At 46.0% G+C, this 467,086-nt stretch overlaps 1 protein-coding gene across 4 annotated transcripts; it reads right to left on the bottom strand.

Moving 5' to 3' along the window:
* Nucleotides 1–8,341: 8,341 nt before the first annotated feature.
* On the bottom strand, nucleotides 8,342–395,157 carry CAMK1D (calcium/calmodulin dependent protein kinase ID). Of its 4 annotated transcripts, none has more exons than XM_012930343.2 (11): nucleotides 394,791–395,157; nucleotides 234,569–234,700; nucleotides 144,138–144,212; nucleotides 67,630–67,768; nucleotides 54,538–54,664; nucleotides 33,344–33,419; nucleotides 17,424–17,536; nucleotides 15,572–15,650; nucleotides 11,410–11,497; nucleotides 10,477–10,551; nucleotides 8,342–8,976 (listed from the first exon to the last, which is right to left on the bottom strand). In XM_012930343.2, exons 1-11 carry the CDS (start codon nucleotides 394,880–394,882, stop codon nucleotides 8,884–8,886), a joined length of 1,089 nt encoding a protein of 362 aa, XP_012785797.2. In that variant the 5' UTR covers nucleotides 394,883–395,157; the 3' UTR covers nucleotides 8,342–8,883. The 4 variants fall into 4 exon arrangements, with proteins under 4 accessions (XP_012785797.2, XP_058525456.1, XP_004578523.1 ...); XM_058669473.1 differs by having other exon boundaries at nucleotides 10,430–10,551; nucleotides 394,791–395,156; XM_004578466.3 differs by having other exon boundaries at nucleotides 8,343–8,976; nucleotides 10,434–10,551; nucleotides 394,791–395,155.
* Nucleotides 395,158–467,086: the final 71,929 nt, after the last annotated feature.

Consider the following 467,086-nt stretch of genomic DNA (forward strand, 5'->3'; position numbering starts at 1 on the left):
AGTTTGGAATTCAGGGACCTTCACACTTGATTTCTAGAAAGTTATCCTCCAGTAGGGGTGACTTGGCAACCAAAGGCTTGAGTACTACACAGGTTTGCACACAGAATGGCCTTTAGTGTTGATGTGAATTTGAAAGTCTGCCCACAAGAATTGCTGGCCTTGGCTTAGTTACCAAACCATTCTGAATCCATTTGAGTCATCAGAGCACCTTCCTTTGGGTCTGATGGTGAATGAAGACATGGTAGAATGCATGCAGCACGGTATGTCAAACACAACAAAGGGCCACCACGTGGTGGTAGTAGTAGTTGCTGCTACTGATGACAAAATAAAGCTCCTGTAGATCATTTCTCTCACCTTGTGGTTTGCTCATGTTCTGCAATGGAATATGCACTGATCGGGCCTGGCGTGGCAGCCTAGCAGGTAGGTCCTTACCTTGCAAGTGCCAGGATCCCATATGGGTGGCGCCAGTTCTAGTTCCTGCATCTAGCTCCCTGCTTGTGGCCTGGGAAGGCAGTCGAGGATGGCCCAATGCATTGGGACCCTGCACCTGTGTGGGACACCTGGAAGAAGATCCTGGCTCCTGGTTTCAGATTGGCACAGCTTTGGCTGCTGCAGCAGCATGGAGAGTGAATCACTGGATGGAAGATCTTCCTCTGACTCTCCTCCTCTCTGTATATCTGACTTTGTAATAAAAATAAATAACTTAAGAAACAAAATATACACTGATCTGTCTGCATACTGTATTCTCAGTTCCAAGCTCTTGCTCACACCATTCATGCTGAATTCCTTTTGTCCAAACTTTCTTCCAAGCCTAACTCAATTCTTTCATGCAACATTTGATGGTTAGATTCAAGTCAGATTTTCTTTGGTTTTCTCACGATGGATTAAAACAAAGCCCCTAAATTTTGAATTATAGCAGGTGCTCAAAATACATGGAGTGGATACAGAGAATGAATGGAAACTTATGAATGGGTTTCCTGGAAGGCACTGATGGGTACTTCCAGGGAAAAAAGATTCAGGAGTGCTGTGCATTCTGAGGGCCTCGATGTCTCATTTCATGGCTGCCCATGGACTTCAGTGAAGACAGGCCTCCTCTGGTTTCCTGTCAGTGAAATGAGACAAGGAAAGTCACAGTGAGGCCTAATGGGATCTGTAAAGTGCTTTTCTCTGTATGGGACCCCCAGGGAAAGCACTTTGAAGGTGAATGTGCTCTTCAGCTCTCACACTCCTGAACTAAAATGTTACAAGAGTTTTCCCCCAAGAGCCTGTGCCTTGACTCTTGAGCTCCCAGTAGCAGCTTTCCAGAGCCTTTACTCTGAGGAAAGTTCCTGCTAGTCCACAGCTCACAGCCCGGAATGCGTCAGGGTTCATGGGGCTTAATCAAATCAGCCTTCACATGGGCTGGGTGAAAAAAATTCCAGCACCATTTCTCCTGAGCCAGGGCACATGGCATGCAGCACCTACTACTTGCCTTAGTGTCAAGTCCTTCATGAAATACACATACACACACATACATGCATGCACACATGTATACACATGCTGTTATGACGACACTGTGTGACTGGTATGCTCTTAAATATTCCGGCACTCAAAGCAGGTTTTGCAACCAAATATACGTACCGTAATGGGCCTGGTTCTTCTAGCTTCATCCTTCTTGAACTAGGAAACGTTAACCTAAGCCAATTACAAGAGATAGATTGCAGAAGCTCCAAGAAAATTCACGTGATCGTTTAACCTCATTTTCCACAAACTCTTTGAGGCCCACTTATACACACTCCCCAGGTCACAATGAAACCCAAACAGCCCGGAGCACACATGTATGTAAAGCATAATGTTCTTGGAACCTCTTTCTATGGAGTAGTTTTTATATTATAGTCATCCTCTTTAGGGGCATGGGGAGCCAGGAGGATTGAGGTGTAGTTTGTATCCTCTTTGCCTGTCAGGCCCTCTACAAGCTGAGTGCAACCCTGGATGTCCCAGGTGGACAATGCTGTGACTATACCAGAGGGCATTTGTTTACCTCTTGTTCTTGTTTTTAAAGCCAGCTCCTACATGTGTTCTGGTCAGTGATAGACGGGTCACAACAAAATTAGAAGCCCAAAATTCAGCTGAAAAAAAAAATACCAGAAACTTTGACTAACTTTCATTTCAAGTTGAGTCTTCTATGGGGGGGGGGGGGGTGGTCACAGCTTAAACACTTGGACTCTATAGCCCAGTAAATACCAAGTTCCTAGAGGAAGTCTGAGTTTTGCACATTTTCTTGGGCTAAATTTTCAGTTCTGGCTGGTCAGTGAGCCTTATCTTCAATAGTCCTTTCAAACAGAATAGGCTCCAAATTTTTTTGATTTCATAAACTCAGCATTAACCCATGGCTCCCAGTCACACTGACTTGATCCGTCTGTACCGACCTTACCATTAGGGCCAGGAATGAAAACAGCAAAATGAAACTCAAAGAGCCACAGACACTACACAGTGTATGCTGTTATTTCTTTCAGGCTCACTAAGGCTCATGTTGTTTTCATTCGAAACTGGCTGTGTGTGAGTTGGATTTATATGTTTCTCTAGCACACATCCAATTCATGATTTTCTTCTCCACATAAGCACTTACATATTTCATGGACTTTGAACCACAGTTCATTCTCCTGCCTCCTCTCCTCCCTCCACCCCAAAAAGTAAAGTTAAAAAAAAAAGGTAGCAGCCATGATTCTGTTGGGAAGACAATCTTTCTCTGGGCATTGAGACTGACAGGCTGTGGTGAGGAAATGCAAGCCTGTGGAGTGCTCAAGCCTTGAGCTGCCAAATCACCCCCTACTGCAAGGCACCTTCTAGAAATCACGGTGGAGGTGCTTTCACGCCAATCATGAAGATGTAGATGGTGAACTCTAAGTGCCTGGGCTAGCTTCCAGACACTCACTATAGTAGCCAGGAAAAAAAAAAGAGGCACTTTTTTCCAGCAGGTGTTGAACCCAGTCACCTGCACCCAACCCCAAACCCATGCTTTGCTGCCCCTCCTACTTCCTGCTCATCAGGTAGGTGGAATGAAACATTTGAATAGGGGGAAATTCACGCACTTCTGTGATCTCGATTTAAATTCCTTCTTTGAATCCCACACTTCTGAGAGAGAAGGAAAGAGATGTGAAACCCCACACCTTGCTCCTGATGGAGGACAAGTGAGATGCACTTGAAGGTGATTAATTGTCTTTATTGGAGGAAAACAAGGAGTCATCAGTCTCATTACCATTATGATAGAAATCTCGATATGTATACATGATTGTCAAGGCAGAGAATCATTTGCTACAGAGACCCATGAACAATTTCGCAGTGCCGCAAACCTATGTGGGTTAAACTTCTTGCAGAGTTTATTACATGCACGGGATAAATGCACTGTTTCCCTTCTTTTGGACAAGCACATTTTTTTAAATGGAGAAATTGAACCAATTACAAGCCTGGTAATAGGAGAGGAGGAAAAGTTCCTGGGATCGACCTTGGTAAGCTTTTGGAAAACATGCTCACTGCTGGGGGAGCCGAAAGAAGGGCAATCACATGATGTGTAGCAACGAAAGCCAATTTGGAAATTGTTCCAATGATGATTCTGGGTGGAACATCCCTCGGACATCTCCTCACCTAAGTTCCTGTTCTCTGCACCACGCAGCCCCTCTCGTCCAGAACAAAGACATGACTGTGACACAGCAACATCTGCACGGCGTCTTGTCTGCAGCAGAGCTTGGGACCCCGGGAGGAAGGTGGTGGGCATTGGTGCTGACAGTTAAGTCAATGTTGATGCCCCCTTCCTTCTGCTACCCCTGCTGCAGGGCCTTTACTCCTCCAGCTAGGCCGACAATCCTAGTCTGTTCAGACTAAAATTGTTATTGTGTCTGAGCAGCATGTTAGCTCATGTCTGAGGCTCTAGAGTCTCTATTGATGTCTTATCATCTGACTTAAGCCTCAAACACTCCCTTTCATTTTATTTTTTTCCTGTCCGTAAGAAAAATAAAATCACCTGTCAGGAAAATACAGTCATATAGCGAATCATCAGACAATAGAATAATTGTATGGGAAGTTCCTCAAGACCAAAAATAAAAAGATAAAGTCAACAGATATGGCGGATGCAGAAGCAGCCTTGGTTACAAAGGGTGAACGCAACAGCTTGTCCCTTTGGTGTAGAAAGCACAGACATCGAGAAGCCATTCCATAGCTTGCTGTATCCACAAAACCGCACCGGGCAGCTGCATGCTGAGTGGTTGGCTTCCAGATGGGCAGCCTTTAGGTTTGTGAAAGCACAGCCCCCCAGAGCCACGAGCGGGGCTGCTCCCGCTGCAGGTGGCAGGCAAGTCGGATGTCTGGAAGGGCCAACTCTTTCTTATTCAGAGCAGGAGATGGGCCAGGCCCTGGTGGACATGCAAAGTGGACTTCACAGAGAGGCCAAGCTCCTGTGCATATCTCTGGGGTTGCAAATGCTAGGCCCTGAACCACCGTGTCCCAGTGGGCCTTCCTCCTCCTCTTCCTCAGATCTGCCTGCCAACTACAGCTGAGGGTTTCAACTTACCTCATCTGCTCATTCTCACTTCCTTGGAGTCTACAGGAAATAGGCTCCCCTGTCTGGACTCCGTTTTCCCCAATGGCCAAATGTTCCAATTCTGAAAATCCCATGACTGGAACAGCTTTTCCTTCTTGCAAACATCAGGTTCACTTGCAGCCCCAACCTAGGACCAGGTACCCTCCCTAAAAAAGTAGGGGATTACATACAGATATATACATTTTCTTCTGGAAACAAACTCAACAGTGTTTGGTCTGGAATGTATAAGGAAAAGGCAAAACTTTACAGAGTGTGATGGGGCAACAGGAGTTTTAGAAGAACATGCGGAGTGGGAGTGCACCAGCAGAGGCACAGGGTTTGCATTGCCCTTTGCTGGAAGTGATGCTGCAAAAACACCACAGCTGATTGGTGTTGGTGAGAGAACGGAGGAGCTACTCTTGGCTGGCCCTTGCCTGCCCTCCTCCAGGCAAAGGGAACCTAGCCGTGCACTGATGGTATGCCTGTGAATTTGGGAAGGTTGCCAGCTCTGCTTGGGGAAAGCCATAGTCCTGGGACAATGGGACTCAGCATGGCTTTCCCAATGGGAAGAACCCAATCAGCCCAAGGCTCTGGCTGGGCCACACACTGGGCCATGGTATCCAAAGTTTTCACATTCGGAGTCCACCTCTACTAGAGACTGCTCCAAACTGGCTCTGCTCTAAGTTGCATCAGATTAGACCTGGGTAGGTAAACTGAGTTTGGGACCCAATCTTTTTATGAAACTGCTCATATCTTCTAAGAATGCAATCTTTGCCTATTCAGCCACGGCATCTGCACTGCCCTAAGCCTGTCAAGTCCCCAAGGTCACAGCTACTGTGCTGAGGGAGACTGTCTCCTATTTTTTTTTGGGGGGGGGGGTGGTTTTAGAAGTTACCAGAATCATGACCATGGTCAGAACCACTAGGCCATGCCTGTATTTCTCCCCCTTTTTCTTTTTGCCATGTGTTTGCATATTTTCTTTAAAAAGAAAGGGGTGAAGGATTATCTTTTGCTCTCCCACAAAATCCAGTGTGGTGGGCAATGTGATGAAAACCAGCACTGTCTATTGTGGGGCCACGAGCAGTCCTGGAGGCCAACTGGGGTTTCTCACGGTGGATGCACTTCACCTAGGCATGTCCTGCCCACTGCTGCCTCCAGCTGCTTTGGCCTCACTCCACTCAGAGGCTCTAGGCCCCAATGGGCTGGGCTGGCAAGTGGGGCTGCCGGGAGCAGTGGACACCCCAGGCCAAGGCAAAGTACTAAAGCTGCTAGCCTGCTGGGTCCAAGGGTGTGTACCTGCTCACATTCTGTATGAATGACAGCTTGCCTACCTGCCATGCTTCTGAGATGAGGATTAGGGAAGGGAGGGAGAGTGGGTGACAGGTAGCCATGAACAGGAGCATTCTAGGACATGCTTTCAAAAGTCAATATTCACTTGAAAAATCAGCCCATCTGTATCAAGAAGGGAGTGAGAAAGGAGAGACTGAATTTGGGAAGGGGGAAGGGGGTGTTCTGGAGTTAGGAAAGAAGCTTGTGGTGGGCTTTGTCCATCCTCAGCATCCACCAAGCAGAGCTGGGGGCAGGCATGAGACACTCGGCAGCTGCTGGTAGCACCAGGCAGTCGTGAGAACTCCAGACCTTGGCCTCTCCACATGTCAGGTCCTAGCCAAAGGTATATTCCAGGGCTCTCCTGCTTTGATCATAATACAAGTACTCCCAACGCAAGTTCACAGAGACTTGCCAGGGACTTTGATCGTAGTACAAGTACTCCCATGGCAAGTTCACAGAGACTTGCCAGGGACTCTCAAAAGAGCAAAAGGCCCTTCCACACAGTCCTGACTCTCTCACAGGAAACAGCTTACAACTGACAGCATCCACTTACTGTACACTTCCTGGTGTTGCATTCAGAAGATCCCCCTCATAGGCCGAAACTGTCACTAGCTCCTCCCCAGTATGTTCTGGAGACAGGATCATCATAGGTCAAGCCTGGCCAAGAACTGAGCCAGCAGCAGGAATCACAGCATTGGGATCACGGCCCACGCCTCTCAGGTGACTCTGCCCTTCTCTGCAGATGACCTGCATGGATGTTGCACTCCTGCACCAGCACCCACATCACCAGTAACAGAACTGGGCTGAAAGGCTGCTTCCTAGAAGGGAAGAGACCCTGGAGAGCATCACCAAGCACCAGAGGCCACTCCTAATCCTTCATCCGCATAGCATCAGTGCCAAGCTGGGTAGAATTTCAACCTTTGCAACCTTCCACTGACTTTGCCCCCTACACTGTAGGAAATTCAATGTTTGCATGACACTTGGTAGTAACATCATACCAACCTCCTGCAGAAGCTCCTAGGTCCTCCAGTATCATTCATAATATCCACATCGCAGCCCTTGTGAAGGTGTTGGGGGCAGGGATGCATACTGCCTCAGGTGACATTCACCTCTCGATTGGGTCTGCTGGCATTTTCCAGGCTTTTTCCTACATACATGGAAAAGCTTGATGTCTCACCTGGTATGCATGTGCCTGAATCAAGGTAGCCAAGCTGCCTGCCTTTCCACATTTACTCTTGCATGTGTTCAGAGGCAGGGTAGACTGCTGAGGGTAGTAACAAAAGGGGTGTATGTGGGTGTTGGGGAGCATTGGAGTACATCCCTAAACATCTGGCCTTAACATAGGCAAAGGGTGTGGAGGTGACAACGGTGGCTTCACAGAACCTTCCATGAGCAGCTTTCTGTGGGTCAGAGGACAACAGCCTGGAAAGTGACTGTGCCATCAGGCAGACCTCCTGGGTATAGACACCTACCGGATCTGCAGGTTTGAGGCTGACCACGTGGAGTGGTAACTCAGGGTATCAGACGGGCATGAGGGCTTGGGGGCAGCTTTGGCAAAGCTGACACCACCTGTAGGCTGCCTGTCTTGCGTGGTTCTCTCTCCTCACACACCTCTCTACCACGGTGACCCATGATGACCCTGGTCTGCCCAAGTTTCTGGTTTTAGCACTAACAGTACTGCATGCTGGGAAACCCTTGGGGCCTCTGCTGACCCGCCCAGCCACAGACCTTAGATGTTGAGTCCCCTGGGCCTGCAGAGCCACCTGGGCAGTGGTTAGTGTCCTGACCACACAGCAGGTCACGTTTCCTTACCATTCCAGAGAAAGAGCCTCCTTTCCACGTCACGATTTTGACCCTCACTTGAACAATACGCCTGTAAGACGGGGCTACAAGTATGGAGAAGTAACTGGGTGCTGGAGGCCATTTGGAATAGAAGATTAGAAATGGATATACAAAAAAAAAGTCACAGAGAAAGAGATTCATTTTGAAAACTGCATAGTTGAGATCAGAGCTGTCACCTGTCCCTCCGTCATGAGAAACGAGGGCTGTGGGTGAGCAGCTTATAAGGGAAGCTCCTATGTCTCTGTTTATGGGTGGCTCTTCAGCCTACATATGAAGTGTAGCCTGGTGTGTGAGTATGGGGAAGGGCGGGGAGGGAGCAGGTTGCCTTTTTCTGACCCATCATGGCCCAAGAGCTCCCTCCCTGGGGACTAGAACTGGATGGGGTCTTCCCCAGAGGGGCTGCTGGGAGGAGTTTTTATGTGCAAGTTTCCTCCCAAAGTTCCCCTGGAGAGAGGTCAGCCCTGCAGGACCACAGAGATGACATCTATGAGAGCAGGGGGGACACAAAAAAACAAAAAACAAGGAGGAGCCAAGTGTGCTCTCAGCCTTGGAGACAGATTCCAAAAACACCATGAAGATTTCCCTCGGAGGGGAGGAAAGGGAAAATCTCTTTAACGGGTCATACAAAAAACTACCCTTAAAGAGTGCCAAAGCCAGAGAGAAGTCAGGTCATTGAGAGCTAGGGTTGGCAAGGACAAACTTCTTAAAAGGAAAAACAAAATCGAACCCTAATGCACAATATTTACCAATATTTAAATAATCCAGTTGAAATCTTTGTGTGTGTGTGTGCGTGTCACTGATGGCGGGGGTGGAAGGGGATGTACCACAGACAGTCGCCTACACAGAGCCAAATGGGTTAGAGGGCGGCTGGGAAGAACAGAAGCAGGTCTGTCGGTTAGAGCTTTGCAGGATTCCTATGTACAGCACCAGGTCCTATGAGAACAGCTCCCCTTGAGTCAGTAGAGTTTGTGAGAAATGAACGCTTCAGAGTCGCAGTATAAAATATGGCCATAAAAAACTTCTGTCTTCCAGTCCTAGGCAGGAAGGCGCACCATGCAGGCTGGGGTCTGGCTGGAGTGGCTCCCTGCCCCTGGCCCCGCCCCCTCTCTGGCAGGTGGGGGGCGGGGACAGTCACTTGCTTCCAGTGTGCACTGTTGTCACAGTGGTGGGCCTGGGTCTTCGCTCAGCTCCGACTCCTGAGACCCCCGACGAAGAAGAAATGAAACTACAGAGCGTGGAAGGTACCAGGCCTGCAAGACGACAATGGACACAGAATGTCAGAAGCAAACAGGTGCTCCCTCCCCATAGGCCACGGTGCCACGTGGGCTGAGGTTAGGGAGCAGGGTACCCCAGAGTCTGCCTTTAACCCAGCCCTACAAAACCGTTTCTATGTGTTCAGTTCTCTCCAGGGACAGCTTTGTAGTAAGCCCGTACGACGGGATAGGTTCCAGCAATTGAGCACTTACTACGTAGTAGGCATCAGACTAACTGTCTTAGGAAGAACTTAACTATTCATTGCTCACAAGAGCTGCATGCAGAACAAGGAAAGCCTGAGCATGCTTTTGAGCCAGGGTGGATGTTCTCCTGGCCAGGAAGTGGTTTTTGACACAGAAAAAAGTGAAAGAAAGAGGTTCCCCTGACCGCTATGCCTAGCTGAGCTCCTCCCCAGCTACACTTAAACCTTTCCCAGGCATATGTGTGGGGTCTTGGAAGACCCCAAGCAAATGAAGTTCAGCTCTCATGGTGAACACCTGCTGGTAACCCCTGCAGGGGGCAGTTCATGGCTGAGGAGATGGGGAAAGGGGATGGGAAAAGTCAAGGGGAACCCAGGAACAACCCAGTAGCAAATCCACACAAACACGCAAAGGGACTCCAAAAAGTCTGTGGAAATGGGATTGAAGTGTGAGTTTCTTTGGGCATTGAAAGTCTTTGAAGGGGTGGAGTTATGGTGCTGTGCAGTAAGCTGCTGTCTGCAATGCCGGTGTCCCATATGGACATGGGTTGAAGTTCGGTTGCTCCCAATGCAGCTCCCTGCTAATGTGCCTGGGAAAGCAGTGGACGATGGTTCAAGTGCTTGGATCTCTACACCCATGTGGGAGTGCTGGGTAATGTTCTAAGCTCCTAGCTTTGGCTCAGCCCTGGGCAATGTGGCTACCTGGAGGAGCGAACCAGTGGCTAGAAGATAAATCTCTCCCTGACCATGCACCTCTTTCTCTGGGAGTCTACCTTTCAAAACAAAAAAATTATTTTCAAAGTTTTTGAAATCTGTGTGTTGTATTTTCCTAAGAGGCATTTTTCACGAAGCTTTGATGACCGTCCCTAGGTGAGCTCTAGTGGTCACCATCCTCAACAAAAACCGTGTGTCTCTGCCCTCCCTTCCTCCACCCAGGAAGTGAAGGGCAGATGAGATGTGAGGGAGACAGCTCTGAAAGCACATGGACCTCTGTCTGGACCAACGCGACAGCCGAGAACCCGGATCGCAGATGTCTTACCCACAGGTGCCACACGTTGGTGGTCCCTAGGGTTGAATGGGTATCAAGTGATTCTACGACACAGTGACGCCTCGGGGCTGTTGTGAGGGTTCAATGGGATAAAACACTGAAAGTGCCTGGCCAACAGGTGCTGGGCAGATGGTAGGTCCCTCATCTCCACCCCCGCACCTGTCCACTCTGCCGGCTACAGAGTTCTGGTTTCGCTACATACGCACAATCTTTTTGGCTGGCCAGACTGAGGCTGCCCGAAACACTTGCATTTGAACTGTCCAGGCTGCTGCCAAGATGGAGTCTTCTCATGTGTCTCACGACAGCTGTGGCGTTAAATGCTTGCTGGCATCACAGAGAGGGGAGAAAGCAAACACAGGCCAGCTCATTAGAAGGCTCTCCAATTGCATCCTGTCAGTTATCCTGTTACTCTAACCGCTGCAAACTTTTGAAAGCATTCCCACGATGCTCCAATCTAGGAGACTGGTCTGGTACCTTCTCCCAAACACCCGCTAATTCATTTCAAACCTCTAGCTGTCAAAATATATTTGGGAGAGATTTTATATAGATAGAATAAGTGTAGAACAGATCTCTCCGTAACTTAATAAAAGTGACTTTTTAAAATAAAAGGCATGTCATAAGACTTCAAAAATCTGACATTTGGAAACTGCATTTGTTTTCCTGTGATGACTAGGTTTGTCCTAAATAAACAGCATTTCTTCTACTTAAAGTAGGTCAGTGGCATTGGTTATGTTTCTGTACAGTCTCTCTGTGATCACACGGACTAAGAAAAAGCAGGTCTTCAGTTACATTGCTAGAGTTTAGGTAATCAATGGATGATCACAAAACCTCTATGGTCAAATTTTTACTGGAAAACGCTAATGAATATAGCTTGGATTTTTCACCTTTGAGTTGAATGGAAGTCATCAATTCTAAGTGCCAGCAAAGACACAGCAAATGAGGAGGAGCTGACCCTGCCGTCATCTCTGAACCACACAGGGGGATCATGTGATCACACTTGGGCTTCCCCTTAGACCATGATGCTTGCTCCCGCCCTCCACATCCTCATGACTTGAGTGAGCTGCTGGGGCTGCAGGCCCACCATGCTCAGGCAGTTATCAACTTTACCACACCTTGCAGAGTACACTGTGGGGCATGGGGTAGTGGTCCAGGTCCTGTGGATTCCATGAACCCAAGACTTACTCTCCACTTGCTTTTTGCAAAGTTCTTCCGGATCTGGGCACTGACGGACTCGTGGATATTCTTGTTGAGAGCCGTATCACCAGCGATCCTGAAACACAGGCCGGGAGGCTTCTTCAAAGGGGCTCTGACACTGGCTGTGCTGTTCCAGCAAAGCTTCAGTCCATCCTTAGCAGGGTTGGGCTGACTGAGAGGTGGTTTGCACTGCCCCTCCAGGCTGCTCTGTCTACCATGGTGCATTCCTTAAAACTCACTTGCCAATGCCGCCAGCATCATCTTCCAAGGGGATGTACCCTCTCTAGGGTCCTCAGATACCAGCTACCTGATTCCAACTGGCCCCCCTTTCTGATCCCAGCTCCTGCATGGTCAGAAGCACAATGGATAACCAGCCCTCCCTGATACCTTCTTGCTCCTGCTGGAGGCCAGCCAATTCCACATTTCTCCGCTGGGTCTGGCATTCAGGCTGGCTTGCTCTGGGCGTAACATACACACAAGGGGCCCTGGGCACCCCTCTGGCTGTCCTGGCTGAGCTGAGCTCTGCGGGGCTTCACTCAGCAACACCTGTTAGCCCCATGCTCCTGCTCTCACATAACTCACTGTTCTCCTGTACACACCCTCCCAACCACAGCACAGGCTTTCCTCTACATCCAAGCCTGTGCTCCCACCCCCACCATTTGGACAAAGCTCTGTTCTGGTCTCAGTCTCCTCTGGTTTCCAATCCTTCCACCTGCCCTTTCCTGTGGAACCAAACTATTAAACTACAGGCTGCCCTGAGATATAATGTATCAGAGCAGTGAAGTGATAGAGCAGGCTAATCCTCCACCCACAGCACAAGCACCTCATATGGTGCCAGTTTTAAACGCTGTTGCCCTTCTTCCGAACCAACTCCCTGCTGATGGCTTGGGAGAACAGTGGAGGATGGCCTAAACCCTTGGGTTCTTGTACCCAAGTGGGAGACTCGGAATGACCTTTTGGCTTTCAGCTTTAGGCTGGCCCAGCTCTGACCACTGCAACCACTGGGGAGAGAACAAGTGAAAGGGAGATTTCTCTGTTTCCCCCATCTTTCAAGTAAAAGTTTTTTTTTTTTTAAAGATATAATGTATTGAACCTGCACCCAGACTTGCCTTGACACTGGAATGGGAAACATGGCTGATGAATGAGACACTGACTGTACCAGGCTGCTCTGAGTGTAAGATCCTGGTGGATACTCCCCACTCGTGGCAACTTCTCCTCTAAATACATTCCTCTCTTTTCCCAGCAGGGCTGAACACACCACACAGGGGCCAGAGGATACCCTGAAAGGAGCCCCATGCAAATCGGCTTTCTACTTGCTACACTTGCTACACCTGCCAGGGGGTCTCTTCCCCCAGCCAATGAGCAGTGAGACAGACAGGGACATCTGGAAGGGCATGCGTCCGATGCCAGTGTCACCTAGCCATTAAGGGAACCACTGGCATCTTCATTAAGCGTTTTCTCCCGCAACAGCCTTGTTTCCTCCTGTCCCAGTTTTCAAAGCTGCACGCTCAGAAAAGAATACCCATGCTGAAGTGGCAGTGGCAGCCAGTTCTTGGAAACTGGGCTAAGTGGCAGGAGGCATGAACTGCCTGGGCCGAGCACTGCTAATTGTTTGAGTGAGTCAGGTTGAGCAACAGGTGGCCCACATGTTCCCTGTGAGATTGTTGTCTTAGAGGTGTGGTGTGTGGGTGGGGCACTGCAGCTACCTGCGCACAAGAGTATAGCATGGTCCTCCCCAGATGGGCGCCCCAAGGATACGGCTGCTGCTACTGCACACGCTAAATTGGGAAGCTACAATCAGGGTACATGAGTCCCCAAAGTTCAATGTTACCCACTTGAGCCTTGTTCATCAATAATATGTGAGTGTGGGAGCTTGAGGCTGCTACTCTAGATGGTGCTGAGACCAGGGATTTCTTTATAAATCTGCACACACCTGTGTGGAAAGCTATGGACAAGCACATCTCTTTCTGTCTTCCTCTGGATCCTGGGAATTCACCTCTGTGCCTACAACAAAGAGGGTATCTACTCCATCTGCTCTTCTGCCACCTGCTTATGTCTTACAGCTCTTCTCTACTCACTATTTGTGACTAAGTAAGCTTACCCACTCCCTTGCTTTCTTCCCCGTTCTTGTGTGCTGTGTGGGGACAACTCTCCTTCCAAGGCCCAGACTCCGCAATTTCCCAGTCACTTGGCTCAACACAGGCTTGGTGTTGTGGCATGGCAGGTGATGTGGCTGCATCGTGACATCGACATTCCGATGACAGTGTTGTATTCTAGTCCTGGATGCTCGGCTACCAACCCAGTTTCCTACCACTGCATCTGGGCAAAGCAGCGGATGATGGCTCAAGGTACTTAGGTTTTTGTTGTCCACATGAGCGACCCAGATGGAGTTCCAAGCTCCGGCTTTTGGCCTATCTCAGCCCCAGTGAACTAGCATATGGAAGGAAACTAAGATAGGCTTGAGGATGATTAGCGTGCATCTCAGACAGTGTCAAGCCAGATTCCTAAAATGCTTTTTCTACAGCCTTATGGCTAATCTGAGCCCAGGTGACTAAAGCCCAGAAGGTGGGGTCTCAGTGAACATTCAGGAGTGTGCTGATCAATTTTATGTGTTAGCATGGCTTGGCCACAATACACAAATATCTGGCCAAAAGCGAGTCTGACTGCTGCTGTGAGAGTGGGTGCTTTTAGGTAAGATTAGCATTGCAATTTGTGGACTTTGAGTAAAACAGATTGACAGTCACAATGTGGATGGGCCTCACACAATCAGTTGACAACCTTAAAACCAAACAGGAGGAGGGAATTCTGCTTCCATACTGTGTTCAGATGCAAGATCATTGGTCTGCCCTAGAGGATATGGATTTGTCAGTCTCTGCAGTCACATGAGCCAAGGCCTTAGTTACTTGAGATCAATTCATCTCCTCCATCGCTTTAGCCTGTGTGTCAATACAATTAGGGTTGGCCATGCAGAACAGCGTGACCTGGATAAATGAGCTATGGACAGGCCCTTCCCTGGAATAAAATGTTTCCATCTATTTTCTATTGCTATAACAGAACACTGGAAATGGAGTAATTTATAAAGAAAAGAGATCTCATTGTATTGGCTCTTGGCTATGCAAGCTGAGAAACCCAACATCAGAGGGTGGCAGCTGGTAAAGGGTCACCCCCATGCTGCTTCAGTGCATGGCAGCAAAACAGGGAGGGAAGCGGGGGGCCTATGTGGAAGAGGCGGCAGCCAAGGGGCCACCCTGCCTGAAACAAGCAGCTGCAGGCAATGGATGAGCTTCTGGGAGACACATAGGAATCCTTCTTAACAACCTCATCACATCCTGAAGCCTCACATTCCGGCAGCAGTCAGGGTTCAATATGAGTGTTGGAGGAGAAACCCCCTTCTCACATCATGATATGGGAGCAGGTTTCCATCCCTCTGCAAGTTTAGCCAGCAGAATAGACCAGGGGCAAATGGGATGGTGGCTATGGGATGGTGGACTGAATAGGTGGACACTTGCTTTTCTCCGGAAGGCCTCTAAAGGGGTTTTGTCCTAAACTTGCAGTATTGTTCATCGATTGAGTATTTTACCACACGTGGCATTTGTATTAAAATGGATGCTCAAGTTGCATTCATGGTTGGAATGAATGAAGCCTTATCACGCATCACTGTATTTATCCTTTTATTGCCATAGTTTCCTTATTTCTTATGTCAGCCTTGTGAGTTAGGTGTTCCTAGTCTCGTTTTAATGAGAAAATTGAAGCTCAGAGAAGTTAAGTCTAAGTGCAAGGTAACAGCTAGCTGACGATGAGCCTGAGTTCTTACTGAAGAAACACCACTTGGAAAAACAACTTAAAGGAAAAAAAATTACATATATAAAACACTTCAATCCCTTTAACTCCTGAGTCATAAACTCAAGGAATGAAATCTCAGTCTTAACGCCTCAGTGGGCAATTACCTTCAATAAAAGTGATCCCTACCAACTATGTGCACTGAACCAGCCACTGCTATGGCCTGCACGCTTGGCTTCTCGTGTGTGTTCTGGAGAGAGGAGCAGTTATTGCTAAGGGGATTTGCTGAATGTAAACATACAACAGAAAGCTGGCTCTGGGAAGCAAGGCAGGCAGGGAGGGTAGGGATGGACTTGGTGACTTTTCTTACCATGGGTGCCGAGCTGCTTGCTCACAAGTGTATCTTTTATTTGGATCTTTCTCCATCAGATTCCGAATGAAGTCTTTTGCTGTTCCAAAGAGAAGACACAAGGGAAAGAATCACATTTTGGAGCTTGTGATTGGATGGCTGGATACTCCCAGGGCCTGAGATGTAACATAAAGACAGGAAACCAGCCCTCCATGGACTCTACTGGAACCTCATGGTTAAAAGGCATGGGCACTGTGGAGGGGCGGGGAAGATGAAGGCAAAGCTTGGGACTCCAGGGGCGACCAAGTGAACCAGGAGGCAGCTCTTGCTTTTCCAGCCCCAGCCTCCATTCTGCCTTTAAGTGATACCTTTTGTTCAGAGAAGAGGGATGAAGACATCTTTGTGATCCTGTGCTTCCGTTCAGCTCACTACTACTGTAAGCTGCTGTCTGGGTGATGCCCTCTCCTTGTGTCTAGCATGGCTGATGCAACTAAACCCATCCAGCATCTGTACTGAGCATGCCAGGTCCTGGGCCTAGGTGCTAGAGGAAGCCTTTGGCATCCCACTCAGAACATTACCACTGGCAGAGGTGGAAAGCTGCAGGGCAGGGGGCCAGTCCCAGGAGAGGGTTTGGCCCAGAGCAGGCTACTGAGACTGTCTGGGAGCTGGCTGTGTGCTGACCTGAAACCTGGTACACTGCAAGGCCTGGCAGTTCCCTGTCTGCAGACCTGGGCTTTTAAGGACAGGCTGAGCCCATCTGAGATGCAAAACAACTCCTTAACCACTTAAGTAACTGTTTCCTGATAGTTTTGTAGAACAATGTTCCTGGGCTTTAGAAGGTGGAAGAAGCAAGCAAGGTGTTTCCAGGGAGTTAGGCAGAAGTAACGAGATACTGTACTTCACTAGCTCGGCAAGCACTATCAAGCGGTATGCTGTCCTGTTCACTACCCTATCCTGTCCTTCTCCTTCTCTCCTTGGTGCATGGAGTAGAAGTTCCTTGTGGAAGAAAGCTGAGAGCTCTGGCCTACTCATGTGGGTCTTCTATTCCCCTAGGGACACTAATGCGGCATGACAACCCAGGCAGAAGTAATGCAGTGGACAGCCTAGGTTTTAACCCCAGCTCCACCATCTGCCCACTAGCTGGTTTGGGTCCAGGTATTTCACCTTCTGGGGCCTCAGTCTCCTCATCTCATCTGTCAAATGGGCATGACTTGCATGCCGACTTGATGGTCTGTCCTGAGGAATGGGGTACATGGGCACAAAGTATCAAGTGGCTCAACACATGGTCAGTGCTCAGTTTAGCTAACATCAGGTCAGGAGCACCCAGGTCACGACAGGGCTAGGAGGGGTGAATGTCCCAAGCCTGCCCTTCACTTGGCAAGTCAGGTCCAGATATGGACCTGATGGAGTCTGCCCAGGAGCTGTTAGGCACTGAATGTGGCAATCCCCTTCAAGCCGTTATGTTGAAAGCCTCGTTCCCAGGTCAAGCCATGAGTGCACGGCTCTTGTGAATGAGGTCAGTGCTCCAGAGAACAGAGACACTATAGATTATGCCCTCTGTTGCATAATGACATGCTGAGAAGACAACTCCTTATGAACGAGGAGGCAGGTCCTCACTTGACACTGAACCCACCGGGCACCTTGGTCTTGGCCAAACCAACCCCAAGGACTCTGAGGAATTGTCATCCGATGCTGTTTAAGTGCCCAGCTCTGGTGATGCTGTTGTAGCAGCCTCAGTGGCTAAGGACCACTCTTAGCCTGCAGGCCTGGGGTTCTGGCATCAACATGGCTGTGGGGGTGGGGCAGGGAGAAACTGCCCACTGAGAGCTGGGTGTGTGTCTCTGGGCAGGGGGAACTGGTGGGGGACACCTACCAGAGTCTGAGATGTCATCCCAGTAAGGGGAGTCGAACTCATATTCAGCCTTGAGGATCTGTTCGAAGAGCTTGGAGTCATTTTCGTCGTAGAAGGGAGGGTAGCCGCATAGCCTGCAAGACAGGATGGCATGAGAGCTGAGGGTCTGCATGCCCCACGAGCTGGGTGCACACTTGGCCTGGTAGAGATGCTGTCCATGGATGATGGAGGTCTGCTCCTTGCGCTGGCTGCCAAAACCATTTCAGCCAAGCAACACTGCCCTCTATGGGCATCAGCGGCACAGACATCAAACTGATCTCGCAAGCAGCAAAAAGAGTTAACTGGGTGCCAAGTCAAATCAATCAATGTGTACCTTACGTCTTGGAACTTTTTTGAAAGTATTCATTTTTATTTGAAAGACAGATTTACAAACATAAGGAGAGATAAAGAAAGAAGGACTTCCATCTGCTGGTTCACTCCCCAAATGGCTGCATCATGCACAGTGGACCTGTTCTGAAGCTGGAGTCAGGAGCCAGGAGCTTCCTCTGGGTCTCCCATGTGGGTGCAGGAGCCCAAGGACTTGCACCATCCTTGGCTGCTTTCCCAGATTGCGATCAGGAAGCTGGATGGGTAGCAGAGCAGTCAGGACATGAATTAGTGCCCATATGGGATGCCAGTGCCTCAGTGAGGATGATTAGCCGGTTGAGCTACTGTACTGGCCCCAAGTTTTGGAACATTCTTAACCACCAAGTCTCATGCACCCCAAAACTCACCTGACATCCTTTTGCACATGAACTATATTGACCTTACTCTCTTTAGGAGTGTCCCTGATAGATGATGAGTTGGTGGGAAGAACAAACAAAATACATGTTTAGGAGGAAAGGAAATGTTAACACTTCAAGTATCAAGTTGCTGTAACTGACCTTCTCACCCAATCTGGTCATTGGAAGGTTCTAGTCTTGCCCATGGACATGCAGTGAATATCAGCAGGGGTTGACAAAAGTTCTAATGCTGCAATATCAGAATATCATCACCTATTTTTCCACTGACTCTGTGGTTGATTTCTTCAAAGGTCATGCTAGGTTGGTCGTTAGTGCAACTACCTTGCAGACGCTTAGTGAAAAATGTAGTACATGTGGGAGTTCTGATGAATACATGAAGCACAAGTGCTCTGATGAAGCCACGGACTCACACCAGTTCTGTTCTTGGTTCCGGTGCTAATGCTACCATCAGGAGGCCACAGCTACATTTGCAGATCACATTTTCCTCCTCTGCATATATGGAGGACCAGATTAGAAAATCCCTAAGATGCTCACCAACTCTGAGCTGCTCTAGTCCTGGGACTAACATCCTCCGATGTGCCTGCCTGGCTAAAGGACAGATAAGACCTACAACATGCATGGGTCCCTCACTGGGCATGGACAGTGAGAGTGGTGCAACTGAGGCTGCAGCTAGAAATGAATGGAGCAGCGGACAGCCATGCCTGGGTCTGAACAGCTGGGTGCACAGCTGGGTGGTGAACTTCCTTCTGCAGCAATCCCCACACAGAGAAATCTGTCTCCAGAGCAGCTCTGACCTCCCCTACATAGCTGGCACTGTGAAAGACACAGCAAATGGAGAGGAAGCGCCAGGCTGCTGGCCTGTGAGGCAAACCACATGGGCTGTGATAAATGCCACCCATCAGCTGTCCTGTCAAGGGTGCTGTCTGGCACCTGTCTGCTGTACCGGAGCATGGCCCACAACCCTCTGTAAAGTGGTGCGACACCAAGTGGGTGGGTGGCATTTAAAGACCCATTCCCACAAGGTCATTCCAGTGGCTGAGTGCCTGGAAATTTTCATTTTTGAATACTTGCTGCTTTTGGTGAAATGAACAGCAGCTAAGTGCTTCTGAAACCACCAAGTACATACTTTCCTGCCTGGGAAGGCCTGGGGTCTGGAGATGGATATGTACATTTTTCCTACAAGGACTGGGGTTCAAGGAAATGTGCATATTAGGAAAAGCAGATGGAGCAAAATGCTGGTTTGTCTTGGAAAAAAAACCTAAATTTCAGAGATGGGAGGTTTTTGTTTATTAACAACCAAGTATGTTTTACTTTATGGTTTGGCTTTTTCTTCAAGGAAGAAAAAAAGAAGCCTTTACCAAAATTCCAAGAAAGACTTATTTTTTCCTGTGCCAGTTTTCTTAATGTATATTCCAATTTCTTCTGGTCTTAGCTCTTTGTCTTTGTTTTTGGCTATGGAATACTCTGTTCAGGGCAGCCTGTCTGACAGAAAAAAGAGAAGTGGGCCTTGCCTGCAGCCTACCCAATTAAGAATGAAAAATTTAAAATGATCATTAGACAAGAACAGAGTGGCCAGTGAACACTGTAAAGTCTCAGCTGCAGAAATTGGACCGAGAGAGCTCTCTGGCTGGGGAATTTCATTAGGAATTTTGTGTAGAGCTAGCGGGAGAGGAGAGTGAGCCACTGTGGGCTGGTCACCTGCCCAGAAAGCAAGTGGGATTGCTGAGGCCATGAGGTCACAAGGTTGCCTTCTGCACCTGCCATCCCCATGTTCTTGATCAATGTTCCGGAGGTGCAACTTATTTTCCATATCCACAAAGAACAACTACTGCATCCAAAATACAAAACAAAAAGATTTGAAGATAAACAAATACACACCTATGATCTCATAAACAAACGATGTAATGGAGACCAGAGTACTGGGAAACAAGGAAAACTACAGTATACATCTAAATTCCCGAATAAAAGTTGATCCCCAATAAAACTCCTAAATATACCTAGACAACAAAATACTAAACTCCCTACAATTTCCTGACACATGTCAAGCATTGAACACTGCAGCTGAAACTACAGCTTAAGGATTGTAATGCTATAAAACAGGGAGGACAATGGGGAGGGGGGAAGGGGAAAAAGGGGAACATCCTATGCCTACAAAACTGCATAACAGAAATAATGATAATGATAACAACAACAATAATAATAATCAGCTTTTAAAGAACCTATTAATGGCACTGTGCTGATATCACTCTAAGGCAAGGGTCAGAACCACAGGCTGATTCCCTGGCCAGTGACTGCCATTACAGGGCCTCCTGAAGCCCTCTCCCCATCTTCCAGGAAGAGCCCCATGCCCTTCAGCTTGGGCCGGCTCGACCATTGGTTCACCTACAGAATGCTTAAACAAAACCACAAAACTGCATCAGATCCTAGTCTATCCTTCTAGTTGAGCCTTGACTGAACAAAGTCCACTGTGTTCTCACTTCGATCTGTTGCCCTGCAAATGTCCCAGAAGGTTTTGTTCAGAGCTACTCTGTGTCCTGCAGGCTGACCCCCTGAGGACAGAGTGGAGATGCAGAAGGCCTGAGGACCCAGTGGAGATGCAGAAGGAGGAGGGAACTAAGGCCGCCCCTCTTCCAGATCTCAATCAAAAGTGATTGCTTCACTTAGGAAAGCAGACTGCTGCCAACCTTCAACTTCAGAATGCCCTGTGGAGTCCAATTCAGTGACACCCCCCTCTAGACAGACAGACACACACACACACACACACACACACACACACACACACACACACAGCCTTCTACCCCTTCATTTGCAAGGGGAATCTTCTCAATCCCAGTTGTTTGTGAGCTCCCATAGGTAGGACCACATCTCAATCTTGTCTTTGGATTCCCCATGCCCAGGGTAGGTGTACTCTGAACACCAGGGTGCCTTCACACACTCCTGTAGAAGAGGCTTCTTCATGGCCACTGAAGTCCTCCCTGGATAGGCTGCAAAGCAGGGATAAGGGACCTCAGATCCAGGACAGCCCACCACTGCCCCTGCCTGGGATGACCTGGATGGTCCCACCTGACCTGACATTACCACTTCTAAGAGTCCAGTATGGATAGTGCCCTGGCTCTGCCTTTGTAGACAGAAAGCAATGTGGTTTGGGCTCCCCTACAATGCCACCACTGGGCGTGGACACACTCCACAATGGAGAAGTTTTTCCGTCAAAGAGGAGACTCCTAACCTACATGTGAGTGTCAAGATCAGCAACAGTCAATCCCAGCAGATCTGTGGCCCAATTTTTCTTGGACACTGAACTGCTGGGAAGCCCTGTGAGTGGAACGTGGTCATTATCCTACATGAAGGTTTGCCTGCCCTTGGCCATGGCTCAGCACCCCTACAGAAATGGACACCTGAGCGTCTTGCTTCCAAACCCCAGAAGGTCTGAGGCTCCTGCTAAGGTGCTAGGTTCTTGAATTGCACCTTTCAGGATCTGATTCTTCCTCATAATTTTAGACACCACAGGCAGGCACAGGAAAACAGGAGAGAGCTGGCATCAGAAGTGCTGGCAAGGGACGTGCCAGGCATGCCTGACATCGGGCAGGGATTGTGTCAGCTTTTGTGTGACTATGGTCAGAACGTGGAACATGTGATCTAGCTGGCATGTGGCACAACAGCATCCAGAGCTTAGGGACAGGCCTGTGACAGGAAGGAGGTTGATCATATGGCAGCAGAGATTAGCCCTGGCAATGTTGCTGGGTCTCACTGAGACTTGGACTGGGAAGAACAGAGAGCTGACACCAGCAAGGACACACTATGACTCGGAGGAGCTGCACTGTGGGGACAGCACCATTGCCAGGGCTTCCAGTTCATTCCAGTGTACATCCCTCTCCCTATACTTTCTCTCACCTCCTGTACAGGAGCAGCTGAGCAATTCCGTTCAGGCCTGGGGGAGCTGCACTGGGTGCTTGGGTGGGATATTGGGCAAGGTGACCAGCAGGCAGCCAGGAAAGGAGGCCTGAAGCCAGTGACTGGGTCTAGGACCTGCATGTTGAGTTGAACACTAGGCCAGTGAGTGAGATCACTGTTGCAATCTGTGAACGTGACCCATCAGCAGCAGGTAGGCCTTCCAAGGGCCTCGTCTGACCTCTAGATGTGTCTGTCAGGCAAGGTCATCACAGTCCCCAAAAGTCCCCCATCTTGGGAGATGCCAGCAGGCACAGCTGGGTGTGGGGTCTCCAGATGTTAGTGTCTGGCAGGTTACCAGAGATTACGTGGCTGTACTGGAGCAGCTGTTTCTTTACCTGTACCCAGAGGCTCCTGTTGTGAGCTCAAGTGACCCATTGGGTTATATGCCATGTTGTCTCTCGGCCCCACTCCAGAGCTGGTGATGTTGTGTGCACTTTGAGGGGAAGTGCTGCTGGATCACATAAGTCCTGCAACGCCTCAGCCCACAGACGGGGTTGATGCCAGCTCCAAAACAGCTGCAAACAGAGTGACAGGCTAATCCAGAGGGCCCCTGGGAGGAGGTGTGATCCACATCCACTGGCTGGTGGCCAACAAAGCCTACATGGTAAGCTTGTGAATACTTAAGGTGCTCAATATCCTCCCCAAATCCAGTGCGTCTGAACTCCAGGGCAGGGGATGGGGGAAAGCACCCAACTCTTATTTTTAATCATTTTTTTTTTAAGTTATAAAGGTAATGATGCTTATCACTAAAAAGTTCAAATCATACTCCAGAATAGAGAAAGGTTGATGCAGATCCTCAGTCCTGCTGATACCCTGGATCTGCTTGTCAGAAGTTTTGCTGGCATGTGCAGACATGGGTGTCCGTGCATGGGGCCCTGGGCTTCAGATTCCCCCAGGGCAGTCTAGCATGGAGCTGGATGCCTGAGCCAGAACAACAGCACACATGTGTCTTTGCTTGTCTAGCAAGCCCCCGGCATGAATAACAAGGCATCCTTCTTTGGGGTGGAGGATACTGCTTGAGTGTTCTCCCTTTAGGGTTTCCAATGGATTATCAATTGGCCACACCCTTTTGTGCCTTCTAATCCAAGAGGGAGCACAGGTGGGGGTGGAGGGTAGGGTATCAGAGGTGTGGGAGGTGGGTTTTGATGGATGCTGCTGTAGCTGCTCTCAAACGCCCCTCTCCTAAGCTAATCCACCTTCTTTGAGCACAGGCCCTTCAAGCGGCCCTTCTGGGGACAGAGACGAAAACCTGCAGGCCTGGGGCTGGCAAGATGGCTCAATTGGCTAATCCTCCCCCTGCAAACACGAGGATCTTATATGGCACCGGTTCGTATCCTGGCTGTGCCACTTCTCATCCAGCTTCCTGTTTATTGCCTGGAAAGCAGCAGAGGATGGCCCAAAAGCTTGGGATGCTGCACCTGCGTGGGAGACTAGGAAGAAGCTCCTGGCTCCTGGCTTCAGACTGACTCAGTTCTGGCTAATTGGCCATTTAGGGAGAGAATCAAAGAACGGAGGATCTTTCCCTTGGTCTCTCCTTTCCGTAAATCTGCCTATCCCATAAAAAAATTAATCTTGAAGGAAGGTAGGAAGGTAGGAAGGAAGGAAGGAGAGAGAGAAGAAATAAAGGGAGCGGGGGGGGGGGGGGAGAGACAAGAAAGGAAGAGAGAGAATGAATATATTTCCTGGGCACAGTCTTTTTGGGGTCAACTCCCTAGTTCTGGCTCTCTCCTCTCTCCAAACTGGAGGAAGTCTGAGGCATGGGCACAGGGGCTCCAAGCCTACTTCTGAGGGGCAAAATGATTGCGAGAGTAGACCAAGGGCCCAGAGAGGGTGAGTGAGGAATGCTCACCCTCATAGCTTTCAGCAGTGAAATGCTGACTAACTCACAGGTGATGAGCTTTGGACCAGGATGTGAAGGGTGCTGCCATCAGTCTGGCAATGGTTTGTGCTGGGTGCTAACCATGGGGCTGCACCAGCTGGGGTACAGCTAGGTTGTACCAGCTGTGTTGGGGGGTAGGGGCTTCCCAGGATTTCTGCAGCAAGACTGCCTTCTCAGCAGGTAGGTTTTCTCTCTCCTTCCCTCCTTCTTGGCTCTCCCTACTCCCTGGTCTGGTTCCCTCTTTTCCTCCCCACCTCCTGCCCCACACCCTCAATCCCCACACCCTTACCTTTACCATATCCTACTTGTAAAAGATTTACCTATACATTTGAATGGCAGAGCTATGGGAAAGGAGGGAGGAAGGAATGGAGAGAGAGAGAGAGAGAGAGAAAGAGAAAAGAGAGGGAGAATCTTCCATTCACTGGTTCACTCCCCAAATGCATATGGCAGCCAGGGCTAAGCTAGCTGAAAGCAAAGGAGCCAGGAGCTCCATCAGGCCTCCCACATGGGTACAGGAGCCCGGGCACTTGGACCATTCTCTGCTTCTTTCCCAGGCATATGAGCAGGGATCAGGATTGGAAGTAGAGCGGCCAGGATTACAACCAGCTTTCATATGGGATGTTCTTCCCTTTCTTCCCTTCTAGGAGTTCTGATGAGTAAGCAGTTACACACCTGTGCAGACAAGCAATTGCATTTGGGAGATGAGCAACTGCTCTTGGTCCATCCATCCCACTGCCTTGCCTTGCATTTCCTTCTTGTCCTGTGGCCTTCCTTTATGTTCTCAAAGTGCATTTCTAAGACTAACTAGAATACAAGCTCTAGTAATGCTCAGGAGATCAGAAGCCAGAAGAGGCTCCACACTACCTCAGATTGGCCCCTCCTGTGTGGCCACTCCCACCCCCTTCCCCAGGGCTGTCCTACCCTGCAGGGTGAGGTGGACTCTCTCCCGCTGAGGAACGTTGTGCTGGGACACATAGCTCTATTCCTCTTTGTCACAGACCCTGCTTGACATACATGGCCCCGTCGGGTGATCTCGCTATGGAGCCACCTGTTCAAGAGCTGGTCATTTTGCTTTGCGTTTTCTCTGTTCTTTCCACTGCAGACATACTGTCTCCTGCCTTGCTCCCACATTGCTGCTGTTACTGCAGACTTCTCAGAGTAAAGATTTCAGAGCAGACTCAAGACCTCATTGGATCCTTCCCTGTGCTATGACGCTAGGGTATTTTGACAGTACAAACAGCATCTTCCCCACATTTCCCAACATTTTTAAGTTTCATCCACTCTTGCCAAACTACATTTTAAATATTATTTTTCCAATTGAATGACACATCTTTTCTCACACACTGGCAGCTATCACATCCTTGGATAATTAGGTCTAGAGGGATTAAACCAACAATCTCCTGACATGACCAGCCTTGTGAACACTGTTGGAGGACACAGCTGTCCTATGGCTTGGCCTGGCTGTCTCCTGGCCTATTTTCTTCTGGAGCCTTTGTCAGGTCCTGGATAAGATTGCATTTCTGCCCCCATCCTCATTGGAGCTACCCCAGGGCGCTCCTCCCCTTCCTGGCAATACCTAGGGAGACTTGATTGTAATCTGTTTACTCTCTGTGGTGTCCAGCAGATACAGGAAGTGTCTCCAAAGCTGAGGCAGTAAGGGGCCTCTCCACAACCCTGGCAAGCTGCTCAATAAACGTTAACTATCTGAGTGCACACCAGGCCTCTGCCTTCTTGTTTCCAGGCAAGTCACAGGGAAGCACTTAGTTAATTTAGTTACTAAGTTAATGATACTTTCCAGGAGATGATGCTGGGATGCAAATGAGACAGCAGGAGAGGGAAAATGTTCTTCCTCCTGGCAAAAGCTATGCCATTCTTCCGTGTGTGCCATCAGCCATTCAAGGTGTGACAGTGGTAGCAGTGACATTACCTGAGCCATTTCTTTCCCAACATCCATCTGCCTCTACAGCACCCTCTCTAGCTCCTGGCCTCAGCAAGGCAGGCCCCAGATTCTGCTGCATCCCACTCCACCTGCTGTTGCTGCAGAAAGTCATCTTTCCCGCCCCCAACAAACAGGCAGAATTTGTTCTCTTCCAACTGTGTTGCTTGTCAAATGCATCCCCTCTTGCCCCTTCACTGCTATGCAGAACCCTACATCCACTCTTCGTGGGTAAACCAATAGGCATGGCCAACTAATCAAGTTTTTGTTCTGAAGCAGGGGAGGGAGGGTCATGAGCCCATTCACAAGGCCAAAATATGGCCAAGCAGGATTTGCCTCTGAGACTAAAGCTATTGGGATTCCAAACCCATCTGTGGCATTTAGCCCCTACAGGATCCACTCTGTAGAATAGAAGAGCAGAATGAGGGAACTTTCTCAAAATCCTTGACATGCAATCTGTTTACTGGAAATCAATCCATGCCTACCAACACAAAAATGATGTGCGGGGTGCTGGATGACTGTTTTAAAGCAGGAATAGCAAGGAGAACAGCTCAGCATGGGGTGTCTGACCAGCCCTGAGGAAGCACTGTGTTGCTTCAGAGATGTTCCCTGGAGGCCGAGGAGGAGGAGGAAGTGCAGCAGGAGGAAAAGGAAGCCTTGGAGCTGAACATGCACTCAAGCAACATCTCCTAGACTCCACTGCTCTGAGTTCTTACCCATCCAGGAAACTTCCATTTCTGTGGATTCTCATGGAGCATTTCTGGTGGAGGAAGAGAATTTGCTTGCTTATTGACTGGCATGTCCCTTTACCTCATGGGGCACAAGTCTCACTAGGACTCGCTGCAACAAACCTGATATAACTTATGGGTGCTGTTTGGTTTGGCTTTCAATCTCCTTTGAGTCTTATTAGTGTGTATCTACTCTTGGGGATCATCTAAACAAGACGAATAAACAGATCTAATTCAGTTCTGTGCCTTTTTTCTTTTTATGATTTACTTGAAAGAAACAGTGACAAGAAAAAGTGAGAATGAGAGGTCTTACAGTTACTCATTGCCTCCTCAAATGGTTACAACAGTCAAGCCTAGGCCAGACTAATGCCAGGAGCTGAGAACTCCATCCTGGTCTCTCTATGAGTGGCAGGGACCAGTTACTTGGGTCATCTTCTGCAGCTTTCTCAGGTGCATCAGTAGGGAGATGGGCCAAAAATCAGAGGAGCTGGAGCTCAAACTGGCACTCTAATATGGGATGCTGGCACTGCAAGTGGCAGCTTAATATGATAAGCCATAATGCTAGTCCCTAGACTCTAAAGTCAAGATCAGTGCATGCGTCCAGGGTAGCAGACCTCACATTGCAAAGGTCACAAATACAACAAGATGACTGCTGCCTGTTGGTAGTGCCAGTGAAGTCGCCCAATTACTGTCAGCACTGCTCATGCACAGGCTGCAGCAGGCCCACTGGCTGGGCCCAATGATTACACAGCTTTTTCTTCCCTGGCTGGACACTGGGTACATACAAGGAGAAGCAGAAGCATCTTGCCTAGAGCTTCTTACTTGCAGAGAAGTCAGAGGACAGGGTCAAGTCCACTCAAGCCTTCCAGCAGCCTCTGTCCTGCCTACTGCAGTCTGGGAGTCAGTGTCTCCTTAGGGTCTTTCTTCTTCTTCTTTTTTTTCCTCTATCAGTAAGCAGTCACTATATTTTCCACAGCTTGTGGCACCCCTGAGTGTAATGTAGGGAAATGATAATTAAATAATCTCCTTGAAGTTGTGAGAGAAAAAGACATCTGCTTTGGATCACAAAACTGGGTTTGATCCATGAAATGCTGAGTCTCGCCATGAGTGGGGAAACTGATTTCTCTGGCACATGTGCTGTCTTGGCTGAGCCCAACCGATTATATCGGACACCAATGCACTGGGGCCTCAATCCCTCCCAGGGGCTTTATGCAGAGGAGAAAAAGTGATCGTGTACAAATCTTAATCCTTCACAGAAGACTCTGGCAGGGTAAGAACTCATCCTGTATGTGCTAAAAAATAAATGAGCATTGCTGATAAGAAAAGCCATTTCTCCTTCTAAATGATGGATAGCAGAGAAATGAGTGTGGAGACCAAAAAGAGAGCCAATTTATCAAGTATCTGCACGGGCAAAATGAGGAATGTTTACATGGCACACGGAGAGGAGAAAATGTGGTGTTGAGGCCTGTCACAGTCATTTTTACTCCAGTGTCATATCTCACTGTGACAGGCTTACTCGATGAAAATAATAGCACAGTGCTCCACAGAACTGCACAAGCTAACCTCTTTCCCATCAAAGTTGGTGGGCACTGCAGTACCTTGTGGATAGCTGGTTTCCCTGGTATACTGCCTGCTGTCAAGGGCAGCTCAGTGGCCTTGTGCACGTGTCTTCAGCTCATGGGTAGGAATGGGCAATATCCTTACACGCTGGGTCAGATGGGAGTACTGAGTCACAGATCCATGGATTCTGCCTTCTAAGATGGTTCAACTAGTGGGAGCCAGCTGTGTATAAACACACCCAGAAGAGTCACAGGGTCCTCATTAGCCCTCCCCCTGTGCCTGCATCCCTCCTCTACACTGACATTCTTGTCTCTCCTCTTGGGTTAGTCTTGTTTACCATCTAGACAGAGGCTGAGATGTGCCACTTCCCTATCCTTCATGAATGCTTCATTGCATGAGCTCCTGTGGCTTGGAGTCAGTCCACCAGCCTTGAATTTATCTTGATCCATGTTGATGTTCAGCAACTCGTGAGCACCTTCCCTGTATCAGACACACTGTTCTGAGTGCTGAAAACAAAGATGATGAGGACTCGATGCCTCTCCTCAGAGTTCTAACCATGGATACACTGAGACGAGAGGGGTTCATAAGCAGATGAGCCTAAAGATAATGATGAATCTGAGGCTGGTGGTTCTCCAAGCATAGCCTTGCTATGTAATGAATCAAACTCAAAACCCTGTATGCTACACCTAGTGGTCTGAGCTTATTACAAGATACAACTGTGATGCCCAAAGCCCACTCATCTTTTGCTTGGGGCGCTCAGAACTGGAAAACAGAATCTCATTGGCCACTTTGAAGGGTGACACAGTCATAAAGTTGACCTGATGATCATTCTAGGTCCATACTACATGGACCAGGAAATCGGCAAGCATAAGCTTATCAAGTTTATACTTAAAACAGAAGATATAAGGTACTCCTTTGCTTGTAACCCTCTAAGAGACCTCACTATGATCACACCTCCGACTGGAGCTTCCTCAGCAGGTTGCACCTTCTGCAACCGCCCCCTTTCACATCTTCACCGAGCAGTGCGAAGGATGTTTGACTAGAAGCTGTTCATAATCCTTCCCTGGCTTCCCATGACTTTCCACCTTAACAGCCAACCTTTCCACTGAGTCTCTCTTTGCATTGGTCCTTGCTGCCTTCTTGAGTGTCCCTTGTTGAGTCTGTCTTGATAGTCTCCAGCCACACTGGGTTTTTTGCCAGCATTTCCCTATCTGTGGCTTCCTGCCTCCTGCTTTCTTTGCTAGCAGGGCTGAGATTTTTTACTCTGGATCCCCCTCCTCCTGCCCTACCGCCTCCACATCGCTTTCTGCTTGCCAAGGACTGGTTTAGACATCAGAGCATTTGCTGTCTTGCTGCCAAGTGAGAACACATTGAGAAGGCGGCTGCTTACAAGCCAGGAAGACAGTTCTTACCATCACCAATTGGTTGGTCCTTCATTTTGGACCTTGGGCCTTCAGAGCTGTGAAAAGAAAGCGTCTGTTGTTTCAACCACCCACTCTACAACATTTTGTTGTAGCGGCCTGGGGTGACCAAGCCATCTTTTCTTTGTTTCTTAGTTCTAAATGACTTATCTCAACAGCTCTAAGAAACAACTGCCAATATGTACTTCCTTATGATTTTACCAATACCCTGCTTGAATTATTTCTCTTCAGGGGAATCATTATACATAAATCCAAACCAAGTCAATAGATGTCAGTGTAGCTCACAGAAATGATTCCAGCTACAATGGAAAGAAAAATCAGAACAGAAAATGGGTTACTTTGTCAGAGTAAACATTAGTTTAAAATGATGGACTAGATTTATATCAGTTTAACTTTTCTACTTCAAATCCCAAATTTTGAAACATACCCAATGAATGCAACGGAACACATTAAACCTTTTGGGTTGTATGAAATTGTTATCTGAAACAATGAAAGGATTAGTGTGTGGCATCAGAATAGAAACCCATCACAGGACAGGTAAACGCAAGCTGACTCTTTGACTAACCTTAACAAATATTGCATTTGATGTTTGAAACTACTATCATAACTTTGAATCTAGCTAGGAAGCAGGCAAGTGATAGATTTAACAATTATACTTTACCAATCGTTGTAAGCCCTAAGAGTTTTAGGAAGACATCTATAGCCTAGAACATAAAGCACAATTCTTTTATAACTGAACTCATGACCTGCCAGGTTGGGGAAGATTATAATTATGATGTGTTTTGTTATCTAAACTTCAAGAAAGAGAAACCTTCAAGTGCCAGGCAGTACTTCAGACATCTGATGACTTCTACTTCTACCAGGAACCTCTAGAACCCCCTACTCGTGCAGTTACTCAACAACGCCCCCTTTCAGCTCGAAGAAGCTAGAGCGGTCGTCGTCCCTTTATCCCTGTTCACTCCTCTGTTTGGAAATGTGAGGAGTTAGATAGGATGATGGGTAGTCAGGGTCTCTGGTTCCTGGTAAAGCTATCCTGTGTATGCTGACCATTCAGGAGTAATGAAGAATCAAGTACAAGAAGGCCTGGCTAAGAGAAAATCAACTCAAGCCAGGTTTTCAAAAGGACTCTTAATAACCCTTCCCTCCATTCCCAGCCACTGAAATGTAAAATTTTTTTTAATCAAACCATTAACCAGTTTCTTTTGCAGGACTAGAGGCATCCCTCCATTTCCCATTCTTCCCACCAGGCTGCAACCACTGCCAAGAGAAAACAGCTCCTAGAAGCCATAGAGAACAATGCCCCTCTTCCTTTATATATAACCAAAGGGAGGAATGTAAGGAGTTATTCGGATATCTCGCCCTGGACCCGGCGCCATTTCTTCTTCCTCACAGGATATGAAGTTTGCGCTGGCCCAGCCGTCCACCAATCAGATGTAACCTGGCATTCCACCTGAGAATTCCACCCCATCTTCCAGCCCCTTCCCCAACTCCTCCCACTCGCCAATCATCCCTAGGCATTCACCTGCAGGCACCAATCCCCTGGGGGCCTGGCCTCAATCCCTCCCAATCCCCACCCCCTACACCTGGCATACAAAAAGGCCCCCCAGGTGTGGCTCGCTCTCTGGTCTCTCCTCCTCTCTCTCTCTTCTCTCTTCTCTCTTGCCCTTCTTTCCTGATCTTCACCACCCTACCTTGTTCCTGCTCCGTTGGAATAAACCTCCTAAGATACAAAAAAAAAAAAAAAAAAAAAAAAAAAAAAAAGAAAGAAAGAAAATGGGCTATTCCTCTCCTGCCCCTGTTCCTGGTAACATTCTAATAGATGACCAACACCAGGTTCATGAAGGGAACTCTTGCAGGAAGGGGACTCACAAATCATCTGCTTCTGCAATTTCTCAACATCAAGCAAGGTGAGGTAGGTACCTCTGAAAAGAATTTTAGTTGAGAACTTTTGGAGTCATTAGCCAACACACAGCAGCTGCTAACCCAGAAGCCCCCTAAAATGGCATGCAAAAAATGTGTGTGTGTGTGTGTGTGTGTGTGCATGCATGTTTGTGTGTGACTTCACTAGAGGAGCATCCAAAGCTCTCATAAGATTCTTCAAAAGGTTTGTAGTCTGCCCTGGCCTCCTCAAAAAGGGTGATTTATTGCATTCAATAGCCAATGTGCTTTGAAAGCGAACTCTCTAAATGTAACAGCTGAGTTTCAGGATTCAGATCCATCTGGCCTTCACCTATTTCCATGAGCCCTACAGGCCAAATGCACTATAAAGGATAAAATTCTCCCTCATTGATGGCAAGAATCAATGAAAGCTGCCACCCGCACATACGCTAAACTACAAAAGGCAGCTGGTTGAATGGATGTGGCAGAGACACCAGATAATGAAGCTAAGCCCGCATGGGAGGATGTTCCTAGAGCTTTTCTGCAGACAGCGAGATGTCACGGGCTGTCAGAAGCTTTCTCAGTAACCGTCCCTTTCAGTCTTTGTGAGTGAGGGGCCAGGGAACGTTCCCTTCCTGAGGGGAAAGGAGGAGGGGATGTGCATTCCCTGGCAAGTATAAGAATCAGTGGGTCTGAGCCTATCCGAAAAATATGTTCCTTCCCAAGTGCTTGCAATATGATTGCACAGGGAACTTGTATTTCAAAAACAGCTTTACTGGGGACATGAGCAACACATAGCCAAAGAGGAAGCAACACGACTAACAGTCCTGAGATAATACAATTCTAAGCCCTATGACTGTGTTTTCTGGGTTAGGGAAACGGGCATCTGAGAAGAAATGGGGAGTCCACAGGTGAGATTTGGGTTTGCATTACATTTTTGAAAACTGTAAATTCTTTTGGACATGTTCTAACATTTTGGTTGTGGTTTGTATTCTCCCAAAAGCCAACGTGGCATACAAAAACATTCCCAGACAACACTAGTTATTAGAGAAATGTGAATCAAAACCATAGTGTGATACCATTTCTTACCCTTTAGGATAGCTGTTACTATTTTTTTTTAATAAAAGACAATAACAAATGCTAGTATGAATGTGTAGAAACTGGGATCCTTATGTGTGGCTGCCGGGGAATACAAGATGGTGCAGCTCCTGAGGATTCCTGTATGATGCTTCAACAGTTTGATACGGAATTATCAGTTAGCAGGCAATTCCACTTCCACACCCAAAATAATTAATAGAGATCTGTACACCCTTATTCAGTGTTATTCCATCCCAAATATGGAAACAACCCACAAGTTCATCAACAAAGGATAAACAAGATATGGTTTGCCATACAATAGAATATTATTCAACCTTGCAAAGAAAGAAAATATGACCCAGGTTACAATGCATATGCATCATGAAGACATAATGCTAAGTGAAATAAGCTGGACCCTAAAGGACAAAACTGCTTGACTCCAGTTAGTGTGATACCTGAAATTAGCAAATTCAGAGACAAAGTGGAATGAGGGTTACTAAGGGCTTCTTGGAACAGGCAGAGTTTCAGTTTGGGCTAATGAAGAATTTCCTGAAATGGGGAGTAATATGGATGAGTCAAACATCATGAAGCTACTTAATGCCATGGAGCTGCATCTTCAAATCTGGTTGAAATGGTAACTCTTGTGTCAAGAACACTTTGTCATAATTTAAAAAACAAAACAAAACAAACAAAACAAAGCCCAGGAAGTAGGATGCAGCCAATACTTACAAGATATAGGCAATCACCCCAATGGACCAGCAGTCAACGGCTTTGCTGTAGGGCTTCTGGGCAAGAACTTCAGGAGCTGTGAACGACAAAGACAAGACATTAGCCTGATCATGAATGCATGACACTGAAGACACTTTTCAGGGATTTCTTGTCTCCCCTTTGTCTGTGTGCTATACAGGCTGAACTTTCTTCTTATTCTAAAAAGTTCAGTAAAGAGATACAATCCATTTTAGTTGTTGACTTCTCTGATTAGAAAATGAAGAGGTGTGTGTGTGTGTGTGTGTGTGTGTGTGTGTGTGTCTGGAGATGATCAGATTCAACTAAGTGCCTGTTCATCAATCCTTCAGACTGACCTAAGGAAGCAATGCTCAAGTCTGGGGTCTGCATACTTGCAAGTGGCTTCACGGGGAATCAGATCCAGGCAGCATTTCTGACCCTGGTGTTGGACTTTGTTAGGTACTGTGGGGACAGAGTCAAGACTCCACCCTCTGTATTTGTGTGGTGCACAGGGTAGCAGAGCTTAATGCAGAATGGTCTTTGGGAATCCTGCTGCAAGCCTGCCTTCCCTCTTTTCTCTAAGGATTTGGGCAGGTCACCTGTCAACACACTCATTTCTTCTTCTCATCTGAAAAAACAAGACAGATCTCACTTCTTTGGTCCTATACTATTATTTATTGATAGCCAACTGCTTTGGTACTCTGTTGCCACAGCCTGTGTCAGGTGTCCCAGCCCGTGTCTGGTGACCAGCAGCGTCTGGCAGTGGTGACACTCAATACATATATACGCAAGGACATAAATACAAGAAGTGGTGAATCTCATGCACAGAGTACAGTCTCCTCTGTCCTTACCCCCAGATGCATCTGACTCAGTGGCCTTTAGTAGACTTTCCAAAAAGTAGGAGAGAGAAAATTTCACACAGCCTTAGTAATAAGGTGCCTGCTATATGTGGAAATGTGCTCAAGGGTTGTGGAAGCACTGACTCCCCGCAGCACTCTTGGAGGAAGCCAACCATCGTTACTCCCAAAGTACAGATATGATCATGGAGAGGTCATACAACTTGGCCAAGGCCACCCAACTGGAGAGTCTCTACAGCAGCATCCTTTCAGAAGGCACCTGGATTAATGCCTGCCCTCAGCTAGTTCTTGGGCTAACATTTTCTCCTGTAATCATTTCATTAACTCTGATAATGATCATAATCTGTTGAGTGCAATACCACACCTGGACTTGGCCGGGTAGGGTCAAGCAGTGAGCCACTGTCTTGGCTCTTTCCACAAACAGCCTGCTAGTTTTTCTCTTTTCATGCAAACCAATAGAGAAATCCTCTTGTTCATTCTTCTGAAGTAAAGTATCATATTGAGAACAAGAAGGCACAGAAACTGAACACCTCTGCTTGTAAGACTGAGGAAAACAATTTTCAGACCTAATTTTTTAAATTTATTTTTTATTATTAATTACATTGCATTATGTGACACAGTCCCATATGCACTGGGATTCCCCCCACCCTTCCCCAAACCCTCCCCCCCCATGGCAGATTCCTCCACCTTGTTGCATTACCACAGTTCAAAATCAGTTGAGATTCTTTCACTGCAAGCATATACCAAGCGTAAAGTCCAGCATCTCATTGCCCAGACAAATTCAACAGCTCTTTGGGGAGACCATCTCTGGTCTGAAGTAGAGCCGGCAGAGCAACATCCCTATCAATTAAAAGCCCCGACATAACATCAGTCCCCAATTCAAAGCTCTATGGCTTTTTTTTTTTTAAAGAAAATAATCAGTTTGTGCATCTTTTCTCTGCTATGTCTGCCCCCAATGCAAGGGAAGGAAAATCATAAAGGAACTGAAGAGATAAACTGGAATATCTGGGCATAGCTTTGTGGCCCATAAATAATCAGAGCATATTTCTGAGACCTTCTACTACAGGGCTGAACAAAAGGGAGCCACAGGAAATGCCTTTCAGATTTAGGAGATCTGCTGTCTCACTGAGCCCTGGTCACAGCAGCTACACACATATATATGTTGTAAGAAGTCACTGCAGGTGCATGGCGCTCTGAGGGTCATGCTTTGGACATGATGAAAAGTTCATAGGTGGCAGAGCACTGTCTGACCAGGCTAACCTCCCAGGCAGCTGGTGGCAGATGTCAGGAGAGCAAAGTTAAGATGGCTGGGGAGAGGGACTGGGTCCATGTCACATGGATCAACAGGGCTCTTTAGCAAGATGGCCAGTGAACCTGAACAGGCCATGCCACAGAACCAACTGTCAGAGATATTTGAAGCTCAGCATGAGACTGATGGCAGCAACTCCTGACATGCACAGGGGCAGGAGCACAGCTCTCAGCATCTGTGACAGACACTTTCATAGCAGGTGAGCAAAGGTTGGACCGAAGTCCCAAGTCACACCATGTAGAGTGGAAATAGGAGAGCATGTTCATTGCAAAGCAGGTTTCACAGAGGTAATTGTCTTTGGTCCCTTGAGCTTTCTGTCCTCACAGTTCTCCAGCACTGTGAATGCTGAGAACAAGGGTTCTTTGAAGAACAACATCTTCCTCCTCTTCTTCATCATCTGTTTAGAAAGATACATGTGCCCATGCACCCATGGAAGGATACTTGCATAGCAAACATTTCACCTTCCCTCTGCAAAACACACCAACACATTGGGGGCAGTGGCACAAGGTACTGCAAAGACTTGAAAAGTAAATGACAGCAGCTGGGGCCATCTTGGCTTGGTCTGAACGGCTTGGAGGGCTGGGCGCACAAATGGGACCCCTCACCTTATCAGCCACTTCTGGCTGGCCGGGGGTGGGGGGGCATGGCATAGCCTGCTGTTTGTGAGCGGCTGGGGCATCTTGGCTGGAACAGCCAGGGTGCCAATTGGCACCAGGCTCCACCCATTGGTGGAACTCTTGGGACTTGGGGTTGTGGAATTACTGCCTAAGGACATCCACAGATAAGGTCACCATCCCTGTCAGTGAGGAATGAATCCTGAGGGGCTCCTAACGACAGGGCCACTGTACTTGCAGGTAAGCGAGGGGATTGAAACCTGGTGGTTGGAGGGGAGAGACCAGAAGTTCTAAATTGGTCAGACCAATCACCTGCCCACCTGTTAGTCATGAGGTGAGCTTGTTAACATGGAACACTGCTGACCACAATACAACAGTCCAAGTGAAAGCTAGGACTGAGGGCCTGTCCAGCAGGACTAGATTCCAGTACCTGACTGAGTACAGGAACAGGGGATGGGTCACAGTAGGCAGGGTCATGACACTAACCAGCACGTGAGAGAACCAGGTCTGGGGGTAGATTCTGTGGGGCATATTTGGGCCCAACCCTGTGAAAATACAAGTCCCGCTGGTTCACTTAAGAGTTGGAGTGCTGATGGGCTGAACTAGGTGTGACCACAGAACCCATCAACACTCATGGGTACTGGGAACGAGAATAGGCTGGGGAAGTCCAGGCTGCAGCATCTGCATGTACGTCCTAAAATAGGCTGTGGGGCAGGCCAATACACAACATTCACCAGCTCATACAAAGGCCAAGATGGAGGGGCAGACTATGTTGAGCAAAAGGCTTAGCACCTACTGGCATGCATGAGATCTGGGTCTCAGAGTGGGCAGAGTGGTAGAACTTGGGAAACTCCTCTAGTGGGCCATAACTCCTGCAGGTGAGCATGTGGTCCAAGCCTGGGGGTTGGGCAGGCTGGGCAAAGTAGCTCCATCTATTGGCTAGTGTGCAGGTTGGTTTTGGAAGGGGGAGGACCTGGCAGGGCCAAACAAACCTTATGTCACTGGAAAGTGCAGAAATGAGGCTGGAGCATGGCTATCACACCTACCGGTTTGCATGAGCCAGGGATGGGAGCAGACTGAGCAGGGCCAAGTTCCAGCACCTGCCAGCAAGAGTTGGGACTAGAGGCAGGCCAAGTCAGGCTAGGCTACAGCATCCAAGGCAAAGGTCAAGACAAGTGAGGGGCTATGTCAAGCTGGTTCACAGCAACCACTGGCATGTTTGAGATCTGAGGCTGGGAACAGGCCTGGTTGGAGCAAAGGGGACACCCTGGTTGGGTTGTGGCTCCCACTGGTATGGGGGCTGCTGTCTGGTCTGGAAATGGCTGCAGTATCACTCGGCACAAGTGTAGACTGGGTCTCGGGTACGCCAGACTGGGCGAGACTTCAGCAACCACTGGTGCTCATGGGAACTAGGGTGGGTATAGGACAGGCTGAGCTAGGTCTCTGCCCATGAGGAGCTATGTGTGAGCTGTGTCTGGGTGTGGCCCAGGCTTGTCTGGGCTGTAGCACCCAACATCAAGAACTGGAATGAGTGAAGGTCGATCAGGAAAGGCTACTGTTCCTGTTAGGACAGGAGATGGACTAAGTAGGGCTGGCCCATTAACTCACTGGTGTTCATGAGATCTGGCATTGGGAAGGGTTCTGATGGAGGAGCTTGGGCAACTCCTCTTTAGGGACATAATCCCTGCAAGTGAGCGCAAGAACCACAAGAAGAAACAGCCCAGACTAGGCCAAGAAATGGTGCCCACCAGCATACATTTGGCTCGGGTTGGGGGCAAACCAAGCTGGGCCAGTTCATATCACCTGCTGTCAAATCCAAGCACCAGAATGGAGTGTGAGTCAGGCCAGGTCAGGCCGCAACACGAGCCAGTTCACATGAGGGCCAGGTCTGGAGGCTGGCTGGGCTGGTCTAGGCTGTAGCCTCGACCAGTGTGAGTTGGAATTGGGGTTGGGCTGGGCTGAGCAAGGCTACAGAATCCAATGACAAATACCAAGGTTAGGCAGGCCATACCAGACCGAGCCACAGCTCTAAACCAGCACACGTGAGACCCAGTGTGGAGTAAAGGGGTGAACCTGGTAGGGGGGCTGCATGGGGCTCCCCTGCTGGACCACAATTTCTACTGGTGAGTGTGAAACCTGGGGGTAGGGTAGATCAGGCCAGGCAGGGCTATAGCATCTATGGGCCTCATTTAAGCTGAATCAGGGGAAAGCCTGGGTTGACCATTCCTATTGGTGCATGTGTAAGCCAGAGTGGGTGTGGTTTGGTTGGGCTTTACCACAGCATCAGCTGGCAGCTGCTGGCACTGGGGGCAAATTCTGTCAAGTCAAACTGCAGAACTACCTGTAAAATACAAGATCCAGGAGTAGGAGAGGGCCCATTAGGGAAACTGTGGGCACCTCCCTATGGGTTGCCACTCCCACTGATAAACATGAGAATCGGGACTGGGGCAGACAAGGCCAGAGTGGCACCTGCTGGCACATGTGTGGGTTGGATAGTAGGGGCTGGTTGGGCTGAACTAGGCTTCAATGCCCACTGACAAGTTTGAGAGCTGAAGGGGATGTGGGACAGACTGGATCAGTCTGCTATGCATATTGGCAGGCATGGGAACGATGGCAGAAGGCAGGCCTGGTGGGGGTTATTGCGGGTCACTCCAACTAGGCTACAGTTTCCACTGGTTCACATGAGGACCAAGTGTGTGGTGGGCAGGATTGGGCTAGACTACAACACCCACTGATTTGTGTAGAAGACAGGGCTGGGACAGAACTGACCCAGCAATTGCAACCACCAGCATGTGTATAAGATGACTGGGGTGATGGACTGTGCCAGACCCTGTACTGGGAAACACAAAAATCAGGTCTGGGGTCGCTTCAGATAAAGTTTCTTTGGGAAGCCCTGCAACTGAACTGCTGGACTTAGAACTCCAACCATGGAGAGAACTGCAGATTCCATTGTCTGACCAAGGAGTGCAAATGTCAGAGCTGGGCCTCCTCAGTGGCTTAGATGGAGTAGTGGACAGCATATTCTGGTGCACAGAGAGGATATGGTAGTACATTGGAGCCTGCAGAGGACACCTGGTACCATAACAGAGGATGGAGGACAGAACAAATTGATCAACTGCCCCAGCCAAGTGTTGGCAGAGAATACCTAGGCAAACGGAGACTCCAAGGTGGACTATGTCAACCAGTGGATTCTGGAGAGATTTCATTGTGATTGGAGTGGCAAGATCAGCAATAATTCAGAACTGATGAAGAACCATCAAAACCTCTTGGGCACGACCCTTTGAGCACGTCCCACATCGGGAACCCTGGGATGGCACTGGGTGGCCTTCCCCCATCCCAAGGTGCGGAGGTGGTTGAGAGGCTGGGTGCGGCTTCTCCCCTTACCTCCTCCCTTTCCCCAGATACAGGAAGGAAAAAAAAAAGATTGTGGAAATGGTGATCTCACCCACCTTCCTGTAGTCCTTTACCTGTTGCACCCTAATCACCAATGTAAAAATTATCAAAAAGTTGTACTTTGTTAACTATAACTTAGAAAATAAAAATAAGTTATTAGAAAAAAGTAAATGATTAATTTTTATGAAACTTGGATGCTAGTTGAAATGTTTAGATTCTTGAAACAGCATTTGCAGCTAAGTATTTTTTAATGGTAGGTTCTCCTTAAATGGGAAAGTTTGCAACATTAAGTACAGGGTAAAAATGAAAGATTTCTAAGGGAAGGTATTTGTCCTAGGGGTTGATACCACTGAAGACATCCATGTTACATATTGGAGTAACTGGATTCGCAGCTTCTGACTGCAGCTTCCTGTTAGTGCATGCCCCTAGAAGGCAGTTATTTGGCTCAAATGCTTGGGTCTCAGCCACCCACATGGGGATCTGCATTCAGTTCCCTGCCTTCAGTCTTGTCTATTGCAGATACTGGGGGCGGGGGGAGGGGATGGGGAGAATGAACCTTTCTGCCTCCCTGCCTCTCTGAAAAATAAATAATTTTCAAAAAGAGATTTCTGGGGCCCGGCGGCGTGGCCTAGCGGCTGAAGTCCTCGCCTTGAGGGCTCCGGGATCCCATGTGGGCGCCGGTTCTGATCCCGGCAGCTCCACTTCCCATCCGGCTCTCTGCTTGTGGCCTGGGAGGGCAGCTGAGGACGGCCCAGTGCACTGGGACCCTGCGCCCGCATGGGGGACCCGGAGGAGGTTCCAGGTTCCTGGCTTTGGATCGGCGCAGCACCGGCCCGTTGCGGCTCACTTGGGGAGTGAATCATCGGACGGAGGATCTTCCTCTCTGTCTCTCCTCCTCTGTGTGTATCTGGCTGTAATAAAATGAATAAAAAAAAAAAAAAAGAAAAAAAAAAGAGATTTCTGACTCAAATCGGTAGAATGGATGTTAGTGGAGGAGTTCTAGGTTATTATTATCTGGATCACATAATTGCAGGTGAAAATCTATGTATTTGTGCAAAGCATCCCCTGCCATTTTTAGTATTGGGTCTTTTCTTGGTTATTTCAACCACAAAATACATTGGTGGTGAGTAAACAATTTGCCTTCTGTCGAGGTCCTTTGTTGTACCTAGGAACTAAAGGCCAAAGGGGAAAATGGAATTACACAACACAATAACAAAAAGATAAAGCAAACAAATTTGGAAATATGAATCCAAACAATTCCAAAGAGTCTAAGCATTTATATAATGGCACACACATCATCAGCCTAAATTCAAATTTTTGCAATGTGACTGGTGGAACTACACGTCCTTTGAAACAATGTTTGAAAATGCCTCCCTAGGTGACTTCAAATAGCTACTTTTCATATCGCAGAAGTTCCTGGAAAAACTAAATTTCCAGGCAATATTCAAAACTCTGGTAATATTCAAAACCCTCTGGTAATTTGATAAAGTGACCAAATTATGATGATCCCCAAGATTAGAGGGCTACTTTTTGCTTTACTTTTCTTTTGTGCTTCTCCAATTAGCTCTGTTTGGTGATCCGTTGAGTCTCCCTGGCATTTTTGCTGGTTCTTCCCATTTCCTTTTTAGTTTATTGACTGATTATTTAATAACGGAGAGGCAGAAAGAGATCTCATCTACTAGTTCATTACCTTTATGTTTACATCAGACAGAGCTAGGCCAGGCTGAAGCCAGGAGCTGGGTATTCAATCTAGCTCTCTTCTGCAGGTAGCAAAACCCAATTACTGGAGTGATCACCCATTGCTTCCCATGATGTTAATTACAGGAAACTTAAACAGGGAACAGAGCCATGGCCTGAACCTGCGCACTCCAATATGGGATATGGACAACAGGCAATTTATTTAGTATGCCAATTACCCACCCTCTCACTTTGCTGATTCCCTTAGCTATGTTTTCCTGCCATTGATTTTCTGAAACTCTATTTCCTGGATATTAGTCCTCTATTGGTTGTGTAGTGCTTACAGCATCAAAATCTGCAACACTGAAAACATGGAAACAACACACACACCCATCGAAAGAGGAATGGATGAAGAAACTGTGGCTCAATTATCCTATGGAATAACCACTTAGCCATTAAAAAGAAGCAAATTCTACCATTTGCAATAAAACAATTCCAATTAGAGAACATTATGCTCAGTGACATAGGCCGATCCAAAAAGACAAATATCAAATCTTTTATCTGTTATAAGGTGACCTTCATGCAAAATATAAGATCAACAGATACACAGGTAAACATGTACATACATATATTTATCTAAAGGAACTGTATAATGGAGGTAAGTATGCTATGAAGATACATTGCAGTATGTGTCTCAACTTCTGAATAAAAGACAGATACCCAATGAAACTGTTCAACCTATCTTGACTATAGAATGCTGGACTTTCTATCATTGTCTATACGTACAATATCATCATACACTTAAGTAGCAGAATGATGGATTTGTGATTGTTTTTATAGGACTATACTACTGTTACTACATAGAGGAAAACTCGGGGTAGTGGGAGGGCGGATGTGAAAATCCCTGAGCCTAAATAACTATAATTGGGGGGAAAAAAGAATCTAACTGGGGCTCATGACAAACACAGTAGCCAAAGCCATTGAGTCCCAGACAAAGCAGGAGAGGGTCTACTCCAATGGAGAGTTCTGAGGACATGGCCTGGTCCTTGCTGCTGCCATCATCTGTTGAAAGCCCTGTACACCTAGAGGAACACATGCCTAAAGATTACTTATTTGAAAGGGAGAGAGAGAGAGAGAGCTTCTATCTGCTGATTCACTCCTTGAATGGCCATAATGGTTGGGCTGGGCTAGGTAGCCAAGAGTCTAGAACCCCATCCAAGTCTCCCACAAGTGGGTGGCAGAAGCTTCTCTACTTGGGCCTTCTTCCACTGCTACCTGAGGTGTACTGGCAGAGAACTGGATGGGAAGTGGAGCAGTCAGGACTTGAACTGGTGCTCATATGAGATGCCTGTAGTCAGAGGGTACTGTTGATATGACAGTTGTGTTCCCAAGTCCACTCACCAAAATCTTGCATTATGGCACCCTCCTGTAACCCCGATGGTACTTCCAGAGCTCTTTACTGCTGCACGAGTCAAACTGTCAAACACCAGACTTTGTGCTGCTGAGAACAGCGCATGGCCAAGGCTTTGTGGAGTCTGGGTTAAGCATGTGCTAGCTGATCAGCACTAGCGGACCTGAACCCAATAATGTCACCACAACCTAGTCCTCTTTTGGAGGAAAATGATTTCCAGATTTCAATCAGACAAGTTGCAAATAAACTTGGCTGACTCTAACAGTATGGGTCAGCAGGTACAGGCAGAAAAGAAAGAAAGAAAGAAATCTAGGGTAAAAAAGAAATGGGTATAAGAAACCGGCAGCAGCCAACTGGGAGGTATCTGTACAAGAGGCCTTGAAAAACATTCACAGAAAATGTGTGGTATGAAAAGCTATGCATGGATTTCAAAAGTTTCAAACTTTATTTTCATGTTATTTGAAAGGCAGGAAGATGGAGAGTCAGAGACAGATGAGAGAGAGCTTTGATTTGCTGGTTCATTCTACCAATGCCTACAACAGCTGGAGATGGGCTGACCCAACCTAGGAGCAAGTTACTCCATTCAGGAATTGCACATGAGTGCAGTGATCCAAGTGCTTGAGCCATCAGCTGTTGCTTCCCAGGTGACATGTTAACAGGGAGCTGCTTCAGATGTGGAATAACTGAGACTCGAACCCAGGCACTTCAATATCCGATGCAGGTCTCCTGTGTGTTTTTGTTTGTTTGTTTTTGTTTTTTTCCCATGTGTTGACATAGGCTGCTGGGCCCAACATCTCATAGAGTGCCATTTAATTTTTTTAACACCACAATAAATTAATCTTTCAATGGCTCTTTTCCAAGAAAACTTTTGAAGCTATCCTCTTACTAGAAAATCTAAAGATCAGATATCTGCTAACCGCCTTTCTTTGAGAAAATGATTTTGGACAAGAATTTGGAGGATAAAAGAGGTCAGATTTGGCTTAATTATCTGTGGGTATGAGTGTGTTTGCCACTTATATTACACCCCTTCTGCAACTATTTCTCAAGGGGATTCTTCAATTACTAGGTTTGTACTCAAGGCCAGAAGAAATTCTTACTGCATGAGCCCTCAGAACCTCTTTCCTGGCCAGATGCTGGCTGGTTTCATTTCAACTTTCATTACTATGCCTGATAGAAAAATAGCATCCCAATATAAGGGGTACCCACATAGGTAGAGTTGAGAAGAGAAAGTTCTAGAAGCCACTGAGGCACAGAGGGCTGTCACAGAGAATAAACTGTAACATATTACATGAAGAATTATAAGAAAGGGGTTTGGAGCTGCCCAAAGCAGAAATGCTAAATGTTTTGGAGCGGGGAAAGGCTAATTATCATGAATCAATCATCACGCTTGTATATGCAGATCAAATTACTACACCATATCCCACAACTACGTATTATGGTCAAGGGCCAGATAGAAAGAAATCAAGGAAAGAAACAGTAGCACATTGGCTTACTTAGCATCCAAGAGGAAACAGAAGGGACCCTCCACGTGAGCCACACAGTAAATCACGGCATCCCCTGGGCCACAGATGTGTGTGGACAGATGCAGCCCCTCTCAGAACCCCAGGCCTTACTCCTGCTCCTTACAAAACAGCAGGCTTAGGACTTAAAGTCAGTGGATTTACTGCAATGAGACTCACTCCCAAGCCACTTATGGAAAATTCCACTTGGTAGGAAATGTCTCCTATTAACTGAGCTCTTTTCTATTGATTTAGAGCAAGTGTTGTTGGTAGAGGGAAAGACTCCAGAGATTGCAAAAGGAAGCCTTTCAGAAGCCTTTCATCTTATTTTTAAAACAATTAAGCTGCCGATTTTCCTTACTAAAGGAGAGAGTGGAAAAAGGCTGAACCAAGTGGGACTGGAAACTCAGACAGCTGCTACTGGAAACTCAGAGCTGCTGTCTGCGGAGTGGGGATGTGGCAGTCAGCCTTCAGCATCTTGTAAAATAGAAAAGTTTGCCCTTTCCCTGGGCACCACCGAGGAGGTGTCAAAGAGCAGTTTCTGCCCAGAGGGTGGAGGAGACTGAACTAATGCAACCCATTAGAAGTTCAAGGCAACTGGTTCTCCCTATAGTGCTCGTTCCTCCTTTCCCCTTGCTACTTAACAGATGCCACCACCAGAAGGGAGTAGGCTTCAAGTTCACTAGATAAAACCTAGTGTATTCCTTAACTGAGTCGCTGGATTTGACACTCAGTTCCACTCCTGAATCCAGCTTCCTGATAATTCACACACCCCCAGGAGGCAGTGTGTGATGGCTCAAGTAGTTGAGCCCCTGCCATCCACATGGGAGACCTGGAATGAGTTCCTGGCTCCTGGTTTTGGCCTGGCACAGCCCCAGTTGTTGTGGGCATCTGAAGAGGGGATCAGTGGATGGGAATCTCTCTCTCACTCTCGTTTTAGCTCTCTCATTTAGCCCTTGGTTATTTCCATGCCCAAGCCCTCAGAACAGAACTCTACTGAAAGTCCTGGTTTTATGAGTGAAGGCAGAAGATACTGGCCCTTACCCCATGGTGCTCCTATTCTCCTGGATGCTGAGCTTTAGACATAAACCTCAGGAGCCAGCAGGTGTCACAGGAGCTGTCCTTCCAAGAAGGAAGATGAGCTCAGGACTGCAAGATCATAGCAGGGAAGGATAGGAAAGATGATGGCGGGGAAGGGTAGGCATCTTTGATTTTCAAGTTAAACATATGCGCAAATAGGACTCTGAAAACAGTTTCCTCTATATCTGACTGTACTGTTGCAGAGGGAAGAAGTACAGGTTGGGCTCTGGGCTGGTACATCTTGGGGCATTTGTGATCATTCCATGTGTCAGTGTCATGTCTTCAAAGACACCTGCTACAAGTGAATCCAAGCTTGGTGGAGGAGCTATTCATGTTGCCTCCATGGGTGGGAAGACCTAGAGAGCCTTCTGTCCAGGGATAGACACTTGGATTCCTGACCTTGTGGGACTGGTGAGAAAAAAACACAGGTCTCCTGTCTCTGGATAAGGCAAAAGGGTCTATCTCAGCCCACACAGCAGAGCTGTTACAAGTGAATGGTGCTGTGTGTCACAGAAGGGGTGAGAAGATTTCCTTTAAACAGCAGCAGAGAAAGATGATATTTCTACTAGGCAGTGATCTACTCAGATATGGGAACTAACATAATAAAGATCAAGGAAAGGAGCCATCAGCATTAATGCTGTCAGAAGCTCACATACCCGTGTTATGGGAGAGAGAATCTGGCTGGAGTTGGGATTTACACATTGAGCAGGAGGTAGTATTCAATGTGCCTGGTCAAGTCTGCTTCCTGGCAGTTGGGAGAATTTTTAGCAGCAAGGTTACTATTACAGGAAGGAAAAAACAAACAGGTAGCGAGGGGCTTTCCTGTGAGCATCTCAGTAAACAGCAGCTGCTTTCCTTGGACTGAAGTTTTCTGCAGTCTGGATAACGAACAGATAAAAAGAGCCACATGCAGGGTTGAGTCTTGGACTGCTCTGCTTCTGCATGGGCACCTGGAGAAGTGGTAAAAGACAGTCCAAGTGCTTGGGCCCCTACCTCTCACATGGGAGACCAACACTGAGTCCCAGGCTCCTGGGTTCAGCCATGCCCAGTGCTGCTCAGTGTAGCCATTTGGTGAGTGAACCAATGGAATAGAGGACTGATCTCTTCCTCTCTCTCACCTTCCAATAATTAATTCTTTCTTTTAAAAGATTTTATTATTATTGGAAAGCCGGATATACAGAGAGGAGGAGAGACAGAGAGGAAGATCTTCCATCCGATGTTTCACTCCCCAAGTGAGCTGCAACGAGCCGGTGCGCGCTGATCCGAAGCCAGGAACCAGGAACCTCTTCCGGGTCTCCCACGCGGGTGCAGGGTCCCAGTGCTCTGGGCTGTCCTCAACTGCTTTCCCAGGCCACAAGCAGGGAGCTGGATAGGAAGTGGAGCTGCCGGGATTAGAACCGGCGCCCATATGGGATCCCGGGGCTTTCAAGGCGAGGACTTTAGCCGCTAGGCCACGCCGCCGGGCCCCAATAATTAATTCTTTAAAGAAACTCACACACACTCACACACCCTAAAGACCCAGGGTGAGGCATCATGTAGCAACAGAATGACAGGCACAGGCACTTGTAAATCACCCTTTTGGTTTAAAAGAGAAAGTATTTTCATTTTTAGGTGAAAGAAACAGACCTGCAACACAGATTTATTCCTTGCTGATGGTCTCCTACCCGCCACATGTAAGTGCAGAAGGTTCTAGAGCCAGCTCCCATCCCTTTCATGGATGCAGATTCCTTTGTTTGTTCTTTCCCCCACTTTGAGTTGTAATTCACTAAAAATGCATCTCCCCAAAGCAGCTTGCTCTGACTTTCCTAGTAGTTTCTTGAATTTTACCACAGGCATGAAACGTTCCCCAGTAAAGCATCATGTTGGCTAATAATCACCATTCCTGATCCATGCTGGGACATCAACCATGGTCAAAATGTGGATGAGGGAGGCTGAGGAGTGGGAAGGAAGCCAGAAGTGGGAGAGTAGCTGGCATTTTAAAATGTGGGAGAGCCTTGGGATCCATTAGGTGTGGGGTGGGAAAGTCAAATGTCCTGAGTCAGGCACTGGAGAGCCACGGGGCTACAACAGCCCTGCTGGGCCTCATGGGCTGTCCCAAAATCTGGGTCCCAACCTTGTCTGGCTTGTGACCGCAATGTGACTGCCACTTTCCACTTATTTGAAATCTGACAAGCAGCATCTATTTGGAAAAGATGATGGTTGCAGTCACTCAACGGTTTGGGGTTTAATCATGAGAAAGATATTTTAAAAAGAATGAGGTACAAAATGCTGCCTTTACCTTCTCTTCATCATGGAGAAACAGGAATGGAAATTCTATCCCAGTGTCAGACAGGAAAGAGCCACTGAGGAATTTCAGAGATGGGAACAAGCCTGGGATCAAAGTGAGAAGCTGGGATTAGCCAGGCAGGGTGGGATCTCCTCTGCCCGCCCATACCTGAACAATGATTTTTCTGTCTCGTATCTGTGTTCACCTGTGTCAAGGGTGTACCACAAGGAGCCCATCCTACATATCTCCCCATCCAGGAGCTCCTGGTCTCTCTACAGAACAGGGCTTGGCTGCAGAATTGGGTGTGATAGAATGCTGCTGGTGTCTGTCACCAGGCAGCTGCTGGGACAAATGCAAGAGAAAACTGTCACACGCCCCCTGGGCCCTGGATGACAATTTGCTCCCTAAAGTCCTATTTCAACCCTCAGGCCTGAGGAGATGAGAACAAAGGTGTAACGTATGCCTGCAGTCCTATAAAAAAAGATGGTACTGAAGTGAGAACAGAATTGAATCAGGCTGGGGGTGGGGGAGTGAACCACAAAGAGGGTAAGAGGGGGAGATGGTCAAAGCTACTGAAGAGAGAAAAGGGCAATGCAGGTCAGTTCCACCCCCTGACCTCTATTTGTCCTTGATGCATGGATAATAACATACTTAAAGGACACCAAGCCACTTTGTTAGAATCAGAGGGGAAGAAGAATCATATGGGATAGTTAGTCCAGCAAGATCATTTCCAATGGGAGAAGTTGCGAACCCAAGGAACAGAGGTCAAGGGCTTCAAGAGCCTCCCTCATTGCTAAGCAATGCAGAGATATGCCGGACCCAGCATTTGAGTCCCCCAACTGCTGTGACAGCCACCAACTGCAGTCTTCAGCAGGAAGATTCTTGTCCTGATGTGGTGTCCTAGAGCTCACTTTTATCTCCAGTCCTCATTGCTTACAGGCCCTAAAGCTGCAGTGATCCCTAATCGAAGAGCACTCCTGCATGTGAGAGTACTGAGATTGCGGGCCACCTGTGATGCAACTCTGTGTGGAGTATGAGATGAGAAGAGCTGGAACTAGCGGTGGCAAGTTAAGCCAGTGCAAGGCCAAAGATGCCAGCCATGACAAAACAGGCAAAACTGCAGAACGAGCCCTTACCCCAGCAGACTCTATAACTCACAGATCACCCTCACCCCTAAAGGACCAGGGAGAGGCATCATGTAGCAACAGAATGACGGGCACTTGTAAATTATCCTTCTGATTTAAAAGAAAAAGTATTTTCATTTTTAGGTGAAAGAGACAGAGAAAGAGAGAGGGAATGAAACACCTTCTGTCTGCTGGTTCACTTGCCAGTCAAATTCCCCCAACAGCCAGGGCTGAGCCAGGTTGACACCAGCAGCTGCAAAATCAATCCAAGTCTCCCATGTGGGTGGTAGAGACTCAATTATTGGAACCATTGCCCACTGCCTCCCAAAGTGCACATTAGCAGGGAGCTGGAACTGGAGACAGAATGTGAACGCAAATCCAAGTCTTTGCTCTGGGAGGCAAGTAGCCCCAGTGGCATCTGAACCATTATGCCCAACACCTGCTCTTTCTAGTTTTGAGTCCCATCCAAAGGTGAACTCGTGCAGGAGCTGCTCCACATTCCAACATCAAATGCTGCCAACGGACAAGTCACCACTCACCTGGCTCAAGGGGAAATGGAAAATCCTCACTTTGTTTAAAGTACCGCAGATCACTTAGTGTCCACCATCCACCACCCCAGCCTCTTCTCCCTCTCTGAGTGAAGTCCGGGATTCCTGCTTTCTATCAGTCATTGTTTGTGAGAAGCCACCAGGATATTTGAATGCAGCCAAGCAGGCAACACAAGTAATATAGCTAACTCTCTTAGCTCTGACTTTCACTTCTTACTGGCAACACTCATGGGAATGTGATAGGTCATTCAATTGAATGGATTTCCAAATCTGAATCAATAGCATAATTGAAAGTGAGAGAAGCTGCCTGCCACCAGATGGATCCATGATATCTCCTTAGTCAGCAGCACATATGGATTGACACCAGCTCTCTCTCCAAGCCAAAAGTGGCTGTTCATTTCTCCCAGATCAGCTCCCTTGTTGCGTTGCACTGGTAACTCTTTCTTATCCCTGCCTGAAAGGTCAACCTTCTCTTCCAGTCCCACTTGCTGATGCACGGATTTTCCCTGGTGATTATAGTCCTTGGTGAGCCCTTCCACATTTAAACATAGCTTCTGGAACCTGTCAACCACCTCACATCTGAAACCTACTCACTTATGCAGATCTCAGTTCCCTTCTTGCAAAGCCTGATGGAGCCTCTCTGTGTTGACAAAGCCAGTTCCCTGGGCTGTCCCCAGAGGGATTCCAAGAGAGATACCAGCAGTTCCCGGGGACATCCTGAGTGGCAGTGAAGTGACACCCTAACACGATGGCCATAGCCCCTTATCTAAGGTGTATACAAATCTGGGCAGTCACGGCATGTGAATGAAAGTCAAAGTCATTAGTTTCCTATTGGCTTCTCCCAAAGCAGCATGCATTATGGGGTACCTGGAAAATACAATCTTTTTTTTCTCTGGTTCTCATTATGAGAGAACTCATTTAAAGTGAAGGGATAATAGGAGACTGGTAGAATGGACAATCGGTTAAGGAGTGATTGAGATAATAATAATAATAATAATAATAATAATAATAAAGCAATGACTCACAAGTGGAAGCCAACCTATTCTACCCTCTGAACATCTGAGGTAAGGCTACAGACAGCCATGGAGGAAAAGGCAACTTGACCACATTCTGCCTTCACACATTTCTTCCTAAGTTCCAAGACACTGAACCAGGCTGGAGTGTCAGGGTGGAGGTGTTGGCTGGTTATTTCCAAGCACCAGGAAGCTGTGATGTGAAATTTAACACACACACACACAGAGAGAGAGAGAGAGAGAGAGAGAGAGAGAGAGAGAGAGAGAGAGAGGGAGGAGGAGAAAGAGATTATATATACATAAAAAGAAAAGTGAAATTGTTAAACTTCCTTCAGTCCTGAGCTGTCGCGTTCTTGCCTATGAGTCTGACATGAATTTGCACTACATACTGAGTAAAGTTGCTTCAGTAGAAGTACACACAAAACAAGACTATCTGGAAAGCAGCTATGCTCACCACTATACCACCAACGCCTGCAAAACAAGATTATTTGTGACCGGTTGATAAAAGTAGTGCGTGGCCAGGATGCTGTGACCCAGCAAATTTCAGCAAACGGAAACCAAACTCCTTGTAATGCTTCTGTAGTGGCTGGTCTTACAGGCCCTCCTATCTCAGTGCAAGCAGAGCCGGGTACTTAGATAAAAGCAAAACAACCAAACCAAACCAAATCAAATCAAAAACAAAAAACCAAACCCCTGGAATTATCCTCAACATCTCTTTCCTACAAGCTCTATTTCACATTTCAGTGAAACTGTTTTCAACACTTCACTGAGTCTGTGAAGTATTCACCACTATAACACTCTGTGGGCCAGAGCCTTGCAATTTATCTTCCCAATCAGTGCCAGAGCTTTCTAGATGGCCTCCCATCTCTGGCCCTGGCTCTTCCACTCCCCTATCTACCTGGATCTGCATCGGTGACCCACAGGGATCCGGGTCAGGCTCAGTTCCACCCATCAGCCATAAGGTCAAAGCCTCCCACCGGCTGTCATCTTAGGAAGCCAGAGTACTCACAATGACTTCCCAGTCTTCCTCTGTGTACCCATTCCCTTTCTGGATCTTCTGCTTCTCTTCCCTCCTGCTCATGCAGCTCCCTGCTGCTTGCTCAAACACTCCCACCTTAGACTGCACTAGGCTTAGAAATGTGTTTCCTTCAAATAGCATCGTCAACTCCATCATTTCTACCAAATTTATACCCGTTGTCAGCCTCTTAGTGAGGGCTGCTTGATCACTGTAGTTAAAAATCACCTTCTCTCTCTCTCTCTCGCACACACACACACACACACACACACACATATGCACACACGAAGGGCAGGGGGAAGAGAGAGAATCCTGCTTTGTGTTTCTCCATAGTAGTTATTACCACCTAACTCATGAATGAACCTGAACTTAGTAATTTATGTATGGTCTAGCTCCCTCCCAAACAAACATTAAGTACCATGTGACTGGTGAATTTTATCTTTTTTTTATCTTCTCTCTATTGATGATATACCCCAGTATCCAGAACAGAAGACAGGCACTAAACAAATCATTCCTGCATGAATGAATGAACAGTATAGCTCTTGCATAATTAACATATTTACCTGTTTGTCTCTGCCTCTCCAAGCACTGTGAACATTTTAAGGCCAGTGACTGAGTTTCATTCAGGTTTGCATCTGGACAGCGAGCACTGTACCCAGCATGGAAGAGGAATTCAATGAATGCAAGCTAAACAAATGGAAGGGCAGGGGAGGAGGGAAAGAAGTGTGGTAGATTTGCATAAACCTTGCATTTTTATTCACTCTCACCAGCATCTGTACAAAGCTGAGTTCCCTGCTGAAGATAAACCTAGTGTGGTGAGAAACACAAAGACATAGGAATCATGATGCATCATGATCTGGGTTACACACACACACACACACACACACACACACACACACACACCCTAGGCAAGGCCCCAATGCAGCATGATCTGGGCTACACACACACACCACACACACACCAGGCTTACATGGCTGAATACGCACTTGCCATGCAGACTGTGGGGGAGGCAATGGCCCAAGCTCGTCAGATGACCACCCTCGTGGTATCCACACAGTGTGGTCCCTCTGCTGCTCCAAACTGTGCCTCCCTCTACAGTATTTACTCCAGCACCAGACTCTCCAAGGAGTCTCAGTGCTCTACAAATAGGAACAAATAGAACAGCTGTTGTTCTACAGTTTCCCTCCTCCACCACCACTGTACCTGATGGCAGAATTTCCCAATGGGTCCAGTGGCCTCCATCTAGGGAGGTACAGGTGAGGGCCACTTCCAGGTACTATGCCCATACTCATCAGCATTGGACACAATGGCTAACAGGAGCAGGCCTCTGGGACAGCAGCTACTTAGAAACCCAGGAAAACTGTCATTCTGTGGGCTCTGCCAAACTGCAGAGGAGTAAGTATCCATTGAGAGTGCTAGAGCTTTCTTCCATCATGGCCAAGTAACAGGGTGATGCCTACGTAAACACGCCACTCTTGGTCAGTGCACTCAAGTCACAGCTTCCTGGAGGGTGCAGCTGGGTAAGGTGACCGGGCCACAGAATATTTGGGTGAGAAGAACAAAGCTATAGCGATGAGGAGCTGGGATGGTAACAGACCATCTATCTCTGGCATTCAAAATTCAAGGTGGCTAGAATGGGGCTGCCCAGGAACCTTCTCTGTATCCTTTGCTGAACGAGCGTGCCTTTCATTTCTTGTATGCCTGATGGCTTAGTCCGAACCATCCTAGGTGCTTATCTCTCTACCCGCGCCCCTGCCCCAGCACGCCTGTGTGTTTGCAAGTGAGCCTCCGCCACAACCCACATTCTGTCTATCCTGGAAAATAGTCCAGATGCTTCTGGCAGCCATCACTGTACCATGCAAGAACAGATAAGTGCTGTGTGTTCCTTTCTCCCAGCCAAGAGTCATGCTCGCCCCTCAATTCACTGCAGTCTTTCTCTGCCTGGTGCATGTACACAACCCAGGGCCACAGCTCCACCCGAGCAGGGCCACCTCCAGCATCTCCCCTGGCTGTATACCCACCACCCGCATCTCCCCTTCCACGTGCTGGTGCTGCCTCCCTCTCCCTCTAGTACACCCTGGTACTCTCAGCCAGTTCTGTTCTTCACTCCACTGAGCCATTATGAAGATGAAGCAGTTGTGACATGCTAGTCTGCTGTGACACTATAATTATGCAAGGATGAGAGGGGTCCCTGCAGTGGTTCACAGGTCTCTGGGAATTTTCCAAAATGCTCCAGTGCCCTGCACCCATTCAGTTTGAGGCCAGCTCTCTTCAGCCTGCAGTGGATGGTTTTGTGGTTGGACACACAGACACACGAGAATGACGCTGAACATCTAAGTACTGATTCCTCTCTTCCCAGTGGCCCTGCTGTTCTCTCCTCTTCTTGGGCTTTTTGAATGAGTGACTTCCCTGACTGGGACTGCACTCCTCCCACTCACACAGGCTGGCCTTTTCTTACCCTTAGTCAGACCCCCAAGCCCTGTCCCCTTCCTGCTAAGCAGTCCCCATGGGTGCTCAGGACCTGCCACCCTATCCTGGGTCATCTGGTTTTTTCTACAAATGCTTACGAGTGGAAAAGACCCTACTCTTTTAACTGCTTCTGCATTCCAGCTACTACGTCAGCGCTCAGGGGACAAGCACCATGTTCTCATTCATGGCCTTACCCCCAGTGTCCAGAACAGCACTGGAGATGCAACAGATACTTCGTATGTGCTTGTGGAATGAGTGACTACACCGAGCAAATGAGCATGTTAAAAACGCTCCCTAGTAGTCCCAATAGTCTCTCCCCAGCTCCCTGGAAGACAAAAGATGAACCTCAACACCCAATGTCCAGGTACCTTAGCAGTCCTCTCTATATCCTGTCTGGTCAGTACACAGGACCCAGGGTTCCGATTTTTTTTGGAAAAGCTTCTAATTTGTGGCTTTTGCCAGTATGCCTCAGGGTTGGCTGGCACATGGCAGTGACTCGGTCAAGTTCCGGAGTAGGATCCTCACGTCGATATTTTATTCCTGGCTGCCTGTGTCTCAACCTTGTGAATGTGTTATTATGTCTGCACCTTGTTGTAATCTTGCTGTCTCGTCGGAAATCACTGTAGAGTAGATCTAGGCAATATTTATGGCACTAAACCCGAAGATTCATCAAAATGAACTTCAAGCTGCCAGTCAGGCTCATACCCAGATCAAACAGGATTTCTACCCAAGTGTTAAAAATATTTCAGGGAACACCACTGCTCTGCAGACTCGCTCAGTGTCCCTGTCCTGTTCTTCCCTCAAGAGATGAAGGCACATGTGATCAAGAGCCAGGCTCAGGTGCTTAAGTTGACTGACAGCCGTGTCACACAGGGACACGTACACACATACAAACACGCACACACGTGCACACTGTCCTTACCAACATAGCCTGGGGTTCCACAGGCTGTGGACATCACATCTCCTTTGCCCTCCATTTTGGATAATCCAAAGTCACTGATCATTATTTTGGATTCCTCATCTTGACTGTAATATAACAGATTTTCAGGCTAGAAAGAAAAAGAAAAAACAACTTTATAAATTATGTTTGAAGCAAAATCTTAGAACCTAAGACTACCCATAACCTTCAGGCATAGTAGATACAGCAACTATCAGTGTCTGAAAAAGGCAGTGTAGTGGCTGGTTTTGTGACATAATGGGCTGGATATCCCATATGGGCACAGGTTTGTGTCTTGGCTGCTCCACTTTTCATCCAGCTTCCTGCTGATAGCCTGGGAAAGTACAAGAGGATGGCCCAATCTCTGGGCTCCTAAGCCCATGTGGGAGATATGGAGGAAGCTGCTGGCTTCAGTTCCTGCCATTGTGGCCATGTGGGTAGTGAGCCAGCAGATGGTAGAGCTCTCTCTCTCTGCCTCTCCTCTCTGTAAATCTGCTTTTCCAATAAAAATAAAAATAAAATAAATATTTGTTTAAAGCAGTGGAGAGGGCCCTGCACTTGGGTTGCCACAGGAAGTGTTCCATAGGAGGGACCATGCTGGCTGGACAGAGATCTCCTCTGCAAATAGTGGCATTTCAAGGTGACTGCTAGGGGAAAAAAACTGGAACTCAGTAGCAATATGCAGTAAGCTCACAGGACACAAAGCTATAGAAACTGCATCAGAATGTGATGGCAGCAAAATCTCAGAGCCCAACAGAACAGGTGGGATTCCCACTCTAGGAATCAAGGTGAATGGGAGAGCTCCAGCTGGGACACTGAACATCAGGCAGCTTAGCTGCAAGGGACACGTGCAATCATCCCAGGCTTGGAATCCAGCAAAGGGGAGCTGCTTGCAGCAAGCTCAGTAGTTCTGCCTCAGAGAAGGAACTCAGCATCTCCTCCATAGTTCTCACAACCAAGGTCATGGCCATGTGTGATGGCATCATAAAAAAAAATCACTAAGATCAATCTGCCCTCAGGGACAGAAGTCCCTCCATATCCCCACCCTTAGGACCCCCCAGACATTCTACCATGTGAGAAAAAGGTCTGTAACCTCAAAAATACACCCCATTGAACCCAGCAGTGACGGGGTGGTAGGGCCTCAGCTCAGGTGGTTGGGACCTCATGGAGTACATGATCCAGCATGGCAGTTCCTGCTGTCAGGTCCTTACAACTTTGGGCACTTGCTTCTACAGACATGACTAACTGCTTGTGCCTCCTGCTCTCCCCATAACAGTGCCCTCTTCCCTAGTGTGCCTGGACTCTGGGGAGGTAAATGCACAGCCACAAAAAGGTTCAGCTTCCTTTGCCAAGCAGGCTTTGGTTTCACTGAGTGCCCTGGACTTTGGCTGCATGGCAACCTGAGGCTGCCTTAGCCCGGGTGGGCATGTTTCTTTGTGTACACTTCTTCTCACCATAGTTTTTTACTGTAGCAGACAGCACCACTGTCAACTGTCTCTGACTCCAGCCCCAGTGCAACTTGAATATGCCTGGGCTTTGGTAGGAGTGTCTAGCCATATATGTGGACTGCTCATTTTCTTTTCCAGTGGACCTCAGCTTTGGTGAACACTTTAGACCCTCACCTCTCTATGCACAGCCCATCCCAACTTCACCTGGCACGCTTGTTAGTGCCCACCTTGGTGTTCAGGCCATGCAATTTCATGAGTGCCCTGGATTTCAATCTCAATGCAGACCAAGCACAGCTTAGCTTTGGTGGATATAGCTGGTGGGGCACATCTACTTGGGCAGAGCAGTTATCTGTCTCAGCAGGCTGCTCTTTGGTGAACACCTAAGACTACAGCCCTAATACGGCCTGAACCGTATGCTATGACAGATGTGATCAATAATCCATATTTGCTCAAGCTGTTCATCCTCCTTCTCCAACCTGCCTCAGTCTGGGTGAGTGATCCAGTTTCCAGCTTCCCCATGGCGATTCAGCTGCAGCTTTGGTGGGTACTCACAGAAGCCCAGGATACAGGCATCTCCTCCCCTAGCTTGCACATTGTGGGGTCCAGCCCCATCAGAGTCCAGGCCTATCAATGGCATTGGTGGGCACACATGGCAGAGTGCATGTGCCTTGGTCTTAGGCCTGGAACTGCTATGACTGCATCTATCACTACTAAAACCTTAAATTCCTGTTGAGACTGAGGTTATCACCCACCTCTACTTATCCCTTAAGCCCTGCCTCTTCCTGTTGCCATTGAGTTCATGAACAGTAGTATAAGAAATAGCGAGGCTAGCCTTTAGCAGCCAACTGAAAAACAAATAGCAAGATAACCTTCCAAACCAACACACAAAGACATTTTTAGGAAGAAGCCTTCAATCCATGAATGAAACCATGAATGCCTCTCAGAATGAGACACACATAATTCAAAATTAACACAGATATAAGAAATATGACAAAGCAAGGCAATATGATGCACTCAAAAGAATCCAATCACACTTTAAGATCAGACTCCACAAAAGGCCTGATAAAGAATCCTAAACAATGGTTACTTAATATAAGAAAACACAGATGACAGACAAGTTAATGAAATTAGCAATGTGATGCATGACAGGAATAAGAAATTTAGCAAAGATAGAGGTCTTGGGTAAAACAAACAGAAATCCTGAAATAAGAGCTCAATAAGTCAAATTATCAAAAATACAGCTGAAATCTTCAACTGGCTGGATCAAGCAGAAGAAAGAACATTTGGACAAGTCTTTTGTAATACCCAAGTCACACAAAAACAAAATGACAGAAAATTTAAAATAATGAAGACACCCTGCAGGACTTCTGGGGTACCATGAAAGATCTATTATTTGCTGAATTGTGATTTCAGAAGGAAAAGCAAAAAGGCACAGAAAACATATTTTATTAAACAATACTTAAAAGCATCTCCAAACTGGAAAAAAATATGGACACTCAAGTACATGAAGTCCACAGAACCCAAAAGACACATGATCAGAAAAGAGCCTTACCACAGTATATTATAACCAAACTCTCAGAAGCACCATACAAACAATTAGAAGCCACGCAAAAGAGAGGTGTCATGTTACATTTAAGGGAACTCAATTATACTAATAGACTTTTCCATCCATTAATCCATCCTTACAGGCCAGGAGGGAAATGGAATGATTTATTCCAAATTCTGAATAAAAAAGAAAGAATCATCAGTTAAGGATACTTTGCCCAGCAAATTTATTTTTCAAAAATGAAGGTAAAATTAAAACTTTTGACAAACAACAACTGAAGGAATTTACCACTCCTAGATCAGCATTACAAAGTATACTTAAGATTAAGAGTCCCATGTACGGATAAGACCACTACCATCATGAAAATACTGGGAGGCTTAAAACCCACTGGAAAAGGAGCAAAGGATAGTTAAACAGAAAGAACATAAGAGAAAAAAACAAAAGGATGGAGCCAGAGTCTACTGTTAATAATTTTGAATACAAACCAACAAAATCCCCCAATGAAAAATTAGAGATGGGCTGACTAGGCGAAAAGAACAAGATCCAATGGACCCTACATTACTTACAATAGAGTCACTTCACCTGTGAAGACACACATAGAGTAAAATGAAAGAATGGAAAAATATATTCCATGCAAATGGAAACCAGAAACAAACAGTAATAGCTATGTGGACATCAGATAAAATAGATTTTTAAGTCAAACTGAAAGAGAGACAAAGACAACTAATAACCAAGAAATTAGTTAAAAATGAACAGATTACTAATAAAAATGTATATGTGCTTACTACTGCAGTTTTGTAAACAATTTTATAAACCAAATATTATTATATCTAAAAGGAGAGATAGGTCCAACACAACAGTAATGATAGATATCAACACTCAACTTTCATCAAAGGGATAGATCATTTAGATAAAAAAAAATCAACAAGGAAACACCAGAATGAAATTATACTATAGACCAAATGGACTTAACAGACAATTACAAAACATTTCACTCAACATTGCAGAGTGCACATGGAACATTCTTCAGGACACACGTTACACTAAGCTACAAAACAAATCTTAACTGAAATCATAGCATGTATCTTTTAGATCATAAGAAACTCGAGAAATGACCCAAATGCATAGAGGCAGACAGAATAATTTGCTCTTGAATAAAGAGTATGTTCCTGAATAAATCAAAACGGCAATTAAAAAATTGTCTTAAAAATTGGAAACATATTACACGAAAACTTCTTGGATATGGCAAAATAGTACTAAGAGTAACACAGAAATAAGTGCCACATTTAAAAAAAAAGAGGGCCCAGTGCCATGACTCAGTGGCTAAATCCTCGCCATACAGTTGCTGGCATCCCATAAGGGCATCGGTTCATGTCCAAGAAGTCCTGCTTTCCACCCAGCTGCCTGTCTGCAGCCTAGAAAAAGCAGTCATGGGCAGCCCAAAGCCTTGGGATCCTGCACCCCTGTGAGAGAGCTGGAGGAAGCTCCTGGCACCTGGCTGCAGATCAGTTCAGCTCCGGCTGTTGTAGACACTTGGGGTGTGAACCAGCAGATGGAAGATCTTCCTCTGGGTCTCTCCTACTCTCTGCAAATCTGCCTTTCCAATGGTAACAAATAAATCATTAAAAATTTTTGATTTAAAGAAATATATCAAATAAACAACCTAACAATGCATTCCAAGGACCTAGATATGAAAGAACAAACCAAACCCAATGTCAGAAGGAAAGAAACAATAAAAATCCGAACAGAATTAAATAAAATTGAAACAGGAAACAAAATCACACAAGATTAGCAAAATGGAGATTTACATTTTTAAAATGATAAAATTGATAAACCTTTAGCTAGACTAGGAAAAAAGGATGACCCAAAATAATACAAGCAGGATAAATCATGTAGCAATTCAGCCAATACCACAATACAATCATCAAGAACAAATCTACAATAAATATCTGGACACATTCAACCTTTCAAAACTGAATTATTAGGATAAATAAAGCATAAATAACAAGTAGTGAACTTAGACCTGTAACACAAATTCTCCAAACAAAAACAAGTGCGGGGTAGATGACTTCATTGCCCATTTCTACCTACTTTTAAAGAACAAACAATTCTGCTCTAACTATTCGAAACAAGTGAAAAGGATGGAGCTCCTTCAAAACTCACGCCATGAGGCAAGCATTACCCTGATTTAAAAACCAAACAAGAACACAACAAATAGAAGAAAACTCCTTGACCAATAGCCTTGCTTAACAAAGACACAAACATTCTCAGCAAAATACTAGCAAGCATCAATACATCAAAAAGATCATTCACCTTGGCAAAGTGAGATTCATCCCAGGGATGCACGGATGATAAGCATAACATATCAAACGACAAAGTGAAGGGAAAAAATCAAACACATCATCCCAACAGGCACAGAAACAGTATTGAATAAAACTCCATACCCATTCATGATCAGAACGTTGAAAACATTAGATACAGAAGGTTCATAACCCAACATAAGAAAAGCTCTCTATGATAAACTCACAACCAAGGACATAGTAAGTTGGGAAAAGCTGACAGAATTTCCTCTAAGATGTAGAACGAAGGGTGAACACCCATTCTTACCACTCTAATTCAAATAGTTGTTGGAATTTTTAGTCAGTTCCATTAAACAAGAAAAATAAGTAAAAGGCATCTGTATAGGAAAGTATGAAGGAAACCACCTTTGCAGGATGACATAATTCTATATGCTGAAAAACCAAGACTCCATCAAGTGATCAATAGAGCTAATAAACAAACTCAGTAAAATTGCAGGATACAAAACCAATATTCAAAATAGTATCATCTCTATACAGGAAAAAATGAATTTACTGAGAAAGAAAACGTGAGAGCTGCTCCACGTTGACCCAGCTCCCTGCTAATGTACCTGGTAAAGCAGCAAGAAGATCACCCAAGTGCTTGTACGATACCTGGAGGAAGCTCCTGGTCCTGGCCTCAGCCTGGCCCAGCCCTGGTCATTGCAGCCATTATCAAGAGTGAACCAGTGAATAGAAGACCTCTATTTGGGTCTCTTCTCTCTGTAACACTGCCTTCTGAATAAATAAAATTCATTTAAAAATTCATATGAAAATAGAAAAGACCCCGAATAGCCAAAATGATGTTGAACAGTAAGAAGAAAGCTGGTGGCATCACAGTACCAACTTCAAGTCAAACTACAGAGCAACTGTAAGCAAACCAACAACATGCACTGGCATAAAAGCAGACACACAGACTTAACTGGCAGAATCAGAACCCAAGAACAACATCCAGATGTCTAAAGCCACAAAAGTGGCTTAGGAGCTGTAGACATACCTGGGGAAGAAACAGGACAACTGGAGATCCACACGCACAAGACCAAAACAAGTCTCCTCCCTCTAACTGTACACAAAAATCAATGTAAAATGGATCAAAGTTCTCAACGTAAGACCTAAAAGTACGAAATTATTACATGTAAAACATACAGAAAATAGTTTAAAGACTGGCAATGGTAAAAAACACTTTTGGATAAGACCCCAAAAGCACAAGCAACAAAAGCAAAGACAGACAAACGAGACTATATTAACCAAAAAGTTTCCGCGCAGCAAAAGAAACAACAAAGTAAGGAGACAACCAACAGAACGCAGAAAGACATGTGCCAACTATTCATTTAATGGAGGATTAATGATCAGAATACAAAGGAATTCAGAAAAATCAACAAAATAATAACTGATGGAGACCAGTATGGAGGTTCCACAAAACAGAAGAGGAAGCAGGCATTTTGCACAGCCAATGAGACAGTTTCTGGGACATCTGTAGCCCGAATAGGAACGTTGGGGTTTGGTTCCCAACTCCATCTCGTATTTCAGCTTCCTGCTGACGCACACCCTGGGAGGAAGCAGGTGATGTCTCAAGTAGTTGGGTTTCTGCCACCCAAATGGGAAAATCAGTTTGAGTTCTGAGCTTCTAGCTTTGGCCTGGTCCATGTCCGGCTGTTGCAGGCACTTAGGGTATAAACCAGGCAATGGAAGACATCTCTGTGTATGTCTATCTATGTGTGTGTCTCTCAGTCTCTCAAATAAAAATACAAACAAAACAAAAACAAAAACCTCACTAGAAATAGGTTGACCAGAGGATTCACCTTCTGGGTTTACATACTAAGGAAATGAAATCAGCATTGCACCATGTTCACTGTGGCAGCATTCACAATAGTCAGAGTGTAGAATCAGCCTATGTGGCCATCAATGTAAGAATGGATAAAGACACAATGGAGGAGTATTCTCTGGTCATAAAATAAATGAAATCCTGAGATTTGCAGCAAAATGGATACAAATGGAAAGCACTATGGTAAATTAAGTGAGTCACAACCAGAAAGACAAACACTACCATGTTCTCTCTCATATGTGGAGGTTAAAAATAATTTAATCTATGCATACACATATGAATATTCAAAGTAGTACAATATAAATCTACATATAGATATACTCAATCTGATTTTAAAACAGTGACTACTAGAATTTGGAATGGTTGCAGAGGTTGCACAGAGGGTACTAAAACACAGTAGGATGAACATACTTTGAAGTAAAGCTCTGGCAGAGAGATGCTGGTAGGTTTCAAATACAAAGAAAAGGTAAGGCAACAGGCAGGGTGCCTGGTGCTGTGGACTGGAATTATGTGTACGTGCTGAAAAGTTGCAATATACCCTTAAAAATCTGCACAGTGTTACATGCTAATCTAATATTTAAAAGCTACAATGAAGGTTTTAAATCTTTAAATGTTTTTTCTTTATTAATATTTTTGTCTATGGAGTACTATATGCTAATCTAATATTTAAAACCTACAACAAAGGTTTTAAATCTTTAAATCTTTCTTTACTACTATTTTTGTCTACCTGAAAAAAACTAGCCACATTTTAAGTCAATTTATAAAAGGAATGCCTCTTAGACCCATCAATTGAGTTCTGCTTATGGGCCAGGAGAATACTGGGACATAAAACTACTGTACTCTTTTCTTACTAGTGAACCCCATCAACCTCCTTTCCCCCTGTCCGAGGCCCTTTACTGGCTGCTCTCAGAACACCCTGGGGTGTCCTGGGTAGCAGTTCCCTCTCTTCTGCAGGGGACACATTCAAAGTTTCCAAGTACAGGCCAGAAGCCATGGGCAACATGCAGCTCTACACGTATACACCTACAATAGCATTTAATTCATCAATTAGGTACCACAAGGGATTGAGAAGAGATACAGTAACATAGAACAACTGCAGCAAGACAATGTAATGGCAAAGTTGCCAGCATGACCGCTCTTGGTGATCATCAAGTAAAACAAGCAGTTCTCTAGACACAGAATGGGTGTCCCGTGACAGCCCATGCCAGAACTGAGGGCCATGAAGTGAGCGATTCACAGGTGGTAACATACACAGGATGGATACTCCCAACAAAAAGATAATTCATGCCCCATGTAGGGCATGTCAGGGTGGGGTGAGACTTCACCCTGTACCTCAGAATAGCATGTAATTGAAAATCCATGAGCTGGTTATTTCTGGAATTCTTCACTTCATGTTTCTGAACCATGGTTGACTGTAGGTGACTAAAGCTGTGCAAAGTCAATCTCCGGCTAAGGGGGATACTGTGGCTCCAGCAGACATGCTGCGTTGAATCCCTTCCTGAGAACAGCTGCCACCTGCTCACTCCTCTCCCTGCACAGCAGGCAGAAGACATCTGGGAATGCTTCCAGGGCTGGAAATTGTGGCATTTTCTATCCAGATGTCCTTAAGGATCCTGAGTTTGTGTTTCTCCTTCTGTAGAGCAGGGGCTGTGATGGCTCCTTGTTTGCTCCCCTGAACTGTGGTGCAGTGGCTTAAACAGCTGCCTGCAACAGCAGCACCCAGTTCCTGCTAATACACCTGGGAAGTCAGCAAGGGTGGCTCTTACTGCCCACATGAGAGACCTTAATGGAATTTTTGGCTCCTGGCTTCAGTCTGGCCCAGCTCTGGCTGCTGCAGGCATTGGCACAGTGAAAAGTAGATGTGAGATCACTTTCTCTGTCTCTTCTTTTGTTACTCTGTAATTCTGCCTTTCAAGTAAATATTTTTTGTTTAATCTCAGTGCAGTGACAGTGGTCAGACAGCAGTAATGCAGAGAAAAGGCTTCTCATGTGTCCTACAGCTCCCATGTTCCTGTTGTCACCATAGCTCTACCACATGAGTGACACCTACATCTGCCTAGCCAGGAAAGACTTCAAGGTGGCAGTCCTGGGAGTGCCAGGTGGGGGTGGGGGGTACAGTGAGGTGCCATCCGTGTCATGCTTTCGGTAAAATTGGGGAAGCTCCTTGTTCACAGCAAGGAATGGGTAAGACTGCTGGAGACGACCCCAGGGCTACCTGTGCCCGGTGCAATGGGGAACCTGAAAGGCTTTCTTTCAGAGAGCTGTTTCAGTTGAGGCTACTGTCACCAAGGGACAGCATGTCACAGCAACACTTCTGCTGCTGAACTTCCACTTATCAGGGTGACTGTGAGGATTTTCTGGATGAACAAGTCATCGCATCTCCCATGTACACAAGTGGGTAAATAATTTTGTCCCACATTCACATGACACCTTCAAGGAAACAGCACAGAGAGTCTGACGTGGGAAGCTCATCCTCTCACAGCATCTCCCACCAGGTTCTCCTCTCCAGCCCCAGGGAGGAGCATGGTGCTCACTCTGTCAGGGCTGTGCGGTGAACCTTTGATTTCTAATCTTGAACTTGAGGAACTCTTCTCAGACAGAGTGGCCAGACTCACCTACAAACTTGCCTGTGGCAGTGTGGGACCTCTTCTTTACCTGGCTTTGACTTTGACTCCTCCATAGCCATTCAATCCCCGCAGACCTTTCCGGCCCTATCTTAGCAAGAGTCCCATTATATCAGTTTAGTGTTCCTTACTCCTGCATTCCGGCCTCATTCCTTTTTCTCCAAAGAAAACCAATGACTCAGCCACATGTTGCAGGTGGCTAAGCAGCCTGCATTCTAGGAGGGACTAGTCCAGTGGGGGAGGGGGAGGATGGGATCAGGCACAACTCCAAACACTGCACAGGCAAGTGCAAGTTCTTAGCCAAGACGCAGGGTGGAGGGAAGGTGGGGGGAGTTGGAATATCAATCCCACACCATATTCAAACTCTAAAAAGATCCACTCAACATACTTCTTGCAAATCTAACACTCCACACAATCTCATTTGTCACACCTTGATTCTCAGTGGGAGGGGGCAATTGTGCCCTCTCTCCCCTCAGCCATGCTGGGGATATCTGGTGATACTTGGGGACTTTTTGGTCATTGAAATTCAGAGACTGGCACTGGCCTCTAACGGATAAAGGCCAAGGACAACTGCTAAAGCTCCTAGAGTATCCTGGACTGTCTCTCACAGGAAGGAGTGGCCCAGCCGTGAGTCTGCAGTGCCGGGCCTCAGACAGCCCAGCCTGATTCCCAGTGACAGAGTAGGTCCTTCCGGTGTCAATTCCTTCACACAGACAGAAGGACCATGACTGGCCCTAAGCTTCCTGGAGCAAGAAGATACCAGACAACCTTTCTGGAGGGAGAGGGGACCATTTGCATCCAGGCTGGGGTATAATACGTTCATACTCTGTATTGCTCTGCCCTACATTTTACAGGTTGCTTAAATTTTCTTAGACACTTAATGAAAATTTTATATTCTAACTTCCTCCAACAAGGGTCAAATTCACCAAGGCCCCTGAAAAACAGATCACAAAAAGGTCAAACACTGGCAATGTTCTTCCTATAGTTGTAAGCCTGTGGAACTTAGGGTGATTTTTATTTATTTTCATCAACTTGACAGGCAGAGTGACAGAGACAAAGGGATGAGAAGTTAGGGCAGGGCTGGGGGAGGACGGGGAGTGACAGAGATATTTCATCCATCAGTATACGCCCCCAGATGCTCACAACAGTCAGGGCTGGACCAGGACTGGTGACCTTGCAGCTCCACAGGCTGGTTGGCTAACTGATGAGATAATATTCATCAGTGAAGACAGATACCAGCTCCTCACAACCTACCTGCTACTGTTCAGAGGCAGCTGCCTGCTATTTTTTGGAAACATAGAACTGACACTGGATGAGGGCACACAACAGCAGATATGACTTCTTTCCTGGTATAGAAATGCCGGGTTACTAAGCCCTTTGAAAAGCCTACAAGCTTGAATATTAGTTTAGCATGCTCACAGCCCACTTCACCTATCTCAAAGCCTGTAAATAGGTAGAGATTTAGCCTCATAGTCAAGAAATCTATATGCCATATTAGAGTGCATAGTTTGGATACCTGGCTCTGCTTCATTACTGAGCTTCCTGCTAATGCAGTCCACAGCAAACATTAGATGATGGTTCAGGTACTGCGGTCCTGGCATCCACATGGAAGCATGAACCCAGCTCCTGGTTTTGGCCTGGCCCAGCCCCAACCACTGAGGGCATCTGCGGAGTGGGCTAGAGATGGGAGTGTCTTTCTCTCTCTCTCTATGTCCCTCTATCTTTCAAATAAAAATAAGAAGCCTGCAAAAGCTATAAGGACTTGAATAACATCCACAAATGCCTTTATCCAGTGATTCTTTCAGCATGGCCCACAGACCAGCATTAGCATCCCCTGCCAACCCTTTAGAAATACAAGTTCCCAGGGCCCAACTGGCTAAATCTCTACCTGCAAGTACTTCTATCCCATATGGGCACAGGTTCATGTCCTGGCTGTCCCACTATCCCTCCAGTTCCCTGACTGCTTATGGCCTGGGAAAGCAGTAGAGGATAGAGGTTGGTCCAAATACTGGGACCCTGCACCCATATGGGAGACCACTTGGAAGAAGCTTCTGGCTTCTGAGTGGCTCAGTTCCAGCCATATGACCACTTGGGGAGCAAACCAGTCGATGGAAGATCTTTCTGTATCTCCCTCTTTCTGAAAATCTGCCTTTCCAATAAAAAATAAATACATCTTTTTTTAAAAAAAGAAAGAAATGCAAGTTCCTAAAGACTCAAAACCCAAAGAATCAGAACCCCTGGGTGGGTCCAGCACTGTGGAATTTTCAAGCCCTCCAGATAATTGATGCATACTAACACTCGCACATTACTGCCCACAAACAATGAACTCCCTTATAAGAGGGAGAGCTGAGAGGATTTGGCAAATGAGTCTTCATTGAAAGGAAAAGTGACATTATTTGCTTCCTTGCAGAAAACAGGCAGGTGTTGGTGCTCTGTTTCAACAGAGATGTGTGACTCATCCTTTACACTGGTTTAGATTTCCCACAGTTGTGAAAAGCATGCTTTCAGCACAATATAGGCTTTATGCAGTGGGTGGAATTTCTGTCCTGACTGGAGCAGTAAGAACTGGGGTGGGGTTGTGGCTGGGCTTGTAATGCTGCAGAATTAAGCCACATGATAGCTTGGGGTCAACCATACTGCATATGATTATCATATCCACACTGTGACATCTACCTTGTGGCACCTGTGTAAATCAGGGCGGGGGATGAGGCAAGTAATAAAAAAGTACTCATGGGAGGACATAATCCTTCAGAGCAAAATGAGTGAAGATAGAATTAACACGTCAAAAATCATGAAGGCAAGAAAGAAACATACAGGACACTGGGAGAAGGTACCCTGTGACTCATCCTCCTGTCATCCTCCCTTCTTTCTCCTCTCACACCATCTGCCTGATGTCCCTTTCTTTGCTACAGTGTGTTGTGCTGCAAAAGGGAGCAGGAACTGTGAGAAGGCTCCAAAGAACTGCTCTGGGTGAAGGGCATTCATGGACCACATGTCACAGGCAACATCACCTTTTGGGTAGACTTGGGCAGAGTACAGTCTACTGCCACTGTGGTCCTCTGGCTAGCAGTATGGTTATAAGACCTCCCAAACACTGGACAACCACAATGACGTTTGTCATCTTCCGAGATCACTGGTTCCCAAAGAACTTGACAACTAAAAGCACACAAATGGCCATTATTCACTTCAATCATCTCTACCCAAAGCAGCCTCATTTCTCCCTTGGACCTAAACCTGGAGCGCAGGTATGTGGTGGGTTGTAGGGTGGCTATAGGATGTTGCTAAGCAATGGCCTCACCTTGAGATCTCTGTGGACGATGCCCATTCTGTGGAGATAGTAAACTGCATCCAAGACCTGGCGGATCAGCGTGCTGGCATCCTTCTCGGTGTAAAACCCCTTCTCCACTATCCGATCAAACAGCTCTCCACCAGACACACTGTTCAGGGGGAAAAGAACGAATTACAGGTCTGAGAGAACCTGCTGAATTGTGCAGGGCAAATCATCAATCAGAGCTTTCAATGTGACGGAAGATTCAAATTTCATTTCCAAAGTGAATCCATCTTTGTAGTTACAGATCATTACACCTATGCCCCCAGAAGTTATGCCCAAGAAGTTCATATATGTAATAGCAGTACACACATTTGGAACAAACTAAAGGGAAGCAAATCACACTGAGACCCATGAACTAGCTACACCTGAGAAGTCTCCCTGGTCTCTGCGTCTGTCTCATTCTAATGACATTAAGTCAAACCAGCCTTCTAAATGTCAGCAATAAAGGGGATGACACTGGAGGAGGAGGAGGTGTCTCCTTGGCTAGAGAACATCCTTCAATGACACAAGGATGTGCACAAAGCCCTGGCCTCCTCCACGGCATGTCTAAGTTCTTGATCAAATTCTATTCCTACTAACTGAGTCATGGGCACTCTCTGAATTATTGAGCTTCATCCTTTGAATCTGTCAGATGAAGAAGTTAATCTCATTAGCCATCTCATTTCCATTACCCTTGGAAACAGCAGACCCTTAAAGCCATTTGTAACATACAAGAAAATCAAGAAAAATTGACACAGTATCACACTGCCCTGGTTTGGGTAACAATATTTCAACTTAATTGTGCTGAATTTCAGATTCCATTCAACTTTTTAAAAATTGATTGATGGGGCCCGGCGGCGTGGCCTAGCGGCCAAAGTCCTCGCCTTGAAAGCCCCGGGATCCCATATGGGCACCGGTTCTAATCCCGGCAGCTCCACTTCCCATCCAGCTCCCTGCTTGTGGCCTGGGAAAGCAGTCGAGGACGGCCCAATGCATTGGGACCCTGCACCCGCGAGGGAGACCCGGAAGAGGTTCCTGGTTCCCAGGTTCGGATCGGCGCATACCAGCCCATTGCAGCTCACTTGGGGAGTGAATCATCAGACGGAAGATCTTCCTCTCTGTCTCTCCTCCTCTCTGTATATCCGGCTTTCTAAAAATAATAAAATCTTTAAAAAAAAAATTGATTGATGTGGGAACTGCACTGGCAAAAGTCACACAATAGTAGACAAACACTGCCACCCCATCTCCTCTGTTATTTTATGCTGCACTAACAAAGTAATACAACTGTACAAACCAGAATAGAAAAGCTCAAATGGCAACTTAAAATTCTAATTTTTAGAATATGTGCTTCTCTTAAAAAAATTAGTGCTTCTTTCAAATAATTAAGCCATTTTTGGAATGAACTTCAAGGGTTGTGTTAATACTGATTAAGAAAACAGGGCCTGACAAAGAGCCTAGTAGCTAAATCCTCACCTTGCATGCTCTGGTATCCCATATGAGCACCGCTTTGTATTCTGGCTGCCCCAATTCCCACCCAGCTCCCTGCTTGTGGCCTGGGAAAGCAGTCAAGGACGGTCCAAGCCTTGGGACCTGGCACCCACACGGGAGATTTGGAAAAGGCTCCTGGCTCCTGACTTTGGACTGACTCAGCTTCAGTCAATGCAGTCACTTGGGGAGTGAACCAGTGGATGGAAGATCTTTATCTCTGTCTTGCTTTCTCTCTGTAAATCTGACTTTTATTTTTTTAAATAAATCTTTAAAAAAAAACCCACAATTTTTCCAAAAAGCAACCTGAAACCAAGACTTCCAATATTAAAAACATAAACTCAATTTCGAAAACACTTTTATAGCTTTAATAGATTTGTCCTAGTCATAATACACTCCAACCCACAAAGAAATGATTCATTTTCTGCCAGTCGTGGCAACTGATGGGCAATAACTGATCCACTAAAACCACCAGTTGAAAAAAAAAGTTAATATAGGAAAAGAACATGGTAGCTAGAAAAGGCTTATGTCAGAGCTGTTCCAATACCTACAGTCATTCCAAGCACTATTATGTTCAGATCATGTTTTCTTTCCTAGGTGGACTGACAATCTAGATGAGAATCAAAGGACGCCCAGGAGAAATAAAATGCAACTCAAAAGAAGACAGAAACAACTGGGGATAAAGTACATTTTAATAACTGTTCTCTAAAGGATCTACCCTTAGATAAACCAAGATATCAAGACATTCCTTTTCAACTACAGATACTGGCTTCTCTCTAATCTTTTTCTTGAAGCCTCCCCCCGTGAGCTGCAAGGTCTGAAGCTGCAGAACCCAAGCACAGAGCTTGGAGGCATTCCCCTCACTGTTTATTCTTCTACTCATTCAATGCTCTCAGGTGCCCATGACCAGCCTGCCTCCAAGCATGGTTTGTAGCAAACCAGGCAGCATTAGCTGTGCACAAGGAGAAGTGTGCTTTGAGTATGCACTTCCACACCCTCCAAGATCCTCATCTCTGACTGATGTTCAGAGTGCTTCCCCACCATGGGCTGCTGTCTTCACTTCCATTCCTCTCCACGAACGCTCCACTACCACCCTCATCTCCTATCCTTGCTACCCCATGACTCATACTTGGCCCAAACCTCCACCTCCCTCAAAACTTCTCTGGCCTGCTTCCCATTCCCTCAAGGTACAATCATTTTGCTGTGGGATATGTCAGATATTGACAGCTTCTGCTGAGCAAAAATATGCATACTATCACAGGACACATGAGAAGCACCCGCATCAAAGGTTGCTACAGACCGTCCCATGGCATCAGTGCCGTGTGCCTTTAACACAGACACCTAAATTGACAGTTGCACCAGGATCCCATTTTTCTAAATATTCGTCACAAAGGTTTCCTAGGTTTCCTTAAAAGCCAGGGCATAGGGAAAGGCCTGACAATTTGTTAATAAGAAGAAATATCTTAAAATTTCAAATCACTTTAAATTTCCTTAAGCTTGCATTAACACACACACACACACACACACACACACACTCTGAGAGACGGCAGTGCAACATAATGGGTAAGTCACTGCCTGCAACACTGGCATCCCATGTGGTTCAAGTTCCAGCTGCTTCACTTCCAATCCAGCTCCCTGCTCAAGCACCTAGGTAAGCAGCAGAAGATGGTCCAAGTGTATGGGTCCCTACCACCCTCCTGGATGAAACTCCTGATTTTGGCCTGGCTCCACCCTGGCAGGTGCATCCATTTGATAAGTGAACCAGAGGATAGACAATGTCTCTGTCTTTCCCTCTGTTTCTCTGTAATTCTGCTTTTTAAATAAATTAAATATTTTTAGAGTTGGTAACATAAATATGAATGTCCCCAGAACTTCTACATTTGAAGCTTTAGCCCCCAGGGCAATGGTATTCGGAGGTGGGGGCCTTAGGGTCACTGGGCTCAGATGAAGTCATGAGGGTGGGAAGCCCAGGGTGTGGTAGGTGTGGTAGGTGCTCCGTTCACAAGAAGAGTGATGCACAGAGCTCTCTCTGTGTCACAGGAGAGCACCAGGACAGAGCCCTCATCAGCATCTGGTCCTGCTACTATGCTGCTCTCAGAACTGCAGCTCCCAGACAGAAAACTCTTTCCTGCTGGGCAGCCCAGTGTCTGACATTCTGAAACGGTAATCTGAGTCTGCTCACTTGTGCAGGGTGGGTGACGGCCATCCTCCCAGAAGCATGGAAGCGGAAGGAAGCTTAGGATGGCGGGAAGGTGCAAGTTTCAATGCCTATGGGCTGGCCAGTCAACTTTAGGTCACCTGTGCAGTGCTGGACTAATGGGCAGGTTGCTCACTTGAATCAAGAACCTGAAGGCAAGCCTCAGGGTTCAGTCTAAAGCTCCACATGAGAAACAAAGTCTCACCCTGCCCCACTAAAACACACAAAGCATCAGAATGCAGTCAGAAATGGACAGAGGAGATGAGAATGGGGAAAAGGAATAGAACCATCATGAGACAAGGAAATGAATGAATGGCAGCTCTTAACGGGAGAGGCTCTGCTCTGGGCATGCATATGTGGAAGGATAAACTGGCGACCATGGTTCTCACAGACAGAAGGAAGAAAAGATGGTCAGTAATTCTCCTCCACTCTTTTGAACCCAACTTTGAGGTTTATCCAGAACAACCTGTCTTGCTATTATTGAACTTGGATCTGCTTGGTGTCTACCTTCCTTGCCTTTTACAGTGGATTAATATCACACTGTGGGTGAATTTTAAATATGCAAATATGAAAACAGTCTGATGTAATAATCTCAGTAAAATTTATTTGCAAAATTTTAAATAATGCAGATTCCTTCAAATTAAAAAATTACTAAGAAACACAATATGATTTCAAGGTTGTTGGACCAAGTAAACAAGGCTGTAATCACACTACTGAATATTATAGTACAATATAACTTTTGTTATGTAAAAATATGTCCCTAGTTAGGACTGAGAAAACTTTCGTTTTTTTTTCTTTTTCAGAGTAAGAGGGAGAAAAACAGTAAAAGAAACAGAAAGCCAGCTCTCATCTACTGGTTCACTCCTCAAATGTCTGCAAACAGCTAGGGCTCAGTCAGGCTGAAGTTGGGAGCAAGAACTCAATGCAGACTTCTTACATGGGTGGTATGTTGTTCCTCTTAAGACGGTGTGCCTAGTGCAGCGGGGGAGACTGGTGTACGCAGCCACATAAAACATAACATAACATAAATGTCTTTGATGGTGATAGGAGAGAGACTAACAAAGATGCTTTGGAAGAATATAAAAGGACACCCAGAATAGGCCCAGGGCACTGTCCACAAGGAGGTAAGTATGAGCTGTTTTAAAAAGAAGAGTAGAGACAAGACCAGCAGGCAGCAGAACACAGTCATCTGAGTTACCTGGAAGAGGGTGAGCTTGAGAAAGGTAAAGCAATGGAAGAAATGTTATGTGAGCACCTGGCACAGGTCCACTACTTGCTCTGTGCTTGGCGAGCTGCTAAGAAAGCTCAAGCTTACAGGCCAGACCACCAGTGACTAATGCCCTGCCACACAGTGTCCTCAGCCAGAGGCACTGCAGGACCATGGAAAGGAGAGACTCCGAGCTCACGAAAGGCTTCCTGGAGGACACGTCTTCACCACCTTTAGGACTGCAGAGCCTAGCAGAGCTCTCTCTAGGCTGAAGAAAAATTCCCACTGATGTTGAAAGGGAGCCTTTGGGAGATCACAGTTAGGGGGAACGGCATGGGAGAGGAAGAGGATGGAAGCAGACACGAGGAGTTGTGAAGCAGTTTTGGAAACCCAGCGGTGGCGGGGGGAGGGAAGGGGGCTGGTTGTGCTGCATCAGATACCATCTCTGACACAGGGTTGGGAAGGCATGTCATTGAGGCAGCTGGGAGCTAAGTATGAGCATGTCTGGTTAGGGACCTTATGGGACAAGCAGGTGCTTTCCACAGTGGGCAAACTGTCCACTGGAGCTCTGCACCTGCCACCTGTGAGACCCTCAGGGTTTTTTTTTTTCTCTGACTTCCTGTTTTAGGTTGGCAAAGAGGACACTCCCTCATCTGGATCCATGCCTGCCAGCCCTGGGGGATTTCCTAGTTCTTGAGGCCTTAGCTTGCGTTGCTTTGGGTGGGAACTCAGGGACTTGTGGCACGCTCTTCTCTCTCTGTTAAAACCTATATCCTCCCCTTCAGTTTCTAGCCGGATCCCTTACAAATCTGACCAAGAATGTGATGACATCCAAAATGCCACCCAACAAAAAACTCAAGGTGTCTTTACTTGTGTTTGGGAAATCTTCCTGTTGAGGTTTGATAAAGGAATTCTACCTCTGCACTGTTTATGAGAAACAGGAGGAAGGATGTATATGGAAATTATTGTCATGCTTGAGGCTTTAAGGGAAAATAGCTAATTTCATCTGATGCAAAGCACTTGTTCACATTCCACAAAAGATAGTTTCCTTAGAAATCTTTTACACTGTTTATATATTACAGTCATATCTTATTCACACTGACTCTCCAGCAATGTGATTTCTATATTCCAGTGAGAGACATAGAAAAATAAAATAATAGGTGAACAAACATAAATTTGTGCCAGATGGTTAGAAACACTGTGTGGAGTTGAAGCAGCTAGATGAGTTTCTGCTGCAGCTGGTTTTGAGTGGACTCAGTCTGGTCCCTCTGAATGACAGCACCGGACTGGACTGGAGGATGCTGTGACCCAAAAGGAAGGTCTGGGTGACTGGGGTGGACAATGGAGAGAAGGGTTCAAGGAGAGCTTTAAGCGGAAGGTTCAGCTCCTGCAAGACCCTCTGCTGATGTTCCAACAGGAAGGACTTTCTCTAGCCTTGATCATAAGCTACTGGAGGGTATGCAGTCTCAAAGGAGGCAATTCACCCTTGGAAGAGGCTGCCACTGCTGGAGTTCAGCTTGTGAAGGCAAGAATGGCTGAGGGCAGAGGAGCTGGGGGTGCAGGTGACAGCAAACAGTGGCTCTGGCAAGCAAGGCCAGGCCTGGTCCAAGACCTGGGGAGCCCAGGATATGAACCTTTGGTGCTGGAACAGAGTGGGACCATGCCTGAGCTCCAGAGTCACATTGTTCTCATTTGTAAGAGGGCTAATAATACTGGCTTAAGAATTGAGACGAATGAGAGGAAGACACCTGGGCAAACTGCTGGCATACCTCAAAGGGCAAGCATTCATTCCCTCTGCCTTTTCTACTGGGGCCACGGGGGCAGGACCACACCACTGATTCATGAGTATTGGCATAAAGGGAGCTGTGGGGAACATGGCATTGCCATCATCATGGGGGGACAGGAGTGCCTTTTTCTCTCGTTTTTATCTTTTCTCTCTTTTCTTCCTTTGTTCCTTCCTTCTTCCCTCCCTCCCCCTCCCGTCTTTTTTTGAGACAGCCATGTACTCAGCTAAGATGGAACCAGTGAAAAGTTCAGCGTCACTACACCATCTCACCATTGAGCACTGGGACTGCTACCGTGATTAAATCTCCTTCTCTAGCTGGATAAAGCAGGGAAGGCAAGGGCCGGAACACAGTCAAGCCAGGATGGCCATTTCCTGAGGTGTTCTAGCTTAAAGAAGTACTCATGAACACGTCCTGACCCCAGATGCTGATCTTCCGTAGAACTGAGACAGCCACAGCTCTGAACTAGCAGATGGTCTTGAATTGCATTAGCTATAATTTGGGGGGGGGAGATTGTCCTTACTTCTCTGGCCATTACATATTGACCTTAGTGCAATTAGTTTCAATTAAGAAACGTCAACTTGGCAGTACAATTATTTTTCTATTCTGCTCCTGATATAGAAACAATTTTTAATTACTTGAGAGATAACAACTGAAAGGAGATGAAGATGGTCCTGGAATATGTCTACGAATATGACTTGGTCACAGAAAGCATGTAAAATCAGTAAATCTCAAGGAGAGAAGTATCCATTTGCCATAAGCACATCTTGCTCTATCTTGGGGTAAGTGGCTCTGCCCAAAACCAATGCCGACTTAAATCATGCAAGCTCACATGCTCAGAGGTTCAGAATCTGAAGACAGCTTGAAAAGGCCCCAATTTTATGACAAGTCTAAAAGATACGCTTAAATTCCTTTGTTGTATGTTAATGATGACCTATTATATGTATGTATTTAGAGTTGTTTTAGTATTTCACAGCCAATGGGCATCACTACTGCAAATCATTTAGCAATTGTACGGGAAGGCTTGGACCAGGTACAATATCCTAGTAGCTAAAATCCTAATCTTGCATGCACTGGTATCCCGTTGGGTGCCAGTTCGTATCCCAGTGGCCCAGCTTCCTATCCAGCACCCTGCTTGTAGCCTGGGAAAGTAGTCAAGGATGGCTCAAAGCCTTGGGACTCCTGTACCCATGTGGGGGACCCAAAAGAAGCTTCTGGCTCCTGGCCTTGGATTGATTCAGCTCCAACCATTGCAGCCACTTGGACAGTGAGCCAGTGGACGGAAGATCTTTATCTCTCTTCCTCTCTGTGTGTCTGACTTTCCAATAAAAATAAATAAATCTTTAAAAACAACAAGTATGGGAAGGCACATACAGTAAGCTGATTCATGGAAGGTCTACTGACACTTTAGAAAGAGTGAAGTCAAAACATGAATTGCCTACTGCTCAGTTTTAAAATTGCCTACTGCCTCTGCCGGCTCAGTTGCAATGGTCTCTGAATCTAGTTTCTAGCAATTGCACCGACAAAGGCACACAACCTCAGCTGCCTGTGGCATGGCTCTGGGGCTCTGTGCCAACGGCTGAGGCACAGGCCCTTGGCTCCTGCTAAGACTCACATGTTTTTATTCTTCTACCCCACTCATGAATAATGCATTAGCTTGAATATCCTGCCTTTAAAAAAGCATTTCCTGACCTCCAGACTTGACTAGGTACTCCATCTACTCTCTCTCTCAGCACCCTATGTTTCTGCAAAGCACTCATGGTTAGCACACCTTGTATGTGAGCCCCGTCCTCCTGTCCTATCCCAGCTTGTGAACCCCATGAGCGCAGGTCCATGTGTGCCTCATTTGCATGTACTGACTCAGGACTCAGCCTGGCGCCTGACATAGAGAAAAGGCAAGCTAAACATTTGCCAAGCACAGACAGCATGTACTGAAGTACAGAGTGGGTGTGGTGAGAATTCAGGCATGGCACTCCCGTGCAGCCGAGCGAATCATTAAAGCATGTGCCACGGAGCTCACAGGGACAGGCTTAGCAGCCTATGGCCTTTATCAGACTGGCAGCTGAGTCAGCCCTCCTGCAATGTCCACCTCATTCATTCATTCATTCTTGACTATCCCAACATGTATATTTGAAGCTGGTTTGCATACAATGCTTTTATTTCACCAATTGTTTCTACCCTTACCCTCTCCCACTCTGGGCTTTGGTTGTTTAGCTTGCAGTAGGCACCCCTACTCTGAAGAGTTTTCTGGAGTCTTCAGCCCACTTGCTACTCCTGGCTTTGTGCCAGGAGTCTGAGCAAGAAGACTTTATGACTTATCCCCTGCAGGAGAAGGCCACATTTAAAACACTGGAACAAGAGAATACTCTGGCATATTTTTATAATTGCCCAAAACAGAAAGATCTGCTTAAGCGTGAGTTAGTAACATAGAGCTGCGTGTTGGGACAAAGGGATCCCCAGGGTGTGGATGCCTGGTTGGCAATGTCATAGCTCAATTCATGCTACAGAGATGGGAGGGGAGGACATCAAAACAGACTCAATCATTTACAGATCCAAATCAGGTATGCCACAGCAATTTGCTCTCTCTCTCTCTGTTTCAGTGTGTGTGTGTGTGTGTTTCAGGATTGAACTTTTTAAAGTCTTCCTTTGTAACTGCATAAACATGCAACAGGCACTGAACTGTCTCTGTCAATTAGCTTGATCTTTTAGAATTAAGATGATAGAACAAGGGTCAGACAATTCCAGGTGAGTATCCAGTATATCTGACTCGTTCTCAGCTCAACTGGCTGCGGTCTGAGAACAAAACTTCCACTCATGGCCATGCTGCAGATATTTTAAACCATGTTTCCCATGTGTTTTGGTCTCCATATCAAGCAAAAGCAATTATTCCTAAAGGTTCCATTTCCATTCCCCCCCCCCCCTCTTTTTGGCATCTACACACTCACATTTTATACTCTGGAAGAAATCAGACATAATAAGACACTCAATGAGACCACTACAACTTTATCAAAGAGAACATTTTAAACTCTCTTTAAGGCGGTATTATGTTTATAGGACACATTAGCTATTATGTTTTTTAAAATGACAAAGAAAGGTTTTCTCCAATGTTTCTAAGGATGGATACTTCTATCCCCACAAAGAATGAACACCAGTCATTTGAAAACCACTATTCTGAGACTGTGCTGAAATTTAAAACTAACAGGCCCCCAGTACCATGCCTGAAATTCAGGGGCAAAGAATGTTGATCAAGGTTTGGAGTATGGGTCAGACCTGTACTTACACTTGCAATGGACCCAATACAAAAACAAATTATTTATTTAAATTATTGCATAAATGTTCTTTAGTTATCATCAACTTTAGCAGAGAAATAGTCACAGAAAGGGTTAGCAGTCAGCCCAGGCTTCACTTAATGTTAATCATTAGTAGTTGGTTAATCAATTGCCAATGATTGATCAATGAACATGTCCAGCTACCCACTGGTATGGCAGATCAAGCATATCACTGGTGGACTCTGCATCTAGCACCTGTCCATCCAAGAGGGAGGAATTACTCTAATGGGCCAAGAACCCCCACCTCTAAAGCTTACGGCAACAACTAGCATTTCTTATGGCTTCCATCTAAAGCTTTTTCCAGGTATTCTTCTGTACATCTTTAAGTCTTAAAACTGTCCTAGGGTCCAGTGAGATAGCCTAGTGGCAGAAATCTTTACTTTGCATGTGCCAGGACCCCATATGGGTGCCGGTTCGTGTTCTGGCTGCTCCACGTCCCATCCAGCTCAGTGGTTATGATCTGGGAAACAGCAAAAGGTGGCCCAAAGCCTTATGACCCTGTATCTGTGCGGGAGAACCAGAAGAAGCTCCTGGCTCCTGGCTTTGGATCAGTTCAGCTCGGGCTGTTGTAGCCACTTAGCGAGTAAACCAGCAGACAGAATATCTGTCCGTCTGTCCTTCTCTCTCTAAACCTGCCTTTCCAAAAAAATAAATAAATCCTTGAAAATTTTAAATAAATAAATATATCTTTAACAACAACCAAAAGGGCTCTCAGTGGCCATGGCCATATTGCCTAGTCACCAAACACAAAGAAGGAAGCATCAATGCTGCAGCCCTGAGAGCCTTTAGCATTGGAACTGACTTTTGATTTGATTGCTCACCTTCTCTTGATGGCAGTGTGTTTTCAGAATGTGTCTTTAAGGGTAATTAAGATCTCTGCTTGGATACGGCATGGTAGCCTAGTGGCTAAGGTCCTTGCCTTGCATGTGCTGGGATCTCATATGGATGCCGGTTCTAATCCAGGCAGCCCCGCTAGCCATCCAGCTAGGTCTCCCATGTAGGAGACCCAGAAGAGGCTCCTGGCTTTGGATTGGCGCAGCTCCAGCTGCTGTGGTCACTTAGGGAGTGAATCAATGGACGGAAGATCTTCCTCTCTCTCTCCTCTTCCTCTCTGTAAGTCTGACTTTTCAATAAAAATAAAATAATATTAAAAAATATCCCTGCTCCCAACATCCAAGTGCCTGGGTTCATTTCCCTCTCTGGCTCCTGACTGCTGCTTCCTCCCCACGCAGATCGTGGGAGTGGGGGCAGTGATTATGACACATGTAGCTGGGCTCTTGCCACCCATGTGGAACACCAACACTGAGTTCCTGCTCCTGACTTCAACCCAGCCCAGTCCTGGCATTTGGGGAGCGAACCTAGCAGATGAGATTTCTTTGTCTTTCTTTCAAATAAATAAATTTTAAAAAACTAAATGTATCTTTCTGCATTTCATGCACACTAGGCTGGCTTAATCTAGAAAGAAAACACATCCACAAAGAAGAAAACAGCAACCATTGGCAATGAGAATGTGGTGAAACTGGAATGTCATGCATTGCTGGAAATGTAAAATGGGACAGTCAGTCTGGAAAAGGACTTAGCAATTGCTCAGAAAGTTATGACACAGAGTGATTATATCCTAGCAATACCATCCCTAGGTATGTACCCAAGAGAAATGAAAAGGTATGTTTATGCAAAACCTTTGTAGGTCAATGATTGCAGAGCTGCCTGCATGTCCAGCAACTTGGGTATAACACAAAGTGTGATCTATCCCTGGAACGTTATTCTGCCTTAGGAGGGAATGTAGTGCTGACACATCACATGTGTGCTGGAAACATGATGCTAAGTAAAGAAATGCGACACAAAAGGCCACATGTTGGATGATTTCATTCACACAAAATGTAAAGAAGAGGCAAAGCTCTACACAGTACTGGTTACCAGAGGCAGGCCAAGGAGAAGAATGGCGAGGAGGCCCAGTATGATGAAAATGTCCTGCAGTTAGGTGCTGCTGCTGCTGGTGAGCACACCAAAACCCACTGAGTGTGGTGGTCATGTTAGAACCGATGAAATACATGAAATCTGTTCTTTTTATATATTTTTAAAAATCCCACTGAGTAATATATCTCAAAATTTGACTTCTATATGATACGAATTATACTTCATTTTTGAAAAGTATCCTTTTCTCTTCATTTGACCAATCACTTCAGCAACAGGATGACCAATGCGTTAAAAGAAGCAGATGCTTACAGCATCCTCAGGAAGAGTCCTGTTGCTTGCCCTGGCCAGGTAACAAATGAAAATGCCTTTGTCTTGATTTCTCATTCAGTCTTCTCTGTATTAGCTCTTCCTCTACTTTCTGGTGCCAAGGGAATTTTTCGTGCCCTTTTTAGACAGCCCCTCTTAGATGGCCTGCACGCTTTCATGCCCATGCAGCCCTCTTGTCTTATTCTTGAAGAGTAAAGTGGAAGAACTAGAAAGCAGCACCATGGAGCCCTTTGTCATGTGGGATATTCTCAGACAACCTCTGGGAATAACAAACGTCACATACACAATGTGCTTCAAAAACAGCTCCAAGAGTTACATCTCTCGTATGATGTGACCTCAGAAAACTGCTAAGTGCCACCCTACTCACTCATTATTCCTAGCAATAAATCCATCCTGTTAAGAACTTAATTGCCTTAAAACTTCACTAATGTGATTTTGCTTCAAAATATGACATGCAAAATTCAGAAAAGACAGTATGCTGTCAGAGTGATGGAAACATTCTAAAACTGGATTCCAATGATGGTGATGATTGCATAACTTGGCAAAGTTACCGAAAATCACTCTACTGCACATTTGAAATGGGTGAGCTGTGTGATATAAATAAGAGCCGGATCAAGTCATTAAAGTAAAAGCAAAAGGGGGAGCTGGAAGGGGGAACACTGCATAGAAGTAGAGAGGAACCCAGCTGGGCAGGGAGCTGACTGTGGTACAGGCTGATAATGGGACAGTATAGTAAATGCTGCTGTGTGTCACCCACAACACTCCAGGAACAAGAAGGCTGATGACAGTCTTAAGTTGGGTCCCTTAAGGCACTTCCTTTGGCGGAAGAGCACTGCTGGCTTCACCTAGGGACAGCCCATGAAGAGACATTGCAAGGTTGCAGATGCCTTTCCCTCATTCCTGTTCTAAGGCAGAGGAAACCGCCTCCAGGGCATTCTCATCTGACTTCCTGAGCATAGACTGAGTCCTTTCCCTCCACCTCCACTACCTGCCAGATGCTAATCCTTCACTTTCCACAGAATACCCCTGCACCCTGACCTTTGCTCCTGAACTAGTTTCCAGGGATACCAAAATAGATATTTGACCTAGATTTCTCTACGTTTGTAAAAGTTGAACATTCTCCAGGAGAAGTATGGAAATGAAAATATTTTGCAAATGCCATCAGTAGCAGAGAGAACTGCATCTGATGTTTCACAGACCCTGTGGCCATTGCCCAATCTGTTGCGCAGTGGCAGAAAGAAATAGAACCAGGGATTCTGTGGCCCTCTGGCCTTAAAGCTATGGTCTAGCATTCTCAGTGTCTTCCCAACTCAATCACAAGGACAGTGTTCCCACATCTGTTCAGATGGGGGCAATTAGTTGGCGAAGGTCCCTTCCCTATCTGGTTTCTACAACAGCCCCAAGAGTGTGCAATTCCTGCAAAGCATCAGAAAGGAATTCAAGGACACCCAAGACTCCCGGAAATGCAAGGCAATGGCGGCAAAGTCTGTATCTACAGGGAAAGTAGGGTCCATTTGCTCCTTACATTTTTGAAAAAATATGTTTATTTATTTGAAAGTCAGAATTACACTGAGAGAAACAGGAAGGAGAGGGAGCAGAGGGAGGGAGGGAAGGAGAGACAAAGAGAGAGAAGCAGAGAGAAAGAGAGAGAGATAGAGAATATCTTCCATCTGCTGGTTCACTCCCCAGATCTTCTCAATGACCACCTCTAGGTTAAGCTGAAACCAATAGCTAGGAGCTGTATCAGGGACTCCCGGGTAGCAGAGGCCCAAGAACCTGGACCATCTTTCACTATTTTTCCCAGGTGCATTAGAAGGGTGCTGGATGGAGAAGTGGAGCCTCCAGGACTCAGACCAGTGCCCATAAAGAATGCCTGTGGTACAAGAGACAGCTTTTCCTGCTATGCCACAAAGCCAGCCACCCTCCTACATTTAGCAGAACTGCATCCCTTTGTAGGTTGTGCAGGAACAAGGTGTGACTGAACTGTTTAAAGTCCCTGATACAGCAGCGTTTCCACATATACACCCATCATAGCACAAGAAATACCTGATTAATGTCCTTGCTAAGGGACTGCGGGAGCTACCAATGAACTGAAATTGCCTTGCTTCAGCAGATTCCAAATCTTGCTTTCCTATCACTGACTCCCAGTAACTCATTAGATGAATGCTATGCTAGTGCTCTGGTCAAACCTCTCATCCACACAGACATAAACAACTGACTCTTTATAGTAGGCCTAACTCAGGACCAACCACAATGCATTGTGTTGTCCTAGGCATGAACCACTTTGTGACCAAGGAGGCAAAGCTTGGAGGCTTGGCTCTCTACTCTGTGCTTTGCTCAAGCATTCAGAATCCCCATTCTGTTGGCCCAATTGGCTCTATCTCCTGGGTTTCTCATCTCCTCTGTTCCCTAACATGAGACCATCACTATTACTGTCAGTCCTCCTCGCTCTGCATTCTTCACATCTGCCCTGGCAGATCCAGCGAACTGAAGATGGAAAATATGGTTAAAACAGTATGTCTATACTGAACATATGCACACTTTTTAATCATTATTCCCTGGATAATACAGTAGAACAATTATTTATACTACCTAGGGTATTATAAGTAAGCTAGAGAGCATTTAAAGTATACGGGAAGATCGTGTAACTACAAGGGACTTGAGCAAAAGAAGGCAATCCCAAGAATGCAGAGCAAGATTTGACAAGCTGAGGGACCAGCAAGATCCAAGGCAGCAGGTGGTGATCTGGGGTAAGCCCAAGGGTGCAACTATTGCTGGGCAGTGAAGGCTGGGTGATAAGGAAGGGCTCTGAGTCATTAGCCCAATGTGAGTGGTCCAGCTCCTCTGTGGAAGCAGGCAAGGCCAAGAGGTGCAGAGAGCAACTGGGAGACAGGCAGATGCAGGGCAGGAAACACATGGACCTCTCCTTCCTGGAGCCAGCTGTGCAACAGGCAGATGCTCAGCAAGGCTCAGGCCAGAGCCTGATGCATTTTTCTTACTTACAACTAAAGGAATATTGATTAATTACCAAATGCCAAGCTGGCTCTGGATGGTGGTGGTATTAACCAAGAGAAGGCCCACAACAGGATGAATACGCTCTAGGAAGGAGAGAAAGTTTGGAATCAGATCATGAGGCAATCACCAAGTAAATGCATACAACAGGCACCTACTTACAGACATATGCAATCAATTTTGTTACTAATTTTTTCATGAATTATTTTCTGAGTTGTGTACTAAAATTGCAAAATACAACTCCTTATTTAGGAAAGACCAGAAAACTTCTAATAAGTTGTTTTTGTGCTTCTAAAAATGAAATTCTAGTATGGCCTTTACTAGAATTTGCTATTTGCATAAAAGAGTAAAATTATCCAGCTGAATACAAGTGGGACCCAAGTCTCTGGGATCAAGGCCCCCTTGCCACACCTGCCATTTTCACTGCCCTCGTTGGGGACACAGAAAGACGGGGAGGAGGCCCAAACACAGCAGGGACAGGAGTGAAAACTTGGTCCTCCTCTTGGAGAACTCTGGACTGCTTGGATAAATGAAGACCCCCTCAGAGTCCTGATGCTTGGCGCCTTGAAGGAAATCTCTGGAAGAACAAAGGGCACATTCCCAAGCTTGCTGTCAATCTGCCCAGTCCTCATCAGCTCTTCTGGCAGCAGGGCCCTCTAACCAGTCCAAGTCTCATCCAGGGGCATATGCAGAGTTCACTGGCTTTGCACTGCTTCTAAACCCCTCACTCATACGGCCTACAGTAGAATGCCATCATAGCCAGCTTGGACTTCATTTGCAGTTGGAGAGTGCTGCCAGCAATGAAGGAGCAATGAAGCACCTGGAAGCTGGCAGTGGAGGTGGGAGGGCATTAGGAGATGCAGCTTGTCAATTTCTTAAGTCTAAAATGAAAACGCAGGCTAGCTATGCTGCCCTGTGACTCTTGGGGAATTGAAACCTGCAAAGCTGCTAGGTGTCAGCTTGTCGCCCCCTGTTCTGAAATTACAGAGAGGCATCTGAATGGACGCTGATGTCCAGGGCTTCATGGGACAGAGAGTGAGTTGGTGCCATCAGATGGTTGTGAGTGATCAGCTCCTTCAAAGGGAGACAGGCTTAGGCTGACCCTGCCACTTGGAGAACACAGTGGGGGAGTAGTGAAGACGTTCCTCCACCTCCTGCTCGCTGAGTTTAAAGACATTTTCTAGAACTCCTACCCATCACCCACACCCTGCAAGATGGGCATACAAACTGACTGAACCTCACAGGTTCATGAGGAAGCCTAAATAATATATCATATGAAAAACAATCCCACACAGAGCAGGCCATGTGGCTAGCACATGCTAGCCATTATTGTTACTATTAGCATAAATGTCATTTTGAAGGACTCCAGGTTAGGCAAATGTTTAGGATCACATCTCCACACTCAGGTGGAATCAAGTAAATGTGTGCTGATTTAGCAGGTGTTTGCCAAAGATCTGTTCTGCACCAGGCACACCACTAAGGTGTGGGGGGAGATCAATTCAAATGCCCCAACTCACCAAAATGGAACTGCTTTTAAGGTCCAAGCTCATTCCCAAGAGGAGCCTGAGAGCAGCTTTGCAGGATGCGGGCAACACAGAAAGAGAAAGCATATGTGATGATAGTAAGAAAAGGAAAGTGAAAGAGCAGGGAAAGGTTAGGACAGAAAGCTGGGCCATGAAATTCCCCGCACTTGGTAGAAGCAAGTCACAAATGTGACTCTCATATTTTTCTAGCTGCCAATTCAAGGTGGAGACAGCTAAGTTAGAGGGCTGTGTCTATAGCTGAACACAGACCAATGGCTCAAAGGAAGCAGAGATGTAGCAGTTGGCCCAACATCCTCTTGAACATGCTTAAGACCTGATCTTTTCATCTTCTACTCTCTAGGCTTTCAAAAACATTTAAATATTCAAAAGTAGGCACATAAATGATGTCTTCATAGATAACAGATATACATAGTTTTGGTAGTCTGTAATAACATCTCTGCTATTGATTCTTTAGCCAATGACCCAAATTCAGCTGAAGAACCATGGGCCATTTGAGCCCAATGGCTCAAAGAAACACTAACACTGGCAATCATGAGAAACAAACAAATGAATCTTTGAGTGAAGAGCCACTGGGTGGCAATTAAATTCTGATGCTTCAAGAATGTTGGTGTGATAATTCTATGGCCATGTACATTGTGGATGGCTAATTGTGAATGTCACTGAGGATGGATAACATGAACCCATGACTTGATTATTATCAAGTCTGCAACAAATGCAATCAATTAATAAAGCAGCCCTTTCCTTGGGAGTGTTGAGAGCTTCCTGCTGTGCTTTTCATTTCACTGTTTGGCCATGGAGATCATCTATGGCTCTCCACCCATAGGATTCATTCAGGCTTGAAATTCTGCCATGTTGGGCTCTTTGAACATTCCTAGTTGTCTTCATCTCCATTGCTACTAAAGAGAGTGTCTTTTCAGCCCTCTTGGCTGTTAGAACAACTTTGTGCTGTGTTCCTTCAATCAAATGTTCTTTCCCTTCAAACCAAACTTCCCCCACTATCAGGCAGCCAAGGTGCAAGAAGGGAAGAAAATGAATCTTATTCAGGAAAACAAATACTGTTCCAGAAGAAGAGGATATATCCAGGATGCTCCAGTTGGACCCCAGGGTCCTGCATGAAGAATTGGGCTGGGATGGTGACATCATGGTGATATTTCAGATAACTGCTGTATGCCAGGAACTATACTTGACAGTTTCTTATTGGCTCCTCAGAACTGCCTGGTCTTCCAAATATATGCCATGACCATCATTATCTAACAGGTGAGGACACAGAGGATCAGTGTTGCCAGATCAAAGCGGTGAAGTTAAGATCTGAAATGAGGCCCACTCAGGCTCCAACACCTGTATCACTGTGTGCATTAAGACCGTCCTGTAGGTGCCTGACACCACTGTCCCTCATGGGTGTGGTCAACTCTTGCCTCTGGATCACTCCATCTTGTTTCTCAACACTTTGAGCTCTATATTCACTGTCACAGTTTCCAACACGTTCCTGTGTTAATACTGTGTCATTTCAATATGCATGGAGATCATTCTACCCGTATCTGAGTATCTTGAGTCCCTGTGGGGAGATATTCTCAAATCCCATAATGATTATAATCTTCTTCCTCTCTCATCACCATTCAGCTCCTGGTCACACCTGAAACCTTGTCATTAGCAGTGACTTGCAACCATTCCATTTCCTTACCACCAAACTACTGCCTCTCAAATCTTCACCTTCAATTTTTATAGCCCACTCCTTCTAGTGCCCAGATACAACAATCCTTCAATCCAACGGGACCTCCAATCTATCTTTTCCATTGATCTTTTTTATTTTCATTTCTACTGGCCAACCTGATGCTATCTCTCGCTCCCTAGATCAACCCAAACTCCGCAGCCACTCATGATCATTGCTTCTGTTCATGCCTACTAGGGCATTTCCCTGTCTTACTGACTTGACAAAGCTGAAACACTGACTGGATCCAACTCCACCTGCTTCCATGCAGTTGAACATGAAGAGGAAAGAAACACTGGCTTGCTATCTGGTCTCACTCTAAATTCTGGGTCAGGCTTACCCCCTGATGTTACCTGGGGATTGCATTCTGTCTTTCAAACTTATTCACTTTTTGGTTCCCTCTGACAACCACTTCACAGCTTTGAAGCTCTCTATTTTCCAAGATTCTTGGCAAATTACCTGGTTCCTTCTCTGAGGAAATTGAAGCAGTCAGGAAGAGAATTCTCCTGGGCTCTCACCATTAAGTCTCCCACACCAAATCCCCATTTTCCTGCTATTCATACAGAATAATACCTGGTCCTGCTAAAGCCATTCTGAATTGCAACAGACTTCATTCTCTCTTACTCAGATACTCTACCTGAACAATTCTGCCTCTCCATGTTCCTACCTAGAAACAACTTTACTCTCTATCTGTGTTCCCTTGACTAGAACACAAATATCTCTTTTTCTCATTAAAAACCATCAACAAACTCATGCTACTGTGACCAAGTAGCAGCATCTGACTCTGATAATTCCTCTTTCCTCCCTGAAGCACTTTCCAGACTTACCTTCCAGGGTACTAGCTATAATCTGAATGTGTCTGCTAAACTGCTGATGTTGGGAACTTGGTCCCTCACATAGCAGCGTTAAGAACTGAGACCACTGGGAGGTTCCTGGTCAGGAAGACTCTGTCCTCCTGAAGGGATTCGTGGATTCACGAGACAGCTTAAGAATGGTTTTGGTATAAAAGTGAGCTCTCTCTGGCATGCCTGCTCTAATATCTGTTGCCCTCAGCAGAAGATGAGCAGAGGTAAAGCAGCCAGGATGGTTCTTTTCAGATTAAGCCAGACTGCAATTGGACTAAAAAAAAATCTCCCAGTGGCTCCACATGCTCCTCAAAGTCAACCTGAAGTCCAATGATCCTTGCAAGGCTTGCAAAGCTCCATGAATTAGGCTTCTGGTTGTACCTGGCCCTTATCTCTGTCTTCACCCCTCACTCATCAGCACCAGCCACATTGAGTTCTTCACTGGCCCCTGGTCATACCAGGCATCTTGCTGCCTCAGGTATAATTACTTACCACTCCCCCTGCCTGCAACACCCTTCTCCCAAATATTCATTGTCCCTACTTTCTTGGCTCCTTTAAGTCCACTTGGTTGTCACTTGCTCAGTGAGGATTACCTGACAGCCCCTCTCTGAAATCCCTGATCCTTTATACCACTCATGTTCTCTACAGTACTCAGTGCCTTCTAACACTCTGGAGAATTTACTCACTTACTCTGTCCATCGCCCCCTGCTCTGCAGAAGCTGAGCTTTTATCATCTGCCATGTAGCCTGTAATAGTCCTTGACACTCAAATCATTTTCAACCACAATTCATTGAATGACACCCACAGAGCTGCCCTGCCCTACGTTCCAAAGTGCAATCATTCAGGGGATTTTATTACTTGCAACCACAGTGCACTGAGAGTGCAAGTGTGGCATCAATCAGAATACTATTAACTTTACTTGGGCAAAAAGGTGATGTCACTTTTGTCCCAGCCTTTTTTCATATTTTGAAGGCCTTTTTGCAATGCTTCCCCTTCTAGCAGTCATCATAGCTCATTTTGGGAAGCAACAAAACAATTATCTCTGGTACTACACCCTCGCAGGCAAGTACCTGTGCAAAGAGTGGGCAGAGGAGAAACACACACACACAGAAAGCCAAACACCAGCAGAAAAATGATGAGCTCGCTGACTTTGGTGATGGACTAAAACTGCTAACACAAATCAAGAACTTGTTCAAATATTTCAAGTACTTCCCAAAGATGGGTGTGTACACACACACACACACACACACACAGTTGGGGTCACAAAGCAGTCAGTTCATCCGTTGTGTATTTAATGTGATCTCTTCAGAAACACATTGCACTTTCAAGTCCTCTGGCTCTTAGCTGCATCCCATGACACCCAATGTACATTAGAATCTGACCCTGTCCATTGTCAAATGAAATGCACCTGGTCTTGATGTGCTTAAGGTTGCGATACACTTCACAGTGATTAGAAGGCCTGAGAGACACTCTTATCTCCCTTGCATGCAATTTATACCCCTGTTTTGTCATCCCAGCCACTATGCTTGTTATGTAAGACATAACGGACCATTCTTATATACAATCACAGCACGTAAATGGCTTGGGTATTCATATGCTCTATCAGTAAGTATTACTTTAAATAAGAAATAAAAAAACAACTCCCTGCCCCATACTATTAATATAATCACAGCCCAGTCTTGCTTTTTTGTTCTTACGGAATGTGTAACCTCAGAGCAGGAATTCATTCTGGCTAGAAGGTTTTGAGTAACAACCTTTCTAACACTTCTGGCCTGGGAAGGGCTGATTTAAGAAGTCTTCCGAAGGCTTTATGATGCAGTCTAGCATAATCAAAATGAGCCTTATTTTTGTGTCCCTTGCTCAGGTGATGAGTTTTCACATGTCAGGAAGGCCCCTATTGCTGGCTGTTTGGCTCCATGATCCACATGGGAAGCCTCTATTGGCAGAGACCCTGTGGGTGCTACAGAGCATCTGGGCAGAGTGATCCAAGGAGTACTGTGGAGAAGTGAGCCTGGATGAGCACCCAGGCACAGGTTGTCCAAGGCATGGGTCTAACACGATCGCGCCTCTCTGACAGGGTGTGAACAGGCAGGCCTCTAGGGAGGAGGGTGAGCTGGAATTCTGGCAGCCCAGAATTATGATGCCATCTCTTTACCTGTCAGTCTAAAAGGCCCACCTTACCAGCATACACCTGTGTCTCACCTGGGACTAAGAAGCAAGGATGCCATGATGAGCACAGGGATATTCAACTCCATATGGAGGCGACCTGAAAAATCCCAAATTGCTTCACCTATGCTTGGACTCCAATCGCCACCCCACCATGACCACATCATAAAAGCAGCTGTGAAGGGGCTAAGAAGCCTCCTTTTGTCCCTGACCACAGTTGGCAGTGCTATTTAGGTTTCAGGTCTTGAGATCTCTCTCTCTCTCTCTCTTAATGACCCTGAGCCCAGGCATACAGTCATGACAGGCATGCTCCATGCGGGGCAGCCCACACTCGTATGTGGATGTGTGTCTTTTCTCACCGTTAAGTAAACCCTGTTCTCACTTTGTGCACCCAACTCCTGTCTGGTTGGGACTGAGGGATGGGTAAGATCCTGGATTGAAGTTATGATGTCAGGTCCATATCACTCACCATGACACTGGGCAGCTGAAAGCACAGGGGAAATTGGGCTCCAATGAACTCTTACATGGAGGCACAAATACAAACAGCAATAATGATAATAAAATAAAAAACTGAGCTATTCTATGAGGCACTCTGCCCCATCTCTGACACCAACAGTCACAAGCAAACAAGGGGGTGGGCTTGGGATGCAAGGCATCTGAGTGTGAATCCAAGCTTTCTCCCATAGGCAAGTTCTGGCTCTAAGTCATAGTGTCAACTACTTTAACACTAGCTTGTGAAGGTAAAAACTCAAGGGTTTAGCAGATCCTTGTGTTCTGGAGGCACAGAAAATAATGACGAAGAACCATGATCTTGTTCTGGTTGTGGGGCTTCTGTAGGGAGAGTTCCCAGGACAGTGTCTCTCTTAATCCTGCTGCAGAACTGGATCTAATTACAGTTGACACTACATAAGTCTGTTTTCCATTTGACTACAGTATTCCCTTTGTAACATTAGCATGTCATCAGTTCTAGTTTATGGGCTAAGTTTCGATGAACTATTTATTAACTAGGAAAAAACATGGCATATGAATAAGGATGAAATATGGAAAGATTCTACCACAAGCATTCCTTTTCTGTGGTGTTTATAATGTGTGAGGAGAGTAGGAAAACCAGTACTTACTTTGTTTTCAAAATTTTAAGTGTTGCCTGTAATTTCATTATGCAAGCAAAGAAAGTTAAAGAAAAACAAATGGTGGTGCGGGCTAGTGTAGCACAGGGGAAAACCAGCACTGGCCTGCAATGCTGGCATCCCGAATGGATGCTGGTTGGAGTCCTGCTGCTTTATTTCTGATCCAACATCCCAATAATAGCCTGGGAAAGGCAGCAGAAGATGGCTTAAGTATTGGGGCTTCTACTACCCACATGGGAGACCAAGATGAATCTCCTGGTTTCTGGTGTCAGTCCGACTGAACCCCAGTTGTTGCACTCATCTGTAGACTGAACCAGCCGATGCAAGATCTTTGTCTCTTGGTCTCTCCTCTCTGTAACTGTGTCTTTCAAACAAATACATCATTAAAACAAAATAAAACTTCTTTGTGGGGGGCATAATTAAAAAAATATTTATTTATTTAGAAGTCAGAGTTACAGAAAGTGAGAGAGAAAGATCTTTCATCTATTGGTTCACTTCCCAGATGACCACAATGGATAAGGCTGAGCCAGGCCAAGGCCAGGAACTTCATCTGGGCCTCCCAAGTGAGTGACAGGGGCCCAACTACTTGTACCATTTTCCACTGTTTTCCTAGGTCATCAGCAAGGAGCTAGATCAGCAGTGAAGCAGGGGACTCAAACTGGTACTCACATGATATTAAAGGCAGCGGGCTTTACCCACTGTACTTTGGTGCTGGCCCAGGGATCATAAATTTTAAATATGTATGGCATCCGACATAAAAATATCATCCTGTCATGGCCAAAGACTGATACAAAGCAAGAACTCCTGCACAGCAGTTGCTATTCTGAGCACATCTCTAATGCTAAGAGTATTCAGAAGTTCATTTAAAAAATGATTCTCCGGTATGTGTGAATTAGGAATATCCTTTGCATAAGACAAAGTCATTATAACTGAGAAACATATTATTCAGCAGTGTGAAGTTGCTGAAACATGCACAGTTTGGGGCTCTTGTGTTTCTCTTTCCCCTCAGGGAGGTACAGACAGGCCTTAGGGTATGACTCTTCTTGCCAGATTCCAGGACAAGAGACGGTGAATGCTGAGAAAATTCAAGTATGAATTGCCTTGGCCAGTGGACTCTTGGGACTAAGAAAGAATTCTGTTATGGGTTATGTGATCACAGCCTGTTCTGTCTTTGTCTACTTTAGCAAACAAATCAGAGAACACAAACTAGATGTTGTGACATATTTGTCTGAGTTGAGGTTATGTTTTACTCTCTCTCTCTCTATAATCCCTACTCTTTATGTCCTGCTTGTGTAGGGAGAAAACACAAACTGGAGCTTAACATAGGGAGCCGTAAATACACACGTCTAGTAATATGCTTGACAATGGTGAAAATGCAGATGGCGGCTGAAGCACTTGGGTGTACGTTTTCTTACGAGGTCTCCGGGACACCTCGGTGAAGAAGTAGGGAAGAGTTTGCAAGTGAGCTTCACCCTGAGAAGATTGTGAGCCTGAGGAGTCCCCCAGCCTACAGCACCTCGGCCAGATCCCTGTGGCTATAGGAAACCATGGTAGGATTTCCCCTACTCCTGTAAACACTGGAGAAGTGGACCTCATTATTACTCATGCGGCCTACTCAAATGGCTGGAAAAGTTGTGGAATGAAACATGCCTTTACTCCTTTTGCAACAGTTCACGTGGCAGATACTGGGACAGGGTAGATCACATTCTGTCATTTGGTCAGACCCAGAGAAGCTAGGCAGTATTGGACAGGGCTGGTTTGGCTTCCAGGCTGACTGAGGCCTTCCTCTCATATACATCTCGGGCATCAAGCTCGTGGAAGTCCTAATCCTGCCTCAAATGGACTCTCCTGGGCAAGAGCTTCTCCACACTGGAGGTGCGTCTCTGACAACCGGAATGTGATCCCTTGCTTTCTTTAGAGTGGATCTGTAAGGTTTCATTTGTGTCTAGCCCTCATATCCCACTCATGGAGCAGAAGATCCTAAGTTAGAGCTGCAAGGAATTTCAAGGGGATGAGAACCACGTGGACAAGCAAGAGCCACCCAGAGGGAAGCGACATCTCCCTACCCAGCACCTGCTCAGGGACTCCGGGTGTCCTACAAGAGGAGTCCCAAGCACAGGGTTCCCCCTTCTGCACGCGTCCCTGACCCTACCTTCTCCATGCTTTGAAAATAAGAGACAACCAAGACAGAAAGATACTAAGCTAGAAATACACTTCAAAGCCTGCTCATCCAGTAGGCGGTAAGGACATTCAAAAATGTCACCTTACCCTACCCTTTCACTGAAAACAACACCTTTCAATTTATTCTATTACTATTCTGTTCTTGGAAGTCTTGACTTTCATGAACACATATTTTGATCAGTGATGAACTGACATAGAAGCCCAAGACACAAGTTCACCTGTGCCATCCTGCAATGACTAGGTGCTTTTCTATGATTGGTACAGCTGCGGCATTTTCTTCCAAGATTTATTTATTTATTTAAAAAGTAGCACAACAGGTTCAGAGTCATGGAACAGGGAGAGAGAGACAGCATGAGTCTCCATCCACTGGTTTACTCACCAAATATCCACGGCAGCCAAGGCTGGGCCAGATCAAAGTGAGGAGCTAAGAATTCCATTTGGGTCTCCCACATAGGTGGAAGGTACTTAAACATTCAGGCCATCTTCACTGCTTCCTCAGATGCCTTAGCAGGGAGATGGATGGGAAGCAGAGTAGCTGGGATACTCGAACTGGCTGTGGGCTGCAGCAGTCCCAAGTGGCAGCTTCACCTGCTCCATCACAGGCTTCATGTTTGCCCTGTGGTACAACTAAGGTGTTTGTAACAATTTGCTTCTTTTGGTAAACAGCTTTCCCCCTCTTTCTCAGGTGAGCTAAAATGCCCTGACAGTAATGCTAGGTAACATGGACTCTCATTAGTTTAGAGCTCATCATTAGCTGGCGGTGAGGTTAGGGGTGCTGCAGGTACATCCTCTCCTTGGTCATGTCAGATAGAGAGATGACTCTTCCATTTAGAGAAAAACCACATTTCTCCTATTTAGACTGCTTACATGCCTCAACCATCACTGTCCTCTCAGCCTGCACCCTCTTTCCAAACAATCATCAATTTCCTAAATTAAAGCATGACTCAGTGAGAGTGTGTTGATGAAGAATGTGTGGGCTCGCATGGGCACAAACCCATATCATAATGCCCTGGGGGCTCTGGTCTCTTAATAAACACATGTATTTCTGTCTCCGTGCTGAGCTCACGGTGTTCTCTCCCCCGTCACAGATTCCACAACAACCTCCTTCCCAACTTTTCCTCACCCACATCCTACACAAATCCTAGCACCCACAGCTTTGCATCTGCCCAAGAGCCCCTATGGTGTGGCCACCAGAGAGAGGCTGACCAATACAACCCCAAATGGTCCATCCCTTGTTTACCAGATAGTATTTTCTGTTTACTGGTTTCTAACTTTCCTGTTTCCAGCAGGCCTCCAAGAAAGAGCATGCGTTGCCATTAGGGTCATAATAACTTTTTTTTGGTTTTGCTAAAATACTGCAGACTCAGTAAAGATGAGGGATTTTGATTCTGTGGTTTAGTTAAGCTTAATTGGGTGAGTCCTTTGAGTTTACCTGGAAAATCCCTTTGCAGGCCACAGAGGAGAGGGGTGGGGACAAGTGACATTTGCCAAACGGCTATCGTGTGCAAGTGCTTGGGGAAGCATTCCTCGGAACACCTCCAAGATGTACAATGTCCCCAGTCAAGGAAGCAGATACTGCAGAGCACATTCCCACCACTTCCAGCAGATAATTTTATAATCTGTGTTCACTTTAAAACTCCTGGGGACATTTAAAGGTGTGTTGGAGATTCAGTATATCTCTGCAACAGCTATATGGTGAAACCCAACTCCCAAGGTCCTATGCTATGGGAAGGTGGGGTTTTTGGTAAGTGATTAGGTCATGAGAGTGGAAACTTCCCAAATGGGATTTAGGTCTGCACGATAAATGAACAGTGGTTAGAGGAAGCAACACTGGATTTTTAAAGCTCTAAGCTCAACACCATGGAGGCAGATTTTATTCTGCTACAAACAGTACATGCTGAGTGATAAATGACCTTGCAATTAATCTCCTCTAACACAATTCTTCCATGCATGGAGTCCCAGGAGGTGTTTTCATAAGGGACTGGGGAGAGAAATTGTCAGCTCTCATCAAAGATGCCCACTTTGTGGGAAAAATGTACTGTGATCTGTCTCAAATGACTGTGGGAGTGACTGCAATGTGTGGAAAACAGGGCATGCCTTGGGTCTCCATAAGCTGCACCCTGGGTTCCCATCCTTGTTGAGCTTCCTGTATAAGGGCCACACCATTCAACAGAGCCAAGTTTTTGCAGACACGAGTTTCTTGGCCTCGAAGATCCTTGCTATGCCTGGGAAAATGATCCTCCTTCCTCAACCTGAGCCTTTCTACCAATATCAGTTTCACATCACTGGAGTCTCCCAAGAATAATGGATGTAACCGAAGGTCTATTAATCACAGGGTTTACCTTCAGTAGTCTATAATATTTGTGTAAATAACTCTGTATCCCCCAAACATACAGCTCAAAAATCAGAGTCTACGTTACACCATGAAACAGAGTCCCCAGAAGGTCTTCTCTCCATGCTTTAATCAATTCCAGGAGACAGGTGCCTGTGGCTGGCTTTTGAATACTGCTGACATGATTTCTGTAAGCCTTTGCCTGGTAATTAATTCTAATGCTGAGAAGACTAAAGGATGATAGCACACACCATCATCTCAGCATAACCTGCCAAGAACAATCGTGTGCCATGGTGTTGAAAAGCCAGAGATATGAATTCTTATTGATTCTTCAGGGCAACTCAAGATGAAAAAAAAAAAAAAATCTCATGGCAGCAGTTTTCTTCTCAAGAAGGGCAGACCTCTATTAATGGAGTCAGGGGCTTTGTGCCAGCCAGACTTGATTTGAAATTAGAGAATGTGTCATCGGTCATCTTATGTAAGATGTCACCTCTCGGTCTCATTACTCTTAAGCAATGGTTGGGTTGAAAGACTAGTAAGGATGTCTTGAAGTGACCTGTTGGAGTGAGTCCAGTCACAGACTTGCCAGACTTCTCATCATTCAACATGTTTGTCCAAATTCTACACCATGCATCATTTCTTTTTGTTATGTAGTCTTTTTGCTTTTTCCTTTCCTAAAAGAATTTATTTGAAAGACAGAGTGACACCTGCAGGCACCAATCCCCTGGGGGCCTGCCCTTGATCCCTCCCAATCCCCACCCCCTACACCTGGCAGACAAAAAGCACCCCCCCCCCTCTTGCTCTTCTTTCCTCTGGCCTCCCTTCCCCGCTCCTCTTCCCTTTCCCCTCTACCCTGTTCCTGCCCTGCTGGAATAAACCTCCTAAGATACAGGAAAAAAAAAAAAAAAAAGAGTGACAGAGAAAATGGAAGAGAAAGAAAGAGAGTAAGACAGAGTTCCACCATCCATAGGTTCATTCACCAAGTAGTGGCAATAGTCAAGTTTGAGCAAGGCAGAAGCCAGGAGCCACAACTCACCCTGGTAGGAACCTAAGCACGTCTTCCACTGCCTTCCCAAGCACATTAGTGGAGAGCCCAGCTCTCTGGACTGGACTGGAATCAGGGGTGGTATCTTTAGATCTGTTTCAATCATCACCATTGAGATGCAAATACAAACATAAGCAACAGGAATATTCTTGGAGCAAGGGTCCAATGTCCTACCTCTTTTCAATTACTAACACTCCAAGAATTTAGGAAATCGACCAGATGAAGTTCTTTTAAACTCTGTTTCATGTGTCTCAAAAAAATCAAAAAGTTTGGTTCAGATGACAAATGATTTAATGTGGGTTTTCTCTGTTCACCGATAAATGTAGAAGGGACAATAGCTGAGTATTGTCAGCAAGTCCTCAGAGTCTGGATGCTCAAAAGGATAATCCTGGATCAGCAGCAGGGGTGGCAGCAGGGGCAGCCTCTTAGCAATACAAATATACCCACGGCCTCCCCCATTCAGCTGCATTCACTGAAATCTGTAAAGATGGCGCCAGGAGCCTTTTTTGCTTTAGCAAGATTCCCAGGTGCTTCTTACAGGTGCTGACACTGGAGATCTGCTCTCTCACACTGACTTCACCACACTTTCCTCTGAGCAGAATCCAAAGACTGCAAGTAGCAATTCTATATGGACTGCTAAACCAGGTATTCTAGGGGGCATGCAAAACAGATCTGATGGACAAAAAACTGCTCACTGAAGAAGGAGGCAAGATCAGCCAGGGACTACTGGTTGGTTCAGTGCTCTGGTTCCACCAGAACTTTCATATGGTCAGTTTTGAGAGAGATCAGTACCAAGAACTCTACAAAGAAACAAGAAATATTGTTATAGGCCCACAGGAGCCAGCGTGCCCTCCACTAGGTGATCTGAAACCCATCTGGCAGACATCCCCTTACAGCCTTCATTCAAGGTTAGGGTCACTGACAATCTGAAGCCTGGCATTCAAGGATGCTCTCAGCCACCTCAATGTGGAGAACCTTCAGCTAGAAACTCTGGAATAGTCACACCTCAGCTCTGTCTCCTTATGATGAGATGGAATCCAACCCATTGGGCTTTAGTGCCCAAGTTCACCAAGGAAAGAGCTCAAGAGAAATTTCTAGGAGAAAGAATAAGGCAAGTTCAGCAAGGAGTATTAAGAAGGCAGAGGACTTCCACCTTCTGCCCAGTGTGGGCATGAATTTCCAAGACTCTCTTTAGAAGGAGTAGGCCCAGGTATGAGATTATAAAAGATACGATGTGCTCAGAGGAGAAAGGCTAGGAAGGAGAAACCCAAAAGATGAGACATTTCAGCTTCCCAAACAGCAACAACAAAGCACAAAAGTGAAAATCCAAGAAGACATTGTGTATCACAATCTTCTCTTTCCCAACCATTAAACAAAGAAGCAAAATTCTCCCTACAAATTGAACTGGAAGCTCTGAAGACCTGCTAACATTACTACTTTAGGGCATTGTTTAAAATATACTCAAGTAATATTTTCAGAGAAAGTCAATTTATTTCCACCAAGTGGAAGTTTAAAAACCTAAGGGAGCCATCTGGTGGCTTGAGTGCCTACTAATTAAAGTCTTTCTCTGGGACACAGGATTCCTATCCCATGGGCCTTGTAACTGGAGCTAACGTCTTATGACAAAGCAGAGTTAAAAACACATTCTTACATTGTATGAAAGTCAAACACTGCAGTTTAGACATAATCAAACCAAAATCAAGGGGGAGTATACTTATGGGTAATTCAGGTATTGGCTTTTCTACTTGTGCTGAAAAAAGAAACCCTATTGTGTCTATGAATAACAGAAAGTCATATTTTGGGCTCTACTTTAGGATTCCATGCTTTATATACAACAGACAAGAATTATCTCAATAAATACAATCACAGATATCAAACCAAATAACATGAACTGATGGCTCACTAGTGACACACAGGTGTGATGATCTTTGGGTTTTGTAACTTTGAAGCACACAGCCCAATAATGTCCACTGCAACTGCTAATGGGTTTGCCACAATGTCTACTACTGCAGATGTCAAACCGTCTTTCTCTGCAATAAGTCTTTTTTTTTTGTCCCCATAAACGAAAATACACATGTGAAACTCTCACCAAGAGGGAGATAAGATTGTTTCAAAGTTACAACGGGAGGGCCCGGCACAAAAGCGTAGTGGTTAAAGTCCTCGCCTTGCATGCACTGGGATCCCATATGGCCACTGGTTCTAATCCCCGTGGCCCCGCTTCCCATCCAGCTCCCTGCTTGTAGCCTGGGAAAACAGTCAAGGACAGCCCAAAGCCTTGGGACCCTGCACCTGTGTGGGAGACTTGGAAGAGCTCCTGGCTCCTGGCTCCTGACTTCAGATTGGCCCAGCTCCAGCTGTTGCGGCTGCTTGGGGAGTGAACCATCAGATGGAAGATCTTCCTCTCTGTCTCTCCGCCTCTCTGTATATCCAACTTTGCAATAAAAACAAATAAATCTTAAAAAAACAAAAACTACAACAGGCTGCCCTGAGTCAAAGGTGTTTCTTTTGTTAACAATAAACTTCATTAATGTCTCTTCCAATGTGTCTATTATTTCAGTTTGCCCAGTACCAACTATGTAACAGTTGGGAATAGTTATTATTCTTTTTTTTAATGAGGAAAACCCAGTTCATTTCAAGGAAACCTAATTATACCAATTTTACTGGCAACCATGAATAGTGCACAGTTAAATATTCCTCACTATTTCCTTTACAGTTTCCTGTTATAAGGATGACTTGGCTGTAAAACTGTGCTGGGAAGTTGGTACAATGCTGAGAATCAAAATGTAATTTTTTCCAATCACTTACAAAAGCACCATAAATACAACATTTAACAAAGACGTATTATGTCCCCCAAACAACAATTTAAAGACAGATAACAGGAGAAGATTCTGAAATACACATTGTAACTGGACTATTGGTAAATTAACAGCATTTTGTTTATAACACTGATGGACACATTCAGAATGAGAAAACATCGCAGTGTGCTTCCAGTGGGAGTCAGAGGCACCCCAACTTGCAGAAGCTCTGGTAGTGGACTCCATTGATTTCCTCCCCTAACAGATAAGTCCCGATAGCTGGGTTCTGGTTGATGACCCTGGCCCACTCATTAATTCTGCCTTCTATTGCAGCTCATGCTATGTTAAGGGTACCCAACTTCAGAAATTTGATGAAAACATAATTCATCCAGCTTTCCAAGTCCACTGTTTTGTGCAACGCCGTCCTGTGAATTTGGCTGAGTTGCACAAATGTCCGTGATGTGAGTACAGCCTTCATTTCTGGAGATGCAGAAAAGGCAAAGGAGGTGCAGGGTGCTAAGTGACAGGTTCTTGTGAAACGACACACATTTACTGTCCTGAACTTAGTGCCACATCTCTCCCATCATTCCTCTGTCATCCACAGGTAGCTCCAAGGCATCGAAAATGAAGTGAACCAAACAGTGAAACAACAAGATGAAATGTTACTAGGTGAGCCGAACTCAAACTGTTTAGACAGTCAAGAGAGTAGGAGGATCATACGCAATGGCTCTCAACTGGAAACTATTTTGCTTCCCTTGTTCCCACAGGGAGATATGGCAATGTCTAGTGACGTGCTTTATTTCATGACTACTGGATGCCATAGACATCTGCCAGGGAGGAGGGGGGGATACTCCTAAACCCTAACAATGCACAGGACATCCGTCCGCTTTATTAATCAAAGGATTTTTCCATCCTGAAGCATCCATTGTGGCGAGATTGAAAATCCCATGCTTCAAAGCTCTCTGACCTGGTGGCTCACTCTTGAAAAGGCCAAAACAGCTAGGGCTGGGCCAGGTTGAAGCCAGGAGCCTGGATCTCCCTCACAGGTAACCCTCACGGGTAACAGGGGCCTGTACACTTGAGCCAGATACTTGGAAGGTACAAGTTTTCTATGTCCTTGAGCCAGGTACATGGAAGCTAGACCAGAGGCAGAGTAAAAAGGACTTGAACTGACACTGCAACATAGGATGCAGTATTCCAGGGGCAGCCTAGCCTCCTGCACCATAAATCCCACCGCACCTAGTTTTACGTATAGAAATAAATGGAAAACGACAAAATACAATCACAACTGAAAGGAAACTAAGGTTTCGTAATAGCAATGTGATTGAAGTGAGGCAACGAACTCATTTAATGAAACAAAAATGGAGAACTGAATGCTTGCTACACTAGTGAGGCCACTGTTTGGAGCTAGATAGGAAGGGAGGAAAAGCAAAGAACGTCATGGAAATTTCTCATCAAAAACTATCACTAAAAGCCTAGGGATAGTTAGAGAAGTTATATTTATTTGTGAGCCTACATGGTATAGAAACATGCTTCATGTATTCAACGTTGTGGAGCCCATACAGTATACGAAGGTAGAGAGGTGTCTAGATTAATTCTAAATGGAGAGTGTGCCTATGGGGCTGAGGGTAGGGCCTGGTCACCAAGCGGAGCATGGAAAGCAGATCAGAGAGGCCAACCACTGCCATCCTCATCGGGTCTTCCCACCGCCCCCAGGAAAGGCCACATCCTGGACTGCTGACCATGACTGACCTGGTGGGAAGGTTGTGCTTGCAGTCAAGGAGAGGATTGCAGACTACCTAGCACATCTTGATGTTGGCAGCCATTAGCATCACCCCATTCTCTCCCCTGTTCTGAGCCCACCCAAGCAATTTCCTAATTAAGGCTTGCTTCTTCAAGTATTTTTGCTAAAGGAGAAATACTAGGTTGTTTAGCAAATATGGGCCTACTTGATAATTATATATTTCATTGTGCATTAATAAAAATTGGCATTCTGTCTCTGTTAATTAATGGGATTTTGTTCCAATTAAAAGAGCTACACTTGCGCTATTGACAAACCAGCCTAGGTCCAGACATGGGACAGAGAGGAATCCATCTAGATAAATGCCACTCGGGAAGATCGTCTACTTACCTTTCCTAGGATTTATGGATCCTAATTCACATTTGCAACTGAAGGACTGACAAACACAGAAATGGCTCAACCATTCTTTCTCCCTGCTCAGATTTTTTACAAACATTAAACAGAGATGGGATTTCCTCCCTGGTTTCTCTTGGCTGTGTTTTTCTGTTTTCATCAACAATAGGCAGCAGGTGCACAACAGATAGCTACTGTGGTAACAAGGAACATTCAGCCCTTAAATGTCATGGCTGTGGACAGACACTTACCAAAGAACACCCCTGGAATTCTTAGGTTCTTAGGCGCAACTTATAGGTTAAAGGGAACTCAGAGAAATCTTAAAGGAAAAAAAAAGTTGTGATAAATCTAAGGTATCGTTTACACATCTCCTGCCATTTGCTATCTTAAAAAAGACTCCCACTTGGCAGAAATACTGTGATTTGAAATAGTACAGTGCCTCTGGACTTGCTGAGAGCAGATTTTCCATGGAGAAATGTGTTTAATTTGTTTTACATGATAATGCTTTCCTCCTTTCAGAGCACCTGGTCTCTATAGGTCCTCCAGGTATCATATTGGCAATGAAGCCTGCTGCTGCCAAACTCTGCCTCCTTCTGCCTCTCTCCTTTGCTCTTCTCACCACTGAAGGGATGCAAGTGCATGAGAGACGCTGAAGTCTAATTCTTTTGCTAAACAATCCTGCAGCTCAACTATCCCTTTCTGTAATGACTGAATCTTTACTCATCCCCTCCCCAGCTCCTGGTTGAAACTCTGTCTCTCCTCCCAATGGGATTGTAGAAGAAGGAGCTTTTGGAAGGTGGCAAGGGTTAGATGCTGTCATAATGGAGGGGGTCCCTATCAAGAGATTTATGCCTCTGTAAAACGAGAAATCAGAACTCTTTGTTCAATAACACAAGAGAGACAGGTAGACAGCAGGAGGGAGCCCTCACCAGCAGTTAAAGTGGCCCTTGAACTACCAGTCCCCAAAATTGGGAGAAAGAAATGTCTAGCTTTAGCCACCCATGCAACGGCATTCGTTTATAACAGCCTGAGCTGAGACGCCATCCTTTCAACACCCATACTTCTTGCTGTTTCTGTGTGTGCACGCCGGCCATAGTGCCTGCCTTCTGCCTATTGATAAGCACTCCAGACACAGGGATGGAACCTTCATATCTTTGTGTCCGTCCCTGTGAAAACTCTGCAGCAAGATGCTGTAAGCTACTGCAGCTCCCTTGGCTCTGAGGAGTTTCAACCAAAACAAACTGGGTCTTGGGTCTTTCCTCAGAATGCCTCTTGAGCCTTTTTGGAATTTTGAAAGGGATCTGCATTGTAGGCCCGTAAAGATCAGTTTATGTTGGTGCAACTTGAACGATGCATAGTTTTTCATGATCTGCTCAAGATACCTTGTACATGGTTATGTCCCAGCTACTTGGCACAGTAGCACATGCTCATAGACAGGGCTGAAGAAACCCATAAGTCAGCAGATAAGTCCTACTTGGTCCCTGAAAAGCAGCATTGACCAAGGCTGATAACGGAAGACCAGTTCATAGATGAACAAGAGCAATTTCCACATAGAAACGCGGGAGAAATCCGATCTGATGATCCAGCACACAGACTATTTGCGATTGAGTCTGCTCACGAAGAATGTGCAACTTTTTTGAAAAAATCCACTTTTCGGTGGGAAAATGTTGGTGGACCTTTATTATAAACCAAGTGATGATGTTCCCTGGCATACTGAAAAAAACAATGTCTGGTAATCCTGTTAGCGGCCCCTTAGCTCTAGACCAGCACTTAATGTGTCTGAAGAAACACGGAGGTCAGGGCAGAGGAGTTATTTAGATCCACAGCCAAGGACAACAAGTAGGAGGGAGGGTGAGGGTTCTGACTCCTCATAAGGTCCTTGTCTACCTCACATGAACAGGAGACACAATGACTTCCTCTTGATCTTGGGGAAACTTTGCACAGTGCTGTTGTCCATCAACCAGCAGGACCAGGAAGAAGCAGGTGCCCCTGGAGACTGTAGGGTCTCCACACTATGAAGAAATATCAATGAAAAGGTAGCATAATATCTTCAGAACATCCCAAACACAAAGGGGATTTGCATGAGTGCCTGTCTGCATGGGATTCCGCCAAGATCTTTGCCTTCTATCCCGTAAGAAATGAGTTCCTTTCCCTTTAAATGTCAATTCTGTAAAGCGATGGCTTCAGTGTCTCACTGTGTGTTTTGCTTGCACACCCCTGCAGGTGGCACCTCTGCTCCAGTCCATGTTGACCGCCCTGCTGTAAATAGCTTGGTCTTGCTTTCCTCGGCAGCAAGTATTTGCCACATCACCTTATGCAACTAAAACAGGCAGTTTTCTGTCCTGCTTTCAGGCAGAAACCAACTGTTCTCGGATTTACGGGCTCAGAACACTTTATGGAACGGAGCTACAAAGAGACAGAAGAGGAAAAAGGAGGGCAGGTTTTCACAATGAGCTGATGATTGGAGAGGTCATGAAATGGATCAATACATGCCAAAGTACAGGCTGCAAACATCCATATTACAGTCTGAACATGTAGATGGAAACTCCAAACACCGGAGCAAGAACAACCTGCCTGGCTTTTTGCCTGCTGGGTGTGCTTATGGATATCTTGCTGTATACCTGATGGGACATGTCCCTGATTGAATGTGGTGCACCTCAAGACCTCTGCTTGCATACTGTAGGTACTTCAGTGCGATTACTTGCCTGTTCTTAGTAGAATCTAGGGTTGATTTTTATGAGCTCCCCTTCTGTCTGGGTCCTGAGGATGGAAGGATTATACTCTCTCAGGCCAAGATTGGATTTGGCTCTGTGGAGCAGCAAGTGGATTAGTTCAAGCATCACTGGCCATAAATTAGTTCAATTCTCACCCCACAACCTGCAAGACTTGTTCTGTAAAGGGTGTACTCAGTCTCCCTAGTCCCTGTACAGGGAGCCAACACCTTTAATATGGACAGTCAAAGGCTGTCACACCACATCAAAGCATGAGCACTTGTGTGCTTCTCCAACTCTCCTATTAATCCAGGGCAACTTTTAAAAATAATCTTTCTCTCCTACGGCTTGAGTTGTTCCTATAATGGAATAGATGCTTAATAAACATGTAAGAAGAACAGCTCATTAAGAACAGGGTACCACCCAGGTACAGAAAACTGTCTACAGAATGCTGGTGGAGATGGCATAATAATACCTGTTATTAACAGCATAAAGCCATGGCCACTCCACCTGCAGCTTCTTCTTGTCCCTATCTGGAAAAACAGACTCCGTATTCTGAACGGAAGAAACAAAGAACCTAAGTATCTTTGAATTCATGTGTTATAAACGATGATAGTTTAGGGCCCGGTATGCCGGTTCAGGGGCTAAATCATCACCTTGCATTAGCCAAGATCTCATACAGGCACCAATTTATGTCCTGGCTGCTTCACTTCTCATCCAGCTCCCTGCTTCTGGCATAGGAAAGCAGTGGAGGATGGCCCAAAGCCTTGGGACCCTGCACCTGTGTAGGAGACCTGGAAGAAGCTCCTGACTCTTGGCTACAGATTGGCTCAACTGTGGTTGTTGCAGCCATTTGGGGAGTGAGCCAGCGGATAAAAGATGTTTCTGTCTGTCTTTCTCTCTGTAAATCTGTTTTTACAATAAAAATAAATCTTAAAAATAACAACAGTTCGTTCACTCTGGAAAATATAAGTGACATATGTCCTCTGTGCACCGGCAGGGCATCTCATTTAATCCCTAGATCAATCTAAAAGATTGGGACAATATTTTTTAAAGAAACAGAGGCACAGAGATTGAAGGAGTTGCAGAGCCATGAGGCAGAGCTGCGTAGTCTGATCCCAGAGTTGGCTCTGTGAATCAGTGCCTCCCTGTACTGAGTGGGTGTCTCATTCTCTTACCAGTAACCTCTAGGCTAACTCCCATACTGCTGCCCACACTACTACTGTGCATTTCTCATTGAGGGCTCGGAGTAGAGTCTTCCCCAAACCTGGTCTTACTCAACTTAATTAAATTGTGGAGGATGACCATGACCATAGATCATCATCTGCCAAGGGACGCCTCCAGCCCACCAGGGAAGAGTTCCTCTAACTCTGGGAATTTCTTAAACTAGCTACCCACTCCATGATGATGATGAATTCACAATGATGAGCCCCGTGAGTCAGTGATGCTACTTGCTGGGATGTGTTAATTCAAAAAATATATCATGGATCAAGTGCAGCACACATGTCCTTGGTGGTTCATAAGTTCCTGATGAGTGCTGCCTCCTAGGATTGACAGGGATATAGCATCCTTTTTCTGAGTATTCCCCCTTCTTCAGCAGGAAAAGCAATCTTTCCCACCAGTCCAGCCAGAGGAGAAGCACACAGAGGAAGTCTGTTTCAACCAGTCCAAGAAGTGCATCCTATTGTCTCCCCTCACATCTTACTGTCCCAGGGCTGTGTCTAACCACAGGGTTATCTGGGAAGCAGAATCTGGCCTGTGCCCAGGGAAAAAAGAGGCAGGGTTGGTGAGTAGCTAGCCCACCTCCATGCACCTAAGATTACTTAGGTAACATCAATGGAAGAATTTCTGGCTCCCATGTTGTTTCAGAATATCCAGTAATCCTGTCCTCTTTTTTTTTTTTTAAGGGCAAAAACCAAGACATTGCAGCTTTTGGATCCTTGACTTCATGCATGAAGATTAAGGCTAACTATCAGTGGCCCTCTCTGGATGGGAGACGCACACAATGTGCGAGGGTCTTATTAAAGATAACACCATGTGAGAAGCTGCCGCATCTCTATTTCTGGTGTGTAACCTTGCCACAAAGAACAACACGGGGATCTGCTTCCATGTTCAGTCACTGTGGAGGTGCTGGCATGAGGGTGCTCTCTCTAATGGCTTGGATTTCACTGTCTGACACCACAATCATTGGGAACATCGTTAGGGTTCACACCATCTTCCAACAAGACTGGAGCTATGGCGACAGGTGGCATAGAGGCAATGGTGAAGGATGGATACAGAAAACACAAAAACATGAAACTTTCCTGAGAAAGTTAGACATAGGGGACTCAGGTCTACTGACTGGCTCTACCTCCCTCCTTGTATCTCAAGCTCTAGGTGTATATGAGGGCTCCACAGAGAACATGTTTAAGAGTACTGTCTAGAAGCCACGTCAGCTACTACAAGGAGCTATGGACACAGATCCTAAAATGCCACTACTCCAGAGCCATCTCTACAATGCACTTTACAATGACTTGTGGGATGTGCAAGCTGATGGCTGCTGTGGGTGCCGGAGAAGGGCTGGACTTATTTCAGACCCGACATGTCACCCTGGCCTCAGCCCGGAACCGGAAAGGGTTGTAGGAGCCAGACACATCATCAGACTAGCAGGGCTCCAGCTAGCCAATGATGAGCCTAAGCTGACATTCCTTACCTAATTAGGACTTAAACAGAGCCTGTGCCGGCTTCCATATTAGAAGGAGTATAAAACTCTCCTGCACGTCCCTCTGCCTGCCTTTGTTCCCTTGCAATTCCTCAGATCTTTCTCTCTCCCTTCTGCACAGGCTAAAGGCCTGAGGGTGGATCTCAAATAAAAGTCTCTGTGCATCTTTTTTACAACTGACTGATGTTTTCTTTTTCATGGGAGGTTGGCAAATCTAATACAAGCCACCAAGGAATCTCTTAGGATATTTTTTTGCATGAAAAATGATACACATGGCCAGTGTTGGGATGGAGTTGGTCAAGTCACTGTGATGCCAGCATCTCATATGGATGCCTGTTTGAGTCCTGACTGCTCCATTTCCCATTCAGCTCCTCACTGATGTAACTGAGGAAGCACAAGTATTTGCCACCTACATGGGATGCCCAGAGTTCCTGACTTCTGGCTTCAGCACGGTGCAGTCATTTGGCAAGTGAACCAGTGGATGCAAGAGCTCTCTCTCTCTCTCTGTCACGATGCCTTTCAAATAAATAAAATAAACTTTCAAAAGTGATTAGTGCTGAGGCCTATAGCGATAACTCAGTGGCTGAATCCTCATCTTGAATGTCCAGGATCCCATGTGGGCACCAGTTCATATCCTGACTGTTCCACTTCCCATCCAGCTGCCTGCTTGTGGCCTTACAGGATGGTCCAAAGTCCTGGGACCTGCACCCACACAAGAGACCCAGAAGATGCTCCTGACTCCTGGCTTTGGATCGGCTCAGCTCTGGACATTGTGGACACTTTGGTAGCAAACCAGGGGGCAGAAGATCTTTCTCTCTGCTTCTCCTTCTCTCTGTAAATCTGCTTTTCCAATAAAAAGATAAAAATCTTAAAAAAAAGATGAGTGCAGCTGTCTGTCCCTGTCGTCAGATTATCCTTCTCTGCATAGGAGAGTCTCCTCAGGGCATGAACTCAGAGTGGCTCACAAGCCTGGGGACCAAGTCCCATGGACCCAGTGCTATGCCACTGCCCACTCTAGAGAGCAGATGATGTTATATTATCCCTATCCGACACCCTCAGGGACTGGGACTGTATGTTGGCACCTCATTCCACTCTGCCGCAAACTGCATTTTAACAGACCAAGTCATAAGACTGAGAAGAATCTCAAATTACTTCATGTTTGTAACGGAATCTTGAGTCACTGGCAATGCAAGACAGTGAAGAAATTCCACTAAGGCACTCTAAGTCTTTGAAGGCCTTGATAATGAGTTAGCTTCCCATACCAACTTTTAGAGGATACACATTCTCATCCCAGAAGGTGATTCTCTGCATCAATTTGCTCCAGGTTTTCGCCTTTTCAGATTACAGGGAGGGCAATGCTGCTATCGTGTTCCTAATTTATCTTCTCTGCCTTCAGTAATGTTTGATAGAGGCAGTTAATAAATAGTGCCAGGAGTGAGTGTCTGACCTAGTAGTGAAGGGGCACACATCCCCAGGAGGCCATGATGACAGTTCAAGTCCTTGAGTTCCTGCCACGTGACAGACTTGGATTGAGCCTTAGTGCAGCCTAGTTTCTGCCACTGTGGGCACCTGAGGACCAAACCAGCAGATGGAATCTCACCCCTACTTCTGTGCTTCCACTACTTAAATTTAAAAAAAAAAAAGGAAAAGGAAAGAGAGGAGTTCATAAAAGGAAACTTCTTAAAAACCAGTTGAAAAAAAAAAAAAGGCAGCCAACTGTTTTGTGGTTCTATCTGAAATACTCTTAAAGCCACATTTGATTCCATGAGAAATCAGAGGGAGTGCTATGCCCTTGTCCTAGACCCATGGGGAAAATGAAAGTGAACCCAAATCCTGCAAGCAGCAGATCCCCCAGGCATAGTTAAATGGTATAAATCCGTCATTAAAGGCCAAAGGAATCTCAGGATCTGAAACTTATCTTCTTTACAAATAGTTTAATGGCTGGCAGCCTTGAATAATTCACATTTCTTTTGGGGCTCATTTTCAATATTTTAAAATGCAAGTGATAAATGCTGGTCCTTTTTGCAAGGAGATGGCAGTGAGGGACCCAGCAGAGGGATGAGCTGGGCAAGAATGTGCCAGAATTCCTCACATGAAAGGCACTGCTGTACATCCATTCCAAGTCTAGAAGATACTGCCCATGACATTTTCCATTGCAAAATGTCCTCTCCAAGACCCAACATCTGTGTGTCCCAAGTGTCATTCCACCTAGGGATAATGGCTGATTTTCTCTCTGGAGGGAGACTTCAGTGACCCTGCCAGCACCATTTTCTGGAACGGGCTCACCGAACAGGGAGAGACTGCGTGTGCAGGGTCCCAAAGGTTTTGGGCATTTATTGCTTTCCCAGGCCACCAGGAGGGAGCCAGAGGGCATGGCCAACAACATCCATGAAACAGAGAGCTCTGGGAGATGAGGGGAAGCGGCTTCTACCTGAGTACCCATTGGGCAGCTTTCTGTCTTGTCCTTAAAGTCACGAGGACAGGGTGCTTCTCTGCACTCTTACCTATTTTCCTGTTTGCTTCAACAACAGCCAAGGAAGTGAAGGCAGCTGGTCCCTTCTGCAGCCACCTCCTCCCTGTAATAAATCCTCCGACAACAGCCTCAACATTCCCCATGTTTTCTTAGCCAAGATTTTTCTTAGCTGCAAAGTATTCCATCTCTACCAACCCCTCCCCCACCTTCAGTGTTGTTTTCTTTCCCTAGCTTTCCATTTATATCATTGTGGAAGTTCCCGGCTCCACATGGGCTTTCCTGGAGCTGCTCCAGGCAGCTCTTCACCCATGCAGCCAGGGTGACTCACCGAGGAGGCAGGAGTGAAAAAAAAGAATCCCTGGGGACCTGGACCATGGCTGCCATCTCCCTCTTCCTCCCATCACAGATCCACACCCACTTCTCGTCCTTCACAGCTCAGGCATCCCATGCCTGCTTTCTCTTAGCAATAAGCACAGTGGAATGCAACAAAGAGGTGACTCCACCTCCCCACAGAGTCTCTAGATCATGATCTCCTGTCTGTGGTCAGGTTAACTTCCTGCAAAACTCCTCCAGGCTTTGGTCCTCCAAGAAACCTCTGGCTTTCAAGTCAACCTACTGACAATGCACAGATCCCCAGGTCTGATTTGTGTCCAGGGAGATCACGCATCAGGCATCATATCCTCGCTTGGAGTCCAGCACTGTTGACAGCCAATTTCACCTCCGCCCCCAAGCAGCTGAGCCTTCAGAACACCCCTTCCCACCCAAGTCTGTCGTGCAAGCAAGCTGCTGCTGAATTCACAGGCAGCTCTTGGTACCTGATGCCATCACAGGCCAGGGTACCACAATAAGGCAAGGCAGCTGCACAGTCCCAGGCTCAGAGGCTAAGGAGCTGGCTCCAGGGGCCACAGCTAGGAGACAGGAAGGGAATTTTTTTCCTTACACGTATGATTCTACATCTATCTACACTCTTATCTCTAGGACTTCTGCTGAATGCTACAAAATTGCCATCAAATTTCAAAACAGTCTTGGCACAGGTTTTCTATTCAACCTGTTTATAAATGGCAGTAAGGGAAACATCCCCCAAAGATGAGCCCAGGAAGTCACTCAATGGCTTGGCACTTGGTTTGGGAAGGTCCTGGAGGAGTGGACTTGCATGGCCAGCCATTCATTGAGAGCTTCCTAAGTTTTTTTTTTATTGTATTATTTTGAGTCAGTTATTGTGTGGCCCAAGTTATTCCTCCCTATCTGCCCGTGGGTGTTCAGTTTGTTTCTGGACATCAGGTGGGGGAAAGGAGCTTGTGCTAAGAAGCACACAGCATCCACAGCACTATTAATCAATGCTTTCTCTGCATGTAACCGATTAAACCTTCTCCACAATCAGCTTCTCTGCTGGATAGCAAGGCTCCAATCACTTTAGTTTCCTAACAGAAAGACTGCGATTCTGTGTGGAGAGTGTACTTGCTGTGGACAATATGAGCACAACACATTTCCAAAAGATCAGATGTCACACTGGGGCCAGTTAATAAAGCATGAAGACCTCACCTTGCTCCACAACTCATGGTTTAGATGGGGAGAGGAGGACAGGATATTAACTTGGCAGAGTGGAGTGTACATGACAGCTCGGCTCTTACTGTGTGGTTCAAGGCATTCAGGACCCCAGCACGTACTAGGGGCCATCTAAGACAGGCTCTATTGCATCAAACAAGTCACCAGCAGTAGCACCCAGTAACATCTCAGATCAGAAAAGTCCTAGTACCTACAGTGTCACTTTCCAACAACCTCAAAATAAGAAGCCAATAAGCCACCTGTCCCCAAGACTGCCAGGTTGCTGTAAGGTGCTAAGAGGACAGAGACACATTGATGAATTTTGAATTGGAGACAAAATGAAAGAGCCACTCTTTTGTTGAGGTCATTTCAAGAGTTACAGACGTCAACAGCAAAAGCACATTGCAGAGTTTAAATAAATAACCAATCACCTTGTGCTAGTTTGATTGTAATTTTGTAATTCTTAATTGACAGCCAATTGAGCAGATATATGTGGATATATTTGCTACCCTTTTTATGCATTTCTGATCATCTGATTGAGCTGATAAGTTGCTTTGTCCTTCCCTCTACCTCCACCACCACTCAAAATTCAAGTCTTCAAGCCCAGAGTAGGTGTAAACACCACCAATTACCACTAGAAGTTAGAACATTCAGGGTCCAGCTGGGCGTGACATCACTGCCACATCACAGGTGGCAGATTCCAACTTGCACATGCATGGAACTGCGAGGGAGGCCATAAACACCAAGGCCAAATGCTACTGCAAAAATGTATTCTAACGTTTAGAAAGAAAAGATCAAACAAAGTACAAATTGTGACCTCACTGTTGCAATGGCAATGCCACTTTAATGATCCCTGCTCCAACAGTGACATAGAATCATGGGTGGGGTCAGAGGCAAGGGGAGAGAAAATCTATTTCCTGAGTGTCTTCTGCTGACTTTGAGCTGAGCAGATGAAAGTCCTTAGCAATCCTTAGCAAAACACAGCTTGAAAGGAGTCGTTTTAGGGCTAATCTTACAGTGACAGCAGAAGGCTAAAAGAGCCTCTTGGCCAACATAATGGAGCTGCGCAGATCTAACCAAGAAAGCATACCAGCGAGGCTCTCTCAACACATCCGCCCTCACCACATCCAACTGAGAACCCAACAGAAGTCAGAGAAGGACATTCTGGTGTTAAATAAGTTGTACTGCCCTTTGCCCTGTGTCCTCTGGAAGTTGCCCAATACTGCAAACCCTACTCTTCATCATAGACCTCTTTTCTGACTGCCTCATTCCACATCTACTCTATGAGACACTTCCTGACCTTCTTCTACAAGCCTGGCAACATGCCCTGCTACAAATGGTGTCTGACCCTTAATCTCGCTTCTCCATTTTAATAAACATTTTAAATTCTTGTTGGAAAGAAGATATGAGACGCCAAATTGGATTAGTGAGTGAGAGTTCAAGATTAAGACTGCTTAGATCAAAATTTACCCCAGCCAAAACAAACAGACCAAAACAACAAAACCTCTCTTAATGAAAACCAAAACACATGATTATAATCTTGCTTTCTGATACACTAAAGTTACAGAGAAACCTTAATTAGTCAGGCCTTCCCTAATTGGTACCCTGCATAACTAGAATTTTTTTTTTAATTCTCTTTTTTTAACGGAAAGAAGCAGTTGATACTTAACGTATATCAATTGCCAACTTAACAAAGCAAATCCAGGGCTGAGCTCTGAAGTTGGGAATATGTCCTGCACCCCTTTTCTAAACCCTTTTATTTTTCCAACTGGTGGAAAATTCTTACATGCCTGTCAAGTTTCATTTCAAATATCTTTATGATGGGTAACTCCTTACCAAAATGTGCAATTAGTCAATTAGACTATCTTCTTTCAAAATCCCAGATATCTCTATACATACTTCTCTCTCTCAACCTTATCTACTCTTCACTGCAAAAGTATCTACTCTGATTTTGCTCCTTGACCAAGGGTCAAGGTATTCCAAGATCACAGTACAGAAATGGCTCATGTTAAGACACAAAGGAGGGAATGAATGGAAAATGGGTCTCTCCTACATTCTTTATACACAGCTACATTACTAGGTCATGCCTCTTCAATCCAGTTTGAAGATACTGTAACTTCCTAAAGCAATGAAAATTAAATGACTTCAGTGTAATTAACCGATAATTAAGGATGCTGATATGCTATCACACATGTCATAAAGATGCCCAGCAACTGGTGAAATCACCAAGAGTTTACAGTTACCATCACTTGCAGTTAAATCGATCATTGAGTTAATAGAAACATTTTGATAAAATTGACAGGAAGTATGCCTAAACCTTTGGCAAAAATCTGAGCAAGTGAATTCTGGTCCAAGCCCTTGCATCACGCCATCTATTTTCTTCCTGGTTTCACTGACCTTGAGTAGAGAACGAGCTATCAGTAGCCACAGTCACAAGAGAAGACCAGGTTGGTATTCCTACAATAGCATTCACTGGACTCACACAGCTTTGTATAAGCAAAATGAAAGTCACATAAAGCAATACTTCATCACCTCCACTGTAGATGGTGTTTTGTGTTTTTTTCCTATTTTGCTTTGGTTTTTTTTTTAAGTCAGTTATCATTTACCAATGATTTAAATACCCAATGGTGGATTATGGCTCAGTAAGAAGAGACTTAATTTCTAGTTCAAAAACCATTTAACAAAGTAATGTGTAAGTCAGTTAACTGATGCCTGATTCCTATTGACTAGCAACACTGGATTGTAAAAGACAGTGTGCTTGCTGCCTCCGTATTCAACTCCACCCATTAATTACTTCAAGCTTTAGTTTCTGTTTCTAGAACCACCAATGCTATTATCACCACCACTGTAAGGGAGGAGTTGACTGGAAGAAGAAAAGTGATACTTGTTAGTTATTTAAAAAGATTGGAGAGTTCTAGTTCATACGATATTATGATATTATTACGCGCAGTTAATTCCCACAACCTGGTTCTTTACCGTGAGCTGAAACACACCAGACGCAACGAGGTATCTTAGGAGGTTTATTCCAACGGGGCAGGAACAGCAAGAAAGAGGGGGAGAGAGAGAAGGGTAGGAGAGGGATAAAAGCAGGATAAGAGCGGGATAAGGGAGGGGTAAGAGAGGGATCATAAGAGCGGGGTAAGAGAGCAAGCCGCACGGGGGGGGGGGGGGGGGGGGGGGGGCTTTTTGTCGGCCAGGTGCAGGGGGTGGGGATTGGGAGGAATTGAGGCCAGGCCCCCAGGGGATTGGCGCCTGCAGGTGAATGCCTAGAGATGATTGGCGAGTGGGCGGGGTTGGGGAGGGGGCTGGAAGATTGGGGTGGGATTCAGGTGGAATGCCAGGTTACATCTGATTGGTGGATGGCTGGACCGGCGCGAACTTCATGAGCTGTGAGGAAGAAGGAATGGCGACGGGTCCAGGGAAGGATATTGGAATAACTCCTTACAATACTTACTTTGCATTACACAATAAGAAATAAACTTTCAGTGGGAGATACACAAAATGATTCCAAATAATTTTTCTCCAACATTTCACAGATTGACACAAACACCAGTACTTAACACTGAATCTAGCACCACTCACAAAGTCATCCAGAACCTACATTATTCCCAGCTGTCAGTTTCCACACTGTCAATCATCCAGAATACGTGCTTCCCTTGAATTTAAATACCTGATGAATCAAGTATTCCTCTCTCTTCTTTCCAAGCATTATCATGCAAGGCACCAAAAATACAACTCTGGAAGATGTGACATCTTCTGGAAAGACCAGAATGTCTTTGGCAGCTAAATGTCTCAACATGCCCCCACAGGGTCCTTTGTCCCTAGCCATTTTCACCCAGTGGCTCCTACAATCTGAAAAGAACCATAATGATTGTAACTACAAAAGAACAATTATAATGATTATAATGAACTCATGTTTATATTCCAGCCATGGTGGGGGGCTGCTGACTGTAATTGAAAATATGCACATTGAATACTGATAACAGCAAGGGGTTTTACATAAATCATGTGCTAGTTTTCAACCTTGTCCTAACGAAAGTCCTTCTTAGAATTACACTTAAAAGGCTGAAAGAGAGAGGATAAATATAGCGCAGCTGTGGACATGCCTGCAAGGGTCAATATCCATTGACTAACTTACCTCCTCTGAACCTCTCCACCAGCCCCACTTCAAAAAAGCTGAGAAATGACTCAAAGGACAATATTGGTTTATTTTTACCTTACCAAGGGCAGTGCATCTAGTGTCAAAAACTTGGATGAATCATCTATAGAATTTATAACTCAGAATAAATTATAAGAGTTGGACTTGGTACAGCTTTTCACTCCCCTGTGATCAAATTCAAATTTATATTTACAAGTATTCAGGCAACACACGAAGGGCTCCTGTGTCACAAAGCTTTAAGTACGTATCAGTCCCCAGTGAGTGCAATGGAAGTGCCTTTCCTTGAGGCATTAATTGCTTTACCCCATGAGGAGCCAGGACAGCTGCAGGACTCAGTTCCCACAGCCTGCCACTCTGGTGGCTTCCAGTGACAGCTCCCAGCCCCACCAGCAGGACTACTGACAGCAGCTGGTGTGCCAAACTCACTCACTGAATCTTGCACCTGACTTGATTCTGTGGCTCAGTACGTGAGTACAACAGGAATGCCACGGCACTTGTGTCAAATTCTTGAGGGTTGAGGTCTCCATGGTGATCAGTACGCCTTATTTAACAACTATTTGACAAATAACTGGCCTACTTCAAAAATAGGAAAGCTCAGTTGCATCTGAGTTATCTCCTTAATGGTGACCCAGCCATTTCTTAGAAGGGAACCCCAAAAATTCAGATGCACTTTTTGGAAAACAACTCTCTGGCCTCCTATGTAAACTTGAATGTGCCACTTACCTATGAAGCCTAAGTTTGTCTTTAAAATGTGATTTGACTTAAAATGCCCCACTGGTTCCTAGCTCTTGGTATCCGGATCTGAAAGGACCAACACTGCCTAGCCACCTTGATGTCAGATCATGCCCAATCCTGATGCTTCTCAGACGCGAGGGGGCACACTACTGGAAATCCTCAGGTCGGAGCAGCAGAGGAGAGGTGCTGCCACACTCCTCACTCCCGGTGCTCATGGACCATGAGACTACCAGAAAGTGATGGGCTTTTGTGCACATCATTTCCTGCTTTGCACAACTGGAGTCGATAAAAATAGAACTGACCTTGTATTGGGGTGTTAGAAGTTATATGAGTCAGCACATGGACAGAGCTAGGTACAGGGTCTGGTTGCCATTACATGCCCAGGAAAATCTTGCCGCTGCTTGTGCCAGGACGCTCACATTTTTGCAAGACCATCTGTTCAACGTGCCCTTACTGTCTCTGCCACATGAGGCACAGATGGAGCTCATCTTCAAGAAGCTCCACTGAGTGTCAAAAACAGATCCCACGCCCTGTGTCTGCCTGGAACCTCAAAGGTGTCTGATTCTTCAAGGTTTGACACATTGTAGAGAAGCTTGGCTTGACCCTGAAGACATGGGACATGGCACAGGTGCAGGCAAGTGGCTGCCACATCACAGCACACATTGCCAACCCCTCCCTTGGCTGCCATGTGCAGCTAAAAGGGGAGCCACACAAACGAACCATGGCCATGGGATGTCTGGACAAGCACTGCTTCTAGGGTCTTCACAAACACCTCCACTTGCTCCCTCTTCCCCTCTGTCAATTAGGTCTCCTCCATCTACACGGAAATGTGGCGGAAGTTAAGCCCACCAGACTCTGAGTGCACAGCTTGGAGAAGAAGCCCAGGCTCCCGCCAAGCTCCAGATGGATTGAACACGGATGAAAATTGCACTACTCTTGTGAGAAGTCCATTGGATTTGGATGGAACCACCCTGAGAGGGAGGCGTTGCAGGTTTCTCTTCTAAAAGAGAGTAGATTCAAGGGAGAAGAAAACATCTAGTTTCAATTGATAGCATACTACTAAAGTGAACTCTGGGAAGTGTGAAGGCCACGGGAAGCAGGATATTGAAGAAACATTCTGAAGTGGAAAAGCACAGGATGGTCATCACAGACAGGTCACTTATGAGGCACAAATAGCTTCAAGAAAACTGAGCTGAAAGAGAGGAGGCAATTCAGCTAGCCAGAGAACACTGCCTATACCCAGGCCTGCTCACTGCTCACTGTGTGAAACCTGTGTGGAGAAAGACTGAAAGCAGGAAAAGTGATGAAAGTTCATGTTAGTTCATTAGAACCTCTGATACCTTTGTGCAAGTTGCTTCTGGTTTGTTTGTTTTCTTGGTCATTTGATTGTATTTGAAAATTGCCCTAGTTTATAATCTGAGTGGAAAATCACTAGATGCCAAATTGCTTTTGTACAATAACAATAAAGGACAACCTAAGGGTAATTAAAATGAGTTACAGTACTCTTGGCTGTTGAGGTCAAAATTAAGGGTTCAACAGTGTATATTAAATGTAGTGTCTTGAAATAGAGGCACACATGGATCAATGGTGTGAAAATGTGTGACCACTGGCTTACTTGTTTTTCCTTTCTAAGTAACACTCACGTGACAACCAACAAACTCTCTAATATCCTTAGAATGGATTCAGGCAGACAAATGTCCTAGAACCTTCCACAAGCCTGCCAAGAAAATGAGTGTCTTAATTGAACTGCAGATTAATATAAAACTGGCATCTCTTCATAAGCCTATGAAAGCAAGAATCTGAGTTCTAGTTATTACTACAATGATGTGTTCTACCAAGTAGGAAATTCTATGTCCAAACACAGTGAAGAACATTTCGAGCTACAAGTAGAATTCAGTCAGTAAATGGCAGCGGGTGCAGAATGACACTGTCAGCTCTTAAGACAATGACTGTTGGACATGAATTTGAAGATGTCATGCAAGTATATGTATCTTTATTAAGGCACTCAGACTCCCAAGATAATATGAAAACAGTGATTTCATGCTTTTTCATCCTGGGACAATTATGAAAAACCTGAACAACAAAATCTTCGCAGCAGGATTTCTGGAGAGACTACACTACCACACATGTTCTTTTCACAAACTGTCGGGTGTTAGAGACAGGCACAACTTGGACACCTCAACGGAGGGCCAGAAGAGGATAGAAAGGGGTCATAAGTAATGGAAAAGGGGGCCTGCATTATTGCGCAGTGGGTAAAGTCGGCACCTCAAATACCAGCACCAGTTTTAGTCCCAGGCACTTCACTTCCAATCCAACTTGGTTAATACACCTAGAAAAGCAGTAGAAAACAGCCCAAGCTTGTGGGCTCTTGCAACCATAATGGAGACTCTGTTGGGAGTTTCAGCATCTTGGCTTCAGCTAGTCTAGCCCCCAGCTGCTGCAGTCATTTGGGGAATAAACCAGTGGATGGTATCTGTCTCTCTGTAACTCCACCTTTCAGATACATACTAAAAAACCTGTGTAAGCAGCAGGAAATAGACTAGTTCACAGGTCCCCTCGGGAGGTCCACAGGCACTTTCGCTTGTTCATACACTCCACCATGCCCTTTCAGCAGATGTAAAACATTACCTTTCACTGATATAATTAGCCATCTCAGATATCAACTAACGTGGCAGCCAGGGAGCCAGAGATGGCAGGACTGGAGCCCCTGGAGCCAGGGGGTGAAGGGTAGGTCCTGGGGAGCACAGAGACCATGGTGGTCAGAAGAGCTCCCCAAATATGTCCAAGTCCTGATTTCCCAAACCTTTGAGGAAGACTGGTTGGGCAGTACCAGGGATGCTGCAGGGGTGAGCAAGTCAAGGATCTTGAGACAGGGACAGGAGTCTGGACAATGCAGGCAGGCCCAGGGCAATCACAAGTGTCCTTGGGTGACAGGATGTGGACGGTAAGACAGGGCAGCCTCCACTGGCACCTTTGGTGGGGCTGGGGGAGGGGACAGTCTTTCTACAGGGTGTTAGGGTGAATCTAAGGCACCAGTGTGAGCACCTGTAAGAAAATAAAAGCAATCCAAGAGGGCACAGAACCGAAATGGAAGCAGATTTAGAACTGGAACGGTAACAGTTGTTGGAGCCCACAATATCCTCTCTGACTTACAATGTAGTTTGAAAGCCACAGTTTTGGTGTGAGTTTAAATTGGGTTCTTCATGCTTGCATTGGGCAGGTCCTGAGCAATACAGTCATTCCAGAATTTCTCTTTTTCAAACATGAGCTCCACAGCATGTTAAAGAAGGCAAGGACATCTGGGAGCAGAAGAGGGAGCAAAGCACATGAGCAATGGATACATTCGCCTAGCAGCTGGAAAGCTCTTTCAAAAATTACCCAAATAAATCAGCAGAATTGCATAAAAATGCAAATAAACATATAGAGAAGGAGTTGAAGATACCCTATTATTTTACTCCCCTAGGAGAGCCTCTGTTGACAGTCTATATAATTCCAAGCATTTTTTAAGTGGGGAGGAGCTTATTTTTTTGAAAATGCTGTTTACTTTAAAAGCTTTATTCACAGGGAAATTGCAAAGACAACACTGAACGATCCCACATACTTCATACTGAGCTTTCCCTGTCATCGGCTTCTGATACTGCTGTGGTATTGTGTTCAGTCACGTCAGCACACTTAGTCATCATGTCTCTTTAGCCTGGCCTTGGCTGTGGGTTTCTCAGACTTCCCTTTGTTTTGATAACCCTGACCTTTGTAGGGAATCATGCTCAGATATCAGCTGGAAACAGCTGGTGGTTCTCTTTTCATTGGACTACAGTCATGGGTTATTGGGCAGAAGACCACAGAGGTAAAGCCTCACTCTTAAACATACCGTCCATTGGGGCCAGTGCTCTGGCATAGTGGGTAAAGCTGCCACCTGCAACGCCGTGTGATGTCAGTTTGAGTTCTAGATGCTCTACTGCTGACCCAATTCCCTGCTAATGGTTTGAAAAAAGCATTGGAACATGGCCCTAGTGTTTGTGCTCCTACAGCCCAGTTGGGAGACCTGGATAAAGCTCCTGGCTGTTGCAGTCACTTGGGTAATAAACCAGAAGATGCGAGGTTCTTTCCCCCTCCTTGTTCTCTCTGTAACTCTTTCAAAAACATTAAAAGATCTTTTAAATTATATATATATGTGTGTGTGTGCGTGTAGCATATATAAATATACACACAGTTTGTCACACTACCCCACAAGCTTCAACAGCACAGCAGTTTCTTACTAAGGTTTCCATTACTTTATAGTTTCTAGCACTTACTATATATAAGACTTTATAAAACAGAATCAATAGGATCTATTCATCTTTGTATGCACATATAGATACATGTGAAGGAATTAGCTCACACTGTTTTGAGTGCTGGCAGGCCAGATATCTGCAGGACAAGCCAGTGGGTTGAAAAAGCAGGGAAGAGTTGATGTTTAGTCTTGACTGTGAAATTGGCAGAACAGAAAGGACAGGCTGAAGGTTCAGGTCAGGTTCCTACCTCGCAATCTCGAGGCCAAATTCCCTCCCTCTTGAGGAAACATCTGGCTTTGCTCTGGAGGCTATGGCCTGCCTGGGTAAGGTCAAGCTCATCACAGGTAGTGAGCTCTTTGTACTCAAATCTACTCACTGAGTGCGAAGCACATGTCTAGCCTGAGGTTTGACCAAATAACTGCACACCATGACCTTGTCGACCTCACATGTGAAGTTCACCATCAGGGTCCCCGAGAGCAAGGCCTTTTTCCACCTTGCTGACAACCATTTCCTACTTCCCACAACAGTAGATGTTCAATGTAGCTCTCACGGAGAAGATTCTCTACCCATGTACACAGGAACAACCAGTTAATTTCTCTTCCTGGGAAACGTTTCTTGATGTCCTCTGCCTATTTTTCTATTTCCATGCCTTGTACTTTCCTTATGAATTGACAGCAAATCTTTGAGTAGTATAAAAAATAGCAGTTCCCAACTAAATGTTTTTGCCAATAGTTTTCTTCTTTCCCTTTATTTATTTATTTAGATTTTTAAAATCGCAAAGTCAGATAAAATAGAGAGGAGGAGAGACAGAGAGGGAGATCCTTTGTCCAATGATTCACTCCCCAAGTGACCACAACAGCTGGAGCCTAGCCAATCTGAAGCCAGGAGTCAGGAGCCTCTTCCAGGTCTCCCATGTGGGTGCAGGGTCCTGAGGCTTTGGGCCGTCCTCAACTGCTTTCCCAGGCCACAAGCAGGGAGCTGGATGGGAAGTGGAGCTGCCGGGATTAGAACTGGTGCCCATATGGGATCCTGGGGCGTTCAAGGCGAGGACTTTAGCCACTAGGCCACCATACAGGGTCCTTCCTTTACTTTTAAACTGCTTTGGAATACAAAGATTCTTTTCAGGTAATCAAAATGATCAAAATGCTTTGCAACTTTTGAGCTTATGTCATACTTAGAAAGGTTTTTGCAACACAACATGCAAAAAGGTATTATGATAATAAGTGTTTTATTTGTCCTTAGATTACAATTATTGTTAACTAAATTTACAACAAATTTTGCATGAGAAAGATAAATACTCATGTTTTCCCAAATCATAACACTCCTTATTAAATAACACACTTTCTTGACTGGCCTAAAACATTTTCATCAACATGCAATGACTAGCATGAAGGTAAGTATGCTCTGCCCCCGTGTTTGTCTTGCATCTATGTCACATACCACAAAAATCACTCGGTACTCACAGCAACAGCCCCTCATCATCTTCAAAAGAAAGAGGTGGCACTCAATGACCACATTATTCCGTGGCCTGATTTTGCAGCTGAACAGCTATAACGGAAGAATCAGCTAAGAAGCAACGAAGTGACTGATGTAGGAAATCAAATAGGTGCCTGCATACTGGAGATTGATGTGACAGAAGAAAACAGTTCAGGTGTTTGGTTTGAATAACTTCACTTTGAAAAAAGCACAGAAACCTTCGGGACCAGGGAGGAGAGCTTTCTCTGGTCCGAGCCTGGCTCCACCTCTGGACTCCCGCCCTCCCTCGCAGTGACCATCAGGATCGCTTCGAAAACCCCTCACAGCAAACAAACAATCATACAAACTAAAAAAAAAAAAAAAAAAAACCCTAAAATAAATAGACAAACAACAGAAAGTACAGCTTGAAATCTGACAGGAAAGAGCTGGCGTGGATTGGCTCATGCCTTGCTGGGTGGGACACAAAGATTAGTCACTCCTCACCATGGTGTTGAGGATTTTCCTGCACACCCCCCCAAAAAAAAAAAATGTTCCGCACATTAAATGTCGACAAATATCTTGTTAGAGTTACAAGCCAGTCTAGGTTATCCCAAAATCTGCCAAGATCAACAAAATTATACTTCAACACAACAAATGGCTAAATACTAAAATGAAATAGATATGAGACAGCTGAATGGTACCCTATAGCCTTTTCAAGGTATATAGCAGCCGGTCCGGTCCTGTATATAAACTAAAATTGAGATGTCAATGAGCTAATCATAGGTTGTGGTTAGGACTTGTTTTTTGTTATTTTGTTCTTTTTGTTTGTTTGTTTTGTTTTTTTTTGTTGTTGTTGTTGTTGTTGTTTTAACATACTGGTTACTCAAAACTATGTCAATTCCATAATATTGCAAATTGCTGTTGATGTTATATTGGGACTCTTAATTGACTGTGATGATATTATACCAGCTCTAACTTCGGACCAGAAATGGTCTCCCCAAGAAACCGTTCAACCCATCTGGACAATAAGTAGCTGGACTCCATGCTTAATATATGTTTGCAAGGAAAGAATCTTGATTGAATTTGAACTGTAATACTGCATCAAGGTGGAGGAATCCACCAGGGGGGAGGGGTGGGGGAGGGGGAGGGGGATTCCCAAAGCCTATGAAACTGTCACATAATGCTAAATATTAATTAAAAAAGAAAAAAAAAAAAAGAAAAAAGCACAGAAACTAGGAGCCAAACAGCAGTTGGCAGGGGTGTGTGTATGCCTCTTTGGAATCCAAGGTAACACAACCTTACGTCGGTTGTCACAGCCAGAGACACCCGACAGGAAGGCCAGAGGTGCCTCCCATGGCTGCAGAGCGGTCAGCAATATTTGCTTTCCATGCTGCTGAAATTTCAACAGGCACAGGACACAAATGCTACCTTCATTAGGCAAGGCTTCTTTCTGCACATTTTAGGCACAGAACAGACGTCTCAGCTACCTCACATATTCAATGTAGACAGAGTCTTGGGTAGATTTCTAACCTGTCCTGTCCAGTCTTTCTACCCCCTCCCCCAACAAGTGCCAATTCCAACAGCCCCTGAAGATTATCTTCCATTTACTTCTAATTTTCATGCATCAGTCCAATTTCTGCAAGACTGACCTCACTTCTGTTTCAAGCATCCATCCTGTTAAGGCTAGGCCTCAAAAACTTGAGAGGAAAAAGCAGCAAATGTTTTCAGACACCTGCCTGTTTGTTCAATCATGTCTGTATGATTGCTTTCATGATGAAACATGACGTGTCAGCATTGAATGTCTGTTTTCAGTTGGCTTCAACAATAGATACTGAAATATTAGAGCTGCTATATGCACAATGCCTGAATCAGTGGCTGGCATAGTAAGTATGTAGTCGTTTTCTTTCACTTTTAGCAGTTCTTTCCATCACCAAGTCTACAGTCGTGAAGCAGGTCAGCACAACAAAATCTGAGTGCAGGTTAAAAGTCTATATGGAAATCAAAGAGAACTGACCCCCTTGGTGTCTGGAACCAAAATTCAGGTCTCAGTCAGACCAAATCAATCTAACTTACAGGGGTTCTTTTTAAAGTCCATGGAAAATGCATATTATGAAGAAAAAGTATGACTTTCAAAAAAGTCCAGTATCAAAATTAATCTACTTTTTCAATACTTTATCTGAAAGGCAGATGGAGAGAGACACAGAGAGAAAGATACAGAAAAATAGTGAGATCTCATATCTGCTAGCTCAGTCCCCAAGTTGGCTACAACTAGGGCTGGGCCAGGCTGAAGCCAAGAACCAGGAACTCCACGTAGGTCTCCCACAGGGGTCCAGGTACTTTTGCTAGCATCTTCTGCTTTTCCAGGTGCGTTAACATGGAGCTGGATCAGAAGTAGAACAGCTGGGACTTGAAGCAGTATTCTGATGTGGGGTGCTGGCAGTGTAAGCAGAAGCTTAACTTGCTGTGCCACTACATTTTTAAATTCCACTTTCTGTGAACTACTTGAAATCCCATCTTTTACCTCATCATATGAACACTCCCTGTCCAGCAAGGGCATCTTGTGGATGTGTATGTCCAATATAACTTAGAGAAACCTTCTTACCGAATCATCTATCTCAAATCAGAGTGAACTACAGAAACTATCTCACCAATGGAAATCTCATGTTGTAATAAACCAAACATTAAGAGTTTTTACATTGGAAATAGAATGCTCAGTTTAAAACAATCCTTAATCTACTCTTCCATAAGAAAAACCACTTCATAGTTGCTTCTAATTGAGTTCTCTGTGAACACATACTTTTCATTTTGGATGAGGGGTTAGAGAGAAACACCACCTCCCAGTGTAACAGGCTGTCAGACCATCAAAACGAGAGCACACTTCATTTAGTGAATGAATACATTTAGCCAATTAGCAGAGGTGTGGTTTTGCCTGACAGGAAGGACTTGGAGAGAGGAAGAGAATTAAAGCTGGTTGCTAGGGAAACTTAGGACAATGCATACGGTGGCCCCACCAGAGGTCATCACCTCCCTTCTTCCAATGAAGTCCAAGTTGCAGGAAGGATGACAAAGGGGGTGGAACTGCAGCCTCCACCTTCCGAACATGTCACAGGAGCCTACAGTTCCCTTCTCAGAAGCCTGAACAGCCCTCAGAGACAGCTGTTAGACATGCAATTCAGATGCATGCATCGTATATCGGATCAACTAAGTACAATTCCCAGCTCGCGTTCCTGAGTCCAGGTTCCTACAAAGGCAAATCCAGCGAGGAAGCAGTAACAGTGTAACTAGTCATGTCCACGCCAGTGACATAGGAAAACTGGAATGAGGTCCTGGCTCATGGCTCCAGCCACTGCAGGCATTTGGAGGGAGTGAATTAGCGGATGGAAGAGTTCTCTCTCTCTCTCTGTCTCTCAAAAACAAATAATCCAAATATCACTTGGTCATTCTTTAAATCTCTCAGAAAACAAATAGGTATTCATATTTACTCTTGTTTCACTATGTGAATTAGTAGTATATTTGGATGAAAGCAATACTATATGCTTCTATATACTACTGTGCTAAGCCTGAGTCAGTGACATCCAATGGAACTTTGCCTGCAGACTCACACGGGCACAAGCATTAGCCACTTATTGCCTTGGTGGCCAAGAAGGACTTTTGGCCTATGAACAAGTAAACATTAAGCCGAAAAGAATGATTCGTGCCTCAGTGGTAATGACCTAACCATGCAAAACAAAACATGAACAAGAAAATACATAGGAATCAGAGCCTGACAGTCCATCGGTACTTATTTTCCTTTTTGTTTTTTCATCTAGAAAAGAGATTTTATTTACTTAAAAGGCAGAATTATAAAGGGGGGAGGAAACAGAAGAAGCAAAAAGAAAAGGCAAAGGCTCACTCCCCAAATGGCCACAATGGCCAGGGGCCAGGGTTGGGTCAGTCCAGCCCAAGCCAACCCAAGGTTCAGTCAGCCCAACCCAACTCTATCTGGGTCTCGTGTGTAGTATGGCCATTATATGCTACTTTTTCATTAGCAGAAAGTCAGATGGAGAATAGAGCAGCCAGGGCTTGAACCACCATTCATATGGGATGCTGGTGTCACAGGCAGTGGCTTAATTCATTGGGCCACAATCCTCTAATTGATATTGTGTTCCCCTTAATTCTCAGCTGTTCCTTGTCATGTCCATTTCCTGTGTACAGAGATTATTTGTTTCCAACTAATTCCAACACCTGGCTCTGAGAAACACTCAGAGAAGACCATTCTCCAAGCGTGTCCCTCCTCTCCCTCCCAGACACTGACACATAGCACATGTTGCTCTTGGCCTTGGGAGTGGAGATCATCCTGAGAACTCATGGTGAGGGAAGAGCACGGGCTTAAAGGTGGACATGCACAATTGTTACAGCCAAATGGTTCATCCACGGGAAAGAAAATCCCAAACTTTGTGGCCCTCAGCAGTGGACTCCCACACGTGCTTTTATTTCCCCCTAGCATGGCAAGAAGTTCTCTTGGCTTTGTCTGTGGCTCTCCTGCTGGCACCATGGTCCACTGCGCTTCCTGTCCTGGCACAATGCCCACTTCCTTCTGTTCAGGCGCCCCTGAGCTGGACACTCACAAGCCTTGGGTTCCGTGCAGTGATTTGATCATGAAGATATAATTGAGTTAGGATTTAGGAGTTATCCACAGCCCTCATCAACCATTTCACATTATGGCTAAATCAGGAGCTCATAAACGCACCAAGATGCCACATGCACGTACGAAAGCAGTCTGAGGCCTCATCAGCACCTTTCATCTCCTGCAGATGGAAAACCCAGTGGGGAGAGAACAGATGTAAACATTTTTGGCACATGATGCTTGAGGCAGCACACAGGAGGCATCGCGTTAAAAGGCACTTTGTGAAAACACATTGTGTACTGGTTTTTCTATCTGAGCGGAGATCCAATAAATCCAAGAAAATGGCTGATTTTGAGTCCACATAAATTACTCAGCTAGATTACTAAAGACTCAAGTCATTAAGAGCTCAGTACAAGGGCTGATGTTAAAAATGAACCTGTTCTGATAAGATAAACTATCAGGTCTCTTCCCATTTAGAGTATGAGTTTACACATCAGCGTGGCCACTCTCCCCTCCAGGTCACACCCTTACCCAGGAAGGCTGTGGTCCTGACTGGATCAGCAAAATGAACATTTTTGTCACATTAGGAACTGATCCTCTCTGCTTTGAGAATTACTGGTGGTGGCGAAAGAATAATGATTACAGGTTGGCAGTGAAAAATCCAATCTGCTGGAGGAAACCAAGGGTCCTCAGAGATCTAAGTCTTAACGTCAAAGAACAAGCACAAACGAAGCCTTTAAAGAAACTTAATATGGTAAAAAAAAAAATTGTAAAGTACAAAAAAGTAAGCAGTAAAAATAAGTTTCCCCCACGTCAACTGCTCAGTCTTTCCTCCGGAACCAACTCCTCATAGTTGGGACAGAGTCTATTTCTCCACACACTTTCCATGTGGATAAGCACATGACAACTCCAAACAGTTCATGGAGAAATAGAATGAAAGATTTTAGTGCAAAGAAAAATCTTTTCAGATTCACAGGTGTTTTCAATCATAAGACACACTTTCCATGAACACATTTAAGACCTCCTTGCATACATGTACCTGTAACTGGGCCTTAAAAACATAAATAACAGTGTATTCAGTCCGGCAGCACACATGGTGCTCATTTATCAACATCCTATCTTATGCATTTGCTGTATCGGCAAAGAGAAGCCACATTCAGAATGCAGTATTCCCTAGGATGTCCACGACATGCATGATGTGACTTTCAGGTGTGTAAACTCAGTAAATGTCACACAGGCAAAAGCAGGTCTCTGAGAAGGCGAGGAGGAAGTGTGCCCGTGCAGCTGCAAACGCACATATGGGCACTTGCTGTGTTTCCTTATCTGCACAATGAATGCATCTGTTCTCCCCCACCTGAATTACAGGGGCAGCTGCAGCTGGGAGATGAGGGGACAATTTGAAATGTCCCTGAGGGGAAGTGGCAGGCATGGCAGAGTCCCATCTAGTCCCCAGTATCTCATACAAAATTTGCCTGCAGGGTTGAAAACTCCCACTACCATCCACTCGCTTTGCTCCTTCTCAAAGTGTCTAGCTGTTCATCAGCTACTTCAACTTCCTCCCCTCTCCCTCTTGTCTGAGACGATTGAGAGCAGTGAGGCTGTGAATTCTGTCAGGAAGCCCTGGAGTGGCTCTACTGAGCACAAACAAGCCCAATTCAGGGTTGTGGAACCATTCCTGGATGCAGAGGATACACAATCCTGGCTCTTCATGAGGACCCTGGGGCAGCCAACCGTCATCAGCTCAGCACTGGGTCCAAGCTCACGCTGTAGCTATTATGGAGCCCTAGTAGCTCTTCTCAATGTGACAAGGACATAATCACCAAGTCCTTATAACAAGATGTTGAGACTCAGGCAGAGCTGGTGCTTCTAGAAGGTTCTAACACATATGGACACTAAAGAATCCAGGACTGGTCCAGTGGAGTTAGTGGTGTCTATTGTGAAACAAGCTTTGGAAGAGAATGTTTAACTCATTAGGGGCCTAAAATCCCTACTCAAGGACAGACCATCTGAGAATCCCATTAGGAGGCTACAGGCCTCCCGCGTCAACTTAATGGAAAACCCCCCACATTGGAGTGCTCTGGAAGGTATCTGGTCTTATCTGCTTTAGTCTCTAGGAATCTGGACAAATGATTACTGCAGGGATGATAAAAAGTGTGGATTAAAAGTTTTTGTTACTGATAGATTAGCTTGAGGTGTCCCACCAGGAAAGATGGCTGGATTCCTAAATCCATTTACTTAGTTCACTTGTTACATACCTACTGTGCACCAATGTTGGGGTTCAATGAATCCGAGCGAGACTCCAAGGCAAGTGAGACAATTTTAATATCTAGTCCAAGTGGCATATACTAAAGGTCAATCATACAATGTCCGATGCACTGGAGGTTTTGGAAGTACTAGCAAGAATGTTTTCTATCAAACAGTTATTTCCGCAGACCATCCAATGATTGAAGTAATTATCAATAATAAAAAATTTACTGGATTAGTTGATACTGGAGCCAATGTTTCCATTATAGCTTCAGGACATTGGCCTGTTAAGTAGCCTAAAATTCAGGTTCTGGTAGTTTTTTCAGGAGTAGGGATCTAGAACAAGTTTATCAATCAAAAAATGAATTGCAATGCAGCGTTGAACACACCAGGCATTGTGCTAGTCCTTAAGAATGCAGAAACGTGACAACAGTGGTCCCATTTTTTAAGGACCTTAGAATTAAGACAGATAGCATGTAAACAAGAACAAAATGATCCCGACAGAACCACGTGTAGGGTACACTGGAAAAACATCAGAAAGAACTGACTTAACAATTTAGTATCCACAGAGCTGGCATTATGGTATAGCAAGATTAAGCTGCCGTGTGCAGCATCAGCATTAAGTGAGTGCCAGTTGGCACACTGGCCACATCACTTCCAATCCATGTTCCTTGCTAACATGCCCGGGAAAACAGCAGAAGGTGGCTCAAGTGTTTGGGCCCCAGCATCCACAATGGTGATCAGGATGGAGTTCCAGGCTCCTGACTTTGCTCACTGCAGCCATCTGGGGAGTAAACTAGTGGCTGGAAGACCTCTCCTCTCTCTGTAACTCTTGACCTTTCAGATAAATAAATAACTCCATTAAAAATGTATTATCTAGCCATTTGAGGGAATGAAAAGAGGCACATAAGCTAACAAGATCAAACAATGACTAAATTTTTGTGAATTGACAGACTGGTTTTTATCATATTAAAAGGTTTACAAAATAACTGTAATAACCTATTCAACAGCTATTGACTAGAATAACTTACATCAATACATATTAAAGCAAAAAGCAACAGGTTTCCTTCTGACTGTCTCAATGGTAGAAACATAAAAAAGCAGAATAAATAATTGGCACACAGCCACAGATTTCAATCAATTTTTAAATTTATATCTGTTTCTAAATCCATAGCAAACAATTCGTTGTTTTTAATGTGGATTTATCATTTTTACTTTTTACATAACATTGCCTATAATCTCTTTCAAAGCTGTATTCTAGCATTACATTGAGGACCCAGTGCTGTGATTCAACAGGTTAAACCATCCCTTGCAATTCCAGCATCCCATATCAGAGTCCAGTTCAAGGCCTGGCTGTTCCACTTCTGATCCTGTTAACACATCTGGAAAAACAGCAAATGAAGGCCCAAATGCCAGGATCTCTGCTACCCATGCAAAATGGAGCTCCAGTCTTCAGCCTGTTCCAGACCTAGTTGTTTTTAGCCACTGGAGATATGAAAAAGCAGATGAAGACCCCTTCCTCCCTCCCTCCTTTTCTCTCTCTCTTTTACTCTCTGTGTGCACATGGCCTCTCTCCCTTTTTCACTCTGCCTTTCAAATACATAAATCAATACTTTAAAAAAAATCACTGTGTTTGATCAGCACCTATATTTGATTTTTCTCTACTGATCTTAATATTTTCAAGTTGGAAAATGAATCTAAGTGCTATGATAACTAGTAAGTTCACAAGAAATCTTCATAAATTGGCAAATTCTAAACTATAAACTAAATGATAAATTATTCATTTAAATATACGAAAGTTCAACTCAAATATCTTTACAGGTTCTGTTTTACTATTTTGCTTCAAAAAAAGATACTTTAAAAGATAAATTCTGTTAAACAAATGCTGAAATTTAATAATTGCTGTTAAATAAATGCTGAAATTAAATAAATTGATGAAATTGTTAACATTTTTCCCAAGTTTGCATGCTATAAAATGATCAACTCTCTTAATGTTTCCATTGCTATAAAGTAGGTGGTTCTGCTAAGACAAGTTCCACAAACTGGTTATTTCAAAGCACAATCTTAAAATTTCAAAGCAACTCCCACTCTTGCATCAGTAGCGATGAATTTCAAGTTTTATTCTCAACAACTGCAAGTCTCTGCAAACTACAAAACCTACTGGTTGGGACACTTAATTTGTTGAATATTATGATTAGAGATTGCTAATTATTTTTAGCCAATGCAACCAAGCTATGAGGGCCTTGCTTTACAAAGCAGTTTGATAGCATTTTAGCACAACACAACTGATTTCCAAGATGCTCTCTCAAAAGCTCTAGAGCATGCAGCTTCGGAGTAAAAAAGAAATGTCTAAGAAATGGCATGTAAGAGAATGAGAGATGAATCTAACCAGAATCACAGGAAAGGACCCCGGTGTGGAGGCTGGACTGAGTAGAGCCCAGTGACTTCTTAGCAACTCAGCCCAGTGCGAGGTCACGCTCACAGGATGCAGCAGCTTGAGGCAGAAGCAGAGGACACTGGCGCGGCAGGTGTACTGGGGTCTGGTTTTACCTCTGCAGGGTGGATGCACAAGGCAAAGGAAAGTTGCAGCAGAAGAGACCACAGTCCTGAGAGGTTTACAGGGTTAAGCTAGACAGGGCCGCCTGGCAGGAGTGGATCCCCAGGGATTCTCAATAAACTCACATCTCTCAAAGACACTGAAGAACTGGCTTTGAGAAAGAAGTGGGAAGGACCCACACAGTGCCACAGCAACCTACTCCACAACCCTGTGTCACTGGTATTCCATATGAGCACCAGTTCATGTGCTGGCTGCTCCACTTCCAATCCAGCTCCCTGCTGATGATCTTGAGCCCCTGTACTCTTGTGGGGGATCCAGAAGAAACTCTTGGCTCCCAGCTTTGAATCAGCTCAGCTCTGGCTATTATGGTCATTTGGGAAGTTAAGCAGAAAGTCGAAGACCTCTCTCTCTCTCTCTTCATCTCTCTCTGTCTCTGCAAAATTTGCCTTTTGACAAAAATAAATCTTTTTTTAAAAAAAGTGCTAGGAAAACTAAAAATCTGGAAATGGTTCACTGTTGCCAGCTTGCTGTTTTGGGAGGCATTCCCAGGATGTGTAGTACCTGACACTTGACATCTTAATCTGTGGGATATGCACACATCCCAAGTGCCTTTCCCCTGAGAGTGGTGCATTGACACCTGCCATTTGAGAATAAAAAAGGCCCACGTGTGCACATTGACTGCTTCACTGACAGTAGCTCTTCATTTCTACTTTGGTTTTAACAAAGTCAGTGTCACCCAGTTCAATGAAAACGCAGATGCAGCAAACCTGTACTGCAGCAACAGCTTATGATATGCGTCAATAGGTTTTCTGACTCTATTATTAAAATGAAGATGGAAAACAAAACTGGAACAAAACATTAAAAAGATCAGACACAGTCAAAAGGAGAAAGAAAGTGAGGGCTTGTCCACTGAGCCGAAGGCAAAGGAATGATGCAGCAGTGGTGGGGAATTTGGATTACAGAGCAAACAGGAGTTCTAGTGAAAGTGGTCTTGGGGAGAACAGAGGGTCAGCAACATGGGGGGTCATTAGGTGGGTTGTCTACGTGGACACTGGAGGCATCATCCCGATCATCCGGGTCCTAGGCATGAGGCAACCAGCAAAGTCTTAAATGAATGAGAGCAGGCTGAGATCAGGAACAGAGCTGGCCAGCAGGGAAAGGGGCGCGGGAGCCCAGCACACACACAGAGCAAGTGATAACTAGCTCAAGATGTAAAATGAATGGGGGAGGAGAGACCTTGGCAGCCTTCTGAATGCCTGCCTCAAAACCAGAACCAGTGGATTGCTCAGTCACGCCAGCTGTTCACCTCCTTCCTCACAGGAAACCCCGTATTTTATACAGGTTCTGTGCCAGCATTATCACCAATATACACTATTCACTCCTGGGGCTCTGATGATTCACAGAGATGAGATGCGGCTTTACAAACCTCTCTGGAATTTTGAAGACTTTGCTGCACACCCAGGAGGCTTCCCAGCTGGAGTTCCCACATCCTTGCCTGTGTTCTATGGAGGTTCACAATGAAAAAAACGGGGATGGCAGCAAAAGAAACAGCAGATGGAAACAGGCTGGATTGGATTACTTCCAAGGTTACCCTGGAACTCACATCTATGATTGGCAGGATCCTACACTCTAGGATCAGTCAGAATGTCCACAGTGAAAACCAGCTTCCCTGCGTCAGGAGGAAGCTGTACCATGGCCACAGGCTCTCGGCACACCTCCCGTGGGAGTCCCCACCAGCCACATAGGTCCCCAGCTCTTCCTCACACACACAGCACAGTTTTAGCGGGCCTGTGCTGCTGTTCCCCGGGCCAGGACACTGTGTCTGACTACCACATACACAGCTGGCTATATCATTTGTAGAGACCCTATGCAAGATGAAAATGTAGGCTTCTGCCTCAGGCAGCACGAATCGAAAGGATCTCTCCCAGCTTTTCTTAGTTAGATGTTGATACCATGTCTCTCCCATCATGGGATTCTCGCTTAGCAAGGCTGAGTGTAGACCTGCCCCAGGCCCCTGGTGTCCCTGGCCACACTGGCAGATACTGCTGCCAAATTCTGATCCACAGCTCCCCAGACCTGGGGCCAGGTGCTCAATCATCCCATCAGATGTGACTTAACAGAACACAAGTTCCAACATGAAATGATGACATTTCAGATGCAAACAGCCAAGCCCTAAAACCTAACAGTGGGGCCTCCTGAACTCAGGTTCTGTGTGACCACAGCCACAAAGCCAGATCTGGCCTTGACCACCCCACTTCCTGCAGGTGTCAGCTCATACGTACCTTTACCACTTTATAACTGAACCGCAAACCATCCCCAAGCCACCACCTACCAGGCTTGCTAATCCTCTGACTTAGTTTTCTCAACAGATTGCAACACCACATGTGACAAACTCAGCCACTTGTCAAGCTACCTGTCTGTCTACTGTCCTGTGAACACACTGGCTTTACAGCGGTAAGACATTCATCATACTCACGGTTGTACCTCGATTGGCTAATAATGCCAAACACAAGGTAGGGGCTCCACAGATACTTACTGAGTGAACAAATGAATAAATACGAAAATGTGTAACACAGAATTTCAGGAAAGGAAAATAGTCTGTGGGCAGTAGCCCCTGGGAGCACAGATGGGCAGCAGGTGGTATGACTCAGGGGTAACGGCTTTCCTTGAGAACTACACAAGTAGTTCTTGTGTAGGTCCCTGGGTGGAGAAGAGGCTGCTGGCCAGATGTATATGCTGGTGGGGGAGGCAGTGGAAAGCTGGCCTCCAGGAAGAGGGGCATGAAGAACTCAGAGTGGGACTGCCAGGGGCTCAGAAAGTAGAGGTTTTAGACGCATGAGACCTGTAGAAAGGGCATTACTAAAACTAGGCAGACAGCAGAGAAAACCTGCATAGGAACTCACACATTGAAGCTACAGGGTCCAAGGATTTTGGTTTGGTTGGTTGGAGAGGCTGTTTCTTTTAATGAATCATCATGTAGATTGACAATTCAACAATATTTCAACCCCGGATGTCTAATTTGGTCTAGTCATAAATTGATTTTTGCATAGGTGCTCTTTCAATAAGCCCCCTTTATCTACTAGGTTTATCTACTAGGCAATTAGAAGCAATAAAGTCAACGACAACACCTGTTTTGTTTTGTGTTTATAAGCCTGAGCTTGCTCATGTATGCATAATATATATATACACTCTTAAGCAAAATAAATATCTACCAGTGAGTGAACAGATAATTGCCGAATTGATGTTTTATATTTTAAGCATGACTCTACTCTTGATGTACTTCAATGAACTGTCAAATTTCAGTATTAGTAACTAGATGCTACTTTTAAAAGTTTTATAATTATCCATGACTCACAAGAATATAAAAACGTGTATACTTTAAGAATTCATCACATGTTAATGAAAGATGTCATTCAAATTGGATACAGTGGGTAAGATGATGTTTAGAAAAGTACTGTGGGAACATGCATTTGACCTAGCTAGCGGCTGATATGCCCATGGCCCATATCAGAATGCCTGGGTTCGATATCTGCCTCTGGCTCCTGACTCCAGCTTTCTGCTAATACCTACCTGGAGACAGTAGTGGTGGCTCAAGTCATTGGGTTTCTGCTACCCATATGAGAGACCTAGATCGACTGGGCCAGATTTGGCAGGGCACACTGCAGGTATCTGAAGAATGAACCAGCAGATGGGGGCCTGCTCTCTGTTTATCTGTCTCTCAAGTAAAAAAAAAAAAAAAGTATCATGAAAATAATCATTAAAAACATGGTTACAAAAGCCAAAAACCACTGTAAGATTCCAAATATGTCACTAAAAGGGATAATTTTACCAAGAAGATACAGCAATTATAAATATGCACACAACAGATATTAGAGCTGTAAATGTTAAGAAGAAAGTGTGGAATTAAAAGACGAAAAGCTCTACAATAATAGTCGAAGACTCTGACATTCCAGTTTCAATACTAATATAATACCAATAAGGAAGAGATGACTCGAACAACACTATGAACCAACTGGTCCAACAGATATCCACAGAACCTTCCAAGCAACAAGAGAAACACTTTTCTCAAGTTCACATGGCCTTCTCCAGGACAGACCATATACTTGCTTATACATTTTAAAATACTAAAACCACACAAAGTGTCTTTTCTGATTACAATGGAAAAAAATAGCAGTCAACAACAGAAGGGAAACAAGCAAATTCATAAATACATAGAACTTAAACAACACACTCTTAACCAAGGACAAGGGGGGAAATCACAAAGGAAATTAGCAAATAACAGAAATGAAAATATCACATACTTATTAAAATTTACGGGATGCCACAGAAGCAGTGCTAAGAGGAAACTCATAGCTACAAATTCTTACATTAAAAGAAAAAAATATACCTCAACAAGAATTGCACATTGCCAATTCCAGATGGCTAAGTCTATTAATACTGGTTCATAATTTTAGTAGACCTCACTTTTCCCTTAGCTTCTTCACTCTCCCTATCTTCAATGCCTTCGTAGGTTTTCCAGGGGCAGATTAAATACGTAACAGAGTCTATTCACTCATCACCCTGGAGAGTGTCAGAGCAGCAGCAGCAACAGCCAGCACACTAACTACACTTGCCTCTGTTAATCTCTGCAGCCCTATCTGTACCTGGATGTCACTCAGCATCCCCACAACTTCTGACTAAACTCTCACCATAACACTGCTCACAGACTAAACCTCCATAATGGGACTCCTCACACACAGAGCCCCTCATCCTGTAAGCCCCCACAGACACCCTCAGACAAAGCCCTGAGATTGGGCTCAACAAAGTCCCATTCAGGTGGTGTCCCACTGCTTTGGGCCCCCTAGTCAGATGTAGCGCCTCCAGTCTGGGTCCTCCCAGACTAAGCTCCACAGGCCACACGCTGACATGCTGGGCTCTGCCTCCCACCCAGGCTGCTTTAGGCTCTCTCTATATTGCCCTGTGGTCTGGAACACAGCCTCCAACCTCCCTCCCACACATCCACCTGAGTTTAAAAAAAAAAAACCTATTTATATATTGATTTATTTATTTCATTGTGTTCGAAACACATATAAACACAGAGTGGGAATGGGAGTAATTTTCATCTGCTTGTCTCCTCCCTGAATGCGCATATCAGACAACAGCCAGGGCTGGTGTGGGCCAAGCCGCAAACCTAGAATTCTGGGGTCGTTTCCTGTTGCCTCCTAGGGTGCGCATTAGCAGGAAACTAGAGCAGAAGTCAAGGAGCTGGAACCTGAAATCTCAGATGTGGACTGGAGATGCCACACTGGAACACCTGCCCCTGCTCACTCTTACTCTACTTAAGCGCCCTCTCTTACAGGACACTAGGCATAGTGCTCCCAGAAGCAATCACATGAATTATAATCCCTCCATTCACTGAGCGGCCTCCTTCCCATCCACCTGATTGCAATAAGCCTACTCAGCTCTCAACTGGGGACTACTGTGAACAAAGGTAAGATTTTGGCCATTTATATGTAAATAGAATGAGGTGCTATATCCAAAGATACTTTTTTCTCACTATTATGCCTGACTACTTACAGAAGGTTTTCTATTGGGAGTCATAATTTGTATTCTAATTAAGATGGCTTCTGGGTACACAGAGTATGAATTATGAATACAATATCCCCTTGAAAGCTAACACTGGCCAACACCACCAACAGGGAACCATTCAAAAGGCCTCACACAGTAGCCAACAGAGGAGATAAACCGCATTTTATCAAGGAAGCAGCATAGATTTCCATGACTTGAGCTAATCAAGAATTAAATTAATATTCCCTAAAGAATGTTTAATCCAAGTTTTTTTTAAGCTCCGCCAGTAATCAGTCGTACACATCTTAAAGTTATCCTACAATGAAAGAATACTGACATCTCATGTGGAATCCACACAATGTAACACATCACAACATTGGTAAAATGCATTCATCCATCTGCTCACTCACTGAAAACATTTAATAAAAAGAAATGCTGCAAGTGGAAGGAGCTCATTTTAGTGAATTGTTATGATAAAATTGAGTCAATTTCTTTTTCTCCTACAATTCACTAAAAAAAAAAAAAAAAAAAAAAAAAAAAAAAACCAGCATTGTCCACATAGCCCTGCTTCAAATCATCCTTGAATCATAACTCACAACCTTCTCCAGGTAAATGAATTCAGTCCTACTAATAATACCTACAAGATATTTTCCTAGGAAATACGACTGCTATCCTTGTTAGCTTTCAGGCGCAGTTAAGTTCTCAGGTGCAGCCAAGAACTCTTTCCATGAGAAGTTTACAGCGAGGTGCTTAGGAGGTTCTTTATTCCAACAGGGAAGCAACAGGAGTGGGGTTGCCAGGGCAGGGGAAGGGGGCAAGATGGAGCAGGACAGGGGAGAGCCATGAGAAGGGGGAAAAGGAGGAAAACACCACACTTGGAGGCTCACTTGTACAACTCAGGTGAGCCTGAAAGGTGTGTGGAGGGGGGCAGGTGAAAGAGAAAAGTAAGGGTTAATGCTTTTTCTGCTTCTGTATCCTGCTTGGCGAGATCAGATTAAAGGTAGGGGAATGGCCATGCTGGGCCTGACAATGGGAAGAGGGCCTAAATTTCTATCTCCTGATAAGTAAATTCCTTAGTCCGAGGAAATGAGGCTGGAGGGCCCTGAGCTGGTGCCAGACTAAGGTCATAAAATTTGTACCAAACCCAGCAAGTGTGCTGAGCTCGCAGTATAAAATGCCTGTACCCCTGGACATCGGGGCTTCTTCTCCTTGCGGAGTGGGAGCCCGTTCGCGAACGTCAATAAAATCCCTCTTGCTTTTGCAGCCTCTGACCTGGTTATTGGGAGCTTTCGGGCGGCGACTCCTGGGGCCCATACATGTTAAACCCCCGCAGTTTAACACAGGCAGGGGGAATTGATTGGAAGGAGGGACTATATGTGGGCGCCAGGGGCTGGTGACTGAGATGATCACAGGTAGGTGGGCTGGGATTGGGGGGAGGGGCCGCAAGAGAACGGTGGGTGAGGTTCTCAGGTTAGACACCAGGAGGTTACACTTCATTGGTGGATAACCAGGAGCAGGCGAAAGTAATAGTACAGAGCCAAAATGGCTGAAGCCTTCAGGGCCCATGTTGGAGTCACTCCTCTCAAGCCTCTATGTTACAGAGGTCCAGGGCACATAACTGTGTGGAACCAGTCTTTGATATTCAGGTTCTTCTGAAAAAACTGCAACAACAGGAGTTTGGAATCTTTGTATAAGGGTTAAATGAGTAGATGAATATCTGTTAACTATTATTCTCCTACATGATCCTACTAGTTTGACAAGTACTTGCTAAATAGCTGCCATTATGTGGAAGAACTATCCTAACCGACAATAAAGCAAAGATAACATATCAGAGGGTGACAGGTGCTTTGGAGATAAATTAAGTTGGAGAAGGGGGCAGGACATTTGCAGATGGTAGGAGTTGGTGGGAGGAATTGTCTTATACAGGGCAGCTGGGGGAGTATTGAAACAAAAAGATGATATTTGCAGAAATTCTAGTATTTCTCTCATTCCAGACCAATTAAGATATTAGAGAGAACAGGAGTATGTTCCAAGCACAATGTTCTCTGGGCGTGTTTGGGAACAGTCAAGACGTAAGTTGAATGCAAGAGCCACAGAAGTAGCTAGCCTGAGAGATGAGAGAGTTCACTGTAAGGACTGTGTCTTAGGCCCAAGGTAAAAAGTCAATGGGAATTAAAAAAAATATGACAAGGTTTATCAGACACACAAACACAGCACCATCATACACATCTTGGAAGTTGGGTACACAGGATTTGCCAAGCAATGATATTCTTGGGTATGGGAGAAAAGGACGAGTTAAGGATGAGGCCTAAGTTTTGGTTCCAAACACTGGAAGAATGGAGTTACTGAGAGAGACAAGAAAAACAGTTTTGTTGGCCAGTGGGAGTTGATTTGGGATCTGACAACTGAGCTCAGAACTGCTGAACAGACAGTTGGATGTATAAGCTCAGAGTTTCACAGAGGGGTCCACACTTGATTCAGGAATTCAGCAGTACCCACACATGAAAATTTACACTTAATTGAAACACACACACACACACACACACATAATTCAACAAAGGATATAATCTGTATTTCTGATTTTTTTTTACAGTACTTTTGATACAACCCTTCAACTGCACTGAAGTTTATTTCCTAAGTCATCACAGAAGCACAAAGCGAGAATCAAGGGATTATCTCCTTTATTTTACCCAAATACACAGAAAGATGTTCTACAAGCAAGGACAGATGAGGAATAAACTCCTAAACACACTGACCTTCCCTCAGTAGCTTATCTCTGTGTCGCAATGACCTTCTATATCCAGAGAAGAATGTTCTAAAAAATAACATTTTAGAAAAAAAATGTTTGTCCAAAGCCTCACATAAAATTTAAATATAGACTTCTATAAACACTGACGTCCCCTTTTCTATAGCAGCATGGGGACAAAGACACTATAATACTCAGAACTGAAACAGCAATTACAAGAGTAATAAAATTAGGGTGCTGAGCTGCTTCTATTATATCTGAACTTCAGTGCTGAGATGATGTCTCCTAGGAAACCAAAAACCTCCCAGGCATAAACACTGTGAATACAGACCCCAAAAAAGTTGTGTACTAAAGCCTAAGGATTAGGAAATTGAGAGCTTTCCAAGCTCTACAAAACCAAACACAGACACAAATAGGCAAACAAAAAAAAAAAAAACAAATCCAAAAGAACAAAATAAAGTCACATTCTACTATTCCAAACAGGAACAGAAACTATTGAGTCTTGCCAATACAAGAAAAATCCCTCATCAAAAGCCTGAAAATCAACCAAAGACTTTTCCAGTAATATTATATTTTAATACAAACAGGTTTCCCTTATTTTTTTTTTGGATTGCATTTTTTTTCAAAATCACTAATTTAGGTTATCAATGGATAACAGGAAGTAATTAAGAGATACCAATTTGATTTTTCAAACTATTTGCAAAAATATTTTTAAGGTTTTATTTTGACATTAAAATGTACTTAATATTTAACACATAATCAATCCAACTCTTACCAACCATAATTCTTTTGAGAACCAATTAGAACAACATGAACTGTGGATTACATTATTTTCAGGCAGAAAATGCTAAGAAATACACCATACAACTAACACAGTATATGTGAATTCAGTAAGGTCATAGGTTAGTGCATTTTTATACATTAGCAGAAAGCAGAAACAGAAAAATGCATTTATAGTAAGATCAAATATTTCTGAATAAGCTGACAAAGATGAAAGGCCTACATTCTGAACACTATATACATCACTTGACAGTAGAGAAAGACCAAACCAATGGTCTAAAAGTACCCATTCTTTTAGTTATTACTTGTCCTCACACTGATACATAAATTCAGTGCCATCCCAAACAACATTCTCTGTCAATATTTTGGGAGAAAAATTAATTCTAAAGTCAGTAAGAAAATGCAAAGTTAGAAGCCTTATACTATCTATTCCAAGGCTTAGTCTAAAGCTACATTACACAAGACAGTTTGCTATGAACAAATGGGCAGAGTAATGAACTAGGACAGTGAGTCCAGAAACTAAGCCAGCCACATATGGTCAGTCCATTTTTGACAAAGGTGCCAAGTCAACTAATTCGGAACATAAAAGTCTTTTCAACAAATGGATGCTGAAAAGTGGGTGCCCCCATGGAGAAAAAGATGATTTCATGCCACAGATAAAAATTAACTTGAAATTCATCCTAAAATACACCTAAATGAAAAAGTTAACACCACAGAAATTCTAGAAGAAAAAAATGTAAATATACAGTAGGCAATGCCTTCTTATACAAAGCATAAAAGTATAAACCATAAAAAATGATCATCATGAAAACTTGCCCTACTTTACAGGTACAGTCAAGAATTGGGTAACAGTTTCATAGATATGACAACAAAAGCCAAAAAAAACCTGAAAGAAAAATAAACTACACTATATCAAAGTTGAAACTTCTATGCTACAAATGATAGTATAAAGAAATGAAAAAGAAAATTGATCAAATAGGATAAAACACTTGAAAATCACAAGGGATTCATATATATATATATATATATACATATATATTTAAAAGGACTAAGAGGAGAAAGAACTGAGAATTACTATTAGTAAAAAGTTTCTTTGGGAGGAACAAAAACATCCTAAAATTAGGTTGTGATGATGTTTCAACTTGAAACTTTAAAAACATACCTGTATACCTCATGCAAATGAATTATAAATGAGCAGGTCAATTATATCTCAATAAAGCTACTTTTTAAAAAGTCACTATTTTTAAAGTCACAATTGTGAAAATAAAAAAACTACAGATTAGGAGGAAATATTCATATTACATGTATCTGACAGATGCTACGATATATGAAAACCACCTAAAATCCGATAATAGGATAATGATCCAGCAAAAAATCAGCAAAAGATTTGAAAACCTTCTTTACCAAGAAAGTATGTAAGCTGAAATGACCAGTGAGGGTGTAAGAAGATGACCAGCATCATCAACAATCAGGGAAATGCAAATTAAAACTGCCATAGGATACTTGGGTGCATCCATCAGAATGGCTAAAACTGAAGTATGTTGTAAGAATGTAGAACAACAACTTACATATACTGCCAGCAAACTTTGAAAAACTGTCACCTTCTGTAAAATCTAAACACAACACGCACCATCTGACCCACTCACCCTGATTTCAGGTCTTTACTCCAACATACATCCAAACAAAGAATAGTACATGAATATTCCAAGAGGCTTTACTCACAATACCCCAAACTGGAAACAACGTGGGTGGATAACATGTGGGTCATTCACACAGTGGAATACAACTCAGCAATAATAAGTAACAAGCAACTAGAACCCCCTACTACACTGACGCACATTAAAAATTTGTTGGAAGGGCTGGCACACTGGCTTAACTGGCTATTCCTTCCCCTCCACACATCAGTATCCCATGTGGGTCCTGGTTCATGTCCCAGCTGTTCCACTTTTTAAAAAATTTATTTTTATCAGAAAGTCAGATTTACAGAGAGAAATAGAGACAGAGAGAAGACCTTCCATCTGCTGGTTCACTCCTCAAGTGGCCACAACAGCTAGACTAAAGAGCTGATCTAAACAGAGCTGATCTAAAGTCAAGGACCAGTAGCTTCTTCTAGGTCTCCCAAGTGAGTGCAAGGTCTCAAGGCCTTGGGCCATCCTCTACTGCTTTCCCAGGCCACAAGCAGGGAGCTGGAAAGAAGTGAAGTAGCCAGGATATGAACCGGTGCCCATATGGGATTCTGGCACATTCAAGGCAAGGACTTCAGCCATTAGGCTATTACACCAGGCCCAGCCCTGCTTCCCATCCAGTCCTCTGATTATAGCCTAAAGCCTTGGAACCCTGCACCAGTGTGAGAGACCCAGAAGAAGCTCCTGGTTTCAGATGAGCTCAGTTCCGGCTGAGGCATCTACTTGGGGAGTGAACCAGCAGATGGAAGATTTTTCAGTCTCTCCTTCTCTTTGTAGATCATTCAAATAAAAGTAAATAAATCTTTAAAATATAAAAATTAAAAAAACAGATGTGGTAAAGTGGACATATATTATTCCTCAATAAAGCTGATGGTTAAAAAGTAGCGAGAACCCATGAAAATACAAATAAACTAACACTTGCAATGAACATATTCAGTGATCATATACACAGTGCTTCTGAATTTCCCACTAGTGCAAATAGTCTCTTCCTTAGGTAGTGGAAGCATGCATCACCTGTAAATCTGGATGTTATAATTAACTTGCCTGACAGATCTTCTCCAGGGCCTGACCAAGCTAATTCCAGCCTACTTCCTCTGTAAATTACCATAAATTCTCAAGGAGCACTGGTCGCATTAATGAGGTTTAAAGCAGAAGAGGGAGGAAGTTTCTGGTAGAAGTTCAGGGTGGAAGTGGGGAGAGCTATGCCAACACTGACTTTCAAATATGGTTCTGATCCAGAAACTTCTATGCTCACAAGTCAACCCATCTTTACATTGTATTCTGCTGGCTCATTTATAATCACATTGCTTAGAAAGGGAAAACTCAAGTTCCCCTGAACTTGATCTTGCAAAGTTAAAGGGCATTTGTAGAGAAACCAATGAAAGGTAACAGATGTCCAGAAAGACATCAACAGGTACTGGCCATCTCTTAACGTGTGACCCTGTAGTGCTCTCATCTCGTTCTCTCGTGCCCTGACGACTAATGTCCTTCAATGTACATATTCTTAAGATTTCCATTTATTTTCTCATCAGGAAAACTGTTCTCAGACTCAGATACGGGCCCAATTCCCCCAGCCAATAAGAGGCAGAGCTGAGATGTATACATTTGGAGTGTTCTAACTGCTCTCTCATTTTGCTTCATCACAAAATGAAATCAAACACATCCACGTAGCTTTGGATGCAAGTATTAGTACTGCTTATATTATCAGTAGGGAAGCACACAGCTAAAAGCACACAGCTGATACACTGTGAGCCTCATCTGTCACCAACATGTCACATGCTTTCCACTAGACAAGCTGAATTTGCAAAGACCATGACTCACCCGCACCTGTAACAGAATGTGTATAAAACAAAACCAGTTCCAGGGAGTGGCCTGAAACTTTGAGAATATTCTTGCTCTCGAGGAAAAAATCAGAAACATTGCAAGTCGGAAAACAGAACTGCAGGCACTGGGAAAAGGTCGCAGGTGTGTAACTGGAGAGTTAGGATGCAACCCAGCATGCAAAAGCTGCTTACATTGGTAGAATATTGTATTTTTATCAGTCAGTCTCACAGGTGACTCTAACAGCGAAATCACTAAGACTGCTGCTTACCATCCAAGACTGCTACAACAGCAAAAAGTCACGTATATGCTTCTAGTTTGAAGACTTTAAAATTACACAAAGATTCCATACTCTCCTAAAATATTTTAAAGAGATAAAATAAAGGCACTGATAAACACTTAGTTGCATCTTAACACGATCCCTAGTTAAGATGTTGCTTAAACATCCATGAAGACATGAAGACATGAAATATTACTTGTTAGCCTAACTGCCAATGCTTCTATACCTCCAGTGATCCGATGAAATCAGCCATGTAACCTGATCATCAACAAAAATCCTCTTCCACCACTAAACTCAAAATTATAGTCCTCCAGAACTTACTTACTTAGGTCATGGCTAAAGCATGTTACTCTAATGCCATTTCTATCATTTATACTGAATATGTGTAGTCCTGAAATATGCTTTGGAATTCTATCACTTAGAGAAAACATTTATATGAACCTGGAGGCTCATTCCATCCACATTCAGGTAGTCTCTATGTGCATATCTGCTTTCTTTATTTCTTCCATCATCTCCAGTGTTACAGGAATGCAGACATAATCTCATGGGCATGACAGTGTCAGGCTGGGATGCAATGAGACTTCTCTGACATCTGATATGAAGTACCACTCCACTCACAGATGTGCTTACCCTCCAGGGGTAGAATGGAAGGGAAAGAGCACATAGCTTCCATCTGTTTCCCACGCCTGGCACTGCTAGAAATGAAGACAAGGGTGGGAATTTCTCCAAGAGGCACAAGCAGCATGAACTGTGCCATGAGTTCCCTCAAGTGTCTTTGGGCAGCAACATTTGAACATTAGGAAGACAGAGACCTTGCCATAAAAAGACTGGAACCTACTGTGAGGATGTTTACGCTGGTCCAGCACCTCCTGGGTGCAGTCCTCTGTCTCCAGATGAATACAGGTTTCTCTACCGTGCTACAGGCCACAGTGCTCGCAAGAGTCTAGCCTAGTAATTTCCTTTACCACCTTGTCCCGTTCACTGGAGTATGCATTTGAGTATCAGACTTTGTCTGGGTTTCACTGACAACTAACAAGATACTTACAGTTGCATGACCAAGTACAAGTGATTTGGGCTTTCGTAAATGTCTTCCAGGGCAACGATGTTTTCATGCTTAATCCTAAAAGGAAAACAAAGCACATGCATCAGGTAGGAGGTAAAATTCCACAAAACTTTTCAAAACAAAACAAACAAACAAACAAACAAACAAAACCAGAATCCAAACTCTTCAACAAAACACTCTTCTCAATCTGGTCAACTTCTTACAGATCTCTTTCCCAATATTCCTCCACTACTCTTTATTCCTCGTCACTTCCAAAGCTCTGTGTCCTACAATTTTGCATGCTTGGATTAACTACTATTGCTTTACATCTATCCTTGCCTGGGATTCAAGTGGCTCACAGGAATGAGTGAACATCCTGTTCTCTGGCAGGATCCAACTCCAATGGTTCAGTCGCTGGACACAGTCGCACGGCTTGTTCTTCTGCTATCTCACAGAGCCGATCACAGACCAGCTTGAAAAGCTGCATCTCCCATAACAGGCTGCACATTCCAGGGATCAGTTTCACTATCATGCTCATGAACCCAGTGTCAGCAAAGCAAAAGAAGCCTGCGCCTCATCAGGGTTCCCAGCCTCCCTCACCAAACACCAATCCAGTTTTACAAGGCAACTAGACCAGTGCTACATAAAGCATGGCTCTCAGAGAGGCAGCACATTTCCAGGAGTTTGTTGGAAATTTAGATTCTCAGGCCCTAACCACAGCCATAAAGGATCAGAATCTCTGAGGGTGGAGACCAAGAATCTGTACTTCAGTAAAATCACCAAATGATCTGTGTGCATCAGAGTTTGGGAAATATGGTAGCAGACCAGTGCTTCTGAGATGGCAAGGTGCCAACAAATCACCTGGGAGTTCACTCACCAGTGCACCTGCTTGGCTGGACCCCAGAGTCTCCCAGGGGAAGTTGGTGCTGCTGGTGTGCAGGCCACACAGAGTCCTGACCAAAGAATCACGGACAAGGGAGACAACCCAGTTCTAATCTCCACAACTATCCATTAGGAGCAATTTCTGCTCAGAACTTAAGGCTTGATAGTTTATTTAAAGCATTTGAAAGCAGAATCATTTCATTACCCAATGAGCTAATTAGCTCTTCCCACAAGCCCTTCAGTGAAATGACTGCTGAACCATTAAAAAATCAACATGAAGTACGCAGATTCTAGTGAACTCCTTGAAAGCGGGGATGACCCTGTTCACTTTGTTTCCTGCCTGTGCCTAACACAGATCTACATAATGAATGTCTGTGGAATGAACGAATGATACCTAAAGGCTGTTACCACTAAAAAGCCAGAAACAAAATTAGTTATAGAGAATTAAAGTAATCTTCCTGAGATGCCTTCCCCACCAAAAAAAAAAAAAAAAGTTTATAAGGTGGAACAAATAAGAGTATTATCTTCCCTTTGAGTTGAAAGAAGAGAAGAAGATAATTAAAAGTGGTAAGACTTTCTGATTCTATGTTCTTGTTAGCTAATGCAATTGATTTGCAACATCAGAAATAAGAGACAATGCCAAATTTTCCTTTTGCCTGATTCTAATGCATACAGCCTAATTACTTGTTTGTCAGCAGTGGTCACACACCCAACCTAATTAAAGCATCATGTAGGTACTTGCAAAAATTCACAGAAAATGGAATTAAAAATGAGTATATTTGGGTGCAAAAATTCTGGAATCCATATGTAAATTTTTCCTTATTCACATTTTTCCAAGGTCTTCTGTGGAGCTTAACATGAAACTGCCAATGCCTTAAACACACAGAGCACTATCACTACTGGATATATCTGAAAGAACATGACCACAGAAAGTCTACACGTCATGTGGATTTTGCCTTATGAAAATAATGTAAAAATTTGCCACTAGATTTGATCTTGTGGATAAAGTATTTCCCTCATCAAGCTAATCTTGAGGTTGATTAAGAGGCTGGTTCTAGGGTAAAATGAGAAGAATAGGATTACATGATGGACTGCCAAATAAAATGCATCCCATAAGAAATACGGCTTCACTCCCAACTACTCCACTTCCAGTCCATCTCCCTGCTTATGTGCCTGAGCCTGAGGAAGCAGTGGAAGATAGGATTTGGGTCCCTTCCACCCAAATAGGAGACTTAGATGGCATTCCAGGATCCTGGCTTCAGCCTGGCCCAGCCCTGGCCATTGTGGTCATTTGGAAAGTGAGCCAGCAGAAGGCAAATATTCTCTCTCTCTCTCTCTCTCTCTCTCATCCTCCTCACCATCTTCCTCTCCCTCTTTCTCTGCACCCCCCACTCTCTTTCTCTCTCTCTCCAGTTAATATACAAATCTTACAAAAAGTGAAACATAAGATTGGGTTCTCACAAAGTCTACCATCTAGATAGTGAGATCCATGGTGCAATTAAGAAAGAATTAAATGTAAAACTCCATAGAATTACCTGAAAAGTCGGACATGGTGAGGCCATAGCTGAATCAGAATCTTGGAAAGGCCTCAGGAAGATGATGGGGTTTGCTGGGATGGCTATTGCTCGAATAAGCATAATTGAGAAATTTCAAATATACCCTAAAATAGTCCCTTAAATGCCTCTTAAGAAAAGTAGTTTGATTAACTTGGAGCTGTTAAAATGGCTTTTTAAAAAAAAATCCTGGCCTCCCACATCTGTTCTAAGGCACTTTATTCCACCCTCAGATCCATTACAAGATATAAAAAGAGATTTTAGAATTTTAATTTTATTGTAGTATGCACAGTATCTTCACAAAATGTCATCTGCATAGCCACACTTTTCTAGGATGAGGGTACAGACACTGAATGAGGAGCTACCCCATGCACTCCTGGGCGACACTGATCAGAAATTAGCCTTTTGGTAGTTAGAAGTGAGTCCCCATAGCAACAGAGAACAGCTGATAGCCTGTTGCGGATCTCTAGGAAACACAGTGCCAAAACTTAGTCTTCTTGGGGACTACCTTCACACCTCAACGGTCACACCAACGAGTTCTGGGTGAGGCTCAAGAAAGGAGGCAGGAACTTGGCTGTGTGACGGGGGCCAAACGGTTTGGCTCCTGCTGCCTCTCTAGTTACATTAGCGTAGATGCTGGGTCAGAAGCAGAGCAGCCAGCACTGGAACCATATGCTGAAATGAGACGCTGGCATCACAAGCATAGGTTTAACCCACTGTGTCACAATGCTGGCCCCATGAAATATGATTTGTATTCTTCTCCATACTTTATTGTCACTCTAGTTTGTCCAGACAATGGTATTCAGAGCTGAAAGCAAGGACCCCAGTGTAAAACACCATATCAAGAACAGGGTTATTATTAAGTTATAATCATCATGGGCTGCTATTATGTTTCAGCAAACAATGCCTAATTTTTTTTCTGGCAGCTGCAGAAATATTGGTACATAAAAATATAAGCTCCATGTTGGTGGAAATTTACAACTGTTTCACTAGTGTCCCCCCCAAGTGCTCCAAAACACTCATGGCAGATGGATATTTGATCATATCTGTTGAAGGAATCAATGAAACTTAAGTTTAGGGTTAAAGAAATCATCAGACCACTGTCACTTGAACTTGCAGTAAAGGAGATCTCCTTTCCTACTCAGGCTGGATCTTTCTAGATTAAGGTCTTCACCATTAGCTTCATTCAATTCAGTTCTTTGGGATTCCACACATCATTTTCCATGATCAGCATGATCCTGAACCATTTTTAATTTGTAAAATATTTACTCAGTTTTAAAGTTTATTTATTTATTTTTACTATTTTGAAAGCAGAGCAACAGAGAGAAAGATCTATCCATTGGATAATTCCCAAATCTCCACAGCAGTTAGTGAGGCACTGGGACAAAGCTGGGAGCTCAGGACTCCCTTTTGGTCTCCTACGCAGACGGTAGGTACTCGAATACTTGAGCTATCATCTGCTGCCTCCCAGGCTGAGCGTGAGCAGGACGCTGGATCAGAACTGGAGGTGGGAACTGATCTCAGACTTCTGATATGGGATGTGGACACCCCAAAGCAGCAGCTTAACCTGTGGCACCACAACACACAACCCACTCCTAGTCTCAATATTGGTTCACTCATCCATGGCATTCATGGTTTGCCACCCCCACCCAACTTTGGCCCACTTGCATCTTTTTAAGCGTACATCATCCTGAAGGTCTTCGAATTCCCAATCAGAATATTTACTGGGAAAGTATTATGTGAAGGCTTCACAATATTTCACCTAAGACTTCCAAAGTGACAACTATCACATTAATCATCTGGTCACAACTGCAAACCCAGCAGCACTATCATCTAGACCAGATTTTATCATCCTCTCCATTGAGAGACAGTTACATACCTGCTGAAGTGACACTCCTCAGAGCTGTATATCATACAGTACTATCGACAGGGGAAATTGGATATTTGGGAGGATTTATCCTCAGGAAACCCATGCTACCCTCCAGAAACCACTACATCTACTAAATTATCAAAGACATCTGCTTAATTTTCTGTTCCAGAGTCTTACTAAGTGTTGAAGTCAAGCTTCTCAATTTATAGGTCTTGTACCCCACCTTTACTATGTTTGGAGAAGATGACATTTCTTAAATTGCTTCCTTGAGCATTTTAACTGTGACTATTTTGTGTTGAATGCAATTTCCTTGGCTCCCTGGAATATCAAATTTAAGCCAGGTGAGGAAGTGATTTTATAATTTTCTTCAAGCTCTACCTCCAAAGTTGTCTTACATATACACTATTTACTGAGTTTTAAATATGGGTGTCAAGATGGTACTATTTCCATTATTTCATTTACATTAACAACAACCCCATGAAGTAGGTATTATTTGTCCCATTTTCAAAAGAAAGGGTGGGACGTGGGGACTAAGAGACCAAGGAAACATCCCGAAGTAATAGAATCCATGATTGGTATTGCTGAGATTCAATCAAAGTCTATTATGACTCACAGTCTGTACTGAAGTCATGGCACTATAACCTCATAAAAAACAATTAGGAGGAGAATAAGAAAGAGCTTATACAAAACCAGAATTGAAGAAAAGTCTAACACCTAAAATCAAGATACTGCTTTCAAGATTAACACCACACTCTCGTTGCTAGAGGATCCAAGAACTGTTGAACTATCCTACATCAAGCAGATGCTCCAAAGTCAGAGTTACACACATCCTGACAGATGAGATCCCACTGGGTCAAAATTAACCAAAGAAACAGACATTGAGAAGCAGACACTCGGAACAGGTAGGAGTCCATAAATTCTAACTGGAAGGAACTCCCCCACCAGCCCATGAAAAGGGAGAAAGGAGTAGGCAGAGACAGACAGTGGCGACATCAGGTACAGGCAGATGGCTACCAGGGGTTCTCCTAATGTGTGCAGCTGTGGTCAATGCCCAGCCTTTTACCAGCACGGGCAGGAGGCCCTTCACATACTACAAAGAATATTCACTACGAATCAGAAAACCCTCCTCAAATGTGCATAATTCAAAGTAAGAATAATGTCACTGAAAGCAAACTTAGGTAATTGAAAAAAAAAAACTCATTCAATTGTTGGCAATTATTATCTACTGAGATCAAAGTAAACATTACCAGGCAGGCAGACCTGTCTATGCTGGGTGAACAGTTTATACAGTTACCTGCACAACACACAATCCCCAAAAATGTACAGAAGAGGTAGACATTGTGGTTAGAGTTTAGTGGGGGTGGCAGAGAGGTAGTCCCTGGCAAAGAGAGAAAAGTGTCATGGAAAAGCAGTACGTGGGCCCTCATACAGATGCCTGCCTGCACGGAAACTGACAGAAAGCAAGAAAACCTCAGAAAGAGACAGGAGACATTGGAAAAGTAATTCACTGGGGATGGAGATGGGGAGTACCATATCCTCAGGCAGGTCACATTCCAAAGTCCCTGGAGCTACAGTGAAGAAGGGGGACCCAAAGGCCAGGCATGGATGGGCTGAACATCCATGCTGTTATGAACCAGAGGTGACATTACTTCCCTTCCAGCCTAGCTCTTCACAGGGCAGGGAGCCAGACATTTTGAATTCTGCCAAATAAGAGGAATTAAACACTCACACATACACACACCCCTCCAAGGACAAGAAGGGACATGCAACTATATGGGGTGGACAAGAGGCAAGCAGATAACCAGGGAAGATGGGGTGTGGATTGCGGCCAACTGACCTCAGATCTCCCCACAGCAGGGCAAGGCGGAAATTCCAACAACAAGTTGCCACCAGTTTCTGGTTGCCCTCTCAGTCTGGGTGGGATCCATGGTGTGCTCTGGAAAAGGCTTCTCTCAGGGACACTCCAGACTCCCTTCCACCGAGACCATTAAGGAACACGTCTTCCAACACTTGCCACCGCCACATTTCCAAGTGGCACAGAAAGTTCATGTATTAGTCACAAATCAAAGAAGCCATGGTTTCATGGCACAGAAGTACCTAAAAAAAATATTCTGACATCTCAGCAAAGTTTCCTCACTTAGGTTTTTTTTTTTCAAAATTAAAAATATACACACTTCCTTGGGGTAGGAGCTTTGTTTTCTTCTCTCCCATTACATGCAGAATGGCAGATAATGCTGAGAGAATCAGGATGCTGTCAGTCACGAGAGAATGTGAGAACACTGAAAAGTTTGCCAGATGGTATAGAAACTAATACCTTGCATCTATACGACGGAGGCACCTAGCAGATGTTAGCACATCCCCGTCTCAGACACCTCAGCAGGGCAGGCATTATTATTCCTGTCTCATAAATGCTCTCTCTGAGTCCGCAACAACAGAACTGTTCTTCCTGCTCCATCTGCTCTCATTCTGTTCCTCATTGCCTCCACACTGCCTCCTGGGCCATCACTCTGAAACACAGAACGGACCTGACTTCTTAGCCTGAGGTCTAGCACCAGTTCCCCTACAAGTCCAAATAACTGCAATGACTTACAAATCGCTTGTTCCATGGTCTTCATCTGCCGCCCCCTCCACTTTCAAGTCTTGTACCCCCTGCTCCATGCCAAAACTTTCCAGCACCTGGACTGGCAGCTCTGGCACACTGCTCCCTGCCTAGGCTGTGCACATCTTCTCCAGATGTACAGACGCATTCATTCTTCTAGCATCAGCTTCCTGGATTACTTCTCCTTTAAAAGCAGGTTCTGTGTCACCTCCTCAGAGGACCCACTGCTACTTCTTACAGCTTAAAAGACCAACCAACTCTCCTCCAGGTCACCTTGGTTCTCTGATCTCGTTAGCATGTGTGTACATATGTAAATCACATATGGAAGGAAAGCCATCAAAACAGATGCATAGCTGCTGACTAGCTAGCAGTTACCTCCCAAAATGCTACAGTGGAGAGTTTACTTCATACTTCTCTTCTGGAGTCCTTCATTGGAAACACAGAATATACTACAAAAAAAAACAAATCTTGATTCTTTCAAGGACAACACCAGTCTCGATGAATAGAAAAGAAGTTAATTCAGCATTTACAGGGAATTCTTCAGACCTTAGGGTTTCATTGTTGAGCTAAATCCAAGAGACAGGTTGCTAAATTGTCCCATCACCAAACTGTTACAAAGAAGGCCATCCTTAGATCTATTAACACAGGGAAGTGGGAGGCATGACACAGCAGGTCAAGCCACCACTTGGGATGCCTGAATCCCTTACTGGAGTGCCAGTTTTAATCCTGGCCCCTCTGTGTTTCCAGTCCAGCTTCCTACTAACGTGCCTCAGAGGCAACAATGGTGACCCACTACCTGACTTCCTGCCACCCACATGTGAGGCCCAAACGGAGTTCCTGCTTGCTAGTTTCAGTTTGAACTAGCCCTGGCTGTTGCAGGCATTGGGGAGAAAGATCTCTCTCTCAAAAAAAAATTACATATATATTCATATATATATATTTGCCTTTCAAATAAATAAACCTGTTTTTAAAATTAATCATTAACATCCGACTCAGCAAATATACACAGAATACTTCACACAAACAGGCTTACAGTCATCAGTCAATACATGCAAATATATGTATTGTATTAGAGAGAAAGCTCATCTATTAACAGTATAGGCCACTCCAGGAAAGATTATTCAAAATCCAAAGCTTTCAAATAATCTCTCATTGGTGCCAACAGATGGCGCTACAATCAACAGGCAAAGTACACAAATGAACATGTTAAGTCTGACGCCAGTTTTATCACGATTATTGATTTTTTTTTTTTTTTGAAGAATTAGGTACTGTTTGTTGATGCTCTTTAATCAAGAAATGGGTATTGTTTTGGGCCCAGTGCGGTGGCCTAGTGGCTAAAGTCCTTGCCTTGAACGTGCCGGGATCCCACATGGGCGCCAGTTCTAATCCCAGCTGCTCCACTTCCCATCCAGCTCCCTGCTTGTGGCCTAGGAAAGCAGTCAAGGACGGCCCAAAGCCTTGGGACCCTGCACCTGTGTGGGAGACCTGGAGGAGGTTCCTGGCTCCTGGCTTTGGATCGGTGCAGCACCGGCTGCTGCGGTCACTTGGGGAGTGAATCATCGGACGGGAGATCTTCCTCTCTGTCTCTCCTCTTCTTTGTATATCTGACTTAGTAATAAAAATAAATAAAATTTTAAAAAAAAAGAAATGGGTATTGTTTTGAATTTTAAAAATAAACCAACCATAAAATCTCTTTGGTACAGCTAACCATATTTTTTCAGGAGGATCAACCATCCTTAGCATACTGTGGGGTACACAGGCTGAGGGCACCCCAACACTCCAATGCAGGGAAACAGTGAGCACTTCTGAGGGTACCACAGAGGGCTGTCAGCATGTTAGCTCTGCCCCTAGGTGACTATATTCTGGTCACATAACTTTCCAAGGTCTCGGTTTCTTCATCTACATATGAACCATCCAGACAGGATACTCTCCAAGGTCCTTCCCAACTCCAACAATCAATGCGACTCAAATTAGAACAGGGTCTAGTGCATTAAGGGATATCTGAGACCCACAAGGTCTGGTTCCAAGCCAACACTGAATGTTCTCTGGACTAGTTCTTGCTACACAAAAGTCTTGGTCACAACAGCTCATGCCTCCACAGACTCTGCTTCCGCATGAGCACATCTGTCAGTTAGACACAGATTAGACATTCCCAAGACAGAGCTATTCACATGGAAAAGACCTGCGTTCCCCTCTTCACAGCACCACGCAGCAACAAAGTAAAATATCCAAGAGACTAGCTTATGTCTGGAATAGTTCCATAAGATCCACGTTGTCTTTAGTTCAAAGGAAAAATGACTTAGGTCCAATTCAGTGTGTGGCATATGCCAACCACTCAATGAATGTTTGGGACAGCATGAATGAATGAACAATTAACTCTGGCCTGCTTACCGTCTTACACATATGAATCAGAAGGCTAGAGGGCTGACTGCTTCTTTCCTACTCTTGTGCTCTCTCACCCCAGTCCCTGGTTCAAGGTCTCACTGCCTCAAGAGTGACTACATGTCAGAATTGGGGGCATATGAGGGCAGAGTGGCAGTTAGCTTAACAGTTAAGATGCCTGTGCCACCCACTTAGGAGACTAAGATCAACAGCTGGCTCCACTGCTGGCCCCAGGGGTAGTGGGGACTGCTGGCCCCAGAGGCTGTGGGGACAGCTCTAGTGGCTGGATTTCTAACACTGACATGGACACATGGGCTTCAGCCCTAGACCAGCCTTCTGCTGCAAGCATTTGGGGAGTGAACTAATGGACGAGAACATAATAACTAAGTACCCTCCCATCTCCCTCTCCCAAATTTTAAAAAAAATTTGAAAAATTACCCAGGAGGTTTTTAAACTACTTATACCTGTGCTCACGTCTAGGGCCCACAATTCCTTTGGCCTGGAATCCTCTCTAAGCTTGAGGATTTACTTCAGTCTCCCAAGTGATCCAAACGTGCAGTCACAAAATTTGAGAAGCACTGTCAGATGGATAACTGAAAAAGGATTCACTTCTCAATGCCTGGGGGTTGGTAATTCCACACTTTTAGAGTCCACTATAAATTAATCTTGGCTGCATATGTTTACGAGAAGTCTGACATTAGGTAATAAATAAATATAAATGACATATCTATACCCACATCCATGGTAAAGGTTTTGGGTTATATAGAAAACAAATCACTCTTCTCATGAAAAGAGAATGAAAAATTAACAAATTTCCATTATAACCAATAAATTAGCTTCTGCTACTTCTTAGCAAGGCTTTGAACCACGAACACATTTAGGGAAATGTTGTCATTTCCTTCTTTGGCTGTGTGGGGGATATTGTTGATGGCAACACGTCTCTCCCTAGATGAATTAACATGAGAACAGACACCTGGCATCCTGGGAACACATGCTCTTTTTCTGCCTTACAGCACAGAGGAACTCTACTGGCTAAGATTCACAGGCTTCTGGGATGGAAGAACACAACCTTAAAAGACATATTACCAGGGGAAAATCTGAGAAGGCCAAAGGTTCAAGTTCAGATGCACGCACCATGAAGGCTTACAATGTGAGTTCAGAAAGCAGTCCTGTATGTGACACTGCTGATGACATAAATGCATGATAAGAAAGAGAGAGGGAGAGGGAGACAGAGAGGGAGGAAGGGGAGGAAGGGGAAGGGAAGGGAAGGGAAGGGAAGGGAAGGGAAGGGAAGGGAAGGGAAGGGAAGGGAAGGGAAGGGAAGGGAAGGGAAGGGAAGGGAAGAACTAGGTATGAATTACAAAAATATTTTTTGCATTCCCCCCCCAAAAAAAGAAAGAAAGAAACACACTTCTAATTCCATTTTCCCATTTAGTGCCCTGGCACAAGTGGAACCTGGCCGCCCAAGCAGCTCCCTGTGGCTTTACCACTGAAGTTCCTTGCCCAGACTGAAGCCACTAGGCTTGGATTCAGGAAGATTCATTAAAGCTTTGATCTCTGAACCCTTGCACTGACATGAACCTAAGTGATATGAGACCCAAAATGCACTGGAATCTTGGGAGAAGATGCCATGTTCCTTGTCTTTTCTACCTCTTGATGTCCCGCATATTCTCCTGCAGCGTCCTACTGGACACACAATTATGCAACTAGGATACAACAGGTCCCTGCCTGAATGGCTGGTCCTGTGGCACAGCTACACAGTAACAGAAGAGGAGAACCCAGGGCTGCTGGAATATGTTAGCACTTAGTTAGAATGCACACTGCAAACACTGCAGAAGGAAAAAAATTGGGGTGGCAGGGGTTGTGGTGCAGCAATTATAAGGCCACTGCCTGCAACTCTGGTATCTCATATGGGGGCCAGTTCGAGCCCTGGCAGTTCCCTTCCTAATTCAGCTCCATGTTAATTTTGTGCCTGGGAAGGCAGAGGAGGATGGCCCAGGTGCTTCTGCTCTGTCATCCACACGGGAGAGGCAGACGAAGCTCCTGGTTCCTGGGTTTAGCCTGTCTTAGCCCCTCTGTTTAACTCTGCCTTTCAAATAAATAAAATATATTTTAATGAAGAAAACATAGTAACAAGAGCAGAAAAAGAAGAAAGTCCGCTTGAAATGACAGCATCCTATCAGTTCCTCCTCAGCATGAGGGGGTTTGAGTTCATGTTGGAAAATGTTCCTTGATGTTCTAGCAAAGTGTCCAGGTTCAGAGACCCTCGTGCAGAGTCTTGGCACATCAGCAATTAAGGCTGTCACAATCTGTTCAGGCCAGCCTTAGTCCTCAGAAAATCAGGCACAGTTGCACGCAAGAACACACCGTTCAAGCACTTTCCTGTTAGGAATTCACCAGCATGTTTGTGGTTGACTGTGTGTGTGTTTCTTAATGCAGTGTCTTACTATGTATCATCTCCATCAGAGTGTATAAGAAGGGCAACTCCACAGAAACGTGGCAACTCCACGTTTCTTCATCGCTTTGTTGATAACATACTTAAAAGGAATGAGCTGAGGCAGGCATTCAATCTAGTGATTAAGAAACCACTTAGGGGGCTGGTGTGATGGCTCAACTGGCTAGTCCTCCACCTGCAAGTGCCAGCATCCCATATGGGCTCTAGTTTGTGTGTCCTGGCTGCTCCACTTTCAATCCAGCTCCCTGCTTCTGGCCTGGGAAAGCAGGAGAAGATGGTCCCAAAGCCTTGGGACCCTGCACCCACGTGGGAGACCTGGAATCAGCTCCTGGCTTCAGATCAGCTGAGCCATTTGGGGAGTGGATCAACAGATAGATGTGTCTCTCTCTAATCTCTCCTTCTCTCTGTAAACCTGCCTTTTAAACAAAAAATAAATAAATCTTGAAAAGAGAGAGAAGTCACTTAGGACATTCCCACCTCCTGTCACAGTCCCAATTCTGCTGCTGCTTTCAGCTTCTTGCCAATGTGCACCCCAGCAGGCAGCACTGGAGGCTCAAGCAGCTGGTCTCTGCCACCACGGGAGACCTGGACTAAGCTCTCAGCTCTGGCTTCAGCCTGGTGCAGCTAACACAGGCATTTGGGCAGAGGGAGAGTTAAGCAGCAGATAGGAGTCTGGCTCTCTCTCACTGTCTTTCCTTTTCTATCACCTTTATCCCTATCTCAAATAAATTAGATGAATGAACTCAAGGTGGTGCATATTATACATTTCCTCTCTCCAAATCCCAGCTGCATGATAGGTAGATGTGAGTTGCTGGGGCCAATCTGAGTTGACAGTTTTATCATGCCCATAAAAGATCTGGTTATTTAATGGATGCCAACCCTTAAGAGACCTCTGCAGGGCTGTATGCAAACGCTCAGGACACTACCAATGGGCTGTGACTAAACAACTAATGGTTCCTCACCCAGAGTTTAGGAGGGAATTGGGAATGCATCCTGTAAGATGAGGAGACAAGAAACCTGGCAGCTGGAATATCACTTGCCTGGCAATGATCCGGGCAGCCAGGCAGGGAAGAGTGGCAGTCGCTGACCTGACCTTGCATGGCAGCAGAGCAGCTGATGTGTCCAGGTGGAAGCCACGTCCTCATGCACGGGTACAGGGGAGGCCAGGCCAGGCTGAGGTGAGGCACAAGCCACCAGACACATTTCAGGCAACTCTCCCTTTTCAGTGCCAGGCACGAAGATGTTTCCCTGCAGACCCAGAGCTTGTAGGACTCAGGGCTTTCTTGCACTAAGCTCATTTTCTTTTCTCTGTTAAGATGTATTTTGTTCTTATTTGAAAGAGTTACAGAGAGAGAAGGGGGAAGGGAAGGAGAGGGAGAGGGAGAGAGAGAGAAAGAGAGGAGAGACAGAATCTTTTATCTGCTGGTTCATACCCCAACTGATTGCAAGGACTGTAGCTGAGCCGATTTTAAGCCAGGAGCTTCCTCTGCGTCTCCCCCAGGGAGGCACAGGTCCCAAAGCCTCGGCCATCCTCTGCTGTTTCCCCAAGTCATAAACAGGAAGCTGCATCAGAATGGAGCAGTCAGGACACTAACCAGCACCCAAATGGGATATCAGCGCCCCGGGCAGAGAATTAACCTGCTATGTCACTGTAAAAGGTCCCTAAGCTTATTTGCAACCATCATTTTACTATCTGATTCTCTACTAAATCCCCCAAGTTATCAATAAACACATTAGAACATGGAAACAATTGCTACCTGCACAGGTGCACCCAGTCCAGGTAGCAGTGGAGACTGCCAACTTCCTACTTTACATTTTCACTGTTAACATCTATAACAGATAAATCTGCCATAAAACTGAAAGGGACAGCTTTCCACAGAAAAATATCATATTTGTTACCTGTTTCTATTAATGGGGTTCTATGTATGAATTTAGTTTTAAGAGTCTTTGACTAGTAAACAAAGAAAACAGGAAAATAAAAAAAGGCAGCAGACAAATAACCAATAACTAGTACAAGAAACAGCTCAGAAGTGGAATAAAAAAGTCTCATTCCTATTTTATCTAGTGAAGAGTATTAGTCTTAACATATTTGCTAAATCAAAGGGGAAAATTATTTCAAAACATAATTATGTGCTTCCTCTACTCAAATCTTTGGCCTCTTTGCAGTATCTTTAAAAAATTTCCAGAGGCAGTTGAGCAAGCAGCCGGCAAGGCAGCCGGGGGGGTGGGGGTGAGGCGCCAGGTATACACATCTACATCAGTCTGCACTTGGACATCCCAGTTGGCCAAGTCTCATCAGACCCAGGCTAGAGTCCCCCGCCGTCGGACCTGCAGTGCTGACGCCACTGTTGCGTGCATGCCGCAGGCGCAGATCCAGCAGAGTGACTTACCTCAGGGCAAGGATGCCAAGTGCATCTGCAGAGAGGATAGGTCGAAAGCACAGGCAGAAGGAGGTGCAATGCCCAGTACACCTCCCAAAAAGCACACTGAATCCCGAATCAGGGGCTGCCACCCCTTCCCTTGGTCTGTAAAATCGGAGGAGGTGTGAGCGGGTAACTCAGGAAGCAGCCCCCATCACCACACCACTGGGGTGGAGAGCAGAGCAGCTCTCATCCGAGCAAGGAAGAGGCTCAGCTGTGGGATCTTTCTGCTAGGCACCGAGTGATGGGGGAGAGATGGAGGGCTCTTGGAGACTTAGAACCTCATTTACTGGCCACACAAAATGATTTAAAAACTAGCCTGTATAGAATTTTTCTTGTTAAAATTTTGATTCCTGCCTGTGGTTGACTTGGCAGGGCCAGGCTCAGTGCCCTTTACAGGGCCTTAGCATTTCCTATCCATGAAGATGAAGCATCCAGGGACAGGGTGAGGAGGCAGAAGGCAGTTTCTGCATTTATCTTAGTTTCTGGGTTGTTTTGTTGTTGTTTCTGGTGGTGGCGGTGGGGCGGGGGGAGCTGGTAATCCTTCAAGATGAAGCATGATGCTGCCGGTGCACTTAAGCTCTGCAGATGTAACATTACTGATGGCAAATACATACACGAAGCTCTGCCTAGTGAGTGAGAGCTCAGACAGCACAAGAGAGCAAGGTCCACAAGAGGCCTAAAGCAGGTGGTGAGAGCAGGTGAAGGGCAGGGAAGAGCACAGCCTTTTCCTGTTACTGTTGCACCCTGTCTTGAAGTTCACCCAGGTCCCACCGGAGCAGGCTCGCAGGCTCGTGAAACACCAACACATGGCTTACATAAAACCTGCAGATCCAGACTGCGTAAAACATCACAAGAGTAAACACTAGTGCCAGGCATGAACCTAAGCAGTGAGGGTTTGAAGATAAACAGTGCAGTGCCCAAAGCCAGGTGGGTGCCCAGGAAATGTGGGAAGATGGATGGGGATGCAAACGTGCTGAGACAGCATGACCACCTCCTGCCAGGCAGCCAGGACTAGGCAGGCACAGGGCCTGCCCCAAGGTCCTTCTCTGCCCCAGGCACTCGGGCATATTGGCAAGGTGCCCAGCGTTGAAAGACAAAGAAGGGAGCACATCAGAGAGAGGGGCTGGCATCTGCTAAGACCCAGAGGCATGGTGGATAGGCTGTGGGAGGCTTCCTTGCCAAGTTCACCTGTGGACTGTATGCTGAAGGAACTGAGAGATGCAATGACCAGGTGGAAACATCCCAGCTCATGGGGCCAATGCTGGGCGTAGCGTGTTAAGTGCCAGTTCGAGCCCCGGCTGCTCCACTTTCAATCCAGCTTTCTGTTAATGTAGCTGGGAAAGCAGCAGATGACACCTATGTGAGGAATTCAGGTGGATTTCTGGGCTCCAGGTTTCAGCCTGGACCAGTCTCTGCTACTGTAGGCCACCTAGGGAATACGCCAACAGATGGAAGACCTCTTTCTATTTCTCCCCATCTCTCTTGATAGGAACGAAGGAAGGAAGGGATGGTGAAAGGGAGGGAGGAAGGAAGGAGAGAGCCAAAAAAAAAAAAAAAAAAAAAGAGAAAGAAATCTTTTAAATCTTTAAAAAAATAAACTTAGCTCTATAAAAAGTCAAGGCCGTCTTTTCTTCCACATGAATTCTTGAGTTGAGCAGCGTTAAGTGCAATGATTGCTTGCTCAGAATCCTAACCTTCTCTCTCCTACTAATGATGCGACTTTAGACCTGGAACTTGACTCCACTCCCACTCTAACATCCTAAGTGGCAAGTTTGCATCCACCAGGTCTTTCTTCGTGAGCAAGGAGAGAAAGCTGACAGACTACAGTGTGGTGGTCTACACTTCCTGGGAGAATGAGGCTGACTTGAGCAGTTTCCAAAAGTAGTGATGGGAAACCTGGAGCCCTGGAAAGTTCCAAGTCCATGACTCTTCCCCACCAGGGTTTGTCTGTCTCCACAGGACAGGAGGATTGTGAGAGACAACAGTACCTGTCAAGCTCCAGGACTTCTTTCTTCACATTTTCTGCATCTCCACTAACCTTGCTATCTGTTGCTCTCTCCAGAAAACACACTTCCTCCCCTTCATCAACAGCAGCCTATCCTAATGGAGACCGTGACAATGCCCAGAGGGCTTGGTTCCTTTCCTGAATCGACCTGGCCCTTCTTTACTGCTCTGCTTTCTCCCTGCCATTTTTAATAATATCTCTTTGATATATTTGAAGGACAGAGAAAGAGAAACCATCCATCCATGGGCTAATTCCCCAAATGACCTCAATGACCAGAGCTGGGACAGACCAAAGCCAGGAGCCAGGGGTTTCTTCCAGGTCTCCCATGTGGGTGCAGAGGCCCAAGCATTTGGGCCATCTTCTATAGCTTTTGGAAGTGGAGCAGCTAGTACTTGAGCCAGGACCCATATGTGATGCCAGGGCTGCAGGTGGCAGCTTCACCTATTACACCTCAGCATAGGTGCCTCTCCTTATTGTCATGTTCACTTTAATCTGGCGCCTAACAACACAGTGTTGAAGTCAGGGTGATGGCCTCACAGGCACCCTTGTGTTTTAATGGGTACTCAAATTTGGCAAGACACAGATCTTAAAACCAGACCAGTAGACAAAGTGTCACCTACTGAACACTGGTTCTTGAACACCCATTATGCTGGAATAGAATCTTCAAGGTAGAAAAGAAACAAGCAAAGTAACACTGAAGTCCATTAGGCAGAATGGCACTAAGGCAACTGGGCAGCAGCAGCCCCTGTGTACACTGAAAATGTTTGCATTTCCAACTCTTACCAAAACCTCCTACAACACCATCACTACTCAGGTGAGCTTGCCAGGACTCCACTTACAGATGGGCAAATTCAAAACTCTGCCACCAATCTCAAGCTGTCATGTAGACCATTTGTTCATTTTCCATGATTTACGGAAACAAATCAAAACATCAAACTGGGAGTGATTCAGCAGCCTACCAATTAAGACACCAGTGTCCCTATTCTAAGTGCCTATGTTCAATTCCTGCAGCTGGCTTCTGAGTCCAGCTTCCTGCTACTGCAGGTCCTGGAAGGCAGTGGTGATGATTCAGGTAGTGGGATTCCTGCCACCCACGAGGAAGACTTCAAATGAGTTTCTGGCTCCTGGCGTCAGTCAGCATAGTCCAGGGGAGATTACCCTGACTATTGTGAGCATCTGGGAAGTGATTCAGGAAAGATGACATTCTCATTCATTCACACATATTTACTTATTCAATCATTCATTCCCTCTATCCTCTCCATTTCTCTCTCCTTCCCTCCCTTTTTTAGTTCCCCTCTCAAGTAAAAAAAAAAAAAAAAGAAAAAAAATATATAAATAACCTGCCAATTAAATATGTTCTGCCTCCTATTAGGTTTGGATTTTGAGTTTTCAGACTGCCCAGAAGAAGGGAGGATGGGGAGAAAATGAGCTCCCCAACACTTCTTGTCCTACATGATTCCCCAGAATCACAGTCTGTACATCCATGCTCCGTGCACACACCTGCAGACTGGCCTTGGGACTCTGGACACTGCATTATCAGTGTCGCACACTCTAGGGAGGCAGGATACAGGATGAAGAGCAGGTGGGTCCTAGAAGTGCATCTGAGGCCTCTCTAAGGAATTTCTGGGGCCCAGGGAGAGGGAACAAGCACATGCTCTAAGTCCTTGACCTACAGACACCTCGCACTAGGAGAAGGGCAGCACCTGCTCCAGGACAATGCTCCTCCTGGCCAGGCCTGAGAATGGAATATCCAGACCTACCCAGCTGAAGTCAGGTCCAAGGCCCAGCACCATGGCCTAGCGGCTGAAAAGTCTTCACCTTGCATGTGCAGGAATCCCATGTGGGCGCTAGTTCTGGTCCCGGCAGCCCTGCTTCCCATCCATCTCTCTGCTTGCAGCCTGGGGGGGCAGTTGGGGATGGCCCAGAGCCTTGGGACCCTGCACCCGTGTAGGAGACCTGGAGGAGGTTCCTGGCTCCTGGGTTTGGATTGACTTGGCTCCAGCCGTTGCAGCCGCTTGGGGAGTGAATCATCGGATGGAGGATATTCCTCTCTGTCTCTCCTCCTCTCTGTATATCTGACTTTGCAATAAAAATAAATAAATAAATCTTAAAAACAAACATGCAGGAGCTGACTTTATTATTTTTAAGATTTATTCATTTATTTTTATTGGAAAGGCAGATTTACAGAAAGAAGGAGAAAGAAACAGATCTTCCATCTGCTGGTTCACTCCCAAATGGCCACAACGGCTGGAATTGAGCTGATCTGAAGCCAGGACTGTCCTCCAGATCTCCCACGTAGGTGTTGGGTCCCAAGGCTTTTGGCTGTCCTCAACTGTCTTCTCAGGCCACAAGCAGGGAGCTGGAAGGGAAGTGGAGCAGCTGGGACACGGACCAGCGCCCATTTGGGATTCTAGCAGATGCAAGGCAAGGACATACCCACTAGGTTATTGCACTGGGCCCTCCTGCCTCTTTCTGTGTGTACTCAAATGTGTAAACACAGACCCACATTTTTCAATGACTGCTTGTCTAAGAACACAGAAATGTTTAAAGAAAATGGTTAGATGTTTCTAAAATGAACAAATCACCAACATGACAACAAAATGATAGGGTTTTTGAGTAATGGAATCATATCCTATAATCCCTTTGGATCTGGGCCATTCTTAACTTGTTTAGTCTCATGAATGTTTCACTTCTCCACAGGTTGAGTATCCCTAACACAAAATGTTTGTGGCCAGAAAAGTTTCAGATTTTAGATGATTCCAACATTTAGGAATATTCTTACACTACCAAATGAGATATCTAGGGAAAGGAATCCAAGTCTAAACATGAAACTCAGTTATGTTTCATCTTACACACATAGCCTGAAAGCAATTTTACACAATATTTTTAATGTGCCGCTGTTGGGTTTCATAAGCCATCACTTGAGCTTGGGTGTAGTATTTTACCATCATGGAGTATTCCAAGAATTTTGGTTTCTGGAGCATATTTCCAATGTTGGATTTTTCAGATTAGAGATGATTAACCCATAATCATGATCATTTATCAGAGCTAGGGACACACAGCAGACTGAATTAATCAGATTTCTGTTTCAATATTTTTTTTTTGAACAGTAAACCTAGGGAAGAAACTGAAGGTTTATTTTTATTTTGTGTTTTTATTTTACAAGGAAGGAAACAGAGAGCCAGCCAGATTAGGGAACCTGCCTCAAGGACTTACAACAACACAACACATCCTGGATTCAAGTCTACGCCTGTGTCTCACTTTCTATGACATCAAATACCTCTGAAACGGAAATATGGACATTCTCCTCCACATTTAAGGTAAGCAAATTTTCCCAGAGGGAAAAAAAGTCTTTCTTTCATTGTGACATAAGTTACATAACAAGATTTTTTTTCAAATTCTATTTTGTAATTGTGCTCAGAAAGAGCTCTTTGGAGCCACCTAAGTCAGGTGGGAAAAAAGCTACAATTAACAGGAAAGAATATTAAAAACACCCACTGCTTATTTTGGAGAATTATTATCCTAATATAATTTTCATGGGGAAAAAGTCTTTTAAAATAAGCTATTAGAACAATTCATTCCCTAAATCATTTCCCATACTAACACCTGAACATTGATCCAGTTTCCACCATAAAAAGGACTGACAGAGGTTTTTTTTTAAAGAGAGTAATCTTTCCATAACTTAATTTTTAAAATTCTTTTGAAAAAAGATTATTTTATTTAGTGGATAGTAATACATAGGAGCTACTCTTCACAACATTTTAATTACTTTGGGGGAGATAAAAACTAGGTATGTGTGAAAAATTACAGAAATTCTTCAAATAGTATGAGAGTTTAAAAGTCAGACAGCCTCATCGAGAAAATAGACAAATTAACTTTTAACATTCCTTGTAAGCATTCCTTCACAGGTCACATTTACAGATGAACTAACAACTCCTAAGTTATCTTAAAAAAAGAAATCAGATCACAGCAGAGATCAGGCCACCTCCCCCCGGCCTTGCAGCCCCTTCCCTGGCTAAATTCCTGGTTGCACGAGGCAGTCCACACCACCCCTCACAACCTATAAGCTTTAGGGAAAACTAACTCCAACCCTGGCAGTAAGGTTGAGGCTTTTGACTCAAGCCTTAGAGAAAGAAGCACCTGTTCCAGAAGTCAGTGGCAGCCACCTTATGACAAGAAGTACTAACCATGTAAGTCCATCTTTGTCTGGAGGTAGAAATGCATACTGCATTGTATCCTCACATCTGGATGTTAGTCTCCATTTCACAGCTACTGTACATCCCCTCAAATGAAAAATAATACAAAATCAACAATAGAAAGAAAAATAGAAATTTATAATGCCATGAAGTTAAATGACATGTTACTAAATATCACAGTCTCCATTGTACAGCTACTATACATCCCCTTAAATGAACAGCCACAAAACAAAATCAACATCAGGAAGAAAAAAGAAAGTAACACCAAGAAGTTAAATGACATGCTACTAAATGACTAACATGTAGCTGAAGAAATGAAAATCAAGAAACTTCTTGAAGAAAATAATGCTAGTGTATGATCTAGGAGTCATTGAATGATTTAATGAGAAGAAAGTGTTTTGAAGAGATGAAACTAACCGAAAACATCAAATCCCATGTGATATAGTTTCTGCTGATGAAACTGTTTACTATATCTTGACAATAGCATTCTGGACTCTCTGCTATTGTCCATGCCCACAATGATGGACATATGACTGTGTATGAAGAACTATACTTTAGCAATGATATAGAGGAACTAGGTGGGGGGGGGATTGGGGCTGGGATAAGGGAAATACCAGGAGCCTATGGAACTGTATCATAAAATGATAATAATAATAATAAAATGTAAAAAAATGAAAAAAAAAAGAAGACAAAAGAGCAAAAACAGAAGAAGTACTAACAATGAAGAGATGTCTTAGGGAACAGAACAAAGAGAGGGCAGAAGCCAAGGTCATTTTACCAACTCAGGCTCTCTGTGAGATCATATGTGAGACCAACCACTCTGTGCACAGCCAGACACATCAACCAATGAATTCCACCTTTCATATAAACCAGTTTGAGCTTAAACTTCTGTTGCTTATCCTATCCTAATTGCTACAGAAGTTCATGTATTTCTTAGTAATTCCACAAGTGTACACATACACACACAAAATAGAGGCATCTTTCATATCTTGAGAAAAAAACTTGAAAATGACAGCTTATACTAATGAATGCCATAATGATTAATCCTGACTCAAAATGGTAGGGGATAAATGGCTGATCCTATCAAATGAAAAGAGCAGGCAAATGTTAACTGCTCCGCTGTAAAATAATCAATGAAAAACAGCAAGAAGGCAACAGAGGATGAGGACTTCAGAGGGATCCTAGGGAATTCCAGGCAAAAGGCAGATCAGTAAGAGAATGACAGCTTGACAGGAGAAAATGAAGAACAAGTTAAACCATTTCTGAAGGTTGTTTAAGTTTCAGAGGATCCCACTTAGATTTCTGCACTTCAGGAATCTATTCCTAACTCAAGGAATCTTGCTATGAGCAATTTCACACACGCTTCCATTTCCCACAGAGGTAAAGAATTTGAGAACCTTTTTATGCCATCCTACAGGAGTATGAAAAGGGCATTAATATTAACTTGCAATAGCTTATGAAAAAATCATGTCCAAAGTCATTTTCTCAGTGGCGTTACACGAGATATTAATCAAAGCTTGCAGTGTCAGTAAGGAAAATGCATAATTTAATGCAAAAAGCCTGGAGTTCCTTCTGACACATAGGGAGACCTCCCTCTGGAAGTTCCAGAAGCTCAGGATCCCAAGGTGAGAGAGCCAGAAACCTGCCAAGAAAAAGTTGAACTAAGCCAGACACCAAGGTAGGCTTCATGACTAGGGAGGGAAATCCCGGACAAGCCAAGCTATCCCTTGTTAAGACAAGTGACAAGGGGTACGGGGAGTACTTGGGTCCCGTTCTGTTGGTAAGGAAAGAGCAATTTCAATGGCACCTTAAGATACTGAGCCACATGACTGGTCACACAAATGGAAGAAAGTGTAGTTTGGTGTCAAGGCGTGGCCACTTGGCACATTCGTGGGCTTGATTCATATTAGGTTTCTGAGTTGTTTTGGAATTTACAGTCATAGAAAACATATATTTGTTTTTGCTGGGAAAATAAAAACCATCAGGGAATTCAATCAGGTAAGGGTCCTGCTTGTTCTTCTCAAGGGAACACTAGCACGAAAGAGAACAGCGGAGACCGTCAAGCCCAGAGGAGGTGAGGTCACACGGATGCCGTGGAAGGAAATGTGGCTAGGTCAGGGAGGAGACTGGTCACCACAGGCTTTGCAGCCCTTAAAGAGGAAAATCACTCACGTAAGTACTTCTGACTCACCATTTTCATCATTCTTATATTGCTTTTTAGGGATATATATAATATTCCCTGAAATATTCAGAAAATGATTCTAGAAGATTCCTCCATATTGCCAAGGTCCAATCAGGACATAAACTAAAAGAGGGAGGGTAAAATTAAAAGAACATAATTTACTTATCAGTGGAATTATTTTTTAATCTAGCTTCTGGCCACAGGTAAATCTAATAAAGGTGCCTTCCACATCTTCATTCCAATTTTTTTTGAACATTGGAAAAGATACATTCTGAGCCAGCCCTGGGAATTATCTCTGGAAGTTTCCTTCCAGGCTGATGCTGTTCCACTGTGCAGGGGACTCTAGATCCACTTAATAGTGACATTAGATGGTTCTTATTTTTCCCCCCTCACTGAGAAGGATATAGTCACATCCTATGCTGGCCCACTCAATAGTCACATCATGAACACTTCTCATGTGCCAGGCTCTGCGGCACTGGACAAATGCCCTCAAGTAAATCTCAGCCTATGTCCACAAACCAGTAAGTAATCACAACACAACACAGCAGGTGCAGTGTCTTGGAGCCCATGAGATTCTGTAGATTGCATCTGTGTCAAGATCATGCTGAACATTCCACATACTCCTCTGCCTGTTGTTTTCCCAGGTTTAACCACACAATTAGCAGGCAGGAAAAGCCTGATCTGTCCATCTGTACCCGTACAACTCCAGGTGACCCTGCCTCCTCTTCTTAAGGTGCTCACCACTCCCCTCTTGAGCAACACTGCTTAGTGTCTGTCCAGCATCAAGGAGTTTCTTACATAGACTTGAATGCTTTACTATTTGAGATTTCAGTTATTTTTTTAAACTCAAGACAAGTTATTAACTATTCAGAGTAAACACATAACTGTGATTATTAAAATAACGGATTCCTCAGAATCAATCAGCAAGGGACTAATTTACTCGGAATACACAGTTGAGAGCACAGAGCCCGAATTTTCACAGCCCACCCACTTGTGAGAGGAGGATCCTGGACACGCCAGCTCCACAGTCAGGATCCAGGGAGGCCACTGCCCCACACCTGCTGCAGCCTGACACAAGGCACCACTGTGCCTAGAGCATTCCTGAGAATGCAGAGACGCAAAATCTACTCTGGTTACAGTTCACAAAGGGGATCTTTTGTTCAATCTGCTTATTCGTTTCCCGCAAGGTTTGCAGAGAGAAAATGAAGTCTCCATGGCTTCTGAGACTTTGTAGCTATTATTTGTTCAACAACCTTGCAGTTAATCAGATCCCCAACTGAGGCTCCATTCCACGCATACAACATCTACTGAGTAGCTAACCCAGGCACTGTGCTAACTAGCCCACTGACAGTCTGTCTGTGAGCCAGTGGCCACAATTCTAATTACTGTGAGGGGGACCCAGCCACAGACAGAGGCTCATTGCAATGTCCAGCACTCGGGATCTGGGGTTCCCTGCTTGACTTGGAAAGTCCTTCATCTCTACTACCTCTGGATGGCCAAACTTGCAATCCAAAATTCTGCCTAACTGCAGGGAGGGAGGCCTCTGGACAGCAAACTCTGACACACAGAGAGAAACGGTCTTGAGAGCAAAGTTCTCCAGCAGAAGCTATTGCTGCTGGGAATGCAGGCTTCTCTCCGGGAGAGCAAGCAGGTGCTGCGCAGAATAATCGTCAAGGACATCTGTGGGTTCCTATCACCCAAAAAAGGGGAGATTCACAGAGCACAGTGTTGCAGGTTCCTTTCCTGGTAATTAGAGGTGTGGAACTTGAGGCACTTGTGCCATCAGAGGTCACAGCTGGCACCAACAGATCTACCAGAGTATTTACAGAGGTTCAGGTGCACAGATGTCTCCAAAGCCAGTCCAGGAAACAGAAGCAGAATCCCCAAATAAGGAACACACATCCGCATGTTGCGCTTGCTTGTTAAATAATAATCTGTTTCCAGGAGCTTCCCAATGAGAAACACCTAAGGGCTTAAATTATCTGGCAATGAATGCAATATTATGTAAATCAATGTAACTAAGCAAATAATAAACAGATGGACATTAAAAAGTGAAACACAATGTTAATTATGAGATAAACAAACACTAGCTCTCCTCTGAAATGAGCCTGTACAGGACTGTGTGCTAGAAAAAAAAATGGACATGCAAACTCCCCAGGGGTTTCTTCGACCTGGGGGAGGGGGCAGGTTCTGACAGAGGTTCTTGAAAAGCATTTTCCCCACATTTGCAAGGCAAACAATGAAAAGGAGATTGGGTGGGCCCAGAGTCTCCTGTGTATGACTGCTAGCAGAATTCATTCACTTATGCATTCAGCAAACAGAGAACGAACTTTCTACATACTGAGAATAAGCTCTGGGTGGGAGCAAAAGCAAGGAGCAGAGATGAGCTTGTCGGGGAGAGAGACCCAATGATGGGTATTTTTCCACTCTAGCTGAGGGAAGACAGGCAGCCACACCTCCCTCCATCCCTCCCACTCTCCTTCCACATTTACAGATCTGCTGACACAAAAAGGGTAGGGAACCAGCATTGTGGCATTGTAAATCGTACAATGCTGGCATCCCATATGAGTGCAGGTTGTACAGTCCTGGCTGCTCTACTTCTGATCCAGCTCCCTGCTAACGTGCCTGGGAAAGCAGCGGAGGATGGCCCAACCACTCAGACCCTTGCATCCACGTGGCAAGAAGCCATAGGCTCCCAGATCTGTCCTAATCCAACCTCAACTGTTGCAGCCATTTGGGGAGTAAACCAGCAGATGGAAGATCCCTCTCCTTCTGATTATGCCGTTAAAATAAATGCATAAATATAAAGACAAAAAGAGGGACTGGCAGCCAGGACAGATAACTGATGTTGCGTGGATTATCTAATTCTCCCAGCAAACATTAATTGAGCTCTGTGATCAGGGCTATGACTGAGCACCCCGGGATGTATGAAGAGACTTTGGCCAGCATGAAATGTCTAGATGGGGAGTTATGGGAGTATTGCAGGAGGGAGCAGCAGGACCCAGCAGGATTTGTCCAAGGGTATGTAAAGGGCATGGGCTGGAGACCTCCAGGCAGCTCAAAGGAGAGCCCAGGGCACTGGAAACAGCAGGTAGTCCCAGAGGGTTGGATGATAAAGGGATAGGAGTGAGCAGGGGGAGGCTAGGTGAAGGTAGAGAAAGAAGGAGCCATGAAGGGTGAGGAAGCAAGCAGACCAGCACAAGGAGTTGACGGGAGTCATGTGATGAGAGTCTACATGTGGCCAAGGATGAGCTGGTGGGCCCTTCCCCCAAGCTCCCCAGCCCTTTGCACTGTACTTACTCCCAGGGAGTGGTCTCTAGGACGCAGGGAGGGAGTCTTCAGTAGACCCAGCAGTGCCACCTTCCCTTCCCTATGGCCCTTCATACCACAAGGCTCCCTAGGGAATCCCCTCCACCTCATGCTGCTGCTTCTGATCACAGGCAGTGGGTGGAGGCAGGTGCATCTGATGAAGTCACTGGCCTCACTCGACTTCCTCTGCTCTCAGGTGGGAGGCCAGCATGTCCTCACAGGTCCAACTAGGGACACGTTTTCTTCCCTCTAATGCCATGCGGCTGACGTCCCCAGCTACATGACAACTGTCTTGATGGAGTACTACAGACTTGCCAAGGATACCTGCTGCCAATTCCTCATCATGTTCCCAAGCACAAAAATCTTCCCAGAATGAAGATCACCAACATCTGCAACGTTTCATGCCATGAGTTCCCCTCCCCACCCCGAATTATGAGGGAATATCTCTAACAGCAAGTGTACTAGCAACAACCTCAGGAACCATTCCTTGCACCTTTCACAGAGCTGCTTGCATACACCTTGCCCATCCAAAGACAGGATACAGAAGAAAATGTATATTGCACACAGTTGCCATTTTTGATGGGAGGAAAGCACATGTAAACACCCTCCTCTTGGGCTTGAGAACCAATACAAGGCTTACTGGAAGTGGAGAATATTCTAGAAGTACACATACACACACTAGTTACATTTTAGGGGCATGGTTTTCCACATCTTTTCCAAAAGGAGAATATGGTTTTAATTTGTAGTTGCTTTGACAGAGGCTAATCATGTCAGTGTGCAGTGGCTCAGCGAGAAAACTAAAGCACGAAGAGAACAGGCCCAGCATGCTGAGAAAATGTGAGTAGTAATGTGTGCTGAATACAGTTACAGACGGCAAGCTGCCAGAACCCAAAAGCCTCCCTGGAAATCACTGTGCACATCTTCCGGCTCAGGAAGAAGCTGAGTTCAAAGGGCCATCCTGACCTCGGTTGGCTGCATAACCTAATTAACAAGTGAACCCGCTCAATTCTCTGTCCTCACCATAGAAACCACGAATACCATAGGCCTGCCTCCAAGAGTATGTGAGAATTCCACCCGAGACCTGGTGTAGTGCCCCAGCAGACGACGACACCCCTATGAGCGAGAGACACTGAAGACCTGCAAGACAAAGAGTTCTGTACATGGAGACGTGATGGTTACGTGACAACCTGCTCAACAGCACATGTTCCTAGAGTTAGGATGGTAAATTCTGTTACATGTTATTTTACCAGAATCTGAAAAAAAAAAATCTTCCAAAGACTATCTGGAAAGTGTATGAGCTAACTGAATGGGGAAACATGCACAATCATCAAGAGATTTCTTCTTAAAATGGGATGACTTACTTGCTTTCAGGCCTTCTGGACTGCTTCTCATGACTGAAACATGCATTTCTAAATAGCGAACTATGACTGACTAAATGCCCACTAGCATACCTCTGAAGTAAAAGGGAAGCCATAGGTTTCCATCAGGAAGCACACACGTTAGGAGGGAAAGCAGAAAAGCACTAATCATAATAAAAGAAGAAGCGTACTTCAATTCTGCACGTCATTAGATCTAACACTTACAAATAAAATTCATTTTGCACATAGAACACAAGCCTCTGATTTGCTGAGCACTGGCATCTACATAAACCAACTGATCAGAAAAGCAGCTCTTCCTTGCCCTCAGAGGTGTCTGGGGCACTTGGACCTACTGTGCTGCTCCCAAACTGGAGCTTTTGGAGGGCGGGCTCCCCCACATCACAGCGAGGGCTCAGACAGCATGCAGTGAACAACTGATGGATGTGTCAAGCCATTACCTAGTCCCAACGGTGAAGCCTGAACCGCTCTGTGAAGTCAAGATGCTTCACAGATTACAGTTATGGAAACAAACTCCACAGAGCAGGGAATTGCCTGCGATGCTCCAGCTGGGCTGAAGGACCCAGGCTCTCAGTAGCACTGTCCAGCAACACCTGATTTCCGGGCATTCCTGAGTAGTCATAGTGTTGGTGTGTCCAGGTTCTCAGAGCATAAGGCATGGACAGGATGATCCAGTACAGGCATTCTAGCACCCACAGATGAACCCATCTATGATTCTTTCATACAACTCTTTTAAATAAATAAATAAGGGCTCTGTATGTTTTGGTTACTAATGTATCCCACTTCCTAGCACAGCATGTGACACCTGTTCAGTGAATGAAGGAATTGACAAGTGAACATGAAGGAATTGAACATGGCCACGGTTCTGGTCATCATAGTAACCATCAAAATACTGGCTTGGGTTCAGGGAGCTATTGCCCTTGAGGAATCCCGAGATGATGATTCCTAAGTGCAGAGAAAAGAGCAATTGAACAAGTGGCGTGGGCAAGGGCATGAAACGTTAGCCATCACACCAAGTTAAGAATCACGAGCACCCTCAGTACGTGACAGGGAGACGCTGGGCAGCCACAAGAGGATACTCCAGAACAGGCAGCAGCAAAGCAGGTGATTTCAGCTGCACATGGGATAAGAGTTCCCTGCTCTAGACCTGACTGAGCTGTGCAATGAGCTGAGCTACCTTCCAGTCCCCTTGAATCATCATTTATGGGACAAGCAGTTAGGACCATGGGAAGTTCACTGGGGAGCTGCCAATGTGTGGCCCAAGGGTCATGGTCTGATTGTGTCTCCTGACGAAGCAGGGACTGTGGTTCTATGTGTTTCCTCTCCTAAATGAACCACAACACATGCTGTGCTGTGCAGCTCGGAGGGGAAAGGTGCAGGTGAGGGAGGGGCTGTCAGTACACAAGACCTGAAAGGAAATGTCTCAGCGATGTGAAGAACAACCAGTTCCAACCAGGATGGCTGGCAGTCTTCTCTGACAAACAAACTGGGGCTGGTGTTGTGGCATAGCACAGAAAGCCAACATCCTATTTGGGCACTTGTTCAAGTCCCAGCTGCTCCACTTATGATCCAGCTCCCTGCTACTGCAATTGGAAAATCAGTGAAGGATGGCTTGGAACCCTGCACCCATGTGAGACTTCAAGAAAGCTCCCAACTTCTGGCTTCAGCCTTGTCCAAGCCAGGGCCATTGTGGTCATTTGGGGTGTGAACCAGCAGGTGGAACACGTCTCTATCTCCCCCTCTATAACTCTTTGAAATAAATAAAACAGATTAAGAAAGTAGAGAGAGAGAGAGTGCGAGAGAAAAGAGAGGGAGGGAGGGAGAAACCTTTTCTGGGAGCAGATACCAGTGCCACCCAAACCTCACCAGTGTGTCTCAGTGTCCCTCCCAGTTGCCTGTAGCACCACTGAGAGGCCCAAAGATGGCTCAGAGAAACTCTTCTGTCCCCAAGGCAGGCTGTGCCAAGCGAGAGACAAACTCTGTGTAAGCCACAACCCACCTGGCCTTAACCAAATCCCAACCTCCACGACTCAAGTGACGGCAAAGGCCAGGACTCCCCTAATGACAATCTGTGGCCTACCTTTCTGGGAACCCCTCCCATCTGCACACAGCCCTGGGCACCATGTGCAACACTCACATGGGGGGGACAGAGAGGATTTACCCAAGCTCTCTATGCCCTGTCACTCTGCAATTCACCCTGGAAGCCAACCTTCTCTTTTTCCACCCTCAGGAGAGGGACAGTCAACAGCCAGAAGCCCCAGTTACACAAAGATCGCTTGAGGTGTGGGGTGGGAAGAGCCCAAACTCTTCAACTGCATTAAGTGCCTGTATGGGACCTTTCCAACTATGCTCTTGCTCTAGTCTCTCCACATTCTCCCACACTGTTAAGTCCCCCCCCCCCCCATAACGGGGTCAATCCCCAAATGAAAGCAGCAGCTCAGGCATGACTTCTTGATATCCACTGGATTAGCAGCAACAACTGGCTTGCTGTGGGGAGGTCTCACGGAGCCTCCCCACCAGTCAAGAGATCCACCAGTCAAGGAACACTGTACTTCCTAGACCAGACACAGGAGGCAAAAAGAGAATCGGCACTGGGTCTGTTGGCAGGTCTGGGCAAGATCCCAGAATCTCATTTGCTTAACTCTAAACTGGGAATGACTGCATCTGCCATCAGGCTGCTGGGTGGTTCAAGCACACCGGGAAACACTGCAGTGAGACCCTGCTCCTCAGTGGCTTCCACCTGTCAGGAGCATCTTACCCGGGCTCCTCACACCAAGCCCTGGTCCTGTCCAATACCAAAAGCTTGCTGCCCTCTCACGGCCTTTCTGCACCTGTTGCCCTACGTTCCGCAGAGCTGCCTCCTTGACTTTCCTGTTCCCGCCTCCCCCTCCCCCAAATACTCTCTGGGACTTTCTCACCCCCCAGTCTGACTCAGAACTTGGGGAAGCACTTGAAAGCAGACCCTTGAAGGAGGAGCAAGAATCTTGACAACAAAGTTTACAAAGCACAGGGAACCCAGCAGAAGGAGTCAAGGCAGCCTCAACCAGCTAAGGACACCATCTATCAGCCAGAAGGGTCCCATCAACCCCGGTGGCAGCAACTGACCCTTGCTTGTTGCGTGGGACCTTAATGATTATTCACTCCTTCATGCAACACATCTTGGCTCCTGTCTGCTTGCTTGGGGTAGAAGTGCAGTCACGGCTCTGCTTTCACTGTCTGTGTCCCATTAGGGTGACTTTCAGAAAGTGGTAAACACATTTTTCTTGAGCTCCCCTGTCCCCACCTCACGGCTTCTTTCCCTTTACTGGACTTTCCCATTAAGACTGTTCCTTATTCTGAATGCTGGCCCCTATCCACCAACAGAGAATGATGGGCAATGCCATGGCTTTTCAGGACCACCATTTAACTCTGTATATGTGTGTGTGTGTGTGTGTGTGTGTGAACCAAGACTGGCTTCTTCCTTGCAATACCTGCTCCCATAACCCAGTGTAATTAAAAATATTTTATCCACACAAAAATCGCTGGGATGACATCCAGGCACAGGCTGAGGGGGCCTGAACTGAGCTCTGAACAGCTACGTCTCAACACCCTTGCTGTTTATTTACTGCCCAGGGAAGACAGCAAGAGTTGTGAGTGGAAACAATCCCTTCTGCAGGACCAACTTGGAATTCTCCATGGATATGTACCTCCTGCTGTGCACCTGCAGCCCCTTGCTTTTCAGGATGCTATTTGTGAATGTCGGTGGGAGTCCCAAACCACCAACTCCTGTAGGAAGGGAAAATACTAGCTTGGAAATCATGCAAGTTACCGCTTGGCATTTTCATCAAGGTGCAGTGGAGGTAGCGAGCCTGTCTTAGGGTGTAACCAAAATAATCAGGTCCTTCCTACGCAGCAGGCTCTCCTGACAGCCACACTGGGGCTTTTGCCTCCGCTCCACGTGATATTCTGTCACCCTCCATGTGGAACAATGCCAGTCTGGGAGAAGAGACCATACACATCCCCTCTGTCTCCTTTCCTGGCTTTCCTTTACATCTCCACTTGCACAAAAATGTGTTTGCTGTCACCTTGGGTCTTCATCGCCTTGCAATGAGACATTTTCACAGCATCAAGTGCTAACTTGGCAGCATACAAAGTTACAGTGTAAGAAATCACAATGAAGTCTGGTAACTTTATGTCTGGTAACTAGCACATAATGTCATACTGGCTATTGTGTTTTGCAACTAATGAATGAAAACTCCAAGAAGCACCCCTATAACTAACTAGAGGTATTTCGCTGTGGTTTTCTCTCTTCCGCATGCAGTCATTACATTTTTCAGAACAAACAGAATGCATGGCACTGTAAGACCTCCGCTGTAACTCTCTCAAAGTAGACCACACTTCAACAAGCGACATCTTAACACCAGTGATGCCCAGTGTGGCCAACGTACCAGAATCAATGAAAGACTTTTCCTCAAATGCAAAGGCCAGAGCTACCAGCTGTCATGTGTCACAATCTCCAAAAGGGATCCCACTGGTTTGGCTCAGTAAAACCCATGGTTCCGGGGGGAGGGGGTGGAGATGGTTTTCTAATCAGGAATATTAACCTTCCGTAAGTTCTACAGAGAAAATGCAAAACGTTGAAAAGATCCTAATATTCCTAGGGACGGGGGAAGCCAGCATGGAATTTGATTATGAAATTAACTTTTCAGAATGGAAAACTACATCAAGGAGAGGGAAGAATACAAACTTTCAGGGCAAGGCAGGGAAACACCTGCTGCGTTTGTGTGCAACCTCTTCATCAGTGTGCCTGTGTGGCCACTGTGACCACTGCATGGCTAGAGCTGAACTGCAGTCATTTCATTTTCTCCAACAACAGCTCCCGGGGTTGGGGCCTCTGTGCCATCCTAACAGTGGGTGGGAAAAATGTCCTTATTACATGCTGTGTCACCACCTGCATGCACATGGGGACCCTGGACCACCACATGCCTAATGCAGTCATCATGTGGATGGGAGAGAAAAAGTGCTAAAAGGGTGGTAGATGCGGCAAGACAAAGCTAATCAGGAATAAAGTCTGAAGAGCTCAGAAGGCCAGGATGAAGGATCAGAGCAGCCTGTAGTGAACAGCCACCAAGGACCTGACTGGGCAGAGGCTGATACCTAGAGCAACAGCATGGCCCTTAACCACTTGGACTCTGTGGTCCAACTGTCTAAATCCAAACCTTGACTCCATCAGATTCAATCATGGGACCCTGGACTCAGCTCCTCTGAGCCCCTGTCCATCCCACTGGGTTGTTCTGAGCACATAATGAGAACTTGGAACACAGGAAGTCTAAGTTTGCCCAATGCATAAGCAATTGTGGGTAGAGAATTTGAAGGAGGAAAGACTGGAAGGAGAGAGAAACCCTGCAGGGAGCAGACAGCTGAGCTGGAATTTGTTGAGCTGCTCTTGGTGTCGTCAATGGACTGAAGCACTGGCGGGCAAGTCTCCAGCTACTCCACCATGAAGAAGCTTCTTGGAGGGTTGCTGGGATCCCAGCGGAGGAGACACCCAGGCAAAGTTGAGGGAAGAATCAGCCAGGAGAACAAATGAGGCAATTGAACATGATGACAGAGACCTGCACTTCTGACCAAAGACAGATACAAGTTCAAATCCTAGTTGAACATTATGGGGCAAATGACTGACCCTACGTCTTGCCTGCCTCAACTGTAAAATAGCAGCATTCCCTGGTGAGGATAAGAGAAACTCACTTGAAGTAATTTTTAGTCATTCTAAAATAATGGAATAAGCTATACGCAATCCACTGAAAGTGCTAGCCAGGGTATTCCTGGTACAGCATGACGAGTAATGCTGTGATTACAAGAGTTGAATCTTCCCAATGAAATTTCAGAAGTTACAAGGGGGTCAGAGAAAGCCAGCTATCACCCTATATCTGCTCATCCATTCATGTGTGAGGACTGGGGTGGGTATACTGGCACAGTGGGCAAGAGAAGCTGGCACTGGCTCTCAGGAGAGATAGGCCCCCCTCCCTGAGTCATACCCTGGAGGCAGATGCTGAGTGGGAAAGGGTTGAGAAAAGAGCACCTTAGGACAGGTTCCAGGGCCCTAAACATGACCTGGCTCCACCCACTCAGGATGTCATTTTGTTCTGCTGATGGGGTCCCCTATGCTTGACGAGTCGGGCTGCCCAAGGCCACAGGCAGGGAAGCCCTGAACTGAGCCTCTAATTCTTCTTCCAACTGTGCACCTATTCTGCTCTTTACATGCCAGGTGGCCGAAGGACTTCCCAGTCCTGCACCGTATTCTCCCAGGGAGCAATCACCATGCAGGCTCCCATGTTAGAGGCTGAACGCACACAGCCGCCATGTCGCACAGAGGCAGGGGTTCCCACTCTATAAGTAATGGGGAGATGAAAATAAAAACAGTGAAAAGAACTGCAAGTGGGGATGGTTCTCAGTGCTTCCCAGAGCCCATGCTGGCCCTGTGCCCAGTGGTCCAGAGCAAGAATGCTCTCAGCTTGAAGGACTCAACATATAGAATGCTTTGTTCATGATAGAAAAAGCCATCTGCAGTCAGGCAGGTGCACAAGCCCCTGTCTGCAGGAATAATTAGCAGTCCTCCTGATGGAGACACAGCAGACCATCCATGCAGGGGTGTTGGCACAATTTGGCCAAAGCAATGATAGCTTCTGTTTTAGGGAAATGTAACCCGAAGATTCATTCACAATTCATTCATCCCCAATAGAAGTTAATGCTGCCATATGGAAAGGCAGATAGCAAATCAATGCTCCTCTGCCAACCTGAAAGGCCCTGGGTGGTGCTCCCATTTTCTGGGGGTCCCAGGCTTGGTGACACAGTGAACTGCAGCAAACTTTGGGAAAATACATCTGATCAAACCTGTTTGGATGGATAACACTCACAGCCCACTGTGGGGATGTTCCCATGGAAATAAAGGAACCCAACACAAAAGACACATAGGAGGGCAACCGAGCTCAGGATTGTGTGAGATGCAACAGATCTACAGAAGCAAGCGGGAAGTCCCTCAGCACGGAAATGGTCAACATATTACAATGGGATTATGTTTTATTATTAAAACCAACGAGTACGGGGGCTCTACATAGAACATACCCCAAAAAGACTAAGAGGATAGGAGAAACAGCTTCTCAAAATAGGTCAAGTACAAAAGCACATGGACAGACAAGATATAACTGATTTGGTGGATCAGAAAATCCAAGACCTACGCCCTGGGGTGGGATGGTGGAAGCAAGCCCAAGCAGAGCTGCTGGGTGCAGCTCTGAGCCCCAAAAAAGCCTCCGGAATGGAAGGAGCTGGACACCCTTAAAGGCTGGGCTGGAAACAGGAAGCTGGTAGATACCAGGTGAGAGAGTTTGAAGAGTTAGAATCCTATTTCTTGAGAAAGAGAAAAAAACATCAGAAAATAGATGAGGAATGGGGTAAATGGTCGCAATTTTTCATTAAAGTCTCCCTATATTATTTCATTTAAAAAACAATGCACTAGCATTCTGACAGGATAAACTAGTTAAACAATAATTTTAAATCCATTTACAGACTCTCAAGAATGCACATGTTTAAAAACAAAAGGTTGGGGTCTGGCATGGTAGCCTAGTGGCTACAGTCCTCACCTCGCATGCACCAGGATCCCACCTAGGTGCCAGTTTGTATCCCAGCTGCTCCACTTCCCATCAAGCTCCCTGCCTGTGGCCCGAGAAGGCAATCAAGGACTACTCAAAGCCTTGGGACCCTGAATCCAAGTAGGAGACCTAGAAGAAGCTCTTGGCTTTGGATCCTCTCAGCTCCGGCCATTGCAGCCACTTGGGGAGGAAACCAGCAGATGGAAGATCTTTCTGTCTCTCCTTCTCTCTGTAAATCTGCCTTTCCAATAAAAATAAATAAGTCTTTAAAAAGAAAACTACCCTTATTTATTTGTGTTATAAATAAAAGGAAAATGAAAACTGGCAGAACACAAAATTTTATTATCTTCACAAATTTGCTATAGTGTCTCTAAAGATGGAGGGACAGAAATAGATCTCTCATCCATGAATTTACTCCCCCAATTGCCTGCAACATCTGTAGCAGGGTCAGGCCAAACCACGAGCCTGAAACTCCATCCAGGTCTCTCATGGAGATGGCAGGCACCCAACTACTTGAACTGATACCTGCTACTCCCCAGGGTGTCCATAACTGGAAGCTGGAATCAGAAGTAGAGCCAGGACTTGAATCCAAGCTCTCAGCATACACGATGCTGGCAGCTAAGCTATGTCTTCATTCCTATGCCTAGCACCAACCGCTTCCCACCCAGCCCCGCAAAAATCTTAACATTGGATACCTTAGAGAAGAGGAACTGAAGATTTAAAACAATGCGCAGAGGATTATAGCCTTTTCAAAATATATTTTGGTGTTATCTGACTTATTAAAATAAACATGCTAATTTTCCTACTGAAACCACTAAAATGGAATACAAGGAATTACGCTGGATCATCTCTGGCTCCCCCAGGTCTGATATTATGAGTGCACAACTTCTATCTTGGAACACCAGACTTCCACGATCCACTGTAAAGTGACATTCATCCCAGACATTTCTGAATTTCATCTTCACAAACCTTTTAAAACCTCAAGAAAAGACAATTCTTTTTTTTTTTTTTTAATCCATTTTATTGTATTGTTGTTGACAATCTTTACATAGTTAACTATAGTTGAAGGAAAAACAAGAAAAAGAAAAAAAAAAGGTTCAGGGGGATAGGGAGGTGGGCAATGCTATTATGTCCATATTGTTTCCATCATGTATCTGAGGTAAAGGGGGATATTGAGGGAGAAGCCCCACCTGGTTTCCCGCCCACCCCAAGTCCCGGATGTGGGGCATGCTCTGAGATATGTGCTCAAGTGGAGTTAATAGTTCTCCAGTTATGAGTCACTGCCAGTTTCGCTCGATGAGGTGGTCCACTGATTGATATGGTCCATCATGAAGTCTCCATTTGTCCCATATTTCGCTGCCAACATGTAGCTGAGATGAATGATTGTCCTATTCTGTCTTCTGTCTTTTCTTGGTTAGAATTCTGAGTCCAGCAGTTCAAGTGGGGAGATCTCCAAAGATACTTTGAGGTATTCCCAGATTAGTTTCTTGTGTGTTCTAGCAAGCACAGGGCCCGGCACAGTCCATCACCCTGATCAGCTGGTGGTTGCAATTGCTGGGTTGGTTCTGTTTTCAGTCCCGAGTTGCACTGGAACCAATGGGTGTTGTAGTCCAGTCTGGTTCGGCCCTTACATCAACCAGTGGGAGCTGCAGCCTAGTTGGGGCGACCCACAATAACCCCCACCAGACCGCCCCCTATCCTGGTTTGCCAGTATGTGTAGCAGAAGACCAATCTGTCCCCCATCCCATTTGGCTCTGGTACTTGTCAATGGGTATTAAAGCTTAGTTTTATCTAACCAACTCAACCATCTAGCCCTCACAGATATTGTTGAGTACCTCTCTATCTAGCCATCCCAGCCCCCGTCCTAGTTTTCATGCCCTCCCACGGGGATAGTGACCCAAGAAGGGGGAACCCACTTTTTCCCTCCCAGGTCTCTCTGTCCCGGTTTATGCACTCTTTAGGTGGTCCTGTGATTTGACTTGACAGAATTAGTCCCCAGTGCCAGCTTCTGCCAGCTGAAGCTGTGGCCCTGATCTAGTCCACATGCAGCGCACAGGTGTTGTAGCCTTGCTTAGTCGTGTCTGTCTCTATCCCAGCCCACGCTCTCCAGTGGGAGTGGCTGTCCAGCGAGGGGGCCAGCCCCTTAACCCCCTCGCCAGCTTTGCCCCTCCCTTCCTGGATCTCACGTGTGCTGGATGGGTGCTGCATTCATATCCAGTACAGGCAACCACGCCCTGGCGTTCCATAATGTGTACTGGTTTTGTCGCAACCGAACCCGGCCCATTCCACACTCTGTTCTGGTGATCGGATTTGCCAGAGGATGACATGAACTGATTCAGCCTGGTCTGCTCCTGACCCATGCCGAATGCATGCCAGTGGGAAACTTTCCATGGCCTATTCTGGGCTGTTTCCAATCATGCTTCTCGCGCTTACCTGCAGGGACTGTGTCCTGCCAGAGGAGTTGCCCAGGCTCCTCCATCAGAACCCCTCCCAATGCCAGATTTTGCGCTTGCCAGGGGGTTCTTGAGCCAACCCTACTCAGTTCACCTCCTGTCCTAGCAGGAACAGTGGCTTTTCCTGGCTGGCTTTCACCCCATTCTGACTCTTGTTATTGGATGTTTCAGCCCAGCCATGGCTCGTCCATACCCACATACAGCTCACACATGGCTCAGAAGGGGATTGAGACCCAGCCTAGTCAGTCCCACATCTACCCTGTTTCTCCATAACACCAGATGGTGCTGGGATCTGAACCGGCCTGGTGCATCCAATCCCAGCCCACACTAGTGCCTCGGGTGACTGCAACTGTTTTCTAGATAGAACACAGCCCCCATTCCAGCACATACACCCCTTGGTGGGAACCTCATCCCAGCTGTGGCATCCCAGATTGGGACCGTTCCTAGCCGTAAATCACGCACCTGCACGTGGTTGCTCCAAGGAGCATTAGGTGCCAGCCTGCTAGACAAGCCAGAGCTTATCTTTTACTTGATAGGTGTTCAAAGCTCAGCATTATTAAGGGATTGGAAGTTCTTCAAAGGAAGAGTTGCTGGTATTGGGAATCTTTAGGATTGACTCAGATCCCAGAAACAGTGGGGTCACTCTAGAGCTATCTCAGCAGCGATTCAGACGTCCAATACCCCAGAGCTCCCCGGCCGGGCGGCCAGCAGGCTCAGCCTGGCGCCAAATGGCGCACTGGCCGCCCGGGCCCAGCCCGCCATGAGCCATGGGCACATGGTGGACTGGGTTCGGGATCCGAGCTAGACGTCCTCTCCCGCAGCCCTCGGCTCGCCTCTTGACAATTCTTCTACAATTGTATTGATAGCACACAAACACTTGAGAAGCAAATTCTGCACAAGTTCCTATGAAGACAGCTAGAACTACAGGGTCAAGACGAAGCATGCACCAGTACACAGTGAGAAGCAAGGCAGAAAAGGGAGGTTTAAAAGAAAAAGAAAAGAATAAGGGACCACAAAGTTCAATGCTTCAGTGTTAGGGTAAGAATTAAGCACATCTTAGAATTGAAGGCAACATAATAAGTCATTGGGCTTGATCAAAAATGTGACACTTAAAAAAAACCTGAAAACAATAAACTGGACATCAAAATTAAACATTTTTCCCTAGAAAACTCCTGTTACGCAGATTAAAAGACAAGCCACACAGCAGAAGTAAACATTTGCAAGGCAAGTATCCAACAGAGACCAATATTTAGACCATATAAAGAACTTTACAAATCCAACAGTAATAAAGCAAACAACCAAACCAAACACGAGCAAAACAAAAAAAAAAATTCACCAAGGAAGATAAGCAGATGGCAAGTAAGCACATGAAAAGATGTTCAGCATTATCGGGCACTTGGGAAAATGTAAGCCACACTACAGGAAGATACTTATCAGAATGGCTAAGTTCACAGAGTAGTGGAACAACAAATGCTGGCAGGCAAGGATGCAGTGAAGTGATCACTTCTGCACTGCTGGGGGAAATGTGAAACATGCCAACCGGTTGGGCAATTTCTTTGCAAACCAAACATGCATCCAACCATGAAACTCAAGGGTTCTAATCCTGGGCATTTATCCCAAAGAAATAAAACTTGTGTCCACTCAAAAAAAAGCCCTATAATGGATATTTATGGCAGCTTCGTTTTTAAGAACCCACAATCTGAAAAAAAAAAAAAGAACCCACAATTTGGACACAATTTAGATGTCCTTCAATTGGTGGGCAGTATAGTAATGGCACACCTGCACCATTCAATACTTCTCAACCATAAAGTGCAACAGACTCCTGACACACCCAGTGATCAATCTACATCTCCAGAGAACAGAGAGGGATACACAAAACTCCTGAACGTTACCCATTGCATCATTTCAAGCACAACAACAGATTACAGGTGGCCAGCGCTAAGGAGGGAGGGTTGGGTGGGGGAAGATGAGAACAAGAGACAAGTGCACCTGCTATACCTTCTGTTCTTGACTATGTCAATGCTAACATCTTGGTTGTGACGCTGTGCTGTGCCAGACTTTTGCAAGAAGTTCCATTGAAAGAAACTGGGTAAATGACTCCAGGGAGCTCTTCCTATTAGTCATTCTAACTGCACTTGAGTCTGTGACTGTCTCAAAATACAATATTGAGAATGTTAAAAACACAGCACATGTGCATTTATCACACCATTTTCCTTCTCTTAGCCTTGGTTTGTTCAGTAGCTAAACAGAGATAACAACACTGACCTCATAGAACTGCTGTGAGACCAAAACACTTGACCAGACATGAAGCACTTAAGCAGAGCTGAGCAGACACAGCTCAAACACATTAGCCGGTGTTATTTCCCAAAACAATCAAGGAGTACTTCCTGAGCTCTTGCTGTGTGTCAAGATTCGATGGTTTCTTTCAAAGCAGACTTCTCACCTTGGGTAGCAGCACCACTACCAAGCAGGGAAGACCATAACAGACTCTAGCAAGTGAGACCGGGGTTTAAAACTTAGCTCTGCTGCCACACTTGCTGTGTGTCTGAGGGCAATGTCCTTAGCCACTCTGAACTGTCTTTCTTTGAACCACAGATGAAATTAATGCTATGCCTTCAAGAGTTATGACAATGGAGAGGATGCATATGATTGGCAAAGAGCAAAGAGTCAACAAATGATAAATATTATTACCAGTATTCACATACAAAGAAAGTTCAAAGAGCTCTTGGGAAATTGAACAAAAGCAGCATATTCTCCCACAATATAATGAAATGCATACATAATTTTTCACAACACATATTTCTCACAAACTGAAGAACCCTCCTATTCTCTTTATTGTCACTTCCTTTACACATAAATTTTCATCTGTTTCAGAAGTCCCAGTTGTTTCCTCACACACTTCTCTAGGCACCACGCATGATGCCACACAGAGAGCAAGTGTTCCATAAACACTAAAAAAACAGGACAAGCTCAGAAGAGTTCCCAAGATACGCCCAAACACATCCACCAGGGGATATGCACAGAGTGCCATTGGGAAACTCCTCACAGAGGCAGAAGGACAAGGCAACCCAGGCATCTATCACTACGGATACAGAAACATGAGGGAAACAGCCACTATGAACCACCATTACACACTACTGTGGGCTAGTGGGCTAGTGGCTGGGCTAGCAAACCAGCGTCACTAGCAGTGGGCGAGTGGCTGGACTAGCAAACCAGGGTCACCAGCAGTGGACAAGTGGCTGGACTAGCAAACCAGGGTCACCAGCAGTGGACGAGTGGCTGGACTAGCAAACCAGCATCACTAGCAGTAGGCAAGTGGCTGGACCAGCAAACCAGGGTTCCCAGCAGTGGACGAGTGGTTAGACTAGCAAACCAGGGTCACCAGCAGTGGGCTAGTGGGTGGGTTTGCAAACCAGCATCACTAGCAGTGGGCTAGTGGCTGAGCTAGCAAACCAGGGTCCCCAGACTTTCCAGGAGGGAGGGTCACTGGCTAACGTCAAGGAAAGGATTGATTTCCTGTGCTACCTGCACCAGTGTTGGTACCCCAGGACTCCATGCCAGGCTCTTGAGTGCTGGGCACACACCTTTATTTTCCTTTTTCTGGTTGCCCACATACCTGCTGGGTTAGTTTTTGCTAGTTTAGCTGCTTCAGATTTCACATTTCTGATCCAGCAGTGATGAGAAATATCCAACTGTTTATGTGAAAGAAACAGCATGTTGCAGGAACTGCAAGTTTTCATGGACAAAATCTTGAAATGCCAGTTGTACCTTTTCAGAAGGAGACATGAAGTTGTGTGTTTTCCAAGCCATTCATTTTATGAGATGGCATCAGGGATGGGTTGAAGGCAGTTAGTCAGTATTGATTTTAAAATGTCAATTCATAATCAGCTCTTTTCTGCCCAGCATCCTATCCCAAATTACATAATTGATTACTTTGTATTAATTTGCAATTATACTGGGTATTAGAGGCAGCTGGACTGTAGCCACTTGTCCATGGCCTGACTGTGATCAGCCACCAATTCAGGGCTCCTCTTAGTTTTTGATCCAATCATCTTTGAACCCCTACTCATCCTCTCTGTATCTGTGATCATGAACTTGACACACTTCTCTGACCACACAGACCTCTTCCTAAGTTTCTTTGCTCTGTATTGTCACTGCATACCTTTGCATTTTTGATTGATGTGAATGATGCTATTTTGTAGATTCTCCCCATTTCTTCTCATTTTCATCCAGCGGCACGCTTCTTTTCGTATATTTATAATGTCATCATAAAGCTTAACTGTATTTTCAACTGTTAATCCTATTCCAAATCCCATCACCTGCATGCGTCCTTAAGGGAAAAAAACCATCCCTCACGTTAGTAATGAGGCTCTCACTGTGATGTCTCAGCTGACTATAACTACCTTGAACTTTTGTGACCAGACAGGGATAAATATCAAAAAGACATTCCTGCAGTCAGTATTGTGGCACAGTGGGATAAGCCAGCCACCTGTGGTGCTGGAATCTCATATGGGCACCAATTCAAGTCCCAGCTGCTCCACTTATCCAGCTTCCTGCTAACATGCCTGGGAAAGTGGCAGATGGCCTGGCATCCGTGTGGGAGACATGGATGCAGTTCCTGCCTCCTGACTTCAGCCTGGCCCCATCCCAGCTGTTGTGGCTATTTGAGGAGAAGAAGAAGGGAAGGATGTAAGTAAGAAAATAGGGAGGAAGGCAGGTAATTCTAAGGTTAAGCTCGCTGCCATCACTTGCCTCAGTCCTGCCCCACAAACATACAAGCCACCTGCTTAACAAAATATGCTTTTTTAACTGCCTCTGAAGTAGCTGTCATGTAACTCAACTGTGTGAACTCCAAAGGCAGATCAACTGAGACCTTCCCTTGGTTCTTCTTTCCCCTACACAGCGAGGAGCTTTTCAGGGCTTTCTGTGAAGGTTGGATAAAAATGGCAGCTATCTGGGAAGCTGGTGAGAGGACTCCATGAGCTAATTTACACCAAGCATCTGGAACAGACCACATTATCAATTAATGCTGCTTTCCACAATTACAGACCAAGATCACTCAAATTTTATTACTCAGCCAACTTTGAAGTGTTACTAACAAATCTAGTATTTAAGTTTTGTCCAGACTCCCTGATAGAAAACCTAATTCCATTTCTTCATGTTCCCTCACCAGCTTTATTTATATGACGTGGACAAACGTCACATATATTGCAATACAGATCTAGGAGCTTAGTGATACTTCCTACCCCACCCTCGCTTCTGCCCACACTCCCCACCCATCCTCTTCTTTCCTTCTTTCTTTTGTGTCATGTTTACAGTAGTATGCTTTCAATTCACTTCATAATCACAGGTTTAACACTCCAGTAGGTAAAGATATCAACACATGGAAAGTAGAAAATAATAATAACAAAGTACCCCAAATAATACAACCCTATTCCTTGGGAGTATAAATAAAGGCTGTATGCAATAATCAAATCCCAGAATATCACTCTTATGCTTATAGATTATATTTTTGATAGTTTGTGTATTAGTTATCACAGATCACAGTAAACATATTCGCCTTTTGGGGAGTGGCTTATATCACTGAGCATAAAGGCTTCCAATTGCATCCATTAGCTGCACAAGACAGAATTCCATTCTTTTTATAGCTGAGTATTATTCCATAATGTGTATGTACAACACTTTCTTTATCCAGTCATCAATTGATGGACATATGGGCTGATTCCATATCCTAGCTGGGTTTTTTAAATTTTTTTATTCATTAATTACATTGTATTATGTGACACAGTTTCATAGGTACTTGGATTCTTCCCACCCCTCCCCAAACCCTCCCACCATGGTGGATTCCTCCACCTTGTTGCATAACCACAGGTCAAGTTCAGTTGAGATTCCCCCATTGCAAGCATATACCAAACAAAGAGTCCAGCATTGAGCTGCTATAAACATGGGGGTCAGATAATTCTCTATATGAAATTTCATTTTGTTTGGATAAATTCCCAGGAGTGGAATGGCTGGGTCTTTTGGTGGATCTATTTTCAGATTTCTGAGCCTCTTCCCTACATCCTCACCAGCATTCACTGTTTTTGGTTTTTCAGATGATAGCCATTCTAATTGAGATGAGGTGAAACCTCACTGTAGTTTTCATTTGCTTATTCCTGATGGCTAGTGAACCTGAGTCTTTTGCATGTGTGTGTGGGGGGAGGTAGGTAGGGTTGTCTGTTGGCCATCTGAACTTTACCTTTGAAAAACCTCTTTTACAAGATGAGCACGATCAGCACAATCTCTCTCTCTCTCTCTCTCTCTCTCTCTCTCTCTCTCTCTCTCACACACACACACACACACACACACACACACACACACGACACTCCAGTCTGTTAAGGATGGGCCCTTTGGGCTGACTCTTCAAGGTCAGCAGTTTGTAAAATAGTAATTGACTTGCGGAATTTCAACAGGGGACAGCAGCTCCTCAAACACCTAAAAGCAGGTCTCACACACAACCCAGCTCTCCTACTTCTGGGTATGTATCTCACGGAAATGCAATTAATACATCCTAGAGACACCAGCAGGCCCAAGTTCACAGCAGCACTACTCCCAAAAGCCAGTATATGGAGTATAATGGATCGTGGTAAAGTGGATAGAGTTCACAATGAAATAGTATTCAGTCATAAAAAGAAATCCTAACATTTGAAGCAAAACAAATGAATCCAGAGATCATTGTGTGATGTGAAAAGAGCCACATACATGCAAAGACAAATATTACATGTTCCTTTTCATGGGTGGAAGTTTAAAAAGAAAAAAAAAGATTAACTACAAGAGTGTGTGTAGAGTGGGGGAGATGGGGAAACAGGAGGTGGGATAATGGGTACCAATCTACAGACAGAAATGACAAGTCTAGCACTGCACAGCACAGTGGGGTACCTGTTCACAATGATTTATATACTACCGGAAAAACTGGAAGAACAAGCTGGCAGAAAGACAAAATGATTGTCATGGTTTGATTAGTTTATGCTGTAATCATGTGCTGAAACACTGCGCTATGTCCCATTTTAGAACGTACATATATTACATGTCAATCAAAATAGCTTAACTTTAAAAATGCTTCAATCTTAAAAGTAACTAAGCTATACATTCAGCCAAAAAAGGGCAAGAATTATGTGTAAAGCAACTGAAATTCCTATAGAAGATTCTTCCACAGAGAGTAAGATGCATACATTTTAATGTATTCCATCAAAGAAATCCACTCTTAGAACTTAGTAATATATATAATGATAGCTGTTATAAGCCACAGAACATTATAACATAAAACTTCACAGTGTCTTTTGTTACAGAAGAAACGGGTGGTATGACGGGTAGGCTAGTGCCAAGTTAAATGTGGTTCTAAGTCAACATACAGTTTAACATTTTTGTCAGTGATATTTAGTTCGCACATAACAACACTTAGTGAATGACTGCCACATGCCAGGCTGGATTCTAAATGCTTACAAGTATGAGTTAAAGGCGAGAAGTTACATGGGACATCTGCATTGGAAGAGTTGGGTACCTGATCCACTCCCCATCCAGCTTCCTGATAACGCATGCCCTGGGAGGCAGCAGGCGATAGCTCAAGTCGTCAGATCCCCATCACCCATCTGGACAACGCAAACAGTAGTGGGCTCCTGGCTTTGACCTGACCCAGTCCCAGTTATGACCACTTAGGGAGTGAATCCGTGGATAAATCCCCCTTCTCCGCCCGCCACCTCTCTTTAAAATAAAACCAAAAGTAAAGACAAAAACAAAATTTCAGTTATGACTTAATTCAATTTTCACAACCTAAGGAACTAAAGGCTATCATCACAGTTTATATACATACAAACTGAGACATAGAAAGATTGAAACTACTGCTCAAGGTATCATGGCTACTAATGAAGAGACCACCCCCACAATGTCCCCTTCAGCTAAAAAATAATAATTAAGTAGAAAAGGACGAGCACAGGCCAGCTGTCGATCAATACTGACGGGGGAGGGGATGGGTACAAATCCTATGGATTTCAATGAGAAAACATTCCACTACAGCAAACAATGTGATGTGGCTGCCAAGAACAAAAGTGGACCCTGGACCACCTTAACCTCTCATCCAGAAACAGCAAAAAAATGGGGCTCCGTTGCATAGTTGTTGGGAAAGTCTGTTCATACCTAAAAGGCTAGAAGACAGCTTCAGCAATATTAATCAAGTGGCAACATCAGAGGGAGCCCTGAATTATGTGGGTGTACAGGTGGGGCAGGTGGAAGCAGAGGAGGCAGAAGAATCCAGTCACAGCCATGACTCTGCATTCAGATTTCCACACTCCCTGGGGGGAAATGATATCAGCTTTCTTCTCTGCACAGCTGAGACGTTGCTGCTTACCTTGAAAATTATAAGCAAAAACTTTGGTGATACATCAGGTCCTAAACTCCATGGCAAACTCAACACAACACTCTTCCCCATTGGTGCACTGTACCAATGGAAAAAAAACAAACGGGTAGCATAGCCCAAAATAAAGAGAGCTGCCTTGTAAGGCAAGTCGTGCCTGGGATTTGACAGATGCTATTCCCCCACAGGGCGAGTGTCTTCCCAGGTGGTCTCTGACTCTTTCATCTGATGCTTTTATGACCCAGTGATCCCACCACATGGCAAGAAAGAACACGTATCCAAACCAAAAATAGAAATAACAGAGAGATGAAACAAGTACAATTGATGTCTACAGCGTCAGTCTAGTCCAGACATAATACCTTTAAGCCTTACCCCGCCTTTCCTGGCCCTTCAGTTTATTTGCTCTATATTCTGTCCTTTTTTAAACACTTAAGACATAGCCAGTTCATGTGGCAGAACTGAGTTAACAAAGCTAAGTGTCAGACAGCAGCATGGACAATGAAAGGGCCTTCCAAGTCTCAAGACAGAAAAAGTTTAAAAAGCACATGCCCAATTTCCCCATTTTGTGTGAGGAAAATGCAGCCAGGATCGCCAGTAACACTGCCCTGTTTTCCAATGGCTTTTCACAGTTTTGTGTAGCGATGACAGTTCTGACACAACCATAAATGAAGAGCTGCCACCTGCATGTGCTACCCGTGGCGGGAGCCATCTACATCACGTGGATGTCATTTTTTTTTTCAGAAAGATTTTATTTATTTATCTGAAAGGTGGAGTTACAGAGAGAGAGAAAGAGAGAGCTTACTTCCACTAATTCACTTCACAAATGGCCACAATGGCTGGGGCTGGGTCAAACCAAACCCAGGGGCCAAGAGCTTCATCCAAGTCTCCCAATTGGGTACACCAGCCCAACCACTTGCGTCATCTTCTGCTCCCTCAGGCCATTAGCAGGAAGCTGGATTCAAAGTGGCACAGCTGAGACTCAAACTGGTACTCACTCCTACAGGATGCCGGCATTACTGATGGCTGCTTTACCTAATAACACACAGTGCTAGTCCCTAGATGCCAGTTTAGAAGGCAGAGATGTTGAATGTAAGTTTCCAAAGTTGTGTTTATGGACAAAGATTTTTTTTGTTTGTTTTCTGGGATCTTGAGGTTGCTGGAGGATGGGCTTAAGAATGCTGGAGATGGAGCCCGGCAGCGTGGCCTAGCGGCTTAAGTCCTCACCTTGAACGCGCCGGGATCCCATATGGGCGCCGGTTCTAATCCCAGCTGCTCCACTTCCCATCCAGCTCCCTGCTTGTGGCCTGGGAAGGCAGTTGAGGACAGCCCAAAGCTTTGGGACCCTGCACCCGCATGGGAGACCTGGAAGAGGTTCCTGGTTCCCAGTTTCGGATCGGCGCAGCACCGGCCATTGCGGCTCACTTGGCGAGTGAATCATCGGACGGAAGATCTTCCTCTCTGCCTCTCCTCTTCTCTGTATATCTGACTTTGTAATACAATAAATAAATCTTTAAAAAAAAATGCTGGAGATGGAGTCCTTGGAGAAGTCTAAGGCTTAATTATCCCTAAACTGTGGGGAAAAGCGGCATATTCAACCTCCAGTTTACTTGCCTTTGTTCCTACAGGGTAACAATAGACAGAAGCAGTGCCACCTGCCTGTCTCCTCAAAATTCTCCCCCACCCAGCCCCTCCACCCCCACCCCCGACACCCCCTCATGTCATCAGACCTCGAGGCAGACAGCTCACTCAACTCAACTCAATTCTATGATATTCCCTACAGACGCACCCTCTGAAAGCAGCTCTGCACCAGGCCTCTGGCTTGGGAAGATCCACATGCCAAGATTGAACAGCAAGTTTTATTTTCACTTTTATTTTCTGACTTTAAAAGTTTTTACTTATTTAACTTGAGAGACAAAGAGATTGCCCCCAACAGACAGGACGGAGCCAGGCCAAAACCAGGAGCCTGTAAATCCACCCAGGTCTCCTATGTGGATGGCAGGGACCCCAATACTTAAGCCATCACCTGCTGCCTCCCAGGGTGCACACTGTACAAAGCTGATGCTCAAACAAGCTGCTGTATGTGCTGTGCCAGTTGAGTCTGTGTGACTTCCCTTAGCAAGAGAGCCACTTCCTCCCTCTCTAAAGATCTCCTTCCACTCTTAGAAAAAGTGACCATGGGGGTGGTATGCCAGGGGTGGAGAGACTGATTGCAGGATCTGGCTCTTTCATTTCTCAGAACAGCCCAGGAACTATTACATTACATCAACAGCATTAAAAACCAAAGACCACAGACACGCAAAGGTGCCCATAGCTATCTAACCTGCACTCCGCTTCAGAAGCTATGTTTGTCCTTTCAGGAGGCCTCTGCCTCACCTTGGGAGGGGCCAGTCTGGGATTCTGCAGTGGGAGCTACTGTTAGGCATCCCCTGGAGGTCCCAGGAGGACACAACAGGTGAGGCAAATGTCCAGTGTCCAATATGTCTTCACCGAAGGGCCAAGGAGCGTCCAGAGGGAGAGCTCTTTCTTCGAGTTCATGCTGCAGCTAGTTCCTTATTGATAAGTCACCCTAATGGCCTACTCTCCAAAATACACGGCTCAATGAGGGGGAGTAACACAACAGGCTCAGGATAACCTAGGCAACAGGAAAGCTCAATGCTACTCTCCTGAGGCACCCAGGACATGAGAGTGCAAGGAGACAGGAGCCCTTCACTGAACAGGTAGGGACCACACACACACCCCCGCTACTCCCAGCAGACATTCAAGCGAGACATTCACTGGGCAGGTAGGAAACGAACACACACACACACACCCCAGAACTACTCCGAGCAGAGCATGGGATGCAAGGGAGATGTTCACTGGACAGGTAGGGACCACACACACACAGGTAAGGACCACATATACACACACACCAGAGCTGTTCCCAGCAGAGTCATGCTCCAGGGCCCTTGCACGGTAGCAACTATGAGGTGCCAGAATATGCCCATAATGGTCTCTCAACTACAAAGCAAGAAGATGAGGACAGAGGGCTAAGCTGCAAAATGGTAAGGTTGACTTCTGAGAGCTGCAAAGGGGGTCCTAAGGGCCCCTGGAGGCTCCCTGTTACCATCCCACCCCCCTACCTGCTGCCCAGGGCTGGGCCTATGCTTCATTCAGGTGGAGTCTCACATGTTCTCTGCAACTGGATGAAGTTCAAGGGCACAGAGTCTCCTTCTCAGCTCTGGAATTCACGAAAAAGGAGCCAGCATGAAGTGGTGGGAAGGAAAGAGCCCATGGAACAAGCCAGGTTTCCGCCTTCTGGGATTCCCTTGCTGTGTGTGCTTGGACACATTCCTAAAGACCTCTGTGCCTCAGTTCCCTCATCAATAAAACAGAGAGCCCACGGGTTTGCAGCTTGGATGAACATGTGAAGTGCCTCCAGGGGTGCCCTGGATATAGAGTCCTCTACCGGTGTCTACTGTTGTTCTTATCATTGCCCTTAGTGGTTCCCAGTTTTGACTCCTAGGAATCAAACTCACAGGACACTGATGTATTAGCCAAAAAGCAAATTCATGATTTAGAATCCAATTTTATACCCAGCAGGTAGATGGGAAAAAAAATCAGGAGAGCCAGCATATTGTCATTCAAAGAAGAGAGGTTCAGTTCCAAATCCCAGATTAAAATCAAAAGGCTGTATCTTGGAGTTGGATCACCCATTCGAGCTGGTGAACACACAAACAGCTGAGTCTGCTTCTACTCCTCGGGTGGATCCTCCCAAGCAGGCCTGAGGGCTTTGTGTCAGCAGCACAAGACAGGCTCTGTCTTAAGAGGTGTCAAGAGACAGAGCTACTGGCTCCTTATGCTCACTCCATCCTGCTGCTATTCTCTATTAAACATTTTGTATTGGGAAACCTTGGTTCCTGTTCACTCCTGGCAAGACAGTAGGCTTTTCTACAGGCAAAAAAAGGGGACATCTGCTGGGATGGGGAGGACAGAGCCCGCCCCCCTCCCCAGGGTCAGCAGGGCTATGTCCAGAGGCAGTGGGGGCCAAGCGTACATGTGGACACCCAGCAAGGGGTGCTGTCCTAAGACAGCAGATGCAACCCCACATGGTCCATGCCAACCGTCCAGGAAGCTCGCCACTGACGTGCTGGGTGATGTGCTCAGCTTTGCTGTTCCCTGGCCACTCTCCTCCAACAACTGAAGTCAGGCTGCTTGAGGCCTGGCCAGGGAGCTGAGGGCTGTTTCCCTTCCCAAGATGGAGCTGGGGACTCCACACTTGGGTTTGAACTCCACCATGAACACAGAGGTCTGCAAACCGGGGTTGCTTCCTCCTCCCGGTTCCACCAAAGAACCACTATGGCCAGCAACTCACTTGGGGCTTCTTAGCTGCCACTTGATGAAAATGATTCTTAGGGAGAAAGCACACGGCACTCCGTGCTCACTGAATCCGAAGCACACTTTTGAGTCTTTTTTCCTACATGGCTCTCTCGCTTTGGCCATGACATCATGTCCTTTAAGACATGGCTAGGTCATCACATCCCCCAGGCCGACTTCCCTGATGCAACAAAGCTAGATGGTGCCTGTCTCTAACACTTCTGCCCTCTTCTCTATCACAGACGAGTGTCTGCTTGTTCACCTGATCCCTTTGTTGGACAATGAGACTCTGGAAGTGGAGGACTTTGGAAAATATGACTGCAGTGAGAAATGCAGTCATGACAAGCAGTTACTGCTGGCCTTGACTGCCAGCAACAGTCCCAAGAGCTTTACACAGATCATTTCCCTGACTTTATACCAGGCCTATAATTTCTGAGATACCTGACACTCGCAGAGATGCAGTAATGGTCCAAGCATTCACAGACCAAGACAAACCCTCAAAACCTTTGTCCTGCAATGCCTTTCCCAGTCTGTGGATCTTCAGAATGTGTTCCAACAATGTCTGCGGGGAAATCAGAGGAAAGGAAGGGCAGGGATGCTTGCAAAGAGCAGACATTATACATCTCTAGACAAGTGCTGGTTTACTACATTCACTGCATCAATGAAACAGTTCCCAACTCCAATTTACCTTAAATTTCTATTATTTGGAGAGGTGGGTCTTTAGAGCTACCATAAGGCTAGATTTGGTATCATAAAACAATCCAAGCTTCCTTCTTGACACCACCGGAATGACAAAAGAAAAACAGCTGCTAAAACACCTGTGGTGGCATGATCTTGTGGTTCAGAAGTTGGCATAACCACTACCCTTAACACCAGTATCCCATATAAGCACCAGTTCAAGTACCAGCTGGTCCACTTCTGGTCCAGCTCCTTGGAAATGCTCCCAAAAAGGTAGCAGAAGATGGCCTAAGAGCTAGCACCACTGTACCCACGTGGGAATCACACAGGAAGTTTTGAGCTCCTAGTTATGGCCGGGCTCAGCTCTAACCACTGTGGTCATTTGGAGAGTGACCCAAGAAATGGAAGATCAATCTCTCTCTTCATCTTGTCCTTTCTCTCTCTCACTTTGCCTTTACATAACTAAATCTTTAAAAGACAGAGGTTTAACCTCTGCAGATACATAGCAACACACTTGAAGCCAAGTGAGTCTGTTGCTAGAGCCACTGAGCCCTCTAGTCCTATTTTCCAGGGTGGATCTCTTCCACATTTCATACTGAATCTCGCTTTCCTGAAAAAATGTAAACACAAACAGCACCTCTGGGTTGCAACTCCCACGTGTCTGAAAACAAAAGAATCTTCGTGTGTGGACAGGAAAGCTCCGTGATGCATCTGAACAATCCTCAATGTGGTTTCTTGCTGCATGTCCCCGGGGTCACATCACTGTGCCAGTTCTTTCTGGAAGGTTCACGCCTCAGACCTGCTGCAGAGGGAGGCAGAGCCTGTCGCCAGGGATGCTCATGAACACAAACCCTGCAGGGACATGTTCCCAGGAGACAGATGCTTCACCAAGTAGATGGGAGGTTTTCTGAAGTCCTCATGACCAAGCCCACACTCGGGGCCATGCTGCAGCATCATGCTTTAGGTGGCTATGGCACTTGCGAATGGAGGGGATGCGATGCACAGGTGGTAACTTGTGACCTGGCTTGAAAACCCAACAGGAACAGGAGAGAGGGATGAAGCAGCAGAGAGAAGCAAATGAATGGAGAGGAAACATTTGTCCTGCCCAGTCTGAAGAACCTCCCTACCTGCCTCAGGTTGGAAGCCCAGGAAGGGGAGCTCTGAAATGAACTCCAAGTAACCCCCCCAGGGTTGGACTCTCCCTGGCAGCACTCAAGCTTTCTCATGGGATACTGTTGTGCTTCGGAGGTGTAAATTCCCTCACTGCATATCCTGTGGTTGGTTCCTGCCTACCTGCCTACCGAGTGAGACCTGGCTCACAGGGTGATCACAGTTCCCACATTAATCAGAGGAGGAACACTGAACCTCCCAGGCCATGGTGGCAGTACGGCCAAGGATGCAGCCTGTTAGATGTCAGGTTCCACAGCCAGATTCCCTGAGCCCAAGCTCACGCTTCACTGAAACGTCACCAGCCACCCCCACCCGCATCGGAGAGGGGTTTCATGCCAAGCACCCCCGAAGGGCTTGTACATTTTAGAGAGTCACCTGACAACACCCCTTTCCCCTGTGCAGTTTAAAAATGGCAGAAAACCAAGACAGAGCAGGCACACAGAGATGAATGTATAAATGTCAAATCTAAAAAAAGAATCCACGGAGGAACCTGGATTGAGAGCTGGTGGGATAGGGCCCACCCCACGCACACTGGCCCTGAGGATTCCTGGAGGGCTCCCAGGGGGAAGCAGCTGAGAATGGCAGGGTTCCCTCTCGGGAAACAACAAGGCACTACAACTCAGCTGCTCTCCTCTTCCAGAGCAGCTCCTCCTGGCATGGGGAGTGGGCAATGACAGAAGTCAGCCTGCCCCTGGGGAAGAAGCCCCCAGGAGAGCATAAAGCCAATGGAGGGCCCAGTGTTAGGCTGTAAGCAAGTCCTCAGGTCATCATCACATCACTGCTACGAGGTGGGACATCCCCCTGGTGCCCCTCACCCCAGGACCCAGGAGACAGAAGGCTCAGTGAAGCAGGACAACCACTGTTCAGGCCACCCAACCAAGTCGGGATATGGAACTGGCTTCAAACTCCAGACTTCAAACCCTACAACCAAGCCCGTGCCTGGAACAGCAACAACTGAGACTCTAGGAACAGAATGCAGGGCTGTGGAAAAGACTAAACACACACAGGCCATCTTCCACTGGTTTACACAGACTGTCACTGCAAAGGGCATCATTTCTGTGACCCAGTGTCCCCCAGAGAGGAGAGGAAATTCTGCCTATTCCATTCAAGACGTCATCTATAGAAGGACACTGCTGGGCCCGGCGGCGTAGCCTAGCAGCTAAAGTCCTCGCCTTGAACACCCCGGAATTCCATATGGGCGCTGGTTCTAATCCCGGCTGCTCCACTTCCCGTCCAGCTCCCTGCTTGTGGCCTGGGAAAGCAGTCGAGGACGGCCAAATGCATTGGGACCCTGCACCCGTGTGGGAGACCTGGAAGAGGTTCCAGGTTCCCGGCTTCGGATCGGCGCGCACCAGCCTGTTGCGGTCACTTGGGGAGTGAATCATCGGACGGAAGATCTTCCTCTCTGTCTCTCTTCCTCTCTGTATATCTGACTTTGTAATAAAATAAATAAATCTTTAAAAAAAAAAAAAAGAAGGACACTGCTGACACCCACCTGCTCTGTGACCTACTGGAGTCCATGGATTGGGTATAGATGACACAAAGGTGTGAAGAGAACAGTACTGCTGTTTGCAAGGTCACAAGGAGCTGCCAGCTGTATGGCAAGGCCTAAGGCCTGGTGGATGTCTCTCCAGCCACCTTGACGAAGTTTCACCCCTATTTTGCATGGACACTCAACCACCCTGCTAGGAATTCTGTGATCTGGGATCCGACACAATAGCCTAGCAGCAGCTAAAGTCCTCGCCTTGCACATACCAGGATCCCATATGCGCACCGGTTCTAATCCCAGCAGCCCTATTTCCCATCCGGTTCCCTGCTTGTAGCCTGGGAAAGCAGTTGAGGCCAGCCTAAAGCCTTGGAACCCTGCACCTACATGCGGGATCTGTTAGAGGCTCCAGGCTCCTGGTTTTGGATTGGTTCAGCTCCGGCCATTGTGGCTGCTTGGGGAGTGAATCAACGGGTGGAAGATCTTCCTCTCAGTCTCTTCCTCTCCTTATACCTTGACTTTCCAATAAAAAGAAACAAATGTTTTTTAAAAAAAGAATTCTGTAATCTATTGGTTTTTGCAACTGACGTGAGCTTGGGAATTAATGTTGCTGATAATGTCTTGGTGACTTGGCCTTTAACAATTTATACATAGGAGTACAATTAAGCCCATGCCATTTCTGGACACCTTATTGTGTGTGCCTAACTATTGCCTCAGAATCTGGCCCAGACATGCAGCATGCCTTCTGGGAAATCGCTTGTTAAGAATCCTACAAACTAATGGAAGTGATGGGAGTATGAGCTGAAACTGCTATGGTAATAAATATAGTTACTGTGACCCTAAAGGCTAGCCTGTCCTTACAACTCTTTGGAGCACAGAAAATGTATCTGTTTTAGCTGCTCTTATTCATTTTTTTTGGCTACAGGAATTACAGGGTGCTTTTATTAATATCACAGAGATATGCTTTTAATTATTGTTTAACTGTTTATGGGGTTGGAGCCTACAGTTGTAGGGGGATTTAATATTTGAAATTTTTGTCTTAGATCTTTACATTTTCCCCTTTTGATGTGTTTCTCCCATTAAGTGCTAGATGAGTTGTAGAAGCAGACAATACAGCGAGAATGTATTACTAATTCGTAGGTAACCGCATGTGCCTTGGCCTTGGAGTCCTGACTCTCATCTAATGGCTACTACTGAATAATGACTTGCTTTGAAGAAAATGATTATAGTAACTTACAGAATTATCTTTAAGAGCACCTGGTTGACCATGAAGTAAAAAAAAATTAATTGAACATCTGTGCATGCCGGCTTGGTCATGAAGTTAAAAACAGAACAATCAAATGTGTGCGCTGAGGCTTGTGATGTAGCCGGGTAAATAAAAAGGACAGCTTCTTGAGCTGCTGGCAAAGCTCAAGACCAAGTGACAGGGTCTGTGTTTCTTCTTTTCACCGATTGCACACACCCTTCTTGAGCTCCGAACTTGGCTAGAGCTGTCCTCCAGCAGTGACCTCTGTGTCCACTCTCCACAGCAGAGATCAGAAGTCATGGAGGGTGTTAGGACCTACTGGGCAGCTGGAACATACATGGTTAATTCACAAAACCCTGGTAAGCTGGGGAACAAATAGTTCATCTCAAACTCTGTGCCCTGTCTGGCCAGCTCCAGCTGCTGTGGCTATCTCTTCCCAGAGACACCCAACTGTCAGGCTCAAGCACTGTAAGTCAGGGGTCTTCTGCCTGTTCCACCCACCTCCTCACAGTGGACCTGGATCTCTGCACACACTCCTGGCTCCCTCACAACAACCACCTGTCACCCCCTACTTAGTGGACTGAATCTCTTCTGAGATCCCTGCTTGCTATCCAGGCATGAACTTTATTTTTTCCCCTGCCACACTGCCCTGCCTTCTCAGCTTTCGGGGAGCCGGTATTGCGGTAAGGCCATTGCCTATGAACTTGGCATCCCATAGGGACCCCGGCTCACTTCTGATCCAGCTCCCTGTTAAGGAGCTGAGAAAGCGGCAGAGAAAATAACCCAAGCGTTTGGGTCCCTACTAACCATACGGGAAACTTGGACTTAGCGCCTGGCTTTGGCTTGGCCCAGCCCCAAGCTCTTGTAGATATCTGGGAAGCGAACTAGCAGATGGAAGATCTCTCTAACTCTTTCAAATAATACATCTTTTTTTTTAAAAAAAGTCTCTTCATTTTTACACAGCAGGTTTCTCACCTTCCTAGAACCCTAAAAGTTCCTATACCTAGCGGAGATCGGGGAGGGGAGTGACAGAGCCACCACCTGGCACGTGGCCAACCAGCCTCGCCAAATTCCCAACCTCTCACTCTGAACTTCCCTGGCTGCTTCCTCTGGGATCCTAACTGCATGAGGAGTCACACTGGTCTGGCAGGAGTGTCATTTCTGCAGAAGAACTATTGATCTTTTACAGCCCATTTTATAGAGGTGTTTGAGAGCAGAAATAACAAAGGTAAAAACACAGAAAACGGAAACACAAAATAGACAGAAAACCTTAAAACACAAGCAGGTAACATTTCTTGAACATGTACCATGGGCCAAGCACTACTTTTTGTTTAAAGGTGTATTTATTTATTTGACAGACAGAATGATAGGAAGAAACAGATAGACAGAAACACGGTGGGGGGGGGGCAGAAGGGAGGGAGAAAGAGAGGAAAAGAGAGAGAGACCTTTTACCCACAACAGTCAGGCCTGGAATAGGCCAAGACCCCAGGTCAAGAACTCCATCTAGATCTCCCCCATGGGTGGCATGGACCCAAATACTTTGGGCCATCTGCTGTTGATTTGCAGGTGCATATGCAGCAAGCTGGACTGGAGGCTGAGCAGTCAGGACTTACACCAATGCTCTCATATGGGATGCCAGCTTCTCAGGCAGCAGCTTAACCTACTGCACCACCACAACAGCCTCTCTCAGTGTTTCGTGAGTATTAACTGTGCCAATCTTCAAGACACACTCTGCTGTCAGCGTTTTTTGTACAGGTAATGCGACCAGGTTCAGAAAAGTTAATGATGCTGCTCATGGGTGCTGGTGTAGCTGAGGTTTGAGAGTACACCCAGACAGGTGTCACTGGAACCCTCTGGAACCGCCATGTCCTACTCTTTGATCACCTAACTGGATACTGCAGCAGCCTGGGCAGGTGAAGGATCAACCTCTTCCCCACTTCCACGAGCGGAGGAGAGGGAGTGAAGGATACTCCCATTTCATCTAGTCAAGGAGGGGATGGAGTTCAGAACATCATTCCAAGGAGTTACCTTGCTGCTGAGTCTGAGAGATCTCTCCCCTCCTTGTCCCAAGCCTGCTGCATAATTATAAACAGGCCTGATCCAGAAGCTAATGGGAGGCAGGAACAGATGTGGGCCAGAGAACTACAACTGCACTTAAATCACCTGTTATTTCCTTACTGGAGAGCCAAAGGGCCAGACAAGCATCTGACCCCCAGAAGCTGAGAGGCAGCTCAGCACCACATGGGAGCTGGGACCCCACAGTCAGCACGAGAAGGACAGGAGTGTATGCATCACCTGGCCTGCACCTGGAAGAGCAGATTTCCCATGAGGCAACCCATCAGGAAGTTGCATGTGAAGCCTTCACCTTGCAGGCTGAGCCCCATTCCTTAAAGAAGCTCTGAGGTTCTCACAAATGTCCCACAGAGTCCAGGGCCTGGGCTTTATCTGTGGAGTTTTGTTGTCTTAAGAATCTTAGTTTACTCTCAGCCAAAGACTGAAGGGACACGGGCAAGATAAGGAGCTGATTATGAGTTTCTGACACCTGCAGTCCAGGAGGGACCCTTGGAGTGGCCTATGTCTCCTCACAACCCCTAGGGGGTGGGGAAAGAGGCTAGGAGCACCTACCTGCTTGAATGCAAAGAAAATAGCTCTTCCTGTGACTTGAAATGGACTCCTAGCTGCACAGCTGTGAGACTGGCACAAGGAGGGACATCACACTCGACCTGCTCTCCAACCTGTCTGACAATGTGACCCCAGGAGTCAGAACTCCCAGGACCTCCTTCAGCTGCACCCCCACCAGCACTGCCGACAGTCTGAGCAGCTGCTGGCACCACCCAGCCTGGCCTCAGGGGAGAAGGCCAGGCTGTTTACTTTTGGTCTCCCAGTAACTCCAGTTTCCAAGGGCTCCCTGCCAAAGGGAGAGGCAAGGGAGTGGCCGTCAACCGCCACGTCCGAAGCCGGCCAGGGCTGAGGCAGCACTGCAGGCCACACAGGCAGCATGCTTTGGGGGTCACGTCCTTCCCAAGGCCGTCCCCCTCCTTCACTCACTCACTCCTGAAAATGTTTCCTCTTCTGAGTCAGTCTTCTGAAGGAAAAATGGCCAGGAAGTATACTCGGTAGATGGCTGGCTTGGGTTGAAGAGGAGCTGTTGGGGGACAGGGTGGACATCCCCACAGCTTGGATTTGGGAGGCACTGGAAAGACGTGGGCATCTGGGGGCAGGATGTTGCTCAAAGTAGGCAAGGTGAGCCGATACAGAGGCACACACCCTCTAGCACTCAGTGTCAGTTCTAGCCAAGCTGGATGTATAAAATACACACAGCGGGTTTCCGTTGCACCTTCTCCCTCTACATTGAATCCATGTGGTTCTCAGGGTGGAGTGTCCTGACCTAAGACACAGCAGACCTGGAACTGAGTCTCAACCCTATCTCTGGGATTCCCAGTACTGTGGCTTTCCTCCGGTCAGCCCCCAGTCATTTTCTCTAGAAAGCAGAAATACTGCACTAGATCAGCATCTCCTCAGCTGGTCTACAACAAACTCATTTCCGGAAAGATGAACTCCATTATCAATCATGTTTGCAAATACGCTGTCCTAACAACAGAGCAACCCCGTCTATTCCTGGAGGTTGCCAGCAACTACAAGAATCACAGCCTCCCTGACCCTGTACTACCAGATGCCCACAACATTCTCAAGTTCACTGGCAAATGAAACGTTGGAAGCAATCCCTAGAAATGCTTAAATACCACTTGCAAGTTAAATCAGACATTCTTGGACTTCATATTTTTTTGCACTGAAATAAACTCATCTTTTAATTCCAGTTTGTACATGAATTTTTTGAAGCAGCCTCATACTGTTCTCCGGACTAAAGCAACTGGAGATCATGGTGAGTGACTTTCAAGTTTTGGGGATGCCTAACAGTATCAGATAAAGGCTTCTAGAAAGTGGCATACCAATTAAGGCTTGGGAAGGACAGAGATTCGAGTTCCCATGTGCCAACACTGCCAAACACTTTGGCTAACAAGCTAAAGCTTTACTGTATTCTGAGATGTTTTATCTGATTATTCATTAAAGACAATCATTCTAGAAGATGCTGGCTTTCTGCTATTTCCTGTGCCCAGTTTCCATCCTCCTTAGGATTTTTATCTGAATGGTTTGCACAACGGTTGCCTTACTGCACCTGCCCTTGTTGTGACATTCTGTACCAGACTTGGGCTTGGCTGGGTGCTGAAACATCAAAGATATTTTAGAAAGGTCCACCTTCTGCCTGACCTGGCAGAAGGGTAAGGAAGTGTGTGTAAGGGGTAATGGAGCTGGACAAACACTAGGGCAGTCCAGTGAAAGCATGAGCTTGCCCTGCCTAGAGACTTGGCACTGCTACACTAAATGGCCACCTGCAGCTGCTGAGGAAGCAGGAATGCCCTTTTCAGGCAGTTCACCCCACTCCACCATGCCCTCTTGACCTCAGCAAAAGGAAACCCTCCTTGGATTGATTTTGAGAATTATTCCTGGACTGATCAGCATAGAGCTTACTTCCCCTAGCCTTCCTTCCTTGTCTGTGTGGACACCTGACTTTTAATCACCTTGCCCTTGACCCAGTCAGACTGTGTCACTTTCTGCGACTGGAGGCTGTCCTACGTTCTCTGCTCTTTTCCCTCGGCCCTGGTTACCAGACCCTACGTGCTGGCTACCATGTCGCTACCCTACATAAGTCAATCACTTCCTGGAACTTGAACACCCAGCAGATCTAGGCAGGGGAGAACCCCCAGGTTCAGCCTGCAGGACACAGCTTTAACCTGAAAGAAAAGACCTGAAAATAAACTACTTTCCCCTGCGATGATTGCTTGTCATTTCAACTAGCCCTGAACTTCATAAAACATTTCCACATCTGGCTGAAGTGCCTGAGTTCACTGACTCCCTAAACCTTTAAGGACGGCGAAAGGAGGCAGGGCCCCAGCTACCAGCTGGGCAGGGGAGGAGGAGGGTTGGTTCTACTTCCTGTCTAGCTCCATGCTCTGCGGGGACTGAGCAGTGCCGACAGTCACCTCTGCAGGGCATTCATACAGCAAGAAAAACACAAGTGGGATCAGCATGTCCCAAAATGTCACTTGGAAATTAGTGGCCTATAAAAATAAAGCTCACACCTACCAACCAAAGCATGCTTGAGCAAAACAAACTTGTTTGGTATCAAAGAAATTACCACATCTTGCAATGCTTGGGGTACAGTTGCTAGGTGGTGGCTAGCTGGTTGGTTTTTTAGTGTTTTTCTCCCCTTTCTTTCTTTTTTTCTCCAAATCACATTAAGGCCAATGTGATGTGTGCCAACTGTTAAATTGCTGTGATACACATGCCATCCCACTCTAAGCCGGGTTCATCTCTCACGGTGATGCACCTAGAATTCCACCTTTACTTTGTAATTAGAGATGAAGAGCACCAAATTCCCACTGGCACAGAAACTGCCTGGCCAAGGGCAGATTTTATGAATCCAAGGGTGCAGAACTGAGAAGGCAGCTAGAAGCAGCTAGATCTGGGAAAGAGAAGACAAGGGAGGAAAATCAAGACTACTGGGGATTTTACTTTAAGGAAATGTCCAAAGTTAGAAGATTCTTTTTTAATGCTTGGCAACAAACTGAGAATAATAACATGTGACTAACAGCGAGGAAATACCAGGCACTTGCATCTCTTTCACAGGATATCTATTAAATGCCCCTCATATGCCCAGGATCAGGTGCCTGCTAATGAAGCAGAATTGAACACCACAGACTGGATCCTTGTCTTTAACGATCTTCATTCCAGCGGAAACGAGATAAGAAACCATCACATAAACGACACTGTGCAGAAACAATAGAGAGTCCCCTACACCGGGTACTGGGAACCAGGGCCAGCAGCCCTCCACCTGTTACTGTAAATAAAGTTTTATTGCAACTCAGTCCGTGTGACCCTTTATATGGGGCCAATGGCTGCTTTTGTTCTACAACAGCCAACCTAAAGAGCTGTCTCTGTGGCTTGCAAAGTCTAAACTATCTGCTAGCTGATCCTTTGCAGGAAACATTGTTTCCGGGTCTAACAAAACAAAATCAGAGCCTGGATTCAGTTTAGGGAGGCCTTTCTGATGAAGTGACACTGCAGAGGCATCCTGAAGATGAGGATCCATGAGTCAAGCCCGAAAAAGAGGGGTTTAAGCAGATGGGGCCAAGTAGGGGAAGGCAAAGGTAGAGTGGGTTGACTGCTCAGGGACTCAGGCGTAGGACACACGTGGGTAAGAGATAGTAGCAGCTTCGGGCTCTCTACCTCATCAAAGGAGTGCATTAGTTCTAGTAGCCACAAGTACCAGGGAGCAAGCGCAGTCAATACCATACAGGTCATGCACTTTACACACAGTAACTCCTGGAGTCCTCAAAAGGGGTGATAATTTCAGGATGTTTAGAACTGAGGTTCCTGAAGCTACATTTGCATATATTGCAGATACACTTGGGTGCCATGACAGAAATGAGGAACTGAATGGGTGGAGAGACACTATTGAGTCCTAAATCCCTGTCTCCTCCCCCGGCAATGTCCAGTGTTCAGAGGAACTGACACACAAAATGGGCCCGAAAACAAGCTCCTTTCATCATCACTGTAATTAAAGGTAATGATTGACAGTCAAAAGAAACACCTCTGGCTGGTGAATTAGGAACCCAAATTGTGATTTTAAAGTACATAATGAAATAATGGAAGAGAAGAGACATGTGCATTTTCAAAATATGAGGACAAGGATGGATTGCAGTAAGGAAAATGACAGACAGTGGCTGACCGTCTGCTCCTAGGGGAAGGTGTGGAGATGATTAGAATCCTGAAAGTGCTGACAGCAAACCATGCCAATCTCCTTCCCTGCTGTGGCAGGACTGCAGGCTGCTGGGTCAGAAGATGCCAAGGAAGGGAATGTATGGGGGCCCCTCACCCAACGTTGCTCTTCCCACAACTCCAGCTGTCCACCATGAGTCCAAAAATAGCAAATGGAAGATTGCAGAAACTCGCAAGTTTTAAACAGGGCACTGTTCTAAGCAGCACAATAAAACCCTGTAGAGTCCTGCCTGGGATAGGAATGCTCCCTTTCTCCAGTGGATTCACAGTGTGTATGAAACCTGTCCATTTCTCTCCTAAGCCATCTCGGGTACCACACTCCCTGCCAGATGTCACATCACAGAGCCTCTGAAGAGATTTTGGCATCCTCTGAGGCTCCAGGTATCCGCCAGGGTCTTGGACCACATCCCCTAAGATACACAGAGGGCTGAATAATGGTTTCACCCAAGCTACTGATCAAAACCTTTTCTTTTATTTTGAAAAAGGGAGAGAGAGATAAGTATTTAAAAATCTCCTTGTGCCAGTGTAGGGCTGTCTGCATAATCCCAACAGACAGAATACTGAGGGAGGTGGAGTCCCTTCCCCAAGTAGACATAAATGAAGTTTACCTAGACCAGAAACGCAAGTCTATTTATTCAGAGCTTGCTATATACAGTCACCATCCCTGGAGTCAGGCCAGCAGCTAAGGCAGGTAAGGGAGTAGAGGGATTCACAGTGAGCACAGAGAAGTTGTAGGCACTGCCAGCAGCGGGATGGCCCAACAGGCTGGGCTAGTGGACATAGTTTACCTTCTCAGTCTGGTCCTTGGTTGGAAGTGAGGGTAAAAACTGGGGTTACTGCCAGCCACACTAATCAGATCCTGGCCATTTGAAGCCAATTCCCATAAGGTATAGAGTTGGGCTTTCTGGACAGGCTGCTGCAGATTGGAAAGGGAGAATTCTACTTTTAGATCTGGTCTGCCCATTGTTCCTCTGTCAAATCAGTCTTCCTCCCACCATCCCTCTGTGTCCAACAACAGTCTGGGGAAGAACAAACTGTTGAGATCATTCTCAAAAGTGGTATAAAGACATTTTGGAAAGCAGAAAAAAAATCATTAGCCTCAAGTTCAGAGAAGATAAAATTAAAACTCAGTGAAAATACCATCCCCCAAGGAAACACAGGAGCATAAAGATGGATGAAATCTCAATATCCCCCAGCAGGCAGCTGACAATGGCCAGCAAAGGCCATTGTGGCTAATCATAGTAACAGCCAAATCAGTCACTGGGGCATCTGCCACCGGCTCGTCAACCTGCGGCAAGTCACTTGAGCCTTAACTGCTCATGTACAAAATGAATCAGTAAATTAAATCTCTCTTTATGGTTCCATGACTCTGCTCACTTGGAAGACGCTTTGATTCTATATGCACCAACTTTAAGTTTGCTCAGCTGGAAGATACAATTCATTAGGAACTACATTCAACAAAACAGATCATACCCATGTTTTGTGGAAGTGCATTCATTCAACCATAATTATAAAACAATAACTTTGAATAAAGGCTGCTCCCAGGTGCATGGGCAAAACAAAGAGACCGAGGCACAGGCATCACAAGTCTAGAGTTGAGAAGATAAGGCACAGAATCAATTCTAAAACAAGAGATAAGGGATGCAGTGCCCTACCATGACAAACAAAGAGCCACGGAAAACTGCAAGTCATTTGCACATCTGGATGACCTCCTGAAAGGTTCCAGAGAGAACAGTCAGCTTCCTGCGACAGTTATAAGTATAACCTAATTTGCCAAAAATTTTAGTTGGTTCTATGTTCAATGTGCTCACTTTTCCCTCTCCACTTTGGGGTTAAGCCCATCAGAGTGATAGCAGCAGGTGGCCACAGGAGGTAGCACTTTTAAAGGAGGATTTGTGTCAGAATGTGGCAACAATACAACTGTACCAGACGTTCTGGTCTCAGACATCACTGTCTCAGACATCACTGAAGAGCTGCAAAGTAAAGCAGGACAAATGTGCCCACAAACCCGATCTTCCTTCAAGACTGATCTTGGGGAGCAGCAAATGCCAAAAACTGCCATGTCCTGCTGGCCTTCAACCCCAGCTGAAAGCTATAGTCAGTGCAGGCTGATTCTTGCAAGCTGCAGCTTCTGCACCTGAAGTCTCTATTGCAAAGAGTTGCACGTTTGTCCTGTCACCTCAGGAAGCCAGTTCTTCCATGTTTACAGTTCTGCTGCTGCTACCATTCCCAAAACTGCTTCCATCTCTCCAATTTAAGAGAAACACAGATTAAACCCCTAAAAGCAAAGTGTTCACCTGCAGCCAGGTTTGTTCTCCAAACCCCTCAGTAGTCACGGTGTGGAGACTGGCCTCTTTTATGTCCCAAACAATTCTAAGGTACCTTTGGTACATATGGCTCCTTATTTTAAAGTGACACAATAGAAGAGGCACTTTCAATGGACACAACTCTTCCAAGTTCAATGCACTGCAAAAATGACTTCCTGAACAGCAGGTGAGATTGGCAAAGTGGTTGTGGGTTTTGTGTTGTTTCCTTTTGATTCTGGCTCCATAGAAAGACTCCCCCCCTCTGTAGCTTCCTCTTCAGGCTGAGAGAGATTTAGCAGGTGTATGTGGTAAGGACAGGGGCTGACATGTGGAAAACACAAAGACCCTGGAGACCCAAGCTCCCTTGGTTTGTCAATTGATTTTAAAAACTGGTCCAAATAATTGGCTCGCTATTTACTAAATCAGATGGGGGAATATGGAGGTCCCACCTGCTAGTCACTGGTTTTGTCACAAATCCCAAAACAATCAGCAAGCAAGTTTGAGGAATAGGGTTTCTCTTTGTTTTCCTGTAAATTCTCCTGGGTGTGCCTCCTCTTGAAATTCTGTGGCTAGAAGCCTTCAGGGAAGGAACTTCCTTCAGGCAGAGTCTACTAACTATGCCATTAGCGGGATCTGCAGCTCTGCACCTGCCTAATCATTATTCTTAGCAAGGTTCCCATTTTCCTGTGGCCAAATCAGCCCTGGGATTCTCCCCTCTCAGTCACTGTCACACATGTGCCTGCCTGAGCCCCATGCTTTAGCAGCTGTTACCCCTATGTGGGATACAAAGGAACAAAGAGTGGTTGGGGTTTCCCAGTGCCCCTACCCCTGCAGAACTCAGTTTCTCTTAGTTACTGAATCATCTACTGTATCCCAACCCCTTAGAAAATTCGCATGCTTCCTACTGATGTGTTGTAAGCTAACTCAGTTCAACACCATACAGACGGAAATTAATTAATATTCACAGGCTCCTACAAAGCTACATGTAAACCTTTCCTTGAAAACAGAGAGGGCCCTGCGGCGTGGCCTAGCGGCTAAAGTCCTCCCTTTGAACACCCCGGAATCCCATATGGGCGCCGGTTCTAATCCCAGCAGCTCCACTTCCCATCCAGCTCCCTGCTTGTGGCCTGGGAAAGCAGTCGAGGACAGCCCAAAGCTTTGGGACCCTGCACCCGCGTGGGAGACCCGGAAGAGGTTCCAGGTTCCCGGCTTCGGATCGGTGCAGCACCGGCCCGTTGCGGCTCACTTCGGGAGTGAATCATCGGATGGAAGATCTCCCTCTCTATCTCGTCTCCTCTCTGTATATCTGACTTTGTAATAAAAGTGAATAAATCTTTAAAAAAAGAAAAGAAAAGAAGAGAGAGACATAAATCCAAACCAACAAGAAAGTCATTGTTTAAAAGCACTGCAGACAAAACCTTGATAAATGAGCACACCTTATCGTCAAAGCTAACAAGTCAGGGATGGTGCTGTGGCATATAGGGTTAAATGCCTGTAGCGCAGGCATCCAAAAACCAGCACTGGCTCTACTCCCTACTGCTCCACTTCTGATCCAGCTCCATGCTAATTCACCTGGGAAAGCAGAAGCAGAGGGCCCAACATCTTGGGCCAACTACATTTGAGACGAGGATGGTGTTTCAGGATCCTGGTTTCAACTTCACCCAGTCCTGACTGTGGCCATTTGTGTATGGAGTCAACCAGCAAACAGAAGCATGCTCTGCCTCTTTCTGTCTGTCTGTCTGTCTCTCTCTCTCTCTCTCTCTCTCCCATTATAGCTCCTAAGTCACTGTGGATCTATCATCTAACCCCAAATACAGACAGCCAGAAAGACAGTGTGTTTATAGCTCTGTAAATCTCGCTGAATTTCGTACATAGTATATTATTAGAGGGGCTCCAAACGATTGCTTCTGCCTGTTTATTTGGAGTCAGGGCATATTTTAGGAAAGCGACTGTGGGCTGAATCCTCCTCAGGGGGCTGCTCACCAACACAACTCTCCCAATGTTGCAGAAAAGGAGAGCAACCCATCAACTCAGATTGTGGAATGTGGAGCTCATTTCCAACTGCACAGCAAACAGTGGAGGAATTTAAAGTCCAGAATAAACAGAACCAAAACCATGACAGGAAGGTGCCACACATGAGAGAGGAGCAAGACAAACCATGGGCCAGTTCTTCCCACAAGGGAATGGATTACAAAACCAGCCTCTGCTACTAGTCCAGAGTCTTCCAAAAACTCAGGTCCAGCTCAGCAATAGAGAAGGGATGAGAACAGCAGTATTCAAAAGCTGCTTCAGAGACCAGCACCAGTTGGTACCTGTCAGGAGTGAAACTGGGAAAAGCAGTTGAGGAAAGTGGATGGGTGGGAGGTTGTTCATATTTGCATTTCTTTACTTAAGACTGTTCTTTATTCGGGGATGATACGCTTGCTATAATTCTCACCAAGTGAAGGCTTACACTTTTTTTGTGGCAGTGTTACCCACAACAGACCAAAGGCCACACTGTGGCCAGGTCTGGGCCTGCCTGATTAGGAAACAGCAGCTAGTGGTGGAGTTTCTGTGGGTGTGAGACAAGGAGGAAGAACCGGCTCTTGGGGCTACAGGTGCAGCCATGGCACTTGTCTCAGAACCAGCCTTGGGGTGTGAACAGCAGGTGAGGTGTATCTTTAGCACAATCGACTTCATTAATAATTACTGTAAACATCTCTCTTCTCTCTTTTTCTGCCCTTCAAATAAATAAACTATATTTTTAAAAACTTTCTGAAAGACTTTAGGCATGTTTGGTGGGAGATGGCCATTGTTAATGCACAAGAGGCCTTTCACAAATGAATGCGTCTAGAGGCTCTCATCACTATTCATGTTCTGAGGTGCTGCATGCATATGAGCCCTTGTTAGGCAGTGACCCTGGCAGATCTCCCTCCTGTTTCAGAAGCAGACAGTACTGGATATTGACTTGCCACCCTGAGTTACAGCTTGGGCCAGCACATGGCCAGCATTCCCTTCACACAGAAATGAAACAGCCTTTGAGTAGGACATCTTTCACTGTGCACAGCCACCTCCAGGGCACCTCAGAATGACCCAGGGGACCTTGGTAGTTCAGGCTTCCCTTCAGGGCCCTGGCATTTGATCACATTTGAAAAACAACCAAGTCCTGCCTCGGCTTCCAATCCCTGCTTCCTGTTGATGCACACCACAGAAGGCAGTTGTGCTGGCTCAAACAGTTGGGTTCTTACCACTCACATGGACGGGGCTCAGACTCCGAGTCCCCTGCTGCTGGCTAGGGTGTGACTCAGCCCTCGCTGTGATGGGCGGACTAGAGAGCCTGGGCTGAGGCAACTTAAATCAGTGTTTTCAAAGCGTGATGTGCAGATGGGAAAACCAGGATCACTGGACACCAGAATGCAGAGTCTCCAGCCCCCGAATCTGGAAAGGAGGCTTAGAATGCTCTTTCCAATTAGTTCCAGGACAGGCTGAGTTATGCAAACTTTCTCCTCAAAGGCTCATCCTCAACTGGCCTCTTCGCAGAGAGGTTCAATTCTTGGTCCCAAGATTATCTGCCACCCTGATGGGAAACGTACACAATAATCTGGATGCTCAAAGCCCAGAAACAATCCCAGCACTCTCTTCAAGCTGCAGGTGACTTTCCTAGTTTCATCTGGTTGCTGTTTCTGAATCCCAGGAACTGGAACATACATCTGTATTAACAAGCAATACAATGTACTGAAAAAGGCTTAGATTCAAGAGATCTCAATTTTAATACCAGTTAGAGCAAGCAACCAAAAACTTCCAATCCAAGATTTCTTGCTAACAAAGTAGAAATTTGATAGCTGTTTTCAGGGAGTTGACATAAAGTTAAGAATACTTGTACAATGCCAGAGGAGGATATGTATTCAGCAGATGAACATGCTACTGTCATCATTATCATTATTATCATCTTAGTTTCCAGTTCTCTGCCTCCAAGTCCACACACACTGCCGGCCCACATGTTCAACAATGACATTGGCAAAGGAACACCATTTTTTCTGTCCAGAGATTCACATTTTATTCACTCTTAACTATCACTTAAAATTTACCACCAACTGCCCAAATAAAACCAAGGTACCTGAGGCTACACCTCCTAGCCTTGCTAGCTTTTTAGTCACATAAATCTAGGAGTTTAGGTACTTGTTTAAGAGTCCATGCTCATCAGATACTAACCAGAACCCGAGATGTAAAGCCAGCATTCTGCTGTCCAAGTAGGCAAAGATAAAAAGAAAAACAGGTGTTTCCAGAGCAAAGTAATTGTTTACAATAAAAACACATAAAAACTGAGTCCAAGTATAGCTTCTTGGCTATCATCATGTTCTACTTATTCTAAATCTAGCTGGTACAAATCACTCACACTGTCCTCACAAAGACTTGTGAAACAAAATAAAAAGAATTCAAAGTAGGAATGCTACTGGGATGAAAAAAACCAACGCAAGGACTGTGGCAGAAACATGAAGACTCACTTGCTGAGTGTCAGATAAAATCTCAGGCAACAGAGCTTCACTGTTGAGACATCCATGACTGAGCGTGGGATGAGCTAATTTAACAATGGAAAGTTGCCCGCTGCATTTCTCATCCATGATGGAACTTTGAAAAGTTCAAAGAAAATGTATATTATTTAAAAAAAAAAAAAACTCTGCATGGATTTCAAAATGTTTGCACCAACATGAGTTTTGTTTAATTCTACTCCCCATGAATGTCTGAAGTTCCTTAATACTGGATGTTGAGGATACAGCAACTTTTCTTTTTTTTTTTTAAGATTTATTTTATTTTTATTACAAAGTCAGATATACTGAGAGGAGGAGAGACAGAGAGGAAGTGGAGCTGCGGGGATTAGAACCAGTGGCCATATGGGATCAAGGTAAGGACCTTAGCCACTAGGCCACGCTGCCGAGTCCCATACAGCAACTTTTCTAACAGCAGCTGTCACATAGGTAGAATCATGAAGGAGCTCATTCACCCACTCTCTTCCAGGTACAATGCTAACTGCTGCAATGGAGACTGTCAACTTCCAAGTCCTCCAGACAAGAGATAGTGCAAGATCTCGTGCCAACATGAGATCATCTTCCCTGAAAATTAGTTTATTTGAAAGGCAGAAAAGAGGGAGTGGTGTGTGTGTGTGTGTGTGTGTGTTACATGTGTGTGTTACGATCCAGTGGCTCACTCCTCAATAGCCTACAACCACAGGAATGGACTGGGATCAAGGTCAGGAACCAGGGCAACAGGAACCCAATCACCTGAGCCATCACCCCTACCTTCCAGAAGCTGCAGTAGTAGCAAGCTGGAGTTGGGAGCCAGAGCTACAAACTGAATCTGGGACTCTGATATGGGAGACATGCATCTTAGCCAGTAAGCTAAAAGCCTGCTCCTGAGCAACTGTTTTTCTACCACTTATATTCCAGCCATGCCTTCTATGTCTGGAAGTCCCATGTTCCAATTTCCTACTCAGCTAGTAACTAGGGGTGGACTCTACTTCTGCAACTTCCATGGAACTGTTTTCACTGTAAAATAAAAGAGATGATTTGCTACATGGTACAATCCCAATTGCTCCAGAGCTTTAACAGAGGTGCACAGTGCGGTTGCCTAATAAATACACGCTAATGTCAGCTGTCAATTTTCCCCATATAAAATAATTCCAGGTTCCCTTCTGGCTCTCCTCCCAGAACCTAATGTCCCATCTTTGGTCATTCCTGGGGTTCCCCCAGAGAACCCTCTAGGGAAATTCACACTTGCCTGCTTCCTAAATCCACAGTACATGAACCTCCACGACTTCAACTTTTCCCTCTCTTCCTAGTGGGGCTTGGATGATATAATCCTTTATGAGCTACATGTGGATTTCCAAGTACAAGGTAAAACTGTCCTGCCTAACAAGACCTGTTTGAACAGTAAGGCTTGTGCCTACAACACGCATTTGCTACCGTCATTCAAATATACTTCTCAGAGAACTTTATCTCTTGCCAATTCTACACTTGCTGAATTATCGGCTTTGTATGCCTACTAGTGTGACCCAGGCAAGAAGGTCCCCATCTTCCACTGAAACTACAGGAAAAGAAAAAGAAGATGTCTACTTCAGTATGCTGGCACTGCTGAAGCCTTGAGGCCTCACTCAGGAATATCCACTGGTTCAAATGGCTTAGGGAGTGTGCTGACAAGCTAACTGTAATCTGGAGAGTCATCTATAAACAAGACATGGCTGGCTCCCACAGCCAGGAGTAGATGACTAAACCTTTAGGAGATTCTGCATGTGGGAGTTCTGGCTCCACCCAGAGGTTATGAGTTTTCCTGGGGCAACCATTTCCTCCACACAGAAGCTGGGATCCTGGGGCCTCTGATGGAGAAAAACTGGCTGACCTTAGCATAGACATCATCTTAAAGCATCCCACCTGGACAAGGGTGACAGTGAGGTCTGCAGGCCCCTCGGAAACTCAAAGTCACCCCCTAAACTTCTGAGTATCTCAATGGGAACTATGAGGTTGGATTCATGGAAGGAGACCCGGACTCCACGGGGAAGGATTGTGGATAATGAAAAAAAGGGACGTAGCTCAAGGTTCTCCACGACACTGACAGCACCCAAGAGAATGAAATCAGAGATTCTAACTGGCCTAGGTCAGGAAGCCTTGGTAGCTGCAGTGCATTGGAGAGAATCTTCAAAGATGGCTTGATTTCTGATTGGGGAGGGGAGAGGAGAGTAGGGGAAACTGGAGAGGTACATCTCCCCACGGGAAAAAAACAGACATGTCATGAAAGATGTGACAGGAAGCGATGACTGACAGAGTCTAGAACATCAGACTCAATGGTCTGATCATATTGTCTAGGCAATGGAGAGCCCTTCTTTCATAGGAAGAGCAAGATGACCAGAGAATGGATGATAGACTGCAAAAGGAATAGAGTAAAGCTGGTGGTAATGGATCAAAAACAAGGCAACAAGGACGCAGCACAGGAACTTGGAAGAAAGAATGGAAAGGAAGAAAAAGTCCCAAGAAAGACTACAAAGAGGTTGGTGACTGCAGATGCAAGAGAGGAGACCAAGCAACCGTGCCTTCCCATCCTCAGTCAGCCATTCACCCTATCCACATTCATGTTCTTCCAGCCCTCAATGTGTCTGCTCCCTCTAACTTTCTCAGCCTTCCATACCCAACCAGGCACTGCTTTCTTGCTCTTCAAGGCTCTATTCGAAAGACAGTTCTCGGGCCCAGCAGCGTGGCCTAGTGGCTAAAGTCCTCACCTTGAAGGCCCCCGGATTCCATATGGGCGCCGGTTCTAATCCCGGCAGCTCCACTTCCCATCCAGCTCCCGGCTTCGGATCGGCACAGCACCAGCCATTGCGGCTCACTTGGGGAGTGAATCATCGGACAGAAGATCCTCCCTCTGTCTCTCCTCCTCTCTGTATATCCGACTTTGTAATAAAAAATAAATAAATCTTTAAAAAAAAAAAGAAAGAAAGAAAGTTCTCCGGAAAGGCCCCTTTCCCTGGCTTGGGCCTTGTGTTGCATGGGACACTTATCACAGGAACCATTCCTCTGGGTCCCCCACTACTTGCATGTTTCCAAGTGCAAGGCTCCCATCTTCCCAGGTCTGTATGTTAATTCATGCTCAACAGAACACACTGCTGTAGCTCCTGGTCTCTCAGTTCAGACTGAACTGACACCAAGCCAGTCTCTGGCACTGGGTGACCTTGTGAAAGTGACCTCACTGCTGTCACGTTCACCTCTGTTCACTATGAGTACAGAATTACTGTGAGGATATGGCACAATGCACATTGGGGTGCACTTCAGAGAAATTCTGAAAAGTCTGTTAATAGGAAAAAAACTGCAACATTCATCAATCATTTATGGACTTCAAAATGCAGCAAAATTAACTTTTCTGACAAAGAACTCATGGGAGTCGAATCGAGAGCTCTCTTGTGTTCTGGTTGTGTGTTCTCACTTGCATCTGGAGTGCACTCGTCAAGCCACCACCATTTCCTTTCACAAATCCTTTTAAGTTGTTTAAGAGGCAGGGAAAACATGTTCTTTCAGTATCCCAGTGGATACTGAAACCACTGCTTGAGAGACACAAGGGGGTGGAATGTCCTCCAAACTGAGGAGAGAAAACAAGGAAATCTCCCCAGATGGACTTGTGGAAAGCAAAGCAGATGGGTGTCAGATTTTGAAAAATGTTCCCGGCCAGGAAACAGAAGGAAGAAAACGAGTCAGCCAAAGAGCAAAGAAAGAGCCCTCAGAAAGTAGGGGTGGCAATGTACTGAGACGAACTCATCAGAGAGGGGTTGGAGGGTCTTGAAGATAGCATTGGTCAAGCATTGTCACCAGGACCTGCTGGTTCAGCACATGCCAGGGGAATTAATCTGTGAAAGGTTATGATGCTTGGCAAGTCCAAATTCACTGGCAACCTTTGCAGGAAATACCTTCAGTATCATGGATGGGCAGGAAGAATTGTGGTGAGTAAGGAAATACGGCTACTTATGTAAGAGCACGGCTTAATGATGTTTGGTAGCAAAATATGCGAAGGGGAAGGAAAAAAGGGAAAATCAAAGGAGGGTGAGAGGAAGAAATGGAGAGAGAACAAAGGGAAGAAAAGAGAGAGGGAGGGTGGGAGGGAGAGAGGAGAGAGGGAAGAATACAGGGATGGAGGGAGGGAAAACCCAGAGGCATTCCAAAATCATCATAATCACTAGGATGAAAACCACTGCTCTACGAATGCTACCAGTACGCACCATCGCCAACACAAAGCAATTGCTGCATTTGGTCATCCTTAAAAACCCAGGCCATGATTCTGCCCTACCTCTTAGACCTGAATGTTGGTCCTAATGACTACAAGGTCTCTCAGCAATGCTGGCTGTTAAGACATGATGCTAATATCCAGTCTCTCGTCCATGTCTATGCAACCCAGCCCTACACGGCAGTGAAAAACAATCATTTCCATGACTCCCTCTCTTCCACACTGTCCAGTGTGCCACCACCCTGGTACAGCTGGCATCACAAGCACCAGTGACTGAACAATCCCAATGCCAGACAGCAGGTCCTGTTTTGCTATTCTAGGGCTGCAGGCCTTGAGGCCTGATGCATCTAGACCTGGCTTTACTTCTCTTAGCACTATGGAGTCATGTTAATTAATTATCCTCAGATATCCTTATAGAAAGAGAAGAAAAATGTCCCAATGAACAGCATCATGTCCTACTGTTGTCTTCATGTCTCTATCTCTGTTCACTCTAGAAGGCTCTAGAACTCTAGAAGGCTCCCAAATGCTCCAACTTGAAAGCCTACTCTTCTCATTCCTGACCTCCCTCCCTCCAGACATGAAGTTCAAGTGCTATTCCAAGTCTTCCTGATAAGGTCTGAAAGATCACTGGGATGCCTTAGGATCTAGCTTTCAGACAGTATATAAAGCAATACTGTAACACCAGCTTCTGACACGGGAAAGATAGGCAGCCGGTTTAGAACTGTTGAGTAGAAGCCAAAAGTTCCAGTGTAGTTCTATCCTCCTACTTGCTAATCAAAATGCCCCCCTACCAGGATGCATCTGCTTCATCCAGAACCTGAGGAAGATGGAGGGGAAATGGCATGAAAATATGGATATTGAGTTCCCCATGGAACTTGTAGAGGTCCCATAGAACTCCCAGGTGACTTCACACCTGGAAAAGTACTTCCCCAAAGAGGCACTGCCCCCCAACAAAGAGGCTTGCTAGCTGGCCCATTTTCTTCTGCGGCAGTGCTTGGCTGGGGGGGCTGCCAGATGCACTCTCCTCCCTCCATGCCTCTCCTCTGCTTTCAAGCTGTGTTCTGGCTCACTGCCCAGTCAAGATGGTCATGACGGGTATTTTCCTGTGTGGGGCAACCCACACTCATGAGTGGATAAGTGTGTTCACTTTGACACCTTTTCAATCAATCCTACCACTCTATACACCTCATACAAGTGAGTGTTAAGCATGCTTGTGTCCGTGCATGACAATAGCCTGGAGTGAAAATAAAAATCAATACCCTCTCTCCCACACATTATCCCTGTTGAATTTAAATGCATAAAATCTTTCCTGCTGGTTGCCTTGTACAGAAAACTCTTGTATCCATTTCTGATTACATCACTCATCCACTATAGTCTGGAATCCCTTGTGTAAGTAGTCTTTTATTCCAATATGGAATTCCTCCCTTCATTCTTTTTTTTTTAAGATTTATTTATTTTATCACAAAGTCAGATATACAGAGAGGAGAGACAGAGAGGAAGATCTTCCATCCGATGATTCACTCCCCAAGTGAGCCGCAACGACCGGTACTGCGCTGATCCGAAGCCGGGAACCCAGAGCCTCTTCCAGGTCTCCCACGCGGGTGCAGAGTCCCAAAGCTTTGGGCCGTCCTCGACTGCTTTCCCAGGCCACAAGCAGGGAGCTGGATTGGGAAGTGGAGCTGCCGGGATTAGAACCGGTGCCCATATGGGATCCCGGGGCGTTCATGGCGAGGACTTTAGCTGCTAGGCCACGCTGCCGGGCCCCCTCCCTTCATTCTTTAGAACTCATTCTCTGGTAACTTCAAAGAATCCATCTAGCAACTACCCCTTGGCTCCTCCCAGGAAAAGCTCCTTAAGTGCCACCCTCTTCTAATTCATCAAGTGGCAAGGATGTCACTCTCCTGAGCCCCTCTGCAAAGCACCTACACCTCTCCTACTGCCTCCTCAGGCCACTCCTGTGCACAGTTGTTGGGTTTTCTTAGAACCTTCCCTCTCTCAGCTCTTAGTTGTGATTGGAGTTTGGTCCATTTTTGAAAGCGTGTATAACTCATCAGTGCAGTTCAAGAAATGGAATGTGTTAACACATTTCAAAACACTGCCAATTTCTTTCCGGAAGATAGCCTGGAAACTGACTGAAACACTGGTACCACTAATAATGTCTTCTCAGGTTCAGGTTTTTAAGACTTGCAAATAAAAAAGCCTACTGAGATATTTATCCATGGTGGCGGAGGGTGGGTACGTGGCTCACTCCATGGTCTACATTTTAAAAGGGAGTATTCTACAGCCCATCTGAGATAATCTAACAACAAAACTGAAAAATTGAGGCTAACTCTTCCATGAATTTAATGTATTATCCGGGAACCTCTTTAAGAAAAAAAAACACAATGGATTTATTCATGTGAAAGCCAGAGTAATATAAAGGAGAGTCACAGAGAGATCTTGCATCTCCTGAGTCACTCCCCCAAGTCATTGTAACAGCTAGGGCTGGACCAGGCAGAGGCCAGGATCCCTGAACTCCATTCAGGTCTTCCATGTGGGTGGGCCATCATCTACTGCCTTCCAAAGCACATCAGCAGGAGGATGGATCAACACCAGGGCAGCCTAATACTACCTAGCACTCTGATACAGGATGCCAGTGTTGCAGGTGGCAGCTTAACTGCTGTGCCACAAGGCTTGCCTGGTAATTTCTAAAGCATTTATTTAGCTTTTTGGTACCCACTTCCACCTTTGAAATGAATACAAATTTATCACTTTCAACCCTAAAGGAGCAGCTGAATCATCTTGGAGAGCTAATGAAGGAATGACCCAAAATCAGACTTCTCACAGGCAACAGATAAACCACCTGGCAATCTGCTGACTAGTAACAAATGGTTCAGGGGGCCTAGAATGGTGGCGCAGAGTCTGCATTGCTCAGTAGCTCCCAGGAGATGCAGATGTTGGTCATCTGACAACAGCCAAGTGACCAGGGGGCCAGACCCCAACACTAAGACCAGTCCAATGGGGAGCAAGAACAGTGCAGGTAGAGCAGATGATGTGAAAATAACAACAGACAAATCTATCGCCATGACCATGCCTGTCTTCACACACCTTAAATTAGAGAAAAAGAGATTTTAAATGTATTGAGGGAAAGATCAAAATCTGGTCTTCAGTTTTCGTCTGTTCCAGCTGCTGTGACCAACTAGCATAAACTGGGTGGCAGCAGTAATTTATTGCTTGTGGTTCTTCAGGTCCAGGAAGTCCAATGTTAACATGCTAATACATCAGGTGTCTGGTAAGGGCCATGTTCCGCTTCATGGAGCATGCCTTCAGGCTGTGCCCACTCTGGTAGAAGTGGCTAACTAGCTCTCCAGCTTCTTGTTTATAACAGCCCTGATCCTGTTGTGGTGGTGTGCAGTGAGTCATGATACCTTCCAAAGGCCCCACCTTCTAATACTTTAGGGATTAGGAGTTCACTGTATGAATTTTGAAGATGAGGCAACAGAATCAAACCACAGCCCTTCCTGAAATAGACTTAAGAGTTCTATAACTCAGAGCAATTGTAAAATACATATAATCCAGTTAAAATCTCAACATAAATTAGTTTTAAAGAGATTTATTTCAAGTACGTCTAGACTTGAAGTTATAGCTCATTGGGGACACTGCCACATCTATGAGGGTGAAAAGGTAATTTTGGGGAACAGAATTCTAGAGCAGTGGGCAAAGTTGCCACCTGTGATGCTGGTATCCCATAGAGGAACCAGTTTAAGTCCCAGCTGCTCCAATTCCCACCTAGCTGCCTGCTGATGGTATGGGAAAAAGCATCAACAGATGGTCCAAATCCTTGGGCCCCTGCCACCCACGTGGGAGACCCAGAGCAAGCTCCGCTTGTGGCTTTTGTCTGGCCCAGGCCAGAGGCATTGTGGCTATTTGAGGGAGTGAATCACAGATGGTAGATCTCTCTTTTTCCCTCTCTCTACCTTTGTAATTGACTTTCAAATAATAAATAAATCTTTTTAAAAGGTAATTGCTCATTCTTAACACATAATTTTCAAGAACTTTAAAATACTTCTTTCCTACCCTCTTCATATACCTTATTTCTACATATGCTCACTAAACTAAGAGTAGTAAAAAAATGAACTTCAATTGGATCTATATTTCCAGTAGAGTAAAAATGAAGATTTTCTGCAAATCAACATATCTGTACCATTCCAGAAATGTTGTGTGAAATCTAAATGATATGTTGATGTTATAGGTTACTTTATTTAAAATAATTGTGATTTATGCATATCAGTAAATGCAACTTACTACTGAAAAATGGAATTAAATGTACACTCGAATTGAACTGTTGAATACAGAGAATACAGAAGCCTGAAATATAAACTCTGAGAAGTCACACTGCCTTGTACACCATCTGTTCATCTGACTCGGCAACAATATTGTGAAAATATGCAGGCATATTTCTTAAGTAGTTCTTCAGGACCATTTTCATTCAGAAGGTTTGTATTACACTGACTGACACTGTGACTTTATAAAGAAAAAGTCATTCATTCTAAACTATGCTTTTTTGAAAGAGTTTAAACCCAACCACATCTGCTAGCTCACTCTCCAGCCAAGGCTGGGTCAGGGTGGAAGCCAGACATCTGGCACCCAGGCCTCCCTGTGGAGGGCAGAAACCCCACTAGCAGAGCCATCAACACTGCCTCCCCAGGTCTGCATAAGCCGGCAACAGGAGTCAGGAGCTTGAACCTGGAACTGAACCGGGGTACTCTAACGTGGGATACGGGATATGGGCATCTTAATCCCAAGGCTACATCTCCACTCTGAGTTATTTGTTAAGGAAGCAGGAGTGTTATTATTCTGAAAATGCTATGTTGACTAAGTAATAATAGATACAAAAGTTAATGGCTGTTCCTAAGACAAATCACCTAAATGATCCACCAACCCAAGCCTGCATTTAAAAAACAAAAAACAACAACAACAAAAAAAAACAACTCTGCATCACTTAAACCAAATGATCATTTAGGAAAGTAAATACTGCTGGCCATATTCCTCCAAGAAATTATTTCAACAGCAGCTTCCTCATGGAAACCCAAGACACTACACTGAATGAGGATGCTGCTATCCTTGTGCACCACATTTTCTGCCTGAAAGCCTTTGTCCTGCAAAAGATCTTACCCGGATTATGTTTCCAAGCAAATAGCAAAAGAAAAACAGCAGGAATTTATAGCCAGGGAATCAGGCTCAGAGCCATGGAAACACGACTCAGACCAAATCACAATACACAAAGAGACACTTCTCCAAGACATAGTTACATTATCCTTCTGATCCAGAATCCAGCACCAGATTGGTAAGAAAGCACAACTAACCAGGTAGTGTGGCCAAGTGGTCTAAGAAAGCACAACTAATGCTGGAGTAAAAAGCCTGTAAGTTGAGTTTTACATCCAGAGAAGCTTACACCCTCATGTATATACACCCATCAAGATGGAAATTTCATGGCTTCTTCAACAGTCAAGTTCTCTACCTGGTGCATTCAGTTGCCACTCACTGGCTGCCTCATGCCTGCTTTCCCTATTCTGTATCATCCACCCCGTAGCCCACTTTGTTGTCCATGATGGCTCATGAGCAGGCAACCTTCCATATGTTTCTAGAACATGCTGGAAAGGCAGTGCAGAGATCAGCAAAGCACCAGCACAGCTCCCTGGCCTGCAGCTGAGTAGAGAGACATGAGAATCTCACGGCAGAGAGGCACAGTCCATGTTTTTCAGATCATTCCACAACCGGGAGCTAGCTCGGTGCTAAGAAGTGGCCATCTTCACTCCAAGGACAAGAAACTGACATAGAGGCCAAACACACCCAACATGAGAAGGAAACCTTTCCAACGTGTAATCTGAACACAGGTTTGGAGGCTGGGCCTTCAGCTCCTTTCTAGAGAATCCAGAAGAAGTGGCAGCTTGAGGCAGAACACAACAGTAGCAGATTCCCTGCCAAGGAGCAGAGGTCAGCACCATGACAGCATCCAATGGGAATCACTGGAAGAAGTTTCTGAAGCCAGATTCAATATCCCACCCTGCAGTCTGGCTAGGTGACCATGGTAAATTTTTGTAGTCTCTGGGAAACATCTGAAGAGTACTAGTAACATGGTACAGTGATTAAGCCATTGCCTGTGATGCTGGCATCCCAAATGGGTGCCAGCTCAAGTTCCAGCTGCTCCACTTCTGATCCTGCTCCTTGCTAATGTGCGTGGGAAAGCAGCAGAGAAAGATCCAAGTGCTTGGCCCTCTGCCACCCATGTGGGAGACCAGGATGGAATTCCAAGCTCCCAGCTTTGGCCTGGCCCAGCCCTGGTCGTTGTGGCCAGTTGAGGAACATACCATGGATGGAAAATATCTTTCTTTCCCTCTTAGGAACTCTTTCAAAAAATACATAAATCTTTATTAAAAAGTATAGCTCTTTGCATTCTCATGAAAGATGCTTGCACAAGAAAGCCACTATGGTGGCACAGAAACAGCTCTATGACTGGAGGCCAGAAACCATCACCTGGATGCACATCTGCCCAAGTTGTCTCTGGGTTCTGGGGCTAAGGCACTTCTTCACCTTTCCCAGTTCTAAAACACCAAAGCTATGAGCAGACATTGATAGAAGAGCAGCACTTTTCACATGAACTTTGTCAGCAAGAGCAACAGGAAAACAGATGTATTTTCAACAACTCTGCCACCACACTGAAGATATCACAGTGTCTTCTCTATGGCAAGTTGACCAGCCCACTCACCACAGCCAGCACGGTGTTCTGTGTCATTGGGACTTCTTTGGGCTTGGCAATACTTGTGTGATGGAGCTTCTGGGAAGGCCCCTTTTGCCTGTCCCCACTGCCTAGCAACATGCATCCCTACATGGGACACTAACATATACAGGAAGCAGGTACAGAGCCTGCACTGCATACCAGCACAGCTCTGAGAACCTGACGTGCACTGGCTCTTTAATCCCTACAACTACCGCTTGAGGTGAATCCCAGCATGGCCCTCATTTCCTGGAAATGGAGCCTCAAAGTTGAAATGGCCTGCCCAGGGTCATCAAAGAGGAACAGCAGCTACATTCAAAATTAAACAAGCTCACTGAAGTCAGAAATAGCAAATAATTCCTTTCACAACTGATGAGCAGCTCCAATGTAATGAATGGCTGCCTATGTCAAGAATAGATGGCCCTTTTCTCTTTTATAAAAACATCTATTTATTGGGGCCAGCACTGTGGCATGGTATAAACTTCTGCGTACAGTGACATGGGATGCTGGTTTACATCCTGGCTGCTCCACTTCTCCAGCTCCCTGCTAGTGTTCCTGGGAACACAGAAAAGGATGGCTCAGTGCTTGGGTCCCTACACCCACATAGCAGACCTGGAAGAAGCTCCTGAGCTTCAGATCAGCTAAGCTTCAACTCTTGTAGCCTTTTGGGGAGTGAATTAGCAGATGGAAGACTTCTCTCTCAGTCTCTCCCTTTCTCTGAACTCTGAATTTTAAACAAAATAAAAATAGAATAGATCTTTTTTTGAAAGATAGATTGATTTATTTATTTACTTGATAGTTGGAGTTATAAAGAGGGGCAGGGAAGGAGGGAGGGAGGACGGGAGCAAGGGAGGGACAGAAGGAGGGAGGGTGAGCACACCCATCTGCTACTTCAAACCCCAGATGGCCAAAAGAGCCAGTGTTGGGACAGACTGAAGCCAGGAGCCGGATCAGAAGTGGCACATTCAGCACATGAATCAGTGCCCACATGCAATGCTGGTGTTACAGGCAATGGTTTTATCTACTACACCACAGCACCTCCCCTAAAGCAAGAGCATGGAGAGAGAGAGACCTAATGGATCCAATCACAATGGTTAGAAATAGACGGACCTGCTTGGCTTCGTGCTCTACTTAATACTGCTAAAGGGGTCTCTAGAAATGTCTCAATGAATAAGTCCTTCATCTGTAAAGGGTGGATAATAATTTCTACTTCATGAGTTTATTGTGAGGGTTAACAAAATGATGCTTGTGTAAATTCTAGAGAGTTTCTAAATCATAGCAAAGGAAGAATCCACACATTTAAAAATCCCAAAGGATAAACAGATACATTGTGCTGGAGTTGCAGTCGCTTCCATTCTGACTTTAAAGATATCAGTGTATTAAAGTAACTGCTACCTGTTCCTTGGGAGTTGGAAGACTTCAGTTTCCACTTCAGTGATTGCCACAGAACCCATACTACCAGCAATGATTCCTAACAGAAAGGGAGGCCAGGACCTTGAAGGATGGAAGACAGCCCTACAAGGCGAGCCTGTACTCACCCCAGGTCCTTCACTCAGCAAGATACAATGCATCTCAGTTTTCCCTTCTATAAAACAGACAAAAACTGCTCCCTCTCTATGCAAATTTAAATGCCTACATAGAGTATACTAACCTGTATGATTGTGGGTGCACTTAGTTCATCACCTCTGTCACTTCAAACAACAAATCCTACAGCAACCCTGTTCTTGTTAATAAACATCCTTGTATGTGTTGGAATTCCCAAGGGACACCCACCATTTTTTTGCCTGTATCATAGTCAGATTAATATTTTAAATATTCATGGAAGAAAATGCAAATGTACAAATAATATTGTAAGTCATATTTATCAAGTCCCTTGCAACTATTTTAGAAAAACTTCCTTCAGTTATGCATCTCCCCAGACCCAGCTTCAGCTCAGTCACCAAACCCTCTGGCCCCAATTTTAAACTTGCAGAAAAAGAGCAATATAGATTTAAAATGATGAACAATTATTTAAGCCCAAATGCTAACCTTGGACTTCAAATGTGTGAAATGAAATGTATTCATCAAACCAGTTACATTTTTTTTAAAAGATTTTATTGTTATTGGAAAGCCGGATATACAGAGAGGAGGAGAGACAGAGAGGAAGATCTTCCATCCGATGATTCACTCCCCAAGTGAGCTGCAACGGGCCGGTACGCGCCAATCTGATGTCGGGAACCAGGAACCTCTTCCAGGTCTCCCACGCAGGTGCAGGGTCCCAAAGCTTTGGGCCATCCTCGACTGCTTTCCCAGGCCACAAGCAGGGAGCTGGATGGGAAGTGGAGCTGCCGGGATTAGAACTGGCACCCATATGGGATCCCGGGGCTTTCAAGGAGAGGACTTTAGCCATTAGGCCACGCCGCCGGGCCCAAAAACCAGTTACATTTAAACATGCAACTCGTGAATAAAGCTTCACTAAAATAATGTATGTACTCCTATAAATAATGCCAGGGTCCTGTGGTGACAGAGTGACACAACCCGAAGTGGAGCAGACGAGAAGCTGCAGGCCTTTGGTGTATGTTGATTTCTTTTTCGATATTTGCCATCCTCATCTATCCCAGGACTCTTTGGCACTTCATGTTTCACGTAGTGTGATTCTCCAATGTAAACTAGTCTGGCGTATTTAGTATGTACATACATATACTTGGAATCATCCCAGTGAAATCTGTATAAATCATTAGCTAAGCAGTCTCACAGAAGCAGGGCAGAAGATATTTGCTAAAATACAATATGAGAGGCATTTCATCACCAAGTAGGCCACACAAGAGCTGAACTCCCAAAGGAAATAGCCAAATTAGATGACAAAGAGAGAGCACAAGGAAATAAGCACGTAAATAACTGGCACTGCTTCTAAAATTGTGCTAAAATGGCAGGTTCTTCAACTATTCTAAATACCCACAGTCATGTATGTATGTATGTACGTGTGTGTGTGTGTGTGTAACACACATCAGATAGATAACGGCAGCAGGAACAGCCTGACAAGATTCAAGTATACTCTATAACCCCTGGAGAAGCTTCTCCCTCTTAATGCTGCCTCCTCTTCTAGAAGGTCTTGGTCACTGGCATGGTTAATTTTATGTATCAGTTTGCCTACCTGCACTATGAGATGCCCAGACAGCTAATAAGACATCATTCCTGCATGTGCCATGAGGGTGTTTCCAGAAGAGATGAGCACTTAAACAGGTGGGCTGAGTAATAAAGAACAGCCTCCCCAACATGAGCCTCATTCAGTCCATTTGAAGGCCAGAATAGAATAAAAAGACAGAGGAAGGGCACTCATCAAAGGCAGGCATAACCGGAAGTCAGCATAGATTTTTTTTCCCTCTATTAAATACCCTTCACTCAAGCAGCCTCAAAGGTTTCTAGCTTCCCCAGTGTCACTTGAGGCCACTCTTCCCTTGCCTCCATTCTCACCACCTTGCTCTGAGTGCAGAATTGGTCAGGAAACCTCAGACTTGGGGAGCATATGCACAAGACCACAGTCAGGCATATGTTGGTGCCCTACAGTCTCAGAGGGAGGGGTCCAGCTAGACCAGGGCAGCCCAGGGGCCGCGGACATCCTTAAGGAGATATGCATCAAATCAATGCAAGGAGGAGCACGGGTGCAAGCTGGGACAGAGGTGAGCAACCATGTATTCCTTTTGGGAAACTAAAGTCAAATATGGGGCATACACAATGGAGGTGGATTTTATCAAGCAGGTAACTTGGCGGGAATTCAGTGCGGTATCAGATGCCCAGCTACGTTTTGCTACAAGGAGAAAGGACTAACGGAAGCAAGGGAATGACAGTTCCAAGAGCTCTGCCCTGTGAGCAACAACTGGAAAAACAAAGCCACAGGCAGGGAGAGGCTCCTCAGATACCTGGTCCATGCAGGAATAAGCCAATATGCCTGCTCAGGCTATTTTGAGTAGCTCTGTTTTAGAGTGACGGATTCCCAACCAACCTACTTCCCTCCACTTTAAGGACTTCTGAAAAATCAGTAAGACCAATAGAAAAGCATTGATTCTGGATCTCACATAACATCACAAGTGTTTCTGGTTCACTGCTGGGAGCAAGGCACCATGAGAAGACCACCTGGAAGCCCCAGGGGTATCTTCCCTTGGTTGTAAAGCTGCATCAGAATCAAAGCATTCATTTCCCTCATAGCAATCCCCCCACTCAGGAGAAAAGTGAAAACAAGGAATGGGTGTTTGGTGTTGGCTGTCAATGAAGCTGTGTGCTGTCCACCTGCCCAGGGGAGACTCATCACTCCAGAGCACAGCGGAAGCATGTCTAAGAAGGCGTGGCCCTGAGTTCCTTCTCTGGCACCAGAGGAAGATCATGGCTCCTCACTGTGACTAGCTTTTCTGCGGCTTCATGTCAGCAGGTTCCAGATGGGTGGTGTTTGGACACCTGCAGACACATGCACTTTCAAAGCTGGGCAAGATTTCCCCTGGCACCACACTTACACCAGCGGCAGCCACTATCAAGTCCCTTACCACAGCCCTGCAACTCTGTTTCATGTAGAGTGCATGCTTTTTTCTTTATAATCAAGGGAGCTTCCCAAAAGGGTTTCTGTGGGCAGCCATAAACGATGGCTCTGCCTGTCTCCCATCGGGGAGCTCTCAGCTACTGCTCCCCACATGTCCTACCTGTGTGCGCCACGTTGACCCTCTAAGCAGATGCGACAGATCCATAAGAAGCTGTTGTCGGAGCCTGAGAAATCTAAGCATCAGTGCTGCCCAGCTCAGCCACTTTCAGTCACAGGAAAAGCTGGTTTTATTCAGTGACAATCAATGAATCTCTACTGAGGCAGTTCATGCTCTCACACACACAATTGAAACTGGCACCCAGCAGGGACCTAAGCAAGTGCACAAGTGAGAATCCAGTGAGCCTGACTTCAGGGGGTTCATGGCCTTGGAAGCCTTTCTCTGAAAGCTACTAGGAAATTCTAAAAGCAGTTGTCTTTTTCTTTGGGCACCCAGGCTGCCTTCACGCTACCTAATCACATCAGTCCAGTCCAAAGTAACCATCCAATTCAGCCACTGCCTGGGCTGCCGGAGCCCTGTTCACTGTGGCCTGGATGCTGACTTACCTCCCCGAGCAAGGCCCAGGTGTACTATGCTGCCTGTCAGCCACAGGGGCTCCATCCAGACTCTGCTGGGGGGGGACCACCCCATTATCCAGGCTCTCCAGGATGGGAAATATCATCATTATCACACCTGCTCTCCTGGATAACTCTCAGAGCTTTGAGGTTCTCGCTCTGCATTCATTTTCATTTGTGTTTGTTATAGAACTGAGGAGCAGCCAGAGCTCCCACTGTCTGTGCTAACTCCACAACAATTGAGACTAGACTAGGCTGAAGGTAGAATCTAGGTACTCAATCCAGGTCTGCCACCTGGGTGGCAGGGACCTAACAACCAAAGCCATCACCACTGCCTCCCAGCATGCGCATCAGCAGGAAGCAAGAATCAGGAGCAGAGCAGCATGAACTCGCCTCCATGCACTCTGATGGGGGCTGCAGATATCCCAGCTGGACCCTTAACCACTAAGCTGAACATCTACCTCCAAAGTCCTCCAGCACGCTGAAACCCAGCCAGTGCCTGGCACTGGCTCCTCACAGGCGAGGTGACAGAATGAAGTCAGTTTACCTGTCTCACAATGAAATTCAGTCCTTCCAAAGGGTTTGCTCCTCTCAGCACAACCTCTTCACCTAAAGAAAGCACAGTCCAGTGTGTGTACACACATTCCCACACTCTCAGACATAATAAAGAATGTCCCTGCTGACAGGTGACTCTTGGGAGCAGCTATTCTCCATATTGACCTGGTTCTGTGCTGAGAATCACTAGTGAGGTTGGAAGAAGGAGCATTTCCATTTATCAGAGCCCACCACAACCTCCCCTTCTGACTCAGTTGGCCCATGATGGGGGCTTGGCATCAGTATGTACTGAAAAGCTACTCAACTGGCTTTAATGTACAGCCAAAGGCAAGAGCCATTGTTTTAAAGACAGGCAAAGTCCATCAACTGTGAACCCTGAGTGCATCCAGGTAGATAAGAACATGCTACTGTATCATATTTTAACTTTCATTCCATTTTATATGTGTGTGAGAGTCTCCATCCACTGGTCCACTCCCCAGAAGCCTCCAATGGCCAAGGGTAGGCCAGGTCAAAGAGAGGAGCCTAAATTTCCATCTGGGTCTATATGGGTGGCAGGGTCCCAAGGACTCAAGCCATCTTCCACAGCTTTCTGAGCGCACTGGCAAGGAGTTGGATTACAAGTAGAACATCCAGGACTCAAACCACACTCTATCCCATATGGGATGCCAGCTGCACTTGAACCCACTACACCAATACCAGTTCTAAACTTGACATTTCTTTTTTTTTAAAAAAAGATTTTATTGTTATTGGAAAGCCGGATATACAGAGAGGAGGAGAGACAGAGAGGAAGATCTTCCGTCCGATGATTCACTCCCCAAGTGAGCTGCAACGGGCTGGTATGCACAGATCCGAAGCTGGGAACCAGGAACCTCTTCCGGGTCTCCCTCGTGGGTGCAGGGTCCCAATGCACTGGGCCGTCCTCAACTGCCTTCCCAGGCCACAAGCAGGGAGCTGGATGGGAAGTGGAGCTGCTGGGACTAGAACCGGCACCCATATGGGATCCCGGGGCTTTCAAGACGAGGACTTTGGCCGCTAGGCCACGCCGCCGGGCCCTCTAAACTTGACATTTCTAAAGCTGCTCCTCCCCAAGCCCTTGCCCAAGCAAAATCCATCTAAGCCTCAGTGTTCCAACTATGAGTAAAAAGGCTGTGTGAGCTCATCATTGTCCCATTCCCCATTTCCACCTGTCTGCATTGCCTTCTCTCTTCATGTCTCATTTAAATGCAGACTGCTTACATACTTGCTTTCCTCTTCCGAAAAGATGTTTTATGTGTCCCCTTGAAATTCGATTTGAGCAGCGCCTGTCCTCTAGGTAAATACCACAGAAGCCATAAACTCTATGATCCAAACCAAAATGCGTAAGCCTAATGATATTCCATTCCAAGGCTGCATAAAATACTCTACTTGCGGAGCTGCAGTTAAGCACTCTATCTGGAAAAGCTCATGCTGAATCATATAGATTCAGTCCCCTGAATACCAAAGTCAGGCCAGCAGCTTGCCCTGCATAGCAACAGCCTCCCACGATACATATCAGGGTTTCTCCTTTGAGCCTGCTTTAATATCTACTTATCAAGTGGAAAACTCATTTTGGAACTATTTTCAGAGAAAGTACATAGACATCTTTAAGTATATATTAGCTCCATTACTTTAATCCAATGAAACAAATAAATCTCTCACCCTACAGCAAACTGAGCAGGTAAAAGGCAGCAGCCTCTCAAACAATCCTACCTGGATGAATAACAGTGTGGAAATACATACAAGATCAACATTTGTGGCAGGATCCAGCAAAAGAAAAGCGGGTCCAGGTGGGACCCCATGAATGATGACCCAAAGATCCTTGTGCATGTAACACTTGTTGAGATGCTCACATCCACCCAGGAGAGTTCAAGCCTGGACAGCCATCTGGTCATCTCCACTTGGACACTGTAAGACCCGCTCCCCCAACCCAGCCTACTCAAATGGGAACTCACCACCTGCCCTCCTGTTCTGGCTTTCTGAAGACTGACTTGATTTTCTGAAAGGCAAAGCTACAGAGATAGAGGAAAATGTACACAAAGAGAAAGGGGGGGGGGGGCGGAGAGAGAGAGAGAGAGAGAGAAAGAAAGAAAATCTTCAACCATTACTGTTTACTCCAGATAGCCACAATGGCCAGGGATGAACCAGGCTGAATCCAGGAGCCAGGAGCTTCATCTGGATCTCCCATCAGGTGGCATGGGGCCTAAGTATTTGGGTTATCTTCTGCTGTTTTTCCAAGCACATTAGCAAAGAGCTGGATTGGGAGTGGAGCAGCCAGGACTTGAGCCGGCACCCATATATGATGCCAGTGCTACAGGCCTTGGCTTGACCACATCACAATGTGGCCTTTTGCTCCCGGATTTCAGAAGTCAGTTAGTGATGTTCTCATCCACATATTCACCCCCATCAAAACCCAGTGGTTATCCTGGACCCTTACCTTTCCCTCAATTCTGTCTCCATTCAGCCTCTCCCAGTTCCTAAGCCCTGGAGACTCCATTTATACCCTCATCTTTATCTCTTGCATACTTATTCCATAGCTCTTACTATAATGTGTTGCTTTTTCATTTGTCCACCAGATTCTCCCAGTAGCCTCCAAAATATTCCCCCAACACATCCTAGCCACTGCAATTCTTCCAAATTCCTCTGCAGAAGTCTGCACAGAACCACTGTGACCATGCTGTTCCTTCTACTGAATCCCTTCAATGCTCCCACAGTCTACAGGAGAGAGGTCAAAAACGTGAGCATGATGTTTAGGCCCTCCACAATCCTCCATCACCAACTTGAGGTCTCCTTCGGGCCCTCTGTCCTGGTCAGAGGAGCAGTCAGGAGTCCCCACTAACCTGTCTCCCATCAGCTCACCTCTGTCTGGGGTATCCCCCTGCCTCTCTACTCGGCCAACACACACTCATTGTCTGGAGCCATCTCCTTGGTGAAACCTCACACTGCACCCACATAAAAGACCTGGCCATCTTGGTGACTGAGCTCCTAGGCATGCTTCCATCACAGCAGCTGGTGCATTTATTCATTTACAAAACTGTGAGCTCATGAACTTCATCTTACCGTCTAACCTGAGTGCCCCATAGTGCTACCTTGATGTACTTTGGCAATCCCACACACGTTTGTTCATTGCATCAAGGTCTCCATGACAGTACTTTGGAAGTGGCCCCAGGTGCACACATTGTGATATAACAGGCTAAGCCATTGCCTGCTACATAGGTGTCTCATAGAACGGCTGGTTCAAATCCTGGCTGCTCTACTGCCCATTCAGTCCCCTGCTCATACACCTGCCTGGGAAAGCAGTGGTACCTGCGAGTCACATGACAGACTAGCATGGAGTTTTGGGCTCCTTGTTCCAACCATGTCCAGCCCCAGAGTTGTTGCCACCATCTGGAGAATGAACCAGCACATGGAAGCTCTCTTTCTTCTCTCTCCCCTGACCTTCCGTAACTATGCCTTTCAACTAAGTAAATCTTTAATAACAGTGTGTCCCCAAGTTATTTTCTTTACAGCTCACTTTCCTTACTTAGCTGACAGTAACTTATGATGTGAACTGCTTCTTCATTCACTTATAAATCACAGAGGGCCACATAAAAGCTGGGTGGGAGGCTGCCTTCTCTCCTGGGAGGTCTTTTCTTTGTCCTTTACTTCTGAAAGAAGGGCCACGCTTCCCAGCACTCTGACGGACAGTGAGACACTATCCACAAAACAGTATTCTAAACCCCAGTACTCCTGGAATGCAAATACCCTCGCCCTGCAGGGGAATGCTGGAGTGAGGCACAACAAAAGCAGAATATCTGTGGCAAAAAAAAGAGCTGGCCTACTGAGCCATATCGTTGCCCTCTGTGTACAGGGTAGAAAATAGTACCTAGAAACAGCCTTCCTTGACCTTCTCATTCCTGAACCCACCAGGCAGCACCTTCAGTTCACCAGCAGACTGTCCCATGCCCACCCAAGATGGAGCCCTGGCAAGGCTCTGGGCCCACACAGAATACCACCCCTATGTCAAAGGCAGATATGTTCACAACACATCACCAGTGAGGTAAATGTCTCCTCCAAGTACTGCAAGCTCCGTTAGAAAATGGGTATTGGCAACCCATGGTTCATGGAACACAGCATTTTCCTGCTTGTTGCTAACAGGCTGATTTGTTTTTCCCAGATGCTATTCCACAGAATCATTCCTGGCAATCCTCCTTTGGATAGTACGAGATGCTGCCAGTTCCTAACAGAGAAGCCAGAGAACCGAAAACCGGGTCACACAAATAAGCAAAACCCCTTCCACTCAACAAGCCATCGAGACTCACTTGTTCTGGAGCACAAGTCCCTCTTTGAGTCAGAGTTCACAATGGCATAGTCTGTCCTGACCCTCTCAGGAGAGCTGGGTCTGGCAAAGTCTTTCAACAAGGCCCTTCCTGGTGGCCCCAGAGACAGAGAAGGCTTCCTGCTAAGAAACAAAGAAAGTGTGACATCTTGCTTTGACACACTAGAAAGCTGGTTCCTGTTCTGCCTTGCTTATCTTTATAGAGATTCTTGCTTTGTTGATGTCAAAATCCCCAACAATGCAAGGCTATTTCAAACAGCCTGTATTAAGAGCAATTCAAAATGTCCACAGCACACTACACAGACACACTAAACATATGCAAACGTAGGTAGCTCTCAGCCTGATGTATCCCCACAAACCTTGTGAGATACGCATAAAGGCTCCATGATGAAGGTGTGGGAAGCAGGGCTAGACACTGCACTAATGAAAGATCATCACGGGGTGGGTCCAATCCAGGCAGCACAATTCTGTCTACACGTCTGCGCTATAGGAGCCAAGAATGTTTTATTGGATTTCAGTGCAAACATAAGGCAAAAGTCAACTCAGCAGTGAACTCCATGGAAACTGCCAGGTCCCTTGTGTCACATTTATGATCAAGGATGAGAGAAACCTTCAAATACTGAAACAGTTACACTGGGAGGAAGGCTGTTCCAAGCTCTGCCACGTCAGAGCTGCACAGTTTCAGGCACTGTGCGCAGCAAGCTTCGTCTCCATGTTACAAAAGGCAGCAGTGGCAACAACAGCCAACAGTGGCACTCGCAGTAGTGGTGTGAGTATCCCCACTTCATAATGCACAACAGCTGCTAGGGTCAGCATCTCACAAACATTTGGTGTATCCCATAATCCTCACAACACCCTAGAAGAGAGAACCTAACTCCACCATACTCAGGAGTCTCAGGTCTCAGGCCCCAGTCCAAGGTCACAAGGGTTACAGGGAGTGGCAAGGATCTCAACTTAGCATCAAGCCTGTCTGACAGCTATGCTCTGGAAATAACTACCTGATAGAAGGGGTACCAGGTCTGCAGAAAATAGGCTTGGATGGGGGTACCATTTGTAGAGTCTGTGGGGTGGCTGACCTCAAAGAAGCCAACCCCAGGGGAGCACAGGCAGGGTTGAAGAAAGGACCTCCCTCCCGGCAGGCACTTACTTCCTCAGCACAGCGATCTCATTCTCTATGCTGCTTTCCTTGCCCTTCAGCGCCTTCTTGGGGATGCACTTCACTGCAAAGAGTTTTCCAGTTGCCTTCTCTTCAGCCAGAACCACTTCAGAAAAGGCGCCACTGTGGACAAAGAAAGCGAGAGAAGATGGTGATGGTAAGTCAGGAGTGTGGGCTGTATGTCAGTTTTTCTAACTCCACCATCAAAGTCGGAGGAACGGGAACGGGCTCAGAGAGGAAAAGGGGTAGGCAGCACTGTGCCTCCTTACCGAACCCCCTCCCTCGGGCAATGAAACGCAAGGAGCAAGCCTTTCTTCCCCTCCGGGGCAGCGGATGTCAACGTGGGTTGGCCACCTCCCGGTGCACCTGCCACCCAACTGCTCACTATGGCAACTTGACTGTGGAGCTAGAAGGAGCATTCTCACCTCCCACTGGCAGAGGCTGCTGCTGGATGGCTACACAGGGCCCATCTGCAGCCCTTAACTCGGCCCACCTCCATGCAGCCAAGAGTCAATGCTCACATTCCTGCCCCACCCCCACTCTCAGGTCCAACACTGCCGCCACCCACAGGTGCCTTTTTATCCAAAGAATATCTCAGAGCCCTTCATCAACATGGAATTCACCCTCACAGCTAGGTGAGGATGGAATGTCATCACAGCATGAGCTGTTACAACATGTGGCATTGACATGGGTTAATTCATTGGGAGGGGTGGGGCAAGTTGTCACTGAGCAGCTTGCATCCCTGTTAACCTGCACACAATAACAAGAACCAGGCAGTAGGCAGCCCTCTGCCTGTCTGAAAGCATGAACTTCACACTGTGCGCCCACAGGTCAGGACAGCCCTACACACACACACACACACGCGCGCGCGCACACACGCACACGCACACGCACACATACAGGTCTGCAAGCTACAGAGCCAGAGTGCAGTGCCATCCCTGGATACTGTTCCCGAACTGCAGAACTCCCTGCACAATTAAGTCAGGGGGATAGGGCTCCCCTGGAGCCTCTAGACCTGAGCCATCCCAGCCAGATGGCATTGCCCAGTAAGTCGGTCTCTGACCCCAGACTTTCAAGAGTAAAGAAGGTCTCCACAAGATCAGCAACAAACTCTCCTGACCCACAGAAATCACTGGAAGCACCTATGTTTTTTCCAATGCCAAGGCCTCCGGGGCCTGTTTTCTTCAGCACCATCAAAGGGCTGCCAAAACCAGGGGAATTAGACCGTCCATGCCCATCTAATGAGGCTGTACATTCTGTCACAGGCCAAGGACAAATATATATGATGAAAATCCTTCCAGTGAGAGAAATTCACCCCCACAAAAGGAATCATGAGTGTTTGAGGCAATGTTCCCACTGATATGTGAATTCTCATCATAGAGGTTCCTCCACCTTTCATGTCTGTATCTAATTCTAAAAGCCCAGGGAGGCAGAGGGTGAGTAGTAACCACCCCTCAAAATACCCAGATGGAAAATGACCAGAAAAGGATCTGTTGCTCAAATTCACAAGTGTCAGCAAGTAAGACCCTCCCCTCAGAATACTGTATGCCAAAACTTGTAAAACCAGCCAGGACCATAATCACTCAATGCAAACACACACAGGGTGGGCAGTTGGCACAGTGACTGAGGTGTCACTTGGGATCTCAGGATACAGGGCCGCATCCTGTATCATAATCTCAACTCCACTCTGCATTCCAGCTTCCTGATAATGTGTGGCCTGGGAGGCAGCATGAGATGGCCCAAGTTTTAGATCCCTGCCCTTCCAAATGGGAGAACTCAGACTGAGTCCCCAGCTCCTAGCATCAGCCAGAACTGTAAGCCAGCGGATCTGGTTTTCTACATAAATAAACATGATTTGCACAATGCACACATATACACCCATGATGCATTTATCACAGGGTGCAAAACTGAATCATTACAAGCAATACTTGGTCGGCAGGAGATATCAGTGTAAAAGAGGGATCTCCCACTGCAGATCACAAGCAAAAAATGCTTCCAGGAGCTCACAAGCAAAAAATGCTTCCAGCCTCTGTGGCCCACCCCTCCCTGGACAATAGAAGAGTGAGGTCACAGCATGAAATAGGTCCCTGCAGAATGATAACTTGGGAGGAGGTTGATAAAGCATGCGAGAGCCAAACCCTGGGCTGCTGCAACCAGCTGAGCAGCTGGTGGGACAGTACTGTTCCCACACCACAGTGTCTCTGTCCTCAGAGGGCAGATCAAGGGGCACAGACAGATCCAAGGCTTTGTGAGCTAAGTGGTCTCAGATCTGGCAAAAACTAAAACGGCCACGAAGACAACTGTGAAAGATGCAGGGCAGGCAGCAGAGGCCTGAGGATTCCCCACCAGCAGTTACTGAGTAGAGTCACAAAGCCAAGGTTACATAGTCCCATTCTCTTGGGTTGAAAAGCCCACCGGCAACTCCACCCCTGGTTGGGAAACTACAGAAACTCCAAGCAGAGACTTCAGCAGGTGGAAGGACAGGCATATTGACAGCACATCTTCCAAACAGCCAAACAGTGGAAATGACCCCACATGTCCACTGATGCATGGACAAGTGTGGGACACACACACACAGAGCATTAATCAGCTGTTAAAAAAAAAAGGAATATCACACATGAGACCATGTGGGTGAAGTGGGAGACCTTATGCCAGGTGAACAAGGCCAGTCAGAAAGACAAACACCATGTGACTCACATGAGGGCCCTGGAGTAGTTAAACTCATAGAGACAGATGGTAGAAGGGTAGTGGCCAGAGGCTGGGCAGAAGGGGAGCCTGAAGTTGATATGGGATGGTTTAGAGAGTTTCTGTCTAGGAAAATACAAACAATCTGCAGGTGGATGGTAGCAACGGCTGCACAAGCAGGTGAGCATGCATAATGTCACTGAATCCTAACCTTACAAACGGTCATGACAGTGAAGGTGACGCTATGCCTATGTTACCACAATCGGAAAGTAAAAGAGATGGCTTTGTGGTATAGCAAGTTCAGCCTCCACCTTCAATAAGCATTCAGTTCAAGTCCCAGCTATTCCACTTCTGCTCCAGCTCTCTGCCAATGAGCCTGAGAGGACAGCAGAACATGGACTTTGCCAACCCACAAAACCCAGATGGAGAGTTGGGCTCTTGGCTTTGGTCTCACCCAGGCCCTGGTCTTCCATCCATATAGAGAGTGAGCCAGTGGGTAGAAGATATAGTCTCTTTCCTTGTGTGTGAGTATGTGTGACTGCCTCTCAAATAAATTAAAAATCAATACTAAAAAAATTACCAAGGAAAACAGTTCTACTCACCAACTGCCTAAGAAGTAGAACCCTGTGATGCATTTTCTCACTTACTACTTCCTTCAAGGAAAGAAAAAAGCTGCATGGGTAACTGCAGAAGGGAAGCATATGGCACACACCACTTAATGTTGACAAAGTGCTCTGGCATACATCAATCAGTCCTACTCCACAGCTATCATCACTCTAAAAGGTCAGGATACCATCTCTAGTTACCCAGAAAGTACAGAGCCAACCAGAAGGCCAAGTCTCCTACGCCCTCCCAGGGCCTCTCCGTGTCTGAGGCTGCACTACCACCACTGCTGCCAAAGGGCTAGGCCTCCAGCTTTAGTCTCCAAGGGAGATACCACCCTCCTGAGCACACACACCCACTCGCTTCAGCATTTACCAAACTGTGCATGTTTACTGCCACTAATCTTTCCAAATACAAAGCACTCTGGTCTTAAAGGATGTGAGACCGGTGTAGGTCATCCTTGCCCCCACAAGAAATAGCAGTCATTCAAAGACACTACCCCCTGCTCCAGGAAAGTGAATTACCAACATCAAACACAAAACTCTGGCAGGGGTGCTTACAATTCATGACAGGATGTAGTGTGTGTGTGTGTAGAGAAGCTGGTGGCAGAAAAAAAAAAAACGACAGTAAGAAGGATGATCTGAGAGCCTAAAAGTCTCCAAGAAACCACATTCTAAGAAATCTAAGCAGGACAGCAAAGGGACAATGCAAGCACAGTATCCACTGGGCAGTCAGTCACAGCTGCATACTGGACTTCCACCTGTAGCCCTGTCTTCCTTTTCTACAACTTTCCCCTGGAAAAATCAGTATAGCTTCCAGAGTTTCAGCCCCCAGCTATCCACTGAGAGCCTCTGACTGTCCTATAAGCTGTCATTTCTCTCGTGTGCTGGTTACCTTCATCCCAATTGCCTCCTCAACCGCTCACCAGCCTCTCAAGGAACACCCTAACCAGAGCAAAAGCAACATCTTCATTGCAAAACTTCCTGTCACTTCCACAGATTGAGTAAGCCATAACCTTTCTACTCTCCCTCTCACTGCCATCTTGAAGCACATACAGGGCCCCTGCAGAAGACACTCCCCAGTGTCAATCCGTTCTTCCATCCCTATACCACCGCTCCGGCTCAAGTCTTGGTTATTTGGCCTCTCAATAACAGGTGCCTCGGCCCTAGCAAGTAAGTCTACCTCCTACATACTCCCAGAATTACAGCTCTAACTCAGAACGCTTGAAACCTTTATGGTTCCAAGGCGTAGTAAAAAGCACAAACTCCCTGGCCAGTGACCAGCCATTCAAAGGCCCTTCCAAGCCTGACCCCCAATTTGGCAGGCTCCTCTGCCAATAACAGCTCCAGAACCTCCCAACTCAGAAACTCCCCATGCCACCCATACCACCTCAACCCAAGCACATAAGGCAGCTGGCAGTTTCCCAAACACACACATGCCCTGTCACACCACTGGCCTCGTTCAAGCTCCACCTACCTCCTTTTCCTTGACTGTCTCCTTTCTGCTTAGTGAAATTATACTGTTTTGTTTTGTTTCAACGGGTTCAGATGGTATACTTCCTTCTCTGGTAGGGTTTTCTCAAGCACTTTTAGCCCCCATACATCTGACACTCTCTGATGAAACCCCATTGGAGCATCCCCATCCCAGACTTTCATCTGCCTACCAACACGATGAGCAGCTGCTGGTCATCCTTTTCTGTGTCTCCACACCTAACAATACATGGTGTTAATTGGTACCCCAGATGATATAGATGATCACCAATCTCTGGGGCTTGCCTCTGCCTGCTCACTGCTCTTGTGCTGCATACCCACAAAGTAAGCGACAGATTCTAATGAATACCTCCTTATGACCTTCTGCTCTGACCAGCAGAGTCAGTAACGTGGACAGGTCTGGGGAACGAGGAACGACACGGACAAGAGACCAGTGATGGTAGAAGTCTCTGCGAAGACTCCTTTATTGCTCTTTCACCTCCCCTTATATACTATTCCCCACACATCCTCATTTAGCAGGATATTGGATACAGATGAGTCCAATTAGTCTAGGTGTTTTTAGCCACAAGCCCAGTTCCTGTTCCTGCCCAGGCCAATGAGTGCTAATCAGCTCCTTAGCCCACAACAACTTTCCACTCCCTTTCCCTCTTCACCATGTAGTCTTCCGAGTTTCTATGCAAGCCAATGCAGAATTTAAAGGCTTTTTCTCACAGCACAAAGTTTCTTTGATCCCTTCCTGATATATTCTAAACCATGCACCATGTGCCTACATGGTGAAGTAATATTCTACAGATGAATGATCCTGACACAACAGCCTTTGACTGGTAAAAATATTAAACTTGCTAATATATGATAGGATATCTCTCCCTGTAAAATTGCATCCTGATTGGCTAGGTAACATTTAGTAGGATGGAGAAGACAGGTTTCTCCACGGGTGAAAGGACTTTAGAAGACACCATCATTGTGGGAGAAATAAAAAAAACCACTGTTTTGAAAATCACATTTTTCAAGTTGTGACAAGACATTTACTTGAATTGTAAGGAAAACTATAATTCTACTAAAACACATTCTAAATTTCTAGCAAAAACTAAATCTCTGTGACAAATATCTGGAAAAACCCAATGGAAAGTTATTCTTGAAATGCTAAATATTTTCTGCACCTGAATAGAAGCTGTACAAATTACAAACACAAAATCCTTTCCGTTTTCTTCCACATTTCAGAGAAAATCCAACCACCACCTGGAGGCAGTGACGCTGGTCCCCAGGGAGAGAATCAACAGTCCTTTGAGAGCTGAATTGTTGAGACCAAGGGGGAAATGTCACATTTTTACACTGGATAAAGAATTAAGAACAGCTACTTAAGACTTTAACTTCATAAATGATGGCCTCCAAAAAGCCTGCTTTGATGTGCTTAGACAGTTTCAACAACTAAATCAGGGTATTATAGGGTAGACACCCCAAGCCGGAAAGTCCACCCAGGACACACCCCCAGTCATCTCAAGGTGCCATGATCCTAGCCCAAGGCATTCACTGAAAGACAAGGCAAAGAAAGGGGCCAGGTTCTGTGAGCTTGCATTTTCCTGAGTGCATGCCTAGGCTAAAAACAGACATTTCTAAATTCTGTCAACCCCAGGTGGACATACGCTTCCCACAGGTTAAACATTCATATAGAGAGGCCATCAGTGCATCCTCACTGCAGACTGGAGCTAAGCCTACCTCAGAGACAAGCTTGCTAAGCCAGCCACCTGCCCAATCACTTCCAATGTTCATTATAAAAAACAGAAACAAGGACCTGCAGCTTCTGCTTTCAAAATCTCTGGTCATCTTGAAGCTGCAGTGGCAAAGAACAAGCATCAAACAATTTCTAAGAAGAGGAGAACACAAACTGGCTACGCTCAGGGCACAGGATTTTAAAATAAGGCATTTTCTCATTTGAGAGACATTTCCATTACAAAACTGACAAAAGCATAGCCTGCTAACAATTTATTGTGACTTGCATATTTTAGGTGCTGCACAAACGTAAGTTACATGAAACTGATGAAACCTGAAAAACACTCCCCTGACTTTCAACCAGAAATCAGGAATTCCAGAGCTGTCTTTTTGATTCACGACAGTGCACCAAACCAAGCTCTCAGGAAAATTATACCCATTCCAAATTAGGTCTAGGAATAATCACATGGTGCTAAAATGATCTACCCTATTAGCTTGGAGTCAGCGATTATTGGCTCATTGCTTTTGCGGGCTCTTTAGTCATTCTATGTACAAATCAGATTGATTGTGTTATCAACTTTATTAACAGCCTTGCCTCCAGCCTACTGCCATTATCGAACCATGCAACTGGGCCTACAGACATTATCCCCAGGCCTTCAACCATAAATTAAAATGTTCTTTTCCACTAAGCATACCATTTTCCCCAGTGTCAGGCCAGGACAATCTTAAAAGCTGGTATGGAACTAAAAAGGGGTAGTGGGGGATGAACAGCAGAATGAACATGGTGATATTTGACTGGAGAGAATCTTGGAAACAGGTGCCTTTCAGATTTACTGTTCCAGAACAGAATCAATTTACAGAATGGAAAAACCTATCCGCTAACCCCAACCACCATTTTATAGGCCCCAGAGAAACCAAATGGATAAGAAAAGTTGTGGAGTCAAATGAGTTCAACACTGAGCAATTGGGAGAATCAAGATGGCAGAATAGGGTAAGGACACGTTTAAACGGACAGAAAAACATTTAATCAGGATGAAGCAGAGAAGACACATTCTAGGAAACAGGAGAGGATACAACAACAGCAGAGGGGTACCTAGAGACTGACAGACACAGGAAAGCAGCAGGCACAGCAGTGTGGTGTTGCAGTAACTGATACTCCAGTGGCATTCAGCTAATGGCGATCTGAACTCCACCAGCAGCTGGAACTCCACCAGCAACCAGGTGGGAAGGGACTTTCACTGGGAGCTTGGGAGCAAACTCAGACAAAGAACTGTCCATCCTGCTGGTACGTTTGATTTGACCAGGAGCAGAGACAGAGCAGCAGATCCCAGATGGGCAGTGCAGGAACAGGGTGGATTTCACAGCCCAGTCAGCCCCCTAGAGCTGAACTGGGCACCATTTTGCATAAGGAGGCAAAGGAAAAGGAAAGGACTGAGCATACACTGAGCTGGGAGTGAATTCATTTCTGACTTAGGGAACTGTAGCAACGTGGCATTCCACAGGTTCCACCCAAGACAGGTCTGGGTAGCCCTCAGACCTGATGGCCAGCAGATCAAGAACTGTAGTGGTATGTCAAGCACCATTCTGCACACTGTGGCAATAGCTTTAGGACTGCAGGGGACAACAGTAAACTGCGCATGTGCTGAGCTCGCAAGAACTCACTGAGGTCCGTGGATTGCACTGGTGCTGCAGGAAAATAATACTGACTGTCTCATGGTACGGGTCAAAATAGGTCCGTGTGGCACTCAGACCTAACGTCCAACAGGTTCTGACAAGATCAATGTCACCAACAACCTAACTATATAGGACTCCTGGTGTCTCCTTAATCCTGGGACCTGCTCCAACCAGAAGTGGGAGAAAGGTTACAGAGACAACGGTGCAGTCTCAGCATGGTATCACAGGAGGTGGAGAGTGGTGAGCCAGGAGCTTGGGTTGTGGAGACCACGGTGCAAATCTGACGTAAGAACCCAGACCTGGAACTCGCTGGAGGGAGTGGCACAATTGGCTGCAAGCAAAAACTTGTGTGCCAACTGCAATAAATAAAATCAAACAGTAGACCTGTGGGTGACACAGCTTAGAAACCTGCCCCAAGGAGAAGACTCTGCTAACCAGAAGTACAATGACCAAGAGCAAAAGAAGAGACAAAGGCACAATGAATATTACCGAAAACTCCCCTGCAAAGGAGCAAAACCCTATGCCAATCTCAGAGTTAACTGAGGAAGACATCGAGAAAATGGGGCACACAGAATCCATAAGACTCATTTTAAAGCTTCTGTTCAAAAATGAAATTCACATGCAAGAGTTCAAAGAATTAAGGAAGCAATAAAGCAAATCAAGGCTGATATGTCAGAAGTTAAGAACACAATAGAGCAAATTGAAAGTACAATGGGGAGTCTCCAAAACAGAATGAAGCAAGCAGAAGAAAGAATCTCAGAACTGGAAGATATTTCCTGTCATCAGGGGGAAGCAAGCAAGAAGCTGGAAGCAGAGCTGGATCAGGCCAAAAAAAGTATTCAAGAATTGAAAGACACTATTAAGAGGCCAAATCTAAGAGTTATGGGAGTCCTAGAAGGTGCAGAAAGAGACGCTGAGTTTGCAAATGTATTTACTGAAATAATAAAGGAAAATTTCCCTAATCTGGAGAAAGAATTGGGAAACAAGATCCAGGAGGAGCACAGAACTCCCAACAGGCTTGATCAAAAGCGATCTTCACCAAGACACATGATCATCAAGCTCTCTTCAATTGAACATAAGGAAAAAAATCCTTAAATGTGCATGTGAAAAAAAATCAATTGACATATAAAGGAATGCCAATCAAACTCACAGGAGATCTCACACAGGAAACTCTACAGGCAAGAAGAGAATGGAGTGACATATTCCAGATTCTCAAAGAAAAACATTGTCTGCCCAGGATAACATATCCAGCAAAGCTTTCATTTGTCTTTGAAAATGAAATACAATTCTTCCACAGTCAAGAAAAGTTAAAAGAATTTGCCTCTTCCAAACCTGCCCTTCAAATAATACTTCAAGATGCTCTCTTGACAGAGAAGAGGAATAGCACCTACCAAAACCAAAGACAAACAGGAAGAACATCCCAGTAAAATGACAACAGAAGACTAAACCAATGAACAACCCATTCCTAAAATGACAGGACCAAAGTACCACCCATACATTTTTAAACTCTGAGTGTAAATGGCTTAAGCTCAATCAAACGTCATTGATTAGTAGACTGGATTAAAAAACAAAACCCATCTATTTGTTGTCTAGAAGAGACATACTTCACCAACAAAAGTCAGCAGAAACTATATTGCATGGGTTTTGTTGTTTTCTGTTAGTTTCATCTCTTCAAAACACTTTCTTCTGATTAAGTCATTCAATGACTCGTGGATCATACAGTAGCATCGTTTTCTTCAAGAAGGTTCTTGATTTTCATTTCTTCAGCTACACGTTAGTCATTTAATAGCATGTTATTTAACTTCATGGTGTTGTTAATTTCTTTTTTCTCCCTGATGTTGATTTTGTTTTGTGGCTCTTCATTTAAGGGGATGTATAGTAGCTGTGTAAAGGAGACTGTCATATCTAATAACATGTCATTTAGCTTCATAGCATTGTAAATTTCTATTTTTCCTTCAAAAAAAACCAAAACAAACAAACAAAAAAACACTGAGCAATTGCCCAGGCAGAAGACAGGCAAGTTTTAAAGTGACAACTCTTCCTAGAACAATCTTCAGAAAATACAGAGCATTAATGACAATTTGCAGAGCCTGTTGTTTTAGACCCACTCTGGAAAAAATATTAATAATAATAATACTGCCAAACAAAACACAACAGTCAGAAAAGCCTCGCTTTCATTTTCCTGCAAGAACAAAGATGTGGGCATGAAAGTTGGAGACTAACTCAGAGACGACATCTATTCAGTAGAAGGTATCTTCTGAAACTTTCCACTTGGCAGTTACACAGTAAACCATGTGACTGCTTTTGTTCATGCTTTAACTAAAAATATTAGAATACTAAAAATATTAAAATAAAATACAAGAGATTCATCCAAGGCTGTACTTCATTTGGACCAGTCCCTCACCAAATGGTCCAAATGAGAGATAGATTCCCAACTTCAGAAACTGAGTGCTTAGAAATGAGGGGGCTTTCCTCGAAGCAGCCACATTGTTTTTCACTCAAAAAGATTCTCACCTTCCTCCCTCAACAGTAAATTCCACAACAACAAGCCACTTTTCAACACAGCTTCTATAACTGTGACAAGTCCTCCTTAAATATTCATATGGGCTATCCCAATTTTCGCTCAGCTCCACTTCTATCCCCAGTTCATCACCACACCTGAACCCACTGGAGCAGGCCTGAGTTGTGACAACATGTGTCACAGTGGGGGAGCATCATCATAGGCTCCATCATCAGCAGTGACACCTTCAGTTTCTCCAGGATTTTCTGTGGCATTAAATCCTGACAGTGGCATCATGGATCTGAACACAGGAAATAAATTCCAAACGAATGTGAGCCACCTTACTTGAAAGGACATGCTTCATTTCCTAGCACAACATGGCCGCTTGATCCTCTGACAGGCTCTAAGACGTCATCTCCGCTATCCTCGTTAGTTAAAGCTTGAGATGGAACCAAAGCAAGTCAGTCATGTCTTTCTTACCAACAGGGAACATTCACGGACGCCTGGCTTTCTGGAGGTGGTAACAGAGTCAAAGACTCGGCTCTCCGGGGATGACAAAGTCTTCTGCAGCCACAGCTTAAAAACCTAGCAACACTGAAAGACCCAGCCAGTGTCCATGTGAGCCATGCACACATGTGTTGCAAGAGTGATTTTGCTTGGATGATGTGGGTACTGATTTGGAGGGAAGTGGGACTCCCAGGGTAGCCTCTGTCTTTCTCCACCAACGGTGCAAATCTCTTATTTGAGGAAGGGTTCAGCTTCTCAGCGCAGCCCTCCCCTTTCCCAGTGGGAAAATCAGAACAGCAGATCCTCCTGCACCTGCTCTCTGGCTGTCATGAAGACCCAGTGTCCTCCTAAGTCCCAGCACACAGCCTTCCATGTAGGGGCTCCTAGGCTCCTTAGCAAACAGTAGCCAAGTCCACACCCCAATACTGGGAGGGGCTGGGAAGTTTATGATTGGTTCCACTGGGCCATCCTACACGTGCACTTGTTCTCACTCATGGAGATCCTCTTATTTAAGCATTTAAATTTTTTAAAAGATTTATGTTATTTATTTGAAAGAGTTACAGAGACGGTGAGGAAACAGAAAGAGAAAACCTTCATTCAACAGTTCATTTCCCACATGGCTGCAATGGCCACATACATGATGCCGGCATTGCAGATAATGGCTTCATCCACTACACCACAACTTCAGATTCCTAAGTACTTTTTTAAATCTTGGGTTTCCTTGTTCATATCAGATGTCTCAAAACTAACTGGTAATAAAATTCTTTTAAGTCTTACTAACTAAATACTTCAATGTACTTCTTAATTTTCTTAAGCTTGTACATTTAAAGGCAGGCGGGGGACAGCACTATGGCACAGGGGGTTAAGCCACTGCTTATAGCATCAGCACCCCATATGGGTAGCCGTTCAAGTGCAAGCTGCTGTACTTCCAACCCAGGTTCCCTGATAATGTACCTGGGACAGCAGTGGAAGATGGCCCAAATGTTTGGGTCCCTGTACCCAAGCATGTGTTCTCACTCATGGAGAAGACCAGGATGAAGTATTTTGCTTTTGGCTCCAGCCTGGTCTAGCAACATCAGTCATGGTAACCATTCAAGGAGTGAATCAGCAGACAGAAGACCATTAAAAACAGTAGGTAGATTCCTGTGTGTGAATATGGAACTACTCCAAGATATATTGCTAAGTGAAAAAAAAAAAAAGGTTCGGGGTAACCTATGTATCATGCTCATCTTTTCATACAAAACACACACACCACAATCACACACTTTTGTAAAACACATACTCAGAACTTCAGGAAAGATGGACGAGCGGCAAGTAACACAGCTGTCTCCAGGGAGGAGCGGGAGAATGAGGCCGCTGGGAGTCTTAATTTGTCCCCATTTTATTACTGTACATATTGTACACACTTTTCTCATTAAAAGTTAATGAAGTAGAGAAATTTTTGGAAAACAAGGGAGGAGAATAATCAATAATAATCTATGTAAAATGACTCACTAGCTAATTAAAGTCTGCTATCAGATATTTTAATTGGATTCACTGAGTAAGTATGCCATATTGACGAAATGTCATTAACCATCCCAAGAGATAGCCAAGATTCCCCATTGTGCTGCACAGATAAGTCACCCAAATAGGGCTGGTGGGAACTGGGCCCTCTCAGCCTGGCCTCCACTTAGCCCAGATGGCAGCACTGACGAGGAAATGCAATGGCTCTTTCAACAAACTGAATCAAAATGGGCCTGCAAGGGTAAGTGTATTCCAGCAAACAAAGCAACACGAAGCTCGAAAAAGCCAAAAAAGCGAGTGGATCCAGGAGCACCCATTCCAGGGCCTGGGCCCTGTCTGAATATGCAGATGAGACACGTATGAAGGGCAGGTCAGAGGAGAGCAATGATGGACAGCACAACACACAATACCAACACTCCATCTCCAGTGCATGTCTGTGTACACATGTATCACACTGTTCATGGACACAACGCTACAAAGTCCGAGGACAGAGTCACTGCCCACTAATGCTGTCCATGTCCTAATCCCCAAAACCTATAAATATGTGACCTTACATGCCAAAAAGGACTTGGGCATCATAATTCAGTTAAGGATGTTTGAAAAGAGAGAAGCCCCTGAACTATTCAGGTGTCATCAGGAAGGCCCTTATAAGAAGGTAGTACAAAGGCTGGCATCAAGAGAAGAAATCATGACAATGGAAATGGAGGCCAAGGAAGGAGCTGCAAATGATGGGGGGCAGGCAGCCTCTATGAGCTGGGAAACCTAAGCAACAGGGTCTCAACCAGGGACATCAGAGGGAACAGAGCCCTGCTGAAATCGTAAGAGCCCACTTCAGGTCTTCTGACCAGAACCGTAAGATAATGAATGTGTATCGCTTTAAGTTACTAAGTTTGTGCTAACTTAAACGAGTACAAACCTATACTATCGTTATCTACAGAGGAGGAAAATGAACCCATCAGACTCCAGAAGTTGTCAAGTCTCTAAGCCAGTGGCTGGCAATGCCAGGATCCAGACCCCGGCATGGTGAGCAAATGAGAGACTGCACTGGCAGGTGGCCAGGACCACTAGGTGAATACTTGAACAGAGAGCAGAGTGCAGTTAGTGCCCTAGCAGTAAGATGGCGTAAGATCTTCAACAAATGGGAGAATCAAACAGAGTCAATTAATACATAGTTTCTCAACAGAATTAAATGTGTTCTAGATAGATTGTGTGTTCTTTCACAGCCCTTCAGCGTCCAAGTGACTTTCCTGTAAAGCCTCCATTTTCTCTATCTATGCTGCCCTATAAAAACACCTCCACTAGTTTCTACTTTGAAAATTCCCTGCTTCATCCTTCCCTCATTTTAGCCAGTGATTAGCTGGATCTCCCCCACATTCACCAGATGAGTTCCATGAACCAGATATACATCATCAGGCCTTTGAGCTGACCCCTGGAAAACAGCGGGCACAAGGCCGTGAAGAACTCAGGCAAAAAATGCAAGCTGGTCTATGCCTCCTGCTGTGTTGAGGGTTGGCACATGAAGAGCAATTCCTCTCCCCCAGAAAAATAGGCTGTTGTGCAAAGACTAAAGTGCCCATAACCTACGTAATCACATCATGATCGTCGCTGTCCATCATCATCATCATCACCATCATTACTGCTTGTTAAAACTTCATTTTTCAGTCATTTTTTTAAGAAAGGGGGAGCAGCTACCTTCAGACCAGAGATGGTCTCCCCAAGAAGCCGCTGAACTTATCTGGACAATAAGATGCTGGACTCTATGCTTGGTATATGCTTGCAATGAAAGAATCTCAACTGAACTTGAACTGTGGTTATGCAACAAGGTGGAGGAATCCACCATGGGTGGAGGGTTTGGGGAGGGGTGGGGGAATCCCAGTACCTATGAAACTGTGTCACATAATACAATGTAATTAATAAAAAAATGTGGGGAGCATGTATCCAGAGAGCTTTTCCCTACTACATTTCCAGGCCCCCCACAAAATTGTCCATACTGGCCACGAGTAGCAGACTCCTGACATTTTCCAAGCAGCTAACCCTTGCATAGAACCCCAAAACTTCACTTCCTCCCTAGGGTCAGAGAGCTCCCCAGTTCAATCCCAAGGGCTGAAGGCAGAGATTCTCTTCCTATCTACTTCTAGGAACACACACACTCTAGCAGCAGGGAGAAGAAAATTCGTAAGTCAGACTTTCTCTTCGCTTCCCAAGTCATTTCTTGCTGCTTTAGAACTAGGCCTCTGCCTTACCACCTTGGCATCTTAAAATTCTTCATCATAATTTTTTTCAAAAGTATGAAGACTCAGTGGATGAAAAATCGATCTGCACATTGCTAATTCCTTCTCCTTCTCAGGAGCCTATATATCACTTAATTCATTTTCTGTGTACCATAGCCAACTGAGTGTTCAAGTGTAGCTGGCACTTCCTCCTTTTCCTACAACAGAATGACACTAACCCAGCTGAAAGACAAGAGAAGTCCATATCCCACAGGTTTTAGGCATTATGTTGCAATGTTTTATTTGCTGTTTAATCGTGCACAATGAGACTGATCTGTTTGTGTCTCTGGTCATACTAAGAGTAAATCTCCCATAAGGGTGTGGGTTCCAGTCTAGGCTGCTCCACTTCAGATCCAGCTTCCTGATAAGAGCTGAGAAAAGCAGCAGAAGATGGCCCAAGCATTTGGGGCTGAGACACACATGTGGGATACCTGAATAAAGCTAATGGGTTCAGACTGGCTCAGACTGGCTCAGACAAGCCACTGCAGCCAGCCATCTGGAAAATGAACTAGCAGATGGAAGTGCTCTCTCTTGCTCACTCTCTTCCTCTCTGTATAACTTGGAATTTCAAAACAAATAGATAAATGTTATTTCAAAAGAAAAAGTAAATCTGCCAGGAGGCAAACCTACAAAAACAAAAGTTCATTCCCTGAGACCAAACCCTACAAGCAAAACAGAGCCCAGAGCATACAAGTACTGATTCTTCAATGTGCTCCTCTCAAATTCTTGGCCTGGGGCAGTTCGGACCCTGCACACAGGCAGTGAGAATAACATCGCACCTACTGTGCTATCAGCCCCCACCCATCTCACAGGGCAGGAACCAGGACCTTGATGTTCCAGGATCCCTCCAGCAGAGAAGAGTACTTCTGAACAGCACCACATCAGACCTCCACAATGGCTGCTTTGACACCCTCAGAAGGGCTGCTCTGAGATGCAGCAGAAGCAACAAAGTCAACCCCCAAACAATGGGGGTACCCCAGACAGGGCTCTAAAAGGCTAGTCTGCTCTAAGCATCAGCCCTGATAAAGTACATGAGATCCCTTCCACAGTCACCCCTTTAGGTTACAGGAGGCGCCTATAGACAGCCCCTGTGCAACCCAAGTGTATCTGAACGTTAGCATCTGCTCTGTAGGAAGTCCTTAAAGAACTGGAGATGGCAGACAGTTCAACATGAGTTAGCTCCAGCCCTGACATGATTAACAGTACTTTCAAAATCAAGGTTATCACTGACCACTCCATAGCACAGTCCCTCTGTGTGCTTCGAGGGACAGCAAATGATATCCCATGACTCTACTGCAGCCCACACACTGGTGCAGCTGGCAGATCACTTAGACCCCACACAGGGACTACTCTGAACTATGACATGCCATGCCCTGAGGACACAGCAGGAGACGGACCAGGGGATTTCTGCCCCAAGAAGAAGGCATGCCAGCAGGAAAGGAGGCAGGTAGAGCTACAGACACAGCTCATGCACAGGTGTAGACGGGCATTCGGATAGGCTTCTGAATGAACGGAGCAAGAACAGGAAAGCAGGCATGCTTAGAAGGCTTTCCCTGGAAGAGGAAGGAATGACCTCCAACAGGCACTGAAACTGCCAAGGGCATTGGTTGGTGGAGGAAGGGCAGGAGGCCATGGCCCCAGGAGCTGCATGAAGACAGAGGAAACAGTGTGCAAGAAATCCAAGCACAGCTCCTGTACTTGTGGCCCAAGCCCAAATGAACTGGCTGTGTGGGGAACATGCTTACTCGGGGTGATAGCTGAAGCAAAAACAAGCAGACAGCAAAAGCGCAAGAATACAAGCCAGCATTGGCTCCTAGGAGCCCTAAATCTAACGGAAACCACCCCCCTCATCATTCTCACACTTCCCAACATTCTCTGCTTGACCAAACATAAGGCTCCTGAACCTTCCACTGAACCCACCTGTGTGCTTCCTCAGAAAATTCTGTTTTATGCCTGCCATGGTAGCAGGCTAATAAGCCACCACATATAACATGGGCAACCCATGTGAGCACTGGTTCCAATCCAGTCTTGCTACTGGCTGGGCTTCCTGATAATACACCTTGGAAAGCAGGGGATGATGGTCCAAGTGCTTGAGCCCCTGCATGGTATGGAGTGCTAGACTCTTGGTTTTGGCCTGACCAACCAAGCCTTGACCATTGTACCCTTTTAGCAGATGAAGCAATGGATGGAAGATCTCGCTCCTCTTCTGTGTTTGTCGCCCTCCTCTCTAGATCACTCAGCATTTCAAATAAATAATAAAATAAATCTTTTAAAAAATAAAATAGAATCCCACTTCAACAAGAACTATACTGTATACTGGGTCATCTGAGCCAGAACTATCCCAGCATCTAGGGTACCTGACCAACTTTACTTTCCAATTGGGTTTCCCATCTGCCACAACCCATCAGGTGAAACAGTTGGTTACTCAGCCTATGCCATGCAGGTGGGATTAGTAAAAATTCCATTCTCTGTGTTTCCTTTAGCAACTTTCCACCCACAACTGCCACCCTGCTCCTTGATGATGCGCCCCGACTCCCCACGTGCTATTTTCATAGTTGTACCCAATCTCTCTTCCACTGTAAGACTCAGTTGCACAGAATACTATACCTGTGGCAACAGCTCTCAATCAAGTCTTCCTTTACTGTCCTTTAACTAGTCACATGAAGTCATTTTTTTTTCTTTAACAACTCTTAAAAAGTAGACTTGGTAGCCATACAGTCCAGGTTTCTCACTGAATCACAAAGAGGCCCTTTGATCTTGCCTAAATTCTCCCAGGATACCGCCTGGACTTATCCTCTCTTTAACTCACTTTTGCCACCTGCAAATTGGACATGATGCTCCAGAGTCCCCTACTTTAGACACAAGTTGCCCGTAGAGCCCACTGTGAGTAAAAGCCTGTACCATCGGCCTCAAAGCACACCACATGCCACACCCAGCATGCAGGCTGGGCATCTGCCACAGCTCCAGCTGGGCAGGTACTAACAACACTACTCAGCCTCGAATCACCAATCTGTACCATGCCTCACACAGGCCAACGCCTCCCCATGCCCTGTCTCCATCCTCATCACAACAAATGAAGGTAGGTCTTAGAAATGTATCTAAGCCACATGAACACAAGCATATTTCTAATAAGATTTCACTTGCTGAATATGAGTACTTCGATGACTCTACATCGAATGCTTTAAATGTATGCTTTAAAATAACCCCCCCCCCAGGAGTGAGCATTAAAGATGCCCACATCCCATATCACAGTAGCTAACCCAACTCCAACTTCCAATTCCAGCCTCCCCCCAGTGCAGATCCTGGGAGGCAGCAAATGATGGCTCGGGTCTCTGAGGCCTGCACTGAGGTCAAAGCTCTCGACTCCTGGCTTCAGCCTGGTCCAGCCCCACCCATTATAGGCATATAATTATAGGCATATTGGGGAAAGAAACAGAGGACGATGTTGTGTGTGTGTGTAAGTGTGTGCCCCTCTATTTCTGCACATCTCAAAAGAAACAAAACTGGCCACACAAACTGTTTCCACAATTGAGCCACACACATCGCCCAGGCAGCAGTAAAATCAGCCCCTCTGTCCCCTGCTCCTCTTCTTTCACGTGCTGGAACTAACTGCCACGTCTCAGTTCCTGTAACTACCAGGATTACAGAACAAGAGAGCCCCTGTCAGTCTCCAGGACACTTCTGTCCTGGCATCTTTCCTGACAGTAAACACCAGGGAAAATTACAATGGCCTTGTTTCATTACTTAATTAAAAAAAATAATAAGAGTAAAAGGTAGTGCCATAGAGGCTTCACCTCCAGCTACTGGCTTCTGGGATCTTCCTCCTGCCATGAATCTTCCAATATTTGAACAGAAGAGATCAAAGTGTACATTTTGAAAAGTAGTGAAGAAAATGTCGTGTTCTTGGTGATCAGCAGATCATATGAGATAGCTCCTGAGCAGGGGGTATTTACGGAGTAAGTCCCCAGTCCTTAGCCATGCCACAATTACCCCTAAAGAAAATCTGGGTTCTTCAAGGAGTTCATATTGAATCAATTCTAACTTAAAAATAAAATAAGAAAGGGGGCTGGCACAGTGGTATACAGGCTAATCCTCTACCTGCAAGCACCAGCATCCCATATGGGAATCGCTTCTTGTCCCAGCTGCTCCAGTTCCCTTCTAGTTCTCTGCTTATGGCCTGGAAAAGCAGTAGAGGATGGCCCAAAGGCTTGGGAACCTGCACCTACATGGGAGACTGGGAAGAAGCTCCTGGTTCCCAGCATCAAATCAACTCAGGTATGACCATTGCAAACATCTGGGGAATGAATCAGTGGATGCAAGACCTTCTTTCTCTGTCTCTTTCTCTCCATATAAAAATCTGTCCTTCAAAACAAATAAATAGATAATCACACACACACACACACACACACGAAGAATGTTAGGATCATTTTAGGCAAAAAAAAAAAAAAAAAAAAAAAAAGAATGAGCAGGTATTGGTAAGTTAATCTTCTTAAGAAAGTTGCACAACCCAACAATCTATTGGAAAAGAAAAAACATTCAAGTCCCATCCATGAAAGGGTAGCTGTAAGGCCTCTCAGGAAGACTTCAGACACTATTCACAGGGACCACGCCCAGAAGACAGGATCTGGTCCCACAGGCCAATGGGGACGAGGTTACAAATACATCATTCACAGAACATCCCACAGAATACACTCATCGATGCTCAAAACTCACTACTAGTCCAAAGACACTAAACCAAACCTCAACGAAACAACCTTGTCTCAGTAGGTCAGGAAAGGGTAATATGGGGAAGTTGCTGAGAATAAACTGCTCCCACATTTTTGGATACCAATCTGACTATACTTTCTGAATTCCATTTTAAAAACTCTGCTCTATTGAAGCAAAAGCATTGTGCAAACCAAATGTGCCTCTTGAAGCACTATAGGAAGTGCACAACACCGAAAACAAGAGGAGTTCCTAGTGAGAGTGGAATGGCATATACATACCAACAAATGGTGTATGGCTACTAAAAAGAGAATTTGAAATATTTATATGTATTTTTTTATTTATCAAAAGGGATGTAAATATCCCAAATGTTAAAATCTCAAATAAAAAAAAAACACAATACTATGGAAAAATACACTGTAGCTCTTCTATTTTAAGATTTACATGTTTCAGTAAATCTAGAAATCATAATCATGCCTGGGAGAAAAAATGTTATCAAAAGCTACTCACAGTATTGATGACACTGAGGTCAGGCCATCCCTCTCTCTCTCTCTCTCTCTCTCTCTCTCTCACACACACACACACACACACACCCAGCCCTCCACTACGTAGGCATGCCACAGACTAACTAGATAAAGGTACAAAGACCCCCAAAGAATGCACCACATTTCCAGGGAAAGGTTGTCTCCGGGGAAGAAAGAGTGAACAGAATGCTTTAAAAGATGCAGAATACAGCTGGCCCCTTCACTGTCTGTGTTAAGAAATCTGAAGCAAATATGGCAAAATGTTAATTAGCATTTGCACAGTCTAGGTGGTGGGTGCATGGTAGTTTGTTCATTTATTTTTCTGAATTTCTTGGTAAATTTGAGATATTTCACACTATTTTATTAAGAAAAAAACTAAAGGCATAACCATGAGGGCACCTCTAGGAAACTCAACAGTTGGAGGGTTGTATTAAGAAGGAGACCCTATAACCCATGAAACGTCCTCTATGCAATCCCGGTTTATGCATACCATCTGAGCATAATAATTAGCAAGGCCCATTTTCGCTGTCACACATGTCCAAGACAAGCTACTCCACCTTCAGCAAGATATAGACAATGACACCACCTACTCCCTCTTTCTGGGGTTACCGAGAGGATAAATGAGAAGATGGAAATTATACATACACAGCTTAGTGTGACCAAACAGTCAATATGTACTGTTTGGGTGAGGTCACAGACCCTAGAACAAAAATACTCACAAATCATTACAATGACGCAAAGGAGAGAAAACAAACCTTTTGCCCAACCAAAATCAAGCACAGAACTTAATACATCTGAGTCATCTTTAGAAGCAGGAATTTTCTCCAGCAAACTCTGACCCACAGATATGAAAACCATGCCCAGGGTTAGCAGGGTTCACAACTGACAAGGTTAGAGCATAACTCTGAATACCCAGAGAGATCTTAAGACTGGCCCTTGGATGCTTGCCAGAGACTTTTAATAACTTAACTCAGCTCCCGACCTCATTATTCCTCTGAGCTGATTTCACCAAGGACGTATTAGCCATGCTCACGAAGAGGAAACATCACTTAATGGGGCTGAGTTAACTACTAATGATGATGAAAGATGAGAATGAAGTCTCTGCTCCCATGTGCTTAGAGGGGGAAAAAAAAGACCCAAGAAATACTGAATAAAGAGAACAAATCACAGTACAAAACCAACACAGAACGCAATGTGGAAACATGCTATAAGGAGGTGGGGTAGTGTTACCAGAAAGACCTGAGTCAGGGCCCCAGCCTGAGTGTAGTACATAGGTAACAAGGACTCTGCAGGGGGGCCGGGCACTCACAACTGGTAGGATCCTGGTGGGGAAGTGACTGTGATTGGTTTCCTGCAGCAGCAGCCTATTTGCAACAGAATCCCAGCAATAAGTTGTTCACCAAACCCCGTTTCCTTCCCTTACCCAGTCATTGAGCTAGATTCTGACTCCCAAGCTGGCAGGTGCATGTAGATACAATGACTGAGCTCTGCCAATGGAGTGGAAGTGATTGGCATGGTCACCTTCAGGTTGGCCCAGAATTGCCCTCTCCCATGGGTCTCTATTCCGCCATGCCACTTGTCCACGAAAGCAAAAGACTGGAACAACCTACAGGAGGGAAGTCCACAAACACATGGAATTCAGGACTCTTAACCACAACATGGAAGACATAGTGTTAACCAGGAAGGTTGATACTGAACTCTGCCAAGAGGAAAATAAAGGATTATCATGTTAAAATCTAGGGATGAGTTTCTTATAATATTCCCAAAATACACCAAGCTTCAAAGTTACATTTCCCTACTTCTTGTTCACCTAGTGACCAAGGAGATTGCAGCGAGGGTCACCCCGTGAGGCTCACAGCAGAACTCTTCCCAAAGAGTGGATCCCACTTCCAGCTAGGACTGTACTTTTATCCCTTGCCCTTCCTCTTCTGACAAGGACACCACGGCTGGATCTCTGAATGTCTGCTGGGAACTGGAAGACAGACACTTCTTTTCAATGTTGACGGATCACAGTCTAGGTTCCGAGGGTCTTTGCAGATCCTCCTTGCTAACTCTGGTTCCCTCTGATTTATATCCCTTTATATAGGAGACTAAACCCATAATCTCTTTATGTTGTGATAGCTGCTACCAGCCAAATGACTCTCTTCACTAATTACTGACTACTCTGTTCCTATGAGCCATCACCTCTTTCTAATTAAATGGAAAGAAAGGCTACCTAGCTAGAAGGAAGAGCTGTGACATAAATTCGACAAATAGTGGGAGGTAGTGTGGATCACTGCAATAGCAAAGAGTCATCAAAATCATGGTAATAAAGACTGACACCGCATGGAAACTTCATTGGAAGCTTTATCTAAAGCAGAAAACTGTGTGTGTACCCTGTAATTTCACAGTAGACAGAGTCGGAAATTTATGGCATGGGAATCCTCCATTGAAAGGACAAACACATGACCAGTCAGTACAAAGGGGTTTTGCAATGCACTAAGAGGAAGGACCAGGAATCGATACGGAGGAACCTTGCACTCATCAATCCCCAAAACAAATAACCCAAAGGGAAGACAGGTCTTAGCAGAGAAACGCCAACCATGACAGCAACCAAAGGGATGCACTCAGAAAGGTCAGCGTTGACAGGACACTGAGAATTGAGTATGGACAGCAGGCACTTAGCTGAGCAGTTAAGAACTCATGTCCCCACCACCGAGGACCTGAGAATCACCCCCAGCTTTGGCTACTAACTCCAGCTACCACCAATGTGGACATGAGGAGGCAGTGGTGATAGCTCAATGAGATCTGAATTGAGTTCTCAGCTCTCAGCTTTGGCCCCAGCTTAGGGTCAGTCATTAAACCATCTGGAGAATGAACCAATAAATCAGAGCGCTAGCTCTCTCTTGTACTCTCTTTCTCCCTCCCTCACTCTCTCTAACCAAAAAAACTGAAAAATATTTCAGTGATTAACACACACGTGCTAAATACATGAAAGGAGGCAACACAGCTTCTTTAGAAACTTGAAACAATGAAAGGAGGCAAGGTGCTCTATCGGCTTAGCAAAGGAAATACACTGACAAGTGGAAGAGCCTCCCATTTTGCTATTAGAGGAATGATTTAACTGCCCAATAACATACCCAGGGAGAGGACTGGGTGCGGGAGGGAGGAGGGGATGATGAGCTGGCCAAAACTCTCCGCCACCTAGTATGCAGAAAATCCTTCACTGGGAACAGCTGAAGAAGAGACTTCTAGAAATTACCAATGAGAGAGTTCTCTGGTTCCTAGATTGTAAATCCTTGTAATTAGAGACATAAGATCTCCTTTTCCTTTCTTATCAATTCCCTAGCCTCATCATTAAACAGTTATTTGCCCCATCAACCATCTCATGAGGAAAACCAGCAAGCGCAATTTTTCAGATGGAATATTATAAGAACATCATCATCAGGAAATAAGGAAAGACAAAACCCAGTCAGGGGACAGCACTTAAAAAAAAATCTGAGAAGCACACACAGAAGGTTCCCATCCCATCTGCTAGTGTACTCCTTCAATGCCCGCAATGGCCACGAAGGACTGGGCTGCAGCCAGAGCCAGGAGACAGAAGTCCAATCCTGGCCTCCTTTGTAGGAGCACGAGTTCAGTTAACGCTGAGGCATCATCACAGCCTCCCAGCTCTGCGTTGGCAGAAAGCTGGAATCAGGGACAGGGGCTGGGATTCAGAGCCAGCCACTTGCATATGTACCACATTGCATGCCTGCTCCCATGAGGACAGCTGTGCTAAGTCCTGTTCCTCAGTTACAACTAGCCGCTTTCCTGCCCTGTATATTTGAACATGCAAGAAGAGCCTAGAGGAGTGCCGTGCCACAGTATACTGAGCAAAATGATAGGTTTGGTTTGGTTGCTTTTAGAAAATTCCCTGGAGTCTCCCCTGGCAGGTCACCATGGTAGACACTGTAGTCATTATGCTTATCATCAGTAACTTGGTTCCAAACAATTAGACTCTGCCCACAATGTGTTTAAAGCAAATGTGATGCATGCAGGTGAGTAAGGTCAGGCACTGGGAATTTTCAGACACTCGCCATTTCCATCCATCCCTGGCAACCATGATCTCATTTCATACAAAACCACATTCTGGACAGCTGCTGGAGACTTGCTTTTTGCCTAAGTCCCTAGCATAAAAGAGGACTTTTTTTAAAAAGTTCATAAAAAATATTATTAACAATAAGCTGGTTTCAGTACAAAGAAAATGGACAATCTGAGGCAGGCATTTGGTGCCGGAGTCAAGATGCCATGTGCCCAAATTCCGTATCAAGAGGGATTGATTTGAGAATCCTAGCTACTCTGTTTCTGATCCAGCTTCCTGTACACCATGGGGGGGAGCAGGTGACGGCCCAATATTTGGGGACCTGCTGCTTACATGAAACACCCAGAATGAGTTCCAGGTTCCTTGCTTTGCCCCAGTCCATCCCAACTGCCACAGGCATTTGGAGAGTCAACCAGCAGATGGAAAATTGGTCTCAGTGTCAATTTCTCTCTTCCTCTCTTGGCATTTCAAAAAAATAAATTAAATAAATAGATAATCTTATCTGAAATCTATATGGGAACTCTTCAAACACTTTATGGAAAATATATTGTAAAAATAATTTGGGGCCTGGTGCAATAGCCTAGTGGCTAAATCCTCGCCTTCCAGCTACTGGGATCCCTTAAAGGGGTCATGTGTGTCCCAGTTGTTCCATTTTCCATCCAGCTCCCTGCTTGCGGCCTGGGAATGCAGCAGAGGATGGCCCAAAGCCTTGGGATCCTGCATGCAGAATGCTCCAGGCTCCTGGCTTCGGATCAGCTCTGCTCTGGCCATTATAGCCACTTGGGGAACGAACCAGCAGAAGGAAGGTCTTTCTTTCTGTCTCTCCTCCTCTCTGTAAATTTGACTTTCCAATCAAAATAAATAAATCTTTTTTTATAATGCATGCATTTCAAACATTTTTGCATCAAAATAACGCATCCTTAATTCTGCTTTTCCATGAACTTTCTGAATTACTCTAAGCAAGGATCAGCACATCACCATCAAATTGTGAAGGTCTGTGAGTCCCCCACCTGAAATGAGAACACGCATGTTCATGGCAGCGTCCACTACCTGCTTTATCTGCCACAGAGGAAACCTCAACATTCAGGATTCCTGAAACCTATGCTCAGATGATCTTATCCTGGACCATCTCAGACTTCTGGTTATCTCAGTCTGCAGTTTTAACAATGGAACGGCAGGGAGAAATCTTGGAACAGTCATGTAGAAAAGGAAGCAGGAGAGGCCAGAAAAGTAATACATAAAGACAGGTGTTGAGTGAAAGCACACAGGAGCCAACACTGCCCCCCGGGCTCTGAGGCTGCAGAGTCTTTCTCCTGTACCCCTGTAAATTCTCACGTCCTTTAGAATATTCACTCATTCATTCATTCATTCATTTGGAAGGCAGAATCACCTAGTGTCACAAGGGAAGCAAAGACAGAGAAAGAGATCTTCCATCTGCTGTTCACTGCCCAAATGGTTGCAATGGCTGGGGCTGAGCCAGGTCAAAGTCAGGAGCCAGGAACATTATCTGGGTTTCCCATGCAGATGGCTCTAGTTCAGGTACATGGACCATCATCCATTGCTTTTCTGGCAGCATTTGCAGGGAGTCAGATCAAAGGTGGAGCAATCGGGACTCAAACTGGAGCTCACATGAGATGCTGGCATCTCAGATGGTGGCCTAACTCACCACAACACAATGCTAGTCCCTCTCCAGTTAGGTCACTACACAGACCGAAAGTAATGGTATGTAAATTAGTGCTTCGTGCTTTCCAGCCAAATACCTATCACATTGAACAGCAAGATCATAATCCACTTAGACCTGGATGAGCCTAAGAAATCATAAAATTTGCTCCTCTTACTTCCCAGGAAAGGAAACCAAAGCAAAGGGCCCAAGTTGTGGCTGCTTAAATAAATCAGCAGGATGATTCAATTTAGCACTTTCTACAAACAAGATACTCACATCTACCTGTGAATTTAGCTGGCCCAAAGCTTTCCACTCACAGCCCGCAGGGAATAACTTACATGAGTTTCCTGTGCTGATGCCAACAGCCTGCCAGTTGAATGGAAGGCAATGGTCAGGAGGGCAAGACCTTTGGAGCCAGCCAGACTTCTCTCCAAATCTCAACACCAGACCTGCATGTCTGGGAGAGTAAATGATGTTTCCTGAATGTCATGTTCTCCATTGAAAAAATAAGATTTCTGCTCCCTTCCTCAGAATTGCAATAGGCATGGTGTGTACAGGTGCATGACACGGCTGTATGCATGGTGGCCAGTTGGCTGATACCATCTTCTGTGAGTAGTGCCTTAGCTAGTCTTTGGCAGCTATTAGCAGAGCACAGGGGACTGAGTAATTTGTAAGCAGTAGGAGGCTATTTCATCCATGAATCTGGAGCCTGAGAAGGCACAGTATAGCATTTGGTGAGAGATTTCTGGCTGTGTTCTTTCAAGCAGTGAAAGTAAAAGAGCAAGCAAGCACGGGCTGCAGAGCTGGCTTTTTTTTCTTTTTTTTTTTATTCTTTTTTTTTAATTCATTAATTACATTGTATTATGTGACACAGTTTTGTAGGTACTTGGGTTCTCCCCACCCCTCCCCAAACCCTCCCACCATGGTGGATTCCTCCACCTTGTTGCATAACCACAGCTCAAGTTCAGTTGAGATTCCCCCATTGCAAGCATATACCAAACATAGAGTCCAGCATCTTATTGTCCAGTCAAGTTCAACGGCTTCTTAGGTATACCCTCTCTGGTCTGAAGACAGAGCCAGCAGAGTATCATCCCGATCAATTAAAGATCGGGAGCTGGCTTTTATGACCAAGTCGCTCTCACAAGAAGTAACCTGCTCTTGGGACAAGTCACCTGTATTATGGAGAACAGCATCACTCTATTCACAGGGGCACCAACATCATGATCTAATTACCTTTTAAAGGTCACGGTACCTTGATATCACAGCAATAGGAATCAAGGTTCCAACATGTAAACCTTCATGGATACATTCAAAACACAGCCAAACAGGTAGGAGAAAAATTCACATTTGTTTCTCTTTCCAAAGCCTACCTCCATGAATTACACACCAGAGACCATCACTCATCTCAGCATGACATAGGAAAAAGACATCTGTTCTCATCCATACTTGATCACACTCATCCTGAACGGTTCACAAGTCTCTAGCCCTAGAGAAAAAGCATCACGAAGCATATGGGCTTACAGGCTTTCTCCAAGACCTCTCATAGTACTCAGATTTTCAAACCTTATTTGCTTGAAGGATAGTATTTCTTGTTCAGTAACAATGGATGAAATGTGTAGGTGACTCGTGACACTAGGTAAAGGACCACTCAGCTCATCTCCAGTGACTTTAGAAGACAAAGAGATCTACTCATAAATGTTCACAAAATGCTGGCCATCCTCAGCAGTTCATATCAGCTAAGCTAAACAAACCAACAGCGAATGCAAATGATACCATCCGCAAATACAGGTTTCAAAGTGGTGTGGTCCTTTGTCCTCTTTGTCCAAGGATAATGACTACCGGGTCTTTCCCAACAACAAGCTTCCCCTCGTGGACAGCATGTGCCATCCACGGCAACTTCGCATTTGATTAGCAGGTGGCAAACACCCATAGAATAAGAGTCAGCACCAAAGAACCGCAAGCGTGCTGCACTCCAAGCATGGCATGCTTTCTATCGCCTCAGCATTCATGTTCTGAGAGACTACGATACCTACCATTCAAAAACGTGCCCTACAGAGTTTCTGGTAAATCTGCACCCTATAGATTCAACCATGAAAACCATAACAAAGATGATATCATCGCTTGGCCTCTCTAGAAATATCTCCTTGCCTGTAATCAATAGCATGAACACCTGCATCTACCTTTAACATCCTACTTTGCTACACTTATGGTGTGTGACTGACAAAATCCAGAGGTGGATTCACTGGCTACAAATGTGCTCTACCCCTGACCCCCAGGGAGGCACATTAAAATAGTCATTGAAAAGACCATTTGTTTGTTGGTCATGCAGAATTCCACGGCCATAGAATTCAGCACACTGTCTGCATCTTCTCAGCTTCCCTACGTGCAAGGTGAATACAATTCTTACCTTGGGGAGATAAATATAGGGGCTAATAAGGTACTTCTCTCTGAAGGTGATTTGTACTTTACCACAACAGCAACTGTCTAACAACAGCAACTGTCTAACTAGCATGGACTAGTGCATGACAGTTGACTGGTAGACATTAACATTGTTGCATGTATGGACTGCTGAGCCAGGCAACCTAGACAGCCTCTCCTCTGAGTAGCTGTGTAATCCTGACTGATTTTTCCAATGAAATAACATCATCCGTAAAATGGGAAAGATACTAGCTACCTAATTCCATGGATTAATGTGCAAGGCTCTTTGGAAAACTAAATGAGAATCTAAATGAAAACAAACACTTTGTTTTGAGGTAAAAACCATTGTAGAATTTTTTCATAATATGCATTTTCCATGGCCTTTTTGAAAACAACTTAAAACAGTGCCTGGCATTTAGTAAGAGTTTAATAACAATTGTGTTTTGCTGTTACTATGAATAGATTCATTATTGTTCTTAAAATAGATCATGAAGTTAAGACACCAAGTGTTAGACCCTCTGCTACCATGGGTTGTGTAAGTAGAGGGGATATGAGACTTCCAAAATAGCCAACACAACAGGTTATTAAAAAAAAACAAACACTTGAAAACATACATTAGTAAGTTACCTGGATAAAGTGTTCTCCTTCACCTCCTGGCTTTGACAAAACAAGACAAGGGACTGCAAAGTAGAAGACACCAACAATTCCAAGTAAAGCCTGCATTCTTTGGTCAGGGTCTGACACGAGGGAGACAAAAATTGATGGAACATTCCAGGTATTTTTCCCCATGTTCTCTCTCCTTTTTGTTCCTTGTCCTGCTCTCAGGCTCACCCTTGCCATAAAGCTGCATTGCTGCTGGGAAACAGAAGCACCTGAACTTCAAGACAGAAGCCCTTCCACCTCATTGGCCAAGAGAAAGAAGAAAAGAGGTCCGTCCCTGTGGTCGAATAATAGGGTTCACACAGTTTCTGTTCCATTTCTTCTTTCTTTCTCTCTCTCTCTCTCTCTCTCTCTCTCTCTCTCTCTCTCTCTCTCTCCCCGCTTTGCTCTGTGCTGAGAGCAGCCCAAGTCACAAAGAAAGGCAAGACTGTACGGGCCAGGAGGATAAAACACATGTGTACCCATCCTCTGATGACAGAATTGGGCCAAGAAAGAAAAACAGAAGAAACACAAAAAGAAGACAAAAATTAACTTTATCCAGATGTTAACAGAATTGAGAATCTTGTAACATAATTTTCAAAATATCCAGGTATAACCCAAAGTTACTCAACATATCAAGCAAAAAGGAGAAGCACAATCAGTGGATGGTTGGAACCATCAGAAAAGCTTTAAAGCAGCTAGCATAACCAAGCTCCACGAGTGCGAATACTGTCGAAACTTCTGGAAAGAAAGAGGTTCTCAAAAAGAAGCAAAAAATATTGGAAAGGAACAAGTGCATGGCACAGCAAGTTAGTCCACCATGTGGGATGCCTGTTTCAGTCCTGGTTACCCTTAATCCAACTTCTGCTGACATGCTGGGGAAGGCAGCCAATGATAGCCCAAGTTCTTAGGTTCCTGCTATCAACGAGGGGGACTTAGAGCTCCAAGCTCCTTGCTTTGGCACTGTAGACATTTGAAGAGTGAATCAGCAGAGGGAAGACATGTCTCTGTCATTTTGTCTTTCAAATATAAAACTAAATAAATAGATCCTTTTAAAAAAAAGTATTGAGAATAACCAAAGTGCAAATTTACACCTAAGAAACTGAAAATTAGAAACAAATTCACTATATGGGTTAAAAAAATTTTTTTAAAAAGAAGTCCCGGAAGTATAAAATTATTAATTATGAAGACAGAAACCACAATGAGAAAGATGAACACTCTTATGAATCTGCAGCTCTATATCAAAAATGTAAAGATTCATGACTACAGTATAAAAATGAGAGAAGTGTAAAGAAAAACCTCTCTCCAATACACTGAAAAGCATAGTCTTACAGGCTAAAAAAAAAGCCATTACAACCAAACAAAATAAATTCAAATAAATGAGTAATCAGATAATAAGTTTTAAATTACTGAAAACCAAAAATAAAGGAAAGTTGCAGAGGAAACACAGAAAATCAATACATCACCTATGAAGAACTAGAATTAAAATATTCTCCTTACAAATGATGGAAGTTGGAAAACACTGCAAAAAATTTTTTGAATATTTTAAAATTCTATTTTCAGTAGAAGTCAATATCCAACAAAATGTTATTTAACATTAAGACATTTTCAGTTAAGGGAGCTGTTGGAGCCAAGGATGGAGGGAGAACTTCTTACCAGATGTTCTCTAAAACACGCTGAAGAATACTCTTCAGGGTGAAGAAAAATAATACCAAAAGAAAATCTGGGCTTCAAGAATAAAAGCAGAGATAAAGAAGTAGTATCCACGTAAATATGACTGAGAAGATATTTTGTACTTGAATTCTTCAGGATTGGAATGACTGTTATAAAGCATATCAAAATACAGTTTTAATGCATATAGGTGTGATAATATAATAGCTATAATATAGGAAAAGACAAGAATCTGTTAGACTTTTAAAATTTTACTCAAGTGATAAAATACCATCTCAAAATAGACTATGAAAATGCAGAAATCTTGTGCCCAGCATGATAGCATAGCGGCTAAAGTCCTCGCCTTGAACACGCCGGGATCCCATATGGTCACCGGTTCTTATCCCGGCAGTCCTGCTTCCCATCCAGCTCCCTGCTTCTGGCCTGGGAAGGCAGTCAAGGACAGTCCAAAGCCTTGGGGCCCTGCATCCGCATGGGAGACCCAGAAGAGGCTCCAGTCTCCTGGCTTTAGATGGGCTCAGCTCCAGCTGTTGCAGGGTAGTGAATCAACGAAGGGAGTGACTCAACAGATGGAAGCTCTTCCTCTCTGTCTCTCCTCCTCTCTATATATCTTACTTTCCAACAAAAATAAATAAATCTTTTTTTAAAAGCCCCCACTCAAATCAGAAACACCTGGATGGGCTGGGATACCTGCCTCCACCTGCTGGCTTCAGCTTCCCGCCAGTGAAGGCCCTGGAAGGCAGCAGTGACGGATCATGTAACTGGGCTCTCACCACTCCTGTGGAAGACTCAATTCTGGGCTCCCAGCTTTGACCTGGCAGCCACTGACTCTAGGGCGAGTGAGCCAGGCGATGGGAATGCGTGTTCTCTGTTCATCTCAAATAAATTTTCCAAGGTTAAATAAATAATTCATGAGTCCAAGAGAGGCTAATTTTACGATACCTTGAATTAATTAAAATTCAACAAGTCAAAAATGAAAGGACTCCAGTTTAGACAGAAATGTATAGTATTAATTGCCTATTTCAGAAAAAAAGATCTAAAACCAATAATTAAGATTTCACTTCAGGAACAAAAAGAGGAAAAGCCAAAAATTAAACCCAAATGTAACAGAAGGAAGAAATACAGGAGAATGAGAACAGGAATTGGTAAAATTGAAAGGAGAATAATCCAGTTGAAACCTGGTTCTTTAAAAGGTAAGACAAATATTAGACCAAGAACACAAATTACTACTGTCAAGAATGAATAAAAGAGGATTGGCATTGTGGCCTAAGAAGTTAGAGTCTGTAGTACTATCCCCTCTGAGTGCTGGTTCACGGACCTGCTCCAACAGAGCTCTCTGCATGTTGTTCCTGGGAAAGCATTAGAAAACAGAACAAGTGCTTGGGCCCCTGCCACCATGTAGGAGACTCGGATGAAGCCCTCAGACCCTGGCTTTGGCCTGGTCTAGCCTGGGCCACTGCAGACATCTGGGAGTGAACCAACAGATAAATAGGTAGATCTCTCTCTCTCTCTCTCTCTCTCTCTCTCTCTTTCTCTCTCTCTCTCTGTAACTCTGTAAAAAATTGCAAAATTTAAAAAATGCACAAAGGGTTATCATTTAGACCCTACAGATAATAAAGGGCTGATAAAAGAATACTATGTTCAATCTCAGCCTATGTACATAGCCACTTAAGAGACCAGATGTGAGCAAACATTTCTGCGCTGGGCAAAGAATACATTTATTGCCCATACAGTCTCTGTTATGGCTAACTACTCTGCTATTAGGAGTACAAAAGCAGACAGAGACAATAAGTAAATGAATAAACATGACTATGTTCAAATATAACTTTCCTTATAAAAACAGATGACAGGCCTGTGGACCTTAGTTTGCCAATGTCTGGCTTAAATTAAGCAGACCTATTCCTTGAAAGAGTAAAAACTACAGCTCAAGAAGAAATAGGTCATTTAAATATATTCCTATGTCTATTAAAAAAAAACTGAACTTGTTAAGGTTTTCTCAAAAGAGAAAAGCTAGATGCCCATAAACCTGTGAAACATTTAAGAAAAAAAATACAAATCTATACTATCCCTTGCAGAAGACTAAAAACATTTTCCTTCCAATTTTGTAAGTCAAGGACTTCTTTGCTCTCAAAACTAGATAATGGATGCCAGCCAAGTCTGCCACTTGCAAAGCCAGTATCCTGTATGAACACTGGTTCAAATGTCAGGAAAAATAGAGGAGGATGGCCCAAATCTTTGGGTCCCGACAGCTTCACGGCAGACCTGGATGGAGTTTCAAACTCCTGGCTTTGACCTGGCCCAGCCCAGCTATTGTAGATAGAAAATGTCTCTCTGTTTGTCCTTCTCTCTCTGTAACTTAGCCTTTCAAGTAAATTAATTTTAAAAAAATTAACATGTCTATTCTGCTCTCCAAGCAAAAATCAAAATCACCTACAGATCCATTATGTCACTGTCACATCATAACAAGACAAGGTAAACACTATTCCTTAGAGATCAGTGACAAATGCCAGTCTAGGGAAGACATCAGTCATAGTCCTGTTAGAAACAAGCATGATCCACCAGCACAGTCCAGGACCAGGAGGGTTCCAGGTGTCCAAGGTGAACATCACCTGAGCTCCCACTGCTTTGAGTTCTGATCGTGTTCTCAATGAACGTGAACATAGGTGTCATCAGTTCAGCAAACTGGGACCACATTTCAAAAAGAGGTCACAAGCCCTGCACTCCGACCACTCCCACGTTCAGTACTGGCCTCCCTTCATGGGTGTCCCCTGCTAAGCACATGCCCTGATCAACCAGAAGTTTCATACCAAAATCCCAAAGGCTTGCACACCTCCATTCCCACAGCTGCACCTGCAAAGACCTGCATGACCTATTGAGGCTCAGGGCCAAGAACCCAAAAGCCTGACACATGGCCTTCCCAGCCTGCCCGGGCCCAGGTGGCCTCTATGCCACTTGCTCTGCACTAACACACCTTGCAGAGGGCTCCAGGAAGGCCTCTTCTGGGTCAAGAGAGGAACATGAGAAACGAAACAATCTCTCAAAGCACCCTGTTAGCCACAGCGGGAAACACTAGGCTACCAGGACATGGGCAAGAGATGGGGTAGGCCTGGCCAGTACCTCCACAGCTTTGATGTTCCAGAAGGGACGGCAACACAATCGGCAATGTGTCCTTCCACCTGTGAGCTACCAGGAAAGCAATGTGGCTGAAGTAAAGTTGAATAAAAAGTACTCTACTGATCACCACTGGTACCATCAACATGACCCTGCACACTGCACTTTGCCTTGCCCCTCAAACTCCTGGGAGTGAAGCAGCAGATGGACGATCTCTTTGCTGATCTCTCTCTCTCCCTCTCCCTCTCCCTCTCTCTCTCTCTCTCTCTTTCTCTCCTCCCACATCAGTTTTTACATAAATAAATACATTTTTCTGAGGTTTATCCCAGAAGGTTCTCAAATGTAGCCATAGTTAAAAACCATTCGCCTGTGTCTCTGCACGCTAATAGTAGAGTTGACTACAGCACCTGAAGGAGAAAACATAAGGCAGAAGGAAAGATTTCAATTCTAAAACCCACATTCCCCACCACCCATGGCACCCTGCAGGGGAGAGCCAGGGCAGATGCCAAGAAAGCAATACCTGAGCCTACAGACAATACAACAGACCACTGACAGAAAATGGAGATTTGGCGTACTGTGCAAGTGCTGAAGGAATGCAAGTGGAGGTCTGACCACCCAGCTCAAGAACTGGGGTTTGGTGCCCAGACCTGTGCTTCCAGCAGTCTCCATCTCTTCTCCGCAGGCAGGAACCACCTTCCAGGCCTTAGAAATCACCCGTGTGCTCACTGCTGAGCCAAGGCTTCCAGCCAATTATCAGGACTGGTGCTCTGCACATATCCGCATTCACCTCCACCACCTTCCCTGCAGCATGAACATGCAGGGATCTAGTAACTACCAAGTGGGGACACTGGAACCCCTACTGCATCCTGCAAGCACCACTCCCAATGTGCTCAGAGTGAGTAGAATGAAAGCTCAGATCTTGGATAACTCTCGGCAGGCTCAGAGGCTGCACTGGGATAGAGGGGCCGCCTCTGCCTCACTTGTGTGCAGCCACAGTAGTGAGAATGCAGTTAACTCTCACACAGGACTGGGGATGCAGGAGTGTTTGAGGGTGGGTAGAAGCAAACAATTAAAATTAGAAATTATTTCACAAAGTCCCCAGCTTCCCAGATCATCTTAAGTAGACCACAGAAGTACCTCAAGCAAGGGGCCTACATATGTACACCAATGCTCATGACTGGCATTTGGGTTCATGCTCACAATTTTATTTTACTCACAACATGATTTCTGCTGTGTCTAAAAAGATGCTTCCTCATCATAGAATCTTATTTTCAGTGACCCTAGTCCTTAAGTAGGAAATAAGCACCCAACTATGAAACCCGAAGGAAAATGCAAGCCTCTGTGGAATTCACCTGGGGCCATGTGGTTGGAACACAATCGCCAATGAAGTTTTGGGTAAAAGGAGAGGGGAAAAAATGGCAGTGCTCTGAAGCTGAGCAGTGGGACTGTGCCAGAATCTGGCTCCAGGCAAGGATCTCTGGGAAGTCACATCTGAAACCTCAAAATCATCAGGAGCTGAGTACCTTCTCTCCATCTGTGTCAAAACACACAAATTCACCTCTAAAACAGAGCTGAGTGGCAGGCATTGGACATTGTGGTTGAGATGCTACTGGAGACACTGCATCTGATAGAATGCTTGGTTCAAGTCCTGGCTCCACTTCCAATCCCAGCTTCCTCAGAGTGGGCACCACGGGAGGCAACAGATGACGGCTCAAGAACCTGAGTCCCAGGCTCACATCTGGAAGACCTCGCCCGAGTTCCAGGCTCCTGGCTTTGACCTGGCCCAGCCCTGGCTGTTGTGAGCATCTGGGAAGTGAACCAGGAGAATGCAAAAATTTGTCTCCATTCTTCTGTATGTCCACCTTCCAAAGGGAGCAAAAATAAATCATTTAAAATACTGCATCTACCCTGAACATGAGTGGATGGATGGATGGTTGGATGGGTAGATAGATAGATAGATAGATGAACAGATAGACATTGACATGAATAAATAAATAAATGGAAGCCTAGGCCCCTGTGTCATGATGAAACCATAGCTAGTTTGGACAAAGGTTGATCTCCATTGGTTTTCAATAGAAGCTGGTTTCTGCATAAAAGACTCCACTGCTGAACCAGAAAAACCAGCAGCACAAACCCCAAAGGCAAGTGAAGGTTGCCTGCCCCAGGCCCCTTCCTATCAGCAGCTACTAAACAGAAAAGACTCATGCTGACCCAGATGACATCTCTTGGCAGCTTCTGAATGTTGGCACAGGCAGCTTCCTCTTGCTGCTTCTTGATGAACAAGATTTAATAACACAGGAATGGTCACAGCCTCTGTCCCTGCGGCCCCATCTCAGATTCCCCAGCGCCGTCTGGAGTCCTTCCTACAAAGGGCACATGGATGGCTTCCCAACGGGAAGGCTAAGTAAACTGACATGCCACGGGGAAGGAGAACACCCTGGGGAGCAGCCGGGGAGTTTTCCAGCAGCGTTCTCATTGCTCTCGAGTTCAGTCTCCTTCAATATTCTTAGAAGACAGACGACTCATTTTTATGAGTTTCAGCTAAAGGCAGGAAATGAGCTGAGTCCTCAAGGCCTGTACAGACACACAGCTCCACCCCAGATGAAGAGGGAGGGCTAGGGTGGCCACTACATCTACATTTCCTTGTCTGCTTCTCCAACTTTTATTGTTGCATTATCGTCGAAACGGAGAGCTCCCATCTCTGGGTTCCTGCTCCAAATGCCCACAGGCCAGGAGCCAGGTGCCTCCTGTAGGGGGGATAGAATGACATGTGCCACTTCTGCTGCTTCCCAGGGTCGCATGAGGAGGAAGGTGGGTCAGAACCAGATACTGTTATGCAAAGTGGGCATCTCACCAGTTAGGCCAAACACCAGCCCTTACATCTCTTTTTAATCTGGATAAAAATCTGTGCAGCCTAAAGCTCCCCACTATAACCATCTTCAGCGCCCAGTTTAGCGACATCAAAGCATGTGTACACTGTTGTAAAACCACCTGAGATTCACCTCCAAAACTTGCACACCAACCCAGACAGAAATTCTGTGCCCATGAAACAACTACTTCTCTTCCTCCCTCTCCTGGTCACTGACACCCTCTATTCTACTGTCTCTGAATTTTTTCCTTCTAGGTCCCGCATACAAGCAGAATTGTACAAGTGTCCTGTTGTGTCAGGCAGCATCCCCTCCCTTTCTCAGGCTAAGCCACCCTCCAGTGTACGGACACACTACACCTTATTATACACAGTGGACACCCAAGGTGGGGCCATCTTTCAGCCAATGTGAAGCATGATGTGTTTCCTTACAGAAGGACCAATGTGAAGTACCAAGGAAAGACAAAGCACAGAGTTTGAAATAGGAATCTCTCACAGACAGCAAGCTGTGGATCTGCTTTTGGGAGTCATTAGCTAAGAGCTGTTTCTCAAAATGTCTTGGATGTTTGTTAAAAACGCCAATTGCAGGCTCTGCACGGTAGCCTAGCCGTAAGCGTCTTTGCCTTATGTGTGCCAGAATCTCATATGGGCACCAGTTCTAATCCCGGCAGCTCCATTTCCCATCCAGCTCCCTGCTTGTGGCCTGGAAGAGCAGCCAAGGACGGCCCAAAGCCTTGGGACCCTGCACCAGTATGAGAGACTCAGAAGAGGCCCTGGGTGCCTGATTTTGGATCAGCATAGTTCTGGCTGTTGCGACCACTTGGGGAATGAATCAGCGGATGGAAGATCTTTTTCTCTGTCTCTCCTCCTATCTGTATATCTGTCTTTCCAATAAAAATTTTAAAAAAAAATTTTTTTTAAATTCTTTAAAAAAAAAATTCTTTAAAAACACCAACGTCAGGGTCAACATTATGGTGCAGCTAATTAAACCACAGTCTCCAACACTGACATTCCAAATCACAACGCTGTTTCAAGTCGCAGCTGCTTCACTTCTGAACCAGCTCCCCACCTGGGCAGGTGGCAGATGATGGCTCAACTGTTTGGGCCCCAGCCATGCACCTGGGAGACTAGGATGAAGCTCCTGGCTCCTGGCTTCAGCCTGGACCAACGTTGGCTAATGCAACCATCTGGAAGTGGGCTAACGGATGTAAGATCTCTCTCTCTGCTTCTCTGTCACTATGCCTTTCAAATACATACATAATCTTTCCGAGATCAGGTGCGTTCAGGGTGGTATGGCCGTAGACAACAACCAAATACATACATAATCTTTCAATGCTACCCCAGCACTCCAGACTTTGCATCACAAGATCTGCTTGGCATACTAGACAGTGTGTTGAAGATTTGGACAAACAAGGAATTTTGTTATGCAGAAAAAAAAAGAGCAAGAACAGAGTAAAACCTGGAGCAATTGCTCTATCACAGGAAGGAGGGGTGAGAATGTTCCACCATTGGAGACAGGGATAAACGAGCTACGTGGGAGATGCAGCAGAAAATCTATGAGATCAATGAAAGTGTCAGGAGCAGCAGGAAGGGCCTGGCAGAGGGAAAGCAGCATGAGTGGGAGGCACCTGTACTGTGGATTTATAGAAATGGGAACTTGAGGTGTCATCTGAACACACTGGCAGTGCCTCTGCAAATGTGAAAAAGCTTTCTGGGGCCCGAAAGATGGCGCGGTCACTAAAGCCTCACCGTGAATGTGCTGGGATTCCATATGGGTGCAGGTTCAGGTTCCAGCTGCTCTACTTCCCATCCTGCTTGTGGCCTGGGAAAGCAGTCGAGGACGGCCCAAAGCCTTGGGACCCTGCACCCGCGTGGGAGACCTGGAGGAGGCTGTTGGCTCCTGGCTTCTGATCAGCCCAGCTATGGCCATCACAACCAGTGGATGGAGGATCTTTCTCTGTCTCTCCCTATCTCCATAAACCTGATCTGCCTTTCCAATAAAAATAAAAGAATGTTTAAAAGAAGAAGAAAAAGGAAGCAGCAGAGGAGGATGAAAGAAAAAACTTCCTTTCATCAGGGCCAAAAACTCGGTCAGATGGTGTCACCTTGTCCAAAAACTTAACACACACAGAGGTGCTGGCTGGGCCTGCATCAGTCTACTTTATCAACCACATGACCTCATCATTCCCGGAAAAGGAACAACAGGATTTCCTGATTTCAACCTTGTCCTCCTCCATCTGACCAATGAAAATGAAGAAGTGCTTCCTGATAGCCATCTCCCACTGCTAGGGACAGAATTCTCAAAATGACAGCCTACAGCAGGCGGCACCATCTGAGCTCTCGAGGAAACCTATTTCCACTGGGTCCAGGACTTCTCATACCTTCTTTGGGTTTCCCTACTGTGGTTGTTAGTTTCAAGGATTTCTTTTGCACGTCACCCATCGGGACAAAGTATCATGAGGAAATAGCTCCATGAGGAAGGTCCAGGTTGAAGATCTACCAGGGTGGGTTCAGGCTGCAGCTGCCAAGTTTCCCAAACTGCTCAGAAACTCATCTTTACCCATCCTTAAAATTTCCGATAAGTCACTCAGCATTCTAATGAGCAACCCAAAACATTGTCTGTTATTAGTTAGTGCTGTGAACTGAAACAAACGTTCCCAATCCTGTCTTTATATAGCGAATGTTGCCAAGACCACTATCTTTCTTCCTTTCATCAATTCCAAAGACATACATGGAGCATTGTACTAGGAACTAAGGACTCAATGTGATCCCTAAGTAGACAGTCTCCATTGTCGGGTATAGGGCTGCCCAGTACTGGGAGCAGACAGGACATGAAAGAGAGGCCCTGAGTCCTTCCAGCCAGACACCCCTTTCCAATGTGCAGAGAATACTGGTCCTCTCTCAGCCATTGATTGTCCTGAGTCTTACAACCACCCAAAGAAGCAAGCAAAAAAGTGTAAAGGCTTCAGAATGGACTGATTTGCCATCTTCACACATCTAGCTTGTGATAGAGCAGAGAAACCACTCAGAATGGGAAATCACTTAGACACAATGTGCAGAGGGCTACATGGGTAAGGAGAAGAGGAGGAAGAGGAGATGGTAAATCACTTGTCCTGTCAAACCAGCCCCTCTCTGACCAGCCTCCTTAGGGTCTGGTATTAACAAAGATCAAACAGGGATAAAGTCACAAAGGAAAGAAGAGATCCAACTTTGCCATAAGAGATGTAATTAAACCCTAGTAAAACAGACAGTAGCACTGGCCCACCTGCTTTCACTTGCACTCTTTTTAGGACAAGTGTGCCCAGTGTACAAGAAAGGTCAGACATCACCTGTGCTGAGCACAACTTGAGCTTTTCCTGTGGGCCAAGAGAAAAGCCGGCAGGACCACAGAGCCAGGAAACGTCCTTTCCAGAAAGTGAAGAGGGGACTCAGGGTCGGAAACTACACTGACAGCCGCCAGTAACATTGGAAAGGTCCTACTGCACTTGGGGTGTCTTCTCCACCACAGTTTCCGTGCCTTCGAAATTACACAGCAGACCTCAGGGTCACCATATTCCAAGCCAAAATGCTGCAGAAGAATATTAATTTCCCTGGCATCCTGGAGACAAGGGAAGCCCACCAGCTCCCCCATATGCCAACAGTGCAGGTCCTTACCTCTCCTGGGAGCCACCGGTTCTCACGCCCACAGTGACTTACACACAGGAGCACCTTGCCAGCAGTGTCCCTCAGCTCCGCTGAGGTCAGTCACCTCTTTTCACCAAGATGTCCCACATTCACTGTTTCTGAGTCCATCAGGACACAATGGGGTTAATGGCAACCAAGAAATACCTCAAGAAACAGGTGCCAATTCTGTTAATGCAGAGCTGGAGAGGCAATGACAGTGGATCAAGTGGTGGGGATTCTGCCACCCTAGTTCCTGATTCCCAGCTTCAGTTCCAAGTGGAAGCTGCTGTAGGCATTTGGAGAATGAACCACAGGATGGGATTTCTCTCTCTCTCTCTCTCTCTCTCTCTCTCTCTCTCAAATAAGAAATAAAATAGTAATGGAGGGGCAGTACCATAAATTAACAGACAGTACCCAACTGCCCTGTAAATTAGAAGCCCTCTCAAATGTTAAATTGATTTTAATAATGCTAAAGAATACAGTAAATACATAACCTAGCAACAGTCACTTATTAACAAAATCAGGTATTATGTTTACCTGTATGGGCTGTATTTTTACATGACTGGCAACACAGCAAGTTTGCCCACAAACATCACCAAGCATGTGTAACTCATGTACTGTATTATGTTACTTCACTACAGGGGCAAAAGTGTCACAGGTGAGAAAAATCTTTCAGCTCCATTATAATGTTATGGGACACTTGTCATCATTTGTGTGATCTATCATTGTCAAAGCCATCAGTATGTGGTATAAGAGTGTGTGTAATGTGCCTATCAGTTATGAATGAGAGCAAGAGACGTGCAGAAATGACAGACAGATGGGTGGATGGATGGAGGATTGCTTGTGTTTACTGAAGAAGCTGGACTAAACTAGCACCCAGCTCTTCTGCTTCCAGGTCACTCCCAGAGATGGCCCTACCTAGGTGAATACAGGAGAGCAGAGCCTCATGGGATCCAACTACCACCAAACCCAGCTGGAGGCCTCAGGAACTTTAACTCCCCTTGAGTAAAACCCTCTGCCCTAAAGCCCATCACCCAAGAATCTGGACCTTTACATATGGTGACTTTTTACAATACCATCCTAAAAGAGGATCCCAAAAGCTGATGTCCCGGGGTCAGCACTGCGGTCAGTTGCTGTTTCTGAAACCATCATCCTATATCAGGATGCAGGTTTGAACGGGATACTTTGCTTCCAATCTATGTTCCTGCCAATGTGCCTGGGGGGCAGTAGATGATGGCTGAAGTGCTTGGGCCTCTGTATCCACATGGGAAACCTGGATGGAGTTCCAAACTCCTGGTTTCAACCCACCCATCTGGGAAGTAAATCAGGGAATGAAAAATCCGCATCTCTCTATGCCCCTCCCCGCCCCTGGTGTGCATGTGTGCGTATTTTTCTCCGTCACTCTGCTTTTCAAATGTATAACTTATTTGATCCTCCTTTCTTTCCTGCCCACAGCCTAATTTTATAAGCTCAGCCCAACAATAAAGGAAAGAGGTGAGCTGCGGATGGGGGAGGTGTCTTGTTCGGAAACACAAAACAAAAATATCAGAGTAAGTCATCACTTCCAGTTAAACCCAGCAGCAAATGCATTTATTCATAAAGGGTGGAGTCAACCAAGCTAAATTGAGCCTTGCTTGACTTTTCTGTCTGGTGATAAGATCTCTACTCACCAAAGCTCCTGCTCACTTCCCACAAACCCCCTCCTGAGGCACCCTCTCATGAGCTCCATTCTCTCCTGTCTTCCCAGCCCCCCTTCCCCACTTGTGCTCTCCTCCCTTGTTAAAAGCAGCCAGGGCTGCCAGACGGCTGTGACACATGCCAAGAGGGGACCTGCACTAACTGTAAAGCCAGCTCCCAGGAGTTGTTTTTAATTCCAGCATCTCATTGAATGTATTTGAATACATTACAGGCAGCCTTCTGGCTATGTCAGGCAGGAAGAGGAGTGCACACACACACACACACACACACACACACACACCAGTCCAAGCAGCACACACGGCAGGTGCACATGCACACACATGGATGCACATTTGCACATTAGCAGTGTGGAGCTTCTTAAACCCATGCCAAGCTAGAGAAGGAGGTAATGCTAAGATTACAAAGGAGACACAGGACTGGCAAAGCCCGGTGCCCTTTGCACTAAAGGTGGTCTTCAAGCAGAAAAGGATGTCTGTACCAAGGGAGCAAACTTCCCTGGCTCTCACACAGCAGAGTTCCAGGTTTCAGACAGGAACCAGGACCACCAAAGCACATGTACTTCCCGATCCCCCTGGGCTCGCCTTTTTCTCCACACTTCTAGCCAGCACTGGGGCAGGCCGCAGGGTCTCCTGCCCCAACCATTCCCAGATGCCCTGACTCAGTGCAACTGTTCTGGTGTCGATCATTGTTAGGAGCCAGAGACTTATGGGCCTTAGACTTGGCTTACCTGACAGCCTGTTGCATTGCAAAAGCCTGCAGGCAGGGCTACAGCAAGCAGGATATTAGGCCAAAACATCCTCTGTTGAGCAAGCAGAATAGAACCTCCACCCTTGTTCCTGTTCAAATAATTAGTTCCTCTCCTGTTTCAATACAGCTGATTAGTTCCTTCCCTGCTTCAGTGAAGATAATTACTCCCAGGAAACCCCCCCACCTTTCTCCCCCTCACCTAGAGAAGAAGGTATATATATATGAGGAGTAAAAATAAAGAGAGAGGCACTCTTTTCCACCAAGTACGAGTGTCCGTGTGTTTCTTGGGCCAGCAGCCCAGGGCCAGCAGCCCAGGGCTAGCAGCCCGGCATTCCCAGTCCACCCTCAGGGTTTGAGCGTGGTGTCCTGCAGGTCGGGACAAATCATCAGATTAAAGGCTGGCTCTGCCGCTTCCTGGAGGGCATCCTGGATGGGTGGCTGCATTTCCATTTCTTCTTCTGTGACACAGAGTGGAAGGACAATGCCTGCCTGTGGGCCAGGGAATGGGAGAGGGGGAGATTTCCCCACAATGCTGCTTAGGAAAGGCTGGCTCTTGCTAGCCAGGCTCTGCTTCACCCTCAACTAATCTGTGAGCCCCAACATTCCTCTGCACCCACCTTCCTAATGGGGACACTGACAACAGGAGGGTGACCCAAGCTGTTCCTTGCAACCTTCTGACTTTCCACCTGCTGCAGCGGGCCTCCTCACCCATCAGGAGTCTCCTCATTTCAGATCAGCCTTTCTCCAGCAAGTCTCATCTATGGCCAGCCATAAGCCTTCCCAACAGTTAACTTCCTCTGCCCTAATCTACCACCACGCTGTATGCCTCATGCACCAGCCTCCTGAAGTCTCCCCTCACAAGCACTCCACTTCCGGAGGACCTCCCATTCTGCCTTCCACACTTTTCCCTAACGCTAAGCCTCTACCTGTTCCTCTCCTTCCTCCAGCACACAGCTCTGGGTCAGGCAGGTGACCCCTGAACTATTCCAAGGGGCTGCAGCTACCCTAATGGCAACCCCAATTATTGCACACTTCAGCAACTGGTTAGGCCCAAAAGTTTCACATGGCTTTGGAGGAATTGGATCTTGGGACACAGCAGGTTTTTCAACAACCTCAGCACCATTGACATCTTGGGTTGTGCAATACTAGGGCAGGGAAGGAATTCCCCCATATGCATAGCAGGTTGTTTAGCAGCATCCCTGATTGCTACACATGGACATAAGAAGTAGCTCACACAACCCTCAAATTCTGCAGAGGAGAAGATCCCTCCCAGCTGAGAATCACTGGGGTAGTTGACCTAACTCGTCAAATACACCATGAGGTCTCTGACAGCAGAGTCTGTGTCATTACCTATAACACATAGCACATAGTACCTATAGCACACAAACACTAAGCAAAGAATAGAGACATGACAATGTTTCAGAACAGGACTCAGTGTGGCAGCCTGGCCCCCAATGCATGGGATGTCCTCCAAGACCCTGACAACACTGAAAACTTGAACCACAACCTTTTTAACAGAGTTACACACATAGAAAGAGGGAGACACACACACCCAAATACACACACATACACACACAAACATCTTCCTTGTGCTGGTTGACCCCCAGATAGCTACAATGACTATGAACTGAGCCACACCACAGCCCGGAGCCAGAAGCTCCTTATGGGTCTCCAACATGGGTGACAGGGACTCCAAGTGCTCAGACCATTTGCCATTGCTTTACCAAGGCCATTACCAGGGAGCTGGACTGGAAGTGAAGCAACCAGCACACAAACCAGTGCCCATATGGGATGCTGGCATCGGAGACAGCAGTGAGATGGCAGCACGATACCAGCCTCCAGAGTGGGATTTATAATATATACATAATATTATATTGTTATATAACATATATTCATTTGACAGGCAAAGAATTATCGAGAGAATCTTCTATCTGCTGGTTCATAGCTCAAATGCCCACACCAGCCTAACAGTAAGCTAGGCTAAAGCCAGAAGCCAGGAAGACCATCATGGGCTCCACATAAGGACAGGAACCCAAGTCGTTGAGCCATCATGTACAGCCTCCAAGGCTCAGGAACAGACAGCTGGGCTGGGTGCAGAGCAATCAGCATTTGAACCAGAACTCTGACATGTGATGAGGGTGTCCTCTACAGCGGCTTAACCTGTTACACCGCAATGCTCACCCAAAGCAGAGTGGAGCACAGGGCAGGGCAGGAGGCTTCGAGGTGGGTGGATGTGAATCCGGCTGCCAGCTATGTCCATGATAGCCCAGAGGTAGTAGGTAGACTGCCTGTGGAAGCTTTTCTCTGCTTATCTGTAAAAGGGGCGATAACAACATCATCACAGAAGGTTGCTATGAGGCCTCACTGGGCAAGCTATGTGACAGTGTTTACACAGTGGGCATTTAACAGCACAGCAATTTCCTCTTCTTTGTGCGCACTGGAGAACTTGATAAGGTCCTTTCTAATCAATAAACAAGAGGCACAGGACTGGCTCTGCACTTGAGTTTTATACTAGGAATCCAGACATGGGATTTTTTTCTTTTTAAGATTTATTTATTTGTACTGGAAAGGAAGATTCACAGAACAAAGGAGAGATATCAGCACCCATATAGGATACTGGCACCACAAGCAGAGGCTCAACCAACCACACCACAACTTGGGCCCCAGACATGGAATCTTTGAAACGAAGAGGAATCAGATGACAAATTGGTAGCTAATAATCTTATCTAAATGGAGGACTAGAAAGGAGAAAAGTTCATCTAAAGTCATAAGGCAACAGTGGAGTATGGCCTCAAAGCCTACTGTATACCCAAAGGCTTTCCTTTTCAACAAAACTCTCCACCTCCAGAAAGGCAGGCCACCCTGACCCCAGCATTGACAGCAAGGGTCCCTCCAAAGAGCCAGAGCAGAGCCACACTAGGCAACACTGAACCCCATGAGCCACAGGTTTCAGGGGGACCTAGAATTGGCCTATCCTACCCTGGACAAGCTGGCAGAGCAAATGCTTCTGGTGTGGGCAGGAAAGAGAAAGGTAGAAAAAGGGCAGCTGACCCGACAGCTGAGAGGCCACTTGGAATGCCCACAGCCCTCGATGCTTGCCAGCTCCATTTCCTATTCCAGCTTCCTGCCAATGCACACCCTGGGCAAAGGTAGGAGCACCAGGTAATGGCTTACAAACTTGAGACCCTGCCATCCCACAGGAGACCTCATGGATCTCCTGGTTTCCAGCTTCGACCTGGCTCAGTCTCGGCTACTGTGGGCATCTGAGGAAGCTAGCTAGCAGGTAGAAGCTGTCTATGAAATTTATTGTTAAAAATAAAAGAAGAAAAAGAAGAGGAGGGGAGGAGCAGAAGGGAAATAGCTTTCTTATTCCCTAGAAATCCTCCACAGAGACTACCCCACCTCTGGGCATCAACATTTTGCTATTGTCGTGGTCTCAGCACATCTTCTTCCTGGAACACACTTTCTTCACACAGACCGCAGACAACACCAGAGCAGCCCAGAGCAGATATGGTAAAGGTTTGGGAAGTATATGCCCACGTCGTGGTAGGGACAGCCTTTTCGCTAACAGGGCTACTAATTCCCACCAGCCCACACAAACACTTCCTCCAAACCCACAAAGGGCATCCAAGGGGTCAGTGGTTTCTATTCCACTCTGCCTGTTCACCCCACTACAGAAACCTCTCTTCAAGCACATGTGTTGAAAAGCATCTGTGTTCTCTGCCAGCCAAATTCTGTCACCAAACCCATGCATGCCACTCCGAGACCCACAATCTCTTTGTAAGGGACTCAGATTTATGGACCAAGGAAGAGGGACCAATCCTAAGGTCTCAGGCTCAACTAAGGCTTTCAGCCCTGGCCTGTCCTGGGGTCTCTCTGCATTCAGACACAACCAGCAGGCAGGAAAGCCCTTAACTGTACATGGGAATTGGACTGTGGGCAGCAGAGATAAAGCAACGCAGTTCTTATCAGATCGAGTGAGACGGTATTGGCTCTTGGCAGTGAAAGCAGACACTGGATAATCCAGCCCATCCGCATCTTGGCCTAGATCATTGGTCTCCCTGGATGACCTTGTCAGTTCAGCCTCTGAGTACTGAGGCTGATAAAAAGAAGGGATATGGAAACACCTGCCCGGGCAGCCTTTCTTGACCTGATTCCACATCTAATCCTCTTGCATCTAGCCTGATCACCAACATACAACAACAATAAAAAAAAAAAAAAAAAAGATGAGCACTTTTGATACAAGTGGTTTTCTTTAAAAGTTGACAATAATCTAGCAGCAGAGAAACTAAGTTTCAGGTGTGACTGAGAGTGAGATCTGTGATCTATGCCTTCACGTAGCACCGTGAAAGGAGTGCAGGAAGATCTGCTGCTAAAATTCTCTTGGGAACAGAGAAATCCCTAGCGAGATGACTGCTAAATTTCTGGCTGAAGTTAGCCATGGCAGAGGCCTTGAACTCTTCCTCTGGTTCCTTCTCTATAGGGGAGAGCCCCTGATCCTAGATCAGGCGGCACTATCCCCTCCGAACACCAGGCCTGATGGCCTGGCTTTGGCTGTTCACACAGGCCCTTCGCTCCGTCTCTGTCCTTTCTTTATTCTGTGCCCCACACACTCTCTCTCTCTCTCTCTTTTTTTTTTTAATATCTATTCCGCAGGAGTCTTGGCAGTCCCTATCACTTCTTTGTCTTTTTTTAAAAAAAGTTTTATTTTTGTTAGAAAGTCAGATTTACAGAGAGAATAAGAGACAGAGAGAAAGATCTGTCATCCGTTGATTCACTCCCCAAGCTGTCACAACAGCCAGAGCTGAGCTGATCTGAAGCCAGGAGCCCAGAGCCTCTTCCAGGTCTCCCACACAGGTGCAGGGTCCCAAGACTTGGGGCCATCCCTGACTGCTTTCCCAGGCCCCAAGCAGGGAGCTGGAGGGGAAGTGAGGCAACCAAGGCACAAACCGGTGCCCATTTAGATTCCCAGCACATACGAGGCGAGGACTTTAGTCACTAGGGTACTGCAGCAGATCCCAGGATGCCCCACTTTTGACCAAGAAATCAAACTACATAAGACAGAGCAACATGACAGCAGGAGTGTAGACCCCTGACATCATGAAGAAACATCTTCCAGAAGTTAGGAGAATCTTCAGTTGCCTTCTCTGGCAGCCAGGCCTAATCCTAACAGACACTGAAGTCTAAGCACCTGAATTTCCAAAACTGAATATGAACTTCATAAAGACATTAACAAACAAAGTAGCTGACCGGGAACATCCGTCCACAACCTTTAGAGGAACAGCATTTTAAAAACACACACACCTGTAAAGAAATATTCAAGAAAAAAGGTCTTCCTACAATAGAGGAATATACAGTGGCAACTTTTTCAGCTTCCACCTCGCCAGCTCCTTGGGAGACGACAACAATGCGTGTTCCCTTCCTTGCACTCCACCAGAACACTGTCTTCCTTACAGATCTACCAGAAAGCCGCACATGAGCGACACATTCCAGCACTCTGCACTTCTCAGACAACTATACACATTTTGCTCTTCATACTGGAATTTTCTTTTGTTTTAAAAATGAAGATACCTTTTTAAAAATTGGAGTGAGCCCATTAAGAAGAGAAGTATCTTAGGTAATTGCAAGAGGCAAATCATTGCCTGAACTAATTGGGAATACTCCTTTGATAACATTTAGTTCATTCTAACGAGTTGCTAAAATTGGTATCATTACATCCTGTGTGCTGTTAAGGTCATTTGTTCATAAGGCAATTAGAAGATACAATTATTTGCCTACATCTGGACTTTTTTTTCTAGAAAATAAATAAGTTAATAATACTCTCTTTTTAAAAATGAGATTTTTCACTAAAGTAAACAAATCTCTGCTCTTTCTAAGAACGAAATGGCATGCTTGCTGGGACTGGCATTATGGCACCGTGGGTCAGGCCACTGCCTGCTACACCAACAGCCTATGGGATCACTGTATCGAGTTCCAGCTGTTCTGCTTCTGATACAACTCCCTGCTACCGAGGCAGACGGACAAATGTTTGGGCCCACCACCCATGTTCAGGACCTGGAGAAACCTCCTTCTAGCTGCAGCCTGGCTCAGCCCCCAGGCACTGTGGCCAACTGGGGAGTGAACCAGGAGATGGACATGCTCACTGGCTCGTGCTCTCTCTCTAGCTGTGTGTGTGTGTGTTTCTTGCTCTCTCCATCTCTCTTTGCAACTCTTTCAAATAAATAAATCTTGAGAGAAAAAAAAAAAAAACATGCTTGCTTTAGAGATCTCCTGGTAGCTGCTAGAATCTAAGTTCACAACCCACTGTTCACAGCTAGCTTTCTCTTTTTGAAGGATTTTGACAGTGGTACTTTTAATTCTAAAGGAAAACATTTCTAGGAACAGAAATTCACATAGAATTTACTCTCACCGCACTGTTGCCTGTTTAGAATCATTTTTACTGACAGATCTCAAATTCCAAACAATGAGATGGTAAGTGCTTAATCAACCAAATCAATGAAAGTGAAAAATCCAAAGTAAGAGCAAATATAAAAGGGATACAAAAACACCTGGCTCTGTGATCCACTAGACTAGAATGAAGAGCAGAGAGAAGGCAACAGATTTGTCTTCTACCTATCATTGCCTAACGTGCATGTGATACCAGTGTCAAAAAAAAAAAAAAAATAGTAGGCACTTCCAAACACACACCCGCTGACTTGGGAGAAAATGACTCCAAAGTAAACTGCATGCTGAAAATATGCAGAGAAGAGCTGGCCTGGGATTCAACATTTCCCATAGATAATCCGCCATGGATAATCTGGTTCCATAACTAAATTTAAGCTTCTAGTATTTATCTTCATCTGATGAACTGTGCTATAAATGGCTGAGATTTTGTCTTGTAAAGAACAGGGTGACACCTGTCAGGCCTCGGGCACCCAATCTTGCTGGGCTCCTCGCTCTTCCCCTCAGAGGTCACAACAGGGTTGGTAAGTCTCTTTCTAGGAGCAATGCAGTGACACGATGCTTATGGCACTTAATGCTGTGACATTAATCCTAAAGTCCAGGGGGTTATGGCCTATAGTATTCTTCAACTTCCCCCTCTTCTTCCCCCAGATGTAAATTCCACATCGCAAAGCAACATGCATTTTCCCATTAGTCGTTCTACATGTAGTACAGATGAAGACAGAAGGTTCCAACAGAAGTCAGTTTGGCTGCCATCTACTTGTTCTCATGCCACATAACACAGGTAGCTCACAAAAGATACATAGACAAGCTGATGTCACCAGTCTAGGTTGCCAGACAAAATGGACCTTTTCTCCATGAGTTCATGTGCAATGTGCTTGTGAACTCAATTACTGATGTTGGTAGTGCCTCTGCACTCTACTCTGCCAATGGGATTTCTCCATTGCCTGAGAAAACAGTGAGTGCAATATAACAAATGGAATTCCATTGGGAAGCTCCCGCCCAGTCTCCAGACTTCAGCCTGAGAAATTTAGCCCTCACAGAAACACTATACCAGCCACTTAGTCACGTCCTTCCAGGGGACCCCAGCATGACCCACCGTGGGGACAGACTGGAGGCCATGTCAAAGGTTGACATAGATCATGCCATGAGAAGATTGTCCGTGTGGCTCAATGTACACACCACAGCACCCTGGGACGTTATCAGCACGACTACAGAAAGACTGAGTTCAAAGATTGCATTCATTCCTAGCAGCACTTTGTGCCTGCCCAGGTTGGCAATTTAAATCACAGCAGTGGAGCTAAAAAAGCTGAGAACCTACCATTAGAGATAGGTAGGAGCAGGGTTCAAAATCAGTCCCGAATACAATTTTTACTACAGATGTAGAAGACTGCTGTTTGGCATTGTGATGTAGCAAGCTAATCCACCACATGCAATGTCGGCATCCAGTGTGCATGCAAGTTCGAGCCCTAGCTCCTTCACTTGTAATGCAGCTTCCTGTATCATAAAGTAGCAGAGAATGGCCCATGCACCTGCCTAGGACACCCAGGTAGAGTTCAAGTCACCTGGCTTTAGTCGGTCCAGCCTAAGCCACTGCAACCACTGGGGAAGCACGCCAGTAGTCAGAAGATCTCTTTCTCCCTCTTTCTCTTTCTCTCTCTTTCTCTCTCTCTCTCTCTCGCTCGCTCTCTCTCTCACTCGCTCTGTCATTGTGCCTCTCAAATAAATAGTTACAACTTTTAAAAACTGAAGAGGTACTGGGCAAATGGAGACTCTATGATGGACTATGTCAATCAGTGGATTCTCCAACGACCTCATCATGCTTGGAGTAGTGAGAGTGGCAGCGATTCAGAACTGTTGAACTAGCAAAACCACTTGAGCAAGACCCTCGGAGCATGCCCCACTTCAGGGACCTGGGGTGGGTGGGAGACTGGGTGGGGCTTCTCCCTTAAAATTCCCTTTTTCATCAGATATATTAAGGAAACAATACGGAACTAATTGTTTTGCCCATCTTCCTGTTGTGCTTGAACCTTTTTACCCTAATTATGTCAAGACTGTCAAAATTAACTAATTGATTGATTAATTAAAAATAAAATAAAATAAAATAAAATAAAAATGTCCACACTAACAAACTGAAGAGCGCAATGACTGCACGTCATCTGCAACAACAGCAGCAGTAAGTTCCTGGTGTCCAGCTCAACAAGCACCAGGCCATGTCCCTGCCAGGCCACTCCCACAAGCCAGGGGGCAGGATGGGCACACACAAGGAGTGAAGGAGAAGCAGTGGCTGGCAGCATGCAGGAGGCCTCCCCACGACCAGCCACACGGGCCTGAAGTACACTGTGATGGCAGCTGCATGGGTATTTTTGTGACTCCAGAGCCGTATAGACTGAGGGCACTGTACCAATGGCTGCATTTCACTGGGTAGTGCTCCAGGCTTGCTGCTACTGAACCCCCGCCTTGGAAGGCAGCTGCCAAACAGAAGGACATGGGCCTGGAGCCTTTAGCAATGAAAGCCATAGTCACTGTTGCCTGTGCTCATCCTTCCCAATTAAGCCTCTGGTTAGAGCTGTGTGAATCAGAAGGGAGGTGGAGAGTCTTCACCACAGGGCTTTTCACGATGGTTAGCAACAATTAGCAAGGAGTAGATGCTCCCCTCAGGCCAGGCTCTGCATGGACTGTTTTATGCTATATTGGGGAGGTCTGCACCCCTTGCAAGGGAGTGGACACAGTACCACTGGCCCAGAGGCCACAGCTGGCACAAGGCCAGGCAGGGTTCAGCCTCAGGGTCAAATAGGAGGGTCACCCCAGAGCCCATGTTCAACATCTTTTATTCTACTGGAATTTTCATTCACAGAAATCCCCACCCACATAATAGCTACAACAGATAAAAATTATAACACACACACACACACACATACACACACACGGGTTGATATGAGGTGGTGGTTCCTCATCCCTAGGTACTAGGACGTTTGGAAAGTTGTATGTGACTTTCCCCTTTGTCTCTCCCCTTCCGCCAGAAACAAGAAGAAGAAATAGCAAAATTGGAAACAATGAGTTCACCCAGTTTTACCCAAACCTTGATCCTTCACACCCTGATCAACCATGTAATCATTATAAACAATAAAAATTAATAAAAAATTAAAACACACATATATGTGTATCTGCATATACACATGGGAATAGATGCATTCCCTTGGAATCTCTTCAAAAGGTATTTTCCATAATAACCTCGAGGCTGTAGTCATTTTCTAATTTAAAGAACACTTGGAAGAGTGAATAGAAGTTTTCCAGTAAAAGCCCTATCCCTGGGTTTCCCTGTCTTTGGTTAGGTGACAGCCCAGTCCAGCCTGGCGAGCTCCATGAATCACCAGCTGCTCCACACGACAGCAGCCCAGTACTCACAGACACTGTTCCTCAACACCTGGTCTTCTGTCCCCAGACACCTGCTCCCTGCCCACCACATACCCTGCCAGTGACACAGGGTCACACAGGTACGTACATGGGACTGCAGGTCCTGCCACCAAAATGGGTTGTGGGGTCTGGCTACATCTTGGAGCCATCAGGAATACTGCTCACACATCATCTGTCATTCCACACAGAGTCAGTGCAGCAGGCTGGTCTGGCCAAGAAGCTTCTCATGACCATTCCTCTACCTCCTCCTTCTCCTATATTCCCATGCAGGAGGACCAGGGTCCTTGATTCCCCATCCACTCCCCAGACACCATCAGCCCTGGCTGGCAGAGCCAGCCAACAAGAGCCACAGTGAGCACAGGGCTTGGGTGGCAACCCAGATCCAATCAAGGAAGTCTCACAGCCATGTCTTTGCAAGCTAGGTAGGGAGGGACCAAGCCTCAAGTGGTTTCCTGCACCCAATGAAGAGGTTAACAGCAGAAAGAGGGTCAAAGGATGCTGGGAGAGCACTCCAGGGTCACCAAAGATTCCACCCAGAAAGACCCCTAGCCATGACAGCTTGGAGCCACAGGGATATGGCGCTGGCCAAGGTGTCACCAACACCTTTAGTACCCAGCACTGGGAGTATGGCTGCCCTGTTCACAGCCGCTCCACGTTCTCCTGAGCCAGGGAACATCCTGTCCAGTAACACATTCTCCTCAGGCTGCACGCCAGAGGTGTCTGAGCCCCTGGCAGCAGCGGGCACATTGGCACATGCTCCCTGAAGGGCCAGCTTCACCCTTAAAATACTGCTACAGACAACCTCAGGCAAAGGCCAGCGATGAGTGTGGTGAAGAAGAAAATACAGGGGTGTTGAGCACAGGTGCAGGACACACTCTAGGAACCACCATGAATGGCAAACTGGGAGACCACCCCTTAGACGTCTAGCATGGGTACAGTCTGTGCCCTAAGACTTCACACTGCGGGGTTGGTGCTGTGGCACAGCATAGGTTAAGCCACTGCCTGCTATGTCAGTATCTCACATGTACACCAGTTTGGGACCAGGCTGCTTCACTTCCGAACCTTACAGCCACCAGAGAAGTGAATCAGCAGATGAGACATACTCTCTCCCTCATACACACACTTTGTCTCCTCCATCCCTCTCTCCTTCTCCTTCATCTCTTCATCCCCTCTCCCCCTGTCATTCTGCCTTTCAAATCTTCTTAAACGAAACTCTATTTCCAAATCCAGTCACATTTAAAGGAAAAAGAAATCCCTCCACTGGCACCTACATCATCTGAAGTCACCATCACTGGTGGTGGGCTGAATGCTGAGCCGACCCCTCCTCGTGTGCCCTGTAGAAGACTCCCAAAGCAGGCTCCTGTTCTCACATTATACTTGCTGAGGACACACAGAAGAATCCTGGATGTATCTGGTCATCATTGCAGATGTGGACTGGGCATCCCAGTCTGCAGTTCTGAGAAGTGGAGAAAACTTCTATCCTCTAAGAAAAATCCACACGCACTGAACAGTCAGCACTGAAAACTTCTTGACACCTGCAACCTGATGAATCACAATACGAAGGTCCATCATGTTAGATGGGAGTTGTGACAAGCTAACTGGGCCACATCCAGGAAGGGAGTGGAGCCTGGGAAAAATATCTCCTGTGGCCATAAGATGGGGCATTTCCCAGGCTGTGTGTGTCAGTACAAGCACCCTGTTGGGATCCTGAAATGCCACAGTCTTTCTGACAAGCACAGAGAGGCTGTGAACCCTAAGCTTTGCTTATGATTTCATGAGCACACACTAAGTTGGTATTTTTATATCACAGACAGGTCACTGCCCCAAATCCACACTTTCTGTTTCAGAAAATACTGTTAAGGTGATTCATAACAGCAGCAACCTGTTGTCCTAAGATAAAGGAAAACCTCAGCCCCATGAACACCTCAGTACTGTTCTGAACCTAGGAGCATCTTTCCTTCGTACAATCCATCAGAAATGATTCCAGCTACGGGGCACCATTTTTCCTGGGTTATGAATCATTACTGTGATGGGCTAACTTCACAGCAGGCACTGATTGATCAGAAAACGGACTCCAGGGGCATCTGGTCAAGTGATGAAGATATGGTGGCCACCTTAGGAAACCTGGGTTTGATCCCTGGCTCCAGCTCCTAATTCTGTTTTCCTACTGGGAGACAGCCATGGGTTCTGGCCATGTGCAGGGTTAACCTCGGTTGTGTCCCCAGCTCCTGGCTTTGGCCTGGCCCTGCCACAATGATTGTAGCCATCTGGGGAGTAAACCAGTGGATGGGGAATCTACCTTTCCCTCATGTACATGCCTTCTGTCCTCTCTGCCTCTCAACTAAAACAATAATAGAGATTAAAAAAAAAAAAGACACGGGCTCAAGGATAACTTTAGAAATGATTCAAAAGAATTGAACTTAAATGGACAAAATAATTCGAGTTCTCTCTACTACAGATTAATGCCCAGGTCCAGCACAGCTGCTAGGGAACAATCCATGAAATAAGTCATCGAATTATAAGCCCTGTGAAAGAATCAATAAGGTCGCTCAATTTTATACACGAGAGGCTGAGAATTGTGGGGAAACAGTCATGTCAATCAAACTGTTTCAAATAAAAGAAGGACCTTGACAATGATCCCATTTTAACATAAAAATCTGCATAGATTTACATTTCCATGAACAGACTTCTGTGAAAGCAAGGCTTTATGGCTGGAAGTTTCTGACCCGTGGCCTGTTCCACGAAGACTGAAGCACAAGAGATCCCTGCTCCTCTTAATCACCTCCTTTTCAGAGGAGGTGGCGCTTTGGCTGGGCCACAAAGGATGAGTTGACTCAGCAGATGGATGGATTAGTCAGGGCTCCCAGGGCACACAAAAGCCAAGTGGTGTGTGGACACAGCTATGATTAAGGGAACTGAATCATGGGTTGGTAAGAGTCTGGTCAGTCCCAGGATCTGGAGGGTGGCTCAGCAAGGTGGACAGCCTGTCTACATTCCAGACAGACAGCAAGTCCAAAGTCAGATGCCTCAAAGTCCAAAGCCAGGAAAAAGCCAGTGTGCTATGTAGAAGGGCATCAGGCAGGAAGAATTCTTTCGTCCTCCGTAGGCCCTCAACGGATCAAGTGAGGCCCACGGGCATGAGGGAGGCAGTATGCTTTGTTCAGATCCACCCATTGATTACATCCAAAACACTCTCAGAGTTATACTCAAGATGTCAAACCCCCTCACTGGCCACCCAGACTCCATCATGCTGCCATATGAAGTTCGCCATCTTAGTGGCGATCGTCATCACGTTCTGCTATGGAGAGTCCGGGAGCAGATCTCAGGGGTTAACACTGAAGCGCATGCTTGCTTCGGCAGCACATACACTAAAATTGGAATGGCACTGAAGCTCAGGACCTTAAGGTGCACTTGGCCACTGGTACGGCAAGACCAGCCTCCAGCAGGGGCTCCATTGTGCGAAAACCACCTTCAAATCATGGCCTTGAGGCCTCCTGGTAGCCAGAGTCCTGGCCAGACACCAAGGATGTACCTAAGGTCAACTTTGTTCACTTGTGAACTCATCATTCCAAGAGGCAGACACACAACCCTGGTTGCTATTGGGTGGTGCACCTTGGTTGCAAGGCGGGGGCGGGGGATGAGGAGTAGTATGTCTCCATATCTTTCTTCTTCAAGTTCAAATCTTCTCTTATCTGTGACCTCAACTGGACCCATTACTCCATAAGAAAGTGTTCACAGATAAAGAGGCTGAATTACAAAGCTTAGAGCAACCCAGCCACAGCGCCATGACCTTATAGTGACAAGCTGAAGCTCAGCTTCCCTCCCAAGACTGCCAAAGTGCTGACAGCCAAAGCAATCAGGTATGGGATCCACAGACCAGACCTCCGCTGTTCTCCACCTGCAGGCACATGGGTGACAGACAGGTGTACAGCTGGGGCAGGAGGGGCACCTTGTCACTGACCTGGGCCAGGGGGCTGAACCCCATCGTGCTGCCTACACCACTGTACAGTCACCCCCACAAGAAGGAGCACACAGAGCTGTACAACCAGCTCAGACACCTCCAGAGCCCTGAGTGTTCCAGACACCTGCCCCCTACACACAGCCATCTTTGGAGCTGGCAGCTAAGAGGCAGCCACCTCCCTCAGCCCCACAGCAGCACCCTCCCCTTGCCTCTATCTCACTCACCTCCGTAATCTCCTTGAGCCACGTCTGCTAAAAATACACCTTGCTTCTCTGTTACACTTATTAATACATTCTATTTCAAGCCCGTTGGCATGCTTGCTTAGAAATACCCGGATGGGGAGCAGCAGAAACTCGCAAAGTGGTGAGAGGACATGGCCTTGGGCGGCTCCTCTCTGCCTCCACACAGTCTGAAGAACACAGCCTTCGCCCCACCCCGCCAAGCGATGGGGATTGACAAAACCAAAGGACAAGCCTTGGGAAGCAAAGGAGCAGGAGGCAGATGAGCCTCTGGTGGGGTACACCTAGGGCCTCATGCCAGGGCTGACTCCTCCCGCACCAGCCCACCCCCTCCCCCAAGCTTGGCCAGTCCCTCCCAGGGGTGCCTGGGGACCCACTGGGCACCCCTTGGGGGAAGCCGCATGACACGTGTTAGAAACCTCAAGAACATCGACAGAAAGCCACAAGCTGGGCTGAACTCCACAAGCCACCCCCTGGAAGATGTTTTCCATCTGTGAGGCCATCATCACTTCCCCTGCACACTGTCCCCCGCCCTGCAGGATGAGCTCATCCTCCCTCGAGCTAATTTCCCTGCCTGGCTTCCACGTCTTAGAAGCACCAGCAGGCCCAGCTGCCAGCAGCTCCCTGAGGCTGCTGGCATTTCCAAGAACTCTTGCTCTCTCCTATCATTATGTGAAGGCTAATGGCAGGTCTCAGTCTCTGCTCCATGCATCCCTGTAGGGAAGAAGGTAGAACAGAAGCCCTTCTACGAATGCTTCCTTCTTTCCATTTTATCCCAGGAGCTCCTTCAGCTGGCCTCTCCTCCGCCTAAATACAGTCACTGCATTTCCCTCTGCTGAAGAAGCAATCCAAAGGAAGATGATCATGGGATGCTGATCGCTGCGGGACAGCTCAGGGGAGGGGACAGGCCAGCATGGGCAAGGCATGGAGCAAGCGCATGCCTTGGGGCGAAGCCAGAGCTCAGAACTCAGCTGGTACAATATTTACGTCTTTCTTATTGGAAAAGGGGACAGGTGAATGGATGAGCAGAGAGCCAAGTCCTAGGAATGCCAACTTGGGACCTGGCAGTTCAGGGGAGGCCCACCCTGGCAACCGGCAGGGAGCCCCAGATCACCAGCTGTAACAGGAGCTTCTGTGAGAAACAAAAGTGAAGCCTGAGGCCAAAAGGAGGACCCCTCCTCAAAGACAGGCTGGCAGCTCCAGAGGCTGGATTTTATTGGGGTTCCACTCTGTTCCACATGCACCAGGAGGTGGGTGAGCAGAGTGCACTTCCAGGTGTGCAGGAGCAAGCTACTCCAGCACTACACGGGAGGGTCATGGGAGCAAAAAGGGGAACAGAAAGCCAAGGCCAAGGCCAGGAATGGCTGACTGTTGTCTCTTATGCACACTTGGCTCATGGGAAAAAAGACTGTGAACAATCCTGAAACAGGGATCCTAATGTCTGTATGTCCTGGATCCAGCAGGGACAGATGCCACTGACCTGGGCTCCTTCCACCCTCCCTTCCCCACTGCCAACTAAAAGCACAAGCATAAACAAGCAACACTCCAACATCGAAGCCCAGGGGTCAAGGGACCCACAAGAGCCTGCCTGCCTGCCTCACCCTGCTACACCTGCAGGAGCTACCAAGGATCCAGGCTGCAGGAACACAACAAAAGATAGTCACCGCCATGGGCTGTTGACCATGCGTGCACAGCATGCATGCAAATGTGTGCAGCATAGACACTCGCAGATGGAAAAAACCCTCGAGCACCCAGAACAGTTCCCCAGAGTGCCTCCCTTCCCTCTTTTCTCTGCAGTTCCTCGGAGGAGTGAGTTTTGAACGTGGAAGCTGCCAATACAGATGAATTCGCTGCTTCAGACACGAGAAGGGATGGAAATAATCGAGTGAGGCCCACTTTCTTTCCTGGAGCCTCAGGAAAAAAAAAAAAACAGAAAGGGGTTGGTGAGATTTCCTCAGCAGGAAAACAGTGGTTTTTCCATGGAGTTACGGGAGGCTGCACAAGAGTGGGGCCGCAGGCAGGCTGACCTCGAGGGCACGCTCAGATTGTGACTTGGCAGAAACACCAGCTTGCCCTCGTTCACCTCCCTTCTTCCGCTCTGCCATGCTACTGGGGTTTCCCAGGAATTCTGCAGGGCAGGGTGGGGTGGAGAAAGGAGAGGAGGCTGGTGGTGCAGCTTTGCACTGAGGAGGGTTCATGCCCCTCTTTTCAGAGAGACACTAAGAGGATTAAAGAGGTAATTGTCACGTCCAGAGCTCTTCAGCTTTAAGATGCTCTATAAATATCAGTAACCACCCTCACCAGGGAGAGCACATTTCATTGTCGAGGAGGGATGTGCTGCCTCAGCCTGTGGGAAACACGGGAGGAATCCCACAGGATGGAGTCCCACACACAGGGTCACCTGGCAGTGCTGTGAGTGAGCCGTGGCTCAGATAGCTGAACCGAGCAACCTGGACTGACTGCACCTAATACACCTGTGCATCTATTAAGCACTGGTTGTATGCCAGTGGGGGAGTGAGTTGGTTTAGCATCATGATTAGGCACAAGGGTTCTGAAGTCGACAGCCTCGTGGGCATTCTTCCTGTGCCCACTCACCAGTGGCATGATCCTAGGCAAGTCACTCAGACTTCAAGCTCCTTCCCCATCCACACTCATCCCACAGGCAGGTCGGGATGATGACCACTCCCACCTGCTGAGGATTCAACGGGTTCATCCGTGTGAAGGTGCCTGGCCCAATCCACAGCAGATGCTACAGATGGGTTAGGTGGCTATGACACATGCCAGCCAAAGGCACAGCTTTACCATTCTTTTGCAGTGATTTTCACATCACATCTAAGGGAAGGGTGGGCGGGAACCGCCCACCAGGTATGGAATGAGCTCAGGGCCCAGGTACGAGTAGAAAGGAGAAAGCAGAAGATGAGTGCCTGGAATTTGGAGCCTACCTGCGCAACTCGGGGTCCCAGCTCTTCCAGCTCTTCATGCAGAAGCTCTTCCAGCATGAGCTGCCCGACAGCAGCATGTGGGGGAGCAGACAGAGGAGTAACACAGACACTGCTGAGAACTGCCAACACAGGTTGCAGAACAAAGCACCCCAGGCTCCCTAAGAGTGTGTTGAGGCCAGACAACACACTCCTGACCACTTTCTCCTGTCTACATCCTTCGCCAGGATCACACCTGCAAGAGCCAAATGCCATCAGTGGCATCCCCTGCCCCTGGGCCAGGTTCCTGTGGGGTCAGGCAGGTCCAGGACTGAGTCCACATCCTGGCACCCAGCAGACAAAGCTCAGTGTCTGTCAAAGAGTGGTCCCCATGTTGGCAGCTGCAACATCTGTGGGAAACTTGCTAGAAAGGCACTTCCTCAGCTCCATGGCAGATCAACTCAATCTGAAACTCTGGAGTATGTGGCCAGACACCGTCCACAGCCCTCTGATGCCATTGGGAAAGCCACTGGCTTCCAACAAATTACTCAACCTGGGTTCCTCCTGCCACTGAGACAGATCTGGGTTGTGTTCCCAGCTCCTGAGTTCAGTTCCAGCACCCTGGCTACCAAGGACATTTAGGAAATGACCTAGTAGAAAAAGAGCTTGCTCTCTGGTGCATACCTGTTCTTTCTCTGTCCCTTCCTCTCTGTTTAGCTCTGCCTCACATACTTTTTCTTCATAATCTTTAATTAAAGTTTTCTGAGTCATGGTTCCCTCATTCACAAGACAGCAACACTGACCTTGTAAGGTTATTCTAACAAGCAAATGACACAATCTGTGTCAAACACCTGCTACAGAGATCTGACCTCTCAACATATTGTAGTAATCCATTAGTATTATCATCATCCAGGCCAGTGGAAGAGATTTGCAAAACAGTAATAACATAAGATAAGGGTGGGATCCACCACCGCCCTGCTGAGTTGGGAAGTGGGTTGGAGGAGTCCAGGACAGAAACTAACAGGGACCCACAAACAGTACAGCACTTCCAGATACAAGGGCACTCTTGCAAACTTTGGCTCCTAACCCAGAGCTTTGAGGAGATGCCTGTGAAGAGAGGACCAGAGGCGTCCAGGGTAAATGGACATCCCTGACACATCTGTAGGCCACTGCAGGGGGAACTGCTGATGGGGATTTTCAGAAAGCAAAGAGGAGACCATGCAGCACAACATCTGAAAACCAAGCCCTAAGGACAGAGCACACTAGAGAGATATTCCCCTGAACAGCTCCAACGAGGGCCTTGAGGATCTCCCACAGCCAAATGCAGTGGGCACTCACCAGTCACCTTTTCCTTCTGACAGCCATCAAACAGCTGGTCCTTCCCACCTCCCTCAACATCCCCCTCCATGACCTCCAAACACCATCTGTGCTTCTACTAATACACAAACTCTTACTCCAGTCTCTCATGCGGGACCCTCCACCCAGCCTTAGTGGCCACCCACGGCATCCTGTTCCTTCCAACCCATCTGACACAACCCATTTTCCCTGCTCTGCAGGTTGCAGTGGGGAGTATGAGGCTAGTGCTAGAGTCCTGAGCTCCAGACCAACAGCATCTCCTCCTAACCTGGGCTCTCTGGCTCACTGAGAATCCCGAGATGAGAACAGTAGGCCAGACGAGAATCTTCTGTTGCTGTGTCTTCTTTCTGTGCCTGGTACTCTTTGGAGCAGTCCTAGGCTCCCACTCCACCCCTCGCTCATGACTCCCAAAACTACCTGCAACCTCAGGTGAATCCTGAGCATGAGAGTTTCATTACATCCAGCCACCTACCTCCCTATGCCCATAGGCCGCTCCCCACCTCCACGTACTTCAACATAAAGACATGTGGGGTCTTCCAACAGTTCATGGAAAGTGTGCACGATGAAGAAATGAGGCATGTATTTCAAAAAGATGTTGCATCAAAATAAACTCAGGTTTTCATTCCATTTTCCCACCATTTTTAAGCCCCCGGATACCAATGCCCTGCACTGCTCCAATCCAAGCAGAGCAGTACCTCAGGCAGACTAGGTGGAGGAGGGCTACATTTCCTACCTAGAAAAGTCTTAGGGATCAGACAGTGAGGGGATACTCGAAGAGGAAGTACAATGACTAATCCCCAACTCAAGTTCAAAGTTGGGTATAAAAATAGAAATGCTTTTAACATTTAATATGAAATTATTCTCCTAGTTTCATCTGTCACCTCTGAAGCATACCACAAAACATTAGTCTCCACTATAGATTCCCAAAATAAAAAGGCCTGACATGATAAGAAGAATTTTTGTAAAGAAATGCAACCATCTCCCCTGCATAAGAATCTAAATTCTAACTAATTACACAGTATCTTTAGTTCATTTTCCAGCTCCATTCTATAGTCACGTTGTAATTATCTTCACCCAGCACATCATCTGGTAAGGAATTCCTCCCCATTCTAGAGAAATAACTGCATGTTCTCTGGTCTCTTGGAACCCTCCCATTTGCCAGCTAACCTCGCTGAGGGTCATCTGTTCACCCAAGCCAGAACTCTGATACTCACTCTGGACTCCTCTGTCCCTTATATACCATCCTGAAGTGCAAACTCAGAAAGTCTCTAACTTCCGCTTCCTACCCTTTTCAAATCAGGTCCACTCTCCCTGCGCCTCCACCTCCTTTCAGCCCTTCAGCACACCATGATCATTATCTCCTACAACATGTCCCCTCTGTTTCTGATTTAACACCACTGGAGTGCAAAACCCAGTCCTAAAACACATTCCAGAAATCCACCTCCAATGTCACATTCAGTATGATACACTGGATCTGGCAGTAAAATATGGGGGCGAACAGAGCAGCTTCCATACCTGTGAACAAATGATAAGAGGAGACTTTAAAACCTCTGTGTGAAATGGGATTGAAAGATAATCCCAGGGACTAGTGATGTGGCACACTGGGATAAGCCAATGCCATATCAGAGTACACGGTTCTGGTTGCCTTCTTTCTGAACCAACTTCTTGTTAAAATGCCTGAGAAGGACTTGGACCAGTAGTAACTTTCTTTGGCAAAAATTAATCTGAAACCCATGTATAGTTTTCTTTTTAAAAAGAACCTTAATCTTTAACAGACTTATAGATTTGAAAGACATAGTTACAGAGAGAAGAGAAAATAGGACAAAGAGAGATCTTCCATCCAGTGATTCACTCTCTGAATGGTCACAACAGTCGGAGCTGAGCTGATCAGAAGCCAGGAACTTTCTCCAGGTATCTCCTTGGGTGAAGGGGCCAAGCACATGGGCTATGCCATCCACTGTTTTCACAGGATATTAGCAGGACGCTGGATTAGTAGTGGAGCAGCTGGAACTCAAACCAGCACCCATATACGGAAGCCACAGGTAATGGTTTTACCTACTACACCACCAAGTTAGTCCCCAGTTTTTTCATAAAAAGCATTTTCTGTAAACTATTTAAAGACTCCTGGTAGTTCCCAAAAGTAGTAGTCCTCATGGAATACCTTGAAGAACTAAAAGAAGGCATGCAAGCAGATGTTGGTATAGCCATGTTTATTAGGGCATTATTCCCAATAGCCAAAAGGTCAAAGCAAGTCAAGTGTCCAGGAACAAATGGATAAGCCGAATGTAATATAAACATACAGTGGAAAGCCATTCGATGCAAGCGGAAGGCGGTTTAGAGACACTCCGCGGTTTGGATGAAACTTGATAACATGATACATGTAATATGCCAGTCAGAAAAAAGGACATGTATGAATGCACATGGATGAGGTTTCTAAAGCAGTGAAAAGTCACAGACACTGAGAGTGGAAGGATATTACTAAGCTGTTATTGAGGGGATGCACAGTTTCAGTTTTGCAAGATAAGAAGGGCATGCAAGACGGACAGTAACGATGGTTGCAGAGCAACTAGGAGGCAATGAATACCACTAAACTGTGCCCTTATAAATGGTGAAGATGGTGATGTTTGTGCAACGTAAACTGGATCACAATTTTTAAAAACTGCTAAAATTTAGAAACTTTCATGGAAGACGCACCAATTAGAGGCTGTGTCACCGACCAGCCGTTGCTTCCCCTCCTTCCCTGAGCCTCCCGCCAGACCCACAGTACAGACAGACTCTAAATCTCTAAATCACAGAAGCCCATTGTTTCTTCAACTTGAACATTAAACTGCATTAGCATACAGCGCATGCTGTGTTATAAACCAATGTGCATTGACGAACAGGATCCGAGGGCAGGCATTTGGCAAAGCAGTGAAGACACCACTTGGGTTGCCTAAAGCCCATATGGAAGTGCCTGGGTTTGATCCAGCTTCCTGCTAACACACACGCTGGGAGGCAGCAGGCGATGGCTCAAGCAGTTGGGTCCCTGCCACCCACATGGGAGACACAAACTGAGCTTCAGATTCCTGGCTTGCACCTGGCCCTGGCTGTTTGTGGGCATTTGGGGACTGGACCATTCAATGGAACAGCTCCCTCTGTCTCTCTTTGAAATAAAATTAAAATAGCAAAAACAGGTTCCAGAACTGCCTTTTTTGGGACATACAATTCTTTTTTTTTTTTTTTTTTTTAAAGATTTATTTTATTTTTTTTTATTACAAAGTCAGATATATTGAGAGGAGGAGAGATAGAGAGGAAGTAGAGCTGCCGGGATTAGAACCAGCGGCCATATGGGATCAAGGCGAGGACCTTAGCCACTAGGCCATGCCACCGAGCCCAGGACATACAATTCTAAGAGATTCTAAAACAATCTTCTACCAGGTTCTGCAATACATAGATATGTTATATATACACAGGAGAAGTCTAAGCAGTCCCCCAGGCTCAAGTCCCCATCCTGTTTCCAAGGACAAAGGACAGCCTTAACACATTTCAGAGCCTGTTCCCACTACATAGCACACCTCCCAGGGCTTCTCAAAGCCAGCAGGAATGGAAGGCTAGAAGAGCCCACTAAGCCATCTAGGCTCCCAGACTCAACCCCCAGGGTTTGAAGCTCAGCTCTGCAACTCTGCTGCTGGGTGACCTCATGCCAATCTCGGCCTCTCCTGACCCAGTTTCTTCACCTGTAAAGTGGGGATAATCGTGCTTCCAGACGGTGCATTCCTTCCTATTGCACTGGCAGTGAAAGAAGACATCTGATAGCCATTCAGCAGGTGAGGGGTGTGGAGAATAGACAGTGGGGACAGGATGCTCTGGTCCTGCTTTGCTTGACCTCAGGGCACATATGAGCTTAAAAGCCCTTTGCTAGCACCTTGGTGACCAGAGTAGCTCCTGACCTGTTATTCCTCAGATAGCACCTGCAGACAGTCTCAGGTCCAAAGACCCAGGTCATGTTTCATGTGGTCATCCAATATACAAAGCTGGCTGCACTCCGGCCACTGAAAACACATGCTCACCACATTTTTAATACATTTATTTGTAAAACAGAGAAGAGAACGACAGACAGACAGACAGACTGCACTCTGATCCACTGGCCCATTCCCCAAATGGCAGCAATGGCTGCAATTCAACCCATTTGCCCCCCACCCCATAGAAGTGATAGCACCCGAATTATTCAAGCCATCCCTGTTGCCTATCAGAGTGCAAATCAGCCTGTCCCTGGCTGGTGTCAAATACAGGCACTGTGACTTGGAATGTTACCTGCTTGCCTAAATGCCCACTATCACTTCACTTGAGTGAGATTGTGCTTTGCAGCCAGATGGCCACGCAGAGATTATACAGGCTTCAGGCCCAAGAATAAACATAAAGGAGAACCATAAGGGAAGTGGCTCCCTTGGAACCCAGCCTCGCCAATCCAGACCAGGACCTTACCAGTCTGTCTCCGCTGGCCTGGAAAGAACATGTCCATAGGGGGAGTATCGCGGATCAATGAATGGCCTTTTGGCCTCAAGCTACAAATCAATACAGGCAGACAAGAAAATAGAACAGGAAAATAAGTGTGTAGAAAAATATCGGCGAAGACACATGAGGGAGGACAGAGAAAAGCAAGTGGGGGAGGGAGGAAAATGAGCAGGCGCTGATGGCTTTCTGACCGAGAAGTCAACTGAGCAACTTGGAGTATTGCACACGTACCGCGCCACTGCTTCATGGGCCATTTTCTAGGGTGCCTTGGGATTCAAAAGACAAGAAGCATTCTGGAGGAAAGATGGACAATATGTTGCCTCATATGCCATCAGGGATAATGGATAACAGGAAAATAACCATGTAAGTAGTTATACTTAGACACAGAATAAATTGGGCTAGCAGGTTTAGAAATATGTTTATATTCCTATTCAAGTCTCTATATTTACAAGTCATGCAAAGAAAAAAAAGCACCTTTCTCTTAATTTCTTTTAATATTTTGGGAGGCCAAGACACAGCTCCCATCCACTAGCTCACTTCCCAAATGCCTGCCATGGTGGGCACTTGCCTGGTGCCACAACTAGGAGAGAGGGACCCAATCCAAGTCTTCCTGAACATGAAGGTGGCAGGAACCAAATGTCCTGAACTACTGCCATGACTTATAAGGGTCTGCACTGACAGGAGGCCAGAATCAGGAGTCGGAATTCATACCCAGGCACCCTAACGTGAGATGGCAAACATCTTAACCTCCAGGCTAATCACCTGCTTCCCACATCTCTCAATGTGAAAAAGCCAGTCTCCAATATCCTATATAGAAAACATTTTCAAAAGTATAATAGAAAACCATTGTGAAATCTGAGATCAAATGCAGACCTGGCCATGTTTTCACAATGCTGGATGTTTGAGACTCTCGGAAAGCATTAACTACTGAAAGATCAGAAAACTACTTGTTAGCAAGCCAACAGTGGGACACACTGAGACATATCTTCAGCCTGAAGTACGAAGTACGCAAACAAAAACCCACTCCTTCTGGTGTCCATCCACTTGTGTAAATACCAGAATATGTCCCTAAGAAAATATTCTATACTTGGGAAGAATAACCTAGTAAGTCAAAAATCAATGACAAGGAAAAAAAAGGCCAAGAAGAAAAGGCTCTACAAGAAAGGATTATATGCAATGACTGAAAAGAATAACAGAATATCTGTATTTTCCAAGTCCCTTGAAAGGGTCATTACAATCAAATTGTTCTCCGGGTAAAACATAACATTATCTCCTCCAGAAGGTGCACATTTTAAAACTGGGTCCCTAAAGCCTTATGAAATAAAAAGGTATTATCAGCAGTTTTGGTAAAAGGCTCTTTATTACATTATCTTTTCCTGGAAATAAGTTCTCAGTGATTCTACCTTATAAGCTCTTATGTAGCTATATGTTTATACACATTAGTAATTCCTGGGAGAGTTTGGGAGGGAGGGGTTGTTGGTTTTTTCTTTTTACTTTTCACATCTATGGCACAGTGTCACAAACCACGGAACAGAAAATGAAGGCAATGTTGCCTCCCTCAGCTCTACCCAAGTGGAAGCTACCGATACACTGCTGTCCTCACAGCTGTAGGCTCAGCTAAGACGAAAGGGCTGACTCCACGGGCAAGTCCTAGGAATCCAAATCTAGATGCCTGCCAAGTCTACATGTGAAGGGAAGAAGGCAGGGGTCAGCACCTGATAACCCAGAACGCTGGATTTAGCTCAGCGATGTGGAAATGCTGGGCGGATTTTCTCTCCCTAAATAGAAGCAAGGCCATGCTCCCATTCAGAGGAAGCCTCTTTAGGCTCAGCAGGCCTTGGACTTCAAGCATCTCGGAATCCAGCCAGCTCCCAGCTCCACACAGCACTGACCCTCCCTCCCCCTCCACTGCTCTGTCCTGGGGAGCCACGGGTCTTTGTGTCCCCAAAGGCTCTCCCCAGGAGAAGTTCACTTAATTTCCATCAGCATTCATTACCCACTTTCCAGGGCAGGATGCTGTGTGGGCTGCAGAGGTTGGCTGAGATTTGGGAATGGGGAGAAGCTGCTAAATAATGAATAAAAAGCAGCAGCAGCAGCCCTCCAACACCTAATTATGGGCTTGCCTGAATCCAGTGAAAAACCACCACACAAACGGAATGGATGACAAAGAGGATAATTCTCGTTAAACCTTCTGGCAATTATGGTGCAGAAGGGTGAGAGGTGTTCCTGAAATTTTGAGGAAGAACAGGCTTTGGGGCCCCTGCAAGCCTTTTCCCAGCATATAGACTGGCTGGATGGTGAAGGGGTGCCTGATGGAAGGCACAGGTGAGATGTGCCCTAGCCTAGAAAACAGGTGGAGTTTCCTCTTTGGGCTAACCACTCTGTCTCTGGCCCCACTCCTGCAATTTAGACCAGCTCTCCTGTACTACCAAAATCAACTTCATCTCAAAGACACCCAGAAAGTTCCACCTTTGTCCTAGGAGTTCGCCTGGCTTCTAGTTTCCCCAGTCATACTGTATCATTTGCAAGATCATTTTAAAGACATCTGAGCAAAATCAGTGATTTGTAAGGCAAGAGACAAGTGCTGGGGTGGGCACAGGATCAGAATTTTGCCCCAAGAAGTTAAGCTACTACTTGCAAAATCAGTATCCCATGATTCCAGTCCCAGCTGTTCTCCCAATCTAGCTTACTGCCAACACACCAGGGAAGGCAGCAGAAGATGGCCCATGTGCTTGGACCCTGCCACTCACATGGGCCTGTCTCCCGGCTTCTTTGTCCTGGCCCACCGCTGGCTATTGTGAGCATTTGGAAAGTGAACCAGGGATGGAAGAAACTGAATTAACAAATGATTAAAGAAGCATATTATATGAGTGGACTGCATCCATGCCCATACCCCACCTGTGACATTGCATCTATAATTTTGCAAGGTGTTACCAATGGACAAATTAGGTAAAAGGCTAATTCAGGCTTATTACTCCTTACAAATTCATGCAAATTATAATTACCTCAATATGAACTTCCATTGAAAGACCTCAAGAATCTATTTTATGAGCTTTGTGTGAATAAGCAACAACCAAGTGGTCATCCAAGTTTGGAATAGTCACATCAACTGGGCCTGGCACTTCTATAAGCGCTTCTGTATTTCACTTGTTGAACAAACAATAAACATCATCTCTACAGTATGCTATGTCAGACATTACAAGGTTTATTTCAGCTGACATTCTAGGAAAGTAGGCATGGCAAGAGGAGGGTTCTTTTAGTGGACTGACAATGTCACCTTTTTGAGCACAGGTGAAAATGATTAGAGGCACCACTGAGGTTCAAATGCACCTCAGGTAGCAACTCAGGAGTTGCCTGGGCCCCAAAGGAGAAGAAAACGTGAAGGCGGACACAGACCCCATCACCAGTTCCGCAGATCTACCGCACACTTCAACACAGCGCCATCTTGGTGGTGTTCTGCGCTCCAGGCACTGAAGAATGCTCTGGTTTGGACACTCGTCTGGGTGTCTCACAAAGGTCCAGGTGTCGGGGCCCGGCGGCGTGGCCTAGCAACTAAAGTCCTCGCCTTGAAAGCCCCGGGATCCCATATGGGTGCCGGTTCTAATCCCGGGAGCTCCACTTCCCATCCAGCTCCCTGCTTGTGGCCTGGGAAAGCAGTTGAGGACGGCCCAATGCATTGGGACCCTGCACCCGCGTGGGAGACCCGGAAGAGGTTCCTGGTTCCCGGCTTCGGATCGGCGCGCACTGGCCCGTTGCGGCTCACTTTGGGAGTGAATCATTGGACGGAAGATCTTCCTCTCTGTCTCTCCTCCTCTCTGTATATCTGGCTGTGATAAAAATGAATAAATCTTTAAAAAAAAAAAAAAAAAAAAAAAGGTCCAGGTGTCAGGAGACTGGTACTCAAAGTCCACTGTTAATGGCCGATGGATTAAACGGAGGACTTAAGCAACGGTGGGACCTGAAGGTGGAGCTGGTTACACTGGAATGAGTGGCCAGGTAGGAGCCTGTGACTGAAACATGGCTGTTTTTCTTTTTTTTTTTTAATTGATAAGTTCAGAAGTGCAAGAATTTTCCCCTTTCCGCCTCCCAACCCCCACTGTTTTCCCACATATTATTATAATAGTATAATCTTTCAGCATCAATCACAAGCCCAACATTCTGTTATTTAAATGTATCATGGCATTACAGGTATAGACAATGATGAATCATGGTTGTTTTCTAGAGACATGTGGTCACAGAAGACTAGCATGCATTCCCCCTTCCTCCCTCTCTCTCTCCCTCCCTCTCTCTCTCTCTCTCTCTCTTTCTCTCTTGCTCCCTCCCTCTCTCTCTGGCTCCCCTGCACTCCCTTTGCTTCTTGATTCACCATGAGATTCTTACTCTGTCATCCATCACCCTTATCAGACACCAGACCAATGGGTCTCCCAGTCTGGGGACTGTGTACTTCAACAACCTTGAGCCAAATAAATGTCCTTCCTTCCTCTATAACTCCTCTTGGGTATTTGCTGTGATGGAAACCTGACCAAACTAAAGAGCTGCTCTCACAGCTGGAGAGGGCTAACACGTCATTCTGAACCAAAAGGCAATCTCATGGTACTGTTTTTGCTCCAAACTGAGCAATCGGTGCCTTGCGTGCCTTTCAGCTGGAAAGTTCCAGTGATCTTCAACCAGGAAATGTGCTCTGAGCTATGGCAATTCCTGTAACATGTTGCTTCATTCAGCGGCTATTATTTGTCAGGGCCAGATGCACCTCTCAATGAGTGGGAAGCGGCCCTCTGTGGCTGCCATGGCAACATTCCCATTACTCAGAAGGGCCAAAGAAACTTTTCCCAAGCACCTGGATCCCTCCCAGGGGGCAGAGGCCTAAAGGAAGGACAACCTTCCTGGCCTCTTTAACACTGGGTGTACTTATCAAAGCAGTTTTAACCCATTAACTTACCTCCTACTTGTAATATCAATAACCACAGAATGAAAATTTACTAATCTCTCTCGTTTTTCTTTTTTTAGTTATCTGAACGGCACCAGAGAGAGAGAGAGAGAGAGAGGCTTTCAAACACTGATTCACTCCTCAAATGTCCACAACAGCCAAGCCAACCCAGGCTGAAGCCAGAAACTATACCCAAGACTCTTGTTTTGGGTGGCCAGAGCTCAAACACTTGAGCCATCTCCTGCTGCTGCCCAGGAACCTAGTTGGGAAGTGGAGGCAGGACTCAATCCCAGGCACTCTGATAAGCATCCCAGTGGCAGCTTCACACACCCTCAACCTTTATTTTTCAAAGGAAGAAACCAGGGTTAACTCTCTGATATCTGCAATTATTGGTTATTCAAAATTGATCATGTAACATCATTTCAGCCTTTGCTTGGCTTCTCCCTATTTTCCACCAACAGACGTAACATATAGGTCTGGAGGCAAAGGGAAAACTAAAGTCAAGCTCTACAGTCTAGTGGTGACCTTGCATCTGACTTATCTTCATGTCTAACATGGAAATGACACCACACTGAGGCACCACACACAATCACCTGGATAAAACCCATGGCCACTGCTCAAACACATCACCTCACCGAGAGGCTTGTGACAAGCTGTTTTTAAAGTAACACTGATTTGGTAGAAATAAGAAATAAAGTGAAATCTTTGGATTATCAAAGCATCTTAATTATCTGCCAAACTCCCTGCACTCATGGATAACTGAGGGTTGTCTCTCAGTGACTGCTCCAGCTGTGGATTTTCTAGTTGTTTGAGCTGGTGAAGAAATGCTGCCCCATTATCTTTTCCCTTAACTAGAGGCCCAGCACTAAACCTCAGCACATAGCTGAAATTCAGCACACAGCTGAAGCCTTGACGGCAGATGGATGGGCCCAAGCCCTCACTGCAGCTCATCCATCTCCACAGGACAGCTCTAAACACAAGCAGTGAATTCAGGGCCGGTATTTCCTGTCTGGAGGGAGGTAGGGGATGGTGGGGGGTGGGGTGGAGGGAAGAGGGGCTGAGGGCACAGAACAAACAACAGATGGGAATGATTGGATAACACTGCTTAAGACAACTGCCTTAGGAGCCATTTGTAAAAATGTAAGGCACATAAAACATGACAAGATGCAGTCGGGATGACTTGGACCCGCCTTTCTGTCTCATCTAATAGTAGTTTCTAATGCTAAAATCTCAAATCACAGTATAGTCTCCCAGGAGCCTATAATCTCCCAAATGCACCTGCAGCTGCTTAGCAGGGGAAAAGGGGAGGAGTCTATATACTTCCCTCCACCTATGGAGTGCTGGAGTGCCATGGGGAATGCTGGAGAGCCCTGGGGTAGGAGAAACACCTGCAGGACAGCATCTGCCAAGGCCCAGGCTACGTGTTGGCTCATATGGTGTCGTACTCAGTTTACCAGTCATTCAACAAGCATGGGAGGAAGCAGAGACAAGAGAGTCAGTGACCTGGATGACTGATGTGAGACCCACTCTGTCACTATGTTTTCAGACCCTGGCCAATCAGTGTCACCACACTCTTCCAGACACCAGCCCCAGGTGAAGAAGGTGCTCCAGGACCATAGCAGTGACAACGTTGCAGTAGCAACCACATAGGTGGGAAAGTCAAGTGACAAGGACACAAACTGTGCTGGTGGATTACAAATGCTTCATTGCTTAAAAGCTCAACTTTTTTTTTTTTTTAAAGATTTTATTTTATTTCAAAGTCAGATATACAGAGAGGAGGAGAGACAGAGAGGAAGATCTTCCATCCGATGATTCACTCCCCAAGTGAGCCGCAACAGCCGGTGCTGTGCCGATCCGGAGCTGGGAACCTTGGAACCTCTTCCGGGTCTCCCACATGGGTGCAGGGTCCCAATGCATTGGGCCGTCCTCGACTGCTTTCCCAGGCCACAAGCAGGGAGCTAGATGGGAAGTGGAGCTGCAGGGATTAGAACCGGCGCCCATATGGGATCCCGGGGCTTTCAAGGCGAGGACTTTAGCCGCTAGGCCACGCCGCCGGGCCCTAAAAGCTCAACTTTCAAATGACACATAATCAAACTGACTATCCTAGGGCAAAGAACCCAACAGGACGCCATTCCTATGTGTTTGGACCTTTTAGGGTTTCTTCTCCTCTCCTAACTGCAGATGTCATGAAGTGAAGTCTGCGCTTTCCAGTCTTAGACCCCAGACACAAACACTAGCCACTGTTTGTTTGCCTGGCATGATTTTGACCGTAGATGCTGGTTTCTGGATGTAAAGCCATTACAAAGTACCTCATCTACACAGTTCTCCCCTCTGAGCTGTGCTCCCTAACATTGTTTCATCTCCAAGACGCCCCCAGGATCAGAAACCAGAGCTCTAGACAGCACGCAGCCCAGCAAGGCAGTGACATCTGAACTTGGGTGAACAGCATGCGCTACCCAAAGTGGTGCACTTCTCTTATTACAGTTGTTCCTGGCACTTCTGTATTTTTAATCCGACTCTATTGCACTACCTTGAGACTCACAAACACAGGGAAATGCTAACAAGCAATTATGAGAAGGAGAAAAAAAAACCTCAATGGGCCAGAAATACAAATTGTTCACTTAGTCAAATACACCCATAAAAAGACTCCATTAATTTTTCATGAAAATAACACAACGGGGGCTCTGGCAGAACAGCACAACCACTGTGAACACAACCTTGTCTTCCCTCACTGCCCCTCCAGAAGAGGTACCAACTGGGAAGTATCCTAGTGAGGCGGGTCCCACACAGTTGTGTTCCCCATGAGGAGGAGGCTGTGCTGCAGTTTCTGTGATGAACAACAAACTTCTCCCTCCAAAAAGGTGAGCCAAGACCCTGGGGTCTCCACTCTACACAGGGAATCTGCCATCCCAGGGAAAGAGCTGTGACAGGCTGTTCCACTGAATGTGTCTGCTCTACTATGCTGCCACCCCACCTGGGGAGAGGTGCTGGAGGATGGGCCACCTTCCTTGCTAAGTCTCCATTATCCTTTCTTAAAAAAAAAAAATCCTGACTTTTTGCCCTTCAGTTTCTTTTAAAAAAAATTTGTTTAAAATTATTGGAATAGCAGATGTAAAAAGAGAAGGAGAGACAAAGATCTTCCATCTTCCATCTGGTTCACTCCCCAAGTGACTAGAATGGCCGTATCCAAGCCAATTAAAGACAGGAACCAGGAATCTCCTCTGGGTCTCCCATGTGGGTGCAGGGTCCCAAGGCTCTGACCTTCTGAGGAAAGAAAAGGGGGAGGTGGCCCCAGCCTTATACTACACATTCGGTCGCCTTGGCTTTCCACCATCCACTCTTGTTATAGCTCAATGCCAAAGGCCTGTACTGATGAAGTCATAGGCATATGGCACAGCCATTTTGGACTGCCTGTGTTTGAACCCCCAGCTTCATCCATTTCCAGTCTCCTGCTCATGCACACTCTGAGAAGCAGTGGAAGATCCAGATCGAGTTCTGGGCTCCTGGATGTGCCTCCAGCTGTTGGGGGAACCTGGAGAGTGAGCCAGAGGCTAGAATATGTGCCTTTTGTATCTTTCTCTCTCTCAAAGCAACAAGAATACATAAACAGATATTTAGAGCCAGAGACCCTCCTTATGCAAACACAAGTACATTCACACCTATAATTTCATTTCCCCATCTTTGCTACACAAAGTGTGGTGTACTCCACATACTATTCCACTGTGCCTTTCCCCCTTGGCCATGGACCTGAGGTCTTCCCCCATCCACACGAGAGCTCACATGCTCTTCCGAAAGCTGCAACGCACTGTGCTGCAGAAACATGCCAGCACCCTCCTAACCGCTCTGCCACTGGATGAGGGTCAACAGGCAGCTACCACCATGGGTGCCGCACACGACACTCCGACCTTGGAAAAGGTTGTTCGGTTCCTCAGATGAGCACATGTCACTGCTCATGCTTCACTTCTCAGGAACAGAACTGCTGGGTCAAAGAATCAATGAGTCCACCCATCTGGGTCACATCAACAGATTCCCCATCACACAGACTTACTCGCAAATACACTGTTAGGAGGTAGGAAGGATAAAGGGGGGTTAGTGGATGGGAGCTAAGTTATCTTCAGATAGGAAAAAGCAGCTCTGGTGTTCTATGGCACTTCAGGATGGCAACAGGTAACAATAAACTATACTTTCCTTTGAAATTTTGAAGAAAAAAAGGCCCAGCAAGTTGGCTCAACTGGCTAATCCTTCACCTCCGAGTTGCCACATCGCATAGAAACACCAATTTCTGTTCCAGCTGCTCTACTTCCATCCAGTTCCCTGCGTGTGGCCTGAGGAGGCAGAGGAGGATGGCCCAAAGCCTTGAGACCCTGCACCCACATGGGAGACCCAGAAGAAGTTTCTGGCTCCTGGTTTCACACTGGCTCAGCTCTGGCTGTTGTAGCAACTTGGGGAGTCAACCACCAGATGGAAGATCTTTCTCTTTGTACCTCTGTCTTTCCAATAAAAATAAAAAAATCTTAAGAAAAAGACAAAGTATTTTGAATGTACTCGCATTAAAAAAATGACAGATGCTTGAGGAGACGGAGTCACCCTGATTTGAACATCACAACATGTACATGCATTAAAGTATCTCATCATTGCCCATAAATATATAATATTTACCAATTACCTAAAAACTTGAAATGCCATAAAGCAACAGAATTTCTTAAATGCATATATGTGGCATATATCCTAGAATTTATTCCATACTTGTCAACGAAAACTGTTAACCTATTTTTCTTTTTTTTTTTTTTATAAACACAGATTATTCTGAAATGTTCATCACTGCCAACAGGTGCCCTGGGTTCTGGTTCCCTAATTCATTTGGATCCATAAGTGCCCTCAGAAGAACAAATTTCCCCCCAGCAATGGCTCAGAGGAAAACAACCAAAAACCCTATGAATACTGGGGGAATTAAATTTTCATGCAAGTAGCGAAAGATTCTAAATCAACAGCAATTTTTCTCACCACAATACGCCAAATGACATGGAGAGAAACACATAATGAATATTTTAAAACCAAAACCATTCCAATTCAAGGGATCCCCAAAAGCCATTTCTATTCACTGAGAGGTTGGTAATTCACGACTTTTTTTTTTTTTTTTTTGTAGTGTGGCTCTAGAATTAGAAAACTGTGCCCACTTGCAGACTCCACACAGAGGTTCTTTCCTAGCCCTTCTAGAGAAGGTGCTAGAAGAAAAGGCGGGCTCACGAGAGAATCGAAGCTTTCAGGGAACCCACTCTGTCTTCGTATATTTAGTCCAGGCAGGAAGCAAAGAAGCAATGAGCCACTTTCATGCCAGTATGGATTTGCAAACCGCCAAGTCAGATGAGACCAAATTCAAACTTCTGCTTGGTATGGTTTTGTGTCACACCTGCACTTTCCTTTAAACTCATTTGCCATGGACAACCCAATATTCCCCACATGCGAGTCAATGTAAATTTCAATCCCAGGGCCTAAGGGGACAGTTACCTATCAAAGACATGAATCAGGATGCTTTTAGTTACTTATTTTACAGCCTCAAACTGGAAGCAACCAAATGTTCATCAACTGCAGAAAGGATAACTAACATTTTTTTTGAAGATTATTTATTTGAAAGTTACAGAGAGAAGACAGACAGAGGAGAGAGAACCTTCCATCTGCTGGTTTACTCCCCAAATAGCCACAATGGCCAAAGCTATGCAAGCCAAAGCCAGGAACCAGAAACTCCTTTCAGATCTTTCTTGTGGGTGGTAGGGTTCCAAGTACTCGGGCAATCCTCTGTTGCTTTTCCTAGGCCATCGGCAGGGAGTTGAATCGGGACTCAGGCAGCCACGACTCAAGCTGGGGCTCAGATTGGATGCCAACGTCAAAGGCAGTGGGTTTACCCACTACTCCACAACACTAATCCCTTTTTAAAGAGAAAGATCTTCCAGCTGATGCTTCACTCCTCTAATGGCTACAAGGACCAGGGCTGAGCCAGACCAAAGCCAGGAACTTCACCCAGGTCTCCCACATAGGTGGCAGGGGCCCAAGCACTTGAGTCAGCCTCCACTGCTTCCCCAGGTACATTATCACAGAGCTAAATTGGAAACAGAGCAGCTGGAACTTGAACTAAACTAATGGTATTAACAGCTATACCACGATGATGACCTTCTTAGACTTTGCATATAATGGAAAAATCTATAGAGATAAAGAAAAAATAAATATTTATGCATAGCATAGATAAATCTAAAAAAAAAAACACAACAGAATCTGACTTCATGTATGTGAAGTTTAAGGCAGATAAAACATAAGCTGATACAAGCCAGAGCCATGATTCACTTTGCATGCCAGGGAATTTCTTTTTTTTTTTTTTTCTTTTTTTTTTTTTTAAAGATTTATTCATTTTATTACAGCCAGATATACAGAGAGGAGGAGAGACAGAGAGGAAGATCTTCCGTCCAATGATTCACTCCCAAAGTGAGCCGCAACGGGCTGATACGCGCCGATCCGAAGCTGGGAACCAGGAACCTCTTCCGGGTCTCCCACGCGGGTGCAGGGTCCCAATGCATTGGGCCGTCCTCAACTGCTTTCCCAGGCCACAAGCAGGGAGCTGGATGGGAAGTGGAGCTGCCGGGATTAGAACCGGCGCCCATATGGGATCCCGGGGCTTTCAAGGCGAGGACTTAAGCCGCTAGGCCACGCCGCCGGGCCCATGCCAGGGAATTTCTGCTCTACTAAACCAGGACACGGCTACATGGCTAGAAAATTTGTTTCGAGATTTGTAAACTTTCTGGAACATACCTCTCACCATCCTGGATTGGCCAACTGGCACGCAGAGTCATCACAAATCCTTGTGCTAACTATTTCAGTGACAGCAGACCATTTGCTAATTAGCAGGACAAATGTCAGAAGCACGTCTTCTCCAATGGCATCTGATGGCTTGTTAAATAGCATAATAAATGTTAAGAACAAAGTAAGAGACTTAGATACTCCTTGTCTTCAAATCAAGTGTAAGATGCGCCAGCAATGGCCAGTGGCCATTAGGCTTCACCCTGAAAATGTCACAGTGATTGTTTGGAAGGTTTTCTGGCTGCCGGGTACCAATCATAAGAGTAGCTGAATCTCAATTTTGAAATATTATTAGCAAATGTTGACCAGCATTGTGGCATGATAAGTTAAGCTACAACCACCTGTGATTCCAGTATTCCATATGGGTGCCATTTCAAGTCCCAGGTGCTTCCCCTCCAATCTAGCTCCCTGCTAAATGTTCCAGGAAAAAGCAGCAGAAGATGGCCCCCTATCCCCACATGAGAAATCTGAATGGAGTTCCTACATCCTGGCTTTGACCTGGTCCAGTCCATGCGTGATGGCCATTTTGGCAGTTAACCCGCGGACAGAGGAGTTCTCTCCTCTTCTCTCCTCTTCCCCATCTCTTCCTCTTCCCCCACCATGCCCCCACTGTCGTGTGTGTGTGTGCGTGCACACACATGTACACATACATGCACTTCTCTCTCTGTAACTCGGCCTTTGAAATAAATAAATATTTGAAAAATATTTATTCCCCAGAAGTGTTGCTTTCATCCTAAGCATTGGGTGACAGAACCTAAGATGACAAAGAGATGGAATATCAGATCATACAGATTGCAGGAGGCCCATTTGCTAATACTTCCACATGTCTGCTTCACAGGTGTCTTCTGCTGAACTTGGCAGAACAAATTCACTGCTTTCGCTATGACCCAGTAATGAGAATGTAAGAAAACAGTCAACCCTGACTTACTCAGGGTGATGGCCATTACTTATTCAGACCACCTAAGAGGGAGTGTGTGTGGCTAACCTTAACAATTGCATTTCCCAAAGGTATGTGCACTGGTACAGCATGAGAATCTGCAAATATGTCACGCAGTAACACATCTCCTTGTATACCCTTATAGATGAAATGAAGACCTAGAGGCTAGAGGTAAGAAAAACTGGGCAGACAGGTGAATGGCTGCACAGAAATAACAGAGAAGTAACTTGAACAGAAGACAAGGGTGTGCAGCAGAATCTACAGAACGCTGGTGCAGGACCCTTCCTCAACACTTACCATGTGATGGCGTACAGATCTAGGGGACATAATCATCATACTGACAGATGACCCAAAATAAAACCAAATGAAAGACAGAATTCTAAAGACCATGGGATCCTAGCTCAGTAAACTAGATCTGGCAAAATTAAGTGTATAATTAGGGCACAAAAATTGAGAACTCAGGACTTAAAAAAAAAAGAGGGGGTTAAGCAACAAAGTAGTTCTTTTAAAAAAATTATTTTTTTTTTATTGGAAAGTCAGGGAGGAGGAGAGACAGAAAGAAATATCTTCTGTCTGATGATTCACTGCCCAAGCGGCCACAACAGCTGGAGCTGAGCCAATTCATAGTCAGGAGCCAGGAGCCAGGAGCCAGGAACCTCTTCCGGGTCTCCCACACGGGTACAGGGTCCCAAGGCCTTGGGCTGTCCTCAACTGCTTTCCCAGGCCACAAGCAGGGAGCTGGATGGGAAGTCGGGCTGCCAGGATTAGAACTTGCAGTCCATATGGTCGCTTCTGTCGTCTGGTATTCCAACTTTTTGTTGACTTAGGTTCTGTCACCACTGCTTAGGATGAAAGCAGCACCTCTGGGGATCTGTTATTGTCTTGTTTTTTCAAATATTTATTTTTTAACATTTATTTATTTTTATTGGAAACTCAGATCTACAGAGAAGAGGAGAGACAGAGAGAGAGATCCTCCATCTGCTGGCTCACTCCCCAAGGGGCCACAACAACCAGAGCTGAGCCAATCCGAAGCCAGGAGCCGCTTCTGGGTCTCCCATGCGGGTGCAGGGTCCCAAGGTCTTGGGCCATCCTCGACTACTTTCCCAGGCCACAAGCATGGATTTGGAAGGGAAGCGGAACATCCAGGATACAAACCAGTGCCTGTATGGGATCCTAGAACATGCAAAGCAAAGACATTAGTCACTAGGTTACCACACCAGGCTCATAAAGTGGTTCTTAATAATCCTAAATTCAGTTTCAGCATGAGTCAGAAGTATCTTGTGGTCACCAAAATGGTAAGGAACATACTACATTTCAATTAAGATTTTACTTTTCAATATGTAATGCAAACTGTTATTTAACATGTAATACAACCAATATTGTATTTTCATGCTGATTGCATGGTTATTCACAATCATCAAAAGGTGGGAACAAGCCAATGTTCATCCATATATGAATCAATAAATAAAGCACAGGACAGGCATAAAAGGGAGTCCCATTCATCATTCAAAGAGAAAGGAATTCTTTTTTTTTGGGGGGGGGTTGCAGGAAAATCCTCAACACCATGGTGAGGAGTAACTAATCTTTGTGTCCCACCCAGCGAGGCATGAGCCAATCCACGCCAGCTCTTTCCTGTCAGATTTCAAGCTCTACTTTCTGTTGTTTGTCTATTTATTTTAGGTTTTTTTTAGTTTGTATGATTGTTTGCTGTGAGGGGTTTTCGAAGCAATCCCAATGGTCATTGCGAGGGAGGGTGGGGGTCCAGAGGTGGAGCAAGGCTCGGACCAGAGAAAGCTCTCCTCCCTGGTCCCGAAGGACATTTATTGTTCTTCTGTTTCTGCGGACCGCTCAGGGCTTCTGGTTGTCTTTCCGATGACGTTGGTTTCTGCACGGTAGTGTTTGGACTTCTTCCATCCCCTGTGGAAGCTCCGGTTGGGGGTGGGTGACCTCAGAGTACTCGGCCTCCGAGGGCATCCAACTCCCTGTGGCCTCCTTGGCAGTCGGGATATAGTCCTTGTTGCTCGTATTAATAGTTTGTGGTGAAGGTCTGAGAGTCTTCATGGGAGGAAGGAATTCTTACACCCACTACAACATAGATGACCCTTGAGGATATCATGCCAAGTGAAATAAGCCTGTCACAAACAGACAAACCTGGACCAGCCTTGTGGCGACCGGTTAAGTGGCCACCTGCAATGCCAGCATCCCCTATGAGCACTTGTTAAAGTTTTCACTGCTCAGCTTCTGATCCAGTTCCTTGCTAATGGCCTGGAAAAAGCAGCAAAAAGCACACACTCCAAATGCAAACTGACTGATACGGTCATTCATTCAACAAACAATCTGAGTTGGGTTTGGATCTTAAAAATTAGATTTACCTGCAGGGCAGTAGTTGGACACCGCAGTTAAAATGTCACTTGAGTGCCAGTGTACCATTAGGAATGCCTGAGTTTGAGTCCCAACTATGCTTGCAATCCTGCTGATGCACACCACAGTAAGCAGAAAATAGTGATGGCTCAAGTACTTGGAATCCTGTACCCACAAGGGAGACCCATATCGAGTCCCCAAACCCTGGTTTCTTGGTTTTAGTCTATAGCCATTTTTGGGAGTGAACCAAGAGATGGAAGATGTCTGTCTCTCTCTCTTTCTGTCTCACTCTCATTGTCTCCCTTTCAAATAAAACAAAAAACTTTTAAGAAAACTGTCCTATTCACAGGCAATGAATGCTAGCTCGTATTTATGGAACACTACAATCATCAGAATATACTTCTCTCACCCCCTCCAAATTAGTCTATAAGCGAAGACACAGGAACAGGGAGGTTGCAGGGTCTGCAGGGTGCCAGGACACTGATGCCTGGAAGAGCAGGTCCCAGACAGAAAGAAGAGTTACAGCTGTTATCTATTCCCCAAGTCCCTATCTTATAGACTGAGCTATTCTATGTTGTGTCCCTTCCTTCCTCCCTAGGACAAGATGGGGGGACTTAGTTGGATAGCCAGGAAAGGCTGGAGTGGGAGCTGTGTAGAAGCCCTCAGACTACCCCCCATCCCAGGCCAGAAGAGGAATGAATGCAGGAGGCAGCTGGGGTGAGTTCCAAGTCTAAGTTTCAGGATTAGGAAATCCTTTGCTGTCACATACCATGGTTCTTCAATGTAAGCTTCTACAGGGAACATAATTAGTATTTTGGTGTCTGTTTCATTCCCCCACCTTACTTCCCAGCTGGCTCAGAGCTCCTGTGGGAAAGAATGTGTTATAATGACTCCTTATGCCTATCACGGTCAGCACCTAACAAGGGACCCAGGGCATGACTTCAGTGGGAAGGCAAAGAAGCCAGTTCTCTCTCTAGAGAAACCTGCAAGACGCAGACCAGGCCAGAGGCATGGGAGCCTGTAGCACCTGGTTTGTGCTAAGCAGCCAAGTACAAGTTGATCATTCCTTTTTTATCTGGGAACAAGAAGTTTCCTTAGACAAGCAACCACTGAGTCTCCATGCCATCTCCAACAACAGAACTAAAGGCAAAGGCTGTCAAAGTCCTCATAACACCAAATGGCAACATACGCAATTATGGAAACCACAAAACACAACCTCTGAAACCCTTGGGGGGGGGTCTTTCATCTCTGGCCAGGATACAGGTCCCCCAAGCAGCAGAAGTGCCACAGCTTCCCCACTCTGCAACACTACCCACCTGTCCCTGGAGCTTCAACCAAGCAAAAGATTCCTAAGCTTCATTTCATCTCGTTACCCACCCATCGCTGATGTGTCTAAAGGCTGAAAAGATAAGTGAGCCAATCAGAGAAGCCTTTCCTAACGCTTTAAACAGGCAACTCAAAATTACAGGAACCCTAGAGATGACTGAGTTAGTTCTACCTCCTTATCTCTCAGAAGAAGCAACCACAGTACTATAAATCTAGCACAGGACTCCCCCAGAACTAGAGAAATTTGAATACGAAACAGATACTGCAGGAAATTAAGAAACTGTTACCACTTCTGTTAACTGTGGTATTATTTTGGTTATAGAGGAAACCTTCCTTCCTTCCTTCTTTCTTTTCTTGCATTTGAGAGGAAGATATCCATACTATATTATTCTTAGGGGTAGAATGTCAAGACATGTCTACTTGATCATTTTTACACCTAAAGGTATGATTTGATATATATAGATATGATTGATAAATAAAAACAGCCATACACTTAGGGCACACAACATAATGTTTGGATCCCCATGCATTGTGAAATGATTACAGCACTAATTGGTAACTGACATACCATTACCTGCGTCAAAAATCCACTGAGCTCTAAAGAATCAAACAGTTCTCCTGACAAGGGGCTGGCCAACAGCAGCTGTTCCTCCTAGGGTTCCCTCCAGGGCTTTGTCTTCAAGACGGGACCAGCTACTGGGGATGACTGGCAGCCCTGGGGTGCTGGAAGATTCAAGGGAAGGACCAGAAGTACTGCAAATGGCTTTCATGACAAACCATCCATTGCTTGGTTGGCTTCCCTTCCCTGATCTTTGTGACCAAATGTTCACTTACCATCACCCAGGGCCACACTCGTTTCTGTTTCTACTGGTGTTGGGTTTTATTCTGAAGACATGCTGACAGTAACCTGTGACATTTTCTTTTCCAGTTTGGGAAGAAATAAGAGATGGGGCTCCCATTCATTAGTTCACTGCCCTGAAAGTGGCAACAGCCAGAAGAACCCAGAACTCAACCCAGATCTCCTACATGAGTGAGAGGAACCCAACTACGTCAGCCAGTGTCTCTTGGAGTCTGCACTGCCACCGAGCTGGAGCCAAGAATCAAAGCCAAGGTACTCCGATCTGGGACGTGGGCACCCTACCAGCATCATCACCCACCAGCTGATCACTCACCCCCAGACATCTGCTGGGTTTCACAGACCATGTGAGTACACCAAGAAACTACACTCTTTCACAATACGACAGTCTCAGAGAATCCAGGATAACAGGCCCCAAGTGCTTGCCATGTACCAGGTGCTATTCTAAGCATTTCACCAGAACGGTCTCAGTTCCTTGGCGTGAGGCTCAACACGCTGACCGTCCCTGCTGCGCAGCTGACGTAGCCAGCACACAGCATGTAAGAAAGCTGCCAGGACCGCAGACCACTGAGGGCCACTTGGCCTTCCAGATGACTCGAGCCTGGCATCCTCCCGACAGCCAGCTACATCCAGTGTGCTTCCGCCTGGCAGCAACCATCCAGTGACAATTCCTTCTCGCTCCTATCTTTGAAAACAGCATAAATAAAAAAGCTAAAGAAAAATAAAATCTGCCCCCACACAGGCCAAAACAACATGTCTGCTGTCAAAAAAAAATCCCTGAGTTGGCTCTGCTCATGAAACATTCAAATTGTTCAAGTGCTGCTTAACTGTCTCCTCCAAACAGCCGAGACAGTTCTGTCATTTCTCCCCTAGAGAACAGACTGGAGGCTGCCCATCCTGCCCCTGGCCATGATAACACTGAAAGCCAACCATCATTTCTCTTAAACGTTCTGAGTGGATTTTCACCAAAAATGAAAAAGAAAAGACAGAAAGAAATCCCATAGGAAATACAGAAGGATGCGGTCAGCCCCCCAACCCATCCGCTGAACTTTTGCACCATCGACCACGACTTTGCGTTACTCTCTGCAATGCCATCAACTCTGGAAAGTGATCTTTGGAGTTAAAATGAAACCCAGACCAAAAACTCAGGACCCAAACAAGGGGTTCTGGAAATGCTGAGGCGCCTTAGCATGAGCTGGGCCAGTCGCCCCTGCCCCCTGCTGGGAGCGCTTCTTCCTGACACCATGTTAGGGTGTCTCCTGCCATCGTGGAAGAGGTCCCCAGGATTCGCAGAGGAAGCCGCAGGCACACTGAGATGCGGCACGCCTCAGCTGAAAGCAGACAGGGAAGCACAGAGCAGCAGCCAGGCGGACGGGGACACAGAGTCCCAGCTCCACCGGGCCTGGGAGTGACTGGCGCAGAGATGGCTGTGCAGGCTCGGATTCAGGATTCACATCACAGCTGCTGGCCCTGCTTCGAAAACCTGAGCTTCCTCACATACGCAGGCCGAAAGAGGAAGCTAGCCACAAAGGCAAGCAGACTGATATCTCAGATCCGCCACACACACACACAAAAAAACCAAAACAGGAGCCTCACACACACAGAATACCTTCCCTTCCTTCACTAGCTGGGAACTTCTTGTTCTTCTCAAGATTTTATTACTGTTAAAATTGGTATTTGACATTCATAAACCGCAGGCAGCCCATCTATATCTGCCATTATGACCACATCATGCACTCACCTCTGAACTGACTCTCAAAACATTGTTAACTTCATCCAGGGCAACAGGCATGAAGATAAGGAAGGCAATTAAATGTTCCAGTAACAATAAAAATAAATTAGGAATATGATTCTCTGCAGTTGTCAGGGCATGGTTTATGGCTTTTGCACTGGAAGGACTGGGGACGTCTGTCCTTTTCATGGCTTCCTAACGGCAAATCAGGCAGAGAGAAGGCCTTGGGGCAGGTTCCAGTGCAAAGGAAAGCCAGGGTCCCCAGCAGCCCAGCCACACCGTCCCCAGTGGTGTCCATACTGTCACCTCTAACTCCCAGTCTGTAACAGGCCAATCGCAGAACAAGAACCAGTGGGAGTAAGACCCTTCTTCACACCAAAGGGAGGCGGGACATAACTGACAGAGGAAAAGCAAAGCCTAACTCAACTCCAGCCATGCCCGATTCCAGCGAGCTCGGTGGTGCTCCTCCAAGTCCTGAACAAGACAGGTACCCTTGGGGGAGAAGTTCAAACTTCCTCAAGGGCTATGAGCTAATACAAAAACAATTTTTTTTTAAAGACTTGAAATTAGAAATGAAAAAAATAGTGAGGAAGAAGTAGAAAAAGTAAAGGAAATGAAGGCGGAGGGGAAAGATAAGATAGGAAGGCAGGAAATAAATGAGTCCTGTCTCCTGGCCCTGTCTCCTGTCACAGCTGAATTCCGGAGACTTCTAACCTAAACATATTCACATCTAACAAGCCTCTCCTTGCAAATGAGACAGAGAAAGCAGGCTTCCAACGTCTCAAAATGCTCCACAAGGATTGATGTGCCTTTTTGATCTTCTCCTTCTTAGGGAAGAAAACAGAAGAAACACAGGCACATCACACCCACTCGCATACAGCCCTTCAGAAGCTCAGGGAGCAACAGGAGGGGGACTCAGGTCTGGGAAACTCAAAGGTGAATTTCCAAAGTTCGGAGTGCTCATTACAGACAACAACTATAAACAGAAGGGCTTTTCCACCTGAAATTACACATTAGGAGAAAACTCCATTTTTCTTTTATATCTAACAGAAAGCTTGGAGAAGAGCAAACTACAAATAAAGCTGACTTCCATAACCCTTTTCTAAAACACAGATTTATTTGTTTGAAAACCAAAGTTACTGAAACAAAGAGGGAGAGAGAGGAAGCGATGCTCCCATTTTCCGGTTCTCTCCCCAGATGGCCAAAGCTGGGTCAGGCCGAAGCCAGGAGCTGCAGCCAGACCTCACAGCTACGTGCAAGGGCCCAAGCACTCCGGCCATCCTCCACCAAGCTGCCAAACCATTAGCAGGGAGCTGGATTGAAAATGAAGCAGCCGGGACACAAACCAATGCTCATGTGGAATGCCAGCATTGCACGGGGTGGCCTTACCCCCTATGCCATGGCATCAGCCCCTTTCATAACCCTCTGACCCACCAATGACACTTTTAGGTGTAGTTCACGTGAATTCTTAAATTAGACTTGCAGAATTATGGCCACTGCGTTTTATACCAACGAGATCTTCCATCCATCCTGTTCTACGCTATAAATTTCTATTTCCGTCATTATGCAAAAAATTCATTACATACACTTTCTAAACCCATTCTGCATGCTGCAACGTAGACTGACTCCCTGAGTACAAGACACAGTCTGTTTCCAAAAAGGCAATTTACAATAACCTGCCTGTCCATCGCTGTCCCCTCCTCTGACACTGCGACACTGCAGAGGTCCTCAATGTGACAGCAACCTAAGTCATCTGTCTGTGTGTAAGTGTGTCTCAGGTTCTTCGGTTGCCTTCTTTGACGATGAAACACAATATACACAGAAAACCCCAGTCTACACTGAGAGTGAAAAGGAAAATAAATTTTCATTATACCAGATTAAACAACAGAACAGATATCCCAAAGGACTAACCTACACTTGGTACAGCAGGAGACAGACCAAATGTTTTCTGTATAATTAAAATGCAAGTTGGGAGGAAGGAATCTCAGGCTCAGGAGCCCTGTGTGTCTCTATCCAAATCTAAAGGGAATTTTCCACTAGGAAGCAAGTCCAGCCCAGGCCACTAAATTCTATTTTGTTTAACAAAAAAAAAAAAAAACAACAGCGTCTCCCCTGACGGACTGTCCTGTATCAAAATGCAGCAGCAGAAACAAGCCGGCCTCCACCTCCTGCAGGGGCAGACAAGGATGGTTAAGTTCACGATTAAACCTTTCAGATGAGCAGAACCGCAGCTCAGCCTGTTCTCCAGTTTTTCACCCCAATAACGCAAACCATGGGGGAGTGGGGAGGAACAGTCAGAACAACAACCCACATTTGTCAACACAGCTGAAACCAGACCAACCATAAAGGCCCCCTTTCGGTCACAGCAATTTCAACTCCAAGTTCACTAAATCTTCCTGTAAACACAAAGAGGTATAAATACAGTGAACAATTTTGCCAACACACGGCTCTTGTTATCTAGTCCCTCGTTAACAAATGTACCCACAGTCCAGAGCTTTTAATAAAAATCAGACCATAACACACAGCCACTCACATATCCAAGACACACAGAATGCACCTGTCAAAAATGGCTTCAAATACAAACTGTGGAAAAATGAAATCACTTTAGCCTGTGACGTTCCAAACCCCGTAAGGAAAGCCAATGCACCAAGACTCAGTATAATAGCCCTGCAATGCCAGGGCCACATTGTCCTCAGCTGGTGATGGCCACCCACACATGAGAAGCATGGAACTCGCTTTTACTATAAGATGAGAAAGGAACTGACCAGATGCAGAGGTCTTGGTGAAATCCCATGGAAAGCCAAAGCCCAATATAAGGATGATGTCTGACTGAAAATATTAAAGTCACAGCCTCATCCAAGGGAGGAGGCTTGCATTTAGCATCCAAAGGCAAGTTGCCTTCTCTGTCATTCAAACTGCTCACTATGGGGTGGAAGGAGGCCAAGCCGAAAGACAAAAGTTCCCTTTATGGTGAACAAATGCATCGCATCTCTGCCACCACACTTCAAACTGCAAAAACTACGGTGAGAATCCTAAGGCTCCCAGCACAACACCGAAAAGGTTGAACCACCATTCCTGGACAAGAATTCAGGAGCCCTTGGCAAAGTTCACAAAAATACTAAACTCTGCAGCACATGTTTAGCCTAGCAGCTAAGATGCCTGCAACTCACACAAACCGCTTCCCAGCGCCAGCTCCTGACTCCAGGTTCCAGCCGATGCAAACCCTGGAAGGCAGCAGCAGCAATGGCTCATGTAGCTGTGGTCTGGCACCCATGTGGGAGACCAGGATTGCATTTCTCCACACAAGCACCCGGGAACTGCCGGGTGCCAGGTTGCTTGCTCACTCATTCTCTCTCCCCTTACCCAAAATCCTGCCCTCCAAATAATTGTTTAGTAAACTTTTACCTCGATGGCCATTGAAATAATAGTCCAATGGCCACATGATACAGATCAGAAAGACAAGTCCAGGAACCTCAACAAGGTTTTCCAAGAAATTTCTTTAAGGAAGGGAATGACGGTCTTGGACAGTTCCGCCTCCTATCCTCCCAACTCAGAGAAACCAACAGCCACATGGATAATCACATCAAGACAAGGGAAGGATAAGGCAGGCCCTGAGGTGAAGCAAGGCACCAGTGGGGAACAAAGGGCATGAAGATCAGCTTGACATGTGATTCTCCTGTGCAAACTTGTGATTCGGTGGTCCAAGATGCAGAAGGCAAGGCCAGGACTAGGCATACGGGTCGCTAGCACCTGACTCGCCCTCTGACAGGCCTGCCACACAGTGGGATGTACAGAGAAGGCTCAACACAGTAGGCCTGCCAGCTCTCCTTTGAAGACCTCCCTATGATGTCAGCCCTGGGCCAAAGTCCAAAATCTTAACACTCTGGGTGGGGTCCCAGCACTGTCTGAATCAGCTGCTTGTGCAAACACTGTGGTTTAGGCCGAGCACCTGCTTTGCTTTGGGGAGTCTGAACATTGGGCACACACTAGGCAGTGAGGCCCACAACCAAAGAATCCAACCTGGATGAGGTGGCCCAGATCACATTCTGGAAATGGCAAAACCATGGTGCAAGGACAAAGAAATTGGAGGGGAGGAGAGGGTTTTAGAAAGAAGGGGCTACACAGACAGAGGATTTCCAGAACAGTAAACAACTCTGCATGATGCTACCAAGGTAGGTGCTGGTCACGATGCCTGTGTCTGACCCAAAGAATGCTCATCAGCAAGCACTATGCCTGGTGTACACTTAGGGGATAAAGATGTGACCCTGGTGGTTCACAAACTGTCACCCATGGACCACTCAGTAGTAGGGGTGCAGGGGCTGCTGAGAACAGCAAGGTTACATATATGTGAAGGTAGTCAGCACACAGGCTATACGCCCTGCTTCAATGAGGCTGGCAAGTAAAAAAATTTTTTTAAATAAAGCGTATTTTTTTAAATGTCTGCTGAGTCTCTAATGAGCTTCCCTGGTAGACACAATTTCACACATGTTGTCACAACTTGCTGCTGGAGGAATTAAGCACATCCTGTGTGACTCCAAGGGGAGGAGACGGTGGCAAGCTCAGGACTTGTCTCCTCCAGACTTGGTCCCACATACCTCTTCCCCCCTCCAGGTTTCACTCCAGATCCTTTCCTACAATGAGTCTTAGCAGTGAGCCCAACTATAGGCTACATCATGGGTGGCCCCTAATGTATCACTAAAGGAGGGCGGTGGTCTTGGGACCAACCCATGGGCTCACACCTCAGTCTATGTCTGACACTGAAGCATCCAGACCACGGGTCTCAAGCACCCTCCTTCCAGTCCTAAAGCCTGCAGGTACACAAAGCCACTGGCCTTCACTGCCAGGAAACAGGCTGCCCCTACGAAGGTCTGAGACAGGTTCATCACAGTTTCTGGTGTCACTGGAAACTTCAATTGTCTTTTCCCACCATGGAGGAAAGCATCCAACTCCTGAGACTTCCTTGGCCACCTGTAAGCACAGACTTGCTCTTTCCTGGGGGCGGGGAGCAAAACAAAATAAATAGTGGTTAATCCTCAACAGGGATGCCTCTCTGACCAGCTAGATGTTCCTCGATGTTCACCGTAGGGGCGGGGGGGAGTCGTCACTAGACACACCTGGCAAGGGGATGAGAAAAGAGCATATAGCTTCCCATGAACAGTGGCAGGAAACCTTTGGCAAGTCCTCGGATCCACAGCAGGTCCTAGACTCCCCAGCCAATGACCCCAGGCAGGCCCAGGGAGTTAGGAACCAACTGTCGTGCTGGGTATGCACCCATCTAAAAGGAAGATGAGGAAACAGAGTGGCCTTCCAGCCAAGGACAGGCCTGAGCTGGGGAGAAGGAAGAGGCCTGGCAACAGGCAGCATCTGGTCAGTGCCAGACTTTCAACCCTCTCCACCTACTCACTGGGAAGCAAAGGGGACATTAACGGGGTGGGCTGGAGTGCTTAAGCCTCTGGCATCTTTCCCCTCCTGTGAAAACAAGAATGAGTCCTAAGTTAAGCTCCAACACGAGACAGCCTTCTTACTGTGCCATGTAAAGGAGCAGGCCCAGGTAGACTGGGGCTGGTGACACACCAGGATGTGTTAGACACACAAGCACAAGGGGAAGGGCTTTGGGTGGCCTGCAAGGAAATCCCCACCCAGTTAGAAAACTGAGGCATACCCTGACACCTCTGAAAATACCCTGCAGCCACAAGTGACCTACATTCCTCCTCCACTCAAACACCAAATGTGGAACAAAAGAAGTTATGATCCTGACCCCGGCCTGCATGAAAGAGGAGGAGTGCTAAAAAGCAGACTGGACCTGGACGTGACCACTGAGTTCCAGGCAAAGCCAACCTCTCTGACCATGCCAGGCTTAGAGCAGATCTGGCCTCTCCACTCACAGCTGCACCAGGCAGGCTGCTGGGGAGTGGGGTCACGGGCAGGACAGGAACTTCAGCCAGTTGCACACGGACAAGCATCTCCCAGAGGCCCTCCCAAAATACTCATCAGTCAGGCATTCAGACACGGACAGGAAAGGGGTTCCTGAGCAGGAGAGGAGAGCGTGGCATGCACCTAAGGGCTGCTCAGGGGCAACAGGGCTTGTGGCCTCTCCCCACAACTCCAGGGGTGCTCCCCTATTTCCCAAGACAGCCCCTTCACTAGAGGTTCAAGCCCCAGGCCAACCTCCACTCCACTGCCCAGCTGGGTGCTTCAAGCCTCAGAAAACCCAGGACAGACTGAAGGCAATTCAGGTGTCAGCCACTACTATGCATCTTGTACAGGGTTATCTGGTGCACATAAAGCTGACAGTTGTACACAGTATGGACTATCATTTAATAGGTTTGAGTGTAGCACCAGGACTTTTTAAAAAACTTTTCCAACATAAATAGAGAAAAGCCCATCTAGAGCCTTCAATCTCTGGAATCTTCAAGAGCTACCTGCTGCCTTGGTATTACCCTTACAGTTACCAGCTCATTCATGGCCAGTACCTCACAGCTGGTTGGAAGAATGACCTACACTTGAGGCCAGGGTCCCAGACGCTGTCGCAGTTCTGATGAGCTCCAGACCTGTTCCCAGTTCTTGAAATGCTGACAGTGGCCATCTAGGGCCAGCAGCCAGTGCCAGACCCTGGAGCACATGCGCAGCAAACTTTAAGCCCTACTGTCCCTCAAATGCCATGGGGATTCGCAAAGGCCAGGCACCTTGCCAAAGGCACTACCACCCCAAGGTCCACGACCATTCCAGCCCCTTTAATGTTAGTGTCTAGGAGAGAAAAATTTCAGGATGGGCTACTCAAGGTAAGAAAGTAAGAGGAAAGGAAAAGAGCTTTCGTCTATCAGCACATTCAAAATCACCCAGCAATATCCGAGGGTTTTGGAAATACTCCGAAGGCAGCCAAATAAGAATGAGCCTGGCCCAGGTCAGGCCCAAGAGGGCTGAAAGGAAAATCTCTGTGAGTCAGGGTATTTGGCCGTCCCCCAAGAAAACAACTGTCCGAATGTCTCATTCCGCTTGAGCCAAAGGAAAAAGCAACAACCAAATTGTGCAGAGGAAAGTGCTGTGGTCTAAACGTGTCCCCCAGAAAGCAAGTGTTGAAAACAATCTGCAATGCAGCAGAGCTGGGGTCCCATGGGAGGTGGGAGGCGCTGGCTCAGGAATAGAGGGATCATGACAGGATCTCCTGCACTCTCAATCCCTGTCACCCACCCCAAGGATGACTCAGCACCATCCCCTGACAGCCCTGACACTGGACTTCCCTCCAGACCAGTGAAAAAGAATCATCTATAAACTACCCTGTCACAGGTATCCTGCGAGCACAACACAAAACAGACGCACGTGGATGGCTTCCACGAGCGAGATGCTGTTGGAAAGCCTACTCCCAGGATACAGTCCAGACACCCCAGGACTCATGGGGAGTCCAGAACCCACAGCAAGGGACTGAAACACAGAAACAAAGCAACTGAGCCAGGTGCCTGGGCCACCCTGCTCAGATATCTGGGTCCCACATGGGAGTTCAATGCCTGGCTCTGCCTCCTGACTCCAGCTTCCTACTAATGCACACCCTGGAAGGCTGTGGGGATGGCTCAGCTTGGTTTCAGTCCATTGTATGGAAAATCTGGATTGGGTTCCAGGCTCCCAGCCCTGCCCCAGCCAACTCAGGCATCTGGGGAGTGTACTAGCAGATGGGGGTGGGGGGTTCACTCTTTCTTTCTCTCTCTGTCAAAACTGAAAGAAATTAAATGAAATGCACTTGGACTCAGAGGACAGACCTGCCCTGAGAGTCCAAGTTGAACGAAGGAGAAGTTGGGGTTTACAGACCCCTGGCTCTCACCTGGTGACTGTGACTGTCTCCTCGTGTGGAACCACTGAATCATTTCCCGCATTCCCAAAGACCTGATGCCCTATCCTTCCTAGGCTAAACCACCCCCCAATTCCCACCTTCACCTCAAAACCCTGGGACCCTAGAGCTTGTCATCCTTGGGCAAGGGCCCACGCTGGCCCCAGTGCTGACGAGCCTAACTCTCCACGTAAACACAGAGAACACCTGTTTTCCTTTTGGGAGTTTGCACTCCAGCTACATGCCAAGAAGACGCCAACTCTGCAACCAGTCCCCAGTAGAAATTCTAGCTGCCACATATCCAGCTGGCACTGTTTCACATCTACCGTTGCAACTCGTGGCCGCTGCAGGAATTCGGCACACCCTGTCTGACTCCACTGGGACAGGACTCTGGGACGCATGGCCTGGTTTCCCCACTGGACTTCACCCCATGCACTTTTTCTCCTTGCTAATCCTGCTCTGTAGCCTTCTGCTGTCATAAATCTCTACCACTAGTACAACTATGCTGAGTCCTGCTAGAAAAGCATCAGGCCCAGGGTGATCATGGGGGGCACCTGACACTTGGGAGACTTAACCATGTCCACTCCGTATCTGGTTGGCTCAGCTCTGGGGAGGACCTCAGAGCCTCTTGCTCCCACTCTGCCCTTCCTCTGGAAGAACACAGCTCTCCCTGCTATGACAAGGCATGGATGTCTCAGAGAGCCACACATACTGCAGAAGAGGCACTTGGGCAGGAGGACCAGTCTGGGAGCCTGAGAGCCTTGCCTGGTGGGGCAGGATTCTCAACACAGCCATTCATGAGATAAGGGTTTTCCAGACAGCAGCTCCCAGAGGCCGCAGAGCTGAGATCCTCAGATGCTGCAGGGCCTGAAAAAAAAACCATGTGGCTCTCTGACAGGTGTATCCACCAGCCAGTGCAGAAATGCTCCCAATCCCCAGCCTACAGCTAAGGACCATTCAGCTTCCTGGACAGTCACATGTAAGGCATTTGGGAAAATGCCCCTGGTTCCTTCAAAACAGGTGATTACTTCCAATCCAGCTGCCCATGGCCTGGGAAAGCAACAGAAGATGGCTCAAGTCCTTGGGACCCTGCACCTACATAGGAGACCTGGAAGAAGCTCCCAGCTTTGGAACAGCCCAGCTCTGGTGGTTGTAGCCATTTGGGGAATGAACCAGCAGATAGAAGATCTCTCTATGTCTCTTCATCTCTTTGTAACTGTGCTTTTCAAATAAAAATAAAATACATCTAGCAAATTGGGTGAATACTGAACAGCTGTTCCAAAACTTCATGCACCCCCGTTAGCAGATTCTGCTTTCCTTGGCCTAAATTTATCCTCTTTTTGTTGACAGAATAAGCAAGCAACACTGGGGGAGACAGTTCTATCTTGATGGAGAGAACACACACAAACAAAAGCACACTCTTCAACCTGAGCTCATAACTACTACTTACCTGGAACAGGAAATAAGGGCAGAAGACAACTGCTCAATTGTGGCCCACGGAGTCAATGTCCCGCACAAGGACACATGGCAGTGACGAGGTTCCTCAGTAAAGGTCCTGGGAAGTGGTGGACAGAGAAGTAGGGAATGTTGCTAGCTGGGAGACTGGGAAAATCTTCCCTTTTCTCTGATGCAAGACACGGGCTGGCATTAGAGCACAGTGGGTTAAGCCAATGACAGCAGCATCCTGGATCACAGTGCCAGTTCAAGTCCTGGTTGCTCTGCTTCTGACCTAGCTCCCTGCTAACACACCTGGAAAGTCAGCAGAGGAAAGCTCAAGTGCTGGGGCTCCTGTCAAACAGGGGAGACCCACATAGAGCTCTTGGCTGCCAGCTTTGGCCTGGCCCAACCCAGCTGTTGTAGCCCTTTGCGGAATAGACCAGTACACTAAAGAGTTCTCTGTCTGTCACTCTGTGTGCGTGTTTGTGTGTCACCATGCCTTTCAAATGAATAAAAAATAAATCTAAAGTAAAAGAAGAACAGCATCAAGCGGGTAATCTGGCTGAGATGCTATCTCACTAGCACCTGGTGTGTGGTTTATCCATTGTTCCCTGGCATCCATGTCCCACCTGCCCAGTGCCCACACTGCATGGCTCACAGTCTGCTATTCCTACCCCTTATTGCCTGAGTTAGTTCAGGGATTGTTCAGCCTACACAGCATCTGTAAATGCTCTAATTCCATGGACTTCATACAAGACTCTCCCAAAGAACCCCCATCACCACGGGGACTTCACCATCTCAGACAAGCAGCCAGGCAAATCTGGGTTTCAGCAAGTGCCAAGTACAGCTGGCCCAATGGGGGTGGGGGGAGCCACAAGGCAACGTTCTATGGAGTGAACAAGGCAAGTGCTTGTAATCTGATACCTTCATTCATTCCCTCTTAGTTCCAAAGTAAAAGGCTTCAAACCAGGCCGCAGCTGGAGCTACCAGGGGCAACCAATGCACCCAGCAATCGTGCAAGCCCTGAACTCACACAAGCCCTAGACTCACCCACAGGGCCATCTGCAAAGGCTGGATGGATGGATGGATAACCTCAGAGTCACAGCCTCTGCAAACTACATCCCTATGGGGCTGTCTTCCCATTGCCACAGTCAACTTTCAATCTAAGTCTCTGGGTCATGCAGCTGCTGTTCTCCCTATCGTCATCTCTAAGGTGCTCACAGGGGAGAATAGGGAACCCACAGGTCACAACAGCCACCACTGCTCAAGACATGGTCAATCCCTTATGGTGTCTTCCTCAGGGTGGGATCTGACCTCTCCCATGTGGTTGAAAGCAAAGCTACAGTTGCAGGCTCAGTGGCATCAAAGAAAAGAAATGTCAGGAGCCATCAGGGTTGCCCAGATATACTCGAACCATCAGTACAAGCGAGGGTTCAAGCAGCAAACCTAAAAACTGCAAGGAAAAGTTGAAGAACAGCCCTCATTTCCAGCTTTCCCCAGGAGCCCTCCAAGGCAAGGACCAAGAAAGAAAAAGGTCAGCCTGGGTCACGCAGGTGAGAGAGGTCTCACAAGGCTGGACAGTGGACTGCAGGCACGTTGAGGCCCACACCTGGCTTGCTGGGGTGTTAGTAAGAGGAACACCCAGCCTGTGGTCCATAGAAGACCCTCTCACCCTGAGGATTTGCTCTGACCTTTTACCAAGGCAACTCTGCAGGTATGACTCGAAATTCAGTAATTCTTTGGCATGTTAATTTTCTTTAAAGATTTATTTAGCTTTATTTGAAACACAGATTTACAGAGAAAGGAGAGACAAAGGATACTCCATCAACCAGACCACTCCCCAAATGGCCACAATTGCCAGAGCTAAGCCAATCCGAAGCCGGGAGCTTCTTCTGGGCACCCCACAGGGTGCAGGAGCCCAAGGACTCAGGCCATCCTCTCAGTTTTCCCAGGCTGGAAGCAGGGAGCTAGATCAGAAGTGGAGCAGCCGGGATATGAACAGGTGCCCATATAGGATGCCAGTGCTGCAAGGCAGAAGATTAGCCTGTTGAGTCACTGCAGTGGCCCACAGCAGGTTAATTTTTAAGCTGATAATTTTGTAGGGCCCCACAAACAAGGTTATAAAGAGCTAAATGGCCCTTTGCAGGGGAAAAAATAGTTCCCCACCCCAGTTAAAAAATTTTACACAAACTGCTCCTTGCCCCTTGGCAGGTGTGGGCGTGAGGGTAGTGTTTATGATCTCTTGATAGTATACAGGTGCACCTAGTTTTCTTGGACAGGGAGACGCCCCCTCCCACCTGTCATCCCACCGAGTCTCAGCCCCGACACGGAGTGACCAGAGCCTCTGGTTAGTCCCGGGCTCCTTCCTTCAATGGGATGGCCACACAGCCGTTCAGCAATGATCTCAGTCTCCACCTCCCTTGCTCTCTCAGCCAGGATTACAGGCAGGCAGCCAAGAGCAGCAGCTCTGGGCTCCACATGGCCTAGGCACAAGTGCAGAGATGTGTTTCATTAACTTTCCCACAAGAATGTCTCTACATTTTGGTTTATGGTTTTAATTCTCCCTTTCTCTAGTAAGATATAAAGCGATAAGAACAAGGGGAAGGAGGTATAAATTGCATAAAAATAGAAAATGAGGTTAAAGAAATTCTTTATAATGACTTTTAAAATTTATCCCATGTACACACAAAAGCCCTGCAAGGGCCCCCAGATCTGCAGTAGAGCAATCCAACTCTGAGCGTACAGACCGTAGACTGCAGTTCCAGGCCAGCTGCAAGGCAGTGCCTGGCATTTCCCAACCTGGGCAGCTCTGGGAACCTCAACTTCTCCCTCTGTACATGCATCAGGGGCATGAGGAAGTGACCTCATTCCCAGAGGCTAGCACGTGGCACCACAGGTGGGCTGTGGGAAAAGTCATGTCCTTAGCTCAAATGACTTGGGGGTCACGGTTAATCGGATTTGGTGAAAGCTCTGGATACTCCAGGGCACACTGATTCCCTTCAAGGTCATCAGAAATGAGAACCCGTGGCTGCAGGACACTGGCACAATAACAGATTGGGTCCTCATGTACCAGCCAAAAAAGCCCATGGTTCAGTGCCCCAGGATACCCTGTCCTCTTGGAAGTTAGCGCCTGCTCCCTGGGTCCTTATGGCCCATATGACCTCCTTTTGTAGAGACTGCAAAAAAAAAAAAAAATCAGCTTTGGCTAGGTCCCATCCCAGCGCTCACAAATCAGGATCTGAAAGGGCAAGGGTCCTGTGACTTTCCTGCTTACTAACTTCCGTCCAAGAGAAAACAAGAAAAAATTGGGGTGTGAGGCAGGGGGCAACGACAAGGAAGTCAGAGCTGAAGGCTGGGCAGAGTGGGAAGGGGAAGTGGAAATAAGAGAAAGAACACAAACAGAACAGAATGGGGGAAATGCAACAAAAGGGGGGACCCACGCTGTGTAGACATGACTGTAGTCATGTACATTCACCCAGGCCACAGTGACTCACAGGGGAGCCAGAACAAGTCAGCTAAACCCGGTGCACACACAGCCTAAGAGTCTTCCAGCAGTGAAACCTGCCCCACCTTCCAAATGCACCTGTGTGGTTTCAAACCCCATCCCAGTGTCAGCTCATGTTGGCCCCCACGCTCAGTGCAGCTGCATGCAGCCAGGGTCACAGTGGAGGAGGGGGCATGGAAGGGGACAGCAGGACACTCAGTGGTGAGGTGAGGACACTCCGAGGAGGAAATTCCCACTGTGGGTTGCAGCATGAGAAGACGAGAGCTAGATAGAGCGATAAGGGTGGGTGGGCACAGAAGAGAGGCAAAGGTGTACAGGAGGAAAAAGCATGGACAACGCGCTGAGATGGGAGATGTTGAGTTGTGCAGTTGTGTCTCTAACAGGCATTGGCTGAATACAGTGGCCCCAGAGCCACCTAAGTCACAAGGAGCCCAGATAACAGGGCCCTGTGGAAAGAGCAAGGATATGGAGAGGGCTGCACACAGGCTGGCTCCAGCCAGCAGCGAAGTCCAGTCCAGTGAGAACTGTGTTGGTAGCCCTAAGACATTCCTCCAGCAGTCAATGAAGAGGACCAGCAAAGCAGCATGGACCCTGGCCCACCAAGACCCCCAATGGAGGAGAAAAATCAGGGTGCAGGTCCCTCTGCCACACCACATCTCTTCCCCACACCCTCTCCAGCCCAGGAGGTCAGCTTAGACAGAGGGTGACACCCAGGCTCCACTGTTTGCTGGCTTTGGGATCAGCCCAAGGGAGACGCTAATATGAAGAGAGGCTGGGATCTGCTTCCTTGCTTCAGTTCACTGTTCCCCTAGTGGCGGCTCCAGGCTCCCTCTGGGAAAGCATTCTGCTCCACACATCACTGGACTCCTCTCTGACCCCTTACACCTAGGGGTGCTGCAAGCCATGCTACGGCTGGTTCCCAGTCCCCTAGCCACACTATGAACTCAGCCAGTCCATCTCTGTCTCCTCATTTGAGCCATCTGAAATGTGTTTTCTCTCCCGCTGGGTCTCTGTCTGAATCAGCAGGCACATCCAGCTACCCTGAAAAACCTCCACTGGAAGAACAAGGCAGCCTGAGCCAACTGGTCCTAAGCCAAGGAACGCGACTCCTTGGGGCCGTGGCTGGGGTCGATTCCCCATCAGCCCTATCCAGTCTGTATCTCAGAGACACCTCATTAAACAGGAATTATTACAGGGCTCAAAATAACAACTTATCATGAACAATGTGCTAAGGAGGAAATTCTAACAATACCGGGATGCACTAAAGTTAGCTCACGTTAAAGAGGTGACATGCACCTGGCAGGGGCTGTTCCCAACACAATCCCAGTGAGTCTGCATTATTTAATAGCAGCATGAGAATATTCCAGTCTGTATCCTTGGCTCTTTCACCAAAGCATTCAAAGGTACTCCCAAGTCCTCCTGTCATCACCTGTGAACTGGGATGACTGAGCTAAATCACATTTTCTTGCTTGGGAGGAAGCTTCCCCTGGTCTCACACATTTGTTTTCTTCTTGGACAAATACTTATTCAAGCATTTGCTATGTAGCAGTTCTCAGATATCCCCTGCGAGCAGTGACCAAGACGCAGTCCTTTAGATGAGAACTGAGATGAGGAATGAAATAACCAGCAAGCAACTTTAATACAAGGAAATACATGGTGCACAACGCTGAGCTGAGTACAGGCGTTGCGGGAGTGGCCCTTCCCCTAGGACGCAGGGGGGAACCAAGAGGGTTCATAGAAATGACATCTAAGCCCAGCCTAAGAGGAGCCTGCAGAGAGAAGCGATCAGGTCACATCCAAGGCAAGTGGACTCCCCTTGTCAGGGCTAGCAGTGAAACACAGACTTGGCACACAGCCAAGCAGACAAAGGGGATGCACGAGGCGGAAACAAAGAGGTTGACAGTGGAGTGGCACGTTGGGAAAGACCTTAGCAAGACAGACAGCAGGTGGTTTATTACCCAACCAGGCCATGCTTAACAGCAACAAATGTGTACAGCCACAAATCAGAACTGTCCCAGACAAATCACCCCAATCGATGGCCACTCTGAGATGACATGGGAGGCAGTTTGGGCATTACATGTCATGGACACTATGCCGTTGGGTATGCAGGCTGCAATGAGTGGAAAAGCAGACCAGACTGCTGGTTTAAAGGATGCAATATGGCAAGGGGGCTGGACAGGACAGACGAAGGCATTGTCCAGGAAGGTACTAGACACACCTGCCAGTGGCCAACTGACCCATCTAGACACCAGAGAAGCTTGTCTGATTTCAGACACATCACGTTCAGGCTCTTTACATTGATTTTGACAACAGAAAAACTCAACCCTGCAATGCAACACTGAAGGGAACTGTTTCGCAGATCCAAACCTGAAACATCCAGCTGCGGTGTCAGGCTGGCTTTGCCCTGGCTGGACAAAGGGAGACTGAATGTGTGCTGCATTCACAAGCAACAAGAGAACCTGGCATCCAAATGAGGGTGGTTTTTTATCCAACACAGACACAGCCAAGTGGCCACTCACATAAGCTTAGACAAGAGCCATGGACAGTAAAAGCGGGAATCCTTCGAGTCCCAGGAGTGGTACAGGAAGGCAGCATAAACATCCCATCTTTCCTCCATCCCTTCATCCCATACCCGCATACTGCTGGGACAGACATTTGGATTAGCAGTTGAAATGCCTTTGGGTAACTCGCAGCCCAGGCTGCAGCCCCTGGCTCCAGGTTCTGGCTCCAGCAGGTGGATGCTTACCACCCATGGGAGAGATACAAACGACACTCCAGGCTCCTGGCTTTGACCTGACATAGCCCATAACAATGAGAGCACTAAAACAGTAGATGACAGCTCTGTGTGTGTGTGTGTGTGTGTGTGTGTGTGTAGTAAATTCTATGCTTTCTAAATTTAAGTACAAGATCCATATACATAAGAATATCCTTCCCAAAAAAATAAATGACATAGATTTTTACAATCAGAAGCCATTATATAACCAAACCTACACATTTCCTAAAGAAAACTCACACTGGTAGAATTCCTCCATAAGCCAAAATACAAGTTTCTGCTTATCTGGGAGGGCCCTGCCTGTGTTTTCTTTCTCTACCAGCTCCAGCCACGTGCTAGGGCAACAGGCTGGGGCTTGAGAGACTGTGCTGATTCACACCCGGGAACCGCGCCCCCGGTGTTATCCCTGTCATTATGTGGGAATGCTCTGGTGGACACAAACAGCTTCCATCCCAGCGAGACAGCTACTTTTTGATCCTGGTGTAATTATCCCATTAGCAACACACGCCGAAGATCAGGAATAACCGGAAAAATGAGAGGCTTCACTCTTCCTCCCTCCTGTTAGCTCCAACTGGAATCTTTAAGCATTGTGCCCAGCAGCCTCACGAGGTGCACAGGCACCTGTGGGAGACAGCAGCGAGGAAAGAGGATTTTTACAGGGGGAAACCCACCAAACAGCAGCAGGAACTTGGTTCTGAATGCCCCGCCTCTAGGAGACAGGGTTGATGCTCCAAGGCACAAAGGAAACCTCCGAGAAGAGTGCAGCATACACAGTAGGGGACAGACTGAAATAGGAGGCCAGGGCTTGCTGGCACAGTTCATGCTCAGCTCCACTGCCGGCTCACGCTAAGCTCAGCAGGTGTTGTTTCCATGAGATGGTAACCACAAGCACACTGGGCTTACTCTGTCCCCGGAGATGCTCAGTGCCCCAGCCATGAAACCCAGTGGGAAGCACGCCAGGTCCAGCCAAGTGAAATTCACACCTGCCTACTTACAGAATTCCTTACAAATTCTGGACTTGGCCTTCACCTGGCCTTGACCCCACCTAGAAACCACAATTGCCAGGCAGCTGCTTCAGTCTCCCTTGAGGGAGAAGGCTGCAGATTGCATAATGAGGGACCGCAGGGCCCTAGGTGGTGGGCACAGCAGCTAACAAGAGGGCTCTGGCCTGAAGGAAGGCAGTGCACACAAGACCTCTGGAGGTGAATGGCGAGCTGCAGGGATGCAGCCAGGAGCCCACCTGCACCTGCTTCCCAAGGGCCACACAGACAGACACGCACAGGAGCCCAGGGGAAAGAAAGAAGTCGAAGCATCCTCAGACAGATGGGTAACCTGCCATTGCTCTCCAGGTTCTGACACTGCATGCTCCTTCCAAAACCCTGTCTTTCTGATGACAAGAGGGCCCTCTGCCAGACAGGTGCTATTAGAAATGACCAGGAACTCCTAGGGGTTTGGGATGTTGCATTTTTCCTGAAAACTCCATAAAACACATACATTTGACTTTTTCACCAAAACAGTGCCAAATAAAGGGTTAAGTTAGTAAATCTTGATTATCTCAAGACCTATCCAGAAAAGTCTGCTGCTGACCAGACTTCACTGCAGTTGTGCAAGCAAATGTTTTAAGTCATAAAACAATAAAAATCCGACAACATTCATTCATTTGAAGCAACCATCAAGACACAATATTAAAACACTAGCATTACCTCTACTTTTAAAAGTTTACATAGAAATGATTTTTCACTAGAGTTGACAAAAAGTACTCTGAGGGCTTTTCTGCTTACTAAAAATTTTCTAAAACTTAATGTAGTTACTTGAGTGACTATGAAAGCAGAATCTACCCAGAGTGGAGCTCCTGGCAAAACAGTTAGGCAGCCATTGTTGATTTACAAAAGGCAGCCTTACAAGAAAGCAAGCCCAGCATATAAAATTAAATCCCTAAGAAGTCAAAAAACCAGTTTCTCTAATCTCAGTATTTTCTGCAATCTAGATATAATAGGAACACTATTTTTGCTTTTTGGTGTGTGTGTGTGTGTGTGTGTGTGTGTGTGTGCGTGTTTTCTTCTTTGATCTAAGACTGAATCACTTTCTGGCTTCATTCAGAATCCACTGAGGCCCAATTAGGAGTGAACTATTTGTGCGGAGTTTGACGCCCTAAGAAAACCATGCATCTGACTCATTTCTAATGCATGCCCCATGTGTTGTGAATAGAGGCTTTGGAAAAGTCAGGAAACAGGACGTGGCGCTGGATAGCTAGTGGGTTTTCCCATCTTCACAGTCCCCTGGAAAATGTAGCCACAACCAGTGCTGGAAAATGTTACCACCCAAAGTGAGTACGTAGGTGCTGGAATAATCCATTTCTATTCCTGGAACCTCCAGTAAGTGGCCATAGGCTCCCAACTTGCCTCCTTGAGTTCTGTTTTCTCAATTTTGCCCTTTCAAAGCAAAACCACCCACCAGGAAAAGACATGGGCAATTTACAACCTGGTACCTGTCACTTTTCAAAAAAAAACAGATGATAAAATCATTAAGGGCCACAAAAATCTGTCCCAACATTTGAAGATACACAAACGGCTGCAATGCACTTGAGATGAGGGTATGAAATGGATGACCTCTGGGGCACCTTTCGAAAAATGTAGGTCATACAGGGAGGAAATTCGAGCAAAAAGGAAACTGGCAGCTGTTCTAATCTTCTGCAGGATCAGGCACCCCACACCTGCAGCAACTCTGTGGGACATCCCTCCGCAACTGCAGGAGATGGCACTTCTCCACCTACAACCCACAGCGGGTGCAAAACTCCAAGACGAATGCACCAACCAGGACCTGTGCTCAACTGCACTATCAAGTACTGTCAACATAACCTGATTTGTTCATATCATGAACAACAACAAAAAAAAGGACTTCATTGGGGGTTATCAAAGCAGCTTGTTTTAACATTTTTCATTTATTTGTTTGAGAGATAGAGAACTTCCTTCCACTGGTTCATTCCTCTAAATGACTGCAAAGATCAGGGTTGGATGGGGGGCAAAGCCTAGAGCCCCAAGAAGCAACCTAGATCTCCCATGCGGATGGCAAGGAACCCAGTTCAGTCATCACCACTGCCTCCACAGAAGAGCATTCACAGGAAGCTAGAGCTGGGAACTGAACCCAGGAACTCTGATGTGAAAGGCAGACACCTTAAGCTCTAAGGCGAAACACCTGCACCCATGTAAAATGACCTTTGTAACAGCAATTGTTGAGAAGGATGTACTAAGATAGACATTCACACACAAATATTGTAGGGGTGTATATTAACAAATATATTTCTGAAAGCAATTATGGCATCAGATAATCACTTAGAACAAATAGAGAGCCATTAACTTAATCCCTTTATCAGAATCTACTGCAAGAAATTATCGGGACTGTTGAATGAGATCTATGCACAAGGATATTTGCTCTATATGCCATTTATAATAGAAGAAATGAAAGAAACCAATCGTTGAACAATGAAAGAATGAACACAGAATGAAGGTACATCCAGATAATGAGATATTCAGTTGCCATTAAAGCCACACATAGGGTGGGCCTGAGGAACACAGGTTAAAACACTACTTGTGACACTCACATCTCACATCAAAGTGCCTGGATTTTACCCAAGGCCTGCTCCCAATTCCACCTTCTGCCTAATGCAAACCCTGAGCGGCAGTAGGTGATGGCTCAAGATTGTGGGTTCCCAATACCATGAGCAAGACTTAGACTCAGTTCCTATCACCTGGTCCAAACCCCAGAGGAGTCAACCAGTACATGGAAGATATTCTCTCTCTCTCTCTGTCTCTCTGTCTCTCTCTCTTTCTCTCTCTCTCATAGAATCAAATATACATGTACATGTACACATATACATACAGAGGCTGGAATTATAGCATGGAGGGTAAAGTTGCCATTTGCAAGGCCAGCATTCCATATGGGAGTTCCAGTTTGAGTCCTAGCTGCACCACTTCTAATCCAGCTCCCTGCCAACATACCCAGAAAGGCAGAGGATGACAGCTCAGGTACTTGGACCCCTGCCACCTACATGGGAGACCAGGCTGGAATTTCAGGCTGCTGGCCACACCTAGCCTCTCTGCCTTGAAAATAAAAAATTTTCTAACACATACCCATAAAGCATAATTACAAGCAGCTATACAACTCATGGCAAACTATTCTGGATACAACATTGGAAGAAAAAACTTTAGGGGCAAAATTATCGGGCAAGGGTGACACCAACTTCAATAAATGTGTGCAAGCCAGGAAGAACAGTCATGTGGCGTGAGCAGCTAATAGCACAGGCTGTCTCTACTGATAAAACAGACCCCGCCTGACCTTGGGTGCTGCCCATGGCAGCGTACATCGCAGGCACCTGTGTCTCCTGACATTGTGTTCTCTGCCTCACCTGACCAGCTAGATCATCTTTCAAGGAAACACACCCACGGTTCATTCATCTTCCACATCCAAGTGCAGTCTAGACCTCAGAGTGTGTCCAGGTACCACACCCACACCCCCCCCACACACGTCCCTCCTTCCAGAGGAAGCAGGGGGCCCAAGTGAAATGCACTGTGACTGACGCCCCAAGTCCCAGGCCTTCCTCCCCTCTGCTGGACCCCAGGGGCTGTCATCTGTGGGGCCGTGAGCAATGTCCATGGCTCAAAGCCACCCTCGACAACTGGGGCCGCCTCCTGCTCCACAAGCAATCCCATCTCTGTTTTCTCTTTCTGGGACTTGTTTTCTCTGGCACCACAGCATCCCTAGACTCTTGGCTCTCTTCAAAGACATGACATTGAAATTGAAACCAGGGACAAACATCTTCTATGGCCATACAATACTGGTGCTATTCTCTGTCTGCCTTTTGAACACACACAAGCAGAGAGAGAGAAAAAAAAATATGGAGGAAAACTCAGAAGGTCATCTGGTCCACTGTGTCACTTTTTTGGCAATAATGATGATTATAACAATATCCAACATTTTTTAAACTAAGCCTCTGCCAGGTCCAGGACTAAGCTCCTGGGCTGTCCTAGGGAGGCGAGCCCGGATATCATGCCCATTTAATAGATGGAGAGACAGAAACTTCAGGAAACTGCCCAAAGTTCCACAACAAAACAGGAACTCAGTCCCAGACATGAGCAGGAATCCACAAGTGCCCCCAACCTACAGCAGCAGCTCCAGCAGGAGAAGCTTTAAAAAAAAAAAAAGATGTATTTCCTTTTATTGGAAAATCAGATTTGCAGAGAGAAGGAGAGACAGAAAGGAAAATCTTCCATCCACTGGTTCACTCCCCAAGTAGCTGCAATGGCCGGAAGTGAGCTGATCTGAAAGCAGGAACCATGAGCTTCCTCCTCCAGATCTCCCACACGGGTGCAGGGTCCCAAGGCTTTGGGCCATCCTCAACTGCTTTCCCAGGCCACAAGCAGGGAGCTGGATGGGAAGTGGAGCAGCTGGGACACAAACCAGCACCCATATGGGATCCCGGCACATGCAAGGCAAGAACTTTGACCACTAGGCTATCATGTTGGGCCTAAGCCTGTGAAGCTTTTAAGGGAGCCCACCAACACACCCACAAGGAGGCTCGTTTCTTGTGGAACACTGAGGGATAGAGAGAGAGCAGGCAGCAAGGAGAGGCCCTGGAACAAGGTTGGCTGGACCAATAAAGCAAGAAAAGGGAAGGAGTCAGCCTGCCAGGGCAGCAGAGCCTGCGGATCAAGCTGAGCTCCATTCACTCTAGAAGAACTGCGGTGTGGTGCCAGCAAATAGCTTCCGTTCCTCTCCACAGCCAAGGACTAACCAGAACCTCTCACGGGGCCTAGTAAGATGCCCTACCCAACAGAGTTTCTGCTCTGCTACTTTGAGCAGCAACCGCAAGGCACAGCCTGTGGACCCACTGCCCATGTGCAATCATCGTGTCCCACAGAGGGCTCCAGCCAGAGGCAACAGCAGAGCAGACATCCTGCCTCACCCCTTTCTCCTCTTTCCTCTCTGAATTTCTTGTGCAACCAGCAATCAAGACAGGAAAAACAAGCAAAGTCTTACATGCTGACAAACTGCTGATGTGTCTCTTCTATTAATAATACAAACTCTCAGCAAAGGCAAATGGTACCACATGAATAATTCCAAAGAAAGTTGAAGCCAAGCTCAACATTTACGACTAAATTGACATTTCCAGAAACCTGTCCGTTAATGTAGTTATTACTGATGTTCTTATGGATGCATTTATTTATTTGAAAGGCAGTTACAGAGAGAGAGAGACAGAGACAGAGAGAGAGAGAGAGAGCCCCAGCCACAACAGCCAGAACTGGGTCAGGCCAGGGCCAGGAGCAAAGAACTCCATCCAGGTCTCCCACAGGGGTGATGGGGGCCCAAGCTTGGGCCATCTTCAGCTGCCTTCCCAGTTTGTATTAGCAGGGAGCTGGATTGAAAATAGAGCAAGTGGGATTCAAACGCAAATATTAATTTCTTTAAAAGGAACCACCCTGTCTCTCCTAAGAGAAAATTATATAAACACCTAAAAAATAGCCATAAAATGAATTGTGAGTGGCATGAATTATATTCTGCTGCTCTTATCTTTATGAACCCTTCTTCTACGCCAAAGTCAGAATGCCTATATTTTTTGTAAAAAAGAAAAAAAAAGAAAAAAATTAATCATCTGCTTCAAAGCAGGAAGTGATTTCTAGAATAATGATGCCCAATGCAGAAACATTAAAACCTTGAGAACTAGCTATGAACTTGTGACGTATGGAAAAAATAATTCAGAAAATAAAAACACAGACAGAAATGCCATCACCTACAGAGACTCAAAAGACACAAAGGAAGAAAAAGTTGGGAGACACGCTAAGGAACTTTACTTTTGACAAAAAAAAAGGTGATTGCACATGAACGAACAGGCCAGGAAAGCTTTGGGGAAACAGAGCAACAATCTTAAAGAAAAGGACATTTTATAAGCCAACAGAGGGGATGCTTGCCCTCCCAACACAACACACAGCACAGAAGGGGGGGCATCAGACTCAAACCAGGAAACAAGAGGGTTAGCTTAAAAAAATTTTTTTTAACCATAGAAATTCCAAATGAATGTTCAATGGAACCTCCTGGACCTGGAAAAGAAACTAACTAACCATCATCTATTTCCTTAACTGAAACTGAATTTGGCCCTCAAAGAAAGTTCTGGAAAAACATCCTCCAATAAAGGCTCTGTCTACACAAAATCAAAAGGAGGCTTAAGGCTGTCGATCAACCAAGAAGCCCAGGCAAAAGCTAAGAGTAAGACGAAGGATTTCTCCAGGACCCACTCAAAATCAAATTAATGGAAAACAGTGTCTACATTCTCTAGAAGGCTCAGCCTGCAATAGTCCTTTGCAACCAGGAAACCTCCTCAGAACACTTCCAGCCAGGAGCCTGCAAAGTGGCCTTAGTGGCAGATTTGCTACAATAACGGAGCTTGAGAAAAGCCCACCAAGTTGGAAAAACGCAGGGTGTTTGGACAAAGCATCCATCTCTCGCTGAACGTGAGATAACGAGGTGCAACCAACCACATGTCAGTTCAAAATCTCAAGCCAGGAGCCTCACAGCCAACCTCTCTCCCCAGCTATTTCTGAAACCGCAGAGGAAAAAAGATGATTTCAGAGATAAAACATGTCACAATCACTATGCCTGCTAGACCCAAGCCACTGCCTTCTGTGTTCAAAAGTTTACAGCAAGACATGGAGCTCTGCAAAACAGAAATGTTACCAAACCCATCACCAGCAACATTAAACTAGGAAAATGCCAAGCTCGGAACCAAGTCCTCCTGCTTCACCAGCTCATTCTCCTTCACTCCTGTTTACAGGGAAACATCTAACATTAAACACCAAACTATCCACTCACTAGATTATAGCTCTTAGAACATCTAGTTTCACAGGATTACAAAACTCTCCCCAACTGCCTCTACGACATCTCATGAAAGAATCAAAGTATCACAGAAACGGGAACACACAATGCAAGGAAAAAATGGACAATCCCTTCCACTGAACACAGTGGGATTTCTGAAAAACACAGGACATGATTTTCCTCATCTCAGTACTACAATTTCACTCTTTACAACTACACACAGATGGAAACTCTGTCATGAGTCAGCAAGGAGGAAAAGCCACTGTTCCAAGTGTGGGCCTGGGGCCAGCACCCTCAGCATCACCTGGGAACTGGCTAGAAACGCAAATTTACAAGGCCCAATCCACTCTGGGTAAAGCTCAGTGATTCCTGTTTTAACAAGTCCTACCAATGGTTGATTCTGACCTGGGCCATTTCAGAAAGCCACAGAGAAAGCATTACATATTTAAGAACTCCAAGAAGACAGGACAACCTGACTCAAAGCGAGCTATTACAAACTCTGAAAAATACACTTTACTTTACTAACCTAGTTTTCCCAAACACACAATGGCAAGATTGTGGTCTGCACAACCACAGAACCTAACATTTGAGAGTTATCTCCAACCCAGGGATTCACGATGCATAAACATCAGCAAATGATCAGAAGGATCTTGTTCATGTCTTTCTGAGGTTTCTCCTGGGGCTCCTCATCACCGTCACCATTACCATCATGGCGGTCACCATCACTATCCATACCACTACCATCACCATGACCACCACCATGAGCCACAACATGTACCCCTCGGGGAAGGGGAGCAGCCATGACTTCCGTCAAATGCTCCATTTCTCTGAGGCCAAAACTTGATTCCCAGAGCCTATTCCTGAGAGTCCAACCACAGCAAACACGGGGAGAATCGTACTTCCATCATGAGTCAACCAGAAAATGGCAATCAAAAGATGTGTAGAAACTCTTTCCAGGGACCAAAAGCAGCGGGGAGAATCAAACACTGAGGAGACAGAGATTCACACAGTTAACAGGCAGTGGGCAGAGAAAAGGTGATTAGAAAATTGAGTGTCCAACACCCCCATGTCACCACATCTGTTTTTGTTATACTCACCCAGGCATCCACAATGACTTCAAATGGGTTTCATTTTTAATAGCTACCAGTTCCACTTTTCTCTCCAGCAAGCTGGGGCTGGCTGGCTGGGTAAAGCAGTCACCCGCATGCCCCATCCTGAGCCATCCATGTCACAGTGTCACACTCTGAATGAGGTCCAGGAAAACACCAGCTGAGGACTGTCACAGAGAAAAATGGGCCCCTCTGCTGGAAAAAGCAACAGCTTCTGTGTCATTGGAACCCTGGGCAACACTCTTGCACTTTCTTTCTCTGAACGACTACCACCTGAGATACCAGCTCATGGTAGCACACCCAAACTAAAGCCGAGACCCCTAGACGTCAGTGGATGAGCTATCGCTCATTTTGCAGTGGTTCATTTCATTCTTGATTTTGTGTTATCAATGCTATCAGCATAGGAAGTCAGTAGAACATCACTCTACACTACAACTCATTGGCAATATATTGCTAACAGAATACAAGCTTTTTTTGTTGTTGCTGTTCCTATTGACACAGGATGAATGAAGCCTAGCAACAGTGGCAACAGTGGTATCTCACTAAAGCACTTGCAGGGCACTCCTGCTACCTCCCGTCTCTGCTTCGCAAGCTACCAAAACCAAACGCTGGGCACCTACACGGTGGGAACACGCCCAGAAATCAGGCACTGCAGAATGCCAGGGTCAAAGTTCACATTCTAAACAAAAGCTGAGAACTTCTGAGCTCAGGTTCTTGGCCTTCTGCCAGTGCTTGGATGTCCTGTGGAAGAAGCGAACAAGACATGGAAGGCTGCCCAAGGTCATCTCGTCCCAGGGAGGACTGCCTGGCACCCAGACAGGCCCAAACCCTCCACAGGGCAACAGTGAAAATTCTTGAGGCACAATGGCTTCTGCAGTACCACAATTTCAACATGAGATGGGGTCTGTGAAGATGCGGAGGAGGCAAGCTCATCAGGCATGCTCTAGAGATGTCATGGGCACGGGGGGTCACCACCAAAAAGCATTACACCCTGCAACCTTTGGCAATGGATACACACTCAAGAACATGAACACAGAAAATTCTACTGAAATTGGCTAGAAATAATCAATAACAGAGGACAGTCAAGAATTATCTTTCAAGATAAAACAAAGGCTCAACATAGTTCAGACTGTGCCTGGTGACTGCATATCACCCTGGTCACAAGAAAATGAATATCTGTTGTCAAAAACACCAGATACTCACTCTGCTGCCTTGTCACACGATGCAATAAGCAACCAGAAAAACACTTCACTGAGTCTAGGGAGCAGCCCTCGACAGGTATCTTGCCCCTGTGCGTTTCTTCAGCCCAGGGAGTCACCCTACACAGACCCTGCACAAGGGTCATATTTTGCTTTAATGAGATGGGGTTTTTCTTTAAACACTTAAGCAGCAAGGGGTAGTGTGACATAGTCCAAGTCCCTGCAGTTCCACACCTGACCCCATGTTATCTTCCAAGATAAGTTCTCCAGCTGTAAGACACAAATAAACGCATTCAAGAAAGCACACACATAGTTACACACACACACACACACACACACACACACACCAAGATAATGGCATTCCTGGCTTGTTGCCACCATCACCTTGTGCAAAATTAGTAATAAGCACGGAGTGCACAATGGAAACAAAAATACAGCAGGGTAAATGTAACACTTTCTGATGTTTTGCAGTCAAGTGAGATGATCATGGATCACAATGATACAAAATCTCCTGTATTTAAAAAAAAAATGGAAGAGGGGAGTCAGCAGGCTCCAAACACAAAGAAAATAAAAGGAATTGCAAAGGCTGGTGGCTTGGGATGATCAACTGAAGTTATGTGTATGTATTGCAAAGCTATACTGTACCTTTCAAAAATGCACAAGCATTACATATGAATCTAAATTATTTTAAGATTTATTTATTTTTATTTGAAAGGCAGATTTACAGCGAGAGAAGGTGAGACACAGAGACAGAGAGCTTATACCTGCTGGTTCACTCCCCAAATGCCTGCAATAGCCATGACCGGGCCAGGACAATGCCAAAAACCTGCAGCTTCTCCTGGGCCTCCCAATGCATTGAACCATCCTCTGCTGCTCTCCTGCGCTATAAGCAGAGAACTGGATCAGAAGTAGAGCAGCTGAGAGACAAATCAATACCCAAACAGACGCTGGCACCACAGGTCAAAGCCTAACATACTATGCCATGGAGCCTGCCCCATATTAATCTAAAATTTAAAAATAATTTAAAACTTTACCCAAAGATGTAAGTAAATTAAGTCAGTCAAGAAATAGATGGGGGTCTTCAAACAGTTCATGAAAAATGCATATAATGATGAAACCAAACATGCACGTTGGCACCAAAATAAATTCATAATAACTTGCTGTAAAATGCCTAAACAAGTTCTAGTTTTAAGTTCAAAGAAGAATAAAATATCAATTTGAAAGGTGCCATTATCAGAGCAACATGGTTTCTGCTAAAGTTGAAGCAAGACCAAATATCAAGCTGAAAGTGGAGTTTGAATCACGTATGGCAAAGTCATTGATGCACTGTGAATTTATACAAAGGCAATGCCTCCAGTGAAATGAACACTTGGCAAGTGGATGCCTTGTTTCAAGTAAGAACAAAGCAATGGTGACAATGAAGGCCACAGCAGCAACCATTCACATCCATCTGCAAAGAAAAAAAAGGTTGTTCATGAACTAACCAAAGCAGATTGATGAGTAACAGCAGAAACAAAACCCAGCAGCACAGACATTCCAACTGGTTCAGCACACTCAGCTCTGAGTGAGACATCACAGTGGAGAAAACTTCCTGTTCAGTGGGTTCCAAAACTATTGTGCCCAGATCCTCTGCAGCCAGCAGTACATCAAGATCATGAACCATTTGTTCCAAGAATTAGATGCAACATGGCTTGACTGGTACAGTCCTGAAGACAAGGTACAATGGAAGCACAGGAAACCAAGAAACAGAAATGCCCAAAGCCAGAGCAGAACAGTCAGAGCAAAGGTCTTGGCCACAGTTTTGGGAGGGGAGGGGATGCTCTTGTTGACCTTTTTGAGGGCCAATGAACAGTGACACCTGTTTACTAGGAGAAATTTCTGTTTGGGAAGATGAAAGCATTTTGAAAAGTGAAAACAGTAATAATTGTTCAATATTACAAGTGTAATTAATGCCACTGAATCACACAGTGAAAATGGTTAAAATGGAAAGTTTTAACACATGTGCATTTGTGTATAAACAATTAGAGACAACAATACACCATAAGTGATCCTTCTTACATGGGCAAGTGACATTGTCTCTAAGGGTATGCCTCAAAGAGTCATCTTTCTTTTTTTAAGATTTATTTACTTATTATTAAAAAGATGGATTTGTAGAGAGACAGAAAAATCTTCTACCCGCTGCTTCACTCCCCTAGTGGCCGCTATAACCAGAACGGAGCCAATCTGAAGCCAGGAGTCAGGTGCTTCCTCTGAGTCTCCCATGTGGATGCACGGTCCCAAAGTCTTGAGCCATCCTCCAATGCTTTTCCTGGCCACAAGCAGGGAGATGGATGGGAAGCGGAGCAGCCGAGACACCTACAGGGACATGAATGGGCACCCACTTGAGATGCCAGCACACACAGGTGGAGGATTAGCCAGTGAGCCATAACATTGGCCTCACCAAAGTTAACTTTAAAAAAATCTTTTTTAAATACACAGAAGAGCTTCCTGGCTGCTGTGTCTAACAGAGCACTCCCCTTACTTTCCTCACATTCATTTTCACTGTATTTATCGTAAGAAGAAGCTGGCTGATTTCTCTGCACACATATTCAGTCTGGAATCTGTTTCCCTCTTGACCCATGAGTACAGGGGACCATCTCCATGGTAACAGGGGCTATGAGGATCTTACTCATGTGACTCCTCAGCACTAGGTGGGTGCCAACTCAGGGAAGGTGCTGAATGCACATTCACAGAAGGAAGGTAGGTAGGAAGGAAGGAAACAGGTAATGGGAAAGATTAAAAGGCAGGGATGGAGATAAAGATCATGAGAGAAAAAAAAGACACCCATATGACTTGAGAAGGGAGAGCACAGGAAACTCCCAAGGAGTGAGAAAAGCCCTGAGCCATGCTCACCTGGCTGTAAGAACCATGCTGAGGAAGGAAGACTGCTCCCATGTCTGACTCCAAGCCAGCAAAGCTCTCCACACTCCCACAAGTCACAAGCACCAGTAGCTGAACACCCTGTCAGCACAGGACACAAACCGTTCTCAAGAATGAGATCTGAGAAGGTACCTATCCTTGGTCCTAACATTTCACAAGCAAATGAAGCCAGCTGCGACACATGCACACCTGGTATCCTGAAGAAGGTATCACAAACACAGTATTCAAAATCAGAATCAGTAAACTATGTCCCCGTAGAAGGACTCTGGTTTCCAGAGACTTCCTTATTCGACGGTCAGAATAACAAAGAGAGAAGACAGAGAAACCTTCCACCCATGGGTCTACTTCCTAGTTAGCCACATGATCAGAGGTGGGCCAGGCCAAAGCCAGGAGCTAAGAGGTACACGGGTGGGTACAGGTGCCCAAGCACTTGGGCCATCTTTCACTGCTTTCCCAGGCACATTGACAGGGAGTTGGACTGGAAGTAGAGCAGTCAGGACTTGGAACAGATGCCCATATGGGATACTGGTATTACAGGTGCCAGCCCCTTATTTTTAATATATGTGCGTGTTTATTTTTTCATATACATATATATATATATATATAGACATATATAGAGAGACATATATATGTCTATAATAGGTTCACAAATGGGTATCTGGACATGGGGTGGTTGGGGGGACTCTCTTGTCACCAAGGGGATGGGCATGGCTGCTATCTAGCGGGATAAGGGATGCTGAACACCCAGAGATGTCCAGCACCTGTCTGAGCAAGGAGGAAGCATCTTGGCCAAAGTGCCAGTAGGGCCTCCCCAGGAAATCCAGTGGCCCATTCCTACTAACTAGTGAACCCTCTAACCCTCTAGCACCATTGGATTCACTCACACAGTCAACCACATCTTTGACAAATAAATCCTGAATTTCCCCTCCTCCCCAGGCCCTCTTGCCAACACAGGTTCTAATACATTGGCCACTGCCATTGTCCTTTTCCTGCTTATTTCCAAACATTCACGGAGAAATGACAACTGAGAAGCTGTGCAATTCATACACAGCTTTAAAGGAATGAAAAATTACAGCTTCCCATGGAGTCTTGTTGGTCCTGATAAGAAGGACTTGTAATAAACACTTCTCATATGCCAAAGCTAAGCATTTGTTCTCACAACAAGGTTCAGCAATGTGGCCATATCACAAAGGTACTGTGGATTTGCTGGGCAAATTTATGCAGCATGGACACTGGTTGCAACACACCCTGGCCTCCCCCTGTTCGTTGATAGTGGCCATTGCAAATTGATGGAGGTCTCTATTAATGAGGTTTTATGGGGCTCTCTGACATCTGGGCACTCACAGAGTGAGACAATTACACGTGTTAATTGGTCTGTGTTTCTATCTGCCAGACTGTGACTAATTTTTGCAAGATAGCTGCCTAGGACGGCTGGCATGTGAGTTAACCAGGATGCTCGCAGCCAGCACGGCTACTACTCCATTGCCGCCGTCAGACCCAATACCAAAGTGGTGGGTAGCACAGTTACAGCGTGACATGTTCTGCAAAGCCCAGGACCCCTGGGCACAGGGATCGGTCGCACGGCATTTGTACCAGCCTCTCTCCACGAGGAGCCAGGCAAGATCAGACAGATATGCAGGTGACTTCAAAGCTCTGGTTCTACAATGTAAGCTGAGATGCACTGCAGCCTGCTGTGGATGTCCTGGAAGAGAATCATGGTGGTTTTCAGTATGTCAAAAGGCACAGCTAAAACCACACAACTACCCTTGCCACAAAGGTACACGCTAAGCTGCAGTGTGCTCCAGATGAGAATTCCATCAACTCGGTATGCAGCAGTCCAGCCAGAAGAGAGGCAGCCAGGCTTATCTTCTATCAATAAAAGCATAAAGGAAACTAATGAGCATTCAAAACCCATCGGATCTTTAAGAGCCCCCCTTCTAGGATCACAGCCTGAGCCTCTTCCTCAGGAAATAACTTCAGCCAAGAGCAACGCAATCTTATCCAGGCCCTGCACAATACATAATTAAGCACGACAAATGGCTTTCTCACTCAGCCTCCCTACATTTGCTTAAATCTCTGCAACTAATTAAGGGTGGATCTATTTATAAGGTGTGCCATATTTCCAAAAAGAACTACATACAATGGTATATACTACGCTGAAAAATATTAAGAAAACGCCTGGATTTGCTCAATTAACAGTGTCTCAATTTTCTTCTTACTCTTTAGTAAGCTCAAGTAAGTAAATGCTCGTATTTTATCTTTTTTTTTAAACAAACCATTGGCCCCATACCCAACACCTGCCACAAGACTTCCTGAATCAGGAAGCTGAGGACCAGCCTGGTGACCTCACTGAACCTGGCATCCTCAACCGTGACCTCAAGGCCACATCTACCCCATCTGAAGCTTAGTAGGGAAAAACACTCGGATTCAGGAGGGGGAAAAAAATCCTCAAAAGATCAAAGACATTATATAATATGGCCTATTACAATACAGATTCTTAACAACAAAATTCTACTTTATAGTATGTTGAGTTTTTTAAAATTAATTGTTAAAGGACTTACTGATTTATTTGAAAGGTAGAGTTACAGAGAAAGAGAGACAGGAGAGACCTTCCATATGATGGTTTGCCCTCCCAAATAGCCACAATGGCCAGGAGCCAGGAGCTTCGTTCAGGTCTCCCACGAGACTGCAAGGGCCCAAGTGCTTGGGCCATCATCTACTGCTTTCCCACGTGATTATTAGGGAACTGGACCTGAAGTGGAACAGTTGGGACTCAAACTGGTGTCCATAGGGAAGCTAGCATCGCAGACAGTGACCTAACTCGCTGCACCACAACACCAGCTCCAAATTGAATATTTTTAAATGCACTGTCAGGGAAGTTTTTAGCCCCCTTCTCTGCATGAATTCTAAAATGTACTCTTCAACAAATGAAAAAATAAATCTCTTGAAAAAACCAACTCTGTAGCCCAGATTTATGTCTGATTGTAAATTTGGAGTCTTTACATAAGATCTGGCCATGTAATTACTTTGAAAGATAAAAAAAAAAAATTTTTTTGGAGTGGGAGTGGCCAGCATGCCAAGAACAGAATTAAGAAACACCATCACTGACTCCATGCAGTAAGGTGAAGTTTATCATCACCCTTACACAAGAAGGGCTTGGAGGCACGGAGCAGGCATCGCTGAAGACTCCACCTGAAGCCAAGCCCACGTCCTCAGCCCCCAGGCAGGTCCCCAGGGCAGCCATCCACGGGAACACAAGAGGGCCAAGTGGTGACAGCTTGTCCCATGTTCTTCTCCAACACGAGGCTGCAGCCTTCACCGCCTCGGGTGCCCCGTGCCCACCTTAGCCGTCAAGATCACCTTCCTTCCCATCTTTCTCCTCCTTCCCGAGGCTACTGCCTCTCCCTTTCACACACGCCACGCCAGGTTCCTTTTCTGCTCAATATCTAGAGTTTCAGCAGATGATGCAGGCAAAGTTTGGCAAGTGAGACCAAAACCAAACCAAACTTTGCTTCCTGAGGCTGTGTCCCAGATGACCTGAACTATTCACCTGGGCACCTTGCGAAGGTCTCACAAACCACGCACTTGCTGCCTGTCTGCTTGTAGAATGGACCCTCTGACTCAACAGCTTGCCCATGAAACTGATCAGCCTTTCTCTCCCCAACAGGTGCTCCCAAATCCAAAACGCAAGGAACTCACTGTGGCTCCTGCCTGCCCCATGTCCACTGCCCTTCCCTGACCCTCCTCCTCCTTGACCCCAGGAGCCATGGAACAGATCTCCCTGGTGTGCATCTTACACTTTCCAACCCGCTCCAGAGTGGCCTTTTAAACACGCTGAGAGGTTGATCACATTCCTCCTTCCCTTCCCCACTGACAACATAAGCTCCAAGGGCCTGAGTAGGGATTCAAAATCCCTGTCAACCACAGCTTATTTCTAGCTTCCTCTCACAGTGCTCCCCCATTCCTGTTTGAACCCCAGCTCTTCTACCATCTGTCTCTGAGGTCCAAGACTGGCCCACCTGCCTGCAAGCCCTCTTTCTCTTGTCTGACTTTCCCTGGTTCCTACTTATGCCTCAAGCTGCAAGTACATCTCCTCCAGGAAGCCTGCCCTGACTGCCCCAGGCAAGCCCTAAGGCACCCTGAACACCCTGTTTTCTGAGGCTCCCCCTGGATGCTCCCTTCCACTGCCTCAGGATCCTTGTTCCCTCAGCAAAAACTATGCTCCCTGACCTCAGGACCTGATGCTGCTGTACCCTAGCATCCAGCAAAGGCCCAGTCACAAAGCAGGAGCTCAGGTTAATTAAAAACCCAGAAGGAATGAGACCCACATTGCTGGCTTCCCATATGAGCACAGGTTATAGTCCTGGCTGCTACACTGCTGATCCAGTTCCTTGCTGATGTACCCAGGAAAGCAATGGAAGAGAGCCCAAGCACTTGGGTCCCTATACCCATGAGGAAGACCATCCTGGCTCCTGGCTTCAACCTGGTCCAGCTTAGCCACTGTGGCATTTGGGGAGTAAACTAGCAAAGAGAAGATGTGTGTGTGTTTGTGTGTGTGTGTTTCAAATAAATATTAACAACAGCAAAAATCAACCTATAAAGAGAAATGGCCTGCACAGAAGGAAAGAAAACTGTTAGTTTGATCATGTACACAGTAGGGGAATTACACCTCAAGCTTAGAAAACATTCTGGCAAGGGAAGGGACTAGAACAAGAATGGTATTCCCAGACCAATGATTCTTCTTTGTCCCAGCGGGAGGACAGGGGTGAGATAAGGAGCACTTCTGTCCCCCAGGCCTCCATCACACCCTGTGAGCATGTCCTCCCTCCAGAAAATGGCCAAGGCCTGGGTGGGGATTCCAGAGGGGTAACTAACGGCTACATCTGAAAATACCCTCAGAACAGGAATCTCAGCAAGCCATGACCATGACAGAGTCTGGCTGGTTAGCAGGGATTAGTGGTTGGGGGGGCTGGCAGCCGTGTTTAAACAGTTTCAAGCCACATGAAATCAGAGGATAAATGATGGTGCTGGCTGCCAGGGCGAGAGGCCTGCCAACTTCCCAACTCCTCGCTCCATTCCTGGGCTGTTTTTATCTTCTGATGACACCAACTCTACAGTCCATTAACATGTCGAAGTCGGAGTTCAGCTCCTGGCTCAGTCCCTCTGTTCGCCGACTCGGGCGTCAGGCACTGGCGAGGAGTGAGCGGAGGTTAAAGGCAAAGACCTTTCCCATCACTAGTGGCAGCTCTTTAGGAGGAGACTGGGGTTTATGAATGGGTGGCACTGGGTTAGGAAGCCGATTTCAAAGACTGGTAGAAAGAAAACACCTGCTGCTCCCTTCAAACTAGAACTGAGATACCTGCCTACCTAGACAAGGCCCTGAAATTGTTTTTTAAGTTTCTAAAGTCATACTACCCAGGTGTAAATTATAGATAGTCAAGGGTCGTGGTGTGCTGCACTTCAAGATTTATTCAAAAGGTTTATTACTAATTAAAGAAAGAGGTAGAGACAGAGACAGACCTTCCACCCACTAGTTCACACCTCAAAAATAGCCACAATAACCAGGCCTTGGCTAAGCAGAAACCAAGAATTCAGAGTTCCATTCAGGACTCTCATGTGGCCAGTAGGGACCGACACACGCGTGGGCCACCTTCCACTGCCCGTCCAGATGTGTTCACAAGGAGCTGGATCAGAAGTGGGGCAGCCGGGTCTTGAACCAGTGTTTCTATATAGGATGCCAAATCAAAGGCAATGGCTTACCCTGCCACACCATAATGGCAACCCTATGTACCTATGTTTTACACAGCCATGGTCAAAATCTGGGTTAGGGACTACTGAATGCTTGTTTGTAGGGAAAAATACAAGAGTACTTCAAAACGTTTGGGGGAGAAGGGGCGTGTGTGTGCCAGGCATAGTGGGCATAGCAAGCTAAGCCTCTACCTGTGTTGCTGACAAACCATACGAGCACCAGTGTGAGCCCTGCGCTGTCCACTTCTAATCTAACTCCCTATTTATGATCTGGGAAAGCAGAAGAGGCTGGCCCAAGTACTTGGGCCCTGAACTCACATGGGAAACCCAGAGGAAGCTCCTGGTTTCTGGTTTCAGATCAGCTCAGCTCCAACCACTAAGGTCATTTGGGAAGTGAACCAGTGGGTGGAAGATCTATCTATCTGTGTCTCTTCTTCTCGTTTGTATTAAATAATAATAAAAAAATCATTTTTAGGAAGTTTGTGGGAAGTGGAATTGAGACAAGTTTATATTAACTTAAGCAATCCTGTAAATCCATATGTAGTTTTCACATAACACATACTTTCCATTAATATTTTTTAAATATTTACTTATTTTTATTGAAAAGTCAGATATACAGAGAGGAGCAGAGACAGAAAGATCCTGCATCCACTGGTTCACTTCCTGAGTGGCCACAATGTCTGCAGCTGAGCCTATCCCAGGAGCTTCTTCCAGGTCTCCCACAGGGGTGCAGGGTCACACCCACCCAAGCAGGACTGTCCTTGACTGCTTTCCCAGGCCACAAGCAGAGAGTTGGATAGAAGTAGAACAGCCAGGGCACAAACCGGCACCCATATAGGATCCTGGTACACACAAGGCAAGGACTTTAGCCACTAGGCTACTGTGCCAGGCCCTCCAAGAATATCTTTAAAAATTTCTTAGACTTATTTTCAAAATTACTTGCACCAAAATAAATTAATATTTTAGCTCCATTTCCTGCCCCCCCCAACTTCGTGAAGTTCCCTCAGCAAACAGAACCCCATAAGCCTCAACCAATCAATTCACAAGCTTGCTTTGTGTGAGATTCTATTTAGAGACCCTTCTTTCAAGAGAAACTATCGGTTCTTTAACATTGAGCTGACGGCCACTGGTACTGTCGTCCTGCCTAAAGGTAACTTGGAGAGCACCCACGGACTGGACGTCCCTGTGAGGCACATCACAGCCTCCCCGGCACTACAGATCCTCCTCCACTTATGATGCAGTCATGCCCCTGAAACCACCACAGACGCAAAGAGCACGTGCGACAGATGTAACAGACACATCTCACCCACCACTGAGCATCGTGGTGTCAGCTGCTCGCCCTCACGATCAGGGAGCCCAGAAGCTCTGCTCACTGCTGCCATCCACATCATAAGAGAGGGTCTCTAACCTAAAACAAGACCCAAATCAAGAATTCCTACTGCAGGGCTTGCAGGACGCACATGGCTCCCCCGCCATCAGAAAGAAAAATACACCCAAGTCCATCGTCATAACCACAGGCAAGACTCAGAGGCTTCAAAGAATATACACATGGCTCAATGTCACTCCTACCCTGCCATGCCAGCTGTCTCTGCTCAACAGCCACTGTGGCTGGGACCAGCGCCGTGGCACAGGTAAAGCTACCACCTGGGACAACAATATCCTATATGAGTACCTGTTTGAGTCCCAGCTGCTCAACTTCCAATCCAGCTCCCTGCTAATGCAGCTGGTAAAGCAGCAGAGGATGCCCCAAGCCCTCAAGCTCCTACACCCACATTGGAGACTGAAAAAAGCTCTAGGCTCCTAACTTTGGCTTGGCCCAGCCCAACCCTCTGCATTCTTCTGGGTAGTGATCTAGTGGTAGGAAGAACTCTCTGGCTCTCCCTGTCTTTCTGTAACTATCAGACTTTCCATTTTTCCACTTGGCTGTGGAAAAGCCAAGCGACAATGATGCAGGCAAAACAGTTAACTTGGCACACTGACGAATTCAAAGAAAGGAGGGACTGTCTCATCACTTCTGGTCCCACTTCTGGTGACACAGTTACTTGCATCATAGCGGTAAGAACACTGAAAGAAAAATGAAATCACGCTCAACTTTCTTACCCCAGCACAAGGGATCAGCCATCCACATCATACAAAACACACGTCAGAATGGGGGCACTCCACGCATGTCAGGAGGAGATGCATTCCCAAGCCAATCTACCTTTCTCCCTCTAACACATTTCTCAGCATTCATTTTTGCTCAAATATATAAACATCATCATTATAGTAACTAAAGACAACCTTTTTTTTAATATGACAACCCTTACAGATGCAGGAAACTTAATCAGAATATATACTTTTTTTTTAGGACAAAATTCTACAGAACACACCATGAACCCAAAGGGGAGAATGAGGCACACATTCCTTTGCTTAAACAGGAACATTTTCTAGTACTTTCTCACGTGGCTAGTGGTGGAATCAAATTTCTCTATTTAAATTCTGCTGGCTGCAATTAAAATAAGGCTGTAAACTGTTTTGTTTAAGGACGCCAATATTTACAAAAAGCGGGCAATAACATCCTTTGCCACTGTTAAGTGACGATGAAAAACCTTCCAATGTGCAGAGGGCAGATGGCTGGCCAGCACTGTGTCAGGGATTAGTGAGCAGCAGGAGCTCAACAGCAGCAAAAGGCAGAGCAGAGCTCCCTCAAAGCACCAGTCCAGCCAACCAGGTCCCAAGACGTGTCAAGCCACAAACACAGATTTTCCCTATACCATTTATGTGTTGTTGAGTATGTCAGGTTAAAAGAAGAAGATAAGAAACGAGCAGGCAGAGGCCAACATCCTGATGCAGCAGGTTAAGCCGCTGGCATTCCACATGGGAATACTATTTCCAGTCCCAGCTGTTCTGCGTCTTGTCCAGCTACCTGCTAATGCAGCTGCGACAGCAGCATAGACCCAGGTACTTGGCCCCGTCATCCATGCGGGAAAACCTGATGGAGTTGCTGGCTCCTGGTTTCAACCTGGCACAGTCCCAGTCATTACAGCCATCTGAGGAGTGAACCAGCAGTTGGGAGATAGTTCCTGATCACCCTGTCTTCCAAACAAATATTTCTAAAAGGTAAATGGTGGGGGCCAGCATGGCAGCGTATCAGGTTAATTCTCTATCTGTAAGCACCAGTATCCTATATGGGCTCTGGTTCCTATCCTGCCTACTACACATTCAATCCAGCTCACTGCTGAGGGTATGGGAAAGCTGCGGAGGACAGCCCAAGTGCTTGGGACCTTGCACCCACATGAGAGACCAAGAAGCAGCTCCTGGCTCCTGACTTTGGACCAGCGCAGCTCCAGCCACTGTAGGCATTTGGGGAGTGCACCAGCAGATGGAATATCTTTCTGTCTCTCTTTCTCTATATAAATTTGACATTCCAATAAAGGTGAAAATGATGTAAAAAAATGATAAAGATCTAAAAAATGTAAACACTGTGCAGATCAAACACAGTACATGTACAGGCCAACATTCCCTCTACCTTGGCTGCAAGCAACAATTACTACGCTCTGTTGTCTTTTCAAGGTGCTCCCAAATATCCTCAGAGAGTGCTTCCTAGGCATCAGGTAGAACCATAGGCAGGCAAGGGGAGCAGTCCTGTGAGTCTGAAACACAGACCCTGCCCTCAAGGAGGACCCCCACCTGCAGTGAGAACCACATGCCTGCTGGAGTCGGTGCTGGGACAAGATGCTGAGCATGGTGGCTCTCTGCATGGCCAGGTCAGAAACGACAGCTGTCCGGGCCAAGGCCTGCATGTGAGAAGACAAGCAAGAAAAGCAAGGCTAGAGATGCCCTGGGGCTGGAAGAGCAGCCAGGAGCCAAGGAAGCATGGGCACCCGGGACGCTGGAGGAATAGAACACCCATGGTGAGGACAACACCAGCCCCGCTCCCCCATTTTCAGTTATTATGTTAAAAACGGGCACATCATGAAAATAAACCACAGAGACGAGATCCAAAAATAATCGTAACTGGGCATCAAAACTCAGATGAAAATGCTTCTTTTTAATCACTTCGGGAAGGCAGCTGAGAGGTAAAGACACCAACACTCAGCGTGTGCGGCAATCAGCTGCATCTGCCTATTGGAAAGATTAATTAAAACTGAGCCCAGCGCGGCTGTGGATGAGTGGGGTCCACCGACGGGGCACAGCGGAGAAGAGAGAAATTGTTTCAAAATCATACAAACACAGCTGTGGACCCAACACGGGGATGTTATATAAAATCTGCCCATAATTCAGTTCCCAGGGATGACGCCTGAGTTAAAAACTTGGGCCCAGTGTGGGGCAGGCCCTCCACAAACCAGGCAGGAGCCAGGCTCTGTGGCCAGGGCAGCAGGAAACCCACGTGGCTGCACGGCTTCCAAGCACAGCCTGGAAGCTGGGAGCGCTACAGAGTCAGGCCCAGAGTCACTGGCACAAAGCAGCCATCTGCCCACTGTGGATCTTCACTCCAACAAAACGGGAAGTGCTTGTTGAAGATGGTTTCAAGGATCCCAAAAGGAAGGAGAGACAATAAGACCAAATATTGCCTTACTGGTGGGGGGAAGGGAGGAGGGTTGATGAATAAAACTGCCTTCCAATAAGACTGTATCTTTTCACACAGAAGCCAAAAGGAGATTAGGTAGAAAACTCAGGCCATGCTGTGCTGTACCAGGTACAGCTGCTTCCTAAAGGTGTCAGCATCCCATACAGGTGCTGGTTCAAGTCCCAGCAATTCCACTTCCTGTCCAAATTTCTGCTAATGACCTGAGAAAAACAGCAAACGGTGGCCATCCAGACTGAACCAACGAATGGAAGCTCTCTGTCTCTTGCTCTGTGTGACTCTTCCAGATAAATGAATAATTCTTCCCAAAAAATTAGTTATTTTTATTGAAAAGGCAGATTTACAGAGAGAAAGAGAGACAGAAAGGAAGATCTTCTATCCACTGGTTCACTCACCAAATGGCCACAACATCCAAAGCCAGGAGCCTGGAGCTTCTTCCCAGTCTGCCATGCGGGTGCAAGGTCCCAAGGCTTTGGGCCATCCTCCACTGCTTTCCCAGGCCACAAGCAGGGGGCTGGATGGGAAGTGGAGCAGGCGGGGACATAGACCAGACCTCATATATGATGCCAGTGCTTGGAAGTGGAGGATTAACCAGTTAAACCATCATGCCATCCCCAAATAAATAAATCTTTAAAAAAGAAAAAAAGGTGGGGAGTGACCCTCATGGACTGGAGAGCGGAAGGGGAGCAGAATTTTAACACTATCACTAGGCATTAACTCCTAAGAGTACAACACCCTAATGTATCCACCTAAAAAAAAAAACCATAAAACCTGCAAAGGACATTCAAGGCAGAATATGCTGAAGAAAGGGCAGTGAAGATGCCAGAACAGCAGCAGGGCCAATGAGCTGGCCTCTGCAGGCCACACAACCACACTGCATGGTCTTAGAGCAGACTCCAGTCAAAGCAGCCCACCACGGGAACACTCCTGAATCCATTGAAAATCAAGTGCAACCTTCAAACCAGAGAGGGTCTCCCTAAGAAGCCATTGAACTTATCTGGACGATAAGATGCTAGACTCTATGTTTGGTATATGTTTCCAATGAGGGAATCTCAACTGAACTTGAACTGTGGTTATGCAACAAGGTGGAGGAATCCACCATGGGGGGAGGGTATGGGGAGGGATGGGGAGAATCCCAGTACCTATGAAACTGTGTCACATAATACAATGTAATTAATGAATAAATTTAAAAAAAATCAAGTGCAAGCTTTTCCCAGAAGTTACCAGAACATTCCTTATTGCACTGGGTGACAGGGGGGCGGGGGAGAGAGAGGAGGCTAAAGCTCATCCCTTTCACATCCTTCCTTGCAAGCCACTTGATCATTCTGTCCCCTTGTCAACACCTGTGCACTAGGCTGGATCAAAATGCAGGTCGCAGGCATCCCTCCAGTCCTTCCAATTCCAACAGCCTCACGTGCTCCCGGTCTAGCACGCCAACTGAATGGATCCACAGCCACTACACAGGTGCAGCACCACGCAGATGCTATCAGTGATTTTGTTTTGGGGAGGGAAGAGAGTTGAAATCTGGACACACACTCTTAGATACGGGTCTCCAATGTACTATTATCAAGGTAAAGTTAAACAGTGATGACAGCCACGAGTACAGATCCTGGGGCTGACCTGCCTTCACCCTCTCATCACTGGGATGAGATGAAGACAGAGTCATCACCAAGAGTCACACACAGAGCATCGTGGGACCCAGGAAATAAGACTGTCCTATCTGCCAATTAAAAGCAACTACCACTTACACCCCAGGCCAACTGCAAGAGTGCTAGACTGGCTATACAGGGGACTGACCCAGGAGGGCACAGAAACCCATCCTGTCTCCCCCAGCTCCTAGGGGGATGAGGTCCTGTGCCCACCCCACAATCCCTGACCCCTTCCTGGCCCTTTCTAACCTGGCTTCCCACTGATTCCTTCAGGTATCCTACAAGCCTGGCTAACAACCACCTGCCACACCACAGTGTGACAACAGAAGAACTCAAACTTTGGCCTCTGTCCCAGGAGCTTGGAGACACAAAGCTCCAAAAGTCCTTGAAATTGCTTGATGTGGTTCAGGCAGGGTAGGGCAGGGACAAGAGGAGCATCCATGGTCCTTCAGCATGTGCCTATTTCAGCCACACCCAAGCAAATGCTACAGAGCTGACGCTTAAGGAACAGGGGTCCAGAGATCAACAGAGCCAGTGATAGGGTTGGAACTGACGCCTCCAGGGAGGGCAGAGCGGCTGGAGGTAGAGTCAGTGACCCATGGCCAATGACGGAAGCAACTGGACTAACATAATGGAACCTCCATAAAAACCCCTAAGGGAGGAACTGGGAGAGTTTCCAGGTTGGTGGACACAGAAAAGTGCTTGCTGGCAGAGAGATGGACTCCCGGCAGATGGAGGGGGGCATTTAAGCTCAGGATCCCTCACCCCACACCATGTCCTTTATCTCTCTCCCACTGAACTGCTCCTGACTTGTCTGCTTCCTAAGGAACGCGGAACCCTAGGTCAAGTGTTGCCCTGAGTTCTGGAAGTCATGGTTAAAATTCAGTGCCAGCTGCTCCGATGAGATCGGGCGCGTTCAGGGTGGTATGGTCGTATTGCCAGCTGCTCAGACACACATGCCTGAACCAGGCTCTGTGGCAACATCACTTTCCTTAAACCTGTGAGGTTTCTGCTAACATCCTACATTTGCTGTCCTAGTGGTAGCACAGGACATCCAGTGGGCAACCAGAGGGTTGGAAAACTGTTCAGTGTTGAAGAAAACCCTATCCATTTGGGGACACAAGTGTTGGACACCGTATTACATGCTCTCTCTCTACTTCTCTGACCCTTATATCAACCCTACCAGGGTGCTTCTGGTCTGGCACAAACGTCCCGTCCATCATCCCCACCTCCAAAGCTAAACATCCTCCCCTGCTTCAAGGTATAGTGGTCCATGTTCTCAGTCTTCCTTACCACCCCCTGCTCTGGAAGTGGAAGTAGCGCCTGCATTTCTTTCTTTTTTTTTTTTTAAAGATTTATTCAGTTTATTACAAAGTCAGATATACAGAGAGGAGGAGAGACAGAGAGGAAGATCTTACGTCCAATGATTCACTCCCCAAGTGAGCCGCAATGGGCCGATGCGCCGATCCGAAGCCGGGAACCTGGAACCTCTTCCGGGTCTCCCACGCGGTGCAGGGTCCCAATGCATTGGGCCGTCCTCAACTGCTTTCGCAGGCCACAAGCAGGGAGCTGGATGGGAAGTGGAGCTGCCGGGATTAGAACCGGCGCCCATATGGGATCCCGGGGCTTTCAAGGCGAGGACTTTAGCCACTAGGCCACACCGCTGGGCCCAGCGCCTGCATTTCTAACGTCACACAGACTTCATCTTGGCCTACACAAGGTCCGGGCCGGGGGGTGGGGGGAGCATCTCCTCAGAGCTGGCTCTTGAGTCCCACCCTGGCCACTTAACCTTCTGCACATCCTTGTCTAACAAAGTGAAAATCTCCAGGCAGGCACCTGGCACAGCAGTTAAGAAGCTGCTCAAGGTGACTAATTCATATATGAGACTGTCTAGACTCAAGTCCCAGCCACTCTGCTCCTCAGCAGGGGATATTGCAGGTCCTTGTACCTCTGCCATCCCTGTGGGAGACCTAGATAGAGCTCCTGACAGCCTGGTCTGGGCCTGGCTGTGACCTTGTCTACTGCAGAAAGTGGGGAGGGAGGGAGGGAGAAACACAGATGGAGGGAGGGAGGGAGGGAGGGAGGGAGAAAGGTAGGGATGGATGGTGGGAGGGAGGAAGGGAGAGTAAGAAGGAAGGAGGGAGGTAGGGAAGGAAGGAAGGAAAAAGAAAGAGAGAAAGAGAGGGCGGAGGGAGGAAATGACACTCTAGAGCCCATCTCCCTGACGTCATGAGAAAAATCAGTGACCATTTATATAACATGCATGTCACAGTTGCAGTTCTCTTCACAGGCCCTCTCTCATGGAATTAACTTTTTTGAAGATTTTTTTTTTTTTTGCAAAGTCTGATTTACAGAGAGGAGGAGAGACAGAGAGAAAGACCTGCCACCCACCAGTGCACTCCCCAAGTGGCTGCAATGGCCAGAGCTGAGCCAATCCAAAGCCAGGAGCCAGGAGCTCTTCCAGGTCTCCAACACAGGTACAGGGTCCCAAGGCTTTGGGCCATCCTCCACTGCTTTCCCAGGTCACAAGCAGGGGGCTGGATGGGAAGTGGAGCAGCCGGGACATAAACCAGCACCCATATGGTGTAAGGCAAGGACTTTAGCCACTAGGCTACCGTGCCAGACCCTAGAATTAACTTTTGAAAAGTATGCATGGTTATCCTGGGTCACAATTCCTTTCCTACCGTGACTGCTTTGAGTGAAATATTTTTCAACAAATCTACGCAGAGAGTCCCATTTAATTAAAGGTAAGAGACAACATACTTCTTAAAAAGAAATTATCTTTTAAAGCTGAACTCTTGGAAGCAGAGAGTGCCCCCTGGTGAGGGGCACAGAGTTTCTAGGGATTGAGAGTAGGGTGCAGAGAAATTGGCTGAGACATCCTGAAACGAACTGAAGATGTACTGGAGGAGGGAGGGAACCAGCTGGTAACAAGATACTGTATTCTTGAGGACTGCTGAGGGCAGGCCAATGTAGGCAATACAATGTATGTCAACTGAGTTCAGCAAGTGATCTCGCGTGTACATACATTTCTAAAACCCTGGGTACATGGTAAAATGTCAAGGAGATAAAACAAAATTGAAAGGTGAGAGATTTTGGCTCACACTACAACAGGGGTGAAGCCTAAGGAGATAACGTAAGGCAGAATAACCCAGGTACAAAAGAATACAAGTCACACCATCCCATTGACACAAGGCCTAGCCTAGAGTGGCCAAGTTCCCAGGCAGAACGCAGGATGGAGGCTGGCAGAGGCCCCTGGGAGTCAGGGCACAAAGAGCTGTTGGTAAAGGGGCACAGGCTTTCTGTGTGGGAGATGGAAACGATCTAAAGACAGAGGGTGGAAACAGATGCCCAAGAACGTGTGCGTGAAAATGGTTACGAGGGTAAATTGGATGGTCCCTGTGTTGTACCACAGTAAGAAAAGAAAATCTATGAAATGAATATTTTCTCATCACGATTTGTATTGTTTGAAGCACTGCACCCTTCTAACTCACATCAGTTGTCAATGACAGAAATCATCTCACAAAGTAGCACCCGTACGGTTCTTTGAGTGTCAAATCATCCCCAGTAGGGTGTCTACGCTTGCCACTACAATGCACAGTTCTCAGCACTGTGGAGAACACAGAACTCCTGGCCCCAAAGTGCCCTGTGATCGTCAAGTAACTGTAACAGGCCTCCTCCATCTAACCCTTCAAGCTGTTGTGTTTTCTCCAAGAAACATTTGAAAATCAGCATCCAGGAAAGGAACATTTTACCCATGGCAGTGTAAGTAGCCACAGGGAAAATATTCAGTACTTGAAATGGAATGAAAGAAAAAAAAAAGGTCAGCATGAATTTCCAAAAGCATCTGGAAAATTGGCAAAAGAATTGAGTCTGTGAAAAGCATCCAGTGATACCAGCTGGGGCGAAACGCCTTCCCGTGGAAACCCTGAGATTGGCACATTTTGTCTGCATGGGACACCACCACTGCTTTCAAGATCCCCCAGGAAAATCCTCTGCAAAGCTAACTGACAGGCAGATTCCAACTTAAACAGGGAACTTGGCCCAAAGGCTCCAAAGAGGCACAAAGTTCAAGTACTTTCATTTTGTAATGAAAACAACAACGATCCCTGCAACAGATGGCAGCCGGGGTAGCGCTCAAGAAGCCAGCTTGGCACACCCATGTCTGTTCCAGAGGGCCTGTGTCCGAGTCCTGCCCCTGCTTCCCATTCTCACTTTCTGTTAATGCACACCCTTGGAGGCCACTGGTGATGGTCCCATGGCTGGGTCCCTGCCTCTCACCTGGGAGACACAGGCTAGTTTCCAGGCTCCTGGTTTAGCCTGGTGCAGTACCAATTGCTGTGGGCATCTATGTCTTAATGCCTTTCAAAATAAAATGATGCTAAGAAGATTTTTAACAGCATAAAATAGTAAGCCAGGCAAAAATCCAACTTAAAACAAAAAGTAATCATTCCCCTGTAGCTCCTTACAGCCCAAATACTGACTTCCATTCCCCACCCTGCCTCCCACAACTTCCCCAGCTCCAAAGTCCCCTGTGACCATCAGGACACCTAAACAAGCCTCCTTCCATCGAACCACTGGAGGGTTTTGCTTTTCCTCAAAAACCATTTGAGAATCAGCATCCAGGAAAGCAACCCTGTACCCACACCCGGTTAAGCAGTGACAAGGAAAACATTCAGTACTGCCAAGCCCGAGGTCTTCCTCACTCGCCAGTGACGACAGTGAGAGCTCCACACACAAGCTTTGGAGTTGGCCACAACTCCCGTGGGACCTCCTCCCTCGCCCCCTCCCCCCAGGGCTGGACAGGGGCACAGTCATCAACCCACTCTGAAGTCCCACCTGTCTGATCTGTGAAAGCCAGGAGGATGGACAGAGGGAAGAACCACCTACACTGAGTCAAAAATGCTCTAAAGCAGAGAGTTTGGGTCAGCCCCTCACTGGCTGGGATCTTGGGCACACCCCTCAGCCCCAGTGGGATGCCCTCTGCCCATGTGTCATTTACACATCCCATGGGAAGCTTCCGTACTCAACACAATGGTCAGGGAACCAAGACTGGAACACTTGCAGCTCTCAGAACCTCTGGAGTTGACATTTCACTCCGGTCCTGCACTCTCTCTCTAGCTGTGTGCTGGCATAGCAGCCCTCTTCTATCCCTCATCAGTCATGGGATGCTGGGAAAGGTGTCTACCTCCCAGGGCCTGTTTCCTTTTCATAAAATAAGGCAATGGTACTCCAGAGATGCCAGCATCCCTTCCAGCCCAAGAATGCTGCTTCAAAAATAGATTGTCCACTCTGAGCAAAACAGAGACTGACAAGTTTCCCAACCACCTGGTGCACATCACCACGGAGCAGACCAGGAAAACTCCACATCAGCCTTGAAGATGGACAGTCCCCTCAGGGCAAGTGCTTGACCAAAGGTAAATTATAGGGGCTGTCACCGTGGCACAGCAAAATGTTAGCATCCCACACAGGCACTGGTCTGAGTTCTGGCTACCCCACCTCCAACCCAGCTTCCTGCTACAATGTGTACCTTGGGGTACGGGTGGGGCAACAGACAACAGTTCAAGTATGTGGCTCCCTGCCACCCATGTGGGAGACTCAGGTAAAATTCCTTCTTCTTGACTACGACACGCCCAGCCCTGGCTATGGCAGACATTTGGGGAAGTGGGTAAGCAAATGGAAGATCTTTCTTTCTGCCTTTTGAACCAAATGAAAATAAGTCCTTTCATTAAAATGCTAAGGAAAATTAGAGTAAAATGCACATTACTTATTCATTGCTCTGGAGTAGTTCACCCATCTACATATGACCCAGAATGAGATCACATGCAGGACCAACAGCCAGCTCCAGAAGCAAAATTTCCCTGGCCCCGCAAGGCCGCACATCCCCTGGCGAGCACTAAAATGACCCATAGCAGTAGCAGCCTTTGGTCTCAGGCTTGAGATCTTCCACTACAAGTGCATATGCTGAGTTCACTCCCTTCCCTTGACCTAAATCCAGATGGCAGGCATCAAAAGAAAAAAAATAATAAAACACAGATGACCACAAGTGACAATCAAAACCCCACGTTATGGGACCACTTTGCTCTATCCTCTTTCCCAAAAAGGAAGCGACTTCAAACTAACACTATTTGACAAGGACACAGTGTCAAAAGAGGGTTTTTTCTCATAAATAAAACTTTCAAACTCACGGCCATTAACACTCACCCAAAATAGCTGGCCGCTAGCCAGCCGGGAAAGGGCACGTTACTAAAACCAGCCCTCCATCCTCCCAGAAGCCAGGCGGAATTCTCCTGCCTGCAAGCAAGCAGGGAGGAAGCCAGGTCTGGCCCCAGGGCCAGCATGCAGAGAGGCACAGTAACTAGGTCACATTCTCACTCGGGCCCGGATGAAGACACTCCCAGCCCATGTCCCCTCGGCGCTGGGCAGAACCCAAGTCCACTGGCACACACGTCTCTCCTTAGAGCCTGAGGAAGGAAAACACCCCCTGGCCACCCTCCCCCATGTCGCCTGTGCCCAGGGAAGTTGAGGTCTCAGCACAAACACACACGGCACACACAGGCCACAGCTGTCACCAGCTGGCTCCACCTGGGACAGAGGCAGGAACCAACCCCACATCCTGATGCCACTTGGGCATGCGCAACACTTCAATCTGGTGCAGGCAACAATGTGAATCATTCACCCCTCCTCGCAGCAGAAGTCAGCGGGTACACAGAGTGCCCACCTGCTTCCTTGCCCAGCTCTTGCAGAACCAATACAAGAGGACAGGTGGAGTGGGTGGGCAGCCTGGCTGGCATCCCTGACTGCAGGGTCATGGGCTTCCCCACAGACCATGCAAGCCTGGCCTTGATCTAAAGCTCGTCAAGTAGCAGCTTCCCACCACTGGCTCCTTAGCACAGCAAGAAGGCAGCTCCGGCAGGGCGTGATCACAAACTCACAATGACACCAGAGCTCCTGAAAAGCATGCTGTGTTTCCTACACGGGTGGACAAAAACCTGGTCATTGCCATGAGGTTTCCATGAGACACTGAGGACACCTCTGCTCCTAGAGAAGTCTAGCTGCTCATCACCTGTGAGCACCACTGAAGCCACCCAATTAAGGGTTTTTAAGAATTTGTTCAGTTAAAAAACAGATTCGATTGAATGTGTTTCTGTTTTTACTTTTTCTTTAAATTTGTATTCATTTATTTTTCTTTTTTGTAAGTTTTATTTATTTTTATTGGAAAGGCAGATATACATAGAGGAGGAGAGACAGAGGAAGATCTTCCATCCGATGTTTCACTCTACAAGTGACCGCAACGGCTGGAGCTGAGCCAATCCTAAGCCAGGAGGCAGGAGCTTCTTCCAGCTCTCCCACACAGGTGCAGAGTCCCAAAGCTTTGGGCCGTGCTCAACTGCAGTCCCAGGCCACAGGTAACGTACTAGCTCCTCAAATGTTCACAACAGCATGGACCAGTTTAAGGCCAAGATGACATCAGAAGCACATCGAGGTTTCCCACATGTGTAGCAGGGACCCAATGACCACAGCCATCACTGCTGCCTCTTAGGGTCTGCACAGAATCGGGAGCAGAGCACTGAAAAGCAATCAGTGGGGGCAGGTATGATGGGAGGCAGGCATGGGGACCCAACAGCTTAAGCTGCTGCTTCGGATGCCCCCATCCTATTCCAGCAAGTCCTGGCCACTGTTGAAGTGCACCCTGGAAGGCTGCAGAAAATGGCTCAAGCAAATGGGTCCCTGTTGCCTATATGGGAGACCAAGATGAAATTCCTGGCTCCTGACTTCATCCTGGCCCAGCCCTGACTGCTGTGGGCATCTGGGGAGTAAACCAGTGAATGAAAGTGCTCTCTCTCTCTCTCTCTCTCTCTCTCTCTCTCTCTCTCCTCTCATTCTGTCACTCAAATAAATACATGGACTTTAAACCTAAAACAAAGTCACATGCCATTTTAATACGCGGAAATGACCATTTGCTGACATATATACTTCCAATCTCTCCCTATGTACATTAGCACAAATGTTCTTCCACAAATTTACAGCATTATCTGATGATTTATTCCCTACATTACACAGTATGTCATTCACTCATCTCCTTAAATAATATTCTGCAGCACAATTCAAAGTCTCTGCTACACTTTTAAAAGTTTACATTGCTAAATGAGTTGCTTCCAACTTTCAGTTATCACAGGAAATATTAGTTCAGGCAGTGAGACAGAGTAGTTTTGGGGTTTGTTTTTTGTTTTACTTTTTTTCTTTTGGTTTTGTTTTGGTTTGGGTTTTGGTTTGGTTTTATTTTGTTTTGTGTAAAAGTTTAATTCAGGGGCTGGCACCATGGCATAGCAGATTATATCAGGGCAAAGAACATGAATTCTGTCTGTGACACCAACACTCCACATGGGTGTCAATTCAAGTCTCAGCTGTTCCACTTCTGATCCAGCTTTGGATAGGCCCTGCTCCACTATTGAGTCCAATTTGGGGAGTGGACCAGTAGATGAAGGCAGGCTTGCGCTCTCTCTCTCTCGCTCTCTCTCTCTCTCGCTCCTGACTGTAATTCTGCCTTTCAAATAAAAATGTCTTTTTTTAAAAGCTTAATTTAGGGCCCGGTGGCGTGGCCTAGTGGCTAAAGTCCTCACCTTGAACGCACCGGGATCCCACATGAGCGCCGGTTCTAATCTTGGTGGCTCCACTTCCCATCCAGCTCCCTGCTTCTGGCCTGGGAAAGCAGTCGAGGACAGCCCAAGGTCTTGGGACCCTGCACCTGCGTGGGAGACCGGGAAGAAGTTCCTGGTTCCGGATCGGCAAAGAACCAGCCGTTGCTCTCACTTGAGGAGTGAATTATCGGTCAGAAGATCTTCCTCTCTGTCTCTCCCTCTCTCTGTATATCTGGCTTTGTAATAAAAATATATAAATCTTTTTTAAAAACATAAAAAATAAAAGCTTAATTTATAATCCACAGTCAGCAATTTAAAATGTACAATTCAATGGGTTTTAGTACTTTAATATATTCATAGAATTACATAATTATCACTACAATTTTACTTTTAAATTTCTTTTTAGTTATTTACTGAGAGAAAGAGAGAGTTGCAATCCACTAACTCAATCTCCAAATGCCAAAAGTGGCTGTGAGGACCAAAGCCAGGAACTCAACGTAGTTCTACCCATGTGAAAAGCAGAAAATCAATTACCTGAGCCATCACTGTTCAGGTAACCCCCTCAACAGAAAATGGAGTCAGGAGCTAGAGCCAGGAATGCAACCAAGGCACTGCTGTGAGAGATGAGGACATCTACCATCCTATCTGGGAGAAATACCAACCCAAGACAACAAACTACATATTCTATTATAAAGAAGAGAAAAAAAACTATACACTATGAAAATTTATGTTCCAGTTCTTGCATGGGCACACATTTTCACTTCTCTGCACATACACCTGTGAGGGCAACCACTGGCCAAGATGGGAACTCTGCACTGAACCTGCTTTTTACTGCCAGGTTGTTTCCAAAACAGCAGCATCACTGCACACTTCCAACAGCAGTCTGTGAGGGGCTGATACCTCCACATCTTGGCCAACACTTGTTATTATGTCTTTTTTATCATACTCACCCTAGCGGGCGCAAAGTGACACTTCACTGTGGTAATGCTTTGCATTGCCCCAATAGTCAATTATGTTGAGGTCCACTTCCTGTGCTTCTTGGCCAACTGTACAACATCTCTGGAAAAATGCCTATTCAGATGCTTAGCCCAGTTTTAATTGTGTTGTCTTTTAATTATTGTGTTGTAAGAATTTTGAATATAATCTAAATTCAAGTCCCTTGTCAGATTCTCAAAAAACAAAATCACATTTTGTGATTCTTTTTCCACTGTCTTGATGAAATTTCCTGAAGCACAAAAAAAATTTTTAATTTTGAGGAAATACAATGTATTCCTATTATTCATACTCTCAAAGCATGCAAGTTATATTCTGCGAGTTTTACACTTTGACATCTTCTTATATTTTCAGGCATAAGTTCACTCTGAATTAATGTCTGATTATGTGTGAAGCAATGGTCTGTCTGCTGGATTCATATTTTCATATGTCTGTCTAATTGTCTCAGCATCATTTGTTGAAAAGACTATTTTTCCACAAATGAATTATCCTAGCACTTTTGTCAAAATTCAGTAAACTAGAAATAAAAAGATTTATTTCTGGACTTTTAAGTCTAGTCCATTGATCTATATGTATTTTCTGTCTTCACACCAGTAACACTGTCTTGATTACTATAACTTTGTGGTAAGGTTTGAAATCCAGTTGCAAGTCCTCCAACTACATTCTTCTTCAGTTGCTTTGGCTATTTTAGGTCCCTTGCGTTGCCCTATGTATTTAAGGATCAGCTTGTCAATTTTTATGAAAGAGGCAACTGGAACTTGGAAAAGTTATTATGAAGATCAGGGAAGTTTCATTAGAAACTGTTCAACTCATGGACACAGGATACTTTTTTTTCCATTAAGTCTTCATCCATTACTACAATGATGTTTAAAATTTGGTCTAAGTTTCACCCTTCTTCGGTTAGGGTTACTTTTAAACATTTTACTTTTGTTGCTGCTATTATATATGTAATTGTTTTCTCAACTTCACTTTTGGGTTATTTATTACTGGATATGGACATATAATTGATTTCGGAATAATGATCTTGTACATTGTAGCTGTGACGAATTCATTCACTAGAGCTACGCTCTATCTAGTAGATTTCTTAGGAGTCTCTGTAGAGAATCATGTCATTGCGAATAGAGGCAAGTGTAACTTCTTATGGATGGTTTGATATCATTTTCTAGCTGCCCTGACCAGCAGCTCCAAGACAACGGTGAATACTCACCAAAGCAGAGACAACAGATTTCCCGTCTTGTCCTTCATCTTAGGGAAAGCATTATTTTTTCATTACTAGAGAATGGCATTACCTCTGAAGGTAGCATTCTTACAACTTTTCACTTGAAAGGCTACTCCAGTGCCATATCCCTTCATAAGACACATTAAGTGTGCCAATTTCCCAACCTTCAACTTCTTCCATGTTTATTTCCCCGGGAAAATTTTAACATGTTTTGTATTCATAGTAGGTAGTAAAGGGACAGGGCTATACTTTAAAAAAAGAAGAAGAAGAAGAAGAAGAATTTCAGTAATTCTGAAGTTCAAGGTTTGAAATGCACATATGTAATTAAATTCAATGACTGTGTCTGGTGAAATAAGCATGCAATAATATAAAAGTATTGAACAGTACGCTAAAGTCAATCTGACACTCCCCCAAGTTGCCAGCTACTCTATTCACTTTGGTTACTGTTGGAAGGAAGACTTTATTCTGAACATGCTCAGAAATACTGCATCCATTTTCCTGCTTGGATGAGCCCCCAGTTCTCCCTCTGCTGCTCATCAAAATTAGCTCTAGCACAAAAGGCTCTTCATTACAACCAAAACACATTTGGAAAGATCTGTTCTCCTTGTCTTTAAATCTGTAAATCCTACAAAGAGGGAGTTGACAGTTCTCTAATTTGATGATTTAGTCATACCACATACAAGGTCTGTGGGTTCCACCTCCACGGGTAAACCAACTACAGCTCAAAAATATTCAGCGGGGAAAAAAATACATCCTCACAAAACATGTGCAGGCTTTTTCTTGTCATAGTCTCCAAACAAGGCAGCATAAGAATGATTTACAAAGCATGTACGCACCATTCTGAGTAATCCAGAGACAAGGTAAAGTATACAAGAAATTGTACATAGATTATACGCAAAGTACATCATCTTTTATAAAGGATTTGACCATTCATAGATTTCTGACAACCACAGGGGGACCTGAAACCAATCCCACTCAAAGCTACACCGCTGACATCTAGATCACATAATCTAATCACCGAGACCAAGTGAGTCAGAGCAATATCACAGGTAGGTAGGTAGGTAGGTAGGAAATGCCAGGGGTACCATCTGGACGTGAAAGGACCTAGCTTCAAATCTCAGATCGCTCCACGCCCAGCTGTGCATCCTTATGCAAGTTACTCCCCCTCTGTGTACCAGCTCTACTTTGCAAGGATAGCAGAAAGATAAAATGGTCTGTCACCCATTGAGCGCACACAGCACAGTCAGCACTACCGCTGCTTGGTAGTAAAATTTTTTTATATAAACTGTTCCCAAAATGGGATAATCCAGCCTATATGAATTTCTGATTTTCAATTTCCTGTGGCAAGAAATTTAAACCACATGAATGCTTATTGTGTCTGAGTATGGACACAATGGAATGCACAAATGAAACATCCCTGCCAGCATGTCACATCCAAGATCTTACGTAAGTTGCCAAGAGGTGTGTCAGTGTCAAGCTCATCCACAAATAGCTTACAGTCAAGCATAAATAAACGTGATGCATGCCATAAGGATGTTCCACTCGTTCCCGTCACATGAGATGGCAGAGACAGAAAATGCTGGCTGAGCTGACGTGGGCACACACCCTGAAACAGGAATTTCATTATAAAATTCCAGAGTGTAGCTTACGCAATCGTTGTTCACCCGTTTTCCTTATGAGGGTAACCCAGGAGAAGAGCCAAAGGACTAACAGTGCGATGTAACAGCGGATAGATTATCCAGCCTCTCTTCCCAGTTCCTGGAGCTCAGGAAATCCTCCTCCCTGACAGGCGTCGGGGGCAGCTTTCATTACACTATTTGCTCTTATCCTAGGTCCTGACATAAGAGCTACTAAGATTCTTGAAGACTCTAGATTGTGTATGGGTTTGTGGTCGGCTGCTGTTTTCTTCCCATGCTAAAGAGATGCCAGATTGTGGAAGGGGTGCTAAGCAGCTTCATAATGGAGGCTGGTTGCTAGGGGAGCCAACTTATACAGAGCTGAGGGCTTCAGCTCACCCCTACCACCCTTCACTATCACCAATTGCCAGTGATGTGAGCAATCAAAACCCTATATGGGGAAGGCCTTGTAGTGCAGTGAGTTAAGTTTCCACCTGAGATGCAGGCACCCAATCATCACAGCATCACTGTCCCAAGTCCCAGCTCTTTCACTTCTAATCCAGTTCCCTGACAATCTTCCCAGGGAAGGCAGCAGAGAATGCCCAAATCCCAGGGTCCCTGCCACCATGTGGGAGACCAGGATGGAGTTCCTAGCTGCTGATCTAGCCCCACTGCCACTGCAGGAACGTGCAGAGTGAAACAATTGATGAAACAAATCTCTAGATAGATAGATAGATAGATAGATAGATTGATAGATAGATAGATCGATCACTCAGTCTTTCAAAAAAGTCAAATCATCTCCAAGTAAAAGAAAGCCCTAAATGGTGAGGTTCAGAGAGTATATTATTTGTTAACATACACAGCAAGGTAGCACACCGCCAGCTCTCCAAGGGCACAACCTCCATGCCCAGAGCCTCACACCACTTCATCAGTGCCCTTTGTATAATTCTTTTTAAAAAAAAACATTTATTTATTTTTATTGGAAAGGCAGATTCACAGAGAGAAAGAGAGAAAGAACTTCTGTCAAATGGTTCACTCCCCAAGTGGCAGCAACAGCCAGAGCTGAACAGGTTCAAAACCAGGAGGCAGGAGCTTTCTTCTGGTTTCCCATGCGGGTGTAGGGTCCAAGGCCTTCCCAAGCCATAAGCATGAAGCTGGATGGAAAGTGGAGCAGCTGGGACATGAACTGGTACAAAGTGAGGACTTTAGCCACTGAGCCATCTTACCAAGCCCTGTAAAATCCTTGCTTAAAACACTGACTCATTGGTTTCTTTGAGAAACAGACTGCCATCCATTGCTTCCCTCCCAATGTCCACATGGGCTGAGGGCCGGGTCAGGGCAAATCCAGGTGGGTGGCACATACACAACTGCTTGAACACCAGCTCACTGCCTCCCAGGACCTGCCTTAGCAGGAAGTTGTAATGGGGAGGCCTCCCAGGAGGCATCTTAACCCCTACGCCAAGTGGTGTGACATAATTTTCCCTGATTCCATACAATGAAGTGGAGCAGAGGACCCATGCTCCCTCCACCACCCTCAACTCCTAACTGGCTGCTCAATAACCTAGGTCACAGCCTGTGGTGTGGGTGTGGCACAGAGCCCTGGGGCTGTCCAAAAGTCATGGGATTGGTGGGCATGCGGGAACCAACACGCTGGGTCTCCACAGGCTTACCAGTACATTCAAAAGCTGGGTTTGTTGGGTTTTTTTGGTTTGGGTTTTTTGGTTTGGTTTTTGGGTTTTTTTTTTTTTTCTTTGAGTTACAGAGAGGAACTGATGCAATCCTCAAATAGTCCCAACAGCCAGGGTTGGGCTAAAGCCAGAAGCCAGGACCTGAGGCTAAAGCGCTTGGGGCATCTTCTGCTGTTCTCCCAGGCCACAAGTAGGGAGCTGGATCATAATTGGGGTAACTAGGATTGGAACCAGTACCCATATGAAATGCCAGCTTTAAATAAGGCAGTAGTTTTACTCATTATCTCACAATACAGGACCTTGCTTTTTGATTTTAAAAGGTTTCCACATCTACCTCACATCTTCAAGTCACCTAACGGGCCATGTCTACACTGCACCCACACCTTGGCACTGCCAAAACCCTCATTCCCACCAGGGAATCGTGCTCCTCCCAGCCCTGGTTAACCAGTTCATCCAGAATGATAAAATTACGAAGTCAAGGGATACTGACCGAATTTTACAGATGAACCTGATCAGGCTGCACCACAGACTCCAGAAAACTCCACCTGCACAATCAATCTGAGGAGTCGGCGCTGACTGCTCAGCAAGACTGGACAGCAGGTTTACGGCAATCCCCGTTCCCAGCAGTGCAAGGATTCCATTGAGACAGCACCGCTTCATCCAACTTCCCCTCACAGCAGCAAGCAGGCAAGGAGGCAGGGGGCAGACTGAGCCCACTCTGAGGCCCAGAACACCAGGCACTCCGCTCTTGGCACTTTCTCGCACTGCAGCCCAGTCTCATTCCACATTCCTGGTACAGAAACTAGCAGAGCCATGAGCCCTGCAGCAGGCAAGGCAAATTAAGGCAGTCTTAAAATACAACTTCATTAATTAAGCCAGCCTGAAATGCCTATTGTTTGACAATGGGACACACACACAGCTATCTCAAAATGCCAGCCACAAGAGACCACTCATTCACAACTCTAAGCCATCAATCTACAACAAATAATCAACCCAATCATGAGTAAGCAGATAGCAGCTCCAACACACAGCCCCTAGAAAGAAAAACAGTCTCCCAAGGCAGGACTCCAGGAAGGACAGCGGCGAGCTCTCCTGCACATAAAACAGGGCCTGCTCCACTCCAGGAAGGGCTGACATTGATGGAGCATTCTCCCCGCAACAGGTGTTGTGCAAGGAACGGTCCATCTGTTCCTTCACTTAAATCTCACAGCAGCCTGAGATAGGGACTCCCAGTGATGGCAGCACCTCGCTTACCTCTCTATATCGGGATCATTAATAAAGCATGGAGGGGAGGGGTCTGCCCCGTGGATGCAGGGGCCCAAGTACTTAGCGATCTTGTACGGCTTTCCCAGGCCATTAGCAGGGAGCTGGATCAGAAGAAGAGGGCAATGAGGGGGGAGACTAAAGTCATTTTATTTGGCACAAGGGGGAAATCTAACAGCATTTTTGGCACGCCTCCCCCATGAAATCTCGACACAACAATGCACAATGCCCTGTGTACACAACACTTGGACAATGAGACAGTCTCCCATCAGCTTGCTATGTGGTCTCCCAGGTTTCTTGGCTTTCTCCACGTGATCCAAGAACAAAAGGTTCCCCAGACCCTCTCCAGAGCTAAAAATTCTGAAACCTGAAAATCCAAAATGCAGCCATCCCCCCACCACCCTGTTAGCCCCCATCTACTCAAAGCAACACACATGCTTTGAGGAGCATGCCCTGTGCTAGGCCTGGCAGTGGCAAGAACCACACACACAACCTGCTACACAGCCACACACTCTGATTTTCTGCTTCTTCCCGTATCTTTCCTAGAAGCCACCCTAGGATGCCTGGGGGGGATGCACACTGGCATTACAACTGCCCATGCTAGCTGTGATCACAGGAGGGAGGGAACTGAATTCAAACCAGGGCTGTGTAAGGGGCCAAGCCACTGTCAGGGCTCCATGTACATACAGATGACCAATCCTGACCTTCTCCTACTAGTATTTTTCAGACACACCCTTCTTTTCACTCCTGCCTCCTTGCTATTTCTAAGTCTGAGAAGAAAAGGCAGATGTTCAATGGGGATTTGTTTTAACTGACTCATTTATTTGAAAGGCAGAGTTACAGAGAAAGAGGGAGGTACAGCAAGAGAGAGCTTTCACCTGCTGGTTCGCTCCCCACATGGCTGTGACGACCAGGGCTGAATTAGGCCAAAACCAGCAACCAGAACTCTGCTCATGTCTCCCTCATGTGTGCAGGGACCCAAATACTTGGGCCATCATCTGCTGCCTTCCCAGACACATTTGCATGGAGCTGAACTAGCATTACAACAACCGGGACTTGAACTGGGGCTCATATGGGATGCGGGCATGACAGGTGGTGACTTAACACGGTGTGCCACAATGCTGACCCCCTGGAAGGGGTTCTTAAAATGCACCACAGCTACTTAATTGTCATTACTCTCATCTGAACCTCCAACAGACGGGTAAGTTATCACTCAGCCAAGTAAATCATTACTGAATATGTGAGCTTCAAATTAATTGAGAAATGCTCTTAAACACATGTGGACTTGAATGGAATGCTGGGCAAGCCACTCCATTTATAAAGGCAACAATCAAATGAGGAATGGAAGTTATTGTGCATTATGTCATCTGCATAACAAAAGAAAGGATGGGGGAGGGGCTCCTCTCTTGTCAAACTGAGTGATTATTCCATAAAACGGGCTGCAAGTTTGAATGACTCTGCAGCACGGCAAATCACCACTATTGGATTAAAAATTCCGGAACATCTTCAGGGGAATCAGAACAATCTCACAATGATTGCTCTGTGGGACACAGACCTGGCGGAAAAGGGGTTTCACTTGGTGCTCCATCAGAATCACCCCCTGCTGGGGCCTGCGCTGTGACACAACAGGGCAAGCCACTGCTGGGTACCCGGCATTCCAGAGTGCTGCTTGAATCGGCTGCTCCTCTTCCAAACCAGCTCCCTGCTCCTGGGAAAGCAGTAAAAAAGTGGCCCAAGTACCCCGCCACCTCTGTGGGAGACCCAGATGGAGTTCCAGGCTACTGGGTTGAGCTTGGGCTAGCCTCAGCCCTTGAGCCACTTGGGGAATGAACCCACGGGTGGAAGATTTCTCCCCCCACCCTTCTCTTCCATTCTGCCTTTCAAATAAATAAATGTAATAAAGCAAGAAAGTGGAAAGAGGTGGGAGGGAAAAGGAAGCAGGGAGGAGGGAGGTGCAGAGAGAAGGGGAAGAAAGGGGAAAGGAGAAGAGGGAAGGGGAAGGGAAAAGTAAAGGGTAGGGAGAGAGGGGAGCAGAGGGCAAGAGAAGGGAGGGGAAGAAAGAACATGACCCTGACTTCCACCCTCCTCCTCACTCTGCCACTGCCACCTACACTTATTCAGGCCAATCACTGACCTGCCTGCCACACAACGCCCTCCCATCATGCCTTGTAATGAGTTCCTAGAAGGCTGCAGGTGTACTGCCCGTGCACTGTAGAATATACACACCTAGCTCTGCTGGATGGTGTAGAAAACACCACGACAGGGTCCCTGCTAACTGCTCCTTGGGAGAGAAAGAGCCACGTCTTTCTCACTTTTTTATCCACAGCATCCATAATGAGGAAAGCCAGCACATGGTGGACTATTTCTCTACCTACCTCTTTTCGATGGGTATACCAAACGCTGCGTGCTTCTGGCCATGCGCTGGCTTAGCAATCACCAGGCAGTTCAGCCTTCTCTGCCCTTTGACCCTTTGGTGGGATTTTTTTCTTTTTAGTAAGTTCTCCTACAAGACTGATGCTGATGGACCTAATTCACATTTGTGAAAGATACTGAGGAGTAAGAGATGCCAGATTTGGCCATGAATCTAGATGACAAAAACTGGCGCACAAATGATTCTGGCTAACATGCATTGACCACTTAATAAACACCAAGCATTAAATAAACAAAAACAAAAACAACTTTGCATGATGGTGTATCTCATCAAAACCTCATTCCAACAATATACCACCATATTCCATTATTATGTCCATTGAATGAAGTGCAAGTGGAGACTCTGCATGAGGGTTACAAAAAAGGATGTTGGGCAATTAGCTAAGCTAAGATTCAGGCCTAGGGTGTGTTCTATCTGTCCAGAGACTACTGCCTACTTACAACATCCATTAACTGAGAAAGACAAACCAGAACATTCTAGGGACATCCCAAATTTTCTTCAAAGCAGCGCCCTGGATACACAGATATATCTAGAGACTCTATGTACTAAAACATGTATGCTCATATCAGGGAAGGGATGTCATAATAAAACACTTTTCCATGCACTCAATAAACTGTAATATTCAATACACTCAATAGTCACTAGCTCTAAGAAGATTTTAGTTGACCATTAAAATGCATTTGATAACAGGATGAAAGGTAACAGAGAGGGAAACCTGTGTAATGATTGATTGGGTCCAGGACCAAATCCAATTGTGGAGACTTCTTGTTCAAAAGGTTTTAAGAATTCCAGGCAGGGAGAAAAGCGCATTCAGTGAAGGCTGGGGCTGAGCAAGTATGCCACCCCAGGGGCAGGACCCAGATGGGACAGGGACCTTGGACCCCAGAAGCCACTCTGACCATGGCAGTCTGGGAAAAACTCAGTGCCTCAAACTGCATCCTTACACAGAGGATCCCCTCCTTACACCTCTGGGGGGGGTCTGCCCAATACTGCCCTTCCTCATTGCAAAATTGCCAGTAACAACAGGACCTATCACCTTCCACAGCAATCCTCAAAGAAACATTCAACAAACAAAGAACTAACTGTACACCATGCTGGAAGTTTCTTTCTTCACATAAGGAATGATCACATTGTTGAACTTTCTTACAGGACATCTCTTAATGTTTCCCATGGTTGAAAACACAGAGAAACCACTCGAGCTACATAATACATGAGAGGGTCTTATTACACAGTTAATAACTTGTTTAAATTTACAAGTCCTAAGAAAAAAATCAACCGGATCTAACAAACTTTTGAATAACTTTTACAATACATTGTAACAATAACAAAGAAAGATCATTATTTAATGCTCGGTGAGCAAATGTCCCAGCCCTCACCTGCCCTAAGCGATCAGCCTGACCAGCTCATATGAGAATAAGAAGGAAAAGATTACTCCTATCTATACAGGTTGCAGCCAGCTGAGAAAATGAATGAGATTTTTTTGAATTTCTGAATATCTGACTTCCCCCTGACCTTTTGCCAGAGGCAACCTAAGCTATAAACACTGCATTTTTCCAACTGTGCCAGAACCTTGGGATGAGCTCCCTGGTTGTGTTGTTCTGTTTTCTTTGTCTTGTTTTGCAAACAGTCTGATTGAAAAGCTCAGGGTTCTTTGAATGTTGCAAGAATTTATGTTGCGCTAATCTTATACGGATGCAAAGAGCAGCATCTCGCATTACAACATGTAGTGCAGACTTATCACAGAGTTCATCACTCCCACTCTGGTCTCAGGATGAGCATGAGCCAGGTCACAGGCTGCAAGCCCCATCATCTTCACCTGCAGACTGAGCTCTGGACACAAGGACAAGACCCAGGCAAGGGTGCAATGGCAGAGTCCCAAGGACAACAGTAACACAGGGTCTACACATGCACACATGGGGCTGGGCCTTCCCACTGGCACCCTGGGACCGTGTGAGCAGCAGGGCACGAAGCTCCATCACAGAGACAGAGTGGAGCATGGCCTGGGACACACCAAGGCTCCAAACCCCAGCCCTCTGTGGTCAGCCGGGTCTCCCCACCTGGCAAACCATGTTCTACCCACAGGCTGCTGCCAGAGACATGGCCAGCAGTCAAGTGTAACGGGCAGCCTTAGCCGGCGCATGGCAGGTGGTCAACATGGCTGCCACAGGACTGCTCATCGAGCCACCCCACACTCTCCCACCAATGCCAGCCCTGGCAACCTGTGCCAGCAGCCCAGCACACACAGGGAGGGGCTGGCCAAAGGAGAACAGCAAGTGAGTTTTTCTGAGGTTTGGCACTCAGGTTGCACCCAGGGAACCTGAGATTCACCAAATGCAGAACATTGGGACAAAAAGGGAGAATGGTCTCACAGGCCTGCCAGGCACTGTCTGGAGATGTCTCCAGTTCTACAGACACTGTGCCTGCTGAGAGGAGGAAGGAGCAAGCCACAGCGTCAATGTATGGTTTCCAACATACTGGCATATGGGGGGAAAAGTCACCAAACTACTAAAGGACCCCACTGGGGGAGGGCAAAAGAAAATGGAAGAAACCAAGGATACAAGGCCCCCATAGCCAATGTCAAGACTACAAGAGGGAAGTGTTTGGAAAGGAAGAAAACGACATAGTACATGCTGCCTAACGGCTACCCCAGGCCCCTGCCGGCCTTAGCAACCCACCCAACAGAAGGATGACCAAGCTCAGTGCCATGCACACTTACCACCCAGAGCACTGGAGCAGTAGTACAAAGTCCTTGTGAGAACACTACTTCTCAGACAATGTTCCCCAGGGATCTGGATGAACAGGCCAGGGAGAATGCCAGGCAAAGTGCCATAGGGGGAGAACTGACCACAGCTTGCCCATGCAGGGAACCAGGGACCAGTGGCAGAGGAACCAACCCTGGGGGCCATGTTCGCCAGAGTTCTCCAGGAATGAAAACACTTAGAAGAGCAAGTTCCTTCAGGGACCAAAGAGGGCCATTTCACGGCTTGCAGTTTCTCTAACAAAACCAAGTCAAACCCTGTGGCTTGTGTTTCATAGAGCAACAGATGTAGGGAAAGGCACATTGGGGTTTAAGAAAGCAGCCCTCATTGTCCATCCCATGCAGAGTAAATCCTCACCACAGAAGGACACAGAACAACTGGCCTACGAGAGCTGGACTCCGACTGCGAGAGAAGACAGGCGGGGAAGTCCACAGCAGGCTGCATGTGTCTGGGAGAGCCTGACGTGCGGGAATCAGACGGAAGCCAGCACTGAAGAATCAATCAGAAGAGCGCTGAGACGGGAGCAGGTCCAGGCAGGACATCTTAACACACAGTGCACGGCATTGAGATCTCCACAGAGAGGGAATCGCCACATTCAGTGACTGTTGAGCGCCAGGTGGGGAAGCCTGGGCCCTAAGGCAGCACTCAACAGATACATGACTGTCCCCCAGCAGGCAGTAGGTCACCTGAGAAGCCACAGGAAAGCAAGCCTGCAAGCAGCTGGGATGACGCGGCTGCATCCACAGCTTCCGTTCAGAACGACTTTGCTTCCCTCTAGGATGCTCTAAGGCACTCCGCACTGCATGTGAATGGCCAGGTGCTGCTGCATATTGTGGGGCACAGGGACACACCCAGTTGTCCACTGGGAGTTCAGGGAACAGTGTTTAATGTTTACCAGCTTCTGCAGGCAAGACTCTACACCGTATAGGTGCATGGGCCTTGTCCCACCAGGGGTAGCTTGGATTTACATCCCAATCTTTCCCTACTCAAACATACTGGGTGCGCCAACTCGGGCTGACTTCACCAGCTACCAGTTTCCTCTCTGACACATCCTGAACACCACTGCTACCTCTGAATTCTAGTCCAACTCCTGAGATTTTTTCAAGATTTTTTTCCCCATCTCCTTCTCCAAGCTCATTCTGTTAAAAAAAAAAAAATACTCTTTTGCACTGATCTATAAATAGCTACTAATGCTTAATGTCTGACATTTGAGAAAATATCTTTAGCCAAAGGGAGGGAGAGCACTGTAGCACAGTGGGTTAAGCCATGGTCTGCGACACAGGCATCCCATTTGGGCACTAGTTCGAGTCCTGTCTATTCCACTCCCAATCCAGCTCCCTGCTCACGCAACTGGAAAGTCAGAGGGATGAATCTATTGATATTCCTGAAGGCATCAGGTGCGGGTTTTGTCAATGAAGCTAATCACATGACGGAATCTTAAAACCAAGGTACTGAAAAAACCAAAAACCAAAAGCCAACTCGGTGTTCCCCTCATGGAGCACCTATACTATGCAGAGTACGTGCTCTACTTTCCCCTGTTCTGGTTTTGGGGCAAGAAAACCTCACAGCAAGCTGCCAAGGCAGCTACTGTTACCCCCATTTAATACAAGAAGATAGAAACTGCGAACAATACCATGACCTCCCCCCCAAGGTCTCTCCTGAGGAGTACAGTAGGGACTCCTCATCTCTCCAGTCAACCTCCTCTTCTCCCACTGCCCCATGCATTTACTCAAGAAACATTTGCTAAATGTGTAGATGCCACCACCTGAACTAGGTGCTGGGGCAGCGGGGAAGGGCACGGGGAAGCCTGTGCAGGGGCCTCAGCACAGGACAGCTCTGAGCCAGCCTTGGCCAGTGTGAGACCCTGAAGGGATGCAAGGCGCCAGCATCGCTCCCAGCTCTCCAAACGCAGCAACCTCTCACGTCAGGACCCAGCACAGCAGGCAGAGGGCAGGCAGGGGCACCAGGGCTCTGCATTCTCCCCGGAGCCAACCTCAACCTCGGCAGTTCACTGCACAGAACCTGCCAAGTGCACTACAATGGATAACAGGCAGACTCCAGGTGGGGCAGTGCCTGCTCCGACAGTCGGCTCTGCACTGCTGCTGCCACACGGGAAGGAACACCCTCACAGGTACCCCAGGAACAGCAAGCGACCTGGTCAAAGCCCAGGCATCCGTGGCACCTCCAGCAGGTGATTCAGTCTCAAAGCATCTGGGCTACCTGGGTCACAAAAGAGACACTGCGTTAGCTGCTCTCCATTATGAAAAAGTAAAGACCAATGCTTCTTGTGGCAAGAATGAGGGGCCAGCATTGTGCTGCGGAAGGTTAAGCTACCACCTGCAATGCTAGCATCCCATACTGGAGCCAAGTTCAAATCTTAGCAATTTCACGTCCAATCAGGCTTCCTGCTACTGAACCTTGAAGGCAGGGGAAGAGAGACTAAGTGCTTAGGTCCTTGCCACCCATATCAGAGACCTGGATGGAATCCCAGGCTCCTGGCTTCAGCTGAACCCAGCTTCAGCCAATGCAACTATCTGGAAGAAAATCAGCTAATGCAAGATCTTTCTCTTTTTGTTTCTCTCTCTCTCTTTCCTTCCCTTTCTCTCTCTCTCTCTCTGTATGTGACTCATTCAAATAAATAAAATCTTTTTTCAAAACTTAGTTGACTATGAAGATGGTGTTGTATAGGTGTTAGAAGGCTGCAGGGGCCTACCATTGGACAGAAGCAGGATGGTATGTGAAGTAGTCTTTATCATGCGTCACAAAACCCATGAGAAACCAGTGCCCTGATCTAATCCTAACTAAGGCAGCGTCAGCCACACTTGGATGTGAATATTTTTTATCTCCTTTTTCTCACTCTGGAAGTATGATGATCTTGGTCCCGCTGCTGTCCCTGGGTGAACACTCCCAGGTGGTGATGGTGGAGAAGGTGTCCATGACAATAACCCAAGCCACAGCTATCATCACTGACATGGCCACCATGCTAGCACACCCACGAAGAGTATCATCCCACATCCAGAGCCAACTGGTAACCCGTGCACAGTGGCTCCACCAGACCCGCTAGCAAAATACTGAAAAATCTCCACATTACTCTGCCCATAACCCCAGCCCCACCAGCCTCTGGGGAACTCTCCAGAGATCTCACCCCTCCTGAACAAGCTGACTGTCCAGGACCAGTCAGCTAACTCCTCCTATCATCTTCTTGATACTCTTCCATATTTTTCAAATATTCCACAAGGAGGACATACTACTTTTCTGAGGTGTTTTAAAGTTTTTCTTAAATAAAGACTTGCTTAAATACCAAGGACAAAAACACCTGAATAAAGCTAGATAAAAATATGCTATGAAACTGGGGGTGGGGGGCGTTTCTATAGATATGTCACAGATTCAAGGTCAATGTACAACCCAACTTGCCTAACAAGCCTGCCCAAAAGATGACAGGTAAGTGTCAAACAGTGAGCAAGAAGGGGCCGGCATCCTGTAGGAGCCCTGCTTCAAGTCCCAGCTGCTCTACTTCCAATCTAGCTTCCTGAAAATGCAGCTAGGAGAGCAGAAGAGGACAGCCCAAGTATTTGCTCCCAGTACTCAGCATAGGAGACCCAGAAGAAGTTCACGACTCCTGGTCTTATCCTCCACCAGCACACAGAATATACTTTCTCTGTCTCTTTCTCTCCCATCCCACCTCTGTCTCTGCTTCTCTGTAATTCTGCCTTTCAAGAAAATAAATCTTTATTTAAAAAAAAAAGTGAGCAAGATTCTAACATTTATAAGGAAGGCGTGTTTGCAGACTATAATTCTTCACAACATAATAATACCTTCGGATATAATAGGCATCATCACATACCAAGCATCACGCGTTCCTTATCTCACTCAGGACATATAAAAAGGCCAGGAATATACACAGGTGTAATCCAGATGTAATTACCCACACATGATCAAAAAGGTCGTCAAGAGTCATGGAGAGTAGGGCCCAGATTCCACAGGCCTTCCATGGCCCAGCCAGGACCGACGCTCATCCCTGTAGACCTCTGTTCCCTCCTGCTCAGAAGAGCCTACCTCTGGTTTCTGGCAGGTAGGCTGTCACATCAGGGGGAGCTTGAAATCAGCCCTGGGAGAAGTGTTTATACCACGGGAATCAGTAAGAGCTTCAAATCAGAACTTCCAGCCCTGCCAAAGCCAGTTTGCCAACAAGCAACGGACCCCAGGGACCCCTGGCCAAACCATAATTCACCCACTGAAAACTGACATTTGCATCTCTTTCCCCTATTCCAGCCAGTGGTACATTTTCCATCAACATCCATCAACCAGCGTTCCCGCAACATGAGAGGAGAAGGGGCACAGAGACCTCCTCCACCCACATTTTCACCTGAGTGCATTTCCCCTCCAGGGCCCTCCATGTTCCGGTCTGCCAAACAAGGGCAAGGATGGCTACACAGTCTCAGAGCTGTTCTAAGCAGTTGAAAGGATGGATGCAAACACGCCTTTGAAAACTGCAAAACACCACACAGCTATGGGGAATATGGAAACAGAATTACCATCTACAGGATCCAACAGTTGCAGTAAGGTGTCTACATCTAAAATAACTGAGAGTAAGGTCTCAGATTTGTACACCATAGGCATATAAAAAGCAGACGCCACCCAGGAGTCTACTAACATGAAGGAAATGAGCAAGCAAAGATCTGTATACACATGATGGAATAGGATGCAGCCTTGAAAAGGAAGAAAACTGATACCTATTACAAGAGAGCTGAACTAGCAGGACTGAGTGAAGCAGGACACAAGCAAAAGCACCAAGATGACTGCACTTGGATGAGGGTCCCTAGAAAAGTCGAATTTACAGAGACAGAGAGTAGGTCAGTGGATACCAGAGACTAAGGGTCAGTGAGAGCAGGGAGGGCGTGCTCAATGGGCAGGTTCCATTTGTGAAGACAGATCTCTGGAAGTGGACGATGGCCAAGGGGCAAGACAATGGGAATGCACTCAGAGCTGGTGCACTGTGTGTTTAAGATTGCCAACATGGTGGGCTCTGTGGCACAGCATAGGAAGCCACCACTTGGAATGCCTGCATCCCATACAGGACACCTGGGACTGGGCCCCACCTCTGCTTCCAATCCAGCATCCTGCTACTGCACATGGGAGACAGCAACAGAGGGTTCCGGCCCTTGAGTCCCTCCATGTGGGAGACCCAGATGGAGTCCCTGGCGTCTAGTTTTGGTCTGACCCAACCCTAGCTGTTGCAGATATCTGGGAAGTGAAAAAGTGGATAGGTAATCTCTCTCTTTCTTTCTTTCTCTCTCTCTCTTCCTTTCCAGTAAATAAAATAGTTGGCAACGTTTATGATATGTATTTTAACCCAGGAAAGAAGCTTGAGGTCTTAGTGTACCTTAGTATATAAAATAGCAGAAAAGGCCACAGGTAGTGAACATTGCTTCCTATGTTATTACCAAGACCACCACCTCCCTCCTTCCTGCATCAGGATAACACAGGCAGGAAGCATCCCCAAATACCAGCTATTCCCAACAGCTCCTGAAGTCTACGTTAAGCCCAGGCCATCATAGTTGTTTGAGACCTGTTTCCTTACAGCAGTGAAGTCTTCCTTGCAGTTGAGGTCCTTCCTGGGCCTGGGGAAGCCCTGGAGCACATGATATGTCTGAACAACATGTCCTAGCCTAGTGCTGGCAGTCAGTGGCCCCAGGGGAGGAACGAGGGGAGGGGCTGCTGACAGAGGAAGCAAAACAACAGGCTTGGGACCCCCTTGTGGCACAGCTGATGCCAGGGCTTCTTTCTCCAAGGACTTGGTCTGCTGTCCTTGGTTCCTCCCTGGGGTCTCCACTCCCCAGATGCAACCCACCCTTCCCCCAAAGCTTCCCAGACCAGAACTGCCTCTCCTGGCCACAGGCTCCCGCGCTAATGCCAATTGTTTTAAGTGTTGAGCAGAAAGGACCTTCCTTCAAACCACTCACACAGTTAATGGTCGGCAACCTCACCACCTACTCATATTTCAAGGTATTTGGATATTCTGAAGCTTCAAGGCAAATTTCCAGCCTTGCTTTTTTTTTTCAGGATTAAGGAAGTCCTGCCCATTTACAGGAAGACAGTTATGGGCAGCCCAGGCACCCAGGAAGCCTTATAGCTTTGTGTAGCTTCTCCAATTCCACACATGGGGTTCTTAAAGCCACCCAGTCTTGGGGTTTAGGTTTTGGTCTGTGTCTTTTCCTTTTACTTTGCTTGTCTTCCCACTTCCCTCCCTCCTGTCCCCACCTACACAACACTATGAGCCTCGGTGGCAGGGGACAGGTTAGACGGAGAGGCAGGCTGAGCATCATACGACAACCATGGCTGGTCTGAGACTTCGTTCCATACGCTAGCTCCAGGATTCCGCTTTCGGTGCCAAATTCAATTTATTGGAAATTTCAATGGTCTTTGTTCTGGTTGTGACAGGCAGAGAAAGGTTCTCTCTCTCAACAGGCTGTAACTACAGGCGGCTTTCTTCTCTTTCTCACTCAGTTGCCAAGATAATAAATCATGCCCCACCCCCACCTCCGATACTGGCCATCCAAAGAGCTAACATGTGCTGTGCTGAGGTCTCCTACCAACCCCCCACCCAAGGACACACGCAAGCCAACACAAGTGCATGCTGCCACTTCACACCAGGCTAACTTTACAACAGAGACAACAGCAGACAGAATTCTCAACTACAAAACTCCACAATGGAAAGGTGCTCTAAGTTGCTTCAACCATCCAATACGTATACGCAATGAGGACCACTGAAGCAACTTTCTGTTAAATCTGTGGACCAGCAAGAGCTGTGCCAAGGTCTGAGTGCTGGGAGAAGATGCTTTCTAGCCTAGAGAAGATGGACAGAGATAAGGAGGGAAGCCCAGGAGACAGGACAGGTGCAGCATGAAGAAGCTGATGGACAAATGAGAGGAAAGCATGAACAGACAGCAAACTAGGTCACTCCAGCACACAAGCTGGCCCCCAGCATGTCTCGGGCTAGGCCTGCAGGAGCACTCACTTCCTGTGAGTGAGTGTGGGGAGCAGGTGGGGCACAGCTGATGGTCAGTCTGAATGGCCTCTGAAGTGCACTCACTCAGGTCGACGATCTGGCATTGTCTGCGCACAACCGCACGCCATGCCCCGTGCTCAGTGCTTGTTCACTCGTGCCCTCCCTTCATCCTCTTCACCACGACTGAGAGGTGGGTCCTGGAATCGTGCTCTTTCACAGCTGAGGAAGCAGGAAGCAGTCACCCAGGATTCGCCCCACACTCAGGCACCTCCCATGCCTGCCTCTGTAGCAATGCACAGTACCATGAAGAACAGCCAGCAAGTGCTCTTCCCTGGCCTACGGAAGAACTGTTCATGGTTTCTGAAATCGATGTTTGAGGATGTGAAATAAGCTCTAACCTGCAAGTATGCAACAAGAGTTCCCCAGAATCAATTGTCAACAGATACTGACACGCTCTTCCTCACAACGGCCAAACCTGAAGATCCTTGTCAACCACAACTCTGAAGACAACTCCAGCTTAATAACAGCCAATCCTGGTTATGTGTCAGCCCCTCAAACACAACGTCAAACCCTAACAACCACAAACAATTCCAATCCTGACTCAGTAAAAACCCTATCCAGAGGCATAACAGCTACGGAAAACTGACTACACCACAACTATCTTTCCAGTATGCATTGCTACCTCCCCTACTCGCCCACCTTAAAGATGTAATCTTGAGATTGGGTGTTAACCAACAGGAAAAGAAGGAAAAGAAAAACAAAAAGCCCAAGACACATGGCTGAGACATGACAACAGGGAATGAACTTGACCTGCCAGATAATGAACCAGACCTGCAGCATCCGTTTTGGGGGTTACCCTTGCTGTGGCTAGATCCTGGATAAGCCATACACTGAATAAACTTCCAAAAACAAGCTAGAGAGATGTAAACAAAAAGTGATCTCATCTCCCACACCAATCAGTCAAGGGCATGACCAATGAGACTGAGAAACACTGCCATCTCCTTCACAGCCCACGTGTCCTCTGTCTTAACTGCATGAGCATCTGACTGTCCATCTTGAGTCAGCAAAATACATGTGTCAGTTGACCAAGGCTGCCAGCTTTGCCTTCCATGGCTCATGAATTGGACAAACGTGTCCCCAAGGGGTACTTGAAGAATCCTAGGAAGTATGAGATGCCATAGGGTTGGGAGGCAGGAGATCTTAGGAGATGCCATCCTCTTGGGCAAGCTAACCAACACTATAATTCCCCACCAGACCAGCGCTGAGGCTTTCCAGGGCAACAGGGAGGAGTGAGACTGGCAGGGAGTTATGGAGATTTATTTGAGGAAGGGAAAGATTACAGGAATTTATGGAGACCCAGCCAAAGAAATACTGAACAAGTTAACCCCTGAGCGCCCACACCAGTCAAGCCTAACTGGTGGCCATTCAGTTGCCATATTTGAACCAGAAATGGGTACTCGAGATATGCTCTTCTTCAGCCGCTCCCCAGAGTCCCATTGCCCAAATCCCACTCTACTAGTCAGTAATGACATTAGAGTTCATTACCGGCTTTCAGTCAAGAAAAACACCTGCCTTGTTCTTTCCAAATAAAAAGCGCCCTTTCCGAAGCACGCAGACTCTCCTGCCAATTACCTCCCATGGGCTGCCTGGGCTTGAAGTTATCAGGACAGGTGGCAGCATTACAGGTGATGGACCCACCCAGCACCATGAACTGCCCCTGCCCAGCAACCATTCTAAAGGCCCAAAACATTTTTGTTGACAAGAAGGAGCTCAGAACCTTCTAGAACTTGACTTCAAAATGCTGGCATGTGTGGCCGCTTAAATGGCAATAAAAAGTGCCCCCAAAACAGACTAAGGAGATAGATGAGCAGGATAAGGTTATCACAGGGTTGGCACTGTGGCATAGCCAGTTTATCCTCTGCCTGTGGCACTTGTGAAACATTTGGGAACCAGTCCACACCCTGGCTGCTCCACTTCTGATCCAAATCCCTGTCGGGGGGCCTGGGAAAGGCAGTAGAAGATGGCTCAGTTCCTTGAGCCCCTGCACCAATGGGAAAAACCTGAAAGAAGTTTCTGGTACCCAGCTTCAGCCAGGACCAGCTCTGGCTGTGGCAGCCATTTGGATAATGAACCAGCGGATAAACAGAGAGTGACACCTCTCTCTCCCTCTTTCTCTCTCTCTCTCTCCTCCTCCTTTCCTCCTTCCCTCCCTCTGTGTGTGTGTTTGTATGTGTAACTCTGATTTTCAAGTAAAACAAATAAATCAAAACAAAAGAAAAATGATATGACTTTCAAGTAAACACAAAAAGAGAAGAACTCAAGGAGGTGGAAGCAGAAGCTACTGGAAACGGCCCCTTAGCCCTGGTGGAATAAAGAAACCAGGCCGAGTCAGGTGTCCCTCACGCCTGCAGCACTGACGTCACTGACTCCACGTGCAAACATGGATTCCTGACCACAGCATCTTATGCCACCCAGAGTTGGGATGAAGCGCTATCTTAGACCCTATTGTACATTTATTTATGGAACTTTGATATAAAAATAATAATAAAGCCCAGGAGTCTCCCACTGGACCCAACTTTGCCCTATAAACTGTTCCCAGAGCAGACAGCCCTCAGAGTGCAGGTAGGGCAGGTGCTCAGAAAGCTGGACAAAACCACCATGTGTACCATCCTGCCAACTACCAACCCCACTGGCTCTCCCTTCAAAATACATCCAGGAACCAACCCACTCCATAGTCCCCACAGCTACTCCCCACCCCTAAGGCTCCATGACCCTTTACCTGGCATGTGGCCGCTGGTCTCCCCACATCTGCCCTGGAGCCCCAACACTGTCCTTCTAGCACAGCAAGGCCAAGTTTCATGACAAAACTGGAGTGAGATCAAGTTACTCCTCTGCTCATAGCCCTGTTAGGTCTCCCCATGTTTCTTAGAGCAGATGCCAAGGTCTCTGCTGCGCCACCCCCTACCCTTCTGCCACGTTAGCACCACCCCCCCCCCCACATACACACACCCAGCTGCAGCCACTCTGGCCTCCCTAAGGCCACCAGGCATGTTGTTCTTCTGGCCCCTGCCCTCACTCTGTCCTCAGGCGGGACCCCAGGGCTCCCTTGGATCTTTAGTCCAGCCCCAGCCTACCAATGCCGCTCCTCTGGTACCCCACCCCGAGCACCTGTTGCCCCTTGTTCTGCTTGCTTCCTTGCTCCTTGACATGCACACCACATAACACTCTCCCCATGGCATTGCGTCATCCAGCTGCCTACGTTCCAGTAGAGCCAGCACTCTTGTCCCTTTGTTCCCTGGTACCTAGAACATAGCAGCTATTCCAGAAGGATCAATGGCAACATACGACAGGAAGAATTGACATCACACCTCAAAACAAGCGGCCTGAGAGAGTCAAAACTTCTGGCCAACACTGTAGCTGGCATACTCTTGGGGGCAAACCCTGGAGCTTCTCGCCTCTACTTTTTTCTCGACAGCAGTTTCTCAAATGCTGCTCAGACTCTTCGAGCCTGAGGAATCTCAGTACAAAAACTCATCGCTCAGCAGGCCGAACACACATGCCACCTCAAGCAGCTCCACAAGTTCTCCTCCAACTGGAATGTACACACGTGCACACACATGCAGTGCATACACACATCCCCAAAACAAAACAGTGAGTCTATTTTCCAGCTGGCCTTCCAGACAAATCAATGTCCCGTGTCCCCAACAAGCATTATTTACAAAGTGATTTCAGAGGAACTCAAGTGTCAGAGAAGACAGACCCTGCCCCACAGAAAATGTCTATTCATCACCTTCCTAAAGTGGTACCCAGGCACTTGATGGAAGGAAATAAGACCATTGCTGTTGACATCAAGTGGGACAAGGCACTGGGCTGTTTAATCATGCCATCGCACAGTCATAGAAACCCTCCCCACCCACAAACAAACAGGAGCATCACCCAGTTCCTGACAGGTGACAGCAGGTGCCTCCCTCCCAGAGCAGAGCCACAAAACCCTAGGACTGTCCAGGTATCTGCAAATCAGCTGATCTTCCTGGTCCTCCCCGACCCCCTGGATTTGGGCGATATGGAAGCTGAAACTGAAAAAAAAAAAAAAAAACACCAGAGCCCCAGGTCACAGGACCTTATGGCGGCTGAGTCTCAGGACACAGGGTACAGGAGCCCTTCACCAAGGGCCGGGCCTTCAAGGGGTCAGCCTGCATGAGAAGCGTGTTAGCAGCCTGCTGAGAGAAAGATGTGTTTTTCTAGGACATGTCATTGTCTGTATCCCAGGGGAGGCAAGGTACTTTGGGAGGGTCATTGTGAGCTGTGAAAAGCACAGGGCATTGTTCATACCCTGGCAATGGCAGAAGCAACCTCCATGCGGTCCGGGGTCCACACTTCTCTCAATGGTACTATTCAGGCCTGTTTTTGTTCACTTCAGAAGTCATTGGAAGCTATCAACAACAGAGGTGGCCTGAACAACCCAGCAGTCTGCCAACAGACATGTTTATCGCTCCTAATTCACCATGACACAATATTTATTAGCTCTCACAGTGTGCCAAGAATCTGAAAACATGCTGTTGATTAATAAACAGTAATTAAATCACACCACCTTATCCAGAAATATGGGGAGGTTCTGCAAGACCCCTTTGCAAAGCAGGCTAAAGAAAACCCCATGGATGGACAAGCTTTCTTTCCAGAGGTCCAGCAGACAACCCGGGCACGCACAGCTCTGGGCTTCCTCCATCTCATCCTCCATCCTCCGGGACCAGTCTTCACTGCCCTACAGCCAGCAAGCTGTTTCTTCTTGCACAGACTCAACAGTCTTGGCCCCTAGGCCTCCCACTCTACCAGGACAGAGCCCTGGAATAGGCAGCTGAGGCTCAGACCACAGGGCCTGGGGAAGGGTGTGCTCCTCAGACCTGCGGAAAGCTTTATTTTTAAAGTGTTTTTAACACTGGAAGCTGGCAGCCTTTGCTTCTTCCAGGGCTTTCCTGCCTGGGCTCTTAAAGACAGATGGCGAAGGTGTGACCAACAGGATGAGGGGAACTGCAGAGTATGCTGGAAATGAACTCCAACTGTCACTGAAGCCTTGGACTTCGGCTAGATTTCGTTATGAGACTGTGATGGGTTCAGGCTCAAGCCCCCATGCTGAGGGGACCAGAAGTATCACCGTATGGTTCCTTAGCTCAGGCCAAGGTCACAGGGCTTAGCCCAGGAGGCAGCAACCATTCTGAACTTGGGTCTTCTTGGAAAGTCCAAGGAGCCAAAAGGATGATATATACAAAAGCTGGGGCATGTTCACAGAGAACAGACTTTACCTGAAGATTAAACTTGGCTTTCCAAATACTAAACTCAAAGTGTTCTGAAGCATTTGCAACTACTAGGCACAGAAAGCAGCTCACCCCACAAGGATAACCCGGAGTAGCTCTCCCTCACTTGGAACCTCAGCTGCCAGCACTCAAAGGTTAGCAGGTGTTTGGCAAGTCACTTGCTCCTTTCTTTGACCTCCTCAGTTATAAATTGGGAATAACAGTAAATACCTATCTCTAAGATGACCGTGAGTGTCAAATGAGTTAAGACACACTTAGAATAATGCCTAGCACTTACCCTACACTTCAGAGTGTCACCTTGATGACTATTATTACAACATTAGACAAAGAAATAACTTGATTGTTTTACTGCCTTCTTTTCCCTCTTCCAGGACACCGGCCAGTCCTGTAGATAGAATCCTCTTGGAAAAGAGTTCTTTCCAAGTCAGAAGGCAACATCCGGGACCCTCAGAGAGACCTATGACCAAAGCTCAATGGAGCACGGCTAGCAGCCAGAAGCCAGAAGCACCAGACGGCAGGCAAATCCCAGCCTTCCCAGCAGAGGAAAGTGCCTGTCGGCAGCCCCAAACAACTCGCCATGGCAGGAGCAACTCCACGGAGCCCAGCAGCCTGGCGGCTGCACTCAAAGAGCAGGCCAGGAAGCTGTGAGCAAGGCAGGGGACCTGTCCTCAGGAGAGGGCTAAGCCGGACACAATCACACATTCTCCTCACCCAGAGCCACAAGCCTGTCCCAGGGTGACAAGCAAGAGGAACCTGGGCATCTCAGAGTCACAACCCCAAAGCCGAACAAACCCCAATGGCAACTTGCAAAACTCTGCACCAAAACTCAACCCCTTCATCAGCTGCGCAAAGAGGCAGCCCCAAATACCTCCGGGTGTCGAGGACTTGTCCTCTCTGTTCTCATTTTGACAAAGAAAGCAGCTGGTACCCATAGGTGCCCGGGGCGGGGGCAGGCGGTGGCAGTGGCAGCAGCCTGAGCACAGAGAACAACTACTCTGGCCCCTGGGGCTCGGTGGTGTGTTTTTTTGGGGAACACAAATGCACAGTTAAGAAGGCTCCCCTCCTTTCTCTGGGGGACCCATTGCAGATATGGGGGTGCGGTGACAGAAGGTGACAAAACAAGTGCAGTGGACCCTGAGCATGGGCCAAAAGACAAGCTGGGTATGAGGCACCTAAGGAGGCACGGGTCTCAGCCAACACCTCCTCTTTTCCTCCATGGCCTCTCCAACACCTCCACGAACCCCTCCTAGAGCGCGCGTGTACACACACACACACACACACACAGAGGAACCACAGCTAGGAACTAAAGGATTCATCGTGGCCAGACACAACTTGACTTGAGCTACATGCAGCACTGCCTTCGACTCTCTGCCTACCCTGCCTACTCCAAGACGCACAAAACCCAACTCAGCGCAGACAGCAGACGGCTGTGCGGCCAAGCAGCTCACCCAGGGCAGCGTTCAGCCCATGCAGGTGCTTCTGACCAGTGCGGCTTCCCGGCTTCCCGAAGCCAAGCAGGGGACTGACGGCCTGGAGCCCCGGCTCAGCATAGGGGCCGGGACCACACCGGCGGACTCTTCCCCCACTGCACCGGGGAAACCCACCGGCATGCAGGGATGAGGATCTGCCCACACGTGACCCTCCTGCACCGCGTGGCCGGCCACAAAGTCTTGCCTACACCGAGTACGTGCAAGATGCGGATCCCGCACCGACACCGGACTGGAAAGACGCCAAAGGGAATGGTCCCCCCACACACACCACTCCCTCGAAGCCCACGCAAACGGCGAGGGAAAACGCACACAGTCAGGACCCGGACTCTGCCTGTGGGCACGCGTGGAGCGAGGGCAGCCGGGAGGGCGGCGGCGGTGGCGGCGGCAGCAGGGGAAGTGCAAAGTCGCTCGAGCCCGCGTGGGCTGCTCTCAGAAAGCCCAGAGCGCCCCGCCCCCACCCGGCGGGGGAGGGGGCACGCAGACCCGCACACCGGCCCGAGGGGTCAGGAGGCGTTGGGGGCCCCAGAGGGACAGGCACCGCCACCACGAGGACACAGCCAACGGCAGGATTCCTGCGGCGAGGGAGGGGGTGGGGGTGCGGAGGAGCCGCCGCAACCGCCTCCGCGCACTCCCCAGCTCCCGCCCCGCACCCGCAGCCCTAGCCCCCGACTCACGTTCCCAGGGTCTCCTTGAACTCGAAGATCTTCTTGATGTCTTCGGCTTGCTTTTTCCAGGAGGAGCTGCTCTCCCCGTTCTCCCGGGCCATGGCAGACGAAAGCGCGGCGCGGAGGGCTGGCCGGGGGCGCGCTGGGGAGGGGGCGGCGCGGGGATGCCGTGCGCGGGAGCCGGGGCTCGGGCTGCGGCGGCGCTTCCTCTTCTGCAGTTTCCTCTTTCACTCTCGCCGCCGCGCTGCCTCCCGGCTCGTACTGCTGCTCGGCTCAGCGCAGACTTCCTGCCGCCGCCGCTTGCAGGCTCCTGTGCCGCCGCCTGCCAGCCTCACTTTCTGCTACTTTCTTGCCTCCCTCCCGCTCCCTCCCAGCCGCCCGCCCCGCTCTTTTCCTCCTCCCCTCCACCCTCCGCCACCCCACGCCTGCCCGCCTCCCCGCGGGCTCCCCGCCTCCCCGCGCGGCCGCCCTCGGGGATGTCCTGCTCCGCACGCCCCCGGAGCAGCGAGCCCTGAGCGCGGAGGCGCCGCGCGCCACCTGCCCCTCACCCCCTGTCACCTCCAGCCAGCCCCTCCGAGAACCCGGGCCGGAGGCGCAGGTGCGGGTGCGCGCGCGTCAGAGTAGAACGCCTGAGCCCCTAGGTGGCTTGGGGAGGTAGGAGGGGGAGCTTTATTATGAGTCGCGACTGGGGAAGGGGGGCTCCGGGGCTTTCCCTGCTCGGACGGGATGGGGCGCCTCTGCGTGGCGCTGGGATGCGTCGAACCCGAGAGGGTGGGGGTGCACGGCCGCTCGAGGCAGGGTGCTCACCCCGCGTGCCCCGGGGCCGACAGACCCTAGGTTGGGCCGGAGGGGAGGTGTTGGTAGGGGGAGGCTGTTGTTATGGCGACGGGCGGCGGCCGTGGGCGTGGGCTCGAGCCCCGCAGCAGGCGCGCCGGGAGCCGGTGGGTCCCCTTCCCGACTCGGCAGCCGGAGCTAATTCGCATTGCACCAAAATGGGCCTCCTGACGATTGGGGAACGCCGATGGAAGAGCGCGCCCGGGCGCCCTGGAGGCTGGCGGGCGGGCACCAGCTCAAGATCCGCAGCCCTTCGCAGCTTTGGAGGGGACGCCTGCGCAAACAAACTCCTGGGATATTTGGCGACCGCACGCCGAGAGGCGACGCGGTACAGCGCGGCGGGGAATGCCCCGGCCGTGGGCCTGGGCGGGCCAGGCCGCGTCGCTGGCGCTTGTCGGTTCCTGGCTTCTTCCAGTCTGCGCCCGACGCTGCGGCCTCGGGCTGGAGCCTGGGACTCGGTGGACGGCTGCTACCCTGAGCACCCAGAGCTCCCGAGAGGGCTGCCGCTCCCGACCCACCCGCCGCTGGCTGTTAGGGCGCACGGTGGCAGACTGAAAGGATTTCCCCGTCCCCCGTGGGCCTGACACCTCGGAGGTGTGCCTTGGGCTCCCCAGGTTCCCGCGGCTGCTGGTGTCCACCTGTCAGAGCGCCACGCACGTGTCCACGGGATGGTGGCCCACATGCAGGGACTACCTGCTGGTGGAGGGAAAAGGTCAAGTCTGGTTTCTCTGGAGACTTCCCCCGCCCTCGGGGCCTCTTGGCTGAGTTGAATAAACAGCCCTGTCTCTTGACTGGGGACACCTGTCCCATTTACCCAGGACTGTTCCAATTTCACTGTAAAAGGAAGGGGGGGGGGCGGAAATCCTCTCTGAAAAGGAAACCTCATCTAGCACTTTCTGTCCACTTGTGCCCGGCTGGGTGCAGGCTGGCTGCCCTCCCTCCAGCCTCTTCCTTGACCCCCACCCAGAGGTCCCAAGGCAGCCTGACTTCCCCCAGAAGCATTCTTACTGATTAGAACTGCAGATTAACACATCAGATCAGATTTCCAAGAGGGTTGGTGAGAATTATTAAGGGGTTTCTCGATTTGGGGACACCTGACCCAAGTGTCCCCACTCCCCCCTTCCAGCAACACTTTCTGTGGTTATGATGAGACGGAAGGAGCTGTGGCCAGCTCCAACCCCAGCGGACACCCCCATCCGCTGCCAGTGGCACCTTCTTGTCCTTGTCTCCTTGCCTTCCTCCAACTCCCTACTCTTGCCTTCTCATCCTCTTCTCTTGATTTTGCCCCTGCTCCCTTGCCGAAGCAAGAGCCTTCGGGGCTCCTGGGACAATCCTCAGCCTCTGCTTTTCTCCACAGAGATAAAGAAGTGCTTGTGGGACTGTAAGTGCACCTCTCTCTCCTGTCCGCTTCTTCCCAGCAGGACTGGAGAAGGGGAGCATCCCCTGGCACCTGCGACTTGGTTCCTAAGCTGTCTGCTGCATACCAGCAAGAGACATGCTGTTTTCCAGGCTGTTTTTTATGTTTGTGGTTCTGGTAGACAAGGAATTCGGTCTCCCATATTTTCTGTAGTGATGCTCATTCAACGATAGTAAGTGAACCCTGGTTGCATTGGGGCCTTGGGGAAGGACACAGACTTTGAATGGAGAGTTCAGGCAGTCAGACCCAGAAGAATGAAAAACACACACACACACACACACACGTCGCCCCCCCCCCCAAAAAAAAAAGAAAGGAGAAAATTAGAAACCCAATGTCAGACTCACTGGACTACGTGTGTGCTTTTGGACAGTTCTCCCTGACTGGACATCTCGGAAAATAAAACCTCTTGATTCTGGGAAGTGCAAAAACAATATTTTTGTTATAAAACAAGACCCTCCAGTCTGCAAGAACGGGTAACTCACAGCCCTGTAGACTTCTACATTCTATTTACTTGTGCTGGGCCTGTTCGTTCGCTGTGTAACTGGCCAGTGCCCCCAGCTCACCCTGAGGTACAGGTGACCCCTGTCCAGTCCTGCCTGCCTTCCACCCTGTACTCCATCATCAGACAACGATTGTCACTCCAAAACTATCTGTCACTCAGCGGTTCCATTGCAGTGAGCTCTGTCACACCATCTGGATGACTGGGTCTTTCTACTTCCTTAAAGCCCTTAAAACTGGGACGCCCCCTCTCTCTCCCAAGAAGTAGCCCTATTCCTAAGCTGTCACTAGAGTCTCTAATTTCACGCCCACCAAACTGCTCAGCAGCCATCCCTCCTGCCCACACAGTAAGCATTTATGGGTAGGTGCAGGGCTAGAGAAAATGGTATGGAGAAACAAATATTATCTAAGTGCATGCCCAGGTTCTGTTTGAAGCAGTCTGAATGTTTACCTCTATTCAGACTATCACACCTACAATAATAAGTTGGGAAAGTAAGCTGAGGTGGCAGAAAAACAAGAAGCCTAAGGACCTAGCTCAAGTCCCAAACCTGTCCCTAAGCTTGTTTAAGACACTTATCCTATGCCCCATCAGCACATACAATACAGGTTGTAGAAGGGAGACTATACATAAATTAATCAGGTAATTTTTTAAAAAGAACTCTTGCGTTAGTTCATAAGATGAAAAGTTTATCTAAAATAGGATTACTTGGTCTAAAAACAAAACTCCTTGGCCAGAAATGTATTGATCAAAAAAAAATGTTAACAAAGGAGGTTGCTTGGTTTTTTAATTTTTTAAGAAGATTTACCTATTTTACTTGAAAGTCAGTGTTAAAGAGAGAAAGCAGGAAAGGCAGAGAGAGATCTTCCAAGCACTGGTTCATTCCTCAGATGGCTGTGATGGCCAGAGCTGGCCCAGTCCAAAGCCAGGAGCAAGGAGCTTCTTCCAAGTCTCCCAAGTGTGCACAGAGACCCAAGGCCTTCAGCCATCCTCCGCTGCTTTCCCAGGCTGTTAGCAGAAAGTTGGATTGAAAGTGGAGCAGCCAGGACTCAAACAGTGCGCATATGGGATACTGGTACCACAGGTGGAGAATTAGCCTGCCCACACCAGCCCCTGTATTTAATTTCTGTCTATTCAAAAGGAAAAGAGAAGCAGGGAGAGGAGAGATAGAGAAAGAATATCCTCCTATCCTTGGTTCAACACCCAAATGCCCACAACAGCCAGGGCAGGGCCAGGCTGAAGCCAAGAGCCAGGAATTCAATATGAAATTCCTGCGTGGGTGACGGGGGCCCAACTACTTGAGCCCTCACCTACTGCTCACCGAGTGTGCATTAGCAGGAAGCTGGAATCAAGCACCGAGTTGCAACTTGAACCCAGGCACTCCAACGTAGGATAGCCATGTCCCAAACAGCATTCTAACCACTAAACCCACACCTGATCAAAATACCTTAGTGGGTGAACTCATGAAGGTACACCCTATGTGGGAAAGTCATTTACAATAAAAAGACTTATAAGGAAAAACATTTTCTTACTAAAACTTGGGCAGCATTGTCTCCATTAAATGGATCACCTGACAACACTTAGCACTGGACCTCTTCTCACTAATGCTGCAGAAACTGCTGGCATCTGAAATCCTGTACCCAGTGCTTCCAAGAGTTCCAGGAACATGTTTCCTACCTACTGATGATTAACAGAAGTTGTTGACAGTGACTGCCAGAATAACACCAAAGCAAAGTGTGAGGAGGAATCCCACAGAACAGCCTTCCACCGTTGCCAAAAGCACGCTGGTGATTGAGCCTGGGAGCTGCAGACCTCTGTTGGAGAGGTGAAAAAAACCTTTGCCCACACACAGGGTAAGAAGCAAGGGAGTCTGAACTGAGATATACAGCCAGCCTGAGCCGTCTGACCCCCTCTGCTTAACCTGAAATCTTGCAAACAGCTGCTGTTTCCAGAACAGCTCTTCTGCTTCAAAGGAGATGGGAATTGAAGGTGGGGGCCAGCATAAGACCTTTACAAAGTTTTGTTTTTTCCAATTCAAAAACTGACACAGAAAAAAAAAAACACCAATGTGTTCAGCAGCTAAGAAGCCCAAGTCCGGCTCAGAGTTCAGCATGGTTCCACGCTGTGTCCAGCTCCAGCACACCCTGCTCAGGGAGACTCCGAGAGCCAGCAGTGGCGGCTCCAGGGCTTGGCTTCCTGCCACATACCAAGGAGACGAGTTCTTGTGTTCCCACCTGTCTAGCCTTGGCATGGCCCAGACTGTCGTTGCAGGCATTCGGGGAGTGAACTAACAAACTGAACATTCTCTTGTTCTCACTCTCCTCTCCATATCTTTTTTTTTGCCTTGTCAAAAAAAAATAATTTTTTAGGAAAGAAAATTATCAGTAAAGAAAAGGAACAAAGAAATGGGAAGACAAATGGCAGCACAAAATCGACACAGAAACCAGTTTTCCTGGCACTATTCCATCCTGCACAGCTGTTTTCTAGAGCCAGTAGTCATTTGTCTCCATCCACTTGCTCTCCTACTCAGGTGTGCAACATGGCCCCAAAGAACAGTGGGTGAACATGGACAAGCACCCTCTGAGTTCCCAGGACTAGCTTTTCCATTGTCAACAAAAGACTGTCAACATCACGGTAAGGCGGATGATGATGAACATGAGTACCAGTTACCTTTAAGAACCATTCAGGGGCTGGTGCAAAAGATAGATTGCACATTGTCAAAGCAGAGGCAAATGAATTATGAAGTTAGCTCAGTTGAAGTAACACTGGCAACTCTGAAAATGTCTCCACAGCCAATGCTTTCCCCTGGGGACTGAAATAATACCGCCTGTGGTCTTAAGGTTGCAATGAAGTCGGAGCTTGGGCATGTAAGTGGAACAACACTAGGCTATAGAGGAAGGTCCGAGGGAGAGGATGACGCGAGAGATCTCATAAGTGCATCTTGACAATGGTCTGCCCTTTGGATGGGAGAATTAGTCACCAAGAGGGACAAAAAATAAGTAAAACTTGCTGCTGAGGAGGAGGATGGATGGGATGATGAAGCAACTGAAGAAAAAGGTTCAATTCAGAAACCTCTGCAGCCAAAATCGCACTGAAGCCAAGCCAACAGAAGAGAGGCAAAACATCAACACCAAGGCCAAAAGTTCAAGGATCCTTCATGAAACAAGCCCGAGGCCCAAGACAGCAAAGGGCTTGGCTCTGCAGAAGACATTTAAAGAAAAATAAATAAAAGCTGACAAGCACAGAGAAAGGTGGTTCTCCTCCCAAAACGGAAGCCACGCTTGTCAGTTATGTGACAAGTTGCTTCTGGGTGACTGCATCCTCTCTAAGTGTACAGGAAGTCCCTTTAGATTTCAGACAGCTTGTTAAAAGCACTCTGGGAGTGAGCATTTAGCCTAGCTGTTGAGACAGCCACATTCCAAATGACCCACATTCCTGGGTCCCAGACTTAACTCCTGCTCTTGCTTCTTGGGGAAACAGCAGGGATGCCTCAAGAAATTGGGCACTCCAGGATCCAGCACAGTAGCACGGCAGGTAAAGCCACTATCTCCAAATATCGCTTCGAGTCCCTGTTGCTCCACTTTCAATCCAGCTCCCTGAAAAAGGCCTGGGAACAACAGCCAAAGATGCCCCAAATGCTCCATCCCCTGCCACTCACATGAGAGACCCGGATGAAGCTCCTGGCTCCTGGCTTTGGCCCAGCCCAGCCCTGGCTGTTGTGGCCATCTGAAGAGTCAATCAGTATAAAGAAGATTGTGTGTGTGTGTGTGTGTGTGTCCATCTGTCACACTATCTCTGTAACTCTTTCAAATAAAGAAATTTTTAAAAAAGAGAGCTGAGTTCAATTTTTACCACTCACAAGAGGGATCTAGATTGAGTTCTACTTCCTGCTATCAGTCCCAATACAGCTCAGGTGTTGGGGGCATTGGGGAATGAATTAGTGCATGAGCACACTCTTCATATGTCTCTCTGTTTCTTTCTCTGCCCCTATGTGTCTTTGCCTTTCCAGTAAATTGTTAGCAAAATGTTGTGCTAATTTTTACTTCTGGAATGGTTGCTATCTGACCATAAAACAGTGATTTCTTCCTGTCATGTTTCATAAATATTATCCAGCTTGTACTGCCAATATGTTGACCAAAATGCCTGATTAATTTTTATTGATGGAACTATACTCCTTTGCTTGGTTTTAAGTCTATATGCAATATTATAACAAGACATAGTAGTCATGGTATTGAGACATGGAAATGCTGGGGGACAAGAATATATATGTGAAATAACTAAGGATTTTAACCAAAAACAGAAGAAAATGTTGCTATAGAATAGATGAAATTTGGGGTCTAAATATGTCACTTTTTTTTTAACTAAAATCACTATTGTATTGAACAAGAATGGAAAACAAAATAAAGTTCCTTGGGGAAGAGAGCATAAAATTATAGAAGGAAATAAAACATGGGCTGAAATTACTTAAGACGGAAAGCAAGAAACAAATAGAACAGCCAGCGCTAGCATTGCGACATGGTGGGTAAAATTGTCTGCAACACTACCTTCCATAAGGTCACCAGTTTATGTGCCAGCCACTCCACTTCTGATCCAGCTCCCTGGTGATGCAGCTGGGAAAGCAGTGAAGGATGCCTCAAGTGTTTGGGCCCATGAACTCACAGAGGAGACCTGGAAGAAGCTCCTGGTTCCTAGCTTTCGCCTGGCCCAGTACTGGCTATTGCAGTCATCTGGGGCAGTGAACCGGTGGATAGATCTCTGTCTCTTCATCTCTCTGTATCTGACTTTCAAATAAATAAATTTTTAAAAATAAATACATGAAGCAAAAATAGCTATAGATACAGAATATATTGGAGAGAAAACTTTTAAAACACTACTTTGGCAATGGCACAAAGAAAATTGCTGAAGACTGGGATGAGCATTTAGTATGACTGGCAACTTGGGATGACTGCTTGTGACATTGGAATGCCTGGATTCAAGACCTGGTTCTGCTTCCAGTGCCAGCTTCCTGCTAAGGCACACCTTGGGACACAGCAGATGATGGCTGAAGTCCTTGACTCCATGCCTCCCATATATGACACTGGGATTCAGCCTGGCCCAGCTCCGGCTGCTGCAAGGCGTTTGGGAAGTGAGCCACCAGATGAAAGACCTCTGCCTTTGCCTTTCTCTCTCTCTCTCTCTCTCTCTTTCGTGTGTGTGTGTGTATGCCTTTCAAATAAAATGAAAGTACAGAATTTTTTAAAATATTCCAAGAGACAGGACAAATCATGAACGGTGGGAAAAATAAAATGAAAATGAACAAAGCTTATCTGGAAAATTTTATGAAATGTATAGGAAGTTCAATCTGTATATAAATTGTACCCCTTATAAAGAGACTGGAAAAATGGAACAAAAAATCTTTAAAGATGTTATTCAAGTAAATTTTCAAGAAGTAAAGACAGGCTTAATTCTACAAAATGAAGGAATACAACATGAATCAGAAAATATATGCATAACTCATATTAAGACATATCTTAGGAAAACTTCTTAACTCCAAAGAAACGTTTCCTGAGTTCATGTTGCGTACCAGGTCTTGCTCTAAGTGCATTGCCTGATCTTGTTAGCAACCCCATCAGCTCTATGAGGTCAGTAATACCCATATTCCCATCCTATGGCTGAGGAGACAATGACTTGGAAGTAAGTCACTTACACAGGTCTTACCATGCCGCTGGAGCCAGACTCTTGACTGTCACACCATGATGTCAGAGTGTTGTTCAAACCAGAGGCATCAGCACTGGAAAGCTAATACCAGACAAAGGAGAAGCGAACATTCAGTGGACAAATCACAACATGTGTCCACTATAATGTAAAAAACATCTTTTAATTGAAGAAAATGAAATAAACTTACAGTTGCTCAAGACCAAAATGAGACCATCAAATCAGTCCTAAATCCTCAAACACATATATTTGTATTATTCACGGGAATTTCTTAGTTTGTTTTTTCAAACCTCAAAAGACTTATCAATGGGGCACACCACTTTGAATGTTTATGCAGAGGACACTAACCTGTGTCTGTTGACCTTAGGGTTAAAAAAAGAACAAAACTTTCCTGACTTCTTCCCAGGCCTGCGTAATTCGCTTCTTCTACAGGTGACATTGAAACACAATCTTGACAGTTCATATAGAATTAGGAGCCTATGCTCAACAGCTCAGTGAGATGCACTTGGCAATACATATAGAGGCATTAACAAAATTAAGGACACCACAATAATAAATGGGAACTATCCCTAGATAGATAGATAGATAGATAGATAGATAGATAGATAGATAGATACATAGATACATAGATACATAGATACATAGATACATAGATACATAGAGGAGGCAGTCAGCCCCTGATTTTCTACCCTCAACTCAATTTTCACTTCTACAGCAGGCCTTGATTCAGAGTCTTACCATTTATACTAGGACCGAATGAGCTATTGCAAACAGAGCAAGGAGCATTTGATGACATTCCTAAACATAGCCATGAAAATGAGGGGCACTCAATCAGCAAATAAGCTTCATCAATGGCTACAATGACCTCCAAAAAAATCAAAGGCTTCCTTACCTTTGAATCTTCTTTGAAAGATTTGTTTATTTGAAAGGAAGAAAGAGAGGGGGAGTTTCCATCAGCTGTTGCCCCATGTGGCAACAATGGCTGAGGCTGGGCTAGACAGAAACCAGAAAACTCAGAACTCCATTTAGCCCCTTAGGGGAGTTGTAGGTATGCAATCCTTTGAGCCATCGTTGCTGCTTCCCAGGCATATTAGCAGGAAGCTGGATCCAAAAGCAAAGCCAGAACTCAAACCAGCACTCCAACATGGGATGCTGAGCAATTGCAAGTGGCCGCTTAACGCGCTGCACGACAGTTTTCTTTCTTTCCTCAGCCATTTCCTACAAAAAGATGTTTAAGTACCAGAATATAGAAGTCAGATTTCAACACATTTCTTCTTTTTCAGCTATGTGACAAAATTGCAGCAAACAAAGCAGCCAACATTAGCAATGAGCTTTCTGTGTTTGGGAAATTACTCTTGGGATGTCTAGGAGTATTGGGGTTATGAATTCTAACACTGAAGGGCTGGTGTCAACGAGGCTCCTCAACCTTTTGAGAGCTGCCATTTCTCTGTGAGACACACTTGTTGAACTTGTACTTGAAATAGACACTGAAGATATAGAAATGAATGAAGCAGAGTTCCGCCCACAAGAGCTCCAACGCTTAAATGAGCCAGGCAGATATGTAAATAGCAAGAACAAAACTATGGTGAAGGCCAGAAAGCCGATTTGCACCTAGAGTGGGGAAGTACCGTTTTGAGAGGCCCTGCTTCCTGGAGCTTCAGAAGAGGCTTTGCAGGAAAGATAACTCAAAAATCAGCCTGGAAATACCAGTCAGCATTTGCCAAGTAGCAGTGGAGTGAGGGAGTGTGGATTTCAAGCAAAACGAAGAGCACAGGCAAAGGTAAAAATCCAAGAAAAAGGTCCATTGGAGTAGTCTATCTGTGGCCTCAATCCCCAAAATATTTATTTCCTTATTTGTTTATTCGAAAGTGACAAAAAAAAAGAGGTCTTCCATCTGTGAGTTCACTCCCCACATGACCTCGGTAGCAAGGGCCGAACCAGGTTGAAGCCAGGAGCCAGGAACTCCATCTGGACCTCCCACATTGGTAGCAGGGCCTCAAGCAAAACACTTGAGCCATCTTCCACTACCTTTACAGACGCATTAACAGGGAGCTGAATCAGAAGTGGAGCAGCCAGGACTTAACCTTACACTCCAAGATGGAAAGACAGCATTGTCAAATGGTAACTCCCTCTACCACAAAACTGGTCCCTCAATTCCCAACATCTTATCCCCTTATCTTATCCCCTTATCAAAATAAAAGTTTCTAAAAAAAAAAAATAAAAGTTCCTTTCTCCCACTTATTGTTCATTGGTAGGGGATCTGCTGGCAGAGGAGCTACCATCTTGAATTTTGCTTGTTGCTGTGGCAGAGGGAACTCAGTTCAAGTCTTGCAACTGACATTAATTGCTCTGTCCTGGAAAGGATGTGCATGCATTATTGACTGGAACTAGTGGTGTAGCTACAGCCGATCATGAGACCAGGAAGTATGCTCTTATTATGTGCCCAGAAGGTGGAAAGCCAGAAGGATCGGGCAGGCAGAACTAATGACCATCACAAAGGTGCCACATGAAGTGATGGTGTGTGTTGCAGGCACAACGTGAAGTGGGCAAGAGGAGCAAGAGCAGCAGATGCAGCTGGGGAAGGCCTGGAGGATCTATTTGTGAAAGGCGCCAAGCATTCTGCCTTTGGGTCAAAAAGCAAAAAATTTAAAAATCCTGTTAAGTGCTTCAATGAGTCTGCAGTCACCAGGGTTGAAAATTTAGTAGGGGGTCAGCAATGCAGCATAGAGGGTTAAGCTGCCACCTGCAGCACCAGCACTCTTTATGGTTACAGATCATGTCCCAACTGCTCCACTTCTGATCAGCTCCCTGCTAATGGCTTGAGAAAGCAGAGAAAGAAGGCCCACATTCTTGGGCCTCTGCCACTTAAACATAGGAGGCCTGGATGGAGCTCCTGGCTCCTGGCTGTGGCCTGGCCTAGCCCCAGCCTTCTGGGATATGAACTGGTGAATGAACGTTTCTTTTCTCTATTTATCTTTCTTTTACTCATTCTGCAACTCTTTGAAATAAGTAAATGTTTAAATAAAGAAAAAGAGAAAAACCTACAGACCTGGCACAATGACTCAATTGGTTAATTCCACCACCCCATAAAGCACCAGGAACTCATATGTTCATGTCCCGCTATTCCACTTCTCATCCAGCTCCCTGTTTGTGACCCAGGAAAGCAGTGCAGGATAGCCCAAAGCCTTGGGACCCTGCACCCACGTGAGAGACCTGGAAGGAGCTCCTGGCCATTGAGGCTATTTGGGGAATTACCAGCAGATGAAAGATCTTTCCTGTTCGTTTCCCCCTTTCTCTGTAAGTCTGTCTCCAAAAATAAATAAGTAAATAAATTTTTTAAAAGGAGATAAAGAAAAAGCTAACACTACCATACCCTGCATTTCATCAGTGACTGTCACCCGTGGCAAGTATATGGGCTTGGGCTTGCTTTTCTCATCCTCTTGGGCTGCAGCCTTAATCACAAGACAACATTGGAGGGATTTGGACCAGCAGCCCCAGAGAAAACTGTAGTATTGCATCGCTTCCTGATACCACTGAGGATTTCCATTTCCAGTCTTTAAGGAACCTTGGAGTCTCATGAAGTCCTAAGAACATAGCAGAATCTAATTAGACAGGGTTCTGAATGGCAGCCTTCTGCTGGGATAGCCCTTGGAGCCTCAGGGTCTCAGAGACAGTCAGTATCATTTTGAAAATCTTCACTGCTTTCAGCCGAGCTGTGCTGCCACGACCATGATCTTGGTGAATGGGCAGCAGCATCATGCACAAGTGACTCCGCAGACAGCCTGATACAGGCAACAAGTCAAAAAGTTTGGCTGCTTCAGTCTGTCTGGTGAGAGCTGTTCGTTTGTTCAGGCTTTTGCCTTAGGGCTACAGCAAAACAACCCAGGGTGTATGAGAGAAGGTTTCTCTTCTTTAGCATGGCTGTGGTGTCCCAGTATTGGCACTCAGAATATAGGGTACACGCCAGAACAAGGCTGTGCATAGAATGAAAGACTCAAGGTCTCACTGGACATCTAACTCACTCCCTTGATTTCACTCATTTTCCAGGCCTTGCTGCAATGGAGGATAAACATACGGAGATGGATGAGACCCAGCTACAAAGCACTTTGGACGTCTCCGAAGAAAATCAGCATAAGGTATTAATAGGATAGATATATATCTATATATAAAAATATATATAGATATATATATATATCTCAAATGTAGGTACTCCACCTCATGCAATATATATAACAGCTGTCACATCTGGTTCTCTGTTTTTCAGCCTGGGTTATAAAAGGAATAGCTGCAGAATGAAAAAATTCTGCTGAAAACATGATCACCCACAAGAACTTCCCCTGGTTGGGTGTATTTGATATTAGACATAAATAATCCTGGATTGTTATTTTTGGCAGGAGTCTCCTACATGGAAAAAAACTATCAATTAGAAAGATGCCGCCCATATAGCATTGAAACGTAAGGCATCAGCTCTTCTAAGCCAGAACGTCTCACGAGATATCATTGCAGGGGCTGGTGTGTAGCATAGCAGGTCAACCCTGTTTGCAACACCAACACTGTACACCAGAGTACAAGTTTTGAGTCCCAGCTGCTCTACTTCTGATGGAGTGGCCAGCTAATATTTCTGGGAGAACAGCTCATTGCTTAGGCTCTCACATGGATGGAAGTCCTGGCTCCTGGCTTCAGCATGTTCCAGTTACAGATGTTGAAGACAGGAAGTAAACAACTGGATGGAAGAGCTTGCTCTGTCTCTCCCTCTCTGTCACTTTGTCCTTTGAACCAATAAATCTTGAAAAAAAAATTGTCACTGAAAATATCTAGCAGTTTTTCTATTTAAACCATATACCTGTAAATGAAGGCCAATATTTTTATAATGGCATACATACATAGAAACACTTGGGCAAGGGGTTAAGAGACCTATACCCCACATTGGAATGCTAAGTTTGTGACAAATCTCTGCTCCTGACTCCAGCTTCCTGCAAGTACAGACTGGGAGTTAGCAGGTGATGGCTTAATTGAGTTCCTGCCTCCTACATGGAAGACCTGGATTGAGTTCCTGGCTCCTGACTGCAGCCCAATACAGGCCTGGCTATTGCAGGCATCTGCAGAGTATACCAGCAGATAGAAGCACTCTTTCTCTCTTTACCCCAGCATGTCAAGCAAAACGTTACGTATACAAGTGTGTGCATTTTCATTCATGTTAACAAAGTTCTACCACTGGCACTTCCACTTTTTTAAAAGCAGAGGAAAAATGAGGGCGAAATAGCCACCAAAATGCATGCGATGAAGCAAAAGTCCAAGTAAGAGCTTTTCAGCGTTCCTGGTCCAAGAGTTTCTCCCAGAACCGACAACTGGAGGCATTGCTGGAATTTACACTTCAGATGGATGTAAACCAGACTTTGGGATTACTGACAGCTACTACACCCATCTCAAATGTGGGTACTCCACCTTAAGCATTCACTGGCTTAATCTGACACGTGGAGGAAAAAAATATTAAATTGAAATATTTTCTTATTCTCTCCTCTTTCTCAGCTCTTCAAATAAATAAATAAATCCTTGTTTAAAATTATCATGTAAACAGGCATTTTTCAAATGATGAAATTCAAGCAGACACATAAAAAGATGCTCTGGATCACTAACTACCAGGGAAATGCAAATTAAAACCACAATGAGGTTTCACCTCACCCTAGTCAGAATGGCGATCATTCAGCAATCAGAAAAACAGCAAATGCTGGTGCGTACGTGGGGGGAAAAGCATCCTTACACACTGTTAGTAGGAATAGAAACTCGAGCAACCATTATGGAAGACAGCTTGGAGATTCCTCAGAGAATTGAAAATAGGTCTACCATATGATCTAGGCATCTCACTCCTAGGAATTTACCCAAATGAACTGAAATCAGCATATGAGTTATCGGTAGTCTCATATTTATAGCAGCTCAACTCACAATAGCAAAGATTATGGAATCAACTCACATGTTCACCAACCAGCAACTGGATAAAAAAAGTACTTTGGAATACTATTCAGCCATAAAAAGCATGGAATTCTTTTATAACAAAATGGGTCCAACTGGACACCTTTATTCTTGGTAAAATAAACCAGTACCAATAAGACAATTATCATGTTTTCCTTGATTTATGCTAACTAATGCACACGGCACCAAAAAATGTTCTGTAGATGAATGAAATTGGCATTTTGAGATGGTTGCTTACAGCCCTATTTATGCCCCTGAGCAACAAGGGTTTTTTTGTTTACTACTTGTGGAATTCTTTATTCAGTGGAAAAATAAGCTTGTGATCATAAATAAAATTAGAAGCATGTTATTGTATAAATTAAAAAGTGACGATGGAAAAGAGGGAGTGGGGGTAGAGTGAAAAGTATCATTATGCTCTTGAAATTGTATTTATGAAATACAAGGGATTTGTTCCTCTTATATAAATTTTTAAAAATTAATTAGCAGCCTCTTCTAATTAGGACTGCACAGAAAGTAAGAAAAGAGAACAGCAAGGAACTTTGGCCTGTCGTCTTTTCACTCCTTCTCCCTGGAGAGACCCAGGGTCCAAGTCTCCACCAGCTCCCCAACCCCCTGAAGGTAAACTGGGTCTGTCTCCCACTGCTCCAGCCAGAAACAACATTGGAAGTGGGTTTATTTTTACCCCAGGCTTTGTCATTTATCATTACTGAAAAACCAAGAGACAGGTTTTGGCTGAATACCCTGCTGAACATTGAAGATCTCCTTGCAGAAACAAGGCCCTCCAGCTGCTGCATTTGTCTTGTTTGGCAGGGGGAGCTTGTCCTTCTCTCTGCCAGTGTTTCTCATGAGCAAGGATATTTATTATGCAAAACAAAAAAATTCTCTTGGTCAGGTGCCTAGGGGAACTTGTGATGATGTCATATTGCAGCACTGTGACATCGTAGTTGTTTTCACAGAAACAAATCATGGATACTTCAGTTAACTTGCAGATTTAATCAAAACAGGGAGAGGAGTAGCAAAGGCTTTTAAAAATATTTGTCTATTTGAAAGCATGGCGAAGAAACACACAGAGACAAAGATCTTCCATCTGTTGGTTTACTCCTCAAATGTTCACAGCAATTGGGTCTGGGTCATGGCCAAGCCAGGGGCCAGGAATTCCATCCAGGTTTCCCGCATGTGTCTGGGCCATCCTTAGCTGCCTTCTTAGGTGCATTAGTAGGAAGATGAATGGAAAGTGGAGCAACTGGGACTCAAACCAGTGCTCAAATATTGGACAATTATTGTTGCAAGTGGCAGTGTAATACACTGTGCCATAATCCCAGTCCTCAAGAAATTGATCTTTTAATTCTACTTTCCCGTGACCTTCTGAAAGTATCCTCATAGATCAATATCCTATGGATTTTGTTTCTCTGGAGAACCCTGACTACTCCAAGATCTCTGGTGTATAAACTAATCATGGCCATCCTTGATTTTCAGCTTTTGCATTCTATTGTAAGTATCATGCACAAAGCCCGACAACAAACCTAAGTTTCCTGCGTAACTTAAGTTTATTCCTAGACATAAATCCTAAAGTCAAAGTCAGGACCAAAATATGCTGGGATGCCTGCGAGGGCTGTGTCAAATCCCTCCCTACTCCTGAGAACAGCCTGGTGGCGGTGAGGTGGGCACAGGCTGTGCAGACCCCTGAATTCTCAGTTCTAGGTTCCGTGGGGCTATTAGCATGGGAAAGGGCGATATTCATTCATAACAATTCAGCCACAAGCTTGTTACTCTGCCAACCCTCTATTGAGAAGCCAGAGGAGTGTTTCCAGCTCTCCTACTTGTGCTGACCGCTGGCACACTGGTCAACAACGATGGAGCTCACACCATGCCCCTCGGGGCTTTAAGTCCACCAGGCAATTAAAACTCAAGTCGCTGGTGTGTGGCTCCAGTTTTGAATCAGGGCAGTCTGTCTGACGCCCTACTGAACTCCAAAATCCAGCATCGCTGTGGGGTCCCTGAGGTTTCTTCCTTCTCCTACACAAAGCAATCACAATGCGAGAATTCTCCATTCTGCACGCCAAACCCTCCTCCACCTCCCCAGCAGGACAGTGGGGGAATTTGCCTCTGTTGGGGACTGATTCAGAACCATCTCCTCTCCCTGCTTTCCTCACCCCACGGCTGCCTGGCTGCTTCAAAGAAGCCACAATTCCAGGTTTTCTGGTTTCAAAATAAATTGGCAGAAATCTGAAGTGAGGCCAATACCGCCCTCCTGCCCGCAGGCAGCTGGGTCCCGGTGGGAGGTCTCTTAGCAACCGGGCTCAAATCAAATATTTGGGCGTCTGGACACATTCTGATTGGAATGAGATCATGAACGAAAACTTCTCTCTTCCCTCAACCCAGCTGCCGCGGGTTGAGAAAAGATGCTGAACCCCTGAGTTAGCTCCCTGTGCCGGCTGCTTCGTGACTCACAAGGCGTATCCAGCAGAGGCAGACCCCACACTAAAGCAGCTGGGTCCCTACTGTGGCCGGCCAGAGAGCTGGCTTCCTTTTCTGGCTGGCTGGAGCCGGATCCTCGAACAACACACTCGCGCTTTTTGACTGCCATGCCTCCATTCAGCCCAGCATATCCTTGCAGGGGACAACCAGATGCATGGCAAGTGGATCTTCTCAGAAATCAAAAGGCACCCACAGATCCATGGGAACCCGGGTTGCAAGAGAGGGTCTGTGGTGGCCTCTTGGTCCACCTGCCACCTTCCCTGCAGGTGGTGGCAAGTGAGTGGGAGAAAGGAAATGACAGATGACAGCCAAGAGTGGTGCTACACCTGTCGTTTTCCAACCTCAAACCCCAGGTTTCTCTTCTCACTGTACACACAGAAAGATCTCCAGTAAATGTGGCTTCCGCTGGTCACTTGAACTGATTTTCCTCCAAATGAGGGAACTTTATCTCTGCATTTGTATCTATAAAAGGGGACTTTTGCGTCCTAGTCTCCCCAGTTCAAAAGAGATGGGCCAGTCCATGGCTACCCCCACCTCAGCCCTGCATGCCCAGCTTTGGCCATTAAAGTTATCGAACAAATCACACCATCATTGGCCACAGTATCCACTTGTTTCTGTGTGCACAGATGTCCAGCCTCCATAGGGAGCCCTAAAAGGGGCTTGTAGCCCAATTGTCACTTCACCCACTTAGCTCACACCTCAGCCACGTAGAAATGTCATCTTTTATTTCAATGGTGGTGAATAGAGAAAGGGAAACCTAGCAAGTCAGGTGCCATTGGCTTGCCTCCACCCCTCTCTAGCTTTGAGGCCTTGGGCAAGCTGAGTAATCTCTCTCAGCCTCAGTTTCCTGATACAGAAAATGAAATAATTGTTGCACATACTGCAGATTTGTTTAAAGAACATTAGACCATGAGTGACTACGAAGTGGCTCACACTAAGGAAGTGAAAAAAATAGTAGCTGCTACCATTGTCATGACTTTTTCATTACAACACAGAATCATTTAATACCTGCTTAATCATTAGATAAACATCTATATGGGTTACTTCTTTAAGACTTTTATTAATTTGAAAGGCAGCACATAAGAGGTGGGGAGACAGAGAGAGGGAGAGAGATTGATCTCCAACTGCTAATTCACTTCCTAAATGACTACAATAGCTTAGACTGGGCCAGGCCAAAGTCAGAAGCCAGAAATTCCATCTGGGTCTCCCTCATGGGTGGCAAGGACCCAAGTGCTTGAGCCATTCTCTGCTGCTTTCCTAGGTACATCTTCAAAAACTAGATCAGAAGCAGACCAGCTGGGTCTTGAACCAGTGCTCTGATGTGGGATGCCAGCATTACAGATGCAGCATCAGATACTTGGATTGTTTGGTTGTTCTGATTATCAAATTATTGTAATTCTTTATTTAAAATGCTGTGAAGCGTGTGGGAGGAGTCAGCACCTGGTTTCCATGATTTAGGGAAAAGCACCTTATCATTTCTAAATTGTCCCTGGCTTTGAAAAACAAAACTACCTTAGGCAGTGATGGAGAAAGCCTTCGTTAACATAACTTCAGCTGGGGACAGGGTTGGTGGTGCCACAGGTTCAACCTTCGCTTGGGGCGCCTCTATCCTGTATCAGGGTGCCTCAGATCAAGCCCCTGTCTCTGCTTCCACGCCAACTTCAGGCTGATGCATCCCAACACACAGCAGGCGATGGCTCAAGTACTTAGGTCTCTATCGCCTTTGTGAGAGACCCAGATGGAGTCTATAGCTCCTGTTTTCAGCCTAGCCCAACCCCAGCTATTGCATGAATTTGGGAGAATGATCCAGCAAATAAAATATTTCTCCCCCTCCCTCTTCATCACACTTTGCTGTTCAAATGCAAATTAATAAATAAATTCTGGGCTGGAGGAGAGCGTGGTGGTATAGCAAGTAAATCCATCACCTGCAGTGCCAGGATCCCACATGGACACTGGTTCGTGTCCCCTGCTGCTCTGCTTCCAATCCAGCTCCTTGCTAATGGCCTGGGAAAGCAGCAGAAGATGGCTCAGGTGTTTCAGGCCCTCACAGGGGAGAGCCACACAGAATTTCTGGCTCCTGGCTTCAGGCTGGCCCAGTCCTGACCACTGAGGACTTCTGAGGGGTGAATAAGCAGATGGAAGATTGTTCTACCTCTATTCCTCTAGCTTTTCATATAATCAAACTAACCTCTTTTGAAAAAGCATTTTCTTCTTTCAAAAGTCATACTTCTGAGCTTGGCATCGTGGCATAACAGGCTAATCTTCCACCTGAAATGCTGGCATTCTATATGGGTGCTGGTTGATGTCCTGGCAGCTCCACTTTCCAATCCAGTTCCCAATCCTGCTTTATGGCCTGGGAAAGCAGTGGAGGATGGTCCAAATATTCCCAGGAGACTCAGGGATTGATTCATGTTGATTCTGTGTGTACAATAGGAGGTGTCATACTTTTCAGGCACTCAGTGACACCCTCCTGAACTGAGCCCGGACGCAGGGTCAAGGATTGACAATGGCCATGTACTCTCATTTGCACTGTGATCAGCAGCCAGAGCAGAGTTATCTCTAGCAGGCCCAAACAGGAAATGGGCCAAGCATCCAACAGGTAAGGACCATACTTTCACACAGCAATAGCATGTTAGGTATTTTTCCATTCAGGTGAAGTTTCTGTTCAAAATAACAGCCAATGAAAATCAAGAGCAAGAGCAAGTTTGCATAGAACAGCCAGGTTTATACAACCACCGACGGGAACAGGCTACCAAGAAGCAGATTTGCAATTGACCCCAAAGAATGCAGTTTGCCCATGTGCTTTTGTCTTTGTCAATTTGTACTGATTTATCAGCGAGAAAGAGTAAGCTGTTGTCTGCTGAGTCACACCCTGAAAGTCCACAATGGCCAGGGATGGACCAGAAAGAAGCTGGGAGCCAGAGCTCAACAGAGCTGCAGGGACCCAATTACAGCAGTTCTTAGGGCTGCCTCCCAGGGCCTGTGTCAACAGGAAAACAGTCAGGAACCAGAGCCAGGTGTCAAATTCAGGTACCCCAAACGGAATATTGCCGTCTACCCAGCATCCTAACTGCAGGCTAAACGTGTGTGTGTGTGTGTGTGTGTGTGTGTGTGTGTGTGTGTGTGTGTTATTTGAAAGGCAGCATCACAGGGAAAGGAGAAGAGGGAGAGAGAGATCTTCCATCTGCTGATTCACTCCCCTAATGGCCATAATCATCAAATCTGAGCCAAGCCAAATCCAGGAGCCTGAAATGCCATCTGCATCTCCCGTGTGGGTGCAGTGGTCCAAGCACTTGGGCCATCCTCTGCTTCCTTCCCAGGTCATTAGCAGGGAGCTGGATCAGAAGTGCAGCAGCCAGGACTCGAACCAGCAGTTATGTTGGATACTAGTAGGCAACAGCTTAAGTGCTACACCACAACACCAGGTTGCTGTTTTGTTTTTATTTGTTTTTTTTTTAATTTGAAAAGCATAGTTTACAGACAGATTCAGAGAGAGAGAGAGAGATTCCATCTGCTGGTTCACTCCCCAAGTGGCTGCAACAGCGTTACTGAGTCAATGTGAAATCAGGAGCCAGAAATTCTTTCTGGGTTTCCCATGTGGGTGCAGGGTCCCAAGGACTTGGGCCATCTTCCACTCCTTTCCCAGTCCAGAAGCAGGGAGCTGGGTCAAAAGTAAGTAACCTGAATATGAACTGGTGCCCATATGCAGTGCCAGCAACCACATGTGGAAGCTTAGTCTACTATGCAACGGTGCTGGCCCCACTTGCTTTCACTTTTAGATATATATAGATTAAGCACTTCTCTATATTTGCGGTATTACCTGCCTCATATTCTATGCTTCCTGAGCGCTTTCTATGTACCAGGCATTGTCAGGGTAGAGGGTAGGGAAACAGAGAAAAAAAATGCCCCCCTAGAACTCACACTGTACTGTGGATCACAGATTATCAACAGTTACTGCACCACTTTGTGAAACAACTTCCACTTTCCAACTGTGCAGCCAAGCTACCCAATAGATGGGGTTGAATGTCCACATCTGACAGAGAAGGGAATAAACTTGACCAACATCAGCCAACTTTAAGCATAGAACTAGGATTCCAACCTGAGTGACCTGCCACTTCTGCTTTGGCAGCGGCAGGTTAGATGGTTCAGCTCAGCTTCCTACCAAAGACAGACTCATGAGACTGGGGAATACACCTGTTTACTTTTCTTAAATGCACCCAGTAAGATACTGCAGAAACTTCTGCTGAGACTTAGGAGAGGGGAAGCCCAGAAGAGATTAGCTAGACAAGCCCAGATAACTTTTTCCTAAAGCATTTGCCAATTTGGGGGAAGAGAGAAGAGAGAGAGAGAGAGAGAGAGAGAGAGAGAGAGAGAGAGAGAAAGCCTGCCCAGAGACTGATAAAATTGAGGGTCTAGGCACAGCAGGTTAAGCTGCTTATTTGCAACACCAGCATCCCACATCAAACTACCAGTTTAAACTTTGACTATTCTGCTCCTGATCCTAGCTCAGGATGTGCTGTGCCTGGGAAGTCAGCAGATGATAGCTCAAGTACTTGGACTTTTGCAATCCATGTGCAAGACCTGGGTGGGAATTCCAGACCCCCTGCTTTCAGCCTGTCTCAGTGTTTGGAGAGTACAATAGTGTATGAATGAAAGTTGCGCTGCCTTTCAAATAAATCAAAATAAGTACATAAAAGTGGTTTTGATTAGGGATGAGTGGTATAGGAAATTGCTGTGGAGTTCCTTCAAGAAGCGCAATACTACAAGAGGCCAGATCCTGGTACTGCCAGGTGTGGAAAGCTGGCATGACCTCGAAAACAGCCACAGAGTTCCCTGCTCTGTTCCCCAGCAGCTTTCCTGAAGGGGGTCTTCAATTCCTGCCTCCCCCACCTAACCAACTGTAGTGCTGACTCTCGTGTGCAATGCACATTCAAAGCAGTCCCCAAGCGACTTCAACCGGCCCTCTGCCAGAAGCTAGGCTCAGGTCCCTAGCAGAGGTCCAGGTTCTGCCAGCTGCCTCCCTCAGCTCCTCCCCCACAGCTGTTTCTGTGTGGGGGGCCAGTTCTCGTGGCTCTCTGACTGGCAGACCTCAAGAGAGCAGTCATCACCGCAGGGCCTAGTAGTTACTTAAAAACCAAGCAGTAGCCCTCAAAGCCACTCTGTGGCAAAAGCAGCTCCCACAACAAGCTCATTAGCAATCCAAATGCCACAGCACCAAGCAGCTCTGTGGCCATTGGGAGCTGACAGCCGCCCACAGGATGTCCCTTGCAGCACCCTATTGCTCCTAAGGGCCTATGCTTCCATCTCTAATGTAGCCGGTGCAACCATGTTCTTTCTCCAGCTCTGACCCGTAGCTCCCATTCGATGTCCTTGGCCACCCCAGAGCTTGGGAAGCACACTTGTGCTCCTTTCTGTAGATGACCCAGCACCGAAAAGTAATGCCTTTAATTTGGGAGCCCTTTTTACAGTTTCTGTCATTAGTCAAGGTTGGGTTGCACAGCCTGGGGAAGTAGTTATGGAAATCTCCCCTTGCACTCATGGATCGCAACCCTATGGGGGAATGTTAAACAGTACCTGACGTACCTGCATGACTAGGGCCCTGGAAGAAGAGCCACCCACCTTGTCTTCCCGGGGTCAAGTGACTGCAGCTCCATCTGTTAGTGGGCCACAAGCACTGGTGTGCTTTGCTCTTCGTAAAGGGTATGTGTCCACCAATTCTTCCATGCTACCGTTTCTCTGTGGCTAGCAACCATGTTTGGAGAATGCCTGGCTAGTGGTGGCAGCCCTGGAGAAGATCAACACCCACCAGTATAGACCCATCCAGACTTGTTCTGAACAGGCCTAAGAGGATGGGAGAGCCTGCTGAGCAGCATGGGCCCCTGCATGGGCCCCTGCATGATTCCTCTGAATTATCAAATAACCCACAGCCTCAGAATGGCAGTCCATGGACTCAATAGAATCTGTAGATGTGACTTGTCCAGCCACATAGGATTTGTTTCATTTGTTTCATTTTAAATTGTCAGTATTTAAAGGTAGTGATTTCATAAAAAATCTGGATTCCTGCTCCTCTGGAAAAATCGAAAGCTCTAGCAGCATGCCTGCTGAGCTGTCATCCTTTGGAGCTACATATTCCTAGTTTAGACAGGTGCACAATGGACACCAGAGTCCCATCAAGGACAGAGTTGGGTTTTATGGCTCCTGAAGTGCCCATTTTTCCAAGAGAAAAAAAGAATTCCACTGAAGCTATGCATGCAGACTTGCTGAGCATGTTGCAAGTGAGGGCTTAGAAGTTGAAGCATCCACTTCCATGGTGAATCTCCTTCTGGTCCCAGCAGTAACGCTACTGCACACCCAGCCAGTTCCTGCCTTGTCTGAGTCTGGGGCCTCTTGTCCATGCACTGTGTAGATCATCAGCCCCCGCCACCATTCCCAGTCCACAGTCCTGATCTCCAGTATAAATAGTGCAACCCCTCTGCCTGTGGAGAGTGCCTCATACTGCTTTAAGCTCTAGTAACCAATATAATTTATTTTATTCTGTTTTTAGATTGTATTTTTTTATTTGAGAGATAGAGAGAGAGCTCCCATTCATTGGCAGGCTCATCCTCCAAGTACCTGCAAAAGTGGAGGCTGGGCCAGACCAAAGCCAACAGCCAGAAATTCCGTGCAAGCTCCCTTGTGAGTGGCAGGGAGCCCAACTACATGATGAGTCATCAGCTTCCACCTTTCCACTGCATTTTCACAGAAAAATGCAATCAAGTGCAAAACCAGGATTTGAATCCAGACAGTCTGAGATGGGATATGGATATCCCAACCAGCTCTGAACTAGCAGGCCAAAGGCCTGAATTGACAGTTTTTAAAAGGTAGTTGAGAAGAGCCCTTTCATACTTTACAGCTTTTCCTTTGCTAGGCTAGGACACAATAATGCAAGCATCTGTCTAGAGTTGACACAGTAAATGATTTCTTTCCAGCCCTCAGATGCACACAAAACAACAGAGAAGGGAGGGTCATTGCTATCTGCTGGTTCCTTGACCTGCTGTCTGTCCATTCCAGGATGCTCACTGGCTTACTAGGATTGCCAGGGTCTGGCCCATTGGTGTTAAAGGATTTTTTTTGGGATGAAGGGGAAGATATCTCCCCTACACACACACACACACACACACACACAATCAATTTCCAAATGCATCATGGCCCACATCGCCACAAGTAGCAGGAATGAGCTCATCCACACACTTATTGCGCACTTGCTGTCTGTTAACACTTCTCCTACGTCCTGAGCCTTGGACTTGACAACACAAGGTGGCTGCTTAGGTGGCTGTGATGCAGGTGCAAAAACAGGCAAAGAGGACAGAATGCAGGACCAGGCTTGCAGAAAGTCGGGCTGCTATTCCCACAGCAGCGGTGACTTGATGTGGAGTCCCAGGACTTGTTTGGCTGGGAGTAATGCTGAGAAAGTTCTAGCTAGGGAGAACAGCACCTGCACAGGAGCATGGGAGACCTGTGGAAGGTGCTGAGGGCCTGAGAGTAGGCCAGCCCTGACCCCTGGGATCAGGGGAAATAGGCTGGGGAACAAGACAGTCACAAAAAAAAGTAGGAGAGAGAACTCCTCCCCAAAGAATCCAAATTCTAGGTTAACAATTTGGGTTGTCCAATAAAGTGACTGGGAACAATAAATACAACAATATTATATGTGACCACTGCTTTTCAATCTTTTGAAACTGAACATGCTACTGACTCCCACTTCATTTTTTTTAAAAAGATTTATTTATTTTTACCTCACAGGCGGATGTACAGAGAGGAGGAGAGACAGAGGAAGATCTTCCTTCAATGGTTCACTACCCAAGTGGGTGCAACGGCTGGAGCTGAGCCAGTCCAAAGCCAGGAGCCAGGAGCTTCTTCCGGTTCTCCCATGCGGGTGCAGGGTCCCAAAGCATTGGGCCGTCCTCGACTGTATTCCCAGGCCACAGGCAGGGAGCTGGATGGGAAGTGGGGCCACCCATATGGGATGCCTGCATGTTCAAGGCAAGGACTTTGACCACTACGCTATTGTGCCGGGCCCTCCCATTTGATTCTTACTCACATCCTATACTGTGGAATGACTGTGGCGCATCTGGAAGAGAGCAAAACTGAAAGCTCCCCTATACTTCTTTGTTAATCAGAGACAACAGTTTAGGGGTAAATTTTCTTTCCATTTTATTTCTAAAATTTGTGGTTCAGGTGCATGTGACCTGAGCAAACTCTGTATCATGAGACTTGCCTTGTGTCACTGGACAGTCTTGAGAACATGTTGACTCCAGCCCAACATTCTTTTTCTTGGTGCACCATGATGTTATGGATGACTGCTCACTGGGAGCTTTAAGTTGCCTCTGATTTTCATGTTTATAAATAATGGTGTAGTAAGCATTCCAGAACATTCCAGTATGTGTGGCTGGGTAGATTGATAGGACTGCGTCTCTGATTACTTCATGATATGGAATTACTCCAGGAAGGAATACAGATGTTTTTGAAAGCTCATGAAATGCTGGCAAATTGTTTTCCAGAAAAGATTTTATCAACTTACACGGTTGTTAAAGAGGACATGAAAGGGCTTGTTTTCTTGTGGATACACTCTTGAATTAGCTAATTTTTTCCATCTTTTCTAATTTGAGAAGTGGAAAATAGAATTACAGAATCATATTTAAGTAACCAGTTTTGTTTCTTGTGAGTTTGAATATTTTTAAAATATCTCTGTTAATGTTATTCTTTTTTTTAATTATTTATTATTTAACTTCATTAATTACATTGTATTATGTGACACAGTTACATAGATACTTGGGTTCTCCCCACCCCTCCCCACACCCTCCCACCATGGTGGATTCCTCCACCTTGTTGCATAACCACAGCTCAAGTTCAGTTGAGATTCCCCCATTGCAAGCGTATACCAAACATAGAGTCCAACATCTTATTGTCCAGTCAAGTTCAATGGCTTCTTAGGTATACCCTCTCTGGTCTGAAGACAGAGCCAGCAGAGTATCATCCCAGTCAATTGAAAGCTCCAACATACCATCAGCAAAAATTTACATCCTTATGGAATTAATTGACATAGTAATGAGTAACCAATATGTTAAAGATAAATGCGAGTTCCCAGCCACCTTCTGTGACCACCTCACCTACACTTCAATTTTAGTTTATACACAACATATAACATTCAAAACATAACATGTTATACATAACATCATATCATCTTAAATTAAGGCAAACATTAATTATATTGTTCATTTTTCTTCTAACTTTTTATTTGAAAAGCAGAGGGATGGGGGAGGGATACAGACAGAGAAATCTTCCAACAGCCCAGGACCTCCAAACAAAAGGCAGATGCCAGATCCTCCCTCCGGGTCTCCTAGATGTGTGTCAGGGACTCAGTGAGTCAAGCCATCACCTACTGCCTCCCAGGATGTCATCAGGAGAGGGCTGAGTCAGAAGTGGAACAACCAGGAACCAAAGAATGCACTTTGGTATCAGATGCTGGCATTCTAGGCAGCAGCCAAACCCACACTACCACAGCACCCTTCCCACTCCTTTTTCTTTTAAAACAAAGACTATATTTTATATTTTAAAATATCTTAACACATTTGATTGCTGTTTGTTATGATGTATTTTAATTTTGCTTATGCTATTTTAACCAAAACATTTTATCTTTTATGTAATTCGATCTACTGTTGGTCTTTGATTTTTAATTTCTCCTCCTTTTAAAAATTATTATGTCTTCATCTATGCTGAGATTACTTTTATTTTATATGGTTTAATTTTCTCATTTTGCTCAAACTGACTTGAATCCGTTGTGACACAACTTCATAAGTAAACATTAACTGGAGATTCTCCCACTATTATTCATTAAATAATTCATCCTTTTCGTAATAATGTTTGCAAAGCTATTCTTCACAAACTCTTACGTGTTCTGAGATCTGCTTCCTGGCTGTCTTTCTTGGGCTCATCTGTGTTTTTCCTTCTTTGCCAGTAATGTGCTGCTTTAATTACGATACTCTTATGATACAAACACAGTAATCATCCCTTAGTTACAGTTTTGCTTTTTCCAGTCTCAGTTATCCATGGTCAATGATGCTCAAAAAAATATTAAGTGGAAAATTCCAGAAATAAGCAATTCACAAGTTTTAAAGGACATTCATTATAGCATATTGCCATATTTGTTCCATTTTATTATCCATTGTTACTCCTCTCCTACTATACCTATTTAATACATTCAACTTTATCCTAGACATGTATAAACAGGGGGGAAACCTAGTATATATAGGATTCAGTACTGTGCATGGTTCCAGACAGCCTCTGGAATCTTGGAGCATGTCCCTAAGGGACACGGAGTCTCTTGTTTAGAACTTTTTGCCATTCCAGATCTTTCAAACATGCACTTTTACTAATAACTTTCTGTAAAATAAAGATCATCTATTCCTCTCCTTTCTTTTCTCCTACTTATTACTCACGTAAAAGACAAATGTCTTAAAAAACAGATATCAGGATTAAACTTAGAAAAGGATCTTGCAATTGTATGCTGCTACTTTGGTAGAAAAAAATTAGGTAAAAAAAAGGCACGGTCTGGCTGTTTAAAACAGAACACTGACTGAACTGGAAAAATCGAAACACAACAGTAGTGAAATCTGAACATGAACTGGCTTCCTTTGTTTTATTTTTTGAAGTGGAGAACAAGTGTGCAAACTTAAGAGAAACCAGAATCTCTAGAGAAAGCCAAAGCCACGTGTATCTGCATGCTACTCTCCTACACACAGAGCTTTCCGAATGAGCCTGGGATTCACAGAGGGGAAAGCAAACACACTCATTCCATTCTTCAGGAGGGACACAGGAGTCCTCTGCCCTGCTGGGACTGCACCTGCTGGCTGCAGGGTGGCAGGCACCTACCCCCGATGCACTATTAATGTGGGCTGTCTGGTCAACAACTCAAGGGCAGATCACTTCACCCAACCATCCAGTCAGCTTGCAAATCCTCCTGACCTGTGGCTTCTGCTGTCCTCACAAGCCACCCCTCAGCTCAGTCCCATCAGCCTAAGTGCCAGGGAAGCTGCGTTATGGCTTCTCTTTCCACTGTGAGAGTCTTCCCTGCAATCCTCCCCACAGCAAACCAGCCTTAGGAAAAAAGGGTCCTACGGGGGAATGGAGTGCCTTCGGAGGCCGAGAACTCTGAGGTCATCCACTCCCTCTTGGACCTACCACATGGGATGAAAGAAGCCCAAATCCTTCCTCGCAGGATCCAAGGTGATCAGAACAACAGCCAGAAGCCCTGAGCTTTATCTGAGGGGAGCTTTATCTGGTCCTGATTTAGCTCTAACTTTGGAATCCCACCCTCTCCTGCAAGGATCACCAGGGTCGCTCCGCTCCGGAGCCTCCCCTCCTAAAAAACATAAACAGATAAACAACAACAACAACAACAAATTAGAATAGATAGAGAACAAAAAGGAAAGCTTGGAACCAGACAGGAAACAGCCAGCATGGACTCCCACGTGCCTCACTAGGTAGGACACAAAGATAAGTTACTCCCCACTAGGGCATTGGAGATTTCTCTGCACACCCCTCCTAGAACTGTTCTGCACCCCAACTGTTGATATATGCCTTGTTAGAGTTATAAGCCAGTTTGGACTACCCTAAAATCTGCCAAGTTCAGTAAAAATTATGCTTCAAAACTATAAACCATTAAATACTAAAATGAAAATAGACATGAGACACCTGAATAGTTCCCTGAAGCCATATTAAGGTGTATAGAAGCCGGTTGTTTATAAACTAACATTGAAATGTCAGTGAAGTAGTCACAGGATGTGGTTAAGAACCTGCATTTTTTAACATCTTGGTGACTCAATGCCATGTCAATGAACTCCATCATGTTGTAATTAAAAAAAGAAGAGAAAAGAAAAAAGGGTCCTTGGGCCCAAGAGATTATGCATCACATCCCTGGAAACAAGCTGAAGGACCCAGCCCACCCACTCAGGTAGAGGCTAATCTGCCTCCCCTGTTAGAATGAGTTCTTGTTTATTTACTGCTCTGTCATCACTCGATGGCAGGTCACAGTCCATCAGTGCATGCCTGTTGGATGAATGAAAACATGTAAAAGCCTAGATTAGCAGACTAAGTTAAATAGTATCAGGCAAATTCATGATCTGAGCAGTTTGGAAATTTTTATGTGACTTGAATGTGTATGAAATATCTTTTATCTATCTATCCATCTATCATCTGTTTTTCTTAAACTGCCTCTCTACGCATTATATATATATGATGAACACACTGAAAACACCTTGGTCTTCTTAGGGTTGAAAAGTGAATGTATTTTGCTTTGCTTTTATTTTTCTTCCTTGGGTTAGTAAATAAGACCTGGGATAAATGGAGAGAGACCTATTATGTGGGAGCAAGTAAGCAGATATCCTCTTTAAAAACAAACATTCAGGGTAGGCATTTGCAGTTATGTGGCAACCCAGGCAATAGAAAATGGCGACAGTCAATCTGGACCCCTAAAATATTCTGGAATGTCCATAATTTGACCCTTGACACGACCTCAAGCTCTAGGGGAGTCCCTTGCAAGGGTGAAAGCGTGTATCTCATTCTGGGATGGGGTCTTACTTTTTTGTTTGTCAGAGCCTCTGAAAGTCACATCCTGTTTAAGAGGTGCCTCCCAGAGAATGAGAGAGATCACAGAGACACAGATAATTAACAGTCTTGTTTCTCCTAGTGATGCCTCACGGTTGGGTTGCGGGTGGTTGGTCTTCCCCTTATCTGGATTAGCATGCAACTACAAAATTTCCCCTGATAGCCCAGGCCAAAACACGGTCTTTTGTGTTTATTACCTCCTTAATCAGCCAGTTGACTAACTCAGAGCTATGATGTTCCCATGCATCCAATAAGCTTCCAAGAACAACCCTATGAGGAAAGAGTGTCCAACCTTGAGAGGATAAGAATTCCTGACAGTTCTGTATTTGTCATATTGCACCAGTGTTAGCCTAGTTCGTTGGATAGTCTTTTGTGCCCATGCCAATGTTAACCTAGTTATTGGATAGTTTTTCACACCAGTGTGAGCTTAAAAACCCCCAACAGTGGCCATTCGGGGCTGCTCCCCTCTTCCACTTGCAGTGGTATAGGACAGTCTGCTGGCCTTTGAATAAACACTTCTGAGCCTCCAAGAGTCTGACTCTGACTCATTTTTGGTATAGAAACAGTCAACTCAGAACAGTTAGGATGTGGCTTGGGATGCCCCTACTCAATATGGAAATGCTTGAGCCCTGGCTCTGTCCAGCTTCCTGCTTCCAAGTCCAGCTTCCTGCTGAGAGGCAGCATATGGTAGCTCGAGCAGTTGGACCTCTGCCATCCCCTATGAAAGACCTGGACTGAGTGCGAGGCTCCTGGCTTCCACCTTGCCCAACCTTGATTGTTGTGGGCATTTGGGCTGAAAACCAGCAGTTGGAAGATTGATCTCTTGTCCTTCCTAATAAAAAAAGAAGAAAAGAAAATAGTTTAAAAAAAAAATACAAGTGGCCCAGTATGGTAGCCTAGTGGCTAAATCCTCACCTTGCTTATGCCAGTATCTCATATGGGCACCAGTTCATGCCCTGGCTGCTCCACTTCCCTTTCAGCTCCTGCTTGTGGTTTGGGAAAGCCATAGAGGATGGCCCAAAATCTTGGAATCTGGCATCAACTGGGAGACCCAGAAGAAGCTCCTGGCTCCTCGCTCCAGAACAGCTAGGCTCCAGCTATTGCGACCACTTGGGGAATGAACCAACGGACAGAAGATCTTTCTCTCTGTCTTTCCTTTTCTCTGTATATCTACCATTCCAATAATAAAAAAATATATCTTAAAAAAAACAAACAAGCCGTAGTCTGGGAGTACGGAAGTACGGATGTTATGCATCTGAGAGCTTTGCTGCATTATCGGTGAATTGTATTTTTAAGAAACTTGATGCTTCTGAGAAGTTACTGGAAGCAAGGACAAATCTTGAGGTCATACCCAATCTCTCTCCCAGCCTTAAAATCATGAATCTGGGGCTAGCTCATCTTTTCCATAAACCAACCCTTTTTCTTATAATCCAGTGGGGTTTATCCTCACTACCCTCTGCAAATGATACATGCATGTCCAACACTGTTGCATAAAAGGTACTATTACTAAAAGACAGCAGGTAGCATGATGAAAAACTTTAGTAATGAATAAAAACTCAAAAAGCCAGGAGGAAGAGTAACTACAATTGGATAAACTCTTTATCCTAGCACTATAAAGGGAAGAGGAGGGGGCAGGTGTTTAGCCTAGTGGTTATCATGCCATAGTTGGAGTCACCATGTCCTGCCTCGGAGTACTTGTTTTTGACACCTGGCTCCAGAGGCTGGCCTTGGGAGGCAGTGATGATGGTTCAAGTAGCTGGGTTCCTGCCACTTACTTGGGAGACCTGAACTGAGTTCCCAGCTCCTTGCATTGGCTGGGACAGTTGGAATGAATCAGTCATTAGAAGCGTTTTTTTTCTCTCTCTATTCCTCTCTCTTTCTCTCTCTCTCTCTTTCTTTCTCCCCCTTCCCTCCTCTTTCCCTCTGCCTCTCTGTCATCACAGCTGCCCTCTAGAGTCTGTATTTACAAGAATCTGGAGTCAGGAGCTGGGGCTGGATGTTGAATCTGGGGAGATTAACATCTGAATGGCAAAGCTAACATAGTGTACACACATGTTCAAATAGTTAAGTTAATGCGGGACGGTCTCAACACAGCCGCCACTTGGTTACTCTAAGTTCCAAATCAGAAGAGTTTAAAATTAATTCAAAAGCATTTTAGATTAAAATTTATCATTTCATCTGCCACAGTCAAGCCTTAATGGTGGTTGAGCTACCATTTTTGACATTTTTATTTGATGTGTAATAAATAATTCCATGTATGTATGGGAGATAAGGTGACATGTAAAAACACATGTACATAGCATGTAATAATCTGATTAGAGGAACTGGCATGTCTAATGTCTCAAATATTTATTATTTCTTCATGCTGGAAGCCCTCAAAACCCTTTGTCCTAGGTTGAAGTATACAGCTAGGGGCTTGGCACGATGGCTCAACTGGCTAATCTTCTACCTCCAAGCATTAGGATCTCATATGGGTGCCAGTTTGTGTCCCAGCTGCCCCACTTTCCATAAAGCTCCCTACATGTGGTCTGGGAAAGCAATAGAGGATGGGCCAAAGCCTTGTAATCCTACATCCATGTGGGAGACCCAAAAGAAACTCCTGACTCCTGGCTTGGGATTGGCTCAGCTCCTGCCACAGCAGCCACTTGGGGAGTGAACCAGCAGATGGAAGATCTTTCTATATGCCTCTCCTTCTCTCTGTAAATCTGCCTTTCCAATCAAAATAAATAAATCCTTTTTAAAAACACACAGTTGTTACCTATCATGGTTATCCTAATATGTAATGCAACATTCTCCATGATTCCTCCTATCCAGTTGCAGCCCTCGTGTATTATTTGAAGCTGATTTTCCGCCTTAATTTGATTTTTTCCTTGGACTCTCAGTTTCCCAAACTGCCCCTTTCTCGTTCCTCTGGGCCTCCATATCATAAGCTGCTATAAATCCACAAAATGCAAATTAATGTCAAGGTTTACAGGTTTGGGATGCAAAAGGGACTTCTCACAAGTTAACTGGGGTTTGGGTCACCCCACAAGCATCTCATCTGTGCTACAGTGGCCCTTCATTAGCTGTAGGTCAGACAGCCTAGTAGTTAGGGAGCAGGCTTTAACAGGAGATGACAGGGAGTTTCAACATCAGTTGCACCTCTTACCTTGGTCCTCCCATCCTCAATCTATCATCTGTGACAATGGTGAGAATGCATATACACACAGGTGGGCACACTGCCACCCAATTTAGAGCCAACTTATGAAAAAGGGCCGTCAAAAGCAGCAGAAACAACAAACATCATCAGTTCCCAAAAAAAGTCCTTATAAGGACGCACCGAAGTCCCCTCTCTGTTCAAAAGCAAGAGAGAGGACTCAATCATTGACAGGTGAAAGGATCCTGGGAAATGCCTCCACTCCACTGCAAGCAAGATCAAAAGCATCTGAGAGCCCCAAGATGTAAGTCCATAAACTAGACCTCCCACATGGCAATCACAACTGGCCTCAACTTGGCCATCTCCAGGCAGTGGTGTACAAGGAGTCCTTGGAAACAAGGCCAACCCAGACGGGATGTCCAGAAGCATCAAGGAATTGCTGGAAGCCTGCCAACATCTCTGATGTGGCTGAAGGACCCCTTCCCCCAACACCAGAAGTGTGAACAGCAAATGCCCCAACTGGGCTTCCGGGGAGGTGGTGGTGGGGTGATCCCTTTGGAGCACAGCTCAGCCCGGGACACTCATCCTTCATCCCGATTCCCAGCAGCCCTGACTTGATAAAGGCACATCTTTCCAACCAGACGTGGGGATCAGGCTTGAGAATTCAAAGTACAGCTTGCTCTGAAAGATGTCACAGGTGCCAGCATTCGGCGCAGCAGTGAAGGCTCCCGTATCCCACATCTGGGTACCTAGACTCAAGACCCGACTCTGGCTCCCGACTCCGGCTTCCTGCTATCATGCACCCTGGCAGACAGCAGCTGATGGCTCAAGTGACTGGATTCTAGTCACCCTGATGAGAGACCTGGATGAAGTTTCTGACTCCAACTCTGGCCATTGCATGGATTTGGGAAGTGAGTGAACCTGCAGATGGAACCTCCCTCTGTTCTCCCTACAAGTTAACGTGTGTGTGTGTGTGTTTGTGTGTGTGTATGTGTGTGTGCCTTTAGCAAGTAATCTTTTCAAACTATTACAATAAACTGTTGATCTTTTTTTTTTCTGATCACATCCTAAAGGCTCCACAGTTAAGTGTTCAGTTGGAGAGTGAAAAAAAAAATTAAAGTTTTACTGAGCAAGAGCCCTTGGGACAGTAGTTTACTTTTCGAATTGCAGCAAACAAAGCTCCCCTCTGCCTCAGTTTCCTCATCTTTAAACTAGAGATAACATTTCTATCCCACTGAATCTATGCATATACAGTAATTAAACAGTACTTGGTATGTAGTAGATGCTCAGCAAATAAGCTGCCAGGATCCTTGTCGCCAAGACAATGAAGTCGCAGAAGAGGAACCTCAGGATGACTATGGCAGGGCCTTTGGGCTTCTGAGAGAGCTAAGAATTGTATACAGGAACCCTGGCACTGTGGTGTAGTAGGTCATGTCACTAGCTATGAAGCTGGCATCCCTTCCTGGGCACTCCACCTCTCATCCAGCTCCCGACCAATGCAATGAGAAAGCAGCAGAGAATGGCCCAAGCGCTTAGGCCCCTCCACCCACATGGCAGATCTAAAAGAAGTTTCTGGCTCCCGGCTTCAGACCTGCAACCATTTGGGAAATGAACCAGCAAATGGAAGACCTCTCTTTCTTTCTCTTTCTGTAGCTCTTTCAATAAATAAAATATTTAATAAATAAATAAGTAAAGGTCCCCCGTTGTTCTGAAGTTCTTGACAATGCCAGCCTCCTTAGGCAGCCACTCACAGAGCAGTAACAACGTGCTAGGGACAGTGCTAAGAGCCCCACATGCACCACCTCCTGTTCCTCCTGCCCACTAAGATATTTAGGGAGTTCTATTGGTGGTCACCTCCAGTACGGTTACAAGGGGCCCAGAAAAGCAAAGGAACTCAATGTACCAATACTCTGACCACCTTCTCACACCATGACATAACTTCCATTGCTTCCCCAAGCTGTTTGCCCACAACCCACACCCCTCCACACACAAAAATAAAAGTAAAACAAAACGAATCATGAGTTACTTTTGTAAGCAAGATGTTTGTCAGTGACTTGTATGTTAGGATCTACACCAACAGCCTTCACATACCATAAGGGGAAAATGCCAAAATCTGGGCCCCTTCTCTCATGTTGAATCCCCCCAGAAATCCCAGTTTCCTAACACAGTTAGACAATGTCTCCTGTGCAGGGGTCTGCTTGGTCCTCTTTTTTGCTAGGACATTCTCTACACATTCTCTTTATTCTTCCCTTGTTCTTAGACCCGTTTCAAGGTGCCAGAAGCAGTGGCGGCTATGCAGACAGCAACGGTGGGCTTAGCTGTGTGGAAGGGGAGGAGGAAGTGGTTCGGCTGCATCTACTTCTGCTTAGGAAGGCAATTGAGAAAGGAGAACACAGAAAGCCTCAAGGAAGTTGTCATCAACTGTTATGATAGTCAGAGGTGAGCGGGAAACCTGGAGCATGCTCAATCATTCAGGGACAGAGAGAGGAGGAAAGAGGTACCTGCAGGTGTTCACTGTGCCTTTCAAGTCATTGGGCTAGAGGAGTCAGAGGAGAAAAGTTGAAGTAGAGGGGTGGCCAAGACCACGCGGGCATGGAGAGGAAACTGTAGCAAAGCATTATGTAGCCCATCATACACAAAAGGGATAAAGGCAGAGGGGCAGCTTTGCTAGCTGACTGCAAGCTGAGAAAGTAAAAAAAAAAAACCAGAAATGCAAGCTTCAGTGTGGCAATGGGGGCCTCAAAATGACATCTGGTTTACCTTAGCGAGCAAATATTTATCAAACTGCTACCAAGGGCCCAGCATGCATGATGTCAGGAGGAATATATTGACTGCAAACATTGTGACTGATGGAAACATCTTCCCCTTGGGACAGAAGGAAAACGCGCTTCACTGGAGAGAGTAATTCAGCTGAGGTGGTTAAAGTCTAGTGAGGCTCCAAGACAGACAGAGCGCCCTCCCATCCGTTGCCTCAGGCCCCAAGGCTGCTCTGGGGTTGAAGTCACCAAACTGCAGATTGAATGGATCCAAAGTCTAACAAATAGGTGTATTGTTTGCTCTTCCCGGGCACACGATTTCTCCTCTCCTGGTTTTGTTAGCCTTTTCATAGTTTCCAGTTTAGCCCATCACCATAGTTGCAAAGGAAACAGATTTAAATCCTTGAGAATCAAATTAGAGGAAAGCCAGGGAATTTGTTCCTACTTAATATTATTAGAACATTTGTCAGCAGAGAGCCCTGCACCCAGGGAGAACTCCTCCGTGCAAACTGGAGAATTTTCTAGAGGCAGACTACCATATGTTGGACAATGAAATTGCTGTTGTACAAATTTTTTAAAAATAAAAAAATCCCATACCTTGGTGTACTTGACAAAACTTCCATTAACACTGCAGTGAAAAATGTACCAATTTTTAAAATACTAACAGCAACTCTTTTTCTCCCATTTCAGTTTTTTAAAATGGCAGATTAAATATATACTAGTCCATTTAGGATCACTGGCATTGGCAAAATAGCCCTATGTTAATAGAAACAAATGACTAATAGGGAAAAATATTTTATTAAATACAATTTGTACTTAAGGATTCAGCATCCCACATTTACTCAGAGAATGAGATAAAAAACATTAAGGGTATGCATTCTGTATTTAGGACCCAAGATATTCAAATGAGTACAGAAAAGTAGTGCATGCCTTCATCAGATCTCCTTGAATCAATGTTTGCCCAAATGGATCCTTTGGAGCCATCTTTTCTTTAATGTTTTTGTTTGAAAATGAGCACAACTGGTGGGGGTTATGGGGAGTCGCCCCAACTAGGCTGCAGCTCCAACCGGTTTGCGTGAGGACTGAGTATGAAGTGGGCAGGATCGAGCTGGACTACAACACCCGTTGGTTCACGAGGAACACAGGGCTGGAAACAGAACGAACCCAGCAGTCCCAACGACCAGCATGAGCATAAGCTGATTGGTGTGACGGACGGTGTTGGACTCTGTACTAGCAAACTCGCGCAAGAATCAAGCCTGGGATCATCTCAGATGAAGTTTCTTTGGAGATCCCTCCAACTGAACTGCTGATCTTAGAACCCCAACCATGAAGAGACTGTCAGCCAGTGGATTGTGAATAGGGCTCATTGCGATTGGAATTGAGAAATTGGCAGCAATCCAGACTGATGAACTATCAAAATGGTATGAGCAGGACCCTCAGAGCGCGCCTCCCGTTGGGGATCTGGGATGGGTGAGTGGGGCTTTTCCCTTTGTTTCTCCCCTGACCCCAGATACAGGGAAAAATGATAATATCAGTGTGGAAACAATGGTATTACCCACTTTCACCCTGTAGCCCTTGACACTTTGTACCCTAATAAACTAAGACAAAAAAGAAAAGAAAAGAAAAGAAAAGAAAAGAAAGAAAATGAGAGTTACAGAGAGGGAGGCAGAGAGAGGGAGGGATGTTCCATCCGGCGCCTGACTTCCTAGATGACCACAGAGAGCCAGGAGCTCCATCCAGGTCTCATGTGGGTTGCAAGGTCCAATGATACAAATATATACCAAGTTCTAAGCAAATGTAGAGGAGCAATTGACAGCTTCCTAACTGAGTCTTACAAATGAGAACTCTGCAGCCTGTGTATTTGCAACATTCCAGGGGTGGGAAACCTCAAGAGCAAAGATAAGAAAGAATATGAGTCTGGAGGCATTCTGAAGCACCCACTGCCACTGCATGATGTGGCTGGATGCATGTTCTAAGAGATGGGAGTAAATGAGAAGAAGGTGGTTCCAGAATGTCATGCCAAGGATGTATGTTACACAGGTATTAAACCTGGAGAACCAAGGATGCAATTGTTAGGCATGTCACCTCAACACAGATGGCTCTCACACTAGCAGGATATGAGGCGGCAACCTTCCTTTTCCCTCTCCAGTAAGAGCAGGAATGAGGAAGGGCTGAGTGGCCTAGAGGTGGGAGAGACTGAGGGTCCCTGGTGACCAGCAGTACTGCTGCTGTGCTTCCCTGCAGCCTGTTCCTTGTCCAGCTGACCGAGAGCAGAACTGCCCTTGAGAGGATCTTGTCCACATGGACCAGCTCCATCACCAGAATGGCCTGGAAATCCAAGGGATTCTTGTCATAGACTCCACTTAACTAAGCAGGCTAACAGGTCCAGCCCTTGAAAGTTTATCTAAATTCCAAAAATCCCCCGTACAGTCCTTAAGATCTTGATCCCATTTGCTATCCATGTCATGTTGAGAAGCCCATACAACTTGGCAAGATCCCTGAGAAGAGTCCAGCATAATGGGCCAGTGAGGTCATACAGTCAATATAAGTTCAATTTGGACGTCATGGGCAGGCCTACGAAAGCATAAACAAAGTTCTTGGTTTTACCAGTATAACTCTATAATATCCTTAACCACTCTCCTGAATAGCTGAAAACACAGTGCTTAAATTCTGACTTTGTCAGTCACTGCTTCTCTAAGTGTATACAGACTATTGGCCAGGTGTTTTTAGGTGAGTTCTTGCTCTCTGTGAATTTTACAGGGTGATACTAGGAAAGATCTCAAGTGGGTTTTTTAAAAAAAGATTTATATTATTTATTGGAAAGTCAGATAGATTCACTCCCCAAACAGTTGTAATGGCCAGAACTGTGCCAATCTGAAGACAGGAACCTAGAGCCTCTTCCAGGTCTCTCACATGGGTGCAGGGTCCCAAGGTTTTAGGCCGTCGACTGCTTTCCCAGGTCATAAGCAGGGAGCTGGCTGTGAAGCGGGCCCCCGGAAACAGAACCAGCATCCATAGGGGATCTCAGGTGTGTATGGCAAGTACTTTTGGCACTAGGCTATCGTGCCAGGCTCTCAAGTTGTTTTTATGAGGACCACAGGCAGTGACTGAGATAGAAGGTGTTAGAAAATGTCAAACATGGTATAAAATGTTAGCAATGATAATATTCAGCATCATTTTTTGCAGCCCAAATGTCATCAGATACACACTGTTCACAGTTTTGAATAAAGGGAAAGACCCATTCTTGTGCTCACTGAGGGACCCCAGAAATATTATCAAGAAGCTTGTTCTGTTTCCAGTTAATGGTTCCAATCTCACATTGGATGGCATTGCCATGGGTTCTTTTTGGCAGAACTTGTGATTCCAAAGCACAGTTCAGCATAAACCAAGGCCTGACTCTGACCAACACAGTAATCAATTAATTTTCCCCTTGGATTAATCCATTGACCTTAGGCCTGAAGCAGTGATATAGCAATGGAGGAAGCAAGAATTCTAAGGCATTGAAATGCTTGGGGATTGTGGCAGAAAAAGCAGGGAGACCCTAGTTTCCTGAAAAAATGATTGGTCAAAATAATCCAGGACTTCCTTGCAAACTTGCCATATTCATTCTGAATAGTTTTCTAGAAAATTCTATGGATCAAACAATGAGGGAAAAAAGAGAAAGAGCACACAAATGAGAGATTGGCTCTTGCTACTGACTAATGCGGAATTACGTTATCGCGGTTACTCTTTCTTAATTTTAAGCATTGGCCTTTTCTCCCCTTATTTTCCCTCTTGAACATTCACAGATTTTACTCTTACTATAGTAATGAAGAAATGTACACAACAAAGTTTACCATCCTAGACATTTTTAAGTATATAGTTCGCCAGTATTATATATATCTCCACATTGCTATGCCACATCCAGGAATTTTTTATCTTTTGAAAACACAACTTTATGCCCATTAAACAGTTCCCTGTTTCCCCCCTCTTCTCTCTCCATAGATTTTGTAAATTTTTATCTATTAGAAAGACAGGGAGAGAGAGAGGGAATCTTCCATGCACTAGCAGCTGGTTCACTCTCCTAAATTCTTGCACTAACCAGGGCTGGGCCAGACCAAAGCCAGGAGGATGGGATTCCATCTGAGTCTCCCACATGAGTGGCAGAGACTCAGGTACAAAGGCCACCACCTGCTGCATCACAGGGTACATATTAGCAAGAAGTTGGATTGGAAGTGGAGGCAGGAATCAAACCCAGTAACTCTGATATGGGATGCAGGTGTCTCAAGTGGCAGCTTAACCTGATATACTACAATATCTGCCTCTCCTTAGACTATTTTTCTCCAGAGGAAAAGTGAACAAGTGAGCATGGAAAGAAGAATAAAGAGGAAAGCACCTCCCGGGAGAGAGCCAGGAGATAGGGTGTCTCCTGAAAGGAGGGACAGAGAAACACTCCATAGATTTTTAAAATTTGTTGTTTGGGGGATGGTGTTGTGGTACAGTGGATTAAGCCACCGCTTGTGGTGCCAGCATCTCATAAGGGAGAACCAGTTCAAGCCCCAGCTGCTCTGCTTCCCATTCAGCTCCCTGCTAATGAGCCTAATAATAGTGAGGATGGCCAAGTGCTTGAGGCCCTTGCCACTCACAAGGGAGACCCAGAGATCCAGAGGTAATTCCTGATTTCTGGCTTTGGTCTTGCCCAGCCCCAGCTATTGTGACCATTTGGGGGTATGAATCAGTGAGTCGAAGCTCTGTGTGTGTGTGTGTTTGTGTTTGTGTGTGTGTGTGAGTTTTGTATGTGCCACTCTGCCTTTCAAAGAATTTTTTCTTAAAAATGAAAATATTTAAAACAAATAAATCTGTTATTTCCTTCTAATTGTTCACAGCACCTTCCAGAACTAGACTAGTTTGGCCTTTTACAAAGATGTCATTGCTGGCCTCCTGCTAGCTGCCATGGAGTTCTCATTCAGAAGGATGAGCATTTCCTGCCCCGGTGAAGCTCTTGCTCAGGGCACACTGACAGAAGCTGTGTGGAACTGGGCACAAGGGCATGCGTTGGTGGGTGGCAGAACCAGGACTTGGATATGATCCTTCAATTGCTGATACCTAACAAGTTTCATAATTCCAAAGTGGCAGCAATGCAAGAAGGCACTCCACGGATCCGTCTGTCGGAGAAATGCCAGGGGACTCAGAGCTGGAAGGACTCTCAGGGTGCTGCAGTTCAGACCCTTGACTGTGCCAGCACATCTCATCAGCTCACCGCACTGGGCAGGCTTCCAGGGGCACGAGCTTGCTCTGTAAGGGTCTCACAAATGCACAGGGAGCTCATGGGCCCGGGTGGATTGCTGGCTCTCTTACCCTGGAGTGGGACAGGACCACACTGCAACAGTGCGCATATGTGCAACAGAGAAAGTCACAGAGCAAAAGTGAAATTAGCGTGTAGGCAGTGGGAAAGACATTTGTCTGATTTTATTCATGTGCCCTATTCTCTCCTGCTTACAGAAAAGAAACAACCAAAAACTTTATGGGGTGTAAGGCAGGTGCCCACAAATGCCGTTTGTCTCGGTGTGTTATTGTAGACGTAACAAAACACCATAGATAGGGTGAGTTACGGGACACACATTTATTCTGCACAATTGAGGAGGCTCAAAGTCTAAGATGCAGTTGCCAGCCGAGCAGGTTCCCAGCGAGGGCCCTCTCCCCACCTTGCAGGTGGCCGCCGTCTCACTCTGACCTCACGTGGGCTTTCCCTCAGTGTGTGCTCTTGGAGAGGTATCTCTGGACTTCTCTCTTTCTCTTCTCTGGCCACTAATGCTGTCAAGAGAGCCCCCACCATGTGACTCAATCTAATCCTCATCACCTCTTCAAAAATACATCACTTTAGGGGTCAGGGCTTGAATGTAGGAACTTTAGGGGGAAACAAGCATTCCGTCCATAACCTTGTTGGTGGCCCTGTTATGGGTATGCTAATGAAGGTAGAAGGGAGGAGAAATTGAAGTTGAGGGGCAAAAGACACATGGGGTAAAAAACCATGCTATGATGTTCCTTACTAGTCTCTAATTTCAGATGTACCAAAAGGTGAACTGTCTCCTGTTTGTGTAATAATAAAAGCTGAAGCGTCAGAAAGTACAGAGAAAAATACAGCTGAGACAGGACTTGATTATTACTTAACACTGAATTTAGTTCACTTAAGCATCATGGGGGGTAGAGGTAAAAATCTGACAGTTTACTTTTCAGATCATAAAAAAGAGGGGTATGTTTAACACTAAACTTTAACTCCAAAAGAAATTTATGAGTATTATTAAATCGAAATAGAAGGGAAACTCTATGTTTGCCTTGTAAGACTGCATGTGTTGTCTTTTGATAAAAGCCCTGAGCTTACATCATTGTCTTGCCTCTGAAGAAGTGATTCAACACGGCTGAGCGCACTCATGTCTGACAGCCAACATCATCTAAGGACAGGGCTCAGGAGAATCCGTTCCAGGGACTCCCCATGTGTGTCACCACAGCATCTGCAGCAAATTCAGCCCAACTGATGCCAACACACAGCTTTCTGTGCCAACCCAGACCTTCCGGATCAGAATAACTGGAAGTGTTTGACACTCACTGAACTTGGAGACGCTGACATATAGAAAGGAATGGATGTACACAGCTCCGAAAGCATTCTGTCTTTTATTATCTTTGTCGCTATCTAATATAAATTCCTTGTTCTTTAGACACTCAATGCCAAGCATCCAAAATTGATTAGACATTGTGAAAATGAAAGCATCTGGTATGCTTTCTCTGTCTGTCTTTTCCAAAGATGGGTCACCATTCTCAAAGAAATAGAACCCAAATTTTTCTCAGCAAAGAATTGTAAGCTGTCAAAATGACCACCCAGGGCCTAGCATGATGATTCCATTGGTTAATCCTCCCTTTGCAAGCACCGGCATCCCCTATGGGTGCCAGTATGTGTCCTTCACTTCCCATCCAGCCCCATGCTTACAGCTTAGGAAAGCAGCAGAAGGTATCCCCAAACCTTAGGACCCTGCATCCACATGGGAGGCCCAGAAGAAGCTCCTGGTTTCAGTTTTGGCCATTGCGGCCTTTTGGGGAGTGAACCAGAGGTCAGAAAACCTTTGTCTCTGCTTCTCTTTGTAAATATGACTTTGCAATAAAAACAAACAATGAATCTTTTTTTTTTTAAAATGACCATCTGGGTCTGGCGTGGTAGCCTAGTGGCTAAAGTCCTGGCCTTGCACACACTCGGATCACATATTGGGTGCTAGTTCATGTCCTGGATGCTGCGCTTCCCATCCAGCTCCCTGCTTGTGGCTTGGGAAAGCAGTCAAGCATGACCCAAAGCCTTGGAACCCTGCACCCATGGGAGACCCGGACAAGTCTTCTGCCTCCTGGCTTCCGATTGGCTTAGCTCTGGATGTTATGGCTACTTGGGGAATAAACAAGCAGATAGATGATCTTTCTGTCTCTCCTCTCTATGTATCTTCATTTCCAATAAAAAAAGTAAATCTTGAAAAAAATGACCATCTAAGAGTTGCATCTCAGTGTCACACACGGTAAAGTACAGAAGAAATGGCATAGGTTCAAGTTGCACAGTCAGGTGCTAGCCGTCCACCAGGACCCACCACAAAGGATTTCCCTAATGGACGAGTGAGGTGGAGGAACAATTATTCCTCCAGCTGTGCCTGCCGTCATAAGCAGGTGGGGCTCCCTTTAAAGAATATACTATCATAAAGCAACCACTGGGACTTTCTCAGTGAGTGGGCTGATGGCTCCATAGCCAGGAAAACAGCGAGCCAGTTGTTAAACCGTTGACAGCTTGGAGTTTGCCATAAGTGGGCCTTAGCACCACAAAACCCAGCAATGTTATAAATCAGTGGTAATCCTCCCCCCTCGCCCAGAGAGTTGGTTTATCATCGTGCCCCTGGTGCAGACTGAGAGGCTGATCCAAAGCCCAGGACTGAAACTCTGGTCACAGACCTCCCTCATAGACACTTTGTCCTGGCCTGGCCCTTGCCCAGCACTTACCTTGGTCATGATCTATATAGGAAGCTAGAACTTTCCAGATAGTCATGTCCATCTTAATTATATGTAAACAGTCTCAGTATGGTTGATTTTTCAGTGTTGCTAAAAATACACACGTGGGGACCTGGTGTGATAGCCTAGTTAGTGGTTGAAGTCCTCGTCTTGCACATACTAGTTCTAACTCTGGCAGTCCCGCTCCCCATCCAGCTCCCTGCTTGTGGCCTGGGAAAGCAGTGGAGGATGGCCCAAAGCCTTGGGACCCTGAACCTGCATGGGAGACCCAGAAGAGACTCCTGATTTCTGGCTTTGGATCAGCTCAACTCTGGCCATTGCGGCCACTTGGGGAGTGAATCGGGAGATGGAAGATCTTCCTCTCTGTCTCTCCTTGTCTTTGTATATTTGAATTTCTAATAAAAATAATAAATAAATCTTTTTTAAAATACACATATGGGACCAGCATTGTAGTGCAGCAAGTTAACCTACTGCCTGCAACTCAAACCATATGAGCACTGGTTCAAGTTCCACGTATTTCACTTCCAATCCAGCGCCCTGCCAATGAACCTGGGGAAGCAGAAGAAGATGGCACAATTGCTTGGGCCCCCTGCCATCCACATGGGAGACTTGGATGGAGTTTTGGACTCCTACCTTCAGCCTGGCCCATTCTTTGCTGTTGTGGCCATTTGAGGACTCAGCCAGCTGACAGAAGATCTCTGTTTTTCTCTCTCCCTGTAACTCTGTCTTCAAATAATAAAGAAAGTTTGAAAACACACACACACATACACCCCAAAACTTTACCTGAAATACTTTTTCTCATTAACAACAATTTTGGGGACACTTTTAAGAGTATTTTTCTAAAAGATTTTTTTTTATTTGAAAGGCAGATTTACAGAGAGACATAGAGACAGAAGGAGAGAGATCTTCTGTCTGCTGCATCCCTCCCCAAGTGGCTGCAACGGCCAGAGCTGAGCGGGTCCAAAGCCAGGAGCCAGGAGTTTGTCACACGTCTCCCAGGTGGGTACAGGCTTCCAAGGACTTGGAGCATCTTCTGCTGCTTTCTCAGGTAATGGCAGGGAGCTGAACAGAAGTGGAGCAGCTGGGCCACAAACTGGTACCCCTATGAGAAGCTGGCACTGTAAGATAGGGGATTCACCTGTTGAGCCACTGTGCCAGCCGCAACTTTTAGAAGGACATTTTAAAGAACTAGAAGAATAAGTACATGGATTTCAATTTCTACTAAGGTAGGAATGACAATACTAGATTGCATGCTGAATTCAGTTTTGGATGGGAAGGAAGGGATAAAAGTCTTGGGGTGAAAAAGAGCAAGAATCAACTACAGGGAAAAAAAGAGCTGCAGAGTGGGGGGCTTGGCTGGGATGTAACTGCAGCTGACCACTTCATGGTGGCCAGGCCCTGCCTGATCCAAGAGCACAAAAGCAGAAACCAAATAGCAGGGTTCGCTGTGCCTCTTCGTGTTCTGCTGTTGCTCCCACAGCAAGGAGCTCTCAGAGCATTCTCTTGGGACTGAAAATCCATTTTGGGTTACTCGCCACATTTTAATCTAGTGACAGTCTATATCAAAACCAGCACAATGGATCATGTTAAAGGTGAGATGAGTGCATAGTATTGGCTAGAACCTGGGGTACATTTTGGAGAACACTTTGGCATTTTGGAGGAGAAGTGCTGATGGTCGCACAGCGAAACAACAGATAAGGCTTTACATTATTGGGAGACACCTCAATGGCAGTATGATGGACTTCTGAGGGTACATGAAAGACACCTAGTGAAGACTGGAGAGGAGAACGATTGGGGGGAGGGGAAGCCCCAATGCCTATTAAACTGTGTCATAAAATAAAGATCTCTTCCAAAGACTTACCCTAAAGAGATCATCAGATAAATATCCAGATGTGCATAAAGGATGTATCTGATTTATAGAATTTATTTAAAGTATTTATTTACTTATTGGAAAGGCAGGTTGACAGAGTGATCTTGAATCTGATAGCTCACTGCTTAAATGCCTGCAACAGCTAAAGCTGGGCTAGCCCAAAGCCAGGAGCCTCCCACATGGGTGGCAGGGGCCCACACATTTACACCATCACCCATTACCTTCCCCGATACGTTGGCAAGGACTTGGATCAGAAGAAGGGCCAGCACTTGAATCAGCATGCCAGTGCAGGATGTGATGTCCCACCCAATAGGTGGCCGAACCGGCTGCGCAACAACACCTGCCACCGGATTATTATTTTTTTTTTAACCCTATCCATCTGTCAACAATGGTTAAACCGTTTAGAAGACAGTTCAAGAAGATTTCATAGAAAATTGAATTAACAGGTAGATGTATTTTGCTGCAAATATATTTTAAAGCGTATGCACTATCATTCCATAATAATGTTTTATGTGACTGTTTTAAGACTCCTCATCTTTCAGTTTGTGCATTATTGGAAAATTTAAAGACAGGGATAGAGTTGGATGATTTGGAAGAGTAGTTATATCTGAGTGACACAATTTCATATGCATGATTTATTCTATTACCTGTATTTCTAATATTTACGAAGTTATCATACCATATGCATAGTATTATGACATAGTTTTTAAAAGAAACTTCCCTAGGGTAAAATCAAGTGAACAGCATTTACCAGACCTCCTTGTTAATGGATGCTATCATTTTAAGCCAAACAGAGGAGATTTAAGGATCCAGGTGAGCATATGGATTATTAGGATACATAAACTTTTAAAAAGAGATTTATTTATTTTTATTGGAAAGTCAGATAAACAGAGAGAAGCAGAGACAGAGGGAAAGATCTTCTGTCTGCTGGTTCACTCCCCAAATGGTAACAATGACTGGAGCTAAGCCAATACAAGCCAGGAGCCACGAGCTTCTTTTGGGTCTCCCACATGGCTGCAGGGTCCCAAAGCTTTGAGGTGTCCTCGACTGCTTTCCCAGGCCACAAGCAGGGAGCTTGATGGGAAGTGTGGGGCCGCCCATACAAGATTAGAACCGTTACCCAAATGGGATTCAAGCGAATGTAAGGTAAGGGCTTCAGCTGCTAGGCTACCACACTGAGCCCCAGGATACATAGATTTTTAATACTTTCCATTGTGTTTATCTATCTACCTGCGTGCCCTCAAAATTAGGGAGAGCCATTGCCTCCAACTTCATTGATGTCTAAAAGATAGGACATTCTCTGAAGAATTGTTATGGTCATTATGCCGATTGTATTGGGGTAGGGAAAAATGCCCAGAACTACTTCTTCTACATCCTTCCCCCACATCCTATCAGCAAAAGATGCAGAGCAATCAGGACAACAATGATCTGAACCACCTGACCAGTCAGCCAAGAGAGCAAACCAAGGTCAGCTTGTAGAGTCACAGTCAAGTTCCTCCTGGCCCCTTCTGTCTGCCCATCCTTCATTCTCCTCTTGTAGCATGTTGGATTTTCTTGCCTTTCATGTTTCTTTACCATGAATTGAAATCCCACGAGCGACATATGGCTGTGTCCTCTTCACACCCTGCTTGCATTCTCCTGCCCAGTTTCTGCTTCAGCCTGTCATCTTTAGCCTAGAATAACACTGGTCATGTGAAGAAACTGTTGCCACAGGATTGGAGTGAGTCAGTCCCAGACATCAACAGTCATCTAGTATGGCAAATGAAGCAATGAATATTATTCCCAACCAAGGTCTTTGGAGCACAATTGGGCAGCCCTTGATTCATGCCATGTACAGTTAAGACACTCAAACTCTACTCCACCAAATGATCAACAGTTTCATTTCCTTGAGATCAACTCCTTTGGAAAATCCCAAAGTTGATTTCAGGCTTCCCTCTATCATGGACCTGACCAGCTAGATAGAAAATAAATTGTTTTTAAAACAAAGAACATGAAGGGCCAGTGATGTTGTTAAGACAGAAGGTTGAGTCATCACTTGCGATGCTAGCATCCCTTGATGGCAGCACCAGATCAAGTCCAGCTGCTCTATTTTGATCCAGCTCCTTGTTAATGGGCCTTAAAAGGTAGTAAAAGATGGTTCAGCACTTGGGATCTTATCAGCGAAGTGCAAGACCCACATGGAGTTTCAGGCTCAGCCTAGCTCAACCCTATTGCAGCCATTTTTAGAAGTAAACCAGCAGATGTAGATCCCCCCTTCTCCTCTGTATAAAATAAATTAAATAAATCTTTAAAAATAAAGAAAATACAAGACTGTTCATTAAAGCATTTACTTGGTGATTAGGCCTACCAAGGTTAGGAAAGTGAACGGCATTGGGTGTAGTACGCTGACATAGGGGCTAATGCAGGTCATGGACAATTGGTCTAATTTCTTGGGAACAATAAAGATCAACATGGGAGCAAATAGTCTGGCATGGTAGTAAGACAAGGCAGTGACTGATGAGAGAGGATTGGATGCCATTTCAAAAGAGGCGTGCGTTGCAGAGGGAGGAACTGAGATGTGGTTGACAAAGTGGGATTAGACCAAAGCAACGAAGGTGGTGGAAAGCCTGGGAAAGAGCTCAGGCCTGCGGCAAAAGGCAACCTTCCCTGGCATGCTGGGCCAGCAAGGAGCAGCAGTGATGTCATCAAAAGGATGTTCTCCCAGAAAACAAAATCCCTTAGAGGGCTTGAAACAAAGTCAGCCCTCGGAAACTACCAACATAGGAGGGAGTGTTCACCGTCTCCAGGACAAGCTTGCACGCCCTGCTCTACCAGACCTCTTGTGGTTTTAAAATCTATTAAACAAAGATTCTTCCTTATGTCAATCATTCATCACTTTCTTGCTTTATTTGTAATCTATGTTCCCAATTCTCCATCAAATTTGGCCTGAGAGCGAGATGTGCTTTGTCATCCCTTCTGCTCCAAGAATGCCTCTCCAGGAACAAGGCCGGAGATCCTAGTGTATCCAGGATCCCAATGTAACGTGTGCTGTGTGCCTCAAGCTAAGTCAGCCGAGCCCTCTATACCACTCCTAGGGCTACTTGTCCAGACCCACAGGGGGCGTCTGGGGGGCCGCTCACAGACTACCATGGGATCCAAGGTCAAGAGTTCCATGCACAGAAACCAAGAGAACAACCCGAAATTCTTGACTACAAACATCTGACAACGACCATCATATAGGAGCTGGCTGGATCCAAAGCTATCCTCCTGTGCTGCTCCTTGCCCACAAAGACCCAGAAGCTGCTGATTAGGAGAGACATTTCCTATGATTCTGGCCATTTAGGAAGTGAACCAGAGAATGAAGATCTCTCTCTCTTTCTCTCTCTCTCTCCTTTCTTCCCTCTTGTACTCACTCTGCTCACTCTTCCTCTCAAATAAACCTTTTCTTTTAAAAAACCTTTTCTTTTAAAAAAAAATTAGCCTACATTGTTGCTTGGCTTGATTCACTCACCCCCAGGCTTCCATCCCATTTTCCCACATTGATCTGCCACTCTACTCTGGACTAGTGGTTCTCAAACCTAAGCACACATCACCATCACCACTAGGCCCTGGGCACAGCAAGTGAGGCACAGTGCCAGCGTCCATCCCTGGAGCTCCTGACTCAGCAGGTCTGAGGTGCAGTGTGAACTCCGCATGTGTGATGCAGCGATGAAGACACCAGAGTTCTCTGCTGTGACATTTCCCCATCCATAATGATCCACCCAGATGCCCTGCCCAGCTCAAACAGAGCTTCCTCCTGAAAGACTCACAGGAGCCAGGAAGGGTTTCGCAGATGAAGACTACTGAGCAGGTTGTTTGTGCTCCACTCACTGCAGTAGAAAAACAAAGTATATCCCCTATATGAGCTAGGGCTTAGAGGTGAGGGTATATGCAGACACAGTAGCTTTCCAAAGCAAAAGTGCTTAAGTTTAGTTGTGCCCTCGCACCAAATGCCTAACCAAGCATCCTAGAGTCATGCAAATCTCAGAATCTAAGAGCCAGAGGATACCTGTTACAATTCCATCAGCTCAGACACTAGGACACATGTTCAAGGCTCAGAAAAGTTCAGCCACATGGACCAAGATGCCATAGCTACTGAGGAGCAGAGTTGATATTAGAATCTGCGTGTTAAGACTTTCAAATATCACTCTGTCTAATTTACCAATAGAAGGGGGAAAAGTTGTGCTACCAGGTAACTTGTGTCAAACTAACCTTTTGAAATAGAATATTAGGGGGAAAAAGTTACCAGGCAGGGAGAGAAGTAGGAAGTAAGTGTATCTATTGTCAAAAGGGAAGACTAAATACCAATAAAAACAGACATACGATTACCTAACTTGTTGTGATTATCAAATCACTTTGTTGAAGATTGTGAGAGAAGAGATGGACATAAAAAATAAATAAATGGTGGATTTTAAAGGTGACCTGGAAGGCAAGAGGCAAGAATCAACTGGAAACAGATCTCAGAACTGAAATATATATATACATATCTGAAATAAAATTTCATGACACATGGTATTAATGGGAGATTAGTTATTATGAAACAAAGATCAGTGAACTCTAGAGAGGTGAGTAGAAATACTCTAAGCAGGGTGTTTGTCCTACCAATTAAGATATTACTGGGCCACTCACATCTCACATTAGACTGTCTGAGTTCACTTCCAGGCCCTGATCCTATTCCAACTTCCTGAGAACATGTACCCTGGGAAGCAGCAAGCGATGGCTCAACATCTGGGTCCCTATGACCTACACAGGAGACTAGGACTGCTCTCTCTGCTTCTGTCTTCAGCCCCAGACACTGGGGGCATTTGGGGAGTGAACCAGTAGATGGAACTTTGTACATCACTCTCATTCTCTCTGTGCCTCTCAAATAACTTTTTTTTTCATTAAAAAGAAATATTTAGGGAGGGCAATGCCATAAATTGGATAAAATCACTGCCTTCAACATTTGCATGCAACATGGGTGTCTGCTCAAGACCCAGCTGCTCCACTTCTCATCTAGCTCCTTGCTAATGCATCTGGAAAAGCAGCATAAGATGGTCCAAATACTCGGTTGGGTCCCTTTACTCATGTGGGAAACCTGGAAGAAGCTTCTAACTCTGGTGCCTGGCTTTGGACTGGCCCAGCTCTGACCATTGCAGCCATCTGGGGAGTGAACCAGTGGATAGAAGATCTCTCTGTTTCCTTGTAACTGTACCTTTCAAATTAATATACATTTGGAAAAAGCAAATCTTTTAAACAAAAAGAAAAAAAACCAGCTCCAGTGACCAATGGATTAGTAAAACCATCTAACACAAATATGGCTAGCAATAAAGACAGGAAAGAGAAATGGATTCAATATACTTGAGTATACATTATTTTAGCTTTTTCCCAAATCGGACTCTTGTGAAAGAGCAATGCAACGATCTAAGAAACTGAGTAAATCCCTTAGCAACATAAATTCAAGAAAACCCAAATTTAGGCACATCATGGCCAGACAAAGAAAACCGAAGATAAAATTTAGAAGTAGCCAGTTTAAAGAGAGAGAGAGAACATGAAGGGAGGCAACAATAACAATGATAGATCAATTCATATCACTGACAAAAAGGTCTGAGCACTCAAAGTAGAAGCAAAATCAAAAAGCCTTTTGAGGCAGGTGGCTAGCCTCGCAGCTGAGACGCTAGGTAGGAGCCTGCATCCCGTAGCGCAGCACTTGGGCAAGGTTCTTGGCTCCAGCTCCTGATCCCAGCTCCCTGCCAGTGCAGACTCTGGGAAGCAGCAGCGATGACTCAAGTCACTGGGCTCCTGTCACTCCTGCAGGAAACCTGGACTGAGTTCCTGGCGTGTCTCCCAGCTGCAGCCCTGGTCCAGTCCCACCCCTGTGGCTGCTAGGATAGTAGACCAACAAATAGGAGACCTCTCTCTCTCTCTCTACCTCTCAAATAAATAAAGAAAATCTCTAGAAAGTATAGCTCAAGAAAGAGGGGTGTTCCACAATACTAAGAGTAAGAACATCAGGAAAATGCAATGTTATATATTTGATAACAGAGCCTCAAAATATAAGCCAAAAAAAAAATGACAGGAAAAGAGGGACAATAAGAGAAATCCATGCCACCCTGGGAATGCTGACTCCTCTGCTTGGACACCAACAGGACAAGTTAATAGATACTACAGGAAAATAGACCTAATGAATGTTTTAGAACATCACACACAATAACGACAAAAGAGTTTCCCAGTCACACGTGGATCCCTCCTGTGACAGACAATATATTGAGGAAAAAAACAATAAGTCATAATAAACGTATGAGGAGTGAAGTCCTAATACACAAAGTTTGTTTCCTGACCACAAATAAATAAATTACAAATACATGGCAGCGAAAATATCTAGAACTGGAGGAACTGACATAGTGGTACAACATGCGAATCCTCTGCCCTGTGGAGCCAGTATCCCATACGGGTGCCGGTTCATGTCCCAAATGCTCCACTTCTCATTCTGGGAAAGCAGCAGAGGATGATCCAAAGCCTTGGGACCCTGTGCCTGCACAGGAAATCTGGAAGAAGCTCTAAGCTCCTGGCTTCAGATCAGCTTAACTTTGGCCATTGTGGTCATTTGCTGGAGTGAACCAGCAGATGGAAGACCTTGACTCTCCAACTCTCCTTTCTCTCTCTGTAAAACATTCCTTTCAAATAAAAAGAACTAAATCTTAAAAAAAGAAAAACCCAAATATCTAAAGACTGTGTGTCCAATATGGTAAGTACACCAATCACATGTGATTATTGAAAGAAATTAAAATTTCAAAAAAATTAAAAATCTTCAGTCACATTAGCCACATTTTAAGTGAACAACAGCCACATATGACTAGCAACTGTTATATTGGGTTACACAGAGAAAGACTTCAATCATACCAGAAAGTTCTTTTACATATGACTAAAAAGACTTCTCAAGTATTTGGAAATCAAGAATGTATTTCTGACTAACATAGGGTCAGATATTGGAATGGAAATTAGAAAAAAAAACTTGAACTGAATAGTAATAAAAAAAGTTATCCAAATATGTGAAATGAAACCAAAGTAGTACATAAAGGGCTTTTCGTAGTGCCAGCACTTGCATTGGAAAGAAAGACAAAATCATTATCCAAGTCTGAATTTTAATAAGCTAAAAAAAAAACAGAATAAATTAGAGTCAAAAAGAAGGAACAAAAGGATAAAGGTCACAATGAGGGTTAGTGAAATTAACCAACAGTAAGGAAATTCAACAAAGTCTGAAATTGCTTATCTTAAAATTTAACAAAACCGATCACTGCAAAGCAAGAACAAAAGAGAACACAAATTACCCATGCCAAGGATGAGGAGACAACACATAACTCACAGACTGTTCAAGAAAAAAAAGGAGGGGGGAGAGTTAGAAAAATGCTCTGTGCGATAGCCTAGTGGCTAAAGCCCTCACCTTGCATGCTCTGGGATCCCACATGGGCACCAGTTCATATCCCGGCAGCTCCACTTCCCATCCAGCTCCCTGCTTGTGGTCTGGGAAAGCAGTCGAGAACGGCCCAAAGCCTTGGGACCCTGCACCTGCGTGGGAGACTGGGAAGAAGCTCCTGGCTCCTGCTTGCATTGGCTTAGCTCTAGTCATTGTTACCATTTGGGGAGTGAAACAGCAGACAGAATATCTTTCTTTCCGTCTCTACTTCTCTCTGTAAATCTGACTTTCCAACAAAAATAAATAAATATTAAAGAAAAAAGAAAAATGGTATGTCAATTAGTTGAAAAATGTAGATAAATTGAAAAAGTTCCATGAACAGCACAACTTTCTGAAACTGAAACCAGAACATAGACCATCTGAGTAGCTTCAGATCTATTTTAAAAACTGTGCTCACAGCTAAAAATCTCATCAAGAAAATTTCAGGCCACAATGTCTTCACTGGTAAATTCTGTCAAATATTTAAAGACTAAAGCCAATCTCATATTAACTCCTCCAGAAAAGAGAAAACAACTGTCACCCCGTTTCATGAGGTTAACATCATTATCATAAGGTTACACTAAGCTTATAAAATCTCATAAAAGTTACAAACTCACAGATGCAAATATGGACAAGGGGCCAGTGTTGGAGCACAGCACGTTAAGCCACCCCCCGAGACACCGGCATCCCATATGAGCACTAATTGGAATCCTAGCTGTCTCACTTTCCACCCAGTTCCCTGCCACTGTACCTGAGAAAGCAGCAGAAGCTGACCTAAATGCTTGGGAGCCCCTGCCACCCACATGGAACATCCATCAGTGTACTAGTTTCCTGACTTTGCTGCATCTATCTGGGGAACAAACCAGTGGATAGAAGATTCTCTCTCTCTCTCTCTCTCTCTCTTACTCTCTCTCTCTCATTCTCTCTCTCTCTCTGACTTTCAAATAAAAAATTGTCAAAAATATGTTAGTTGGGCCCGGCGCAGTGGCCTAGCGGCTAAAGTCCTAGCCTTGAACGCCCTGGGATCCCATATGGGCGCCTGTTCTAATTCCGGCAGCTCCACTTCTTATCCAGCTCCCTGCTTGTGGCCTGGGAAAGCAGTCGAGGACGGCCCAATGCATTGGGACCCTGCACCCACGTGGGAGACCCGGAAGAGGTTCCAGGTTCCCGACTTAGGATTGGCGCAGCACCGGCTGTTGCGCTCACTTGGGGAGTGAGTCACCGGACGGAAGATCTTCCTCTCTGTCTCTCCTCCTCTCTGTATATCTGACTTTGTAATAAAAATAAATAAATCTTTTAAAAAAAAGATGTTGGTTAAGTGGAGGAAATAATATAAACAATAATATTCCATTGGGGTGTTCAATGTGGTACAGTAAGTACCACAATAAGTAGTTGTAAGTAGTAAGTATTTGTAAGCCACTGTTTAGAATGTCCATATTCCATATGGGAGTACTGGTTCAAGTCCAAGCTGCTACTCCACTTCCAATGCAACTCCTTGCTAAGGTGCCCAGGAAGCAGCTGCTGATGGATCAAGCACTTGGATGGATTTCTGCCACCCACGTGGAAAATTGCCCTGGCTTCCGCCTGGCCCAGTCCTGGTTACTAGGGCCACTGAGGAGTAAAGCAACACATACAACATCTCCTTCTTTCTCTCTCTCTCTCTTTCTGCCTGTCTGTCTCTCTTTCTTTTTCTCTCTCTCTCTGTTTTTCAAATGAACAAATAAATGTTTGAAAAATTACATCAAAATCTAATGGGGCTTATTCTAACAATGCAAGATGGGTTAACATTTGAAAACCAAGGAATCTGTTTCAATGCATTACCACAACAAACAAGGAAAATCATATGGTAATTTCCATGGGTACAAAACAGAAACATTTGAAAAAATTTAGCACCAATTCACCATTTCTAAAATCTTAATTAAGGCTGAAATATTTGATATATTCTAAGATCTAAAACAAGTTAATAACATCTTTTTTCACCACCTCAACACTGTGCTGGAAATCTTAGTCTGTATTAAAAAAAAGGTGAAAATTAATTAACAAGGTAGTTAAGGACTTGGAAAAGAAATAAAACTCTCACTGCTCACTAATAGTGTAATTGCTATTTGTGAAAATGTAAGGAATCTACAAAAACAAAACACCAAATAAAACAAACGGCCATTAGAACTACGTGAATTTAGCAAGATCACAAGATATATGACACACACAAATTAATTGTTATTCAGATGCTAGTAGTAAATAAAATGTGAGAGAATTAAGACCATGACATACTCAGGAATACACAAAATAGCTGTGAAATCTCTCCATTAAAAAATGTGAAACATCATCAGGGACAATTTATGAAACATACAAATCAGTGAGGAGAAATGCCATATCAATGAAGCAGAGGTCCTGACCTGCTAAGGTGTCGATTCTCCCCTACAATCATCTCTAGGTTCCACATGAATCCAAACAAAATTGCACCAAGCAACAAACTGATTCTAAGGCATAAAGACTTAGAAGTTGGCTTCTGACATGGGGTGAAGGCACCATCTGGGGTCCCTGCATCTCATGTCCCCTGGGTTGGAGTCCAGTTCCACTTCCAATTCAGATTCCTGCTTAGGAAGGAAGACTCCTGGAGTCAGTGGTAATGACTCTGGCCACCCCCATAGTAATGTGAACTCCTTGCCTTTCAAATACAATGAGAATTAATACATATTTTTAAAAATGTATAGGAATTGCTGAGCCCACTGCAATAGCCTAGTGGCTAAATCCTCACCTTGCAACTACCAGGATCCCATATGGGCGCCAATTTGTATCCTGGGTGCTCCACTCGCAACCCAGCTCCCTGCTTGTGGCCTAGGAAATCAGTGGAGGATGGCCCAAAGCCTTGGGACCCTGCATCCTTGTGGGAGACCCAGAAGAGTCTCCTAGCTCCTGGCTCCTGACTTTGGATTGGCTCACTTCTGGCCATTGTGGCCACCTGGGGAATGAATCATCAGATGGGAGATCTTCCTCTCTGTCTCTCCTTCTCTCATATATCTGACTTTGCAATAAAAATAAATAAAATATTTTTAAAAATATCAGAGTGACCTGCCATTTCACACTCATCAGTGGCTAAAATGACTGACAATATTAAATATTAACCAGGAGGCAGAGCAACCTACTCTTATAGTGACAATAATAGTATAAAATGGTACAACTAACTACTTAGGAAAACAATTTAGCAACTGTTTATAAAGCCATGCATACACCTGCTACATGATCCACCGATTCTACCCCAGGAACGTATCAAGAGAAATGAAAGCATATTTTCATAAAAAGAAACATACATGCATATTTATATCTGCTTTATTTATAATGACCTGTAAATAGAAACAACTTAAATGTCCAACAGAGGACTAGATAAACAAAATTTTATATCCATATGATAGAATGCTATTTAGCTATGAGGAGAAAATTTTACCTAGAGTGCACATGTAATAACATGTGCACGAACCTCAAAACTATTACATTAACCAAAGTAGCAGACACCAAAAAGCAAATAGTGCATGATGTTGTTTATGTGGAGTTGTAAAATAAGCAAGGATGATATGTGGTTGTAGGAATCAGAACCTACAGAGGGGTTGCCTCTGGGGGAAAGTTGGCTGGAAGTAGCTCTCAAGGGGTTTCCTAGAAGGATGGACGTAGTCTTCACTCTTTGGTTGGTGATGGTACGAGTGTGTACACGTTCAAAACTCATCAAACTTCACACCTACCATCTGTGTGTTTCATCCCAGGAAATTATCTCGGTTTACTGAGATGTTGAAAAAGCAGACAAAGAAAGAAATTTGTTTTTGTCTTTCCCCATTGCTTGGCTGGGTTGAGCCAAACCAAGGCCTCTAAGACTGACGAGCTGGAACACACGCTTGAGGGTCTCTGCCTTACAGCCCCTCACCGGCTGCCACTGTTCTCTCTCTCGATGGCATTTCTAGAAAGTGACTGTGAGCCAAGGTCCTGAGCTCTCCTGATGTATCATCCTAAGGCTTGCCTACTGCACTGGCAAACACAGGGGCCAACAAATATTGAGTGGAAAGAAAGATAGAGAGGTTTGGTTTGCATCCTTGGGACAGGATCCACACGGGGGCCCACGGAGGCATGGGGGGAAGGTGAGAAAACACAAGAGCAGCAGCTGGAGGAGGGTGTCAGACGGGGATTTCTGTTTGTTGGTTTGGAAGCAGTTTTGAGTGTGTTAGGTTTCATGTTAGACATTGAGTATATGATCCATCACACCAGGCCAGGGTAGAAATTGCAAATGTTAAGTTCACCCAAAAGGTTCAAACAAAGGCTAATGTATGCATATATACATATATACATATCCAAATTTGCATGACACATATAAATATCTAAGTAGTATATGAATAAGTAAATAAATATTTTGTCTCTGGAAAAGAGGTTGGTGTAGATCACTGTGCAGATGCAGTTCCTTAAACAAAAACAAAAAGTAAGAAATGGATAGCAACTCACCTGCCAAGTCAACCAGCCCTACAAAATGGGTGGCCCTGAGGTCCCAGCCCAACCCTTGGCCACCCCTGGCAGCCTGAGAAAAACACCAACCGCAGCAAGTGGGTGAGGAGGGGATGAGCACAGGTCAAAGGAAAAAAAAAGAGAGAGAGAGAGAGAGAGAAAAATGGCATCTTTGTATAAACTTTAAAAAAAAAAGATTTATCTATTTTTATTGGAAAGGCAGGTTACCAGAGAGAAAGAAGAGAGACAGAAAGAAAGATCCTCCATCTGCTGATTCACTCCCCCAAGTGGCCGAAACAGCTGAGCTGAGCCAATCTGACACCAGGAGCCTCTTCCAGGTCTCCCACATGGGTACAGGATCCCAAGGCTTTGGGCCATCCTACTGCTTTCCCAAACCACAGGTAGGGAACTGGATGGGAAGCGGAGCATCCAGGACGCAAACCAGTGCCCATATGGGATCCTGGCAGTTGCAAGGCAAGGACTTCAGCCTCTAGGCTACTGTGCTGGGTCCACAAACTTTCAAAAATACAGTGAAAAGATTTTTAAAATCTATTCAAAGGGCAAACAGACCAGGAGAAATATTTGCACTGTGTCTGATAAAGGGTTAATATTTTCATCAGTATGAGAAGACTTTGTTAATAGATGTTTTTTTTTAATCTCTCCAATGGATAAGAGGGAAAAGGACATAAATTTATAATTCACAGAACAACAGTAAATAAATATTCAAATGTCCTAATAATTTCTTAAAAAGTTGATATACTAAATTTTGGGGGTCAATACCATAGCTCAGTTGACTAAGTTTCCACCTGCAGCATTAACATCCCATATGGATGTCTGTCTGTGCCTCAGCTGCTCTACTTCTGATCCAGCTCCCTGCTAATATGCCTGGGAAAGCAGCAGAGGATGGCCCAGGAGACCTGGCAGAGACTCCTGGTTCCTGGCTTCAGATGGGCTGAGCTCCAGCACTGAAGCCATTTGGGGAGTCTCTCTGCCTCTTCTACCTGTAACTCTGCCTTTCAAAAATAAATAAATAAACAAATAAATAAATAAATCTTTTTTAAAATGAATTTTGAAGACAGATGAAATGCAATCTGGAATATCTGCAATCCTGTAAGGAGGTGTCTGAGTTCGAATCTGACCCCCCTCCTGACTTAGAGACCTGCTGCTAATCCTTAGCCTGAAGGGTGGTAGGGGCCTGGGCTCCTGCTGCCCCCATGGGGGACCTGAATTGAATTCTCAGCCGCAGTCACTACAAGCATTTGGAGAGGGTACCAGGGCCTGGGAAATCCCCCTCTGCCTTTCAAAACAATGAAAACAATGTCTAAATTTTCATTTTGCTGCTGAATTAACAAGCAAAATGCTAAACTCAAGCAAAAATACCGACAAAGGTACACTTTACAGATAGATGGATAACGAAGGCAATAGCTAATTATATGTAATTTACATATTGTAAAGCGGTGTCTTTTTTTCCTCAAATCATATTGGCACAAGTCGTCAAGTCATCAAATGTTCAGACTCTGATGGTTGTTACAAAGCCAATGACACTACAGATGGCCAAGGAAGATGATGTCCTTGCAGAGCTGGCTATAACAGCACAAGAAACAAAAGAAGCCATGTCAGCATCCCAACAGCAAAGTCAGGATTAGGCAGCTGGGACAAGAGCTCACCACCAGGACCTCCCTGAAATCCCTACTCCCACAGAAAGAAGTACCATGGTCACCTGCTAACCCCAAGCTGTTGTGAGATGAAAGAATACATGGAAAGCACACTGTATTACACATACAAAAAAACACAGACTCAGTTGGACGTTGTTATTTCTACCACTTGGCGAAATGTCATTCAGCCACAAGAAGCTAAAACTAGGAAACAAAAGTTGGGAGAAAATATTGAACAAAATGTCAATGATACATTAAATAGGAAGAAATATTCAATTATAAACATTGATATTACACTATAATTGATAGTGGAGTATCACTTCTAAACCCTACAGGGGGAGTTTCAAACAAGTCATGGAAAATGGAATTAAAAGACAAGTTTCTTCTGTACAGAAAAAAAAAATAAGGAAATACAGGCAGCTTTTTCATAACAGGCATTTTCCATTTTTCAGCTTGGAAGTTGCCTCCTTGCATGCCACCACCGAGAGCTTGGAAGGTGGCTAATGAGTGTGATTAAGTGGTTAGAGAGTTAAGGGGTTAGTGATAAGTATGTTCTTTCATAAGTTCCTAGGAAGTTGTAAAACTTTCACATCTGATGATAAACTCACAAAGCAGGAAGTGTCCTCTGCCAGGCCTTGAGTTTCAACTTTTTACCCAGGAGAGCTGTTGGAGTCGGCCTGGGCTGGCAGAACCCTGCCTTACTTGCTGTCTGTGACTGTAACTGCCACCTGCCTCTGGCTGGCCCAGGAGGCCAGTGCTTCTCCTTACAATGTTAACTTTCTTAGGCTCGTTCAGAGATGCCCCTGGATCTTGCCTGAAAAATTCCATCTTTTCAAGCATCATCAACTACTACAGCTTCTGTTCTGACCTGCACAAGTTGGTTGATAAGGAGCCATAATAGATGAGCCTTGCTCTGCGATGCCATCTTCCACCAGAAAAGCCATATTTTCCAAGCTTGACAGCAGCCTGGAAGCGTCTTTCCAATTATTCCAAAGCACTTCCATTTATGCCTAATAATAAATAGGGCTTCGCCGTTGAACTCTGACCTGTGGGGGTGTGGTGCAGCAGTATCAAGGGAGTGTGATGGTGCCAATGACGAATTGAAGCAATAAAGTAGCTGGGACCAAAACTGAAACCCTAATTCAAACTCAGCCAGTGTTTGTGGAAGAGAATAGTCTAGTGATTGTTAAATATCAGTAGTTGTGATTAACACCATCTTCAAGTGAACTTCCTAGCAAACAAAAACAATGACACCATTCTTCATTGCAGCTATAGTTGCCAAGCTTTCTCTTTAGCAAATTATTGAGCATCTACTGCATGCCAGGAATTATGCCAAGTGTTGCAAACATAAATTCTCATGGTAGAAAGGGAACTCACAGGGCATGTATTCCAACAATTCAATAAGTTCTTGAACCTGACTTACAGTATCACCACCAGCAATAACTCTTAGGACAAGATTCTCACAGAGGTCCATCCCAGTTTTAGTCAGCTCCAACTGTTAGCAACCCCTCTGCTAAGCTGTTAATTCCTAACTCATAAACATCAGTTATGCCCAGGAAACCAGAAATGGATATTGCATCTGGAGAAGAAAATGAATTACTCCTGCTTTCTTATGCTGGCATCCAATTGTCCTAGCTTCTTCTTAACCATGTGATTCCACAAAAGTGGCAAGGTTTTTTTTTTTTTCAGATGTAGATGTTGACAGTTTACCCAACAGGTATTCCACTTCCTGGCTCCTACTCAGAAATATGTGGCTCCCAGGGCAGTTACAGCAAGGTGTTAGTGCTAGATTGGAGGCATCTCACAGAGCCCATGCAATTAGGCACCAAAACAGAAGCAAATTTATCTTGTAGGATGTCAAGTGATGAGTCACAAATTCCACAAAAGGCCAGCCTTCCTGCCTCTTGCTCCGAAGATGAATGGCTTTTCACCCTAAGTCCAAGTGTTTGATCCTCTTGAGACAGGCGCCCTTCAGAGGGACCTCTGGCAAGAAGGGGCGACTCCACCCTGGCTGGGAGGGAGTGCTCAGCATTAGAAGCAGAAGTCAAGGAGGCTGAAAGAAAACACTTCTTTCAAGTTTGAAAACTCAACATAATTATGTCTGGGGACAATTACATCCTGTACTCGTGGTGTTTATGGGGAAAATGGTTTGAATTCAGAGTTCTCGCCCCACTAAGTGATCAACCAATGAAGAAGGGGCAAAAGATGCAATCAGACAAGTGTGCAAAAGCTCAGAAGATTTGCTATGCATGCTCTCACAACAGAACAAGCAATTGCTGTGGTGAAACAAGAGGCCTTGAAGGAAGAGAAACCAATGGGATAAAAGGAAGAGGGACTCATACGAACAGATACTGCATATGATTTTAGCCAAAAAAGTGTGATACAGCTACACAGCCACTAAAAAGAATGAAATCCTACCATTTGCAAAAAAAAAAAAAAAAAAAAAATGGTTCCAACTAGAGACCAGTGAAATAAGCCAATTCCAAAAGCATAGCTATCATAAATTCTTTCTGATATAAGGCAACCTTCATGCAAAATATAAGATCAATAGATATTCAGGTAAACATACATATACATATGTTCTTACAGATGAACTGTAAAATGGAGACCAGCATACCGACAAGTAAATATACAGCACAGCATGCATCTCTACTCCCAAGTTAAAGATGGACTCCCAATGACTTGACAATAGCACGCTGGACTTTCTACCATTGTCTATGGCTACAATGTCATGATACACTTAAACAGTACAATGATGGACTTGTGACTTATGCTGAAGGACTGTCCTATTGCAATAAGATAGGGGAAAACAGTAGGAGAGAGGGAACGTGGAGCAAGTGATGGGGAAGTCCCTGAGCCTCTGGAACAGTATCACAAAAAGCAAAAATTATTAAAAAAAAAAAAAAAAAAAAGGAAGGAGGATTGCCAATGTGACTGAGAAGACATGACCTTAGATGGGACAATCCACAGAGCTTCCTACTCATCAGCACGTTGTGACTGCCAGAAGCCTGGGTTGCCACTTCTCTTGGGTCCATTCACACTTTGAGAGGGTCCTTGTCAAAGAACTCCAAGCTTTATGAAAACACTGCTACCTAGTGTGGCCTTGCATCTCTCTTGTCTATTCCCACCCTTGCTAATTCATGACCATGACCGCCATGGCATTCTGTAGGCATTGGAAAAGCAGCTTCCAGCCCCTGGCCTGGCGGATTCCCAAGAGGCCTATCCCTGATCATGTTGGAGGGGATTTCCTACTGCAGGGAAGAAACTGCTGAACTCATGATCCTGGAGCCTGTGATGAGTGATTTTCTGAGCCAAAGTCAGGACACAAGACGAGACTGGCCAGCAAGAACCTACTTTCCTGAACAAAAGGGATGGAATATTCCAAATTCAACCATTCTTGCAAATTCAAGATTCCATGGTTGCCCTGAGGTGTCTGCAAGTGACAGATAACAAGGCAGACTGGAAAAGCAAAGCAGGCCCTTGGCTGGGAGACACCTGTCACAGGACCCCACCTGTGAGGTCTCCTCCCAGAGACCAGACCCCTCCTCCCTCCCCAGGGCAGGGTGAAGACACACAGGCCTCCAACAGACTGATCCCTGGGCACCCCTTTAAGTTCATGGTCCTCCATCAGTTTGACGACCATACAGATGGGCCCCTGGGTGGGGACCTGACAGAGGCGGCTGTAACTGGTGACTTAGCGTCTCCTCTTCTGTCCCTAAGGAGTTAGCCTGGGCCCCACACTCTGTGTCCCATGGAGCTGGCATGTTCTTTGGTGGGAAGACAGTAGCTTGTAGTTCCTCTGGGTGTGCCCTGGGGAGTAGGATAGGGTAGGGATGGCATGTCTTATGCACAGGGTAAGCCACTTTATCAAAGTTTTTTCCTACCTACTTTCTCAAAGAGACCACCTGAGAAGAGTCTGTAAAGTCAGTTTTGCATCTAATCACACATCCATACAATTCAGTATGTTTTATAGTCTAGCACTGCTTCATGACCATAGAGCCAGCTGGTCTACCTCACAGGACCAGAACTGATATTTAGGAGATAACGCTCTGGGATTACCTCTTATCTCCAGGGCTCCAGGACTCCTGCAAATGACTCCTGGGTTTTGGCTACCGTGATGCACCCCATCCCCCCAGAAGGTTGGCAGAGGAAGGTAAGACCTGGCAGGCCTCATCTTTCTTCTGGAGATTGCAACAGGCTTGGTGAACTCCGCCACAGAAGGGAGATAAGAGGCTCACTTCCCTGCAGAGGCTATTGCCTTAACCAGCAGACACTTGTCCCAAATTCACAGAAGCAGAAGGTGCCTCACAAATATTTACCTGGGTGCACAGCAACAGGGCGGGGCTCACTGGAGTTCTGTGGCACCTCCAGGGCGCATGCCTCGCTCTTCATTCTCTCCACACGCATGAAACAGGCCACACTGCCTTCTGTGCTGAGTGTTGAAACCTGTGTGAAAGTTGCAGCCCCTGAATTTCTCACTCATCCAGTCATCCAGGATTGGAACTTGCAAGGGAGAATATACAAGGCTTGATTTCTGTAGGTGATGGGGCTGACTGCCACCTGACCTTGAAGTTTGGGCCCATCCTCTAGCCTCAAAATTGACTTACACCAGCACCGTAGACTAGCTATGCTGCTAATCTTCCCACAGATATGGAAACCTAGGACTTGGTGCATAAACAACTCAACAGCAACAAAACATAACAGAGAGGACCCAGAACAAAAACTTTGCAGTAGTTTCTGTAAGAAACTAAGCAGATGAAGAAGAAGGGAAAGGAGGAGGAGGAGGAGAAAGGCCGAGAGAGAGTAAAGAACATGAGAGGAAGACCCATGTCACTGACCGCCCTTAACCATGCAGACCTTCATCTCAGTATTAGCTGCAGGATCTGCTGTGCCAGCCAACCCAGCACAAGCAGGAGGGCCCAACACCTTGAGAGCAGGAGGAAGCTCTTCACAACTGCCAAGCGCAGGGTGCCATCTGGTGGTGAATCCCATGAGCAACTTGCAGGAAACAGTTGCCCATTTTTTCCAATATCATCAATTTGGGGAAGGATGTATTTAGACAATTTGGGGTTAGCTTAAGAAAACAGCCCAAACAAACAAAAAATAAGTAGAAGGTGAATCCATGATACATTTTCCATTGAATGTAAAAGTAAGTAAGTATTACTTGCAATTTCTGCATCTCACACATCATAAAATCTCAAGAAAATTCAAGGGAAAAAATCTGATCATTTTACAGAAAAAGACTTCCGAGAATTCACAATACTCTATCTTGAATATACAACAAGCTACATGTAAAGGTTCCAGCTCGGGTCTGGCGCAGTAGCATAGTGGCTAGAGTCCTTGCCTTGCATGCGCCAGGATCCCACATGGGTGCTGGTTCATATCCCAGCAGCTACACTTCCCATCCAGCTCCCTGCTTGTGGCCTGGAAAAACAGCCGAGGACAGCCCAAAGTCTTGGGACCCTGCACCCGCAAGGGTGACCCAGAAGAGGTTCCTGGCTCCTGGCTTTGGACCAGCTCAGCTCTGGCCATTGCAGCCACTTGGGGGAGTGAATCAGCGGATGGAGGATCTTTCTTTTTGTCTCTCCTTCTCTCTGTTTATCTGGCTTTCCAATAAAAATAAATAAATCTTTTTTTTTAAGTTTCCAGCTCTGTACCACACCACCATACCTTGTGTCTGAGTGCACACAGTTGTACAGACTGGTCTCAGGCAACTTCAAGGGGAGTCTTCCATTGGTTTTTTATTTTTGAGAAAGACTCCATTAGGGCAATGTCCATAAATCTTATATGAAAAGGATGTATGAGCTGCCTTTACTTAGAGAAAAGTCACATGACTGATAGCATGTCTGCAGAATCAGGATGAAACCGGAATCATCAGAGCCATAGTTCTTTAGTCTAAACCGCAGACCTGAGCACCCAAAGCAGATGGTACGCCATGGCGGCTGGGATCCCACCATGGAGTGGGATCACACTCGGTGCTCCGTGTGGCTGTGAAGCCCATCAGGTGGTCCTGAGCACTAGGGAAACTCCAACCCACACCTGAATTCTCAGTGCGGTCCTGCCCAGGCTTACAGCAAACAGAACATACTACAAATCCGCCAACCTCTCACATCCTTCCACTAGTCCCTTCTGGCGACTTCACCAAATCAAGTTCACAAAAGGATGCTCAAGGAATATTCTTGCCCAGCTGGCTGATGACATACCCCCATTCCAGGGAGCATCAGAAAGGTTCCATGCCCACCTGCTCCATCATGGCATGGCCACTGAATGAATAACTGGTGTTTGATATTTAAAAATTAATCCAAATTCTTTCATGCCCACACTCTGAATTCTTTGATTTGGATTAAGATTCAACAGGGGGTGGGCCCGGCCGCATGGCCTAGCAACTAAAGTCCTCGCCTTGAAAGCCCCGGGATCCCATATGGGCGCCGGTTCTAATCCCGGCAGCTCCACTTCCCATCCAGCTCCCTGCTTGTGGCCTGGGAAAGCAGTCGAGGACGGCCCAAAGCTTTGGGACCCTGCACCCGCGTGGGAGACCCGGAAGAGGTTCCTGGTTCCCAGCATCGGATTGGCGCGCATCGGCCCGTTGCGGCTCACTTGGGGAGTGAATCATCGGATGGAAGATCTTCCTCTCTGTCTCTCCTCCTCTCTGTATATCCGGCTTTCCAATAACAATAAAATCTTAAAAAAAAAAAAAAAAAGATTCAACAGTTTGTACAAAATAGGAGCACTTGCATCCCATATCAGAGCCCCTGGCTGCAGACCCTGGGGGCAGTGGTGATGGCTCAAGTAATTGGGTTCCTGTCATTCATAGGAGGCATGGGATGTATCCCCACTACCTGCTTCAACCTCAACGCAGAGTCATTGCAGACATTTGGGGAGCAAATCAGCAGGCAAGAGCCCTCTATCTCAAATAGATGAATATGTAAATCAAAATTTCAGCAACAACAAAACATTCATCAAATCCTCATTGGTATGTGCCTAGCAGTTACACAGAGTTTCACATGAGCTCAACATATGCAGCCCACTGCCTACGTGGATTCCTCTGGTGAACAGATAATTATTTGGTGGGATGTCACTCCCTTGAAAGAGATCAGCAAAGACAGGCAGAAAGTATCACACTTCACACTCAAGGGCCAGTGCGGCGAATGTCTGAATGCACCTGCAGGGCTCAGGAAGGCATCTGACACCAGCTTTCCAGAAGCCAGGCACTGGGCAGAGACCAAGGAAGCCCCATTGCCAACGGTGTGAGGTGAGATGGGACAGGAAGTGGTTGGGAAAAAATGAGACCAAAAGCAATGTGGTTGGACAACAGCCACCAGCTTCTGAGGAGGTGGCACCTCTGAAGGAAGCCCCTGGCAGCCCAACAGCAGAGATAGGCCATCACCAAATGGAAGCAAAAGAGGAAGCTGTCACAGGAGATAGAGCACAGGGGCATAAACGGAATGATTCCATGGCTCCTTCCTGTTCTCCCATCCCTGCCTCACACTACAGAGCATGTCACGAAGTGGGGCGATAGTCTAACGCCAGCAACATTCAGTGTGGTAGGTCTCAGCAGCCCATAGAAAATGTCAGCAGGAAAAGAAAGTGATCGTAAGGGAGAAGGAGAGTTGAGGCGGTGTGGTGGTGGTGATGTGTGGATCCCAGTGACGCATTTCCTTTCTGTTCCATTTCCCAGACTCTCTGCACAAGTGCTTCTGATCCACCTAGTTGAAAGCAGTAGGAGCCGCCGGAGATGCTCAGATTGGGATGGAGATGGGAGGAGAAAGGTCGAGGTTTTGAGCTCGTGGGGGATGTGAGCCGGGGAAGGGGAAAGCTGTGAGGCTTGACTCTTAGGAAAGCCTAGACCCACCCCCAAATTATCAAAGCAACCCATTTCTTTTTCCTTTCTTCTTTTTATTTATTTTTATTGGAAAGTCAGATATACAGAGAGGAGGAGAGACAGAGAGGAAAATTCTTAGTCCACTGATTCACTCCCCAAGAAGTTGCATCAACCAGAGCTGAGCCAATCTGAAGCCAGGAGCTTCTTCCGGGTCTCCCACGCGGTGCAGGGTCCCAAGGCTTTGGGCCGTCCTCAACTGCTTTCCCAGACCACAAGCAGGGAGCTAGATAGGAGGCAGGACCACTGGGATTAGAACCAGTGCCCAGTGTGTACAAGGTGAGGACTTTAGCCACTAGGCTACTGCACTAAAGCAACCCATTTCTTTGCAAAACAGTCCAGATTGCTGGAGCTAATTTTGAAGTCACCATGTTATGTGTTCTGTCTCCCAAAGACTGATGGCACATATGTCATGAGTGGTGGTGGCTGACTTTTCAGCTACATGATTGTGAACCGGGACCACTCCTGTAATGAATCCCTGTGGCCAGAATCATTGTTTCAAAATATTCTGTGTGATTTTACTCATTTATGTCTTTAACAACTTACCTTGGCCTCAACCTCCTTGGACACATATGGTTGGCTGTGACCTATATATTTCTAATGCTATGATTATGAAATAGATATCATTACGCTTTGCAGAATCTCTCTCTCTATTTGGGTTGACAATCACATCACTGAATATGGAAGGAACTTTTTTATCTTAGTTTTTATTTAAGGCTTATCTATTTATTTGAAAGGCAAAGCTACAGAGGGAAATGGAGACACACACATACAACACATACATGCAAATCTTCCATACACAGATCTTAAATCTGCTGGTTCAGTCCCCCAACATGGCTGCAAGAGCCAGGGATGGGCCAGGCTGAAGGTGGGAGCCTGGAACCCCAGTGGAGTCTCCTACATGCAAGGGTAGAACCCAGGTACTTGGGCCATCTTCTGTTGCTTTCCCAGGTGCATTAGCAAGGAGCTGGATCAGAAGTGAAGCAGCAAGAAGCAGGCTGAATCAGGGTTCATATGGGATGCTGGTGTTAGCTTCACCCACTGTGCCAAGTATCTTGAATTTCGTGACTGTGTTTCATTCAACAGTGAAAATCATTTCTGCCAAAGGCCCTTTGGGTAATTCTAACACCTCTCATGGGCCACACAAGATTATCAACTTAAAAATTAGCTTGTTACAGATTTACTGAATTTCTAGTCCCATGTGGTTGCCTTGGCAAGGCCAAATGATTTCAAGGACTTAAATGGATGTGAGTTGGCCAACTCCCACCCAACTGAACGCAAAGCCATTTCTGGTTTTCCTTCCCACTATGCCATGCCTGTCCCACCTAACTTCTCATTGCTGGATCTCCCCTAGGAAAGGCTATGAGCTTTCTCTAGCTGTTCCAATGATTTTAAGAACTAACATAGGGTGACTCTCCCAATTTCTAGGCCAAACTGCCTTTTTGTGCCTTAACTTCATTTGGGAAGTTAAAGAATTCTTAAATTCTTCATGTCCAAGACCCAAACCCTGAGTTCCCAACTCAACCCCGGCTGGTTCTTCCTTTGCTCTTCCCCATTCTTACATTCCCATCCACACAACACTCCGGCATTGGCCTGGCTCCTCCTTCCGCCTTGCTCCCTTGGCCTTAGTCTGCAGCTGCTGCTAGAAATCAATACTGGAGACAGTCGCTTACAAAGGAGAAGGCTCTAGTTAGGGTCATGGTCCTGAAGGCTCAGCGGCTCAGACAGGAAGGGCCTCACGCTGTGTCCCAAGAGGGTGGCAGAAGGGTGAGTGAACAGGAGCAGCCGCGAGAGGAATGGGACAGAAGAGCTGCCTGCTGTGTCCGAAGCTGTTCTGTACAGGGACAGACCTGTTCTGTGAAGGCGAACCCAGCTTTGTGAGGACATTCATCCCTGTCGCCCCTAAGCCCCACCTCCCAGCACTGTTATGTTGTTAACCAGACTTCAAAGTGAGTTTTGATGGGAACAAACTGTATCTGCAACACAGTAACTCCATCCAGTCCTTCTCCCTCTCAACTGGATCCCCACTGCTTCCTCATTTATCTCAGCTGCCACAACAGTGGGAAGCTGCCGTTATCAGTGGCAGGCCTCCTCGTCCTAATCCATCTCCCTGCCTTCCACATGGAAACCTGGAGAAGCAACATTTCAAAAATACAACCGAGGGGCCGGCACTGTGGTACAGCAAGTTCAGCTTCCACCTGCAGTGTCAGCATCCCATACGGGATCTGATTTTTGAGTAATGGTTGCTCCACTTCCAATCCAGCTAATGGCGGGGGAAAAGCAGTGGAGGATGGCACAAGTGCTTTGGTCCCTGCTACCCGTGAGGGAGACCGGGAAGGAGCTCCTAGCTTCGGCCTGTTCAGCCTTGACCACTGCGGCCATCTGCAGAGTAAACCAGTGGATAGATTTCTGTCTCTCCAACTCTGCCTTTCAATTAAGTAAGTACACCTCTAAGAGACAAAACAAAAGACATGTAACTCAGACGAGGTTTCCCCTTTGCCAAACTTCCCCAGTGGTTCCAACCACACTGCAGAATGAATCTCGATGTCCAAGCGTGGGCAGAGGCCCTGGCATGACTGTGCCCTGCCCACTCTCCCATCCCACGTTGTGATCTCCTTGGCGTGGCCACAGCTCTCCTGAGGTCCCCTGTGTCTATGCCTGCCCTATAGAATCCTCACCCCTTTCCACAGGCCGGCTTCCCCACACCCTGTCCCTGGGTGGCTCCCCTCCCCTCTCCAAAGTGGACACCTGCACCCACGTCTTTGCCAGTGCCCTGTGGATTCCAAGCTCCATCTATTCGTTTGCTTGTTTACCATTCTGAACTCCTCTGTTACGCCAATGAAGACAGGCATGAGCATTCAGGAAGTATACACAACCCCTCACAAGATCTTAGCTCAATAAATATTTGCTGCCCGAGTGAGTCACGGCAGCCGCACACAAAGCTAGGCACCTTCTCAGTTAGTCTTTCAGCCCCCACAGAAGGTGCTGCCTCGCGCTTTCATTTTGATTGAAAATGTGACACATCCAGAAGGTGGTTAAGAACTCGCATTTACTTTTACCATATTGGTTACTCATTACTATGTCAATTAATTCCATAATGATGTAAATTTGTGCTGATGGTATGTTGGAGCTTTCAATTGACTGGGATGATGCTCTGCTGGCTCTGTCTTCAGACCAGAGAGGGTATACCTAAGAAGCCGTTGGACTTGACTGGACAATAAGATGCTGGACTCTATGTTTGGTATACGCTTGCAATGGGGGAATCTCAACTGAACTTGAGCTGTGGTTATGCAACAAGGTGGAGGAATCCACCATGGTGGGAGGGTTTGGGGAGGGGTGGGGAGAACCCAAGTATCTATGTAATTGTGTCACATAATACAATGTAATTACTGAAGTTAAATAATAAATATATAAAAAAAAAAAAAAAAAAAAAAAAAAAAAAAAAAAAAAGAAAATGTGACACATCTGAACACGTTCTCCAGCAGAAGGTTCATGGCCCCTGCAGACAGTAGGGAGCTTCCAGCAATTCCTTGGGCCACTCCTCTATTACCATGCCTTCCACCCCTATATTCCTCCAGCCCCTTTTGAATGTGAATACAGAACTTACCCTAATGGTGTACGTATGCACCACTCATCATGATTCTCTTGCCATACAGACAGAAGCTGGTTTCTATGTGCCAAGACAACATGTCACTAAAACAGTGATGCTTATTTAATGGGAATTGTGTCTTTCACATGTCTAAACATGGCTAAGCCAGCTCTTGTGGTCAGCCTGGTTATTACAAACATAAAACCACATCCATCTTTCAAACACTTCTTCAATTTCTCCATTGAATTCCTCATTGGCTCCTTTATACATGAACGTGTATAATGAACTAGCATTCATTTAAAAAGGACTTCTTTTCTGAAAAGTCTATTACTGAGGCTGGTGTTGTGGCATAGTAAGTTAAACTGCTACCTGTGACATCAGCATCCAACGTGGACAATGGTTCAAGCCCCGGCAGTGAGGGTGACCCAAGAAGCTGGGCCCCTAGACTCCTATGGGAGACCAGGATGAACCTACTAGCTCCTGCTTCTGCCTGGCCCAGTCCTGGCCATTGTGGCCATCTGGGGGAGTGAGCCAGTGGATGTAAGACTTCTCTGCCTCTGTCTCTCCCTTTCTGTAACTTCACCTTTCAAATACACATCACATATATTTAAAAAACAACAACAACAAAACCAAAAAACAAAAACAAAACAAAAAACGCGACTGCTGCACTCAGGAAACCTGCCCTGTGTGTCACTGCCCACAGGACAAGGTGACTGAGCTGACCTTTCAGTATCAAAAGTTCCAGAGCCTTCTCTTCAGACGGCAGGCTTCAGACAAGCCAAGGCAGCACAAATCTGACAGACCCCGAAGGACAGAACAGCTGATGCCAATAAAAGGATAACTCACAAGGAATTCAGAACTATCTAGGCAGGCCTCAATAAACTGGAATACAGGAAACTATTTCCTGCTTACTCTCCTAAGCTTAACACAGCAAGACAATCAACCAAAATTAAATTCATGAAGTAAAAATGTGATAACCACATTCTTTAAAGCAATGTAGGAGTTGAACTACCTAATTCCTTCAGAAAAAAATAATACAAAAACCTCCTTGAGTTTCACACCAACAATTTTGCCCTACTTGGTGAAAAATGTATCTGCATTTTTTTTAAACCAAAACCAGCTTCCAGAGCTAAACACTAAACACACTCATGATATCATATTCCTTAACATGGATAATAAAGATCAATGAGCAGCTAACATAAAACAAAAATATTTTTGAAGCCTCCTTACCTTCAAACCATTAATCTCAGAAAAGGCATTTGACGGACTGGAAGATAACATCACAGCTTCATCTTTGTACTTAACATTAAGTGACTGTAAAAAGCAATAGCGTTGAGCTACCCTAAACAGAAACTCTTTCCTTCCTTGTTGTATACACTGTGCGTTACAGACTCTGAGACAGGGAATCTTACTCTGTTCTCCTGTCTTCCTACAGGCACCACTCACGTGTGTGTAATTACAAGCTAAGAAACACACCTTCAGTGAGTGGAATACTCTCTTTCCCCAAAATAGACAGACACACCAGGAAGCTCTAATGTCCATCTCCTTCAACCTGCTCAGCGAGGTGAACTATACAAACACAGCACTTAGCAGTGTCGTGGATGATGGTTAAATTAACAATGTCATCATTCCTTAAGGAACTGAAAAATAAGGACTAAAATGATGGCCTTTAAAAAACAGTGTATGCGGCCCGGCGCAGTGGCCTAGCGGGTAAAGTCCTCACCTTGAATGTCCCGGGATCCCATATGGGTGCTGGTTCTGATCCCAGCAGCTCCAATTCCCATCCAGCTCCCTGCCTGTGGACTGGGAAAGCAGTCGAGGATGGCCCAATGCCTTGGGACCCTGAGCCTGCGTGGGAGACCCGGAAGAAGTTCCTGGCTCCTGGCTTCAGATTGGCGCAGCACCAGCCATTGCAGTCACTTGTGGAGTGAATCA

The sequence above is a fragment of the Ochotona princeps genome, chromosome 10 (assembly GCF_030435755.1).
Source record: "Ochotona princeps isolate mOchPri1 chromosome 10, mOchPri1.hap1, whole genome shotgun sequence".
Lineage (NCBI taxonomy): Eukaryota > Metazoa > Chordata > Mammalia > Lagomorpha > Ochotonidae > Ochotona > Ochotona princeps.

Bases quoted from the DNA above. Each gene is read 5' to 3' on its own strand.
- CAMK1D (XM_004578466.3), bottom strand. From the start codon at position 394,882: ATGGCCCGGGAGAACGGGGAGAGCAGCTCCTCCTGGAAAAAGCAAGCC. The intron at 67,769-144,137 runs GTAAGTATCTTG...CCCCCTGAACAG, and splicing joins TTGTACTTGGTCATGCAACT to TGTGTCTGGTGGAGAGCTGT. The intron at 17,537-33,343 runs GTAAGTATTGGC...CCTGTCTTGCAG, and splicing joins GGGGTGATTGCCTATATCTT to GCTATGCGGCTACCCTCCCT.